The 576716-nt window shown below is 41.2% G+C and overlaps 7 protein-coding genes and 6 long non-coding RNA genes across 29 annotated transcripts in view; 9 read left to right on the top strand and 4 right to left on the bottom strand.

The window, feature by feature from the left end:
• Positions 1-76352, top strand: part of SYT1 (synaptotagmin 1) — a 335884-nt gene extending 259532 nt beyond the window's left edge. For all 4 annotated transcript variants that reach the window (XM_083463109.1, XM_083463106.1, XM_083463108.1 and 1 more), the window contains exons 7-10: positions 3204-3371; positions 23449-23566; positions 72175-72308; positions 73117-76352. In XM_083463109.1, coding sequence (XP_083319235.1) covers positions 3204-3371; positions 23449-23566; positions 72175-72308; positions 73117-73323 — 627 coding nt within the window. In that variant the 3' untranslated portion in view covers positions 73324-76352. The remainder of the gene's footprint in view (positions 1-3203; positions 3372-23448; positions 23567-72174; positions 72309-73116) is intronic.
• A 41632-nt stretch (positions 76353-117984) lies between these two features.
• Positions 117985-182306, bottom strand: PAWR (pro-apoptotic WT1 regulator; the record flags this gene model as incomplete). Its single annotated transcript, XM_083463112.1, has 6 exons — positions 117985-119383; positions 124677-124781; positions 125851-125998; positions 134592-134626; positions 139825-139953; positions 181788-182306. The coding sequence occupies 6 exons, from the start codon at positions 182304-182306 to the stop codon at positions 119297-119299; spliced, it is 1023 nt and encodes a 340-aa protein (XP_083319238.1). The 3' UTR covers positions 117985-119296.
• Positions 120636-166353, top strand: LOC310687700. The gene is made up of 5 exons (XR_014516546.1): positions 120636-124204; positions 136160-136244; positions 138341-138424; positions 155721-162965; positions 165622-166353. It is a non-coding gene; the product is annotated as an uncharacterized lncRNA (long non-coding RNA).
• On the top strand, positions 169410-180742 carry LOC310687698. Of its 6 annotated transcripts, XR_014516539.1 has the most exons (6): positions 169410-169547; positions 169640-170386; positions 171889-171960; positions 174128-174257; positions 177877-179319; positions 179997-180742. It is a non-coding gene; the product is annotated as an uncharacterized lncRNA (long non-coding RNA). The 6 variants fall into 6 exon arrangements; XR_014516540.1 differs by lacking the exon at positions 179997-180742 and having other exon boundaries at positions 169640-169715; positions 177877-179366; XR_014516541.1 differs by lacking the exon at positions 179997-180742 and having other exon boundaries at positions 169640-170226; positions 177877-179366.
• A 705-nt stretch (positions 182307-183011) lies between the features above and the next one.
• On the top strand, positions 183012-205357 carry LOC310687696. Of its 2 annotated transcripts, XR_014516537.1 has the most exons (3): positions 183012-183147; positions 202643-202914; positions 203006-203915. It is a non-coding gene; the product is annotated as an uncharacterized lncRNA (long non-coding RNA). The 2 variants fall into 2 exon arrangements; XR_014516536.1 differs by having other exon boundaries at positions 202643-205357.
• Positions 199140-289811, bottom strand: PPP1R12A (protein phosphatase 1 regulatory subunit 12A). 7 transcript variants are annotated; one of them, XM_083463084.1, is made up of 25 exons: positions 289251-289715; positions 261421-261551; positions 248621-248739; positions 239359-239518; positions 238661-238805; positions 235966-236040; positions 234346-234434; positions 233573-233730; positions 231028-231146; positions 225898-226110; positions 224802-225019; positions 223819-223986; positions 223239-223412; positions 218914-219004; positions 217938-218135; positions 217359-217509; positions 216181-216299; positions 214897-214962; positions 213515-213531; positions 212039-212165; positions 210947-211051; positions 208383-208430; positions 207146-207196; positions 205369-205499; positions 199140-201286 (listed from the first exon to the last, which is right to left on the bottom strand). In XM_083463084.1, exons 1-25 carry the CDS (start codon positions 289485-289487, stop codon positions 201271-201273), a joined length of 3126 nt encoding a protein of 1041 aa, XP_083319210.1. In that variant the 5' UTR covers positions 289488-289715; the 3' UTR covers positions 199140-201270. The 7 variants fall into 7 exon arrangements, with proteins under 7 accessions (XP_083319210.1, XP_083319212.1, XP_083319209.1 ...); XM_083463086.1 differs by lacking the exons at positions 205369-205499; positions 213515-213531 and adding an exon at positions 207860-207890 and having other exon boundaries at positions 212039-212191; positions 289251-289811; XM_083463083.1 differs by lacking the exon at positions 213515-213531 and having other exon boundaries at positions 212039-212191; positions 289251-289811.
• LOC310687702 lies at positions 282259-326949 on the top strand. The gene is made up of 5 exons (XR_014516548.1): positions 282259-285958; positions 286202-288382; positions 288519-288697; positions 325392-325566; positions 326873-326949. It is a non-coding gene; the product is annotated as an uncharacterized lncRNA (long non-coding RNA).
• Positions 305841-339672, bottom strand: LOC310687699. Its single transcript, XR_014516545.1, has 3 exons — positions 338762-339672; positions 335812-335879; positions 305841-306356 (listed from the first exon to the last, which is right to left on the bottom strand). It is a non-coding gene; the product is annotated as an uncharacterized lncRNA (long non-coding RNA).
• Positions 339673-339742: 70 nt separating this feature from the next.
• Positions 339743-343768, top strand: RPS16 (ribosomal protein S16). Its single transcript, XM_083463122.1, has 5 exons — positions 339743-339931; positions 341054-341155; positions 342823-342919; positions 343340-343387; positions 343571-343768. Exons 1-5 carry the CDS (start codon positions 339884-339886, stop codon positions 343714-343716), a joined length of 441 nt encoding a protein of 146 aa, XP_083319248.1. The 5' UTR covers positions 339743-339883; the 3' UTR covers positions 343717-343768.
• Positions 343769-348197: 4429 nt separating this feature from the next.
• OTOGL (otogelin like) lies at positions 348198-434061 on the top strand (the record flags this gene model as incomplete). The annotated part of the gene is made up of 57 exons (XM_083464307.1): positions 348198-348276; positions 349349-349388; positions 350505-350553; positions 353125-353191; positions 355615-355713; positions 359456-359610; positions 361373-361494; positions 362388-362593; positions 364055-364182; positions 364947-365053; positions 366334-366440; positions 367489-367614; positions 368721-368829; positions 369023-369069; positions 369313-369458; positions 370531-370657; positions 371745-371922; positions 372882-373006; positions 373411-373620; positions 375570-375735; positions 375957-376031; positions 377573-377625; positions 379016-379178; positions 381328-381435; positions 382076-382214; positions 394671-394805; positions 396050-396196; positions 398221-398340; positions 400143-400259; positions 402428-402584; positions 403452-403478; positions 403716-403883; positions 405057-405335; positions 407047-407164; positions 407629-407708; positions 409243-411809; positions 412069-412246; positions 412615-412757; positions 413073-413096; positions 413197-413289; positions 413943-414132; positions 414775-414989; positions 415538-415679; positions 415785-415970; positions 416699-416911; positions 418383-418487; positions 418696-418803; positions 419950-420051; positions 420235-420339; positions 420439-420479; positions 422066-422129; positions 422853-423031; positions 424655-424759; positions 426396-426515; positions 427311-427356; positions 431034-431113; positions 432642-434061. 57 exons carry the CDS (start codon positions 348198-348200, stop codon positions 432840-432842), a joined length of 9486 nt encoding a protein of 3161 aa, XP_083320433.1. The 3' UTR covers positions 432843-434061.
• A 3375-nt stretch (positions 434062-437436) lies between these two features.
• On the top strand, positions 437437-546633 carry PTPRQ (protein tyrosine phosphatase receptor type Q). 2 transcript variants are annotated; one of them, XM_083463066.1, is made up of 64 exons: positions 437437-437461; positions 438128-438228; positions 439108-439245; positions 440150-440285; positions 440595-440846; positions 441713-441930; positions 442768-442954; positions 443082-443366; positions 443947-444228; positions 444814-445083; positions 446223-446483; positions 448497-448627; positions 449250-449379; positions 450035-450185; positions 450271-450377; positions 452210-452307; positions 454689-454854; positions 456609-456869; positions 457835-457995; positions 458887-458998; positions 459631-459857; positions 464219-464288; positions 464825-465024; positions 467758-467992; positions 471313-471441; positions 472779-472925; positions 474560-474732; positions 476259-476469; positions 477604-477729; positions 477824-478003; positions 478823-478930; positions 479703-479984; positions 481228-481410; positions 481973-482074; positions 483772-483892; positions 485419-485579; positions 487249-487394; positions 488393-488561; positions 490153-490446; positions 491195-491470; positions 492676-492827; positions 493915-494056; positions 494614-494886; positions 497914-498240; positions 503841-503962; positions 507156-507342; positions 508086-508330; positions 508760-508826; positions 511132-511287; positions 512936-513158; positions 514082-514155; positions 514995-515094; positions 516053-516181; positions 518682-518726; positions 525553-525579; positions 526234-526315; positions 530470-530560; positions 534600-534676; positions 537243-537377; positions 537503-537628; positions 539618-539766; positions 540577-540712; positions 542309-542432; positions 543991-546633. In XM_083463066.1, exons 2-64 carry the CDS (start codon positions 438181-438183, stop codon positions 544026-544028), a joined length of 10161 nt encoding a protein of 3386 aa, XP_083319192.1. In that variant the 5' UTR covers positions 437437-437461; positions 438128-438180; the 3' UTR covers positions 544029-546633. The 2 variants fall into 2 exon arrangements, with proteins under 2 accessions (XP_083319192.1, XP_083319193.1); XM_083463067.1 differs by lacking the exon at positions 518682-518726.
• On the bottom strand, positions 450093-468057 carry LOC310687704. Its single transcript, XR_014516550.1, has 4 exons — positions 467920-468057; positions 457017-457129; positions 454216-454335; positions 450093-450149 (listed from the first exon to the last, which is right to left on the bottom strand). It is a non-coding gene; the product is annotated as an uncharacterized lncRNA (long non-coding RNA).
• A 16281-nt stretch (positions 546634-562914) lies between the features above and the next one.
• On the top strand, positions 562915-565754 carry MYF6 (myogenic factor 6). The gene is made up of 3 exons (XM_083462539.1): positions 562915-563615; positions 563823-563913; positions 565267-565754. Exons 1-3 carry the CDS (start codon positions 563019-563021, stop codon positions 565383-565385), a joined length of 807 nt encoding a protein of 268 aa, XP_083318665.1. The 5' UTR covers positions 562915-563018; the 3' UTR covers positions 565386-565754.
• Positions 565755-576716: the final 10962 nt, after the last annotated feature.

Here is a 576716-nt window from a genome sequence, read left to right as displayed (position 1 = left end):
AATAGGATTTCCTTTTTGCTCTTATCTCCTTAAAGGGTTTTTTAAAAATAATAATAAGTGATTCCTCAGCTTCTCAGATGATAGAACTGCTTTTAATTAATACATTTATGATCATACATATTGAAAGCTGAAGTACTAAGAGGAATTTCACCCCTGGGTTTATATCTTGACTTAAGAGTGCCAGGAGAATGTGATTCTTTTTGAACCATCAGCATCTGAAAAGTGAAGTGCAATTCAGAATAAAGTGTTCAGCCAGGAGGGAACCTTCAAACACTTCTGTGATGCCTCTGGAGGCTGAAGATTTCTATATCTGCAGCCTGTGTGATTTCTGGCCTGTTGTCATAGGTCATCAAAGTAAAAAATCTACCGCAAGAGTTCTCTGCCTATGTTAATCACATGCACTGTGTCAAACGCGCAGAAGGGCTTCATGAGCACCCACCTGAGTCCCTGGATAAAAAGGCAGGCGGCAGTACAGGTGAAACTCACCCACATCAATGCTGTAGTAATTATTATTATTATTATTATTATTATTTATACCCTGTCCATCTGGCTGGGTTTCCCCAGCCACTCTGGGCGGCTTCTAACAGAACACTCAAATACAATATTTTATGGCCATTGCAATAATATTGCAGGACTCCCATTTGGCCATATGGTTGATAATTAGATCAGCTTTACTGCGTAACCCTATACATGTCTACTAAGAAGTAAGTCCTACTGAGTTCTGAAGGGCTTATTTCCAGAATTGCAGCATAGGCTGTAATATTGTGAACAAATACAATATGGTGGCTGGCAGTGATAAAAGTAAAAATTATTTGTGTTAGCAGATCTGCAAAATTATTATCATGCAAGTGGGACCTGTAACAGACAGTTACAGTGCAGAGTGCTTCTGTTTAGGGTCCCAGCCACTGCATTCAGTCCCCACATCAAAAACTGTCAGTGTTCTGCACATGCTGAGCATGCTTAGTTCTCACAGGGCGGGTTTTTCTTGTAGGGGGTGTTTAGTTAAGTTTTTTCCTAATTATTTTGGCACTTCTGCATACCTTGAGGTTCTTCTGAGCATGTCTATACCTCACACTTGTGAGTGAATGGTGCCAGCTTGGCTACGGAAGTAGTGGCCCTTGCAGCCTGAACGTCTGAAATAAACAGACTAATGTACTGCCGGCTAGATCAGGCCAATGGCACATCTGGTCCAGCATCCGGTTCTCACAGTGGCCAACCAGGTGCCTGTGGAAAGCCTGCAAGCTGGACATGAGCACAGCATCATTCTGCCCACCTGTGATTCCCAGCAACTGGTATCCAGGTGCATAATACCTCTGATATTTGAGGCAGAATACTGCTTCCATGCCTAGTAGCCGTTGTCCTTCCTAATTTGTCCAGTCCTCTTTTAAAGCTATCCAAGTTGCTTTGTACCGCACCTCGGCACGTAAATCTATAAAAAGGTAAAAGTTTATACAGTACAAACAGTCTTCAGGGAGGCTGCTTTAATGTTCTGTTCAGATAGTCTTAAAAGAAAATGTAACAACAATGACCCCAAAAGTCACCAGTGAAGTGTGAAGCTTTTCCCACCTCTTTATAACCAAGCATATGGCTTAAAAATAGGGATAAATTAGGACGGCTGTGCATCCTACTTTAGAAGGAACACTTCTCTGTTCGAGGGCTCTTTGATCTAAGTCCAGTTTAAAGATAAAGAAGCATGAGAAGGGGAAACAAGCAGGGAGTACAGTTAGCACCGGGATAGGAGACTGAGCAGGCATGCAGATCATATAGTCTTCTCCACTATGTTGAGAAGTATTGCATTTCTATTTCATTTATAGTAATTATTTCTGAATGTGAATCTATACATATAAATTAGCATACACAAATTGTATGCAGATCTTTATCTTCTTTTGTCCTCTTTTTTGGGTGATGCATTAAATGACCCCTTCGGATCAGCATTATGCTACTGTCATCGTATAATGTCAGGATACATGTTAACGTGTGCTGTACTCCCCTGCCCTCTTTTGCCTTAACGGATGTGTCTTTTAACCTGAAGATTTCTTCACAACTTTTGAGGAACTAGCACGAAGAGAGAAGGGCCAGCAAAACACAGGTCCTTTTGAGAAGAAATGAAAGCTAGATGTTTGCAAAGGACCAAGGCAGATTTTAATGCTCAGCCATTTCACTTCACTTTAATTCCCCTCCCCTTTTAAGAAACTTGAGTAACAGTGAGAGAGAGATGTACAGGCACATATGGAAGCATTCGTATTTGGAAATATAAATGATAAGGGGTTTATTAAAAACGGTCAGGCCGGGGGGGGGGGTTGTGTTATATTGTAAATAAAATTCCAATTAAAAACAGTCAGGCCTCCACCCCAAATCCAACATTTTTTGCTCAGTTTTTCCAGCCAACTAAAGATACTTCAGCTGCATCACTTCCCATGAATATGAAAAAAAAAAAACATGAATAATGATCCTCTTCCTAACCTAAAGCATCTGTCCATAACACATCTGAACAGGTGGAAAATTAGCCAGAGCCTGGCCTTCTGCTGCCAACATTTATAGCAATGTATCATACTGTAGGATGAGCTTCAATATCCATTTGATGAAACACAGAATCCTGATATGAGGGGCTGTAAAAGAATAAAGCCACTTTCAGGTTGCATCCCTATGACCACTTACTTGGGATTAAGCCCTATTGAGCTCAGTGGGACTTACCTCTCAGTAGGCAAGGAGAGGATTGTGCTGGAAGAAAACTGCATAGTCTCTAATTTCTCTGTGTCAGACATTGAAAGCCAGTGCTTTTCCATCAGTCTGTAGGCTGCTGTTTTTTTAGAACGTGACAGCATGATTTATTGAGAGAAGCATTCTGCAGTATCGAAAACTCATGTATCTGTGGGGCAAATAATTGGTCTTTAGTTTCACGTTGGAGTCATAACTTTAAGAACTCAGGGCAAATGCTGCAGAGTGATGAGCGAGCTACCACATTGTTCTGTAGAATGCTCTAGTCTGCTATTACAAACCAGTGCATCAGATGACTCTCCCAGAAAATGTGTGTCATATTTTTCCCCTAGTTCAATATAAAGGGAATGACAGCTGATAAAACAAAGAAATGGATTTGCATTGCAGTGAAAGCATATTTACTGCATAGGCTACAGAACCTGGCATTTTCTCATTCTCTGATTTTATTTTTGTTTTATTTTTTGTAAAAAATAATAATAATACAGGTGCCGTATTCTGAACTGGGAGGAAAAACCTTAGTGATGGCAGTATATGACTTTGACCGCTTCTCCAAACATGATATCATTGGGGAGTACAAGGTGGCCATGAACACTGTGGATTTTGGTCATGTGACTGAGGAGTGGCGGGATTTGCAAAGTGCTGAAAAAGAAGAGGTAAGAAAAGCATATCTATTGTTGGCATTTGTTAAACCTCAAAAGAGTAGTGGGCAGAATCTGTTTTGACTCCTGTTAATCTGAGGGAACATAAGTAGCTCATAAACACTTAGAAAATATTCTGCTAGATTTAAACAACAACAATTTTGAGATCCGTTTGGTATCCTTGTTTTATTTATTATCTCATTGCATACTTCTTGCACCTTTGTAACACTAAAACCACACTGTCCTCCGCCCTCAGTAAACAAATAATACTGAGGGATATGGGTAGGTGAGAGAAGAAAGACAAAAGCTTTTTGCAGGATGTTTGGGTGAAGGAAAAGTTTACCGTAGGTCAGAGACCTATAGGTTTGGAGGAGGTTCTGCCATTTTGATTTTGGGAGGATGCTAATTATGAACACTGATTTGATGTGTCACTACTCACTTGTAGGCAGTATCACAAAACCTGAGGCTGGTGATGCAAAACTAGTACAAAACTATGCCATAATTTCTTGTAGGGGAGGAACCAGATTGAGGGGTTCATAGTTAATGGGGCTTTTGCCTCTCTGTCCAGCCCTCTAGCAACCACAAAAGGGCTTGTGCTTTCTCAGGTGGCTTCCAGATGACTGTTGAGTATTCATCCTCCTATGCTGACCTAAGGTTTGAAGGAAGGATAGACAAAAGTCAGCTATTTAATGAGCATTCTTTCTGATTCATTTGTGCGAAGCAAGTGTTAATCCATGTATTCCCATGCACTTTCCTGTTGTTGTTTTTTTTATTCTTGCAAAAGTCTGGGGTGGGGGAGAGAAACAGGTTTGTTGTGCAAGAGCACCAAAATTAACTTTAATTGCTCAACTTGAATTTGCGAGTATGTGATTCAATGCCACCTCAAAATTAGAGAAAGGCTGGAAGCTCCCTCGCATGGAGATTTGTTTAAATAAAAAGCAGGCCTTTCTCCTGCTGGTTCTTATCTCGTCCATACCTCCCTGCACATAGACGTAACCCTTTCTCTCTCCCAAGCCCTGCATGCTTGCCAGAGGACTTGGAAAAGAGGCAAAGTTTTGTCACTCCTGCAGCTGTTTGGAGAAGATTTTCTTAAAAGAAAGCAGCAGAGAGACTGCTGCTTTTTCTTATCTTCTCCATACCACAAGACAAACAAGAGAAACCCCTGTTCTCTTCTGAAAACCATCTGAACATGCTAGAAGGATGGGGGATGAAGATGGAACTGGGGGTAGAATTAGGCGCAAAGGTAGAGAGCGGCTGGGCTGCTAAAGAAAGCTAACATTTGTAGACACCCTGGCTGCAATACGTGGAGCCTATACAGCATGACCATTACCCAGAAGCAAGATTGCTGGGCACTAGATGATAATATACATACATACATACATACATACATACATACATACATATACTGTCAGAAGGGAGTGTGGTTGCTCACGAAGATAAGAGCCACGACTCCAGCCTGTCTTTTCAGGTTTTATTGAGTGCAAAACTTATGTACAGTGCAGAAGTTCCAAAACCATGTCTGTCTAAATCGCTAGCAGAATCTGGAAGTGCCTTCTTCCTATTTCCCCTCCAGCATAGAAAACTGGGGAAAAAAACCCTCTCCACCTTTTTTCCTTACGTGGAAAACTATGCAACGGAAGCTGCACATTCTCTGCCCTGGTAGCAATGTTTTGGCTCCCCTTTCTCTCGTCTTCCGTGTCTCCTGAAAACTCCCCCTTCCCAACTCTGACAAAGTGCAGCTGCTCAACAGAGGAGGGGGCTCTCTGTACGTTTCTGTGTCTCCCCCCTCCCCTGCAAGCAGACCCCTGATACATACATAATGTATGCCACTGTTCCACAGTTCAAACCGTGTTCAATGTGTCTTACAACATAACAAAAGTAGTCAAAACAAAACATTTAAAAATACACAACCAAACAAAACAATTTGCACGTAAATCACAACATATAATAAAGATACAGAAAGCCAACAGCAACAACCCATTACCTAACAACACCCCCAGACAAGACCCCAGCCCAGGAGTCTGTTCAGCAGTCTTAGCTTACAGGTTACAGGGATCCAGGCAGAGGGCCTTCTCAGTAGTGGCACCCACCCTGTGGAATGCCCTCCCACCAGATGTCAAAGAGAACAACAACTACCAGACTTTTAGAAGACATCTGAAAGCAGCCCTGTTTAGGGAAGCTTTTAATGTTTGATGGATTACTTTATTTTACTATTTTGTTGGAAGCCGCCCAGAGGAAAGTGCTGCAAGGCAGGGAGCAGGAGGTACACTGGGACACTTTCTCAGTCAATTCTGTTTCTTCTGAATTTCTCAAAACATGCACCAGGGAGATTTTTTACCATTCTAATAGAATATGGGATGTTCAATGGGATAGTCTCTAAAGGCAAACGTAACCAAGAGGCTCGTGACACCAGTTAAAGGCAAATGATTTGGGCCATGCACCTTAGTGTGTCACAGGAACATTGTACCATATAAAGATTGAGGGGATTCCTATGGCATGGAATAAGTCAAAGAAGAAATAACTCAGGGGTCCCCAAAGTGGTGCCCACAGGTACAGATGCAGATGAAAGAAGCCTTCCCTGATGCCCTCAAAATTAGGCTTCAAATAAGCATTATGTTGTATCCAATAGGATAGGTTGCGACCTATGCTTAGCTGTGCAGGGTGGGGTGATTCCCACAACAATCTCTCCAGTTTGCAAAGCTATGGGACCCCTGGGCTGCAGATTTTGAGCTTTCCCTTTGGAATGTGCCTTACAGCTTTGAAAGGTAGATCAGTATTATTATGCTTGTGCTGCAGTTGGGGTGAGGAGGCTGCGGCTTAGAGAGAGGGGCTCACTTAAGGACAGCCTGCAGCTTTACGGTAGAGGCCAGATTTGAACTGCCCCTTAGCTACTATGCTACACATGGAGCTTCAGCTGAAATCCTTTATGCAGTTACATGGGCTTAAGTTCCCTTTGAACTTAATGAGGTATGCTTCTGAGCAGACCTGTGTAGGATTGCACTGCCAGAAGGCTAATGCTGCAGTATACGTGGTTATTCCTCTTTGTCAAAACCTGTGTTCATTTGACATAATAAAAGCACAGGGCTCTTCATGGTTCCGATTGTTGTGCTGGTCCCGGTCGTGTTCTTTGGTATAGCATCTTGCCGTGCCAATGAACACCTGTGCATTAAAGTGTAAGTCACATACACTGTAGACTTATGAGTCATAGCTTCATTCCAGCAATGATAAGAACAGGGGAGGGTTTCCACTGCAAATAATAATAATAATAATCCTGACTGCAGTCAGTGCAGAAGTATAGCTCAGCATCCTCTATTATGTTTGGAAATCTTTCTTGTTTCAGAAAATGACGTGCCTGTTGGATGATTGTATTCATGCAATAAATGTTTTCCATGATAAATGAAGTAAGCCTTCAATGTTGTTGTTTTTTGTGTCTTAGCATCTTTCTGATTATGTGCTTGACGCACTCAAGTGAGCAACCGATAAATGTGGGGAATTGCCATTGTTTAGTGATTAACTGGAAAGTTAGATGAGGTTTATTTTTCTTTATGCCTGATAAATTATTTTCTTGAAAGCAAGCGTGCTATGTTAGAATAATTTAGCATTACTTTGAAAAGAAAACTTACTTTTAAAAGATGAGGTAAAGCTTCATAGTTTTGATTTCGTCTTGCAGTTTAGCACACTTCTTATCTTATGCAATATTTTGTGATCTTCAGGACTGATGTAAACCTTGACCTGTTGCTGCTGTTTTGAGATTATTTCAGTCTGCACACTTCACCTCCAATAATTCAGAGCCTACAGCAGACCCCATCTCATGCCGAATATGTTCTGCTGGGCCTTGGGGCTCCTTGTGCATCTTTCATAGAATTGCTGAGTTGGAAGGGACCCTAAGGGTCATCTAGTCCAAACCCGTGTGCAGCAGTCTCAACTAAAGCATCCATAACAGATGGCCATCCAATCTCCGCTTACAAACCTCCATGGAAGGAGAATCCATCACCTTCTAAGGGAGTCCATTCCACTGTCAAACAGCTCTTACCATCAGAAAGTTCTTCCTGATGTTTAGGTGGAATCTCCTTTCTTGTAATTTGAATCCATTGGTTGAAACAAGCTTGCTCCACATTCCATATGACAATTGAAGATGGCTTTCTTATCTCCTCTCAGCCTCCTCTTTACCAGGCTAAACATACCCAATTCATTCAACCATTCCTCATAAGGCTTGGTTTCAACTTGGTCGCCCTACTCTGCACATGTTCCAGCTTGTCAATATCTTTCTTAAACTGTGGTACCCAGAAATGGTCACAGTACTCCATTTGTGGTCTGGCCAAGGCAAAATAGAGCTATTACTTCCCTTGATCTGGACACCATTGTTCTGTTTATACAGCCTAGAACAGCATTAGCTCCCCCCCCTTTTCCTTTTTTGCTGTTACATCGTACTGTTGACACATGTTAAGCTTGCTGTCTACTAGATCCTTTTCACATGTAGTACTGGCAATCCAGGTGCCCCCTCCATCTTATATTTGTGCAGCTGGTTCTTTGTGCCTAAATGTAGAACCTTACATTTGTCCCTATTGAAATGCATTTTATTAGTTTTGGCCCAGTTCTCCAGTCTGTTAAGGCCATATTGAATCCTGTTTCTGTCTTCTGTGGCATTGGCTACCCATCCCAATTTGGTGTCATTTGCAGCCCATCAATACCTTCATCCAAGTCATTTATAAAGACGTTGAATGACAATGGGCCCAGAACCATTAGTGAGCACTCTTTGGGTTTGGTCAGTCAACTAGCTACAAATCCACCTAATAGTTACCTCATCCTGCCCATATTTTACCAGCTTTTCCTCAAGAATATCCTAGGGCACACTGCAACGTTATCAGTTAAACGGTCTAGACAAATATGTGCTGCTATGTAGAGAATTCTACTTTAGGGCAAGTTATTGTAATATAGATGTTTCTCCTATGAGTCTGCGGCTTAGAAATCTTATGTATTTCAGCTATGGAAGTTCTGCTGCGATTTTCCCAATCTGTGCTGAATTGTCTTTGGTTCATGGCTTGCGTAGGTAGATGGCAAGACTTTATTGTAACGCTTCAATATCCTAAAGATACCAAGTAAAACACAGCAAAAAAGGAAACTGTGTTTAATTAAGCCAGATGTGCATTGAGGGGCACGTGCTTGTCTTGTTAGTGCTCATGGTACCACGGCCTGCCCCACTAATTCCAGAAAAAAGCATGATTAAAATAGACTTAAAATCCTAAGCAACTGGATCCCATCCAAAATAGTACAACAAGTGTAATTATGTTTAATTACTGCTAAGACATTTTTTAAAAACAGACTTATCTTTATTTTAATTGCAGAATGTAACATTTGTCACAGAAAGCCAAATTTGCAGGCAGTCTGTTCAGTTATAATAATACAAATTGTTATGACAAGTTTTCACTTATTTCTTTATTTTTAAACTTTTTGCTGATAGAGAATCATAAGAAAGCTGGCAATTAATGATGGGGAAATTAATCCTTGAAATAGTTTGGTTGTGACCCCTGAGGGTGGAAGCATATTTTAGCTTCCATTAATGATGGTCATGACCACTTGCTTAATCACCTAAACTGACCTTAGTCCATCTTCTCTCTTAAGTCTTTATCTTAACTGCTCTTTACACAGAATTCTGTTGTTGTACATAATAACACAGAGTTTTAATGAGCGGCTGTGGAACAGGAAGACGCATCTGACAAGCTGTTGCCCTCTTCATTGCACTAACTAAAAATTCAGTCTGTTTCCCAGCCCTTTCTCCTTAAAAGGGTCAGGGATAAAATCAAAGGATGGGGTTTTAATGAGACATGAGAGGCTTCCTTCTGTATCTCGTGACCCAAGCAAATTTAAAAACCAGCTTCATGACTTCTCCCCATTTCCCTACAGAACAGCCGATTAATAAGTCAATGTTGGTGAAGCACTTTAAGAGATAAGAAGTGCTGTGTAAAGTATTTGTCAGGCTTTGCGAGAGCTTGAAAGAACATCTCCAGTCTGTAGGATGGCTGGTGAAAATTGTATAGGAGAGATCACATGAGCTACAAGTCAGGACAACATCTTTCTAACCTTCCTCCATTCAGCCTTGTTAATGTTATACATAATTGCTATGTGTGTTGCATAGCTTCAGGGAGAGTCAGACTCCCTGAAGCTAGGCACAGAATTGATGAAAATGGAACAGGAGAAAGACAGCAGTTCACTAGTGGATGGCAGATTAAGCAGCAGGCTGGAAGAAGCTTGAATGAGGGAGCTATGGGAAAGGGACCAAGAAAAAAACAAATTAGGAGAGAACAGTCTTGTTTAACTTTTATTTTTATTTTTTATGTATGGGCAGATGATAACCCACCCCAAGAACTTCAGGCGAGGTAATGAAATCCATTTGTTATGTAGGTAAAGCATCAAACCACAGGAAGGCTACCCCGCTTTTGAAACTAAAGCAATACTCTGCATTGTGGAACTTTGTGTTTGCCTTTTGCATTTCCTACATCAGCACTTGCTTTCACAGCAGGTGTGATAAACCTGTGGCTCTCCAGATGTTATTGAACTACAGCTCCCATCATCCTTGGCTATCAGTCATGCTTGTTGGGGCTCTTGGGGATTTTAGTTCAGCAACATCTGAAGAGCCACAGGTTCTTCATAGAATCATAGCATTGCAGAGATTGAAGGGACACCGAGGGCCTTCTAGTCCAACCCCCTACAATGCAAGAATATCAACTAAAGCATCCATGACAGATGGTTATCCAGCCTCTGCTTGAAAGCCTCCAAGTAGGAGGAGAGTCCACCATCTTCCAAAGAAGACCATTCCACTGTTGAACAGCTCTTGTCAACAGAAACCAAGCTTGTGTTTTAGCAAGTGAAGACTTAAATCCAACCTTGAACTATGTGATTACTGACTGGTACAGTGGTGCCCCGCAAGACGAATGCCTCGCAAGACGGAAAACCCGCTAGACGAAAGGGTTTTCTGCTTTTGAGCTGCTTCGCAAGACGAATTTCCCTATGGGTTTGCTTCGCAAGACGAAAACGTCTTGCGAGTGTTCCGATTTTTTTCTGCCCCCCCCTTTTCTAAGCCGCTAAGCCGCTAATAGCCTTTTAGCCGCTAATCCGCTAAGCCTTTAATCGCCGCTAAACCGCTAATAGCGCTAATCCGCTAAGCCGCTAATAGGGTTGCTTCGCAAGACGAAAAAACCGCTAGACGAAGAGACTCGCGGAATGGATTATTTTCATTTTGCGAGGCACCACTGTATGTTCTTGTGACACTCACACACCCCTTTGTATTCTCCACCATGACAAGGAAGAAACATTAGCAAAGTTCAAAGAACTCATTCTTGCCTATCAAAAACACTTGGACCAACAGAGGGTTGGGTCTTGGGGAAGAATTTCATGCGCCAGGTAGAGAGGCTGGGAAAGCTGCATTTCACTTTTACCACCACAGAGTTTCTCATTATTCTTTTTTATTATACTTAAGTGCTGTACAAAAATTAAACAATCACACAGGCCCTCGATTTCTTGCAAACTTTTTTATTGTGAAGTGAATGATCCAGCAGGAAGCTTATTCTTCTGGGCCTTATACAGGAGAATTTCTCCCTGGATGATGCCAAAAAGCAATGGAGGGGAAAATATGCATTTCTGAAAAGGTTATAGACAAAGAGTTGGGAGGAGCAGCCTGAGAAAAAAGAAAGCTTAGTCATTTTCTTTGCATTCCTCCTGCCAGTTTTTAAATGCCAATTTAGACCATGTCAGATTACCATAGTAACCACTTAGCCTCTTTTCAGATCTTGTTGTATTTTCACTTTAGTTTAACTACTTGCTGAACTGACATTTAAAGCACTTTGTATCGTAGCTATGATAGACAGAACGTATTTATTAAACAAAAAGAAACGAACGTCTTGCACAAAGCACAGTAATGAAAAGTGTAGCAATTGGATTCCCATTGTAAATTGCTTTAATAGCCTTAGACAGGCTGTATGGTGCTAAGGAAATACTTAATAGTGAATACCCGTCAGTGAATTGAGAATGTGCACTTTATAATGAGAAGACAATTTTTCAGTCATAATTTATCCAAGGTGGTTTAGTAATAAAAAAGACACATTACTTCATAAGAACGTAAGAAAGGCTTTGCCAGATCAAATCAAAGTATATCCAGGGTTCTGTTTCCAACATGGGTAGGCAGGTGGCTTTGGAAGCTCATAAGAAGAATCTGAAATCAATGGACTGTCCTAAGATTTTCTCATCTGATATATTCAGAGGTTTATATTTAGAAGTTTCTTATATAACCGTTATTAGGTACATCCACAATTAATTGGTCCACTATCTAAGCTAGTAGCTATTGCCACCCATTGAAGATGTGAGTTTCTCCTTCCAGTCAGCTTTATTTGGGTGATCCCAAGTTCCAATATTATGAGGAAGGTTAGAAAATATTTATGTACTTTCACCGCATTTTTACAATCTCTTTTCAAATTTCCTTAAGTTAAACCATTTTTTGGGTCAATGATGTCCAAATGTTTTAACCTCCAACTTGTAGACCACTTGAAACAATGTATGACTATCATAAGACTACATTTATTAAACTGGTAACGAGAAGAAAATATTTAGCAGCCCATTATGAAGATCCTGTGTGTATGTGTATATATGAGACAGAACACACATGTGTACATGCACACACATGCTTATATATACACATCTTTGGAGAGAGAGGGTACACATATCTGTATAAGTTCTGGGAAAAGAACGGATGTGTATGGGTGATGATTCAAGGGGAGAGAGACTGTATGGGTGAAGCTCATGGAAAAGAAAAGGTGTGTGTGTGTGTGTTTAGTAGCTAGTATGGAAATATGGAGGGCATGCATGTGTGTCTCTGGCTGATGATTTGAGGAAGAAAGGAGCTATGTGAGAGTTGGCTGTGTCACACTATGCCCCTTGGTGTGAAGAAAATTTAGTAAAACATGGTGGTATCTCAAGCAAAAGGCCACGGTTCAATAGCACGACAGGAAATGCAATATAAAAGGAATGTTAGAAACCAAGACAGAAGCGCCAGCATTATAACAGGAAAAATTAATGGAACAACTCCCACATCTGAATGCTCCCTTCCTATTGCAAACTGCTTTGGGTGTCTGGGGCTTTGCAAACCTCATTGGACAGCCGATCATAGCACTTGCAAAGCCCAATGCACAGGGCTTTATGCAGAATTCTGCAGGCACTACTGATCAGCTGGTGCACTTTGAAACCCCCTTTCAGCCCAGCCACACCTTCACCTACCTCTGCAGGTGGGTTTTGCTTGACGGAGTCTCTCAGGCCAAATGGGAAGGCTGGAGGTTCACCACCCCACCTTAAAAAAAAAAGAAGATTTGTGGTCTAGAAGTGCTTTCAAAGTGACTAATAGGTCAGATGGGAGAGATAAAAAGGTTGAGGAGGGTGCAGGAGGAGAAAGATCTGGACAAGGAGGAAATAGGAAAGAAGGAAAGTAGAGAGATGAGACCAGAGAGCAGGCATTCCAGTCTCCCAGCATCACTGCAGCTTATTATATTGCTGTGTCACTTCAGTGTATGTCTTGTATATGTAACATTATTATTCTAATTTCCTATTGTGCCAACTATTTCCTGAGTGGAGCTTTTCTTTTTGTCTCATCTGAAGATGTTACAGGATGTCACAACAGCTGGTTGTGCAAATGACTGGCAAATCTGCCTTCCTTTCTTCCACTCAAACGCCTTAAAGCATAATAATTTATGTGCCTCCTCTGAAGGCGTATGCGTTACCGCCACATGTAGGTGGGTACACCTCATGCATCTTCCCATGGTAGGAAGATAAGGAAGTCCTTGGGGTGTTGCGGTGACAGTGGGAGAAAAAATGATGGATGCCCATAGGACTGTTTCTGCTTCTGTTCCGAAGCTGTACAAGTTCTGATTACTAAATGAATTAGTTTCCCATCTGTGGTAGCTATTCCTGCAAACCATTTGGGGAAGGGTATATTATTAATCTATTTAAAATTATTTATATCCTCTTCCTCAAAAGGTATCAGAGCAGTGCAGAAGAACACTATGAAATATTAATGGAAGAAAGAAAACTGTAAAATTCTCAGCAGTCCAAATAGCTAGGAGGGCATAAAAAGCATGGTTACTCAGAAGTTTTAAATTGCCCTCCTAGGGAGAAGCAGCGAAGGAATTTATTTAGTTATTTATTTAGCAAGATTTATAGGCCACTTTTTAATATATATATAGGGGGGAAATCCTCTAAGCAGTTTAGAGAAAAACCTACAAAATATTCATTTTAAAATAGTTTTTAAAAATAAAAACAGATTTTAGAACAGTAGACAATATAAACAGTAGACAATACAGGCAAAATTGGCATTTTTGAAAACAAGTGTATAGAATGGAATTCCAGGTCTTGGTAGGATTGCCTAAACAAGAATTGTTTGAACAGGCATCAAAAACAGAGCAAGAGTCAGCATGGAAGCCCTTCTGCAGGAATAGGGAATCCATGACCCTTCAGATGCTGCTGGACTGCAGCTCCCATCATCCCTCACAATTGGCCTTGCCTGCTGGAGCTGATGGGGTTTGGAGTCCCAACCTATCCCTACCCTGCCGTATGTGTATCTTATATCCTACACCAGCCTTCCTCAACCTTGTGTCATCCAGCTGTTATTGGACAGCAGCCCCCATCATCCCCAGCCAATATGGCCAATGGTTAAGAATGATGCGGGTTGTAGTCACCAGGACAACAGCTGGAGGAGGTTGTTACACAGTGCTCTTCTTCAGTGATGCGTTATGTCAGGATGCTTAATTCCAACATTACTGAATTCTAGCAGCTTGCTGCTGTTTTTCAGTTCTTCTATATATATGCATTCCTCACTTTCCTATCAACACCGGAAACTGGACCATACTCATTCACGCATGTGTGTTTGAGCACCAACCAACCAGAAGTGTGTTTGTTGACAGCACACATATAAAGTTCCTCCTGTATCCTTACAGAGAATGTTAGCAATTAAATTAGTTCACGTAACATTCTCAGATTGTTTGCTATTCTCACAATGCAATAGACCAGGAGGGGATAGCTCAGGGCCACATTCCTTTGTAGGCAACATTTTTTTGGGTGGGGGGGGGGTTCATGCCAGTATAGGTGGAGCCATAGGCAAAAGTTGGGCAGAGCAATGGATGTGACACTTACCTTTGTACAGTAGGCTACATTCCAACCAGGCAAAAGCTCATGCAGGGAAGTAAGCAAATCACATTACCAAGGCACTTGAGAAGGGTATGTGGCAAGAACAGTGAAGACTGTAGCCTGGGGAGCGGAGAGCAGTGGCCCAGGGTGTGTTCTAAGGGTTGGACAGAAAGGCCTTGAGGGTTCTGCATTTGGCCTCCAGGCCTCAGGTACCCCATCTCTGCAACAGACCAACTCTGCCAGACCAAATCCTGCAGACAATCATCTACTATGTGAAAGAATGAATGTAATTTAGCCAAGGGGTTCAGAAGAAGGATCCCTTTTCTTACTTTTCTCTGTAACATGGCATTATATAGATTAGTAGCCATGTTGGAAGGAAACCTTTTACTCTACTGGTTAGCTACAAAAGATTTATTACCTTGCCCCTGTGATTTTAGCCTGTGCATTATCAGATCTGCAGTGTGTAGTTTTCAATCTGTGGCAACAATCACTTTTAGATTCCGAGACAATCTCTTGATAATGTGAAATGCATTAACTGAACTTTAAATGCGTACATGGCTCTACTATTGGAAGGTTTTTAAAGATCAAGCAAGGGCAAGCTATTATTGCTTGCCTTGGCCCGATACAATAGGATGAAGATTATCTTTAGACCAGCTACAATAGCTACATAATTGTGCCATAATTATGGGAAGGCTTTGGTGTTTGACTTTTTATAATGCCTAGTAATCCAAAAAGAACATCCTGTGAATGTATTACATTTGCTCTCTGTGTTGCACTTAAAAAACTGTTCTTGCAGAGAGAAGAGCCTTGCAACGTGTTATAGTTAATAAGTTTTCCCTGCTGTCAAAAGTAATAATATTAATGTGCCATTCTGAGTTAAATTAATTGTGCTTTGCACAGTGGCTTGCATAAACGTGAATGACATGTAGAAATGTGATCGGGCAGGGTCTTGGAAGAAGCCAAGTGGTGGAATGGAATAAGATGCAATCATTAAAGCATAGTGAATGACTGGATATAAAATTGCATCTATTTGGTAGAGGATGTGCGGGGGAGATTAAAAAATATATACCCTGTCATTCTTTTGCAGTGCGAGCTCAAGTTCCTTATTCGCTTATTTTTTTCACCTATTTAGAAATAAGTTTTCCGTTACTTAGGAGATAAATATATTTAGCTCCTCATTTAAGCCATAGGCAATCTAATTTCCAAATCTTGGCCTCCTGTTTGGACGTGAAAGTGCAGCTTCATTCACAAAAGGTACTTGAGATGGAAACTTAAGTACCTTTCACCTTAGTTTCTGCAAGAGGCAGCTGATTGTAATTACTTTGAAACTGTTGGCCTTGAAGTGGCATGTTCAGTCCATAATGATGGCATTTACGCCCCCATTAATCTTATTTTGTTTTTCTCTTTGACAGAAGCGCTTTCTAGAAATGGTTAAAATATCGTTATAAATACTAGAAGGACAAGGCTAGTAAACGATGACTCACACAGAGTATTATGGTCAGAATGATCAATCAGCTCTCTGTGGGAGGTTAATTGGCGCAATTCATGTGAATAAAGTCAGCTGCCACAGTTGCCTGGCCCCCTCACGGTCTGACTGATGTTTGAGCAACTTTGGATCCTCAGTAGTTGTCTTGATGACACTGACACAAATGTGATGAGGAATGACCAGTTTATCATGAAAAGGAATAGATATTTCCTTGAAAAAGTGATAGCCATGGTTATAAAATTGGTCATGATCCATTGACTGCATTCCTGTTAAGATTCAGTAGAATGACACTTGCATAAACGGTCACTGGATTATATAGTTATTTTTAAGATTCTCCCCCTCCTGCATATGTACAGAATGCATACATGATATGGTATTTTGATTTAGAAACATGAATAGTGATAATGATCTTGAATTAGCTACCCTACAGTTACTGGAGTAATCCACTAGTCTTTGTGCCAGGACCGTAATTAATGAGCCAAGTAGTCATAATTCCTTTACAGAGGCATTAATGGATCTTTATCATCATTATGCCCTTATGTTACATTCCAGAAGTAAATAAACTTCTTCAATCTGTCATAGAAAGAATAATTTTCTTGTCTTCTTTCTCTGAGTCCTACTAAATTTGTAACCATGGCATTTTAGAAATTTGCCAGCTATGTACTTCTCCATAATCTATGGATGGCACATTTAAAGGTTTAAATAGAGTCAGGATTCTATTTTGGTTTCCATAATTTAATTAGCAGCCATTTCCACATCTCTTTTTCTGACATAATCTCCCCCAATAACCAAGATGTATTACTGACGTGATCCGTAGGGAAAGGGTATCCTAAATTATCTTTGTTGGTTGTCTCCAGAACTTAGGCATTATCTTATCATCTCTCCATCAGTGCCTGAAACCTGCTCGTGACTACCCGCATTTCCAAAAATGATCAGATTTAATAGCAGGTCTTTATTGGACCAAAATTCCATCTGTTCATCTGTTTATAATTACTTTCTTTGAAGTTGGTAGAAATAGAATGTTCAGGTCCATTTTTGTAAAACGTTGGCAGTTGTTTTATGGTCTGTAACCATAGAAAGAAAAAGGTTCCATTCTCTAACAGAGTGCAACTCCAGAAAAACTAAGTTAAGATAAAACACTCAATTGTAGGTTATACAAACAATTTTTTTTAAAAAAAAATCCATACACACTATAAATATTAAGAATGCAACTCCTATTTCCTGCTTATGTTCCAAATTTCAGTTAAAAGTGAGTGTTCCTTAAGTGAATCAACCAGATATGTTTCAACATAAAGTCATTAGTGGCCAAACACTCTCTCTCTCTCTCTGTGTGTGTGTGTGTGTGTGTGTGTGTGTAAGAGAGCGAGAGAGATAGAGAGAGAGAGAGAGAGATCTTTTTTTAAAAAAATAATATTATAAACCTTGTCACTTTACCATTGGTTTCAGTATAAAAGCTTTGTAACTGGAGTAGGTATAAAACTTGTTCAAATGCAAGATATTTAATTCCTGCACACAGTGCTTTTTTTCTTTAAAAAATGTTTAAGGGTACTCTCACTTTGACTCAAGAAAATCACCATTTTATAGTTCAAATTGGGAAAAATAAATACAGTAAATGGACAAAAGTACAAAGATTCACAAAATGTTTAGGGGTATGTGTACGCCTGCGTGTCCCCCCTCCCCCGCAAAAATGCACTGCCTGCACAAGAAATGAAAAGACAAATCCTTGGAATTATAAAAATGTATACAAAGAGCAAAACAAATTATACAAAGTCAAACTTGTTCAATCTTACCCTCTTAGTTTCTATTTCCAGTACAGCTATCCAAGCAAGGATAATTATTTTCAAGAACCATTAAGAAGTAGCACAACTGCGTGTGCCTGTCTCCTATAGTCTGCCTACTATACAACAAACTTTAGCAGCAACCATAGCAGCTGCTTTATCCATTATTACCAATTAGTTCGATTTTCTGCTTGTTAGACCAGACAGATGCTGTGTATAATACAAACTATAACAACTCCTTTGGGTCGTTTTCAGACCTGTTAGTACAGTGGTGCCCCGCAAGACAAATGCCTCGCAAGACGGAAAACTCGCTAGACGAAAGAGTTTTCCGTTTTGGAGGTGCTTCGCAAAACGAATCTCCTATGGGCTTGCTTTGCAAGACGACAATGTCTTGCGAGTTCCTGCTGGGGTTTTTTTCCTCCCCCCCTTTTTCTAAGCCGCTAAGCCGCTTATCAGCTGATCTGATCAGCAGATAAGCCGCTAATAGCGCTAATCCGCTAATCCGTCAATGGTCTTGCTTCGCAAGACGAAAAAACCGCTAGACGAAGAGAATCACAGAACGGATTCTTTTCGTCTTGCGAGGCACCACTGTAGTATGAATCTACGTAAGGACAGTGCAATTCCATACATGCCTACTCAGAAGTAAGTGTCATTGTTTTCAGTGGCACTTACTCCCAAATAGAGATGCATGCACCTGTGAATCTCAGTCTCTTTATTTAACTTTGTTTTGCTCCTTTTCCACATCCATTTGCAATTATTATTACTTTCAAAATTCCGCATAGCCGTAACCATTTTCATGCATGTCTCCATTTTTTGCTGCAATTTTGCTTTATATACAATTTTGCAAGCAGTTGTACGTTATTTTCACATATACATGCATTTTGTGTTCAATTCTCTCTAATACGCACATTTTTGTGCATTTGCTTTGGCTAGAGAATTGCATAGAGGGGATTTTTAGTGTGAATTTCAAAAGAAAGCTGCATTTCAGTTTCTGTATTGGTTCGGACAATCCATATTAGGTGTTTTCACATCAAAATGTGGATTGAATGGCATTCATCCCACCTATCCTTAGGTAAGTATGCCAAAGTTTAATGCCCAGGGGAGGGCTTCTTCTAGACTCTTCAATAATAAATATAGTTTGTAAAACTATATAAGGAAACTTACTATTTGGGGACATGCTCGTCTCATTCACCCAAAACAGAGTTCGTTTTTTAACAATAACAGTATTTAACAGAGCAATCCAAAGTGTGTGGGTGAGGGACAATCGCCAGCATGGTGAAAGGTGTGCGTGTATGAATGGGTGTATCTCCATTTTTTTCTCTTTTTCCGGGGGGGAGGGTATTTCTGCTCTCCCCCCCCCCAGATACAGGGGCATGCCACAAAGGAAATGGGCAGGCCTTGGTTCTTTGGGATCCAAAACATTCCTCAGTCCATATGTTATGTACTGAGTTGAATAGGATCCAAACTGCAGCAGTCTGATTGGTCCTAGAACAATAGGATCCAAATTGCAGCAGTCTGATTGGTCCTAGAACAATAGAATCAGAATGCAGCAGTCTGATTGGTCCAAGAACAATGCAGCAGTATGATTGATTGGTTGGCAGGAACCACCCAATCATGCTCCAGATATAAGTGAATCCACAACCTGATTGGCTTACAGTAGAATTCCAGAATTAACCAATCATGTGCAGCCCATTGTGTAAATAATGTATATAAGCAGATACTTTGAGGGGACATTCATTCATTCCTCCTCACCACTATGAGCTGAATAAAGAGCATGAAATCACTTTGCGACTCGGAGTATATTTCACCATATTTTGTGCTTGCCTCTGTGGACAGAACTCGTCCACTTCCCATAGACCTCTCTTGCTCTCCACCAGTCAAGAGGGACACCCACAAAAAAAACTTATCCTCTCCCAGGGACCGAAGGATTACACTCTTCTTCATCATCATAGTCGCCTTTTGTTTTGTTTTGTTTAAGCATATAGAATATTCAAGTGTACATTTCCTAGAGATAGTGGAATACTGCAAGATATCAACCTCTTTTCATTAAGCTTTGCTCAATACATCACTAGGACGCACATCACTAGGAAGTGAGGGGGGTTTTGTTTTTTATTTCAAGTTAAGCCGCTTGGAGCCTTCCCCCCCCCCCTTTTTTTTGAGCAGGACAGTTTCTGGCTCAGTGATGCTTTAAATTATCCTTTATTGTAAAGCAGGAAGTGGTGCTTATGCTGCCGATTAAAGCTTTGAACTCATTTTGGTTCTGTTCAGTGCGGCAGCATTGTGTGTAAGGAAATTATCAAGCTGCTTGAGCAGAAGGAGCCTTCTGATTGGCAACTGAATGCTCAGAGAGAAGAGGTTAACCTCTACGAACCTCACAGTTGGACGGCTCTAACGCTAGCCGAAAGTTTCCATCCAATGATCAGAGCAATGGCTGAAATTAATTATTTATACATTAAAAAGTTGAAAGCTAAACCTAATGACAATAAAGCACCTCTGTGAGATAATCACCTCAGCAGAGGCACTTCACTGTACCTCTTAGCCTGGCAGGGATTTGCAATTATCTTACAAAACTACACCTCTAGCTAGGGTTTTCTTTTCTGTTCTTTTTAAGTACAGCATGTCACATGCTAGCACTCAAAATTGGAAGATATAAACGCATCCCAGAGGAACATCTTTGAAATTCTGGATGTATTTGTGGAAGACGTAGGACAGGTTTCTACTAATATCTGCTTATCTATCAATGGATGGATGGATGGATGGATCAATAGATGATAGATATTGTGTACTTCAGTGTGTGTGGGCTTTTCAAAGAGCATGGGAGCTTTGCCTTTGACTTGAAAAGGGTTGCAAGCTGTGGCCTGCAGATAGCTTACTGGTGCTTTGTAGTGTGAACTCAGACCTTCTTTGAAGCTAGCTGATAAAATACAGTAGAACTGAGTGAAACGTACATTGAGTGCTCCAGATACTGGGTTGGAATTGTGCCCTAAAGGACGCTGTATGCAAGACAGTAAAGTGGTTGCCCAGATGATGGATATTAGAATGCCATAACTAAGGAAAGCAGAGAGAATTACAGTAATATGGGAGTGTGGGGTGCCGGAGGTACACTAAAGGATATGCATTATCATTTTGACTGCCAAAAGATTGCTCATTTCAGCTGATAATCTTAACCTGGTTACTGTGAACCAAGATTGACTTAATAACCAAATCCTGCTTTATAGCAAAGTCTGGCTAGTACTATTAATTGTTATTAAGATTAAGATCGGTGTTGAAGTAAAACTTCTGGGAGTTCCCTCACTGTGAGAAGTGAAGCTACAGGGAACCAAGCAGAGGGCCTTCTCGGTAGTGGCACCCACCCTGTGAAACACCCTCCCATTAAATGTCAAGGAGATAAGCAATTCTATAACCTTCAGAAGACACATGAAGGCAGCCCTGTATCAGGAAAGTTTTGAAACTTGACATTTTATTATGTTTTTATATGTGTTGAAAGCTACCCAGAGTGGCTGGGGCAGCCCAGTCCGATGGTTGGGGTACAACTATTATTATTATTATTATTATTATTATTATTATTATTATTATTATTATGGTGTGTGGTGAAAATGGCATGGCAGAAGGAAGGTGCTATTTGAGGGTGCATATGTGGAACCAGCTTGTAAACCCTTAACTATGGTTAAGAAATTGGGGGTATTTATGTTTACACAGGCTCCTTGATGTTGATAGTCTTCCCGGCGAATGAAAGGCTTTCTTCAAAGTTTATTATCATATCCCTCAAAATAACTGTGGAATTAAACTGAACACCATAAGGAGAGCTGCCTGTCAAATAAGATCTGGGAAGCCTGAAATGCCTAATTAGAGTGTTTAGCGAAGCCTGATTCTCCAGTTAGCATTGTGCATAGATCTTAGAAGACAGCCAGCCTAATATTCTTAATGATCATTACTGAACAGCATGTGTTCCTCTGCTTACATTCTCCTTGTATCTTCAAGCTTGGCTATATTCATCTTTGCATTTAATACAAAGCTTCTGTAATTTGTAACTGCAGCTCAACCTTTCTATGTGCTACGGAGCTGCACTATTTTTAGGAAGGCCTTTACCAATACAGCACCACTGATTGTAGCTACAGGGTCTTCTGTGAAACGTTGTTGAGTTCTGAACAAAACTAAGCACTTCCAACCATTGATGACATCTTGTAGATACCATTGTGTCTCTTCCAGAAACACTTGTGCTGCCTGCTTAATATATGAAAGGCAAAATGCCTCTTGCAAATAGTCTTTTATCACAATGCATTATGAGAATGAGCACAGTCCGCTGTTTTTCTGACAGCAAAACTAATAGTGTTCAGATTGCTCTCACACCCCACAGCTAATCCAGTATCCGTCCTGAAGGGCTATCTAATAATTTTCAACAGCAAACTGTGAGCTAACGTTACAGGCACAATTTGGGAAAGTACAAATTTGAAATGCATCGTAACACCTCCTGCCATTTTGAAAGCTAACATCTGTCCTTTTCTGCAAGAAATTGCCATGGGATTTATATGTGTGCATGCTGTAATGTTGACCAGGTTGGTTGCCACCAAACCTTTGGCTCCTAGCTGCCTTCACCAGCTGAGGAGGTAACTTTCCATCTGCAGCAAAATCCAGTCTACAATTCAGCAATAGAAGCAACACCTGGCTTCAATGAGTGCTCCTAGAAAAGGAGAAAACTGCATTTGTGGACCAATCCCAAAGGGGAGACAACAAAAGAGATTGTCTTTTTGGGGTCAGTCCAAGAGTGAAGGAACCACCCTTATTTGTTATTGTATTCCCCTCCCCCCCCCCCGTGATGTCTGTTGGATTTTAATTTTTTTATGTTATTTATTAAATTTCTATACCACCTTTCATCAAGAGATCGCAGGGCAGTTCACATAATATAATACAAGATCAAACACAAGTAAATGATTAAACCGAAATATGCTGAGAAGTATGTTTCAGGACCACCCTGTTCCTGTGTCTGTAATGTGTTTAGCTGTTTCTAATGCTGAGTTTTAAATTGTAGTAACCTGGGATCTGCTGGTGAAGGGTAGGGAAGAATAAGACTGTTTGCAACTCTAAAGGAGCCTAACTGTTTAAAATGATTAAAAAGTGGGTGAAGAAAAACTAGTTAGGAATGTCAAACACTCATGTATGGCTTTAAAAAAAAATACACCATGATATTATTGAGCTACATGAAAAACTATGCAAATGGCCTGAACATTAGCAAGCCTGTGTGCCATCACAATTTATGGGATCCAGTCTTAGGTTAAAGAATTCAATCTCCTTGTTAATAGGACCGAGTGTCCTCAGTATTGTGTCCATTGAGTTAAAAGATACCTGTGAAAGGCCTGGTGTCAAACTGCGGCACAGAACTTTGTTACTGGAGCCAATTCATATGTTACATTCTAGGGGGTTGAGGTTGCTTGCATATGTGAGTCATTCCATATTTTTCATAAGCAGGCAAAAGGTAATGTATAAATTGGCTCCTTGCTATTTCTTAGCAAGTAAAATATTGGGCTCCTTTCTCTGGCTGTTAAATAGCTTGACAAGAAATAGTTGAAACTGAATATTAAAAGCTGTGGTTTAAAACAAAGTTCCTGGCGTAAACTTTTTAAAGGGGTATATAAATGACAGTTCTCCTTGCTCCTTCTTGCAGCAAGAGAAGCTAGGTGACATCTGCTTCTCTCTCCGCTATGTGCCTACTGCCGGCAAGCTGACTGTTGTCATCTTAGAAGCAAAGAATCTGAAGAAGATGGACGTGGGCGGCTTATCAGGTAAGCTGATGGCAGGAAGCATACCACAGCGGCTGTGCTAACATTGCTGTCCAGTAACAGTTTCTCACCATTAAAAAATGAAGATGGTTGCTCGTATGCAGGCATTACATTTACATTGAGATGGCTTCCAGATGACACGTTTGTTGAGCATTCATCCCGATTTGTTTGTGGGGAGGTCATATGATGCTGCATCAAGTCCAGGCTCCTCTGAAGCAGGTTTGTTGCACAACAGCATTGGATCCACTAAACTCGGCGACTTGATTTTCCAGTACGCGAATGAATCTTACCCACAACATGCTGACAGTCTGGAAGTTGCCTCATCAAAACCAGGAGCTGCATCCATGCCGTGGTTTTGAATATTGGTGGCTATGCAGGTCACTTGTGTGCCTTTATTACCTATTCCCTTACCTATCCCTATCACAACTTACTATTTATAATGACTTGTTGTCAGTAATTATAAATAATGCAAATAAATTCTTGAGAGTCGTTGCTGTGATGAACCCAGGGTTGTAGAAATGAAAAAAAGCACAGCTATCTCTGCTTTTGCTGAACGAGTACATAGCTTTTTTCAGACAACATAATATTCTCCAAGCAGAAGCTGAATCTCTGCAAGATCCAGAATCTAAAGTGAGAATCATTTCCCCATGTTTCAGACACTGTGTACTTAACAGGTACACTTGACATTTGCTTCATGTGCAGAAATATAACATGGGAAGCTTAACTCACATAGAATTAACATGGTAAGGGGTGATTTGCATATCTCATGCTTGGGTGGCAGAGATGTACAGTATATGCCCAGAAATCACTTGCACTTTCCATAGCTGGGCATATTATTCATCTATCTATCTCTTTTTATATATAGGGAGAGCTAGCATTGAATAGTGCTAGTGTATTTGAGACAATCGGTTTTTTAGTGGCTTGTTGTAGAGCTTCAGGTTCTCTTTGTACTAACGTGGGAGTATATATACATATGGAGAAAGCAATTTTTAGATGCATTTTTGGTGAGATTCTGGAAATGCGAGTAGCTCCCGGTCTATTGGACTCCTTTCCTGTGGTCTCCAATTAAACTGCCCTGTGTGCTACCAATTAAACCCTTCCTTGCCTCCTCCTTTAATCAAGTCCCCTGTTATCCCAAAGTGACCTAGCAGAAAGTGACCACGGTATAATTGGAAAGGAGGAAATTCCTTCCATTAGTTGCTGAAGCAGAAGCACTGGCCAAACATGAGTAATTCTCCAGGTAAGTGCCTAAAGATGCTTTCAGATGTGACACAGAATCGGGGGATAGTGGAAGCATGTGAGTTTGTCTCTCTTTTTCCTGCTTCACAAGTGGGAACTTGCACATCCTCTGTGCTTTTTAAAAGAAACATATGTCATTGTATGGCAGGTGCACAAGTTACCAGTTTGGATATTAGAACAAAAGGACTCACTTCATATCTACCGCCTTCCCTAGTTGTACCCCTGAGTTGCTTTTCAAAGCTATCCTTACCCCCAGCTGCACATCAGTATCTTTTCAGAGATCACAAACTTTGTCTGAAAAAGTCCAATTCGGAGGTCATCTGAGTAGATACACATGAGGCAACTGCAATCTCTGAAATATTCATGGATATTACTTGGTGGGTGGAAGTAAGAATGGCAGAATTTGTCATCAGCCCAATAATTCTTCTCCCACTGCTATTTTTTCCCCTTTCCCCTTGAAACCAAAATTGCTTTTCACTTTTCCAGCAGAAAACATTGTACATCAGTGTGGAGGTGGGGGATTCAGTTTCCCACACAATTGGCAACACTTACTGTCACCAGAGGAGCCCATTATTGAGTGGGGGGAATGCAAAGTGCTGTTTATGCATGTAGAGGAGGTGGAATGTTTGAAAAGTTCCTCATTAAAAGGTAAAACAATGGAAAAATATGAGACTGTGAAAGTATGGTTGGAAATGGAACTGCCTTATCAAATAACCATAATTCTCTTGAATATCTATGAACAGCTGTGGTGGATGACACTTGCTCTGAAAAGTGTGGTCAAAATTAAAGGGTTCAGGAACTCAGACTAGACCAACTTTCATAAAATAATACACAGACTTTACTAAAACAGAACTCTACAAGAGTGATAAACTCCAAATAATTACACAGATTAAAATAGCTCAGAAGGTAACAAAACAACAAACACTAACTTATTCAGCTAATGAATATAAATACACTTAAATCTCAGTAGGCTGAGCAACAGAACAAGATGCTGTCAAAAGCCCAAATAGACGCTAACTTCGGCTTGGCTAGCTGGCTGCCGAGAGCTCCCACCAATACAGGATTTATGGGAACTTAGACCATGAGCATTCACCTCTTCTACCCAATTACCTTGTGACACCAGCCTTGAAGCCTTAACACTATACAGCGGTATGCAAGCTCATTATTTCCGAGGTTTTAACCCATTCTCATAAACCAGTCTTAAAGGGGCGATATCACCACAACAGCCCATCCTGCCACCCCATCATTCCCCCAACTCATATCAAATTCATCAAGTAGAAATGTTCAACCAGAGGCGTAGGAAGGGGGTGCAGCCCACCCCGGGTGTCATGACTGAGGGGGGTGACAAAATGGCAGGTGAGTGGGAGGCACACCTCACGCCCGGCGGCGGCAGCTCTTCTGACCTGGTGGTAGAGAGCAGCACTCCTCAGCCATGGCGAGGCGCACTCGGCTGCAGCAGCTCCATTGTTGGGTCATTTCTGACCCGGCTGTGGTGAGCAGGAGAACAGTTTCAGGTTAAGAACAGACCTCCGGAATGAATTAAGTACTTAACCCGAGGTACCACTGTACTGGGTAGTGTCAGCACAGCAGATGAGTACACAATACCTAACCGTTCTGACTACATCTCCATAGAAAACACTTCCTGATTGCGAAGAGATATCTTTATTCATCGTTGCATCTTTATATGCTGAATGTAAAGTAGGGTTGGACCTGAAATACCCTCTGTTCTGAAAACAAAAGCAGATGTAATGAGCTTCACTTGAGCACATGCTGTAGCTAATCTCAAGTTTTCATTCCTTCTTAGAACAGAGTCTGATTAATATAATATTTTGAGTTGTTAACGTTTTAGCTGGAATTTCTTGGAAGATGTCAACGGGTCAGTATTGAGAGCCTGTCTTTCCCCATATTGCCCAAGGTATCCTATTCCTCCACAAAATTAGTGGAATCAGCATTTGTGAAATATTTAAAAACGGGCAATAAACAACTGACAACAACTGATTAAAAAAAATCTCTGGGTGAGAATCATATGATAGCAGTTTTTTATGCCACATATTTTGCAAATATGATTAGATTCATGACTTGTTTATTGTACAAAACCAAAGTTCATGGTAGGTTGGTTTACCACACAAACATCCTGTAGTTCACAAAAAATAGACAATATTGCTAGGAAATTTGAACAGCCTGTGCTTGCTGGGTTTGATGGAAGCTGCAGTTCCAAACATCTGGAGAGTGCCAGCTTGGGGAGCCAGCATTACAACACAGTCAGTCTACGCTGGATAGTCCTTGTTCATCTAAGTTGTTGCAACAACAACAAAGAAGCCACGGGGAATAATACCATCTCTGTATTTTTGATGACTTGGCCAAAAGGCCATTTAAAATACTACAAGCCCAGTTCTGCTGGACTTACTGATTTCTTCTTATTACTTGAAGGTTATGTTTTCTGTAAACTTCCAAGTCTAGATATTCTTGCAGTTTAGGTGTCATTGTTGGAAAAACTGCAGCTCAACTTGTTCTTTATTCTTAATAACTAACTAAACTCAAATTATAGGCATTTAATATTATGTACTACTCACCTGGTGTTGACAACAGACCAGTCATTATGTTCATTAGAGTCTTTGCAACAGGTCCAGATTGACCCATTTTAGCATGAAATGCTCAGATCTTACATCTTACGTTTAATTATTACATCAGGCAGAAACCCAAATAGACCTGTCTTGAAAGGAAAAACCAATCAACCTTAGCTTCTTGAATGATGAAAACAGCTATTTACTAGTGCCGGTGAAATTACCTCTACAAGCAAAAGTGTCCCTTTGGAAATAAATAATTTTAATTATTACCTGTTTAATCTTTAATTAACCTAAACATCTGGACCCAGTTAGCTAATGTAATCCAACAGTCAATGTGCATTATGTCTGATATGAAAGATGAAGTGAGTTTGCTAGAGCAGCCAGCTACAGAGAGAGTAGGACATAGCAAACATTTGTTCTAAATATTCATGTGTAACTAAATATGTGCTAAAATTCCATAGGAGCATAGGAATGTCAAAGGATCTCAAATCATGGCCTCTAGGAAACAGGCATCATTTATGTCCTCCATGTGCCACATGATGATAGCTGGTCCGAGATAGGAACAGCCATTTCTTCAACCCAGTTAAAAGATATATTGTGGAAATTGGAAACTTCATCCTCTTGTGGATCTTCTCAAATTACAACTTCATTATAGTCCAGATCTATCTGTCATCCTCCCTGATCCTTTGAGGACTTGCTCTGACTTTCCCAGAGACCTGCCCTACTCTTCCCATGTCTTGAAGAGTGACTATATAGATTGCCTGTCTAATCTTTAGACTACGTCCCAGATTCTGCCTTCTTGACTTTTCTGTGTGCTGCAGATCATTCAAGGCAAGAAAGTGAAGGACAGAACCAAAACAAATAGAGAAGTGGGGCCTCAAACAGATTCCAAGAGGACTTAGTCTTCCTATCATTTCTTCTATTTATTTTGTCAGGGAAAGGTGTTCAAATTTTTGTGCCCTTTCTTATCCGCACAGCAAAGAAGGCTCTCCTGAGTGATCAAATTTTGTTGCATTTGAAATGAAACTACAGTTTTCTGCAATTAGAAATCTATTTTAAACATGCTATTCACATTCAAAAAGGCTTACAGAAGAAGGCAAAAATTTGTTTATAGAGGCAGAACTTTTAAAGAGATGTGAATGCTCATGAATTATGCAAGACCTTCTATTTTAATAACTTCATTAAAACACAAAAAACCCTAAAAAGACAGCCATCATGAATTTAATATAATAAGAGAAATATACTGCAAGTGGTCTGACCTTGCCAACAACCTTGCTGGAAGAAAATCCCAATAAGCATTATGAGCAAAGCTTGAGTTTCATTACAGAATTATATGAGTAATAAGCAAACAGCATCACACTGGTGGTTACATATTCAACTGTACTAATTTAAAATGAAAATGCAGCACTAGCAGCTTTACCAAACAATTTCGAGTTGCTTTCCTGCAATGTATCCACAATCAGATGCACTGTACTAAGAGTGGTCCTATAGAGAAGGAAGCATCCATGCCCAATGATATACTTGTACACTACTCAAACAGATATGCTGCACACACTGTTCTCTACCATCAGCCAGGGGACCAAGGACCACTGGGAGGCTGCTCCTCCAGTTTCCAAGAGAGAAGAACATCATGGCAAGGGCAGTACCATGTGGTTGGGTAGAGCCTTTCTCCCATTGCTGGCATTACTGCCACTTACCTGGCCAGGGATAGGATGGGACAGTGATGAGGTTAGGGCACATAGACACACTGGCTGAATTGCTTCCAGAGGTGTGTTCATGCAGCCTCAAACTTCCAATGGTTCTGCCCAGCCAGGTAAGCTGCAGAAACTCACAGTGTCAGGAGAGCACGTGGGCTGCTACAGGACAAAGAGGGGACCAGAAGGGACAGCTAAAGGAAGCTTGCTTCATCCTCTGTGTTAAAAATAATATAAGATATTTGGAACTGAGAAACAGCACCTGAGTTTGTTTTCTTCCTCCTCCCAATCACTTTTCCTTTTGTGCCTCTTAGATTGTAAGGAGGACAAGAACTGTCCCATTAGTAATTGTTGTAAACCACTCTAGTGGTATTTTTATTTTTTTGACTGAAGAGCAGCATTGAAATACTTTAAATAAATACAATATACACAATCACCTTCCTCATCAAGTGGTGGGCCTATCTTGAAATTTCTTTACTACTAACTGTGTTAATGGGGTGCTGGATTCTATACATAACAACAGTAGTTGAGTTATTGCCCGAAGGGCAACAGTTCTCAGCCTATGAATATTTATGATTCTATCAACCAAAGGAGGATGAATATTTGCATTCCATTCCATAGTGTTCTGACCACTAGCTATCACCTGCTTCTGAAAAGTTCAGGACACTTGAAACATGCCACTTCAATTGCTCTCAAATCCCTACCTGTTTACATGAGTCCCACTTTGTTTTCCAAATGTGCACATAGGAATAAAGGCTTAGCCTTCAAATGAGTGATATTCCTTAGCATTTTTTCATGCTTACAGAGATGCAAGCAAAAATACACCTCTCACTTGGTTCACCAGCTGGTTCACCTTTGGACAGAGATGATTTGGCCACTGTAGTCTTGTGGCTGCCAGGCTGAAATGTAATGTACCATCAGGCTGCCCTTGAGGACTACTCTGATACCTCAAACTGGTCCAAGATTATTGGCTGGGCTTCCAATTAGAATTAGAATTCACATTGCCCCTGTTTTAAAACACCTGCATTGATTGCTTGTTCGTTTTCAGATCCAGTACAAGATGCTCACATTAATGTTTACAGCCCTAAACAACTTAGGCCCCAAATATTTGAAAGACCATCACCTTCCCTTCAGACACTTCTCAGGTGTTAAGATGGAGAGAGGTGACACTCTTGGTAGTTCTACTGCCCTCTAGGTTTGAGGGGTGGCAAGACTTCAAGAGGCCATTCTCTGGAGTAGCCCACAAGTTGCAGAATTCCCTCCCCAAAGGTGATGGTGGGGATCTGGCACCTTCATTATGTAGTTTTTGTTGTATGCCAAAGGATTTGTCCTGTTCGTAGAAAGCATGGCTCCAAGCGGTTTTCTAGGCATGGGTTCAAGAGACTTCCTGTTTACCCTACCATTTTCCCCAGGAAAACCCACTCTTTAGCGCTGAATTGGAGCAAATGCCCATCTGTGGAAAACCTGATTGGCATTTGTGTCAATTCAGCAGTAAAGATTGGGCGCTCATCCAGTTTCCCAGTGGAAAGCAGAAGGACAAACATATAGTCTGGATGAGCCTGAAGATGCACCTCTCTATCCTGGCCTTCGACACAGACACACCCATTTGGACACTCGCGTTGTAATTTGTCTGTTTAGAATTGTAGTAACCTACCCTAGGGCTCATGGAGAAGGGCCAGTATGCCCTGGTGCCTCTGTGGTGCAGAGTACAGTATAGGGCTGAGCTTTCGATCCTTCCCCTCTAGGTGCAATTCTGAAATCATAATGATGCACAGGAATATCTCTCGGCACTTGGTTCCTTGTATCTGTAAGATGCAAATAATAATTAGCTATTTTACAAGAATGAGGATATGGGTTATACTTTTCACTCTGGATGATAAATAATAATAATAAATTGCCATCACGACAGGAGCAGCAGTGAAACAAATTTCTAAATACTACAGGCTCCCAATTACGGCAGCCAGCGTTTGCTGCACTTGGGGCAATCTGTCAGAGTAGCACGTAGGCTCATCAGCAGGATTAATTTATTTTTAATAATACAGGAAGCTGCTGCACTTCAGATACCCATTGAAAAATGTGTTTATTTCTTGTTTTGGAAACATGATTCTGTGTGGGGGGAAATAACACATATAAACTGAAATACGGACGAGCACCACCAAAGACTGATAGAGCTGCTTTGAAAGTCTAGGTCTGGTCAAGGCTTAAGTTGTGGCTTAAACAGATAGATGTTTAAGACTTTCAAGGTGCATGCATTTTATTTTATTTTATTTTTACAGCATTGCAAGTGTTTTATAAACTCAGGTGTTCCTACAAACCTCTGGGAAAACCTGCATTACTTTTTTATGAAATTAATAAAAAGCACGGATAAGAAGCTCTGGTGTTCTAGTGCATTACTGTCATTTGAAAAACCTATTGGATCAAAGGAAGACTGTTTCATCTCTGTGGTGCTCCTTCCCTGCAATAAGGCATGGAAAACATTGTTTTTTTTTCTGGAAGGGAGAATAGGATGCAGCTGCCCCAGTCAAATGCAAATTTAGCCTCAGCCAGCCTTACCTTAAGAGCTGAGCAATCCTTCCTCACTAATTGTCCAGGCACTTCACAAAAACAACTGCACAAAAAATGTCATATTTTAATAGCAGGATGTGTTCCCACCCCCAGTAGGTGCTGAATGGAGAGAAAGCCTTGTCTTGATGCATTGCCTTTCTAATAATGTTGCCTTTTGAAGAGAAAGAAAGAGGTATTTCTCCTGCTTTGTGTTTATTATGATGTCTTTCTTCTAAGCTGTGATGAATATTCTGTTCAAGGTTCTCTGCAGGAATTCCTTTCATTCTGCAGAGCCACCCGGTGATTTACAAAGAGCTACATCTCCCACACTCCTCAAATCAAAATATTTATGGTCAAAACTTTCCGGTGATATCCAGCTATATTTAATATGATTTGCTAAAGCCATATTAGAAGGTTATATAACTTGTATCAGGCAAAGCTTGAAATCCAATGCAGTCTGCATGCAGCCTCTGCCTGGTGTGCTAGCAAGCAGGAACCTATCTCCTTTGTTGGACCCAAACAATCACAATTTTGCCTAACCCAGCTGCAGGATTCAGGCTAAGCAATTTTAGATTTTTGCTTCCATCCACTGCCAATAACAAAACTGACCTTGAGTCTCCTGGTTTGATAAAGTCAGGGTTATTATTATTGTTGTTATTGTTATTATTATTATTATTATTCTCACTAACTTTTATTTCATTTATTTATTAAATTTGTATACCACCCTTCATTCAAAAATGTCAGGGCAGTTCACATACGCCTGCCATACATCCAGGGAAACCCCCAGACGTGCCCTCTTTTGGGGACCAACATGCCTATCTGGGCGGATTTTTACGTTGTAAAGAAAATGTCCGGGTTTTTTGTGCTCAGGCTGCTCTGCACGCCATGGCTGCTGCCAGCCCGAGCTGGGGAAAGAGGTGCACGGGTGTGGCGGTGGGGTGGCAGCTCCATGCACCCCTCTTTCCCCAGCTCAGGCTGGCAGCAGCTCAGGTTGTCCTCTTTTTTCTCTTCAATATATGGCCACCCTAAGTTCACAGCATAAAAATACAAATACAAAGTACATAATAAAAACAAAACAAACCCATAACGCCCCCCCCCAAAAAAAAATCTTAACGAAACAATGCAAGCACCAATTCAAGCATATTGAATTTCACAAAAGTTTGAGCTGGTTCTTATTTTAAATGAATTGCTAAAGTCTAAGGTATTCATTGGCTTCATTGGGCTCAGTATGTCCTGCCCTCAACCACTTCCTAAACCAGTTTATATGGTTTGTTGTTGTTGTTGTTTAACTATTTCTGTTACCATCACTATTGTTAGTGGTATTTTGCCAGAAAAACAGGTGCCAGAGCGCATCATGAACTTCTGTCTTATTCTCTTAGGATGGACATGGTGCCCTCCTAAGAGGTGTTGTAGCTGAGCTCTGGTGAGCTCCAACTGAAAAAAAAGCCCTCTTGTCACCCTCAAAATTTTTCAAACCATTTCATTGTGCCCTTCCCAATCTATAAGCCAACTGCTAAAGCCTCAATACTGAGACACAATACGGAGACACAATAGATTTAGCTTGCAGAAATCTGAACCCAGGTCTCCAAAGTCCAACACTCTTGGCACTACACCAAACTGCTTTTCTTTTCTTTTTTTTCTTTTGCATTTATAGTTCAGAAATTGTCTTTCATCTCTCAGGTCGGGTATTTTTGTCATGGCAAATCCCTACTATAATTAATAATGATCTGCCCAGGCTTCACAGCAGCCTGATACAAAATTCGTTAAGAGACCTGAGGTTTAAAACACCTGAACTTGCTGTCAAACCTCTCTTCGTGGAATCTGCTGGATTAAGCAGAAGCACAGAACTGAATATAGAGTAATTACATTTTTAAGGATTTGCCATCTTTTCCTGGCATAAAAATTGCTAATCCTCCCGTTCTCCTCTCAAACGTTATCACTCCAGTCCCTTGCATGCCAACTCAGAAGGCCTACTGAGTTCAATGAGACTTGGTCTCATATATGTGTGTACAGTCATCCCTCAGGTTGCGAACGTGATCCGTGCGTGAGGCATGTTCGCAACCCGTAGCTCTGCGTTTGCACACGCGCATGATGCAATTCGGCGCTTCTGTGCATGCGCGTGACATCATTTTGCGCTTCTACACATGCGCAAGCACCGAAACCTGGAAGTAACCCATCCCAGTACTTCCAGGTTCGGCACGGTCCACAACCCAAAAACGTGCAGCCCACAGCATTCATAACCCAGGGTATCACTGTATATGTAAGTACTAGACAGGAAACATAACATAGTGCTATCCTATATTCAAAGGGTGAGGAAACTTAGGCCCCATCTCCAGTTGTGGCTCTCCAAGGATTTCTGTCTGGCCCTTGGGACTCTCCCGAGGTCAGGCCTCTTACTGGCTGTGCTTCACAGCTTCTTGAAGTATTTTTGCCTTGCTGGAACTTGTCCACGAACTCTAATAATGCATATTAAGGGACTTGTGTAGAAATGTGATCATCTGTGGGATCATCGCCGGTTGTCACCCCAATGTCAACAAGAAACAGAGCCTTCAGTGTCACCAGCCAAGTCCTGTGGAATGCTTTTCCAACAGAGATCTGTATTGACGTTTGCTGAAAATGTTTGTATGCTGCCAGGTTTATGCAGACAATTGAGAAAATAATTCTTTTTTTTAAATGCTTAGCTACTTATCTGGGTTTTTCATTTTGATGTAGTTATATATATAATCGTTTACACCACTTTTGATGTTTTTAAATGAAATTACAGTATACAAATATATTATTTATAGATTAAATAAAGCTGGCCTACTGTACTGCATCTACCATTGCTCTATCCACTTTTTCCCTCTGGCCCTGCCCACCACTCGAAGGTGATCCAGAAAAGGATGCATCCCTCAAACTGAAAAAGGTATATAGGATAGCAGCCTATGTTCCTTGTCTCCCAGTTGTCTAGCACTCACCTGGATTGAGAAGATCTAATGATGCATGCAGGTATTCATTCCTAACTAGCAATGCATGCTGTCATGACAAAAATGCAAAAGGGCTGATAGGGCAAGACATGGGAGAGCTGTCTGTTGGTCCTAATGAATCTGTGTTCCTTTCCCTGGTGATGTAAGCCATGAACAGATTTTATAAAACAGTGGTAGGTTGTGTTTTGCTTCAGACTAAAAGACACCTGTGCATTCCTGTCTTGTTTCTGTTTGCATAAGGATGTGCTTACAGAGAGGCAAACCAACCACAAACAGTGTTTGCACACATACACACACTTAGCTAATTTTTAGGGGGAGAAAGTCGGGCATTCTTTGAGGTAAATTTAAATCTGCTTTGGCATCTGTCCAGGCCTGCATAATATCAGGCAGGGGACATCCTGTCTGAGAGAACAGATTGTTAGTTCAATTATACTTCTGAAATTGAGTTAAATATCCATGAAATCTGCTTCTAAATGTGAAAAGCCCAAGGGAATTGTTTTGTTTTAAATTGCAGCAATCAGGCATTCCAAATAGGATGTCAGTGTGTGCATTGTACGCTTGTTGGAAGTTGTTTATTTCCAGGAGTACTATGCAACAAGGCAAAGGTGAGCCGATCTAAACTAGGAGAAGCCTGTGTGTACTGCTGCCATCTAAAGGCATTGTGTGGCTTTTGCATACATTGCCATTGAAACGAGAGAGTTTAGCATCTATCTAGTTTAGGGGTTGCTAATGTTTTTAGGCCCATGGGCATATTTTGTTTCTTGAGCAACTACTGTAGGCCCCATCTTCTCTGGCTGCTTCTCTCTTTCTCCCCTAAATCACTCACACACACACACACACACACAGAGAGAGAGAGAGAGAGAGAGAGAGAGAGAGAGAGAGACCATATGCACACTATTTGCTTTCCCAAGGGATATGTTTACATATCAGATCCAGCAGAATTAATTTGACCCTTGAGAAGCACATAGAGCTATAAAGGAAGATCTTGCTCCCTCAGCTATTTGTACCTTTCAAGGGAGACAAAGGGAATTGCTCTCACCACTTCATGACCAAAAAGGACTGTGGGTGGGGGCGTTCAGAGGCTTCATAGATGCTCACCCCAATTTTCCAAGTGAGGAGACATTCCAGGACACTTGCCCAGGTCTGGGTTCGTTGGGATAAGGCTGCTGGAGACTTCTCTTTAATGAAGATATCTTCTCAACAATACTATTGTTCCTAAAAGAGAAACCAGGCCTGAATTTCTGCCTCCAAGACCACCGTGTCATATTCAAGTCTTGAGTACTGTGGAATAGTGGAAAAGATGGATGAAGGACACAGCTCTGTTGGATTCACATGTCTTTATTACAGCAGTTAGAACTTCTCCTGGAATCAGACTGACGGCAGCCTAGCTGGCTGCTTTATATAATACTAAGTAACTTGAAACAGTAACAACTTACAACTAGCTAACCAATCAGGAGAGACAGTTTTCAATCCTTCATTTACATACTGGTGGCCCTGAGTGAGAACTGCAACTAATCTTAATACATAACAAGTAGTTGAGGGCAGAGGAACACAAAGCAGGCTTCCTGCACAGTAGAAGCTGGGCCATTAGGGCAAATGGAAAACTGCCCCACCAACCTCAGTCTGCCCTCAGCCAGCCTCCACCTTCCTGCCTTCTTCCTTGCAAACAATCAGGGAATAGCCCTGTTTGTCATTGCCTCTGGCTCCACTTGGTCTCCCTGCCTTCTGGCCTTCCAGTCACAAGGGGACCAGTCACCACTGTTCTGGCAACCAACAGAGAGTAGCTTAAGAAGGGTCCTTATGGATCAAGCTAAATGCCCATCTAGTACAGCATCCTGTTTTCACTGTGTGCAATGGCACTCTCCCAGTTGCTACTCCTTGCTCAGACTAGCCAGGCCACCACAGTCAGAATGAAAGTACCATTTGACTCAGTGTGGCTAAAGAGTCCTCATTGCTGGACTCCCTGCAGTTTCCTTTGGACCACAGCTGGATGGTGGTCCACAGGCTGACTCTTCACATGCCATGCCTCAGTTTAATGGTTCAAGACCCATTATGTCTTGACACCAAATGAAATTTATTCTTGCAGTTGCCTTTTCCTTTGTATAAAAGTCCTGAGCTGGGCAGATTATCAAAACAGTTGACAACATCATGAAATTATCCAGTGACCTTTGTATGTTGTATCTTCACTGATTTTACACATGTTCAGTATATGTTCATATATATATTATATTCAGTGTTACTGAAATTTTAAAATCATATTTCCTTTCCTTACCTGAAAATAATGCATGTCCCTTTGAGGTTACGAATTACACTTTTTAAAATAAGATATCTGCACCTTGATTTATGCAGCCTGCTGCGCAGGGTCCTCTTTTTTATCTTTAATCATCTTTGGGCTAGCTGATTTCCTATTACTTGAAGTGGCATGTCTTTTAATTGTAGTCATTATTGCAAACTAAGCGGATGGTTCTCAGCCAGATTGCATCACTAGGGAAAGTAAAATGCTAAGAACAAAAGTAATTTACAGTGGCCTCCTTCCACAGTAGGACCCTTTAGTGCTGCTGAAGCATTTCTTTTTGCAGTTAGCTGGAATTAAATGAGTGCTGCTATACTGCATTTAATATAAACACTATTTTGGCCTCCAGTTCCCATCAGCACGTACAAGATAATATTTACTAGGAAGTCCCATTCAACAAAAGATCCTCTGTAACTTTGAGGGAAAGTTTCCTTCTTGCAGCTGCTGCACATGGTTTGCTTCTTGTTTAGCATCTTCGGTGGATGAATCATAAATTGCCCTCTTTTTAACCTGTTCCCTGTCAATGTGGTCTTTAACTCTTGGTTCCTTACGTTATTTTTATTTTATGTTTTGCTTTACTTTTTTTACATAGAGAAGGACCCAGTCATTAAACCAGTAATTAAAGCCCACCTAAGGAAGAGAAATTAATTAAGGGGCAATTTATAATTTAGCCACAATGGATACCAGTTCTTATTTGAAAACAGCTGGCAGTAATGTTATATATGCTCTCAGTACTTTGTTCATTAAAAAAAAAAGTTATATCCCCAGGCAATGTGCAACATAAGATCAAATATACTGTATTAAAATAAAATAGGTATTAAGATGCACTTTGCTAGACCATAATTATCATATGATCACTATCACAACATACATTATTCTTATAATTAATGCAAGTGACATTTCAAATTATTTCTAGAGGACCTAAATATGTATCAACAACATAGTTACTGAAAGCAATGATGATGTGATCTAATCATACTTTCCAAAACTTGAAGTACTGTCTAGTCAAGCTTTCTTTCACTTTCCATAGCCTAGTGGCACTCTTAATGTTTCATTTCTTTTAAACCTAAGCTGCATCAGGATTATTTTAAAATATGTTTTCAGAATTTTTTTGCCAACATACCTGATGGTAGTACAGTGAGCATACAACTTACAGTGGTACCTCGGGTTAAGAACTTAATTCATTCTGGAGGTCGGTTCTTAACCTGAAACTGTTCTTAACCTGAGGTACCACTTTAGCTAATGGGGCCTCCCACTAACGCCGCACAATTTCTGTTCTCATTCTGAAGCAAAGTTCTTAACCCGAGGTACTATTTCTGGGTTAGCGGAGTCTGTAAGCTGAAGCGTCTGTAAGCTGAAGCATCTGTAACCCAAGGTACTACTGCACTTGCATTTAACTTGTGAGCATTCAGCTTTACGCAGTTGGCAAACCATTTTAAAAATAAAATAAAAAGAGGGTAGAAAAGGAGTGGGCATCTGGGGGGAAAGACTTCAGCAATCTCACCCGCCATTGTACCCAATGTATTTTGACTATATGTGATTTTGGCTTTAGGTATGATCCCCAGAATATAAGCCCCACATAAATCAAGGGTTTTCTGCAGCATGAAAATATCACAGGAGCTTTTCCATTGCAGCTTTGTGTAGGATTGGAGGAAAGTATTGTGTCTGGTATGTTAATGAAAAGACGTGTTTCTGTGTGATAGTGAATGTTGTAAAGCCTTGTTATGTAAACAAGGGAAAGGCCTATATCTGAACTTGTATGAGGTCTTTGTTTGCCTGATGAATTGTTTTAGTTTTTCCTTAGTTAGAAGGAAGGCAACAGTGTACTACTTTTTCTTCACTCTTGCTCACCAGATAATGACAACATGCCATTAATCTGAAAGGAAAGGAATTTTAAGCATGAAAAGGGAAGAGCAACTTATAATTAACCTTTCAAATACAGTGTCAAGGGCTAATCCATTAAATAATGTAACAGTCATTAGCATATGATGCCTCCAATTTTAAAACAACCCACATTACAATACTGCATGGGGCAAGATCAAACCCATATACGTTAAAAAAAAAAAAAAGCAGACAGCATTTTTAATACCATAAAGCTCTCACAATACTCTGGCAAGTGTCTCAACTGATCTACCTAAGTGTTTTAAGGATGTCTTGAACAATCTATATTCAATGAGCACACAGTGGGAGGTCGTTGAAGAGGGGATATTATCAGCTTGCTGCAGATCTGGAGAAGTTGAATAATAACTGGATTCAGTCCAGTTGTAACAAGGGCAAAATGATCTTTTCCATCCCACAACAGGAGAAATACCAAGGTCATTTAACATTACTTACATTGCTGCCAATTACAGAAATGAGTTCCCTAAGAATCGGGCACAGCACCTAGTGGTACAATCATAAGGATTAAAAAAACCAAAATTCTGTAGTCGTAGTCTTAGTTTCTCTGCTTCAGGGCATTAAATCTATTTCATAGCATAGCACTCTGAAATGCATTTTGCGCCTCTCCCTAAATGTGTACTCTGTCCTTCCCTGAAGCATTTGTCAAAGTTCATCACTGAAGGCGGAATAGTCCTCTTAAACAGTCTGCATGAATACATCCACCATGTACTGTCGAGTGGACACTTTCAATCATACCAGCTCCAGTGTTAGCCCACTGAAGTAAAAGGGAGTATTCTTTGAGTGATCAGTTTAAAAATGGTTTAAGAATGCTGAGATACAGGCATTCATTTGAGTTACCTGGGAAATGTGTTCATAAACTTTTTGGCACCTCTGTAGCTGAGACTGCTTCAGGTTGCTATTGAATTAGATGGTTCTTATCAGATAGTCCTCATGATGAGAGGATTGTGTCTGTCATTGTATGGAAGACTACACAAAAAATCCAGCCCCCTTCAAAAACAGCCTCATTGTCATGTGAGAAGCCTCTTTATAGTTCCTTGTATATCCAGGCACTGTGCAGTGTAAATTCATGAAGGATTTGAATAGGGAATTCTGATATAGTGATGTCTGCCCCAGATGAGACCTGAGATAATTGCTTGTTCCTGTAGGGTAAATGGTTTGGACGTACATGGACATGATGCATACACCTTTTTAATATCCTTGGCTGAAATATGTAGTCTGCAGTTCAAGGGTTAGGAAGGGTGGTTAAGCTTAAAATCACTTGGAAGCCACTGATTTTTAAGTTGCCATGGTAAAGGAGCCTCAGACAATGAGAAGCTTTTGCATTTATATCTTCGTAAGCCTTATGATGGAATTGGCTTGCTGAAAAGTGGTTTCTTCTTTGGCACTGGTGACATGAACACTGATAAAATCATCACCTAATTATAGTGTTTTATAATGATTTCTGAGCTTCCTCTCCAAGGGCTTAGTAATCAGTATCAATCTGTTATCAAGCTCTCCACCAATGGTTAGAAAAATGCACTTTATGGAAATCACAGCAGTGGTAGCCTATTAATCTGTTGATGAAAAGGAAAAGGCTTGAAAATATTTTCAGAAGTTATTTTTCTTTATTTTTATTCTCCACCCAATCCCAATTTTCCTCAGTAGATATAGCTGCTTATAATTTCTTTCAGTATGGATTCAATAAAAAAAGTATTGCTTTCTCCTAGCATATAGGAAGGTAATATAAGGATGAAGCCAAGTATGAATTTTGGATAATGTGCAGGAGATGCTTTGAAGATTTAGGAATATCGCAATATAAATACTAAGTGATGTTTGTTTGCTATTTTCATTGTTCCAAAATAAGAGGCCTGAACAGGCACCTACATTTTTATATTATTTTTAGCTTTCTGTGGTGCCTGCCAATATAATGCATTGAAGTAAAAACGAACGATCTCATTAAAAGGGAAGCAGTGAAGTTTAGTCACATAATGACTTATTTTGCTACTTCTGAGTTTTGAGGCCATTTCTAAAAGCAAGAATACAAGATGGTACATCAGCACAGAGCACGGCCAACAGGCAGTGCATGGTTGTGGGTTGAAATAAAATTCCTTGTGGACCATGTAGACTACGTGAACACTGTCAGAGGAGGATCTCACCACTCTCTGCCTAAAATATTTACATTCCCCCACGAGCCCCTACATGTCTACCAGTCCTTAACCTCAACCAGCCATTCTGCAATTTTGATAGCCTCTCTTCACTGTATGTGAAATAGATCTAGTTGGGAAGGTCCAGCTCCAAGCATGTAGGATAGCCTCTTACACACCCCACAAAAAGAGGAAACTCATCACCAAAAAGCAGAGGGCCAAAGAGAAGATACAGTTTGCATAAAAAATCACATGCTATTTTATCTGTATATATACAAATTTTAAAACGATGGCTCTAATTTAAATAGAAATGTAAAACTTCTCACCTTGGTCAGATAACGTCAAGGCTCTGTCAAGGCTTCGGGAAAGCCTTGCTTCTCCCCCAGTTGCAGCAAGAGCAAAGAAAACAAGGTAGAGTTCTTTTTAAATGAGTTTTATTTATTCAATCCTAATAGTGAGAGGCAAAAGAATGCAAACAAGCCTCAACAATGGCATTGCTCAAAACTGAACTGCTCCTCCCTCCTTCCTAACAACAGCATCTTCCCTTATGGTGGCCACTTGTGGTCAAATGTTTTTGAGTCCTTTGTTCCTGTACTCTTAATGAACGCCACGTTCTAGGAGAAGGGGGATCAGAAATACTTTCCAGTGACAATGTGTCATCTGGCTGCCCTGCCACAGTCCCCCCCCCCCCATTCTTCTAACACTTCCCAACTTTTCTGTTTGTCTCTCTCTGATCTGTGACTTTCCTCAAACCCCTCAAACCCCGGCTGTAAATCAAGGCTGTCTCCCTCCTCTCCTGCAGCGTCAGGAGAAGGGGGGAGTGTGATCTCCACCATTCCTCCTCCATCTCGCCCTCTAGAGTTCGATCCCTGACAGATAGATTGTTACCTAGTTGCCTGTGTGCTGCCTCCATCTGCTGTCCAGCTACTGACTGTTGATGGGCAATTTCAAAGTACATAGCTAAAGCAACTTGGGTTGAAATGTGCAAGAGAACATTCCATCAGCATCTTGATGGCCTGCAAGCTGCAGCTCTTTTTTAAATAACTGTGTTCACCCAGTGGGGGTTATTAATGATATTTTTGTGGGATATAAAGCTGTCAGTCAAGTCCAACATTCCAAGAGAGGACTAACTGCCTCTATGTGGCAGGCAGTTTTGTCAGTTGGTCGGATGCTGCAAGGTGTGTTAACTGGTAACTGCTCAGATGCAGTCTTCTCATGACTCACTACTATCTAGTAAGTACAGTGGTACCTCTGGATGCTAATGGGATCCGTTCCGGAGCTCCGTTCATATCCTGAAGTGAACGCAACCCGCGTCTGCGGGTGTGCGGGTCGTGATTTGCCGCTTCCGTCATGCGCGTGACGTCATTTTTGAGCGTCTGCGCATGAGTGAGCGGCAAAACCCAGAAGTAACGGGCTCCGTTACTTCCGGGTCGCCGTGGAGCGCAACCCGAAAATGCTTAACCTCAAGCTACTTCAACCCAAGGTATGATTGTATATAGGTTCTCTGTTATGTTCTCTGTTATGTAACCTGTGTTCTCTGTTATGTGTTCTCTCTAAGCATGCCTTCAGAAACAAATCTGTAAACCTGAATGAATCTGATAGTAAAGTAGTTTATCTTAATATGATTCAGATTCATGTGTGTTTTCTTTAAGAGGGACAGAAAGGGATTATCAACCAGGAAGGTATAATTATTGATAGGACTCAAACGAGTTAGCAACTGCATAAACTCAAACAGGGGACCGTTTAAACTCTGCTACATTAAATAAACGTTCCCACAATTTTATATGATACTGACCAGCTACCTCCATGTACTTCAGAAATATTTGGCTTCTGTGGGGCCATCTACTTGTTTTGCTGTGGTTTGCATCGTCGACTTAGGTTTTCATTAGTTAGGGTTGCCATATTTCAAAAAGTGAAAATCTGAACACAAAATTTGTTGCGCTTTTCTTGGCAAAGTTGTTCAGATTTTTTGACAAAATTGCAAAATATATATATATATAATATTAAGTTTTGCCAACAACATGGGTTGCCTTACCTCTGGATTTCCACAGACATTTTTAGCAATTTCTGCCTGGACACTGCTTCCGACTGCAGTATTCCAGCTATGTCCAGGACGTATGGCAACCCTACATTAGTGGAATTGTCAGATCAGCCTTACACATTAGCAAAAGAGTTTCTTACACGTTTATTAGTTTGTCAGAGCCACCTAGTTGAACTTGTTGTAACAAAGAATGTTGGTTTTAGCTCTGATGTTTGCATTGCAGCTCAGGCAACTTTTCCCATTCGATCCAAACGGTGGTTGCATCTCACAAGATAATGGGGTCTGACAGCACTTTCCAGACAATCTTAATTTAATGGTGTGCTTTAAGCTGTGTGAAGTGCCATGGAAATGTACAAATATGTTTAAAAATAAGTAGATTAATCAAATCAATCTCCAGCCCATATTCTTTCAAAGTGGTGTGTGGCCTTTCAGCTGCTTAGCTTTCATTAAAGTTAATGGCCAGTGTATAGAAGAAAAATAAACACTCTTCAGCTAGAAAAACCCCCAGGGCTGGCCCCAGTCTGGAAAGCTCCTTGGTAGGACAAATGCTACTCATTTTATTATCTATTCAGGCATTCAAAGCAGATAAAACTAACATCTTCTGTGAATTACAGTTTTAACTAGTTTTATAGAAATGCATACCCCTTTATTGGAAGAGGGGAGAAATTTTGCCCCAAAGTGTTTGGCATATATATGGCACTGCAGGGGGAAATCAGCAGAAAGAGCCAGAAAGGTGGGGAAAGTCCTCTAAGGAGGGCAAAGAAGTATCAACCTCTTCTTCATTGCTGGAATTGTTAAAAAGTTTCATTTCTAAAGAGCTGAAGAATTCAGATGATTGTTTCGTTGTTTCGTTGTTTAGTCGTGTCCGACTCTTCGTGTCCCCATGGACCAGAGCACGCCAGGCACTCCTGTCTTCCACTGCCTCCCGCAGTTTGGTCAAACTCATGCTGGGAGCTTCAAGAACATTGTCCAATCATCTCGTCCTCTGTTGTCCCCTTCTCCTTGTGCCCTCAATCTTTCCCAACATGGTCTTTTCTAGGGAGTCTTCTCTTCTCATGAGGTGGCCAAAGTATTGGAGCTTCAGGATTTGTCCTTCCAATGAGCACTCAGGGCTGATTTCCTTAAGAATGGATAGGTTTGATCTTCTTGCAGTCCACAGGACTCTCAAGAGTCTCCTCCAGCACCATAATTCAAAAGCATCAATTCTTTGGTGATCAGTCTTCTTTATGGTCCAGCTCTCACTTCCATACATCACTACTGGGAAAACCATCGCTTTGACTATACGGGCCTTTGTTGGCAAGGTGATGTCTCTGCTTTTTAAGATGCTCTCTAGGTTTGTCTTTGCTTTTTCCCCAAGAAGCAGGCGTCTTTTAATTTCGTGACTGCTATCACCATCTGCAGTGATCATGGAGCCCAAGAAAGTAAAATCTCTCACTGCGTCCATTTCTTCCCCTTCTGTTTGCCAGGAGGTGATGGGACAAGTGGCCATGATCATCTTTTTTTGATGTTGAGCTTCAAACCATATTTTGCACTCTCACACTCATTAAAAGGGTCTTTAATTCCTCCTCACTTTCTGCCATCAAGGTTGTGTCATCTGCATCTCTGAGGTTGTTGATATTTCTTCTGGCAATCTTAATTCTGGCTTGGGATTCATCCAGCCCAGCCTTTCACATGATGAATTCTGCATATAAGTTAAATAAGCAGAGAGACAATATACAGCCTTGTCGTACGCCTTTCCCAATTTTGAACCAATCAGTTGTTCCATATCCAGTTCTAACTGTAGCTTCTTGTCCCACATAGAGATTTCTCAGGAGACAGATGAGGTGATCAGGCACTCCCATTTCTTTAAGAACTTGCCATAGTTTGCTGTGGTCGACACAGTCAAAGCCTTTTGCATAGTCAATGAAGCAGAAGTAGATTAATGAAAACACTGAAAATAAAGGAGGGGTTGTAAGAAAAATGGGAAGAAATTGGAATACTTCTGTAAATCTGTATAATTTTTGGTGAACCCCCCCCCACTTCCCCCTCAGCCTTATCCCATTCAAGAAGATCTCCTGACCTCCAGGAGGAACTTTTGAGCGGGTTTGGTGCAAGGATGAGGGTGAGAATGCCACCTTTCTCCCATCCCTTTTTTTCATAACTTCTCTGGATCCAAGCCATTAGTTTTGAATGGCGTTCATCCAGATATTTATCTCCAAGAAGGGATTTTGAGCTCTTAGCAGAGAAGCTTAGGTCATGTACAATATATAACTGGTTTGTACCTTTCAGGTGCTGTGGGTTAAACCACAAAGCCTAGGACTTGCCAATCAGAAGGTTGGCGGTTCGAATCCCCATGACAGGGTGAGCTCCCATTGCTCAGTCTCTGCTCCTGCCAACCTAGCAGTTCGAATGCACGTCAAAGTGCAAGTAGATAAATAGGTAGGAAGGAAAACTGTGTTTCCATGCGCTGCTCTGGTTTGCCAGAAGTGGCTTAGTCATGCTGGCCACATGACCCGGAAACTGTACACTGGCTCCCTCGGCCAATAAAGCGAGATGAGCGCCGCAACCCCAGAGTCGGCCATGACTGGACCTAATGGTCAGGGGTCCCTTTACCTTTACCTTTCAGACTGAACAACTTCTTTAAATACAAATGGTTCATTGTTAAGATGGTACAGGTGGCATAACAGCTAGCTAAGGCTTCAGGAGAATTACAGTATTCTCTAAATGAGCAAAACCTTAATTTATTTGTTAAAATTATATTGATTCAATTTGTTTTCAAGCCAGGTTTGAACTATCCTCTGTCCAGCCTAAGGTTTGAAGTCACCAAATAAAAGAAAGAGGCGTTGAAAATCCTTGAAACGAAAACAAGCAGATGTTTGTTTTCTACATGAGGCTCATGTCAAGAAAGGAAATGGAAAGTATATTGAGCAATTAAATCTTGGGAGAGTTTTTGACTCAAATAACATATTCACTATGCTAGATAGTTACCGGAATTGTTGGAGCAGGAGGTGTTATGTAAATGCTACAGTTTGAAGACAAGCATAGACATTTATTGTCGTTTGTGCTCCACAAATCTGCATCTTGGAAGAACAACTTCCAACCTTGCAGACCTTTTTCTAGAGAGGGCAGGGCCCTGACTGACTCCAGCTACAAAAGCTGAAGCTGCTAAACAAACTCTGGGGCTGGGATCTTATTTAGCAGGGTTTTTTAGGGGGAGGGTTGTTGCTGTTAATCCTATTCATTTTTGTGTGTTTATTTTAGATCTTATGATATATGTAGAAATTGTTTGATTTGGATTATGGCTACGCTTGTTATGTTTGTAACTATGTCTTTTTCATGTTGTAAGCCGCCTTGATCATGATTCTCTATGGAAAGGCAGCATACAAATAAATTCATGGATGAATGGGTGTTATATAGAAAAGAGGGAATTATTTCTGATAGAGATTTCAACAGGATTTTAAAATTTGTCCTTGGTTACATCCAGAAGAATATTTGCCAACATATTTCCTAAGGGTTTTAGAGAAAAAAATCAGTTAATTGAGGTATGGAGATTCCTTTATCCTAAAGACAGAGCTTGTACATTATTCACAGTGTTCTAATATTGATCTTTTTTAAAGCATCACTTAATATCATATCAGAAGCTGTTAATATGCAAATCTATTCAAGGCTGATCATGTGACAATATCTCTTATCTGGTCTGTAGATTTTGAATATCCAGGGGAGGTGGGGATATAACCGTAATTCTAAATACTGTATAATAACAAACGTAATCATAGCATTTCATAATATGTATCAGTGAACTAGTTTATTCTCTGAATGCCATTGGTATTTATCTTTTAGTTCGCTACACTTTTATGTACATTCACTGCTTATTCTGTAATCCTCAAATTAGCACTTATCTGACTAACCAGTGGATAAAAATCCCTTGAAATATGAACTGAAACAATATTTCCAAGGAGAATCAACTTCAGTATACGTGCAGGGCATTCTGAACTTATCAAAATGCCATGAATGTTCTTACCATGTTGGATGAATTATATGTGAGTTGTTAAAGGGTTTCCAGATTGCTTAGTAATTTGGGACCCCATAATCCTTGTGGCTTGCCCCTTGGCACCTTTACAGCATTACTAAATGTAATTCTAAAATAGATAACTTCAGATCTGTGAGAAGCAAAAACCTCTTTTTTGTGGGGGAGGGGATTAAATGGCACAGAAAATACATCACTTATATACTAGAGATCAGAACGGATTATCATATTGATGCCTTCTCACCATGAAATCTGTCAAAAGAGTTTTAAGTGCAAATTCACTAGCATTTTTTCTGAGGGAAAACATTGTGGAAAGTAGCTGAATATATTCCAACCCTATTACTTTTGGAAACATTCTACATCATATATTTATTAGTTATTAAAGTAATGGAGAAGGCAAGTGGATAGCAAAATCTGAAAATGACACACAATTACTACGTGAGACGGTTGTAAGGATTCCATTTGATAGTCTCCGGAAAATAAATTCTTAGGAGGTGATAATAAAGCATGTTTTTTTAATACTGCCAGCATCTTTCACAGACATTATGCCAGCATCATTCACAGACATTATGCCAGCATCATTCACAAACACATTAACAAAAACATTTTAAATTGGAGTGTGTGATTGCTTGGAAACTTCACCTTTGCAACTCCCTATGTATGGAAACTCCCTACAAGAGAAAAGCATCGGATAGTGATTTATTTTTTATTTTATTTTTTGCTGATTTCAGCTTCCCCCTGTAGCTCCCAGCAGAATTTCCCATGCAGAAGTTCCCCATACCCTCTGGTACAGCTTTTCATAGGACACTTACTGCTGCAAGGCAAAGAAGTAATCAACGAAAGTTTCTTCCACCTCCCTCTGGCATGCGTGGTACTCCACTGGTGAGATGGATGAGTTTGGATGCATATCATGTGCTCATCACTCATCAGTGGACTTGTGGCCAATACATTCATGGACTGAAATGGTCACAGTCCTGACCATTTATTGTAGGGAAGGTAGAAATGATTCCCACGTACACAATGATTTCATAAGACCTGCTGAATTATTCGTGAATATCCTTTGAAAAATATTGTATTTTATACTGCTGTCTGGTAAAAATGAAAGCTCTGCCTGTGATGGCTCTTTTGCCCAGTCAGGCCATGCTGTCCATTGGAGGTATAGCTGTCGTTGACCTGTAAGTACCATGGAATTCAGTGGGGCTTAGTTCTGAGTAGACCTATTATGATTATGATTGTGCAATCTTGGTGATATCAGCACCATGTTCTAGCCAACTGCTTGGGATTGAATTTGGGACCTTATGCCTTTACCAATGAGCTGCAGTCCTTTCTTGAGTCAGGATTTTAAGGAATATTCCATAAATAATAGGGTTTTTATGCCATTTGTTGCTTCTTGCTATCCCTTTTTTGTTGTGATGGCTCTGTTGATGAAGTAGAGCACCTAACACCATAAAAAGGATTCACATTTATATTTATACACACACACACACACACACACACACACACACACACACACTGGAATTATATTTATTATTCTACAGAGACCAGACTAGGGCTGTCCCACAAGGAAGAAGATGACCCATACTCCCATTTCTTCCTTCTGTTCTATCACACATATTGGGAAAATGCAAAGTTATTAAATTAAAACACATGTTAGAACCATGAAAGGGCTGTCGTTTTTTCATCCCTCTGAAATGAATAGAACTACACAGTCTTCACAATATGTCAGTTTCAAAGTTTAATAAACTGTGCACAAAGTGAATGAAAGCTAGATGAAATGACATTTCTATTCTACTACATATCTAATTATTTTTAATAAGCTTTGCCAAGAAGAAATTTTCAGTGGCTTTTGCCCATAGACAGTGGTGGCACATTGGCCTGTGAAACATATACTTATATATATTCTTGTCAAAACAGAGTTTTCTTGCTGCTTTCATTAAGATGAATTTACAACTGTATAGTTCAACTTTACCTGCAAGAGAATTCATTTCACTATTCCTATTTCATATGTCATTACCTCATGGAGAGCATCATTGTTGCAGCAAGGTGATATGTGAAAAATAACATGAAAGTATCACCAGTATTCAGGTCATAGATGCACTCTTGCTATTAAGATACATATATTCAGAGCAGCTTTTTAAACAGTTTTCAGCAAAATCTATTCACAAGTAATAGAGCCCCTATTGCATCTAACTTCTCGCTGTCAGTCTCATTAATGGGAAGAGCACACATTGTTATTTTCAGTGAAGAATGATGCCAGAAAAACTGACAAGAATTTCTTGATGGAATGCTGGAGTTGTGTCAAGGGCACCTTTTTGTTAGGTGATAAGAAAAATTACTTCTGCGGTAGAATTATGTTGCAAAGAATACCCAGAGAACTCCTGCTGGTATTGCAAGGCATGTTTGAAGCTAATCAACTACTTTTATTGACATTAAGATATCCATAGAAATAGGTTGCAGCACCTTGCCAATTACATAGACCAACTCTTCCAGGGCCTGAAATCTTGTTTTGATCTATATCATCAAACCACCTGTGGCAGACTGCAAAGAGGTGTAGAATAGGTGTAGAATATTCTACACTGCTGAGGACAGCCCCCTATTTGAAGGGCTGTCCTCCCAACTGTTGTCCTTCCAAGATAAAGAGCCCTAAGCAGAAAGAACAGGCGTCTTGAGGTTGTCCATTAATAGCAGCAGAAGGCACAGACAAACAGGTTACCTTGTCACAGTCTTCCCCATGCTAGAAAGAGATATATAGAGATACCTCAGTTTACGAACTTAATCCATTCTGAAAGTCCATTGTGAAACCAAAACCATTCTTAAACAGAGGCACGCTTTCCCTAATGAGGCCTCCCGCCACTGGTGCCCTTCCACTGTTCGGTTTCCATTCTTAGACTGAGGTAAAGTTCCCAAATCAGGACACTAGTTCCAGTTTTGCGGAGTTCGTAAACCGAATCATTCGTAAACAGGACTGTTCTTAAACCAAGGTACCACTGTATTGCATTTCTATTTAAATTAAAGCAGTTGTTCCCCTCTCCCTCTCTCGGTCTCCCTCTTTGTCCCTCTCCATCTGTCTGTGTGTGGAAAGGGGCTATGGGGCCAAACCTTCAGCCCTTACCCATTTGTCTCTTGGCTCCTTCTAGCTCCCCACGTATTCATAACAAGCACCTGCCGTGGGGAGGCTGCTGTACTTGTGTAGGCTCCCCATGCAATCTGGAACAATCTAGAATCAAGTTTTTGTATTGGTGGGGCATAAACTGATGGCATGGCGGTTGTACATTCTAGTGTCACACATGCTTTCAGTGTGGTAAGATCACTATGATGGGCTTTAACCTGACATTTTTCTTTAGGAACATGAATGAATGAACTTCATGCATAAATTTTGTTTTTACTACATCCTGGAGATCAATAGAAAGCTAAAATAAAATATAATAAAATAAAATAAAGTAAAAATCTTCCAGGATTGTTGTAAGGCTGCCTTCAGCATAAATGTTCACCATCAATTTTGAAAAATAAATAAATCATATTTTGATAACTTTACGATGCCAAAAATGAATGTGAGTATCAGGGCCATAACAAAAACAAAGCAAGTTCAGTTTTTTTTAATTTAAAAAGTCATTAAAATATTTATGCATTTTACCTAATATATGCCTTTTGTTCATAATTTTGCATATATACATTTTTTGCATGCACTGTTTCATAATGTAATGCATTTTAACACATTATTCTCATCAATATAAGCCTTTGTGCATACTTTTCTCCAATATGTGCTTTTTGGTATTCATTCTTTTGTTGGAAAATGCATTGAAGAATTTGGAAGAGTCTTTATTCTGAAGGACAGCTATATTTTGAGAAGTGTGAATTATCTTGGTTTGCATTCACATGTGAGCTAAATGAATTTCTCCTCATGCCTATACGGTTTGAAAGTTTTCCCATGAGACCCAACAGACAAACATTCAGTCTCCTCCAAAGGCTCCTCCCAAGGCTTCCAATATGTCTTTCCACCCAGTCACCCGTTTGCAATTTATTTTTAGCTATGGTTAGATTAAGCAGGCCAGTTTCAAAACTCATGGTTAGAAACTCCCCATAGCTGATGATAATCCAATCCCCAGTTCAAGCCTGGCAGCAAGCCAAGATTCAGAGACACTGGAAGCAAACCTCACATTTGCTGCAGCTTCTTTAGCATGATGCCTAAATGCAGCCATTTTGACCAGGAGCAGGACAATACACTTTTTGGAAATATTTATAATGAATTACCAGGGCAGAGGGAATGGGACCACTGACTTTCTTCAATTTGAATTGTAGGTCAGGTTTCTATGGGATGCTTTCATTGTCAGCAGTTGTCATGGACTGGCTGGATACAGAGGAGTGGGGGGAGGACCAGCTGGAGGGAAGAAGGCTCAGAGCCAGGGGACTGGTGATGGGATAATGCGTGGTCAGAGGGGGAAGAGGGATTGGCCTGGGAGGAGGAGTTGTTGGAATCTGAAGAGGTACCATATATACTCGTGTATAGGCCGACATTTTCAGCATTTTGTATGCTGAAAAAGCCCCCCTCGGCTTATACTTGAATGAGGGTCCCACCCGAGCACATTTCCAGCAGCCCCTCGTCAGAGCAAGCTGTTTGCTGCCGCCGCTCGTGCCGCCGCCGCCCTGCCAAGCGCTGTTCCTGTGCCTGCCCTTGTGAGCGGCAGAGGCTGTTGTCGGCAGCGGAGGAGGAAGGAGCAGCCCAAAAGCAGCCCTTTTGGGCTGCTTGTTCTTCCTCCGATGCTGCCGCCACCAGCCTCTGCCTCTCGGCAGCACCCTAGGTAGGTAGGGGGACAGGAGGGGCTCGGGGGGAGAGAAGCCCCCTCTGCCGTGTGTGCATGCATGTGCGCACACACATGCACTCCGGCCCACCAGAATGTTTGTGGTGTGGTGAACCGGCTTATACTCGAGTCAATAAGTTTTCCCAGTTTTTTTGTGGTAAAATTAGGTGCCTCGGCTTATATTTGTGTCAGCTTATACTCGAGTGTATATGGTAATAGGGTTTAGTGAGCAGGAAGAGGCTATGGAAAAGAGCAGTCCAGAATCAGAAGCTGAAATGGAGGCTGGAGAGGAGGGTAGCCAAGAAGCAGAGATGAGTTAGGCTGGTGGAGAAGCCAGGCGGTCTCCCCCTGCTGCTGAAACCAGCTCTCCTCTCCTTGGTCTCCCAGGACCAGGAGAGATATGAAGAGGGCAGAGCAGAGAAAGATGTGTCAAGTTTCAGGTTGCTTGAGAAGTATTGGGGGTGGGGAGGAGGCTTAGGCAACTGTGGGAAGGAGGAGATCTTCAGTCCTCACAACTGCTTAATTGGGATAAGATCTACCATGGAGTGTTGCTCACTAGGCCAGGTCTCCTGAGCTGTTTGCTTCTTTGAATAAAAAGTTAATTTCACAGACACCATGTGAGTTATTACTGGCACCTGCCCCTGGCAGCAGTCCTAGCTAGTGCCAATGGAAGGAAACGAGGGGACTTTCCTGTCCCATGCTCCCAACCCCAGTCCATCTTCCACCAAAAGAGTGGCCCTCTACATGGAAGTGGATGCTGGAGGAAGGGAAATTAGTCCACCTATCAGTTTGAAAGCATGTCATAGTGCAATAAGATAAATAGATACTGCTCCGGCAGGAAGGTAAACAGTGTTTCCATGCTCTGCTCTGGTTCGCCAGAAGTGGCTTAGTCATGCTGGCCACATGACCCAGAAAAACTGTCTGCAGACAAACGTCGGCTCCGTCGACCAGTAAAGCGAGATGAGTGCCACAGCCCCAGAGTCGTTTGCAACTCGACTTAACTGTCAGGGGTCCTTTACCTTTACCTTTAATGTTTTTTAGGATGCTATTGTAGGATGCAACCTCCCAGTCTTCCAGTGAAGGAAACAGAAAACCCAAACCCATTATGATATCTGTGTAGGGGAAAGATGCACAACACCTTGATTTCAGCAAGGCATTTGACAAGGTGCCCCATGATATTCTTGTAAAGAAGCTGGTAAAATGCGGTCTTGACTATGCTACCACTTAGTGGATTTGTAACTGGCTGACTGACCGAACCCAAAGGGTGCTATCCTGGAGAAGGGTGACTAGTGGGGTGCCACAGGGTTCTGTCTTGGGCCCGGTCTTATTCAACATCTTTATCAACGACTTGGATGATGGACTCAAGGGCATCCTGATCAAATTTGCAGATGACACCAAATTGGGAGGGGTGGCTAACACCCCAGAGGACAGGATCACACTTCAAAACGACCTTGACAGATTAGAGAACAGAACTGGGCAAAAACAAACAAGATGATTTTTAACAGGGAGAAATGTAAAGTATTGCACTTGGGCAAAAAAAAATGAGAGGCACATATACAAGATGGGTGACACCTGGCTTGAGAGCAGTACATGTGAAAAGGATCTAGGAGTCTTGGTTGACCACAAACTTGACATGAGCCAACAGTGTGACGCGGCAGCTAAAAAAGCCAATGCAATTCTGGGCTGCATCAATAGGAGTATAGCATCTACATCAAGGGAAGTAATAGTGCCACTGTATTCTGCTCTGGTCAGACCTCACCTGGAGTACTGTGTCCAGTTCTGGGCACCACAGTTCAAGAAGGACACTGACAAACTGGAACGTGTCCAGAGGAGGGCAACCAAAATGGCCAAAGGCCTGGAAATGATGCCTTATGAGGAATGGCTAAGGGAGCTGGGCATGTTTAGCCTGGAGAAGAGGAGGTTAAGGGGTGATATGATAGCCATATTCAAATATATAAAAGGATGTCACATAGAGGAGGGAGAAAGGTTGTTTTCTGCTGCTCCAGAGAAGCGGACACGGAGCAATGGATCCAAACTACAAGAAAGAAGATTCCACCTAAACATTAGGAAGAACTTCCTGACAGTAAGAGCTGTTCGACAGTGGAATTTGCTGCCAAGGAGTGTGGTGGAGTCTCCTACTTTGGAGGTCTTTAAGCAGAGGCTTGACAACCATATGTCAGGAGTGCTCTGATGGTGTTTCCTGCTTGGCAGGGGGTTGGACTCGATGGCCCTTGTGGTCTCTTCCAACTCTATGATTCTATGATCATTGTCTGCCAAACCAGGAATCTGTTTCACCAGACAAAGAACTGGCCAGGGAGTTCTATAGCAATATCATATATTTCTACCCCCAAACTCTCAGACAATGCTGTTCATTGCAGACACCACTCCTCTTTAGAAGGCAGAGGTATTTCTGTTGCTTAGCAATATATCACTCCAGCTATTTTTCTTCTTCTGAATTATCCACCCTTATTATGGTTTCCTGACTGTGGAAAATAACAGCTGCCCAAACCTGTGTTCACGTAGATTTTGTAAAAAAATTCCTTCCAGTAGCACTGTAGATTTTGTAGTGCATGATACTAGGCTTATAACAGTGCTCCTGTTGCAAGAAATATGCTGATAGCACAGTCAGTATTCTATGTTTGAGGCCAGTAAGGTACGGCAGTCAGTTTTATCTGGCTTTAGACAAAAACATTTATTAGAAACCATCCACCAACATTTTTGAAAGCAAAGAGCCTCACTCACTCCAAATCCCTTAAGGCCAAATTGGTGATTTAGGAGCCACTGCAATTTAGCACCGCCCTGCATTGCTGAGATGATCTGAAGCACATGAAAAAGCTTGCTTGGTCTCTCATGGCATTATTGCCCCTGCCCAGCGTTGGTGATTGATGCCATGGGAAGGAACCACAGTACCATCTCCTCCCATGTGGCCACAGATCCTGGAGGCATAGGAAGGAGCTGTCCTGCAATTCCAGTGTAACAGAGTTGGGTAAATGGACCCAAATGCCTTTTATTTCCAATTCTGGCACTTCACTTCTGGCTATTAGCAACTAGAAGAGGTTTCTTCTCTCCTCCTTGTCTGCCAAATAAAAAACTGGGGGCAGCTCTGGCAGCCTGTAAATAGACCGTACAGTTGGTGGGAGTTGAGCACACCCTGTTGAGCAAGACTTTTGCAATCTACAGCAGTGTTTCCCAACCTTTTTTGGGCAAAGGCACACTTGTTTCATGAAAAAAATCTCGAGGCACACCACCATTACAGCCCTGTGACGTCAGCGCGCAGCGTCACGCCGGGAGGGACATGAATTGCTAGCAAATTACATAATCACCTCCTTGAGGGCTGGCTCATCTTCTCCGAAGGCAGAACCCCATTAATTAACAGCACAGACTCACACCATAGCCAAGACGAGGGGGGAAAACCTCAGTCATGCACAGTCATGCACATGTGGGGGCTAAATGAGGACGAAGACCGGGCAGAGAGCAGGGTTCAAATCACCCCACCTGGCCAGGACAATCCCTGGGTGCTCCCTTGGGCCACTCGCCTGACCCACCTCGCAGGGCTGTTGTTGCGAGGATAACACAGGGAGAACCACGCGCGCCCCTGGGAGCTCCTTGGAGGAGAAAGCGGGCGATGAATGCAATGCACGAAATATATGAGAGGCGACCAGGTTTTGCAGGTGAGGGGCCCCCGCCAGCCTCCGCTTCCAACACCCGGCGCAACGACGCCGAAGTTTCCCCCCGGGCTCGGCTCGGGGAGCAGCGCTGCTCCCCCCGGCTCCCCTTCACCCTCCCGGCTCTCTCTGCCGCCCACTGGGGACCCCCCTCACCTGCCAAGTCTGGAGCGCCGGTGGAAGTTGCATGCATGCATGCAGGGCGCCGCGTTGCCATTGCATTGCACTGCACTCCATGCAACACCTGCACGCATGCATTGCCTTGCACGCCCGCCAAGGGGTCTCCCCGCGGTCCGATGCGTCCCCTCCGGCGCGGATGCAGCATTGCAAAAATAAACCCCCCCCCCCGAGGCAGCCCTACCTGGGGGGCAGCCTCCGCCGTTCCGCCTCCGCGGGGATCCCCGGGCTCCATCCTGCCGCCCGATCTCCGCGGGGGCGCAGGCAGGCTGCGCGGGGTCTGCGCGGAAGAGCCCCTGCCCGCCCGGCCGCCGCCGCTGCGCTCATTCCATGGCCGGGAGAAGAGCGCTTCAAACAAAACGCCCGGCCCGCCAGGCCACACTGGGAAACGTAGTTCGCGCACCCCGCGCGGGCGCGGAGCCCAAGGGCGAGGGGACTACGGATCCCGGCAGCCCCCGCGCCGGGGACGGAGGGGGAGAGGCCGGGTGCAGGGATGGAGGGACGGGTGGGCGAGCGAGTGAGTGAGTGGCAGCTGCCAAGCCTTGGCCGAGAGCCAGGAAGGGCCTCCCCGGAGGAGGAGGAGGGAGGCGCAGAGCGGGAGGGAGGGAGGGAACCCCAGGGGTCATCTAGTGACGGCGCCCCAATCGAAAATTTGACTTAAAAAAAAAATCTTTCGAATTTTTTAATTTTTCCCGCGGCACACCAGGCAACATCTCGCGGCACACTAGTGTGCCGCGGAACAGTGGTTGGGAAACACTGATCTACAGAGCTGTTTGGCACCTTCACATTGGATGTCATGTTTGCAGATAGCCCTTTTTTGTGTAAAACCCAATATGCGTAGGGTAGCCATGTGATTATTAACAACCCCCTCTCCCAACCCTTTCAAACAAAAAAGCCCTGGGAAATAATCATGCATTTGGGGCGTTTGTAATAAATCAATAAACAAGTGAATACAGATATGCAAGTACATAGCTCCTTTAAAAAGGCAACAGAACCACTAAACCTGTACTAGATTCCAAGTAAACTATGGTTTCAGCCAGCTCCAAGGCTGCACCCTGTCCTAAGTCCAACTAAAACCCTCCACCTCCTACTTTCTAAATTCAAATTGCAAAGCTGGATCCAATTGTGTTTCTGCCCCACTTGCCTTTCCAAGGTGTTGCCTTTCCAAGGGTTTGTTGGTATTTTATTTCAGTTGATGGAAAGAGATGCCCAGCTGCCCAGGAACATTACATTTAAAGTCCCAGGCCAGTCATCAGTTGCCCATTCTCAGTAATCAAGGCAGCCCAAACTCATAAGACGACATTGGAGTCTATCCCTCTTCTTCACCAGTGTGCTCTGCTAGCCCAGTTCCCCTCTCAGTGGAATGGAATGTTAATGTCTACAATTTGAGCAAAAGATCTATACATTTTAATCATCCTCCCCTTTTCCTTCCTTCCACCCTTCCTTCCTTCTAGCAGTGACACAATGAGATAAATAGCTTGCAGCATCTCATTTATTGGAAATGCTGTGAAGTGCATCCACATTTATGTGCTGGTGTTCAATATTATCTGGTATAGCTCATATCCAAGGGCAAGTATCATTTCAAAATATGTAGCTTAAATTATATTTTTATGAAGTATAAGGCTGCTTTCTATGGAAAAAAAGTTACAGAGCTTAACAGTTCCGTCCCTAAAAAAAAAAAAAAATCTTTTTTTATTTCAAAGACAACATTGTTAAGTCTAGGAGCACTGCATACACCAGCTTATGTGGAATAACAGGGCAGTTCTTTGCATGCCTACTCAGGAGTAAAAGCGGAATCCTAACCATATGTACTCAGAAATAGGTCCTGTTGAATTCAGTGGGACTGGGTGTGTACAGACCAGTGCTATTATTCTAGAAAAAGAGGTGCCAGAACTCACCATGAGCACCTGTTCTCTTAGAATGGCAATGACTCCCACCTGAGAGGGGCTGGAACTGAGTTCCGGCAGGTTCTGGCTGAAAAAAAGCCCTGGTGCACACCATGTATTTAAAGCACATTTCTCCCTCCCCAAAAGAATGCTGGGAACTGTAGTTCACCCCTCAGAGAGTTACAATGCCCAGCACCCTTAACAATCTATGGTCCTCAGGATTTTTTGAGGAGCGGTGCTTTAAATGGGCTTTAATGTGTCACTTAGGGTGAAGGGTAAAGCCTCAACCCCATTAAGTTCTGTTGAATGTACTCCCCTGTCTGCGGTCTCATGCACACTTACCTTGGAGTAAGTCCCATGGAACTCAGTGGAACTTATTTCTGCATAGGCTTGTAAGTGTTGAAATTGATAACTTACATTGAAAAAGTGAAATACAAGATACAGGATTCATCTGAGTGACTGCAAAACCTGCAGACTTCTAACAGCACAAATCAGCTTCTTCAGTTACAAGATTAATAGTAGTTGTGGTGGTTGTAATTTCATTGAAAGGCTCACTTCAAAAATATGATTATTCATTCACAAGGCATACAACAACAACAAAAAGAGAGATTCTTTGTATTTAACGAAAGTCCAAGCGCAGCTAAATATCGAGGCCACAATCCATCATTGATCTAGGAATGATTAGAGTCATTGGTTCTTTTGTGGTTACTCTTTGCTGGATTGTGGCTCTAGTTTTAAGTGATTAAATTGAATTTGAAAATCTCGTGCTTCAAGATGGTTGTTGGACTTTTTTAAAACCACAGTTATTTGGTTCTCTCAGTAACTGTGTTATTTATTTGACTGGAAGGCGAGCACATTCCCACTTTATTATATCCACTCAGCTGTGGGCTTCTGATGTACATTTTCATTCCTAATATGGTAGCAGGAGAGGGTTTTGTCTGAGTTCCAGAGCACTGTTTCCAACTTATGGAATGCCATGAAAAAAGAAAAGAAAACAGTTCAGCAGTGACAAAGATGTGTACTTTTGCACTAATAAAGAGCTGGAAAAGGATAACATGAACTTAGAAGCTTCACCTTTGTTATTTTTACATTCGCCACTTCATCTTCAGCTTTCCATCAAGGCATGAAATGTTTCCAGTTGTGTTAAACAGACATCCTGGAACATTTCAAAGTTGATTTTCTCTAGAAATGTAAGTTTCTTTTTTTATTTTTGCCATGGCACAAAGGGAGAAATGCAAAATTAGAAACTTCACTCCCCCCTCCACCCCACCTTTGTCCACGATCCACTTTCTGTGCATCAATTATACTGTTGTTGTTTTGTCTTAGTGGAAATTCAAGAATGGATGGAAGAAAACTGAATTTTAACAAACTTCACCAGTCTTCTTCAGGGTCACTTTAGAGTAGTGTCGGTTGACTCAAAACAGAAACTCATTTGGTATAGCCAATCTAAGGAAGAGACTCCTGAGAAAGATGTAAAGATTCTCTGGATTGTGATGACTTTACAACACCCCAGGCAGAGTACTTGTTATTTGTTTTATTTATTTAATGATGGTAAGTCCATCATGACTCTAGGTATTGTCTCTTAAATATGAGCTATTAGGCTGGGTCCTCCAACAATAGGCAGAGACTTGGGCCTGCAGTGTAGCCTGAATAAACATCAAGGAGACTTCATCCCTCTGCAAAATTTGATGAAAATGAAACCCTTCTTTCTGGGCCAAATGCTCTCCTTTCAACAATAAGTCAGTTCCTTCTAAGAACTGACAGTCCCCAGAAGCTGTTGGACCATATCTGCCATATCAAGGCATACTATTGGTCCCTCTAGCTCAAAATCGTCAACACCAACTGACAAAGTCTAGAATCTCTTTCAGACCTACCTGGAGAGACTGGGAACTGAAAACCACTGCCCTCTCCTACTTATAACCAGCTCCACTGAACCACCCAAGCTGCTATGTATATGGTTAAAGAGGCCACAACTTATGTAGCGTTCTGGTTTCTAAAATGTATTATAAGAGTTACCAAACATTGTTTTCCTCTAACATAACACCCTAAATGTAGCAGTTGTCAAGCTACAAGAATGGGGATCCGAAGCTCATTGTGTACCTCACAATTAGAGGAATGCATGTTGCTGCTTTAAGGGGCAACCCTTATGTCCAGGGTCTCAAATGGCTCAGCTTCACCACCATTACATTACATTAAATTAAGTTGAGGGTAATTTTAAACAAAACCAGAGGATGATATTTCACTGTTTTGACTTAAGGGCTCCAAGTACTTCTGAGCACCATGGTTAAATTTCTTTCTTTCTTTCTTTCTTTCTTTCTTTCTTTCTTTCTTTCTTTCTTTCCTTCTTTCCTTCTTTCCTTCTTTCCTTCTTTCCTTCTTTCCTTCTTTCCTTCTTTCCTTCCTTTCTTTTTCACTGTAGCATGATAGAAAGAAATTTATAGAAGAGGTTTCTTAGTAGAGCAAATATTACTTTCACATATTAAAAGTATTTAACCAAAACACCCTTTTGTCTATGGTCAGCATGGGCTTTTTCTCTTTCGTTGTGTGTAAGTGTGACGTTTTGATTATCAGCAAAATGGGCTGAAAATTTTCCTTCCATTTCTACCCCTGACACACCCTATTATCAGTCAGAAAACAGGGGAAATTATTGCTGTCTATGGCTGCACAATCCTGCTACAAGACACTATACTTGCGCTCCTGAAATGAAAAAAAAAAATGAGGCACATTTTGCAGCTTGCCCAATAGCCTCTCTTGCTTGGGGATGGGCACTAGGTGAAGATTTGGGTGGGGGCATGAAATATTGTGAAGTATTGTGACATCATTTGCAATATCCCTCAAATACACCAAGTGACTTGGGTACAAAGCCCTATGCAAATATTGGTGCATCTTACAGAATTAGGATTGCCTTAAATGTGCTGAAATTCTCCCAGTCCTCCCTGTGTCAAACCGATGGCATTTCAAAGGTGGATGGGCTCCATGCATGCTTTATGAGCTGTTTGCTTTGTCGTATCAGATGGCTCCTAGATTAGACTATGTCAAGATCTTGTCTCAACTGAGCAGCAGACAGGAGTATGCTGAACTCTTCAAATTTAATCAAGGTAGTCAGTGAACCACGAGCTCTGCCTGCTCACCCACTTTTGCACCGAATTGGATATCTGCTGTTTAAATTGTAGCAGGTATCTGAGCTGAAAACTATCATGTACCTTCATGTTTCTGATGCCTTATGTCACGTTTCAACGCCTCCTCAGTGAAAGTGATGTACAGCAAGTAGCAAAACTGTTACGTGCCAATCCGGAATCCATTTGTGTCACTGAATGCCTGGAAGAATTTGAGACATCCTAAGATTCATGAAGGCATAATCTGCTGACCACATTATCACACACAATTTCTGCCTTTCCCCCCTTGCCATCCATATAATACAATGTAAGATTTGCAGTGCTATCCTGTATGTGTCTCCTCAAAAGGGAAGTCTCATTGTGTTCAATGGAGTTTACTTCCAGGTATGTTGGTATAGCAAGGGTGGGGAAACTGTGGCCTCACATCTCCCATTATTCCTGACCATTGCCCATACTTTCTGGGACTGGTGGGAATTGGTCCCCCAAACCAGAACTGGATTAAGAACTTTAGAGGCCCTAAGCACTTAAAAGATGTTGATGCCCCCAATATATATCTTAATTCAAAATGTAAACATGTGAGCCTTGGTGGACCGAGTGGCAGTTTACGTTACCAGATTCTAATTTTGTTGTATTCCCAAGATTAATGTATATCATTAATCTTGAATATTACTACGTTGTTGTTATTATTTTGCTATTATTGTGTATATATAGTATGCATTTTTTTCATTTATTGTGAGAGCCTTTTTTATCAGCTGCACCATATGGTCCATGGTAAATCTGGCAGTGGAAGATTTCTGTGGTGCCCCTCTTCCCTTGATGCCCTAAAGGTAAAGGTAAAGGGACCCCTGACCATTAGGTCCAGTCGTGACCGACTGTGGGGTTGTGGCGCTCATCTTGCTTTACTGGCTAAGGGAGCCGGTGTACAGCTTCCAGGTCATGTGGCCAGCATGACTAAGCCACTTCTGGCAAACCAGAGCATAGCATGGAAATGCTGTTTACCTTCCCGCCAGAGCGGTACCTATTTATCTACTTGCACTTTGACATGCTTTCAAACTGCTAGGTTGGCAGGAGCAGGGACCGAGCAACAGGAGCTCACCCTGTCGCGGGGATTCAAACCACCGACCTTCTGATCAGCAAGTCCTAGGCTCTGTGGTTTAACCCACAGTGCCACCCGCGTCCCTTTGATGCCCTAAGCATGTGCTTATTTTGCTTAATGGCTAATCATCTCTGCCCCAAACACCTGGAGGGCTACACTCTCTCCACCCTGTGGCATAGGATTGCAGCCTAAGCCACTGACTATGCAATCCTATGCATGTTCACCTGTCCATTCAATGGGGCTTATGCCCAGGCAGCACATTTACAAGTGCACTTTGTGCGCTTTCCTTTGATCTTGCCCTGAATAGATAGATAATCTATAGATAACCTATAGATAATCACTCTGCATCCATTCTGTGTAGGAGGCAGGAAACTTGTCTTGCACTTAACTGTGAATTACTAAGTGGACCCGAGTGCTGAGGCATAATGGATTTTCCATCTTCCTAGCAAATGTCAAGAGCTGTGTGTATCTTTTTGAGGTCATCAATAAGCCTGTCCTGTTCACAGAATTGCATAGCTTTTCACAGCCTCCTGCTTTCCAAACAGAACAATGAGTTGCTTCATATATAGATGCTGAGTTAGGAAGCTGTGAGGGCATTAGCAGTATGCCTGAGTAATTGAAGTTAGCTGTTTTGCACAACTGCATTGCCTTACTGGTTGGAACAGAGCTTTCCAAACTTTTCATGTTGGTGAAACACTTTTTCGACATGCATCGTTTCATGACACAGTAATTCAGTTTTACTAGAGGTTAAACTAACCCCTTTCCAGCCCTGGAAGGGATGCTGGGAGCATTCGTGCAACACACCTACACACTGCAGCCGACACACTAACATGTCACGACACATAGTTTGGAAAGCTCTGGGTTAGAAACTCATTTAATTGGCTTGGCAGGGGAGGGGGGAGAGAGAAGCACAACTTTAAGGAAAACAATAGCCCTGACCTCACTTCATGCAAATGTTGTGTATATGTCTGAGATTGAAAAGGAGATGCACATCTTTCTGAATAATCTGTTATACTGCTCCTAACCTAAAATGTGGCATTGCTTGCTGAGAAATTCATAACTGAGCTGGATGAAACTCTGAATTTCTTCAGTCACAGATGCTTCAGGAAGAAATGCTATGCCTGTATTTTATATTCTTTCTACAGAGAAGTGTCTTTTATTTGATACTTTTGACCACATTGTCAGACATCAAAGAGCTGCATGTTTACCGAAGCTTACAAACCTTGTCAATAAAACAGTAACCTTGTCAATACAAGAATGGCTATGGAAATTTGAACAATATTACAGATGGTTTGTCCTTTGTGGTTGGAATCTGTGTCATTTCAAAATTACATGCATGGAATGTTTAACTCCTTTTCTGCGTTTTGAATATTTATATCGTATATACCGTATTTTTCGCTCTATAACACGCACCTGACCATAACACGCACGTAGTTTTTAGAGGAGGAAAATCCGTAGGCATGCCACCTGTAGGCATTCCCTCCATAACACGCACAGACATTTCCCCTTACTTTTCAGGAGGAAAAAAGTGAGTGTTATGGTGCAAAAAATACGGTAATTCTCAAAGCCCACCAGTTCCTGCCTCAGCAGAGGACGGTTGGGTAAAAATATCACCTCTTATTGTTTGCAACAATTTCCAGCGGGGTACTTATGTTAGCCTATTGCGGAAAATAAAAGAAATATTTTCATGGCACCTTAAAGACTAACAAATGTATTATGTCTGAAGCTTTCATGGATGACATTTAAGCTATTACATAATGGTCACTGACAATATTTTTATTTTTATTTTTATTTTTATTTTTATTTACACTTCATTTCCTTCTGACTTCAGTGTTTACAGTTTGTTTCTCAGTGCCCATTTCTTTATGTGCATACACACCTGCATACCCACATACCCACGATCACGTGTAATACACATTTGTTAGTCTTTAAGGTGTTTAGGGAAGCTTTTAATGTTTGATGCATTACTGTATTTTAATATTTAGTTGGAAGCCACCCAGAGTGGCTGGGGAAGCCCAGCTAGATGGGCTGGGTATAAATAAAAATTATTATTATTATTATTATTATTATTATTATTATTATTATTATTATTATTATTATACTCTTTCTTATTTTTGTCTGGAGCAAGTCATAGGAATGCTTGCTTGTACTAAATGAATCATGTCCCTTACTCTTTAAGAATGACCTTTTTCCAGTCAGCCAGATATTCCACTGAGAGTGGCTAGAGCACCAGCATGTTCACAGGACCATTTTCTCACCAGAGATTCTGTGCTAGCAACCAAAACTAGGTTGCAGCTCTGAATTGTAAGCACTATATGAGCCTTGTTCAGGTGTTAGCACATATCCCTGGATGGGTACTCAGGCTATGTATCCATTGCATTTGAAATTCACTCATTCTCCTCTCCCATCTACCACTGGGCTCATTGCTAGCCATAGGCATCCTTGCACAGATTCAGCATGCTACCACCAATGCAAACGAGTGGGTGCATGGATGAGAGAGGGAAGAGCAAGTGCCCATATGGGAGTGCTTTCTTTATGCTCAAACAACATCTGAGTGCAAAGCCAGTGCGCTAAAAGATTGTGTCCCCACCATTTGGGTGTTATTCAGCTGCCGATGAAATGAGTGGTAAGTTGAAGATTGGGCCACTGGATAAACCTCCAGTCTTGTACTGACACTAATATTTATGTGGTGATTTCAATTACATATTTTCAAATTCGGTTTAAATTAAAATTCAGGCAGCGTTGAAACTTCAAGACACATGTGAACACTAGTATTAATATACTGGTGTATATATCATATATTAACATATTTATGTTCACTTTTACATTCCACTTCAACACTGCCTGAATTCTCATTTGAACTGAATTTGAAAATGCCAAGATTCCTTTAGCTTAAAATCTATCTTTCTATACAGTAGTATCTTGGGTCTTGAACATAATCCGTTCCGGAAGTCCTGTATATGTTTGTGTACTATATCCCACACCATTTACAAGTGTCACTAGGCCCTAGGAGAATATTTTGGGATGGGGGAACTGCAGGAGGATTGGCAAGTCGTGAAAGCTCTGTTCAATGAACATGATCTCTTCCATCCACAGAAGCAAAGTTAGGATCCAAGTCATTTATTTAGGACATAGATTATTTTGTATGGTTATTTGGAACATTATTAATCCACTGTATCTTCATTAGTATCCTGCATAAAAGTGCTTTTAAAAATCCACATTTAGTTTAATCTACACACCGGAGTTTGGAAAGTGAAATGTTTCTCACCCACTCCTGCCTTTTCTCCCTTCTGTCTACTTTCAAGGCATGACTGACAAGCAGCCATGTCAATTTTGAACACTGGGGCCTGTTTCCTGGTTGATGAGTGGAGACAGGTTTATTGCTTTACACTGCAGAATTTTATTATAACCACATTTTCATAGCAATTGGGCTGCTTTCCTTTTGTACTTGAAGTGTTGTCTCTGGATTAAAGCATGAAGGTTTCTCAATTGCTTATGGCTTTATTCCAATCTATTTCACTTAAAATTTATTTTGCTAAGTGTAGGTAGTTTATAGTGGGCTGGCAAGATTCTCAGGAGACCAATCTTTTATTTTTGTGATGCATTTGATGGAAAGGGGAGAAATAAGAGGAGATTGCCTGCTGCTTTCCTTTTAAACAGCTTCACCCTTTGCACTGCCATACTTGTAGTGTTCTGCTTGTGTAATGAAATATTATAAGTGGTGAAATCCTGTGGATAGAACTATTAGAATAAGCCTTAGGCCATTATGAACCATTCTGTTTTGACAGTCTGCGGTTAACAATCCCTGACTGAAATTCTCCAAAGGGAAGATCATTGACTCTTTGTCAATTTTATAACATTGTTTTTCCTGACACTGTTCCAGTTTCACAATCCAGGTGTGTTAGCTCTTCTAGATGGAATGTCGTGTGTGCAAAAGGATGCTGAGTGGGAGGCAGGGAAAGCCAGAGATGTGCCCTTGTATGTTAGGCAGACAAATTCTCCTCAGGTACAAAGTATATGGAGTTTTAAACAAATGCAGGGGCAGACCTTGGATGGATTACAATGCATTACAAGCCTTGGTGGACAGAAAGCATAAAAACCTGTACTTGTGCTTTCAATGTAACATCTGAAATGGTGTTGCTCCTCCACAGAGTTAGTGTAAATGTCTTATATCTGTGTATGGTAAGTTTATGCATCTCACCACAGAAGAAATGCGCTTGGTGTCTGCATCAGACATTATGCAGGAAGCACAAAGAAATATGCTTGGTCTTCTACTCCCCCAACTTTCCCAGTGAATTGCCTAATGTCATGCTTTCCCCTCACCCTCTTAATACATCCCATAATGTCTGAAGTGGCTCTCCAAATAGGAAATGAATCAGGAATCAGAGCTTTGCAGGCAGTTTAGTAGCCAGCCCACCTTGCTTATGGAAGGAAGAATATACCCCATTCCATAGTTTTGCTCCTTTATGTCATAGCTTTAGTCACCAAAATGCTGTGTGTGTGTGATTAGACTAATAAATATATTTCTAGATAGAATGTTAGTGTGTATTTACAGACCCTCCACGTGTCCCTATTTTCCAGGAATGTCCCTGATTTAGAGAAGGTTTTGTCCCAGGTTATGATTTGATCCTGGAATGTCCCTATTTAACATTGGAGAAATGTTGGAGGGTATGGAGTTATCCGACCCCTGAACCATCTGAAGGCAATCCTGTATAAGGAAGGGTTTTAAAAAAAATGTTTATTGTTTTATTATGTTTTTATATGTGTTGGAAGCTGCCCAGAGTGGTTGGGGCAACCCTGTAAGGTGTGTGGGGTATAAATAGTAAAATTACCATTATGAAATGGGACGTCCCTATTTTCACTGGATAAATTTTGGAGGGTATGTATTTATCCCTAAGACACCATCAGCCATTACAGGTGCAACACTTTGTCATCCGCATGTTCATTTTGTCACAGAAAGCAAAGCATACAATGCTGTGATTTAGTATAAGCAGACAATAACACTTATGCAATCTGGAAGCACTCTGGCTCCTGCACAGTTTCTGTGAAAAGTTGCCTTCCATTGCTGCTGTGCTTCCCCAGAGAGTTCAGTCCCCCTCTGCCCCCAGTTTTCCTTCCCATTCTGAGGGTTTCCTTGTGCAAACGAATATTGATTCAGACAACCCACGCATGTGATCGCTATAAACTCATTAGAGGTTATTTCCGAGGCCTTAATTATCCCTTCCCACACATGAAAACACACAGGAGGGAAAACGTTAAAGGCAAATTATCCATGGCTTGAAAGCCATGAACAGCACACTGAGTCATCCTCTCACAGGAGCGAGGTTTGCTAGCCCTGAAGTAAGTCTGTTTTGAAATCCATGGGAGAAAGAAATGAAGAAGGAAAACACACTCTCAGACAGATCTGAAAGCAAGTAAATATGAAAGAGATTCCTACAACATTTCGCCCTGTGGGGAGCCGTGATGCCAGCAATTCCACAACCACATCTCTGTCCAATGTCTGGCTTCCTGCAGAAAAGGAAAAGCATGACAGATGCTGTTGGTATCAAACAGTTAGTGGAAATGTCCTAACACAACACATAATGGCTTTGCTGTACAGTGGACACGATCATTTGCCAACTGTCTGTTACCTAGAAAGCCCTGGCTGGCTGTATAGTCCTTTGAGGAGCAATGGTAGACAACTCTGTGCCATTTTCCTCTACTGGCATGATTGAGGGAAAAGTCTGTTCACCTTTTATCTGGTGTATGGAGTTGCAGCCAGTCAGCCAAGCCTCAACAGTTTTCCGGCGTAGGGGGAGGTACACTGCTCCCCCCCCCCCACGTCACAGCCGCCCACATCATCTGTGCTGTGGACAGCCCCAGCTAATCTGTGGCTAGAGTGGGTGTGGCCGCAGGCCATTTAATTTTGGCGCAGCCGGTCAGCTGCCTCTTCCTTGCCTCTTGTTTTTCTCAAAATATATGCCCTTTGTTGTCTCACTATTGAAATTTGAGGCCCTCAGAATGGGAACCTGATTCCTGTCCCCATTATGTTTATCTATGAACTTAATGACCTTATCTATGTTTACCTGACCTAGAGAAGATTCTGGGAAGGAAGGGTTGTGTTTTCAGAATATAACTTTATGACCATTTCAGATTTGTATTATGAAATGGGATGCTTAAGAACTTTTGTGCCATCACTAATAAGTATGCCTAGGATTGTGCTGCAACTACTAATCAGGCATTAGAACAAAGCAGTGCTAAGAGGCAGTCCTGAGCTGCGTTGCCCAAAGCAAACAAGTTAACATTGATGTGGAAGGTTCATTAATAGGTGAAGACCAACCCACCCACTTCCAACTCACAAAATAATGATCTAGAGCTGTCTGTGGCCATGCCCAGGCAACCTCTTTAATGAGCATTTCTCCTGTTTTGTTGGTGTGGAGCAGGGGTCTGCAACCTGCGGCTCCGGAGCCGCATGTGGCTCTTTCACACCTTTGCCGCGGCTCCGGGGCGGATACTAGCGAGGGGAGGAGGCGCATTGTGTGCCCCGACACTCCCCACTGTGGCGGGCGCTGTACTGGCTGTGATGTCGCATGGGGGCGGTGCGTGCGTTAGTCACGCACCGTCCCGACATCACCTTCCTGCCCGCTGTCAGATCGCGGCTCCGGAGATATATTTGTTTTAAATGTCACAATGGTTTTGTGGCTCCCAGTTTTTTTTTCTTCGGAAACGGGTCCAAGTGGCTCTTTTTGTCTTAAAGGTTGCACACCCCTGGTGTGGAGATTAACAATGCTACATCAAGCATTATCCTACACTTACCAATGCATTTACCTATTGCTTTGCTTAGGGCAAAAAAAACCCCAAACCCCAATCTTTTGGGGAACTGCTGGACTAAGACTTCTCATTCAGCCATCAAGGGTGACCTTGGGCCAGTCACTGTCTCTTAGCCTAACCTACCTCACAGGGTTGTTGTGAGGATAAAGGATAAAGGAGGATAAAGGAGAACTATGTCTGCCACCTTGAGTTCACTGGAGGAAAGGTGGGATATAAATGAAATAAAATAATGATAATGTAATTCCAAATCATCTTTAATTTGAGCAGACTCAGTTTGCCAGGATGTAATTGAATTTCACCCCTAAATGTGACAGCCTGGAAGCGCTATATACCTTGACTATAGATACCTCAGTTCATGGGACTTGCAGGCATTTATTAAAAGCTGTTATCTTTATATTTGTGTTCAGGAAATATTCAGATGTAGTAATCTTGTCCCACCCTAGCCAACTTTTTCCATTCCGGGCATTCAATCCAAGTGAAAATTCATGAATTCTAAATTTTGCTATTTCTGCAAAGGCTTCATTAAGTACTGGTCACCTACAACTTAGGTTTCACTTTAAAAACCACTGTCAATCAGGGGCTCCATTGTTCCAGCTTTTGTTAAGGGAATATTTCATTTTCATTGTGCTGCACTCCACAGATTCTATCTTGTCCCTGTATATTTGATGCTGCTGATACAGGTGACTCATTTAACCATGGCGTATTGTCTCGGATAAACCTGGTTTGTCTCTTGAATGTCATATGTACAATTTTTTCTTTATTATCTACGAGATTAAATATTCCTTCTCAAGACTCTTGCTGTGGGTATTGGAGCTGTCTTTAGAAGACGTGCAACAGTGTTTCTAAGATCAAAATCACTGTATTTACTGGCAATTTGACATTACCTCAACTTTCATTTCATATGAGACTCAAATCTTTTGTTTGCCTCTAAATAATGGCTGATATCTTTGCCTCTAAACTTTGACAAAACAAAGCATGTCAGATCAAGTACCCTGCTGCTTTTAAAAGCTTCTTTATTAGCCTCCCTTGAGACATTCTTTTAAAATCAGTAATGCACAATATAAATTGTACATTTTCAGCTTTTGAATTTCCGTGCAGTGAATATTAATCAGGGAAACTGAAAAATCAACTTAGCCCTTTCCATAGAAGGACAGTGCCAACCCCCACCTCCACCCCACCCGCCTGACTACACACTGTCCTCTCAGCAGGGCTTTATTGCAGTTGCAGTCTTGCATCATCCTAAAGCAGTCTTCTTACATCCAAGAATCAGCATACAGAGGTGGGATTACATGCAGGGGAGAATCCAGTGTGGGGAAGTCAACCATACCTCTTTATACTAGTTGGCTATAGACCAATTCGCCAACAGTCCATGTCTCGTGATGCTGACTCATCGCATGATACTGAGTTAGCCTTTCCACTTAACACAGAGTGTTAACTGCTTGATACCCACAACACTCCAACAGTTGTTTCCTCCTCCTCCTCCAACTCTTCTCCACCTCCACCTCTTGAATGTCACGAGCTTTAATAAATTAAAACTAAAACTACTTGTGATGTACTGACAGTGGAGCTTTAGAGAAATGGAACAGTGTAGTTTTTTGTCTTCACAGGTTTAAGCTGAACACATTTAAACGTGTCGTACATTTTTAAACCAGTCATTCAAAGCTGTGGTGCTCAGGTCATAGTGTGGGTGGGGGAAACTATGTTGAGAAAAGGCCAAGCAAGGTTTTACATCTTCACAGTCTACCTTCTAATACTAGCCTGATTCATTTATTCTCGGGTATATAAGCAGCTGAGACTAGAAAGCATTTAGCTGACTTCTCTTCCCCTGTTTCCTTTCCCTTACAAAATTGTTCTGTTATGTAGTTGTAGCTAGCATCCGTCTGTCTCAGCAAAACAATGGAGTGTGCCTTTGGGGCTTGAGTCAAACTGTTGGAAGGTTCCAACGCCTGCCATGGCTGTAGAGTTCAATATGGGAGAGACGTCTTTTGTTGTGGCTGGGGCAGATGAAGGCATCTGGTTGTACGTCATTTCTTTTAAGGAAATGCAACACAAACCAAGAGTGCTGGGCAGCCATCAGGTCTATAGAGCAAAGTCCTGTGGATTGTGGCTTAATGCTCACCCTATGGCTTACTATTTCATGGTACATCTACACAATAACACACTCTTCCAGTTCAGAGCAAAACTGGATGTTCAGGAAGAAGCCACTGAAAATGATTGTATGATGGGGTAGGAGTCAACTGCACACTGACAGTGAACAGGTAGTGCCAGCCCACATTTGTTGGAGGAACAGTACACTGTAGACCCAGAGCCCTCCAAAGGGTATGAACCAGAGAAGGCCATGGACAGCTACATCGTTGCCCAGCAGCCTAGAGCCATAGAAGATTTTTGGCTTCAATAAGGCATAAAGGAGTGTTCAGAGGAATCCAGGGTCCATTTTAGAAGCTGAAGGGGCCAGGGGCATTGGAGAATCTGAGATGCCTCCTCTCTTCTTGCTGCACCTTGTGTCAATTTCATTTCCTCCCCAAACCAGTATTCAACTATTTCTTACTCAGAGTTGAACTATTAAGTTTTGTATTCAGTTATATACAAAAAAGTGCAGAATTAGCAGGGCTAGGCACAAACAGAAATCTCTCCAGGAAATGTAGCCAAATCTATTAATTTCAATAGGCCTAATGTACACTCATAGATCTCTACCATGTGGGGGGAGACTATGGTCCAATCAGGAAGCAGGGCTAGCCCATTCAGTGGTGCGCGCCCCACAAACATTATTTTAATGCATGAAAGGAGAGGCATCCAAACCCCTTTATAATCAGAATGTAGTAAAAGTGGAATTGGCTTGCTGAATCAGATGAAGGTGCCTTTAGTCCAACACTTTGTCTGTCCAACCACAGCTCAACATACGTAATTGTAAATGATGGGAGTTTGTCAGCCCATTGCAGCTTGCCTTGGGTAATGAGACTACCAACACCCAGGAGCATGGAAGTGTCATTTGTAGCCATTATAAGTATCATGGTTAATGTCTGTCCTCTTTTCCTTTTGGAAAGCCATTTAAGCCAGAAACCATCACCACCTCTTGCAGTGAATGATGCAATTCTATTTAACTACTTTGTTTTCCTGTGGTACAAGTGAATAAAGATTGGGGGGGCAATGTATTCATCTGAATGTGTTGTCTGGCTTTCGCAGTAGACTTCTTTGAGTCCATCTCTAATAGGAACAGGTGAGAGAAGAGTAACCCTCACTGCTTCTGAACTTAATCTTTTCTGGAGCCTTGCAAGTTTGTAGGGCAGCAGTCACTAATAGGGGAAGGTCAGTTATCCACATATCTAGGAAAGAAATTTTGCCCTTGTAGTGTTCCTGTCAAGCAGTGACACCTCAGCAGCCTACCTACAGGCAAATATTTCCATGCAGAGGCAAATTAACACAAGGAGCTTCTCTGACTGTTTGCACAATCCTGACTTTGCAGGATGCTCATCTTTTGACAAAGTTGCATTATTGGAACATTTACTTGACAATTTTGCCTGATTTTTTATCTTCTATAAATATGGATTTGCTTGAGAAACATTCTGTGAGTCTCCTGCCTCTTTTTCCCCTCCTTCCTCTTTTGACTCAAGGATTATCCTCATTAGAGGACACACTATATTAACCAGGGCACCATTTCCTAACCGCCTTGTTTTTCTTGTCATTGCTCAGATCCCTATGTGAAAATTCATCTGATGCAGAATGGAAAGAGGCTGAAGAAGAAGAAGACAACAATTAAAAAGAACACTCTGAATCCCTATTACAATGAGTCTTTCAGCTTTGAAGTACCATTTGAGCAAATCCAGGTAATGTCAGACATCAGTTTCTTCCTCGCCTTGAAACTCCATCCCTCAGCCCTCATACATATTTAACAGGAACCTTGCTAATTATCAAGTGTGCATGCCTTCATTAGCACCTAGGCATGAATCCTGCGCGGCATGAAATGAGTGTGACTGCTTCAAGAGGGGAATGATAAAATATACAGTACTTAGGAAGTGTCAATTCTTCAGCAAAAAAATAGGTAGCGGGCATTTTATAATATTCAGCAGCAGTGAATTCAGAACAGAATACATAGTGATGGGGAAACAGATTTGTTGACGCTTAGGAGTCTCTTGGAAGAGATGGATTCTACACAGGGAACCAAACACACTCATTTGTAGCACAGTCAGGGCCATGGGAAGTGCTGTCACTGGTAGACTTCATGAAAGTAAATTTGGCATAATGATTAAATTTGAAATATGAAGGCATAGAGCAGAACTTAGAATTGAGTTTACCCTTACCAAGTGACCAAAGTGACCAAACACTTGCAATCAAATCAGGATCTAGAGGGCAGGAAGTTCATCACAGCATTTTAAAACCTTAATGTGGTATTTAACAATAACAGTAACAATAGCAATAATTAATTGAAGCGCCCTATGAATAAAAGAGCAGTCACATCAATTGGCCCTAAGCTTTTAAAAAGTTTGGTTGTTAATGTAAATAAGGCACGTAACTCTCCATCTTCTGCCACCCACCTTTTCCATCAAGCTTTCTTGTGACAAGGTCTACCCATTTTTTTGGCAGTCCAGTTTGCCTTCCTCAATCCTGACCTTTCTCTTTCTCATCCTGTTTTAGAAAGTGCAAGTTGTTGTGACTGTTTTGGACTATGACAAGATTGGCAAGAACGATGCCATTGGCAAAGTCTTTGTGGGCTACAACAGCACCGGGGCGGAGCTGCGGCATTGGTCAGACATGTTGGCCAACCCGAGGCGACCCATTGCACAGTGGCACACCTTACAGCCGGAGGAGGAGGTAGACGCCATGCTTGCAGTCAAGAAGTAGGAAGACAAAAAGGAAACGAGAAAAGAAGCCTTTCTGCATTTGCCCATATAGTGCTCTTTAGCCAGTATCTGTAAATACCTCAGTAATATGGGTCCTTTTCTTTCCAGCCATGCATCCCTAACACAGATCAGTGGTACTTCAAATCTTGTTTTTAATTTGCACAACTTTAAATGTAGAAAGCCCTACACAGCCCTCCCATCTCACCACTGCCCTCCGATCGACTCTTCTTTTAAGCAATATGTGTAGATAGAGCATGACGGAAATTATTTATTGTATCACAGTTGTACATACCAGTATGCTAAAAAAAATAATAATAATTTATTTCTAGTCCGTTTATTTGTATGTTGTAAGCGTTTCCTAATCTGTGTATATCTAGATGTTTTTAATAAGATGTTCTATTTTAAATTATGTAAATTGACTGAGATATAGGAGAGCTGATAATATATTATAGGGTAACTAACTATTGTATCGTCTGCATTCCAGCAAAAATTCCAACTTGTTAAGGCACTAGTAGTGTTACACTGACATCTTAAAGGACAACTTAAATCTGAGCTTTCAACCGAATCGTTCAAATATCGACGTACGCTCACATGACACTCCTTGGAGGGGTTAATTCCCATTGGTGGTCTTCTCTCGTGGGCAACTTAGCATGATCTGAGCAGCTCCAAAGCTGACCTCAAGGAAGCGTAGCCAGAAGCTGATATATCATTTTTTCCTGTGTATATATATATAAAAACAAACTGAAATCATGGCTTTACACTTAGAAATTGAAGGGACAATTCCTTTGAGGGTGGGAGCATTAATTACAACATATAGGAACATATAAATTGGGGGGGGTAAATCACAGGGGGGAAGGATGCAATAGTGACAAACCCCTACAACTGACCATGGCAAAACACATACCTGAAACCCAATCGCTCTCCGTTTATCACCTTTATACAAAATTTGCATACTGTGAATCCCATTTGTGATCTCACATTCTCTAATCCTAATGAGTTTGCACATTAGACTTTGTAACAAAATATTTTATTATACTAAGCCAGATGAGAAGGAATGCAGAATATTTTTTAAGACAAAACAAAAAAAAATCACCACCGTGTGTGTTTATTATACAAAAGTAGTTTCATGGTGACGAGACAGTATTGTAAAATCCCATCAAAAGAGGACAAAAAAAAATTAGCCATATTTCTGAATGCACTTCAAAGCAAGCCAAAAGATTAACAGCTAGTGACCTTTTATATACTATTTATACTTAATAAGTTTTAATTTGTCCTTTAAAAAAAAGTGAAACAAAACAAAGAACAAGTTCTAGCAAACTGAAGCAACCTCTTATGTACACTAGTTGCTCGTTTCAGGAGGAGTTTTTAAATGTTTTCAATGTTACTATGTAGTAAATGGCACTATTATGAAGCTATTAGTCATTCCATTTAAGCGTCTTAAAAGACAGCTCTGTGTATCACTGTGACTGCCGTGTGTGCTTAGAAACTGTAGTTTTTCTCAGTGGATAGCAATCAATTTATTCCGTAGTGATATTGTAAAAATACTGCCATTCCCTTCTACTGCACTGCCGAAGGAGTGTATAGCACAAGCAGTTCTCCTACCTATGGACCAATCCAGAACTGAAGAGCTATGCATAGGACAAGGGCATCAAAATAGAGCAGATGGACCACACAGCATTTTGTCAACACTGTGCAATATTCCGCATCTCCCCCCTGTCCCCTCCGTTTGATGGTAAGACAGTTGTCCTACAGATAAAGACAGTTGTCATCTCAGATAATCCCATCTCATCATGTCGTGGGCATTACTATTTTTTTAGCTCAGGTCTCTTCAATAGAGACACCTTCCATTTAGTTACTTTTCTTACTTGCATACTTATTTAAGAGACTGTGAATATAACGTGTTGAAGTACTTGTTCTATTTTTAGTTACCACCCAGCACCAAAAACACAAGGAGGTAGCAAAAAAAAAAAAAGGAAAAAGGAAAAAAAATAGCACCCTTTTGTGGAATAAGTGGGATTTCCCTAGAAATAAGTGGATAATCCAGTTAAATAATAATAATATTTTTAAAAAGAAAAAAACAGCAACAGATTTTTGAATGACAACCCCTTTCTCAGAGCTGTGGGTCTACACCTCACCCAATAAGAAGTGGAGAGGTGTTTTTTTAACTCCCAAGCCACAAATTGAATTTGTGGCAATGTGTTCTGCTTTCTGCATAGCTTCCCAACAGATGAGAGTGGAAACATCTATCACTCTGGAGGTCTTTCTATTTTCTATAAGAAACGGAAAAAAAAGACATAGTTGAGTCAGATAAGCTAAGATGTATATATAGGGGAAAAATCTTACAGGAATACTTTTATAACCTAACATTTTTAAAAGGACCAAATCCCACCAAAGAGAAGAGCTCAACAGGCTTTGCAGCCTATGAGGAAAGAGTTTCAGCTCCACTGTAACTTCCTTTAGTTGTTCATTGTAGCAGGGACAAAAAAGAAGAAGCAAATAGCGCATCTTGAAATTTACAGGCTCAAGCTGCCAGAACTGATTCATTGTGTTAAGGTATTCTTAATGCATTTTCTTCCAGCACTGCCAGACTGAATGTCACCACAGAATTGGTTGCTAATGTACTATAGTTCTCTGCAGAGAGCAGACCTGCTATTTGACCAAGATGACATTTTCATCCTCAAAAGAAGCCACATGTACCTTTCTGACAAAGCTGTGTAAAAGTATTAGAATCTGATGCTGTAGAAAGATCCTAGTTGCCTTTGTGTATATTTACTGCCTGCTTGAGTGTTTCTATGTGTGGATTTTTCTCTGTATCTTGTAGAAGCGTTTGGGGTGTTCTATCCTGCCATATGGCTCGTAGCCTGCGAGCTGACAAGTTTAGCTGTATTTTACATTCAGTTTTGATGAGGTGGTTTATATTTTGTTTCACTTTTGTGTAGTGAATCCCACGGTAGAGTTTTTCCAGGTGTTGTTAAAATAAAACATACATACTACACAGATATTCAATAAAAATGTTTTATTTCCTGTTGATGCCTTGAGTGTCTTCGGTTTTCTTCCTCGGCTTAGTAACTAAACAGGCAGGAATCTGTCAACTCTGATTCATCCATTTCAGATGTCATCCCCTCAGGCCAGCAGCTCCACTGCATCCTTGAGGCCTGAGGTGTGCATACACACAGTTGCAATGCAGCTGCAAGTGGGTATCTAAATGTTGGAGAATATCCCATGTGTGCAATTGGAATACACATTTGCAAAACAGGTGCATACTAAGTGCATGGATGCAGATTTATGTACATGTATTCGAAGCTGGAGGAAAAACTGCATGTGCGAACTCAGGCAGGTCCAGTCTGGTCCATCACCTTGCATGCATTCACAAGTCCAGCTAGATACTTGGTGATATTGTTGATCTTCTGTTTTGAGAAGAATAAAGGTTATATTGCCAAGTATCTTACTGGGACTAAAGGCTCAAGCTGTTGATGCACGTGCAGTAGGACTTTGACCAGAGTATATTTTCCTGACATTCCACACACCATCTGTTTTCCTAATGGCTTTATATTACCATCCCTCCTAGCTCACAGAACCACGATTCCACTCTTTATTTCAGGGTCATTCTTCTTACTCTGCCCCACAATGATGTGTACCTCCATTATCAGTGTAGCATGTTGAATGACAAAAGCAGGGCAGGTCCTGGTAAATTGCGTGCAAGCATGACTCCCTTCCAAGCTGCTATCCCAACTGCATGACCGCATGGCCTAGATGGCTCCACATTTTCCTGGATGTGTTTAAAATAGTTGACCCTGCTATGGATGGTATCAGCAATAAGTGATGCAATGCAATCATCTTACATATCTCTCTCTTGATTTGGGGGATTAAGTTATCAAAGTGAAAAGGAACGAAAGTCGTCACCACTCCAGTCTTCAATCTCAGTCCTTAACAGCTCAGTCATTACTGCCCTTAGGAATTATGGTATATGGTAGGAAGTCCTAGTTAGGAGGTGGAAGAGAGGTGTATGAAAAATTGTAACAGATAAATAAATAAGCAGGGGTATAGTGCTCGATGTTATGCAAGTTAGGCAAACCATAGACTGGAGGAGAATGCAAAATAAAATGGGGGGGGGAGCTTTGAGGGGGAAATTATCCCAGGCCATTAATAATTCCCTGTCACAAAGTGGCTGAAATTGGGTCATTAGACAGTCATGTTAGCAGAGCGTATTCCCAGCAGTTTCAGCTCTCATCCTTTTGAAGGTAGTTATCTGATCATGAAAGCATTTCTATGCCACATTTCCTGGTTTTTAGGGATACACATTTAGTAGCACAAACAACAGAAGGCTTTGCTTTAACACAGAAGCAAAAAGAAGAGTATGTCTGCTATGAAAAAGTAAAAATGGTAACTTGCTTTAAAAAAAACCCAACTGTTGGCATATATATCAACATCCTAAATATTACATTTGTCTTCCTATTTATGGAACTAAACAAATTGCCATATTACATATCAAGGTCAATTCATTCATTCAGCTGCATACCAAAGGTCTGCAGACACAACAATTTGTTGATTTTAATGGTAGATTTGATTTCCCACATCTCCTATTTTACTTTTAAGTCCATTTTGCAAACAAAACCAGCCTAAGATATTGAGTTTAAATGCAATGATATTATGTTAAAATGTTTGGGAATAATGAAAAAGGGAACTAAGGGTTGTTTCCAACTTTAGTGCTACTCAGAGTCAATTCATTGAAATTAATGGACATTATTAACTTAACCCCATTAATTTCAGTGAGTTAGATTCTTAGCTACAATCCTTACATGCCAATTAAATCACTGCATACACACCATACATTTAAAGTACATGGTTTCCCCCAAATAATTATGGAAACCAGTAGCATGGCTGGAGTGGTACAAGCTATATCCCAACACCAGGCACACGATCTGGGGGGCAAGGCTTAAGGTTGGTGCCTACAGAGTGTAGATTGAAATGATTAATAATCACATGGATCTTACACATTCAAATATGATTTCCACATTTATTTAATTATCAAAAAATCAAAATTACCTCTAAACAGTCAATGTTTTTATTAAGCCCATATAGGTAATTTTGATTTTAAAAAAGAAAATAAATATGAAAATCATATTTAAATGTATGAAATTTGTTGCATTATCTTGGGTGGTATTCAATTAATAGTTTGCACTAGTACAAGGGTTAACACTAGAACAAGGGAATTTTCCATACTTCTCCCACATGCAACCTATTCCATCCCCAAATCTGCTCTGGAGGATTGGGGGAACCCCAGATCACATTTAAGGGGTACACAAGGGGGGAGAGAAAGGAATAACATTCTACTTTAGAACTATGTTGAATACAGCCCACTGATTTCAAGGTCATGTTTACTCTTGATTCATATAGTGCATTGATGTGTTTCGGGAAATTTAGGTGTTTATTTAAACCTCAATTGAATTAGACCATAAAACAATAGTCAGATATTGCAACCTGGGGAAGTTCTTCTGCTAGGGCTACTGGAGCACAACCTTCCCAATGAGAATATCAAGCATTTTTTCTAAATCAGCTCAGAGGAGGCATTTTTGGCAATCTTCTGCTCTCCGGGCAATCAGCTCTCCATGCCACTCATCTGATACTAATACAAAAGAATAGCAAAGTTTTCCCACCTACTGTCTCTGGGGAGAAAAACAACAACATGCGAGTGTCATTTGAATATTAGAATTATTGACTGTTAGACAGCTGGCTTTTCATCTCCTACTAGGAAGACTTCCACTCCTTCTGTTGTTATAAGGACTATCCAGCTATCACTATGTCAGATTACAGGTACCTGAAAGCCTTTAACTACAGCTCTGTATCATGAGCATGCTCAGAGCTGTTTCCTTGAAGGCCAGATCTCCTCAACCTTTAATGTGTTCTGGTAACACAGAGAAGCCACAAGTAGTGTTTTCTATTTGGGTCGGCTTTTTTGTTTTGTTTGGTATTAGGTTTATGTCCTTGCTGCAAAGAGACGAAGCAAGCAAAAAAACAATGGGTAATAGGTAGGCAGCGGGTAGAGCTGTAGGTTAAACCACTGAGCCTAGGGCTTGATGATCGGAAGGTCAGTGGTTCGAATCCCCGCAATGGGGTGAGCTCCCGTTGTTCGGTCTCAGCTACTGCCAACCTAGCAGTTCGAAAACACGCCAAAAAGTGCAAGTAGATAGATAGGTACTGCTCCGGCGGGAAGGTAAACGGTGTTTCCATGCGCTGCTCTGGTTTGCCAGAAGCGGCTTAGTCATGCTGGCCACATGACCCAGAAAAACTGTGAACAAACACCGATTCCCTCAGTCTATAGAGCGAGATGAGCGCCGCAACCCCAGAGTTATCCACGACTGGACCTTACGGTCAGGGGTACCTTTATCTTTACCTTTTACTAATGTGTAGGCACTGCCGCACAAAAAGATCAAGAGCTACTGTCAAGGAGGGGGTCGCTTTCCCGAGTCTTCACTCCAAGCTCCTAATCAATCACGCGCAGACCCCAAACGGGTTACCAGGCTTTATTGGCTTCTTCTCTGGCACCAGCTACAGGACATCAAACAGCAAGTATAAAACACAGCATGTTCTCTCCCTCCCCCAGCAGGTTAACTTAAAGATTTATAGGGGCTGGGGAATGCTGGCAACCAGCCAGCGCCATCACATGCTCCCACTTTGGGGACTAATTGTTACCAGCTACCTGAGGGGCCCCACCCAGTGATACTTGCTCACAGGATCACTACTTCATGACAGCTACAAGTTTGTTTGGGGTGTATTGTTACTATCATATATGCCAAAGATGGCCCTGGGACCAATGAAATAAATATATATATATTAACAGGAATTGATGGTTCCATAAATTTGACATTTGTAGCAGGCCAGGAAACTTGAAAATCAAACTCTAATGATGGTAGCAAAGGGATGAGAAATTAAAAATTAACAAACACCTGGGTCTCAGTGACATGCACCATAACCTGTACTAGATTTTTTAAGAATTGTGTTGTTTTGTAATACAATATGCAATTTGTCAACATAATCAGACTCTTTACCAGCAGGTTGGAAGGTAGCAAACATAACATCATTTGTAAAAGGATCCAGAGGGGAGCCAGGAAATTATAGATCCATTAGTATAACATCTGTCCAAGGTAATTGGGAAAAGGATTATTAAAGTTAGACTCATTAAACATATAGCAGAGCTGAGCAGGGATTAGCATTGCTTCTGTAAAAGGAAGTCCTGCTTCAACAACTTGCTGCAGTTATTTGAGAGCTGCAACAAGCATGTAGATCATTTCCCATTATATTCTTGGGCTTCCAAAAGGTATTGACAAATTCTCTCCACAAAAGCTCTTGAGCAAACTTCACAGCCATGGGATTAGAAGATAGATCCCCTTATGGTTAGTATTTGTATGGAGAACGGAAAGCACTATGGAAGAGTAAGCAGTCACATTTCACATTGGTTGAAGTAAGCAGATCCATGTTCTGCCTGGCCTGGTGTGATTTAATTTGTTCATAAATAAATAACCTGGAGTCAGGAGTGAGCAATGAGGCAGCCAAGTTTGTGGATGTCCCAGGAATCTTCAGGATGGTGAACAGCAAGTAAAAAGAAATTGATTCACAGCAATCACACAATAAACTTGTTTTCACATAAGAATGTATGAGGCTTTGTTCCTCCTCCAGTTCTTTTGCTCCTGCACTGCTATGAGCCAAACCATGCACATTGTCTCAACCCTGGTTTGTGATCTGCCTCCTCCAGACAAATCACAAGCTGTAAATCAAAGACAAACAAAGGCAGTCCTGTTGCCCAGTTCTGGCTAGAATCAACATCTGACTCAGAAGCGCGGCATTCCCCAATGGACTGGCAGCAGTGACAGAGTATGAGTCATCCTTTTTTATTGTGCAGATTTTATGATTTGTGCAGATGATGATATCGGGGCAGTTATACTTGATCTTCTTCCACTACTGTTTGCACCTGCAAAACGTTTGGGGTGGACGTATTGCTTCATTTTCAATCAGTGCAAGTCCCGTAGCTTCCTGCTGAAATCCTGTAACTTTTTATACCACAAATGTTCTGATTTATTTTATGTCTCACTTTTGTTGCAGTATAGCACAAGAGGGTCCCTCCAGGCAGCAAAAACATGATAACGTTTCGAAAGCATCACGGAACAGTCAATAAGTTGAAGTGATGTGTGGCAGGTCCAATATAAATCTAACACTAATGCACTATTATTGTGGCAATTGCATGTTGCAGAATACACTTGCAAAAAACCCAACAGCCTGATGGGGCCCTCGAGCTCTCCCTGGATGGTTGCAGAATCTATATTTTGAAAACTACTGCAAAGTGTGAATCTTTAAAATAATGGCCTGGTGATATTCGAAATAAGCTCCCTTGCTATGGATAATTATTTAGATTTTACAGCTGTCATAAGCAAAACATGCTTCAAATAACTGCTGTTACACTAAGCAGAGAAAGTAGTGAAAAATTACCCATTTCATTCAGCTCATTTAACCCCTCATCAAATAGCAAAGGGAACATTCCCCTCAAACTGATAACTTCAGTTAGCAAGCTAAAGTTACTGCGTGTCTCCGTTGCTTTTCACATCAAGATTGCTAATTGATTATAATGCATGCAAAATTGAAAAGGCATTGTATTTCCTGATACCTGCTGTTTTGCGTATCTATATTTGCATTAGCATTTTCATTTTCATTTTCGTCAGATCAGATTCCTAACTTTAAAAAAAAGAAACCTATAGAGTCATCTTATTATGGAGTGTTATTCGTAACATTCTGCTTGGGCATGGTAATGATAAAAAAGCAAGCTTGATGAAGCAAGTTTGTTCCTAGGTCTAAGACCCAGGTTCCATAAAACCCTGATGGGGTCCATAATGGAAGAAACATGAGATGTAAACAGTGGTGGCTGGTGTCCATTGGGATTGGTAGGGCAGAAAGCAGAGAGACCAGCAGTAGATGGAGCCAGGATGGGCCCAGTGACAGACAGAACCACCCACTGACTAGCAACTAAGATGGCAGACAAGAGGGGGCTGGAGGTTTGTGAGGAAGTGCCTCCACTAGATGTAAATGTTCTACTGTAGAAATAAATAACTCCATCCATCCCACATCTGTTCCGGGATAGTGTCAGAGATTCCCTTTTCTTGTGGACATAAGAGGAAAGGAGATGGATGCCAGCTCTGTGCTTTGCTGTCTGCATGGGTGGCCTCATGCAGGCCAGCCAATCAGAGGTAGGATAAGGCTGGATATTTAGGATTGGTAGGCCCACCATCCACAAAATGCACCCCACAAATGGAACTGCTGTGTGTCTTAATTAGGCCTTGCTTGTCCTTTAGCTGAACATCCACAGCATTGTGGGATGGGTGCTAGACAGTAAAGTTAACTAACACAGTGTAGTCTTTACAAATCATTGTAAAGTTTTGATATAATCATGACCTTAGCTTTCCAAATCAATCCGTGTCTTCCTTCAGAGAGTTCCAGGAAAGTGAGAAGTTGCACATCAGACCAACTATAAAGCCTATTTAAAAAACAGTGGTGGTTGATGTGTCTGTGTCTTCAGGCTACTAAAAGAACTATGCAGTTAGGTGCTTCTTGAAATATAGGCGAGCAATAAAAAAAGCAGCAGAACAAACTCTCAGAAAATGTTTAGAGTAGTTTGGATGAAAAAGAAGTATCAGGGTTTGTTGCAAAAACACCACCACCACAAACTGCTGTTCACTTTAGAGACAGACGATAGTCTATCTGATGAGCATCAGTTAATATTATAAATGAAAGAATATCTGTTAATAAACAAAATGAAAGAACCAAGAGGGGGAAAGAGATCAATTTCTTGAGAGACATTATTTGGACTTCTGTGGATTCAGCTTTTTGGCCTCAATTAAAAATGTGACTCATGAGTAAGGAGTTATATGAATTCTGCTGCTTACTCATGCTGACTGAAGATCTGAAATCTGATGTCTGTACCTAGCATGTCATAAAGCAGGACTGATGAAATGTTCCTCCTCTTTCAGCTGCATAAACAGAATCTTTGCCTTATTCAGGCTATATTGTCACATTAATCTTTTTTCTCACACAGACATCTTTGTCTGGAGCTCCTCTTAGTGGAAAGGAAGAGAATCCAATAAAGGTGTTCTTACCTGTAGACTCATTTACGGAATATCTGTGCATTGAAATTGTGACATAGGCATCACTTTCACAGGGTATGAAGGTGGATCTCAAAGTGCATATAAAACCACATTGATTTGATTTTTCAGCTCCTAGGAAACATAAAGAACTAAAAGTAGTATCTAAATTAATCCTGATATTTAACATGCCAGGTGGCACAGTTTGATGCAAGCAGTTTTGAGTTTATATCTCTTTCCCTTTAGTGAAGGCACCACTAAACTATTTTCTATCCTTATAAATAAGGAAAGATGCTGTCATAGAACCTGATAAAAGTGACAAATCACACTTGCCAAGACTAATGGGAAAACATTATCTTCTTCATAAACACCCTATCTGGGATTTACATAATAGGAACTAAATTTATTTTCCATTGTTGGCAACATTTTAACAGCTAAAGATGGATCTGGGAAAGTGGAAATGTAATTTTTACCAACTACAAAAGATATGCAGCAGACAAAATACCAGTATCATTAACAAGCGTCTCCTACGAAAGACAGATGCTTTTAATTGACCAATTTGCTTGAAAGCCCTTTTAAAACAAGAAAAGTGTGTGTTAGTTAACCAGTGCAGTTTCCATATGGGAGAGTTCTAGAGAGAACCCAATCACAGCTCTTTCATTGTAAGCTAGAAGCGGGATAGAAATTGACTTGCAACACTATTAGAGAATATCACACTTTTTGTGTGGGCACATCTCACTAACTTCAATCCATACCAACAGACTGGGCATGGCATAGCAGCTGTGAGCATGAAAGGTCCAAGTCACCTGACCAGCCTTTTGAAGCCCAGCACACATTCATTATACAGTAGTGCCCCGCAAGACGAATGCCTCGCAAGACAAAAAACTCGCTAGACGAAAGGTTTTTTCGTCCGCGATTTGCCTCGCAAGACGAATTCCCCTATGGGCTTGCTTCGCAAGACGAAAGCCCATAGGGAAATCTCCGGGGACCTCTTTTAAATGCTAGCGGTGGGGAGCAAAGCCTTTCCCCCCCCTCCGGCCTTCAGAAGAGGTCCAGGAAGGCTGGTGGGGGCCGAAAGGCTTTGCTCCCCAGCGCCAGCATTCTAAAAGCAGTCCGGGATAGCAGGGAAGCGCTTCCTGCTATCCCGGACGGCTTTTGAAGGCAGGAGAGATCCGCGAAGCCTGGGCGCGCTGCGCACAGGCTTCGGCATGCCGGCAAGTCTCCGCCAGCAGCGGCAGAGCTGCCGCTGCTGGCAGAGAGATCCGCGAAGCCTGGGCGCGCTGCGCGCAGGCTTCGGCATGCCGGCAACTCTCCGCCAGCAGCGGCAGAGCTGCCGCTGCTGGCAGAGAGATCCGCGAAGCCTGGGCGCGCTGCGCGCAGGCTTCGGCATGCCGGCAAGTCTCCGCCAGCAGCGGCAGAGCTGCCTCTGCTGGCAGAGAGATCCGCGAAGCCTGGGCGCGCTGCGCACAGGCTTCGGCATGCCGGCAAGTCTCCGCCAGCAGCGGCGGGATGCTTTTGAAGGCAGGCGGGGGGAGCAAAGACTTTCGCCCCCGCCAGCCTTCAGAAGAGGTCCAGGACCTGTTCCGAAGTGGGGAGGGGGGGGCGGGACACCTGGCCCCGCTGCCCCACTTCAGAAAGCTCTTCCGAAGTGGGGAGGGGGGGCGGGAACACCTGGCCCCGCCGCCCCACTTCGGAAAGCTGTTCCGAAGTGGGGCGGGGGGCGGGGACACCTGGCCCCGCCGCCCCACTTCGGAAAGCTGTTCCGAAGTGGGGCGGGGGGGGCGGTGACACCTTCTGAAGGCGGGCAGGGGGCGAAAGTCTTTGTCCCCCCTGCCTGCCTTCCCAGGGGCTTTTAAATCGCCCCGGACAGCGGAGAAGTCTTCCGCTGTCCGGAGCGATTTTAAAATGCCGCCCGCCAGCATTTTAAGATCGCCCCGCACAGCGGAGAAGTCCTCCGCTGTCCCAGGGTTTTTTAAAATGCTGGGGGTGGGAAGAAAAGCCCTTGCCCCCCCCCCCAGCCTTCAGAAGAGGTCCGGGGACAGACTGTCCCCGGACCTGGCCTGAAGGTGGTTTCCCTAGGAATGCATTAATTGATTTTCAATGCATTCCTATGGGAAACCGTGCATCGCAAGACGAAAAAACCGCAAGACGAAGAGAATTGCGGAACGAATTAATTTCGTCTTGCGAGGCACCACTGTAATTTTTGTTGTGGGCACCATTTTATTGCCTTATTTATCTACTTTTAATTTATCGGTTAATGGCATACAAAAAGTCATTGATAAATAAAATAGAGCTAAAATATTTTCCACCTCTATACGTCTAGTGTTATAGTGTTAACTCGCCATAATGCTATATAATGTTAATTTTAAACATAATGAGTAATAACAATAACTTTCTGTTTACTGTCACAAACTACGTTACTAAAATTAGTATAAGATCTATATCAATCTATGAATATTTGTTGTAAGATTAATATACCTTTTTTCTTTTTTATGTATACCTATGTTTGCTTGTTTTTTATGTATGCTGTTTTCTTTTTGCTAAAAAAAGATTTTTTTAAAAAAATACTCATTTCTTTTAAATTGCTTTTAAACAAAAAACAACAACAACCCTTCCTGCTGTGGTTATTGGTGATAACAAATCATTTTGTGTAAATTAACATTATAGCAATGTAACATTATAGTGTTACAGCACTATAACACCTTTCCACCGAAAACAAGTGATAGCTAGGAAAGCATTTTAACACTAATTAAAAGATTTTCTGAGGAAAGTGAATGGGGTGAAAAAATGTTGTCCACTGCAAAGATTATAGTGAATGTGTGCTGAGCTGTGATAAGTTCTCCCACCTGACATGTCACAGCCTAGGTCAAAACGCCACCTTTTTCAAAGACTGGAAGAGTGGTGCTAAATGCAGAAACAGCTGTGGAGATTATGCTAGTCTTCTGGGAAAAGTTGAACTTTCAGTGTTATGAGAAAAGACAGACGAATTACAAGGAAAATACGGGATAACAATGACTGGATGGCAGCACTGTGCAGATTCTGAAGCATGGCATTTTCACACTACTAAACACCTAGTGTAGAAGCACTGCAAACAATACAAGCCGTCCACTTTTGATTGCAAGTCAAAGCATAGCTACATAAGAAATCTCCGAAGAGCAGTGGCGTAGCGTGGGTTCTCAGCACCCGGGGCAAGGCAAGTAATTTGCGCCCCCTAACCCGTGGATTTTAGCACTCGAGTCTCTTCCGCGCGCCCCCCAGATGTTGCGCCAGACGCGGCAGGCCCCCCCCCACGCACCCCCCACGCTACGCCACTGCTCCCACCACAAGTCTTCAGGACAGCCATCCGAAGGCTGGCGCGGGGAGAAGGTCTCTCCGCCCCACCGCCAGCCTTCGGAGGAGGTCCGAGGACAGTGGGGTTTCTGCTTCCTCGAGGAGGGCCGGCCAAACGCGCCCCCCCAAATGTTGCGCCCGGTGGGGCCGGCACCCCTGGCACCCCCCACGCTACGCCACTGCCAAAGAGCCCTACTGATTCAGAGCCAAGACCAACCCAGTCTAGCGCTCTGTTCCTCACAGTGGTCAACCATATACATTGGAAAGCCAATAGAAAAAGACAGGAAGGCCCTCTTTTATGTTGGTCTCTCAACTCCTGGACACAGCATGTTATCATGATGACTAGTAACCCTTGATAGCCTTATGCTCCTTATCTACACATCCTCTACACAGCAGTACCAATGCAAGGGGCTGTTTGGTTCAGTATCTCTGAACAGTGCAAGATTCCAGGGTTTCCTGGTTCTTACACAGGGTTCGTGCTTCCTTCTGGGAATGAAGTACAGCAGAGATTTTGGTGTCTCTTTGGGATATATGGCTTATTTACAGACAGATACACAACCTGAGCCCATGATGGAGGGACTAACATCATGAACAGCTCAAAAGGGTCTTGTTCCTACCCTAGCCACAGCCTTGGATTCCTGCAGACCTCAAACATCACATTCTGCCTCTCTGGCTTTCCAGCTTGCTGCTTTATTTCTTGCTCACATAACAGCTCAACTCTCAACGTTAACCCTGTGACTTTATCTGTTGAGGGAGTTGTCATCTAGCACAAGCCCGTTTAATAGCCCATCACCCTGTTGGGATATTTCCATTCCACCTTAAAAAGGGAACAGGCTGTTGTGTGTCACATGCCTGTGTACTTCCTGCTCACTGGGAGTTTCCGTTTTGTATATAGCTTTTGTTCCGGCTGTTTTTCCTCGACATGGATGCAAGCAGTCATGTTTTTTCTTTGTTCTGACCAACGTTGAATAAAGCTGTAAATATGCTCTCCTGTGTGAATCTTCCATTGTTGAAACTCTGCGAAAAGGGTATGCATGAGTCTTGCAATGCGTCTGAGGCTCGTGTCGCTAATTGACTGATGCTGTTCCAACGGGAGACCGGAGATTGTCCGGAGACGACGTGGCCTGCCTGATGGCCTTTGTCTCCGTGGCAGTATCCCAACACACCCATCTGGCTTAATTAGCTTTAAACACTTGCTGGATCTAGGGATTAGCAGTGTCTGACACACATCTTAGTACCCCAAGCATTGATTAAATTCTAACACTTACTGGATTCAGAGATTAGAGAGGCCCAGTACCCACAAACTCATAATTTCCGCCCTCCCTTCCCCACAAGTGGGAGGGGTTTGCGGCACCGAGCAAAGGTTCACCTGGGTGGGTGCCTCCCACCTGCTTGGGCCTGATTTTGACCCACCCTCGGCCAGGAAGGACAATGGATGGCCAGCCGGGGGTGGGGCTAAGGGCAAAGAAAAGAGGCTGACCCCATTGTCCAAGCCTCTTTTGGTTTTCTTCCTTTCAGGAAACTCATAATGCACTCCTTATAACACACATTTTGACTACTTCCAGAAGCATGTAAATAGGCTGAGAAAAAAGACACAGTTGGAGCTATTCTCAATAAAGATCTCCATATATGTCCTCCCTCCATATGTGGGTGTGGACTTAAACGTATGGAACTACAACATGGGAGAACAGCTCTCAGTGATTTCATCTTCCATCGACTAGCCATACGGATGACAAAGACTGTGTTTCTTTGCATACTTACCTCAGAGTAAGCTCAACTGAGTATGGTGGGTAAGGTTTGTGCTGATGTTATGATTACAAATGTTCTCTTCACATTTCATTTGAATGAAAATTCAAGAGATAAGGGGGAGGGGGAGGGTGGTGAAAGAGAGAAACAAAGTTATGATGTAATGCAGCACTGGGGATGTCAACCTGGACGCTTAGACCTAAGCTCTCAAGCTTGCACTCTCTGGGGCAAAGGAAAGCTTTAGAGCAATGAAACGTGAAGTCCACAGTGATATTTACAATGCATTTGAGGATAGCACTGAAGCCCACTGGACTCAGCAGCAGCCCAAGGGGAAAGTGTAGGGGTGCTGGATGCCACAGTTTCATTCAGCTGAGGATAATCTTCTGAAAAGCATAATAATAAAGAACTGTTAATGAGCAGGAAGCTTCATAAACCAAAGATATGCTCAGGTGCTCACAATCTCAAAGGAGCAGCAGCAATCTTGAGACTCCAGGTGAAAGAAAGAGAGAAAATATGAGGTTTCTTCCTTTCTTTGGTCTGGTTGGGACCAAAGTGTCATTGGACTCCTTCACCAGAATCATTTAGCAACCAACAGCCTACCCTGCAGTTGACCCCTCATAAGGAGAAACTGGAACCCTTGCATAAAATGTCTTTTATAGAGTACCTCATAGGCAATTAGAGGAAATTTTACAACAATGCCAACAATTTGCATTCTGGAACATAATTTACATAAGTTTAAGATGACATAGTTTTAATCTTCGGCATAGACATAAAGGCCACATTCATACATCACACTAAACCATGGTTTTGTGTTATAGGGTCATGCAGGATTGAGCCACAGCCGGCTTTGGGCTTGGGTGCTTCTCTAATACACTTACTCTGCTCTTCCTGCACAGCTGGGAGATATACAGAAGACACTGTTTCTGCTTTTGGTTAAGCATCCAGGCTGACAAACTGTGGTTAGCATTACCTCTGGTTAACTTAAAACAAGTCAATTTCAAATCATGGTTTTGAAAGCTGGCTTGTTTAAATTAAATTAATCTGTATTTCTGGTCCAAATGACATGGCACATGGTGGTTAATCAAAAGCAAAGATTCTGAATTCTTCTGGTGTCTGAACATGCTTGTTATGCTAGCTGTATTATGAGTAAGGGGCCTTCAGATGTAATGGGAAAACATGGTATCTCCCCATGAGAACAAACTGAGGTTTAGACATCCAGACATTCTTTTAATTGCACATTATTGGTTATTGGTGCTCTTGGTGCTCTTGGGACAGTTACACACAATACTATTTCAATATTGTTTGTGCCTCCAAAGGTTTTGGGGCAGCCACACTGCTTTGCTTCCAATCAGCGCATAACTTCTTGCTGAAATCATTTTATACCATAGACAATCTGGTTTATTCTTGTCCTGCTTTTGATGTGCTACATCCCCTCCAGAAAGCAGAAATGTGGTAACACTGGGGAACAAATCCACAACTAATATAGAATGATTGTGTCACGAACATGCTGCAGATTACATTTTCGATCGAACATCAGTCTTAGGAGGGGATCTTAGTTCTTGGCTTTTCCAACTAACTGGAGTTTCCCTCACATGGTAAAATAGGGAGTGAACCACCTTTTCTGCTACATATAGAAAGGCGGCACAAACAACAGAGACCTTAATTTGATGGCACATGTTTCGCCTCCAGAAAAATGGGCTGTCTTTTCTGTGGATTAACAGGATAATGTCAACTCACCCTTTTCTACTTCATCGCTTTGCATGCCAAAAGGAATTAGAGGGTCAACTGACTGGGCAGCAAAAGTCACTCTCCTTGACTAAGCTTATTCTTCTCATTTGTTTATTCCATAATGTATAATCTAGTTGTCAGTTTTCATTTTCCTTTTAAAGCCTTTCCTTTGCCAATTTCCACCACTCCAATATTAACCAGTGGGTTTAAATGTTTATTTCTCAGTTTCTCCTAATTTCATCTCACCATTGACAACCAGGGCAAACTCTGGCTTTCCAGAACTTCACAACCTCTTAGCTCAAGTGGGCTCTGGAGGTGGAAAGTCTGACCCAAAAAAAAAAACCTTACTGTGTTGTACAGATCAGGCCATTGTGAGGGAAACAGAGGTTGTGGCTTGTGACAAACTCTAGTCAGTTTCACAACAAACCAACATCAGGTTGTACAGCTAGTTTGTTTAATTAGCCAGCCTTTGTGATAAATCACAATCCAGGTTCTCTTCTACAATGACAAGCCATGATCAGAGTGAAGGATGTAGCTTGGAGCTGTTGTGCCAATCCGTTCCGCACGGTCGTCAGGGAGCCCTAACTAGTTCTAACAAGCCCAGGTTTCAAATTCTTCCCAGGTGTCCACAGAAGCTCATTAATCCAGGTAGGGGAATTCCCCAGGACGGATCATTTAAGCCGAAACAAAATATCCCTCATTTTACAGTAGAGCATAACCGCAGGGCATCAGACCATGTAAACAGTATGAGTCTCTGAATGACTGGAATGCTGAGTGGAATGAAGACATGGAAAGAAAGAGCGCTTCATGCAAGCAAAACAGGGAGGGTCCTTCAAATTAAAAACATACCTTTCCACCCACGATGCATGGACCACTGCTTCAGGTTAAAGGAATGGAGGCGGCTCACTCACAAAAGCAGGTGCTGGGAGAGAGAAGGAGACTGTACTAAGCTTTACTTAAGGAAATGAACTTTATGAGATTCCAAAGCCTGTTTCATGGACAGCTTATCTGTCACCAGTAAGAGGCTGGGAGCTGCAAATAAGCTCCAGAGAGCTAATTTAAAAGCTATGCAGAACTGGACAGATTTAGCACATTTTTCTTCCCAACCTAATTTTTAAAAAAGAAAAAAGATTCCTCCTCCTCCCCCATCCAAGTTCTTTTAAAAGAAAAACTAACAGAAATCTCAGCACTTGCCTGAGAAAGTCCATTTCCTAACTGTTGCTACTGAGATCTATTTTTGGTTCTGGCTGTTGCAGTTCCTGAAATTATGTATTATGGCTATTGGGATGTTTAAACTGTTGCTGTTTCTTGGTTCTTATATTTTGGGAACTGCTTTGAGATTTACAAATGAAAAAAAATCAAAAATAAATAAGGAAACTTTCTCACATTTCTTGCATGTAGATTTGGTACCACCGGTACTGTATTATTATTATCATTTCATGAAAATGTCCTTTTTGCAAATGGGATGTTTCATAAACATTGGCTAACTTTTGCCCTAAAAAAAAAAAAGGTATTCCCAGTTTAGTGGTTTCCAAAAGCTACATAATTGTCTATAGCTGTACACAGTGGTTGCATTCTCAAACTACGGTATGTTGCTGACTCCTGAGGAAGAGAATGCAGCTCCTTTGCTCCTTCCAGGGCATTTTATATTAGTGTAGGATGGCAGCTTAGCAGAGGTTTGGCTTCGCATGTTGTTCAGACCCAGGTTCCTAGTTAAGGGCTCTCCTCCCTAACCCTGATCTGCAGACCCAAGGTTTGTCCTATGGTTAAAGAGCAGAAACCTCAACCACAATAGCAGGATAGGACAGCATGCTAAGCCAAACTTTGGCTCACGCACTGCACTGACCTCCTCTGGGGAGGAGCAAAGTGGGTGCATGTTTCTCTTCAAGATACTCCAGCTCAGCAGGAGGTGCAGACCAGATCAGTGTTGGTGTATGCAGTCTTTCAAGTGAATACACAGTACAGTGGTACCTCGGGTTAAGTACTTAATTCATCCCAGAGATCCGTACTTAACCTGAAACTGTTCTTAACCTGAAGCACCACTTTAGCTAATGGGGCCTCCTGCTGCTGCCGCACAATTTCTGTTCTCATGCTGAAGCAAAGTTCTTAACTGAAAGCACTATTTCTGGGTTAGCGGAGTCTGTAACCTGAAGCGTATGTAACCTGAAGCGTATGTAACCTGAAGCGTATGTAACCTGAGGTACCACTGTATTCTCAGACAGGCTGGCTATCAACATAAGCCACACCATTTGTTTGTTTGTTGTTTGTTCTTATTTATTATTACATCTATATCCAGTGCTTTTTCCCTAGAAAAATAGGTGCTGGTACTCACCATGAAGCTGTTAAGTAAGCGCCACACTTTATAACAACAACAAAAAAGAGGTGCCAGTACTGCATACCCTTAAGTGCCCCTGGGAGAAAGCACTGTCTATAGCTCACTTTCCTCTGAGAAGTTCAAGGTGATGGTCTTGAGAGGCAGGTTAAGCTGAGAAACAGCCTGCTGAACCAGAGCAAGAGCTGGTGTGGTGTAGTGGTTAAGAGTCTCAGACTAGGACCAGGGAGACCAGGGTTCAAATCCCCCACTCAGCCATAAAGCTTGCCAAGTCAATCACAGTCTCTCAGCGAGGATAAAATGGAGAGGGAAGAGAACCATTCACAGCACCTTGAAGGAAAGGTGGGATATAAATGTAATACAGTCATAATAAATATAAAATAACAATAAGTAAATAACAAAATACTGTATTTTTCGCTCTATAAGACACACTTTCCCCCTCCTAAAAAGTAAGGGGAAATGTGTGTGCGTCTTATGGAACGAATGCAGACGGGAGGCTCTGCTCAGCGCTCCCTTTAAAGAGCCAAGTGGAGCGTGTGTGCGGCTCCTGCTGGCCTTTCCCCAAGGAGGAAGAAGGGCAGCCCGTCAGTCCCTTCTCCCTCCTCGGGAAAAGCCCCCAAGAGCCGCATACACACTCCACGCACTCTTTAAAGGGAGTTCAGCTCTTGGGGGAACTTAGCCACATGCAGCCTCTCCCGGGCATGGGATGAAGGCTCCCCTTGCCCGGGAGAGGCTGCGCACAGCCAAGCAAGAAGCCAGGACAGCGAGCGGGATCCCGCTGGCTGTCCTGGCTTCTGGCTTAGCCACGCGAAGCCTCCGCAGGGCAGAAAAGCCCCCAAGAGCCACGTTCCCTTTAAAGAGTGCACGGCTCTTGCGGGAGGTGGGGGGAAAGCCAGTAGGCTTGCTTTCGCTGAAGCCAGGAGGACAAGAGGGATTGGTGCTGTCAAGGAACTGCCATCAGTGCTGGAGGGAGAGAGCAAAAGCCAGAGGGATTCCAGAGAGCGTCCAGGGATCGGGAGAAGCAGACCATCTTCTGGGGAAGAGAATCAGCGTAGCACAAGTGGAGAAGGGGGGCAGATGGGGGAAGCGGCAAGGCGGTCCCATGACTCCTTGCCTGGGACCAGCGGGGAGAGTAGAGGTCCTCCGTTGCCCACGCCCTCCTTGCGCAGAAGGCTTTCGCGCAGAGAGAGTAGGAGGAGACTAGGTGTCAAAGAGCTTCTTTGCTGGAAGAAGTTTAAGAAACGCCCACTGACGGATTCTGCCAGCGATTGAGTCAGCCACGGGTAAGTGGCTGTCCAGACAGAAAAGGTTCACTTAGGCAACCCAGCCAGGTGTTTGCACCCAGCTGGGGAGATAAGCACCGGCTTACGCATGAGCAACCCCTAGAACCATTACAGGTGCGCACCGATCCCACTTGCTCTCCTGGCTTCAGGGATAGCCCTGCAAAGCTTTGCGTTGCTTTCTTATTTCTTGTTTTCTTCCCCTAAAAACTAGTTGCATTTTTTGGTCCGGTGCTTCTAATACAGCGAAAAATACGGTAAGTGGATGCTGTGTGGTGGTGCCCTTGGTTCTGATTCTAATACCAAATAACATTAGTTTTCAGCCAACCCTCTACTGCTACTACTATTAATTATAATTATTATTAATTTATAATAAGTAAGGCCTGTTCCTTTGGTGAGGATACCCTCTGCATAGTATGACAATGCACAGAAGGAAGCCTCCCTTTGAGTTCAATGAGACAGATCCTTAGGGAAGTACATATACAATCGCTGCCTGAATATAATTTATCGGGCTGAATTTTTCATTGCAGTGGGACATATTTGTCACAAGATGGCAGAAAAAGACTATGAATATAACAGCTCTATTTTACACAAACTAAAAAGATACCGCAGCATACTCACAGGAGCATGCAAGATAACTGCACATTTTTCAGAGGTTATTTTTAAACTTGGTCAGACTTACGGGTCAGTACACTAAAAAGAGGAAAAAAGAAAAGAAAATTCAGAAGGGCAGGAATTCATGAAATGATTTTTTAAAATACTTGAAAGCGTTAAGAGCCAGATTATTTCTCAGGCTAGAAGGTTGTCCAAGTACAATGTTTTGGATATGTTTCAAGTTGCACTGCATTCATTGGACAAAACCCAGCATAGACAGCAGCATGAATAAGCTGATTGAAACCAATGGGCTTGGGCACATCTAATTCTGCAATGAATCCTGGCCGTCCTGGCAAGGCACTATCTCTCAGCCTCTAGTCCCTATGAAACAAACAAACAAAAGCAGCCTGACTTATAAGGTTCTGATAAGGTCAAATACAATGAAAACGATTGTTCTTGGCATATTAAAATCATAGCAAAGTGGGTTGTTTTGCTCATATTCTCACTCCAGTCCTATTTATCTTAATAGTTTATACTTCCAGGTAAGGATGCCTTTGTTCTTAAGCTTCATTGTGTGCAACACAAGCGATCCAGATCCTTGGCAGACAACATAACATTATTGAATATTCTACGCCCATGACGAAATCCGAAGAGCAGCACAGGTATTTTAATCTGTTTGGAACCACCTGCTTGCCAAGAGCATCTGCAAAAGAGCCCCCCCCCCCCGCTTTCATTTAAGCTCTTTGATACTAAAACAGGAGCCAAGTACAGAAAGAAATTGCTTGGGATGTAAGCACCTCATGGGTTTCCTTCACTCGCAGAAAGACTGAACTTCTCATGCTGGCCCTGTGATTAATTCAAGCAGCTCGAAGATCAGCAGAGGTCCAATATTCACCCAGCAGGGACCACAGAGTTCAGGTGTGCAGTGCATGCACATCTGACACCGCTCTCAGTTATGACCTCTATGCTCAAAATCATTTTTCTAGAACAATTTGCCATGAAAGATGAAATGCGCAAAAAACAATGGGCTTCAATATTCAATCCGTGCATTCCATTCCATTTGCAAACTGTCGTCCACAGACGACCAATGGTCCATAAGCTTCATCCGAATGGTCCACATCTTATCTGATAAAGTTAATCAGAGGCTAGAAGTAGCCAAGTTAATCTTGATAAAATTGCTATTAATGGTGGCAGTATGTTGAGACCAACATAGAACATATTCCCCCATCATTTCATGTTCTTTTCTTATGAAGTTAACTTTGGGAAGTTAGAAATGATTGCAATTAAGCAGTATCTAAATTTAACTGAATTTGCTGTTTCTTCAGAAAGACTTATTCTGCCTTCAAGTGAAAATTGTAATTTCTAGCAGCTATTTCTACTAGCAAGAGCTCTCTATTACACAAGAACCAGGGCTTTTAAAGTTGTTGTGTTTCTTTGTTTTCATAGGAAATTCCAAGCAATATTTATTTTTAGTGGCATTATAATGAAAGGTGCAGAAACTAGGAGCGCCCAGTCCCTGATAGCAGAGCTCATCATCTTGCCTATGCCAGGAAGGATGCCCTATGGGAACATGTTTCAGCACATTGCGGCAAATGCCAAGAAGCCCATTGTTACCACGCAAACACGATGGCTGAAGCAAGTTGGAAGTCAGAGCCCTTCTACGCCTGTGATTTGACAGTGAGACACAGAACGCAAGGCTGAAACTGGCAAAGGATGTTGTTGAGGGTCTCACAGGAATACAGAATGCTGGGACAAAACACTCACTTGAAGAGCCAAAGACTTTTCCCAGATTCCCAGAGAGAGAGAGAGAGAGAGAAACTTTGGCTGCCAAAATTTGGGAGGGGGACACAGAGAGAGAGACAAAAGAGAGCAGAGGGAAAGAAATGTGTTTGGGATTTTATAAATAAGGCCAGCTTCATAGAACCAAATACTAAGTTTTGCAACTCAGTGTAGAAATGAAAGAATGTTCAAAATGTTTAGCTTGTTGTGGACTTTTCAACATTCTTACCGAGCTGAATTGAGTAATCTTTACTATTCAGCCCCTACTGCCTCTAGGTTTCAACTCTACTTGGATAGTTCAGATTCTCTGGGGGAGTGGAAACGTTCTCAGGTCGAGTTCTGGTCATTTCTCATGGCTTTCAAATTCTCAGGCCACATTAATCTGTTCATTGCTTATCATCGTACACTCTGGCACTATTGTCTAAAGCCTCCCAGAAGCTGATTACCATTACACTAGGATTTCCCACCCCCTCCCTAGTTATTTTGTTTCACATCAACCCCAGCCAAATCAGGATTAACTAAACCCAATTTGATTCTAATCCAAACCACACACCCTATCCGTTCCCTGCCAAATCAGCTTTGAACTGCTGAGATCCATGAACAGCACCAATCTAGCGACCTGCATCTCTGGAATGTATAAACAGGGTTCATACAATAACACTGCAAGTCAGGGGAAATGTTGAAAGAAAAAGACAGTAAACAGATTTGCCCAAAGACACCATTCTATCCAAACTATTGCTTCATGTCTAATTTAAAAGGCTAAGAGTTTACACTCAGGAAAGCAGAGGCGGGGGGGGGCGACATTCACTGAGCAGCCTTTCTCCAGTGTGCAGCTGACATTTAAAATGGCACCATTTCAAACCTAGACTTTATTACAGTGTTGCAGAAAATTGGGATCTTCGACAACAAAAAGCTGGGCATGTGCCACATGCTTTGATCTGATTTTTGATAAGGTTCCTAAACTAGTCAGTAGGTCTAACCCACAATTAGTTCAGTTTAATAGACTCTTAATCTCAGTTTTATGTCCCAGTTTTCCTTAGGATGTCCCTATTTCCACTGGAGAAATGTTGGATTTATCCAACTCCCGAACTGTCTGAAGGTAATCCTGTATAGCAGGCGTGTCCACATGCCTAATCCGGTCCACAGGTCGGTTTCATCCAGCCCCAGTGGCAGTTTATTTCCTGGGGTAAAATCCTAAAAGAAGGTCAACAGCTTCAATCCTAAAAAAGGTCAACAACTTTTGGGGGAAATCTGGAAAAAGCTCAACAACTTCAATCCTAACAAAAGGTCAACAAGTTTGGTCAGCCCTCACGCATGTTCACTTGATCAAATCTGGCCCTCTTTGAAAAAGTTTGGACACCCCTGCTGTATAGGGAAGTGGTTTTTTAATGTTTAATGTTTTATTATGTTTATATATGTGATATAAGCTGCCTAGAATGGCTAGGGCAACCTAGTAAGATGTGTGGGGTATAAATAGTAAAATTATCATTAAGGAATGGGACGTCCCTATTTTCATCGGAGAATCGTTGAAGGGTATGAAGGAGTGAAGGAGTGAAGGAAGGCCCCCCTCCTGTAAGGGGAAAGAGCCAGAGGAAGTGTTGAAGGAAATTAGAAAACAATTAATAGTGAATCATCTTCATCCACTGGGAACAGATAGGAAGAAGAGAAGAAAGCTATTATCAGAGGAGGAAGTGAATATACAAAGGAGCTGAGAAGAAGGATGAAAGTACTGTAGCTTTGGAGGCATAAGATACATATGAAGTATGAAAGAAGAAGAAATGACAGGAGATAAGTAAAATACTTTGAGAAGTATATGGGGAGGGGAATATGAAATAAAAAGACTTATCCACTTAGGGCCTCTGGATCAGCAAATTCTGTCTAAAATGGAACATCTTAGTTACAATACCTCCATAGCCAATGATTATACTTAGCTTTAAGAAAGCTGAACTATGGACCTCTTTGCCACATGGAAAATAGCTGTGGCAAAGAATTCAGGAATTTCCAAAATGGGGTTAGAAGGCAATAGAAAATGCAGTCCTCAGTTACCAATTGATTTTGTCAATGTGATTATTCCAATGTGAAGAAGGCTGCTTCCAGACTGCTGTTATTTTGGGAGAGAAATTCAATCACATACAGGGAAATTTAGGTTTCACAATTTATTTTCATTGTTATTCTATGTATCAGATTTCTTCTCTACCTTCACCATAAGGTCCCAGGGCAGACTGTTGTTAAACGTAAGTGCTAAATTTACAGTAATTCAATAACATTTGATATTAAAACACATTTGTTGTAGTATTGTTTGTTAGGTTAAGTTATATTTTTATGCAAGTTGAATGCAGGTTTATTGCATGGTTAAAAGTACACTTTCAATTATCCCCCAACAGGGAAAATTCCTTTAAGAAACTACTTGAGCAGAGTTGCCTCTTTTGCTAAACATTGGGAAGTTTGTAGCATTTCATAAACTCAGTGATGAGTCACAATTAATTATGGTAAAACCTAAATAGGTTTTTCAAACTACACAGGTCTATTTTTAAATAGATTTTTAAATGTGAAAAGATCATAAATTCCTATTTGTTGATGCCATGTTATACCAGTGCCCTTTTAACTATACTTACACCTTCAAAGTGTGGATATTCACTGTAGTGTGGTAAATGGGCTGTACCCTTGAGATTTCAGACACAGGCTCTCGTCCTTCCCCACTCTGATCCCCAAGGCAATAAAAATACAATAGCAATTTATTAAATAACTAGCAACTTGCTTCCTTTTCACGGCACTCAAAGTTAGCTGCTTGAGACAGCCACCTCACTCTGACTAATGGTAGGGATGGAGCTGCAGGTTCGGAAGCATAATAAAGTATAACTACAAAGGGAGGAAGAGAAATAGGGAGGGTACCATTATTAACACTGCATTCAATGTACTGCAATTCATGAATGAAAGAGTAAAGGTAAGCCCATTCATCTCCCATTGATTTCAGTGTGGCTTCTTCCCAAGTAAGTGTACTTGGAATTGAGGCCACTATTAACTTATTGGTTCTTAACTATAACATACCCTCCAAGATTTCTCTGATGAAATTAAAGGCACCCCTGCCTGTACGGGCCAGTCTTGCCAGACTCTAGGGTTGTGCGCTCATCTCACTCTATAGGCCGGGAGCCAGCGCTGTCCGCAGACACTTCCGGGTCACGTGGCCAGCATGACAAGCTGCATCTGGTGAGCCAGCGCAGCACACGGAACGCCGTTTACCTTCCCGCTGGTAAGCGGTCCCTATTTATCTACTTGTACCCGGGGGTGCTTTCGAACTGCTAGGTTGGCAGGCGCTGGGACCGAACGACGGGAGCGCACGCCGCCGCGGGGATTCGAACCGCCGACCTTTCGATCGGCAAGTCCTAGGCGCTGAGGCTTTAACCCACAGCGCCACCCGCGTCCCTTCCTGATGAAATTACGGATGTCCTATTTCACAACAACAACAACTATTATTTTATTATTTATACCCTGCCCATCTGACTGGGTTTCCCCAACCACTCTGGGTGGCTTCCAACATATATAAAAACATTATAAAATATTAAACATTAAAAAAAACTTCCTTATACAGGGCTGCCTTCAGATGTATTCTAAAGGTTGCATAGTTACTTATCTCCTTGGCTCGGGGGTCGCATAACTTGATACCCTCCAACATTTCTCCAATAGGGATGTCCTAAAGAAAAGAGGGACATTCCAGGTTCAAATCAGAAACCAGGATAGCCTTGTAAATCTGGGACTGTGACTGGAAAATAGGGACACTTGGATGGTTGACTTTATATCAGTATGAAGGGGTAAGGGGACACTGTGGAAGGTAAACAAGATGTTACAATCAGATGGTAAAAACGGCACATTGTCACTTAGCTTCACAATCTAACGGAATCAAAGCAAATGGGAAAGTGTCGTGTAAAACGATATGCAGTGTTGTGCAAACTTCTGTCTCTGGACCACAGATGCATACAAGGCGGCCTTATGTGTTAGGTACTTTACCTGATAGCACACACACACAAAAATGCTCTTATTAAAATGAGCCAGCTAGAATGTCAGTTAAAAGGAAAAGCTCTCTCACTAGGTGCTGAATACAACAGGCAGCACAATATGTAATGGGCAACATTTTCTGTGGACTGCAGGTCACCAATACACAGCCTCTCATTGATGGGAATCTTGGCATATTTCCCATCTAAATACACCAATTGTCCGAAATTAGAGGGCGGTAAAAGTTTCCGCAAGGTACAGAATTTCAAATTGGCCAAATAAGATTCAAAAACACAGCTTGTTTTTATAACTCTATACTGTACTATGAAGAAAACTGCATATGATGCAAATAATCCATGCCGAGCTGTACATTAATCTCTTTAATCCTGTTTAAAAATTAAAAAAAAAATCTTATCTTTGCCAAATCTACAGCAGGGGCAGCTTTCAGTTCATCAGGATTAAAGGCATATTTTGACATAATCACATTTCGTTTCTTGGCCCAGCTGGTTTTAATACCTTTAGATATTTGGTCTAGGTAACATTTCTTTGGCAATCGTTTACTGCCTATTTTCTGCAATTTCAGCTAGTATGATACCAGAGCTCTCTGCAGTCAACTTTAACTGTGGTTCTGATCTCAGCTCTTAACAGTGCTGTCACAGCAGGAACTGGGTCTTGTAGGAGAGCTTTCTCTGACCCCAAACAGTCTCTATATTTCATCACTGGAGAACCATCTTCCCTTCCATCTACTTTTAAAGATCAGATACGTAAGGCTGCCTCTTTTGAACTAAGCAAAAGCTTTCATTCTTTTGCATTCTTAAAGCCCTGTTGTTCCCAAACGACCTGTCCAGGTACATTACTTATGAAATGCAAATACCTGGAATATTTGAAAATTTTACCCTGTTCAGCAGAAGTCTTATTAATCATCAACCAATGAACTCTGGGTCAGGGTAAACTGGGGGAGGTGGGGAAAGCAAGGGTGCAGCAAAGACAAATTATCTGTGGAGCAAGGAATTAATCCATGGATGCTGCAGAAGATCTTAATATACTGTGGCCAAAAACTGAATGGGTCCATACGGAGGGTGAATGGGGTTGTGGGTCAGATTTGAGGGAGCGCCTGCTATCCCTTGGTATCTCTAGGAATCATCAATGCTCTGGCCATCTGGCAGATACAATGGCCTTGGTTTTAGCATAGTTCAGAGACCAAGTGTTCCTTTTGATAGCTTGAGCAATGTTCATAGATATTCCTTTTGATAGCTTGAGCAATGTTCATAGATATTCTCTAACTATTTACCTGTTCTATGAATCTGAGGGGTAGGCTGCAAGGTTGTTGTTCTCAAACAATAGATTATTCTGCCAATGGGCGAGCGATATACCTGTGCAAGGTTAACAAAATAATTTGTACAATGCTAAAATGTTATGCAGACATTTGTTCATATAACACTGAATAGTTGTGAGGTTGTGAACTTCTGTAACTTTTTTTTAAAATAGAGGGATCCCTATGAATAGGTTTACACCAAATCTACAGCCAACTCTTAGGTTTTTTAATGTAAAACAAATATCCATTATGAATTATGATTATTTTATTTTCAGTCATCACTTTACACCATGAATCCCGAGGTGAATTACATCAATACAAAAACACCCCCCAAAAAACGTATAAAATACATATGATAAAATTCAAACCAACAAGAAGTAGCCTAAACCCCAGTTGAAATGGGTCCAGAAATTAGTCTTATCCATTAGCCTGGATTGGGTTGGTGGTCATCCACTCAAAGAACTTGCCCGGGAACATTTGCTACTGATCTAAAATTGTTGCTCTAACATCTCTGACTCTGGATGCCAGCACTGATATGAAGGTAAGGTGCAAAAGAAGAAAATTTCGTGCCCTTTTAATCAGTGTGTAGCAGAGGGGATTTCAGCAGGTATAGCTTACAAGATCTACTAAGTTTCCTCTTCTCTACTAGTTTTAATGGTTCAGAACTGTGTCTACATATGTTGAAAATCCCCTTCTATACCAAGAAAAGGTGCCTTAGCCCTGGGCACCCTACATGAGGAACACTGATCATAATGGACTGGCACTGGAACACTGATGCCCAGTCCTTTGAACTGATACATATGAGCAGACAATAATAATCTTCTAAAGAATGAATTTCTGAGTCCAGACTATAAGCCATATCATATTGCTATAACTTCTATTAAGCTCAGCTTTGAGTCTCTGTGGTCTGTGGGCAGACTTTGAAACTGGTTGTACCTCTCTTATCTGTTTTTCATTTCATCACTGAATCCTATACAGTGGGAGTGACTAATTAGTGGCTCTCAGAACGCTGCAGGTCTACAAGTCCCATCATCTCCGACAATCGACTTTCCTGGCTGGGGCTGATTGGAGTTGGAGTCGAACAACATCTGGAGAATCATGGGTCTCCATCCCTCAGCTAGGAAAAAAACAACCAAAAGAAGGGGGGCATGGAAACAGTCTCACTTGTGAAATTTAATAATTACAGTACCACTGAAGAGAGAAAAAGAAGTGTGAGATACCACTTAAAGTGGTTGCCAGTGTCTCTTCTCCTCCTAATCAAATCCAGCCCTTGAATGTTATTGTCTCAGCAAGTCAATAAACAGGGGGAACTTGCAGCTCTGTTTCTGTTTTATCTGAAAATGTCTGAAGCTAAAAAGAAATGTGCTGGAAGATTTGACGCAGCTCCTAACAAAGGCTATTTACACCTCAAGGTATGGTCACACAGAGCTGATTTTTCCATGTATGCTTTTTCTCACTTTCATCCACACACGAGTACTTCAAATTTAAACCTAAATTGATGTTTCCCACCCACACCTGAAGCCCCTTTTGGGCATGCACACAAGTATTTGTTTACCCATGTGCACACACCGTTTGGGGTTTTTTTAATGTTTTCATGGAATAGGACAATAACAAATTATCACCAAAGCCCAAGGTTTCAAGCATACTTTGCAGAGGAAAAAATGGCAATCGACCTTTTTTGAGCAAAAGAGCAGCTTTAAAAATAATTATATATCTGTGTGTCACTCTTGGCTCTGCTACATAAGCAGTCAACAGCCAAGGAGCACCTTGCCAGGGCAGGTAGAGGCATGGGGCACCTTTGACTTCCAGCACCCCTGCCCAACACAAAAAGCTGCTGTGTGACTCAGAGAAGAACATGAACAGCACGTGTCTATCTCACACAAGCACATACAGTAAAGATAGGTCTGGGATAGCAAATTAGGGGAGAGGAGTTTGGAAACAGCATTTTTCCTTTTCTTTCCCACCTCCTGTACCTGCTAAGGCCAATTTTATTTTTATTTCTAACAAAGCTGTTTTGTGCAGGAGAAGTTCTGAACAAAACAGCAGGTGTTGGGTTTTTTTTTAAGATTTGCTTTAAATGTTCTTTCAGCAGCAATTAGGGGAAGCAGGCATGCTGCATCCTTTCCTTTGGGCTGATGGGAACAAAATGGCTACATTATCCTCAAGAGAAGAACAAACAGAGGTAGAGGATGATAGATGGCACCCAGCAAAACTGTGTGTGTGTGTGTGTGTGTGTGTGTGTGTGTAATCTGCCCGCACAATGTGCTTCAGTGTATCCACGCACTAGCAACATACAGTTTTGTGTTGTATTTATCATTTACTGTATTATCCACAGCTTAGGAAAATCCAAAAATGTGGGTTGTGACTTGGATGAGAATGCTGGTCAGATCACAACATACTTTTTTTTGGAAATATTTTTTATTTGATTTTATAAATGTATAATTATAGCAAAACAACCATTCACATCCACATTTACAGATTCCTCCAAATCTCTGTACTTCCCACCTGCCGTCCACAGGCCCTATTATTAAACATTTTCTTCTGCATCTTTTCCAATAATCTATATTTTATATAACATCATTGTCTCCATAGTACCTGCTATATTACAAGTGTCATTGCACTCCTGCTAATGTTTCCAATTGTTTATAGTGCTCTCCAAGATAAATTATAATTTTTCCCATTCTTTATTAAAGTTTTGGTCTTCTTGGTTCCTGAGCTTTCTGGTCAGTTTTGCCATTTCGGCATAATCCAACCGCTTGATTTGCCATTCTTCTCTGGTAGGGACTTTATCTTCTTTCCAACTCTGGGCTAAGATCATAACAAACATTTAAAGCACATCCAACACACACTTAAAACACATGTCCCCCCCAAAAATAATCCTAGGAACTGTCGCTTTCCCCTCACAGAGCTACAATTCCCAGCACCCTTAACAAAGATTGGGGCAGGGGGAGTCATGTGCTTTAAATGTGTAGTGCGGATTGGCCCGATGTCATGTGGGCAAAGTGGAAAACATGCACCCCTGAGATGCATTAAAGTAGGGAGAAGTCAATTATTATATAGAGGATATGAGCATGTATAGAATAAGTAGACCATGTAGGTAAATGTAAAGGAAAAGAAGACATTGATCCAGGGGCGGAGGAAAGGGGGTGCGGTGGGTACGGTCCGCCCTGGGTGTCCTCACCGGGGGGGTGTGACAAAATGGTGGGCGGTACTCACTGCAGGGCCTGAGCCACGCGTCTCTCCTGGGAGAGACACGGTGGCTTGGGCACATGCAGGCTCCACACTGCCCAAACAGTCCACCTGCTGCTCCCCCCCCCCAGCTGTAGGGCGGCTGAGTGGGAGTAGGCAGGCAGACTCCGGAGGTCCCGCGGTGTGCCCTGTGGGAGGCTCGCCCCACCCCTATAGGCAGCCCGCCCCACCCCTGGACGCACCGCCCCAGGCGCCCAAGCAGCTTCCTCCGCCGCTGCGTTAATCTGTAAATTTTAAATTGCAATATTTTTTTTTTAAAAAAGATGCATTAACATACCCCAAATCTATGCAGATGACCTGTATTTCAGTGAAAAGCCAATTACTCTGTCATGCCACATTTGGTGCACCATTAAGGTTAGTATTAATTCCGACTGCCAGGGAAAGAAATTCCACGGCCAAAGACACACTGAAGCAGGAGCCATGCAAATGTTTCCTTTCCCCTGAAGGGTTTTCTTCTCCTGTCAGGACCTGAAAAACCCCAGGAAGGGAAATTGCTTTTGAAACTTGTACCTTTTTGCTTGCTGTGTTCTGTGAGTCAGAGGCCTCTGCCTGCCCCGGCACCACCCGCCTACCTTGCTATCTCTGGAGAGCTTCACAGTTCCCTGCTCAGCTGCACACCCATCGTCTCCCGCAGATGCAGTTCAAGCAAGGAATGGAAGGAATGCAAGCACAAAATCCCAACCTGGAGGAGGCACAGCACATGCAGCGTTCTGTTCCCAGCCCAGGAAGTGTTGGTGCGCTTGGGTTTTTACTTACATTTTCCTCCTGTGGAAATAAATGGTTCAGACTTCTTTGTATTTGCATCAATAGTATACACAGTTAGGCAATTTTGTCCGATACACACATTTTTTTGCAAATGAGTTTGCCTTACTGTAATGAGTTTTGTTGTTATTTTCAATCATACGTATTTGTATTTATTTGTTACCATATGCATTTTTATAAAGCACACTTTACCCGGGAATATATGCACTGCTTTATACATTACTTATCATGAGAACTGCATTGCAAGATTTGGCGATGTGCAGAGTTTGAAAGATGGCTGTGTTTTGGTTCCCATATTGTTTTGGATAGTGTGAATTTGATGAAGTTCACAGCTGAATTTCTTAAGTGTGTGTTTAAAAGCAAAGCGAACCGAATTCCTCCCCCGCCCTTAATTCCAACCCTGCCACAAGCTAAGAAGGGAACTACTGAATTTGCCAGTCCTCCTTATGACTTGCTTACACCTGAGGCTGCTTCCCCCAGGAAGGCTCTTCAAGGCTTCCTCTCCAGCCAGTACCTGCCACACCCAGACGAGGAGTCTAGCTCCCTTTCTGCTTCATCAGACAGGCACCACTTATCCCAAGATTAATCCTGCTTCTGGCCCATTCATTTGCCACCTTCACCCTCCTCCCTTTCGTACACCCTGCTCTCGATTAGAGTGTTCACTGCCTGCTATGGACACACCTTGGAATTCCCCCAAACAAAGAGGGACTGTCTGGATCAGAGCTGCAATAAACCATCTTAAAAAGCAATCACAGAAGGACTGCAAATGGGTGCCTGTAATCCACTAACCATTTTCCTTGACACCCTGACATTTAATTTGATTCCAAAGGCTCTTGCCAATTTGCAGCTTAACAGTTCTAAGCCTTATATACTTTCTATCTCTATTATTAAGGAAAACCTCACAAGGTTGTTTAATCTTCACACCTGTTTGTCACTCTCTGCTACCGGCAGTGCAAAGGAATTTGAGTACCAACAAATCACTTTCACAGAAGTTTTTTTATTTTTACAAATAACAAAGGCATATATTTGCTTAATCCATTGTGCATAACATTTCCAGGATAATAAAGTGGGAGCTAATAACCACAGCTGAGTCAATAATATTACTATATTGAAGACATCTGTATCCCACATTTCCACAATAGGTATAGCAAAAAGCAGCAACAACCAAGGAAACTTGATGACCAGTAGGTTCCATTAGCAGTGTTGAAGATCAATGATAACTGGGGTGTATTTGTGTGCGCACATGTGCGCCCACTTCCTGACTGTCATGCAAATTTTGTGCAATAACTACTATAATATTTGGTTATGTATATACCTTAGACAGGAACGAGCAGGCAACAGAGGGAGCATTTTGACAACACTTGTCAAATAATGTATTTTAAGTGTTCAACTCCACATGCTTGTTAAGTATTTTAGTTAAGTCTGAGAGGAGCAATTAGCATGGAGGTTTAGATATAGAATAAGACACAGAGGGAGAAAAAAAGGAAATGAGGCAAGTATAACTGAGATGTTTTTCACATATATTTTGAATTCCTAGTAAATCATCTGTCTCTTGTTACTCAGAAAGAAAAGTTCCATCAGAAAGAAAAGTTCCATCAATGTTTGTGTGTATGCAGAAAAGTAATATACAAGAAGCTTCCTTTTAAACTTGCTTCATAGTTTCAGAATATTTTGCATAGATTTGTCACAAAGCCCAACTAAAACTATTAAGCAGAAAAACAAATCTTTTGTCATAAATTTAAGAGACAAACCTTCATCCCAGGTTTTCTTGTCTTGTTTAATGCATTTTTTAGTTAATATAAAGTGTGCCTTCTTGAACTCTGTAAGATGTTTGCATTATTTTACTCAGTATTTACATTTTACTAAATAGTTGCTGAAATCTTGTAGAATAATATTAATATGAAAAGATGAGTTATAGTTACTATTATTTTATTAAATTCTTTCAAAAATAAAACATACAAATACATAATAAAATATAGTTACTATAGTTTTAAAGCCTGGTTAATTTGTTAAACAGCTTTTTGTCTAGTTCATTCCGACTTTGGGGCCAACTACCTTTTCTTAATTCAAGCATTTGCTATATGAGAGCATATGGAAGGCAGACACACACATGCAAGCCCTGTCTCCAACATTCCTGGGTGGACAAATTGGTTGAAAGTGCTTAGAAACCTCCCCATGATCAGGAACTTACAAAAGTCTGAAGAGTAGCCCACATTTCCTGGGATGTTAGAGGCTGGGCTTTCTTAGCAGACCTTGCACCTTGGGAGAATTAGATTGGAATAATCACTTACAGCTTCTGGAGTTCAAAAGCTTTTTTCATGCAGGTACTATTTACAGGATGAGTAGAGATGAGAGAGAGAGAAAATAACAGGCATTCCACCACGTTGGGAAAGAAAAGCAAACAAAATGGCTCAGCTTTTAGGGGTGGAGTTAACATAGGCAAAACAAATACTGTATCAAGCAAGTGCTGGTTAGATTGCTAGACAAACAATGCCCCCTGTAGGTTTTAAGCAACATTATCTTAAGCTTAAGAAGCTTAAGAGAAATAATTGTATTTGGGTACAATCCTCCAACAGGCTTATCAGTGTTTTAAGCCCTCATATGTTCAGGTGAATGTGTTTGATAATTAATTATTATCAAGAATGGAGCTTTGCTTATCTATATTTGCAGCTGCAACAGCTTTCTGTCTCTTGGAAGCTTAGACAATGACCTGATTCACACATAACACTAAGTCACTGTTTATTTAAAAAGCCATGGTTTATTTGATCACCTGAACCAGGTCCAGTGGTTTAATTGTGGTTTGTTAACCATAAATGAACCACACTCATGAAGCAGTTTGTTGTTGGTTTATACATTTTGGCTTAACTATGGCATGTGAGCCTAATAAATAGCTTTGATAAAGATAGAGTTCAGTGGAAGAAAGAGCTGGTTAGTTAGTAAAAATGTTTTCCATCTTTTTTATGATGTGAAATGATTGCGACTGAGTGGAAATATTTTTGGAGTTCTTAGAAATAATTAAGTATCCCCCCCCCAAAAAAACCCCTAGAAGTCAAAGGAAGAAAACTGAAAGAAACTAGTATATGACCTAAGTTCAACAGTCTTGTTTATGGAACGTTATTCTGGAAAATGCTGACCTGGAAATAAAATAAACATTATTTACATGTTATAAATTGAACTTTGCACTATTGTTAAGATCAGTGACCCTTTTAAGATTTGCAAGATCATGTGAAATACTGATATAAATATGGTGGACGGTGCTGCGAGATTTCAGGAAGCTACCAACTGCTCTTCTATCTTGACTTCTCCTTTGGTACAGCTAGAAAGATCATGAGGGTAAGAATTTTGATATAAAGTCATGTTCCTTCGGAATCCTTAGAACATTTTTGAAGTGTGTTTTTGCTTATCACCCCTAAACGTTTCATACTAGTATGCATCTGTGCTGTGCTCTCATATCATGTCTTATAACTAGTAAATATTCTGTTCGATTTTTTGAGAAGTAAATAAGTTTTTAAAAAACAAAACCTACTTCAGTTAGGCTTAATCTGAGCAGACATAGAGCTTGCATATTGAATAACAACTTGTGGTTTTTCTTTAGTCTAATGTGGTCAGCTTCCGATGTGCCTTACTATGGAAAACCTGTGGCCCTTAAGATGCTGTGGGACTCCAGCTCCCATCAGCCCCAGCCAGCATGGAAGTATGGGATAATAGGAGCTATAGTCCCACAACATCTGGAGAGTAACAGATTCCCTATTGCTGCCCTGTGTTATATGCCATATATCACAGCAAATGTATTGAAAGAGAAAGAGAGAGAGAGAACATTCATATAGTTATTGTTTCAGCACTGACATCTCAATCACGAGGAGCTTCAGGCTGCAATTCCAAACCTCCCTCCCTGGAAGTAAGCCCCATTGAACTCAACAAGTCTTACTTCTGAGGAGAAATACACAAAAGTCACGCTGTTAGATACTGAAGCATGGCTAAATATTCCGGAATGAAACAACTTTAACTTTTCTGTAAACAGCTCCAAACTAGGGCAGTTTATGAACTGATTTATTGTAAATATAAACTAGGGTTTTAAAATCAGTATTTTATTTCCCCTCAAGTTTAGAAGTATGTTTTGCTCTGGCCTCTGGAGAGCAGTGTATGGCTGTGAGCCATTTTGTGGAAAGGGGAGAAAGAAATATTTTTGGTGCCAATGTTTAGGAAAATGTAGCATGAGCCTCACAGAACACAGAAAAAAGGAACAGGACAAAGTATTTGCGGTTTTTTGGGAGGTGGGGAGTACTCCACAGTATCAAGATGTTATATTATCTGAAGGAAAGTAATTAAAAACAAAAACAACAGAGTTGGAGAAAGGAAGTGGCTGTTTGCCAATGTTTGGAGCATTTGCTTCAGTCTGTTTGGTTTCCTTTGACAGCCATGGGGTTCCTGCAGTGTGTTGGTTTAAAAGTCTGGTCACAGCCTTAAGGATAAGACAGCATAAGATATTCAAGAATGAAAATCTAAAAGACAACATTTGGCTTTTAGCTAGAATTATCTTCCTCCAACTTACGGTACATATCGTAATAATTTTCAACCAATAGCCAGATTAAGGTTTTTTGTTTTTGCTTTTTTAAAGCACTTCCATAAGGGCTCAAAATGATCCACATGCAGTTACCTTCGCTGCAATTCTATATGGTAGGCTTGGTTGGTATCTACAGCATAAAGAGCCAGCCTCACAGTGGTAATAGATACTGTCCATAGAAAACAAACCGTGGCACATAAAATGGAAATTCTGGCAGACAAAACAGATGTGATGTTAGAAGAAGCGTGATAAGATCGCCCTTCTTTCAAAAGTTGAAGAGCAACTGCATAGCACTGCACGGACCATGGGCAGAGTTATAATGGTGTAATTGCACTTGGGTCCATGATACATGCAAGAGGCTGCAGGCTCTGATCTTTCTTTCTTTCTTTCTTTCTTTCTTTCTTTCTTTCTTTCTTTCTTTCTTTCTTTCTTTCTTTCCTTTCAGCCTCTAGTCCTAACTAGAAGGAAAGTTATAAAGCAAAATGTGCAGGCACACTTCTAACAATTTTTGTGAAATAAGCCAGGCTGGCTGCTCCCACTTTTCAGTGTTTTTAGCCAATGAGTAAAGTCAGAATTGTGACTGATGTGTGAGTTGGTTAGGTTATAGGAATCCCCAGTTGCTGTTTTCTCCCTTCCTTTTAGGTGCACTTTTCTTCCCTGTTTTATTTTCCAGCCCTTGGAATCTTCATAGCTCTAAAGCCCTGCTAGATTCCCCTTCTTCCTAACAACCAAGATACAGCTTTCCTTTGTCTGAACTCCCAAGTGCAGCTAGGTGCTGACTTCAGACTCCATGAGATTGGCTGTTCTTCATGGAAAACCTCTTCAGCCAACCAATCCTCGAAGAGACTTGTAAAAACCACACAGGACTTTTGGCAACTGTCAGGTCTTCAAAGCACCCCATTACCAGACACCATTGTGATTTCAGGTAATGGGCAGATGGACAGCCCCACCTGTCTGTCAAATTTGGGATAGGGGAGATAAATACTGGGCCCACCAGCCAAATCAAATTCTTTCACCTCTGTTGTAGCTAATACTGAGCTGGACTAACAGTCTACCTCACTATAAAGCAGCTTCTTATAAATAGGTCTATCCAATATTAAGGGGAACCTTCCTCAATGTAATGGGACTCCCATTAGCCTCAGTTGGCATGATCAATGAGCAGGGATGAAAGGAGTTGTAGTCCACAACATCTGGAGGGCCCCAGCTACAGAAGGTGGAATAATGATAAACCTAGGAATTAGGTTTTCCTGGCTCCACTTAGAAATGCAACATTTCTTTCCCACTGATATGGGGCATGAAGACAACTGCTGCTCCTGACAGTCAAAGGAATGCACTCTGTCTGCAGTACAATCTGGCGAGGCGTGTAGGTTTTCAAGCTCATAATGTTACATTTCAAGCAAACAGAAATGGTTTTATTCTTCTAGAGTTTATTATTAAAAAATTCCTTCTGGAGATAGAAGCAACATGGTCGTTTCCTTAAGCTAACAAAAACAATAGAATTGACTTTGTTCTCATCCATTGTTTGACTTTGTTTTTGTCACACAGCCACATCATACACACGAAATGCTAACTGGGATAAGAAACTATGCTGGCCAGGCTGGTGTCGTGACCTAAACATCTCTACATTTGAGTCACTCTTCGAAATACTCATTTGCAGGGCAGTCCTGCCTGTCCTTCAGCTATTCTACTTGCTATTTTGTGGCATGAATCAGTTTGGTGGTGTTAGACTGTGTCTGCACTGCCTCTATTCTCTACCTTAATTAGTTTGTTTAGAATAAGAAACCTTTCTAGCTAAGTTATGTCCTTCCAATAATAAACAACTTGTTGTTTTCTTACTTCATAAGGGGGGGGGGGCAGATTTTGGTAACATGGCACCTGAGCCAGGACAAAATTTGGTGACCCCACTAAATATGTATTATTTTTACAATAATTCTTTATTTTATTTATTATTATTTTGCACCCCTTTGGCTCGGAGCCCTATGTTTGAAATGAATCTGTAGGATACTGCCTCTGCCCCATCTCAAAGCCGCTTGAATATGCCGAGTAGTAGACACTTAATTGGCAGCTGCAATTGAAAAGTGCATCATTGTTGCAAAGAGCCTTCAGGCAAAAGCAGAGATTAGCATTCTTCCTACAGAAAAAACATAGTCATTCAACAGACCTGGCCTGCAGAATCTGCCCAAATTAGAGATAATAATGGGCTGTGTCAAACAGCCAATAGTCAATGTCTTTTTCAAATGCAGTCTTGTGCAATAGATGGAAATTCCCTTAGTTCGGAACAAAAGGATTTTGTTTAGTATAGAAGGTCTTGGAATGTAAAGCAAGAAAAGAGTCAGTCAACATTGTCTTATTATGGCGTGGCTCAATGATAAACCCTTGGCACAGAGGTCTATCATGTGGCAAGTATGATCAAGAGCTGCTATATAAATTTTAGGGAGTTTGGAAACAGAAGCTGGTAATAAGCAGCACCCCCTACTACATCCATAGGGTATGAATTAAACACATTGTCATAGAAAGATTTTACATAGAACAAATGGAGCGCCTGGTGAGAGTTTATTTTCTTATAGATCTATCAAGCAGATTGGGTCATGTGTACAACAGCAACTAAATAACAGGATGATAGATTAATAATAATAATTTATTATTTATACCCCGCCCATCTGGCTAGGTTTCCCTAGCCACTCTGGGTGGCTTCCAACAGAATATTAAAATACAATAGTCTATTAAACATTAAAAGCTTCCCTAAACAGGGCTGCCTTCAGATGTCTTCTAAAAGTCTGGTAGTTGTTTTTGTCTTTGACATCTGGTGGGAGGGCGTTCCACAGAGCGGGTGCCACTACCGAGAAGGCCCTCTGCCTGGTTCCCTGTAACTTGGCTTCTCGCAGCGAGGGAACTGCCAGAAGGCCCTTGGTGCTGGACCGCAGAACGATGGGAGTTGAGATGCTCCTTCAGGTATACTGGACCGAGGCCATTGAAGGTTGTATGAAGGTTGTATTGGCACAATATTATACAGTGCATGTATTTGTATGAATTCAGAGATTGTTGGCCAAGTTACACTCTCCCAATGTCATTTATACAATCCCCAGGATTGCATCCAGAATGCCAGTGCTTTGGTTGGTCTGCAAGAGGAAATGCAACATTTTAGAAGGCACCATGATAGAATAAACCAGTTTACCAGTGTTTACACTGCCCAAAGTAGGAATTAAGATTGCATGCAGTTGCACAGTGGCCCAACCCCAATAAGTAAGGGGGTTGGAGGTCGTGGCACCTTCCTGTTTCATGAAACAGGATAGGCCTCTCCTGGGTGAATAATCTGTTCATTACCAATTGCAGATCTAAGAACACAGGCTGCCATTTTAGCACATATGTTCCTGGGAGTAAGTTCCATTAAATCCAATAAGGCTTATTTATGAATAGGAATGTATAGGGTTGCACTTACATCCCCTGCAGGATTGTGCTACATGTCTGTGGAAAACTAGGATGAGGGAGGTTGTACCTATAATAGAATACTTAGCACAAAAACTCCATTTTAACAAAAGCAAAACATTCTTATCGAGCCTTTGCATTTGACTGAACTGGCATTCACAATTTAACTCTGCCACAAGGAATTTAGGAGGAAACATTTGGACTAGCAAATTGTAGAATAATGACTTTTAGCTCTGTAAATATTTATGCCCTTAGAAACTAGCTACTCTGACAGTTTGTAATGGTTTACCATGGCAAAGTGGTTAGATATAAGCTACAAACCATTTATCTGGAAGAATCTTGTCATTTAAATAAGACTCGAGATTCTTTTCTAACACGCATGTTTTGTTGTTTAACGAACCTGGGCTGTCACTTCTGCCCATTAGTACAGCTTTCAGAGGCAGAAGACTACCACCTTTTATTAGGACAGACCAGACTTCAGTGTTTTCTATTCAGAGTCCAGATTGTTTCAAGGGGAAAAGGGAAGAAGCGCACTGGGAAAAGAATGGTTCTCTTCCGGAGGTGTAAGGGGGTGTCCTAGGCTAGGACAGGGCTGTGGCAACATTTGCTGTCCAGATGTTATTGGATGACCCATCAGCAACAGCCAGCATGGCCAATTGTCAGGAACGGCGGAAATCGGAAAGCCACAGGTTTCCTAATGGTGCCTTAACAAAACAGGGTATATGACTTTACCTTGGGATCTTTCTAGACTACAGCCAGGCTATAGCCTTCTATTTACAGCCCTTGGATCTAGGAGAATTATAATACCTGACAGTAGCAGCCTGTTCCTACCTCAGTGTGGCCCTATCTAAAATTCCCTTAGGCCCATCAACAGTAGAATAGGGAGAATGTTGATCTTCCTCTCCCCAGTTAAGAGGCATGTGTTGTTCACACAAGTTTTCCCTGATGAGGTGTGTTGTACAACCTACCTTTGCCCAGGAATCACTTGGTGTGTGAATTGTCCTGAGAGTTAAACGATGGAGTTCAGCAAGCAGCAGCAGAAATTGGTGAGGGTGGGGTGGAAGGAGAGGGGAGAGAACACAGAGCTAGAGCAAAATACGATAGACTAAAAAAGAGAGATCCTTTTGCCTCTAGTGTTTTTTTTTTATCAGGAGGAGGGATTCACAAATGTGGTGGGAGAACAGAGAAATAGGGAAGAAATTGCATGCTTTTTCATGGTTAAATATAGTAGTGCAGATCTGAGTTAATGAAAATGCAAAAGTGGTCCTTGGAATGTTTTGGGTTGTGCACTCAGGGGCCTCTAAAGTTAACTTGAAAAATTAAAAAGATATTCAATAGAATGGATTGCTGTCATGGGATTACATTTGCAATAATGGAAAACACACATCAGTTTCTCAATCTCACAATTATTATTTAGTCCTGGGTCTAACACTTTTTGTGAGGGGGGTTGCTGGCTGGCAGGGATAAAGAAAGCCCACCTTGACTTAATCATGGATACCTGGTTAAATGTAACTGGATCAAAAAATGAGGGACCCAACAGGATACTTTGATTCCTGCAAGACTGGCTCTCTTCAGTTAAAAAAACAACAATTCTGTTTCCAGATAAGCAAAAAAAGCATGCACACACCTTACTAAGTATTCAATAAATCTCTCAACACAAAACAATTATTAACTATACCTAAAAGAGAGTAAGTGTGCATATATATTCCTTTATTGCTAAGTGATGGTTCAGTGACTTTTTTTTAAAACCCTTAATAAATTTTATAACTCTGGGCTTCATCTAAAGATTATTTTTAGCAACAGCTATTGCAGAGTACTAGTAACAAACAACATCCAAAACTAGAACAGAATATAAGCAACAGACCAATTGACAACTGTTTCAATTGAAGTCAAGAAATCCTTGCATTGCTCTACATGCGCTGCTATGTGGTGTGGTGGTACATCAGCTGCACATTTAATTATGGTGAGCAATTACTGCAAACACAACTGGTTTGCATATGATATGTATACAACAATAAAGGTGGCTGGGATTAACAGATGTGGATATTTTTAAGAGAAGTTTGGTAGTCATTTGTGTAATTCGGCAATGTACTTATTCAGTTTCTCTTTGATTCTGCAAGCTTTACTATGCATAACATGCTTCTGCTGGTAAGTCCTACCCCTCTCACTATCACAGCCATGGAAACATTAGTAACATTTCAGGCACAAGGCCAACAGTTTTGACATTAGAAAAGGGTCCTGGAGGGAATTGAGAATGGGCACGTATTCCATTACTTCATCTCTTTGTGTGTTCTCTTTCACAAACATTGAATCCTGATCTCATTGAAGGGATTCTGGAAATCTTCAGCCTTGCAGCTAACAGGAAGTGGAATACTGTACTATACGGCTGGAGCCAACCTAGGTCATGCTAGATTGAGAAGTGCTGCTATCTGCTGGATGATAACACATCAGGTTTAGATGCCAAAAGTGAATGAACCTTACCCATCTCTGTCCCCTGATCAATCCCTCTGAAAGTTATAAAAATGAGAAGTTCTATAAGAATACAGAGAATCTGATACCACAGACTAAAATCCAACACTTTATAAAAAATGCACCCCATCTGCCTCCTTGGAAAAAAAAAGTTACATGATCATATAATTTCCCCCCGTTAACTGGAATGAGACCAGAGTTTCCCAAACTTGGGTCTCCTGCTGTTTGGGGACTACAATTCCCTTCATCCCTGACCATTGGTCCTGCTAGCTAGGGATGATGGGATTTGTAGTCCAAAAACAGCTTGAGACTCAAATTTGGGTCTATACTCTTTCCCTTATACTTACTGCAGCATGCTTTTGTCTCACTATATCAAGCATGCTAAAGTATCTTGAAGCAGTTACAAAAAAATCATCTGAGGCTTCATATATGGATGCTTATCTAATGAAACTGTCAATGAGTCACAGCACACCAGGTAGTCCAAAATTAAAGCAGATAAAACAACACTGCTCTTGCCTGCAATTCCTCTCCATCTTGCAACTCAAAACATTTAGAACTGCCAGCTATATAGTAGGTAATTAATGCATGTCATATTTTTTGGAGCAGAAGTAAAGGTGGAGAGGAGAGGAAGTCAGGTATATTGTTCTTTTTGCGAGCCAACAATCCGTTGGAGAAATTAACAATTTTGACCACCATGATTTTTGAAACAAAGGACGACCCCTTAAGGATATGGCTGGAAACCCTAGAAATCTTGAGGCTCCTTTCTATAGCATATGTGCACTCAAGGCTTGGTCCTCCAGTCCAGGTTGAAGAGTGAGAACGAATAAGCTGTTGAATAACACCACCCATTTATGCAGATCTACACAGGACATTTTCATGGCTTGTTTTAATGGTTTGTGCTTTGAGCAATGAGCAACATTGTGTTAACTGAAGTCAACATGACAACAATTGCTAAATTCACAGGGCAACCCTGCATATGCCTACTCAGAAGTGAGTGCAATGCGATTTACTCCCAGGTAAATGGGATTACAGTTGCAGCCTCAACAACCACCCCAGAGAACCAAATGAAACCCCATTCTTCCATGCAAATGTTATTTTACATTAAATATATGCATGTAATTTAAGTTTACATGCCTCATTTTCTAACAGTTTCCTCAAACTTTTGTAAGTGAGGCATAGGGCTTTTGTTTTGGATTAAAGTTCAAGGCATGGTTCACTCTTGCACTCACAAATGTGTATTTCATCACCTCTCAAATGGAAAGGCACTGTTAGGGCAGCCTAACAGAGATTGCCTCAAGAGTCATGCCCACTTTTTTGTTTGTTTACCCCATCCGTCATAGTTCAGGCATAGGACATTGTTTCTTGGTAACATGGTTTCTGAGACATTGCCCACACTGAGAAGCACAGTCTGAATCACAAAATCCTGATGCGTTCCTACTACCCCCAACTTGGGACAATGTTATTTCCCAAATACAGCCACAGGGGAGAATTACCTGCTATAAGGAGTGTAGAGTAGCGGTTAGAACAGTCAAAGCATCCAATATGTAGCTTAATATTTCAAGTTGCTCCCTTTGCCTCTCCCAATGGCACAACATTTGAGAACCACTGCACTACTAACATGCCATGAAAACTTATTCCCAAAGTCTTGTGGCGTATTATTGCAAACTGACATTATAGAGGCTGCAGCACCACAGGGACACCAGTTCCATCCGTAGCATACACTGCTAAGCAGTACTTGCAATGCCTTTCTTCATATAGGGCACAGAGCTCCACTTCACATCAGAAAAGGCTTTGGGTTTGGGAGGGGCTTTACTCTGGACTATTCTCAAGGCCAGATTGTTCTCAGGACTAACAGCATTTATATTTAAACCAAAAGGGAACGGTGCTCTCCCAAGATAAGATCTGGCACCAGTGGTTTATAAGTGATATTTCATTGTTCGTAACATAAAATATTGATGCAGACAACGGATGTTAGTGTGTAACAGAACATGCAACATACTTTATTTCAACAAATATTAGTGTTATTCCAGATGTTTTTCTATAATACTTTTAGAGGGCCCAAAAATCATGAACTTCCCTTTTGTACTATATTAACAAATTTTATCACAGCTTCAAAAACCATTATGAATCACAGATAATCCTGATAATCCATTTAATACCAATGCTCATAAAACTTACAAAATGATCCACTATCCTTTATTAAATTTTGCATGATAGAAATAATTGATGTAAACCATAGCATACCACTCTCATAGAGGTGAGATTCAGCCGTAACAGTTTCAATCCAATAAACCATGGCTTATTGGACTGAGAACAAACGTTGTCTTGCACTCTCCCACATTTCGTTCCCTCATGCACTGTGATGCAATGCTTGGGGGGGGGGAGGTGTCTTAAACCAGTTTCCCACTGAATCTCTGACTGCAAACCAAGATATGAAATGAAGACTCATTGTTCTCAGTTCAATACTATGGTTTAATGGACCATGATCATTGTATCTGAACCAGGCCATAGCGTTTGTTAACTGGAAAGAGTGGATTTCCCCTTGTATAAAAGAATAATTTTTCCTGTGGACACGCAAGCATTGTGATTAACCTATAATACACGACACAGACATTTTCCTAAAGATTACTAGTGTTGATAACGATTGGTGATTGATGATTTATAAAACATTTTTCTCTCTCACAAAGCAGCTATACAGGGGATAGGAGATACTATATACCATTGTCAGTATTTCAGATATAGTACAAAATAAAATCACAAAATACAGAATTCTTTGTAGAATAAGTAACACAGCTGTAAAATGTTTCACATCAGTACTGTAGTAAGGCACCCACACTTTACAAGTAGCAAAATATATATTTTGAATCTGTGTAAACAAAGTTTACTCCAATTACTTCCACTCATTTAGAGTGGAAAAGACAAAAAAGTGATGTTTGTATAGACCAAAATTCAATCTTGGCAATCAAATGCTCTTAAAAGCTGGATAATACACATTCAAAATAAAGACATACAGAACAATCAAGAACATGACATTTGAGATGTCTGTGTTTAGATTAATTAACTTGGGAAATGCAAGGGAGTGAGTGTAGATGTACTCACAAAATCTGAATCTATTTCATTGAAGGAAGAGTATTATGCAAAACATTCATTCTACTCCCCTCAATAATAATAAATAGAAAGACAGTTGTTCTGACACATTGCAGCAAAGATATATTGTAGCCTTGATCTTGAAACATTCAATCAGTAGTTTTCGTATTTCATTCCTTGTTGAGTCTTTCAACTTCTACCTTGTCAGCTGTCCAACAACTTTTAAGAGTGTCTTATTTTCCTGCTTTAATTGCTCGTTTTCATCTTCTATATCATCTAGGTCCTTTGAGAAGGAAACATAGCAAGGGGTACAGTTATTAATTCATCAAGTCATTTCCTTAATGGCCTGGATTATAGCACATTACTATATAAGAGCAAAATGGCAGACAACAAAAGCTGATTGCTAAACACAAACAAAGCAAGTTTAATATATATGGGCATTAACAGCTTTTAAATTTACATTGAGTAAAGTAAATATCCCATTACCACATAAATGGATTTTGCTATAAGCATGTACAATGTAATCTGAAAATGCGGAAGTAAATCAAAATTTGCAAGATTAGTAAAATGTTTTGTGTTATATACACTGGGAAAAATTGAGCTCTCTTAAGAGAGAATGCATAAATGGATGGCTGTGCTTGAAATGTGTGACCAATGTTACTTCCTGAACTACTCTTTTGTAATGGAAAAATCTTCACATATTAAAAATGGTTAGCGTACTGCTTCTGTTACTTTTATGCCTGAAACCACGACAAATTTCAAAGCCAAACCAGATGGGACCTCAGTCATGTGATGCCAATGTCTGTTCCAAATTGGGACTCCCGCTGCAGTCCGAATCAGGACCCCCATACCTGCTGTTCACCTTCAGACTACAACCTGATGCAGACACACCAAAGACCCAAACTGATGCAGGTTTCTAGTAGAGAAAGGGTCAACGCCCTCCTACATCTTGCCCTAGTTAACCCCCCATGTCTGCACAATTGCAAAGCGCCTATTTCCCTCCTCAAGATGTCCACTTATGCCCAGTATTTTTCTCATTAAAGACTGGGTTTATTACAGATCAAGTAATGTTTGATTAAGGAGTACTTTCTGTGACATGCAAAGTCCTAGATTCCCTGCACATGACCAAACACCATGGGTGAGATCCAATGTACTATGAGTTTGAGGCACAATTTGAATTTGGCTAAGAGCAAGATTCCTGCTAAGTGGAATGACACTCTTAATGGTTATCACACCATGGGTGAGAAACGACCACCAGATTACCACCAGCAGCACTGTGGAATGGTGCATACTCTCTCTTTGAGGTTTTTGTGTCTGGGGTAACTGGACACCAGCAGCAAATGGTTGTGCGTACAATGCTGTTGTGTTACTGAGTCCATACTTCTAGACATGGGAATTTTTTTTCTGTGCCAGAATAGTTATAACTATATTTTAACTACCGTACATTATTACCAGTAGTCCAAACATTATTTCCAAATTAGCTGCTGGGCCGGAGGATGGAAACTTAAAAATGCTTCGAGCATTTTGCCACGATGAGAAAGCAGATAAAGGGTAAAATTGAGAATTGTTGCGCAAGCCAGGAAGGGTGGGGGATCCTTAAGGCACTGGAGAAGAGATGAAATAAAAGCCTAGAAAACCTTGTGTTCTTTGCCAGCAATACAAAGGAGATTTCTGCATTAAGTGACATCTGCTCCAACTGTTACTTATACACTACTGTACCTAATTTTCCAGGAAACACCTTATTGTTTGAAACTTGCCCCAGGTAAATCCTTGCCCCTATGTTTGCATTTTAGGAATGGCCTGCTAAAATTGTGTTAATGGGAGTTGCTAGAATTGTCATTGTTCAGGGTTCTGCCCCCTGCCAAAGATGATCTTCTGCCATCTGGCAAAGACATATTTATTTATACAGGCCTTTAGGTTATACACTGACAAATAAATATGCTGTAATTGGTTTTAACTGGTTGTTTTTATTGATGTTTTTCCTACCTAAGTTTTACCCTGTATTTTATTGGTTTATTGTATCCTGGCAGCTTTGAATTTTATTTATTTTTAATGTTTTTAACTCTTGAATTGTTCTCGTTTCAATGTTTGTAGTGCTGGGCTTCTTTAAGAGGAAGGGCAGAAGAAAAATCTAATAAGTAATAAGAACAAATATGTAGAAACGTAATCTGAGTGGGTCTGGGGAGGTGGTCAAATCTTGCCTCTAATGCACATGCACATAACCACACATGAACATCAAGGTGTCATGGTGTATGAAGGCTATCATTCCACATGGTGGTGAAGCTTATTAGGCCACGAGTGTGGTACAAACAAGATTGTGCCACACTCATAGCCTAAATTGAAGTGTTCTTCTCGCCATGCAATTATCATGCCACATGGTGGCCCTGCCCATACTGTTGTATACCCTACCCACTCCCAAGCTGTGGGCATGTCTGCAGGGAAGAAGCCTGCCAAATGAACACTCGCTATACAATCTGGATTCCAGCTCAGAACAGGTGGTGCCCATTCAACAGGTTTCACCTTTGCAGACATGCCCCAAAATGTGGTGTTGAATTGGCAGGTGCTCCATAAGCAAGGACAGGAGACCTTGCCCCCCGGTGATGTTAATTGTGTGTGTGTGTGTATTACTTTTACCACACCCATCTGGCTGGGTTCTTTAAAGAACAAATTTTAAACAAGCACCTCAACAAGGCTGTTGAAGAGTGAATGGGCACATCAGATAAAATAGTGGGTTTGGTATGAGCGGGATGTGGGTGGCGCTGTGGGTTAAACCACTGTGACACTTGGGCTTGCCGATCGAAAGGTTGGCAGTTCGAATCCCCACAATGGGGTGAGCTCCTATTGTTCGGTCCCAGCTCCTGTCAACCTAGCAGTTTGGCACGCAGTGCAAGTAGATAAATAGGTATCACTCAGGAGGGAAGGTAAACGGCATTTCTGTGCGCTGCCCTGGTTTCGCCAGAAGCAGCTTAGTGGCCACATGACCCAGAAAAACTGTCTGCAGAAGCGGACAAACGCCAGCTCCCTCGGCCTGTAAAGTGAGATGAGCACCGCACCCCCAGAGTTGTTCACGACTGGACTTAATTGTCAGGGGTCCCGTTACCTTTACCTTGGTATGAGAATATGGTTGTTATAAGCATGTTCCTGTTTTCTCCTGTAAATTGTTGGAACATATGGAACTGGGCATTCAGCTGGAGAGTTCTTAGAAGTGTTCACATCATTTTTGTAAACTACTTTGAAGCTTCTTCTTTTTTACACTCAAGTGGTATATAAAATTTAATAAAATAAAATAAAATAAAATAAAATAACTCTACCCACCACAGCTGCATGCCCCATCAACTGTAGCAGTACCCTAAAAAAAACCAGCTGTGCACATTTCTACCTTCCATCCATACAATGGGCATCTGGATAACTTCCAGTATCTCAAGAGAGGAAAAGGTGGGGAGAAGTGAGATTTAAAGGTTAGTGGCCCATAAGAAATGAGCAAAAGCTAATTGAAAGCAAGTAAAGAATGACGTGAAATCAAATTTCAAAAACAAAGCAGTCATGTCAGGACAGCACTTTGAGGTCAGCAGCTAACTTCATCTGGGGTCGGGAACATGTGGCCTTCCAGATGTTGTTAGGCGCCAATTCCCATCAGCCCCAGCCAAAATACCCAGTGGTCAAGGATGAAGAGGGATGGCGTCCAACTACAATTGGAGGGCCACATGTTTCTCATTCCTGGGTTAAAGCATCCACTATGGGTTGTTTTTTTTTAAAAAAAAAAATACATTTCAGAAGTCATATGTATTAGGAAGAAAAGGAAAGCAACTAGCTTTTCATTACAATTGACTCAGGTTTGCTTTTGTCTTGGCTAAATTGTATCAAGAGAACTGGAGCAGGGCTTTTAAGCCATTTTGTCAAATCCTGATGCAGGAAATCCATAATCAAACACTTAATATCCAGACAGGTGGCACAGATACAGCGCACAAGAAGCTCATGTAAGGACATAATAGTGTGTGTGTATATATAAAATACTTTCTTTCTCACACACATACATACGCTTACTTTGTGGAATGTTTATGCAGCAGAAATAACATTCCAAAAATGACTTAAAGAATGAGCTACTTGGATATGGTCCAACCACAACAACTGTCTGCAACTTAAATACTCAAGGCAAGTCAAAAGGAAGGAGTCAGTCATATATTGGATTTATTTCCTATTTAATTAAGATTCCTTTTCAAAATTACATACCTAATTTAAGAATTAAATGTTTATTGTTCAAGGGAACAAGAGCACCATACACATTCCAGAGTCAAATGACAAAGTGTCCGTCAACTAGTGCTATGGTTCTCAACCAATTAGGATGGGGTAGCTTATCTTTTTGGCCCAAGGGCTACACTGAGGGTTGGTCACTCCTGCAAGGGCTGCCTGCCATTGTGCATGTGTACGTCTTGCATGTGAACACATACACTTGAAAATCCATGGAGTATATACACACACTTAGCAGGGAAGCAGGAACAGCCAGCACACACACACACACACACACAGAGAGAGAGAGAGAGAGAGAGAGAGAGAGAGAGAGAGAGCTGCCCCCCTACCATCTCTTTCTACCCCCAGAGCTGCCCTGGGGAATAGAAACATAGTGTTGCTCAGCTCAGTGCTGGCTTCCTTTGGCTCAAACTGGAGTTTGCACATACTGGTGCTTTTTTTGGAGAGGGGTGACTTTCTTGAGAAAAGGAACTTTGGTTTCTGTTGAGAATGTTCTTGACAGATTGCCTCTTTTTACAATATAGTAAGCCTGCAACTTACACACTTTTAAGTTGTGTGCATTAAGCTTTATGCACTTGGCTAAATAAATAAACAAGCAAAATTTAAAAAGGGATGGAAGAGGGGCAGGTGTCAGGAAGAAAGACTTTGGCGATGCCACCCACCACTGAACTCAATGTGTTTTGACACTGTGCAATTTTGCTTTAGGTGCAATCTGCAGAAAGTACCCCCTGGTAAATTGCAAGATTACTGTACATCAGCAAGAAGCCCTTCACCTGAAACCAGCAGGAAGGTCACCTGAATAGAGAAGTATAAACCATCAATAGGAACAAGCAGTTTGGGGATGAAAAGATGCCAGGTAACTCAAAGAGACTCACTGGGAACTGTCTGGTTGACAAAAATGAGAGCCACATAATGCGGGACACAAAATGCACCACCTGAGCTCAGGAGGAAGGACAAATAAAAATGTAAAAATAAACCAATAACCAGAAAGTGGTATTACTTACAGGAGTAAGTCCCAGACTGGAAGATGTGTGCACTGTCCCCAAAATTCTGGGGAATTTCTCATTCAGTGGTACCTTGGTTTCAGAACAGCTTAGTTTAGGAACAACTTGGATTAAGAACGCTGCAAACCCCGAAGTAGGTGTTTTGGTTTGTGAACTTTGCCTTGGAAGCAGAATATGTTCCGCTTCCTGTTGAGTGTGTTCCATTTGTAAATTGAGTCCCCTGCTGCTATGGGAAAGCACATCTTGGTTTAAGAATAGACTTCTGGAATGGATTAAGTTCGTAAACCAAGGTATGACTGTATTCCACAGCAAACAAGCACTTACCCTGTTTAATAAATCAATTTCCTCCTTCAGTTTCCCAATTAACTCCTCTTTGTCTTGTGTTATCCTCACAAGCCTGATGTTTTCTTGTCTCTCCTTTGCTAGCTCCTTCAAAAAATAAAATAGATAATATTTATTTTAAGAACAATGCAAAGAATAGACATACAAAGTAAATGTAATCAAGTTTAAGATTCAATGGAATTTAGGAGTTCAGCTCTAGACCCAAAATATGCTGCATGTAATAACACACCAATAGATACATATCACAGGCTTTACTTCTATTATCCAGAGTGGGCTGATTTAAATCAAGATGATGAAAACAATTAATTTCAATCAAGTTTCTAACTTTCCATTTCATTACTTCCTGCAAAAGCATGCAATTGGTTGCCATAAGCATTAATGCACAGCTGTTTGTAGCCTCATAAGGCCTTTATATTATATATGGAATATAATTAATAACCGCTGGTCACATCTTTTGCACTATGTAAATTACATTTGTTTACAGGAAAAATTGTGAATGCAATTTCATTGAGAGTCTATATAGTCATAATTTGCACAACAATAAATACATGTCTCATGACATATTTATGCCTCTTCTTAAAAAATAAATAATCCCCTCGATTCATTGTTTTACATAGAAAATTATGCAGTGTGTGCATTTGAGACAGAGGATCATAGTCAATATTCTGAAATTTTAAAAATCCAATTTCATTTTTTGGAAAAAGGGTCATTTGATTTTTATCCATTTTGTTTTCAAAAATACTTTATTGGGAAAGAATATACATGTTCTTTAAAATCTGAGACAAATAGACAGTTCACTAAGCTCAACAATACTGGTGTCAGATGCACTAAATATCACGTGAACTGGCCAGTTTTATTCATACATAATATATGCCTTTATAATAATCAGGTTTGATTCTTGCAATGTATGATACATAAAGGTCCCTGGAAAGACTGCTTAGAAAATTCAACTGGCCCAGATTCAAAGTGTTGATTTTGAAGGAAATTATCTGCTTCAATATGAACCTACACAATTGTTAAGATCTTAGTTGGACGTCAATATCTAGGTGTTTCTACTTTCTGAAGTAGCTTCTATTTGGTGACAAGGTCTTCGCAGTGTTGGTGACTTGCTTTACAGAACTCCCTGCCCACACCCACTGACTGATTACACATTTACCTTTTCGAGATCTTCAACCTTCTTTTCCAAAGAATTATTTGGTAAAAGGTTTCCAGAAGAATTTGCATCCCTGCTATATCTGTTATATCCTGTTCTGTCTGCTGCTCGTGAATATCTACTAGAAACATCATCTGGTGTGTTTGTTGTGCTGTGAAAAAAACAACAACTTGTAAACATATTTGGTCCATGACCACAATAATGGTCAGTAGTGTTTAATATCGACAACAAATTATAAAACATAAATTTTTATTTCTGTAGTGAGCTTGTTATTGCTGCGAAACACATATAAAACTGCACATGTATCAGAAATCATGTCTTACAGCTTTAATCCTATACGTGAACTACTCAGAAATACCACTGAATTTCATGGGGCTACTTCTCCGGTATGTGTGAACAAAACTGCAGTCTTGCTCTGCTTGTTTGTTAAGGCTATCCTTCTTTGCCAGTGAAGTAATTCACAGAAGCTATTGCAAGAGAAGTTCCTGGCAAAGCGCACACAATCTGATGAGGAAAGAAAAATGGTAATACTCTTTCTGAAACAGTTGCAAGTATAGATAATGAACAGTGGCGTAGCGTGGGTTGTCAGCACCGGGGGCAAGGCAAGTAATTTGCGCCCCCTAACCCTAACCCCCAGATGTTGCGCCCGGTGCGGCCGGCCCCCCCTGCACCCCCCACGCTATGCCACTGATAACGAAGAAATTCCAAATAAAAAAGCAGAAATGTAGAAGATGCCTTAGACCAAGTCAGACTGTTAGTCCATCAAGTTCAGAATTGTCTGCTCTGACTTTAAGCAACTTTCCAGGGTCTCAGGCAGAGGCTTTCTCACCCATTACCTGCTACTGGATCCTTTTTAACTAGACATATCAGAAATTGAACCTTCCACATGGAAAACATGTCCTATGATGCTGAACTTTGGTCCCTCTTATCAAGTTCTGAGGGTTCTCCTGGCCTTCCCAAACGGATGGGGGGGGGCATGTGGGGTGAATCCCATTGTGCTAGCAGGACTTGTTTTTAGCACAGTTTAGTTAAATACAGCCATAAAAATAAACCTTCTAAGATTATAATATTGTTTCACTCATTCTTTTGTCTAACATTTATCAATAAAATAGTCCTGTATAAAATAGAAGTGTATAATGGGAATCAACTTTCTCAGAGTTTACTCCTACTTACTCTTAGTTATGCCACTGTACCAAAATCCCGTAAACTCCACACAACTTAGGCTTCTCTTGCTCACTAAAATGATTAGAAATGTCCTTCTGTTTTTGCAGGCATTTTCTACCATACTCTGAAACTTGCCTACCTAAGATTCACCTCTCATGACATTCACCAGACACAGGCTACTTGCAAGTCTCTCCAAATGGCAGCTACACTGTATGGCAAGACCCTAATGTGCAACAGCCCACTGAGCAGATGCATGCTCATGACATGGTTCATAATCACTAATTGCATTTTAAATTGAACATAAGAGCAACAAATTGCAGAGCAATTTTTTTGGTACTACATGAGTGTACAATTTGTTCCTATCTCTTCCCTCTTTTACTGTTGCCAGGTCTTAGCTTATTAGCCAAAAATGGAAATGGGTGAAGCACAGAAAACTGTGTTTCTGCCAGTACCTATCATTCCACTGAGTTTGTGTAGACTGACACAAAGCACCTTTCAGACCAATGACCTAGCAGCTCTCATTAACGTCACTATGCAGAAGCTACTCTCTCTCTCTTTCATTCAAACTCACACGTGCGCAGACAAACTTAGGGGTTGGACAGAACAAATGTTTCTCTGCATTTAGCTATAAATACAAACATTTTACAAAGTATGGCTGACCTACAAAGGAGGACCCACCTTATTCCTGTGTTCCTTTGCTTTTAATTGATTTTAATCTCTGAACTTAAAATTGTTTTAACCATGCCCAGGACCTACTGGTGAAGGGCAGGTAATAAAAGAAAGAAAAAGAAGACAGATTTTTAAATATAAAAAGTAGGCCTATTTTATATTCTCAAATGGATCATTGGAAAAGGAAGAATCACATAAGTAATGCAATACTGTATTATTTAATCAATTGCTGCAAAACTGATTTGAGCAATGAGCTTATTGGATCAGTAATTTTGAAAGTTTTTTTTTGGGGGGGGGGGAGTATAAAAGCCATGAAATATATTTAATTTATGCCGCATTTGTAGTACACCTTGGTCTCTTAAAGCTCAAGGAGAAAATGTTGTTCTCTAAGATATGTTCTCCCCTATCTTGTTCAGCTATGACTTCTTTCATCCTTGGCCATTAACTAAACTGGCTACGGGTGATAGAAGCTGTAGTCGAATAACATCTGAGGACATATGCTTGAAGATTGCTGCCCTAAGATGATGTTTCCCTTACTCCTGATAGCTGGAGCGTATTATTTTTTCTGAAGCACTAGATCCATGATTTCAACTACAGCGGTACCTCAGGTTACATACGCTTCAGGTTACATACGCTTCAGGTTACAGACTCCGCTAACCCAGAAATAGTGCTTCAGGTTAAGAACTTTGCTTCAGGATGAGAACAGAAATTGTGCTCCGGCGGCGCGGCAGCAGCAGGAGGCCCCATTAGCTAAAGTGGTGCTTCAGGTTAAGAACAGTTTCAGGTTAAGTACGGCCCTCCGGAACAAATTAAGTACCTAACCCGAGGTACCACTGTATTTGACTGTTACTGAAATTGGATGGTCCATTTTTACTCAGACTTCTTAGAAAAAGTGTGTGTGTGTGTGTGTGTGTGTGTGACACCACATGCATGCATTATATGTTTCTATTGGGGGCAGGGGTAAAACATTAACTAGGAAAGAAGCAACCAGTTTATATTTCAATTAGGTGGGTTGTTAATAAAGCTTAGGGGGCATCTGTAAGTGAAGAAATGCTAACCATCACTGACCAGGATGAACAGTAGATCATTAGAGTGGCTTAACTGGGAGCTACAGACCAACATTGGTGTCTGCCATTTTCTCTCCTACAGTAGGAAATGCTTGCATTCCTCAAACTCAATAGAATCAGGGCTAGGCTACATAAGTTTCAGTATTCCCAATTTGTAGCCAGTGGAAATTAATCTGAACAAATATTCACTAAAGTTGTGCATGTCATGTTCCTCAGGTTCTAAAATTCAGATTTGTTGTTTCAGGAAGCACATTTCCACCAGCTATTTTGAAGGTGGATGTCCGCTGGGCTACAGATGACCATTTCTCCCTCCCTCTGCCCATCATCACTGGGTAGCAAACCACCAGGTAGTTGGTGCACCACTGAACAACATGTCCAGTTAAAAGATTAATGCTGGACTTCCCAGGACTTTTTAACAAGAACTGGTAGACTGCACAATTAATCAGAGTGGGGGAACCCAGTCAGATGGGCAGGGTATAAATAATAAAATTATTATTATTAATCAAACACACACCATGTGTTTTTTGCAGGTCGGGTGGGGAGTCTTACATGACCTTCAGGTATGTGAGTAGGGTGCTTGGTATTTTTTACCTGAAATCACATGTGTGTATTAAACAGAAAACTATTTTACACTGAAAGGAAATCTAGGGACAATTAGTTAACTTGGCACAATAAACTTGGTTCCATGGATGTAACAATCCAGGGAGTGCAGTATAAAAGATTCTTTCAAGCCATGATGACACAATTGTAAGGAATTTTGTAGTTTAATTCTATTACCATATTTGGCACTGCTTGATCTAGCATGACTTTTAAAAAAATCTATCTAAAAACAGGATGCGCATGTTGCAACACAAACATAATGTTTGTAATTTTAACCCCTAAAACTTGTGTCATTCATACTGTGGAAGAGAATCCAAGAACTGTTATACAGTGTGTACTTCACACAGCCGAAGTATTCAAACACACAGTGTATCTTGCTCTTTCTCCTTGTATACCCTCCAACATTCCTCAGAAAATTGGGACATTCTATTCACCATTAGTACATTGTAGAACGGGTGGTAAATAGATTAAAGTGAGAGGGGAAGAGTATTTTAAAAGGACCTTTCCATTTTTTATTGTTTAAGGAAAGAATCCTTGCCTGTGTGTACAATACACACACACAAACAGCAAATCACAAAGGTAAACTCTGGTTGACTCTCCCTATAACATTTCTTTGTTTGGTCAAGAAAAAGCAAACATGTTCAACTTTCACACACACAAAATGGACAAGGCAAAGCTCAAGAGGTCCTGACATTAGATAACAACCTGCCAGCATTTCAACAAGAAAGGAAAAAGTGCAACACTTTGTGCTTCAGCTAATTATTGAAAGGAACACTTCAGTTGTATGTACGCTACTGCTAGCCTAGTAGGAAAGTTAGGAGTATACAGACAAAATAAAGAGTAAATTCAATACGAACTTGCAAAGCTGAAAACTAGGACTGGTAACTTGATACTACTACGACTACGACTACTAATCAATATCTGTGAATTCTCAAGACACAGGCTAGATCTTCCCCAATAACTTGGGTAGGCTTGCTACCTGCATCAAGACCCAGGACCCTGCATTTATTAAGGGGTATGGGGCAACCAATGGCCACTGACATTCTTCCTGTTGCTAATAATAGAAAGACCACTTATGAGATATTATGGGATTTCTATTGCTTTCTATTGAAAGCAAGGACAAGACTGGATCTGCTGTTAGTGACTGATCTATGATTTGAAAGATAATGGTAAAAACCTTTATACAAAAGCTATGTAAAACTTCAAGAGTTGGACATGTAGGTAATATGTAGTCAACAGAACGATCCAGAGATCCCTTAAACCATTTAAGGAATTTTTAAAATGTATATTTCCAATTTCTGATTAGAACATAAACAAGGGTAATCCATTTATTAGCTATAAATTTACCAACTTATTAGCATCAGGCTGGGGTTCATCTGCACTAGTGGCCTGGTTAGATACCTGCATATAGATAAGCTTTTTGTAGGAGAATTCCATGAGTTGAGTTTCAGTCATGGGATCTCAGAATTCAAACCATCATGTCTATGAGAAAGGATTCACTAAAGGAAAAGCTAGCATGCTATGGCTGGCAGCTGGGAAGCAGGCTGCAGGTTCAATGTGATCAGCCAGGGCTTCTTGCAGGAGGTCTGTAGCAGTTTAATTTGTATTGAGAGACAAGCTGTTCAGACTGTGGCACCAGGCCAGAGTATAGGTCTGCATGGAATTTTATTGGCAGGTCAGATAACCTGATCCTACTGAGTAAAAGGCTGCAATAGAAGAAGAGGAAGAGTTTGGATTTGATATCCCGCCTTTCACTCCCTTTAAGGGGTCTCAAAGCGGCTAACATTCTCCTTTCCCTTCCTCCCCCACAACAAACACTCTGTGAGGTGAGTGGGGCTGAGAGACTTCAGAGAAGTGTGACTGGCCCAAGGTCACCCAGCAGCTGCATGTGGAGGAGCGGAGACGCAAACCCGGTTTCCCAGATTACGAGACTACCGCTCTTAACCACTACACCACACTGGCTCTCGATACACTCAGCAGGACATCAATGCAGGACAAGTGAAGTCAGCAGTTCTTTTTTACCTGCAATCTGTCCTAGACATACAGGAATGAAAGTGTATTGCAGACAAAATTCCAGTTTTAGTCACTGGGAGGCAGAAAGGACACTTATGGTTTTGGCTAACCATATTTAGCTAATATTTTAGTTTTTGAAAAACTGATTTAGTTTTACTGTCCACACACTTGTTTTGTGGACTCAAATAATGATTTTTCTGTTTGGATTTTTTCTGTTTGGAATTGGCATCATTAAAATTCAAGGCTATACAGTTATTTAAATAAGAATGAAATTATTACATTTATTCCTAGAAAAAAGTTAACAAGCAGAGGAAGAACATGCATACCAAGAAATTCTAATCTGATTTACTGTAAATTGAGCCAGCCAATCCTGTCTGATCCATGGTAAATCCTTCAGTTATTTTAAACCCTGATAGGTACCATACTTTCTCCTTTGGCCTTTCCCTATCAAGTTTCTCCTTTGGCCTTTCCTATGTACGTATGCTCAAATACCTCTATTTTTCACATACAGCCAAGATCTCAGGGATGAGATATAATGATGGTATACTTTATGCGGGGCATTCATTGCCTGCCATTTTGACTGTGGAAATTGGTCAGTTGCCTTGAGATCAAGGCATTCAAACTTATGTCCTCTACCACCTCTCAATTTACTGTAATTCTTGACCAAGAGGAATTCCAAGAACTGAAGGATACCTAGGAGTGGGCAATTACCAGCAACCATGGTGCAAGTTCAGACTGTTTTCCCCCACCCCCTCTTGATCTAAGTGTGTAGTATTAAACAGCAGCTTGGCACACAGGGGGAAAGTCTTTGGATTGTTCAAAGCTACACAGTCAAACCTCAGCATCCAAATTAAAAAGCTTTACTGAGACCTGGTATGGAGATATAAGGGATTGTGGGGAGGCAGATTGGTAGCATAAAGAAGCAGTTTGCTCTCTGTGTAAGCTAAGCTAAACAATATTAAAGCGGAGTCTCACAAGTGAGGAGTAAGAATCACCCCTCACATTCGGTAATTACAAATTTTCACAAGGATTTATTCCACTTCTTAAACCTAAACAGGGAGGCTAAGGGTGCTTATGTGGGAAGCAAAGCCTCCAATCAGGTCTGGACATATGGGTATCCGGCCAGAGTTTTGACACTCAAGACATGACTGTCCAACACATACATGCAGAGAAAAGGTTTGACTGGTACCTTACATTCAACCAGGAAGATGGAAGTGAAAGATGAGAACTGGGAGAGATTTCTAATCAGCTCCTGGGAGACAGAACCATCTAGGAGGAACCTATATACATGGAGGGTGCTTGGTGACAGGTAAACTGCTATGTGGTGGGGAAACTAGGCCATTGTGCACGTACTATGATTTTAAAAAATGTTATTAATAGTAGTAGTAATACAGGGTGATTCATAATGAAGTATAGAGTTTCCATTTACTATCACCCTGTATTATGAACATACTTTTAACAAACATGCTTTTTGTAAACCACTTTACCAATCAAATGGTGTATAAATTTTAAAAAATAAATAATAAAATAAAAAGAGAAACAAATGATCATTCTATTATACTGATGATATATGACCACTCCAAAAATTAATGCTAAAACCAAAGTACAATGAAGATGTACTTTAACTAGGGGGAAGCATTATATTATAAATACTATCTGCATTTATGTAAGGGTTAACCCCCAAAACAGACTGTGACACAGAAAATTTTCCTTTTTTTTCTTTTACAGACACAGCATTTTATTGAGTGCTTTTCTCTGCACTGGTTTTCACTTTTTAAAAAAGCACCAGCATGCGGAGAGGGGAGGGATACAGAGGTACTGGGAGTTGTGTTGAATCCCTTCTACCCTGGATCTGTTAACAAAACTAAATTTGCCACCTGAAGCTGCAAAGGAAATAAATGACAACTTTTCTGACATGGGGGAGGGATGTGAGGAAGACTTTAGACCAAGAACAGGGCTGATGGAGAAGTGAGTTAAAAATTATGCCCCCCCCCCCAGCACTTCAATATAATTCCCACATTCCCTGTGGCTGCTGTTAAGTGAAAACAACACCAGAAGAAGATGGAAGGGCCACACAATATGTAGTTTGGTCCTTAAGCTCTCTAGATGCTGAAAGAGAAAATGAAGTGTTACATAGCCACGACACCTGCAACTTTCTGTAACAAATGTAACTGACAAGATGTACGAAGATTCACGCTGCAGAAGTCTGCTGCTACGACAGATAAAACCAACTCCTCTGGCAACTGATGAAAAGCCTGCTATCTGTCAAGTCATTTAAAAATGCCGATCGCGAAACAACTGTAACAATAAATGCTGCCTGTTACATTCTTTTTTAAGCCTAGCTGACACCTCTAGCAGATTTCTTGAGGCACAATTTAGGCTTTGGGGGAGATAAGGTTCACAACATAGACCCATACACATTTTCATACTGTTCAACCATTCCAAATTGAGCAGGATATCCCCAAAATACACAAGCCACCCTGTCTTCTGACTGGATCTGGAATGTCCCATTTTTTGTTCTGGAGCTCTGCTGTGAGTCAGCTGCCTCGCGCCAGACCAAAATATGCTTGGTTTTTCGTTACATAGCTCCCAGAAGAGCTCAATGTTGATTAGCAGGATGTTGGAGGGTATGCATTTTCCCAAACCCATCTTTCAACTCTTAGCTAATTCCCTGGTTCTCCAGTAAGTTCAGAAGCAATAAGACCTCCATCAGCAGTTGATTTTCGTTTTGCTCTGTACTTAGGTATTTAAGTGTGGGCACTTTCTTTTGTAATACTGAATTTCTTCAATGTTTGTTAAATTGCATATTTTTTCTCCCTGTTTGGATTTATTTATATGTTTTGTAAGTAGACTTTTCTTCCCCACCCAAATGCTTTGTATTTTGGTAAGTGTGTGTTCAATGTAAGTTGTTTTGGGCACAGCTCACTGTGGTAAGGTGACACATACCGTATTTTTCGCTCCATTGGATGCAGTTTTTCCCCTCCAAAAATTGAGGGGAAATGTGTGTGCGTCCTATGGAGCGAATGCAGGCTTGTGCCATAGCCACGCGCAACCCCTCTGGCAGGGAGAGGCTGCACGGGGCTAAAGAGGAAGCCAAAGCAGCCAGCGGGATCCATTTTTTTTATTGATTTCCCCGTCTAAGAACTAGGTGCGCCCTATGGTGCGAAAAATACGGTAAATAAACACAATCAATCAATATTTGACTTTGAAATATACTGGTAAGTCCCTTACCTTTTGTATCTGTTTGAAATTGTCCTAGAGGTGTCCTATGAAAACAAAAACAAACCAATTAGAGTCAAATTTAATATACAAAATGGCTGATTTAAAGCATTACTTGTTCATAATAATGGGCAAATCAAATCAAAATACAGGACAGTCAAACCCAAAGTTATACAAGCATTTCTGGTGTGCTCAGAAATACCATTCGCTGATCAGTGAGTTTAGTAGGACTAGTAATTATGTATAAAAGCACTCATGCAAGGCAAGGACAGACTGCACACACAAGCACACAGTTCATGTATATTATGGCTTAACAAAACACACTTTATGGCTTAGCATTGCATGCAAATGTGGCCAGTGACAAATGATAAAGCACCATCACATTTAAATTCAAGATACAGCTATGCCTTCACCTTGAGCTTAGCTTTGGCTTTAACCAAATTGAAACTGTGTTTCAGAACAGAAGCTTCCAAGTGGTTCCTTAATGAGAAATGGCTTCTGGATTTTAAAAGCAAGCAGTGAGTTAAGTTGGTATATCTTTTATAATTTATATCCCACCTTTCTTTTGAACTGAAAAAAGGAAGGTTATGAACACTATAAATGTGCGGGGGTGAGAGTAAGAATAAATGCATAAAAGGTAAAACAACAAAATTATACTTAAAACACTAAAAAGCACTTTTAAAAGATCCGTAAGCAGCTTGTGGCAGTGGGGGAGGGGGAAGGATATTCTAGTAGCAACCTTCACAGGACTAGCATGTTCACCACCAGAGAAAAGGAGAGCACACAGAATTAGGGACTAGAAAAAAGACATTGTGGTGAAGGCTAGAATTAATGTATAATTCTCATTGTAATGGCAGAATGCATTTCAGCCAACTCAAACTTAAACAACAGGACCATGACTTTGGCCCTAAAAGAAAAATAGAAGTCTTAGGTCTGTTCTCATTTCACAAATTGCAAAACCATTTGGGGGGGGGGAGACATGTATTCAATAGCACAGACCACCATGCCCACCCAATTTAAGTCTCACTAATTCCACAGCACGAGATCATGCAGTGCACCCAATTGTTAACCACTATAGCTAAGATACAATGTAAGATTTCTGTTGGTTAATCACACACGCATTTCATGCTTGCAACATTCCCCCAAACATCCTTTACTCGTGGGGTCTTTTTGACTAGTTATAACAAAAAAAAAGCCTACACATAAAATCATGGAAAACTTCCCCCTCTTTTGTAATTTGCTGCAGCTATTTTGGAAGGAACTTTTGGCAATTAGCATGCCACTACAAAGCTCTAGGGAAACTAGTGTCAGGAAGGCTTTCAGCACTGTTTACAAACAGGAACTCATACTAATACATCAAACCTCTGTATTCCCACACAATTAAATAGTCACTAGAGGCTTAGAGATATGACATAGTTATACATATTGCCTTTCACATTGCTGGAATAAATAGTATTTCTCTTGAATGTTTTATTACTGGCAGCATACAGCAGCTCATTCTTTTGCTTGCTCACTCACTCACTTGGATTTTAAATGAAAATTTAGGATAAAATTTAATCTTTTTATTATTATTTCAACAGAATTCTGAAGGTGGAGCAATGGGACTAAACTGAAAGTTAAGTGGACAGGACAGATTGAATTTTGGAACATTTTCCTTTTGAGAAGGTCTGTTATTATTCTATAAATTTCTATCCCACACTTCCTCCCAAAGAAACCCAGGGTTGTAAACACCAAAATAGTAAAACAGTAAAAACAAAAGCAAAAATAGAAACAGATTTAAAACACTTATAAACAATTACAAGCCCCTGAAAGCATTTAGAAACAGTCAGAAATCATTCAAGTATGGCAGAAACATTGGGCAGGATTCACCTAATGAATCCCGTCAGTGCAAGCCCTATGTACTTGCTTTCACCCCCCTTTCCTTCCCCCACACCTGCAGGTGGAGAGAACCTACAGAACAGGACATGGGGGAGGAGAGGCAGGGTCATCCTATCTGTTAAACTGCAATGTGACACTGGATTCCAGTCAGTATCTTTCAGCCATCAAATGTATGAGTAAACAGGAACGTTTTCAAGCTTTTTGTCCTGAAAAGTTTGTGCTTAGGGAGACAGACACACCTCCCCAGGGAGGGCATTCCACAAACAGGGAACTACAACTGAGAATGCCCTATCAAGATTCACCCTGCACCATCAACAGGGCCTCCCCCACTTATCAGTCACTAGAGGAAATACTGAGCTAGAGGGACCATAATAAGAACACAAGAACAGAGGGAAAGTCCTGTTTCACAAGGCCAAAAGTCAATCTAGCCCAGGCATAGGCAAACTTGGCGCTCCAGGTGTTTTTGGACTACAACTCCCATGATCCATCGCTAACAGGACCAGCGGTCAGGGATGATGGGATTTGTAGTCCCAAAACATCTGGAGGGCTGAGTTTGCCTATGCCTGATCTAGCCCAATATCCTATTCACAGTGGCCAACCAGATGTCTAGGAGACACCAGCAAGCAGGACGTCTTCTTACTTGTGATTCCCAACAACTGTTACTCAGAGGCATTCTGCCTCTGACAGTGGAGCAAGAACACCTTTAAATTGCTCAAGAAGTCTTTCCTTGTAAGCTCAGTAAAGATTCTTGCAGCAGTCTTACCCAAACTTTAACAATTGTCTAAAAGGGACTAGTGCTGAAAAGATGAAGTCATTTTAATCTACAGGCAAAATGACAACTTTGAAATGAAAATTACTTATTTCTGGAAGCAAGACCAAAATTAGGCTGGTGACAATGGAGGTGCTCCAGGATCTGTTTGCCATCCTTTATCAAAAGATAAATACTAGTTTATTGTCTCAGCTGTTCAGGGGCAAGCCAGCTCCATTTTATATGTATAAAAAAATTAAATTTTTGGGAACATGACTTGATGTTTATTATTAATTATCTACCAGACACAGAAGGGCAGGGATGGAAAAAAGAAATATTTTAGTGCTGCTTTTAGGCTGTTTCATTTATTGTATAGTTGGTTAGCTCGGTTGGTTTTTTTCCTGTTTCATCACTGTAGGCCTGTTTGCTTGTTTTGCTTTACTTGTAAGTCACCCTGAGGGCTCTATGGAGCCATGTAGCAGAGCACAAATAGGAATAAATTAATTTAAAAACTAAAGACACTGCAAGGGCTGCCACCTCTTCAACCATTTGTCTACAGACCATTCTGAAATTGACAGCAGACTTCAAAGTGGTAGTTCTCTAACCTGCTTGCTGCTTTCCAGATCTTGAAGAAGACAGCATATAGAATCTTTTGCAAACTCCAAATACATAAAAGTACAACTGCAAATGCACAACTGCAAACACACAAACATCACTGCTGCCCCCCCTTCTGTGTTTCATTGTGGTGCTACAGGCTGGCAGAGCTACCACCCACAGGAAATGATTTAGGAATGCAGTTAGCACAACCATACGCCTGTTTTTAAAATGCCATTATGCTAATGTCAACAAGAGAGCCCCAAATGGAAAATGGCTATAGATGTATGACATCTAAAAGTCTAATCAATTCTTTTTTCAAAAAGCAGTAAAAACATTGAAAGAGTAGAACACAATGCAATTTCAAGTATCCAAATGAAAATGCTTTATGGTATGTATTTTGAAAGGCTGGGGCAAATTAACTATTTTAAAAATGCAGAACTATTCTGCATATCGTTTAATAAACTAAATCTACTTTTGTGCAGATAAATGAATGGAAAAATTGGATGGAAAATTTCCTGACTCTTCCTTTCCCTTGCAGTTATCTATAGCCACTGAAAAGCCTCTGGATAGTTGAAGGGCCCTCCTAAATGATATGTGACGTAGTGGAACTGACCAAAATCAGGTGAGCCTCCACCTAATTTAAGGCCATTCTCCCCAGCAGCCTATCCAACATTGTTCGTTGTGCAGCAGAGACGCACGTGGCTGCAGAGGACAGTACATTTTCTTTCCATAAATGTCACTGGAATCCTAGAATTGTAGAGTTGGAAGGGACCTCAAGGGTCATCTAGTCCAACCCCTTGCAATGACAGACCCTCATACCTACGGGGCTGCCTCTCCTGGTATGTCCCACAGAGAAACTTACGGTCTTCAAATAAAAACATCTTGAAGGTCCCAGGCCACAGAGAGGTTAGGCTGGCCTCAACCAGAGCCAGAGCTTTTTCGGCTGTGGCTCCGATCTGGTGGAACACTCTGTCACAAGAGACCAGGGCCCTGCGGGACTTGACATCTTTCCGCAGGGCCTGCAAGACAGAGCTGTTCCACCAGGCCTTTGGCCAGGGCACAACCTGACTCCCTCCTTCGGCAATCTTCGCGGAGCTCTGGCCCAATGGTTGCCAGTGGTTTAATTTGAATTAATTTTATAAGGAATGATTTTAGAGTTGTGTTGTGCTGTACTGTTGTATTGTTTTATTGTTGTTAGCCGCCCTGAGCCCGGCTTTGGCTGGGGAGGGCGGGATATAAATAAAATTTATTACTATTATTATTATTATTATCTCAACTAAAGTATCCATGACCAAGAAACAATTTGTTAACTGGGATGCTGAAAGAAGTGTGAGATCAATTCTGTTTTAAGGAAACATTTTCACCTTCCTTGTGTTGAAAGAAAGACCCCATCACTGCATATTACAGCAGACACCCTAGAGCCTCAAGAAACAAAACAACCACTTAACTTTCAGTCCCATCTTTTAAAATTTACCCTTGCCAGTTAGCATTAGGCCTGATGTATTGAATACTTGCCCTTGCCAATTAAAATTTCCAGTTGTAATAATACATACCCTTATTGGTCTGACAGTCAAACAATGTAATGATGACAATGCCTACCATATAGATGAGGGTTTTTTAACTTTTGGGGGCCTCTTGTGGGCACCACAAACCCACACTGAAACTAAGTACACACCACAGCCTATACTACTGGCTGTATTCAAGCCTAATTTTAGTGGGGGGTGGCAGAGCAGACCTTGTGGGTACCAGGGAAGGCCCCTGTGGGCAGATCTACATTGCTGACGCTTGGTATAGATGTTTAGTCAGAAGAACCAGTGTGTGTTCACAATAAGCATTAAACTGAACATTAAAATAAAGTTAGGTACTGGAAGTTACTTATTTCACAAAGTTGAGGTACCAAGCTTGGCAAACACATTTACCCAACTCCTACAGAGGCAGTAGTGGTGTGCTGAATCTCCTACAGAGGCAGTAGTGGTATGCTGAATCTTAAAGTTCAAAGAAAATAGTGTTGAAACTCCTCACCTGTAATATGTATGAGGCACTTGGGTCTGCACTGGCTGATTCATTCTGTGCTGTGTTCTGTTGTGTGATTGCATCTTCCCTTTTACGCTCCTTTTGTCCTGCTTCATCATCATCATATTCGTCCAAGCTCTACAAACAAAACACATTAGTGGTTATGGTTTGGTGGTTGTGATTGTTGTTGCTGCATAACCATTCGAAGTATTATATACAAGGCATGAATTTCTTGGTCAAGATCAAAGGCTACTAGCCTCAAAGCTTATGCTCTGCTTCCACAGCTGGAGGAAGTGATGTTTCTAAATACCAGTTGCTGGAAGCTACAGGAGGGTAGAGTGCTCTTGTGCTCAAATCCTGTTTATGGGTTCCCCACAGGTATCTGGCTGGCCACTGTGAGAACAGGATGCTGGACTAGATAGGCCATTGGCCAGCAGGCTCTTCTTATGTTCTTCTTCGTTAAGTTAAATCAGAGAGGAATAGGAAACCTTTGACCCTTTCCAGATGTTGTTGGATTCCAAGTCCCATTTCCTCCAGTCAACCATGGCTACTGGTCTGGGGTAATGTGAGCTGCAGCTTAACAACATATGGAAGACCACAAGGTACCCACTCCTGGGTTAAGTGCAAGATGCAGTGGGCTATATTACATCTGGCTAGACAGAATAATGATCGAGACTCTACATGAGGCAGCTTCATATGTTCTTCACAGGATACAAGTTAGAAAACAAAAAGAAATTGTTCAAGCGAGGAGGCCATAGAACTTTGCTATTAGAACTCTTGTATTTTTCATCAGCATTTCTTTTAAGTCTGCAAGTATAAAATGAAGCAAAACAGATGGAAAATAAAGAGGGACAGCTGAAAGCTCAGATAGATAATTTAGTCTTCATACTGAAATTTTGGCAGGGGTGTGAAGATTTGTGTAAAGAAACGATAGTGGCTTGTGGTCCAAATCTAGCCTTCAAATGGCCGGAGACTAAGCTTCCCTCTGGTAAACAAAACTTCTCATGATGTGCTTCAAGATGCAGAACACCACTAGTGCTACTTAAGATGAAAAAGTAATTTACAAAGAAAAGGCAAAGTAAATTATCATTGGGCAAATTCTATAATTGTCAGGCGGTTGGAGGAAAGAAACAGAAGAATCATTTGGTAAGGCAAGCGCCTTCTTCACTGTGAAAAGGTTATTGCCAGACACAACCAGACAACAGTATCCACATGTTTGAGTCACTTGCAGGACTGACTCATAATAGTACACTTTCGTAAGTAGAGATAAACAATAGGGTTATTTTAATGCTTATTATCTCTCTCACACACAGTGGGTTGTATCCATCAAAGTCATCCCATTAGGACAAGGACTTACACTTGCACAATGTGACTTCCTCTCCAACTCCTCTCACTGTGCCCCTCCCAAATCTATTTTGGGTTTCCCCCAACCTTCTGCAGAGTTGATGGGGTACGTGGGGAGAAGAGAGGTAGAGAAACTCCCTTTGCACACATGAAAAGTCTTTGGGCTAACAGAACAAGTTCATTGGATACAAAAGCATGTCTGCTTTCCCCAGCAGCTGTAGGAAAAGAGGTGAATGGGGAGGACAATCTCAACAGAGCTGTAGAAACCTCAACACAGGAGTGAGAAATAATTTCCCTGCTGATTGCCTCACAATCTGCCTGTAAACAACTTTTCCTCCCACAACATAAAGAATGAGGCACAACTGGAAGGAAGTGTGGGTTGGCAAAGGAGCAACTGTGTTCCCTCCCCCAGATAAATGGAGAGAAGAGAATGACTGGTAGGGAGCAGAAAGAGTGCAGGCACCAAGACATTTCTGAAGGAATGAAAAGCAAAACTGCAACATCCTTCTCCACTCTCGCTCACTTTTAACTGAAGCCTTGCACATTCACTCTACTTGCTCACAATCTAGCACAAGGGTCGGCAAGGTTTACCTTGCTTGGGCCGGTTGACTCCAGCGGAAATCCCTCCCTGGGCCGGATTGCATGCGCCCACTCACACACCCACCCACGATTTCCAGTGTCTGCGCAGACATGATTTCCGGTGTCTGTGCATGTGCAGACGCAATTTTTGGCGGCGTGGAAGCGAGTCCCTATGCCGTGCTGGTTTAGCGCAGCGGGCAGGGATTTGCTGAGTGGGTGGCTTAGTTCGGGGGTGGCTTGTGGGCCAGTTAAAAGACCCCCGTGGGCCGCTTATGGCCCATGAGCCTTAGGTTGCCTACCCCTGATCTAGCAAGTACCGTATTTTTCGCCCTATAGGGCGCACCGGCCCATAGGACGCACTTATTTTTTTGGAGGGGGGGAATAAAGAAAAAAAATTATTCCCCCCCGAGCTTGCCAGGCTGGGGGCGGGGGAAACCCGAGCTTCCCCCAACCCCAGAAGGGGTCCGGGAGCGACGGCGAGGTTGCATTCAACCTCACCATCGCTCCCGGAGCTTGCCGGGGTGGGGGAAGCTCGAGCTTCCCCAACCCCAGCCCCCAGAACATGTCTGGAGCGATGGCGAGGTTGAATTCAACCTCGCCATCGCTCCCGGAGCTTGCGGGGCTGAGAGCGGGGGAAGCCCAAGCTTCCCCCAACCCCAACCCCCAGAACAGGTCCAGGAGCGATGGCGAGGTTGCACTCAACCTCGCCATCGCTCCTGGAGCTTGCTGCTATCCAAAGCCCAGGGAGCGCAGCGTTGTAGCCCGCTGCACACCCCGGGCTTAGGGCAGCTATCCGCAAGCCTGTGGCGCCTGGCAGGAACTTCCACCGGGTGCCGCAAGCTTGCGGGTAGCTGCCCTAAGCCCGGGGTGCACAGTGCCGTGCTCCCCGGACTTCGGGCTGCAGGCAGCTATCCACAAGCATCGGAGCCCGTGGGAGTTCCCGCGGGCTCCGCAGGCTTGCAGATAGCTTCCTGAAGCCTGCATTCACCCCATAGGACGCAAACACATTTCCCCTTCATTTTTGGAGGGGGAAAAGTGTGTCCTATAGGGCGAAAAATACAGTAATTTCACTTGAAACCCTCCAAGCCAAAGCACTTATGCCCACAACTGCTGGGACTTAATTCACAACCTGTCATAGGTGCTACCCTTCCCTAACGTAACCTGGACTCAGGTCCTTCATACTATTTTCCAGTTTACTCATCTCATTTCTAGGAACATTCCTTCCTCCCATCCCATATGCCAAAGTGGTTTCCTTCATTCTAAGGAATTGGAATTGAATTGCTTCCATTCCCAGAGTACCAATGGCTTAGCATGCATAACAGGCTCTAGGCTCAGTTCCTAGCATCTTCTGGTAGCAGGGCTAGAAAACCCTGGGCCAGATGAGAAAATGGTCAGACTACACTTAAAATTCAGAAGTGCTTCAGGGCACATCTGAAGCCAAATGAAGCCATCACTAGTCCTGGCAGGTCATAGTTTTAAGGGAGATTTTTCACCCTGTGGCCATTTTTCTTCCCCAAATGTATTTTTCGGCAAACATATTAGGAAGTCAGAAAGCTTCTTAGCAAGGTCTGAGTCTTCACCCAGAGTAAGTGCCTCCTTCGACTATGGAAAGCTGGCTTTGATTATGAAAATGAATATACAGATCTTAAAATTGCAATAAAGTATGTTGATGGAGCAAGTGGTGACGGACATGGAAAATGAGAAGCAACTTTGTTTTTTGTCCCTTTATATTAGTCAGACAACTTTGTGTACAATCTGAAGATTTAGAAAGGGCGTCCCATTCAACATCAATTTACATTATATGAACTCAAGTGAGATGAAGAGATGTTTTTCTTTTTAAATAAGCATTTGGATTCTGTATATTTTATGGCTTTAAATAAAATGGGATGAGAGAAAAGAAAATCAACGGGTATGCTGCATAACCTTCTTTAAAACAAACAGTAGTTCATTTATTTATTAAAATATTTATATACCACCATATCATAAAATATGAGAGTCGTTTATGATGCTAAAACACAAAACACCATTATGTTGCAGGTGACTTATCTGCGATATTGCACTGCTGTCTGTAGAGCTCTGGTGTTGGTGCTAATCATACACAGTTGCAAAATTTCAGAGTAGTTTAAGAAAGTGAAAAGTATAATGTATGCATGTTTTCCAAATTTTCCAAAACTAGCTCAAGGTAACTTGAAAGAAAAACACATAACCCTCAGATTGCTGCAAACCTATTATTTTCATAGGTATTTTATTTTCTAGGTATTGTCTGGATTTCTGTGCTGTCATAGAAGCTTGATGAACAAAGAGACTTTCCAGAATTAGGAATGCAGTTCAAAATTTAGAAATAGTCTCCTGGTCTTTAAAAGCCAGATTTCTTCACAAGAACCACTAACCACACATTAGACTTCTTAAGCAAGCAAAGATTAATACAAGGAATGTATGTTAATGCACTGGGAAAATGAAAACATTGAGACTAGACCTCAAAACTGATTATTATTAACACAGCATTTTAAATAATCACAGAATAAAACCCCCGAAAAGCTTCACAGGCAAGAAGTGTTCAGATTGTGAAGCCATCTGAAGATAAAACTATGTTGGCAGAAAACAGAAGGCAAAAGTCTGAGAAATGCAAGAGGTCTATGATTTGGGGTCACACTGAACAAACTTGGCCTTCAGAGGAATCAAGGTGTTTTAAAAAATAAGCACACAGGTGTCAGGGGAAGAAGAAATATTGATAAAGGCAGAGCAGCAGCCATACCAAATTGTGTCAAACCGTAGAACACACCTTCTTTCGGCAAAGAAACTCACTTATATGTACTTGCTGGTTACCACTCACCTTATAACTCCCTGGGTGTGTCGGAGAATGTGAATGTAGGAAAATGAAGTTAGTTTTTAAAATAAGTTAATTTTCAAAAGACATCCCAAAAAATCTCACCAAGAGAGATCATCCATGGTAAACAGAAGCAGCTTGAGAAGACTATATAAGCAGACTACACCTTTGTGGCTGTTTCTGCCCCAACCCAAATGTTTCCAATGACCTTTGTCCACACATTTCTTTGTGACAGTGTTTTTAAATAACACACAAGCAGTCAGGTGCCTTCAATGAAGAGGAATGTTTGCTAAACCACATCTCATAGTTACAGAATGATTAACAAGCTGCCTGCACTGGTATGAGTTCTCATGTTCTAGCCTGTGATAACAAAGCTGTTCTAAGATCAAGGTCCATCCCCACAGATTCTACACGACAATTATTGTTCCTTGTACACCAACACCAAGGTCACAAAATGACACTTAAATCTGTTTCTGAGAACTGATGACATTCTGGTCACTGGTGACTTTAGCTATCATGCATCCCTGGAACCTAGAGACCTAAAAAGGATGGGTTGGTGGGAAACACCATGCCACACACATGTTGCTCCCCAAGGCTATAATCACTGAAGAGATGCATCATGGAGGCAGCATCCTAAAGTGGCTACTGGAAAACTAAGAAGCGCCATCCATGTCAGATCCTCTGAGCCACTTGCATATTGAGAAACCTCTAGGAGAGCTGTTCTGTTGCTTGGTGAGAGGCAGAAAACGAAGCAGTTGAGATAATTATGCTCAGTCAGCCCTATGCACATTCTAGCATAGATGCTTTGTTCAGGAGAGCTGTGGCCCATTACTATTAGCACCAGTAACCCATCTTACAAAACAGACCTCATGAAACCCCCTGCATTCCATATCAGAGGTTTTGAGTCACATGGGCACAATGCAGATGTAATGAGGAACCATGGTTTCCCCCCCGTTATGCCCCTGGTGCCAAGCTCTTTTTAATCAGGAGACGAGGTTGGAGATTTAGAGTGGGAGAGGGAATTGCCCTCAGTGCCAGCCCCAGAAGCACTTAACCAACTTCTTCCAGAAGAGCCCATGGTGCCAGTATGTATCCAGCATGACAATGTTGTGTGGCCCTCCTGTGATAACTCCAACTCAGAAGTTCTAGTACAACCACAGTCTCCTCTACTCTGTCACAGTCAATAACTGATACATCAAGCTGGGGTCCTTTAAATAAGAGGCTTCTCTCAGCAAACGTGCAGGTAGCTACTGAGTCATGTAAAGCTCATTTGGAGGATGACTGCTGCTGAAGCAATATATGAGTTTTGTTCTCATGAGCTCCTGAGCCCTCCATGGAGCTGTCCAGGGTAATCTTGGTTTGTCTCTGCTGAAGTCAGCACTCACTGCAGAACAGCTTCAAGCTTGTGAGCACCCCCTTTTCTCATGTCTGTGAGGAGCAGCTTTTGATTCTATACCAACCAGTTTCCCATGATTTCCTGAACTTTGGTAACTGTTTTGTTAAACTATGGTTGGAGACAATTCAGCAGTATTCAGCATAGCTTAAGCCAATGGTAATTAACACTGTGTTCTCCAGATGTTGTTGCACTCCAGCTCCCATCAGCCCCACCCAACACAGCCAATGCCCAGGGATGATAGAAGTTGTAGTTCAAGGAAATCTGGAGGGATGTTGATCTTCTGCGCTACATGAAATAAGAGGTAGAAGGGGGAAATGTGGAAGCACAAGGCTGGCCGCACCTTGTTCTCATACTGGACAACCATAGTTGGCTGAACTAATCCATGGAATTTCAGGGTTTTAACATCTTTAAATGTTTCAGAGTGTCCAAGATTTAAGGGGTAAATTACACTTAGAATTTTTTTCATTATTTTCTCAGCTTCTATACATTGCTTCTCTATCAGCAAGGTATGTTTGTGTGTGTTTATTATGTGTGTGTACATATATATTTATATATATACACACACAAGCATGCATGCGTGTGTGTGTGTGTGTGTGTGTGAGAGAGAGAGAGAGAGAGAGAGAGAGAGAGAGAGAGAGAGAGAGAGTATGTGTGCGTGTGCACACACACTGCTCGAATAATCTTCCTGTGATTTTTTATTTTTAAAAAGCTGCTGGATTCAATAGCCTATTAACAATTCCACATATGCTGACTCTGATACAACCATTTATTTAAAAGGATACTTACACAGTTACACATCTGAGCTTAATATAGAGAATTGATTAAATTCCTTAGCACTGAAATAAACACTTGAGATTACAGTAATTATACTTCCTTCTAAACCTCAAGTTGTGGAAACAAGAGCAGCAACAACAAAAAAAGCAGATGCCTAAATCAAGAATGATTAAAATACATGGCTCAAAGAACACAATTCTCAACCAGACTTTGAAACCATGTATTGCCAGTGCCATTCAAAACTGACTACACCTAACCCTTGGGATAAACTGAAGATAAAAATACAAGAGCAGAATGTCTTTTATTAATGAAAATATATTCCAATCTATTATACAACCCATTTTGAATTTCAGTATCTGCTCAGGGGCTAGAATGGTGCTTCTTTCAAAAAATCCACCCACCTCTATTAGCATTTGCAGTTTTTGAGCCTGATCCACCTGACCCTTAATACAGGGACCTGTTTGATTCTTTGCTTAACAAAACCCCTCTCTGATGAATTTTAGTCCTCTGAACTTCCTTTTGTAGACTTATTCAAGCCTGAGCAGTTTCATCAGTATAGTCTTTGAGGACCTTGCTATTCCATCTTATTAAATGCTTACAAGCTGAACAAGCTTATTAAACGAACAAGCTGAACAATGGCTATGCAAAGTGACTTGGGAGAGAAAGATGTTCAAAAACTTTGCAACCTTTCAAGGGATAATTAGCCACTTTCCCAATGCAAGCATTCCTCACATTACTTACATTCCTCCACAGCTGTTTTACTTCCGACATACCAACACAGCCTTGCAATAAATGGCTGGCTGCCCATTTGCTTACTTAGCTCTCCCCCTGTAACTTCCCCTTTTCACCACTTTTCCACTGCTCAGTCTCTCCCCCCCCCCACCCCCATTCCATCTTCACCTGAAAAGCCCACTCCCACCATCTGGAAGGAAATTAAGTAGTGAACTGCACTGCACTTTTTCCTGGTCGGAGAGAGCACCATGGTACTCACACAGGCTTCCCTATTAGCTTAAAAGGTCATCAATACAGAGGGACTTTCTGTCTAACACTTCAGAAAGTGGTAAGAATGGGAGAGGAGAATCTGCCATCACTCAAGGCAACCTCAACCCTGAGTTTCCATGCTGCCACCGAAAAACAAAAAGCATCAGAATTTGTAAAATTAGTTACTATGTTAGATATTTTTGGGAAATTTGACAACAACCTTTGACTCATGCTTCAAGTAGTACACAGAACACACATTTAAAATTGGGGGTGGGGAGATGTCTCATTTTAGTGGAGGAATAGGGAACATAACAGGCTAGAAAATTTTTGGCCTACAGGGAATCTTACATGATTAGATCAATATTTATTTCCTTCCTTCTTTCTTTCTAACCTTGTACAGACATGACACACATTTTTCATGAATAAGAATTTTATTGCATTTTTTTGTATTTGTGAGTACTGCTTGAAAATGGAACACTTAAGAAACTTTCACCTATTTGATTTTCTGGTGCAATGATGCAAGAACAATTATGTTTGATCTAAATCCAAAACAAAAGTGCTATTAGGAATGTTTGTAAAATAAGGAGTGGGAGAGCTGTGGTTTCTTTCCAAGAGCAGTTTAAAACATGTCATTTTACAGTTTGCAAGATGACATCTATTGTACCTTTAAACAACTAAGTAAAACCAACTCATTGGTCACATTCAAAAGTAATATCCTCCATCCAACAAACCATCATTGTCTGTTGTGGGAATTTCAAGGGGCTAACCTATTTCTAGACAAGGCAGGATGAATTCAACTGCCGAGTCTGATTTAACATGAAGACTATTTTGTTTTTAAAGCATTTGCAGCACCCACAATCTGCAAAAAAAAAAGTGTGGTTTATGCAAAAAGTTTTTAGAACCATCACAACAGCAGCACTGCAGTAACTAAATTCTACAGAGGTGGAAGTCAGATTCTACTGTTCACAGTATTAAAATGTGCAGTTAATTTTTCCAACTGCATGGTAAAGCCTGTAATAATGTCCCTTAGACAACAAACAGCTGAATGAGCATCTGAGGGTGAAAAGGAATGTTTTCATAGGCACAGTTAGTAAATACCAATGGTTGTAGCAGACATTCTTCCTTAAATGGAAGCTAACACTGATTTAGCTGAAGTGCTTTTTGCTGCAATAGATGTGACTGCCTAGCTATTAACCTTTGCAACACCTTCAGCTATAAGACACAAAAGCTGAACACTTCAGCACAAACAATTGCTTTTAAATTCATTTCTTACTATATACTTTAGATCTTTCAAAATCTCCTATGTCCAAATTCTACAGAAGGCAACTGAAAAGTAAGAACAATTTTAGATTTAAAAAATTCACCTCAAACTAGGCTCATACTTTTATCAGCTGAGATTAGGAGTGTTACAATATTTCTTAGGGAGGTGTGGATATTTAAATATGGTAAGCCCAGTATAAAGAGTTTTCTTATTCCTTATCTCCCTCTCCTCAAAGTCCAATTGTATTTTAAAATTAGACATAATTCTGGGATATTCATATTTCCAAACTAGTCTGTACAAATGTAGAAATAATAATTTAGAAACAGTTCTAAGTGGCATGTTGATATTAAACGATTTAGAAATTTTATAGATCTTTTAAATGCATTTTTATTTTGGAAAAAGCAGTAAATTAAAACAAACTTTTCTGATAGTCTGAGAAATGATCTTAAGATTCTCTTTTTTGATTGCAGCTTTCATAAATAGTAGACTGCAATTTCTGGGGACATTAAGTGAACGGCATTGGCATATGATAAACTTGCATGTTCTTGATTTAGGCTATGTTCTGATATAATGCTAAACATGGATTAGTACACGGGTAGTCAACATATCACCGTCTGGTTATTTCAGACTATAACACCCTTTATCTCTGACGGCCAGACATACTGGCTAGGGCTGGTGGGTGGTGCAGTCCAAAACACCTGGAAAGTACCATGTTGGCAACCTCTGCTTTAAAAGGTTGAGAGAGCAAGTCTAACACACACACAGGTTCATAGGCTCTTCCCCTCCCCTCCAGTGTGGCCATGAGGAGGACATCAGAAGCTTCTGCTTCCATTTTAAATTGAGCAGGATTTAGCTTGTCATCCAAACCCTAAACTGTGGAGAACCTTAATTACGGCTAGTTAAAAACAAGTCAGCTTCATAAGCTCTGGGCAGATCCATACCATATATTTAAAACACATCAAATGCACATTAAACACATGTAATTTGCCCCAAAGAATCCTGATAAGTGTGATTCCCCCCCACAGAACTACAATTCCCAGCACATTTAATAAACTACAGCTCCCAGGATTCTTTGGGGGAGGTTATGAGCTTTAAATGAGAACTGAATGTGTTTTAAATATGGTCTGAAGCTCAACATCAAAAAAATGAAGATCATGGCCACTGGTCCCATCACCTCCTGGCAAACAGAAGGGGAAGAAATGGAGGCAGTGAGAGATTTTACTTTCTTGGGCTCCATGATCACTGCAGATGGTGACAGCAGCCACAAAATTAAAAGACGCCTGCTTCTTGGGAGAAAAGCAATGACAAACCTAGACAGCGTCTTAAAAAGCAGAGACATCACCTTGCCAACAAAGGTCTGTATAGTTAAAGCTATGGTTTTCCCAGTAGTGATGTATGAAAGTGAGAGCTGGGCCATAAAGAAGGATGATCGCCAAAGAATTGATGCTTTTGAATTACTGTCCTGGAGGAGACTCTTGAGAGTCCCATGGACTGCAAGAAGATCAAACCTCTCCATTCTTAAGGAGATCAGCCCTGAGTGCTCACTGGAAGGACAGATTGTGAAGCTGAGAATCCAATACTTAGGCCACCTCATGAGAAGAGAAGACTCCCTGGAAAAGACCCTGATGTTGGGAAAGATGGAGGGCACAAGGAGAAGGGGATGACAGAGGACGAGATGGTTGGATAGTGTTCTCGAAGCTACCAGCATGAGTTTGACCAACTGCGGGAGGCAGTGGAAGACAGGAGTGCCTGGCGTGCTCTTGTCCATGGGGTCACGAAGAGTCGGACACGACTAAACAATAACAATGGATCTGCCCTATGATTTGAAGATGAACCACTATTTGGCAGTGTTTAGACATGAGGGAGAAGGATGGGGGTGGTGAGCCTGTAGACAGTTAACAACACCTGGCTTATTATTCCTTCGATGAATTTTTCCCAATAGTTTGATTCAACACTTTCTGGGCCTAGAATTACAGTACAGTGGTACCTCGCAAGACGAATGCCTCGCAAGACGAAAAACTCGCAAGACGAAAGAGTTTTCCGTTTTTTGTTTTTTGTTTTTTTTTATAAAATTTTTATTGGTTTTACAACATTTTTAAGAAAAACAAACAAACACTAAAAAAGACAAACATACACGTATAATTTCAAACATATTTTCATGAACCTCTTTTCTTGGACTTCCCCATACCCCCCCTCTCTGCATCCCAATGTCCATAATTCAACTAGCAACTCCCAATTGTTACTTTCCAATCTCTATCATCTTAGTCCTCTTTTATAGTCTAACCTTATATCCCTGTACCCTTTTGCTTCTGGAAACCACAACATTTTAGCATTCATTAAGTTTATAGTAATCCTTAAGGTAGCTTTTAAATTTTTTCCACTCCTCTTCCACCGTCTCTTTTCGTTGGTCACGGATTCTGCCTGTCATCTCGGCCAATGTCATATAGTCCATCACTTTCATCTGCCATTCTTCCACAGTGGGTAAATCTTGTGTCTTCCAATACTTTGCGATGAGTATTCTTGCTGCTGTTGTGGCATACATAAAAAAAGTTCTATCTTTCTTTGTCACCAATTGGCCGACAATGCCCAAGAGAAAGGCCTCTGGTTTTTTAGGAAAGGTACATTTAAGTACCTTTTTCATTTCATTGTAGATCATTTCCCAGAAGGCCTTAATCTTCAGGCATGTCCACCAAAGGTGATAAAAGGAACCTTCAGTCTCTTTACACTTCCAACATTTATTATCGGGCAAATGATAGATTTTTGCCAGCTTGACTGGGGTCATGTACCACCTGTATACCATTTTCATAATGTTTTCCTTTAGGGCATTACATGCCGTAAATTTAATACCGGTGTTCCATAACCATTCCCAGTCAGCTGACATAATGTTGTGTCCAACATCCTGAGCCCACTTAATCATAGCCGATTTAACTGTTTCATCCTGTGTGTTCCATTTCAACAGCAAGTTGTACATTCTAGATAAATTCTTAGTATTGGGTTCTAACAGTTCGGTTTCTAATTTTGATTTTTCCACCTGGAAACAGATTTTCCTGTCCTGTTTAAAAAATTCCATTATTTGACGATATTGGAACCAATTTTCTACTTTGTGTTTCAATTTCTCCTGACTTTGTAGTTTGAACTTATCTCCATCCTGTTCTAAAATTTCCCAATACTTCGGCCATCCGACCTCCATATTGAGTTTCTTCACTGCTTTAGCCTCCACTGGTGAGACCCATCTAGGGGTTTTGTTTTCCATTAGATCTTTATATCTTATCCAAACATTAAACAATGCTTTTCTAACAATGTGATTTTTAAAGGCACTGTTAACTTTATCATACCAAAGATATGCATGCCAACCAAAAGCATTATTAAAACCTTCCAGATCCAAGATGTCCGTGTTCTCGAGGAGCATCCATTCTTTCAACCAGCAAAAAGCTGCTGCCTCATAGTACAATTTTAGGTCCGGCAGGGCAAAACCCCCTCTTTCTTTAGCATCTGTCAATATCTTAAATTTAATTCGGGGCTTTTTGCCCTGCCAGACAAATTTCGAAATGTCTTTGTGCCACCTCTTAAAACATTCCATCTTGTCAAGAATCTGCAAGGTCTGAAACAAAAATAACATTCTAGGCAATACATTCATTTTGATTACTGCAATTCGGCCTAACATTGACAATTTCAAATTTGACCATATTTCTAGATCTTTTTTAATTTCTGACCAACATTTTTCATAGTTGTCCTTATACAAATTCACATTCTTAGATGTTAAATAAACCCCTAGGTATGAGTTTTCCGTTTTTTGAGTTGCTTCGCAAGACGAATTTCCCTATGGGCTTGCTTCGCAAGACGAAAACGTCTTGAAAGTTTGTTTCCTTTTTCTTAAAACCATTAATACCCAGGGTGCATTGCTTGAAGAGGTGCAGTTGCGACTCGACTTCAAGGAGCAACTCATAGCACGCGGTGTGGTAGCCTTTTTTGAGGTTTTTGAAGACTTTGGTGATTTTTGAAGCTTTTCCAAAACTTCTTTTGCAGCCATTTGGCAAGTTAAACCTTCAAAACTTTTTGGGGGGTTTTTGGATTTTGGGTTGGGGTGTTTGGAATTCAAGGACTTGGTTTTGGGGAGGGGTTTGCAAGAATCTGGAAGCTTGTGTGTTTTTTTCTGCATTTTTATGATTTTTTGTGACCATTGGGGCACTCTGCTGTTGTTAAAAAAAAGATTTCTGGGTTTGGATTTCTGTGTGTGGGTGGCTGGGTCGGTCAGGGAATTGTTGAGAAGGGGTTTGCAAGAATCTGGAAGCTTGTGTGTTTTTTTCTGCATTTTTATGATTTTTTGTGACCATTGGGGAACTCTGCTGTTGTTAAAAAAAAAAGATTTCTGGGTTTGGATTTCTGTGTGGTGGGTGGCTGGGGGGGTGTCAGGGAATTGTTGAGAAGGGGTTTGCAAGAATCTGGAAGCTTGTGTGTTTTCTGGGAGGTTTGGTGCTTTTGAATTTTTTGGATGTGAAGCACTGATTTTTTTGGGGGGGGGGATGTGAAGGTAGGAGCTGTGCTGCCATGGGGCCCAAGAAGACTGCTGCTGCAGAGGCCGACGAGAGGAAGAAGGAGAAGATTACGCTGGAAATGAAGAAGGAGATCATCCAGAAGCACGACAGTGGAATGCGTGTGACAAACCTCGCCAGGGAGTACGGGAGGAATCCATTGACCATCGGGACCATCCTGAAGATGAGGGAGAAGATCCTTGCGACTGATGTAGCCAAGGGAGTCACCAGGATCGTGAAGAACTGCCCAGCTGTTCTGGAGGAGGTGGAGAAGTTGCTGCTCATCTGGTTAGAAGAGAAGCAGCGTGCAGGGGACACAGTGACTGAGGCCGTCATTTGTGAGAAGGCCAAGGCCTTGCACGCAGACCTCATCCGGCAACAGCCAGGAACCTCAGGCGAGCCAGAAGTCTTCAAGGCAAGCAGAGGCTGGTTTGACCGGTTCAAGACGAGATCTGGAATCCACAGCGTGGTCAGGCATGGAGAGGCTGCCAGTTCTGATGTTTCTGCGGCTGAAGACTTTGCAGCGGAGTTCCTGGAGGTTGTGACGACGGAGGGCTACGTTTCACAGCAGGTCTTCAACTGCGACGAGACCAGGCTGTTTTGGAAGAGGATGCCCAAAAGGACTTTCATCACTCAGGAGGAGGCCATGTTGCCTGGCCACAAGCCCATGAAGGACCGTCTGACCCTGCTCTTCTGTGCCAACGCAAGCGGCGACCTGAAGATCAAGCCCCTGCTGGTGTACCACTCGGAGAACCCACGGGCCTTCAAGAAACACAAGGTCGACAAGGAGCAGCTGAGTGTAATGTGGCGATCCAACAGTAAGGCTTGGGTCACACGTGTGCTGTTTGTGGAATGGGTCAATCTTGCTTTTGGCCCTGCTGTCAAACAGTACCTGCTGGACAACGACCTGCCGCTGAAGGCTTTGCTTCTGATGGACAATGCTCCTGCTCATCCTAAAGGCCTTGAGGAGGACTTGTTGGAGGAGTTCAGCTTCATCAACATCATGTTCCTGCCGCCTAACACCACGCCACTGCTCCAGCCGATGGATCAGCAGGTCATCGCCAATTTCAAAAAACTCTACACCAAGGAGCTTTTCAGGTGATGCTTCGAGGTGACTGATTGCACCAACATCACCCTGCGGGAATTCTGGAAGGACCACTTCGACATCATCACCTGCTTGAAGATGATCACCACGGCCTGGGACAGGATCAGCCAGAGAAATTTGAATTGCGCTTGGCGCAGCCTGTGGCCGGACTGTGTGGCACCAAGTGACTCTGATGCACCAGAGTCAACAGTGGTGCAGGACATTGTTTCCTTGGGGATGACCATGGGCCTGGAGGTCACAGAGGAGGACGTCAGTGAGCTGGTGGAGGAGCACGACCACAAGCTGACCACCCAGGAGCTGGTCGAACTGCAGGCAAAGGCTGCGCAGGAGCAGGCCTCGCTGGAAGAGGAGGAAGCAACTGAGGAACGGCTGTCCTCCAAAGAACTGAGGTACATTTGCCAGAAGTGGAAAGATGTGCAGGCTTTTGCACAGCGGCACCACCCTGACAAGGACCTGACACGTGACCTTGCGAACACTTTTGATACGAGGGTCATGTCATCTTTCAGAGAGGTGCTGAAAAGGCGGATGAAGCAGCAGACCATGGACAGGTTCTTCAGCAAGAAGCAAAGAGTGGAAGAGGAACCTTCTTCGAGTTGTCCCCCAGAGTCTTAGAAAATGTATGTACAGTACACTTTGGTGATTTTTAAATGCTTTTCTGTCATGTTTAGAAACTTAAATTATTGTTCCTTCAATTTTTGAAATGCTATTTACAGTATGTGTGACTTTAAAGAGCACTTAATAAACTCTTTTTGTACCAAATTTGGCTTTGTTTGGACTTTTTTTGACCATAGGAACGCATTAATTGATTTTCAATGCATTCCTATGGGAAACCGTGCTTCGCAAGACGAAAAATTCGCAAGACGAAAAAACTCGTAGAACGAATTAATTTCATCTTGCGAGGCACCACTGTATAAGTAAAACTGATACCCTTTCAAGTCTGCACAACACCTTCTATTGTAAGGTTTTCATTTATTGAACTAATCTTGATATGGTGAACAAATCGTTGTGTGGACTAATTTAATGGTGGAAATAAACTATATCACTGCTATGTCGTCCTCCATTTTTTCAAAAACTGAAATTGCCATAATAATGTTTTCATTTTGAAGTTCCAAGAGAGGAAACATAACATTACCTGGCAGCTAACTACTAGACTGGATGAGCAGAGGTTCTGAAGGCAAGGCATCAATTTGCCAAAATCCAGGCATCAATACTATGTAAGGCATTTGGAACAAGTGAGTATTTATTCATTCTTCCCCTGCTGCCCCGCCTCCAACCTTTTCTTCCTGTAGTGAAGCAGTTGTTTACAAGGACAATGTTCTCCCAGCAAGAGTTAATGATTGGTACAATAAGAAAAGAAAAGCATGGCTTCATTCTCAACATTCCACTAAAGAAGCTTCTTCTAAAATTGGGAGGGAGGATAAAAATGCCCAATGACCCAGAAATCTAGTCATGCTACAAACCACTAACAAAAGGCTAAAAGAATAGAAAGGGTGGTAATAGATGTCGTGTCTTGCAACGTAGCCCCTGTCCCCTATTATACCCACAGTGCATTCAGTTTTGTTATCAATACGCTCACTGTTTGTGATCATTACCTTTATGATCGTTGCCTTTGCTGCCTGAAATCCTGAGTGTCTGAATACTTATTGACATATACGTTAAGGAATTCCTAACACTGCTTAAAAAACCACAGGTTTCTGAAGATTTAATTACCCTGAAGGAATAAAGAAGAATGGGTCAACTAAAGCTTATAAAAGTAAATATTAAGTGGAAAATAGTGTTGTTGTCGTTGTTTTAAATATCACTATAACGTCATCATGCAAGTATACAGTACTAGTTCTTTGCTAGTTTAATACAAATTTTTCATGATTCATTCATTTAATTTTCTACAATTAAGGTGTAAAAAGTTGTTAAATTATTTCTTGATTTCCAAAAGCTGGCTGAAATAATAAACAGAAGATGGCATCCAATGCACTTGTTCCATTAGTGCTAAATTATTGTGCTACTGATGCTACATTGGATTCAGTCCATATTAGTTTATGCAGGCAACAGACTTCCAGTTCTAGATACCACTGAATAGAATATACTTTCCAACCCAGGCTCAAACAGCACAACAGACTTCTCAATTATAATTTGCAGCTGCAACCTATACCTACTCACCTGGATGTAAATGTCATTGAATTCAATGAGTGATACTCAATGTTGTGTGGGCAGATGCAAGCTCAAACAATTAACCTTTCCCTCTCATGAAGACCTCAATTCCCTTTTTCCTCCCCATCTTTGGGTGCTTCTGGGACTTCAAGAGTGAGGAGGCAAGAGAAAGATTCCTTGTCTGAAAATCATCTTTCACTAACACAGTGCAGGATATCAGCCAGTGGGATTACTTCTGAGTAGAGATGTACAGGACTGCACTCTTACTGACTTTCAAAATATCTAATGTTATTTCTCTAGCATTCCACCACTATACGACAGCCATTAATTAAGTTCCAATGCTGTAAAAGTGGTTAATGTAATGGGTTATGTACAATTCAGTCAGCCTTCCTTCAAGTCCTGCATCCCCATTAAACATACCGTATTTACTTGAATCTAATGCTCACCTTTTTTGGCCAAATTATATTGTGAAAATTAAGGTGTGCATTAGATTCGAAGGTACATTTGCATTTGCCAGCAAATACTTCTTTTGGTTTACACAAAATTAATGATTTACATTACATACACTGGTGTTCAAAGTGAAAGAACAGCAAAATTCACAACCAATTAAAATAAAAACAGCAGCCTCCAAAATCTAAGACACTATAGCTAAAGAAGACCACTGAAATTGAGCAAGATTGAAGCCTCCGCTCACCAGCTGGTGCAGGGAGGAGGCAATCCTGCTGGCTGCAGTAAACTGTTTAACCAGCATGTTGTACACAGGGAACACACTGTGGAAGCAAGCCCCCAAAAGATTTTTTAAAAGTGTCCCAGGGCAGGAAGAGGACACCTAACCCAGGACCATCATTTCCTTCCCCCCTCACCCTCCCAATAATAGAGGTTTTCAAAAGCCATAATTAAACATTATCATTTGGGGCAAGATTCTGGTTGAGTCTTCCCCAAGTTGGGTTGGGGGAAGGCATGCATAGACCTATAAATTAACACATTACATTATCCATTTGTGAACCTCAGTTTTGGTTTCTTAGAATTCTCATGAGCAATATTGGGTAATTTCCACTAGTTTTGTGGGATGTAATCCATTGGAGCAGTCAAGTACAACATTCTTTGTTTGCCTAGAGAGGACATAGACAGGGGGATGTTGATCCAGCCAGTTGAACTTCCTGTTACACCTGGTCTGGAGATCCTCCCCCTGCAGGTGACCAGTAGGTGGGCATGACCCTTGCTGACCCCACAAAAGGTCCAGTCACGCAGCCATCTCTCTCTTTTGATGCCATTTCTTCTCTTGGACTGCACTGCTGGCTCCCAGCCAGCAGCACATGGGCCCATACTGATAAAGGATGTAAGCCACTCTATCTGTAACTACAAGCTAAAGCCTGCCTTCAGGGATCATACTGTGAACTGAATGCAAGTAAATTTTTCATTACTTTTAAGGAAGACTCTTGCGTCTTTATTCTTTCAGGAGGGAATGAAAGGGGTCTTACCAGGAATACACACCAATCTGGAGATGCCAGATTGGATTGCTTAACTAAAGTGATTCAAACGAATCTGCAACTAGCTTCTTGCTGTGTATAATGGGGAATGAACTCTGCTATATATATGTGTGTGAGAGACATTAGCATGAGTTAGAAAGGATAATAATTAATCAATATATCCTCTCCTACTATCCACAAAATTCCCAGAGTTTTCTTATATAAAGGGTACATAAAATTTCTGAAGCACCGTTGAATGGTTTTCTCAGTATCCAATTTCACCTGCGTACCTGGTTTTCCTCCTCCAGTTTGTTTCATGGTGGGACTTTCCTAACATACTATTTTCCCCATATCCTACACTGCAACTTCTTCCTCCTTCCTGTTCTTTACATTTTTGTTATAAACATGTAAAACAGCAGCAGCTTCTTTCCAGCTAACATAACCTTCCGTTTTACTTTTGGGTTGGTTTTCAGCATACAGAAGAGCAGTCAAAATTCACATGGTACACCAGCAATTCTAGGAATTTGAGAATATATTTTGGTGCTGAGGTGAGGCTTCTGAAGGAAATTTTCATTTAGCAAACTAAAGTTTAAAAATAAACTGGTATCTCATTTACCTCTGACAGCAGCTGGTGAACAGCTGTTGCCACAAAACAATTGGATCAAAAACACTATCCAAACTGGATGAAAACTCTGGAATCAGGAAACAGATTCTTTCTGCGCTCCAGTTGGACACCTAGCTATATTATGCAATACAAGTGAGTATATTGTTTATCTTTGCTTCCTAGAGAAGACTATCACGACTTTTCACTCCATTTAATCTTGCACAAGAGTCTACAAGATTCCCCTACAAAACAGAGATCAATTTAAAGTATAAATGTAGGGGAGGTGGACAATGGGCATTGGTTGTTGCTCCCCATATAATCTTTGCCACTTGCAAAGCAAAAAACACACACACAAAACCCCCCCCCCAAAAAAAACAACCCCTACAATTTGGGTGTTCTTGAAGGAGGGTTACACCTTAATATTCAGTTTCCGTTTTACAGAAATGGAGACAACAGACTTGGATACACTTGAGTTTATAGCTCCTGCACAGAAAATTGAAGTGTAGAATTATGCTGTACAAAAAAATGGGGGGGGGGGGGTTCTTCATTAGGCTTAGTTCATAAATTCCACTAGCGGAGAAAGCACACTTAGGCTACGTTCTGCAACATATTTACATTAAAGTAAGCTCCACTAAACAAAGTAGAATTTACTTCTGAGCAAGTACATATAGGATTGTGCTTCACAAGCAAGAATTTGGACAGTTTCAAAGATTCCCAGATTTCATGTACACTACAATAGCCTTAGTATTTAAATATCTGCACAGTAAATTAAATGCAGCAAGTGGGCCAAGAGCATCACCTGGTTAAGATGTTTCAGGTGTTGATCTGTTCAGTAAGCTGAACAGGAAATCCTTTGCGGCCTCATGTTAGAGCAGGGTATATCAAACGTATATTCCCAAAATAGAAATGCTTTCCACACCTACATTTCTTCCCAAAATTCTCTGGCAAACAAGCCTCTTGAAACAGATTAACCTTTAGCATGTGGTTAAATATTTAGTAGCATTCTTCCTTTGCTAAGTTATTTCCGCTTTTCTTACAGGGAATTTACTGGAAAGCCCCTTAGCACCTATGTGTCAGATTTGCTCAGAGGAGTTTCAGTTGATTCTGCCAGAGGATTCAGAAAAGTCACAGCATGGGTTGAGACTTAACTTGCACTCTAGACCTTTGCCCATCCTAGCTGGTGAAGGCTTGTTAATATAGTAATTATCACATTTTTCTCATAAGGGCAGATTCCAGCTATCTTGGAGCAGTTATCCCATTGAATTCCTTATGACTGAGTACTGTATTTAATGTTGCCCATGAAAGAACTGACAGAGGTCATATGGGGGCATGCTCTTGGATTCCCTGCTTGCAGCTGCAGCATGACTGTCTTATCAGTTTTGACTGATTCACTGGCAGCCCTGTTGCTGGGAGAGACCTTTCCAGTGTCATCCATGGTTTGGTGATCTCATATTTTCATACATGTTATCACCTGCCTTGGAACTTATTTGTTTCTTGACCGAGTTCAAAGTGCTTGTCCTTACCAGTAAACCACTATATAGTTTTGGTCCCAATTATCTCTGGTTAGCAGAAATCAGGGGGAGGGCCTTTTCTATGGTGGCACCCATCTTACAGAACCAACTCCTCTCTGAGTGCCAACACTGATTTTTTTCAGTGCTTACTAAAACTGTTTCTCATGTATACTTTACTATACTATACTATATGTTTCTCATGTGACAACTTTACTATTTTATTATTATTATTTAATGAATGCCTGTACACAATCAAGATTTTTTTGAACTAAAGGAATGGTGGTAGTGGGGGTGAAATTCCACTAAATGTGTTCCTTTCAAATAACAGCCATTTAAGAGCAGGCTTGCTCCTTTAAACTTGATTGAAGGTAACCTGTTAATAAGCTGTGACAAGGTTGGCACTTTAATTTACAGCCAGCAGCACTCGAGGATTCCTTATCCATGCCTAGTGCAACCTGCCATAACAACATTCAGGTTATCAATACAGACAATTGTAGCTCTCCTGCACACCAGCTGCCGAAAGCCTCATTCTCCTCACATTTTCAATGAATGGTTTGACATCACTGCCCTCATTAAATCTGCGGCTGCAAATTCCTGAGATTCATGTCTTCGTTATCTGCTTGTGTAACATGAAGAGGGCTAGCATTTGACCTTTTCCTCATCTGTACCTGGGATGGGTAGCGGTGCATGAAATGCTGGCAGTCAGAATATTAAACAATGGTATTCTTTCCAATTGTTTCCTGACAGAAAGCCTTACACTGTATACTAATAATGAACCCATTCTCTAAGTGCCAGTCCTTTTGTAGACAAAAAAGGCACTATCTACACACAAGACGGAGGTATCAGTAAGTTAAGTCTGGGGAGCTCAAGGTCTGCACAAATAAAATAAAAAAGACTAAAAGTGCCGCCCAATGAGAACTGAGCATGCTCAGTGACCATGGAATGTTTGCAAGGGGTGGAATGTGGAGTGGAAGCACATGGAAACTTGTTCATGAACTAAAAACTGAAGAGTTTTGTTACACCCCATTCAATGCATAAAATGAACTTAATAGTAAGACAGTCTTCTAAAAAGTTGCTGCATTTGAATGTACTAAAATGTAACTTAGCATAACATGAATCAGTGTTGGGGCTCATGTGCTGCCTGCTTCCTCTATTCTGGCATAGCTGTGAAGGAAACTAGAAGCTATAGTGGTGAATCTTGCCTATGGTTTATTGAAACAAGCTAGCTTCATAAAGCACTGATTGAAGTTGTTTCAGTAAACCAGTTAATACTACTCACAGGTCGCCTGGGTTTAGCTATATTGTACATGCTAAACTGTGGACAGTTAAAAACAGAAATGAAAGCTTCTGATTGCCTTCTCACAGCCATGACACAAGGTGAAAAGGAATGGGACAGCTGGTAAGCCTAATACTCGCCCACATAACACTAAAACATAATTTGGCATTACAGCCCAATGCAGCTGGTACTCAACATTAGAATGAGGCACCCTCAAGACATTGTTGGACTCCCATAAGCCTCAATCAGCAAAACCAATAGCGAGGGATGACAGGAGTTGTAGTCCAACAACATATTGGCTACCCCTGTTCTATTTTACAACACTGAATAAAAAAGTCTAACAATGGGGCTGTAAGATTTATATTTACAAGATCCACACTCGCAAGATTTATATTCCAATTTCAGATTATATTTCAGATTACCAGCAAATTTTGCAATGTTATTTAGGTTTGCATTAAAAAAAAACACCTGACAAATGTTAAAAGCTTCTAAACGTATCAACTGACTATTGCAATTTGTTCCAAATGTGAAAGACAAAAGGATTGCATAAGACATCTTCTTCAAATGAAGTCTAAATTAACAACAGAGAAAGTATGTGATATAACAAATAATTCTTGGTGAGTCTAAAACAACCCATTAACAATTTTAGGCTGCATCCACATATATTTTGTTCAACACATAAGGTTAGACGGATCAAGACTTAGGATAGATACAGTGAAATCAATCAAAGTCCCGTCAGTTTCAGCAACTACTCAGACTCCAAGCCTTAGTTCTAAATTCTAAGAATTAGAAATAATTCAATATCCAAAAAGATGTTATGTGTGCAAAACTGTGTTACAATGCACGTATATTGTTTTCTTGCTGGATGGCTCACCCTTTGTAATAAGATTTATTATACATTAAGTCTCTTGTATTTCAATAGGAGCTGAATATAATATGTCATTACCTTAAATGACCTAACTAGGATAATTTGGCCTTTTAGTCTTTCTTCATTATGTGCACAAAGGATTTGCCAGGATTGTGCACTGCCAGATTTTTGAACAAGAAGGGGAATGGCATTTGAAGAGACAAGGCATGCACACAAAAGGTTCAGTGGTCTCACAGGCTTTGTTCTCTGGCTAACTATAGTTCCTTTGTGATTTGTACTTGTAATTTTCCTCAATACAAGCAGGGTAAGACTAAACATGCAATTTTAAGAAATGGTTTTTAAGTACAGTCTGTAGCTAATGGAAATGTTTTATTTTGTCTAACATTTGTATAGCAGATCTCTGATCTTCTTAACTACAAAATCTTATTTAAAAAAAAAACAAAACAAAAAACACCACACTCCCCCTCCAACAGTTGTGAAATAATAATAATAATAATAATAATTTATTATTTATACCCCGCCCATCTGGCTGGGCCTCCCCAGCCACTCTGGGCGGCTTCCATAAAAACCAAAAATACAATAAAATATCACACGTTAAAAACTTCCCTGAACAGGGCTGCCTTAAGATGTCTCCTGAATGTCAGGTAGTTGTTTATCGCCTTGACATCTGCTGGAAGGGTGTTCCACAGGGCGGGCGCCACTACCGAGAAGGCCCTCTGCCTGGTTCCCTGTAGCTTTGCTTCTCACAATGAGGGAACCGCCAGAAGGCCCTCGGCGCTGGACCTCAGCGTCCGGGCAGAATGATGGGGGTGGAGACGCTCCTTCAGGTATACTGGACCGAGGCCGTTTAGGGCTTTAAAGGTCAGCACCAACACTTTGAATTGTGCTCGGAAACGTACTGGGAGCCAATGCAGGTCTTTCAAGACCGGTGTTATATGGTCTCGGCGGCCGCTCCCAGTCACCAGTCTAGCTGCCGCATTCTGGATTAGTTGTAGTTTCCGAGTCACCTTCAAAGGTAGCCCCACGTAGAGTGCATTGCAGTAGTCCAAGCGGGAGATAACCAGAGCATGTACCACTCTGGCGAGACAGTCCGCAGGCAGATAGGGTCTCAGCCTACGTACCAGATGGAGCTGGTAAACAGCTGCCCTGGACACAGATTTGACCTGTGCCTCCATGGACAGCTGTGAGTCCAAAATGACTCCCAGGCTGCACACCTGGTCCTTCAGGGGCACAGTTACCCCATTCAGGACCAGGGAATCCTCCACACCTGCCCGCCTTCTGTCCCCCAAGAACAGTACTTCTGTCTTGTCAGGATTCAACCTCAATCTGTTAGCCGCCATCCATCCTCCAACCGCCTCCAGACACTCACACAGGACCTTCACCGCCTTCACTGGTTCTGATTTAAAAGAGAGGTAGAGCTGGGTATCATCCGCATACTGATGAACACCCAGCCCAAACCTCCTGATGATCTCTCCCAGCGGCCGCATGTAGATGTTGAAAAGCATGGGGGAGAGGACAGAACCCTGAGGCACCCCACAAGTGAGAGCCCAGGGGTCTGAACACTCATCCCCCACCACCACTTTCTGAACACGGCCCAGGAGGAAGGAGAGGAACCACTGTATAACAGTGCCCCCAGCTCCCAACCCCTCAAGACGGTCCAGAAGGATGCTATGGTCGATGGTATCGAACGCCGCTGAGAGATCCAGCAGAACTAGGAAACAGCCGGAGATCATCAACCAGTGCGACCAAGGCAGTTTCAGTCCCATGATGAGGCCTGAATCCCGACTGGAAGGGATCCAAATGGTCCGCTTCTTCCAGGCGTGCCTGGAGTTGTTCGGCAACCGCTCGCTCAATCACCTTGCCCAGGGATGGAAGATTTGAGACTGGGCGATAGTTGGTCATCGTGGCCGCATCTAAAGATGGTTTTTTAAGAAGCGGTTTAATAACCGCCTCTTTCAGCGGGTCTGGGAAGGCTCCCTCACGGAGGGAAGCATTCACCACCCCACGAAGCCCATCGCCCAGCCCTTCCCGGCTTGCTTTTATTAGCCAGGATGGGCAAGGATCCAGGAGACAGGTGGTTGGTTTCACTCGTCCAAGCAGCCTGTCCACATCCTCGGAGGTAACAGATTGGAATTGATCCCACTCAACTTGACCAGACAGAACTCTTGCACTCTCCCGCCCCGGCCCTGCTCCCACGGTGGAGTCTACTTCTTCCCGAATCTGAGCGATTTTATCTGCAAAAAACTTTGCTAAATCATTGCAGGAGAACCTGTGGCCCGTACTGGGCCCCGATGTTGCAGGTGGTTCCGCTAAATTGTGAACCACCTGAAAAAGTCTCCTGCTGCTGTTTTCTGCAGATGCAATAGAGGCGGTGAAGAAATTCTTCTTCGCCGTCGCTATCGCCACTTGGTAGGCTCGACGTTGAGCTCTAACCTGTGTCCGGTCAGATTCGGAATGAGTTCTCCGCCACCGGCGCTCTAGCCGTCTCAACGATTGTTTCATTGCCCTCAGATCCGTGGAAAACCACGGGGCTGTCCGGGCTCCATGCAATCGGAGAGGGCGCTTCGGAGCCAAACAGTCAATAGCCCTGGTTAACTCCACATTCCAGCGGGCCACCAGGGAATCAGCTGAAAGGCCATCAACATGGGATAAAGCATCCCCTACCACTCTCTGGAAACCATTTGGATCCATTAAGTGGCGGGGGCGGACCATCCGAATTGGTCCCACCTCCCTGCAGAGGGGATGGGTCGCAGAGAAGTCCAGTTGCACCAGGAAGTGATCTGACCATGGCACTTCTTTCGTTTCGCTTTTACTTAGTGTCAGATCACCAACATCCATAGAGGTAAACACCAGGTCCAAGGCATGTCCACGGCTATGGGTTGGGCCAGACTTATTCAGGGACAGCCCCATGGAGGCCATGCTTTCCACAAAGTCGCGAGCGGCCCCTTGTAAGGTCGTGTCGGCATGGATGTTAAAATCCCCTAGGACGACCAAGCTAGGTGTCTCCAGGAGAACATCCGCCACGACCTGAAGCAGCTCGGGCAGGGAATCCTTGGCGCAGCGGGGAGGTCGGTACACCAAAAGGAATCCTGTACTGCCCCTATTGCCCAACTTCCAGAACATGCACTCAGAAAACTGGGCCACCTGATCATTTGCAGTTACTTTATTTCAACAATGATCAGATATTAGTTAACATATATCAGGCACAGGACAAATCCCAGTTGGGTTGACACGCAAAGTAGCTAGAGGTAATAAACATTTCTCCTTTGCAGGTTTGTTAATAATAAAAGTAAAAACAATCTTTTAAAAAACAACGACTAAAAAATCAAATCCTGGAAGTATGGATTTGGATAATCCAAACACAATTCCACTTATGAAATTCTATGAGAAAGCAAATGAACACAGGATAACAGTAAGTTACCAAGTTGAGGTTGCCCAGTTGAACTGTCATGGACATGCAGTTGGTTTAAAACTCGAAGCAAAAACTTCCAAGCTCCTCCACCTAGTTGTGAAAGAGGGGGAAGTATATGAGTGCTCCACTCAGGCAGGTTCATCCACACAGCAGGAATCCACTGCTTCCCATTACAGTCCTACCTTGGATCACAAACACCTTGGTACTCGGACATTTGGCTCCTGAACACTGCAAACCCAGAAGTGAGTGTTCTGGTTTGCGAACATTCTTTGGAACCTGAATGTCCGGCAGGGCTTCCACAGCTTCTTGCAGCCAATCAGAAGCCGTGCTTTGTAAGTCGAACGGACTTCCAGAACTGATTCTGTTCGACTTCCAAGGTACAAATGTACATCCAAACCTAGTCTAAGTTGCCAGGGGAGTGGAAAGATGAGCTATTTGGATCACAAAAAATAAAAAAAATACACTCTGGTCATTGGTAGCCTTCCCACCCACTTCTGATTTAAGGGTCTTTTTAAATACACCCACCCAGCCTTTTAAAAAGCTACATTTTCAAACCGTCAACTTCTCTGCAGATTCCAAGGCTTAAGGTAGCTCTGTATATGCCTGAGAGATACAGTCTTGGGGTTTCTCCTTGGTTGAAGGAATAAATAAATAAAGTCAGTGGAAGTAACCAAGTCCCCCTGTTTATCCAGGCAGTTTGTTTCGCTATAGAATACTTCAATATAAACATAAACCTGAGTATAAACATAGATTATAAATATTTGCCTGAACTTTGAGTCAACCAAGGATATGCCTCAACGATCGTGTTTTCAGTAAAACATAGGTCTGGAATATGGTCACAGTTAACACAAGAGTTTACAAGATACACCGTTTTACATCAACTACTGTGCACCCCTCACTTTTGTTTTGTCTCTTTTCTAGATCTTTATTACTGGTTTATTTCAGCATGACAGTTCACTGTTGCCTGCTTTGTTTCAAATGCATTCATTTGGGAAACCTTTTTAAGTAAAAGTGCAGATATAGCTGGATTTTTTAAAAAAAAACAACACACACAATTTCAGAGAATACAATGTCTCGCTGCATTATCTATTATTTTTAAAGCAGTTAAAGACCACTTCCCTGAATGTGTTAGGGTTGTAGATAGAGCCTGACAAAGAATGTGAAAGATCTGTAAAGTGTGTGTGTGTGTGTGTGTGTGTGTGTGTGTGTGTGTGAGAGAGAGAGAGAGAGAGAGAGAGAGAGAGAGAGAGAGAGAGAGAGACTTGCATGGCAAGGCCCCGAGCCCACCCCCATTTCTTGGATAATAAAACACACGGACACCAATATTTTGGTTTAATGGGATAATTAAGGCCACAGCTTTATTGGTTACAGATGTGAGGAGTATTGGATTAGGCACTGGAACTGAACCAACTATATCTGACTCCTGCCTGCCATGCAGGTAGTCTCATAAGGGTCAACCACCAGTAGGGAGAGCCCAGTTGATGTACATCAGCTTCCTCAACCTTGGCCCTCCAGATGTTTTGGCCTACAACTCCCATGATCCCTAGCTGGCAGGACCAGTGGTTAGGGATGATGGGAACTGTAGTCTCAAAACATCTGGAGGGCCGAGGTTGAGGAAGCCTGATGTACATCAACTGCGAGTTCCCCCAGGGTCCCCAATGGGTCATGGCACAGCCCTAGCCCACACCCAGGCTACGGACAGGATCTACACCCCTGGATCCTTTTAACGGAATACCCTTAAAGAGGAAGGGCAGGTGAAGGCCACAACCTCCCCTCCAATAACCAGGTTTTACCGCCAAATCTTACAAAGTTGTGACGATTGCTATGAGGCAGGTGAAAACCACATGGCTGGTGCCAATTTCCTAAGTGGAAAAATTCCTACCTGGCCCCCTTCTGACGAAGGAGGAGGTAAGGAGAAGGAGGCCCCCGGCTGCACGGAAGTTTAAAAAGGGTGAGCCACGCCCCCCAGTCGACCAGATTGGTTGGCCGGGGGGGGGGGCGTGATGCGGCCGGGACTCCCAGTGATGCGAGCGGCTTTCCCATCCCCCCCCCATGTTCACGGGGAGAGCACAAGGCCTGCCTGCAACCCCGCCCCCCTGGGAAGAGGAGCAGCCTAAGTAAAATTGCGTAGAAATACAAGTATCAACACCTTTGTGCTTTTTGTATTGGTTTGTCATTAATATTCAGATTCACTGGTGGCAATTGTTAAAACCCTAAACCACTTAAATCACCTATGCCATCTGCACTGGTGTGAAGACAGCATACAGCTAAAATTAAATTAAATTTATAAAATAAAATTTCATGTTGTAAAATAATCTGCATGGTGCTGGTTAAAGAGCTAACAGGATTTCTCACTTTGAAGAGACTTGCCTCTTCAGGCTCATTCATTTGCCCTTCCTCCATGTGACGGTGGTGAGGCTGCAGATGTTTTCTTGTGCCTAAGAATGCAGTTTTCCTGAAAAATGTGACAGTATGATTTGACAAGGAAAGCTAAATTTAAACAAAACTAAATTCCACATGCAGCTTAACTGAGCATTAAGTGTTTCTACAATTAACACAAGTCCTAGCTTGGGGTCAGTTTCTGTGACTGCTCATACTGTGGCCACTGAAGCTGGTACTACCATCTAGCCACTGGTGGGGTGCACAGAGGGGGCCATGTGCAGGCAGATAACACACAGTGTGAGTAGCAGATGCTGAGTTTCTGGCACACAAGAGGTTGGTCCTCAGCCTAGACATTTCAGCCTAGAAGCAGATAACTAAAGTTTAAAAAGAAGCACAGTGACAAAACTCAATCTGATTCCAATAAACTAAAAATATTCAAACAATTGCAACACAATTCCATGTAAAAAGGAACACTTGCCTGAGAACCATTTTGGTACGGCAGGTTATTTGAGCCAGAAGCTGAAACGAAAGCCAAATCTTTATCAGGTAAGAGAACCCTCTCTGCTCAAAACCTCTAGCCTACATTTGCATTAGTGTAATGCTACGTCTCAGACAATGTTGCAACCACAGTAAAACTGATGAGAGGAAACTGATGCTTTCCAAGTTGTTCTTTTTTTAAAAAAAGGTCAGTAAGCATTTTTCCACATCAACAGCCACAAAGAGGGGAGAAAGGGGCTGTTATCAGCAGCTTACAAGATTGTATGAATAATTTTAATGATTGAGGTAAACGTAAAGGGACCCCTGACTGTTAGGTCTAGTCGCGGATGACTCTGGGGTTGCGGCACTCATCTTGCTTTATTGGCCAAGGGAGCCGGCGTACAGCTTCTGGGTCATGTGGCCAGCATGACTAAGCCGCTTCTGGCTAACCAGAGCAGCACATGGAAACGCCGTTTACCTTCCCGCCGGAGCGGTACCTATTTATCTACTTGCACTTTGACGTGCTTTCAAACTGCTAGGTTGGCAGGAAATTTTAATGATTACTCTGTTATTTAACAATAACTTTTGTGTGATACCTACACAGCCTCTTTCTCCAGGATTCTTGGCAGGCAGATGGGGCTCCCTCGAGGAGGTGTAAGAAGCTAAGGGAGATTCAAGAAGTTCACAGTTATACTTCTGCCATTCCATTTTGATAAGGTGGAATGCCCATCATCACAATGAACTTGGATTCTATTTTATACTGGACATCAGCAGAACATCTCATAGGTATCTCAGAATGGCCTTTTCTTTTTTAAAAAGGGGTTTAAGTTGTTAACTTTAACCCCAATATGTTAACTTATTTCATTGTCCTAACCTAGATGTCAGTAACAGCCCATCCAGATTATAGAAACCCACCATGAGGAAAGAACAAAGAATGAATTACCCAAGAGGCCTGTAAGGAAAGGAAACGTTCTGGTAAGACCAGTCTGGTTGATGGCCCAATGCAAGAAGAAGAAGAAGAAAAAGAAGAAGAAAAAGAAGAAACAACAACAACAAACCAGAATCACTAGCCTGAAATGTGTTGTGCAAGTGTAAGTGTAAGAATTGTTGGGTAAAACACAAGTCACAGAGGTCAGTCATGTGTTACAAGATAGTTTCATGCATTTCAGCAGATTTACATTCTTCCCGTCAGGAACTACTGCATTCTATTGCACTCGGCATGCATGCACCCTACTTCTTGGTTTTAACAGATTATAATTGACCTTAAAACCCTGGTTTGGGAAATCCCTTACAGATGACCACAGTGCCTGGAGTCAGACAGGTTGTGTATCCACAGCAGTGGCCAGAGGAGGAATGGCCGCTGGGAGGAGAGCAGAGAGAAGAAACCCCATGCTGCATCTGCAGCAACACAACAGGACTTCTTCATCCTCCCACAGCTGCGCTAAAGCATGTCTCTCCCATATCGGTATCCTCAGCCACAGCTGGCGCTGTAACTTCAGCTGCTTGACTTCAACCCCAAAGGTGCACTCCTTGTCTCCCGAGACAGAGAGATGCCAACAACAACAAAAATAATCAGGGCACTGACTCCTGATCACTTCTTCCCTAGAATGAAAGCTTTAAAGACAGTATGCTAATGCTTCTCCTCCTGTCATATCAATGAACTTCTTTCAGTCCCCCAATGGGCAGAAAACTCCCATCTACATGTTCCCACATTAGTTTACTTCTTGCAGGGGGCCAAATGACAGACACACCCAAACCTTACAATATGTTCATCACCAGCAAAAATTGTCTTAAAACAAGATAGCCTCAGACTTCTAAGTATAATTTTTATCTGGTGCAGAACCAGCTTTAAAACTGAGATTTCTTGAAAGATTTTTCATATTGATGGAATAAAAATACATTTTGTAAGAAATGGAATTAATGGTAACATGCTAAGAAATAGTCACACCCTGAATGATTTAAGCCCAAATATGTAAAGGATCATCTCCTTCCCTACAGACCCTCTTGGGTGTTAGGATCAGCAGAGGGAACCCCCTTGGTAGTTCCACCACTCTCCCCTGGGGCTCCCCTGGGAGAGGGCATTCTATGCAGTAGCCCCAAAGAAGTGCTCTAGCACCTTCATTATGTAGCTTTTGACAGATGCTGAAGATGAACCTCTTTACCCTGGTCTTTGACATTTGAGATGAATCATCTTGAATGTAATCTTTTTCAAATTTTTGCAATGATGTCTTTTTAAACTGTTATAGCCCAACCTGGGACCTCATGGTGAAGGGTGGGTAAAAAATTAGATGCTGCTGCTGCTGCTATCATTCATGCAGTGCAATTCACTTAAATATTGTGGCCTGGGTCAGGGAGTGTGGCCTGGAACAGGTTCTGAGGGGCAAATAAAAAGACCCAGAGGGTCATATTTGGTTCTCTGTTCCCCTCCCTGCTTCGGTAGCTAGAAATCCCATATAGTGCATACTGTCCCCAGACTTGCCTCTTCCAACCTGAAATAAATGAAGCATATGATGCCTGCTCTACTTTTCACTTAAATATTTTCTGTTTAATACAATGCTGTTTGTTCAATTAAGTCTTCAATGCAGGAAAGAGGAGACAGTCCTCCACAAAGTTGAACATAAAGGCTCCAAAAATGTCATTACACTCCGCCTGTGTAAAAAGCCATCATACAAAGTAACTTGGCCTTAACATTCTTTACAAGTGACTGCAGGGAGAACATGCTTTTGTTTAAATAAACAGCCCCTACTGTAATAATAACTTCTAAGTACCCTTTAAAGCACTTTTTTTTTGTTTCATCCTTGAAAGAAAAACATATCTAAAGGGAAGTGCCACTTCACTGCTACACTCTGACTTTCAAGTTTAATTTAAAATGTAAGTTTTAGTACATTGCTATTTAAATAAGCAGCATTTAGATGAAAAGCAACAGTCAACTTTGGTGATAAGCTCTTTGGCTTGAGTAGAAATACTCAATTTCCCTTCCAACCCCTCTTATGTTTCCTTCTTTTCTCTTTTTAAGGCCTTTTGCTTTAGAAGGAACATCCATTGCTTCATTATGAGGAGCGGTAAAGGAGCCCATAACATTATTTTTATATCTTTTATTTATTTTGTGTTGTTTTATCTGAGATAGAAAGACAAGAACCAGAAGCTTGTAACCAAATAAAGCAAGGAGTAGACATCTCTGCAACACAAGGACAACAGGGTATTTTACAGTATGATCCTATGACGGAGCCAGAGTTATTGGTCAGCATGTTGGACTCGGAATGTTAGTCTTCTCAAAGACCAGAATTTCAATCCCTATTCTGCTATGAAGCACATTAGGTAATCTTGAACCAGAATGACTTTCAGCCTAATCTACCTTGCAGAGTTCTTGTAAGGATAATACAGGAAGTGGGAGAGCAATTTGTGTTAGAAACTGAGATATGAAAGCTAGGAGCTAAATAGCACCTTAAACCTAGGTTATGGATGCAACAGAATGTCTAGGCACACTTTTTAAATAACAAGAATACAGTGGAAACTCGGGTTGCGAAAGTGATCCGTGTGGGAGGCACATTCAAACCCGCAGCACTGCGTCTGCACACACGTGAGTCGCGATTCGGTGCTTCTGTGCAAAGTGATATTTAGTGTTTCTGTATATGTGTGAGCACTGAAACCCGGAAGTAACCCGTTCCAGTACTTCTGGGTACTTGCGCGGTGCGCAACCCGAAAACATGTAACCGGAAGTGTCTGTAACCCGAGGTACCACTGTACAAAGCTAAAAATGAATGAACTGCAGCTAAAGTCTTCTGTTCATTTTTAACGTGGTCTACTCCTTTCCCTATGTGACACGGGTGGCGCTGTGGTCTAAATCACAGAGCCTGGGCTTGCCAATCAGAAGGTCGGCGGTTCGAATCCCCGCAACGGGGTAAGCTCTCATTGTTCGGTCCCAGCACCTGCCCACCTAGCAGTTCGAAAGCTTGTCAAAGTGCAAGTAGATAAATAGGTACCACTCCAGTGGGAAGGTAAACGGAGTTTCCGTGTGTTGCTCTGGTTCGCCAGAAGCAGCTTAGTCACACTGGCCATATGACCTGGAAGCTGTCTGCGGACAAACACCAGCTCCCTCAGCCTACAGAGCGAGATGAACGCGCAACCCCAGAGTCGTCCACAACTGGACCTAACGGTCAGGGGTACCTTTCCCTACTCCTTTCCCTGCCCCTAATATTCTTAAGAGGGTCTCTTCTACAGTCTTCAGAGAGTAGCTGGAAGTGGGGAGGCAGAAAAAGGTCCTCCTTTTCTTCCACTCTGCAGTTTTAATCTGAAATTTTAGGCGCAGTTAAAAAATACCCCAGAGCTCAGAAACAGCTTGTGCTAATTAAATTCCCTGTTGCAAAATGTGCCTAGAACAATGGGAGTTTCAAACACTGAGAGCCATGTACATTACCTTGAACTTCTTGGAAGAAAGGTTGAAAATTACAGTAATAAATACATGTTTACTTAAAAACAAGTCCTGCCAATTCTAATGGGATTTATTCCTTAATAAGTGTACATAGTATTGCAAGATATAATCTATACTTGGTAGATGGAATTTCTCATGTGGTAATACTTTGCTGCAATTATTTTCACTTCACTGTTTCGCTACACCCAAGTAGATTCCAAAGTTGTTCTACTTTCCTATCAACTTTTAATAAATTGTGTTTTCACCCCACTTTCCCATCCATGTGGGCCTTAAAAGGTGCTGACAATAACTTGGTCATTAAAAGGTTGGTGCTACTTAAATTACAGGCAGATGATAACACAAAAAATAAAAGGCAGGTGTGTTCCCAATATCCATATTAGGTCAATAACTTTATTAGGATCACTAGAATATCACAGAGCAACACACAGAGCAACACACTCAAAAGATGAAGGAGGCCCTAGATTTAGAATTCAGAAGGAGGCATATCAGTCACAGCTAACCATGATTTTCTGGCATCTCAGTCCTACAAACACATTGAAAGGCCAAGTTTTAATAAAAATTATTTACAAAGCAAGTTGGCTTAGGACTAAGGACCATACCCAGGGTTATTTGCAATTAAACTGATTTCCATTTAGAAAGCTTAATAGGCTATTTGTGGCCAGATCCACCATTAATATGTTGCTGTAAAGATAGTGATCTGATTTGCAGCACAATTTCCAACATCAAACTAACCTAATAATAATAATGTTAAGCTAGTTATTTGTGCCAGGAGTAGTCTTTGTTATGCAAAGAACTCTCTATTATTTGTCTTCTCATCAAGATCTAGTAAATTAACGTTTCAGCTCAAGTGTCACTGGATTTTCAATATTCTTTAAGTATGGTCATCTCTGGATAAACGCTTAGCTCATTTTATTTACTTTTTTCTTACCCTGAGGCTGAGTCATAGAGAAAGGGGTGCCATGAATGCTAAATAGCTATTTGCACTTGCTACAGAAGCTGGACTGCATAGAAAACAGCTTTTGAATAGAGTTTGAATACTACCTAACTCCTCTTATAGTTACTTGGTAAGTAAAGAAGCACTTTTACTGATGCTTATCCATTTTTGTATCACCATCACTGCTTCTCAGTTGGCTTCCAGACCCAATTCAAAATAAAGACCAAAATGGTCTAGAGACAGAATATGTTAAGTACCACTTCTTCACACATGATCATATTCACTCAGCAGAGACCTTTGGATGACCTGCTCTGTAGTCTCTGACCAGTGGATCTACAGTGGATGCCTACAAGAAACTTTCAAGAGTATAAATTCTGTTTTAAGGTTATATTGTGGGGGTTTTTAAGCTTTCTTAGGCATGCTGACTAGTTTAATAGTTGGAGCTCTGCTCTCTATTCTGAGAATCATTCAGTATTCAGAGATAAAATCCTAGCAAAAGTTATTATTTCTTGTTTTCCTTATTGCAAAGCTGCATTTTGCAAAAGGCAAGATGGTGTGCTATAAAAAGTTCCACGGATTAGCCATTTTAATGCAATTTTAAGTATACGTGTTCATAGGGTTAAAGTGTAAAGTTCCAAGCCTTGGAGACCAACCATTGCTGCTTTACCAAAATAGTTGCCAGAAAAAAAGAAAAAAGGAAGGCTTTCACTTCAAGCAGTTCTATAATCTCTTTGAAAGAAACTAATAATTTAGGATTATTGTTGCAGTCACACCTGAGGGAGTGGTATAAGCAGCTCAAAAGCTAAATTGGCCTATTTGCAAGCAGCCATTAACCTAGTTACTTTAAAATGAGACAGTTTTGTAGTTCACCCAGTTTCAGAATAAGATCCCACAATCATGCAAAAGTATTAGGGGAATTCCTTCAGGAATTATTGCCACAAGTTTATAAGCTATACAAGAGTTACAGTACAATCCCTTATCCAGCTCCCTAAAATTAAGTGCCAATGAACACAATAAGGACTCACTTCTGAAAAAATATGCATGGGATTGCACTATTAGTCAAGCAACAGCACTAATGAAGAAGAAAGGAGGGTGGAATCCGAACAATGTAGAAAAAATAATAATGCACATAAGGGTGTCAAAATTGGGTGCAATATCAATAATGTTATATAACATATGAATAAACCAGCTTCCACTGTATAGAAATTTCATATCCCCTTAATATATAAAGTGGGTGGTAGTTTAGTGGTGATCCCCTTTTCTTCTCATTTTTTATTTCATGGGAGTTAAGACACCTAGGTATGGCTGAATTTATTTAGTTGTGCAGTTTGAAGTTGGTTTCTCAAGTTTAAATAGGTTTCTAATTAATAATTTGACTTGTATGTGAGTTTTTATAACATGTTAGGACCCATTCCTCTACTTGTTGAGTCATCATGTTGTCCCATGTCTAAAATTAGGATACACCACTTCCAAAATGCTGTAATCTGACTTACAATCTAATACAACGTCTATAACATTATGTGTTTAGAAATGGCATCCCAAAGGCAATTACAATTTCTAATCTTTTAATGGCAGATTAACAGATTAATCTGGGGTGGCAATACTATAAAATTTTACCTTGCAAAAAACTCAGCTGAACCATGTTTGACAGTGAAACATACTGCCTCACAAGAATGTAGGGCCTAATTTGTTAGAGGTTTTAAAGCAAAGGTGGCCTACCATCCTATTAGGGGTGATGTAGTATATTTCCCACATTGGCAGGTGGTTTGATGGTTCCCTTTCAGCTTTGAAGTTGCAGCCAACTACTCAGAGCAGAAACACTAAAAATTTAAGACTAGTGAGTTCAGTGGCTCTGCTCCAAGTATGACTTAAATAAGATACCTCTATCATACCACTTCTGATTAAACACTGAAATAAATCTGAATCTAAGAAAACAGGTATGGTATGGTATGGTAAGCCTAGGCTTTGATTTGATTTTTTGAAAAGCTGGACTGAACACTATTCATTGCGAGCTTAGTTCAGTTCTGCAGTTAATACAGGAAACTGTGAATTTATAAGAATACTTAATATTGCTCATGAAAATACGTATGGTCACGAACTAGTCCAGAATTCATTACCATGATAGATACAAGCAGGGAAATATTGTTGGGAAAGGGTTATATGGATTGGAGTTACAAACCTAATGTAGAATTATGAGCAACACAAGATGCATGTGCTTGTATACCCACAGACCTTAAAATCTACTACAAAGTATACTTGGTATCTGACACCAAATTTTGGATACAAGTTCCAACACGATCTACCAAGCCATACTTGTTCTAACTTTGTTGTGAATACTCAAGCAGTAATCTTATAATGTTTAATCGCAAGATTCATTTTCAAATAAACAGTAGCAAGCTTGGGAGGGTTGGACATGAATCCTTGCTCAGTTGTTAAATTCAATGGCGAACTAGCTTCAGGTTAAGTCACTAGCTACATTTGTAGATCATGCTAAACCATGGTTTAACATGATACACATAAACCACAATCCAAGGATTGGATAAAACAGCAAGCTGACTTGAAAAGGAACTGAAAGTAAATGCTTCCGAAATAAATTCAGGCTGAGACTTGCTCAGGCTAATTTCAATCCACGTTATGTCATGTGAAACCATACCACAGTTTGCCATGATGTAGCAACTGTCTTGCCATTTACCTTTATTACGGAGACCTGATCTCAGTTGCTGATCTCAGTTCTTTGGGAAAAGTGTGGAATACAATTCCAACTATGTAGATAGATCACTTGTGGGGAACCTTTGGCCCTCCAGATGATGCTGAATTACAACTCCCAGAAGCCCCAGTAAGCATGGCCAAAGGTTTGAGATGATGGCTGCTGTAGTTTAGAAGTATCTGGAGGGCCAGTTTCTGCATACCTGATGTATACAGATGAACTCAGTTGATACAGGTTTGTAATTTATACTAATTCCAAATTGAAACAGAGCGTGTATTGGGCCCTAATATGAAATATAGTATATTATATAGTATCTTAAGAGGATGGCATCAACAGACAAAATAACAACTTGCTACTGTTCTTTCATCTACACATGAAATAGTTCAGCCTGCTCATCAGCCCTTATCTATTAAGAACGTTGAGCCAACATCATTCACTTTGTCCATCATTCAGAGCACAAATCCTCAAATCCCTGCCTAGTCTTCTAACAAACTTCTACATCCATGACAAATTCCAGATCTTTAAGTTCAAGTATCTACTCAGTCTACCCACCCCAACATATTTTATGTAGAACTTTTTATTTTGACCTCATCATAGCCTGCTCTCTTTAAAGGTCTATTTCACACTTTTGCTCCCCAATGTGCAACTCCTGGAATAGCGACATGGTGCCACCTCTTTCCTCCCTCCTTTTAAAAACCTTCCTCCAAGTCTACCGTCTGTGTGAGAAACCCTTAACTGCCCTGGCCTTCATGGTCTCCATCGCCAAAGAAAAGTGTAATGGCTTTATTTCAGCCTCTTCATGTGCTACTCTTATTTCTCCCTGCTTATAATAATTCCTATTTATATACCAAATTCACCATAACAGCCCTAGGGCTGAATTTGGCCCTTCAGAGTCCAGACATCTCTATATGGCCCACAATACTTAAACTACAAAAGCTTCAGAGAAACTTTTAAAACTGCTAGGGGAAAAAAATCATTATTGAAGACAGAATTACATTAATGGTGAGATAGTGAACACAACTGATTTCTTCTTTACAAACAGCACTAAGATATGCTGAAAATGGAAGAACAGTTCTACTGAAAGCCTGGAAAAACCTGTTCAGTGAAGGTAAGACAAAGTTTTGCCAGTATCACTGAGTTCAACTGAATGATGTTTTGGAGGTAAGGAGTGGGGGACGGGGACGGACAGATACAGAACAGCTGTCTTCTAGTTGCTATGCTGGTGCCTTTGTAACAGAGGAAGCATAAATATAAAGCCCCAGCTGATGTTCCATAGAGTGCATATAAAAGAGAGAAAGACTGAGATCAGGGGAGCTTGTAAGTTACTCAGCATATTTTAAAGAGAAAGCACAAATAATTTTCCTCAGCCTCCCTGTGTCCTCTAAATGCCTAAAGATTCAAAGTGGAAACACAAAAATATCAGGCCTTAAAAAGTCAGAACATCTGAATATTCTGATTTTGAATCTCTGGGCTGCAGCAGATATCAGAAGAAATTATCCTGACCTAAAAATGACTACTGAAGATGCCAGATGGTAGTCCTTCATAGGGCAGGACACCTGCATCTAGGTGGCTGTTGCCTCTCACAGCTTCTGGATCCTAGTGGCGGATGCAAGAAGAAATGAGGCAATAAATGTGTTTGTGTTCCTCTGAGTCTTCAGATGTTCTGACTTTTAAAAGCCTAATATTTTTGTTCCAGTAGCATCTGAAGAGGTCCTTAGGAATGGGGCAGTAATGGACACAACTTTGCCCACCACCATACCCCAATAATGTTTTTCCATGTTGTTGTATTTTAAATGTCTTGCAAGCTGCCTTATACTGTAAGAAAAGCATCTTACACCAAATATATCAATATGTCAATTTTCACTTACAGAGGATTTATTTTCTTTTGCACTATGTTTTTATACTTCACTTAAAAGTGTTTGTAGAAGCACATTTCAAGAGAAGAAAAACTCTATTGAAACAGTGCATATTCACTGAGGGTTTACACAAGCATTGTTTGCACAGTTACTTTTAAGTAGCAAGTTTCTACACCTGCTGCCTTCCCAGCAAGCTAAGTTTGTTCCCATGAGTTTTTCCTTTCCCTTCAAGTGGCAAGCATACTACTGCATCAGGCAATTCAAATCTGTTACCTGTGGATTTAATCAAGATTACAGTTAACACATTGTGTGTTGATCAGTTTACGAATGCAGGATGTTTGTGTTAGCACCAATGGTACGTAATTAATAATCGCTACAGCTATTTTGCTTTCCAGTGGTCATCACTGTTTGTTCTTTTCCCCATTTCTTTTGCATAAAGTCCATGACTCACTCCAGTTTAAAGAATCAGGTCAGTTAATGTGGAGAAGTGTTGTCTGTCAGAGAAGACTATACCAGACTAGCAGCTTCTTGTGTTCCTCACTTGAGCAAGATCCTGACATTACAGCATGGTAGCTGCAAAATAATGATGAAGTAAAAGGAAGAAAAAAAGTGATTTCTGGTGATGAAAGGTGTGTCTGCAGTTTACAAACCCAAGAAAATAAAATGGTTAAGGTAGCTACATTTATTGTTTCCTTTGGGGATCTTGAGAAGAAACTTGTGAAGACATGTACTAGATTTTTCCCTAAAGATTCTTCCTCTTAGCTTGAAAACACTGAAGATATTATTATCATGCTTTTGCATTCCTTTAAGAGCATTTTTAAATTAATGCCAGATTTTTATACTAGTAGAAACCCACAGAAGACAGCTACATTGGCTAACGAAAATATATTTTTCTCCTTTCTTCAAACCACTGCATTTTTTCCAGTGAAAGAAATTGCTTTGGATTCAGAACTACATTATGTTTTCACCTGAACAGATACCTCAATTTCCTTTCTTTGCTGTTTTGGCTCTGATAAGACTTTTTAAAAAAATGTTATAGGAAGTGTCTCTAACACACAAGGGGGAACTGTAAAAGGGTGAAAAAATTCAGTGTGCATAAATCTTTATGTCCTGCTTTGAAAGTGTTGCTTGATGACTGTTTCAATATAAAAGGATTTTTGATATTAGCTTTCCAATGGCAAAATGTCTATGTTATCAACTCTTCTTTTGTGTGTGTTAATGTACTGTTACTGTTAATGTAACTATCACCATCTGTGCATTTCCTTTTCTTCTGACAGTATGTTTGCTATCTCTTTCCCCCCAAAAGAAAATGGGATTATATTCCTGCAATTCAGAAGCACTTCACGGACAGGGAGAAGTATATTCTGTAACGAGAGTGTTAGTCTTTAAGGTCCCACAAGAACCCTGCCTGTTTTTATTTGAGTGTAAATAAATTGTAGAGTTATACTATTTTCACCAATGCTCTCTTAGACCTCTCTTGTTGCAGGCAAACCATACAGAAAAAGGAAACCCATATGTGTTACAGACCACAATTACATTCATGCTTTGTAACTGTGAAGGAAAGGCCTGCAGCATCTGCTTTGCATACAGAAGGTCCCAGGTTCAATCCTCAGCACCTCTGGGTAGGTCTGGGAAAGATTCCCTGATGGAACCCCTGGCTACCTGTCAGTGTAGCTAAAACTGAACCAGGATGGACTGTTGTTCAGGCTTGGTACCAAGGCAGCTTCCTATGTTCCTAAGCTTACCCAAAGTAAGCCCTTCATTTCTCTGGAACTTACCCCTGCATGTCAGGATAGAAAAATCAGTTTCTGTCAGGAGCTACAGTCGCTTTACTTACCAATACCAAAATACGCAGCAGAGTGGGTACCACATCTTACTATTTAAAACCCTTATAAGCATATTATTCCAGTAGATTAGTGGTGGGGAACTTGTGGCTTTCAATATACTGTTAAGACTCCAGCTCCCATCAGCCCCAGTCAGCATGACCAATGATCTGAGGTTTAGTCCCACAGCATCTGAAGGGCGACAACCCCCAACCATATATACGTGTGTGTGTGTGTGTGTACGTATACACACACACACGTATATACAGTATGTATATCTGATTATCGTCATCCAAGGCAACTACTTTATTCCAAACTTAAAAATAGAAAGCGTAATGCTGGTCATCAACAAAAGAGGTTTAAAGACTGTCTCAAGGCAAATTTTTAAAAATGTAGTATAAACACCAACAATTGGGAAACACTTGCCTGTGAGTGTTCCAATTGGAGAACAGCCTTTACCAAAGGTGTTATGGGCTTTGAAGACACTCGAAGGACACAAGCGAGAAACGTGCTAAGAGGAAGGCACGCTTGGCAAATCCACACCGTGATCAACTCCTGCTCGGAAACCAATGCCCCCACTGTGGAAGGACGTGTGGATCCAGAATTGGCCTCCACAGTCACTTACGGACTGTTAAAACCATGTTTATGGAAGGCAATCTTACTTGGCTATGAGTGATCACCAAAAAAGAATATATGTATATACACAAACATATACATATGTATATTTTTTTACCCTTTTATATATAGACATACACACACAAATGTCTTAAGAATTCATCCGTGGTCATGACCTCCGTTCACATCAAAATGATGGTTTAGCCATTCTCTCTCTCTCTCTCTCAAGGGTAAAACCACACAGAAACCACCTGAAGGGCTGCTGCTGCTCCTACACATTTAAATTCACCCAGATCCAATTTGCATAGCTTAGGCTGCCATCTCTTGTCTGACTCTTCCGGAACAGGGCACTTTACGGGTTTTGCAACCTGAAGTAGTCCCATCCCCTCCCGGGAGCTGCAGCAGCAGCCTGTAGGTAAACAGCCTCCTCCCTTTTGACTTGTCGAACCAACCCTGGCGAGCTCCTCGGAGGGAGCGGGGAGGAGGAGCCACCGTCGCCCAGGAAGCCGCCCGGCTCTTCATCAGGTGCAGCAGCAGCAGCACCGGGAGCCGTTGGGCTGTCCGTTGGGCTGTGTTTCAAAAGAGCCAGTCACGCGCGCGGTCCCGTGTGTCCCCCCCCCCCGCCGCGCCCCGCAGTTCGGCGCGCGGCGCCCTCTCACCTCAGCGGTGGGGATGTTCACCACACCTGTCGAGCGCCTCTTCTCCCTCAGCTTCCTCTTCTCGATCTGCCCTTTCCCTTTCCGGGCGCTGGGGCCGGACGAGCCCTTGCCCTTGGCCGCCACTTTCTCCTCCTCAGGGGAGCCCGGCGCCACGACGCCTTTGGGCCCCGGCGGCGGCGGCGGCTCCGCCACTCCTGCTCGGGCTCCGGCCGCCGGGGTGCTCGGCGGGGGCTCCTTGGGCGCGCTCCTGCCCATAGGGACGCAGTTCGTGCCGGCGCCGCTGCCGTTGTTGTTGACTTCGGCGGTGGTGGCGGCGTTAGCAGCAGCAGTAGCAGTAGTAGTTGTAGTAGTAGTAGTGTTGGCGGCGGCGGCCCCGGGGGCTTTGCAGTCCCCTGAGGCCGCGGCCGTTGTTGTCGGCGCCTGCTTCGCCCGCATCTTCTCCCGCTTGGCTTTCCACTCCTCCAGGAAGTCTGTGGTGGTGGTGGTGACGCCGCTGGCCCGGTAGCCCCCGGTGGCCATATTCCCGGCGCGGGGTGGGGTGGGGGGGGTGAGAGAAAGTTGCGGGAAACTTCGCGCCCCCTTTAACTTCGCTCCCGGGCGCGGACAAGCTTCCAGAAGCCGGTGGGCTGGCGGCTGACGAGAGGAGGAGCCGGCGGGGGGTGAGCAGGACACACCGCGCGCGCCCAAACACACACACTCGCAGCCTGCGGGAGACAAAAGCGGGAGCGAGTGAGGCGGCATCCTCAGCTGCACTCTGTAGACCCCCCTCCTCTTTAACGAGTGCCCCTCCCGTCAAACACCCAGCCGCCGCCGCCACCCCGCCTGGAGTTTACTGTACTTTCTGCTATTCTCTCCCTCCCTCCGCCCCCCCCCCCCCGTTTATCCGCCACTTGGGAATCTTATCAGCTTCTAACGTTCCATCCAGCTTCCTGGACAGATGCATCCAGGGATTCCTATGGTTAACACACATACACACCCCCGCCTGCCCCGATATTTTCAGATATCACTCTCTCACTCACCCTCTGTTTACTGGGTGCAGAGTTGCCGGAGTTAGCAGATCTACTGCTTTCCCATCCTGATTGCAAAAGTACAAAAAAAAACCCCAGGCAAAATATATATCTAGTTTCCTTCCCCCACCTCCCCGGCGCGCGCAAGTCTCTTGCCTTTTAATGAGCAGCAAGTTCTCCTTATCTCTTTTCTCCCCCGACCCCACCGCTCAGTCTGCACGGCTCGTCCGCCTGCTTTGGCTTCAACTCCGAGCAGAGTTTCTATACTGACCCGCGAGGAGTTCAATCAGGTGGTTGATGCTTCTTTCCAGGAAGGAGCCGGCGGCGGAGCCGGAGATCGCCGCTTCTCCCAGGTGAGTGGTGCGCTTGGTGCACTGAACTCTCGAGCGAGTCCCGGAAGGCTCGGCGGCGGCGCTGCCGAAGCTCCCCGTCTTTCTCCCACAGGGCGGAGGGTGGCCGGCCGAAAGGAGCCGAAGCGCAAGCGGAAACTGCCGAGGTGGCCCTGACAATGGGTGAAGGGGCGTGGAGGATCCTCCCTCGCCCTTGGTGCCTGTGTGAAGGAGCTCATCCGAGTTCCCCGCTGTAACCTGATCGCGACTCCTGCTCCTGCTCGCCGCGCCGGCGTTGCCTCCCTCGCCCAGGTGACAGGAAGCTCGCCAATACCTGATTCCCTGTAGGAGAACCTACCGGTAATTCCTTTCTCCCGAAGTAAGCACAGACAAAAAGGCCATTCCAGTGGGAATATACATCAGGCTTGCAAAAACACGGCTCTCGCCAGCAGAGCGGTTGATGCACCACTGTGGCTGCCAGGTTGAAATAATAATATGTTATGCAGGTGCACTGTGTCTTCTAAGGAACTGGCAGGGTCTGCCTCATCCTACTGCTCCAATTCTAACTTGTATTAAGCTAATCTGCAGCAGTGTGGCAGATGACACACTCAAAAAGCCTGGCCTTTTAATACCTATGAAATAAATAATGCATTAAAATTGGCAGAAGTTTGCCGGGACTACAGCTGTATTAAACACACAAGTTAAATGCTACCTGACTTCCAATCAGTCACAGTTGGGATAGCTCAGTGGAGCATGAGCCTCTTAATCTCAGGGTCATGGGTTTGAGCCCCACATTGGGTAAATTATTACTGTATTTCAGGGATTTGGACTAGGTGACCCTCACGGTCCCTTCCAACTCTGTGGTACCTGACTCCCAATCAGTATTTGACACAAGTACTTATATTAGGGGTGGGATGTCAGAGTTTTGCATATCCTTTATGTGCACTAATAGCAATGATTTCACTGTGGCGCCTTATGTAGCCAAAATGCTGCCAGCCATGCACAAAAGGGAGGTAACAGCAGGCTTAGGAGAATTTCTGTACTTTTGCAGAAGCACAAAAAAGTTTCAGGAACGACGACTCTGGGTGTGGCATGGGGAAAGAACCCAGTGAATAATGAACGCTGGCTGACTTTTGGAAGGAAGGGAAGAAAACTGTATATCCTGGATGAGAGCATGACTTAACAGGCAGACTCGACACAGCATGCCCCACTTGTACATCTTAATTGATAATAGAGATAGGTTGAGTAGAGCCAGGTGGCAGAATTTTTTGGTGTGGCAATTACTGTTCTTGAACTAGGACTGGGAAATCCAGGTTTAAATCCTTACTCAGCCACAGAGCTTGTTGGGTGATTTGGGACCAGTTGCATCTCTCAGCCTAACCTACTGCACAGGGGTTGCGAGAATGAAAGGGCCAAGGAGAACCATGTGCCCCATCTTGAGCTCATTGGAGGAAAGATGGGATCATGGGTGTAACCAGGACTTGGGGGGGCAGAACCGAGGTGATTGGTCAGCTAGTTAAGTATTTCTATTGTTTTACTTGATCGGGGGGGGGGGGCAGGTGCCCCCCTTGGCTATGCCCATGGATGGGATATAAAAGTAATGGACTCTGCAGAATTGACTTCCTCAGCACTGAGAAGCAGCATCTGAATATCAGAAAGTAAAGCTGTAGTAGATTCATCAGTGAGCAAATATTATTTGGTTTGAGCTTGTAAATTACGAGCATACTTAGTGAACAGTAGCTTTTGCTGAAAAAGTTGTGTGCTCTCCTACACTTCCTACACTATTGCAAACATATGTTTATGTTAAGGAATTGTGTGGAAACTTGAAGAGATTAAAGCAGTTTGTTGGTTAATAGGCAGATGATTAATCAACAATACAATTGTTAATGTAAAATAAGCTGACAGAGCTAAGTGACAATTCTCATTTATGTGCAAGTAACATAATTAGCATGATGCATTCATTAAAAAATGTAGTCATTGATAGTGGCCTGTTCCAGGTGCAAGAGCTCCGATGCCACAGAGAGATTCAGGTTTCTTATACATTTCAGCTGAAGGAATTTACCTGTGTGCACATTCCTTTGCGTGTGTGCATCAGCGCTCCCTGTTGAAATTAATTCTAGATCAAACAGCTGCCTCATTGTGGCCCCTACATGAAGTAGCAATCCAGGTGATGAAGGAGCCTTGCGTCATTTTAATAGAAGGGACAAATGTACTGTAACATAACCATAGGGTATCATGTTAGGATAATCTAAAGTTATTAATGTGAAAATGTACCATCAGGCTAGCTGAAAAGAAAGAATGTGACTACCCCTCATGGGGTTTTCTCAGGCTCCCTAGAGCTTTTATTTACATAGGCCCCCTCCATTGGAAATATAAGTAACCATACACTAGTGTCATTATTCAACACAGATTCATGATTAGTGGGTTTTCCTGGCTGTAAAGGGAGCATTATTTTTCAGAAGGTTTCTTTTAGTGAGTTGTGTTTAAGATAGTAATAGTACTGGAACAATCATATGTGCTTTCAATGTGACCCTTTAATGTGGCACCACCTGTGCACTAGGACACCCTGCCTATTGACACTACACAGACCCACACTATACTTTTTAGAAGTTTGCTGAAAGTGTTTTGTTTCAACAAGCTTATCCAGACATTATGTTAGTTGTATCTGTTTTTAAAGTTTTGTTAATTTTATCTTTGGTTTTTTAATGATGGTTTTATGTATATTTGATTTGAAATGGTTGGTGGGTTTTAGTTATGCTTAATTTGTAATTTTATTTGTACACCACTTGAATAATTTTGTTGTGATCCAGTGGCTGATAAATTTTCTAAATAAATAAATAAATAAAATTATGGACTGGCTAGTTACTTAGTTCCACTGCTGAGATCAGGGTGGACTGATTTAAATTAGTAAGGGGGAAAATCTATTGTATAAATCTTACATTTCCTAAGCAAATCATGTATGCTAATTGGTTGCTGTAGCAGGTAATTTGCTTGCCACTGAATAGAGTTTTTATACAACCTAAGTATAATCCAAAAACTTTGGACATATAATCCACATACTTTTTACACTATAGAACTACATGCTTGGAAGCAAGACAAACAGACAATTGTGAAACAGGGCAATTTTTGTTTGGCTCTTTGTAATAACTAAATGTCCAGAACTTTCTAAAAATAGACACCAGGGCAAAAAATAGTTTGATAACAGGTTGAAATGTTAGGGCATAACCCAGTCAAAGTGAGTTTAGTAAGACTAAAAGATGTGCTCATATGACTAGACTGTTTGGCTGATTAGTAATAAATATTCAGAGTTTACTACAATATCACCTATGATATGTCAATGTGTAATTTTAAATGCTTTACCTCTGTCAATATTTTCTCATAGATAGAGCCATGCCAGCCTTTAATTCAAGCATTTGAAAGAGGTTCATTTATTCAGTTTTAAGATGGTTATGTATAAGTTTTTTAATGTAGGTCAGATTTCACTTTAACAGTACAATCCTATGCATGTCTACTCAGAAATAAGTCTCATTGCCTTCAGTGGAACTTACGCTGAGGTAAGTTGTTATAGGATTGCAGCCTAAAACATTTTTTAAGGCTGTGTAACTGATTTTTTATGACATTTTAAAAATCACATATCTTAATCTAAAATCTAGTGGTTCTTTCCTCTTTCTTGAACTAAAAGAAAGCAATAGTCACAGAAAAATATTTCAAAAAGTAAGATGTGTTTAAGAGGGCAATCCTGTGCACACTCACTTTCTTATCAGTAAACAGGAACAGTGATCTTCCACTGCTTTTGAACTAATAGCTCCATATGTTGTTGTTAGGGGACGCAGGTGGCACTGTGGGTAAAACCTCAGCGCTTAGGACTTGCCGATCGCATGGTCGGCAGTTCGAATCCCCGCGGCGGGGTGAGCTCCTGCCCACCTAGCAGTTCGAAAGCACCCTTAAGTGCAAGTAGATAAATAGGTACCGCTTTATAGCGGGAAGGTAAATGGTGTTTCCGTGTGCTGCTCTGGTGCTGGTTCACCATAGCAGCTTCGTCACACTGGCCACGTGACCCGGAAGTGTCTGCGGACAGCGCTGGCTCCCGGCCTCTAGAGTGAGATGAGTGCACAACCCTAGAGTCTGTCAAGACTGGCCCGTACGGGCAGTGGTACCTTTTATTTCCCAACCCTTGAAAAGTTATTTTTTAAATTCCAAAAATGCTCAGTGACCCCTATAGTCTGTTATTGATTAACTCAAGTTATGCTGTGGTGAGGTTGGTTTAAGTGCCCAGTGCAAAAATGCTGACATGAGATGTTTGCATCTTAATAGCGGTAGCACTTACTGAGAGCTTTCGGGGATAAAGTCCTAAATAAATGTAAGTATCATTTTGCATATTTTCTTCACCCACATCTTGGAACATAATAGCACTGGATTTTTTCCATCAGCCCTTCTTAGTTATTTTTCTCTCTAAACATTTAAGCAGAAGTAGGGGGTTTTTGGGTTTTGTTTTGTTTTAAAAAATGCTAGGAACACTTGTGTTGCCATTACTTATGGGCACTTCACAGATGACAGGTTAACTATAAAGAGGGATTCTTTGTGCAGGAAGAAGAAGAAAAACAATGTCTTAAATCTGCTTTCGTAGTCCTGAAGGCATATATTTGGAAGTAATGTTTCACAATATAGTTAGGGCATAATAAATTTATATCGAATATGGAGAGTGCCTCTTTCCAAGCTTGAAGGGTTGCTGCATCTAAGTTGAGATACACCAATTTATATTATTCAGTACATCAGACTGTAGGATTAGTGCAGGTGGCACTGTTCATACAGGGCACACTGCACAAACTCTGCAATGCTGTACCTCATTAGTTCAGATTCTGCTTCCCATATGTGTGGTTCAGTGCTGACCTAGCAGCATGGAAAGCCCCTAATTTATAACTCCTCTTGGGAAAGTGATTTGTCTTTCCACAGTTTAGAAAGAGACTGTGGCTGCAACTATTTGCATGCTTACCTGCAAGGAAGCCACACTGAACAAAGTGGACTTAATTCTAAATAAGCAATTGTGGGCAAATAGCTTGAAAGGGTCATGCAATCTTGCTGAAATATCACAAACATAGTGTAAGTGCCTGTAGCAGAATAGGATGTAGAGTGATCAGGATACTGCTATTCATAACACTATGTCCCTCCCCTTGCCTGCAGAAGCAAATTAAAGTATTCAAAGCAACTGTTGTTGTTGTATTTCTATTTCTTTATATCTCACCTTCTTCTTTGATAGGGACTTAAGACCGCTTACAGATAAAATGGGAACAATTAAAAACATGGGGGGTGGGGAACGACCCATAATCAAAAGCCAATTGAATGTAAGAGAATTAAAACAATGTTTCTCTCTCTGTGTATAAACATACAGATCATTACAATAAAAACATCACGACACCAGCCCTTTGCTTAGAAACAGACAGTTCCCAAAAACCTATTGGAACAGGAAAATCATCACCTGCTGGCAGAAGGACAGCAAAGTTTGCATTGTGCTGCTAAGATTACCATAATCTCAATATAGGCCACTTTTGGAAAAGGAAATATAGGATAACTTGCAATTTAGCATACAAAAACCATTACTTGTGAATTTTGCAATGCGGTTCTACAGCCAAATAATGTGTTCAAGAATGCATACCAGGGTAGTATGTGTAAATATATTGGTGAAAATAGCATACAAAATGCATTATGTTAGGGGGAAATGCTGTGCAAAAATACAAGGAGACATTTGCACTAAAATGCTGAAGATACTTCGTGAAGACATTTTTACATAAACTTACAAACTGATGTGCAAATGTGGAAAACTGAACTTAAGGGTGGGGAAAATGTCTAAACCAGAGAAACCGAAATTGACATATTCACACATCCCTAGGAGAAAGCAAGTGTGCTGATAAGCCCACTGTTTAAAATTGCTCTGTACTATTTAAGCAAGTAAAGATCTTGTTTTGAGACAGAGGTTTGTTGGGACTTGAGTATATACCCTGAGCAGTATGTCTCAACACCTTGCACATGTGCTGCATCAGGAAGATTGTGGGCAACATATGGCAGGCAGTCTCTCAAACAAAGATGTGCTCTCACAAGCCCACATTCCCAGCATGCTTGCATTCCTGTCTCAGTGACGTCTACGCTGGCTTGGTCATGTCCACAGAATGGAAGGTGGCAGGATCCTCAAGGAGGACATGCTCTGCTGGGAGCTGGTGTCAGGCACCAGGCCCATTGGCAGACCAACTCCGCATTACAAAGATGTCAGCAAACATGACATGAAGGCTGGCAACATCTCCCCACCATGTAGGGAATCCCTTGCAGACAACTGAAGTGCCCAGATACAATCATAAAGGCAAATCATGCAAAGGCAAAGACCCTCAAAGTGGAGAGCTGCTTATCAGGGTCTGGAAACATCATGGGGAGGTGCTCACCTGTGACCCTGGTCAGTGAGGTGGTGCCTTCCTTACAGGCCTTTGGGATGCTTCCAGAGCCCTCTTGTTTACTTCCTAGAGGCTGGTAAGGAAAGTGCCACCATGCTTTGGGAAGGTGGCACAAGGACTGTGAGGTGCTTCCAGAGCCCTTGCGTTACCTGTTCAATGCCTGGTAAACGAGGAAAAGCCATTGGGTGGGTTTCTTCCCGCTCTGCATTTAATTATTCATCCCACCCACCCATGTAAAGCTGAAACCATGTAAGTAAAAGCAGCCTAAGTTGTGGGTTTACTGTGTTTCCCTTTCTTTCCTATAGAGTTTATATCCACTGGTCCTCTCCATTCCACTAGATTTCTGTTACGGTCACTATATCAATTCTGTCCTCCAAGACAAAGCACTGCAGTTTCTCCCCCTTGGCTCGTAGACTTCTAACATTAGCATATAGACGTTTACGCACTGTGTCTCTCTTTGAGTGTCTTTAGCCAGCCATGCTTTGATCTCTCTGAGTTGCTATCCTGTGCCTGTGCACTCCCAATGCCTTATTTACCATTTAAAAAAAGAAGATGATTCTGGGGGGCTTTCAACATTCTATCTAGCAATCTACATTTTGCTTCCAGGACCTCTTGACTACATTTTTGCTTGTCATTGGTGCCAACGTTCAGTTCTGACCCCTCCCCAGCATTATCTACCAGACAATCTAGATCAGGGGTTGTCAACCTGGTTCCTACCGCCCACTAACGGGCGTTTCAGGATTCTAGGTGGGTGGTAGGGCATTCTTTGGCACAAGCTGAATCCTCCATCCATTGAGCACTGGTGGGCGGTAAGGAAAGATGCATTAGTGGGCGGTAGGTATAAAAAGGTTGACTACTCCTGATCTAGATGCGTGCACATACTTCTTTAGGGGGGGTTATCCTTGGAATGAGGGAATTGCCATAGGTCCCTTATATAAGGGATCATTTCTCTCTTCCTCAGAGATACATATCTCTAATCTGGTACAAATAATAATTTTGTTCTGAGTTATGGAAGACAAGCACTTTAATTTCCTTTTATCAGGTTGCTTGTCCGTATTGCTGAATGTCCAATTCTATTCCAACAATTCCATCGGAATTGAACAGCTGTATAATTTAATGTTCTTGTTAAGAGACAGTGCCTTGAAGAGGAATTCATTTTCATCTCTACCAGGCATGCGAGACATTATTTATCTGTGTTCTAACTTGTTTAATTGGCTCAATCTTAAACACAGCATTCCAGCTGTTGCCACCTTACAGCTTCAAAGGGGAACATACCCAAGATATTAATATCCAATCTAGCAGTTACTGTCTTATTGTCTGTTTCAATCTGAATCATGTTTTTACTAGTTACTAGAAACCCAGCCTTCCTTCTCTTCCCACCCCATCCCTCCCAATTAACCGCTCTGAATGTTTTCATACTTCACTGTTCTGTATTCATCTTGATCTTGGAAGAAGATTGCTGAGACCCTGTTTTGTATTATGCTCCTAACAGTTCATTTGATCTTGGCTATCAGTTAAAGCTTAATCAACTATCATTCAAACATTGCAATGCTCACTAGAATCCACCTAGCACCCCTAAGCAAGAACTGGCTAAAAAATGAAACCAGTTTTGGTTAAACTTCTAAAAACATAATTTTAGCAACTTGATGGACTGTGCAAAAAGCTTCAGAAATACCCTATTATATTCCATGCATCAGTCTCATAGAAAGATTCTCCAGGCTTGGAAGGTGATTACCGGTACTTGCTGCATAGTCTTTTCTTTTAGTTTTTTTATTTTTGAAAAGGCCCTCATAGCAATTCTAATCAGAGAGGGAACTAGGTTTTGTTGACTCTAGCCCACACAATGAACTAATCATTGGTAGCAAAGTGGGAAGTGCAATACTTGTGTAGCTGGAGCTTATAGATTAAAAATACTGCATGGGAAACGGTAAAGTGATTGCATGGCTGCAGTCCCACCTAGTACATCTCTACCTGTGTTTCCCCTCCTGAAAACTGTGCCTTGGTGTGGCCAGGTAATTCCATTACAGAAGCACGCTATACTGCAGAACACGCACACTTCTTTTAGCGCTGAATAGACACTCCAAAATTACAGTGCCATTCTTTAATACAGTCTTGGATTCTGCTTTATGACTTGGCTAGTTATTGCTTTGCCAAGGATTTTTTTCCAATTAAGTTTGGGAATGTTTCTTCAAAGGATGCGACTGACCTCTGCTTTGCATGCAAAAGTCCCAGGTTCAATTCCTGGCATCTTCAGGGTTGGGAAAGACCCATCTGAAGCCTTGGAGAGTCATTATTACTTGGTGTAAACAATACTGACCTTGATGGACCAACTTTGTAGGCAACTTCCTCTTTTCCCACTTTGGCAGAAGCATCTACATCTTTTAAGCAGTGGCAAAGTCATCTTTGCTCCTACAAATGCCTTTAGATGAAATCAATGCTTTTTTCTGGGGGGATGCAGGGGTACACATACCATTAAACATTTTGTGAATCTAAGTTTGGCCTCATTGAGGGGCAGTATTTCAATATGAGTAGGAAAATGAGAGTACCCCTAAACATACCTTTTTTAAGAAAAAAAGCACTGGATGAAATAAAACTAAAGACAGCCCCTTCATTTTTATATAGTTTGGAGCTTTTGAAATTAAAAGGACATTGGTTTTAGTAATGGAGAGTACAATGAAGTAGTGGCTCCATTAGGGAACTTGGAATGTGAGCAATGTTGTCAAAAGAAAGAAGGAAAGAGAAAAGATAGTAAGTGAAGATACTCAAAATAAAAAAATTCCTTCCAGTAGCACCTTAAAGACCAACTAAGTTAGTTCTTGGTATGAGCTTTCGTGTGCATGCACACTTCTTCAGATACACAGTGTGCATGCACACGAAAGCTCATACCAAGAACTAACTTAGTTGGTCTTTAAGGTGCTACTGGAAGGAATTTTTTTATTTTGACTATGGCAGACCAACACGGCTACCTATCTGTAACTGAAGATACTCAGTTACAGTGACTGGTGTACTACTTCTTCACATTAAAGCAATGGAAGGAACATGACCACCACTCTGATAGAAGGGAAGTATCCTGGCTACACCCAATGGCTGGCACAAGCACTCAAAATTCTTTCAATGACTCGGCATGGAAGTGAAACCACAACACTGCCACTGTAACCAGAACTGTTCCATTATAACCATATACTCTAGAAAGCTGGATCGTACTAGCTGCATTGCATAGGGGAAAGTAGGTGCATCTCTTTTCCTTCAGGGGCTCCTCTGAGGTGGCTAGCTTTATCAGATGGAGAAAACAACACAACACATGAACAGCTCAGCTAGCAGGCAACCTGTTTCAAACACCAGTAAAAAGCATAAAAATCAATATGCTGCACAACAACCTGACAACAATTTAGAGCTTGAGAAAAGTTTAATATGTAGGTCAGGTTACCCAAGGTAGACTGAACTGCTACAAAGCTTATTCTTTTTTTAACTATTTGCATTTATAGACTGCTTACTGTCCAAATATCTCAAGGCGCTACTATTTTTCTCCTACCTTTGTGCATCTGTCTCTGCTTGCTTTTCTCATCAGCTAGCCCAACCCATGGTCCATTATGGGAAATCTCAAAAGCAACATGGCACATTAATAAACAAAAAACAACCAGCTGTCTTTTTGGTAAAGGAACGTCTTGAGAGACCATTATTCTGATATTACAGGTCTCTGCAATGACAAAGAGAGTAACTGCTGCTAATGTATCTATCGTTTATGAAACAAGTCCATGTCTCTGTACTCCCTGTGTAGTGCAGTCTCCAAAACAGCTTAGTGTTGATGCAGGATTGTGCTGAAATAAACCGTGGTAGTTGAAATGGGGCTCAGAGATATGTGAACATAAGGATATGAAACAACAGTATTATTCTTTTAACAGCAAAAAATGTTATGACATTTCTAAGCCTGCTTCATCATATGTATGACAGCAGGCATATAAACTTAGGCTGAAATATTGCAGCATATATCAAATAACTTTCCAGTGAGATTTTATAAAAATATTTTCAGAAGAGGATCATCAAGGAGCGGGATAGTGGCACTATATTGATTCTGCATCTTATGTTTGCTAGAGGGTATATTACATTTCATTGCAACTACTTTGAAAGCTCAGTAACCTGTTAATGATCCATTAATTTCAATACATTCAACCTGGAGAGCTATATTAATTAAAAGCTGTTATTGAGATAAAGTATTTTGTTATTAGATATGCAAATACAGTGTAAGGTTTTGCTTAGAAAAGGCCCTTGCTGTGAAACTATGACTTGGAAAGGCTCATGGGTGCCACCTGCTGTCTGAATTTAAAATTACTTCCCAAATCTAATGCGTGTCCTAGCGAGAATGCCTTGCTGTAACATGACTATTTCAGCCCTGCTACAATTTGAAGCCAAATATGCACTTTCACTTAAGAACAAACAAACCAAACCCTACCAGCAGCAGTTAAGATTTCATCCACTGTTAAAAACAGGCAGGAGCAGGATGTATACCAGAAGACAAACATAATGTCAGGTTTCTCAGACTCCTTCACAGCATACATAACATATTAATCCAGAGAGATTTAATAGGAAACAGCTCGTTTTCAAAACCATACAACATTCCTGCAGTGACCACAGCAGTGCTGACTTAGAAAAGTGTGTTTGTTTGTTTTTTAATGTAACTAGCAAGCTGGAACAGAGAAGGTACTTCATACCATGTGACTAGGCAGGACCTCACATCTACAATGTATTTTAGAAAGCTGTGTGTTCTCTGTAGCTCAGTTGGTTAGAGCATAGTGCTGATAATGTCAAGGTTGCAAGTTTGATCCCCGTATGGGAAAGCTGCATATCCCTACATTGCAGGGGGTTGGATCATTTGGTCTACAATTCTATGAATGTTTATGTTGGGTATGCAAAACTACAAGCTCCTGCTCCAGTTTAAGCCTAAAACCAAGAATAATCCAAGAAAACATTAATCACATACTGGTCTTGCCCAACTAGGACCATTTATTAAAATTCAATTTCCGTGTAAGTTTCGCACCTTGTGGTAGAAGATGGAATTAAAATTCTATGCCATGTAGCTACTCAGTCCATAGTGGCTGCAGTCCAATAAAAAGACCATCATTTGTCATCACCATCAGACTATGACATAAGTGAGAAGTATTTCTTCACCACTCACTTCCCAGAGTGTCACTAGTTGTAGTGCCAGGGGGAGTTTAAATGGCCTCCTGATTAATGGTCTGGAGATTCCTTGTGCTCTTAACTGGTCGCTGTAGCAAGCTCTTCACTATTAATATACTGAGAGTAAAACTGAAGATTTAAAAGAAGTGGGACGGTTTGCTGCAGCATCTGGGTTACTAAATGCAACATATCTGATTTCAAGACACCACATTTGATTGGATATATACTATTTATATTAGATGGTCTTAACACCAAAATGGACTGCTGAATACCCTCCTGCTTATGGACCAGCATAGCTGCCTTTGAAAACCATAAAAAGCAACGGCACTGTGGATTAAAAATAAATAAATAATGCAATAAAATTTGTGTTCTGGTTTCAACGTATTTCCATGCATCACATTTTAAGTACAAATGAGCTTGTCCTCCCAAGGCCAAATGAACTTCACATTAGCCTTGTTGATGAGCATTTTATGCAGCAATATAATATACAATGGATAGTAGTTCTTAACTATTATAACCCCCAAGTCTTTTTGGGAGATGAGCACCAATTTACGAGGGCTGCAAAGCCAAATTGTTCTTTCAACCCATCCAACAGGTGACCATACAAAGGTAGTAAGAGTGATATACATTTTTTATATCTAATCAGCACTAGCTTAAAATGCAGGGATGTCATAATTGGGATCAGCTGGTTCAGTGATTTTAGCAGCAGCCCTCCCCCCTTCCATTCATTGACGAAACCTGGATTCCTTTAAAATTGTGTGCCTGACACTATACATTCATAAATGTTGCTTATGGTATTATCCTAATGCTCTATTTTCCCCTCAGCTTCTTAAGACTGATAACCTACACATATGCACCCCTCTTCACAGATAAGGTTAAAGGGGGGAAAGTCACAAAATGACTTTTGCTCACTACTGTACAATAAGCAATGCTTTTTAAGAGAACAGTTAGTTATTTAAAGACCAAGTTTTTCTTACAGTTAATAATTTTAAAAACAGCAAAATGTAGTTTCACTTAAGAGTGATAAGAAGAATGGTATTTCCTTCTTTCTGTAGCTCTAGTGTGGTGCTTTTAGAAGCACTTTTTGTTTATTTTATATCACTCAAGGGTTGCTAGACTGGTTTTAAATCACGGAACATTCATGCCTATTAACTGTTTTTCTCTACATAAGGCAAGAGCTTCCCTCCGCAGAAAAGATTATGACCTTATGTTCTGAGCATCTCATTTATCAGCAGGCATAATGCCCAGCATAACATTCCCACATCACACAGCAGTGTGTGAGAGACTTCTTGTCCACTTCCGCTCCACTGGAATACTGTAGTCCCTTTAGTTGGTATAATAATAACAACAACAATAATAATAAACCTAACAGCTCTTCCCTGTGTGGGGAATTATGGTTCAATTTGCTTAAGAAATGAGCAGTTACTCTGTTCTGGAATGCATTGCTGTGCATAATGCACAGGTGCAATCCAGCTGGTTTAATTTCTTTGGAAAATGCAGGTAAGATTCCCCACCATGAGATTTTCAGTCTTCTTAACGTACACAGTGAAACTAGATTATGTGCTCTGTTTTTTTTCCTGAAAATGTCAGTTTTTGCTCCATCACCCACATTCTGCAACTGGAATAAATTGTGGAAATTTGTGTGATTGGGTCCCTTCCAACTCTATAATTCTACAATTCTTTGAAGTGGGTGACACAAGGGTGAAGCAGCAGGAGAATATGGAAAATGGGACCTCAGACAAGAGCAAACTGAATGCAACTCACTCCAAAGTAAATCCGCATAGGAATTGGTTACTGGGCTGGTCACTTGTTATCTCCCATTCCCACAGATGCATATTCTACAAGAGGAATATCAAACACTTTTTCAGTCTAAGAGATTAGAATGTTACTTCCTTTTTAAATGTGAAAGAGCAAATAAACATTCAGATGTAGTTTAAAATATGCTCCAGGAGAGAGTAGACACTTTTATGCCCAAATTCCAAACCTAGAAGTCATCAAAACAGGAAAAGGGCACTTTATTCATTCTGATAAAATCCCTTCAGCACAACCAACACAAATCTCTAACTATAAGCCGTTCTGTGGCTATCAAGCTGAGTTCCCATATTTTGAAGAGCAAAAAAGAGGACACATTTGCAGACTTCTACTTTTAACTATGGATCACTATGATGACTCTAATTTTACATACCACATTTTTCGCTCTATAAGACGCACCAGACCACAAGACACACCTAGTTTTTGGAGGAGGAAAACAAGAAAAAAATATATTCTGAATCTCAGAAGCCAGAACAGCAAGAGGGAACGCTTCACAGTGAAAGCAGCAATCCCTCTTGCTGTTCTCGTTTCTGGGATAGCTGCGCAGCCTGCATTCGCTCCATAAGGCGCACACACATTTCCCCTTACTTTTTAGGAGGGAAAAAATGAGTCTTATAGAGCAAAAAATAGGGTATCTATAAAAAAGAGGATGTGTCCTGGAAAAAGAGAGGACATATGGCAACCCTAAAAAGGTATCATTCCCCCGCCCCAAAAAGTTTTCTTTGAGAATATCAGACACATATTACACATGGGAGCACACAGTACTTATGTAAGAAGCAGTTTACAACTCTTTACACTGCTTCCAGAGTTGGTGGTTGGGGTGTTGCATGTTAATGGTGGGTATAAGTATAAATAAAAGCATACTGGATTAAATAATCCAGAATCAAGACTGCGGTGTTTCAATATTCACCACAGGTGTGTCAGATTAGAACTCCCAATAGTGGGAAGTCTACTCAGAAGTAACCCCTGCTGCATTTGGTGTACACCAAGGGTTGTACCCTGCAAGGCCCACTTGAGAGGGCTGAAAACTACGGAGGCACAGCAGTCACAAAATGGTGGTGCAGGGGCAGAGCCAGTCGCAAACCAGCATCAGCTGCTTGATATTGCTTTCTACTGATAAATCAATTTTTTGAAATTGCTGACTTGTCATAGCCTTTTTCCTGCAGCAAGGAGTTCCACACCTCAACTTTCAAGTGAAGTACAGGCAGAATTTGCTTAAAGGGGTTTTCCATTCCAAACTCTAAATGCCTCTCAAAGTATTTTTACCCATCTCCTGACATTTCTTCCATTCTCCTTTCACATTCAACTTGTACTATACTTCTCCACTCTGATCCCCAGCAAAAAAAACCTTACTAGTTTTATGTATCTCTCCTTCCTGGTCCTTTAATATTCAGTTATTCCAATAACTGCTTTCCTCGCTTACCTTTCTTTTTTTCTCTGTTTATTGATAAAAACAAATAATATTAGTCTTTTATCTTATTTCTTTCAACTCCTCCGGGTCCTTTCCCCTCAGAGAAAGGAGACCTACCTATCTATCTTCTGTCCTCCTTGCTTTTCCATGTCCTTTGTGACTTGAGCACACGTTTGCGTGTACACACACACACACACACACACACACACAGCAGAAACCCACAAAGGGGGCTGTGAAGGGGGGCTTCTTTTCCCCAGGTTGTACAAGCAGGAAAAATAAAATATTCAGTTATTCTAAAATTATATAAGAAAATAGGAAAACTAACATTTAAAAGCCAAGAAAAATAAGGAGGAAACAAACAGGAAGAAAGGAATCTTATATGGTATTGAAGAGTGACGTTACCTCAGGAAATGTTGCAGGTGCATAAAACAAGGACGGGGCAACATTCCAGTTCTAGGTTTCCCATAGGTTAAGACAGATTATGAAACACCATTCTTCCTTCAACCCATTTTGCCTCAAGTCCTGTTTACATCTTGCCATTATTTTAATGTGCAGCCAAAACCATGGAGTTAACATCTCAGCTATGTTCATCACTGCTTGAACTCCAGAACAGTAAATGCACTCCATCATGGGATAAACTGACTGCATGTTCCGCAATCAGCGTCCTCAAACAAACAAGTGACATTTCTCTGAGGATTCAGCACTTCTTTCATAGTCCAGTATCCAAACACCACAAGCTTATTTCCAGCAGGGAACTAAATGAAAATCTGAACTTAACATTAAAACATGTGCTGGGATAGAGGAGCAGTTGCTAGTGTAGCTAAATGAATTTATATCAAGCCTCTGGTATGTTCAGCTACAAAATATTCTAGTGAGTTAAGCAACATTCTAAGATCATGCATTCTTACCATGGCACAACACATAAAAAAACTGGTTTCCATGTAGTTTCTCCATGCAGACAGGTTTATGTAAAATATATAAACATTTTTCAATTTTGTTACAGATTGCATAAATATGGCATTTTTACTGTTGCATTTACAGCTGTGCAAACACAATTTGATTACAATCTCTGAAAAGTACTTTGCATCCCAGTGAAGCAATAAAAAAATGCCCACAAAGAATTTAAATACCAAATTCACGTTTAAAATGTCTTCTCAGTAAAATCCACACATTTAAAATAGTTTTATTCATTTTATTTGTATATGTCAAAATACATTTTTTTTTGCAAAATAGTGGGTTTTGCAAGTAGTTTCATGCAGATGCAAGGTCTGCTCAATACTACCAATAAAATCAACGTAACACAGTAGCCATTCAGTTTTTAAAGAATAAATAACCTATATATAAAACACTAAAATATTAGATACACATTTAATCATTCACAGGCATCCAAAACTTGACCAAATATAATCCACAGTATGCCTAACAATTCAACAACACTATGCAGCGTGTTGCAGCCATTCAGATGGATATTTTCTCTCCTTGGTTTGTATTAGCTTAAGACCATGAAATATGTCCACCTTCAAACTTATGACTCATACAGACCTACTGTAACAAGATATCCCAGAACTATCCTTGTACCTTTAAAATCAAGAATCCTGAGCTTGGTAGTAAGAGCAAAACCTTACATCTTCAAAAAACCTCCCTCCCCCCCCTCCCCAAATCACCCAACCCTATGAAGAGGACTCACGTCCTCCTTGCCCCAAACAGTTGTTCTCTTTTGCCCACCCCAAAATGAAGTGAGTCCCATCCCCAAGAAGTAGGAAGTAGAACACAATGACCTTTTAAAATGAAGGGGTACAAATTCACATTTAATATAGTATACAATATAATCAATAATACAATAGCTACTACAAGCTTTACAATATACAATTTATTTTAATGGCTGAGCTGTTCAGTGGTTTTTAGGCAATAGTCTGTAGGCCAGAAGATGGTTATATTTAGTAGGTTTTAGTGAAAATATAAAAGCTGTTTGTTTTCTAACAAAAGCTATCTTCACTGGAGTACTTTTAAAAAGGCCACTGAAATGTATAAAATGGTCTGAACGTGGTGGTATCAACTTAGATGCCTCTTCACATGGCATTAGCAGTGCACGTAAATGAATAGGTTAGGGCTTTCAAATGACTTAAAGATTACTTTGGCTAGCACAACAGTTTCAGACAGCACTCAAACACAGATATGTGAAATGTAGTGAAGAAGTTATACTTAAGTTTTATTATGGGTGATCACTCAAATAAAAAATGGAAGGGGATAAAATATTGTTTTTAGTTTCAATTTTTTGTAAAGACTGACTCCATACAAAGTAGAATTTCTAAATTTAAACCAAATGGACCTTGTTAAACACTACTGTGGAGCAGCCTATTTTGTTTTAACACACAATTGCAATAGGGAAATATATTCAAGCATGTCAAGTGGTGGTCTGAAAACTCCAAACAATATACATTAATATATACAGCATCACTTAGTACCTGCTAAAATGAATGTGATGGTTACAGGATCTAACAACTTGCACTACAAACCTTTTTCTTTTCTTTTAAAAAGTGACCAATAAAGGCAGAAGACAGGAGTTTTAAAATAACCAATCTACTTGCAACTGACTTTTAAAGCATCTTTTATAGGAAATAATGCATATTGCACAACAGTGAAAGCAAAGGTTCCACAAAACCTCTCTGTTTTGGGGTGGCTGGCTGGACAATACAGGCTTAGTTAGCTACATGTTGCATTTTTAAAGGGGTGTGTAAATGTAAAGCTGTGAAAATACTGTACAACAAAAAAATCTGGTATATGAATAATTAGAAGGAAACACACACAAATCCAAACTTAAGATGTAAGAGAGAAAAACTGCAGGATAGAAGGAAAAAAAAACCAGGAACCGTGACACAACAAAATAAAAGTAACTGTCTGTGGTAGCAGAAAGCTTTTTTTGATGCATGTGTTTATGTACAACTAAGGCTTACTGGTTAAATATCTGAGGCTTATCTGGCCTTGAACACTTTCCTTATATGCAGTAGCTGTAAACAAGATTTCTCAGTCATTATGTCTTCTCAGCAGCTGCTTTAACACATGAAACAATGATCTTGGTTAAAAAAAACACACACCCAGGTAAGAGGGCATTTGGCAGAATATCTGAAAATGACAGTCTCCAAGAAATCTTCCCAGACTTCCAGTGACTTCCATGCTATGGTCCACTGGAGATACTAATTATGTGCAATCCCATGATTTGCAGCTGGAGTAAACAATTTTATTTGGAAAGCTTGCTGATAACTCTGATCAAGGCCCCATTTTCATCTTTTAGCCTCTGGTTATCGGCCTTCAGGTCTGGTAGCATCTGTCAGAGAAAAACAGAGAGTAAAGTGTGCAATGCTTGACAAATAACAATATATTAAATACAAAGTCTCTTCAAAGACAAATGGTCCTCCTTTCCTGCAAACGCCAAATGGTTTGTTTATTTAATACCATTTATAAACCAATTGATATTAAAATATTTCTAAGCAGGCTGGTGACTTGAATATGTGGCTAACTGTTTAGAACTCAAGGTCCATCCACAGCAGCAACTGAATATTTTATAATCATTGAGAAGTGAAATATAAAACAAACCAAACCATATTTAGTCAAGTCAAGCCCACACATAGTAAGCCACTCACATGGGCTAATGGAAGAAAAGGGTTTTTCATAGGTGCTCCTCTAGGTAAAATAAGCATGCATATATTTACTTAATTTGTAATTAGCTTTTTGTGGGGTACAGTTCACACAGCCCTGGGTGTGCATTAACTGAAGCAAGATTCACCAGACCTGGGCACTGGAACCCATTTTGGATGTCCTGCCTCAGGTTTCAGAGTTGTATCAAAGAAAAGTGATTCAGAGATTGTGTAGAGAGCATTCTTCACAACTACACCCTTGTCTCCAAACATCTGGGAGTAAGGGTGGGTGAGTGTCGACAGAAGTGACAGTTATACCACAGGACTTCATTTCCAGACAGGCTTGAGCTCTGAGCATATCTTAGAAACTGACATGTCCACTATTTCAAAATCCAGCATAGACACAAAATTGTGGGTTTTGTTTTTTAAAAGAAGATAAGGCAAGTAAGATAAGGCAAGTAAGTTATAAGATATGCCTATATGTGGCATTTGTGCGAACCTGGCAATGTTATTGAAATAAATAGGTATTAAATGCTCACTTAACTGACAATCTGCTGAGCCTCATCATGCCTTGTATTTCTATTCCCATTATATAGGCACTGCTTTGTTCCAAGTGGTATGATAATGCTCTTACCACACCTGCTATAAGTTTATGAAGTTTCAATATGCATCTAGTCAGCAGATAAATTATCATCCAAGTTTTTAAAAAGTCATCCTTACTGCCACTCCACTCGGGAGCTGAAAAACTTGTCTTTTAAATTTCCCCTTAGAAACCAGAAAAAATAGGCTCAACATCTTCCTGTGGAACCCACTATATTACTTTGAAAAATACTGATATGTTGGATTTAAAATGGGACAAGAGGCACTTGGTACTATTGCTGCTTTTACTAAACTCTTGAAGGTAAGGGAAAGCTTCAATATCAAGTCCAATTTCTAATGAGGTAGGTATAATTGTAAGAGTGAAGAACAAAGAGAGCCTGGGTTTTGAGTATGGAGAAAGAATACAAGAGCTTAAATACTATTTTCTTCTTTTTTTTGCACCATAGTTCCCCCAATATTTTTTACAGAACTAGAAAAGGCACAACGTGGGGAGCGGATGGATGAGAATGACTGGCACTGATGTGATGCCACAAGATTAACTGTTAAGTCCAGGGCACGAACAATCATCTGGCCAGAAAAGAACACACACCCAAAGATGGAAAATTGTCTTTGCTTAACCAAGCACTTTTGACAGGTGCCCTCAGAAATGGGAAGCCTGACAATCAGACCCACCATCTCGAACAAGAGAGATGTTGTTGAACTACAAAGACACTGTGTGGCTAATGGTCAGGGACGATGGGGGGCTGTAGCCCAACAACACCTGAGAAAAGTTGGCTTAGAGGCTTCTTCCTTTTGCCTATAACAGTTAGGAAGTAGAAGAGGATGAATGTAAACCCAGACAAGATGGAGGTACTATAGGCAGGCAATACTGGTACTCAGCTTCACCAGCAGCATTGTTTTCCTGAATAAATCAAACATGGTCCAAGACATTGATGCCAGTGGCTGCAATTCTAACCCTCACTTATCTGGGAGCAAATCCCACTGACTTAAATAGGACTTACATCCAGGTTGGTTTACTGTAATGTACTTTATGTGAGGCTACACTTAGAAACTTCAATTGGCTCAGGATGCTGAGGGCAGACATTTGTTTGGGCAGGACAGACCACATCAGGTCAGTTTTCTCAATGTCATTGGATTCCAGGCAAATTTGACAGTGATCACTGTGACATCTAAAACCTGAATAGCCAAGGCAGCTCAGGAATTGTCGCCTCACATGAATTCTGCACCCCCTTTCTGAGTCCTTATTGCATTTCTATTGGCAAATAAAAAAGGAAGGGGATGTTTTCAGCTGTGGTACCCTGACTATGGAACAATTTCCCAAAAAGACATTGAACTGGCTCCACCTTAACATGCTATTAAATGGGTTCTTGTTTACACTTAATACTTTTCAGTTTGGCTGTTGAATGATTTTCATGATGCTTTTTAAAGCCCATTGTTATTCTTAGGGTGGTTCTGGATTTTGTTGTGCTTCATTTCTTATTTGTAAATGCCATAAGTTTGAGATTTTTTGTATTGAAAGGAGGATATAAATGGCAAAATAAATAAACAAAGGAAAAAGAGTTCTTGCGAGTTGCTCAAATAAGCAAGGTTACACCATGCATAATATCAAAATACTTTGTATTAAAATGCTTTGTATTAATTTTTTTTTTTTGCAAAGCACCAAATGCCCAGAGTTAATAAACATATTCTTTGAAAAATCAAAACTGCATTTAAAATAAATTATTATACATGTGTGATCTGTTTGGATTGGGTTTTGATATGTATATGATCATATTCTAGAATGCATGAGGTATCTCTAATAAGGTACATTGACAACAGTCATTTTGACACCTGCTTAAAGTATTTTTCTTTAGGCAAGCCTATTCAGACATGTAGAAAATACATGTTTTATTTCTTTTTAGCTACTGTTAATTGCAAAGGTAAATTTTCAGTTTCACAGTAATGAGACAACTTTCAGCTATAAAAGCTCATGCCTCCTCTATGGCATTGGCATGGCACATGTTAATCAGGGGGAAATCTAGGCTCATATAAAAAATTAATTCTGCTGTATTTACGAGCTACCTCAAACAGTTAATGCAAAATTTTGCAACTGATCATTTCTTCTGTATTATTATTATTATTATTATTATTATTATTATTTCATCTGACACATTGCTTTGAAACCACTAACTAGAACTTGGTACTGATGGTTTTATTCAATTAAGTTTTACTCAGAGCAAACCCATTAAAATTAATGGAACTAAATTAGTCATGCTCATCAACTTCAATGAGTCTACTCTGATGGACCCCGAGTATATAACAATGTTAATATTTTTTTTAAAAAAAAGTTTAATATGACAATTTGGGAAAGATAACACAACCCTGTGACATTTTCCACTTTAAGTAGTATGCTGGTATCAGAGGTTTCCAATTAGCACAGATGAGTCTTATGTTTTTCAGTAAGTTTATATTCAGATGTAGTACTTAGCTTCCAGTGAAGTGTCAATTCAACTATTCAGATTAGGGTTTAGTTTTTCAGCTCCTCAATATTCTTATACATATCCAAGGAACGGAGCATCTCTGAACTGTGGTAGGTAGTAAGGCCCGCAGTATACATCAAAGTAATCTGCCAACACGGATGCATTCACCATATACATATGCCATGCTAAACCACAGCACAGCGTGATAAATGAATGTATCGCAATAAGCCTCACGCTCAAGCATTCCATCCCTATCCTCTCCTCCTCCCGTGTGACTGGGAGGAAGTGTTTGGAAGCTTTTTGCTTCACTACAGTTGGCCATGTCATATGCCCTGATAAACTGTGGTTAATAGCAACTACAGCTAGTTTCAAACAAGCCAGCTTCAAATCATAGTTTCTAAAGCTGGTTTATCTAACACTTGCCATAGTTAGGATTAATCAGTTCTTGGTCCAGACAACATGGAAAGCTGTGGCTATTCAAAAGAGGAAGTGAAAGTTTCTGAACTCCTTTGCAACTAAACAACAACATCAATATATCTGTTAGTAATAGGGTAAAATTGGAATACTGGAAACTGTGTATTTAAGCTGAACTTATAGTCAAGCAATAAGCCAGTCTTCAGACACACAAGCATTAATAGTGAGAGATGCAGGCCATAACACTCACTGAAAGTCAACACCTGCCCAGCTACAGAAAAAAGAAAAGGGGAAATTACAAGTCCACAGAATGCCGATGCCTGCAGGCACCTGACAGCTTGGTAACCACTCTGGTCAAGGCCCTATTCTCAGTCAGCAGTCGCTCATTTAAATGCCTCAAAGCCTGAACATGCTTTACTTGAAATGTATTCTGCAGGAATCAAAGAAACAGGAGCCAATGAGAGAAATGCAATTGTGGCATATTGAAAAGGTATCACAGGTGAAGACAACTAAAAGAAAAAAGAAAGAGATGTAAAGATAATCCTTTCTTTAGCAGCAGATTGTTCTGTGTGAAACTAAGAAACTTCTTAACTATATATAGGGAATCAGTGACTGTGCAAAGGCTGGTGCCAAATGTGTTGCTCTGCTTTCTTTTAGCCCACATTAGTGGGCTGAGAGTGGGGAGTTGTCGTCTGGGCAGCCCAGGACCTCCATACACACTGCCCAGGCTTGTGCCCTGGAGAAGTCACTTTGGTGCAGCAAAAACAACGCAGGAAGCGCTGTGATTTGACTTCACCCCTGGAGGTGCTGCTGGTAGCCTTTCAAGCATTAAACAATCTGGGCCCAAATCCCTGTGTCCCTATATGACTATAGTGGAACCTCTGTTTCGAGTGTCTCAAAAGCCAAACGTTTCGGTTTTCTAATGCCAAAACCCGGAAGTACTTGCTTCTGTTTTCAAATGTGCCCCGGAAGTCAAACGGCTTCTGCTGCATGTTTTCAAATTTTCTCAATGGATTTTGCCAACCACTCATTGCGCCTCAGTTTTCGAACATTTGGAAGTTGAACGGTCTTCCGGAATGGATTACATTCAAAAACTGAGGTTCCACTGTAGTAAGATCCTCAGACGACTGAGAATTTTTTTTAAAAAAGGCAGGAAACAAGAGGGAGCTCATAGAATCCTTTTTGAAATTATACCTGTATTGGTATCTGGACATCTATATGCTATAATTGCTGATGGGTGCCATTTCAAGGCTGCTGAAATGACGCAGAAACTAAGACAACTGTCTTCTCAGCCTGGTTCTTCCCTGTCCAGGAGTGGGGAGGTAAGGAGAGCCTATCTGCCTTGTTAAACTGAGGCTTCCTTTTTTATTAAGCCAATCAGCGTCTTTCCAATGGGGGGTAGAAAGAAAGTCATATTGTGCCTCAGGAATCAATCATGCCCATCTCTAATTTGCATGTACATATGTGGTGGGTGTGGGTGTGAGTGGGTGTGAGAGAGAGACAGACAGACAGACAGACAGCTTATTTCTTCATTAGGTCCCTGTGAATTAAAGGTTGGATAATAGAGAAAAGAATCAAGTGATAGGTTTAGAAATTTTTGTGACCTTAACTTCACTCTGACTGTAGCCTAAAGTAAATACTACCCTTGATGCGAAGACTGTCTGATAGCAGAGGAACCTGTATTTTCACAAATCACACACACACACACACACACACACACACACGGGAAAAGTATAGCCATATTCAACCAATATAGGCTTTTGTTTTTTAATAGAACCATATGTCTTAATAGTATCTGAACCAACTCAGACAATCTCAGGTAAAAGTCCTCTACTACTGTAAACAAAACTGTATGGCACAATATTCTATCCTTTACAAAAGCTGCATTCTATTAGACAGCTTTGGCATGAGCTGTGATTACATGGCTGACCATGTAGTAAAAAGCCATTGAAAATCAGAAGAATGTTATTCTGTAATTTGATGCACTCCTAATCAATACATAAAAATAAGAATGTGCACACTGTAGCCTATAAACAATGCTACTGCCCTAAATGAAAATAGTTGAAGCACGCTTACTTTGAGTTCCTCTTCCATTTCAGATATCCGCCTTTCTAGAGCTCTTCTTTCCTACAGAAAACCATTTGCATTAATAACACAATTTGGATATATATTTTAAGCATCATCTCTGTAGAGCAATCTCAGATTTTCAAGATTAAACAACCATAAGCACAGTGAGGACAAGAAACTTGCGAGGCCAGTGATGTGTAAAAAAATACTTCAAATTTAAAATCAAGACAACAGAACTAATTTCGGTCAAATTCTACCAGTTAAATACATTCTTTATATAAAATTGATCAGCCAATAGTTTTTGTAACATCCGTTGGGTATTACTCCTTTAACTGTATTTTGTGGTAGTTTAGCATACAAGAAATGCAGAAAAGAGACCAACTGCCTTAAGGAAAAGGAAGCACAAAGCATTACGTTCCACAGACAGGCAAATGTTAGTTTGCATTCTGTACTACACCCAAGTAATACTAATCGTGTGTGTGTGTCCTAGTGCATATTCTGTCATCATTCACTGGACAACAGGTCTTAAAGCTAAAGTATTGCTTTGTGTTAAGACAATGCGGTGAGTCTCATTAAAAAGCAGCTGCTGTATCCAGTATCTGACATTCAAACATTTTCAAAGTGTGAAAGACAAAAGCAAATTGCTACAAAGTATACATTCAACAGTGTTATGCAAAACAAGCAGCATCAGCTGAGGTGTGTAAAACTTTGGTTAGATCATACCGCTGCGAGGATACTGACTCTTGTCGGTCACCTTTCAGATACAAACCATTTGAATTTAGTTTAATCATAGTTAAGTGAGTTCCTAAACATATTTTACCCAGTTTTAGCAATTAATTTCAAGAGCTTAGTACAGTCATAATTCATTTTTGTCAGTCTGTCATTCATTTAACTCTCTGTGATAAGAACCAAGTTTCATTTAAAAAAAAAACTTGTTTACTTAGCAGTGCTCAGTTAAGTAACAGTGAGTTAACCGATTTAAGCCATTTCCACCAATCGTATGTTTTTTAAAAGTTGCCAGACCAAATCCAGCGCGGAATTTTAAATTTAACTATTTGATTATTATTGCTCTTATATCAATACATAAAGTGCATCCCTTGTGCACACACAGACTGTCCAGAAATCTAATTGCCTAACTAAATTGTTGCAGTTTGTTCTTTTTCGCATACTGCTTCCCAATTCAAATTATTATTTTATAAGAATATTATATAAACCTAGAGGACCAAAAGCCCAGGAAAAAACTTACCCTTTTTTCCATTTCTAGCAGAGACCTATCAGCAAATCTTTCCTGCCTCTGAAATAGATAAGTGATCACACGCAATGTCACTCACAAGAAAAATAAAGGAGATAAATGGACGTGGGGAAAATGCAATTTAGAAAAGCACTGTTGCATTACCAGTGGTGGGTAGAATCCAGACTAAATTAGACAGTGAAAACGATAGAACCAACTCATTTCTAAGGGAATTAATGTCCGCTGTGTCTGAATCCAACCCAATATTTATTCATTTTTTTCTGTAACGTGAACTTCAAAGAGTGTTTCCTGCTTGGCAGGGGGTTGGACTCGATGGGCCTTGTGGTCTATTCCAACTCTATGATTCTATGATTCTATGAGTGCCTGAAATTAATGGGCACTCTCAGATTCATAGGTTTGCTGAATATAATCTCAACAGGAAACCATAAATACTTTTTGGGGGGGAAATAGAAGATACAGAAAACTATGAGGTAGACGCCAGAAACATAGTTAATGGTATTCAACATCACAAGCCATCCTTTAATAAATGGCTACTGATGATCTATACACAAATTTAATATAGATTTCTTGCAATGGAGATCAATGAAGACAGATACAGGGCCAGAGTTACATTTACTAATAATTTCAAATAACACTATAACACAGAATATGGCCCATCTAGCTAATCAGATCAGGTCAGATCTCCAATGTCAGAGTGAACATGAACGAATACACTAAAGGGTCTTTATAAGGATATGTGCACATTCAAGCCTCTCTCTGCCTGTTTTAGTAGTCATTAATCAGGTGGCTGGAATAATCACTTAACATTTCCCATCCTGGTTCTAAACTTGTTCTCAGGAAGTTTCTGCCATCATTTATCAATTTCAGTTAATAGAAGTTGCTGCTCAAGGACAAACACACTGCTCCTTTTGAAGGTACAGTGGTGCCCCGCAAGACGAATGCCTCACAAGATGGAAAACCCGCTAGACGAAAGGGTTTTCCATTTCTGAGCTGCTTCACAAGACGAATTTCCCTATGGGCTTGCTTCGCAAGACGAAAACATCTTGCGAGTGTTCCGATTTTCCCCCGCTCCCCCCCTTTTTCTAAGCCGCTAAGCCGCTAATAGCCTTTTAGCCGCTAAGCCGCTAAGCCTTTAATAGCCGTTAATCTGCTAAACCACTAATAGCGCTAATCCGCTAAGCCGCTAATAGGGTTGCTTCGCAAGACGAAAAAACCGCTAGACGAAGAGACTCGCGGAACGGATTATTTAAAATCAGTCTCTATCAGCAGCAACTTCCTTACTCTCCATGAACTCACCACCTTACTTTTTATCCATATAAGTTAATGATTATTGTTCACTTCTATGCAGCAGTAATACTAGGGATAAAACTTGACACCTAACATTAGCTGTCCATTGAGAAGGGCCAGATGGTTTGCAGGGGGAAGACTTCCAACTCAACTCCACAACATCAAGGACACTGTCTTCCCACATAAATTTTGAAGTCGTTTATGCAGCAATTAAAGCAGAAATGTTCATGGGTTAAAGACTAGGCCTTGTTTGGACATAATGATTAACTATGGTATAGTGTTGAATGAGCCTGCTATGCCTCCACCTCCAGTTTTCACTTCCAGTTTTCACTAACCACAGTTTATCATCAATATCAAGGACACTGTCTTCCCATCATAATCACATAAATTTTGAAGTCATTTATGCAGCAATTAAAGCAGAAATGTTCAAGGGTTAAAGACTAGGCCGCTCACCTCCTCCTCCATCAATATAAAGTAACAATTTACAACTTAGCCCTATGCAAGTTGTGTATGAAATACCATTCTGGACACTTAAACCTTTAAAATGTATAAAAATTTTGCACTTCACATTTCATTTTTCTAGTTTGCCACCTCACTGCATGTTATTGCCTGAACTCCACCTAAGAGACTCAGATTCCATATACTTCCAAGAGCGCTGGTAAAGCCCAATAGAAACCTTCTAATATGAGAAACCTTCATTATTGATTTATATTTCTAATAGAACTTTTGTGCCAGGTTCATAACAAACAGAATTAAAGCATGACGTTTAAAAGGAACTATGAAAAAAGTGTGTTTCCATCTCTTTGGAAAATGCAAAGCTGATCCTTGGTGACACACATTTTACTGAACCTACCCATGCTTTTTCCGTGGTGGCGCCTCATTTATGGAACTCCCTCCCTAGACATTTGACTATTGGCCAGCCTTCAAAATTTCTTTAGAGACCCATCTGTTTTGTTTCACTTTTAACAATGATGATTTTATTAAGGAGGCTGCTAGATTTCAGAGTATAGAGTTAAGACTACTTGTTACTAGATTTCCTGATAAAATATTTTTTCAGGCCAGCAAAAATTTGAAGGGTTCTCTAATTTGAACTTACTGCTCTGCCTGTTATTTTGGCATTTTATTGTTTGTAATCTGTTTTAAACTGTATTAGAGAAATTTGTGATTTTATTTGGTATACGTTTGTAAGCTGCCTAGAGAGGATATCATATAAGGCAGCCTGAAGATCCTTTGAAGAAATAAAATTAAAATGAGAGTTTAGAAATACAAACCTGAGTTGCCTTTTCCAACTGTAGTTTGAGATCCGTCAGTTCCATGTTGGTATCATGCAATTGTGCTTTCAATTTTTCATTTTCAGCTACAATCTGTTCATAAAGCTAAGAAATATGCGATACTTTTATAAATCATGCACTCCTTCAAACTTCTATCATAACTGCATTTATAAATTGATAATTGTAGAGACATAAAATTTAACTCCTAGGATTAGAAGGGCAGTAGGCAAGGAGCAACTGTTTAGATTTCTGGGTTCTGTGTATGGCTGGGCAATATATGGTTTTCAACATTGTGATATATCACCAGCTAAACATTGAGATATTCCAATATATCACAATGTCTGAAATAAGGATTTAGCCTAACTTCTATCCTCTATGCTCTGGAAATCTCTAGGTTCGATTACTGCAATGTTTTATACGCAATGCTGCTTCTGAAGATAGTTCAAGAACTTCAGCAGCCAGGTTGCTCACCAGCGCAAGACAGCTTGAGTATATTACACTGATCCTGCACTGATTGCCAATTAGTTTTCAGAGCCAATTCAAAGTGCTGGTTTTGACTTATAAAGCCTTGAGTGGTTCAGGACCACAATATCTCAAAGACCACCTCTCCCCATTGGAAGCAAGCTGGACCTTGAAATGATCAACTTTCTCCATACACCACAGTCACCTCTCTCCATTCAGGCAAGCAAGAGACATTATACTGGTTCAAGTACACATTCCAGTTAGGCAAAAGCACTAGAGAAGGGTGAAGGGCTGGTGAGGGGAGCATCCTGGGAAAGGGGAGGGTCCAGTGGGTGACATAGGGTGGCCTTGTGGCTCACATTCAGCCCTGGGCCTGAGGTTCCCCATCCCTGTTCTAAATGAGAAAGGAGGTGGGGTAAAGTGGCCATGCTTTACAAATAGCACCTTAACAATGGCCTCAATCAAAATTTACCTCAAAACCAATACCATACAGCTTGAAATTGCATCTCATAGTCCCCAGAGTGTATGTATGCATATGATGTCAAACTGAATTAAGAGAACCATACAGAATGACTTCACAAACTTGTAATAAAGTCATCTTGTTAACACACAACTCATGGGGTCAGATACCTTTTTAAAATCTGTTGTATCTTCTTTTTCTAGCTTGCTGGAATATGATTTGCGATCTTCCAAGTAACTGTATCCAGTCCGTCCTAGTACTGAATCGTAACGATCTCCTGATGATCCTGTGTCATATCTTCCAAAATAGAATAGAAGTTCAGTCTCTCACAGCTCTATTCAGAATTACAACAAACTATGGTCTGAGCTATCTCTAATTTAGAAACTAGGTCACAGTGGCTTCATTTGCACATCAGAACTGTCTGCAGTTAATTGTTTAGCATGCTCACGCAGGTGGCTCCTCCCCTAGCGCGAGAGACAAATCACAATCCCTGGTGTACTGTAATGTCTGAGCTTGGGATTATGATTTGTTTCACTCCAAACAAATCAGAATGTGAAGCCAATATTTGTTCTTAGCTTACCAAGGTGGGGATTGGGGCAACGAAACAAGCCTGAACCCTCATTCAGATATAATGCTACATCAAAGATCATGGTTTGCTGTTCCTGCTGGCACTATGGAAGGAGCAAAGCCGCAGTGATTTCCATGTTCATGGGAAACTAATAATGATGGTTTACTGTGACATGCAAAACTGGGCCCTACATGCAAAACACAATTTATGCTATTTTTGCTTAGTTGTCTCCTCAAAGGGTTCCAAGATTCAATTTATAAACCACTTCACCTTGTTGTACCTCCAGCAACACAACCACAGATATGCGGCCTTGTTGCCATCAATCAGTAACACTAAAAAGGGCAGCACAACTGAGAACATTCTTCTTTTTATTGGCCTCAGAGGGTGGAATGCCAACTATGACTTGTCAATTGGGACATTTCATTAACCTCATGGTTTCAACATTCTCAAACCATGATTTGTCAAATTTAAACATTGTGACGAACAATAGTTAAGCTCTGAAAATGATGATTTGACATGACATCTGAATTAAGTCACTGACATATTAATATTATAACTCAACTAAAGATACAGTGTGAATTCAAATAATGTATATGCAATCTTCCACTTCTCTCCATTTTATACAAAAGCAAACGTGAACTAGGGTATGATATTATCAGGGAACATCCTCCACTTGGGGACTTCCCAAAAGCTGAATCTTTCGGATAAATGGTTAAAATCCCCTCGAATTAGGTGTGGCAAAGCATACAACCTTCATCATGTTTGTAACCAATGAATCATATTGCTTGACTCTACTGGAACATTTTATAATCCTCAAGATGTCATGGTGCTGCCATGCTGACGGTCAACATGCTAGCATAATAGCAACTCTGTGGACATGTTGAAACTGGATGTAATCTTCTACAGTTTTGGTATTTATGGAGAACTGAGCTGTGGGCAGCTTCTTGCATCGCATCATTTGCAAAGTGCCTTTTTCCATAAAAGCATGCTTAACCTCTCATTTCATTAGCAACCTTAAACAATTAAGAATGTTATACTTCACATCATAAGGAGAGCTAAACGTGAAGATTACACGTACCTTGAAATGCTTTCACCCTGAAGGAGGAAGAGGAAACAAATATTTTAAAAGACTGCACACCTATGTTTAACAAGCAAATTATTCACAGCTTACTAGACAATTAATGAGAATTTAAAGTAAGCTCAGCAATTAAAATAAAATGGACCATAAAATATACTGTATGGCAGAGGTGTGGAACCACCAGCCTTCAGGTCCATTCAGGTCAGCTAGGGGTTCTAATTCGCCCCGGGAGGCCATTTCCCCCAAACCACACTCACCTGCCCCATCCCTGATGTCATATGTGACATCAGGTATATGGCAGGTAAAGGCGTGTCTGCTGTTACTTTGAAGTCCATTTCCAAGCCGTGTGTATTGAAACTTATCTGCAAAACAGTCTTCAAAGGAAAGTTCTTTTCAAGTTGTCACTCAATGTCATAACAACATCAGGTGATGTAGTACCACCCATGTGTAAGAACTGACACTTGGGATTGAGGGGAAGGAAGGATCTGGCCCACTGGTGGTATGCAGTTATCTACCCCTGCTGCATGGAATCATAGGCTAGAATCCAAATAGCTAACTTAAATACACCAAGGGATTGGGCGTGCCCAAAGGCATTTTGGACTTCTTTCTTTGAATAACAGACCTTCCAAGCCGAAGAGCATTTCAAAGACTTCTATGATTTCAAAAGTAATTTGCAATGCAGCTTAGGGAACTGCTGTTTGAGTGATACAAGCCGACAGTCTCCATGGCCACATGAAAGTAACTGCATGTTTGGATCCTAGCAACAATTTGCAGAATCTTCACAAGAACACCAATATTAGAAATATAGACCCCATGTTATGACAAAGTTCTAAAGAGTTAATGATTCTGCCTTCCTGTTCTTTTAGTATTCTATGTATTCCAACTGCTCTCTCATTTTTCAGTGTGGACAGTCCACTATGTGATGATTTTAAATAAACTTTACACCATTCTTTTGTTTGAATGTATTTTGTAGGGTCCACTTAGAGCTTATTCAAGTGACACGTTCACATGAAACAGATAATGTTGGCATTATCACAGCAAAATGTATGCAATCTCAGTTAATGCACTATTACTGAATTTAAACAGGATGCAATACCTGTGGGAGTGCAGCTTTTGTAAAATATGGCACTCAAATGAGAATCAAAATGAAAGACAACAGGGGAAAAGATAGATGGAACAGCACTGCAATATGGAAACAACTTTGTGCGCTATGAAAGATAATCAACAGGTTACGCTTCTATGAAGGTCAAATAAAATTATCACATGATCTCTGAACTTAATGTTTTAACCCCAGAAGATACAATTTTCTTCACAGAACCTTGAATAAAATTGCAGCATAAGATTATGTCTTTTATGCAAGGAAAACAAAACAGAACAATTACCTGTGTTTCTTTTTTATTTGTTCCCTCTTCTGAATCAGATGGGTGTTCTTGTTCATTTTCATCACTCTGAGGGAGGAAACCCATTTAAAATTAGCATATATTTACATTCTGCCTCGGGACAGAACAACTTAGAAGGAGGGCTTCCTCCACTTTCAGCCTTCAAACTGCTTCAAACAAGCAGATATAGTTTGTCAGTAACAAAATTCTATCCTAGTTGCTCACCACCATTCACACATTTATACTGGAATATAATCTATGTTTGTACTCTTCTAAAACAAAATTTCAACTATTTTTGTCCAAGTCTTCAATTCTGGGACAACTTACTGAAATCAACTTAATTTTTTTAATAAAACAATAGACACTCTTTCCCTATAAATAGCAGATACACAGAATCTGTATTTTCAGATTTTATTGGGGCTATTGAGTTGCTGTTTTTATTTTTATTAGGTATTTTGTGGTTCTATATCTTGATTTTATTTTGTGAACTGCACTGAGACCACTGGGTATAGGCGGTATATAAATAACAACAACAACAACAATATACAAACAGCAATTTATGGGTGGCAAGTCCATATTAATGTTTAAGCAGCTAACTTACATACAAGAACTTTTACTTAACTACTTTACAGCATCTCATTGCAGCATCTCATTCATCTCACTGTTTCTGATTTAAAGTCACACACATAATCATCCAAGCCCTAATTAACATAAATTCCTGCTTATCCAATGTATTATGAATTATGTATGCGTTACAATTAATGTCACACATTTTCCATATTATAGTCAATGCTTGCATTGAGTAGACCCACTGAAATTTATAGCGATGACTACCTTGGGTTCATTACTTTCAATGTGTCTATCTTAAGTAGAACTTAGTTGGGTACTGATTTTACTTTAAGGTAATGACTAGTAACTGAATTCATTAATTGTCCAAAATAGCTGTGGTATCAGTGATGAAGAAGTCTGTTGTCTCACTAATAAAAAAAATAATGTATATATTGTGGATGGGTTGGTGATTCATGAAACAGTTTGAATGTCTAGATCTGACAACTGGGTATAACCACCACACTTCTAAAATGAGATTGATAGCTGTGTTAAGCGTCAGATCAATAGCTTTAAAATACATGAATCTCACCTATGTCTGAAACATAAATCTGCAATATGAAAACAAAAACCCAATTTCCACAGCTTGTTTTATCAACTGTGTTGCCTCAATTCATTGAATTCTCCCTGAACTGTTTCTAAATACAGATCCATATGCAATTTAAATGGGTTTTTACTTACATCCTGAGTCCAAAAAGAAACTCCTGTAGATCTTCGTTTTTCTCTTGGCCGTCGCCTTTCCCTTATTGATTTTGTCTGTGATTTATCTTCTTCTTTTTCTTCTTCTTTCTTCCCTGTTTCTATTTAAATAGCAATGCATTGAGATTTTAATGAAGTCCAGTAAATATACTAATTTGCAACACATTACATTTCTGTTGTCATTCCTGAAGCAAGACATTCAGGATTCAAGTTTATGAAAATCCTAAAATGCTTTTGAGAATATGGTAAATGTAGATCACTTTTAACATGCCATTATTCTCTTTATACATTGTTCCATCATTTCTAACTATAATATTTCATTGTAGTATTATATGGATTTAACCTTAAGAATCAAAGCCTAACACATATGCATACATTATGACATCTACAAACACATAATCATCAAAGCAACCAGAGCACACTTATTCAGGTAAGTATTTGTTTAGCCAGAAGCATCAAGAATTCAGCGTGCAACAGACTCTTTCAGAGAGATTTGTGTTCAAATTAGCTAGATTTGCTTTTCTTTGTATGGTAATGCATTTAATGAAATCCAGCAATTTTCAGACCATGGTAAGGTGCCACTTCTGTAAACTAAGATTTAAAGTAACATGTCAGAAAGATCAAAGTTTAACCTTTCAAACTGATTGTTCAGCTCCAAAATGCTTTTATTAACTTGTACAAGAATTATTAAGCAGGGCTGCACAAGCATATAACATTCCTTTGCTATCATGCACTTTATCCATGTGTTTACCCTTGAATTAACATAAGAAATCACAAACATCCAGGAACTTGTTAATTCACTGCTCCAGTCTTCAGGGCTGAAAAATGAATCTATATTAAGGCAACACAATACTCAGCCTCACTCTAAACTTTTTCTTTTTTTAAAAAAGTTATTCCTATAGCAATTCAAAATTAAAATTTAGAGCCCATGGAATTATGGGAACTGATGAGCAAGTTTAGATTTGATCTACAGAAAGCAATTTAAAAGTATAATTACTGAGGAATTGCTGAAATACTGATTTTAGGTGGCGATTCTGCAGGAGGATTCCCAACTGTTTTACCAATTACTTATCTAAGGTATACCAAACTTTCTTGAAGGGGGCAGTGGTTCATTTGATAACACCAACACAGAAAAAGAAAAAAAATAAGAGAAGCCTTACCTCTCTCATTTTCCTTTGCTCCACTTCTGGAGTAAGCAGAAGTTATACCTATAAGGCTGTTTGGTCTGTTTAGTTGGCTTGAAGAACTAGATGTGGCAACTGAAGAAGTTGATGAAGTAGTTGAAGGTGTAGTTCTATAGCGATGATATGGCTAGTCAACAGGGAGAAGTCCATATCAGTTTTGAAATATTAGGAAGCATAAAAATGCAGATTAAATCATTTTCATCAAGTAAGCTACCTCCTACAATTTCAGAATGGCCGCCTACCCTGCTCCGCATGAGTGGCAGTTGCAGCCCCTTGCAAGCTGCCCTTCATTCCCAGGGCAGTTAGGAGTCACATCCCCAACAGCCAGCCATTGTAATTTCCTCGACCAGCTGCATTGAAGCGTGTGGTAGCTCACCAAGACTAAAGTTTAAATTGCCCAATTATGGGCAGCCAATGGGGCAGAGCCTGGTCGGTGGACCTGAGTGCAGAAGTTCCCACTCTAATGCATTAACTGGGGATAAAATCCAACTGTGCCTAGCATTCGAAGCACAGTTGGCCGATTCATGCCTGTGCAATAAGAGAAACATGAAATACCTCCTCTATGGTCCGTGTGTATCTTTGTCTATAATCATCATCTTTAGATTCAGATTCTTTCTTTTCTTCCTGTTTTTCTTTGTCCTGTTTTTCTTTCTCCTCCTTTTCTTTTTCTTCATTTTCTTGCTCTCTGGTTCGTGTACCACGACTTCTGCCAATAGTTTTTTCGGCTTCTTGAAGATCAGTCAGCGTTACCCCCTTTAGAAGAATTGCACCCCAAAAAAGGATAACATGTCAAGTCTCCAGTATCTAATTTGACTTCTGCTGACATTCCAACAATAACATATTAAAGGTAAATGGTATTTTGTAAAAAAAAACAAAAAACAAAACAAAACTGAGGCTACACCCATTTCCTAATCTCATAGTTCATTCTTTCTTGTTTGTTTCATCCTCATTTTTCATAGCATCTAAAAGCTTTCCCCTTGTATTTTTAATGCTGTTTCAAAATAACTGGAAGGGATGGTATTTTATGTGATAAAAATAAATGGATGCTTTAAAAAAACTTTTCCCCTGATTGCATGCTTTGGGGAAAATATATTTTCCTAGCCCAGAATTAATTGTGTGCATGTGGATATGTAGATTAAAGTCAGAATGCAAATACTTAACTTGCTTTTCTGAAGAGGAGATGTATCTCTCTGTTGCACTAAAAAATAAATAAATGATAATACTTTCCTCTGGGAAAGTTGTGTGAGGGTCCTGGAACACGCCTAGAGCCCAGTAGGGCAGAGGGAAAGGCCTGTTCCAGAAGGGCATGCAGGGATGGGGAGTTCTGGGGGTTTCTGGCTTCACATGATTTTGGGTTTACACATGAAACCCTGGAGCCAAACCCTCGCATAAAGCTGCGAGTTGCCTGTATATTATTACATACTTCCATTTTCATATTTTCATTCTCTCTCTTCCTCTATGAACAGAAACCAATTCATAGGTATTGTACCGTCAGTGTATCCCCTAAATATAACATATATGATCACTGTACCTGAGTGGATCTTCTGGACTGCCTTGCTTGCCTTGATCTAGCTTTTCTTTGGGATTCAGATTCTTCATCCCGAACTGGAGTGAGGTATGACCTGGAGTTAAAAGATTTGCTAGCTAGTAATCAATGTATAAAGTAATTGCATTTTTTGAAAATAATTTGATAGAAAAAGGAGCAACCGAAGCCTCTTGGCTAAGTCACAACTAAATCAGGAAACTGAAGGTTTCAAACAATAACAAGGTTCTTTTGTGGCAACAAGATCACTGCTTGCGTTTTGGTGTAATTCTGCACTGAGCACATACAAGCTCTTCATATTCTGATAATACAATTACATTACAATATCATGTCAGCACTTTAACCTGAGGATCAGAAACAGAAATACCCAGGATCAAACTGAGCCTTCTGAGAGGTATTACCTGCCACTTTCTAATACAGATGCAACAGTGCTTTTAATGAGTTCATGGTAACTGGCTATGGGATGTAGGTGTGGGAGTCTTTATTATTCCCTCCAAATGGTACTCCAAGTGAACTAGTTGCTGATGAACTATACTGGCAAATGTTTTTATTTACAACCAACTTGAAGTGTTGCTGCTTTACAAAACTGGTTTTAAAAACATCATTTCATACTATTAGATCTCTCAACACTCAATCAAGCAAGGATTCTACAGCAATGGTCTAGTTTAGATGCAATGGGATATCATGATTCCCAATTACAAGAATGTGTTGCAACAAGCTTGCTCCTCATCTCTCCTTTAACTGTAAGAAACAACTGGATACTCCCTTCGGGTTTTTGAATAAACCATAGCTATGTTCAAACTCAGGAAACTGGTTCATTCTACATGTACTTACTTAACAAACCAGAACCCAATTGTGATTGTAGGTCAGGACTTGTTGAATCCAACCTGCTGGAACAGACTACCCTTTCCTGACTTTAAATTTAATGGGGGAAAGCCTGCCAGGGCACTAAGCTAAATAGTAAAAAGAGACCTCATTATTTATAAAGTAAACATTTCTCGAATTACCCCAAATACCACCTTCAAATTAATGTCTAACATAAGGAGAACACATCTTGATAGACATTAACAAAGTATTCAGCTCATCCAGAAAGCTTATGGTATGCACATTTCTGAACATTTTGCTGTGTCACTTCCTTTCATTTATTTTCTGCCCTGCTTTAGATGAGATATCTTAAAGATACCAGACACCCAAGTGTCATAAGTGTTAAGTATACTGCACTAACATACATACATAAATGCATTAAGCTTTACAGTTAGCTATTATGTTTATGCCTCATAACCTTTGCCTCAGCTATGATCATTTAAAGTATGACCATTTAAAGAAAGTGGGGAAATAGGAAGAGCAAACAAACACTCCTCAACATATTCTTAGCAGTAGGCAATTTTGTCATCCTAGGTTATTCTAAGCAGCCAACAAACTCACATAATCAAACACTGAACTCTGAATGAATAAATTGAACTACTTTGGGACCATGTAATAACTGCCACTATGTACAGTCATGGGAAAAAGAAAGTGCACCCTCCTTGAATTCTGTGGTTTTACATATCGGGACGTAATAGCAACCATTTGTTCTTTTCCAGGCCTTAAAATTAGGTAAATACAACCTCGTATGAACAATAATTCATGACCCATTACAACGTGTCATGATTTATTTAACAGAAATAAAGCCATGATGGAGGAATCATGTGTGGAAAAATGAAGTACACCCTTACTGCTGCCATAGCAATGAAGAGGCTAAGTAGCAGACAGGGGCTGCTAATCATATGCCCTTGCTTATTTGAACAGCAGCAAGTGTGCCCACCTCTATAAAAGCTGGGGTTTGGGCAGTCTGTTGGTCTGGAGCATTCAGGTGTATTTTAACACAGTGCCAAGGAGGAAATATGACACCATGCTCTTAGAGAAGCAAGTGCTGCTGCCCATGAAACTCTGAAGGGTTCCAAGGCCATCTCCAACCAATGTTAAGTCCCTCATTCTACAGTGAGAAAGATTTTCAAAAGTGGAAAACATTCAATACAGTTCCCAATCATTTCAGGAGTGGACGTCCCAGCAAATTCACCCAAAGGTCAGATAGCACAATGCTCAGAGAAATTGCAAAAACCCCAAGAGTTACATCTCAGGCTCTACAAGCCTCAGTTAGCATGTTAAAAGTTCGTGACAATTCAATTAGAAAAAGGCTGAACAAGCATGGTTTGTTTGGAAGGGTTTCCAGGAGAAAGCCTCGTCTCTCTAAAAAGAACATGGCAACATGGCTTTGGTTTGCAAAGTTGCACCTGAACAAACCACTAGACTTCTGGAACAATGTCTTTTGGACGGATGAGACCAAAGTGGAGATGTTTGGCCATAATGCACAGCGCCATGTTTAGCCATGTGTGGAAAACTACGTACACCTTACGATTCAATAGCTTGTAGAACCACCATGGTTAGTTTTTCCACACATGGCTTTCCCATTTTGGCTTTATTTCTGTTAAATAAATAATGACATGGCACAATATCACGTGTTGTTGTTCATTTGAGGTTGTATTTACCTTATCTCAAGACCTGCTAAGGAACAGATGATTGTTATTACATCTTCATATGTAAAACCACAGAATTCAAAGAGGAGGTAGGCACCTTCTGGACAACACATTTTAAAAATCAAGGTAATTTAGACCACCAACAGAAATCTAAATGTGTTATTTCATCCTGTGCAACACACATGCAAAACCTTGACACACTGGTGAGAGTGAAGAAAGAAACTGAATGCCTGAATTTTGAACTTCCTTGCTTTTTCAGCTCCTCTCAGGCTTTTTAACTATAGTATTTTTTAAAAAAAAAACCACACTTGTTGCAATAAAATTTAGTCATTACATACACCTTGCATTTAATCCTAGATATATTATGCAACTTTTAATGAATAAAGTTGCCTGGTTCGCCAACTTTATTCCTATTATTTCCAGACACGATCCTTCTTCAAAGCATACAATGTGCATTGTGGCAATACTTGATTTGTCTTCCACATTAAATTGATCTTTAAAAGGAACTAAGAATGCAGTCTCAGAGCATTCGTGTTTGTGTGCATTTATGCCAGAACAAACTAAGAACATTGCCACACCTTAAAAACATAATAGGTTAAAGGGCATGGGCTTTCAGAATAACAACCTACATCTTCAGATGAATGAAACAGGAAGATAAGCTGGTTTGTGTATATATACTTTGAAAAGGCCTAGGTTTATTTTAAATTCTGGTGTCTCTTCTTCTCCACACCAAAATATACATCCTCTTCTCTCCCTCCCTAGAATATTTTGTGAGGTCAGCGGACAGGCAGGTTTGTTTGTTTGGCAAGATCAAATGGTCCCTAATATGACACTTTGGGCTGCTTTGACCATTCTTCAAAATAGAATACTTGGCTCTCTATGTCGAAGGCCACTTCCTAAAGAGATATTGTGCGCCACTTTCTATATCTAGAGTACCTGATACATCTACTGACATGTATTTACAGGCATTACAGCAGCCTTTTTGCCTTCTTTATTTTTTAAAAAAGGCTTTTTCTTATTTCTGAGAGGGGAAATGCACAGCAAGTTCAAACCATAGCATTTTCCTTAACACACAAAGTCACTTGGGAAGAAAGATGACAAAAGGGATTTGGGGCCCAAACGACACATTTCCACAGGAAAAACCAGAAAACATAAAAACAGCAGTGTAGAAGAAAAGGTGCTCTCAGACACTGACATGGACAACTTGTTGCATTTACGTTTATCACGGTTTAAATACATATGGTGTTTCCATATTGACCAGAATCTTATATGTTTGGAAACAGTTCTTCCCATCTAAACAGCTGATAAATTCTTCTCACAATTCATGAAACTGAAAAACTTTTCTCAATTCTCTACAGATAAAGAACTGCTGTAAATGTGGAGACACTGAACATGCATACCACTCTCTACCTTAGTTTTTAAGTGGCATAGAACCATGGGAACTAGGTGAACAGGGAAGATGAAAAATGACTTCCCATTTTTAAAATTGTATTCCCTGTTTTATTGTATTTTTGATTTTTTGTTGGAAGCCACCCAGAGTAGCTGGGGAAACCCAGCCAGATGGGTGGGGTATAAATAATAAATTTTTGATGATGATGATGATGATGATGATGATGATGATGATGATGATGGAAGCTGAGGATTGTCTACATGTTTCCCATCACATATATTACATGTGGGCAAAATATCAACGTATCTACAATTGTATTAATGCATCTTTTGTGAGTAGGCATTTGTTCACCTCACACTAATGAATCACAGCACAAGTGAAGTATCATTCTCAGAACTTTTACACACCTGCGTCTCTCCCTGACCTCTGAAGCTGAGGACACAGTGCCAGAAGTAGTTGTAGTCAAGGCTGTGGTAGTCGCAGTATTTACAACTGATGGTGCAACAGGAACGGTCACTGCCGTAGGAACATTGTCTTTGTCTCTCTCAGTACTATCCTCAGCCCATAAACGATTTGAGGTACTATAGCATCATGGCAACAACACAAAAAGAGAAAAGGAAACAGCTAAACAATGAAAGCACTTTACTAAAACAGTGTGATACAAAGGGATGGATTTTTTCTTTTTTAAAATACAAATTTGAGGCTGGTTTTGCTACAGAAGTATCTACATAGCTCCTGGGGAGCTTTACTAAAAGTAAAGCTTCGACTGTATTTTCACCCCATTCCTATATATTATTTTTTACCTGTTTACAGACATGCATAGCTATTGCTTTATAATGCAAGCTTCATTTTGAGCCAGATTACATACTGACCACAGGTAACAGCAAAAATGAAAAAAATCCAGAGCCCAGTACCTTCTACACAAAAATGCATGCACATACATAAAGCACACAGTGGACATAACACAAACGACATTGATGGTCCCACCTGCTTTGTATGCCTGCTGTTGCTGAACCCGTTGTAATCTTTGTAGCAGTGCTTGTGCTGGAAAGCAGGCTTTTCTGAAGACCAGCGGGGGAGGTAACTGTTGATACTGACGTAATACTTGGAATACTAGAACTAATCAAGTCATCTTGTCTTCTACCAAAGGAACCACTGAAAAGTCATTTGAATTTACAAAAATAAGCACTGTGTATTTATTAAGTTATAAATCACCATCCATTCTTCTTTGATGGGCCCTCGATTTCCATCTACTGAATAGTTCCAGATATTTGTAAAAAAGTTAAGCATAATTACAAGAACTCTAATTTCCCTCATTTCCATAAAAAGACTACAAAGATTGTATACCCAATTTTAACATCATACCAATATATCTGCTTGCAGTCTTATGGCACACTTAATAGCACTGTGTTGTTGCTATTACAGCCCATCACTTACATACAGAAAATCTAATTGCTGATTAAAAGTATCATCAACTAAAATATATGAGCCAAACTGAGTCTTAGACATCACTTACTCACACCGAGCATGGCCATCACTGAAGGGCAAGGATGCTGCCACAGTTGCTTCATGAACAGTTTGGCATTAAGAGGCAACAAGGAAGCTGTTCTAAGAACTGAAAGTGCAGCTTTTCTGGAAGCAAATAACTGAGGAAGCTGTGACTAGCAGTCCTCATCCATTTGGGATTGGAAAGCACCAGAACCATATTTCCTCAAACACTGATTTCCTCTTTCAGCTGATGGCTTTGTAGTGTTTATCCAATTAAGGTATAATAATAAAACAGCTCCCGCCATTTTCAGGTAAATAGCTAATGTATAAAACCTTCTTTTAAGAACACAAATATTGCTGTCCTTCATATTACTATTTGAAAATGCAGACAGTACAAAATTCATTATGTACCACCATGTAGTTCTATAAAAATACCTGGAATTCTTTATACTTTTAACATCTACAAAACATACACTATTTACCTTCTTTGATAGGTTGTGTTTAGTGGTGAAGATCCTTCATTTGAGATATTTTTCTTTGCATCTTCTTCCCATTTTCTTCTTGTGTAAGAACCACTACCACGTATTAAACTGGCTGACGTATCCCTGTTTTCTTTCTCTTCAATGTCAGATGTACTGGCCAGCCGTCTTGGAATTGTAGGAGCAACATATGCAAGCCTAGTTCCTTTTGTATCTTTATCCTGCAAGAGAATTTTTTTTTACAAAGTTTACAAGTTTGACTTACGATTATGATTTTTGAAAGGTCAACTGCATGTGTAGCCAACATGACACCAATTTTAATTACACACACACACACTCCCATCAATTTATGGGCCATATAGCGAAAAAGTGTTAAAACAGGCACACTGTTTCTAGTTCATGCGTAAATATAAGCATCTAGCAATAAATCTTCTAAAGGGAGGCTGCCACTTACGCTTTACATATTTTACTGTAAACAATGTCAAATAGAAACTTTGGCATTTGAGAATACAAATAATTAGTTGTCAAACCTGAACTAAATTACACAGAGCCTAACACACATGACTGATAATTGTACAGAATTATGCTTCCTACACAAGTTGTCTGGAAAGTCTGGCCTTCCCATCACTGAATTACACTGAAAGTGATCTACTACAAAGAAAGAAAGAAAGTAGTTAAACCTTGTACAAAGAGTAACCACACATTAGGAAGCATTTCCTATTTGAAGGATGGAAAAAATGCCACACCATTCTTGAAAGCACATCCTTTCCCCCCGGAAACTTTGCCCAAGGAACTAGATGAAAAATGCAGAAAGACATACAAAGATCACTGAACCCCTGTCTTTGATGAACGGAAATCTTTCATGGTACACCACATACCAACTACTAGTGCCTCCTAAGACTTCACCAGGAACTAGGCACATAAGTTCATGATTTGTCTTCACAGCTTTTAGGAGTAGAAACTTTATTCCATGATATGTGGAAGTCAGAATTTGGTAAGGAATTCATCATCTTCAGACACTGGTCTTTCTTTTTAAAAAAATAAAAAACCATCACCATCCATAATTTAATTACGTCGTGTGTTCTGGAAAAAATGTTACCTTGTCTTTGTTGTCTAATGAAGAGGACAATCTAGGGCTTGAAGCTGATCGCATAACTCCTGTCGAATCCTTTTCTTTCTGAGTTTCTTTGCTAGCTGTAATCTCTGCCAGTGCCCCATAACTGCCAGTCTTTCGAAGACCTAGTCTCCATGAAGCAGGAGACTCATCTTTTCTCTCTTCTTCTTTGGGAGAAACCTTAGTTGAAGTTGGGAACTGTAAAACACAGGGTTGCTTTTCTGTAAGTCTTGTTCTTCCAAGTGTCCTCTGTGCAGTCAAACATTTGGAAGTGTACATACACAGGCCACAAAATGAGTAATTCCACAACTTTGACAGGAATGGAGTATGTCTGTGCCCTTCTCGCTGACATATTTGCCCTTGTGAGCATGAACCATGTATTTCTCCTCAGTTCACATGAGATCACCACTGGTAGCAAACCACAAATAATTTTTAAGACAAGTTGAGTTTCTATGCTAGAGAAGGAGGGTAGGATGTGCAACTGCACAGAGCACACTTGGAGAACAGGGATTACAGGCAAGCAACCCTGTTATCTCCTTTGTGATCTTTGTGAAGTCCCACATTTGACAAGCAAGTAAGCAACATTGTCTAGTACAGATTCATCCACCATGGACTCTACACTCAGGGAAAGCAGCAATGGGCCTTGGCATTGCTTACTCCCTTCTTATTGAATTCCAACACTGCCCCAGATGCAAAGTCACTTTTGGTGTGTTTAGGTATTGGGGAAGAATGCTAGCTATTCATCTGAACAGCTCTCTTTTTACTTAGCTTTGTACTCTAACACAATGGTTGTCCATTGTGAAACATGGTTTAGAGCAACATGAACTTTGATGTCGCACAGCTGCTACAGAAATCCACCCTGAACCCTGCTGCTTACCACTGTGTTCTGTTCAGCAGTCACTAATATTCCTTGCACAAATGTGCTCTGACCCAAAACCTAAGTTCCAGTAAGCCTCCTTCATGAATCCTTGATTAAATCTGCTAGTGCCCAGGTTGTGGCCTTCCTCAAAATAGAGGCAAGGGAAGGAATTATCTTTACTACAAGGTATACACTTCTTAAAACCTGCCCTATCACCAAAAGTCATTTAATTTAAACTGTTAAATAAGATAAGAAGGGAAAGGGGGGCACTGGGAGAAAGATAAACAGAACCTGCCATGTCATCCAAGGTAACACAATGCAAAGCTTGCTAGCTGCAATATGTTGTGGCAGTTAGACATTCACCCAACCTCAGATCATGTAGATGAGGGCAAACATGGCTGCCAAGGTAATAGGTACAAGCAAATGACTTCTGTCAAAGCCTAAGAATTTCTACATGGTGGCCTATGTTTGCTCACAGCAGAAAGTGGGACTATACAAAGGTCACAGAAGAAAGACACATTCTCAACCTCAGTATTTTTAATTCCAGAATTCCATGCTTCATGGTATATTTCAAAATGAAATTCCTTATAGATGTATATTGTATGTATGTGGAAAAGGAAGCAAGACCTCACACAATTTCCTGGGCAAGTTAATAAATTCCAAACACTTGGTAAATCAACTTTTCAAAGGTTAGCTTTGTAAACATTACACTATAAACTACAAATTAACAATGAGATGCAAAAGAGACACACTATTTAAAATCATGCAGCTACAGTGCCAATATTTGAATTAACACTTGTTATTTTGCAACCTGGAGGGGGAAACCACACACAGAGCCCTCACCAGAGACTTTTCACCTTTACTGGGAACAAGAATAATGCCAGTTTTACGTAAGCCCTGCCTCCATGATGCAGGATCTACAGAGTCCACCACAGGCATGATAGCAGGAAGAAAGTCATACTAAAGCCAATTGGACAAGACATATAAAAGAGATATAAAGATTGAACAAAAAAAATATGTTGGCCTTTAATTTAAAAGTCTACATGTTTTAATCCCTATTTACTTTTTACAGAACTGCAGTAAAAGCAGTCAGCTTTTTTCAGCACATATTCACAGAATTATAGCCATATATGAGCAGAGATGTGCAAAAGTCAGAGGAGGTCCTATCTTTGACCTTTGAACAGGGAAGCAGGAAATTCAAGAGGGATACAGCTCTAGCCCTTCGTATTTTTTCTCTTGTGAAAGAAAGCAGCATGGAGATTGGAAAGGAAGAGAGGGGTAAAGGCATATGCACTGGAATGGAGAAGCAGAAGGAAAATGAAGAAAGGAAACAGATTGAAAGATAGGCAGTATGTTTCTTTTGCACCCATACTTTAGGCACCAGAACTCTTATCTATGCTTGTAATTTAAAAAGCATGAAAATTAGTACTTGTGCTTAAACGGGCGGACACACCTCTGTTCCATGACTACTTTCCTTGTTATTCCTTTACATGATTACTTTAAGACAGGGTGAGAGCAGAATCAGCTGTGCAGTACATGAGTAACCTCACAACTGTTTATACATTTTCTTACAGGCTTTCTTTCTCAAAAATCTCAGCCAGACACAGATTAGGGTACCGAGGAAAAGGACTTTCCGGTGGCAGGCTAGATAAGTATTTGTGGTCATTTATGAGAATGTACACATGTACATTAGGTAGGTAGGTAGGTAGTAGATTAGATAAATATATATAACACCAATGGGCTATACTCAGTTTTTTATGAGTAGAAATCTGCTCTCACAGTGGGACTTTGCTACTCATGAAAAGCCTCTCCCGATGGTCACAGGATTTTCAGAAAGGGTCGTGGTGGAAAGTGGAAGCTGCCCAAAATCAGGTAGGGGCAGGTTGCCAAGTAGGAAGTTACTTGTATAAGCGACCTTCATCTGATTCTGGCCAAGTCCTCTTTCCTACTGCAGTCCTTCTCACCACAACCAAGGTGTTTTCCTGAGGGTCCCCCAAATAACTAGATTTTTGAGGGATTCCAGAAACTGTACGATGAGGAGACGGGTGAAAGACCCATTTTATAAGTGGACTTTTCCTCAGACAGGACTGACTACAATTCCATAGTTGAAATAAAAACATAATTTTTTCACATTTAAAATGAAAATACAGGAAAATCTATCAATTTAGGTCAATGAGCATCTTGGCTTCTGTAAGAATATTACTCATTATATTGAATTGTGCTAGCATTCCTCTAATCACATATATGGTGGTGATTCATTCTTCCCCACTTTCACCTTAGGAGAGTTGGTATTTCAGATCAACTTGTAACTGCCTGTTACAGCCGCACAACTCACTCATGCCATGCCTCCTCTTCCCTGCCAGCTCTACACTGCTGTCACTGTTTCAGAATTGGTATTTCACAACAATATTGTAAACAGTTGTTATAGCACCAACACTCATCCATATCACGACACCTCATCCCACCAGCTCCACGCTGCTGCCACCACCTTCTCACACAATCAATGTGGGATTCTCCTAGACATTTGCCCAATCAAGAAAAAACAGCAAGGAAAGAAACATACAGCCTCCTCTGTGTTAAAAAGGTGGCTGCATGTACAAAGCTGCAGTCTTTCTTTAATGAAAGCAACCGGTTGAGTACTAAATTACAAGGCTCTTTTGGAAGATATACCTTCAGGGCTTTTTGATATGTTTTGTTTTTTTATCATCTATGCACACCTTTCTGTAGAAAGATACTCTACAAGGTGTTCCATAAAAATATCTATTGTGTGAATTTGTTCCTTGAAAGACTCCCTTATTCCTTACATACCTGGCAGGTCACTGCAGGGAGAACTTCTCCTGCAAGACCCAAATATCTCAGAAACCCACTCAACAGTAACTCAGAGCAGGGTTTTAAGTGTGGCTGTCCTTGTTCTGTGGAACAGCTTCTTGTTGAGATACGACAGGCACTCACTATCTGTACTTCCTGGAAACAATCAGATGTTTTTGTTCCAACAAGCCTTCTCAGCTGGATGAACAGGTCTCTGCCACGGGTGTCTATTTGGTGTCCCCCCCCTTTTAATTCCTTTTTAATACTGTTTAAAATTGTTTTAGCTGCTTATATTGCATTCTCTACAGCACCTTGAGACATATATGGAAGGTGAATAATAAATTAATAAGAATGAATTTTTAAAATGATGTCTCAAATTCTTATTTGCAATTTACTGAAAATATTAATTTGAGGCTTGGGGGGCATTAACTTATATCTAGTACTTGACATGAAGGTGCATCTTAGGAGGAAAGCATTGCAGGTCTTAAAAAAGAGAGAGCTCAAAATCACAGGTGTGTAAAAAAAATACTCAGGCAACAAGTATTAAAACTAGATCTTTTTCTTGGGATAACACAACAAGCACAGGTATTTACTGACTGTTCCTCAAATGAAGCAAACTAAGAATTTTTGCAGAATTGACATCATCTCTATGTGTTCTAATACAGAAAGCTAACAAAGTAATTAAAAGTGAACAACTCTGTTTATTCTACATGAAGTTTGCCCTCTACATTTTAAACAACCTTCCTGACTAAGCCAAAAGGATGAAAACCACATTCGTTTGAACACACACACACCAACTTCATGAACGGCTATATGTAGACTACAGTAAACTAAGGTGGTAAGGCCCCAATCACAAGCAAAAAGAGGTGTACAAAAAAAGAGAGATGTTTTTATTAAGCCCAATGCATTTTTAAAAAACCCTCCTCTTCAGGGAACTCTTGAACATCAAATCTGAGCCTGGTATCTGAAGTTACAACTTGCTCCCATTTCAAATGAACATGCCATGGATTGTATCCAATAGGCCCCCTCTTTGATTGGAGGCTTTCACAAAAAGAGAATGAAGCAATTTTGCCAATTCCCGTCACCTTCTATGCTGTTCCCACCCAACTGTCTGAAGCCGATTTGGGGGAAAGATGGAGGGGGAATTGGAATTGGCAAAAATGACCTCCCCTCCCATCCGCTGGGGAAAGCTTCCGCTGGTCAAAATGCCTTCAGCAACACCACTGGATACAAGCCTATAATCTTATTTGGCATAATATCTGAAACCTTGAGAGCCAGCATCAGTCAGTGTAGGCAATACTGAGCTAGTTGGGTCAGTGATCTGACTCTATGTCAGGCAGCTTCCTATGCAACAGTTGATCAATCAAGGCATTTTAATAGTGAGAAGAGTTCATGATATAATGTGTACACTTTACTCTTAACTAGATAACCGAAACAAACTGTTTTACCTTCTTAATGGGGGATGTAGGTGTCACTTGACCAGTAGTAACTGATGGTGTTGTCACAGCTATAGGAGCAGCTTGCACATTGGTGGTATTTGAATTATTTGTTGTAGGTTTGTTCTTGTCTGTAAATAAATCATTTAGAGGATAAAGTAATTCAAAATCCATTTAAAGATAACTAATACTTTTTACATTACAGAGGCCCAGTCTGAACAATAAAGTTTACAGGCACGGGGGGCGGGGGGGGGGGGTAGACAGGTATGTTCACTTTCTTTCAGGTGTTCCCACTGGCCATTTTGCTGCTTGGTGAGTCTGAAAAACTGAGGGGAGCGTGCCTGCCTCTCATAATTCTTTGCTCCTGCCTTCAATCACGTGACGAGGAACAGCCCACACCACTGGCCCTGGTATCCCGCAAAGTAAATAAGGGGTTGGCTCCACTATGGAATAAGTGTCCCAGTACCATATTCCTGCTACATTATAGAAGAGTATGAATTGTTTTATTGTATTGTTTTTATTTACTGCCCAGAAGATACACCAAGTAACTTCAGGTTTTGTTCCAAACTATTTGAAAGTATACTTAAAGAGCACTAGTAGTTGGAGAAGATGATCAGGCTATGCATCTAACTACAGTGGTACCTCGGGTTAAGTATTTAATTTGTTCCGGAGGTCCGTTCTTAACCTGAAACTGTTCTTAACCTGAATCACCACTTTAGCTAATGGGGCCTCCCGCTGCTGCCACAACACGATTTCTGTTCTCATCCTGAAGCAAAGTTCTTAACCAGAGGTAATATTTCTGGGTTAGCAGAGTCTGTAACCTGAAGCGTATGTAACCAGGGGTACCACTGTACATTTGTTGTAGAACACTACCCGAAAATAAATAAATAAATCAGTGTTTTCCTGTTATGAGAACAGTAGCTCCATAGAAGAGCACTGAGAAGCATGGACTTGAAACAAAAAATTCCCCAGCTATTTTAGTTTTAAAAATGTTTCTAATCATTATGGCTATAGACAAAATTGTAAGGCTATGAGAATAAAAAAATCACATGAAATATACCAGAACTGAGACCCATGATTCCCCATCATCTCTGAACCTGGATACAATTTCATTAGCACCACTTAAGGCAGTACTAAATATATACCGCAATGGAAATAGTTTTATAAAATCATTTTAAAATACAGAAAATCTCCTGCAATAAAAATGCTTACAAATTATGGGGACAATACCGTCTGACACCTTGTGCACATCCTCACAAGCCTAACACTGCGTGCAGGAGAAGCAGGACTACCAGGGTTGGTGGGTGTTGACCATTTAGGAGCCTTCCTCCTTTAATAATTTTATTAAAAATATTTTCACCCCATCTTTCCATTAAAAAACAATTCACACTTGGCACATGGAAGGGAATGGATGTGGAGAGGGGCTGGAATTTCCCCAGTGTCTGTTTAAAAATACAGCACTGTGTTTAAATAACTGTACTTTAATAACAGTTTCCCGAGAAAATGCAGTGATGTGTTTGCTTTTTAGTATTTCTCCACTTGAACAAGGGAAATTTAAGCCCTTTTAACAGTCCAATGTTTATTTCTCAAATCACTCAAAGCTCCTTTCATTTAAATATTAAATTTAAATTCACACTACACAAAATATACACCAGAGCAGGCTCTACTCCACCTAGAATATTCCAGGTTCCAAAACATTTTATTGTGAATCCACCTTTAAATGAGTAAGAGGGAAAGGAGAAGGTACAAATTTGGAACACAGAGATTCAGCTCCAGGGAAAAGCCTAAGTTCTCTAGCATGCCAAATAAAGTATGATGAAAGCCTTGTTGATATTTAAAAACCTCTAAGTTTACATAAATTAATTCTTGTGTCACAGTCATATTTTCCTGGCACAAGACTGCATAGTAGCAACAAAGAAAACAGAGTAATGAGAGTCATATAACTCAAGAAATGCTGAAGTGATGAGTCTGAAACTTTTAAGCTGTTAGTGGAAGACATGCATATATATTAAATTGTGCTCCTCCAGCTTATAGCTGTTATTTAAGTGAAATAAATAGATCCCTTTTGATTCACTATTTTAAAATTAACCTTAAAATGTGTTTTAAAAAACCATGAGTATGAGGAAAAGGCAAGGAACAGGGGAGTTTCTAGACATCTGCATGGCTGAAATTGCATTGTCATAGTGCTAGTGAACTTTCTGATACAGAATCTAAGAGTTTTTCACAGCTAATTAGCACATTCTTGACATCTTCCAGATAAGATATAGATTTATTATATATGAATTCTAATAGATGTACTATGTGTGAGTTTGCTCTGTACAGTTTCTAGTTACTGTATTACCATGTTAAGGTTTCTGGACAATCAAGTGACATAAAGATAGTTAATTTTGTTTAAAATGACGTATCTCGTGGTTTGCACATTAATGAATTTTATACTTGTCCCTAAATGACCTCCAAACTTGAAGAAGCATGAAGTAATGAGGAAGTAATCCAATGGTGAATTAAACTAAACTGAATTTAAAAGCAATTGTAAAGCAAAATTGTTGTTCTATAATACCTGTTTCTGCTTCAGATTCGGAGTCTTCTTCCTCATCTTCTTCACTAGAGCAACTGGACTCATCTTTCTTTCCTTCTTCCTCTTCATCAGCTTTTTCTTGCTCTAGAGACTCAATGTTTGATGCATTCTTATCTTGCTCAATGATCAAAGTCTCTTTACTGGAACAAGATTGTTTTGAAGCATGAAATATTTATTGCATTATTGGCTTCAGAAAAAAGATACCAGGGTGGGCTGTGACAGGAGCACAGATATGGACTCAGTGTTATTATGACAACCCTACTCCTTCTATGTTTCTTCAGTACAGGTAACCTGCCTCTTACATGAGGGTTCAGTTCTGGGGCTCCATGTGTATATGCAAAAATGAATAAAGACAAGAATCCCCAGGACACACACCCTCACCGCAAGGTGGAGAGCTGTCTATCTGGCTTCGGGAAGGCGGTATGAGGGCTCTGCATCCTGCTGCCTTCTCAAAGCCCAGTAAGCACTTGTCCAGTTTTGGGAAGGAGGCGGGAGGGCTCTAGGACCCTGCTAGAGCCCTTGTACTGCCTTCCCAAAGCCAGGTAAGTCTGTGATCACAGTTTTGCACAGGTGTGGTGGGGGTTAAATAAATGGAGGGTGGGTTTCCTCTGCTCTATTTATTTCCCCGCCCACCCATGCAAAGCTGTGATCAGTAAAATAAGTGTAAGACCAGTTACCTATACCTTCTCCAAGTAAACATGTAACCGTCTTCAACATTCCCCCTACACAGAGTTTATTTTAACTAATCTACTTACTTTTTAAACGGTTTTTGAGATTGATTATTGTCCATGTTTGCTGTAGATTCAATAAGGGGTGATTTCTTCTCCTTTTTTTCACTATGAAGCTTTAAGAGATATGAAAAGATTCAGTTAGATTTCTACAAGTGCTGATGCAAACACTAAAACATTTCAAGTCACCTGAAGTAGTATAACATGAAAAAACGGATTTACAAGATTAAGATCTCAGGGCAAATGTTAAGTGACAAATATTAAATAGCTATGTAATAAACTCCTTTAACATTTCAACATTGCTAACACGTTTTCAAGACGATTAATAATAATAGCTGTATTTGCACATCACACTAAACTATAGCTGCAGTTAACCTTTGTCTCCCCCTCCACATTACACATGGCTGGGGAAGATGACTTTGGAAGCTGTTACTTTCAGTTTTCTTTCCTGGCCATTTGCCATGTTTCCCGCATTCTGTACAGAGATTAATTCTAATTATTGTTAGTTTAAACAAGCCAGGCTCAGAAATGAAAATGGCTTTCTTGAAAATGACTGAAGTAAATGTTAAAACACAATTTGCTACAATCCACAATTTGCTATGGGTGACATAATTCAAAAATGGATAATTAAAGCCCAAAGTAGAAGCTGCCTAAATTCTCCTCTCAGTAACTTGCAGGGGGGAGGGGGCAGAGAGAACTCTTTAAGCTATGGCTCATGTGATATACAAATGTGGCCAATGTGTTTCAATCTTTGAACATTTCTGAATTAAAGCATCAGAAATAAAATCCGCAGTATCAAAGTAACCACATCACTTGATACAGTGTAAGGCTAGGTATACTGCATAAGTTTCCTTTTCAGTAAGATTTCTCATTTACTGTGTTTTCTTCATAATAAAAATTAAATTAGCACAAGGACACAGAAATTGACTGTGTCCAGGTTTACAAAGGAACATCCTCAGTTCATTCACACGTCTGATAAAATATGGACTCAACCACTGAACATATGCCAACTATTTTAAAAAACGCCACCACCAGGACGTTCAGAACTACTCATCTGCACTTCCATGAATGGGAGCACTTGCGGGAGCAAAATTATGTCACAGTCACTGCTGCTTCCCATTCAAACTTTTAAGTCCCCGAGAGGGGAACAGTTATTGCTAGGCATGCAGAACCATCACTCAACCTTCGTATTTGGAGGGAATTTTATAGCTGCTCATTAACAGCTCCAGTAGTGCTTCCCTTCTGATGTAAAGTAATTGTAGAATTTTAGTATGAGAATCCTCACACTCAGAGTTCTGGGTACTACCTAACTCTTTGTATAGTGTGGGAGAGGGGTAATGGAAAAGAACATCAGTGCACTATTCATGTTTTAAAAAAATACCAAGCACCTATTCCATGAAGTGAAATACACATAAAATAAAGATTATGGCCTTTGGATAAAACAAGACACTTATGAACTGAACATAAAATAAAGAATAGGCTTAGTGGTAGAGCACAATGCTTTGCATGCAGATAATCCCAAATTCAATCTTGGTATCTTCCATTAAATATCCTCAGCTTAAGACTCTGGTAGTCAGAGTAGACAATACCAGGCTAGACAAACCAATGATCTGATTAGTTTGTTCTCACAGTACTGAAAGAGCTCACCATATTTTGTTTCTTTTGAAGTTCTTCTAAATATCCTAAAATGTCTTCATCTGCTACATCAAATGCTGTCTGACCCTGCAGGAGAAATAAGCAACAAAATTAAATTATGGTACCATTAACTTGTCATACAGGGAGAGAGTATGCCACCAAGCTAAGCCCAACAGAAAGAATGGGCATGAAGTGTGCGCTTTGGGGGCATGAAGAGAGTGGGGACTGTTTCAACCAAAGGGCCACAAATACAATCAGTTTCAAGGTGATCATTCTATTGGCATGTGTCAAAATTGTTCCTTCTGTGTTTGTCCTGAAAATGACTGTGAATTGGACAATAGTTTCCAAGTCACAGGAAGTAACAGCTCCACATTAGTCCAGTATAAAGTAGACTGTCACTCCTGGTGATTCGGAAAATTTAAATTCCTGTAGACATTCAGGAAGTTAAAGAAGGGGAAATGATTTACTTAAAACACTTTGTTCATGTCCAGACACTGAGTTATAAAGAATTCTCCAAATAAGTAAAGGAATAAGCCAAACATATTAAGAGTTTTCTTGGCTACTGCTTGTTTCTCTTATGTGCGAGAGCCTTAAAAGAAAAGGTTACAGTGAGAAACTTTGAATTTAGATATACCTTTAAGATAGAGATTTTAAATAGAAAGTCGTATGTTGGAAATAGTCCTCACTGAGTTAACTAGAGTGGAATACACTTTCTTTGCCTATCCCATATTTATTTAACCTTCTTGGGAAGAAAGTTATTCTTCTCATTTCTCCTTTATACATCACATTATACTCTAATACAGTACAACTTACTAGGAAGTCTTGCCAGGTTTGCACACAATTTTCTTATGCCACACCTCTAGCAATGTTCTGTTGTAGCTTGTCACTCATCTTTCAACTCAATGCCTTACTTCATACGTACTGCTAACGGTTGATTGGTTTTATTCAGTGGTGGCATTGCCTCTGCAGAAAGACTTCCACTCACACAAGGACAAGACAAACAATTTTTGCCAATTCCTCAGCTGATTCCCTCCAAAAAGCTGTTCTTGAAGATTTGCAACTATTTTATAATAGAAGGGACATGCCAAGCATTGCAATAGCAAGGGGAATTGGTAAAATCTTGGTGTCCCAAGGGGTGAGGGCAGTTTTATGATATAGCTCACAAATCATGAGTTCAAAGGAAAATAATTAGAGCTGCAACTCTTTAGCAAACCTTAGAAGCTTATTTGAGTCCCAGCCTTTAGAGATGTAAAACAGTTCCATTAACAAAATCTACTAGTTGAATAATGTCAAGACTGCTCATAGACAGATAAATCTCCTCAAAACTTAAATGCCACCCTCCCTCTCCCCTGAGTATGACAGCACTGTGATATGAGTGTCTAAGCTTATTGCAAACTTTGTAATCAAGTGTAATGCTTTTCAAAATAAATCTTCATAAAAAGTTTAAGATACAGCTCTTCTCTGTAAATTTGGCTGGAGTAGCAGTTCAGAAATACTTGTTTCCAAATAGGCCCATAGGGTGGGAAAACAAGATATGAGATTTGGCAAGGGGCTGGGGAAGCTTCAACAAAAGGGAGAAGAAACCAGATGGTGCTTATAAGAATGAAAACAAGACAAGACATGCCACCAGAATTCATTCAAAAATCTAGCTCCACTTGAAACCTTCAGCCAACAGATCTTTTACTTTAGCCATTCAGTCCTTATATTCTTCCCTGTGCAATCTCCTACATTTGTTTTAACACATTTTAACATAAAAATCATTGGGGAAAGATGTGTACTTTGTAATTTAAAATTAGAACTACTCAAGATACAAAAAGGACTTTCTGGAATTATGCAGTTGTTTCCTGAACAGTATGTTCCCCTTAGTGAAGTAAAAATGTGTGTGTTTAATAACTGTACTTAAATGAACTGATTTCTTGCAATTTATTAAGGATTAAAAATTGGTTGCATTCACCCAGGCCTGTCCTTCCAAGCGGAATATATCAGATCACCTGAAGAGGCAAGCTACTACTAAATTTGGAGACATGCTAGGATTTTTATTTATAAGCTAACTAAGATACGGAAAACATCTGGCCATGATAAAGAATGACGTCAGCCATACTGTATTCTCACACTGATACACAATACAGTCAGCAATTATGTAAGGACATTAAGAGCTGCATCACACAAAGCCCTATACATCTTGGGTCACAAGTGTGTCTCCCAATGTCTCCCATCCTCAGCTTTAAGATCTGTGGAGGGGTGATTGAGAACTGTTTTTGTACATTATGGCTTTAACAGTAAATGCAATGATTCTAATACCCAATAACTCAAATTGTGTACAAACTGCTTTATAATTATAGCTAAACCATGATTTAAACAAGTACTTCAAACAATAGCGAACTAATAAAGTGACTTTTTATTTCATTATTCTTTATAAAGTATTTTTAAATGATCTCACTGCAGCTCAGATGCACATCTGAACTGCCAATGGTCACATTAAGGTAACCCCTTGGTGAAATTCAAATATATTTTATATAACAACTAAAAATAGTTTAAATTTCAAACCAGCATTTTCTTTTCAGACAGCTAGGATCATTATAAATTAGTTTCACTTGTTTCTAAGATGTACAGCTAAGTAGCAATAGCAAATACAGAATTCATAACCTACTTTTAATCAATAGATCAATAACAACACATTTTGACAAAGATTATGCAAAAGTCCTACCACTTTGTTGACAGTCTCCATATCGCACAAGTTTTCCACTAATATTCGACATGCTTCTTCTTTACCCCAATGAGCAGCCGCATGAAGTGGTGTCCAGCCATCATAATCTTTAATATTTACATCATAGCCAGCCTGTATTAAAAGCCTGAATAAATTTGATAAATTAAATTAAAAACAGAAAAACAACTGAAATAAAGTGCTATAAACATTTTAAAAACTGAAGGATTTGCTGGCATTTTCAGAGCACTGAAACATGTGAAGGGTTTAATGAGCATAGAATTTGCATTACACTGGTACCTTGGTTCCCAAACAGCTTTGTTGTTGAACAAATCAGCTCTCGAACGCTGCAACCCCAGAGGTAAGTGTTCCGGTTTGCAAACATTTTTTGGAAGCCAAACGTCCAATGCGGCTTCTATGGCTTCTGCTTGAGTGCAAGAATCTCCTGCAGCCAATTGGACGACGTACCTTGGTTTTTGAACAGTTTTGAGAGTTGAACAAACTCCCAGAACGGATTAAGTTCGAGAACTAAGGTACCACTGTATTTTCTCACATGGACCACCATATTGATTAAAAAGGTTGTACACAGAAAGACTTTAAAAAGTCACAATTTTAACATGTAAACCAAGGATCTGCGGAATAGTCTAAGCTACAGAAATTTGTAACTACAAAGTGTGAATCTGTATTACAAATTAACTTACTTTAATACTTCTGTATACCCTTTAGCAGCAGCTACATGGAGTGCTGTGCCACCAGATTTTGCATGCCGAACATCATTTATATGACCACTGTTAAGCCACTGTCTTGCATCTCTAAGCATTATTCGTTCTTCTTCTTTGCGAGCTGCCTCTATATCAACCCCTGAATGGAAAGAAATATTTTCATTTCTAAATATGTACATAAATTCTCATTCAAATGACATAAACACCGACACAAGATATCACAGGAGCCTCGCCCAGCATTATGGAAGCTGACTGCAATAATCAGCCGCCTCTGCTCCACTTAGGAGGGAAAGAGAAATGAGGAAGGGCAATAGTACTCCTTCACCCACTGAACCATTTCAATACTGTATTACTTTTCATAAAACATAGAATAGATAATGCCTTGGCAGAGTCATGGGCTCAAAGTTCAGTGTGGAAACAGGACCAGTAGCCATGCATTTTAATATAGCAGAAAGCTAGCACGGGTCTACAACAGGTACTCAAGTTGAGCCACCCAATGATTTCACAGCATTCCTGGGATGTATGTGGTGTGGAAGAGAGGAAAGTAGGGGCAATGCCAGTCTGTGCCATACACTGCTGGAGGTGGCATTCCCCCAGAAGAGTCAGGGCATCTCATGAGAAAAAGAAGACATAGATTGGTTGGATAGTGTCCAGCAAACTGGTTGAGCCAAGACATCCAGCATAAAAGCAAAGCAAAACTGCAGGTCAGAGAGACAAAGGCCATAAAAGGTAGTCTAGATGAGTATGATATTGGCGGGAGAAACAGGTAAAAAAACTTGCGTGGATTTATACCCGGGAATTCCTTATTTCCATACTCTTCATTTCCAGAAGATACAGCTATCGTCTTCAGTGTTCTCTAGTTTCTATGGCTAGGCAGCAACTCTGAATGCACTGCCTGTGAAACTAAATCAGAAACTATAACAGTTCTGGTGGCCTACTTTAGGGGGTCTCCCCCACCCCTGGAATGGGAATTAGTTCCTTCACCTACAGGAAAACCTCCCGTGTCCAGCTCAGGTTAAGTGGAAGGACGAAATGTATTATAGATTCATTCATATTTAAAATTATCTAATGTTCAACCCTTCCATGTAGTGAAAAATGCATGGCCATGCCAGTTTAAACAGGCAAAAGACATAAGACACAAAGGAATACAAAGAAAAAGTGGGTAGAGAAAGGCAGCAAAGGCACACAATACCTCAAGGACTGTCTTTTCTCACATGAACTAAACTGGGGTTTGAATTTGACATCCAGGGCCTTTTTCCATTTGCCCCCTTTTCATTGGTGCCCCCCCCCCACGTTCTGCAGGGAGGCACACCTGGCAATATCATTATCTATTTTTAGGTGTCAGGAAAGAAACATTTATTTAAAACCAGGCTTTCAGTCCTTAATTTGGAAAGTATTGTGTGTATTTCTGGCCTCTTTATTATCTAGCTTTGTCATGTACGTTGGTTTTGGTTTTATACATAGTTTTAATGTTTATATTATTTTGTAAGTTGCTTCAGGTCACTTTTTATTTTAAAAAAGCAAATAATAAATGCAATACAATGATTATTGTTATTGTTACTACTATTTTCAAGCCACATCCCCCTATCAATTTATGCATGCAAATTGGCATATGTTAATAAGTAACTCCAAAAATTCATATATCCATTGTGCATTGAGAATCTCATATTTATTTATTTTAACATTTAGCATTGTTTAAGAATACATGTTTAAGGTACAAAGTACATTCTAAGAATGGTCCACAGATGGCAATATTGCATCTCTAGCTCAGTGTTCAGTTTATTCCTTAAAAAAATGTTATTTGCTCTCTCTCAGGTACACTACAAAATCATTTTACATAAAGGTTGGTTGGGGGGACGGACGACTAATTAGCTACCTTTACAAGTTAATCAGCTGAAACGATTTAGCTTAATTCTAAAATATATTGCTCAGCTTGCATTTTAAAACATTTCAAAATTCTAATTCTCAGCATTTGTTAGCCTGCCAACAAGTATTGCTGTGTCACAAGCTCTGGGCACTTACCAACCTAGCATAATCAATCTTTAATGCTTAAAGATGGAAAGAAGAAAGAGTCTAGATACTGACCAGTGGCAAGTGAGTAAGTCAGCTATGCAACGGTTGCCATTATTTCTAGAAGTAAAATTCAGGACACAGAAGTTGGTGAACTATTGGGGAGGAATTGTTGAGCTTTCTTTAGGCAGTCAACCGCAAAATCCTGGACATTTTGCCTATTTTCCTAAATTCCCCCCGGATGCTATTTTCAGCAGTTAAATCCCAGACATGTCCGGGAAATTCCAGACATATGGCAAACCTAAGCTATGCAGTCAGTCCTTTAAAAATCCTCTCCAGATCCAGAAGACTGTAATAACCCAGTCATATCACTTTGGGGGTCAAGATGCTCAAGCAAGTGGCGGTTGTCTAATGTTAATCTCCTTTGCTTGAAACATATTATCTAGATTCATTTCAATCCTGTTTCAGGTCTGGATTTGGCACTTAAATTTCCCTGGTGCATGACCTCTGTCAAGAGACACAAATGGGGCTTTGATCATTCTCTTCCATCATTTGGCAGCTTTTGATACCATCAACCAAGGAATCTTTCTGGATAGACTCTGTGACTAGGAGGCATTGCTTCTATTTGTAAAGTCAATTCCAGAAGGCAGCATTGTGGAATTTCTGCTCAACCTCATCATTGCTGCCACCACTCATCCTTTTAGACATCCATATAAAGTGGCCGGGTGACTTCATCCAAAGATTCCAACACACAGGTGAAATTCCAGTATGTTGCCATTAACATTCTGTCCCATATCAACACAACAGTCTGTATGCAAGCGCATATGCACACACACAAAATGATGCAGAGTTGCTGTACTCGCAACTGTTTTTGACAGACTCTTGTCACTCAGATAGCTTCATTACCAGTCAACTAGTAGTAACCACATCCAGTGCTTGGAATGAACTAGCTCAAAAATCTCTGAACTACACCTAAAAGTAATCGTTGGTTGAAGAAGGTTGGTGATTCGAATCCCCGCGACAGGGTGAGCTCCCGTTGTTCGGTCCCTGCTCCTGCCAACCTAGCAGTTCGAAAGCACGAAGTGCAAGTAGATAAATAGGTACCGCTCTAGTGGGAAGGTAAACGGTGTTTCCATGCGCTGCTCTGGTTCGCCAGAAGCGGCTTAGTCATGCTGGCCACATGACCTGGAAGCTGTACGCCGACTCCCTCAGCCAATAAAGCGAGATGAGCACCACAACCCCAGAGTCGTCCGCGACTGATCAGGGCTCCCTTTACCATATATATATATATGGAGGCAAGGCTCCAAGGCTTAGTAGGGCAGGTGCTGCTGTTGCCAATGGCAATTACTCAGTTAAATCACTGTTGCTAAGCAATCAGAAGAAAGGAATGTGAAGCATTTCCTGTATCTTTCCTACTGAAGAGATTTACTCTCTTCCAATGGGAGCAGCTTGCAGCAAGAAGCGCAGGTACAGAAGCAAAGCAAATGATGCCTTGTGCATGGCTGTGTTGCTGACACAAATGAAACAAGTTAAGCCTCTTCTACGACTGAAATACAATTACATGCAAAGCTGTACCTGTGGCTATTCCAGCACACATCCTATTACTTGTGCATGGCCCTTTTCTTTCTTTCTTTCTTTCTTTCTTTCTTTCTTTCTTTCTTTCTTTCTTTCTTACTTTAGGACCCTACACTCCAACACGGCTTCTATGTATATTGCCCAAAGAGGATTTTTAAAACTTGGTTTTCAGGCTATGTGCATATATACATATTGCCTTTTCATTCTGCTTCATGAATATAACCAAGATGGCTGTTGCCTACAAAAGTTCATTCCAATGAACTAACTCATGCTCAAGGTACCACAGCATTCTCGATCTTTTAACATGTTTTATGGGCAACCATAGCTACAGTAAAACCTTTCATCTGGCTATTTTGAGGTCCAAACAACACTAACACAATTCTGTCTCTAAAGACCCCATCGAGGTCCTGCAGTGCTTAGTATTAATAACCTTTGTAAGTTTAAATGCATCCCACAAGCCTACTAATTCTATTTTATATCTATGATCATATAAGTGCTGACATTTCCTTTAAAAGGTCCTCATCTTTGCATTTCAGAGATCTTATTTTTATTTGTTTATTTTATTATATGGTTATCTGCAGAAATGGCATAATAAGTGACCAACCTCCAAGAAGGGAGTGTGACCAATATCCAAGAAGGCATGTGTTACCATGCCTTGAGGTGACTATTCCTTGAGGTTGCTATTCACTGCGTAGACCACTGCATTCTATTCTACCAGGCCTCCCAGGGAATCAATATTACACACCCACACACAGTGGTGTATTGATACTTGTTTTAATTTTCTTTTTGCTTTAAACTTGCTTTTAACTTTTTATTATTTTATAGTTTGGCTGTACATTTCTGACACAGTGGTATACAAATATATTTAAATAAATAAAAATAAGTCCTTCTTTCTTTGGTGATCATTCGTAGCCGTGTAAGATCGTCCTCCATGAACACGGTCTTATCAGTGTGTCTGTAAGTGACTGTGGAGGCCAATTCTGGATCCACATGCCCTTGCACAGTGGGACCATAGGTTTTCGGGCAGGAGTTGATCATGGTGAGGAATTGCCAAATGTGTCTTCCTCTTAGCTCATTTCTCCCTTTCATCCAGAGTTTGTGCTTCTTCAAAGTCCATGGTAAAGGCTACTCTCCAATTGGAGTGCTCACAGTATAGTATAGACAGATATAGCTGCTCTGTCTGTCAAGGATCAGGACTACAGTGGTACCTCAGGTTAAGTACTTAATTCGTTCCGGAGATCCATACTTAACCTGAAACTGTTCTTAACCTGAAGCACCACTTTAGCTAATGGGGCCTCCTGCTGCGGCCACGCCGCCGGAGCACAATTTCTGTTCTCATCCTGAAGCAAAGTTCTTAACCCAAGGTACTATTTCTGGGTTAGCGGAGTCTGTAACCTGAAGCATATATAACCTGAAGCGTATGTAACCCAAGGTACCACTGTATTGCTATACTATTTATATTTAGATACATATTCAATGCTCTTATAGAAAAAGGGACCCACTAGGAACCCTTTTGTTTCTTTCTACTTTTACAATGATGCTTAATCTTAATGAACTTGATATTTGTAGATAGTCTGCAGAAAAACCCACCCACAGTGAATCAAAATGTTTCACTTAAAACAGATGCACGTATTAAGGCAGGTCACTTGGAGAAGGGATTTGGCAGTTATTTCCCCAAGAACAATCAGCAATTATTTATTGTGTAAGATGCTTTTAATAGCTTCAACAGTAAATGCTATATGTGCTATTGTTAATGCCACATGCATGTACAGAGGTACCTCGGTTTTTGAGCGCCTCGGAAGCCAAACATTTCAGAAGCTGAATACCGAAAACCTGGAAATAAATGCTTCCATTTTTGAACACGCCTCGGAAGTTGAACAGCTTCTGTTGCGTGTTTTTCAATTTTCTCCACTGAACTTGCAGCCAGCTCTTTGCACCTTGGTTTTCAAACGTTTCGGAAGTCAAATGGTCTTCCAGAACAGATTACCACTGTACTCTGTTACTTAAATTCCCTGGATTTAACAGTGCATATATTAAACATAGGGCATATTACATATTACAACCTGAAGCACAGTCTCAGCCCAGAACTCATAAACAAAAGTGCAGGGACATCCATTTATTAACTCTGATATCTCTGTTTAAGGACACTTGCTGACCAGCAGCGTTATAAAAGCAAAATGTGTACAAACACAAACATCTGAACCAACTTTAGAAATCTAAAGGTGTACCTCACTTCCCATCCCTGTCTTGATTACAGAAGACTTCATTTTGCCTCCCTTGGTGGACCAGCCATGAGAGAGCATGCATACAATTCTTAAACCTGTTCTTCTAGATCGGCACTAGAAGCTGTCTGCTCAATTATCTATGTGTCTTCTCAACACAGACCTGAATGATTTATCAAAACATGTCAAGTCAATTCTCCCACTTTCAAATCAGAAGGACATATTTCTACTCCTAATAATTATTCAGAAGCTACCAACAGCTGATCAGCAAAAAAGATTTGAGTAGTAATATTATCTTCAAGGAAGAAAAGATCAGAACTAAAGATTACCTAATACTTGATCACCTTATTCCACTGAAAAAATGATTAAATCATAGAATCATAGAGTTGGAAGAGACCACAAGGGCCATTGAGTCCAACCCCCTGCCAAGCAGGAAATATATAGGTTTGACTCCTAGGATAAGCTAAAACAATTAAGTTTATGCCAAGAAAGCTTACTGTCTCTTTACCTATGCAGCCAACTGCACCTCCCCACAAAAGCCTCTCCAGAGAGCAGAGGGGTGCTGAACTATTTGGGATAGGGTGGGAATTTTAATTCCATTAGCTTTGTTAAGTCAACTTATCTTATAATTCAAGTCACAAGATTCATTCTCACATTAAGGTTTTATACAACCATAGCCAAAATATTGTATATACAAGTGGCTGATAACATTATGATGCCTATTTTTTAAAAATGAACTATAATTAATTAATTCTGTTCTCTTTAAGATCTGAATTGTCTTCATCCTTAAAGCAATCACTAAGGCTACAAATTAGGTAAGGTAAAGGACTCATGGACGGTTAAGTCCAGTCACATTCGTCTATGGGGTGAGCCAGATCTCACGGAAACACCATTTACCTTCCCACAACAGCAGTACCTATTTACCTACTTGTGCTTGTATGCTTTTGAACTGCTAGGTTGTCAGGAGCTGGGACAAAGCAACAGGAGCTCACCCCGTCAAACTGCCAACCTTACGATCAGCAAGCTCAAGAAGTTCGGTGGTTTAGACCAGAGCGCCACCTTTACTAGACATTAGATAAGACATGGGACCTTACACAAGACATGCACCTTACATTACTATAGTTCTGTATCTAGCCTAGAATAAATGACTAAACAACAATAACAACAAAGCTAATATTTAATAAGTATGTTTGCTTCAGACATGAATCTCAGAAAGCTTGCAGAAAGCTTTAAACTTTAAAGCTTTAAACTAGTATTGGCACAAAACAAATATTTTCTTTTACTTTTATCAAACATGAAAGACAAAAGCCCTATGAATAGTCCTTTCATGATATATTTTACAAAACAAAGGATTCTGATTTAGAACAGCAGTAGGCAATTTGAAATACTACGCATGACTTCCCCCCCAATGCATTAACCACTGAAAAATATTGTCTGCATTTTCTTGCACTGGAGCCACACTTGCATGTTAAGAAGCAAATGTTTTGACTATTTTATCAGCCTAGTTGAAAATCTCCTTGCATTTCAGCATTACAGTACTCAAAGATGCCTTGCTAGAACCTGAAGATGTTCTTTCAATTATTGCTGATTACATACTAGCTAAATGTCAATCAGGTTTAGTAAGATGGGAAGGGTTGAGAAGTTCCAGTTCTTTCTGCAAGTCCACAGCTCTACAAAATATCCTACCCTGCTCCCACCCAGCCACCCATTCACTGAAGTCACTGCCTCAGTTGAAACAAGAGGCTGAGCTAAAATTGCCTTCCCAAAGGTGTCCAAACCCTAATTCTCCCCAAGTAAAACATTGCACCTAAGAAAAGTTATCTTATTAGTCTGACTCACACCTGACAGAAACTTACAGAAAATGTGCCATCTAGATACAAAGCACACTAGAACATATGACTTAAAATTTGACAAGAAATAGAAAGATGTCAATAATCAGATTTTTAAAAAACAAAACTTCGGCTGTAAAGTGAACTAAATGAAGTTGAATTTTAGGAAAATATTTGCAGGACTGTTCTATTAGAGTCCTATACAAAACCTTTCCTTTCTCACTTCTTAGATAAATGCCCCAACATCTTGGTTTCTCTACCAGCAAACCAAGTTTAGGCCTGAGCTATCTCTGACCTCTACCACTTTTACAGCCTTACCTGGAAAAGGCACAAATTGAATGTGGAACATTCTGCATTCAAAGCATGCTCTCCGCTACCTTGCTGGGTTCTCCTCTTTCAATTCCCCTTTCAGCTCATTAAAAAGCTGCATTTTTAATAATGCAGCAGAAATTTCATCAAATGAATTTTTTAGATTTCTTCATCAATCTTACTCAGTTATAACTTTGGACACATTAAGAAAGGCCCTAGGGTCACATATCCATTTAGCAGATCTTTAAGAACCTATGATCCTTCTTGCCTTCTCCATACAATTCCTTTAGGTAAAGGTACCCCTGCCCGTACGGGCCAGTCGTGACCGACTCTGGGGTTGCGCGCCCATCTCGCTTAAGAGGCCGGGAGCCAGCGCTGTCCGAAGACACTTCCGGGTCACGTGGCCAGCGTGATGAAGCTGCTCTGGCGAGCCTGCACCAGTACAGCACACGGAAACGCCATTTACCTTCCCGCTATAAAGCGGTACCTATTTATCTACTTGCACTTAAGGGTGCTTTCGAACTGCTAGGTGGGCAGGAGCTGGGACCAAACGATGGGAGCTCACCCCGCGGGATCCGAACCGCCGACCATACGATCGGCAAGTCCTAGGCGCTGAGGTTTTATCCACAGCGCCACCCGCGTCCCTAATTCCTAAAGTTAATTCCTTTAACCCCTTATAAATACATATACGCATGTGCACTTGCATGCACAGAGAGATTATTATACCTGATGAATTAATATCAAACAAATATGTAATTGTAATCACTTTAGGGGAGAAAAAACATAGCCGACAAGCATAGTGCCATATTTATAATCTTGGAAGAATGTGTATAAAAAGTGCTGCTCAGAGAAGAATTCAGCTCAGGAATCCCTTCAATGTCCATAATCTGGTCACTAAAACAACTGAAAGGCTCGTCATATGCAAAAGTCTTTTCAAAGACAATGGGTGTTTCTATCATGCTCATTTTGGTAAACACATTGTTATTAGATTCAGTTCTTTTTCAGATGTAAACTCAAACCTAATCAACACACTTAAATAAATGGCAAGCCCTATAAAAATACATTGTCAACACATATTTTATTGAAAGTTCCATTCAATTTTCCAGAGACATAATTCTTCCTATTTCTACAGCGTATTTTCTTACATAACCAGGGGCTCTTAAATTTGTATTCTGAATTAATTATAGTTATATGGCATTTTTTAATTGCATATGGTCAATCCGATGCAACATTTTGGTTTTAATACAGATTCTTTTTATGTTTTAATTTTTTTATGTAGTAAACCTTTAAAATTACCTTGCCGATTCACTTCATTTTGAAGCAACTCTTCCATTGCCTCTTCTTCAGCAATATCTAATGGAGTGTCCCCTTCACTATTTACAGCTCCTACATGTGCTCCTTGACTAATTAAATATCTGAAACAGAAGAAATAGCTTGTTGTTAATATGAAAGCACACCTTTTGATACAAGTACTAAATACATTTTAGTGAACAAGCTACGTAAATATAAACCAAAGCCTCACACACACTAAAGGGATGATCTCTGATAGCACCACCTTCCTTACATTTTTGAAAAATAATTTTCAAATTACTTTTCCTAACATGCTGTCAATCATACAAGTTATTAATATTTTCTTTAAAAAACAACAGCTCTCCAAGTGCTTAGTTTCTAACAATAAGCTCCACATCAATTTTTGAATTATTTCAGCTGGATACACTACAGTGGTACCTCGGTTTAAGAACAGTCTGGTTTAAGAACAATTTAGTTTACAAACTCTGCAAAACCAGAAGTAGTGACTTGGTTTGAGAACTTTACCTTGGTCTAAGAACAGAATGTGAACGGTGGAAGGGCCTCATTGGTAAAGTGTGCCTCAGTTTAAGAATGGTTTTGGTTTAAGAACAGACTTCCGGAATGGATTAAGTTTGTAAACCGAGGTACCACTGTACTTGAGTTGACCTACTTGGCATTTTCTGCTGCTGCCCCGTATTATGGAATGCCCTTCATTCTGCTATACATGAAGCAGCAACCACCAGTTGTTTCAGCTATCTTGTAAAGACTTATTTGTTTGGGCTTCCTCCAACCCAAAATAACCTGTTTTATGTATATGAATCTTCTTCCTATTTGTTTTTATATGCTTTTATGCTGCTGCTTTACTGGTTTTAAGATGCATTTTATATATTGAGAGAGTTTCATAAGATTAAGTGATTTACCTCTTGCTGCCAGAAGGCCTTTTATAATAGGACATGCCAGGAATGGAATCTGGTACCCTCTGCATGCAAATCAAGTGCTATATACCCTTCTCAACAATAAAAACTTAGACCAAGATCAAGAGCTGCGAACAGATATGGCATCACAGTGTAATGTAAAAATGTCTTCTTGGGCCAGATGGAAGAAAAGATATGTGATCATGTGATGGATAACAAACTAGACACTGAAGGGGGATGGGGTAAAGAGAGAAATAAAAAAGCTGTGTCAGCAGTAGAAAATTGCCTTCAAAGCAGAGACAACTAGTTTGGAACACACCTCTTCACAGCAAAAGCAGCTCTTTAGTAATTAGCCTGTAATTTGTTGAAGTTGTATGAAGTTTTGTTTGCTCAGTTTCATGGCATTAGAATTACTTACACTGCTAATGCCAACTTCAGAACTATAAGAGTAGAGAACAACCTACAATGAATTATTTCTGTGATGCTGTAAAACTGAGCAAACAGAACACATATATATATGTGTAAGCAGAATGAAGGTAAACGAGTGAGCAATGGCACTGTGCCAAAATTTTCAAATGGCAGCTATATCCTCCCTATCTAAATGAATCTAGAAGTGAATGATATTCTAATTTCTTTCTATACCTGCAGCCCGACTCACGTTAGAAACAAATATGCCATTACTGAGCCACATACAGGGGGCTGATATGACCCCCTCACATGTTGACAAATGTGTGATGTGGGATCAACACCTATTCACGCATCAATTTTATTTTCTTTAGGGTTTTTTCCAAGGAAATACAAATGCATACAGACAGACAAACATGCAAGTGTCTGGAGAAATAATAGTTCTTCACTTGAAAGATGGGGGTTGTGGTACAGTAAATAGTCAAACCATCTATTACAACACAAAAAAGAATGCAAAAGGTGCTGCATTGACCCCAATTCATCCAGAGAGTAAAATAAATGAATCTGTATCCTGTTTCAAGATCCTCTCTAAAGAGTAGTAAGAGGGATCTTTTATCTCTGATCTTAGCACTAAGCACCAAAGCACTGAGCTTGGAGATGAATCCCCCGTCCGCAATTTTATGAACATTGCCTTTTAAACTTTGAACAGATCCTTGAGTGTTAGAGTGGGAAGAACTTGAATGGTGATGGAGAGGGTGGAAGGGAGGGCTGTCTGACGGCATGTCTGGTTAGCAGACATTGTGTGTGCTAAATGTGTGTGTGGCAGGTACATATGTGATTATGTGCCACACCAATCAATCTTTACTGCAGTCAAAGATCAGACAGCAAATACTAGCCACACCCACCATGGGCATGTGGTCACCAGTCAGGTGGGAGACCATCACTGTGGCCCTGGGGGGAGGGATTAGTCAACCCTGCCTTAGATGCCTTTGCTTAAAGATCAGATAAGCATCATTTCAAGAAGTTAACCTTAAGGGATTATACATTTCAAGTAATCTTCCCTCTCCCGGAGCAAGACATACATGACATGGGGTTTCTCAAAGTTCCTTGAAAAATCAGCACATCACCTATGTCAGAAGTTAAACACAACAGATGTATGTAGACTAAAATAACTATTAGGCAAAACATTCCCCCTGTAATGTCATCTCAGGGCCTTTCTAACTATAAGATCTATGATTTTTATTTTTATTTTGCTGACTATACTAAATTAAACTTTGAATATATTAAAATAGTAAGTACTCAGTTTGGTATATTAAAATTAAATCTAATAATAAAAGATCTGCCCTAATATTGTTTTTGCCATTGGCATCCTTTCGTTGTTACTAATGAACTTAAGAAATTGAAAAAATTCCTTGGAGAACACAATTACTGGAAGGAATCAGCTTGATTCCCTGTCTATGTATATAAAAGAAAATAGCAACTTTTGTAAAATCTTCCTGGAGGTAATCCATAGTCACTGCAGACATCTAGGCTACTGTATTTTTCGCTCTATAAGACGCACCTAGTTCTAGAGGAGAACAAGGGAAAAAATGTTCTCTCCCTCTCTGCGCAGCACCCCTTCAGCGAAGCGTCAGGAGAAGCAGAGCCCCTTCCATTTCTCCTCCCGCTTTGCTGAAGGGGCGCTGCACAGAGAGGGAATGCTGCACAGCGGCTCTCCAGCGAAGCAAAGCCAGGAGAGCAAGAGGGGCCAGTGCACACCAATCCCTCTTGCTCTCCTGGCTTCAGCGAAAGCTGCGCAGCCTGCATTCGCTCCATAAGACGCACACACACTTCCCTTTACTTTTTAGGAGGGGGAAAGTGCGTCTTATAGAGCGAAAAATATGGTATTTAAAAGTCTGTCATTATAGGAACCTGTGGTGTATCCACATTTAGAATACTATTTAAAATTGAGGCTATTCTGTTTCCAGAATAGTATCAGAACTGGAAGTACTACAAAAATTATTTACTATCTTTAAACTGAGGCTTCGTCATCTACATAAAATAACCTAAGTGGATCAATTATAAACATAGTGGAGACTAAAGTCCTCATGACAATTTAAAAAAATTCGCTGTGATATGAATAAAAGGTTTCTGTTACGACTGATCCTAAAAGTCTTCACAGATTATCATAACTGATTTCATCTTGTTTCTCTCAGCATCTCTTGTGTCAGCTTCATGTTAAGATGGCAGGTCATGAAATACATCAAGAGTCTGAGACAGCATATAATAAGCTTAGACAAGGGGAAGCCTTCCAGATGCCTTGGACTGCAATTCCCATCACTCCCAGTCAGCACAGTCAATGCTAAGGGACATTGGGAATTTTAGTCCAAAACGTCTAGAAGACACTACATTGGCTCATCCTGGTTTAGACATATAAATGGAATATAAAGTCTATCAGAAGCTTGTTAATTTTAAGTAATATATAGAAAATTCATGGCCTGAGGCAATACCTATGAATTATAGACATTGGTGATAAAAACAAGCAGGGGGGAGTGGCTACTTCCATGAGGTATGGCTTTTGAGATAATAATGACAACAACGACAACGACAACGACAACAACAACAACAACAATTTTATTTATACCACACCCATCTGGCTGGGCTTTCTCAGCCACTCTGGGTGGTTCCCAGCAGAATAGTAAAAACACACACAAAAAAATTAAAAACTTCCCTAAACAGATGTCTTCAAAAGTCAGATAGTTGTTTATTTCCTTAACATCTGAAGGGAGGGCGCTACTACCAAGGAGGCCCTGTGCCTTCTAAATTCTCTGCAGAATATTCTCCACAAACTGTAAATTCTAATTTAAGAACCAGTTTTATAATCCACATTTAAAAAATCTAGTAAATAATAAGTCAATCTGTGATATTGCCAGTGTAAGTAATAAATAATGATTTTTTTGATCAAGTTACATTACTGGGCTTTGCATCATTCACCATTGGCACTTCTGAAATGTGAACTACAGAAAACATTTTTTGTTTTGTTTTAAAAATGCCATTCATTTAATCTGATGAACATTTGAATTCATATGTATTTCAACCATATGTAATAGCCTTTTTTTCTATTTTGGTGTGACCTTATTCCTAGCAATTCTATACCCTTGGCCATACAGAAAATAGCTATAATGCTTTATACACTTAAAGTACCTAGACCTATACAATTATGCGTAACGGCATGTGAGGTGACCTTGATTTAAACATTTCTATATTTTTATTTAATGCCAGTAACTGGTTTTTGCAGTGCCATTCAATGGTACAAGGTGCCATTTAGCAGAGATTGACATTCTGGAGACGAAGATGGTGACTTATCCTCTTAAGATGTTTGAGGAGTCAATATAAATTTATAATCATTTGAGACTTGTTACTTAAAGCCTAGGATGCAGGTGGCGCTGTGGTCTAAACCACAGAACCTAGGGCTTGCCGATCAGAAGGTCGGCAGTTCGAATACCTGCGACGGAGTGAGCGCCCGTTGCTCGGTCCCAGCTCCTGCCCAACTCACAGTTCGAAAGCACGTCAAAGTGCAATTAGATAAATAGGTACCGCTCCGGCGGGAAGGTAAACAGTGTTTCCGTGTGCTGCTCTGGTTCGCCAGAAGCGGCTTAGTCATGCAGGCCACATGACCCAGAAGCTGTACGCTGGTTCTCTCGGCCAGTAAAGCGAGATGAGCGCGGCAACCCCAGAGTCGTTTGCGACTGGACCTAACGGTCAAGGGTCCCTTTACCTTTAATTAAAGCCTATTCTTAAAATAAATTTATTTCTTGTGACAATTTATCAGTTATAATTTAAATATGTTGTGTGTTTTCTTACTTGTCTAAGCAGATAGTAATTTGCATTTCTGATGTTATGTAACTTGTCATTACTGATTATTTGTGTTTTATTTTCTGGAAAAAATAGCATTTATTTTAAACATATAAATTTTATTAGTGTTGCACTGAAAATACTGTACCATGTAGATATGCTTACTACAGAATGTACTCTTGTAGCAGACCTGAGTCTTTTTTGTATTCCTTTTACTTTAGAAGCTACATTTCATACATACACAACATAATTAGAATTCAAATTGATGGTAAATATATGGTTGGTGACAGGCTTAGTGATTAACGTGAGTCATTCACACTGAATTTTCAATTTCAAGTTTGGTGCAAAAAATCAAAGACTGGTATGAATTCACTGCATTGCCCCATTGAATTAAAGTATCTGTACAGTTTTTTGTTACTATCTGAACAGGTTTACCCATGAATAAACATGTATATTAACTAATTATATCATTTTCAATGCATTAAAATGAATATTCTCCTATTTTAAATGAAAATTCTCTAATATTCTTATTAATCGAGAATATTCTCAAGAATATTCTCCAAAAAAGTATTCTTAAGAATTTAACATCACTAGTCAGAAGTCCCATTTTGTTCAGTAGGTCTAATTTCCAATATGTATGCCTAAGATTGCTGGCTTCGTTACATGCACAGAGAGCCAAAATGCCTCACTTGTATGCTGATAAAGTTCAGCAGATAGTTCTCTTAAAAACAGTTTAAATCATTGTTACATTGGTGTGCACTAAGAAAATGCAAGTAGGAGCAGCAACAAATTGTTGCAGCAACTGTTAAACTTAACACAGGCTTTAAAATAAGAGAGAATAAAAATTGGAATAGGGAATGCTAGAAGTAGAAGTCATATCTTTATGTATTTAAATCCATTCTTTTCAAAGAAAAGCATACTGTACAAAGCTAAACTATCATCATCTATGGAGATCACTCGTAGCCGAGTAAGTTTGTCTTCCATGCACACAGTCTTAAGAACCACAGTGATTTCCTAATATTAAATGAGTAACAAGGTAAAAACAACAACCAGAAAATGCAATCTTATGAATACCTTGAGTTATCCAGTATTCTATAGTGTCATCCTAGTCAAAAAATATTCAGTGTGGGAGGCATCTCAAAGTATGTTCTTAGATGTTATGCTCATTTCAACCTATTTAACATCTGAGACACAAGCAAATTAATCCATTGATAGTGTCCATTTTTTTATTGACCTTAAGAAGCCACTGAATTAAAAAGCAAAGTACAGGAAAAGGAAGTGACTATTAAAACAATGAATGATGGTCAGACTGTCATCACCACTACCATAACAAACTATGGCTGCCAATCCCCTAGACTTTTGTTTCCCAGCCAATACTTAATCATGGAGTATCTATGATAGTCCACCCCATCAAGTCACTAGCATCAGCAGCACCAGAAACTGAGGCCCAGAATATCTGTTCAGCACATATCCAATACAAGCTGTTTTTCAACATTAGAAGAAGTATGGTTTCTCAATTCATATGTATGCAAAGCAAATACAGCACTAAATAACATCTGTTTCAGGAATGTCATACCTCCTTTCATGAGCTAAATACCAAATTGGAAATAGATCTATGAAGGAAAGCACAAACAGAATATGACACTAGGCTAGTTACTTTCTTAATTTTACCTACAAGAGAAAAAACATCCCATAAAAGACAGAACAAGACCAAAGTAAGTACTGTGGTACCTCTGGTTACAAACTTCATTTGTTCCGGAGGTCCGTTCTTAAGCTGAAACCATTCTTATCCTGAGGTGCGCTTTGCTAATGGGGCCTCCTGCTGTGCGCACACCTCTAGCACGTGATTTCCGTTCGCATCCTGGGGCAAAGTTCGCAACCAGGAGCAGCTACTTCTGGGTTAGTGGAGCTCGTAACCTGAAGCGTTCGTAACCAGAAGGGTTCATAACAAGAGGTACCACTGTAGTTATACTATACCAAAGCAAGGGGGAAACCTGTCTGAAGTTGAGGATTTCTGCTCCATTCCCCACTAAATAAACTACAAATCTAACTGGTTTGCACGTCATCTAAGCAGAACAGCAAACTGAGCTTTTCTCTATGAACTGTCTTCATTGAGTCAAACTGCTAGTCCAACAGTACGGACTAGCAGTCAGGGTAAGAAGCAGACACGCAGTAGTTAGTTTAAAACAAAAACAAAAATCCTCCTATAGGGGAAAAAAAACAGGCCTTTTCCTGCAATCTTTCTGTCAAGGGCTTCTAAAGCAACAGGCATAAAACAATACAAAAAGGAAACCTTAACATAATTTGAAAAGGTGAAAACAGGATGGTTCCAGTAGATGCAAAGATCACTAATTTCCTTCCATAGAGTGTCCCCAAATAATTACATCTTCCAGATAAGAATGAGGTTTCAAAGTCCACATTCCTCTCTACAACCTTTCAAAAACAAAACAGTCAGTTGCCTGCAGTGGGACTAGAGATTCCTAGAATTGCCCTTCTTAACTTAAGAACCCAGATGGTTATTCTCCGAGTTACCTCTAGAACAGCTCCAGAAGCAGCACAACCCCAGAATTTAAGGAAAATAAAGTATGCAGAACTGAACAAAATGCTCTCTTCCCATGGACTTACAAATAAAGTTTCTAACAGTCAACTGTGCCGTCTAGTCATACTAAATGTCAACATTATATACACCTTCAAAGCAGTTTCAATGTGAATGAAATTAAGTATTAGAACTTATGAAGGTCAATTAAAACATTAAATTGTTTATTTTAACTTTAACAGTGCAATGCTATGCATTTTTACTTATATGAGAAAGAGAACACATGGTCTGCATGGAGAGGATCCTACACAGAGAAGATCTGGCATCTCAGATTGAAAGAATCAGGTAACAGGTGATAGAATCTCTGCCTAAGAGTCAAAGTAGAGCTAGATGGATACATACAGTCTGATTTAGTTGTTTGCGACTGAACTTAATCATCAGAGGTCCTTTAACTTTACCTTTTTAGCCTCTTATACTTGACTTAGTAAGTGGGTTAAATAAATCTGTGGTTAAATAGCCTTTGATTGCTTTTTTTCCTTGCTAATTTTAACCACCACTACCCCACAAATGTATTTATTAAAAGCTGAAGTATTAAGTTGCTGTTGGCATCCATCTGTCTTGGGAGACAATGGAAGTGGGTACCATTGGGGTAAAGTCAAACCATTGGAGAGTTGCAGCACCAACTGTGTCTGTAGAGACCAATATGGGAGAGACATGTTTTATTGAAGCTGGGGCAGATGAAGGCATCCAGTTGTGCTGCTGCAGATTCATGACGTTTATTCTCTCTGCACTCCTCCCAGCAGTCATTCCTCCTCTGGTCACTGCTATGGATGCATGACCTGACTGCCTGTTTCCAGGCACTGTGGTCATCAGCAAGGAATTCCCACATGGCAGGGACGTGGGTGGCGCTGTGGGTTAAACCACAGAGCCTAGGACTTGCCAATCAGAAGGTCGGCAGTTCAAATCCCCGCGACGGGGTGAGCTCCTGTTGCTTGGTCCCCACCCCTGCCCACCTAGAAGTTCGAAAGCACGTCAAAGTGCAAGTAGATAAATAGGTACCGTTCCGGTGGGAAGGTAAACCGCGTTTCCGTGTGCTGCTCTGGTTCGCCAGAAGTGGCTTAGTCATGCTGGCCACATGACCCGGAAGCTATACGCCAGCTCTCTTGGCCAATAAAGCGAGATGAGAGCCGAAACCCCAGAGTCGGTCACGACTGGACCTAATGGTCAGGGGTCCCTTTACCTTTTATCTAAGGCTAATGTTCTCAGCCTTCATGTCATGTTTGCAGACATCTTTATAATGCAGAGTTGGTCTGTCAACAGACCTGGTGCCTAAAGGCAGCTCCTTGAAAGCATAATCAAAAATCAATTTCAGGTTTGTAGCTTGCAGGAGCCACAAAGCAACTCACTCCCTCAACCTGACACCATTATCCAAGCATATACTGATTCAAAACCAAGAAGCAAATATTGTTCTTCTGGCCACACAGCACAACTTCAGGTACTTTGTCCCCATGTAGCTTCACTCTCATCTTAAGCAAAAAAAGTAGCTTTACCTGGTGAAAGGCAGATCTATGCCCACATGATCCAAACAAAGCATTGAGAGCCGGAGTGACCATAGGAAGCAGGTGGAGACTGACCACACCTCTTCAAGGTAACAATAACTATTATCATTTTAATTACAAACCCAGCGGAAGGAGAAGATAGTCCTAAGCAGGTTTTGTCTCTCTGAGCCAAAGAAATAGTGTGACCAACTATTCAGTTTGGCAGAACTCAATAATGCAAAGGATATGAAACATCAGTTGTGATTGAAGTATCAATTAGAAGTTCTTGCCTTGAGTCTCACGTGTCTTACAAGTTGTCAACTTTTTACAAATAGTCAAGCCAAGTCCAGCAAGTCACAAAAATAATCATAATCAAATCAGCTGTTCACTTCTATCACAATGCAGATCAAACTTTCAGTATTAGGGTACCTAGGGAGCACTGTTCAAAATCCCCCAGGCACTAGGAACGTTTTGCGACTGATGCGAGTTAACTTGCAACCAAGGGAAGCTATCATGTCATCAGGTTTGGAGACTGACATCTCCACCATTTGGCTGGCATGCAGCAACTTTTTCTTCTGCTGTGCATGCCCCCACGTTCCCCAGTATCAAAAGATATTGTTGAGCACCAGCCAGCTTGTCAATTTGTAGTGATCTCTTGTCGCTATCTGGTTTGCTTTATTTGATGTTTTATTGTGTTATATACTGCTTTTTTTCTTTAAAATATAAAGCAGTACAGAAATGAAATTAATAATTACAGTAATAATGATGATGATATAAATTTCATATAAATGGCAACCCAGGTTTAAGGTGCCATTTGGTGACTAGCCTATGTATCTGAGTGAATCATAGGCATTTTATAGCACAGTGATATCTTAGCTATACCATGCTGTATACCAGATGGCAGTCCTGACTGTCCAATCTAGTCATGAGTGAAGCATATCTCTTACAACACCAAGGTCTTAAAACAGCTCCAGACTGCATAACCAACAGTCAGGGATGATGTGAGCAACATCTGGAGGGCCACATATTCTCCATCCCTGTCTTAAAAGAAAACTAACTAGCCTATTATGTTTAGAAACATGAAGAAAACAAAAATTATTAACTTCAACCAAGAATGAAGCTAGACCACACAGCATATATCAGATGGCCAGGTTCACAAAAACTTTTGTCAAGCATTGAGAAAATGTGGACACTCTAGCAATACATGATGTTTAACAGATCTGGGAATGCTGCAAGACAACCACGCAAGAGTCACCCTACCCCAAAAAGGTATGGATGAGTATGGACCCTATGTCTTAATCCTTAGCCAAGCCAGGAAAACTTCCTTCTTACAACTCCTAACATAGGCATTCAACCGTGAGTAAATTATTTGTTTTAGATCAGGACTGTAAGAAGGGACTCCAAGGGTCATCTTGTCCAGCCCCCTGCAATGCATCAAAATAAAGCCGCATGTAGACAGTGACCTAGTTTTAAGGCTACTAATGTCTGTATCACAGTGGCCAACCCAAGAATGGCCGCACTTGTCTGATCAGATAAAAGTTTATAGAAAGAGCTCCCAGCTGCAGAAACCACTTGGGCCCCAAGTGATGAAGATGGACTCAGGCGCATCTCCAGGCTGTGAACCTGTTCCATGAGAAAGAGCTCAACCTCTTCCAGAACAGACATTTTGCTACAGGATTCAAACTCATTATCCTGGTCTTCATCCAGCCCACTAACTGCAGCCAGGCCCTGGTCCAAGGCTTCTACAGCCTCACCCAATTTAGATGCAAAAGAAAGCAGGTTCAATTGTGATCAGCATACTGAAGGCATCCTGCTTCTAAACTCCTAATGCCTGCTTTTAATGGTTTCAGAGAGATCCCAAAAAGCTTTGGTATCATTTAGATCCCTAAAAACTTTAGGGATAAAATGTGCCCTTGCAGGACACCATAACAAAAACACCATGGGGCCAATGAGCTGTTTCTCAGTGTAACTCGCTGAACCTGGCACTGCAGAATCAGAACTATTGCAGTACAGTGCCTCCAATGCCTATTTCACAGAGTTGGTCCAGGAGGATACTATGGACAATGGCATCAAAAGCCACAGAGGAATAGGGGTGGGAGATAACACCTGCAGTCGCTGTGTTGTGCCCGCAACAAAGGATATCCATTAAGGCCACTAAGATTGATTCATTCCCATCACCAAGAAAGAACCCAGATCAAAAAAATGAGAAACCTCCAGGAATGTCTGCAGCTGCTGTGCCCCAACTTTCTTCAGCACACTCCCTAAAAAGTATTAACAACATTCTGAGCCTGCTCAGTCGCATCCTCTTTACCAGTTTTTGTTTGGCAAGCAATTACTTCTTTCATCTTCAACAAGACTGTTTAGGAGGGTGTGCTCTGGATGAAATGCCTATTACCTTCACACTTGAAAAGTAGAACATTTATGTACAACTGTTCTGCAAACATAAAAATGTATTTTTATGACACACACACAGAGAGACTCAAAAGTAGTAATATGTTTGTATTTCCTGATTATAATTCTTATTGATATATAGTAAGTTATTAATAGATTATATATGTACACATACAGACACGTATGTGTAATACATAAAGGAGTATGAATGTGTGTGTGTACTGATGTACAGCCTAAGTACTGCTTATTTAAAGGAATTACACACATTTATTCTACTATAACAGGCAAGGTGTCTTTAAATCTTAGCAACATCATGGGCAAATAACTATTGAAACTTCAATCCCACACATGAGAGGAAGAACAAATGAGATACGAAAACCATATACAATATACCTACTCATGTACCCCTTAAAAAGTAGTTTCAGCTGCCACATGAAAAAATTACTGAAATTTACAGCTGCTAAAATGCCATTCTAGTTTATATGTTAGCTCAAACAGAATTCTGACACATACTGCAGAGTCAGAAAGAATACAGCTAGTACTGCTTCCTTTTAAGGACAAACAGGATCCTACGTTACTATATGCAATGCAAGAGGTGTCAATGTATAGACTGGACAGGTTTAGGTTTCTGAAGCTCAGAGTTCTTCCTCATAAGGGCACTCAATACATCAAATTGAAAGGTTAAAGATTGTGGAGAGCTATCCTTAAAAGCTACAGCCACCCTATTTGTAAACTTCCCAGAAAATTCTATCAACATCCCAAGATAAGACAAAGACAAACTTTAGCTAAATGCAGCACTTGTTCTTTAACCCTAGATATAATTAAGTATCAACAAAAGGTCTGGTGCTCCAGTGTTGACTATTTCACAGGGAAACAAAAAACACAGGCTTCAAATCAAGTATCAAGCGCTCATTTCTAGAATATATGTTCAGATATATGGCTTTGTTACAAGATGATTAACAAATGTAGACTGCTGCAAATTTCAAATTCACCTTTCAACGTAATTTTATTATGAGTGAGGGAACTGCATTTTTCTTCTTGTCATAAAGAACCCAGTTCTCATCTCATAAAATATGGAATACATTGCTCAAAGTATCCTGTCGTTAAACAGCTTCTTAGCAACGGTTGCATCATAAGTCTACTAAACATCAAGGTAAGTTATGTTAAATATTGGGAAAAAATCCTTACTCTGCTATATCAAGATATCCACAGGAAGCAGCCGCATGTAGAGGTATCCAGCCTTCATTATCAGGTTGATTAATATTGGCTCCATTTTCCACCAGAAATTTCACCATATCTACATTATCATCTATGCAAGCCTATAAACAGAAGAAAAAAGTGTTAAGGTGGTTTTAACAATTGGCCAAAAGTCATTCTATGACAATAGATCTAACCGCAAACAGCCCATTCCACAACCAAACAGGCAGCAATAAGCCATTATCCCACATAAAGCACATGTTCACATGATTCGTGCTACACAAATTAGCCCATCGTTTTCTTTTATATATTCTGCATAAATATAAGAATCTCTATTGCCATTTCAAGTTCACTATAGCCACCTGCAACATGTTCCTTCCATTCATGACAAAATGTTCTTCTTATACGTGGTTGTTTGGTATATTTCTTCTCTGCCAGCTCACTGCCAGCCTTAGAAGGGTAGAAGAGAATGCAGAGAGCATGTCTCTACTTTGTGATATATACAGAACTGTGAGGTTGTATGTCTTATCTGCCATAAGCTAGCCTAATACTCTTCACTTTTTGACAGTGTGAGGAACAAAACAGACCCTGCAGAGTTTCTAAAACAAAGATGTAGAGGAGAAAACACACATCACAAGATATAGCAAACAGCAAATTATGTCAATTTCCTTAGGGTGCAATTCAGTTTTGAGCTTATACTGTAAAACCATGCATACTTGGGTACCTAGATACCTTGAAAAACTTCTAAGGGAATTAAGATTTCTATTATATGTATAACTAAAATACAGCTTTCAATTGCCTGAGTCACACATGTAAATCACAGTTTGTCTCAAATAACGGCTTAGTTGTGACTATGCCCCCCTGCCATCTAGGTCCCCACATGGGTTCCTCCTCAGCTCAGCACAGTACCCACACAGCTGTAGTATGGCTTTTTGTGCCATCCAAATCCCCCCCCCCCGGGGGGGGGTGTTCTCAGACAAACCACAAGCAATAAACCAGAAGTAAACCAAGAACAAACCTTGGCTTATTTATGGTTTACCACTCAGCCACAAACTGGATTCAGAAAACATGGGAAACCATACTATGGCATGTTTGAGCCATGTGGGTGCCATGTGCAAGGGGAAAAGCCACACAGGGACCTCCAACAGTAACACGGAGCTATACAACATTAAATGATCAAAATCCAATGCCTTCGCTCAAGGCACGTAATCCAAACACTACAATGCCACATGTTTTTGTCCTTTTGGGTCTGAAGGTTTGCTTTTGTAGAAAGCAAAAACTATGTCCAACAATTCTATGTCAGAACTGTTACTCTCTAATCCTAAACATCTTCAGGACTCCAATGAAACCCCTGAGCAAAAGGCCATGACACATCAGAACACAACCCACAGCCTGCAAATTACAGTGGTACCTCGGGTTAAGTACTTAATTCATTCCGGAGGTTCGTTCTTAACCTGAAACTGTTCTTAACCTGAAGCACCACTTTAGCTAATGGGGCCTCCTACTGCCGCCACGCCGCCAGAGCATGATTTCTGTTCTCATCCTGAAGCAAAGTTCTTAACCCGAGGTACTATTTCTGGGTTAGCGGAGTCTTTAACCTGAAGCATATGTAACCCAAGGTACCACTGTATTAAGGTTAACAGAAACAAGTGGCCAACATCACATGCCTTTTCTTTCTCCACTGGACTAGGTATTCATTTACAGCATGGCTCGCTCAGCGCAAGCATTTTAGACTGAGAACTATAAAACATATAGAAAGGTAAAGGTAATCTCATGGGCACCATCAACACATGTACACATGAAAACACTCAAAAAATCACTGTCTTAAAACACACTCAGTGTAACCCTACACATTTCTACCCAAAAGCAAGCCCTCAAGAATTTATGCAGCAACAGAGACCTGTACTGCTTGGTGTTTACGGTCATTTTTCATTCATGTGCACTTCACTGACAATTTCAACACGCTTCAAATTAGCCAGCCCAACATTACTGCAATTTTGCTCAAAGGCTCATAGAAACTGAAAACATGGGGCACTATTTCACAAAAAATGAGACTATAATCATTGTTCTTTATGAAGAGGTCATCATCTGCATCCATATAGAGCACTTGGGTGAAAACCATTACATTGTGACTACAGACTAAAACTGGACTGGTATATGCATGAGGTTCTGAAGGGAAAGAGAAATAATAACTACCAGCTACCACGAAAATCAGTTATGCTATGGGCATGGGTAAAAGTGTAACTAACCCATTAACCAGAGGCCTTGCAAAGTGCAACATGTGGTGATACAGGGTGAGATGGTCCTGACCTACCAACCAACCAACCAACCAACCAACCAGAGGCCTTGGAAAAAGTGAGATTATGGTGCAACCTCATGTTATGGACTTGACACTAGGGACAGGGGGCCTGCTATGGGTGGGTTGGTGATTTCTTGTGATATGGCAGGTTAATAACTGGATATAGAAAGCAAATCCATGGTTTCAAGAAATATATCAGTTAATGTCTGAATGTAAGATTATGAAGAGGAGTGTTGACCGGATAATCTCGTATATTAACAATAATGCACTATATAGCTGCTCCTGCTCCAATATTGTTACTCCTAAGTAAAAAAGTATGCATTGGGTTATCCCATTATATTTTCTCCTGCAGCCTCCTCTCAAGCTCCAAAAGTGAGCTGACAAGGCTAGAATTCCCAGTGTCTGGAATATAGGCCATTTTTTACAGAGATCATGGGAGGTAGTGATGAAACAGTGAGTTAGTGCTTATTGGGCATGATGGTGGCAGCTATCTTATTGTAAAAGAAGCTGATGCAAGTGTGACTTCCTGTGGAAACAAGGAAGAAACAGCAAGTTAAAGAAAAGAAGACGCTTCATTTCAGAAAAGACACAGAAGGATAGAACTGCTGTCTTAGTTACTAATGGGCAAGAGGTACCCTTGCTTGTGCATCCCTGGGCAGAGATAGTGAGGGTAAGGTAAAAGCAGCAGGAGGCAACTTTTTGTTACCAAAATAGTTTGCCTCCAAGTTTCTTGCCATTGGGAACAACTCACACAGCAAGCTCAGATGCCTTCTAGGAATTGTGGTAGTGTAGATGAATGACTGGTAGCAACAGAAAAGGTACTGTTCCAGTTATCAGGATGCAACTCTTCAGAAAATTGTGCCTCTATTGGTGAGACACTGGTGACTACAAAGTGAAGACAAAATAAGAGTGCAGAGAACAAAAATGATAGCTTTGTCTGCATTGTTTCTCAAATGATCCCACCAAGGAAGGCACAATCTACTGGACGTCATGATGTCATCACACTATGTAGTCTGATTTGGCTATTTGCTGGTATCATTAAAGGTAAATAAAAGTCAGGGTAATCCTACCTATACTAAACATATAGGTGTCACAATCACAAACTGCCAGCTATTATGAAGTCTGTATTTTGCAGTCCTTTTGCTACAATACAGCCAATTCTGATGATGTTTTGCACAAAACATTTTTTTCTAATCAGTCCTATTTAAGGTTCTTTGTTCATATTTTCCCTAAAACAATCAAGAAAATTATAAAAGAAAATTTAATCTTTCTTTCTCTCCCCCCCCTTTTTTTCTATGCTACCAACCACCACCAGACAATCTATGATGTGATTTAGAATTATGGGGTCCTGATGGTCATAAAACAATTGCAAGAAAAACACCCTCTTTCTCAGTTCAAATTCTGGAAAGTTGTTCCATACTTATTGAAACAAACTAATGCCCTGAAATTTCACTACTAATTCTATGATGATCCATATAATTCTGTATTTTTAACTTTTTCTCCCCTGAATCTCATAGTGAAACAAGCAAACAATGGCATGTGCCATTGGACATTGTCTTGTCCAAAATTGGTTTTGCCCATGAAATAGTCAACTCTGAGTAGTCAACACTAGACCAAGGTTTCCCAAATTTGGGTCTCCAGTTGTTTTTGGACTATAATTCCCATAATCCCTGACCACTGGTCCTGTTAGTTAGGGATGAGAGCTGTAGTCCAAAAATAGCTGGGGACTCAAGTTTGGGAAATTCTGCACTAAACTAAAGTGAGATGAACACACTCAACAATCACAGCCTAGGGTTCTCAGGGTATTCTAAGGTTCTCATAGCGGGATCACACTTTTTCTGAATCTGAACTGGAAACAAATTTCACTTCTATATCTTATAAGATTTAATTTTAAAGTGTGCAATAGTCAATAACTTTTCTGTCTCCAAAACAGTACATTCCCACCGTCCATGATTCAATATGACATACCTCTTTCAGGATATGTCATTCATCTACAAGAAACAGGACCATTCAATCACACCTCAAGTAAGAACATGGTCAATTACCAACCACAGCAAAGGCTGAATAGAAGCAAGCAAAGCTAAAGCAGAATCAAGCACGATCACTAGCAACTTATTTTGTGGATGGGTACTTCAGATTCACATAAAACATTTGACTAATGGGCTTATCAATCACCAATTTAGACTAGTAGTTGTGTGTCCCAGCACACAGCTGAAAATTACTGGCAAATGAACAAAGCTTCCATATCACTAGTACCTCCTTGGGGATGAGGATAGGCTGTTCTGAATGCAGGCAACTCCACTAAGAAATCAGAGGGCTTCCCTGCGTGGGTATGTTTCGTTACTTGTCATTAAATATCAACAACAACAAAAGGAAGGCTGCAGGAGGCAACCAAAGGTGAACCATCATCAAAAGCTCATCAAAGTCTCCAGGTTGACTCCTCGACACATTGCATAACACATATGTATCTGCACACCAAGTTGTAGGTTGTATTTTTATTCTGGTACTTTTAACACAAAGTGGGGACCTGAATCCTTTGCCCCTAAGAGGATTGTTCCTGTTCAAGGCTCCTGCTATCCTGAAAAAAGAGCCTTGCAATGCTATTCAGGGCCTACAGGGTGGGGAGGTTTCAAGACAGGGAAAAAGAAAAAAGACAACTTTTATGGAGGTCTTAGGTGGGAAAAAATAATCAATTTTCTCTTTCCATCTCTCCTAAAACCTTTCCCCAAGTGACTGGTTTAAAGAGCACTTTTTTCTATACAGCAGTTGAAGGAACAAATTTGTGCAGAATGAGAAACAAAAGTGAGGCACATCAGTTGCTCCCTCCTGAAACCTCCCCAATAGCTCAGAGAGGGTACTTAACCTTCTGGCATGTATTCCTTCTGACCTTTCCCCCACTCCCAAAACTGTAACCTGTTAGCAGCTCAAGCAAGCCAATTCCCTCTCTTCCCCCTTTTCTTTAACTGACACCCCCCTGGAGGCCACTGTGATGCTCCGTCTGTGTTGAGCTGTTTGATTTCAAAGAATCATAGAATTGTAGAGTTGGAAGGGACCACAAGGATCATCAAGTCCAACACCCTGCAATGCAGGAATCTTTTGCCCAATGTGGGGCTCAAAACCACAACCCTGAGATTGAGAGTCTCATGCTGTACTGTCTGCCTTTGATTTCTGTACGCCTAGAAAGTCTTCCAAGTATGCAAAAATCACTACCTGCTCTGTCAGTTGCCACTTCTTATGCAGACAGGCACAGAACCACCAAGATCAGTATTATAAATAGTTAGAAGTCCTCACACAAAGTGATGCTAGTTTTCAGGTCTCTACACTAAGCAGCTATAGACCTTGTTATGAACCTTTACTAAAGTAATATTTCTGCTCTCTGAATATATCCAGCTATCAAATACTACCAAAATTAATTTCCACTACCTTTGTAAAAGCCTACATTTAAATTGTTAGAGTGTTAGCTACTGTACTGTCGCAGGAGGCCAAGGAAAGGGTACTAGATAGTTAAAGACAATTGGAATTTTTTCCCTTTGGATGGGTGCCTTCAGTTCACTGCAGAACAAAGTTAGCTGACCATATAAGGCTTTGGGATTCCCATGCAAAAGGCTCAAATATATTAACTATATGTATGCTAAAATCAAACAAGCTTCTAAAATGAGCCTGAAGTGCCTATGTATTAGCAGATCAGGAATATGGCTCTTTCAAAGATAGTAACAGCAAATGTGTCCACTTTAAATAGTACTTGTGGTGGAAAATTTTAGAGTCTTCAGTTAGGGAACAGTAGATAACTTGTGTCCAAAACAACAGGAGAGGTCTGCTTCCAATGATAGCTGTAAAGCTCTATCATGTCTCCTACTTCACTTTTACTAGATACTCTAGTTTGATTAGATGAAAATCTCTCTCTCTCTCTCTCTCTCTCTCTCTCTCTGTGTGTGTGTGTGTGTGCGCGTGTGTTGACATCAGTGCAACAGCACTCTCCCACTTGTGCTCCCCAGCAAAGCTTAACACCTTCAGTACAGGAGCTTGTACACAGTCATGGTTAGTAGCCATTGAAAGCCTTAACCTCTATTATGTTGGTCTAACCCAGGAGCTGGCAACCTAAGGCCCATGGGCCACAAGCGGTCCACAGGGGTCATTTAACCGGTCCACAAGCTGCCTGCTTGGTGAGTCCCTGCATGCTACACTAAACCGGCGCAGCACAGCACGGGGACTCATTTCCGCGGCACCAGAAATCACGTCTGCGCAGACGCCGGAAATTGAGGGCGTGATCTGGCCCACGGAGGGATCTCCGCTGGAGTGAACCAGCCCGGGTGAAGTAAACCTTGCCAACCCCTGGTCTAACCCCCTTTTAAAGCTAACCAAATTGGTGACCATTTTGTGGGAGTGCATTCCATAATTTAACTATGTACTGTGGACTTCCTTTTATCTGTCTGGAATCATCCAAAAGACTGCTTCATTGGATAGTCTCCAGTTTTATGAGAATGAGAACCCAACTCCATCTCCACACCATGCATAATTTTATGCACCTACTATATACTTTACTTGTCTTTCCTCTACAAGTTCACAAATTGGCAAACTTTTCTCATAGGAGTGTTGTTCAAGCTCCATGAGCACTTGGGTTGCCTTTTTTCTGAACCTTTTTTGAGGTGTAATGACAGGAACTGTACACAGTATTCCATGTGTTGTCACACCACGTATTTGTGTATCATTATATTGATAGTTTTGCTTTCAACACCTTTCCTATTGACCCCTAGCAATAATTTGTCTTCATAAAAGCTGCTGCACACTGGGGCAAGATATCTTCATCAAACCATATACCAAGGATGGCCCTATCATGAGGCTGAGTGAGGCAGCTGCCTCAGGCAGCAAATCCTGAGGGGCAGAAAGGGGCTAGAAAGGCATGACTTGTGGTTTGCCCTGAAACCTTGAAGCTAGCTTGCTTCCCTATGAGGCTGCATGAGGCAACCTACCTCGGGGGGCATGCTTCACAGGGGGTGGGAGATCCAGACTGGGATTTGGGGGAGCCAGCGACACAGCTGAAAGCCAAAGATGGGGAGAGCAGCAACACCACCTTGCAGAATGCTGTCTTTTCACCAAGTCACTCAGTGAAAAGGGGATGGTCCCACAGAGTGGCTGCGCTGCCTCTCCCCCCACAGGGTGCAGGCCTAGATCAGGGGAAACATCTTGCCTCAGGCACCAAAGGGTGATGGGCCAGCCCTGCTATATACCATGAACCAAAATTCATTTTTCCAGACAACCACCGCTGGTTCAAACCATGCAAATACATACATGAAGCTATAATTTTTATCCCCAATATACATCATTTTTCTTTCTCCCTCTGAAGAAATACTTAACCGCAATACAAACACGTACTTCAAATTTCTTGAAACACAGTTTCACGCAGATGGATGGATATAGATTGATAAGATATGTACCACTGATCTGCTTATTGTATGATGATGCATTAAGCCATGGTAAACCCTAACTCATATTGGATAATAAGCCATATATCCTACAATCAATGTAATTCTGCTATATTACCAGAAACTTGTCTCCTCAATATCTTAAAGAAATTGTCACCTTAGCCATCTACAAACTCCTATATTTTATCCTTCCACTATTTGATTTTGGGTGTTAATGGTGAATTTCAGAATTTCACACATAGAATTCTAGCTACCACAAGCATGTAAAAGTTCATTATGTTATTGCCTAACCAATTGTTCCACATAATGCAATGGAAAGAATACTGGATGAAATTTGCAATACAATTTTTTAAAAATCACTGAATTCCATCTGCCATTGTGCTAGTATGGAGACATACTTCTGAAGCTCCTTACAATCCCTTCTTGTTTTATTATTATTAATTCAATTTCTTATTCACCCTTCACCACAATGCCCCAGGGTGGATTGCGGCAATTTAAAATGCATTATTAAAATCAGCAGCACATTTCTCCAATACACAGAACAGCTTTTGACTATAGAGCACACAGTGACACACAGTAGATGTAGATGTGTCCATTATACCATGAAATAGAAGTATTTCTGTTAAGTACAATGGGTTTGATCCTACATTGACACTTGGTTTACAGAAGGACCCTTTTATCAGCACAATTCTCCTTCCACAACAAAGCAATAATACTGGGCTCATCTCATTTTAAAGTGCCTATGTGAACAGATAGACTTTGGAATGGAACAACAATTTGCTATTCTCATTCCACACAGAAGTCATTAGCAAAATAGACAGACCCAAGGTAACTGTGCCTACCATCCCCACTAACAAGAAAACAAAAAAGTAAAGAAAATCTAGTTGTTGGGAATGGGCCAATTTAGCTGTGGACTAATAAAAAAAATATGGGGGTGTAATCTCTAAAATAAGTTTTGGGCTTCCACGGTGATATAGCAACACCTCCAAAAGACAGTCTTCTACAAAATGGCATTGTATATCATCAAGCGTTGTACCCCTATACCAATAGCCAACATATGTAGAAAGGAATAAGGAAATGGGATATGTGCACCTCAGATTAAGATTTGGGCAAATCATACACCCACACACCCATTTAGAACTTGGGGAGACACCACCCTTTTTCCGCTTCTGCTCCCAACAGATCCTCTTAGTTCTGGGGTCATCATGCATTATTACACAAATGACTAAGAATATCCAGTATAAATATTATCATGTTTTTTAGGTTCAACAACTTACAAGCTTTCTAAAGGAACTTAATTATATGGTAGGCAATAATCAGTAACGCCAAAACAGTGCATAAACATGTGGGGAATTAAGAGTCTCGAAAAGCAGGACATAACAACTGGTTCCAAAGATTTGTAGTACCCCTATCATAAGAGTTACTTCTGAGAACCAATGCTGCTGTGGTTAGAGCAATAATGAGGAAGCTAAGGCCCCCAAGCCTTTTATGCAATCCTCCAGGTGCAGCAGTCTCACTCTTGCTCTCTTAGCCATCCCTCTGGAAATTGATTCTTTTTGCACAAAGGGGGAGGTGTGGCTGTTAGGTAAGCCCAAGGCCAAAAAGAGCCTTGCAATGACCAACAGAGTAGGAGAAACTAGGAGAGAAAAGGAGAGTAGATGGAAATACAAAAGTAGAGTGTGCTGAAAAGGAGAAGCATTTGACAAATGATCATTTCCCATCTGCATTAATATAGAAGGGGGAATGGAGAAAGGCCTAAAACAAAGAGATGGAGATGGGGTAACAGAAAGATAAGATGACATGGAGGGGGGAGGGGGCACGGTGGAGTCCAGCAGAGAAAAAAAGAGAGAGAAAACTCATTCACCACCAGTTTGTGCCCTAGCCACTGCTAGCCTGGAACCCCCAAAAGATGCTCCTCAAGGGAATATAATCCTCAACTGGGAAAAGGCTCGCAAACCCCTAGGCTAAAGCATCTTTTGATCTAGAAACTTAGTTCAAATTCTCAGTCAGCATGAAGGTCCCCGTCACATACTACCAGCACTCAGAAAAACTCATCATTACACTAAAATGCCACTTAGAAGAAGACTGGAAGGAATACAAAAATATAATGAAGAAAATTATGTGCTCATAGTATCAAATCGAACACTTTTAGTTTCATCATGTGTCAAGTTTAGAATTGTTTCTACCTTTCAGACGCCTTTTTACTGTATGACCACCTGCTATTGAACATTCTCTGTCTGCAGCAATAACTTAAGAGCTCTTTTCTATTTCCATTATTAGTTTGTCAGAAACAGGAAACAATTTGAAACTACTCTTCATAATTATAAACAAGTACATAAAGCTGGGTAGTTTGGAAGCCCATCTATTTACAAGCTACGAGTTGCTGTTCTGGTTTAGCATAAAAAACAATGCTTATTTGCAACTTGGACTGAGTGTCAATGCTTATAAGCAATGAAATAGACTCCCACCCTACAATTCAATGAAGAATATGTTTACTACCAGTCTCCAAGGTTGCACTTGAAATTTATGATACAGGAGAGTGATGCCTTAGCATCCAAAGATATTTTGAAATGGGGGGAATGACAAGTGATGAATACACAATCTCTCAAGCAGAAACAGCCTATGTGGTTGATAGTATTGTAAGAAAACTGATTTACCCTAACCAAAACAAACATTTTTGGGTATTCAAGGGCAATGACACAGCTCTGAAATAAAACTTTACTGAGGCTCTCATATTAATTCCCATGACAGAATATACGACTTTAAATTTCCCTCAACTATACCACAGCCAAATTAGTCTTTAGGACCTTAAAATAGGCATACATTGTTTACGCTGCCATTTGTGCAGAGGCTCCTGAACTTTTAAAGAGATTATTAAAACAATATATTCAGGGGGAAAGTAGAGAATATCAATTCAGACAATTTAAGCTGTTTAGGTTCACAATTCTTATAGTCCAATATAGGGATTGTCAATCCAGTGTCCATTCATGCAATCCAGTGCCCATTTCTTTTAAATTGCCGGGGGCATTTTTTGTTTGTTTGGGAAATGGAAGGTGCTTCCTTCATCCATGTAGGGTCTTTTCTGAATGGGGGATTAGACAGCACAGGCATGAGAGAGACAGAGGGATACACTTGGGCAGAGAGAAGAGACATATGTGTGGCTGTATAGTGTGTGAGATACTTGTGTTTGTGGCCTGCATGCATGCTGCGAGTGGTGAATGCACATGCAAGAGGAAGTGTGGACACCTTGTACATTTTACATGGTACAGGAAATGCTCCCTGTTATAAGACAGCAAATGATACATTGTGGCACAAGGGAGGAGTCCAAAGTGCTCACTGAACCACTGTTATCCGAGGCACAAGTGTCTGCAGTGCCCAAAAGTCTTTTTCCAATTTCAGCTGGTGCACCAAATAAGAGCTATTAGACAGGGATGTCCAGGCCACAATTATCCATGTGCTGGCAACCTCAAAGCTGGACTACTGTCATGTGATCTATGTGGAACACACTATGTTAACGTACCTGCTGATAGAGTAGCACTAGGAATCAGTTTGTTGCTGGGTCAAGTTTAAAATTCTGTTGACGAATTAAAGCCATGAACAACATGCAGCCTAGTTACCCAAGGGAACACCTATGCCCATACAAACTAGCCCAGCTACTAAAATCTCAGGAGCGACCTTGTCAGATGTCCCACAACTAGAGCAGGCAGGGGGAGGGCATTTTCTGTGTTAGCACTCAGTTTATGGAACCATGTACACTTGGAAATAAGGCTGGAGCCTACGTTGTAGAGTATGGTGTCTCCTGAAGACGCATGCATTCATCTAGCCTTTAGGAGTTACTGAGGCTTTGAGAACTGTTCTACCTACTGAACGTATGGTTGCATTTTAATTTGCATTTACTGTAATGTGTATTTACTGGCTTTAAATTTTGTTTATTAGATTGCCTTTTAAGGTTGTAAACAGTCTTTATGGAAGGCAACCTACAGATGTTTTTAAAATGTCCAGTTCAATTAAATATCTCAACAAAAAATGGCAAGTTGCATTTAATATTCAAAATTAAGAGCATGCTACTTATCTAAGAACAATGGTTACTCTATAAAGACAGAAAGTCTTAATTTTGTGTTCAAAAATTAGAAAAATCACATGGCTAAAACATATCAAGATAGCAAGCCAATCATTAGCAACTACGTCATTTCTACTTCAGAAGATGGGAGAGTTCTCTCATTCAGAACTCATTATTGTTTTGCTTCCTTTTTAAGGAATGTCAAAAATGCTAACATGCTTTTTATTTGGATTTGCTTTTTATGGCCAAAATGAAGCCAAGTTAAAGGGATAAAGTTTGATCAGATCTGATTTTGAGTTAACAATCCCAAGCTTACTTATGGAAGATATTTGGAGTACTTATACATATGGTGGTATTCTTTTTAACAAGTTAAAAGAAACAACCTACAGTGCAAATGCTGTGTCATACTGCTTTCCAAATTCAAACACAAGTACATCCAGTCTTAAGCATTTAATATACAATAAATGGCAGGGATAACAAATAGATAACATTATTTGTTTCTGCTCTATGTGGTTGCACATGACATTATTAACCAACACTATTTCATAAATTCTAAACAAGGCTTCTGTAATTCTGGTCGTTAGTGACAGAAGAGGCAACTTAGTTCTGATCTATTTAGGGACATTCGTACACTTAAGAAAAAGGAGAACAGGAACAGAGGTTGATATCATACACCACAAAAATTAGGCAATTATTTCCGGTTACATTTTAACTGCTAACTGAATCACTGTACTGGTTAGTCAACTATCTGCAAAGAACAAAACAAAAACAAAAATGGAGCAACCTTTTTGGCTAGGCAGCACCAATAGTTCAAATGTTAAGGATTAGCATTTATAGATATACTAGATGCAGCTGAAAAGTAAACAGCCAAGCAGACAAAAGTCTAGTACATTAAGAAAATTATTTCTTAAAAATGCAAATACCCATTCCATTTCAAAATGTATCAAGACAATATTGCATTAAATCCTATTTTCCCTCAAACTTTAAATAGTCCAACTCCAAGCTTCTGGCTAGACAATCTAAATGGGGAACTACATACAAGTGTGCTGATGGAAGCGTCTTTTACTCAAGAAAATATAAACTCTTAACGTCTTACCATTTCACATGGTTTGAACTCAAGAGAGTTAATGGACCTCTTGAAGCAGTTAATAATGTAATCTTCATTCAAACATAGTTCAGAGTTTATGAAACGTAAGATAAAAGATATAAATGCAACACTTTTCAACCCTGATTTTAATCAAAGAGGAGTATGCACACTTCCGTAAAAAAATGACCAGAGCAATTCTGTGTGCATCAACTCAAATAAGCCTCATTGAATTTAGTGGAACTTATTCACAGGTTAAGTGTGTCTAAACTTGCAGCCTTAGTACTATCAGCTGGTCATGAAAAATACACAAGTAAATACTGGGAACAAAGAAGGAGAAAATTGGATTTCCATGATGGAGGCCAGTAGCCCCAACTGGTATTTTCAATTAAAGGGGGACAGTTAATGTGACCTAAATCTATATATATTATATTCAAAGGAGAGGTTATTTGTTGTAACTTGCATGCTAAGATCGCAGTGTTCTGTTGTAAAATGAAAGATTCTAAGAGTTTGACTCAACTGTTTGATTTATATTTTCAGATGAATTGGGCAGTCACAGAATTCTGAAAATATTAAACAATTATTTATTATCTAGTCTAAACAGCAATATGAACATGTGTGTTCACTATCAATTCCCACTGCAACACACCAGATGAATTTCCAGATAGGATGTACCTGTACTAGACACACCAATAATTGCCAAAAAAACCCCAAAAAAGGCACCAATTCCTTCGAGGAGTAATGTTATTTCAAAAAAAGTTGTAAGTTGATCAGGTGTGAAGAACCTTTAGCCCTCTACCTGTTTTCTCGACTCCAACTTGCATCAGTTCCAGCAAGCACGGCCAACGATTATGAGAGTTGTAGTTCAGCAACATCTAGCACCTAAAGTTCTCCACAGCTGGCATAAATCTACTGATAGCAGTGTTACAGCCAGCAGCAGTAGTCAAAACAGGGTGCTCAATGGGAGTTATGTGGGCAGCTTTCAATCCACTGGAATTAAGCCCCCTCATTACTCCAATATATCCATGAATCAGTCTCAAACCAGTTTGAAGCTGGGACATGTTTTCCCCTCCATTGACTAAAACCAATGGGTCAGTGGTTAGGGCATTTTTTTCAATCTTTAAATATAAAATTTATCCATTAAACAATCCCTATATTCACACTCCCATATTCACAGTCCCATACCTCTGGCATACCCAGAGTGGTGTAGCATTCAGCAAACATACAGAATACAAGATTTTGTTTCCTCCAGTTTGAGAGATCTGGGGTGCAGTTCCTGGAGAAACACTAATACCTTTTTTGAAAATCTCACCTCCGTGCCTAGACACTAAATCCTTCCACTCTCATAACAAAGTGCCATTCAATATATGTGTCATCTAGTCATCCTGAGACACTAACTCCCTGATCTGTTCCATTCCCCCAGCCCAAGAACAAAAACTCTTCAAAACCACTAATAAACAAAACATCAAGAACTCCTCCCTTCCACACCAGGAAAGGTCTCAGGTCAGGAAATCCATGCGAATGGACATAGGTACATTTGCTGTGGCAAACTGTAAAAGGCAGTAGTAATACCCCATTACTACTCCCCACACCCAGCAAGCAAAAAGGTTTGTTAACTGACTTTGTGACCCACTTATTTATGTTAAAGTATCTGTCTTATCTCTCTTAACTGAAAATAGCATAAAATCATTGTGCTAACTATTCTTTCTGAGCACCAGAATTTGTGTTCTCAGCATCTTGGTGTGGCCTCATAACTTCTTTTGCTATCCTTAGACTGAACTTTCCTGCACCTGACTTTGATCCTTGCATACTGGGTCTTTGAGGAAACACAACTTTTTAGCCTAGAAGTCTGAGTCAGCAATCTAGGTTCTCTTCATCCCCACTGTCATCTTCATCCACCCATCCAACCCACCTGGGTTTCAGATGAGCAACAGTACTTATTCTTCATTCACCCTCCTTGTGGGTCATTATGGTATATGGAGTGGGACGTTCTGGTATACAGAATGCTATCATAAATGATGAGCTTGAATGGATAATCTCATGATTCCTACCTTTCTGAGTTACTTTGCATACTATGTGAAGTGTCTTCATTGCTGAAGCATGTCACTGCTTGAATCATGGTACACATACACATACACACACACACACACACACACACACACACACACTCTGCCTGCAACTTTACATCATCTACTGTTCTCACCTTTTGAAGTATGTCTGCTTTGAGGAAGTAGCAAGCAAATTGAGCAATTACATTCCAAATCCTCTCCCTTGGCATCAGCTTCAGCTAGTCTTCTCTACGTCTTGGGTAGTTAAATTTAAGTTGGAGTTCAAAAAAGGTATGGCGTCTAGTCTGAATTTTCTAATGAATCTTGGACCGCATCATATGAATAGCTTGGCAGCAGCAATCTTCCAGCCAGAGTCAGAAGTTATATTGCAACTGCAAAAAGGGTCTTAATGGCCACCTTGTGTTTAGGCCCAGATTCATTGGCTGTGGTTGTAAATGTTAGCAAGCATACATTTCATCAAATGAGTCTGGGGGTTCTGTCAGGTCAAACTTACATTCCAGCAATCCTTCTCATTCAAACAATCCTGATTCTCCTCCCTTAGTCCTTCTTCTTCCCGGCAAACCTGCCATGGCGAGACGCCATTTTTTAACTGCGTCATAAAAATTTTCCTCTTTTCTCACCGTTCTCCAGTCTTCTTTCCTGTTATACTCCGTCCCACATAGTTCTTAAAATCCTGCCTGTGATTCATAGAAACGTGACAATCTTGTTTCTATCAGGGGTGAAGGGTTATTAATGTCACATCATGCAGAGAAAAAAAGAGTTTTTTCCTCCACACCCCCCCCCTTCGTTCCAAACATACAGTCTCCTTATGGTAATTCATCAGAAGATTTACTTATCCGTCTGTCACTCCTGGTCGCAGAGATCCATTAATCAGCAGTCTTATCAGTCGAGCTTTACTTGATGTATGTGCTTTCAGCTTCATTTCCAAACGTATGTTTCCAATTATAGTTCCAAGCTGCAGCAACCAGCACGTGCTGATTGGAATCGGCGTCAGGAAGATCTGACTTCACTGAGGGCCTGTGCCAAGTGTCCAGCACCCCCATCACTCGTTTCAGGGGGTGCATTATGAACACCGCTGGCAGGACAGTGTCCCCCCGCATCCTGGGGGGATTAGGAAGGCTGCATACTTCCCATAGCAGCCCCTTAGTACCTCGTATGGGTCAGAGAGATGTTATTGTCGGCCATCTTCCAACGCGCCACCTGGTGGCCCCCCCTACATTCCTGCTATTTGATATTTTGGGACTGTGGACCACCCCACAGCAGATTTTTGTAAAATTGGAAAAGGATCCTGGTCATTATTTCTAACTCTTCCTTAATGAGATCATGCTTTAGAACCCATTGTAGGCCTACTTTTTTCTGTCCAAGTCCTAGGCCCAGCATGCCATGTGGACTTTGAAACATATTTTCAAGTCTCTTTTTGTACTCTGGGATACCTGTACTCTGGGATACCTGCTATCTAGGCGCTCTTTTTTATAACAAGAATACAAAGCTGAAAATGAATGAACTGCAGTTAAAATATTATGTTGATTTTTCACATGGTCTATTCCTTTCCCTGCTTACCCCCCTAATATTCTTAAGTGGGTCTCTTCTCCAGTATTCATACAGTAGCTGCAAGTGGTAAGGCAGAAAAAAGTCTATCTTTCCTTCCACTCTGTAGTTTTAATCTGAAATCTTAGGCGCAGTGCTGCGCCCAGAGCTCAGAAACTGCTCATGCTAATGAACTTCTCTGTCGCAAAATGCGCCTAGAACAATAGGAGTTTCGAACACTGGTTTTAGGTTAGCTCAGTCTTGTCCAGATGATGTCACCAGCTCCTCAGGATGTATGGCTTACTCCACCTCAGACTGAAGGAGAGGGAGACACACACACACTAAACAAATTTAGGATTGTTCTGTTAGTATTTCAAATTGTTGTTACAGTAGCTAAGTCATTACAGCAACGGAATTAGTCACATGACATGTTATAATTTTTATGTAAGTAAATTGCAAACAGTGCACAGTACTAAGATATATAGACAGTAATAATTACAGAAAAGAAACCAGTGTTAGTGAACTTATACTGTATTGAAGGTTTTATAATGAAAAAGTATAAGCTGGCTCATGCCTTGCTACTGTTCTCTTTCATGTTCTTGTACAAGCTGATGTTGCAAGCTATTTGAATCCTACTATCTGCCATTTGTTTGGAACATACTAAAATGCCTTTTTCTACCATTCAAGATGTAGCAATCAGGTTTCCATTTAACAGTTACAGAACCTTTTGAAAACCCAATTCAAGTTTATTCTATTAAAATAAGTCTCACAGAAGTACAACACTACCAGCATTTTCACCAATGCATACCTAATCTATGCTGTGAATCTGGCAAATGACTTAACCAGAAGCAATATTATATGCCCTGGCCCCCAGGTGAGCAACTCTAACTGCAAGGGTGTAATTAGAATAACCTACAAGCATTAATACAGCCAACAACTGCTTGGGTAAGCATATACAGTACAGGAAAACAAAACCTTATCTTATTTTGCTCGCTACTCTTAAGTTTCTTTGTACTTATAAATGTATTTAGGTGCAATCCCACAATAATATTCTGGGAAACTATGTCCCATTGAACTTACTAGGGCTTACTTATGAGTAGACATGTATAAGACTGCACTGTCAGATCTCTGTATACTGGTGCTGCACTGCAAATGCTCACTCTGTGGGACAGAGTACTACATCATAGACTTAAACATCACACTAGTAGCAAAATAAACCAGCAGCAATGAATCTCTATCAATGCATTTTGTTCTACTGAAAAATTACAGCTTATCTAGTCTATGCCTTATCTTCCTTCTTTCATACAGGGTGACAATGAACTTTTTGGCATATACAATACTTCCTAGATGAATTCTCAGACTTTAAGAAACTATATTTGCTGGCAATGCTCAGAATAACTATATTTATATGATCAAGTTATTGTGAAATAAGCACATTCTTGATATTCATGGATAACATTTTGTTATAAATATGAACCAGTCATATTGCTTTATTGTTCTAACAATACACTAACAGACTATAAGAAGGTGACAGCTGAGGAAAGCCTCCATTCTATGCCACATTTTCCACTGACTGTCATTTCAGGAATGTATCCAGCAATACATGAGAATCTGGAATGTCTCCGCCCACCAGATAGCATCAGACCTTGCACTGCTTACTAGGAGCCCTACTGTTTTGCAGCTCTACTGGAGTTTGCCTTTTTATAGTTAAGAAAGATAAAAAAAACTCAGATAAACAGAGCTATGCTAATAAGGATTTCATGCATTTGCATGGAATGATGTGGCAGTTTATGTACACAATGCAAATGAAGTTGTGACCCTTTAAGTTAGTGCTATCTGCTTGTAACTCTGCATTTCCTAATATCCTTCCACAGTTTCGTATGTTGAACTATGTACTCAATAGATAAACGTACTCAAACAGGAAAACTAAATTGTCTCTAAACAGTAATAAAGCAGGAATGAATCCATAACACTTAACAGTCTACCTTCAATGAAAAATAGTCATTTTCATTCAAAAGATGCTCCTAACGTCTTGATTCTCTCTCTGGTGTACTTTTCTCTTATTACTATAGTGAGTTCTGAATAACAAATTTTCTATAGATTTAGTCTGCAATACTAAACAAAAGTGATGAAAACTTTGCCTATAAACTATCCCTAACCAAAGGACAGAGGTAAAGGGATTTATTGTATTGTTTTGTAAACCACATCTGAAACAATTTAGGGCTAGTTTACATACATGTAGAGAAAAATGTGTCCCTTATAACAATACAAGCTGTCTATTACAATGACAGACAAGCAGCAGATTATCTTGTGTATGTGCAAAAAGATACGTGCTTCACACTAGTATATACAGCTATACCGTTTTTCCTTATCAAGGGCGTAGGCCAAGTGCAGTGTTAGAAACAAATCGCCCAATAACACTTTAAACCTAGGTTGTGGATGCCACAACAGTATGCCTAAGCACCATTTCTTCCCCAATGGAATTTATTGTTCTTATGTCATTTCTATACCTCTTTATATTTTAAAGAAAAAATCTCAAAGTGGTTTACAACACATTAAACCATCAAATAAAATACAGAATAAAACAAATTTAAGCTTCAAGGAAAATATTTCAGATCCTTCTCTAAGTGACATTTTGCTTTCCCCATATTTACCTACTTTATTTAGATACATGTCCCATAGCAGAAGTACTCTAGGAAGCCAGTGTTGTGCAATGGTTAGAGCAGAGCCGTAGCTATTGGGGGGGGCAATCTCTGTGTGTAAGCAAATGTGCACAGGTGTGTGTGCCAAACCGGGTCTTTGACTAGTTTCAGCCCTGGGTTAGTGTGGCAGACTAGGACCTGGGAGATCAGAGTTCAAATACCCACTCAGTCATGAATCTCACTGGGTGACCTTGGGCCAGTCACAGTCTCTTAACCTACCTCACAGGGTCATTGTAGGGATTAACTGAGAAGGGAGGTGAGCCATGCACTCCTTAGACAAAAAGGTGGGATATAAATACAATAAACAGGGGTCAGCAAACTTTTTCAGCAGGGGGCTGGTCCACTGTCCCTCAGACCTTGTGAGGGCTGCACTATATTTTTTTTTGGGGGGGGGGAATGAAAGAATTCCTATGCCCCACAAATAAACACGCTGATTCCCGGACTGTCTGCGGGCTGGATTTAGAAGGCGATTGGGCCAGATCCTTAGTTTGTCTACCTGCTTAAGAAAGATCGAAGGGCCAGCCAGATGGAGATTTCAGTCACCAACCTGGCAGCCAGAGATCTCCACATGGTCACAACTGAACCTGCACCAGTTGCAAAACATGCCTGGCGTCTGGCTAATTTCTAACACTGGCCAGTTGAACCTTACTTCTGTTACCAAATCAACACATATCACCAGAATACAATTTACCACTCTAACGTATTGTCTTTCCTCTAGAAATGTCAATTTCAAAAGCACTAACAGTAAACAAGCAGCGAAATGCCGTGAAATATCTGTCAAAAACTTCAGCTATGAGAATATAAATGTAACTTTTTCTCCTGAACACATAAATCCATCCTCAGCATAAAGTAGTTTTGGAGATGTATACTACCCATTCTCATGTTAAGCTACGTTAAGGAATGTTGCAAGTTCCAGATTCCTACTTTAGGAAGATGTTCCCCTAGAGCATTTGCTACTCTACAAAGGAACTGAGATGCACTAAATCAGATATACATTTTGTGGCTCTCCCCACACAACCCTGCAACATGCATGCATCCATGAATGAACACACACACAATATGAAAAGTCAATAGCAAAAGAATGATACCAGCCACAAATACATATTAAACCAGGATTTTATTAAATCAGAATATGCATGCCTTCCCTTTTTTATTCCTTCACGCAAACCAGGAAGTTGCAATGAACCATAGATTTTCACTGCACACGAACCAGGAATTATGATTAAAATCTTCCAAATAAGGAAGCATCACAAGTTAAACTTAAAACATCTCACATTCTGACTTAAAAATTGTGTGAACACAGCCACTGCGTGTGACTTCACAAGAGGCTTGGAGAAAAACCTACGGTAGATTTCAACAAACATCCTGTAAGTTACCATTTATACCAAAGAGCCAGTCCCAGCAATGTGGTAATGAGGTTTAGGTTTCTCCAATGTGAAAACATCAAGCCAGAATTTTAAGTAGCCCTAAAATCAAATAGGTATAATTGACACAAATAATAGAGTACACCTGCAACTTATGCTCACTTTACAACGCAATCACACCTTGTGGGGGGAGGGTGCAGAAAGAAAGAAACAAACAAACCCGCCATTCCCCATTTATTTGTTTTTCCCCCACCCACGCACCCAGCAGGTTTTCCTTGCTTATCAGACTCCGGGTAGGCTGTGGGAGCGAGCTCCCAGGGCACTCCAGCAACCTCCCCAGATCCAGGTAAGCAGCGCTCAGCCTTGCGGGGAGAAGAAGTTCCAGGAGTTCCAGACTTTGTGCATTTCTGCCTTTGTGCATGGGATCCCAGGAACCAAGCCCTTGTGTAAGTGGTGAGCCAAACGTACTTTAAAAAGTACCTTTATATTCCTCTGATTCAAATGGGAGTGTTCTTGGATATCTTTCTTGAATCACTATCACTAGAAAGTGCTAAACATTTGGTTGGATTCTGCCCTTTTTTTAACCAAAGCACAAATAAATTGGAATGTAAGGTGTATTGCAATATAGAAACATAAATTTTACTTCTAAGTATTTTATATAAGTAAATACAAAATATCTGGGTTAAATTATTGAGTTTAAATATTAATTATGTTTAAAAACAATAAAAATAAATGCACATTCCCAAAGGTGGGCTATCTACGCTATGCCTCCATTCAATTTAGAATTACAGTTGAGCTTTAAGACTACACCGAACAGGAAAGCTCTATACTCACATGCAGTCAACCTCAACACACAAAACAGTAATTTCTTTTTTTTCTTCTTCTAAAGGAACCAAAATTCACATAAACCATTCAAACATTATAAAAATACACATTGGGGAAAGGGCTCTCTGCACAACTTGCATTTTTAAGACAATAGGGATAAGCAGAGAATAGACCATTTTTGGTTGGCCTTGCTGACCAAGTCAAAAATTTCAGTCACTCACCCAGCAAGGATTAGGAAGGCAGGGAGTTAACTTGGACACTGCTGCTTGAGGATACCTCAAGCACCCAAGGAAGACCCCTCCTACCAGCCTTTGTCACTCCTACAGTCAGCAAAGGGGGATACTGGCTTGGTCCAATCCCAAGTATGGGGGCGGAGGACAGGGATCCTCACCCACCACTGCAGTGTCAAAGTTCGAAGGCTGATTGGTAATCACTCTCACCAGAGGGCAACACCACACTCACCAGGAAAAAAATACTAAAACCTGAAGATAAACAACATTAAAAGAAGCCTCCAGTCCCTATAAATATTTTGGTGACTTAGATTAAACTTGCTTTAACTAAGGGATTTAGAACTTTTTCAAAGTTAATGCAGACTCTTTCTTCAATGGTTCATGCTGCGCTACCACTACAATGTTAAAAAATGGCAAACTGTACAGGTGTCAGAAGTTTAAGAGCAATGATTAAGGTTTCTAATTTGGCAACATCTATTCTTATATTGATAGATTCATGAATGTCAAAATCATAAAAACAGACAACATCTGCCACTAGCAGAAATGGCTATACAGTACACTGAGAGAACAGGCAGAACAAGGAATCTGGTCTTCACCAGTCACGAGATTATCTCCAAGCTGTCTTTTTACATGCATCTGGTCGCACAGCAGACTTACATGGTACCCAAGCTTATGATGAGAAACATATATATATACTGGTTGGTTACTCTAACTACCTTTCTGTGATACACTATTAATAATTTATTCCTAGCATCACAATTTCTGTATGTTTTACACCAAAGGTTCATTCTCTTGAACCAATACAGCAACAACTAACTAAAGCAACAGAACAAGAACTCAATGTTTGTACTGTTGGCATAAAATCTTGCAAACACACACTAGTATACTCTGTAGCTTATCTACACAACCTTAGCCAAGTTATGTGCCCTGTAGTTAAAAGCTTCTTAGACTTGATACTTAATAACATTTAGCATCAAGGGTTACTATCCCCAGTTGATTTACTTGTGCAACAAATAAAAGATCTGCTGAAACCCTAGCAAGAGAGCATACATATATAATTATGTCCATTGCTTCAAATTATACAACCCAAAAACAAAATCATTTAGCTTATTTGATAATGAACTCTGGTCAACTGAATTAGTGTCACTGCACTACGAAATAACTTCTTTCAAAGTCCTAAAGAAAAATGGTGGGGGGGATCAATATACAACTCTATCACTCAGTTTTAGTTATTGTATTGTTTTAATTTCTATACTAACTTCCTAACACTAGCTGCTCAAGTCAACTCACAATGAAACCAATTTAACTGATGACTGATAAACCACTGGTTTTTGAAAATACTGACAACTGAACTTTTTTAGAAAGGTAAAACTGACAAATGGAAAGAAGTGGGTTTAAGGCTCAGCCTACCACTGTTAACATAATGCCCCAAACAGAGCTCAATTCACTGGTTTTAGTGGAAGACATTTAAGTCAATGCTCACTTCTCCTATTGAAACCAATGGGATTTAAAGACATTTCGTTTCACTGGAACATACCCAAAGTTCCAGCCAAACACCTCAAGACACTTTTCCAAGTCCATCCTGAATCTGTTTCAGGTTCTATTGTCTTAGTGTCAAACTAAGCCTTGTAATTTGTCATCTTGCTAATTAAAACCCTCTACATTATTATTTTAAATTTACTTCTCAATTGTGAAGTACTAAACAGGAATTAGTGCAAATGGAACTGTTCATTATCCTGTCAATGAACACACTAGTCACATGATTTTTACAAAACACCTTTGTGTGTTGCTTGCAGCATGTGTGAAGAGGGTAGTTCAAAGAAGAAAATTATCCATTGGGATTCTCTCAAGCTGTGTTAGAACAAAGCTAGCATGCCTATTTTACCATGCTGATCCATGTTTTTGGAGCTTCTAACCTAGTCTAATGCAGTACACTTTAAATGGGGCTACCTCAAAGAAGACTTGGAAGCTTCATCTGATGCAAAAGTGGCTGCTTGCTTTCTAACAGGTGTTGCAAGGCACACCCACAAACAACTTGTGCTGTGCAAAAGCTGCCTTTGTGCTTCTGGTGCAATTCAAGGTGCTCATTTTAAGATTTAATGTCACACCATGGGACACACATAGCTAAGGGACCAGCCCTGCTCTGTATGCATTCTATGCCAAATAAATTTAGTGTTAGCAAGGGGAAGAGAGGGCCTTTTCTGCTGAAGCCCCATTGTTCTGGAATGCTTTGTCCATTCAGGGAAAGAAATGATCTTCTTCAGTGTTTGGTTGATTGTTTTTGGCATGTTCAGTGATTATTTTATTTGTTGTTCCAATTCACTGGCTAGAATTTCTAACTTAAATGTACTTTTATTTTTGTAACCTGCATTGAGCTATTTGGAAATGCAATGTTGTATCTAACTAAAGCAATGTGCACAAAGTCACAGCCAGAAGCACTAACCAACAACGCATTTTAGCATGCATCAAAACAGCTTTTAAATGGAAAATTAAGTTCATACGCCATAAATGCAGTTCATATGAATACAGAGGTCTGTTCTTAACCTGAAACTGTTCTTAACCTGAAGCACCACTTTAGCTAATGCGGCTTCCCGCTGCCGCCGCACCGCCGGAGCACGATTTCTGTTCTCATCCTGAAGCAAAGTTCTTAACCCAAGGTACTATTTCTGGGTTAGCAGAGTCTGTAACCTGAAGCATATGTAACCTGAAGCGTATCTAACCCGAGTTACCACTGTATATATTTTGAATCTATATGAAGATGAGCTTTAGAAGGCAACAGGTTTTAGAGGTCATTAATATTTATTTACCTACAAAAAGAGACAGTAAGTAAAATGTAACTTTCTTACACAGGAAGATACAAGTTTTGGAAAGAGATGAAGTTGTATTCTAGTTCATCTCAGAAAGAGTGCTACTGCTCTGTGCCAGTTATGTTTGATTTGACAAACCGTATTTTTTGCTCTATAAGACTCACTTTTTCCCTCCCAAAAAGTAAGGGGAAATGTGTGTGCGTCTTATGGAGCGAATGCAGGCTGCGCAGCTATCCCAGAAGCCAGAACAGCAAGAGGGGTCGCTGCTTTCGCTGCGCAGCGATCCCTCTTGCTCTTCTGGCTTCTGGGATTCAGAATTTTTTTTCTCTTATTTTCCTCCTCCAAAAACTAGGTGCGTCTCGTGGCCTGGTGCGTCTTATAGAGCGAAAAATACGGTATATGGAAAATGGCTTCTGCAGAAGAATTTCCTACCTAGGAAGTCACCAAAATTCAAAAATATTAGTAACTGCTATCAACTGACAACAATGTTGAACCATCTTTCACTCTCATTTTGCATCAGAGGAGAATAACACTGAACAGCTTCTTCTTTCTTTCTGCACAAATATACAAAACTTATTCATCTCTTTAAACCAAAATCATGTTACCACTACAGAAGACTAAAGAATAAACAAAGTAGTGATCCATAATAGGTAAGTCTTTCCACATTAAACCAGTGTGGCTGGCCCTTACTTAAAAACATAGCTGCACTTAAAATTGTTTTGAATGCTGACACAGAGAAGAAAAGTAAAATAGCTTTTATTGCAACTCTACAATTCTATGATTCTATGCACCATATCATGTTGTTGGGCATGTGCATTCCGAACTCAATCTTGACAAATGATGTGTATGCACCAACAGAAACTGATGCAACCACCATATATATTTTGCCCAGCAATGGCAGCAGCAAGTTTCAGTTTCCATTAACAGTACAGATGGTCCTAACAGCAGCTGAGTGACATTTCTTTAGTATGAATAAGTTTTAAGTTTAAGAGCATATTACAGGCTCTAGGTAGTCAATGAAATTCCAGATTTAAAAACCTATTTGGGGGATACAGTTTGACAGATGCAGTATATCTTGGAAAGTTAACAATATTTTCAGTCACATTAGATCATGCACAAAGTTACTGAACTCTGGTTTTCCGTGGCTTACATGTTGACTCAGAAGTACGTACCACTGTGTTTAATGGGGCTTGCAGCCAGATAAGCATGCTCAACGATTCCTGTGTGAGATTCTTATGGCCCACTACACCTAAAAAAAATACACCCAGTAGAGACAGTAGCAATTCCTTCCACACACCAAGTTCTTTATTCTTTGCCAGTCCCAATATGGAACTTCTTCAGAGATTCCCTCACCACATACATGAGCCTATGGCCAAAGTTTTATGCATACTTTGAAAATTCCGCTAGGATTTGCTCCCAAACATATGTAGTCAAGCACACCATTAAAGCATTGATTTTTCTTTTCAACTACCTACATGTTCACAAAGCCTCCAAGATGCCTACTGATATTACAGCCTAACCAATTTTATGATATTAAGCTAAATGACATTAGTCTAAGGGGACAGAAGAGGAACTTTAACATGGACAAAGAACACATTATTAAATTATGCTACCAAGAATGTGCAGTAATTGCTAGCCAATGAGGTACCGTTACCTATAATCTTGTGATGATCATTACTTCATTAGCACTGCGGTACCAACTTTTTAGTATTCTGACAAGTAGTTCTATGAAGTTTGGATTTTCTAGTACTTGTAAATAGATTAACATCTAACCCAATAAAATGCAGCCTCATCAATAAAGCCATTTCTTCAGGATGAAGAATCACAATGAAGTCAAGTCTTTAGAGTCTTGTCATTTTTCATCCTAACAGGTTTTAGTTATTCTTTGGTTTCTTCTCTCTGTAATTTATTCTGTAAATAGTACACATATGAATTATCTGAACCGATTGCAACCTGTCAACAGAAGAATGACAGGTTTTATTCAGGAGACACAACTGATTATACACCTTGCACAATAAAAAAGCAAGATATGCACAGCATGCAAGTCATCCTCAGCTCTCTTGAAGAAACACAACAGAGAAGCTTTCTTCATATTCATTTCATCATCATAAATTTTTAATACATACTAAACTGAAATCTGTATTTCAGAGATTAGTAAAAGACTCCACACACTTAACCAGCCAATATACTGCAAAGAGAATTTCTACCTGATTCAACAGGAGATACTAATTACCATATCTCTATGATGCTACCAAGCCAACTGGAGTTGAAAACCAAAATCAAACTGTCAAAGTGATTATACTTGCTTTTCTGATATTCACTGACCCTAACGTTGTTATTGCTTTTGGCCTGCTAATAGAACCTTAACGTATTCAAGCAAACCCACATTATCTCTGGATTGCCACAGTCTTTCCTTATTTGGCTAACATTATGAGATTCCAATCAGACTCCTATAAAACTTTAACATGCACAAAGCATCCATTTTGAGAAAACCTCACAAGTGGTATACCTTCCATTTTCACTAAAACGTTAAATTTCAAGGAGTTGGCCAAACAAAAACAAGGTAAAATCGCTATAACTATTTTACAACGAGGGGGGGGGCAAAAACGCGCATACCAAACACGAATTCGAGTTTGCGTTTCACACCGCAGAACAAGTACCGTTCAAGACCTCTAACACAAGTTTTGTTTTGTTTTTAGAGAGAGAGCATGCGAACTATTTAGGATTATTCGGGAGGAGAGCGAGCTTGAGCAGTGAGTCTAATATTTTGGAAGGGAGTCGACAGCGTTCACACCGGGGGCAGGAAACGGCAGCCGTTCAAACTGCGGGACAGGCAGCCACTTCCATCACTGCCAGAGGTTGCCCCCTTTTCTCGAAGGTAAGGAAGGGACCTTATTCTCTCAATTCCTGGCCATATACTGGGGACGAATGGGGGAGCCCTCGAGCCTCCCTCCCGGTAGTCGGCGTCCCCTTCCCCCCTCGGAGGAGTCTCCCCACCCCACGCCTCACCTCAAGCCCTGCCAAGTGCAAGAGAGGAAGGAAGAGGAGCCTCGCAATTGTCACTGCCTGCCGGGGGCGGGCGAGGGGAGGCAGGCAGGCAAAAAAGCAAGGCCCGGCTCCCCGGCCTAACCCGCCCAAGCAAGCAGGGAAGCACCCTCCTCCTCCTCAGCAAAACACAACATTCCTACGGCACAAACAAGGATGCGCGCAGCCGGCCTGGCTCCTCTCTAACGGCCGGGAGGCGGGAGAGAGAGGGGGGGTCCTTCCCGACGTCTTCCTCGTTGCGCTCTGAGGGAAGACGGATGTTTGTTGGCATTTCCCACCCCTCACACAAGCACCTCAGGCGGCTGCCTCCTCTACCCGACTCCCCGGGCAGCGGAGGGCTCCTTCCCAGCTAGGCCCCAGCAGCCCCCGGGGGCCAGAACACAGACCTGGTGCAGCGCGGTGAGCCCGTCCACATTGGCGTAGTTGATGTCGGCGCCTCGCTCCAGCAGCCGGAGCACCTCGTCGGTGTCTCCGCTCGAGCAGGCGGCCAGGAAGACGGCGCCGTCGTCGAACTTCACCTTGGTCTTCTTGCGCTTCACCACCGGCGGCTCCTGGTCGGTCTCGGAGCCGATCCAGCGCTTCAGCTGCTCGTTCCGCTTCTGCTTGGCGTCCGCCATCTTCATGCCCTGCTAGGCTCTGGTTCCCTTCTTCTCCCGCTCCCTATCGCCTAGCTAGCTATCACTCGCCCGCCCGCCCTGCCTTGCCTCGCCTGCCTCCCTCAGCGGCGGCGCTCCGCACCCAGGAGGAGGAGGAGGAGGAGGAGGAGGAGGGGGAGGCGGGGAAGCCCAAGCGCCGCCTGGTTCCCACACAGCACCGCGCGGCCGAACGCTCCCTCGCAAGCTTTGCGCGCGCGCGCTCCCTCGGCCCCGCCCACAAGCGCCCCAAAGCGCCGCCCGAGAGGATCCCCCGCGCGCCTGCTCTTGCCTTGCCTTGCCTGCCTAACTAGTTAAGCGCTGGGCGGGGCGGGGGCGGAAAGACAGGAGGAGAGGAGCGCCCGGCTTCTTCCGCGTAACATCTCGCGATAGCCCCCCACGAGAAGCGGGCGGCGAATGAAGTTGGCTCTTGAGGGAGCTCCGGGCGGTGATTGGAGGGAAGAGGCCGGCACTGATACGAGCGTGCCGCGGGAAGCGGGCGGAGGCGCTGCAGTAAGGGCAGCAGCTGCGGCGAGGCTGCGAGAGCAAGGCTTACTTGAGAGCAAGTCCACGTTGAAGTGGATGGGATTTAGTTGCTTCCCGAGCGAAGGCTGCATAGCGAGCCTGTGCAATTCCCTTGCGGGGAAGCGAGTTCCATTGACTTCAGCAGGGTTTTACCCCTGAAGGAAACGCGTGCGCTTTAAATTGCTGCAAAGTCCCCGGAGTGAGGCGTTGCAGAGGCAGGAAGTGCCGGCCCGTGGACGATGTTGGAAGCGGAGCCGCTACTACGAGCCTGCCTCTGCCGGGCTGTCTCGGCAAGCGCTGCTTTTGCATCCGTTCTTGTATTATACCTGCGCGACAAATTCCAGAGGAGCAGCAGCAGTCCTCAGCAAAGAAACAAAAACAAAAAAAGGGGTGGGGGGTAATAAATCTGTTAATTACACAGTATATCGGTCTTTAAGGTGCCCCCGAAATGGATGGGTTGGTTTTGTGTTTTTAATCGAGCTTTCGAACAGCGTACATGATGAACACAGTAGTCAACAATTCACAAAGAGGTTGCTTCCAGTTTTGAGACACACAAAAAATGTAAACAAGCCCTGTGTGCAGAAGGTTGGGCTGCAGTCTTCCCTGCAGTTAAACCTGGGCGTGCCCTGCCCTGACCACAACATACATAGTCATAGCTAAGATTAATGCTCTTGAGGTATGCAGACTGACACTGTGGATGTCATTCAGAAGTCTCACTGTGTTTAATGAAGCTTATTCCCTTGTAAATGAGGCTTACTCTGGTATCACTTCAACTTTAAAACATGAGATTATATATACCTTCTTTCGAAATGTACCAATGTTCAAAACTGCCTGCAGACAGCAGGAAAGGGGTGTTTATGCAGGGATCTCATAGTGCTGAATGGGGTTTTACCATAAGGCTACTACAGTCCTTTCAGAATTTGTGTGAGATTACAGCTTCAACTATTAACTATTCCATGGGATTAATTTAATACATTAATAACTTCTCGATAAAGATTCTCTTTATTTATTTGTAGTCGTTTTATGTTGTTGTCGTTTAGTCGTGTCCGACTCTTCGTTACCCCATGAACCAGAGCACGCCAGGCACTCCTGTCTTCCACTGCCTCCCGCAGTTTTATACCCCAAGCCAAAAAAAATACTACCAGGGCTGCTTACAGAGACTTGGTGAAAAGGCAGCCAATTTTGTTCTGCCTTTTGATTACTCTGATTAATTAGACAGATTTCCATTATGTTTAATTGTATGCAAACTTATACTGATTTAATCAACCAGCTGAAACTTACATGACTAAGCAACTAAGATATGATAACTGAGTGACACCTAAAACTCATTTGAATATCAAATTGTTGTTATTTTGTAAGAACGGGGTTGATCCTTAGCAGATGCCAGATTGGTGGTTTAGTGACAGAATGACTGTTTGCTACATCAGGGCCAGATGCAGTGCTTGGCCAATATAGAACATCCTGTTTATGAAAGCAGGTGTGCTGCAGTGGTTAAAGGCTGGGTTGTGGAAACACAGGTTTGAGCCCTGTTGGAAGTCTCGGCACAATTCAGCTTGCACTGTAGGCTTATGTACCTGCATGAGAAAGGATAGATAGGAGCTTCCAAGTATCCTAGCCTATACTTGTGCTCACCTATTGATCTTGCTTCAGGTTAGACTGATACTCTTCTGTTGCTGACCTGACCTCATCTTTGGAGGTCTTTAAGCAGAGGCTTGGCAACCATATGTCAGGAGTGCTCTGATGGTGTTTCCTGCTTGGCAGGGGGTTGGACTCGATGGCCCTTGTGGTCTCTTCCAACTCTATGTTTCTATGATTCTATGTTTCTATGATTCTATGATTTCCTCCTCCATGTCGTCCTTATGAAAGCAGGCATACTTGGAACACTTTCTGCTAAGATGAAAGAATAAGCATGGCTCTTCCCATCTCCACCTTAGAACTAGGGATCTTACATAACAAACATGTATTTCCTGTAAAAACCACCACCACCACCATAGCTTTCTTATTTTCCAAACCCAGAGTCTCAGTGTGATTATATCTAGGGTAAGGTGTCCAGCAGAGGTTTTGTATTAAAATTAATTTCTGCTGAATGTTTCAATTCCAAATGCCATCAAGCTCCTGCTCACTAATGAAGTTCAATTTGACCTTAAGCAAGGCATTATCTCTTAATCAAACCTCACAGAGTGGTTCTGCCCTTCTTGGATGGTCATATCCAGAAAGTGATGCTTGGACAGTTCTCTTTGGCCCCATGGAGACTTTATGGTGGAGTTCCTCAGGGTTTGATTTTATCACCCATGCTGTTTAGCATCTACATGAAAATGCCAAGTGGGGTCATCCAGGGCTTTGGAGTATGTTGTCAGCAATATGCTCATGGCACACACCTCTATTTCTCCTTTTCATCTGCAGTTGTGGCAGTGAATGTGCTGGACTTGCCTCAGCAATGGACTGGATGAGAACCAACAAACTGAAGCTCAGTTCAGATAAGACTGAGGCAATGTTAGTGGGTGGTTCCCTAGACCGGATGGATGGGAGGTTGCCTGCTCTTGATGGAGTTACACTCCATCTGAAGGAGCAGGTACATAGCTTATGAGTATTCCTGGATCCATTGCTGTTGCTTGAGTCTCAGTTAACCTTGGTGCCACAGAGTGCCTTCCATCCATCACCTTTGGCTGGTGGCCCAGCTGTGCCCCTATTTGGACAGGGGTAGCCTAACTTCTATCGTATAGTTTCTGGGTCCAATTCAAAGTGCTGATTTTGACCAATAAAGCCTTAAGTGGCTTAGGACCGTAATACCGTAAGGACCACCTCCCCCATATGAACTGAGCCAGGCCCTGCAATCATCATCTGAGGCCCTTTTTTGTGTGCCTCCACGGGAAGTCAGGAAGGTGGCAACAAGTGTTTTCTGCAGTGACTCCTCGTTTGTGGAATGCTGTCCCCAGGGAGGCTCACTTGGCACCTTTGTTACAGATCTTTAGGTGCCATGCAAAGCATTCCTCTTCTCCCAGACCTTTGGCTAATTAAACAATTCTTTTTAAACTGGAGGTTTTAAACAAACTTTTTTTGCTGTGCAGTTTTGTGTTTTTATGTTGTAAACTGTTGTGTAATCCTCAAATAAAAGGTAGTGTAGAAATTTAATAAACAAAAAGAAAAGAATAGCACAATATAAGGTAATAATATAATATTATTAATTATAAGGTACTGTAATAATCTTATGTAGCCATTCTGAGCACCTAATAAAAATAGAGATTGGATGATACCAATACAACATAACATAAACATATGTTGTGCACCTTGGTTTTGTCTAGCAAAATGCCAACGACACCAGCAGCTTTTCTCACTAATTATGGGATTACGTAACATTGTTCTGGATGTTCCTCTCATCCTCAGAATAAACTGAACCAGGCAAAAGTCAAGCCTTCACTTAGTCATTCCCTTTCCTCCTTGCCTATATCCAGCAAGCCTGCAGAGGTCAGATCAGTCGGATTGGAGAAAATGCTTGTTCAGTGGTCAAATCCCAATTATAAAACTCCCTCCCGAGGCAGCTCTGCCTGCTTTTAATGAATTGATCAATAAGTAAATCAATCATAAAAATTATTCACAGAATGGGGATTTGTGCAGGATTTGTTTTTTAAATGTGCAGGACCAGGTGTCTGTTTATTTGCGATAACAAATGAAAGCTAGAACTTGGACTCAGTAGATATTTTCTGAATAATTGACTTTGTTGAAGGCTTATTAACCCTGGGCTCCTTTACCACAGAAGTGCGCTGGTGAAGCTTGTGCAGTCATCCAAAATCATCGATCAGAAGGTCGGCAGTTCGAATCCCCACAACGGGGTGAGCTTCCATTGCTCAGTCCCTGCTCCTGCTAAGCTAGCAGTTCAAAAGCATGTCAAAGTGCAAGTAGATAAATAGGTACCACTCCGGCGGGAAGGTAAACGGCGTTTCCGTGTGCTGCTCTGGTTTGCCAGAAGCGGCTTAGTCATGCTTAGTCATGCTGGCCACATGACCCGGAAGCTGTACGCCGGCTCCATCAGCCAATAAAGCGAGATGAGCGCCGCAACCCCAGAGTCGGTCATGACTGGACCTAATGGTCATGGGTCCCTTTACCTTTACCTTACGTTACTTCTGGTAAATGAACTACCATAGTCTCTAGACTCTAGAGGTCCGTGAAAAATTGTGTCCCAGGCTTTTTAGACTTGTCTACCCATGTACTATCTGAAACCAAAGGGGCACATTGGTTGCCAGGTGTGATTTTTTTCTTCTTCAGCTCTCCTACCCCACTAGTTATTTAACCAAGATACAATGTGAAATGATTATGGAGGGGTTTTAAACTCAGCAACTCCAAAGTAGAAATAAAACACAACTATTGAGCAAGGGAAAGCATTTGTCCTTCAGAGCAGAGTAGCAAAGGGTATGGCCGATGCTCTTTCATCAGATTTGTTCCATTACAAATCCAGAAAACAAGGGAATTCCATTGGGCCACACTATGGAGCCACTGCTGCTCAGTGGTCGCCTTGATTTTGATGTTAAAATTATGCAGTTATGTATCTGAGAACTGTACATTAGACCTATTGATGGTTTTTATTTACTGTAACTTGAGGTGCTTGAGGTGGGAGTCACCTTCTAGATACTGCATAAAAATGAGTCATCAAAACTGTAACTCGTATCATAGCAACCGTTTCATAAATTATCTGGCTTTGAATCAGACTAGCAACAAGCTATAGTCAGATTTGCCAAACTACTTACTATTGAGAAGTCCTATTGCAGCAAGATCCACTGCTTTAAAGACTGTTACCATGATATTGTCACAAATGTCTTGCAAAACATTTCAATCTAATTATAATTTTGCCGCAAGTCTTAGTCAGAAGATGAGGTTTTGTTTTAGATATTACATAGGAGAAAGAAGATTTGACTGTATATTGACGGCAAATGGTGATGAGCATTGAAGTCCATGATGTTTAGATTCTAAAGATTTAATGCATTAATTTGTCATCAGAGCTAAGCTGTTGCAGAGGCAGTCCCACTGCTGTCTTATCATGAACACAAAGCTTATTCATTTTTCCTGATGACTTTGGGGTCACCACACTTGCCTGACTGCCTGGTCATTTGCAGCGTCATGTCTGTATGTCACTCTTCTGTAAATCTTGTTTTCTCCCATATACAGAGTGTCAATATCAACATACATAATTTTTCTAACTCAGTTTCAATATATGGGAAGAGGAGGGGGTTAGTGTGCTCCCACAGTGTCTTGCTCTTCAGTATTGCCCCAATCTGCAGATAAATTGACTTGGGAAAAACCAGAGGAGAACGTGGGTACATAGAGGCAAGCAAGCACCATAGGTAAAGCCAAACAGCCTTATTGTCTTCATGGTGGGCGCCTCGATTTACAAACTCTATACTTTTGGATGGATAGCTGAATTTAACGCTACCCTTGAATCAGAAAATTCATCTATTGCAGACAAGGGTTGAATTCAGATGCACAGAGGTTTCTGCCTGGATATTCTCCCCATGAATATTTTTTAAATTAAAAAACCCCATTCTTTATTATGTAATAAATGGGGACATAAGTTAGACTTTGCCATACACCTCTAAGGAAGGTCAGCTTTGCAGTTATGCATTAGTATGATTTGTTTTGAAACAAAATGGCACTTAAATATTTAAGTGTACCAGGTTCTATGTGTTTAATTTCATTGTTTAGCTGTTGCATAGTTTCCCAACTATGTAGCTGCTGGCAAAAAGCAGTGGGCTGCTCTTTATTTATGTGCTGCTGCTTTCGGGAGCTTTCATGACCGGCTGCAATTATAAGTTGTTGCTGTATGCTTTGGAATACGTGTGTCAAAATGCATAGGATACCAACAAGCCCTCCTTTTATGGTACAGAAGATGAAGAAGACAAAGAGGAAGCGTAATTTTAGACTGTTTGCCATAACTGGTTTTATAAGAATCCCAGCTCAGGATTTTGTTTTTTATCCTGGTGCACAGAGATTCAGACTTGTGCCTGTTCTTGCTAACAGCAATAGTTAAATGTGACCACGGTTTTCCAGCACCTTGCTAAAAATGTCCTCTGAGAACTTGGATGTCATGGCTCTCTGTTAGCAAGCAGAATGGAATTTGCAGTGCAACATGGACTATTGTGCCTTGTTGGTGTGCATGGCACTTTGCAGACCACAAAGGAAGAGGTCCCTGCCCCAGGGACCTTACAGTCTAAAGTTGGGCACAAGAAAGGAAGGGGAGGGGAATGGGAAATTGGTATGTGGTTATTTTATTCACAAATGCTCAGGCTTAGTCACACTAGGACATGGAGAATAAGAGGTTGTTGTGCCAAAGGCTATCGTCCTCTTTGCAGAAGAGCCATGCTTATTAATATGTACACACACACCCCTCAGTTCTCTGCTGACATGCCTTCTTTTCCCTAGAAAATTCTGGGGAAGAGAAAGCTTGTGAGCAACTGATTCTCACCCACTATTATGTTTCACTTCTATGTTGCTTTGGTGAAGTGGATATAAACAGACTATGGGAGAGTCCACTATAGCTTGGGCCAGTGGAATAGTGGCTAGAACACTGGGCCAAGGTTCAAATCCCTGTTCAGCCACAAAATTCCCTTTTCCTGTTGTGGCTGCAAAGTACAATGAAAGCGGGATGGCTTGATGTTTCCCCAGAAAGAATCCGCTCCACAGGCTTTTAGTTCATGAGATCCATAGATGGGATATAGCACAAAAGAGCAAGCTGTGTGACGTGCATATTTATTTATCTTTGCAGCGCTGAGGAACAGCCAAGAAAAGGGCTGCACTTTGGATGCCTGCTGGTCAGAAGGCAGGTACACATGACTCGGGCAGCCTTCTCTTGTTCATATAGAAAGGAGGAGGCTGCTTGTGCAATTCTGGAACTTGGCTTTAGAAATGAGAGAACGTTTGAAAACTATTCTATTAAAGGGTATGTTCAGAAAAGGGACGTAAATAGAGGCTGGAATGTCATCTCTGAGGTTCTCATGGCTTATGTCAGCAGCAGAGCCCCTACATGGAACTCTTGCCTTCTTATGTATAGTTCACATAAGGACAAACAGCCGTCTCCATTCCCCAGGGAAGCCCCGATTACCAGCCCAGTGCAGAGTTTCTAAAGCGTTCCATGCAAAACAAAAGGCAGAGCCTGGATTTGGGACGGAGCAGAGCCAAGACACAACGGCACATTTAGAAAAGTTACTTAGGTAGACGGCTGTAAAGTCCTACGGTGGGGATATTTTATAGCAGACTTTTGCCAATGTAGCTGAATGAGCTACATCATTTAAGGGCAGATACGTCCACTGATGGGTGTACTTAATTCAATCTGTGCAGCTGCTCTTCCAGATCCTTCAAGTGTCCCTATTATCCAGAGATGTCCCTGAGTCAGAGAAAACATCCCAGTTTCTGATTTGATCCTGGAATGCCCCACTTTTCCTTAGGACGTCCCTGTTTTCAGTGGAGAAATTATGGAGGGTATGGCAGGATGTTCCTATTTTCACTGGATACATATTGGAGGGTGTAGAGTTATCTGACCCCTGAGCCATCTGAAGGCAATCCTGGGAAAGTTTTTTTACATGTTTAATGCTTTATTATGTTTTTATATATGTTAGATGCTGCCCAGAGTGGCTGGGGCAACCCAGCCAGATGGGTGGGGTATAAAGAGTAAAATAATCATTATGGAATGGGATGTCCCTATTTTCATTGGAGAAGTGTTGGAGGGTATGCTCTCCTCCCTAACCCCCATCCCCCAGTAGAAAACGGGCATGTAGAAAACAGTCTCTGTGCTTCAGCTTCCAGCATGCACAAATCGCAGATGGGGGAACGTTACACAGCATGCTGAGGGAAAACTTCAGATTGTGTTTGAAGAAAGATGAGCTACACTAACATTTGGACATGCACACATTTGACTTAAATCAAGAAGCAATATCTATGCAGAGTGGAAAATAATCCCCAAAGCTGAACTCCTCATTGTGGTTGGGCTATATAGATTCATCTTAAAAACTTGGCTATATGTAACTACATCTCTATAATTTGTTTTTGTTTTTTATACTGAACATGCCCCTTTGAAGGTTCTGCTAATGTTTGTATGATTATGTGCTAGTTTGTAAATATGTTTATGATAAATCGATAAAAATATTAAAGAACTGAAGCATAAGAATCAGGAAACTGGTATGTTTTCATAGCTCTGCTTATGCCCACAAGGAAGGAATGCAGTGTGGCCATCAGACAGCCGTTGACCCCATTGGGATTTCAGGGCCTACTGATGACGTTTTTGTTCAGATAAGCCTTCCCAGAAGGGCGATCCCGGCCATGCCTAATGTCAGTTTTGCAAAACAGAACATTTTTTAAAAAAATGTGTTCTTAATGTTGTTGTCTATTCTGATTCCATAAAACTTTTTGTTGTGCACCGCTTTGAAATTCTTCAAAGATAATAATAATAATAATAATAATAATAATAATAATAATAATAATAATAATTCATTATTTATACCCCGCCCATCTGGCTGAGTTTCCCCAGCCACTCTGGGTGGCTTCCAATGTGTTAAAAACAATACAGCGTTAAATATTAAAAACTTCCCTAAACAGGGCTGCCTTCAGATGTCCTTTAAAGAGAAGATAGCTGCTTATTTCCTTCACATCTGAAGGGAGGGCGTTTCACAGGGCGGGTGCCACTACCGAGTACCGAGAAGGCCCTCTGTCTGGTTCCCTGTAACCTCACTTCTCGCAATGAGGGAACCGCCAGAAGGCCCTCGGTGCTGGATCTCAGTGTCCGGACCAAGGCCGTTTAGGGCTTTAAAGGTCAGCACTTTGAATTGTGCTCGGAAACGTACTGGGAGCCAATGCAGATCTCTCAGGACTGGTGTTATGTGGTCCCAGCAGCCACTCCCAGTCACCAGTCTAGCTGCCGCATTCTGGATTAATTGCAATTTTCGGGTCACCTTTAAAGGTAGCCCCAAGTAGAACACATTGCAGTAGTCCAAGCGGGAAATAACTAGAGCATGCACCACTCTGGCAAGACAGTCCGCAGGCAGGTAGGGTCTCAGCCTGCTTCCAGATGGAGCTGGTAGACAGCCTCCCTGGACACAGAATTAACCTGCACCTCCATGGACAGCTGTGAGTCCAAAATGACTCCCAGGCTGCGCACCTGGTCTTTCAGGGGCACAGTTACCCCATTCAGGACCAGGGAGTCCCCCACACCCACCCACCCCCTGTCCCCCCAAAACAGTACTCCTGTCTTGTCAGGATTCAACCTCAATCTGTTAGCCATCATCCATCCTGCAACCGCCTCCAGGCACTCACACAGGACCTTCACCGCCTTCACTGGTTCTGATTTAAAAGAGAGGTAGAGCTGGGTATCATTTGCATACTGATGAACACCCAGCCCAAACTCCCTGATGATCTCTCCCAGCTGCTTCATATAGATATTAAAAAGCATGGGGGAGAGGACGGAACCCTGAGGCACCCCACAAGTGAGGGCCCAGGGGTCTGAACACTCATCCCCCACCACCACTTTCTGAGCACGGCCCAGGAGGAAGGAGCGAAACCACTGTATAACAGTGCCCCCAGCTCCCAGCCCCTCTAGACGGTCCAGAAGGATGTTATGGTCGATGGTGTCAAAGACCGCTGAGAGATCCAGCAGAACTAGGAAACAGCTCTCACCTTTGTCCCTAGCCCGCCGGAGATCATCGACCAGGCAGTTTCAGTCCCATGGTGAGGCCTGAATCCCGATTGGAAGGGATCCAAATGGTCCGCATCCTCCAGGCGTGCTTGGAGTTGTTCAGCAACCACCTGCTCAATCACCTTGCCCAAGAATGGAAGATTTGAGACTGGGCGATAGTTGGCCATAATGGCTGGGTCTACAGATGTTTTTTTTTTAAGAAGAGGTTTAATGACCGCCTCTTTCAGCGGGTCTGGGAAAGCTCCTTCGCAGAGGGAAGCATTCACCACCCCACGGAGCGCATCGCTCAGCCCTTCCCAGCTTGCTTTTATCAGCCAGGATGGACTAGGATCAAGAAGACAGGTGGTTGTCTTCACTTGTCCAAGCAGCCTGTCCACATCCTCGGAGGTAACTGATGAAGCAATTAATGCATTTTTCAAACAAATAAATAAGAAGGCAAAGTTTCAATAAAGGGAGGAATTATATTGGAGTCATAGCACTCTAAGCACGGGCTTTGTTCGGCACCTAACACCATAGTTAGACATATATTATGTATGCAAGAGTTTACATCTGAAAATAGATCTGCCTTCTGCTTTTGTGGCATCAGGCTACAAAAAGGTGCTCATTTATATTCCGATTTCCAGTTATGCCAGAGGATCCAAAGGGAGATCATAAAAATACATATTGTGGTGTAGAAGGGAATTGGGAGAAATGGTATAAGGTTATCAAATCCTTTCTTTAACAAGTATGTGGTAAGTTTAAGAACACAGAAAGATCCCTCTTGGTTCAGGCTACAGTTCAGCCTTTTGTTCCCAAGGTGACGCAACCAGAAGGCCCCATGCAGGCTGTGCAGGCAGTAGCAAGATAACATCTAGTATAATGGCCAAGTCACTCTTCAGAGACAGCCCTCTTTAAAAGACAAGTTTTCAATAGACACCTAGATACAAAAATAAGAGACACTGGCCAAAGTCCACCCATTTTGGTGGTGGGCTTCACAGAGGAATAGCGTAGGTAGTGGTACATTGCCAAGCTTTCTGAAGGTGTCAGGATAAATGTGGTTGGGACTGCTGCAAAAAAACCAACAAGCTAACAATATCCCTACAGATGTCAAATGTGCAAGGTTGAAAATGTTTGTATGCTAGGTTGGTGATAATAAAAGCTTTATTAAGTTACGGGGATGGGTGGGAATCTAACAATTATAACCCCTCACCATTCCGTACAGGTTTCTCAGTTTAATGTCAATGTCTCACTTTTCCAGATGGCAATAAGCAAAAGAAACATATAAGAAAAACAACAAAACAGGCAGAGTAAGGGAAGCACTAGGACTCTGGTTTTGAAACATTTCCCCACCCATATGCACTGATGAACTAAACATATTTCACGCAAAAAAATATGTAGTCATAAGCAACTACAATCTTCTAGCCAAGTTGCCCTCGGAAACCTTGTTCTTATATATTAATAATAAAGATACCATATTGTTTTCTTTAATATTGGGTGCTCTGCTAGTGCTTTAAAATGACTGGAAACCAAATTAAAGTTAATACGTTGTCTAGCAACCCAGAGAAACAAACATTTAACTGTTTTCTTACAGTGCATGCCATTTACTTACTCCACTCAAATGAAACAAGCTCACTGCAAGGAGTACTGGTAAGTTAATTGTCCCTCTTGAGAACGTGCTGGAGGTTTAGACTCTGGATAAGAGATGTGTCACTCCTTGTGAAAGTTATCTGAGCCTCATTAATTCTTTCTAGTCAAATCAACCCCTTCATTTTTACTCCTCCTTATGGAGTCCAGACCATGCCACAAGGTTGGAAGCATGAAATAAAGTAGTTCAAGAATATGATGGCAGGGGGGGGGGGGAGAGGAGGAGGGAACAGGGAAAGGCCACATTTCCTACCATTTTTTTTAAAGTCTTTCCCTGTTGCACTATAGAATGGATTATAATGATTCAGTTATTAGACCCATTGCTCCAGAGCTCTAGTTGGGTAGAGGCCCTACTGCTGGCCCAGATTCTTAATTTTTAATGATGTTGGCGGTGGGTGTTAATGATGCTAGCCACCAACCTGAGTTTTGTAGTCTCATAGAATGGGGGTGACGGGCTGTGGGGAGTAGCAAAAGGAAAAGAAGAGTTGATGGGGGAATGCTCCATGAAACCAGATCTCTTATTTGTATTCCATTTTGGATGATACAAGAAGAGAAGCTACAATTCTGTGGTTCCGTTTTCCCGACTATATTTACATGGAAAATAGATGTATGAAAGTCAGAACTGCAGTTAGCACTGCAGTAAATCACATTGCCTCTGACTTAAATGGTTGTTCGCTGTCAGCAAAATGAAATGCTTAAAAAAAGGGATCCAGAGAGATTATTTTTTCCTAAACATCACCATCATTAAGGTTTTATATCCAGAGGCTGTTCCCCTTCCCCGGCTCCACCCCCGCTTCTGCTCAGTGTTACAGATTTATTTTTAAATATGATAGAGAGCCAATTACACGATGGGCATTTTTTTGTCTTTCTTTTTTCATTACATAATGGTAAATGGAGTATGGGAGTTAAACCTGGGAGATCTCAGTCAAGTACACAAACTGGGTGGCCTTGGGCAAATCACTAGTGCTGTCACTCCATGTGTAAAGAACAGGAACCTGCCTGAAGTGCCCTCATGAGGGTGAACATAAAGATGGCAAATCAATTTGCACAATAAACCCTTCTCTGGATAATTTAGATTTTCATCAAAATGTGTCACATGGCGGCTGAAATGAGCTGAATTAACTCTAGTGTACAGATAGACTTTCAGCATGGGACGTATTGCTTTTCAGACATCATCTGCCATTGTTTGGAAAAGATGGATGTTTCTGAAAGTGAAAAAAGACTTCATTCAAAAAACAGACTGGAAAATGAGCCTCAACAATAGATCTTTATTAGAAAGGGCACCGGACTGCTATGCATGTTCCACTTGTTCATAGTATTGTATCGTTCTGAGTCAGCTGGCTCAGGCAGGAATAACAATCAGAGTTCTGTACAGCAATAATTGCTTGCTGAGGCACTAATTGGAACAAATTGCCCCCCAGGGGTAAAACATTGCATGATCTTTGCACCATTGAATCTGTCCATTTCTCAAATACTGCAGTGAGAGTTGAATGCAATACAATTGTGATCATGGTATCATGGTACTCAAGCAGGAAAGAGGTAGGCAAGTGAGTAAGATCTGTATCATTTTCAAGATTTTCATCTCTGAAGGATTACTTGCTAATTAGTCATCTGATGTATGATGAGATAAAGCAAAGGACTGAGTGTAACAATTTACTTGACAAAAATAAAATGTGGTTTGCTTCCCAAGTATTTCACAGAGTACTTTCTCCTGTATGAACCTCCTCCACTCCCTCACAAGGCCTTAAGGTTGACTAGTATAGCCTACTCTGCTTTACTTCATTTGTATGGTTATTGTCTGCAAGAAGAAGGGACATTTTGTGGTGGCGCCAGAGTTGTGGATAACTCTTCCCAAGAAATGTGCACATCAGGGGTAGCCAATACAGTATGACTGTTGGCCATGCTGCCTAGAGCTGACAGAAGTTGCAATCCAACATCTGTAGTACACCAAACTGGCTTCTGCTTATGTCTGCTCCCTGGTCTCCTTTCAAAGACAGGTGAAAACACTTTTAATTCTGCCAGGCTTTTAGGGGTTAGTGGAGATTCTGTTTCTATGTAGTTGTAAATTTTGTTTTTTGCTTAGCTGTTTTTCTATTTTATTAAGATTTTCAATGTGTAGTTTTTGAGTGTTACAATTATTAGCGATACACACACACACACACACACACACACACACACTTGCAAAGGGGCTGTTTTGATGCTAAACTATTACTTCAAAGGACACACCCAGATCTTACAAGAACAAAAATCATCTTGCTAGATTTGACTACAGGTTCATCTAATCCAGGATGCTGTCTTCAACATTAGCTGGTTAGATGCTCCCAGGATGCTTACATGACGGGAGACAACCATTCCAGTTTCCCAGAAGTTAGCCCCATTGAACCAACAGGATTTACTTCCAAACACACACATAGGATTGCATTGTTAGTTTTTACAGAGCATTCATGGTTTCCAGTGTTTTTTCAGTCATGTTCTGTGATTATTTTTCTGGGTTGATGGAATATAAAATAAATTAATAAAACTACATACATACATACATACATACATACATACATACATTTGCAGCAGCAGCTTTTCCAGTGTGGTTAGACAAAGTACTATTAAGCCTTATTGGAGCTCCTTTGTGTTTAATAGGACATTTCCTAAGTACAGCTGCTGCCAGTTTTATGGTTTATTTATGAGTGTCAGGGAGGGAACTAATATTGAATGGCCTATTAATTGCCCTTGAATAACCCGCTTGATTGCCTAGTGTCAGTTTCTGTTCCTATGACAGAGAGAGGGAGTAGAAGGCTTTGATTCTGTTTGCTTGGTTTTCTTTCTTTCATTCATTATTTCCTCAATGTTTCATTCTCATTTTTATAATGATATGGTATAGTTGTCCAGTTCCGCCTTAGCTTGGACGTCACAGGGGAAACAGACACAGTGACCAGTCTATGCCAAGGTCAAGCTGAGAGCAGACCTTGGACAGCTCCAGCAGAGCCTTGTTCTCTGAAGCTGCAGGTGTTGCCTCTGCAAGGAGCTAGAGAATGGGTTGGCAAACTAAGGCCTGCGGGCCAGATCAGGCCCAGTTGCCTTCTAGACCTGGCCCACGGACAGTCCAGGAATCGCCGTGTGGATCGCCAGTGCGTGGGTCACCAGCGTGCACGTTCTTTTCCTCTCCCTCAAACGGCGGCACTTTTCTCCTCAGGGACGGAGCAATCTTATCCCACGCCAGGCGCTGTTGAAAGCAAGAGTTGGCTCTCCCGCCTGAAGGGGGCATGCGACACCAGCTGCTGCTGTTTTTTCCTCCTGCTCCCCCTTCCTCTCCTTCAGTCCGCCCTTCCTTCCTTCTCCACGCCCCTTTTCCGCACCGCTTCCTCGCTTGCTTTCTTCTTCGCCACCTCCCTCCCTCCTTCATTCCTCCCACGGCATTCTAGCGGGTTGTTGCGGTGGCCGTGGTTGTGGCCACTGCTTGCAGGTTGGCAGGCAGCTCTTCCTTCTCCGTGGTGCAGCAGCAGCAGCAGATGGTGAGTAAAAGCTCCGGCGATGCCCCGGTTCCCCTACCTCTGTCCGTGGCTCCTCCGTTGGGGCTGCTGCTTCTGTCTTCACCAGCCAACACAACCTCCCACCCTGCCACAGCGACTGGCTGGCTGGAGAAGCCCAACTGCGGCTATTGGGATGACAACTGGGACAGGTAAAGTGAAGCATCTTCAGGCCTCTTTGCAGACGAATGAAAATCATTATCCCCCCCAATATAGTCCGGCCTCCCACAGGGTCTGAGGGACAGTGGTCCGGTCCCCTCCTGAAAATGTTTGCTGACCCCTGAGCTAGAGTCAATGGAAGCCTTATGGAGGTTTGCCAGACCTAATGTATGGTAAGCTCTGCCTCCCTGGAGGAACCAGCTGGCTGGTTAAATGTCTCTCACCCTATTTTGCAGGGAGATAGATGGTGGGGCTGTGTCGTTTGATCAGGAAAGTCCCCAGTAAGGTACAGGAGGTAGCCTATAGGTCCTTCTCATAAGAGACCTCCACCATCCATTGCAAGATTCTTGGTTGTGAGTCATGACAATTATTCCACTACTAAAATTATAAGAAAAAAATTGAGAGAAAATCAGTAACTAAAGCCTCCTCTCCTCTGGTCAGCAGAAATAGAAACCGACCCTGCAAATTTTCAAGAGGAAATGGAGATACACTCTTTAACACTAATTTTCCACCAACTCTCATATGAAAACAATGACATGTAGGATACATTTAGCCAGTGTTTCTGAGACCCTTTGCTAAATAGGCTTATCTGTGAACAAACATTATAGGATGATATTGGCCATAAGGAAGGGCAATGGTCGATGATATAGTAGTACAATATATGCTTGTGTGGGAACTACATTTCAACTCTGTTTCACCTAAATTGTGGGAAAGTAATGCCTCAGCGGCAGACTAAAGGGCTGTAGAGTATTTTTTTAAAAAAAAAAATCTAGATAGGTTCAAACATATATTTTTGCTAGATCTGGAAAGCTCATTATAGCAAGGGTATCATTATAGCATAAGGAATTCATGTCTGTGTTCAAGAAACCTATGTGGAACCTATGCAACTCTGTTAGTACTAGTAGATCTTGTTGTGTTAGTGGCGAAATGAGTGGAGCCCATTGGAACTTCCCAGGATAGGATTGTTACCCTTAATCCTTCTCCTCCTCCCTTTTTTTAAACATAGGCTTCTTACAGCAAGAAGATGAAATATGATGATTTCCTTAGGATGCAATCCTGACCACGCATACCTGGAAGTAAGCCCCACTGAATTCAAACAGGCTATGAGTAGACATGGTTAGGATTGTGCTGCTAAATTTTATTTTATTTTTTCATTTTAAACAGAAAGTCTTCTTTTGAGACTAGTTCTTACCAGTACATTTCAGTATGGGCTGGAGCTTCTCAGTCATGCAGACCATAATTAATATCTTTTACATTAGAGCTGAACCACAAACCACAGCTTTAAAGTATAACTTTTTGAAATCTTGATCTGGCAGTGTTCACCAATGAGTACTTTCGTACCATGGAAGCTGAATGGCACTGCAAATAAAATTAAGCAGAAAACCAAAGCAAATAACTTGCAGTTTGGAAAGCAGAAGCTGGGCCTTGGGTAGAAAAAAAACTGCTCAGCTTTAACAAACTCTATTTAAAAAGTCAGGACTGCCCAACAAGTGGAAACTCTGTGTAATACTGTTTATTTGAAACCTAAAGTAGTTTAGCTTGTATCAATAAATTAACTCATTTAGATGTCATTTAAGCTGACCTAAATGAGAACTGAAGCAGTAACAACCCTGGTTTAAGTACATATTGGATCCTTAAACTCAGTCATAGCAAGCCTCATTCAACCAAGAAAACTAACAAAACCAACTGTTTGCATTCTCCATTTGTAACCAAGGAAAGTAAAGACACATATACTGGCATTGCTTTCACTCATTCTTGCTCCTAAATTGAGGGTTCACTGCACACTTAACATGTAATAAGTTTGCCATCAAACATACCGTAAGTTTGCAGCACAATCCTACACATTCCTACCTCAACCCATTAAGGCTTTTTAGACTCATCTACCCATGTACTATCTGAAACCAAAGGCGTCCATTGGTTGCCAGATGTGAAATATATTGGCATTATTTTCAGCTCTCTTACCCTGCTACTAGAGGCATGTAAGCAGAGACTATATGGCCATCTGTCAAAGATGCTGTTGTTGCTTCCCACATTGCAGATTCTGCATTCAGCAAGAGGTTGGAGTAGACAAGTGCCAAGATCCCTTCAAACTCAGATTCCTCAGATGTAAATCCCTTCCTCAAATTTCAATAGAATTAAAGATAATGTATTTTACTTAAAGTAGGGATTTTAAATGAGTGGCAGTTAGGAAAGTGTTGCATTTTATTTTTTGTTATCTGCAGTTTTATGTGCCTCTGCTCCCATTCCATAGTTCAGTGGAGATTTGAAGCCGAACTTCCAATTGTTTAAACCATGGGTCGGCAAACTACGGCCTGCGGACTGGATCAGGCCCAATTGTCCTCTGGATCCCACCTGCAGACGGTCCTGGAATCGCCGATGGATTGGCATGATTGTTCAGGCTGTGCCATTTTCTTTGCAATTTTTTTCAGGCGCCACCCCCCCCACACACCGTAGCAGTGCCCCCTCCCTCCTCCTGGCTTCTCCCTGCCCTGCGGAGGAAGGGAGCTGGGCTTTGATTGGTGCCATCCAATTTGAAGCCTCTCCGTGGCCCAGACTCGCCACCCGCCCGCCGGCCTCTCTGTACATGGCCGCGCTGTGGGCGCATCGTGGGGCTTCGACTGGAGATTGGTGCGCCTGCTGGCCCCCCGCCTGGTGCCCGGGAAAGCTGGCCCAGAAAGGAGAGGCACTGCCACCAGCTCCCAACTGCAGCCAAAGCAGTGGAGGAGGTAGGAAAGCGGGGGACGGGAGGGGCTGGGGGAGAGGGGGGAGACAGAGAAGCCCCCCCCACACACTGCGTGTGTGTGTGCACCACAAGGTCTGAGAGGCTGTGATCTGGCCCTCTCCTAAAAATGTTTGCTGACCCGATTTAAACTCAGCACTGTCTCCACAGTACTATACATCATACCTGTCAATGTTTCCCCTTTTAAAAGGGAAATTCCCTTATTCCGAATAGGATTCCTCACAAGAAAAGGGAAAAGTTGACAGCTATGCCATATATTTTGGAAGAAGTACAGCCACACATATATGCAGGGCTTTTTTTCAGCCTGACCTCAGTTCCAGCAACTCTCAGGTGGCCACCATTGCCATTCTAAGAGAATGAGGGATATGTTCATGGTGAATTCCGGTACCTCTTTTTCTGGAAAAATAGCACTGCATATATATGATCCTGATCTGAAATGCACATATTGAAGTGGCTGGTGAAATTTGGACTCTGTACACATGCAGGTCTGCTGCAGCATCCAAACCTGAATTAAGGGTAGAAATCTCAGAAGAGAATGTGCAGGTTTAGAACTGAACTATGGATATCACTGGAACTATGGTGTTCTCTAGGAGAAGGCACCCATAATACGTTGCAGTGTTGGCATTACCTAAAATAAAGATTGTTCATTTGAAATCGAGGACATCTGGTAACTCTGGACTCAGCTATACAGCTGAGCTATACAGCTGTATAGCTATACAGTTTTAAGTGTGTTTTAAGTCTAGTATACAGTGTGACACTAGATGGTGAGCCTTATAGAAAATTCAACGTATTTTTAAAGATGCATTTATTTAAAACGCATTTTCAGAACGTTTTTTTTATGTGTGCAGAGCTAGGAATCTGGAATTGTAGCTTGCATCTCTCTCTGGCTCTCTTGCAGAGCACAGATAACTATGGCAAAATGCAAGAGTTTCCTAGCTGACAGTTAGGAAGAATACCAGATGCATATTCACAGGGTAAACTTCTGTGGACAAACTCTACTCTCTGGCAAAGGAATAAATGTCAAGGTAGTTTGGCAAACTCCTTCAGTCTCATTCCAAAGATACTATCTCTACCTTCCTTTGTACTCAGTTAAGGGCCTAATGACCTTTATGGGGGAAATTGCATTAGATCCAAAATAGAGATAATCCCGACTTCTACTTACCTGGGAGTAAGCCCCATTGAATTCATTAGGAATTACAGCTAGCCATGTGTTACTGTAATTAATGAGAATTAAAGTCTTGCTGACCACCTTCAGCCCCCATCACTTTCAATTTGTGTACTCTAAATATGACCTATCCTAATATTTATATTCTACAGGTAAATACACTGCAGTAGAACTTCTACACAGAAAAGATCCTGGGGTGCTTCCAAACAGATGTTTATTTGGGGATTGGTGGTCCTCTTCATGCGTGCACGCTTTTTTGCAGTGTACATATGACATCATAGTTATCAAAATGCCACTCTGTTATTTTCCTCCCATTTAGAACTTGCACACGTAACCCCCTTAAAACACAACTAGGTTGTACTTTTTCTCAGTTCATATTGAAGCTGTTTTTTGGGGGGGGGGCAGGAAACACATCAAAATGCAATATTTCATAAGAAACTACAGGATATATAAGGCATAGATATGAACTGAGTCGAATGTCCTGCATTCACCATTTCCCAAACCAGCAGATGCAGAGGAACGAGTGGGGGTGTATACAGCCTTAATCTGGACTGACCGTTTCCAGAAGAACTCTAAAAGTTTTTTTAAAACTGTTGCCAATGACCTGATTGAGATATTGGTGGGCATATTTTGGGATATAAATATGAGCATTATTCTCTGCAAGCAGGTTGCCTGGAAAACAAAGTACCGTATATGAGATCATAGGCTGTTCCAGAATCATAGAGTTTCAAGGAATTTTAGGATTATCTAGCCTCTCCCAGCTTCTCCATCAACAAACGAGTAAAAATCACATGCTTGTGAACAGCCACAGCTTCATCTGCTTGTTTTAGATACTACAATTCTTCGCAACATGAAGGATTATAGTGAATAGTCCCATCTTAAAACCTCTCAACAACAAATCCTAAATTAGCAGTGGGAGACATTCCAAGGCTTTGCGTCAGAAGAGAATCACAGTATTCAGAACTTTATTGTTTTGGACATCTCTCAAGATCAGGCTGTGTGTGTGTGCGCGCGCATGAGAGAGAGGGAGTGTGTGTGTATTCATGTTTTGAAAGAGGCCAAAAATAATCTTTTTAATGGAATATTATTTATTTCACTGCCCTGCAGGCAAAATATATTGCCTGATATATTAGATACCAAAGCAGGTAGTATTGAATTCCAACTATTTAGATCAGGAATGTGCTAGCTTTCAAATTTGCATAACCACAGGGGTGTCTGCCAGATAAATATACGGTAATCTACACACATATATTGATAATTGTTTTTAGACATAGTACCAAAAGAACGTCTGCAATTACATTGTTGTGTTAATAAGGGTACACCATTAATGATTCAGACAGCATGATAAACATTGAATTAATAATTCCTTTGGAACATCCAGACCAGAAATGCTAGTAGTTATTCAATGCATTCTAGTGAGTAAGTGATACTTGGCAAACTCTGTGTTGAAGGCTTGATCTGAGTCAAGAAACTGCTTTCTGGAAACAAGCAAGGCCCCAGGATTCAAAGTCTTAACCAGGAGGAAGTAGATGTACTGTAAAGCTCCCAGTGAGTTTGGATGTTTGGTACAGTGACCTGTCATATTAGGAATATTCAGGCATTTCCTGAATGCTAACAGTTTAAGGAGATGGGTGGGGTGATCTAGGGAAGGAGTTCCAAAACACAGGTACCACCATTGCCTTTTGTGGAATCAGATACCTAGTGGCCACCAATACCTAGGGAGTGTAGGCACCTAAAGTTACATACTCAACTGGGTGCCAGATGCTGCAGTGCCTGCCTAAGGAACAAGGATGACTCTGGAATAAAGGGATACTCATAAGTAAGCTACTCCTCACTTGTAGACCCAAGCAACATGGATGGTCCACAGCTGTGTTGTCAGACTGTGATTCTGGCCCTGATCCACTCTTAGCTGCTCTGCCTGTGAGTCACCTGGCTGAAGATGTCAGCAAGGTGTTGGCTCTATGGTGATGTTGAATGGAATGTCCTTATTTTAATCTCAGGAATGTTGGAGCATATGGGTCATCAGAACTCTGATCTCATCTTCAGGTAAGTCCTATCCAAGCAAACACAGATGATGGATGGCTTAATCATTGAACTCTTGTTCTGGTACAAGGCCTATAGTAAGTTCATGGAAGGAACGTTTCACATCTCCTTCTCCTTCTCCCTGTGCCCCCTGAAAAGCATTGGGAGGGTTGTGGGCTGTGCTGGACCATGTGAGATGGGGAGTGATGGCTGGCTGGAAGAACTGCTGGATTCCTGGAGATCAAATGCAGCAGCAATCACATTAACTGCCTAAGCTCAGTTGCTTATTCCAGAGATAAGCCAAAGCTTTGACAGGATGGTGTTCTATGATCACCGAAATCTCATTGAGGGCATTCTAGAAACTAACAGGAATCTAATCCCAGCCAAATCAAAAGACAGAGACTGGACACCAGTGTCCCCTGGGTATCTCAGCACTTAACTATTCAGCACTGCAGCAACAGTGTTGAATATTTAGCCATCATGACTGATGTAAAATACTGATGTTTTTTTATTAAATTAATAAATATTCCTTAGATATCTTACAACAAAACAATATGAAAATAATTAAAATCAACAATGAAAGATAGCCAAAAATATGTCCTTACAGCAGAGATGGCAAAGAACAATTTACATAGTTTCAAAAAACACAGTTGAAAATCCAGGGAAGAGTACAAATGTCTTGGCCTGGTGACAATATATCCCTCTGGGGGCACTATTCCAAAGCCTGGGAGCCACTACTGAAAAGGCCCTTGGTAGACACTTACCTCGCTTCATTTGGCAGGGGCACCCAGAGCAGGGTCTTCAGAAAAAGATCTTAGGGCTTAGGTAGGTGTGTGGCTCTTTTGAAGCCATGCATTTGGCTCTTTTGAAGCCATGTGGAGTTACTTGTCCTTGGTTCTTGCCTTGCCTAAAGTGTTTCACACATGCATTGTTGATTGTCAGATGAGCAAGGAAGATGTGGCTATTCCAGGGCCATTGACAAGGATGGTGCTATATTTCAGTTATAAAACACTGCAATCCACATACGCACATATAAATCCAAAGTATATTGGCAAATACAAATATTTGGGTCATTATGTAATTTTAGTCAATTAGCTAAATTGACTAATTTGAATTGAAATTATCCCATTAGCAGAGGAGTCACCAATGTGGCACCTGTGACTCTCAAAATATTGAAAAAAAAGTGTGACTTACAACACAAGAAACAAAAGCTGTCATTGTTAGGAGGAATCACCTTACTTCATATTTTCTTTTTCATTGTTAGCATAATGCTCTAGAAACCGTGCTATTTTTCTAGGGGGGGAAAAGGTGCTAGAACTCACCACGAACACATCTTTTATTCTCTTATAATAGCAATGGCTACCACTAAGAGGTGCTTGAAATGAATTTCAGCGAGTTCCTGCTGGAAAAAAGCCCTGCCTAGAACCAAGCGTTCCAGAAAACAAAAAGTCTGTTCTCAGTAGTCAGCCGACTGATAAAAATACAATAATAAAATAATAATAATACAATAAAAAATGCTCAGCCCCACTGATAGTAGCTGTCAACAATAAAAATCTGCTACACACTACACAAATGAATCAACTTGAGCTTTAGATGTTTAGTCAAGTGCAAGGACAAAAGCTTGCAGCACTAAAAACACATATTCTGCATATCTCCCAGCAACCCACAGGGGGAAATTGAGGCAACTTCCCAATATGATCATGTGATTCCTGCTGCCTGCTTTGACTTCCCCCTGCCCACTTGTGACCAGAAGTTTTCAAGTGTCTCCCTTTGACTTTATAGGCTTCCTGGGGGCTTTTGCTACTGGTGTGTTTAGAGCTCACTCCATCATTTCCTTTCATGAGCTGCCGAAAATGGCACTTTGGAGGAAACAGATGGGCTGAGTGTGGCAGTTAGAAGGCTTATTATCACCCTGAAATGGTTTCTATAGCAACTAGAGAGATGCTGGCTCATTGGTCTACCCTCCTACAGGAGTAGGTGATGGCTCATCAGACTGGCAGGTATGTGGAAAAAGCTCTGGGCACATCCTTCCACTCCTCCCCAAAACCTATTTTTAGATGGCCACGGAAATAAAGTAAATGCACATTCATACATGGCCATGCCCAGGGGTGGGTTTTTTTGAGCAGGAACTCAGGGGAACGGAGTTCCCTTACCTTTTAAAAATTAAATAATAATTATTTTTGTCTGGGGGGACTGGAACAGTTATAAACCCAATAACTGAACCAAAAATTCACCTATATCTGTAATCGATAAAGTTGTGGCTATTTCTAATCCAGATCATTGTCTGCTTGAGTATATTAATCACATCTTACATTTAGCCTCTCTCTCTCTCTCTCTGTGTGTGTGTGTGTGTGTCTCACTGTGACTGGACCTGCAATAAACTAACCAACATGCATTCATTTAAGACACATTTAAAGCGCATGCCCCCATCCCAAGAATCTTGTGAACTATAGTTTGTTTAGGGTGCTGGGAATTGTAGCTGTGTGTTTAAACTTCAGTCTCCAGGATTCTTTGGCAGGGGGAGGAGCCATGTGCTTTAAATGCCCTTTACATGTATGGTGTGGATGTGACTTCAGACATCCTGGCAACCACAACTCGTGCCTCCAAAATGTGGAGGTGCCTTGATTCCAACTCATCCTGCTAAGCCAGTCTCACCAAGCCAGTCTGATGTGGTTGGGAAGGGAAATTTATTTGGAGCTCACTGTTGACTCTAATGGACATGTTTATACCTCTGCCATTTCAGGGAACTCAATGTGGTGTACATGGTTTACCCCTCCTCATTTAATCCCCACAACAACCTTGTGAGGTTAGGCTGCGAGGCAGTGAGTGGCCCAAGGTCACCCAGCAAGCTTCAAAGCCGAGTGAGGATTCAAACCTTAACCCAGCACTCTAACACTGGCTCTCAATGGAATTTGGAGTGCTATTTCTTTCCTGCCATGACACCACCTCCAGCCATTTTCCTTCCCATGCAAACACTGTGCTCCTAGCAATATCGGAGAACAGCCTTTACCAAAGGTGTCATGGACTTTGAAGACGCTCAAACTCAGGACAAAATGGAGAAACATGCTAAGAGGAAGGCACGCTTGGCAAACCCTCACCATGATCAACTCCCATCTGGAAACATATGTCTCCACTGTGGAAGGACATGTGGATCCAGAACTGGCCTCCACAGTCACTTATGGACTCACTGTTAAAACCGTGTTCATGGAAAACATTCTTACTCGGCTACAAGTGATCGCCAAAGAAGAAGACGTGGGCATAACTTGAAGGTGAGCTCTACATGACTTAACTTTTTTGTAAGTAATGCCCTTGCTCATCTTGTAGCAAGTCGTCTTGGTATTCTGTATCTTTCAAGTTTGACTGCGGTTATTTTTTTTACTTTGAGCAACTATGTAGCTCTCATCTTTCCTACTATATTCCTCTGCCCCTCCTGCTGTTCTGCTTGCCCCTTGCTCCAACATCACATCCTTTAATTTTGCTTCCTCTTAGGAAAAGGAAAAAAAAGCCCAGTTCTGTTACATTTAGTATGAATTTCTTTGCTCGCTCTGTACCCTAAAAAACAATGTTTGATTTTGTAAAAAGTTCCTGACTCCTTCAGGGTATAACACAAGAAAAACACATTCGTAAGCAAAGAAACAACAGCAGTGAACAACAGCGCCGTGTTGTAATGAACCATCGTTTATTTACTATAACATTTAATTGCTCAACTTTAATCATAAATGCAACATCATGTTATTCGTCAGGAAGACCTTTTGCCTGGTTAGCTGAGTCATATAACCAAGCCACATATTTATAAGTCTATGAAGAGGTGACCATCCAGTTGTCTACGGACAGTAGCTTGAGCTCCAGCAACAAGAGGGCAAAAACTTGTGTCTCACTTTCATGGGTGATGCTTAAACTGATTTTAAAGTACAGTAATCTAAATTTATGGGACGCGGGTGGTGCTGTGGGTAAAACCTCAGCGCCTAGGACTTGCCGATCGTATGGTCGGTGGTTCGAATCCCCGCGGCGGGGTGAGCTCCCGTCGTTCAGTCCCAGCTCCTGCCCACCTAGCAGTTCGAAAGCATTCCTAAGTGAAAGTAGATAAATAGGTACCGCTTTATAGCGGGAAGGTAAACGGCGTTTCCGTGTGCTGCGCTGGTGCAGGCTCGCCAGAGCACCTTCGTCACGCTGGCCACGTGACCCGGAAGTGTCTCCGGACAGCGCTGGCCCCCGGCCTCTTAAGCGAGATGGGTGCGCAACCCCAGAGTCGGTCACGACTGGCCCGTACGGGGAGGGGTACCTTTATCTTTACCTTTTAATCTAAATTTGCCTTCAGTGTGATTGCTCATCTGTATTGTCTCATAGGCATACACTGTTACAGTGCTTCAAATAACACCAGGGAGACTCCTGTGTGACGTTGCACAGTGAAAGAGCACTTGCGTTGCATGGAGGTTCCTGGTTCAGTCCCTAGCACTTCCTGGAAAGGCGGGGAAAGACCCAGACTGAAACCCTGAAGAACTGCTGCCAGTTACTGTTGACAATATTTGACTCATTCGACCAATGATCTGACTTAGAATTGAGAGCATTCCATTTAACATTTGTTAAAAAACCCGAGGCATTTTTGGTGGAGATTGCAGGGAAAGACCTGCCAAAAAAATTGAAAGACATTTTCATGTATGTGACAACGGCCGCGAGAGTTCTGGTAGCACAAGGATGGAAGACTGAAGAAACCCCAACTAAAGAATCATGGCAAGAAAAAATGATGGACTATGCAGAACTGGCAAAATTGACATATAAGCTATGGGACAAGGATAACTGTGACTTTAAGGATGAATGGGAACCTTTCACAAAGTATCTGAAGATGCAACAAAGTGAACTGGACTCCTTGGCAGGTTTTGAATAAATATTGACAGTTTTTTTACTGATAATAATCAGCTAAACAGTTTGAAGATCTATACAACTTTGTAACATGCAGAAAACAGCATTATTGGAGAAACCAAAGACTGGAACTGAGGGAAGTCGGGTTGGGTTCTGTGGGGGGGAGGAAAAATGGGAGGGGGGAAGGATATGTTTTTGGATAATATGTCTTGTTATAACTTTGAATAAAAATTAAAAAAAAATAGAATTGACAGCAAGATGTCTTATACCATCTTCATAGCTTTGCCCTTCCCCAGAGCACGATGGAAAGCACAGCCAATATCCTTCTAAATGTTTCCCTCATCCATGGAGAGAACGACATGAAGGGGAGCTGGGCATACACCTGGGCATTTGCAGTCATTGCATAGCCATTTCCATATGCATTCATTATATTTCTATGCTGCTTTTCATTCACACAAATCACAAAGCAGCTCACAAACAATAAGTAACAATAACATAGTAGAACATCACAATCACAACATAAATCATATAGAACAGTGTTTTCCAACCTTGACTCTCCAGCTGTTTTGGACTACAACTCCCATTCTCCCTAACTAGAAGGATCAGTGATCAGGGATGATGGGAATTGTAGTCCAAAAACAACTGGAGACCCAAGGTTGGGAAACTTGGATATAGAATAAATAACAAATAGCCAGTAGAACAATGGCAAAACTAACTGGCCGTAATGGTGATGAGAAAGGTATGTTATCGGTTGCTCCCAACACCTGTGTGACAGAAAACATTATCATTACATAATAATGTATAAAATTGTGAGCAAGCTCAGAGTGGATGGATGGATGGATGGACTGAGAGGGAGACAGGTGACCCACATTCATCCACTACTTCTCCCCTTAAAACTAAACCTCATTTCCCCTTTTTCCAAATGCACATCTTAGCACAGCCACCAGCTGGGCTAACCAAAGCTTTTAGCTCCCTTGTAAATAATAAACAGCTGATGGATGTATCATTTCCTCTTCCACTAAGGTTGCAAATCTTTTTCTGCAGGCTCTTAATGCCTACAAAATCCTCGCTGTTAAGAGGCTGCTCTGCCCACGCAGCTGTGTCTGTGTCAGAGGAATAACATGTTCCCTGCTGTATCGTGTATAGTTTTTCTTCTGTAGCAAGAGGCAAAATGAAAGCTACTCAAAAGCAACTTCTTGATCAGCTTGAGAAATATACATTATAGACAGCAGGGTGATCAAAGGGGTATGTGCTGATTCATTGGTTATATTCATCTATAAAGGTGTATGTGTCTCACGTGTACAATTCTGACAGCTTCTAGGGCTGTGAGCAATTATTAGAAAGCCTTAAAAGGGTTCTAGAATTGTTACATAGGCGGTGCACTGAAAAAATGAAAGATTTATTAAAGAACAAAATCATTACGGATGAAAAATCAGTAAGGATGATTTTTTTTCGACATTCAAGATGATGGGGAACAGGAAGTGTGGCTGACTTACACTTCCTGCTCTCTATGATTCTTTATCATATCTGAACTGCAGATTGTACAGCCAGCTTCCCTTGCACTAAGATGCATCAGTGATTCCTACATCAGAAGCATGCACACATATCTCACAGCTGAGGAGATGCATGTGCTTCATTTTGGACATTGTACAGAAGCAGAGAGAAGAGGAATAAGCGTTAATCACTTGTACTTTCTGCCCCTTCCCCAGATGTCAAAGGAAGGGTACCCTCAGAGAATAGTGGACAAACTGAGAGCTTAGAAGCCTGCAAGATAAATAACATTTCTTGAAAATGGTCTGTCTGGCCAGTCACCTTCCTTTTCTGCTGCAAAATTTGGAACTACATCCCAGATTATCAGTAGCAGGATCTCAGTCTTTTTATATGACGATTTCTCCATGTGCCATGTGGATGTAACCAAAACATATTTGGATTGAGAGGGAGTTGGGTGTTCAGATTTTTCAGAGGTTCTCAAACTGTATTCCTAAGAAGTTTATTGGGGTTCTTCAGTGATAACATTTAGGGTAGACAAATGTCTCTGAAAGGCAAGCACTGCTTCATTATGAAACATCTCCAGAGATGCTCAGGCCCAGGGGGAATGATAGGTTATAGGTTGACACACTCTTATTTTGCACAGAGGAAGGGCCTTGAGTGGCATTCGGTGTAAAAGAAGCCACAAATCTATTGGCACTTGAGGTGGTCTTGCAAACATGCGTAAAGTTTGGGAAGAGGTAATGAAGGTAATTTCTTACATAATGAGTGCAAAAGTAAAGGGACCCCTGACCGTTAGGTCCAGTTGTGACCGACTCTGGGGTTGCGCGCTCATCTCGCTCTATAGGCCGAGGGAGCCGGCGTTTGTCCGCAGGCAGCTTCCGGGTCATGTGGCCAGCATGACTAAGCTGCTTCTGGAGATCCAGAGCAGCGCACGGAAGTGTCGTTTAACTTCCCGCCGCAGCGGTACCTATTTACCTACTTGCACTGTTGTGCTTTCGAACTGCTAGGTGGGCAGGAGCTGGGACCGAGCAACGGGAGCTCACCCCGTCGCGTGGATTCGAACCGCCGACCTTCTGATCGGCAAGTCCTAGGCTCTGTGGTTTAACCCACAGCGCCACCCATGTCCCATAATGGGTGTACTGGTGCCTTTAAACCCCAAACTGTGACTTCTATCAATTACTGATGAGTCGAATAGATTTAATATGTAAACCACTTATAATTTTTCTATTAGTAGCTGCTTTTTTGACCATATCACAGGGCTGGAAGGAGTCTTGGGTTTTTCTTTAAATAATTGGTTCAGTGGTAAATTAGTAGTTATTCTCAGTTCTGTGAAACTGATTTATAAATTAAGGGAATCTTGGTGGGGGGCAGCTACATCTATGGATTTTGCCTCCATTTGATAGTGATTTATTGCTTATATGGTAAGGCCAATCACAGGGATATCAAGTCCTGATGAAATATGGCTTTATTTGGTATTCATAACATTTGTTTTGTATTCTTCCTATATCAGGTCGGTTTTTGTTGTAGCATCCAATTCATTGTGCAGTCCCTTGAGAATGTATTTTATGAGGTAATGGCTGTGAAGCTTGGGTTTGTTTTTATTTTTTAACTGTTTCCCTACCACTTCTTTTTTTTAAAATTTCATATTTCTTATCAGATTGTGATTTAAACTTTATAATACATTTTTTAAAAGAACTCCCAAACCCACCCTGGAATTATCATCTTTGCAATGTTGAAGTGACTCAGTAGGCAAACAGTGATTTTGTGATGGTTCCCAGAGGGCAGGAAGTTTGAGAAGAAAACCACTAGTTACAGGGAAGGAGGCAATGCTTTTAAGTTAAAAGGCAACAGCACACCCACTTCTCATCCTCTTTGCAAGAGTTCTACAGGATGGGAAGGAGATACCATTGAGGCATGAGAAGCAGAAGGGCTGTTAAAGCTATAGGGATGGTGGGGCTACCAGGTTTCAACGCACGTTTCTTCCATGACTCCTCCAATGGAGTCCAGTAACACTGTGACTATAAAAGGTAAAGTATGCTGGTAAGGAGTCCTGCAGTATTCCTGCAGCCTATCAGATTGTTTGAATAGGGTAGATAACCACTGGACTAAGCTGCTGTGCGTGCACATCCTGCTGCAGTAGTTAATTACCATGCCCTCACTTTGGCATGCAGATTGGGAACAACCCCTTTCTTAGACAAATAAATATATGTGAGTTGTAAAGATTAATAGGGGGAGAGGAACGGGCGGACAGGGAAAGAGATCTTGGTTATAATCAATACCAAGTAGCAAAGTAATGCCTTTTCCCAAATACCTTATACGGCTATAGCCAGCCTTAGTCACTTCTTGCCAATTTATGTTCCCTTTGTGTTGGTGCCATGGCAACTCCTCTCCGTTTATTGTTGGCATGCTTGACAGAGGAGTTCTCGGAGGATGAATTCCTTGACCTTCCCAGATGCTGCTTATTTGGAGTTCAGAAGATTGTTTCTTTTTATAGGCAGCAAGTTAAATTGGGATTTTCTTACATATGCAAATAAATCAGCTTGCCTCCGATCCACCAACCTGCTCCCCTAGTATCTGCCGCTGCTTTATCTAGGATTTTTGCCGTCGTCTGAAATGAATATATATTTTTTAAAGGAGTATGCCTAAAAGCAGAAGTAATGTTGGATTTATGGTTATGATCTGACTAACCAACATTGTATGCAAACCGCTCAGGTAATTAGGAGTCTGGATAAACAGGAGTGCTGTGCTATATAAGGAGGGACAGCTTGGGGGGGTGGAGTGCAAAGGCAATTGCAGGAATAATGAAGTATGGCTAGACAAGATATATATTAGATGCCTAAGTGCAGATTATTGCAAATATCTGGAACATGCAGGTGCAGAGGTAAATACTGGCATATTGCCAACAAGCTTTACCTGAAGGAATGCAGGCCCTGGCTTAAGAAGAGACTGTTTGGGATCATCAGAGTCCCAAGATCAGGAGCTAAGTTCTCATGCACGGTATCCTGGCTCCATCTGTATATATGATTTACTCCTTCTCAGTCAGTAACTTGATGCCCTGGACTCCTGGTTTCAGACACATAAGGTTCCAAGTCAGGAGGTGCAATCTCTTTCATGGAATTGGAAGGGACCATGAGAGTCATCTAGTTCAACTCCTCTTTTGCCCAGCGTGGGGCTCAAACCCACAACCCCAAGATTAAGAGTCTCATGCTCTATCGGAGTTACGCTAAGACCAGACCATGTCATTACAGAGGAGGCAGGCTTAGTCGTTGTCTGAGGACTATCCCTGCCTCCAGGTCTGGTCCTGACCGGAAGGATACTGGAATCAACAAGGGAAACCCACACGACCTGAAAGTGTTGCTGTGCAATGCCAGGTCAATGATGAATAAAACCACTGCCATCCACGACCTGATTGTGGATGGAGGCTTTGACCTGGCATGTGTGACAGAGACCTGGTTGGATGAAGCAGATGGGCCTGTCCTTGCCGCTGCATGTCCACCAGGTTTCTCTTACGCACAGCAACCCAGGCCTTGTGGGCGGGGAGGGGGGGTTGCAGTGATTTTTAGGAAGTCATTAGTTTGCACCAGGCATCCTATTGGAAAGACCCAGTTCTCTGAGTGCATGTTCTGGAAGTTGGGCAATAGGGGCAGTACAGGATTCCTATTGGTGTACCGACCTCCCCGCTGCACCAAGGATTCCCTGCCCGAGCTGCTTCAGGTCGTGGCGGATGTCCTCCTGGAGACACCTAGTTTGGTTGTCCTAGGGGATTTTAACATCCATGCCGACACGACCTTACAAGGGGCCGCTCAGGACTTCGTGGAAAGCATGGCCTCCATGGGGCTGTCCCTGAATAAGTCTGGCCCAACTCATAGCCACGGGCATGCCTTAGACCTAGTGTTCACCTCTATGGATGTTGGTGATCTGACATTAAGTAAAAGCGAAACCAAAGAAGTGCCATGGTCAGATCACTTCCTGGTGCAACTGGACTTCTCCGTGACCCTTCCCCTCTGCAGGGAGGCGGGACCGATTCAGATGGTCCGCCCCCGCCACTTAATGGATCCAAATGGTTTCCAGAGAGTGGTAGGGGATGTTTTATCCCATGTTGAGGCCTTTCAGCTGATTCCCTGGTGGCCTGCTGGAATGTGGAGTTAACCAGGGCTATTGACTGTTTGGCTCCAAAGCGCCCTCTCCGATTGCATGGAGCCCGGACAGCCCATGGTTTTCCATGGATCTGAGGGCAATGAAACAATCGTTGAGACGGCTAGAGCGCCAGTGGCGGATAACCCATTCTGAATCTGACCGGACACGGGTTAGAGCTCAATGTCGAGCCTACCAAGTGACGATAGCGACGGCGAAGAAGACTTTCTTCACCGCCTCTATTGCATCTGCGTAAAACAGCAGCAGGAGACTCTTTCAGGTGGTTCGCAATTTAGCGGAACCACCTGCTCCATCAGGGCCCAGTAGGGGCAACATGATCTTCTGCAATGACTTTGCAAAGTTTTTTTGCAGATAAAGTCGCTCAGATTCGAGAAGAGGTAGACTCCACCGTGGGAGCAGGGCCGGGGCGGGAGAGTGCTAGAGTCCTGTCTAGTCAAGTTGTGTGGGATCAATTCCAATCTGTTACCCCCGAGGATGTGGACAGGCTGCTTGGACGAGTGAAACCAACCACTTGTCTCCTTGATCCTTGCCCATCCCGGCTTATAAAAGCTAGCCGGGAAGGACTGGGCGATGGGCTTCGTGGGGTGGTGAATGCTTCCCTCCGTGAGGGAGCCTTCCCAGACTCGCTGAAAGAGGCGGTTATTAAACCGCTTCTTAAAAAACCATCTTTAGATGCGGCCACGATAGCCAACTATCGCCCAGTCTCAAATCTTCCATTCTTGGGCAAGGTGATTGAGCGAGTGGTTGCTGAACAACTCCAGGCACGCCCGGAAGAAGCGGACCATTTGGATCCCTTCCAGTCGGGATTCAGGCCTCATCATGGGACTGAAACTGCCTTGGTCACACTGGTTGATGATCTCCGGCGGGCTAGGGACAAAGGTGAGAGCTGTTTCCTAGTTCTGCTGGATCTCTCAGCGGCGTTTGATACCATCGACCATAACATCCTTCTGGACCGTCTTGAGGGGCTGGGAGTTGGGGGCACTGTTATACAGTGGTTCCGCTCCTTCCTCCTGGGCCATGTTCAGAAAGTGGTGGTGGGGGATGAGTGTTCAGACCCCTGGGCCCTCACTTGTGGGGTGCCTCAGGGTTCTGTCCTCTCCCCCATGCTTTTCAACATCTACATGAAGCCGCTGGGAGAGATCATCAGGGGATTTGGGCTGGGTGTTCATCAGTATGCGGATGATACCCAGCTCTACCTCTCTTTCAAATCAGAACCAGTGAAGGCAGTGAAGGTCCTGTGTGAGTGTCTGGAGGCGGTTGGAGGTTGGATGGCGGCTAACAGATTGAGGTTGAATCCTGACAAGACAGAAGTACTGTTTCTGGGGGACAGTAGGCGGGCAGGTGTGGAGGATTCCCTGGTCCTGAATGGGGTAACTGTGCCCCTGAAGGACCAGGTGCGCAGCCTGGGAGTCATTTTGGACTCACAGCTGTCCATGGAGGCACAGGTCAAATCTGTATCCAGGGCAGCTGTTTACCAGCTCCATCTGGTACGCAGGCTGAGACCCTATCTGCCTGCGGACTGCCTCGCCAGAGTGGTGCATGCTCTGGTTATCTCCCGCTTGGATTACTGCAATGCGCTCTACGTGGGGCTACCTTTGAAGGTGACCCGGAAACTACAACTAATCCAGAACGCGGCAGCTAGACTGGTGACTGGGAGCGGCTGCAGAGACCACATAACACCGGTCTTGAAAGACCTACATTGGCTCCCAGTACGTTTCCGAGCACAATTCAAAGTGTTGGTGCAGACCTTTAAAGCCCTAAACGGCCTCGGCCCAGTATATCTGAAGGAGCGGCTCCACCCCCATCGTTCTACCCGGACACTGAGATCCAGTGCTGAGGGCCTTCTGGCGGTTCCCTCACTGCGAGAAGCCAAGTTACAGGGAACCAGGCAGAGGGCCTTCTCGGTAGTGGCGCCCACCCTGTGGAACGCCCTCCCACCAGATGTCAAAGAGAACAACAACTACCAGGCTTTTAGAAGACATCTGAAGGCAGCCCTGTTTCGGGAAGCTTTTAATGTTTGATGTATTATAGTATTTTAATATTCTTTTGGAAGCCGCCCAGAGTGGCTGGGGAAGCCCAGCCAGATGGGCGGGGTATAAATAATAAATTATTATTATTATTATTATTATTATTATTATTATTATTATTAAGCTATCCCAGTTTTAGATTTTAAAAAAACTTAGTGTATGTATATACCATATGTATATACCATACAGTTAAAATATTTTTAAAGCAGCCCCACAAGGAATCCAGGGAACTGCCATTTGCTCCTCACAGAGATACCTTTGAACAAACCACGATTCCCAGGATTTGGGGTGGGGGTGGGGTGGAGAACCGGCTTTACAGGTGTGCGGTGTATGCACCTTGGGGACCACATTCTCACCTGGGCAGCCTTCTGGGGGCTGCACACCAGAGGTGAAACAGCGAGCAAAATCCATGAATGTAAATTTAAACTTTGTACAGTAGGCTAGTTTCTATACCTACTCACACCAACCAGACAACCAAGGGGCCAAGAACAGACTGCAGCCAAGAAAAAGCACTGATGAGAAGTATGAAGTAGGGTCAGTGAGGGGTTAGGCTGAGGACATGTGAGTCCCAAGGCTCGTACAGAGAGAGCTGGAGAGCTGCATTTGGTCCCCAGGCCTGCAGTTCCCAATCCCTAGTTTACATAATGTGGGAAAGCTGCCTTACATGAATCACAGTATTGCTCCATCTAGCTCAGCACTGGCTACACTGACCGGCAGCAGCTCTCTCATATTTCAGACGGAGGGGTGCATTCACAGCCCTACCTAGAGATGCTGGGGACTGAACCTAGGGCTCTCTGGAAGCAAAGGAGATGTTCTACCATTGGGCTACAGCCCTTTGGTTCTCCTACAGAACTACAGCTAGAAGGAAAAGCACTTTCTTTTTCCCAGGAACACGCTTAATTGCTACAGTTCTGGGGGAAACCCAGCAGGGCTTAGCAACTAAGCCAGTCATGAAAACCGTGAAAAGCATGGGAGTAAAAGAGGCAGGAATGGAGATCTGGACAATTTAGTTTTGACAGCACTAATTCTGGACTGGGCATTCTGTATCAAGGGAGTGGGAGTCAGACAATGCTTTGGGTAAACCCTGCAAGGCCTTGAGTCAGGGCAACGTGCTCATCTGGGGAGAAAGATGACCTGTCTGGCGTCTCTGGCAAAGCCTGGAGAACACTGGAGTTGACAAATATCTTCACGGCTTTCTTCAGATACCTTCGGCAAAATTCCAAGCACTGAACTGACCACTGGAAAACAGGAATCCCTGGTGGGAGACTGTTTACATTGAAGTGAAGTATTCTCCTTTCTATAAAATCACCCCATTGCTTTTAATCAGCTGTACCCACTTAACTTTATTACAAATATTGTCACTGAATCTTCAAACGCTACTTCAAAGGGCCACAAATAAAACAGAAGACATTTTCTAGTGGGTTAGTTTGCTTCTTTACTCAGCATTCAATGGCCCCCTGGTGCCAGCTCTGTGAATCACAGCTCAACAGCCGAATCGAGAGCTCAAAGACTGGAATAGACTTTTGGATCAAGCGGCAGGTATTTGTGAAAACAAACTACTCAAGGCTTATTGTTACAGTTACCTCACGGTCAAAGCTACAATTTCCGTGCTCAATCCATGACATCATAACCCAAACCAGTTTTTTACTTTGCTTTCTGGACCTTTTTCATTCATAATTGCCACATAAAGATTCTTCTCTGTTCAGTCCTATGCATGAGTAGAATGGGGCTTGCTCCCAAGAATGTGTGGTATTGCAGCATTAGTCTTAAATTGTTGTTTAAAGACAGAATACTCCTGTCCTGATTCACCCCCTTCCTTTCTGCCCAAAAGTATTTATTTAAGGTATTTATAGGCCACTCTTCATTTCATCAATTCCAGTGTGGTTTGCAAATAGTTAAAAAGACTGACTTCCCAGCTTCTTTTCCACACTCAGTATCCCCCTGCCTTGGATCTTGCACTTATCCTCTTGCTGAATCCTGTGTGATTTGACTCTGCACCACCTTCCTGCTCTCCACACCTTGCTTCTTCATTCCAAATCCCAGAAGTATGACATTCTTCAGTGGTTACAACTGCCTTCCTCCACCTCCTGCTCCAGTGAATGAGGTAATGTAGCACCCTGCTTGTGGTTAACGCTTAGCTGGAATGAAATATTCAACGCAGCAATAGAGAAATTAAAATAATAATTTATTTGTCAGACAAATAAATGAGAGGCACAGTGGCATATGGTTACCAAGCTCTGGCCTGCCTCCTGCCATTATGGCCAGCACTTATATTCCCTTAATCCAGCCCCCTTTGCTCCTCCTTTGGCTGCCTCTGTCCAATCAGCCTGGTTGAATTTCCTATTGGCTGATTGCTATAACCAATCCTAAAAGATACACCCATATCCTCCTGTCCTTATATGGAACACAAAGAGCTATATATTGTTACATCTATAAATGACAAATAAGTAGTAATATATCTTACATGTGTCTCAACAAGGAATCTTAATTACCAGCTCACCTCTTGCCCTCCTTGCCCTATTGCCTTCTAAAACAAATGGTTAATCTTAAATTTTTATCTTAAACATATGTCAAGGATCTTGAGTTCACATCAACATTGAAAGATCTCCTTCATTTGAAGGTTTCTAAACAAATGTCTGACAACTATATATCAGGACTGCTTGGATGGCGTCTCCTGTCTGGCAGGGGGGCTAGGCTGGTGGCTGACTTAATTTCAGGATAAATACAACTCTTACAACTATATGAAATAAGAATCTAGCATTTCTTAAATCCTTTGCATAATTACATTTAAGACAATATATTTAATACATAACATAGATAGCATTTTAAAAGGAAAAAGGCCTTTGTAAAGTAGAAAAAGGAACTCAGTAAAAAACCGCTTCAAAAGAAGCCTCTTCAGTTTACACCCCCCCTTCAGCCAGCTGCTTTTCCCATTAGCTCTTCCCAACATTTATTGCCCTCTAACTCTCTCAGTTTAAGAAAGAAACAGCTTTAAAAAAAGACTTCCCAAAAATGCTCTCTTTCTGCCAGCTAGATGCTTCTCCATTGCTCTTTAACCTTAGAAAGAAGATCTGGCTCATTTTACTGGGAGGCACATTGGTATTATTTTACTATTTACTCATTCCTAATTATGTTTATCTCTGCCTTTTTTATCTTCTGTAACATGTAGGGTCAGTGTCCTCGTTCTCAGCCTGTAATTTCCCCCTTTTACGACTTTGAGAATTGTTTTCTGCTATAAATCAAGGGGCCCCTTGTCTAGGAGGAAAACATTGCCAAGGTTCTCTAACCAGCTGGTCTTGTGCCTGGCATGAAACATTTGAAAATCTAAGCCCATTTAATTTAGGAACCTGATCAAGATATAAGCCAATATAAGCCTTGATTAAAAATGCAGTCTATATTCAGATGCCACAGTAAGGTGGGTCGGTGTAGCCCTTCTCAGCGGTGGGTCATCTGGGATAGTGATTCCCAACTCCCCCAAACCCATTTGAACTTTGCTGTATTGGAATGCTGTACTTCAAAAAAACCATGCCATCAGTATATTTGAAAGTAACCTTAAACCCACTGAGGCTTATTCCTCCTGCGCAAGATTGTAAGATTGGGAATTCTAAATGGAGGTATCCATGGTGACAATTGAAGCATGGTGCTCTTTTATTCTGAATTTCTTATTTCAGAACACTTTGTCTCTGGCAGGATCCAGTGGGGTGGGAGCACAGAATAGCTTCCCAGCAGGAGAGTCACTACTGCTTCCTAGGATGGGGAGAGGCGAGGTGGTGCTGTGGGCGCATCTGTGCTGTCTGTAAAGCCCTGACCTCACCGCCACTTCCCTCTCCCAGTAAGTAGCAGTGGCTCCCCTGGACAAGTCACTCCTGGTCTCTGCCTCTGCAGATCACTGCCTCTGTCTCCATCCACCTTTGGCCTGTACCCTGAACAGATGAGCCCTGAAAAAATTCAGCCCTTGACAGACAACACAGATGACCCTCCTGTTCTGGAAGATACACGTGCTGGAGTTTGGCTAGTGCTCTGGATGCTCTCTGCCTTCTGAAAGGTCAATAGAGATGACAACAGCTTCATTGCTGCCTTTTAATTTTCTGCTAATGTTTCTGCAAGAATTACTTAACCAAGACTGTGTACTTCGTTGAGATTCATGAGTAATGTGCATTAGCAAGCTGGAAATGGTTTATAAAGCATTTAATTGCATGTGATGCAGCCAAGTATTTTGTCCTTCTTTCAGGGTCCTTGCTGATGTGTTCCCAAGAGACCACAACTTCCCATCACCACTTTAGGAACAGCTCATCCTTTAATGGTTTCTTTTTCATGCTGACTAAAGATGGTGGCAGGAAGCCACTGTTGCTAAATATGTTTATCTCTCCATCTGACAGCCCTGACAGTGCAATGCTGTTTGCATGGCAAGGAGTTGTGGTAACTGCAAAAAAGGCCACTGTGTGCTAAATGGCATTCCCAGCCTTGAATTCGATACAGATTAAGGGGAAATTGTTTGAAAAGCTGTAATAAGCTAAAATGACAAATTAATATTAACCTTTAGAATATGAAAAGCCTCACTTTACTTTGAATAACAATGACATGTACATCATATACATCCATAGTTTGTCACAGTTTATTCTAAGTAGGGTTAAATGGAATACTTGAAAGGCAAACCATTTCATGGAAGGGGGGAATGCCCCAAGTTCCCTGAAGCTCCCTCTACCGTTTTGCATACGTGTACATATTTACATATCCTCTTGGTACTTCAGCACCACTTTTCTTCTTTCATATACCATCCTGATGCTAGCAATGCAACCCCAATTGGGAACCAAGTCTGCAAATGTAATGTGTGAACAGGAAAAAATTCTGTTGCAATTTTTGATTAAATATGCATGAAACTGGGCCATAAAGTTTTAAAATAAGTTTTGCAAATGATGGATTGTATGATTTTAAAGTTCAGAATATACAAGCACTGAATATATAGCACTGACCCTGTCTTCAATATTTCCCTAGTGTGCAGAGGAAGAGCAGAAGCATGTGGGTCCATGAGGCTTAACTTGTAAGCGAGCACAATATGCAAGACTTAATAGTGACTTTACTGCTTGCCTTCACGTAGGTTGAAAGTTAATGCAGAGGCCTTAAGTTAGTGCTTTTTGATGCACAAGTGATTGACAAGACTTAACTATTATCTTAAACTGAAGGTTTTTTTATCCTAGAACTCTGATTTATGTCTAGCATTCAGTTAATATAGACATTCTCAAAATAATAATCATAGTATCAACACCACCAATACAACACACACACAAATTGTTGCTGTTGCTGCCAGTTTCACAAATGGCTTGATTTAAAGGCAAAATAAAACAAAACCACCCAGGTTTCTACAGACATTTATTTCTGCATAATTCAAGTATGCCTCTCGCATGTACTGTTCTTGTAGCACCAAATGTAATGTTTATCTTGGCATTTTAATTGGTTTTTAATTAATGGGATTCATTATTAGACCAGTCTCTAGTACACTCTGCTTCACGTATGATATGGTGGCAATAAATCAGGGTTGTTCAGCCTATTAAGAATTTACAGCTGCTTTCCTTTGCAGAATAGGCTCTTTTTGGTGTGTACCTATCTCCCAAGCAACCAAGTAAGCTGTGCTGTTACAGTCCACGCGTAACAAGCAGTTCAATCTGATTAGAAACCAAATCCCTCTTCAATTGGATAGTCAAAAATAAGTAAATAAAGCAGCTTTGAATTTAAACACTTGCCTGGCAGCTAAAGGTGACCAGGACCTCAATGCAGGTGAGTGTGCCAGCTCTTAGGCTGGTGTGGTGAAGATGCCCAGAATGGTTCTGCTTGCCTCCAAGTGATGGCAGTAGAGGTAGCTCATGATATTATGGTTTTACACCTGCCTGTTTGGGCTTCTGCCTGCTGTTTGGGTAGATGCACCAGCAGAGCTTCCTGGCTAACAGCAGAGGCTGGCAAGGCAGGGGGACACCTCTGCTCCATCCAAACCCCCTGTAGCATGGTGGACTGGAGGGTTGGGTTGCTTTGTAAACACATAAATAAATCTTCAAGAAGAAAAGGAAATTTTCCTTCATAGATGAAATCTTCGCATAACCAACTTCCTTGCATTAACCCCACTTCATACATTCTCTTAATAGTAAGCTTGTTGCTGCTCCCAGGTGCCCTCATGCCAGTCAGATAATGTCTTAATGTAGGGTTGCCATATTTCAGAAAGTGAAAGTCTGAACACAAAAGTTGTTGAGCTGCTCCCCCCCCCAAGATCTCAAAGAAGATTTTTAAAGAAAATTTGCCAAAATCTACACTTACAACATGGGTTGCCATACGTCCGGATTTTCCTGAACATTTAAAGCAATTTTCTGTCCAGACACCGTTTCTGAGGCTGAATCCTGGCAATGTCTGGTAAATTCCAGACAAATGGCAACCCTACTTGATGTATCCTGTACAGATGAGCAGCAAATAACATCTAAACCTGAAAAGTCTTTTTTGCCCATCCTTCTTTCTTTGGGTACTCACTTTGTGTGTGCCTTGACTCTGCCTTGTTGTATCTGTAGAATACAGGCTTGTTTAATTATCTCCTACTTTTCAAAGGTAGTGGCAGCAGTAAAAACAGGATTCATGAATTTGAAAAATAAATGAATCACATTTCAAATGCTAGATAACAGCTCACAACTGTTGCTCTCTCATCATTAAAACAAACCCATGTCTTTTACATTGTGTGTGCAAGGCCTGTTTAAAGAACCTCATTAGATGTGAATTTTGCCTGCCAAAATAAAAGCATCTGGTCAAAACCATATGGTTTGTCTAAAAAAAATAAGTCTCTGGAGTGTTACTCACACAGGCCTATGTATCACCAATTCTTCACAGACCTTGTAGTTTTGTAGAAGCTTTCCCACAGCAATTTGGGCTTAATTGTTGGTCTGTTTCTAATCTTGTTTTTCTTTACAAGAGTGACATTTTAATATACTTCCTAATGTTCAGTGTTACCACAACTGCTTAGGGTGTTACTACTAGCTATATTTTGCTTCCTCTGTGTGCTGGGACAGTTGCAGGAAGAGAACATATTGGTATGTTAGATTTCTGAGTCATGAAAATAGTATGGTTCTTTGGGCATAAAGAATAGTCCATAAATACATTCACCCTATTTCAGTTGTATGGCTTGTTTATCAAGTTTTCTGCATTCTCAAAGTGTTCAATGCGCTCAAGTCTGACAAAACTCACAGAAAGCACCTGTATGTTTTTCTTATTTGTTTGTTTCATAAAAGTTATGCAGCACTTGATGGATGGGTGTGTGGGACCTCAAAGCAGCTTATAAAGAAAATAAAGCAAGAGAATTATTAATAAAACAACTATTTAAAAACATTTTTAAAAATCAATTATCAGTATCAATTGCAGTTGGTAAAAGTTACAGTTAGGTAGCTGTGTTGGTCTGCCGTAGTTGAAACAAAATTAAATAAAAAATAAAAAAAATCCTTCCAGCAGTACCTTAGAGACCAACTATGTTAGTTATTGGTATGAGCTTTCGTGTGCATGCACACTTGTTCAGATACACTGAAACAGAAGTCCCCAGACCCTTATATATAGTGAGAGGGTGGGGAGCGGTATTACTCAGAAGGGTGGTGGGAATGGTAAAAGGCACTTCTAGCCATTGAGGCTAGCTGAGCCTCCAGCGACATAACTGGGTCCAGAAGACCCTCAGACTGCAAGCCTGTTCCTTCAGCAACAGCACAACCCCCATCCAGAGAAGGAAGTTGACCAATTTCTCAGATACTGCTCACTCACAGTACCTCTAGGATTTAAGCTCAGCTTGTTTTTCCTCATCCATCTCACCACTGCATCCAAGCACTGGCCCAGGGACAACATGGCCTCTCTTGATTCAGATGTTATGAACAAATAGAGCTGTGTACCGATAATGCCTTGCCACCAAACTCCTAATGACCACTCCCAGTGGCTTCATATAGATATTACAGAATTATAGAATCACAGAGTTGGAAGGGACCATCTAGTCCAACTCCCTGTAACATAGGAATCTTAACTAAAATATCCATAACAGATGGCCACCCAACCTCTGCTTAAAAACTACCAATGAAGGAGAGTCCACAACCTCCCAAGGGAGTCTGTTTCACTGTCAAACAGCTCTTACTGTCAGAAAGTTCTTCAGTCTAGCACTGAAGACAAGAAAGTGCCCTGCAGCATCCCATAATGCCGCCACCAAAGGGCTGAGAAGCACTCTTATGGTGCTGCTCTCTGGATTTGGTCCCAAAGCTAGGATTGGAACCACTGTTAAACAGTGGTCCCGATTCCTATTCCCAATTCCTATTCCCGGTTCAGGATGATACCATGGTCAAAAGCTGATGAGAGATCGAGAAGCAGGAGCAAGTTTGCACTCCCCGTCCCACTCTCTGTAAAAGTAATCCATCAGGGCAACCGTGGCCAGGCCTGAACCCAGACTGGAATGGATCTACATAACCTGTCATCCAAGAATTTCTGGTTGTTAAAATTGCAGTGCATGTTTTTCTTATACATCTAGTATGCTGAATTATGGTTACAGTTTTCTTTATAACCCATTTTCTGCCATGCATGCAGTTACACAAACATTTCAAAGTATCTCAAGGTAATTTTTATAAAACGGTTTGCTCACTGTGTGTTGGTTCATGGCACATGATAAAGTTGCTTAACTAGGCACAGAGGCAACTAGCAGCTTTGAGCAACAAAGCTCTGATAAGTATGAGCAATAGGGAGAGAGGTGTGTTGTCAAACACACCCCATATCAAAAGGAGCAACTCATTTAGCCCTTTTCTTGTCATGGGTCACGGCAGCTGGAAATGAGCAGCATGTCAACAAAGAGGCATCTTGGCACTGCCGAACTGGTTTCTGAAAAAGCAGGCAAGAGGATGACACACCCAAAGATGGACTACTGTTGCCATGATCCATGCAAATCTTCTGAAAAACTAATTTGTGCTGGTATAACATCCCCATGTGAAAAAAGGTGTAACATCCTCATATGAATTTCTCATGTGATTTTCGGGCGTGGTTCCTACAGTATATTTATTTTAACACAAGGGTGGGGAATCATTATCAGTCTGAGGGCCGCATTTCCTCATAGGGAAAATTCCAGGGGCCAGTGGCCAGTGATGGGCAGGGCCAGAGGATGGAGGGATGGACTCATACGTTTGCACAATGGGCTACATTCTAGCCATGAAAAGGGCAGAGGTTTCCACACACACTTTTGCATATAAGTGTCTCTCCACCTTCCAATAAAACACTTACAGGAAGAGGCATTATTATAGGCCATTTCAGCCAGGCAAACACAAGGAGGGTGTAGTGCAGGATGGCCTAGGGAGAGACCCAAAAGCCTTAAAAAGAAGCTGAGGTCATACCTGGTTTTCCTCACCTGTCTTAATCATTAAAAAGAATCACTGATGCACCACACAAACCTCTGCTATACATTAATAAAGCTCCATTATATTTTGGGACCTAAGAATTCATCAAGTTATTCCAGTAGTCTTCTATTTTTTAAACTGGACATTTAAATATTGTATTGCTACCACAAGGGACGTGGGTGGCGTTGTGGTCAAACCCACTGAGCCTCTTGGGCTTGCCAATCAGAAGGTCGGTGGTTTGAATCCCTGTGACGGGGTGAGCTCCCGTTGCTCGGTCCCAGCTCCTGCCAACCTAGCAGTTTGAAAGCACGCCCAAAAAGTGCAATTAGATAAATAGGTACTGCTCCGGTGGGAAGGTAAACGGCATTTCCGTGCGTTGCTCTAGTTTCGGTGTTCCGTTGAGCCAGAAGCAGCTTAGTCATGCTGGCCACATGACCCGGAAAGCTGTCTGCAGACAAATGCCAGCTCCCTCGGCCTATAAAGCAAGATGAGCACCGCAACCCCAGAGTCGTCTGCAACTGGACTTAACTGTAAGGTGTTCTTTACCTTTATCTTTATTGCTACCACACTATTTTTTTACTGCCTCGCCAAAGCCTAGCATGATGATAAAAGGGCCAGTTCTGTATGAGCAGGCAAGGCTCTCTAATGCCAGATTTCTTAGCCAGAACATTATAGCTGTTCAGTGACATATATAAAGTCAAATCAAAGACCTTGGTAACTGGTCAATTAAAAAACTGAACAGATAATACAGTTTAGTCTCAAGCCTTTTTACACAAACCCAGTTCATTTCAATGACAGTTTGAACCTGTGCAATATTTTTGACAATAAGGCTGTGGAATATTTTTGACAATAAGGCTGCTATTAGCTGTTTCACATTCAAGCTCTCCTCTGAGAGCATTTAAATGTGTGAGAAAAGCATTTATCCTTTCCTAGGGTGATCAGATGCTTCCGTTTCTAAGGAAAACAACTGGGCCTCTTGGGCCTCTGCTTGATCTTCCCCTTCTGTCATATGCCATGTAATGAAAGGCAGAAAAAGTCAAAATTACAAGGAGAAAGATTTCAGCTAAAGGCTTATAGATGAGTGCTGCCGGACAGCTGGGTTTTGGACTGACAAGCTCCAATAAGAATTGGGGGCCCTCCAGACAACCTGTTTATGGTGTATTCATCCTGATATGCTTACCTAAAGCTTACATGGATATTAGATTGTATCCAGTCTTTATTGAACTTATGTTCTGATTGCTTTGTTGAGTGTTTGTACAATGAGTATTTGTTCTGCATTCATTCCGATTGGCTTGTGGGATGTTCATTCATCTTTCCCTTAGTCATTCGCTCATTCTGCACTTTTCAATGCATTTCCCTGTCACTTTCTAAACTGCAAAAAGTCAGGCCCTTTTCTAAAGTGGATTTTTGTGTGTACAGTTTAATCTATTTTAACTGCACAAACCTAAAATTGTGGCATGCGCTTGAATTCCTCCTGCAAAATAGTGAAAGTTTGGAGGTGCCCTCCAATCACTGTGGTGGTAATTATGGGAATGCTACATTTTTGGAACCTGCTTGCAGTGCTGGCCTTTCTATTCCCAATAGCAATGCAAAGTCTCCGTGTTAGTTAACAGGCAGGGAATGGCAAGACCTGAGTTGCCTCACTTGATGTTCTGCCAGATCCTTCCTGTGGCATCACTCCCCTTCCTGTATCAGGGGTTGGGTGGGGGGAGGTTTCTGACTGGTCTTTTGTCACAACTCTGCAAAAGAGCTGGTAGCTGCCTTGCAGGAAGAAAAGGGGCAAACTGGTCATTACAGCACTTAGTCCTGTCCTTTTCTGGAGGACCTGTTTTCTTTTGGGCTCTTGAGCCACCATGTAAGCCCAATCCTATGCATTTTCAAACCAATAGTAAAACTGGAGAAGGAAAATATCACACCAGACTTGCTGGAAATACTATACTATTAATTCTGGTAACCAATCTGTTCTAAAGCTTAAGTTACAGAGCCCAGTCCTATGTGTATCTAATCACAGTGCTGGTATAGTCCTGCTCAGCAGTGGCACGTGAGGGTGTGTGTAGAGTGGCAGTGGTGCCTTTATGGTGGTAATAAAGCAGTCGCCAGCATGAGGCAGGCTAGCAATGAGGCTGGGGGAGGCCCAGGTTGGGTATAGCAGCCCCTCAAATGAACATGTATCTATGGGACTGCTGCCACAAACCCAAATCTCTCTGAACCGTGCAACCACCTCACTTTGCCCCATCCAGCGAGTGACAGCAGTACCCCAATCAGAAAGGCCCTGCTGCTGCTCCACCCCACTCATGTCCTGCCGCTGGTCTCGCTGACGTGTGTTACCTCATGGAATGCCCAGCTGCCATCAGTCTTGTGTTCCTCACTGCATTCTACATCTATCACCCTTGTTCCTCCTATGCACAGTGTAGCACTGCTTCCATGTGCCATTCTTTCTATAAAAGCAGATAGGCGTACACCTCTGTGTGGTGTCCCCAACTTCAGTATCAAACCCGAACCTTACAAGAATAGAGGACTATGGCTGAAAATACAAGGGAAAGTGTGTCTGAACATAGTCTAAATTGTAAGTTAACATGTTGGGAGACTGTACAATGGGAGACTAATGGTTGGACCCAAAGCTGTGCTTCTGATTATGGGAGGAACCTTTCTTCGAATGTAAGAGACTTTGATCCAGCAGACCAACAAACAGAGGAGGTGTTTTGTTTTGTTTTGTTTCTCCTCCCCCTGAAGCCAAGGGTGTAGCCAGGATTTATTGGGGGGGGGGTTTATGGGGGGGGGGAGAACCAAGTTATCTGTGACACAATTGGTCAGTTAGTTAAGCATTTTTATTTCTTTACTTGATGGGGGGGCCAGCTGCTACCCTGCACCTTGCCTGCAGCCTCCCAATGCCACCTTGCCCACTGTTTTCTGTATTTAAAAGATTTGGAGTACTGCATTGTGAAGAAGGAATTCGTGAAAAATTGTCTCCTACCTCTGTTTGTGGGAGTCTCTGCTGGACAAAGGTTTTGGATCCAAGTCATGGTGCATAAGCTGAGGTAACTGCACAAAATCAAGGTAAAATAGTTTAAAAATTAAATAAAAATGTATTCAAAAATGAGAAAACAAAACCAAAGAGAACAAAATAATCAAGTCCGCAGTAACATTTCTGAAAAATCAACAACTAATATAATCTACACAATTCTGTTTTGTTTTTGTTTGAAGGATACAATACACTTATTTTCCTCTATGTAACAAGATGATATCAGTTTAGCACTGAAATTGAGAAAACAGAGCCAATTTTGTCTTGGAAGGGCTCATTAATTTCAAGTCATGACACTGAAGATGCATATCTCCAAATATGAGGCGCCTAATAATGCATTCATTGACTCAACATATACTGAGAAAGCCAAGCATACTCAAGTTATAATATCCATGTTGGCAAGAAAGAGTGAACTCACACTTTCCACAGCTCACTGAAATACCAAGTAGTTCATGAATGTCATTTATAAACTATGCAAGAAAGAACGAGATGCCGCATGTTCACAGCAATGGTTACAACGTTCATGCTGAACAAATTTAATATGGAAATTATGTATGCTGAATGCAGTTGAGAGAGAATGCCATCTGTGAGTTATGGATGTCATGACCAATGCAGTCCATTTGTCCAATGTAAATTTAATAACAAAACAAATGTGGAAGTACTCTACCTTCTAAGGAACATAAGCTTTGCTATAGTAGGTCTCCTGAAATCTCAGGCATTTGTTATTTATCCATCAATATCAAAGAAAATAAAAATGTGAAAGCAGGAATTAACTTCTACTTTCATTAGCCCCACAACAGAAACTTGAGGGCAAGATAAGCGTTTGAATGTTCAAATCTCCGTCTACTTCAAAGCTCGCTGGCAAATAAGGTACAGTCATAGTGGTATTATTCCTATCCTGTGTTATGCTTATCAGTGATAAGAAAATATTTAGAATAACCGCTAGGTGGCATACCAATTCTGGCCATTTGCAAAACCAATTAGTCAACATGGATCATATGGGAAGAAGGAAAATATAAAACAGGAGGCTTCCAGTTTTAATAAATAAAACTTCTAGTAACTTTTTATACTTCTATTCTTATCACTAGTGGAGCAACAACAGTAAGAGAGAAGGCAAACCTTGGACGAACTGAAAAATATTTCTTAATTTGAAGCAAGTCCCACAAAATTTGGACAAATACATGCCCTACCAAGAAACCATTACTTTCAAGCCAGCATTATCTGTTTTCTCTAATAACATTTGTATTTAACGGCTTTAATCCTCAGAGATGTCCATTGTGATGTATACCACAAAACTTTTTTATTTGAAAGTGAATTGGACTGGATATGGGAAGCAGGACTGACTACAACTGATAGATTCAGTTTGTGGCAAGGGCTATGCACCAGAAACAAAATACATATTGGACCCACTAGATTGGCCTGGAACCGCTTCCATTTTCCATATGATGGCACTGTGGGCAAATAGGAAGTTTTTATAGCTTCCAATTATGCCTGACTGCTTATAGTGAATTCAGCGCAATTCCCTCAATTGCATATATTGCAAAGAACAAAAAAAGGTGTTGCTGGACCACGGAACATGTAGAAAGCAATCTAACAGAATTCTTAAATAAAGCATGTATGAATAAGCTCTATGATTGGAGCTGGAAAATATTATCAATCAACACTAGTGGGCTTGTCCACACTGAACTTTTGCCCCACTTTTTCTAGGTACAGGTCCATGCTTTAAACCTCTGTGTTCCAGCATTCTTTTTTCAGATTTTCCATGAAAAAAAGTACAGATAGTGAAATTCTGTATGTATGGACTCAGAAGCAAATCTCATGGGGTTTAAATGGTATTTACTCTCAAGCAGATATAGGACTGCAAACTGAATCAGATTCCTACATCCATGCAACTGCAAAGCTGCAGTTATGTGGCATGACATTAATATGCAAGAACTAAACAGCATAGAACCAGCAGCTGCACTTTGGTCCAGTCAGTGGTAGCCGGGATAGGTGCAACTTGGTTCAGTTTCCTGTACAACTATAGGTTTAGTTCAACCCTTGCACCTTAAAGATATTCAGTGGCCCTTTTAAATTCACAGCACAATTTTTGCATGTCTACTCATAAGTAAATTTAATGGTGCTTGCTCCTAGAGTGTGTAGGATTGTAGCCCAAGTCATACTTATAGGGACTTTCCTTCCCTTGTCTAGTCATACCAACTTTGGAGAGGTGTTAGTGGGAAGAGCACGATACTAAAAGGTGACAGAATATTAGTTTATCCAGAGCTAAAGGGCATTATTTTGTGTGTGATCCTAAAAGTGTTATCCTTTGCTTATTCTATGTGCTTAACATTGCACTTCCTTAGGCTTGCCATATGTCAGGAAAATTCCTGACAAGAAGGATTTGCTGAACTAACAAACTAAATTGGAATACAAAAAAGGGAGGTGCGAGGAGGTACGGGAAACAAGCAAATGAAAGATAAGTAACGGAAAGATTGAATTGTTTTTAACTATTTTTATTTTGTATTTTTCTTTTTTCATTTTGTAATATTTTGAAAATCTCAATAAATATCTTTTTTTTTTAAAAAAAGGAAAATTCCTGACAAGTCCTGGTTTTTGGGAGGCGTCAGGGGATTTTTTTTGCCAAATCAGCAAAATGTCAGGGTACACCTGGATGTATGGCAACACGATAGAAAAAGCAGGGGAAACAGCTCCCAAAGCTTAAAATCATTATTTTGGGGGGAGGTTCCCCCCCAGAAAACCCTCAGCAATTGGGGCTTGTTCCCAAAAAGAACTCAACAACTTTGCAGGTGTACTTTTAAAATATGGCAGCCCTACACTTATTTATCTGAGTTTAAGCTCCAAAACTGTGGAACCTATTTCTAAGTAAACAGGAATAAGAATGGCTGATTTACAGTGGTACCTTGGGTTAAGTACTAAATTCGTTCCAGAGGTCCGTTCTTAATCTGAAACTGTTCTTAACCTGAAGCACCACTTTCGCTAATGGGGCCTCTTGCTGCTGCTGCGCCGCCGGAGCACGATTTCTGTGCTCATCCTGAAGCAAAGTTCTTAACCTGAGGCACTATTTGTGGGTTAGCAGAGTCTGTAACCTGAAGCGTATGTAACCTGAGGTACCACTGTACTTGGAAGTAGATCTCACTGCAATAAAGGGAATTCATTTTGAAATATAAGCAATGGTTATGGAATGGTTGGCATTATTCCCACACTATCTGGGTTGTGGAGGTAGGATATAGGGTAATCAGAAGATTTTTTAAAAATATGCTAATTTCTACCCTGCCATAAAACGCCTGGGCAAAGCATATACTGTAGTCAAGTCTTCCGAGTATCCACGACGACCGCTTTTCTAATACAGGATGACGGGGTTGAGTAAGTCTGTACACACCCTTATAATGCATATCTGAAGCCTTCCCTCAAATAATTATGGGAACTGTACTCTTCATAAGAGTTCCAGTGCCCACCAACCTTTAACAAAGTCTTTGGAAGTAGGAGGCCGGGAAGGGGGGGGCGGACGAATGCGCTTTAAAGCGTTGGTGCTTTCGCAGCCTCAGCAGCGCGAGCATCAACATCAGGTGGGGGTAAATGTGCCTATTAAACGTTATGCAGCATGAACGCGCCTGACTGCCTCCGCCCACCCCACCTTCTCTCTCTCTCTCTCTCTCTCTCTCTCCCCACACAAAGGATGACCCTCGCGGAGGAACCCCTGCGAACAAGAGAGCCATGAGCACCGCCATTTCCCTCAGGCAACTTGCGGAAACAGCGACGGGAGGCCAAAGCGGAAGCTTTGCCGGGCAGCGCTGCGGCGTCGCCGGAAACGACGTCACGCTCCGCGCGACCGAGCCTGCCCCTGCGAGATAGGCCTGGGAAGCCCCGTGCGCCTCCTTTTCTCTTCCGCTCTCGCTGACTGCAAGGTGGGTGATCCGTGGGGCTCCGGCCTTTTTCCCGGTCGCGGCACATAACGCGGGTCTCGCGAGCTGATCTCTCACTCGCCCGTTTCTTTGTGCTTTTGTCCCCTCCCTCAGGCGCCATGCCGGCTAAGGGACCCCTCCAGAGCGTGCAGGTCTTCGGCAGGAAGGTGAGGCTGGCGGGGCCGAGGGGGGTGGGGGTGGTTGGGCCTGGCTCCTTCCCTTGGCGACTCTTGGACTGTACAGAGGGGAAGGGAGGGAGCGGGTACCGGGTACCGGACCTCGGTTCATTCTGCCCCGTGAGTCTCGGCTGCTGCGGTGAAGGCGCCGCGTGTCTCCTTTTCCTAGCGCGCCTCGGCTCCCTCGCATAATTCATTGCCCCTTTTTCTCCCGCCGCCCCAAAATAAAGTAACTGCAGCTGCTTGAGTAGAGGGCGAATTGGGTTCAGCGCCCCCTGCTCCTCCCAACGAGTTGTCTTGTTTTCTCATAACTTGGCGGGGTGAGGGGAGGCCCTTCTCCACGTGGCTTTTGTAAGCCTCCCCCCTTTTTTTACAAACACATTTCCCTCCCTTTGCCTTCTGAAAAGCTTACAGTGTAATTTTTTAAAAATCAAATCGAGATTTGTTTTATTGTGTATTTGAATGGGCTGTTTCTGCTTTGGTTTGCTTCAGTTTTCCGTATTAGTTTGCATTATTCTTAATGTTATGTCAACAGTATTCGTTTCCCCTTTCTATATTGTTAACTGCCCTACCCCAGCCTTGGTATATATTAAGGTCACATGCGACATGGAGTACATCCTCGCTTTCTTATAATGGGTCTTTGCCACTCCACTGCTCCACCAGTGCTGAAGTCTGGAGTTGTCCATAAGAACATAAAAAAAGAGTATTGAATTGGGATGAGGGCCCATCTAGTCCCAACATCCTGTTCCTGAAATAGCTTGTGCAAATGTCTATTGGAAGCAGGGCATGAATGCAACAGTGCACTCTCACCAGTTGTGGTTCCCAGCAATTTTGTGGTGTTGATCTCCGCAGCGTTTTTTCTTTTAAAAGGATTTACATTGCATAATAAGAAATGAGGATAGGATTTTATAGATATATGTGAATAGCAGAAGCTACACTGACATGTGAGCCAGATCTAACAGCTACTGAAATAGCTACTGGTTTTAGCAGTAGTGATCTGTATATAGGGGTTGTTTCATAATTATATTCTAGAATGGGAAAGATACAGTTAATGCTGCTCAACTATATACTGTATGTTAGAATTGTTCTTGTTTTTTCCCTACCTTATTTTAGAAAACTGCTACTGCAGTTGCTCACTGCAAAAGAGGAAATGGCCTCATTAAGGTGAATGGAAGGCCTCTGGAAATGATAGAGCCCAGAACTCTGCAGTACAAAGTAAGTTGCTACTTTCATTTTAGCATCATGAAATGATTGTTGTGTAAAGGTAAAGGTACCCCTGCCCGTACGGGCCAGTCTTGACAGACTCTAGGGTTGTGCGCTCATCTCACTCTAGAGGCCGGGAGCCAGCGCTGTCCGCAGACACTTCTGGGTCACGTGGCCAGCGTAATGAAGCTACTCTGGCAAGCCAGACACACACACAGAAACACCGTTTACCTTCCCGCTAGTAAGCGGTCCCTATTTATCTACTTGCACCCGGGGGTGCTTTCGAACTGCTAAGTTGGCAGGCGCTGGGACTGAGCAGCAGGAGCGCCCCCCGCTGCGGGGATTGAAACCGCCGACCATGCGATCGGCAAGTCCTAGGTGGTAGAGGTACCACCTAGCATACTAGTACTAACTGAACCCCCCCCCCCCCAGTAAATAAAAGTCATGCTATGCAAATACCTATTGTGAGGGTAGACTGCGTGTATAAGGCACCTACCACTGCTTCCTAACAAGTCATTGCAGTGTGACTGCCCCTTTAATATTTGGGGTAGTGTTATACTTTGGAAATCACTATGGTAAGGCGGTGTCAAGAATCTGAAGGCAAATAGGGCAGTCTTGCGTGTTTCTGTGCCCTTGAATACTACTTAGGTATACCTATTAAAAAGACAAGCCTCTCTTCTTTTTTAAGCTGAGATGGGGGGAGTATGAGGCTTTCTAGTTGTTGTTGGACTTCAACTCGCATCTTCCCCAGCCATCATGGCCAGTGGTTGGGGATTATGGGAACAGTAGCCTCACAGCATCTGGATGGCCACATGTTGGCCGCACTGGTTTAGACCACCAGTACTGTATTTCTGCAGTGCAGTGGAGAAGTAGAACTGAAGTGGGTATCTGGGTAAATAATCAAATCTGGTCAGAGTGGCTGGGGCAACCCAATCAGATGGACAGGGTACAAGTATTTATACATACATTTTATACCACTAAATCAAGATAAAAAATGGTCTCACAACAGTGGACATAACAGTGAAAATATAAATAGGCAAATATGAAAGCAACATAACTGGGTCACATGGTAGGGTAAGCTGGTGTAAATAAAAATGTTTTAAGCTGATGTCTAAAACTAAACACAGGGAACACTTGTCACATATACAGATACTACAGTATAGGTGCTAAATACCTCATCTCTTGTGGCCTCCAGACATGTCATAAAGGGACAGTTAGCTATTTTTCTCCAGCAGATTTCACAGAATGACTAGGAATGTATGGAGAGAAGTGGTACTTCAGGTAGATTGAACAGGAAAAAATAATTTGCATTCTATGTGGTGATGCAGTCATACACTGAAGTAATTAAAAGCACAATCATTCTTACTGTATCCCTGGGATGCAACCCTGTGCATATTTACCTGGAAGTAAGACACCAAGAACAGTGGGACTTTTGAGTTGACATGCATAGGATTGTGCTGTTAGTGATCTACTCTCCTTTCCTACATACAGTAGGTTCAGCCTGATAAACATGTATTGGATGGACATAGAGCAGGCTTACTAATTTTTTTGTAAATGCTACATTAAAGAATCAGAACTTGTAGTTGCAATGCTAATTAAAGTGTGCTGAGATCATGAGTGCTTAAATGTTCTTTTTATAACTTTTTATAAATTTTATAACTTAAATGTTCTTTCTCCAGCTGCTTGAACCAGTTCTCCTTTTGGGCAAGGAGCGCTTTGCAGGAGTCGACATCAGAGTCCGTGTGAAGGGTGGAGGTCACGTAGCACAAATATATGGTATGACTTATAAGCAATATTTGTTCGTTTGGGCTGAAAAAGAACAGACATTTGTTTACATATATTAGCTGCTTCCTAAAATGCACATAAGTATTTCTAATCCACCTTCGTACAATTATAGATGTTATAAGAATATTGATAGGTCTAGAGTCCCATCTATTAAATTTTCCAGCTAGTTCTTGTACCAGGTTTTTTCCCCCCTCTCAATTTTTTGCATGAGATCCCAGATCAAAAGAGCAGGAGTGTGCAGAATAGTATTGCTGTAGATGTGTCCAAGTATATGCAATATGTGTGCATAGTCATATTAGCTCAGAGGTACTACCTAAATATCCCCAGTCACCCCATAGTTATGTGATCTGATCTGCATTTCACTTTGCTAACCAGATTGTATCTAGTGCTAATTGTTGCTTTCTTCTACAGCAATTCGGCAGTCTATTTCCAAAGCTCTGGTGGCTTATTACCAGAAATGTAAGTTTCTCCATTTAACTTTTTTTCTTGTCTCTTACAAATGCATAACTTCAGACCAGCTGTGAAGGGCTACAGTTTGTAGAGTATTATTGGTACTTAATCGTACTGTTCTGAGCCAGATCCAGCATTGCATATAAGTTAATGTTTTGAAGACTAATGCAAGTATTATTTTGTTTTCCCAAGATGTCGATGAAGCTTCCAAGAAGGAGATAAAGGATATCCTTATCCAGTATGATAGGACCCTTTTGGTTGCTGATCCTCGTCGTTGTGAATCCAAGAAGTTTGGTGGACCTGGTGCTCGTGCACGTTACCAGAAGTCTTACCGTTAAAAGAAAACTATGCATTTGTTCAGTCTTTTAAATAAAGATGGAGAAAACTGAATTCTTGTGTTTGTCTGAAAACTTTACACAATTCTCTGCATATTTGGGTGTTCAAGAAGAAAATTTATCAGTTGGTTAAAGTTACAGGATATAATTCCAATGTGTAGAACACATTTTTAAGTTGCATAGTCCTTCCTGTTGTGAGATCAGGGAATCTTAATGTGTCAAGGGACTTAAAGGGATCACAAAAGAAGCAGTGGGTGTGATTGCTTCTGGCTGTCTCCTCTTTCCTGGCACTTGTTCATTATTTGGTAAGGAGTCTAAGTAGCAAAGTAGAGCATTTTAGAAGCACCAAAAAGGTAAATGCAGAAGTTACTATCATCACTGTTGCTGCTACTAGTTGTCTTGAGGTGCAATTGTATGGATGAAAGTCAATAAATTAAGAGATTTCCTCTCAGGAAAGTGCGTATAAGACTGCTGTTGTCGAATTAATTCCACCATGTGATTATACAGGGTGAGTCCTTTAAAATAGGTCCCGTGGATACAGAGTTCACACGTTCCACTGGGCTTCTTTTAAATGACTCGCCTTCTATATAGGTAACTGATGCAGCACAGTTATTGGGAACTAGCCTCTACAAATTGTGTTTGACTAGTAGAAGTCCCAGAGTTCTGATTACAGATGGCTGCTGTTGCCCCACATGATAAGCCTGCACACTTGCTTTTCCCCATGCTGTTGTGCACCAATAGTTTTTGTGGGAGCACTAGCGTATATATCACAATGGACATCTCTGAGGAATAACACAGTTACTTAAAAATGTTATTGGAGTAAACAATGCTGGGTTGTGCTTGGCAATAAAGTAGTGATAATTTTCTAAACGTTATCCCAACAGCTCATGTACACTGCATCAAATAGAAATGTCTAGTGCAGATTTTTTAAACACGCATCATTACCATTTTGACCAAGGCCAGATAAACATGCTAGTAAGACACTATAGCCTATTATTTTCATAATGTGACTACTAAATTTATCTTAGAAATCCATCAGGGTCCTTCTCAGTGTGGCATAGGCCTGTGAGTTTCATAAGGTGCTGGTTTTGATAATACCAGTGCTGAAAAAGATTCTTAATCCGTGCCCTGAGACTTCCATAAATTTAAGTGGTAGAGAACTGGCCTAGCGGCTTCAAATATTCCCCGTTTTGTTTGGAGGGCACCACATTGACTTCCTTTGCTCCAATTTCCTTCCATGCACACTAGGTAAATTAGGTCCAGTCATGGCTGACTGGGGTTGCGGCGCTCATCTCATTTTATTGGCCAAGGAAGCCAGCGTACAGTGGCCAGCATGACTAAGCTGCTTCTGGTGAACCAGAGCAGTGCACGGAAACGCCATTTACCTTCCTACTGGAGTGGTACCTATTTATCTACTTGCACTTTGAGGTGCTTTCGAACTGCTAGGTTGGCAGAAGCTGGGACCGAGCAATGGGAGCTCACCCCGTCGTGGGGATTCGAACCGCTGACCTTCTGATCAGCAAGTCCTAGGCTCTCTGGTTTAACCCACAGCGCCACCCGTGTCCCCTTCCATGCACACTACCATTCTGTTAATAGGTTCTCACAAGAGCCAACTGCATCAGGCCAAAGGCACATCTAGTCCAACACTCAGTGGCCAACCAGATGCCCATGGGAAGCCTGAAAGCAGGACCTGAGTGCAACACTACTTTCTGTACTTGTGATTCCCAACAACAGATTTCGAGCACGCTACTTGGAGACAAAAAATGAAATTCAAATCTCTCATTCCTCTCTCTTGTAGAGAATGTTCTGTTTGTCAATATCTAACACAGAGCTGTGCTGCTTTCCATTAATAGAATATTTTAGAAAGTTACAGGACTTGCAAGTTACTGGGAGCTGTTCATTATTGACAACCAGATTTTGTTCTCTTATAGGTAACCTTTTTTTTTTAATTAAGGTTTGTATTGATCGTAATATAAATAAATCTGAGATGGCGCACCCTCCCAGTATTGGTGGTGATGGCCGAAACAATAAATCAGTATGCTACTAGAACAAGCAGTAACAAGTGAGAGATGGAAGGAGAAAATGTTTTTCAATTGCTCAAAATGACTAGTAAATCCAGCTTATATGTTGCAGGCATATATTCATTCCTGGCTGTCACTGATAACCTTGTTTCCTCAGTTCTGAAAAGGAAACCGTGCAATCTTGTGCATCTAATTAGAAGCAAATCCTATTGAGTTGATGGGGCTTTCTCTTGGGTGAATGAACATAGGACTGCAGCATCCCCTCCGTTCTGTTGCCTTGTTACTAAGCTCATATGGTATCTAGTAGGTACCCCTTATTTGGATTGGGACCCATTTCAAGCAGGATTGCTGTGGCCGCAGCCTGACTTGCGCTGTGAAGTGTGGGCCTTGCAGGCAGCAAGTGGGGTAGTGGTGGGGAGAGATGATGTGGGTGAAACTTCTTGCATCAGTCTCATTCTTCCTCGTAACCTGATTGCTCCCCTGCTTTTGACAAGTCCAGATCACTCAGAGTGGACTTGCACCAGTCTGAAAGAATCCCAGTTGAATCCAATTCATTTCAGGATTTGTCCCGATGGGTGTCACAGCCCTGGTAACTAGGACTGTGAACACAATTAATTCCTTGTTCTCTGTGAGCATTAATGTTGATGAACACATAGGGGAGAAGCATGAAGCAGAAGATGTGGTGGTTATACTCTGCATCTTGGTATTTGCACTGGGCTTTCTTGTCTGCAAAAGCACTACATAGCAGTATCTCAACTGAACACTTACTTGCTACGCAAAATGTGGAGGGCTACAATGGCTTTGTGTAAATCCACAGTAACAATAAGCTTATAAACTTTTAAATAATATTAGCGTCAACAGGTTACATTTAGCTCCCCTCTAATGACTGAGCATACTTTTTGACCGTGTGGAAGGATTTGCATGATGCAATCAAGAAGAGCCGGAGGGGGACTACAGCTGGAAATACTAAACGTTATTGAGGCTGTGGTTGCTGTTTTCACATCCCTTCAGGTAAAGAACTTGCCCATGTTCTCTTCTGAAATAGTTGCTAAATACAGGAAGTCTGGTGATATAACCTTGTCCTTGTCAGATCATTTTGCTTGTTTATTTATACTTGCAAAGCTTGCGTTTTACCAAAATGGCCCCCGGTTGTGTTACAAAAAATATCGCAACGAAAACAAGTACAGTGTGTATTAAAATAAATAAAACCACGACACCAATCCTTATTAGAATAAAAGCACAGCAGTGAGGAGGGAAGAGAAAACTCCATCAAAGGCTTGGGCAAAGAAATGTGTCTTGATCAGTTGTCAAAAAGCATACTGTGATGGTGCAAGTTGTACAACCTGGGGTCTGACACGTCAGCTTGGAGGGGCCAATGCACTTTTGTATCTCACAATGTTTTTTGGGAGGGGGCCGGACCCCCTCAATGTTCAGGGGGCATTCAGCTCTGCCCCCTGGCTCCTCGCAACATCACACACGTGATGTCAGGACAGCATCTCAGGCCCTCTCAATCATCTTGAGAAGATGGCGCCTCTGCCTGGGGTCCACCACAGGCAAGGTCCTTTTATGTTTTCATTGAACCAGGAAGGGTGGCAGCCCTACCAGCAGGGCCTCCCTTAGCTTAACATCCAAACATGTTGATGTGGGGGGGATATGCTCCTGTTGCATGACATTCTGACAAGATTCCAACACCAGGGACTAGTGTTCCCCTAGCCCCATCACTTGAATGGAACACATTCCTTTGCATCTCTTATGAGATTTGTTGAACTATTCTGATCGAGAGACGGTTGTTCTGTCACTTGATATGGTTCCATATCTGACGTCTTTGAGAGCCCTACACACATCAGAATGGCGTTGCTTATTTGTGTAGAATATGCACGATATAAGAGAGAGGATTACGGTCACGTTTCATAAATTCAGGTGAAACCCGTTACAAATGGATGCTTGCTTGATGCAAATTGACATCATTGCTATTGAAACAAATGTGCTTCAAAGACGAACGCTTCTGAATGTTTGAACTCTTCAAGTTGTGGTTGTAAGATGGGAGAGGGGGAGGAACTCTTGGTCAGTGCGGGCTTCAAAGCAGACAGATGCAAAATGATCTCTCAAAGTAATGTGGCACAGAAAGATTTCTTTCTGTGTCCCTGTCCCCAAGCGTTATAAAGGGTTGATTCAGTCCAAAAGAGGAGTAGGAGCGTCAGGTCCCGTGTAACTAATACTGACTCAGGTAAGGAGCTACCATGCATTACTAATGAGAGAGACCCAGCCAAAGCGCATGCTGCGTTTCCAAAGCTCTAAAAAAGTGAATGTGGCAAGAAAACTCCGTTTTGCTTCCCCCTCCCCCCCTTTTTATTTCAGTTTACCAAATTTATAAAAGATCTGCGAAGGACGTTAACTTTTAAGATGCCATCATAGTTAAGGGCACCAGTCTGGACACTTTCCATCTTAAGAAGTTACCTTGAAATGAACATTGTGAGAAAAGTCAATTTCATGATACCGTGGGACATATTTTGGGTTCATTTTCTGCTGTTTTCCTTGGAAGGTAAGTTTTGTTCGTTTGCTTGGTGTGTTTTTTTTACTACAAATAATTGATAAAAGCTCTAAGAAATAAAATAGAGTTGGTTGCTTCCCCCCCTTTCTTGCAAAAGAATAAAAACCTATTTCTGTTACTGAATAAGGTGTATTCTTTATCTCAGGTATATGGAAAACGAAAGCAACTTTGATGCGGTTAAAAAAGCTGTGGTCTAAATTGAGGAATTTTGGTTTAAAACAGCTAACAATGCAATTCTGTGCATGTTAACTTGGAAGCCAATCCAACTGTATTCAGCGGGGTTTGTTTCCAATAAAGTGTGCATAGAATTGGATGACAAATTTATTTTCCTTCCAAGTAACTTACAGTTTTCTTCTGGAGTTCTGCTGTTCCTTCAGAGTGCTGAAATGGTAAAAAAATATATTAACTGATGAAGTATTTCTTAGCTGGCTTTTTATCTCACATGCTAATAACAGAAGTTCTGGAGAGTCTGGGGAATTGTTTTAGACATTATGGCTTTATGGCAAAACTTAAAATGCATAAATAACAGTTTATCATGCAATAGATACGGATTGAAACAGATGGCTCTGTGTGTTATCTAAAAAGGCTGCTAAAGAGTCCATTTTACCAAGTCAGGACTCTCATATTTAATGACAGTGAACCTGATCCTGGAAGGATTGCATAGGAATCACTGCAGGACTTCCACTTAAGCCTTATATTTCATATGCCTGTCATCCAAAGCATACCTACTTGTATGTAATTCACGCTGTAACTTATCTCTCAGTAAACACAGTTTAGATTGTGCTGTGCATGCAGTTTTCTTCATGTGTTCGAAAGCAGCAAGTTCTGAGTTCTCAAACGCTTCAGTGTTTTCAAATAACAGGCTTCTGCCACTCATAAGAAGTCTATATTCTACCTTTGTCTGGATGCATCTTAACGGAAAATCCTGTTAATCATTTCTGAAAGAGTACAACTCATCCTTGTTTTTAAAACTGAACTCAGATTCATCGTAATTTTCTGAGCTCAGTCTAGAGCAGATACAAGGGGGAAGAGTGAGAGTCTTTCTGCCTTTTTTATCTAACAGGACCCCTCTGTGAATTGTCTCTTCTGAAAAGAGCTCCAAGGTGAGTCTGCATTCATCATTTGCAGGATATAATAGTCCATTCAGTCAGAGTGTATAGCATGACTCTGATGCATCGAAAGTGTATGAAATAAAAAGTATAATTAAGCAAGTATGTATTAAACTCCCCCCCCCCATGGTGACATTACTGATTTTCAGAGCATTAGCAGGCAAAACGTCACCCAAAGGCATTTTGTTGGTAATGAAATATGCCTGTTTTGTAACTGCAGTAATTGAATGTAAGGCAAGCGTGGGAAAAAAGTGCTTTTGATTGTGTTATATGGTGCTTGGAATTGAATTCAGTTGCAAGTCAGGGAAGATCAACAAGTGAGGTGTAATTATAATGCACTATTCAAAATGAAGGTGGGGGAAAAGAAAAAAAATTAATCTGACCTTGAAAAGCACTTGTGTGTGTCACCATTTGCTCCCCTACAATATTCCGTAAAACAGACTGAGATCTTGGTATCACATCATTTCAATTACCAGTTTCATAAAAAAGCAAAGTGGGGAGGAACACCCCTTGCTCAAGGCAGAGCACCCTCAAGAGATACCTGAATCAATTACCTGGCTGACTAGATGGGTACCCTACCTTACTGCAACCTCAAGCAGAGGCTAGATAACCATTTGCAGAAGCATTAGCGTTGCTGAAGTCTTCCTGCATGAAGCAAGAGTTTGGACTGGAAGGCCTATGGAGCGCCCTTCAACTCTCACTGACTTATTCAATTGGCAGCATATTTCTTTGTTAAATACTGCCTGTAGGACCACTGACCTAAATCTGTGCATACTCAGCAGTTTGGATTGCGGAATTTAATGCAGCTCTTGTTTTACAAACTAAAGTAGATCCAGTTCTGAGTTATTTCTCTTACTAACTGTTCACTTCGAAAGGCAAATGAAAAAAGGGGGGTTTCTTCTTGTATTTTGTCAACCAAGAGAAGAAAAAGAGGGGACGAATGTTGAACATGAACTTTAAAAAGGGGGAAATAAAAGAAGAATTAACTCAAGAAAGGTGTCTTTGATAAAATGAGAGAAATCAAAGAGAAACACCTCTCTCCTGGGAGCCTGCCGATTCAGGTTGCTTCGAGACCTTTGATTATACAAGATTCTTTTTGTTTTCTTCCAGGAATGAATTTAATGCAATTCGTCAGAAAAGAGATCTCTTAGCAGCTGAGGTAGGTTATACCTCAAAGGGAGAAAAGAAAAACCCACACACTCTCACCCATCAGCCTACAAGGGGAGCTTGCTATCCCTACAATGAAGCCTTTGTGCAGCAGAATGGAAATGGTAATAGCAAGGCAGGGACGAGGAGGAGTTGCTTTTCCATACCTGTTTTCCTGCAATTCTCAAAATGCAAACCCTACATTCAGCCATTCATTCATTCTTTGCAAATCGCTTCTTGAATTCACCACCCCAACAAACCAAGTGACGCACATCAAGCGGGGTAGGGGGTGTATTTCACTGTTATCTCTTTTGTGAGAGCAAACAAAGAGACTGGGAATTTTGTTAGTGCTTGGCAAAAGGCAAGATCATGAAACAGTAGATGAGCTGTTTTTCAGACGGTGCTGTTATTGTGACAGCTTCTGCTCCGCTCTACAATAGGTTCCCAGGACAGAGTTGCTTACTTGTGAAAAGTGCTCTCCCTGCTTCAGTGCCTCACTACATTGGAGATCTCTGCAGACTAGTTTTCTAATATAACAGTTTCAATGTCGGTTTTAATGTACAGCAGGGTTGGGGAGCCTCTGGCCTGGGACCAAATCAGCCCTCCAGGTTTCGGTACTCTTCCCAGGCCACACCTCTTATTGCCCCTGCATTGGACCCCAAATTGTTTTGTCCAGCTACTCTGGATGGAGGATAGAGAGGTGTGTCTGTGTGTGTTGAAACCAGCCTACTGCACTAAGATAAAATTTATATTAATTGCTGTACCCACTTTTGCCTCTAACCCTGTCCACCAGTGCAATGTGGCCGTGGGAAGGTTGCCCAGAAGGGAAAATGTTCCTCTGGCAGAAAATATTCCTCATCCCTAATGCACAGTTCTTTTAGATGAGAGTGGAGTAGAGAACTGGGCTTTTGGGTCAACTCTGAACCTATACCTGTTGAACAAGGAGAGCTTTCGGGTCCCAGCACTGAGAGCACAGACCCTACACTTAGAAGACATTCATGCCGGTTCTGAGATCCTCCTTCACACTTGCCTCAAGATACTCATTAAGCTGCTTTGTTGTCTTAATTTTCTGCTGGGTTCGCTGCTCCATTTTCATTTCAACCAAATGTCTTTGCTGTTCCGAGGCCTCTGTCCTTGTTCCAAGTTGCTCTTTTGACTATTGGGATGCCTTCATTTGCTGTTTCGATACATACCACTGAGCCTCTTGGGCTTGCCAATCAGAAGGTTGGTGCTTTGGATCCCCACAACGGGGTGAGCTCCCTTTGCTCTGTCCCAGCTGCTTCCGATGTAGCAGTTCGAAAGCATGCCAGTCCAAGTAGATGAATAGGTACTGCTGCGGTGGGAAGGTAAATGGCACTTCCATGTGCTCTGGTTTCCATCACACTGTTCGGTTGCGCCAGAAGCAGTTTAGTGATGCTGGCCACATGACCTGGAAAGCTGTCTGTGGACGAATGCCGCCTCCCTCGGCCTCAAAGCAAGATGAGCGCGGTAACCCCATAGTCCCTTTTGACTGGGTGTAACCATCCAGGGGTCATTTACCATTATTATTATTATTAGAGTTAAGAAAGTTTCTGCAGCTTCCTCTGTTTTAGTTCAGTCACATCAAGTTACTTTCTCTCAAATAAAAGGTCATCTCACCGCTAATGCCATTGTTATGTGCTTCCATTTTCCTGAGCAGTGGGATGTCCAAGGACCAGTGCTACTAACCTAAATTTGCCGAAAGAGCCTCTCCCATTCAAAAGACTCTAAAGAAACATCTATACAGTGGTACCTCGGGTTACATACGCTTCAGGTTACAGACTCCACTAATCCAGAAATAGTGCTTCAGGTTAAGAACTTTGCTTCGGGATGAGAACAGAAATTGTGCTCCGGCGGCGCAGCAGCAGCAGGAGGCCCCATTAGCTAAAGTGGTGCTTCAGGTTAAGAACAGTTTCAGGTTAAGAACAGGCCTCCGGAACGAATTAAGTACTTAACCCGAGGTACCACTGTAGTTTTAACATTAACTCCCAGTGAGGAAACACCTACAACTATTAATAAACAAATTCTCTCAGAAAGGAAGGTTGTCCCATCATGGTATCAGCTTTATGTGTGAAGGACTAACCCATATGATCAAAAAAGTAAGGGAAGGATTGCACATTGTCCATAATCTATTTGTGCCTATCACCTGCTTTACATGTGTAGCCTCAAAGGTATGTGTATTGGTGTATACCTCCTGCTTCGCTAGAAATACAACTTTCCCACCTTGGGTGAATGTGTGAACTGGAGTCTGGTGGCTTTTAAGAAACATCAGTGGTGGAAACAAATCACACAAAATGGCAGTTCATTTAACCTGTACATTTCAGATATGGAATACAGTTAAAATTGTAATGTATCACTTATATGAATTTTAAGTTGTGCCCACGTCTGTTAGCTTGCTGTTTGTGCAACATATCTAGTGTTTGAATTATCAAGGCTTTTTGGCTCGAGTGCAAATTCAGGATAATTTAGTTTAATTATAATAATTTTCTTTTGCACCATTATCAGAAACATTGGTTTTGTACTTCCAATTGCATGATTTGCTTTTGTCTTTGTCTTTCTCTCTTAGACTGCTGCAGTTTCTTCTGGGGCTCACATACATGAGGCCTTTTCTCAGGCTCAGAATTCATCAGGAGGTCAGTACCATATCATTACTATGATGCCTCTTTGAAAAGACATTTGTGAAATGTTCCATAAAATAATCATTGCCAGTAATTCTAATCAGGAATGCTGACATACAATTTGATTTTCTAGAGTTTATTACATTATTACATAGAGGATTGAAAGTGCTCCTGTGAAACCACTGGCCAAAATCATGGATCCAGTAAACATAGCAACAATTCTATACATTACCGTATTTTTCGCCCCATAAGACGCACTTTTCCCCCTCCAAAAATGAAGGGGAACTCGGGGTGCGTCTTATGGGGCGAATGCCTGCAAGCCTCGCGCACCCGGCAGGAGGTCCCACCGGGTGCGCGAGGCTTGGGGTGGCAGCCTGTCGCCCGAAGCACGGGGAGCCCTCCGGAGGGCTCCCCCTGCTTCGGGCGAGTGTCTGCAAGCCTCACGCACCCGGCAGGAGGTCCCACCGGGTGCGCGAGGCTTGGGGCGGCAGCCTGTCGCCCGAAGCACGGGGAGCCCTCAGGAGGGCTTCCCCTGCTTCGGGCGAGTGTCTGCAAGCCTCGCGCACCTGGCAGGAGGTCCCACCGGGTGCGCGAGGCTTGGGGCGGCAGCCTGTCGCTCGAAGCACGGGGAGCCCTCCGGAGGGCTTCCCCTGCTTCGGGCGAGTGTCAGCAAGCCTCGCGCACCCGGCAGGAGGTCCCACCGGGTGCGCGAGGCTTGGGGCGGCAGCCTGTGCTTCTAGGTGCGCGCAAGCAGTCGGCTAGCCTTGGGAGAGCCGCGCGGCTCTCCCAGGGCTAGCGGACTGCTTGCGCGCACGCAGAAGTTTGGGGCGCGCTGAGCTCGGCACGCCCCAAGCTTCTGGTGTAGCGCAGGGGTCCGCTAGCCCTGGGAGAGCCCCGCGGCTCTCCCAAGGCTAGCCGACTGCTTGCGCGCACCCAGAAGCTTGGGGCGCGCTGAGCTTGGCACGCCCCAAGCTTCGGGATTAGCGCAGCCTGTGCTTCTAGGCGCCCGGCTCTCCCAGGGCTAGTGGACTGCTTGCCGGCACGCAGAAGCTTGGGGCGCGCTGAGCTCCGCACGCCCCAAGCTCCTGGTGTAGCGCAGCGCACCTGGGGGGGGGGAATAATTTTTTTCCCCTTTATTTCCCCCCCAAAAAACTAGGTGCGTCTTATGGGCCTGTGTGTCTTATGGGGCGAAAAATACGGTAGTTGCTGCAACCTCGCACTGAAAAAGACTTTTCATTGTTTAAGTATTTACTGTGTTTCTCCTGCTCCCTGACCAAGCCAATATTTCAGGGGTGGAGGGCATCAACAGTTGGTAACCTACTATGGTTCCATATTGAATTTGAAATTGTTTTGACATATGATTTTCTTTTATAAAAACTGTTGTTATACATAGAATTCTAAAATTGTTTTTGATTACTGATGTTTTTACTGTATGATTGCTTCAAGATATTTTTATGGGAAGTAGTTCATAAATGGAATCAAATGGCTAAATGCACTCCTAAATTCCTTATTTAATATGTAACAACCTGAGATTTTATAGTGTATTTCAAGTGTCCAGTATCTCACTATCATCACCAAAAACTTTTATTGCACCAGCCAAAAGGCCATGGCATCATCCAAAAACATCAACAGTCACTAGCATCCCAGTGATGATTACAACTGCCCTGTAATCTATGCTAGTACTATTCCCACCATTATGATGGGGGTTTTGGAGACTGGCACTGAAGCTGAGAGAAAAGTGGAATGCTTTAAGGCCACCATGTGAATCCCTGCTTGAGAAAGTTTTGAACAAAGGTTTTCCCATTTCACACTCATACACTGCAATTCTGCATGCGCTTACTCAAAAGTGCATCCTATTGGCTTCAGTGGTGCTTATTCCCAAGTTGTAGTTTAGCAATGTCTGTAAGAAATTCTCACACCTGGGCTGCATTGTACCATCCAGGTTTTCCCTGACATTTTGTCAATTCGGCCACATTTCCCCCCAAGGCTATTTTTACATCCAAAAATCAGGACATGTCAGGAATTTTCCTGATGTATGACAAGCCTATATTGGATGATCCTTTTAACTTATTATGTACTTTTAATAGAGTTCAGTTCTGGGAGAACTCTTCCAGTTATGAAAAGAAGGAACTGAATATATGCTTGGTGAGGAATTATATATGGTAGCTTTTTGCAGCAGTAAAGGTAATGGTGATTTCTGGTCTGCATGTGGCAACACAACCTTTCAATAAGTGGAAGGAAGCACTATTTTTTGTTGTTGCTGCTATTAGCATATAAAGTGACAAATAATATACCAAAGAAAAAATAATTTGGGCTTTATGTCTTATATAAGAAAGCTAGTGCAGTTTTCTTTAATATGGGTAGACTTTTATCCAAACTATGCAGGATGTTCATGTAGTTTGTGCGCTTGCTGACATCTGTCTGTTTCTGCTGTCCAGGTTCTTGCCCTCAAGAATGCCTTAATGGAGCAGTTTGCACAGAGGCAGGAATATGTGACTGTGAGACTTTCCAGGCACAGGGTGAACGGTGCCAAATTGGTAAGTTCCAGGAAGATGTTAAGAAGCTGAATTTCATATTAAGGTGAGATGTTACAACCTTGTTTGTTAAAACAGTAATGCATACAATGCTTTTGTAATTTGCTTCCAACAGTTTGTGGAAGCGAATTGTAAAAGTGTCATGCATATCACCATTTTAACATTATTATTTTTTTTGGATTGCACATTTTTATTCTTTGTAAGCTCCTTTGAGACCTAGATGAGGTGAAAAGCAGGGTATACATTTTTTAGAAAAATAATAAATAAACCTAATCAAATGCTAGATCCCAGTTTAATTGCATGGAACTTTCACTAAAAGACCAATTTACATTGGGTTACATTCAGCCACTTGGAGTTTCTGTACAGAGTCAGTGAAGAATGGATACAGGAACTGATCCTGTACCATCACAAACAGCCTGTGCTGAAGATGGCTGAATCTGCATGGTGAGCCACTACATTTGAGTAAATTGCTGCATGAGCCAGCCTCCACATGACTGCATGGAAAGTAGCTGTCTACCCGCATGAGTCTGCCAGGAATCTCAGTGAAATTAATAGTACTTTTAAACTACTGAACAAGAATAATGGGGTTTCAAGGCAAGCACTTCCAATTTTATCCCCTCTCTTTAAGAGCTCTGAAGCTGAGCAACATTCAGCCTGTGTGCTATTTTCCTTCTCTTCCACACTGCAATGAGAGATGTTACATCTGTGATATTCTTCTCTGTTTTATTTTTTATTTTTTGCTCCATCTTGAGTTCATGTTCTCTGGTTGCAAACCAAATTTGAATGCAAGTGAAGGAGCCACAGATTATTAAAGGGGAAAAATTCAGAGGATACTCAAGCTGTTTATGTGATGCCAGCATGAATGTGAATTGATTTTTTTGATTGTGATCCAAATAATCTGGCCTATATCTGACAGGAATCTCTTAGATCACCCCCTTTATAATCTGAATTTTTAGTGTGTGTGTGTGTGTGTGTGTATATATATATATATGCAGGTTTTGGTGTCTTCGGGTGTCTTCCCGTGTAAGAGTTGGGGTGTCTAGGCGACGTTTCGACGAGGTCTCACTCGTCATCTTCAGGCTGGTGCTTTCGGCTTCTTGTTACTGGAACAGAGCAGGATCTCAGTGTTTGAGTTCCTATAAATACTGTGGAGGGGGTGTGGTGTATAGCCTCCAATGTTCTGGGCAGAGAGGAAGTTCCCAGGTTAGTGTGCCTTTTCTTCTTTTGTTCCTTAATTACTTGAGGGATATCTTGAGTGATTTCTTGAGTGATATTCTGAGTACCACTTAGGTGGGTCATTAAGTGTGGATTAGTTGCTAAAGCTTTCGTGTCTTGACCTCTTGAGCTTGTGAAGAGTTTTTCTGAGAAGATGGCTGTACTGCACTTAGTTGTGCTCTGGCTTGGCTTCGTGTATAGGGGCGAGCTGTGGTTTTGTGCCCTGTGCCAGCCAGATCTGTGTAGGGATTGCAGGGGGGTGCAGCATCCGGAGGTGCCACTATGGTTTGGCTACTGGATGGTGTCTGTAATTTATCTGTGGAGAGGGTCTGGGTTTGGGTCTGGTGTGGTTGATTGGTGATGGCGTTCTGTGTGCCTCTGGTTCTGGTGTCGGTTTTTGTGGGGAGGGCTAATTTCCAGATGTCTGGCAGGCGGGACGTGTCGTCACGCTTGTTCATGTTGTGAGGGTGTTTCTCTATCTCGATGGCTTCCATGATTATTCTCTTGTGGTGATGTTCCATGTTAAAGAGCAATTTGGAATCTGCAAAATTAATTTCGTGTCCTGTTTCTTTCATGTGTTGGAAAAGAGAGGAAGTTTTTTCTTCTTTTTTGACGGCATTCTTGTGTTCTGCGATACGTGCATTTATTCGTCTGTTTGTTTGTCCAATGTACGTGGCTGGGCAGACTTTGCAGGGTATTTCATAGACCCCTTGGTTTTCCAACTGGATTTTATCTTTGGGGTTTCTGAGGATATTGGCTATTTTTTGGTTGGTGCAAAAGGCTGTTTTGATATTGTGTTTATGGAGGATTTTGCTAATTTTATCTGTAGTGCCCTTGATATAAGGAAGGAGGGCCATGCCATTGTTTTCTTCTGTGTCTTGGTTTTTGGGGGGTGTTTCTTTTTGGATTAGCTTCGTAACCCTGTTTTGCTGGTATCCATTGGCGATTAACACATTTGAGAGATTCTGTAACTCAGTTGTCAAGTGGTCTTTGTCAGCCAGGCGTTTGGTTCTGGAGATGAGAGTCTTGGCTACGGAGTTTATTTGTGCAGGGTGGTGGTGTGATTGTGCATGTAAGTAGCGGTTGGTGTGTGTTTTTTTCCGGTAGATAGTGTGTCCTAGGGAGCCATCAGGTTTTTTGTAGATTAGGACGTCAAGGAAGGGAAGTTGGCTGACAAAGACCACTTGACAACTGAGTTACAGAATCTCTCAAATGTGTTAATCGCCAATGGATACCAGCAAAACAGGGTTACGAAGCTAATCCAAAAAGAAACACCCCCCAAAAACCAAGACACAGAAGAAAACAATGGCATGGCCCTCCTTCCTTATATCAAGGGCACTACAGATAAAATTAGCAAAATCCTCCATAAACACAATATCAAAACAGCCTTTTGCACCAACCAAAAAATAGCCAATATCCTCAGAAACCCCAAAGATAAAATCCAGTTGGAAAACCAAGGGGTCTATGAAATACCCTGCAAAGTCTGCCCAGCCACGTACATTGGACAAACAAACAGACGAATAAATGCACGTATCGCAGAACACAAGAATGCCGTCAAAAAAGAAGAAAAAACTTCCTCTCTTTTCCAACACATGAAAGAAACAGGACACGAAATTAATTTTGCAGATTCCAAATTGCTCTTTAACATGGAACATCACCACAAGAGAATAATCATGGAAGCCATCGAGATAGAGAAACACCCTCACAACATGAACAAGCGTGACGACACGTCCCGCCTGCCAGACATCTGGAAATTAGCCCTCCCCACAAAAACCGACACCAGAACCAGAGGCACACAGAACGCCATCACCAATCAAACACACCAGACCCAAACCCAGACCCTCTCCACAGATAAATTACAGACACCATCCAGTAGCCAAACCATAGTGGCACCTCCGGATGCTGCACCCCCCTGCAATCCCTACACAGATCTGGCTGGCACAGGGCACAAAACCACAGCTCGCCCCTATACACGAAGCCAAGCCAGAGCACAACTAAGTGCAGTACAGCCATCTTCTCAGAAAAACTCTTCACAAGCTCAAGAGGTCAAGACACGAAAGCTTTAGCAACTAATCCACACTTAATGACCCACCTAAGTGGTACTCAGAATATCACTCAAGAAATCACTCAAGATATCCCTCAAGTAATTAAGGAACAAAAGAAGAAAAGGCACACTAACCTGGGAACTTCCTCTCTGCCCAGAACATTGGAGGCTATACACCACACCCCCTCCACAGTATTTATAGGAACTCAAACACTGAGATCCTGCTCTGTTCCAGTAACAAGAAGCCGAAAGCACCAGCCTGAAGATGACGAGTGAGACCTCATCGAAACGTCGCCTAGACACCCCAACTCTTACACGGGAAGACACCCGAAGACACCAAAACCTGCATTCCTGTACCCGTGAAAATCTACGAAAGCATATATATATATATATATATATATATATATTGATATGATGAATATATTTGAAATGGGTGACATGGGCTTCTTTTGCTGCACCTGCAAAGCAACACTTTGCTCTTTCTAGTTCCAAACGCTGGCAAAGACAGAGATGGAATTTGCAAATCGTGGGGTCAGCATCACTTTGAAACATTTGACGGCATCTATTATTACTTCCCGGGAAATTGTTCATACATTTTTGTGAAGGATTGCAGTGATCCAGAGCCTCAATACACTGTGTGGGTAAGATTGGGAATTTGGCTTGAGAAGGAAGTAAAAACAGAATAAAAAATTAGTACAACATTTCTTCCCACTTTCTTTAACTCCTTTGTAGTTGCTCTGCACAGATTGTAATGTTTTTTTATTGAAATATGTGTATCTGCTTTTCAAGACAACTCATACATGCATAGCTGGTTTTGATGCCCAGGTTTAAGAGAGAAACATGTATGCTTCTGTGTCTGATCTCCTGTGCGTGGTATTTGTGCTTGTGAGTTCTGACTAGGGAGGCGGGGAAAATTTGATTTGATTACCAAAGCTACCTAATTTACGCTTTCCAAAGCAACACATGAAGCAAAAACCAACCATCCTTAAAAGTTTGCAGTGTGCTGAATTGTGCAATGCAGTTCCCCAGCTGAGTCCTGGGTATAAAAATGCTTATACAAGAGTAAAGCATGCATTGAAATGAATATATTAGTGAAAACAACATGAAAATGTGTTACATTACAGGAAATAGTTATGCAAACGTGTGTATATTAGGCAAAATTGCATATAGGCATGTGTATATTAGAGGAGGATGAGGGTGGCGCTGTGGTCTAAATGACTGAGCCTCTTGGGCTTGCCAATCAGGTCAGCGGTTTGAAGCCCTTGACGGGGTGAGCTCCCGTTGCTTTGTCCCTGCTTCTGTCAACCTACCAGTTTGAAAGCATACCAGTGCAAGTAGATAAATAGGTACCGCTGCAGCGGGGAGGCCCTTTCCACCTGGCCTAGGAGGCAGGGCCCACACCCACCAGCCCCACAAAAGAGGCTCCTCATGAGGCCAGAGGAACATCGCCCGGCTATTGTTTTATTGATTTAGTATGCTGTAAACCGCTTTGAGATTTTTATTAAAAATATAAAGCAAGAAAGAAAATTTAAAAATATAATATAATAAAATAGGGTAAATGGCATTTCTGCGTGATCTGGCTTCAGTCGGGTGTTCCATTGCACCAGAAGCAAATTAGTCATGCTGGCCACATGACCCAGAAAGCTGTCTGTGGACAAACGCCAGCTCCCTCAGCCTGAGCTGAGATGAGTGCCACACCTCACAGTCGCCTTTGATGGGACTTAACCGTCCCTGGGCTCCTTTACCTTTTTACCCTATATTAGAGGAAATATGCAGTCATGAATTTTCACGAAGACTTGAAAAAAGGCAAACTGATGTGGAAATAATGGGGAACTGAATTTAAGATTGGAAAATGAGAGAAACCAAAACTGATAGATTCACCCATCGTTAGTTCTGACACATATGTTTATGGTACCTGTGTTTAGACATGAGACCCAGAAGGATTCCTCACAATTAAGGGAAAGAGGCAGAAGACAGATCACATGCTTGTGACCTGAGTTTTCCTCTAAAGTCCATAGAAGGAGGGGTACGATTCTTCAGCTGCATCGTGATGCAGCTGAAATGATGCATTTGTATTTTGTACTTGGATATTTGTACAAAAAAATGGGGTAAAAAGCTGCCCAAAGTATTATTTGGGGTAAAGTTTATTATTCTTATTTCATTTTATAATGTATATAAAGCAGAGAGAACAATCATAACAACAGACAAATATTAAAAGATGAAAAACCAAACTATGAAATAGGCACGTAGAACGAGTAGTTAGATGCACATGAGTTAAAATTGTCCAAAGTATTATTGGTCCCAGTTCTTGGTCTCTTTTGGAAAACAAGGTGAGCTGCTTGTAAATACCGGGCAAAATAATGTTATTTGTTACTCACGTAAATCTATTTCTCTCCCTTTAAGATTAACAACAGCCCACGTTGTGTTGGTTCAGTGTATTCTTGTTTGCGGTCAGTCAGCTTGTTCTTTGCAAATCAGGAGGAAATAATCATATTGCGGCACGAAGTAAGAAAGGGCAGGATCAGGTAAACAGTCCAGAGGTTTTTATCTAAAGATGTTTTAAAATCAGAGATAAAGTATTGCGATAATGCTTAGGGAAATAATGTACTCTAATACAGCTCTATTACAGGTCCAGGGTGAAAAAACTTTGAAGTAGGAAATAAAGATTGATTTGGAGTATAAAAGCTTTGGCTTCCCCCCTGCCCCACTGTAATGTCATTAAATGAATATGGGGAATAATATGAGCTCACATTAATTTATCTAAAGTGACAATTTATGTTTGAATGATGGAAAAAGGAAAAAGTATAATTAAAATCAAGAATTTCAACTGTACATTTTGATTGTACAGTGGCCCAGTTTGTGAACTACAGAAAGCTAGGGTTAATGGTTTACTGTGAATGCACCAGTCTCATTCCCTTTGCTCCTCTTCAGTCGCATGCAGGAGAAAAAAAGCCATGATTCCTGCCTTAATATTAGGTCTGAACTGAAAATTGTGCTTTGTTTTACTCAAACTACAATCAGTAAGCCAAGAACAAATCTTGGCTTTAAATCATGCTTTGTTGGGAGTGAAATCACTGGTTTGGATGTAACACTAAGCCAAGGACCATAGTTTGTTACTCCTATGTGAGAGTGAGAATGTGGATGAGTAAAGTGGTTGAGATCAGCACATTTATTGTAAACTAGGGTTTACTGTGCTGTGAGCAAGGCCTCACAGCACAGTAAACCAAGGTCTGTTGAAAACCTTCAGTGCTGCCAGGTATATGTTGACAATTAAGGAAATATCCTATAATAGTGGATTTCTGATTTTAATTTTTATATAGTTTTTATTGTATGGCTTTATGTATCAAATGAGTAAAAAGACAACATGAAATGCACTTGACTTGCACTTTTTGAAGTGAAACTTCTTCTGCTTCCCCAGATTGAGATTGCCCCAAACAATTGGAAATGTTTTCATTGAAAGATTAGCAGATTATATTCTGGTGAAAACAACCTTTGGCTTTTCCCTAGCTTGGGATGGAAGCTCCGGGATTTACATCAAACTGACTGAAGAACACCAGGGGAAAACATGTGGCTTGTGTGGAAACTATAACAGCAACTCATCGGACGATCTTGTAATACAAAATAGTAAGCAGATAGCCGAGTCAGATAATTTGTGAATGCAACCCTCATGGATCCTAGCCTCTTACAAGTGTAAGGGAACACTGCAAGGATATTGTACCGTGGTACCTCTACTTACGTTCACCTCCGGTTACGGATCCTTTGGGATAGGTGCATGGCAAACCCAGAAATATTTTTCTGGGTTTCGCCACGTGTGCTCATGCACAGAAGCACTCTATGCACTGTGTGCATGCACAGAAGCAGCACCTCCAGATATGAACACATCGGGATCCGACCGGAGCTCCGGAATGGATCCCGTGCGCAACCGGAGGTACCACTGTATTGTGAACTGTAGTTATCTTTTTTTTCCAAGTTTTGTTTGGGGCAAAATGTCAGTAGATTTATATAATGCTTATGGTATGCATGTTCAAAGTACACAATATCATTCTTTCTTGCTGCAATCCTTACAATAACCTTGGAAGGAAGGTCAGTGGTGTTAGCCTTGTATTACGACATAGGGGGCCGAAGTTGAGAGACTGACTTGCATAAGGTCATCTGGTAAATTTATTGCAGACATGAGATTCATACTGGTTGGAGCTATTGATGTTTTGCCGAGTGATAATAAGATGCTTTCATATCAGCTCTATGGTGTACCCATAATTCAGAGCAAAGTAGATATGATGACAGAAGCTAACTGAGTTATACTCCGAGTAGTGGAGGCAGTGATGATTGCCAACTTGGATGACTTTTAAAGAGAATTAGACAAATTCCTGAAGGATAAGGCTACCTATGGCTACTGGCCATATTGGCTATGTTCTGCCTCCACAGTTGGGGGCAGTGAATGCTTCTGATCCCAGTTACTGTTAACCATGGTCTTGTGCCTGGAACTTGCTTGCAGGTTTCCTACACGCATCTGGTTGGCCACTATCAGAACAGGATACTAAGCGAGAGGAACCATTTGCCAGATCCAGTAGGCTCTTCTTATGAGTAGACTAAGTGAAAATAATGGACCTAAGTTATTCATCTCCAATCATTTCAATGAGTCTACTCTGTGGATACAACCTCATGTGGTTAATTTTTTTTTATCATGGCCACCAGTATGCCGTAAATGCCTTGTTGTGTGAGATATGTTACAAAGGTTTAAAGTTTAATGGGCTCAGGTCAAGGGTGCTTCCAGACAAGCACATGGTGTCTGGAAATTGCAATCATTTCCATGACCGATAAATGTAGGAAATAATTATATGCATAAATGGACTACTATTTTAATACTATCTACAGCAGGCTTCCTCAAACTCAGCCTTCCAGATGTTTTTGGCCTACAACTCCCATGATCCCTAGCAAGCAGGACAAGTGGTCAGGGATGATGGGAATTATAGTCTCAAAACATCTGGAGGGCCGAGTTTGAGGAAGCCTGATCTATAGTATATGCATTCACACGATGCTAGCCATATGTCATTTACTCTTGTGGGAAATTGTGTTGTTTAATAGGTGACTATAAGGAGGATATTGCTAAATTTGCTAACAGTTGGTCTGTGCAAACTCCAGATGATGCAGCTTGTGTAGCTATTGCCTCTGATTTTCCTAGTCCATGTTACATTGACACAGAATCTTATGAGGTAAGCTGACTAGATTGCTGTTTTTATAGAGTGGCCTCTAGGATATTTGTTTTTCTGGCCTTTGGCCAGTGAGAGCACTGAATAGCAGAAATCTCATAGAAGAGAAATTTGCCGTTCTCTGATGCTCCTGCAGCCTCTTGAAAGCTTCTCAGGGGGTTAGGAGACAGTGTGAGTGGGATGTGGAGGCTAGCAGCATGTACCTTCATGTATACTTAGGGGTAGGGGAAACTCCAATACTGATTTGTGGAGGGGGTCACAAGAGAGAAATCCAGTTGCGTAGTGGAAGTCCTTATGCTAGTGGGATGAGATCACTGGATACAGCCCATGGACACTGGTAAATAGGTTGGGTCAAGAAGTTTAATCTGATTATCAGCAGTTCAGTGTGGGACAATCCTGAATTCTTTTTTGATTTAAAAAAAAATGTGAGGAAGTTAGAAGAGCTGTACTTTCGGCATGCTCTCCTGCATAGACTAGAGTTCATTTTATTGCCAAATTAAACGATGATTTAATTTTCATTGTTACTTAAAAAATAAAGAGTTCCTCAGGGGAATGTTCTCTCTTTCTTTATCACTGAACCTGGGAGATATTTTGCCAATTCAACACAGCTGGGAAGGGAGAAGCATTAGAAACAACAGAGGGGTTATAGCAGAAATTGTACGGGTCTCAGGGAGAGTTAAAAAGTGACCTTCGGATGGGGGGTAGTTCATGCTTATTTTATGAAACATACATGAATTAATAATCAGCTATATTCTTTTTTTGCACAGAACATATACTTCAAGTGCCAAATACTCTTGCAGTTCCCTTTTCTCAGCTGCCACCAAAGCATAGATCCTTACCCCTATATTTCCAGCTGTATGAATGACCTTTGTAGGTAAGCAGAGTAAAAGCTCCCCCCCCCACCATTTCTTTTTTGTATTGTCCCCAATTGGGTGGTGTGTTGCGTTTTCACCATTATTGTTTCTTTGCCTTGTAAGTGATTTTCTCTATTCTTAAGAACCTGGAAGAGTTCAAAATGTCAAAGTCAGCTACAATAGAGGTAGGCAAACTTCCTGCCCCATTATCTCCCATTAGTTTAGCCAGGAAATAAGCCGACTTACTTACCTAGAAACTGTCTGTAGCTCCATTGGAAGCCAAGCCAGATACACGTAATTTTCACAGGGACAGTTCTTCACAGTAGCCTCTTGCAGTGCTGCAGAGAAACATCTCTGTTGATTTGCTAGGGGACTGCAGAAACTGTAAAAACAACAACTCCATAAACAGCTCCATAAACACAAAACAATGCAGTGTTTAAGTGGTGCCCCATTTTCCCAGCTTGACAAAGGACTTTAGCTTGGGCACTTCTAATGCTCAACTCTTGTTTGAGACGAACACTATCTAGCCCATAAAGCTTGTTTCTATGCCCAGGCCCAGCAAACCTTTTTGACATCTCTTCACCGGTATCATTACTTATTTTTCCTAACGAACATTTGTGAAAACTAAGGATGGTACAAGTACAGAAAACTTTCAGATTATTTTTGCAGGTGTGTGTGTGTGTGTTGGGGGGGGGGTTTCATTAACCAGGCTTGGGCTATTTGTGAAAGTGAATTCTTGCTCTGTGGCGGACTGCAGGGAGCAGCTTGTAGAATGACAGTTTATCTATGCCAAGGCATGTAGTTGGTGAGATTCATTTAATTGGATTATCTGTGGTAAGGTGAGGAGAGTGAGGGTAAGGAAACAGCATAATGGAGTTTGACATGGTGACTTTATAATAAGGGATTTCAAACCACCAGCACGCATACCATGTGATAGATCATTATATTAAACATAAAACTACTAGAAGCTGGAACATCTGCTGAAAGGTAGATTTCATTTTCATTTCAGTGTCTTTGGCACGGATTCCAACTTCTGTTTTCTGTTTTGTGAACATAATGGACCTGTGTTCACAGAGCAGGGCTTTGCTACCTATGCGCCCCCGTGTGTCCTGAAAATGTACTCCTGAGGATTGAGGGACACCCCTCTCCTTTGTGGTAAAAGGGGGCTGTAGCAGGAAAGGGGTTATTGCTGAATCCTAGCTTGTATTATATCAATTTTCTTATGAAGTTACAATAATCTTACACATATAGTTTAAAGATTACAGATTTAATCAGTAAGGGTTCGTTTTTGTCTTTTCAGAGAGGACGATGATGAAACTTACTGCCGAGCAGTGACAGAGTATGCTCGGTCATGTTCACACGCAGGCTACCCAGTGCGAGACTGGAGGGATGATTTCCCAGCATGTAGTAAGTCTGGTGGGTCTAAACTACAGAGCCTAGGGCTTGCTGATCAGGTCGGCAGTTCGAATCCCCGCAACAGGGTGAGCTCCCGTTGCTCGGTCCCTGCTCCTGCCAACCTAGTAGTTCGAAAGCACAAAGTGCAAGTAGATAAATAGGTACCGCTCTGGCGGGAAGGTTTCCCTGCACTGCTCTGGTTTCACCAGAAGTGCCTTAGTCATGCTGGCCACATGACCTGGAAGCTGTCTACAGACAAACGCCGGCTCCCTCGGCCAGTAAAGCGAGATGAGCGCCGCAACCCCTGAGTCGTCCATGACTGGACTTAACGGTCAGCGGTCCCTTTACATTTATCTTTAATATTAGGTCAGCCAAACAATAGCTTCAGTGTATCAATCAGTGTTAAAGGTGTTTGTTGGACCAACCTAATACCACTGAGAAATTTCCACTGCAGCAACCCAATGGTATAGTTGGCACATTGCAGCCATTCAGAGTAGAAACAAGAACAATTCTAAGTAATTGCTTTCAAATTTTAGGATTTTGACTACTTGGCCAGGGTAATAGAGATGTTTCAATATCCTGTCAAAGCAGATGTGTATTCTACATTACATTCATATAAATATTTATGTAAAATATTTATGTACCACCATTTTTCATACTAGATTTCAGGATTATTTACCTTCTCTCTCTCTCTCTCTCTCTCTCTCTCTCTCACACACACACACACACACACACACACACTCCTGGTTCCTATAAATGTACATGTCTACACTCCAGATTCCTCTTACTATGAATGTGCCTATGAAGGTCCTACCTGAAGATGTTTGGACGTGAAACATATGCTAAATTTAGGATACTAGTTACAGTACTATTAATACACTGTAGAGTGTAGAACAATACTTTGTGGGTGGTATTCAATGCTAGTCTCAAGGTAGACCCATTGAAGTTGATGAACACAACTAACTTAGGGCCATTAATTTATTGGGTTTGCGCAATATGTCTCCTTATCTAAATGCAATGTCCAGGATCATAGTAATGTTTTGAACTTCTTGCATTTTAGATGATAAGTGTGAAGATAGTTTTATCCATCGGGATTGTATTAGCTGTTGTCCCCCAACCTGCACTTTTGAGAAAGATTGTCTTGGCAGTAATCTTCATTGCTTAGATGGATGCTACTGTCCCGATGGTAAGTAAGCTGCTTTTTCAATTACCTTATCTGAATGTTAGAACCACTCTGCTCACAACAGAAGTGTGTTTTAATGGGGACACTCCTTTTGACCTGCATCTTCTGAAGTTCCTGTTGATTTCTAGGTTGTATGTACAGAAGAACCTGTAGATTCTGTGTAAAGATAGTCAGAACCTCAGGAAAGCGTATGTGTGTTTCTATTTGATTTTTATACATCTTTTTTTCTTCCCAACTCTTGCTATATACTGTTTTGTGTATTGCTTTAAAAAGGTACTGAATTCTTTACAACTCTGGGTCAGTATGAAAGCTCACCAAACATGTGAATGGCAGATATAGATGTACAGTACAAGTAAATAATGCTATTTGAGAGTTGTCAGTACTGGTCACAGCAGTATTTGTTGTCTCTTAATAGGATGGTTTTGTTGTCTGTACAGAATTTCCCAATTTTAGACCATAGGCTAGTCTAGACATGTACATACACGCTGTGAATTGGTGCAGATGTATCATGGCAGTCTCTTAATCCTGGTTAATTGATAGGGAATAAACTGACAGGTTGTGGACTTCTTTCTCTATTTACTACCATTGCTACTTATCATCACCATCATCATTTCATTTGTATGCCGCCTTTCCGTAGTTACATAATCACAAGCATAACCAAAGTAGTCATAAACAATAAAACCAAAAAGCATATAACCAAACTGAACTATTTCCACATAAATCATAAAATCTAAAAATAGGGATACAAAAAATTAATATCAACAACAGCAACAAAATCCCCTAAACCATACTCGGAGTATTCATGCTGTCATCAGCCTCAACAGTGGTTAGGGATTAAATGGCAGTGCTGATATAATCCTTAACCACAGTTGGGTATTAATGCTTCATTTAGTATCAAACTCTCTTGCATCCTAACCATGGTTGAGAAAACATGGTTTTAAACCGTCAAGTCCAGAGAAGGCCTTATCAACATCCCTCCCTAAACTTCACCTGATGAACATCTTTGCTACATAATGAATGACAGGATATATATATGTGTGTGTGTGTGTGTGTGTGTGTGTGTGTGTGTTTATTGTGCTAACATAAATGGTATTTTTTTATAACCTTAGGTCTCATAATGGACAATGGAACTTGTATTTCCCTCTCTGATTGCCCATGTGCTTATCATGGGACAGCATTTCCCGTTGGCTCAAAAATAGAGCAAGAATGTAGTGACTGGTATGTAGACATTACTTCTATTATCTCTGTCTTGTGTCTGAATACCTTTAATTACCTTACTTTAAAGCATTTGCCTTGTTGTGCTATTATTGTGGGAGTTTTAATAGTTGCATTTATATAGTAAATATCAAAAGGGTTACGATGTTTTCTCCCAGCATTCTATTCTGTTAACACATTGTCTACTTTGTTTTAGTATTTGTATTGGTGGAATTTGGAACTGCACTGAACATGATTGCCCAGGTAATTTATTTTTTCTCTGTTTTTGTAAGATAATTTTTTGTTTACTTTGTATTAATATATTTAAAAGTTGGTACGTTAATAAGTAAAAATACTAAAAGTGACACATCAGTTGAAATCTAATACAAAAGATATTGTAAACCTCTGAACCACTAGCAGTGAAATCTTATACATCTACTCAGAACTCAATTCCATTGAATTCAGTGGGCAATATCCAACTAAATATTTAACTGTTCTTGCCTTAAGCTGAATGTTCAATCGTTGGTGATTCCCATTTCACAACTTTTGATGGTCGCCATTATACCTTCCTTGGGATCTGTCAGTACATTCTGGTGAAGGGCACCGGGAAAGACAAATTCACAATTACTGTACAGAAAACTCCATGCGGTCAGGTAAGGTCATGCTTAAAATAAAATTCTATGCTGATATATAAATACCTACACCATTGGAGCCAATTAATTAATTAAGAGGATTAGCAACAATAAATCATTCTTTTTTTCTTAATATTGAGTGTCTACCTGATCATAACCTGGATTCCATTTCAGTCGTAAGTATTGCCTTTTTGTAAAGCCAATTGCGCCTTTTACTGAGATTAAGTCTACAGAGCTTTTCATTCACGCATGATTACACAAGCATCTACATATTTGGTTACAGTCTGAGCAGGTGTCTTAGGCAGATAAATGCTCTTGGTGACAGGGCTGAACAGGTTTGATATACTGCCAGCCAGATAAGAGGCATTTTGAAACTGACTGAGATATTTATTTGATATTTTATAAGCTCTCTCGTTTTTGTTTTTTTTTTGGGGGGGGAAACAATAAATCTGAGAGCTCACAGAATATTAAAATATTAACGATAGGGCATTTCAACTGCTGGCTAGTTAAATCCAGAATGCTGCAGCATCAATCTCTTCCTCTTATGTATGAAACCATTCTTTGAGTTTAATATGTGTAGCTCAAGGTTAGCCAACATGACATCGTCCAGATGTTGCAGGCTAATAACTCCCATCAGCCCCAGCTAGTATGGCCAATGGTCATTGATGGAAGTTGTAGTACAACGAAACTCTAGAGGGTGCTGCTGCATTCCATGAGTATAATTAATTCATTTATTATCTCTAAAGTTATTTTTTAATGGTATATTGCAGCTCTTTCCTCTAGGCCTGGTGTAGTGGATAGAATGCTAGATTGGGGAGACCAGGGTTCAAATTTCCACTCAGCCATGTAGCTCACTAGGTGACCTTGGGTCGGTCACTACCTCTCAGTTTAAGTTACTTTCAGGGTTGTTGGGAGGATTAAATGGGCAGGGGTAGGAAAAAGAACATTGCCCTCTTCCTTGGAGGACGGCCTAATAAAAATGGAATGTTGCTCAAAATGGAATGGAATGAATGGAATGCAGTTTAGGAAATACTTGTCTATATTTTTCCTTTCCTTGTGTTCCCCGTTGCCCTGCCTTCCTGGGCCCATTCAGAATCTTGATCATGTCTGCATTCAGTCTATAACACTAGTTCTTGAAGATGACTTGAACAAGCAAGTGACTTTGAACCGAGGTGGTGAAGTTCAGTATAGCTCTTCCAGTCAGGGTTTGAACCTAAATGGTAAGACATTTATTACAATACCCTTCTATTAAGGTTCTTATTGTTCCTTTTCTAGCCAGTCTGTTTCAATGAAAATATACAATTTTTTACATTAATGTGTCTCTGTGTGTGTTTTCTCATGCCTGGCACAGAAGATGAGTTAAATAATTGTGCGGCTTTTTTTAAAAAATGAACTGTTATCAGATGATATGAATCAAGGTTTCCAACTCCAGAAAACTCTTTTTCAGTTTGGGAACTGAGGAATTGTCCAAATTAAATAACCGAAGGCATTGATAGATTAGTATACAGAACTTCATTCATCATGTGACTTGCATTAGCTAGTTGGCCCACATCTCTGGAATTCTATATGTGAAAGCAGAAACGCATGAAACGAAGCAAGTTTTATAGCCCTGAGCCTGATCTTGTTACAGTTAATTGATATATTATGCTTTTGGCCTTGAATGATTAGCATACACATTTCACTCATCATGTGAACCGAATTAGGTAGTTGGCCCACATCCCTCAGGTTCTGTATGTGAAACAGAATACATACGAAACGAAGCACGTTTTATAGGCTTCTCTTGTCACGGTTAATTGATATCTCATGCTTTGGGCACCTTGTCAGGAGGCTCCTCTCTGGAAGTATTTTAAACTTCTTTCACTCTTGTATATGGTATATACAAAATAGCTGCAAGGGACTATTCTATCTGAAGTGTCTGTCACTTGAGGCTGAATAAACCACAAAGCCCTCCTGGATAACTTGTCACCCAATCCCTCTCAATTTCCCACCTTGAGAAGGCTCCAAAGGGGTTTGGAGAAGGTCGTCATCTTTTCAGGTTTTTTTTTTGCTTGTTTGCTTTTAGTTAAACGGAATAATAGTGGCAGAGTTCTCTATATTAAAAAATGCTCTTTTTTTTAAAAAAAAAATCATTTTTTAAAGAGTTGACATTATGAAGATGGAATTACAGTTTCTTCCATATAGGTTAAAAATAACATCTCTCTGTTTTGATACTATGTTAGCTTGTGTTAACAAAAGAATGCAGTCTCGTACCTCTGGACAATTATTTAACGTTGTTTGGGGAATTACCCCACCTTCTGTTACGTGTAGGGTATGCTGAAGTACGGAATCTGTCTTCATTGTTTGTGCAGCTGAAAACTAAATTTGGTTTAAGAATTCAGTTTGCTAAAGATGGCGAGAGAGTGTATATTCAACTCAGTGCTGCTTGGAAAAGGAGAACTTTGGGTCTATGTGGAACATATAATGGAAACTTGAGAGATGATTTTCTGTAAGTTTGATTTCTACTGTTACTTCATTATTCATTTAGCTAGCTCATAAGCAAAACTCAACCCATATGTAAAACCTGAGTAATGATGTGTATTAAATCCAGATATACAAAATATTAACCAACATATAGAATATGTAGCACTACACTTTATTAGATAAAGTGATCAGTCACTAGAGCTTTTCTGGATATTGTTTATGCTTGGCTAATCTACTGAATTATGTAACTGTATAAAAGCAACCCAACATGATTCTGTATACCCTTGTTGTAAGTTCTTGCCACGTGGTGACCAGCAAGCATCAAGGAAATGCTCTCAGGTGATCCTGAAAGTACAGCAGAGCAAAAGGCAAGATGTATAAGCCTATTTAAGTAGCTCTCAAATACAGTGGTACCTCGGGTTACATACACTTCAGGTTACATATGCTTCAGGTTACAGATTCCGCTAACCCAGAAATAGTACCTCGGGTTAAGAACTTTGCTTCAGGATGAGAACAGAAATCACGCGGCGGCGGTGCAGCGGCAGCGGGAGGCCCCATTGGCTGAAGTGGTGCTTCAGGTTAAGAACAGTTTCAGGTTAAGAATGGACCCCCGGAACGAATTAAGTACGTAACCAGAGGTACCACTGTAGTTTAAAAGGCAAACCTAGCAGCTCGAACTGTTCTCAGAAGACTGCAGGTAGCCAATGGTCAAATGTTACTTTAGTGAGGAAAAAAGAGCCCCAAATTAAGTTTTCAGACATGTGAGCATCTTCTATGCTCACAGTCTTCCACTTGTGCATGCCTCCCATCATTCCTGCCCTGCAGACATGCTGGCTAGAGCTGATGGGAATTGGAGTTCCACATCTGGAGAGAGTCCATTTGCCTACCCTAGGTGATGTCAGGGCAAATAGTTTATTTCCAGTGACAGGCATTTTCTCTTGTCCTGTCTGGTTCTTGTTTAATCACTCTCATTTTCCTCCTCAGATCTCCAGCAGGAATGATTGAAGGCACCCCGCAGCTCCATGCCAACGCATGGAAGGTTTCATCAGCGTGCCATGTGCCCGTCAACATCCCCGTGGTTGATCCTTGTAACATTAACCAACAAAATGGTGCACTTTTACTTGGGGGTTTTGATGTAGATTTATCATAATAGCGTTCTTAGATCCCAGTTCTTTTCCTGTGTCTGAACTTTATTGTCTCCTACAGATGATTTTGGGCTGTTTCTTTAATCTGCCATTTAGATTCAGAGCAATCTTTCTGGTAAAGGCAAATCTCTCTCCTGTTTGTTTAAACCCCATTGATTTCAATGGCTAGCATATACACCTAGCTTCCTGGGATGGTGCTCATTAAGGTCAGTAGGATGAGGACTGTGCATGTATATTTGCATGCATTATGTTTTGGCTAGCCTGTAGTTTTGGTGTAGTGTTATCAGTCTTGGCTACTTACCGTACTTTTCACCGAGTGCTTTAAATAGTATGAGTACTGCTATAAGCCAAATGTTGCTTTCCCTTAGTTGGGTATGCATCCCAGTGTGATCTCCTCAATCAAGAACTCTTTGCTCCATGTCATGTCTACATCAGCCCAGGATTATACTACCAGCGGTGCCGCTTTGATGCTTGCAAATGTGGGAGCAGCTGTTTGTGCAGTGCTCTTGCACACTATACTTACCTATGCAGCAAGCATGGAGTTACTGTTGACTTCAGATCTCATGTCTCATACTGTGGTGAGTCACTGAACTGTGAATTATTATTATTTTTAAAATTGAAGCATTACTAGGATACTTACAGTCTTCAAAAAAACAAAAACAAAAAAACAGCAACCCCCAAACCCTCAGACTGCTTGTTTCCAAATCTACCTGGATTAGTAACCCCATACTGAACATTAAGCAGATCTGGCCTGTTCTTTAATGTCTGAATTCCTCTGCTCCTTGATTAAGCTGGTAAAATGGAACAGGTACTAGCCTGGTCCTGGGGGGGGGGGGTCATTGAGGATTTACCAGCCTTTCTCGGTTTGCTAAGAAGCAAGTGATTTAACGCATCACAAAACTAGCCAGATGCATCTATATGCTTAGAAGGGGGAAAAAAGCTACATGCAAGTTTGAAATGCTCTTCTACAATCTTCACCTGAAATTTAGAATCTTACTATTGGGCAATTAACCCTGACCATAATATATAGCTGGAATTGGCAGCATTGGCAACAGATGACAACTGCAGTGTTTGGGCCAGTTAAGGTAGGGGGGTAGGGGGAGGTAGTCACTGATGCATTAGGGTCCTGAGCCACATAAGGCTTTATATGTCAAACCCAGCACTTTGACATATTGAGGCCAGAAACTAATTGGTAGACAGGGCTGTCAGGCAAGGGTTGGTGTTGTGTGCTCAGACCATCTTGTCCTGGTGAGCAACCTGGTTGCTAAATTCTGCACTAAAATTGTTTGTCGCTCTGAGCCCGGCTTCAGTTGGGGAAGGCGGGATATATTATTATTATTATTATTATTATTATTATTATTATTATTATTATTATTATTATTATTATTGCATAGACAATAGATGTAAGGCTACTCCTGTCCAGATAGAGGTGTAGCCACCAGATGAAGGCAGTCTACACCACTGAGGCCTCCTGAGGCTCAAATGACAGTGATGGGCCCGGAAGTACTCCAAGCTATGTACCTGCTCCTTCAGAGGGAATGTGACCTCATCCAGAACAGGCCACATCCCATCCATCCAGTCTAGAGAACAACCCACTAATTGCACCTCTTGTCTGAATTAAGATTCAGGTTATTGGCTCTCATCCAGTGCAGTACTAAGACAATACATCAATCTAGCATCAGTCCACTGCCACACCTGCAGGTTTAAAGGAGTATTGGAGCAGTATGTCACCAGCACATTGCTGACAAACATACTCCAAAATTCTGGATAAGCACATTCAGTAGTTTCATGTAGATCAGGCATAGGCAAACTTGGCCCTCCAGATGTTTTGGGACCACAACTCCCATAATCTCTAGCTAACAGGACCAGTGGTCAGGGATGATGGGAGTTGTAGTTCCAAAACATCTGGAGGGCTGAGTTTGCCTATGCCTTGTGTAGATGCAGTGGCGTAGCGTGGGTTGTCAGCACCCGGGGCAAGGCAAGTAATTTGCGCCCCCTAACCCGTGGATTTGCGCCCCCTAACCCTAACCCCCAGATGTTGCGCCCGGTGCGGCCGGCCCCCCTGCACCCCCCACGCTACGCCACTGTGTAGATGTTAAACAATATGAGGAATAAAATCAAACCTTGCAGAACCCCCAACTGAAGGTTCCACTCGCCAGGCACCACCTTCTGAATACAAGCATCCAAGTAGGACTGGAACCACGACAGAGCAGTGCCAACTGAGACAGCCACTCCATATTAATGTTTAGAGGAATTAAAAAACAGTCCTGTTCACCTAGGCATTTGAGAACAGAAATACAGTACATTATCAGCAGCTTTGACATTATTAGTTTTGTGGATATTCATTTGGTGTTTGTGTGTTTAAGGTTTAAATTTTATTGCTTTTATTGTTTCGTTTCTGTTTTTTGGAAGGAAAGGTCTAATAAATAATGCTAAAGAGAAAGTGGGTTTTGTTAAAGTGTAGCAGTGCATCTTGATGTCTGGGCCTGACATTCTGACATTTGAACAATACATTGTTTATCTGCAGCATTAATGTGCAGAAGTGGTATGCTGTACCACCAGTGCTCCTCTTTCTGTGAGCATTCCTGTTCCTCCCTCTCATTTTTGGATGCCTGCAATCATGATTGTGCTGAAGGATGTAATTGCCCTGATGGAAAATACTTTGAAGAATCTATCAACTTTTGTGTGCCAATGTAAGCCATTTTAAATTTATTTAATTGTATTGTTTAAAAAAGCAAACACATCCTAGTTCTAGCTTTCAGAATATTTTTCCTCATTATTGTGCAAATTGTAGACTTGAAATGGACGGACTTCCTCATCTTCTTATTGTAACAATTAGGATATGATGTATGAATTATATATCACCTTTTGTTCTGTAATACTATAACTGAATTCATACGCTTTCTTCTATTAGGATTAGTTGCCGATGCCACTATAAAGGCAGAAATTTTCAGCCTGGGGAAATTCTACCCACACCATCAGGTTCATGGTAAGAACCAACTCTAAGAGGTTTTTATTTTTTATTAAAAAAAATCATTCAAATTTACAGAGGGGCTAGATTTGCAAGCTGACACTTGTACATATTGTTTTGGATGTGCAGTTCTCAGTGCATGACCAGTTGTTTCTGGAGCTGCTTTACTTATATTTAAATTTTAATAGCCTTTTCCCAAATTAGTCTTGCATGCTCCTCGCCGAGTTTTCATAACTTTCCGTGTAGTAAACCTGTGATATATTAAGGAACAATACATACTATTCTATAAACTCTGAACTGCTTTACTTGTTTGATGCATTGAGGACCAATTCACATTACCTCTTTTATGTATGATGGCTGTCACTATATGGAGGTGATTGTATGAAGTGCAGAAGTAGGTATTTAGCTTATGTTTCTTGTGGAAGTGTAGACTTCACGCCCTACCCAGTTTGTGTACATGCCAATTTGGCCTTGTGAGACTGCAGTATGAACACAATTAATAGTGGGGTTTTGGAGAAATTCTCCCAGATCTTGGAGATCATTGTCTTAAGGGAGAGGATAGGCTGATCAGACTTAGGCTGCATTCACATTGAAGTTTATTCCATTTTTCAACTATAATGGAATACAGTGCAGGTTTAGCACTCATTTTTTAATACTTTGCAAATGGATTTTTCTGGATGCAAATAACATGGAAAAGAGCACTCAGTTTGCAGTATTGTTGTTGTTGCTATTGCTGTTGTAACATAATAAAAAAAATCCTTCCAGTAGCACCTTAGATACCAACTAAGCTTGTTATTGGTATGAGCTTTTGTGTGCATGCACACTTCTTCAGACTCTTCATGACCCCATGGACCAGAGCACACCAGGCACTCCTGTCTTCCACTGCCTCCTGCAGTTTGGTCAAACTCATGTTAGTAGCTTCGAGAACACAGTCCAACCATCTTGTCCTCTGTCGCCCCCTTCTCCTTGTGCCCTCCATCTTTCCCAACATCAGGGTATTTTCCAGGGAGTCTTCTCTTCTCATGAGGTGGCCAAAGTATTAGAGCCTCAGCTTCAGGATCTGTCCTTTCAGTGAGCACTCAGGGCTGATTTCCTTAAGAATGGATAGGTTTGATCTTCTTGCAGTCCATGGGACTCTCAAGAGTCTCCTCCAGCACCATAATTCAAAAGCATCAATTCTTCGATGATCAGCCTTCTTTATGGTCCAGCTCTTATTCCACTATAATTCCAGAAGCAGCTTTTATGTCATGTGAAAGCTCAACTATAATGCAGAACTTAACAGTTAGGGGGGAAAGTCATGAAAATGATATAAACTGCTGTGTGAATGCAGCCTTGCATGCTTAGTATAAGAAGCAATAAGTATAGGTTGATCGTCCATCTAACCCATCTATGTTATCCTCAGCTGTCAGACATTTTTGATGTTTAGAATGTCATGCTTATTGCATCTGTAAGTTATACTGCATTTAGTTGCATTATATGACTAACAATGTTATTCTGCTATATAAAACTGTATTTTTGTATTAAATTATTATGATGTGTTTTTTATGTGCACTGACTAGCCAGTGTCTAAATGGAACAATGAGATGCACAGAAGCTGCTGAAGTTCCTGCAGGTAATTCCCTTAGTTTCTTGAGCAGAAGAGTTCTCAAATGCTTTTTGGTCACTTTTCCTGCTGTAGATGCATGGACTGCATGTTCTAAGGAAGGGAGTTTAATCTGAGTCTGGTTTGAATCCCTGCTCACCTGAAAGTGTTCTGCATAGCCATTCTTTTTCATCCCCATTTTGTCCTAGATCAGGCTTCCTCAACCTCAGCCCTCCAGATGTTTTGAGACTACAATTCCCAGCATCCCTGACCACTGGTCCTGCTAGCTAGGGATCATGGGAGTTGTAGGCCAAAAACATCTGGAGGGCTGAGGTTGAGGAAGCCTGTCCTATATCAAAGAACATCAATAAAATTCAGAGTTTTGGACCAGGAAAAAGGGGGCCGGAATCAACTAACCTGGTGTGCTAGAGGAAGCCAACACAAAGACTTGCTTCCCCCATTTTCTCCCCACATGCATTCCCTGAAGCTCCCCCAAATCTACTCTGGAGGGTTGGGGGAACCCCCAGCATGGGGTGTGGAGGAGAAGAGGGAAGATTGTTCCATCTGGCAAGAGGAAATGCTTGCACTGACAGAACAATCACATTAACATGTTGTTGAATTCTACCCTGTGTTTTCAAAGGAGCAAGTTGTTGGATATCTGAATAGAATCACTTGAAATATTAGCTTTTGACCAGCACTTTTGAAGTTTTGGCCAATTGGGTTTTGCTGCAAAGTTAAGCTTAATCCAGTGAGGGTAGATTTGCACAGTTATGTTCAGTGAGAACAAGTACAGCATATGTTAATTACTTTGGTACTCTCTGTATGGATGTAACATTTCTGAAAACTCTTAACACTTGTAAGAATTAATTGCAAGTGGTTGTCAAGGAAATATAAAAAACATTTTACTAACTTCATCAAATAAAAAGCAAAGTATAATTCATATTACTCCAACGTTTAAACCTACTATAACAATATTGTATGGTTTCACATAACCCAACTTGGCTGAGAGAGATCCATCAACAATTTAACATGTTTTTAAGAAACTGATACTGCAACATTCACATGAAAAACATAGTTTGACACATAAGAGAGTTTTTGATCAGCACTTGAAATGAGCGCTGCTTTAAAGCTTAAGATATCAAGTGTCTGTATTCATGACTGATTTGCAAAATTCTGGCAATCCCGAATGCTTTCAAATTGTATCCATTCAGAAAATGTGTGCCAAAACGACCAAAGAATTTTAACCACTTGAAGGGTAAAGAAAGTGTTACATTGGTGGTTAGCAGAATATGCTGTTGATGAATTGTGTTGAAAGATTAGGGCACGAACCAGCAAAAATTAAGTACTTTAAAGTGTATTTGATTTCAAGGGAGAGTTAACCATATGCTGATCTCATGTAGTTTGCATTTTCAATTTGAAGCTCCCATGTGCCCTGAAGAAAAGATCTACTATGACTGCCGGTCTCATGTGCCTGGCTTGCCATCTGCTGGAGTAAACTGTGAGCTTTCCTGTGCAAACCTTGCCATGAACTTCACCTGTGCACCATCTCCACCATGTGTGAGTGGTTGCATTTGTCCCCCTGGGTAAGTGCTTCTGAGATCCAGACTACTGGAGAAGGAAATTGTACCTATGGATTTGATTTTTCCTTCTTTGGCTAATACTGTTGCACGTTTCTTAACTTCTCAAATGGTAAGAAGTTTCAAGGACTAGAGCATATAGGTTTTTGTTTCCTTTAGATCAAAGAGTACTGGAACTTTATTTATTTATTTACACACTACCCAATTAACAATGTCTTCTGGGTAGTTAAAAACCATATAAAAGACAATCAAGGAGTGACAGATCAAAACCAACCATACAGTACAAATCATAGTGCCACTGCCAAAAATGCCCCTTCTCTGCTTAGCAGTCTGCATCTGAGGATCTTTGGGTCCAAGTAGGTAATTGTTGGAGAAGGTCGTAACCTGGCCTGAAGCCACCCAGTGCATTAATGATAAAAGCAAGCACTTTGTATCGGACCTAGTAAATACTGGTAAAATATTGATCTGATCTGGTCAGAATGAGCAGCCCCATCTTGCTTTAGTTTGGAACAGCTGAAGTTTCCAGGCAATTCTCAAAAGCATTCCCACATATAGCACATTACAGTAATCCAAGCAGGTGATAACAAAAGCATGGCTAATGGCAGCAACGCTATCTCTGTCCAGATCAGGGCACAGTTGGTATATCAGCTTACGCTGATAAAAGGCACTCTGCACTATTGAGGCCGCTTGTGCCTCCAGCGACAATGACGAATCTAGGGCATCCCAAACTGAAAGACTGCTCCGTTATGGTGAGTGTAAGTAGAAAACCACTCAACTGGGCAGACGAAGCACCTACTAACAGCTCTTCCATCTATCTGGATTGCATTTCAGTGTATTGGCCCTCATCCAGTTCATTACTGCACTTAGGCACTGATTCAGAACATCTGCTGCCTTCCCAGGAGCAGGTGAAAAGGAGACACACATCTGGGCATTTACATAACGTTGACACCTCGGGCCCATTTTCCAGTGCTGTTGTGCTCCTGTTTGAGAGAGAGCGCTTTGCCACTGGGAAACATTTTTTTCCTCTTTAGCTGCAGAAAGAATTCACTCCCATCAGTATTTTGAAATACAGTGGTACCTCGGGTTACATACACTTCAGGTTACAGACTCCGCTAACCCAGAAATAGTACCTCAGGTTAAGAACTTTGCTTCAGGATGAGAACAGAAATTGTGCTCCGGCGGTGCGATGGCAATGGGAGGCCCCATTAGCTAAAGTGGTGCTTCAGGTTAAGAACAGTTTCAGGTTAAGAACAGACCTCCAGAACGAATTAAGTACTTAACCTGAGGTACCACTGTACAGCTTTCCTTCCAACTTCCAAGCTTTTAGTGATAGAATTAAATGCTGTGTGGTATGTGATTGTGCAAGGATAAAGGGTGCTTATTGGGTAATGATAATAATAACCAGCGGTGATGATTGATACAAATGAATTATTTCTTGATTGGTTAAATTTATATAACACCCTTTACCTGAAGATCACAGGTTGATTTACAGCATAAAGAGGAATTTAAAAAGATGAGAGACCCAGTTACATTTTTTCTGGTGTCTCATTTAGTTTGACCCTCATCTGTATCTATGTCAATAAGGTGGGTGTTGAGCATATACACACTTAGGAGCATTAGAGAATGCTTCTGTCTTTTGTAATAATGCAGTAGACATAAATTAGATTATTTGGGAAATGGAATGACTCCCATCTCTAACACCAGCACAGCCCTCATACTCCCAGAAAAAGTGGACAGTGAAGAAAACAGCATGCAGGTACAAACTCTCAGCTGCCAGCAGCAGTATGAATCTGTAGTTATTATAATATGTGTGAAAACTGTGATGGAAGTGAGCTGAAATATATATGGCAGCACAATGCCCTGTGCATGTTTGCTGAGAAGGAAGCCCCATTTAAGTAAGTGTGCAAAATTCATGAATGTCCATGTAGTCTTGCTTGGTAAATTGTATAGACCAGTTATTAAATATCACACCTGGTAAATTATTGCAAATGCTGAAATGACTGGCAGACAAAGTTTACCATACTATTGAATGGCATGCCATTCAAACAACCACTATCTGGTATGGAACTGACCTCTTCTGACTCATGCGAAAGCATCATTGTGACTGCATATAGGTAGATTTCTCTTTTGAATTCGTGGTTTTGTTTCTTTGAAGGATGGCAGAGCATAAAGGAAAATGCTACGTGCCTGACAGTTGCCCGTGTACCTGGAAAGACTGGGAATATTTGTCAGGTGAAGTGATAGCTACCCCTTGTTACAGATGGTAAGCAGTTTTTATTTCACTGCGGTTTTTAATGTTATAATTATTTTTAGTTTACAGATAAGATTATCTGACCATAGATATGCTCCCTAATTCATGTATGTTTAAAAAGAACTTTTAATTTTTTTAAAAAAGAAATGCAGTTGAAAGATCATATAGTATTTCAATAAATAGATTATTTATTTAATGGCATTTATATACTACCCAACTATAAGTAAATATAAGATATACATTAAAATTGTCAAATGCTTCTAAATTCCTCCATGTGATCATGCTAGAGGAGATGGGGAGTGCTTGTTCTCTTCATACTATAATATAGCAAACACAGCAACTGCATATTCTACAGTGCCATTAAGGGCACACATTTCCATTTATGCTCCTGACACAGACTTGTTACTGAGCTATGAAAATGTGCCATGTTTTCATGTGGTGATTTGCAGAAGAAGCCTGCAGAACAAATTTCATTTTCTTTGGAGCAGAAACTTGTCCTTTTGTGGCCCCATGTAAATGATACAAGAAGCTATACATTCTCTGCTATAAATTCTCTCTAATGTTTTTTGTTTCATGACAAGAGTGCCACACTTTCATCTTCCACTCGTAAAAGCTCTCCAATCAGAACGTCTTCATTTTTCCTCCTCCACAGTATTTGTCGACGTGGGATATTTAATTGCACATATTATCCTTGTCCTGCTGTTTGCACAGTCTATGGGGACCGGCATTATTACACCTTTGATGGACTAGAGTATGATTATGTCAGTGACTGCCAAGCTTATTTGGTAAAGGTAAGGAGGCATTTGGTAAATGCTGAAGATACACCCCTTTGCCCTGGCTTTTAACATCTGAGATGTACGGTATATTTCGAAGACCCACCTTATTTCTGTGATAGTAAGTTGTTTTTAACATTGTGTTTTAATTGTTGTAACCCACCCTGGGACCTTAGGCTGAATGATAAGTAATTAATAATCATAATAGTAGTAGTAATAGAATACACGGTCTGTTCAATTACAAAAGTTAGAGATATTGTATGTGCAGCAATATATTTATATAGCCTAGAAATATCTTATGCCTTCGGCTAAGCCTATACATCAATTATAAACTAGTTTAGAATTGGTTTGTTAGCACTTCTGGGAATTCCAGCTCCAGATTACTACATTAGAATTCTCTAGCAGAGATCCTTAACACCCTCACACACTCATAATTCCTAAAGATCCATGGCTAGATGCCCTAGCAATTTAGCAGACACAGATTTGTAGAGACATGACCCTTATGTGTGTCTCTTTTTCTGAGATGTCAACATGAATGCTGAGAAAACATTTTTTAAAATGTTTTTCCATCCTTTACTAGGCATATGGGTTCACTGAATTTTGGCAATTCCCTTGTCCTGTGCCACAAGTGTTTCATATTAAGCCACTTATTCTACCTGGGACATTAGGAGTTCTAAAGTTCAGGAGAGAAGTTGGCATTCACAAAAACAAGATTCGTGGCACATTGCCTGCAGCCTTTTCATCCAACAAGCAAGATGACACGGGTGATGAAAACGCTGCCTGTGTAGATTCATGATATTAGAAGTAGCCTTGTTATTTTTTAGACAGGTGCAATGCTAGCCCTACCTAGACTCCTTTTCAGACTTTGGCTTTTTTCAAAAAAAAGGACGATCTGCTGTTTCATAATAGCTAATTTGTTCTTAGGATTTGGACTGCATGAGACTGTTGAAAGATTTCTCTGGCCTTACTGGAAGTTTGCTAACTGTAGTCTAGACTAGGTATTCTCAGACTATGTTGTAAGGGACCTTTCTAGTTGATCTAAGAGTTCCTTGATGATATGGGGAGGCAAATTCTCCGCACAAATGGAGGTGGCAGGACCATGTATCATATACCCATCATATAAGGCCAGAAATTAAGCAAAACTCCTACATAAACTAGTGATTATTCCATTGGCCTACTACATGATTAGTCAAGGAGAGCCAGTGTGGAAGACCAGATAGATAGTCAACCTTCAACAAACATGCTCACCACAGTGAGTGTGACACTGCCTTCTGGAGAGCAAGATCAATAGCTAGTCTTCCTCCTAACTTTGAATCTGGAAAGTGGGCACAGTGGTCCTAGCAGTTGCATGATGATCTCAAGCATCTCACCAATTCTATATCTGGGTTTGAGGCTTCAGAGTATCTATGTGGCAAGAGCCTCAGCCACACAGGGGCTACCCTATCCACTTGCTGGTCTTCCCTGCTTAGATCAGGAAAGTTAAGTGGAGAAAAGCATTGGATACTGTTACCTGAATGTCCCCCAATAGCACAAACTCCGTCATTCTGTTCTCCTTTGGGAAGCAGTGCCCAGTGGAATATTGGATGCTGCTTAACAAAGGTGTGCCGTTCCTCAGGAAAAGCAGCAGGAACTTGACAGTTTTTTGCATTGCCAATGAGACCTGCCAGAAATTGTAGGCTCCAGTGGATGGTGTCTCGGACCAAGAAGACCTGGACTGAAATCTCTATTGAGCCATGAGACTTTTTGGGTGAACCTGAGGCACTCACCATATCTAAGTGTTCTTCTTCTTCTTCTTTGGCAATCACTCATAGCTGAGTTAAGATTGTCTTCCATAAACACAGTTTTAACAGTGGGTCCATAAGTGACTGTGGAGGCCAGTTCTGGATCCACATGTCCTTCCACAGTGGGGACATAAGTTTCTGGGTGGGAGTTGATCATGGTGAGGGTTTGCCGAGTGTGCCTTCCTCTTAGCACATTTCTCCCTTGTGTTCTGAGTTTGAATGTCTTCAAAGCCCATAACACCTTTGGTAAAGGCTGTTCTCTAATTGGAGCACTTGCAGGCCAGTGTTTCCCAGTTGTCGGTGTTTATACTACATTTTAAAATATTTGCCTTGAGAAAGTCTTTAAACCTCGTTTGTTGACCACCAGCATTACGCTTTCCATTTTTAAGTTTGGAATAGAGTACAGTGGTACCTCAGGTTACAGATGCTTTAGGTTATGCATTTTCGGGTTGCACACCGCGCCGAACCCGGAAGTACCAGAACTGGTTACTTCTGGGATTTGGCGCTCATGCCTGCGCAGAAGTGCTAAATTGTGTTTTGTGCATGTGAAGAAGCACCGAATCATGACCCACGTGTTCGCAGATGCGGTGCTGTGGGTTGCGGATGTGCCTCCCTCACGGATCACGTTCGCAACACAAGGTTCCATGTAGTTGCTTTGGAAGATGATAATCAGGCATCTACACAACATGACCAGTCCAACAAAGTTGATGTTGAAGAATCGTTGCTTCAAGACTGGTGATCTTTGCTTCTTCCAGTACACTGGCATTAGTTCGCCTGTCTTTCCAAGTGATGTGTACAATTTTTCGGAGACAGCCTTCTTCAGACTTTCTGTCAACACTGCAAATATGAAGCAGCATGGCTTCCAAGGAATTGCAGCTTCCACATTTCTACTGCTTAAGGAATACTAAAAATTCCCTAATGAAGGTACTTTGCCCACTGATTCCTAGAGATCCCTGGGTAGATTCCCATCAATTTTATCTGATTATGATTTGTCATGTAGATAAACCTAAGTGAAAGAGTTGCTGTGAGGACAGATTTGGGGTTCTGTATGCAAAACTAGGGAAATGGGTAAAATAAAGTGTAACAATTAATCAACAGTAGATGAAGACTATACAGCCTTGTGGGGCACTGATTGCAAGAGAATAAAGATTTACACTTCAGGTGGAAATTGCAAGGGCCTGCTTGTTCTTGAGAATGCAGGCATTGTTTTAGTTGCAGTACTTTCTCCCCTGCCAAACTGTTTCTGCTGTGGGAACAAATAACTTAGGTTTCTGGTATGAACTGGAGAGGGTTTAAGTATCAAAATGCAATATTTGAGACTTTCCACTGAGTATTATTGCTTCACTCACTGCTTAACAGTAGAAGGATGATTTCCTTAATGGCAATTTGGACCTGCATTTCTGTCTTCATTTCTCCTCTTTGTAGCTGGGGCCAGTCCATTTACCTGGCAGTTGTAGCTTGACTTGGCCACGAGCCTTTTGGTATCTGATGCACTTGCTTTAATCTGTTCCCTTTTTATGGACCAGGACATCCAGCTGTACAAAAGAGGCTTTGCATTTGTATTAAAGTTCAATAAGTCCCACCAGTGTGCATTAAGAAGATTGGGAGGTTGACAGCAAAGTGAATGTGTGTTTGCACATTCTGCAAACTGTGAAAACTGTCATGCCCCCTCCAACTTATTCTGTCAGTCAGTATCTGGCTCTGGGTCAGGGCTGGGCATGGCAGAAGTTAGGTTTGAGATCTGCAACATAAATTAGCATACAGGGTTAGATGGTGTCTCTGACAAGCTCTGTATAGTTTCCCGTCGTCAAAGACCTTATGGCTTCTATCATTATTACTTCAGAGTAAAGGTTATTGTGACAAAAGATTCTGAAACACATATTGGTTCCACCTCTATCTCTCTTTATCCGGCTATTTTAAAATTTTGCCTTTATTAAGTAATCTTTTCAGAGAAGAAAGACTGTTTTCACAGGATATTTGCTTTTTCAGTACAATTGTCCCTTTGGCAGATCTTCAGATTGATGTGCCTTCATGCCAACCAACTTTTTGTAGCCAAATAAGAGAATTTAAGTTCCTCTCATGCTGTGCATTTCCTTTGCACCAAATGCTCTGTAGGCACAGGAAAAATAGCCCAATAAGTGAACACTACACACATACACACACATATACATACATACATATGTGTGTGTGTGTGTGTGTGCTGGTCTCTTATCACACTGTGATGACAGCCTGAGCTGCCAGGAGGGCAAATGAGGCACGTAGACTGAGCTGATGCTTGGAAGTTGGCCCTTGCAGATATCTACCTCAGAGCCTGCATGAGCCTCCTCGAAAAAGAGCACAACAGGAATGTGAGGTGCTGCCACGACCTGCCTGATGGTGGAGGACTCTCCTCCCTTCTCCCTCTCTTTCTCCCTGGGTCCAGAAACATATTGGTAGCTGGTGCAGCTCCTTAAAGGCAGGCGGCCACAGTGTCCTGGATTGCTAGCTCTGTTTCAGCGCTAAGGGCTTACCTCTAATTGGGACATAGATCAATTTCTGGCTAGTTTAGTGTGGTATATAGAAGGAGTGAAGAGAACACTGGAAGCTGGTGACAAAGGAAGACTTGCCAGTTGAAGATAGCAAGCACCTGATGATGTGTCCATGAAAGCTAAGGTCATAAGGTCCTTAAAGTAGAAAAGACTTGTTTTTGTTGCAACAGACTAACACAGCTATCCTCAAAATATATAAGAACTTGTAACAAATACATATTTTGCATGCAGTCCTCCTAAAATGGCTGGGTTGACTTGACGGTCCATTCATTTGGTGATTTCATTTATCATAGGTGTACTTTCTTCTTCCCATTGGTCTGCTCTTTCCAGTTTTTCCACTTCTTCAACTTTTCTTCAGTAGGCAGAAGATCCAGTTACAATTGGCACTGAATTTACGTTCTTCTGACTGAATCTACTCCAGATAAGCAATTTCAGCTTCATTTACCTTTTATATACCTGGCTCCTTCAGACCAGTAAATGCTCTCAAGTTTTGTTCTTCAGTGCTTCTTTTAAATTGTGCAGATTAGCAGGAAGAGCTATCCTCAGAAATGGCAGGAGAAGAAGGGAGATCTATGATGATGCAATACAATCATTGTAGCTTCTTTTGAAAGGGGTCCAGTCATTCAGCAGGGACAACAGAGCCTGGAGAAAGAAGCTTGTTTGTAACAGACTCCTTCACTAAGGAGGAGAGCTGAGTAATGTGACCAATTTTCTGGGTGTTTAAAAGTTTCAGCTCTTCCTTTTAACAACACTAGAGAGGTCTGTGTTAACTGTTTGTGGTATCGTTTCTTTATTATACAGTAACCAGGTGTTATATTTGTCTGAAGGATGCCCTATGTCCACTTATTCCCCTACAAAGAGGCACTTCTGGAACAAATCTAGACTTTTTTAATTACACTCCTTGAGAGTTTTTAAGCTTTATGATTACTCAGGCAAACACACTTTACAGAGAACCTAAAAACCTTATTCAATACAGTAGTAAAGGTAAAGGGACCCCTGACCATTAGGTCCAGTCGTGACCGACTCTGGGGTTGCGGCGCTCATCTCGCTTTATTGGCCAAGGGAGCCAGCGTACAGCTTCTGGGTCATGTGGCTAGCATGACTAAGCCACTTCTGGCGAACCAGAGCAGCGCACGGAAACGCCATTTATCTTCCCGCTGGAGTGGTACCTATTTATCTACTTGCACTTTGGCATGCTTTTGAACTGCTAGGTTGGCGGGAGCAGGGACTGAGCAACGGGAGCTCACCCCGTCGCGGGGATTCAAACTGCCAACCTTCTGATCGGCAAGTCCTAGGCTCTGTGGTTTAACCCACAGCGCCACCCACGTCCCTATTCAATACAGTAGTCTTATTTAAACCTAGCCTCAGTATATACTATTTCACCCTAGAATGTCTTTTAGTAGTACTACAACAGCAACAATCTCCCAGTCCCTTCTCGGATTTTTACTTTCGCTTCAGGAAATCAAATCAGGTTGCTCTACCTAACTAACCCATAAACTCTTTCAGAGCAGGCCCCTTTCTCACCAGGCCCCGAACTAAGTAAAATGGATTTTTTGTTACATCAGTCACTCTTGTCTCAGGATAGACTATTTCTACCCAGGGATGCTTTGTAGGGACCTGGAAGATGGCTTTCTTGGTGGCTGCTCCCAGACTCTGGAACTCCCTCCCTAGAGAAGCTGGACTGGCTTCTGCCCAAGCTTTTTGACACTTTTATTATGAATAGATATTGAGAAATAATTCCTAATCATCTACTAAACTTCACCAGTTGGTTAGCTGGTCAATAGTGCATGTATAGCCACTCTGTTCCACCCCTTATCATAATCAGTATCCACTCTTCTGATTGTTGCAAAGTTTTGCAGTGGAGCCTAGGAAGCATCTTGCACGGGAACTATGCTACAAGTAACAGTGTTTTGCTGCTGCAACAACCTTAATGTGTAATCATATACAGTCGTACCTTGGAAGCCAAATGCCTTGGCACTTGAACGTTTTGGCTCCTGAATGCCACAAACCCAGAAGTGAGTGTTCTGGTTTGAGAACGTTCTTTTGGAACCTGAACATCCGCTGCAGCTTCCACGGCTTCCGATTGGCTGCAGCAGCTTCCTGCAGTCAATCAGAAGCTGCACCTTGGTTTCTGAACATTTTGGAAGTCAAATTGATTTCTGAAACGGATTCCGTTTGGCTTCCAAGGTAAAACTGTACATGTTTTGCTTTGCACTACGGGTCATCCAATTGTCCAGTAAATTGCTATATTCTTTTATGGAAGGACGAGAAACATCTGTGATACTTTACTGCTTGGATGTTTAGCTATGGTTATACTCTGTGCATCTCGCACCCAGTGTATCTCTGTGTTAATGTTCAATGAGTATTTCACTTGGAGCTTCTTGGCATTTTAAGCTTTCGCCACATTTAATTTGGCTTTGGTTTCTCTTCTGCAGCAGCTTAAACCCTGTCCAATTTATGAAGACTTTGACCTTGCCCTATTCGCAGCACATAGTTATAATTAAAGGAATTCTGTTTTGTCTTCAGCTTGAGAAAAATGTAATACAAGAAAAGCATGTGCTGGTGTTGCCTGTTCTGCTAGTCAGATGCGGAAGAAGAGATATTTTCAGAGCAGTAAAAATGAATCCAGAGCATGCAGCCCAAATGGGGATGTATACCTACATATGGGGCTTTCTTTTGTCATATTCACTGTGGCTTTTAAGTTCCACATTTGAGTCTTGGATTTAATTGTCTGTTAGCTAACTCAGGAATCCACACGGATTTCAGTGGAACTTTTCCCCAAGCAAATGCATTTAGATTGATAGGCTCTTGTCTGACTTTACGAGAATGGAACTTGTTTGTACAGAGATAAAAAGAAATAGATCTGTACCATCCTAATTAAAAAAAGTATATAACAGATTTCAGGTCATTTGCAAGTACAGTAATAATTCCTCTTTTCTTTTCCCTGCTCCATTTCTTTTCCTCATTCCATTCTACATGAGACCAAAAGGAAAAAAAAATCATGAAAACAGAAAAAAGCAACGCTTCATGAATGTGTGTATAGACATGAAACAGAAATAGAGCACAGGGTATGCTTCTTAATGTAAGATGATCTCATATAGGTGACTTTGCAAAGGCATGAAAAATGCCAAGATCTTCACCTGTTGCGCTACATGGATACCAACAGTAGGACATTGCTAGGGATTATATCACTTGGTAATGGATACTCGAGCCTTCTCAAACCTTAATCTTGGGACTATCATGTTTTTAATTAGGAAAGGATTGCTGCAATGTAACCCAATAAAATGCCAAATCTGATACTCAGTGGCGCAAAACCGAATAAATGATACAAAAGAGAACTGTTCATAGCAGTAGTTGTATTCTTCAAAAACTACATTAATTGACTTTCCACATTACATCATTAGTAAGAGTTTTTATTGAAATCAAAGAGCAGCTTTAGGTCTCTTATTAGTTGTCTCATTCAACACACACATCCTTTTTAAAAACACTTTTATAGGAGTCATTGAATGTCCATTTTATCCTATTTATTGAATGAGAATGCTGCAGAAATCTTTTGTAGAGAAGAAGAAAGACAAAACAGCTTGAATACACTGCTAAGAACTCTGCTCATACCATGGTTGTTTATAGAAAGTCCTCTTTGTATACCATAATTGTTTTAGGAGCTCTTTGCACAGCTTGTCATCTGCAATGGCAAGGAAAATAACTAAATAATTATGGGTTGTTTTTTTACTTGCCTTTCTTTCATTTTGAGGAAAGTGGCCAAATAAACAACCACATAGTCAAAATCTTGTTATTTGCTGTAATCATACCCAGCAGGTGACAAGTAATAAATTGATAAATTGCAGCAGACTTTAAAATAATAATTAAAAACATCACAATAAAATGTGTGAAATTGCAACAGAAGCATAGTACAACACAGCTATGAGCTGTTTCTCTGGACAGTATCCAGAGACCCTTCTGAGTCTCTTCATCAAGGGAACCAATAAGTTTATTATGAAGCAGGTGGCAAAATACCTGAATTTTATCATAGACCTGAAGTGTGCAAATAAGATTTTTGGTGTGCAGCTTGTCATTTTTTTATGCATTGCCTTTTCTCATATTGGTTGGTTAACCAGTAACCTTTGTGGCATGCAATTGTCTCCAGTAAATATCTTTCTGTGAACTATATTTCTGTAAGATACATGTGTAAGCAGATCTGGTAACTTATTTAATATCTCTTTGCCTTATCTGGCACCACAGTATCTTCCGCTGCCCTAAATTGTATCAGTAGCGGCACCACAGTGATATTGGCACAGTACTCTCTTCCCCAACATCCTTCCAGCTCCCAGGTCACATAATTATTTTATATGAAGTACTTCATCCTGCATACCCTCTGCAACTGTCCCAGAAAAACTGAGACATCTCATTTTTTTCTCGTGAGAGGGCAGTGGCCATTTGAGGAGCCATGAACTTGCATGATTTTGCACCACAATTTCCACCCAAAAAAATGTTTTGGAGGGGCACAATCTTGTGTGGCGCCCCAAACCACACACTTAGGGGCACTGTGCCCCACAAAAGCACTTTTTCAGGGTGAAATCATGGCATGGAAACACACAAGATCACAGTGCCCAAAATGGCTGATGTCCTCTTGTGAGAAAAAACAGAAAGATAGCATCCTAGTTTTTGCCTTCAATGTGTTGGAGAGTAGGTGTCTGTTCTGACTCTACTGCCAGACATTCCAAAGGGTTCAGTATGATGAAAGAGATGGGGGTGGATGGAATTTCTTTCTCTCTACGCTCTCTTCCATCATTCAAGAGACAAAAGGGGACATAGTGCTTAGTCAGAATTAGTATGCACGAAATGAAAATAATTCATTTTTGGTTGTAGAAGAAATGAGATATTGAATGGATCCCTTTTGTACTATTGGTAGTTTTTTCCTCAGTTTTTTTCAATGGCTGCAATTGCAGGTCTAGCTTACCACTGTTTGTTTCATATTCTAATTCTGAATGTTATAGCCATATAGCTTGGGTGTTGGGGTATGTGTGATATATATATATATATATAGAGAGAGAGAGAGAGAGAGAGAGAGAGAGATTATGATTAAAATATGACTCATTAGATTGTGAAAGCCCTTGGGTGATTTCCAGCGTTAGTCATATTCAAAGTAGCCCCATTGATTTCAGTGGGTCTACTCTGAGCATGCCTTAGTTGGATATCACTCATTATTAAGCTAAGATTTGGGGTATACTTGTAATAGTTTATTGGCTGATGTGACAGAAAACACATTTTAGTTTACCTTCAAATTCAAAATAGTGACACTTAGTTCTTCTGACAGTCTACTTTTTTTCCATCCGCAGGCTATAAAGTTCATTATTTAGTCAACGTATGATATACTGTTTTCTGCAAATGCAGGCCCTTTGCTGAGATTTTGGTTGCTTGCCCAGATTTCTGTCCTTGTTTCTCCATTGCTTAGCAACACCCCACTATCCCAAAGAAGTTGATACCAAGTAAGAACAGGCTTGTTTTGGTAATTTAATGGGAAGACAGAAGCAAGGCTTAGGGGGGTGGGGTGGGGGAGCATTTTGTTTTTGTTTTCTATCAGTGTAAGTTGACTTCACATGGCAGACCAATGTACTTCCCGTCTTTGTGTATTACCTTAAAAGGTAAATGTAGCTCTGCTCCTGAAAGTGGTTATGGAAAGATGGGTTTTTAAAATTGAATTTCATTTACTTAAAGCATTTTTACTGTGCTGTTCAGCCAAACACACACACACACACACACACACACAGAGAGAGAGAGAGAGAGAGAGAGAGAGAGAGAGAGAGAGAGAGAGAGGCAGGCTCTGCCTATTGGCTTTCAGTCTAAAGGATAGGATAAAAAGTAAAAAGGGATGGGGAGGGAGAAGGAACAAAGTAAACTCAGCCACCAGTTCTGAAAATTACACTTCTTATAGTAAATAGCCAGGATGGAAATGGGATGATGGAATAACCAATGCTAGATGACAGAAGGAAAAGAGATAAAGGCAGCTCTCTCCAAAGAGCTGATGGAATAGCTCTGATTTCCCTCTTCTGCAGCCTGATGGGAATATGCTTATTCCTCTCTATGTAGCGGGACGCGGGTGGCGCTGTGGGTTAAACCACAGAGCCTAGGACTTGCCAATCAGAAGGTCGGCGGTTCGAATCCCTGCGATGGGGTGAGCTCCCGTTGCTCGGTCCCTGCTCCTGCCAACCTAGCAGTTCGAAAGCACTTCAAAGTACAAGTAGATAACTAGGTACCGCTCCGGCGGGAAGTTAAACGACGTTTCTGTGAGCTGCTCTGGTTCACCAGAAGTGGCTTAGTCATGCTGGCCACATGACCCAGAAACTGTACACCGGCTCCCTCGGCCAATAAAGCGAGATGAGCACCGCAGCCTCAGAGTCGGCCACGACTGGACCTAATGGTCAGGGATCCCTTTACCTTTACCTCTATGTAGCACTGTATGCAGTGAGGCTGGGGCCAGATGTAATTACCCATTATAGTAATGTGCCTTTTCACTCTTTGCCATAGCATCATTGAGCCAGCATACAAAAAGGTGGAGAGGCACATGCTTTGCACACAGAAAGGCCCGCCTTCTCTCTCCAACAACTCAAGTGTCTCAAGTAGCAGGGCCAGGAAAGGCCACTGCTTGTGAATTTGGAAAGCTGGTGCCAGCTGGGATAGACAGAAATTAAGCTAGATGGAGCAAATGGCAGCATAAGGCAATTTGTCTACTCATATGATTGACAAGAGTTATATTTTGGTTGATCTGTCATCTCGGCATACATGTTGGGATTAAATACTGACATTCTTATGTAATTGTATTTCCCATTTTCTATGTTGCAGATTGCCTAGAGGCTTCAGCATAGGCAACACACACATTTAATTAATTAGTAATAAAATTACTTAATTAAATTAGTAATAAAATTAGTTAATTAGTAATTAAAATTATGTGGTCAGTGTCATCACCTGTAGTCATTCAAGCATGCCACAGGTAAAAAGTTGTGTGTGTGCCACTTCAGACCTGCTGTTTTACACCTCCGCAACTTTTCTTATTTTTTACACAACTTAGTTTTACAATTGACTGGTGAAATACTTGACAGTAAGGTTGTCTCCTTCCCTTCTCCCTCCTGCCCACACCCCAGTCTGCTTCTGGGGTACTGTCATATAATGAAATGCAGTACAATGGCACCTCTGTTTAAGAACAGCCCTGTTTAAGAACTATTTGGTTTACGAACTCCACAAAACTGGAAGTAGTGTCCCGGATTGGGAACTTTACCTCAGTCTAAGAACGGAAACTGAACGGTGGAAGGGCACCAGCGCGCGGAGGCCTCATTAGGGCAAGCGCGCATCAGATTAAGAACGGTTTCGGTTTAAGAACGGACTTCTGGAACAGATTAAGTTCATAAACCGAGGTACCACTGTATTTTATAATTGAAGGCCTATTGAAACAAGCTAATTCGAGCTTTTACTAGGCTATGCTATTTCAGGTTGCAGGCAGGAATGTGTCAACATTCTGCAACTACAGATTAAGTGATACAATTCCACAAGTGTACTTCTGCTGGTTTTATACATTCAATATTTCTAAGGTAGTTTTGATTTGTAGAAACAAGGGTTTCCCACCTTAGGAAGTGCCTTGGAATGAGTTGTTAACCCTCAGTTTTAAATGGGGATGATGGAGGTTGAGAAGAAGCTATTTGGTTAGGATCGAATAGGTTATACAAGTAAGCTGAAAGGAGGAACCACATTCCTTTTCAATCTGTGGATGAGTTTGCAAGTCTTCTTCTGGGAAGATTCCATAGACATAGAGTGTTGGCTGACAAATTCAGTCTTCAAGATGGGAATGGTGTTTTCAGTCATCCCAAGTCACTTCATTCCAGCCAACTCGAGTTGTACTGTGACATGGACCACTTATACATTATGCAGCCGAATGGGTAACATCTGTTCCTTGGGCTGCATTCTGGTTTATCTCAGTTTATATCTAGGTCGACCTGACATAACTTGATTTAAAACAGTGTTAACTCAGGCTGAACCAGAAACAGCCCAAGGCAGCTGGAGTCCAGTTAAGGGAATCACATGCAGTATCTGACACATAGCCTGTAGTTTTGTCATGCGCCTGCTGCAGTGATGTATAACCGTGTTTGTTCACAATAATCCTTTCTCTTTTACAGGGTGTAGATAGTTCAAACTTATCTATAATCATTCAGAACAAAAAGTGCTTTGATAACCACATTGTGTGTTCAAAAAGTGTCTTTATCTCTGTTGGAGACGCTGAGATTTTTTTCAACGACCCCCTAGCCATACAGGTAAGTTCTGTTTTCCCTTTTCTGACACGCCCTTTACTCACTGAAGCACAGTACAACTTGCTAACTAAAATGCAACTTGTCTAAACAAATAATAATGTAAGGGAAAAAAGCCCAACCCACATAACAGCAACTAAAACGTCATTTTCCTTGTTCCCCCCACCCCCACATGGACCTCTGTTCAATTAGCATCCTGCTGGACATCACTGAACTTTTTTGAAACCATGGTATTGTTCAGCTTTTTAGTTCCCATCCCATGGGGTTTCTGAGGGAAGACCTCCATCATACAACGCAATATAAGTTTCAATTGAAAGAAGAAAGCTTAAAAATAAAACCACACTGGTCATAAGCCTAGGAGAAATGTCAATGTAGTCATGCCCAAAGAGATGTCAACAGATGACCAAAGGAATATATCTGTGGTAGGAAAATGTCTAGCAAATGTGGCTTCTCCTTCTCCAGGGATATGAGAGAGCCAAACCTACTATAATTATTCTTGAAAAGCCTCTGTTTAAAGCAACCTATTTAGGCTAAAAAAACTGACAGTCTAATGACCCAGTTTTCACATCAACTTTTCATATGGCAAAGTAATTTACTCATCACCTCCATGTGCTAAACATTGTGCCCCTATGCACTGGAACTTCATTCGTTCACCACATCTAGCACAACTTTAGTTTACAGTGGATCTCCGTTATGTTGGCCACAATCCGGATGGCTGTTTCAGGTAGAGCCAAAGGCTTGTGCACATATCCTGAATTTAAGAGGATACCTGTGTGCGGTATCATAGAAAGCTTTTGAAACTTTTTAGTTCCTTGTTGTGTAATAGAGAACTGGAATGTGGCAATTGCTTTTAAAGCAACACAAGACCAAAGCCCTCCAGGGAAGCGAAACTGATCAACTTGTTATCTAGATCATGGTTGTGGTTAGTACAAATTTTTATTATGTTAGGCTGCATTGAAAGTAACCATGCACCTCATGAAAATTATATGGTAAAGTACCTTTGCAAGGGTTTGGCCTAATGAAGAATCAAAGATATTTCTGGAAATAGTTTGGAGATTTCTGTTTGGAGATAGAAGCTATCAAAACTATTTCCAGAAAATATGCCTCAATTTGGCTTCAAGGAACAATGTCTCCTGGGTTCTGAATAATGATATTCAGACATTTTAATGAATTCATTTTAGTACTCTGGCTTGGATATCTGTGGAAAGCTGATCTTATTGGCCTTTTTACAAATATAATATTTTTCACAGAGGATGCGGAGGAGACATGAAGTCACAACCAAGTATCAGCTTTGGAAGGCTGGATATTATACAGCAGTGCACTTTCCAGACCAGGAGATCACAATACTATGGGATAGGAAGACAACAATGCACATCAAAGTGGGGGTTCGATGGAAGGTGAATGGATATGAGATTGGGTGGCTTATATTTTGCAGCATCAGAGTTTTTATAGGAAACAATTTGTTAATTCAACAAATAGATTCTTGATTGATATAAATTGCACAGTAAGTCAGAGATAGAGCATCCTTTTCAGACCACGGGTGTATTCCCACTGGGGCAAACCTTTCAGGTACCACATGCCAATAGGGAGCAGAGCAGCAAGTATAACATTTATCTTTGCACAACAGGCTAGCACACTTACAGACCCCTCTCTGCCCCCTCACCAGGCAAACAAGAGGCACTGTCTGAGTTCAGGGACACATTCCATCCAGACAAAAGTGGGGTGAAGCAGGACTGGTGAGGGGTGTGGTCTGGGGAGAGGGAGGTGGCTAATGTGAGGGTGTGGCCTGTGGAGAATCTCATGGGTCACATAGAGCAGTGTTTCCCAACCGGTGTTCCGCGGCACACTAGTGTGCCGCGAGACGTTGCCTGGTGTGCCGTGGGAGGGAGGCGGGCGAGTCGGGCGGCGAGAGGCGGGGCGGCGGCGGCGAGGAGAGGCCGCCCAGCGCGGGGCTCTCACCGTCTGCCTGCCTGGCTGCCTGCGTGGCGCTGACGTCACGGGGCTGTAACGTGCCCCACATAGGCACACGCGGGGCGGCGAGCGAGCGAGCTCCCACATCCCATCGCCGCTCGCTTCGGCCGGCCTACTGGGCTGTCGCAGGTGGAAGGCCTGCGCATGCGCGAGGTTTTCGCGCCTTCGGGATTCCCTTCACGCCTTCCTCCTCCCGGGTCCTTGAGAGCGCGGGAAGCGGCAGCGTGAGACCGGCGTTGAGCCTGGTAGGTATTGCGCTTGCCAAGGCAGTCATTTGGGAAATGAAAACTTGCAAAGCAAGCAACCAGTTCAATCTGAAGTACGTGTATGCTTAATATCCTGTATCTGAAACCTGTTCTGCCCCCTCCCCCACACTTGGTGCCATTTTCATCTACACATGCAGCAGAGTAAGCTGACCCAGAATAGTACCAATTCAGATGGCAGATGGGAAAATGACAGTGCTGAATGCTTTCCCATGTAGAACAGTCCCTGCAAATAAAAACCTAGCATATTTGGAAGAGGGATGCTAGCCTAACCATTACCTTCTATGCTGTTACTATTTTTTTATTTTTTTTTACATAAGTAAAAAGTGACCTTTCCCCATCTGGCCTGGTGGTGTGCCTCGAGATTTTTTTCATGAAACAAGTGTGCCTTTGCCCAAAAAAGGTTGGGAAACACTGACATAGAGAGGTTGGAGGGACTTGTTTGGCCACAAAGCCTGAGATTCCCTGCCCTGTGGTAGGTCTATTTCAAGTTGCCAGCTATATTTCCTCACAATATAGTGATTGCTACTGACTTTTGTCAACATTTTCAGAGTGTTCTACATTAACAAGGGTTCCATAAGAAGGGGATGCTCTAGAGGTCCAGTGCTCTGGTTTCTGTAGACTCAAATGTGGTTCTATTTGTCAGAAAAGGTTGTGGAAGGATATGGGCTATGCTGTCTCATTGCAAATTGGGGAAAAGGACAGCTCCAGGTGTGTGTGTGTGTGTGTGTGTGTGAGAGAGAGAGAGAGAGAGAGAGAGAAAGAGAAAGAGAGAGAGAGAGAAAAAGAGAGAGAGAACTAAAGCGTCTCCTCCATTCTGACTGGGGCTGCTCAAAATCTCCCCCCATCCACTGCCAAAGATGAGCATACCATCCTGCTGTGAGGTGAAAAGCTGGGTCAGTAACTGGATGGAAGCTTGTCTTATTTACCGGTACCTCAGCAAAAGCAACTTCAAATATTTTCTACCGAGCATAGCATTTTTATTGAAGTGTGTTTCTATAATCAGTGCATAGAAGTCTTTAAAATGAAGACATATATTATGTCCTGAGATGGTGTTCAGTCAGGCTGTATGGAGAAACACAAATGTGTGTGTGTGTGTGTGTATTCATCTTGATACTGTATTTTGATTGATTTGACTATTTTGATTGAAAATAATCAATAAATATATCATCCTGTTTTAATTCTAGGGTAAACTGGCTGGTTTATGTGGCAATTTTGATAAATTCACTTCAAATGACCTGACTACATCCAGCAACATGGAAGTAAGAAATGCTCAAGTCTTTGGAGAGAGCTGGGAAATAGGACAGGTAAGCATGATATATCCATTCATTTTGAAAATAAACAGGCAACTGATGGTGAGGGTGTAAGAAATGTAGGAGCAGCATTACCATTAAACCAGCAACTAGTAGGCCATCAATTTGACAGGTTCTGGGTGTGGTAGCTCCCTGTCCTGTCGCCAACCATTTCTCATACTTCTGCACATTCACCTTATTTCCACTGTTCCACATGGTTGCCAATACGAAAGGAGATGCAATGCATCTTGGCCCCATGGAAGCTGATGGGACTGCAGCTTCCATTGAGGAAGGAATTTGTATATTCCAGCCACATCAGGAGGGCCCCAGGCTAACCACCCCTACTCTAGTACCTAGAAAGGCTTTTGTTTCATCGGCACAAGACAAAGAGGATGACAAGAGCATCACAGTGAAACCCGTTAAGAGTTTCTGTTTGTGTATATGGTACACAAAAGTGCTTACATTTACTGTGCTATAGGCCAAATAGCTTGTATGACAATGTTTAAAATTTATTTCCTGCTTTGTTCCCCCCCCCCCCCAGACTGTAGTCACGTAGCTCAATGTAACATCTCCTATTTTGCTGAAGCACAGCTGCTTGAGAGCATGCAGGCATTTCTTCCCCATGACTTCCCGCCTTTGCTGTTGCAATTCAAAAGTGCAATGACCTTGGCCCCCCCCTGCTCCTGTGCTGCCACATCAGATTACAAATGCTCTGACTAATTTTCCATCCTCTGCTTTTTCTCACCATCTTTACTGCTCCATCTGAGGGCTGCTTCATATAAGATTATTCCCTACATGAATGCCACTAATAGATTAAAAAAAAAAACACCCTGTGTATAATGCATGTACTTCGGCAACATCTGACAAATATGCACACGTCTGTTTTAATACATGACTAGAAGCAGCAATCTCCAGGGAAGGAGTTGCCTTCTGTATACCCAGGGAAATAAAACATAGACATCTGCAATACATCATGGTGTTTATATGGTATATACATAATAGGTGGTATTTTTACTCAGATTAGACCCATTGAAATTGATCAACATGTCTAAAGTAGTTCTGTTAATTTCAGTGGGTCTACTCTGAGTGAATGGCACCCAATATTTGTGTACAAAATTGTTTTGCGTGTGGCTCTTTGTATATGTTACCGATAACATCTCTCCCACTCTGCTCCCCGCCTTTCCTTAAAAAGCTTAGGAGAGTTGTTGTTTTCCACTAATGTTGATGGTTTTTGTGGTTTGTGTCCCTCTACTATCCCTGAATTAATTTATTTCTACTGTTGCTTCTTCATATAAACTTTTAAAATTAATTACAGTTGTTGTTAAAACCATCCATATTAACCCAAAAAAATCATATTCCAAAATGTTAAGCTGGCAGTTGCAATTAAATCCTTTTGTCACCTGCAGAATTCAAACTTATTCATTTAAAGTTATGGACTCTTTGTCCTTATTGCCAGAGCACTAAAGTTTAAACTAAATGGTACATTGGATAAACAATGCTCTGTTTATGATTTACAGATGGCTGCTGTGGAAACAGTGATGATGTGTGATAAAGAAAACATGTTGTTTGCCAAAAAGGATGGGGGGGGGGACATGAGGTTTTTTTAAAAAAACAAACAATAAAGAAGGATCCATTCTAGCTTAATATTTTCAGCTGTAAGGAAAGTGTGAGGTTTAGGAGAAAAGAGAACAAAAACATGGAATGCCAGGGTCTTATTTCAGAGACTGGGGGCAGATTGGTGGGCGTTTCTAAAGGGGTTTGCAGTGCAACAAATGTGTAATGTACCCAAAGTTATTAACAAGTGCTTGTGATTTCAGTGTGCTAGCCCAAATGAGACCATAAAACCATGTGAAGTACATCAGAGCAAGTTCCCTTATGCCAAAAAGGAATGTTCAGTTTTGTACAGTGATATTTTTGCCCCCTGTCGCAATGTGGTAAGTATATATTTCCTAAGCTATCTAGAAAGCACATCTTTGCTCTGGATCTCTGCTTGCCAAATGTAAGAGTTGCTGTGGCACTAACACCTGGCTCATAACAGGCTTAGTTATCCCTGCTGTTAGGCACCTGCTTCAGGCACCAGATGGCGAGGTGCGGAGGGTGATGATCAGTGTCAAGCAATCGTGCTACAGAGCTGTGTGTACCATGCATCCTGCAGTTGCTGCCCTCAGGTTAAGCAGAAGACACTGCCAGAGGTTGAAGTAAGATTCTGCTTCCAATCTGATTTGCTTCTGTATGGGGAGACTGTCTCAGGCAGCAAAGTTTGTTGGCTCAGTCCTGGTCCACAAGATGAGCAGCTGCTCATTTGAAGGGCAAGGGAGCCACCACACCACATAATGTCCCCGGGCTCTGTTCTAGGAATCTACTTAGCAGATGCTACAGGGGAACAAGCCATATCCTTCCAGTTTGGGCTTAGTAGTCCCCACCTGAAGTCTTTGAAACTTGTGGCCTTCTCCTTTCAAGAGCAGCATATCAAAAGCAGGGTAGCTCCAAAACATTTTATTGAAAAGATGTACAGTTCCAAGATATTTGTTGTTTGGGTTTGAAATGTTCCTGTCCTTTTCCTTTCTGGCCAGCAAGCTGCCATCTCACACTCCTTGTCTTATCACTACTGAATTGTACATACAATGTATTATTAGCAGGCTGCTATTGGCTCTTGTAATCTGTTGGTAGGTTCTGGTTTCTGTGTCTAGGATTGAATGAAGAAACTGACACAGGGAGATACCAAACTGCACCATGGAACATGGAACAAGGAGGCCTGTATTATCCAGGAAGCATACCTGGGGAAGTTACCAGAAGCCCATCACTAACCATCAGTTCCATTTTCCCACTGTTTACTTCCCAAGTTCACATCACGATTACCATTATGTTTCTGGAGCATTATTGTAGGCTGCCTTTAAAGGAGGGGGGATATACAAATGTACAAAATGAATAGTGTTCTGGCCTAACTGAAAAGATGACCCAGGAAATTGGGAAAGCACAACTCAAAGGTGATGGTGATATCATGCTAAGATGACAATAAGCAGATGGGATGAGCTGCTGGCTGGATTTGACAGGCATGTTAGTTTCAGCTGCATAGCCAATCAATACAGTAGATGGCAGCATTTGCTTTATAACTGAAGAGCATGGTCATTCTTTGCTTGGTAATAACATTTCTCTTTACAGACAGTCTAGCCCCCAAAAGTTACTTTAATTCAGTATGAGTTTATGCCATTATTATTGCTGTTCTTAATTGCACTGCTGCTACAACAGTGTTTGAACCACTTTTGGTAGTCAGATTTATTTTATCCACTTCTGGTTTCCATTTAATCTCAAAGCAAATGTCAAACTTCCACATGCATGCTTTGTTTCTCAAAAGTGCATCGTCAGCTAAGCTAGTTTTCTCATAGTTTTTCAGACTTCTAAATTTCATGTTTTCTACCCATTTTTGAGGACAAATGTTAGGTTGACAGGTCTATAATTTCCCAGGTCCTTAAAACAAAAACAAAAACTGGAGTTAGGTTTCCTGACTACCCATCTTCTAGTAAGGACGCCAATTTTAATAATAATGTGCACGTTTTCATTAAACAAGCAGGAATTTTGTATTTGAGTTTTTAAAAGAACTCCTGCTTTCCAACCCTGGATAAATGATTATTCTGAATTTGTCAGTTTAAAGCTGTACTCTTTGTCGCTTCTTTGTGAGACAGATCTCCTCCTTGAAAATAATAGTTCACCTGTGACTATTTGTTTAACATATTGTGCTGCGAAGGCTGAAGCAAAGGGTCAATCAGTTTTCTTGTTCTCATCGAGGAGTCCTTTGCATCTTTGTCATCTAACATCTTACTCTCTCTGGCTGGTTTTGTGCTCCTGGTGTCCTTAAATCAATGTTTGCTGCTTGTTTCTACACTTTCATCAATATGCCCATTAAATGGCTTCTTTACTTGTTTTATCCTTAGGTTTGTGAAAGTTGACTCCATTTAGAATGACCACCACTCTGTGGTGTACAATTTACCTGGGCCTCTTTCCATAATTGTTTTCAGTAACCTCTCACAACAATTTCATTTCAGCAGATCCCCTCATTTCCCTCCTCTGCTACTCTGAATCTGACTTTCTCCGTATTTTTCAGATTGATGTGACATCATTCGTCAAAAACTGCCATACAGATACTTGCAATTGTAATCTTGGCGGAGACTGTGAATGTCTGTGCACAAGTATTGCAGCTTATGCTCACAAATGCTGCCAGCAGGGTGCAGTAATTCACTGGCGATCTCCATCTCTCTGTCGTACGTATGTTTTGCTATTCATTATGCCATCAAGCATAATCTCTGGAAAGCAGATTATTCCATACTTTCTTTAACTGATTTCTAGTACAGCAATGTTTCCTGTGCAAATGCTGGTAACTAGTGGGTTGATACCAGATATGGTTGCACAGAAGTAATTCAAGGGTAAACAATAGCTATGCTCCCCTGTGCTGTTCTACACCAAACAAGCTTAAGGTCCATTAGTAGGAGAATGTAGAGTAGTTAAGCTTCCAAGACTCCAAGCACGTCCAAGTAAGATCCACCATGTGGCAGTTTGCCATTCTTAAAAAGAAGTAGTAATTCTGGTCTGAATTTTTACAGATGGACCTTATGTTAAAAGTTGTACCTTTTTACAACTATAAGCAATATTCAGTGTTGGGCATACTTGGAGTAGACCATTGATTTCAATTATAATACCAGATGAAATCCTACCTGAGTAACTATTTGTATATATTATCTGCCTGTGTATACATTATGTTACTTTTGTATTCTACTCTTCTTAAGCTAGCAATTTATTAGTTGACTGCTGCTGCAAAAAAACCAATAATCAGTGAATGTACAAACACATTTTTAAGGTTTTTTGTTGTTGTTCTGCAGTGCAGAAAAAACATATCTCAGAAACTGCAGTTAAGGTTAGGTCTTCAAAAGAGTGACACTAATTTCTTTACTAATAATAAAATCAAAGGAAAATGCAGGTTATAAGTAAAAGAACAGAAGACTGAGTTTTGTGAATCAGAATTTAGTGCTTGGCTATGTGACCTTGTCTTGTTGTTACTGGCAATCACAAATTCTCTAATTCTCTGAGTTGTTATGCATGTCATTAAATGGTATGCCTGTTCCTTCTTTCAGCTTATGACTGTGATTATTACAACCAAGGTACGTAGCATTTCTGTGAGCTTTAAAAATAAATAATAGTAATATATTGGATATATAGATTCTCCCAAAACACTGCTGTAGTAGTGATGGTAGTTCCAAGTATTTATAGACTAGTTTTCACCATACATGGTCACAAGAAGGTTTACACAACCATCAATAAAAAGAAACATCAGTGTTTTGAGTTGCTTGTTTCTCTTGCTATCATTTAACATCTGACTGTCATTTTTCTTCCTCCAGGACTTGGGGAAGGACCATTTATTTTAGCCAGCTATGGTCAGAATGACACTGTTATAGGAGTCAATGTCACCAGCAAAAATATCTTTCCTTTGCCAAGAAGCAGTGTCAGTGGGAATGTGTATTTTAATTTTATGCTAACTCCAGGACTTTTCAAAGATAAAATACTATGTGAGTCCTATCTTCAGTATTTCATGTAATTAAATCTCAAGTTTTCAGAGTTGAAAAAATGTTAATCTTTATGTATCAGAGAATACTTTTTCATTATCTTTTACAAAATCTATTTGTGATAGACATGAAGACAAGAGTTGTAAGAGAAACAAAGGCTTTAGTATTTTTAATCATTAATATTTTTGTTTTATTTATTTTTACTTTATCAGTGTACAAGTCCTTTCTCCCTTGATTTAGGAGAAATGCTTGATAGCATCTTAAAGTTAACCGGAAACATCTCAGCTTAGTTCTTTTTTTAAAAAAAGTAGTCTAAAATAGTAATGGTAAAGAGACCCCTGACCATTAGATCTAGTCGTGACCGACTCTGGGGTTGCGGCGCTCATCTCGCTTTATTGGCTGAGGGAGCCGGCGTACAGCTTCTGGGTCATGTGCCCAGCATGACTAAGCTGCTTCTGGCAAACCAGAGTAGCGCACGGAAACGCTGTTTACCTTCCCACTGGAGCGGTACCTATTTATCTACTTGCACTTTGACGTGCTTTCAAACTGCTAGGTTGGCAGGAGTAGGGACCGAGCAATGGGAGCTCACCCCGTTGCAGGGATTCGAACCGCCAACCTTCTGATCGGCAAGTCCTAAGCTCTGTAGTTTAACCCAGAGCGCCACCCGCGTCTAAAATAAATGCCTACAATTATCATTTTACTTTCATCCTTGAATTTCTAGACTGAGTTGCCCTGAAACATTCAGATGCAGCCATACATTTCAGAAAATATTACTTCTTATAGGTTCCTTGCTGTAGTTCTGTAGGATAAACACCCAGAGTTATTAATGGACTCTTATTTTATATTAATCAGATTCAAAGTATCAGGCTACAAACCTATGCGCATTTTCCTGGGAATAGGCACCAGTGAATACCATGGAGTTCAATAAGCCTATCTTTTAAGTAGACATGTATAAGATTTCACTTGATGTTCAGCCATAGTTAATGTAGGCCAAGAACAGGAATAATCACTATGAAAAGAAGCCATTTTAAAATACCGTTAGCAGAATTTTAATGTAACCTTGCCAGGACTAGTTTGCCACTGAACAGATTTTTAACGGAAGTATCACCATATGAACCATTTGATTTTGGTGGTGAAATCTTATTAATATATTGCTGTGGATTTAATTTGTGGCAGCTCCATCTCTGGTTTCTCTTGAGTCTGCTGAAAGGCCAAACTACTTTCTATATGTCCATGATGATGAAAGCATATCCTTAGAACAGTGGGAGGCAAGTTCCTTGTTTCGTAGAAGAGCAACTTTTTTCCATCATCAAGGCCTTTGGATCCCAGGCTACAGTGCATTCGAACTACATAGCAAGAAAGGTTTCTTTATCATACTCAGAGCATCTTCTGTGAAAGTATCAAAGTTTGATGATTCTGAAGAATTCAAACGTTCAAGCAGTTTCAACATAGAGGGTGAGTGGTACATGTTCCTGGGAGCAATGTGTGTGTGTCAGGCGTCAGGGAATCCGATCCCCCCCATGGTAGGCTGCCAGGAATAGATAGACAAGGAAGGCTCTTACCAATGTATTTTATTGAATATCCACAGAGAGAGGCTTAGGAATGCTGCCTTTTGGAGTAATGATGTTGCTCTGAGTAATCTCCACCTCTCTTCTCTCCTCAATCGTCAACAGCACCACCCTCCTTATGGTGGCTGCTTAGGGTCATTTGTCTCTGAGCCCTTTGCTCTCCTACTTTCAATGCTTGCCGGGTTCTGGGAGAATGGGGATCTGGAATGCTTTCTAGTGATAACGTGTCAGCCAGCTGCTCAGGCTCTGCCTCCCCCTCCTCTTCTCCCATTATTTCCCAACTTTGCCCCTCATCTACCTCTGAGCTGTGACCTCATCAAACTACTGTTGTAAATCTATACTGTCTTCCTCTTCTCTGGAAAGTTCAGACTGGGGAGGCAGTCTCCACCATTCCTCCTCTGTCCAGTCCCTGACAGTGTGGAATGCTGCAGATATATCATTTTCAAGATTTATAATAGCAGCAGTTACATTGTAACTTCAGAATGGACAAATCAGTCAATCTGCAGCCAGCCTCAGTTTTTATGTGTTCATTTGCAAACCCATTCCATTGTGCTTCCATATGTGTGATTTTAACTTGTTAAGAAAGCACGACAACCACTTTATTTTTTAAACACCTTTTGGTAGATTTTGCTTAGCTGAGAATTGTATTGAGCTGAGAATTGCAATTGTATTGCAAAATTCAGACGTGTGTGAAAACTGAACCATAACTCTACACAGGGGTCCACGAATCAGGTCACCCTGAAAGAAACCCTAAAGTATCCTCATTTTGCTGTTACCAGCTTAAGAATTAGGATGAACTTCTTCCATGCAAAGAGATCTCCAGACAGCCTTCATTTATACACAACTGGTGTCAAGATTTCAGATTTTCCCCCAGGCATTTGCTGGTCTTTGTGTCTGCATTGATTTTATGCTGCCTCTTTTGTGCTACGACCTCTGCTTTCGTGCTGTTGTTTTATGTTCTACTTTTAATTAGTGTTGTCATGATTTTCACATATATTATCTTAAGGGTTATTAAGCTGGAAAGACAATTTATAGATTAGATAGATATTCTACTGCACCTATTGTATGGAAATACTCAGCAGTGATCCTAATTTTTCCTCTTATTTGTATCCCACCTTTCAAGTCACAAATCCTTCCAAGGTGACTTACAAGTAACAAAAATACATAACTAGCATCACTGTATTAAAAATTTAACAATTCATTGGGATCCGTCTCACAGGGCAATTTGTTGTTGAATGCCCAGCCTTTGCCTCCCTTCCTCTGTCTTACTCCCTTGACCCAACTTTCCTGTCACACATGTTTCTTCAGTGTTCAAATGGTGAAGGAGAAGAAAAGACTGTCTCAAATGATATGCAATAGAAACAGGCAGATATTAATAATATAACAGTTATCTGTTTCTGTTGTATCACTCAGTGTAGGCACAATCTGTCTCCAGAAGAAGAAGAAAACCAACACGTACAAAGAGGGTGGCGGCACTGGGAATATGTACTCCATTGTCCTCCATAGAGTGGACTCCACCTTCAGTTTCCTTGTGGGTGTTCAGATATAGTTAATGTTTACACCCATGTGCCCAATCTGATGCGTTTGTTGTTTCTCAGAACTCCATACAGCAGTACCTTATAGGAGGATGTGTGAATGGAGATATGAACCTTGTACAAGTCCTTGTGTTAAAACATGCAGTGACCCTGAAGGAGTAGCATGTAAATTTCTTCCACCGTGAGTATAATTAATATTTCATGTAATAATTAACATACTAATCTTGGGATATTATTTTCTACCATGTTGCCACATTTGCCTGTTTGACCAATTACGGCTCATTAAGTTCCGTATTCAGAAAAATATATCTTTCTGAGTAGCATCCTTGGGAATTAAGTAACATTTGAAGAGGACTTGAGTTCTGCTTACATTAGAAACTTGCTTATGTTTTCCACCAGTGTGTTTTTTGAAGTTCCTAGAAATTGTCAGACAATATCTTCCATTGTCATCAGCAAAGGATGCCTTGTTCAGAGCTGAAGTATAGAATTCAAGTATTGAAACAGAGACTAGTTTTCAACCATTTTCATTTTGAGTCATGCATTTTGTATTATATGGAGCACCCGTGCAAACTTTAAGCTTCTTACCTTTTTGAAATGACTACAAAAGAATTATTGTGTTGTTGTTGTTTTCCTTGAACCTTTTAGGGTTGAAGGATGCTTACCATACTGTCCCAAAGATATGATTCTTGATGAAGTCACACTTAAATGTGTTTATCCAGAAGACTGTAAGTGTCTCCTATATCTTTTGAGTAGATTGTTAGAATACTGTAGTATGTAATGTTTATCACCAATATAATCCAACATACAAGCTATTTTGATATAAAGTTAGTCTTTGCATCAATAACTTTAAAGGTGTTATATTATACTACAGTAAATTTAAAGGTATAAGTCACTTAGTGCAGCCTATGAAAAATACATTTTTACTGATATATATCTGAAAGTTTAAAATAAGCAAATATACCAATAGCAAACTCAGTTTTCTGAGTGTTGCTTCTCATGTAGCCAAAATGGCTTGTCCATGAACAGGAGGGAGGGTTCAGTCCACTAGGGGAAACTAGGGAAAATTTTGCATAAGCCCCACGAACATCTTTGTGGTGATGGGGGAACCCTATGGAGGCAAAAATCCTCAAACAGCTCAATGCAGACTAAGTGTGCTGAGTAGACATGGACTGCTGACTGTCTTTTGGAAGGTGGGGGATGGAATAGGCATGGATGTTTGGCTGGAATAATGAACATGAGCACGGCACCATCCTGGTTACATTTTATTGCAGGCCCCACTTGTTTTTATTAATATATTTCTGGAGAAGCAATCCTATGCAGCGTTGCCTCAGGAGCAGGACCCACTAAACTGACTGGGATTTCTTGGCAAACATATAAGATTGGACTATTAATTGTAGAAGTGAAAGATCACCTCTTATATGTGAATAAGTAACAGTAAAGCTGATTGTGTATGTGTGTGTATTGGCTGCATATTTTTAAAAAAATGTTTATGAAATGCTTTGTTCTCGAACGAAACTGTGGGATGCAACTCTTTAAATAGACCTCATTGTTTCTTGTACAATAATTTTTTTAAGCAAAGCAGCAAAATCTACTACAGTGGTGCCTCGCAAGACGAAATTAATCCGTTCCGCGAGTCTCTTCGTCTTGCGGTTTTTTCGTCTTGCGAAGCACGGCTATTAGCGGCTTAGCAGCTTAGCGGCTATTAACGGCTTAGCGGCTTAGCGGCTATTAATGGCTTAGCGGCTTAGCGGCTTTAAGAAAAAGGAAACAAACTCGCAAGAACTCGCAAGACGTTTCGTCTTGCGAAGCAAGCCCATAGAGAAATTAGTCTTGCGGAACGACTCAAAAAATGGAAAACTCCTTCGTCTAGCGAGTTTTTCGTCTTGCGAGGCATTCGTCTTGCGGGGCACCACTGTATTGTGGCGTAGTGGTTAAGAGCGGTAGATTCGTAATCTAGGGAACTGGGTTCGCGTCCCCGCTCCTCCACATGCAGCTGCTGGGTGACCTTGGGCCAGTCACACTTCTCTGAAGTCTCTCAGCCCCACTCACCTCACAGAGTCTTTGTTGTGGGGGAGGAAGGGAAAGGAGAATGTTAGCTGCTTTGAGACTCCTTTGGGAAGTGATAAAGCGGGATATCAAATCCAAACTCTTCTTCTTCTACTTCTACTTGTTCAAGCTGGAGAGCCTGAATCTAGATTGCTTCCTGCTTCCCTTCCTTTCATTACTATGGAATAATACTGAAGCATGCTCTTTTTACAGGCATACCTGTGAAAGCCACAGAAGCGTCAACGACAGCAACGCCACTGAGAACAAGGCCCACCGTATTAAGCCCCCATACAGTGGACACGGCACAAACATTTCCTCATATGCTTCCTGTGCTTGTCACTGAAGTGGTTGAGACAACATATATTAATCTAACTACCCAAATGGCAACTGAGAGAGTGGGGACATTTGGAGGACAAACTACAGAGAAAATAGTTACGGATCTTCATTCTGCAACACTGTTATCAGTTCCAGAGCACTCTTCTGAAGGTAGTTACATCACTACAACACCCTCTGTGCTACTTGCACCTATATCCCCAACAGCTCTCCCAACCACTAAAGAAGCCACAGCAGTTACAGCAAAGGTGACACCCTACACCACAAATCCTATATCTTTTATATCATTGCTCACTGCAACAACAGCTGAACCATCACTGTCTGCCTTTCCTTTAATATCCACATCACCTATACCATTGAAATCTGCTGCATCAGCTGCTGGACAAGAATTTGCCTCTGCTAAAACACCTACAAGCATCTTAATGAGTGGAGGTCCTTCCACAATCAAGTCTGAGGTTTTCGTAGCAGGAACACCACAGCCATCTTTATCAACTGAAAGAACATCTCGTTCAAGTCTGTTTTCAGGTTCACCATTAACAGAAATGCTTACTGTGACTTCAAGAACCAGGTCTACTATGTCCGAGCCAACTATTCGTTTGACTCATTTGCCTGTGCTTACAACAACTCAAATTCCCTTATCGGCATCTAGATTAACTGCCTTTTCTTCAAGTCCTCCTTATAGCATACCAGTTTCAGGCTCAATGACAACTCGACCTGACTCAGAAGTGCTGCTGCCTACATCTCCATCATCACCAGAAGCACTTATAACACCTTCTGAACACACTGTTCCCTTAACCACAAAGCATTTTTCTACTACAACACCATCCTCAGCTGCTTCACCAAGCCCTACAACCATGCGGTCTTCATTGAGTCCCCAAGTGACATCTACACTGATGTCTCCTCCAGTTACGTCTCAAATGTCCAAAGCAACTGGGGAAGTTACAATTATCTCAAAGAGCTTTCATATAGGACATTCCACTGCTTCGCTTCCAGACGTTCCTCAGACCTCCCAGTCCCTTGAAACAAAAACAGTTTCAACAGAAAGCAAGCATGCATTGCACATTGGTTCATCTCCAGTGCCAACTGATTCTGTAAGTTCATTAGAGTTTGCTGGCACCAGAGCTTTACCAAGTAGAACCCCTTTGTTACCTACGAGTATTTTATATGATACAACACAAATGACTCCGAAAACAAGTGTGCATTCAGTTGGACCACACACAGGATTAAAAACTGATTCTACTCTTAGAAGTGTGAGTAGTTTCACCACTTCTGCAGTGCTTCCAGGACATCTATCTGCTTTCACAAGTTCATCCACATTACTTACAGTGTTACAAAAAACTTCTTCTGTCTCAGCCTCTTATTCTGAAAGCTCATCAGTGATTCCCACAACTGGCATAACTTCTGCTGTGATGCCAGCTCGCACTCTCATACAAATGCCAGTTGGTGAACATCCTACCTCAACAAGCCCGGGTTCTTACCCTGCAGCTTCTCCTTCAGCTTTGTCAACTTTAAGTCCAACTATTTCCACAATAAATGCTTCATCTTTGCCTCCTCTGGAGGCCTCTGATATGCCCATGCTATTTTTAGGAACAAGGAGTTCCTCTTCAGTGGATGGTAGAACGTTATCTTCATTACCCAGTGCAATCAGTACTCAGTCTTCAGAGCCAGCATTTACCATGGGTGCTCTTGGGAATATGACATCAACCCCAACAAATGTCACTGAAAAGTATACCCTTAGCCCACCAGTAAGTTTACTACCTTCCTCTACAGGCACGATAGTTCCTAGCAAAACTGCTCTAGTCACTGAACTCTATCCTATTGGTTTTGAACACCACACTGCTACTACGTCATTCCCAATTCCTACTACCTCCCAAACACTTACACATACTCCAAACTTTACTTTGTTTACACCCAAACCTTCCACAGAAGCCTTCAGAACTATACCCATTAAAATGGATGAAGGGACTACCTCAGGTTGGATAGAGCTGGGAGCGACACATGCTACAGAACTTCGAAATGTGACCGCTTATGCCTCAGAAAGTAACCAGACCTCAGAAATACAAGAAAAAGTCACTAAGTACACAAGCACTGAGGAATCTTCGCTGCTTCCCACTCAGATGACTCTGGCTATCAGTGAAAGCAGAAGGGCTTCGGTGAAACCAGTCTCTCTCTCAGACGATCTGATAGATGTAACATTATCTGAGTGGTCTAGAGCTCCACCACCAAAATCAATTAGGCCTTACTATAGTGTGGCTGAACCCGAGGAAATGAGAACAACCAGCTTGCAGAATGTCACAATAGCAGATTCAACTCACTTAACTGCAGAGCAATTAGGGGCCCACACTTCAAAGGCTGAAATGGAGATGGTGACTACAGATGGTGCAGAATATGCTTCCTTTGGCACAATGATACATACATTAATATCTGCGACATCCGCAGAATGCACGGTGAGGACATTTTTACCTACTTATTTAATTTACTTAACATTCTAAAATTTTATTAGACCATTTATTATTTTGATTTGTACATTATTTCTTTTTGTTCTTCAAAGCTGCTTCAGAGACAATATCTTTATCGTCATAATATGCAGACATACTCTCTAGAGTTTATCTTTCCTTTTTTGTATGGTGAAGGGGCATCTTGGTTCATGGAATAAAATCAAGACTGGTGCTAATGTCTCCCAATTCTCCCCCCATTATAAAACAGCCAAGGTATCTTGATCCAGTAGACAGATGTAGTCAGTACGTGTGCATTAATATGGGATGGATGCTGTACAACCTCTCAAAGAACTGCCATAAGACTGTGGAGAAGCCTGACTGTGGTTTTCGTGGGATGCCAGTCCAAGTAAACAGTGACAGCTGCTGTCCAGAATGGGAATGTCCTTGTAAGTTCTAAATCCCTGACATACAGTGAAGAAAAAGTAACATGCTTCTTAGTATATACTCTACTGCTGCATAGGAATGTGCCTATTGACTTAATAATATATGAAGCAGTCCTAGGAAATGATGTAAGGATGTCAGGAAATCCTATGCAAGCTTCCTTGAATGTAACCATCACAGTTTAACTTCAGAGTAATAAGGATTGTACTGCTGAACAGTTGTCATTTTTTTAATAGTATTTTTCTATTCAGTGAACTTTCTGTGCATTTCAGTATGTGAAGTAACCTAGCAAAATAATTCCTTTGTCATTATTATTATTATTATTATTATTAATCTCTGAATTGCTGGTTATTAGATGTCACTTTTTTCCTAGGTCAATGTTCTGTCCTGTCTGAACTGAGCATTATTACATTTGATGGAAATAACGTGGCATTGTATAAAGTAGCGTCCTATATTTTAGTCAAGCTACCCACAGAAATTATTGTTGCTCATATTGAAAGGTGCCCTACAAATCAGGTAGGAACCTTGTGTACTACTATGCAATATTAAAAGGGTTACTCCCCCTCCACCACCAACAAAAAATTGTTTATAGTGCTTTTAAAAGGAAATTTGCAAATCAATATTATCTCTAGTAAGAAATAAATGAGATCATTCTTTCTATTATGTATTATGATCTGATAATGTGCAATCCTTGTGTGAGGGATTCTGGATGGATTATTCATTGACCAATTAGCAGAACTGTAGTATTAGAAATATGGATCTTACGTAATGCTGTAATTGTACTGCTTTATGTAACTGTGATTCTAACCCATGTTTATACCTATTTTTCAGAGTGCCAATTCAATAAGAAGACTAGTGAGTATTTTTCTAAATATGATTTTAATATATCTGTAAGCGAACACTACAATTAGTGCTGATGGTGCCATATCGTTCTCTGTGTTTGTTTTCTTTCAAGGTTCCACCTGGAAGTGCTTCGGGTCTTTGTTTTAAGAAACTTAACGTAACAACACCTTCACATATTGTACTTATCAATCGTTTAGAAAGAAAGGTGAGTTAAGAGGAATAGTCAGTGAAGACTAATACTATTAGAAATCTATTGTGGATAAGTAAAAGAAATAGGAAAACCCAAGTGAGGATTCCTAGGTAAGATCCTCCCTCTATTGTGTGGGCAGGTAATCCCTCCCCTACCTGGCCTGGTCTCCTTGGCAACGCTTCCCCCAGGTGGGATTGGACAACTGACTGAGGTAGGTGGAGACCTCCAGGTATCCCACCTGCGGGAAGGCAAAGCCAAGCCTGTGCTGTTGGAGCCGCTCCAGATCTAGGGGCTGCACGCGTCCACGCAAAGGGCGCCCCCCGTTTTAAGTGGGGAGCGGTCATTCCAGATTTGCAAACATGCATTTAGATATTTGGGATTATGACAAGCAAGTCATATCTCCTAAGGCTGCCCCATTGGTTGGCCTTCAGAGGGTCAAATTAGATATCATGTGGGAGATTTGAGACCAGATCTCCTTGACAAATAATTTATTTTCCTAGCCCGGCCTCAAGGGGGCAAACTAAATGGTAGAAAGCAAGTGATTAAAAATGTGCTTTGATTGGCCATGTCTATTTATTTACAAAGAAGAAGAAATGAGGCTGAGGCAGATGGAGGTGTTTCACCTAGATACAGTTATCCTGCAATTTTTTCAATTTCTTTATTTTTAGGTGGTCGTGAATTCTATGATTCAGCCTTTGCCTTTCTCAAAACATGGTTTATGTATTCAAGATACTGGTGCTATGTATGTAGTCAACACGCCAGCTGGCATAAACATTAAGTGGGCTCATGTCACAGGCATTATAGATATCCAGTATGGCTTTCATTCTAATACATCTACCAAGACTGAAGGCCTTTGTGGTGAGAACATGGTTTCTAATCAATATCTTCATTTTGATCCACAGCTGTTTTATTTCTTTAAAAAAATTAACTGAGTATGCTTGCTATCCAGTGTCCTGCCAACCAAAACCAAAAGTCTTATCCATGATCTGATGCCTGCCTCTCTGTCTCTCTCACTCACCCCACCACCCCAGATACTGGTATTCCTGGTAAAGCTTGTGTCTTGTTCAGCAGCAACTTCCAATGATTGTGTTAACATAGAAGAAGAGTACAGGTGGCGACCATTTTAGGCAGGTCCAAATGATGCACAATCGCCAACATATGGCTCCTTTTGGACCCGGAAGAGGGAAGAACGGGGGTGGTATGAGGGTGGAGCGGGGCCCATTGGGGTTGGGAACAGAACCCCTGCACAACATAGTCGTTGCCTGTAGTTAGTAAAGGACTTATTTGTATCTCTCTACCGGAAGATGACTGGATCATAACAGGGCCTATTTACATTAATGGTGAAGGAAATTTATACTAGATTGTATCATTCCACACATCGAGATTAGCTTTTCTGCCTGCTCTGAGCTCTTTCACTATTGCTCTTTCCCTATTGCAGAATAAATCAAACCTTTTAATTTACTGTCTAACATATTAAATGTTCTATGCTCATTTGTTAAGGTGTCTGCAATGGCGATCCAGGGGATGACCTGAAAATGCAAAATAGAACCATAATTACAAATGTGGATGAAATTGAGGCTTTTATTAAGAGTTGGGAAATTGAGAAATCCGTTGATCTAACAACAAGGAGACCTGTAAGAAACTGTACAGAAGATAACTGTACATACTGCATGGAACTCTTACATAGATGGGCTTTTGCCCCATGCCACAAAAAAGTAAGTATATACAAAGGAGCGAGCACTGTCTCTAGACGATCATATCTAGCAATTCAGGGCACGCTAATATAAAGCATGTAAATTAAATTTGAATACCTATGAAATGGTTTTAATGGTTTCATCACCTGAGGGCACTGTTCTAGAAATTGTGAGGGGAGGAAGAGGATTAACTTTCTTTGTAAGATAATTGCTTACCAGTGCTTACTAAGAGAAGTGCTCATCTAATGTATTGTGAGTGGACAGTTCCAAGATGGAGATTGCAGGCTGAATAAGTGTCTCACAGTTGCTGCAGGTATCAGGTTGAACATCTAGGAATCTGAGAACTCAAATAATTGCCACACATCTCTGATATTCTGGTGCATCTCCATGAAAGTATTGAACAACTGTGAATTTGAGAGTTCTTTTTTTGTCTTTACTATTTAAAATGACATTATTCTCTCTCTCTCCCTCTCTCTCTTGTTTTTTGTTCCTATTGAAGATAAAAGAAATTTACTCATCAATTAATGAGTGTTAATTGATCAGTCACTATATAATGTATTTTAATGTAGGTTTCACCCCAAGACTTTTGCGAAAAAATGTGGATCAACAATACATATTTTTGGAATTATGAATGTGATGCTCTTTCTGCATATGTAGCACTGTGCAACAAACATAATATCTGCATTAAGTGGAGAACACCAGATTACTGTTGTAAGTATAGTACTTCTGCTTCTCTCTCCCTGCTACCTCAGCTGCTTCAATTAGGAGAAGAAAATGTCAGCAGTGTTGATTTCCCTCTGTGTGTCTGACATGTAGCTCTCCGTTGTCCTGATGGGAAAGAATACCAGCCTTGTGTGCAACCGTGTGCTGCTAAAACATGCCTAAATAAATGGTTCTATGAAGAATCACCCTGTTCCTACTTAAGAGAAGACTGTGTTTGTAAAAATGGAACCATTCTTCACAGAACAGACTCTGATCTCTGCATTCCAGAAGAAAAATGTGGTGAGTAAACCTATAGCTATGTAAGCACATTTACCCACACTAGGGCCAAGCGTGCTTGGTTTCTGGTGGGGCAGAGACATGGTTTTTATCTTTGTCGTTTATTTATTCAAAGAGCTTGAAATTAATAGACAGCCCAGAATACCTCCAGCTTTTTCTATTCCCAAATGAGTGCAGCTTGAAAAACTGTGCTCCATCTACAGGCTGCAAAATCACTGCCACTGTTTATCCTATGCATGTTGATTCAGAAGTGAATTTCTGAGTAACAGTCCATAGGATTGCAGTCTGTGTTTGTTTTAAAATTTTCATGGCCTGTTTTGTAAGCTTGAAGAGTCATTTAGCTGTCAGCTGCTGGAAATAGTATGGTGGGTTAGATGGAACTCAAATTGACCCAGTAAGGCAAGTCTTCATTTTCACAATGGTTCATAAAATCACATCAGCTCCTTTAACTGGACCATGGTGAAGTAAATGGGTAATTTGTGCAGAGCCATGAACTCTGATGTGCATAAGTTGCTAGTCAGGAAAGCAGATAATTCTATTTTGGTCATAGATATTGAGTAACTAAAAACTCTTTTAAGTTGCATAGTTTTTCAAATGATAGTCTACAAATATGTTCCAGGAAGAAATGTAAGCCCCTTAATTAGAAGTTTTATTTGTACTAATTTCCTGATTTCTAATGGTTCATATTTTCTGTCTTTCTGAAGGATGTTATGCTCTCTTTTCATTTATAGCATGTACTGACAATGCAGGGCATCCCCGTTCAGCTGGAGAGGTTTGGAATGGCTCCAAGAAAGGGTGCTGCATGTATATGTGTGTGGAGAATGGGAGCATTATTGCTGTAGAGCCTGAATGCAATAAAGAGGCGCCTCCGATATGCCGGCGAGAGGGTGAAGTGATTATTAATGTGATCGAGGAAGGGGCTTGCTGTCCAAAGAAAGTCTGTGGTAGGTAATGTTTATGAGGTGCTGCATTATTATTTTGAAAGGCATTGTTCTGCGTGCTAATAAAATTTGTCAAATTGCTTACAGTTAGAGAAAATTAATAATTCCTCATAGATAAAGCCAGTGCTGAAGTTCTGGAGAGAAAAACAAACGAACATATATCTATCATGGTTCTGATCCCTGCTATAAGCTATAAAAAGGCTCCCCTCTGAGTTGTGATGGAAATGTCCCATCACCATTCAGTTGAGGAACTGGTGGTGGTGGGTCTCTAGAATCAAACACCTATCTGGTTACACATCATCATAGGAATGTGGGAGATGGGACTGTGGTTTACATGCTTCTCCACAATTAAGGAGCATAATTAGGCCATCTAAAAGGCTTGCTCGGATGTGTACAGAAGTGCAAAAAAATTATAGCACTCTTCTTAGCATCTTCGTGATTCTCCACTTCAAACTCTGACTTCTCTGTTTCCATTTCATTATGAATGATCATATAGCTGCACTATCATGGCTGCATGCAGAGGGGTGGGTGGGTGGCACTAACTGAGGAACCCCCAGGGGAAGAGGGCTCAGAGCCAGAGGACTGGTGACAGGACAACGATGAGCAGTTAGAGGGAGAAGACTGGGAGGGGGAGGTGTTGGAAGCTGAAGAGGCAACAGGGTTTAGTGAGCAGGGAGAGGCTGGGGCAGAGAGCAGTGCAGAATCCGATGCTGAAGTGGAGGCTGGAAAAAATGGTAGGCAAGAGGTAGAGGTGAGATAGTCTGCTGAAGAATCCAGGGGGTCTCCTCCTCCTGCTGTGACCAGCTCCCCTTCTTCCTGGTCTCCCAGAACACACAGAGAAATGAAAAGAGCAGAGCAGAGATTGGTTGTGTGCAGACACAGTCTGCGACAGCTTAGGAAACACACTGGAGAGGAGGAGTCTTGGAGAACAGTGGAACCTTCAGTCCTTGCAGCTGCCTCTTCAGGGCAAGACCTACTGGGATCACTAGGCCTGCCCTGTTTTAGCTTCTTTGAAGAAAGAGTTAACTTCACTAACACCGTGTTTTTTAATTGCTGACCTACACTCATCTCTGGCTGCTGACACTTAAGTCTTCCTCAACAAATGAAGAAAAACAGATTTGGACATTGACATACTTTGTTCACCTTTGATTTTGTGCAAATAAGACATTATTATTTTTTTCTATCCTGCCTTTGAGAAAAAACTCTTCTGTATTTAAAACAATTGACCCATATCCTAGTAAATAATAAGCCAAGGTATTATAATATTAAGCATGACTAATTGTAGGATCATTTTTTTAATTTGGAACATACTTCCTTGTAGGAAGTGAAAAGCTGCTTCAGTATTTGCATCTTCTGGTAAATAGTAGATTTAATAAATAGCCTTGAAGTTATGAATAGATGTCATCTTCATGAGACATGTTAACGTTTGATAGCACTATACTGAATGGGCCAGTCTTTTTATTTTTATATTCAGAATGCAACATGACTCTATGTGATCCTCTTAATCCAACTTGCAGAAGTGTTGAGAAATTGGTAGTGGTATACGATCCTTTGTCATGCTGTCCTCAGTACCGATGTGGTAAGTGATAATTAATGTTCATTTTTTTTAATTGTATGTATATCCTGCTTTTCTTTCATCTTGGAACACAAGTTGGCATACATGTGGTCAGACTGAAAAATTATGTCAAAAGATTGGTCATCTACAGTATGTATGTGTAGCTCTTCTGAGGATTTTAAAATAACAAGTTTTTACTAGAGAAACTGTTTTGTGTTGTTTTTTAATTCAGAATGTGATCCATCAGCATGCCCCAATGCTTCCCGTCCAGAATGTAGAGAAGACCAATTTCTTGTTGAGGCAAAACAGGAGGATCCTTGCTGTTTTTCTTATTTGTGTGGTAAGGAAGCTTTCCCATGCTGGTAAATCCATGAGTAAGCAGGGGATTCCAGAATATCCTACAACTGAAAACGTAAGAGCCCTGCTAGATCAGGTTAATGGCTTATCTAATGATTAGAATTATTCTAATCCAGCATTGTCTTCCCCCCATTTTGTGTCATCAGAAGATTCAGGATATTATGAGACAGGGAGGAAGATGTCACCCTATCAACTTTTCCACAGTGTTACAATGCAGAATTTGTGTGTCTGTATCATGTCTTCCCTTATTCGCCTTTTTCTTAAGCTGAAGATCCCCAAACACAGCAACTGTTACTTACTTAAATGGTTTTGGCAGCTCCTTTATTATTTTAGGTGTTCTTTCCTGCAAATATACAGTTTGGTTTTTCAATTTAGTTATATAAGTTGCCTGTTTTTAAAAGTAAGATGTAAGTGCAGTCAATTTTAATGGATGGTTTTCTCCTCAAGGTACAAAAATTGCATTATTAGAGAGTGATTGGATCGTAAGTTTAATTTAGGGAAGCCTATTTAAATGTGCATGCACCATTCACAGTACTATTGTTCCCCAATTTTTAAAAAGCATAGTATGAATTAGCTCTAAAAAGAAGCTAATCTGGAGCAACTTTGTACAACTGCATAACTGCACAGAATTATTTGGACTTGATTCTCAGAGTAATTTTATTTATATATGGAATAATTGAATTTGCTTTATTATAGCACTTCAGATAGCAGGAGATGAGAACTTAGCTGAAGGCACCTAGGTTTCAACTGAGACTTTTCAAGGCTATGCCATTTTTGAGATAGCTATGTATTCCAAAGTGTTTCAGCCGAAAAAGAAACTTCAGGAAAAAGAGGAACACAAATCTAAATTAAATTTTTTTTTATAAAAGTTGTTTTATACATTTGTATGTCAGTGTAGATTTGAGGTACCTGCAAAATTCATCTGACTTCTCTCAGCTGTACTTTGACGGCATCTAGGAATTAAGTATAGATTTGGTGAAATCTAACAAAATGAAGAGTGACCCAATGCTATGGTTCGCCTCAGTATCAAGTTAACATTAGATCTCTACAATACCACAGCTGTATAAGTTTTAACCTATATATATATATATAGGTTTTAACTGGATGTTTGATTTATTTTCTCCTGCAGTTTGTGAATCCTGCATTGAACCTATTCCGTTATGCAATGAAGGGGAAATTCTCACTGTAGATCTTAGCTCCAGACATTATTGTTGCCCTCGTTATCACTGTGGTAAGGTCTGCTTTGTTAATATATCTTGGGTTAATATGACTGCTTCTATTACCATTCAATTACTACTGCAGTTACCAGGCAGTGGTATCAGTGTGGGACCTGGCAACTCTTTATTTGTTGATGTTTTACTAATGCTAATCTTTTTTCTTTTTCTTTTTAATTACGTCACTTCTCTTCCTGCAGTCTGTGATGAGAATCACTGTCACTTACCTCTTCTGAACTGTTCTGCTGAAATGAAGCTGGTGAAGAAGAGAATAACTGGACAGTGCTGTCCAGACTGGAATTGTGGTATCTGCGTTTTATTTTTATCAATAATTATTTGAATAAGCAACGTAGGGCCACTTTTCCCACTGACTGATCCTTCTCTCTCTGTCCTTCTCTCCTCAGAATGTGACTGTGAAAGTGCTACTATCCCATCTTGTAAAGTGGTAAGACATGTTTGTCTTGGAGGCAGTTTAGTAACATATATAACGTTTCAGCTTTTTAGTGGAGAACAGCAATATCTCAAGGATGATATCAACTCTTTAGCTTCCTCCATAAAGCTAAACATGGTCACACTTATTTCAAGCACTGCTATTTCTCATTAATCTGACTAATATTTTTTTAAAAAACAATAACAACACTTAAGCCATGAAGTGCTAATTATTTGTTCCGAGTCACTGCCTTTATAAATAAGCAAAGGGTGATGGATATTAATGTATTATTATGAATGCATAGTTGGTATTTGGGGAAGGGGTATGTTTGTTTTGCTGTTCTTATTCTGGTTTGTTAGCCACCTTGAGTCTCTTTGGAGAAATAGATGGGATGGGAAAAATTAAATAAATAAAATTAAAAATTTGAAGATTCTTACTTTGAGGCATTTTTTTAGTCTGTTCTACTATCATATTCTGTTCTAACACATGTTCTATATCTGTTCTGCCATCATCAGTCATAGGTATGCAGAAACTATATAAGATATGTGAAGGATAAGATTGTGCCTAAGTCTGTGTATGACTTAGTTGGATATGATTTTATGATTTTAAATATTATCCTGTTTCAGTTTGCCAACACACACTGAAATGTACGAGCTTCTTTATTATCTGCAAGAATGTAGACTTGTTCTGAAACGTATATACACTTTAAATTATGTCGACTTTTGTAATATGTGAGCTTTCAAACAAACTGCTTTCCTTCCATTTTTCTAGCTTTGCTTAAACAAATATTTCCCGTGACCTGGAAAATGTCTAATTGAAAATCCCTATCTATCACAGTGTGATAAAACGTTGATTTGTCTGTTATACCCTTCCTAAATAATATAAAGAGTGTGGTGCATAGTTCAATGTGGTAGATGCTTTATTGTGCCTAATATTGCCATTAATTCTAAAACCATGATGGCATGAGGAAAGCAAAGAAGTGACCTGATTAAAAATATAGAGTGGTACCTCAGGTTACCAGCTTTATTCCTTCTGGAAGTCCATTCTTAACCCGAAACGTTCGTAACCTGAGGTGCACATTCCCTACATAGGACTTCTGCAGCCTCGGAAGCAGATTGTGTTCATATCCAGGGGCCAAGTTCACAACCCGGAACACCTACTTCCAGGTTTGTGGAGTTCGTAACCTGAAGTGTTCGTAAGCAGGACAGTTCGTAACCTGAGGTACCACTGTATAGTCTGTAGTGTTTTTTAAAAAGGGTCTATGGGGCTGTGATGAGGGAGCAGGGAGGGCATTGCTGAGCATTTGCCAAGGCCTGCTCCATCTCAGGGAAACCTGCAACATTCTAAAAAAGTCACTTTTCACCTGCCTTCTCTGAGTATATAAGCAGTGAGAGGAAAGAGCAGCAGCCTGCAAGTACTTTGCCCTCTTCTGCTTGGTTTTTTTCCTGAGGAATAAAGAAATCCTCTTGCTTTTGTTAACTTGCGCATGTAACTGTGCAAGTTTGTTTATCAGAAGCTAGTTTTCTCAGTCTCATAGATGAAAATGCATGTGCATATATTTGGACACACATGACACAGCAACATCATTTTTCATATCACAGGGAGAAGTTCAGAGAATAGATGGCAACGTTTCTAGCACGTGTGGCTGCTCGCAGTACACCTGTGGTATGTTGTGTGTGTGTGTGTATAAACAATATTATCAAGATCTGTCTATATATCCAATATTGTCAATATCTGTTTTTAATAGATACGTACATATGTTTGGCAGCAAACCCCATAAATCTTCTGCTCTTAAAATTCTCACTGAATTCTTGGCATGCAATTAAAGAATTGCATTCAAATGCAGTTAAATCGAGAAAGGGGCTACCTGATGGAATAGAAATATTTCATACTCTCTAGCTTTATATCAGCCATGTTTCTCAAGGCTATTACATCATACATTGTTGATATGGCAAGATAAATCCTGTTCTTTTTATATCTGACTTTGAACCAAAAAATAAAATATAAATTTAATTAATTGATATAAACTTAATTAAAATTAGATACAAAGCTACTTCTGTATAGTGTGAAAAGCATAATTGGATAATCATTGAAGGCCTATCTTTTACTGAAAGCAGTGACATTCTGAATTTTTAAGTAAAATCGTGATCTGAATTTATTTCCCTCATAGCTACAAACATTCCAGGGGATTTAGCAATGATAGACTTGATAGAATACCAGGATTATGTGGGGATTTTTTTGTTGTGTGTGCACATATAGAAATACATAAATTTTCTGTGTCAGATAGAGGCTCCAATGCTTCTTAAAGGTAGAATATTTCTACAGGCTTATCACTTCTTGTACATACATTCAACATTTTTAACACAACTATTTCATTTTTTATATTAGAAAAGGATAATGTCTGTGTATTCCAAGAAGTCACCATATTGAGCCCTGGTCAGTCCATGATTCAATATTTGGATGAAGATCATTGTTACATAGCAAGATGTTCACAGGAAAAAGACCCTAGCACAGGATTTCATGCCATGGATCTGTTCGTAGTTAACTGTTCCCAAAAATGTGAAGCTGTAAGTATTGCTAAAATGTAAGGGTGAAGTCATTTGTGAATATAATCTATAAGGATGTAGATGTTCTTTAAATTTACTCCAAAAAATTGTAGTCAGAGTCATGTACAGATGTTCTAAGTTTTGCTTCAACAATATATTCGTTATTGCTTGAAAAACTTTGAACTAATGCAGGCTTCCTCAAACTCGGCCCTCCAGATGTTTTTGGCCTACAACTCCCATGATCGCTAACTAGCAGGACCAGTGGTCAGGGATGATGGGAATTGTAGTCTCAAAACATCTGGAGGACCGAGTTTGAGGAAGCCTAAAGTAATGAGTTGGATTCAATGCTTCCATTCCTCTGATGGAAACTCCTTCACTTAGTGAAATGAAATATTTGGGTCCAGTACAGTGACTGGGAAAGACTTGTCTGAAGAGAGCCACTGCTAGATGGACCAATGCTCTGACTGCATTCAGCACAGCTTCCTTTGTTCCTTTGGTGAGATATTGCCAGGGGCGTAGTTAGCTGCTCTGGCACCCAGAGCAGCGGGAGTGGGGCAATCTTCCCACAGGGTACCGCGATGATCTGTGCATGGGGGCGCTGCGGCAATCCTCCCAGGGGGGGCAGCACAGCAAGGCAAGCTGCCCATGGAGTCCACCTGGTGGATGCAAGACCCACGGTGTTGTTTCGGGCAGCAAGGGGCTCCAAGCCACCGCATCACTCCCAGGAGACACGCATGGCTTGGGTGCACTGCAGGCCAGGCCCCGCAGTAAGTGCTGACCCCCATGGTGTGCCATTTTGTCATCCCCCCCAAGGATGACACTTGGGGTGGACCACACCCCCTGTACCCCTCTTCCTATGTCCCTGGATATTGCACGGGTCAACTTTGCCTTTTTGTCAGGTGCTGTAGTCTAAACCACTGAGCCTCTTGGGCTTGCTGATCAGAAGGTTGGCTGTTTGAATCCTCATAATGGTGTGAGCTCCCGTTGCTCTCTCCCAGCTCCTGCCAATCTAGCAGTTTGAAAGCACATCAGTGCAAGTTGTGGTGGGAAGGTAAACAGCATTTCTGTGCGCTCTGATTTCCGCCATGGTGTTCTGTTGTGCCAGAAGCGGTTTAGTCATGCTGGCCACATGACCTGGAAAGCTGTCTGTGGACAAATGCCTGCTCTCTCAGCCTGAAAGCAAGATGAGTGCTACACCCCATAGTTGCCCTTGACTGGACTTAACCACCCAGGGGTCCTTTTTCACTTGCCATTGAGCAGGATAGTTTTCGGCCTGCATGATGAAACCACTGGAAGAAATCCTTTTTCTTGGAACAGTGGCATCCTTTCTGCACCTCTCTCCTTATTTACTTATCTTAGGCAGAGGCCTCCTGGACTGTGGGTAGGAAAGCAAAATCAGATTTAGTGTGTAAATTGCATGAGAAAGCTTTTCCTCTCATTTGGTCTAAGGGCTGGTGGCAGTAGTTACAAGGTGGCAACCTGTTCACAGCAATGACATGGGAACAAAGAAACACACAGAAAACCATAATATCAATATTTTGCTATCATAACACATTAAATCCATGAAATGTTTGTAGTTATTGGTATGTATTTGAAAATAATGCTTTTAATATTATCCTTTTTAAATATATATCTTTTTAACAGCACCAAGTATATGTCCCATCTCCTAGTCAACACACTTGTTGTGGTTCCTGCATAAATGTGTCCTGTATTTTCTATTCTGGCAACGGAACCTCAGTCATTTATGAAGTAAGTCCTCTGGAAAAGCTGAAAAAAATTAGACTATATTATCAGAATTCAGACTATGTTGTCTTTAATTTATAAAAAATATTAAATTCTATAGAAGTTGTTCCACATATTCCTACTCTCGATTCAAACTTTCTTTGGTTGGAAGCCACCTTGAATATTTGGTGCATTGTGTCCATGTGGGCATCATCACAAGCCAGAAAATAGTTAGGGCTGCCACTTGCACAAACTCTTGAGTAAGTCAGGTGATGTCTAGGCACATTTGATCCAAAACACTATACTGTAAATAATTGAAAATCTAATGTGTAGGACCTGAACACAACAATTCAACAGCAGCAGCTCTTTCAGACCTCTTGGTACCAAATTGTTGTTCTAAAATTATGGTCCAGATCTTTATGGGGTTTTTCATCCAACAACACCGCCTCCCTTCTTACTTCACATGAGGTAAAAAACAGCATAAACCCTGGATGCTTTCAGGCAACCTGTATTTTCAACAAAAAATGGACTTTTAACTTACTGCATTTGCCTTGGTTGTTTGTGTGAGTTACATTGTAATGGCCATAGCTACAAACAATTAAAACATTGACCAAAAAACCCAAACAAACCTGTAAGAGGCCAGAAAGAAGCTATCTCCTCTCAGTTGCACATTCTGCTTTGTAAGTCAGTTTAAACCTGAGTTTCCCCATTTAGATGTCACAGGAAATTAACATGCCATGTATACAAACAGAGGGGCAGGGCAAGGAGGGAGTGGATCAACCCTGCTACATCTTAACTGAGCCAACAATTAAAAATATTGGACGCAAACCACAGCATGATGTCTTAGTTTGAAGTGGATGTGCAAACTATGTTGCATCTTAACTGTGAATGAGTACGGTCATACCTTGGATCTCAAATGCCTTAGCTCCCAAACAAATCAACTCCAGAACGATCTAAACCCAGAAGTGAGTGTTCCTGTTTTCGAATGATTTTTGGAAGCCGAAAATCCGGCACAGCTTCTGCAGCTTCCAATTGGCTGCAGGACGCTCTTGCAGCCAATCGGAAGCTGTGCCTTGGTTTTCGAATAGTTCCGGGAGTCGAATGGACTCCCAGAACACATTCTGTTTGAGAACCAAGGTACCACTGTATTGCACTGGAACTGAGCAAATCACGGTTAAAGCAGCCTCTATGCCTGCCTCATAGCAAGGTAAGAAGCAAGAGTTCTGGTAAGTTGTTATATATGCACTCTCAAGGCAGGGCTTTATAAGCTTAGTTATGGCTCTATTCCAGGCATAGGCAAACTCTGGCTACACTGTTTGAGACTACAGTTCCCATCATCCCTAGCTAATAGGACCAGTGGTTAGGGATGATGAGAATTGTAGTCCCAAACATCTGGAGGGCCAGGGTTTGCCTATGCCTGCTCTATTCTGTGCCTGGGAATCCCCAAGTGGTGTGAAGGCAACAAACAATGGTGAGTGCTAACAGGAGCTACCCCTCTTGGAAACTGTGGCCTTCGAGAAACAGGAAAGTGTTGTTATTGCAGTGAAGATGGTTAATATGGTTTTTCTCAGAAAACATTGATTGTGGTCAGTTCCGTAGCCATTAAACCCTAATGTCAAGTTCTTTTCTCCAGAAGAATAACCTTTGATCTCTTACTTTATAGGAAGGAAGCACATGGGACTCAAACTGCACTAAATATGAATGCACAAAGACTGCTGGTGGTGCAATAGTGCTTGGCTCCAGTGTGGTTTGCCCACCCTTTAATGAGACTGAGTGCACAAAGGTTTGTAATCCTATACATATTGTATACAAATGAGGAAATATATGAAATAACATTTTTCTCGAGCATGCAATCCACTTGTAATTGTTTAATATAGAGAAAATGTCTACATTTCAGTGTTTTCATTAATCTTTTTTTTCTGAATCATGCCAGACGGCAAATAATATCTTACTTACATAAAGTCTTATTTACATAAATGAAAATGTCGTCATCTGGAGTCCATGAACTTTCTGGTGCAAATGTGGGCGGTTCTGCGTGAATGCTTGTGGATCTGCTTCTTTCATTGAAATGAATACATCAGAACTGATTCTAATCAGTGGATTAGAATAAACGTGGCTAATGCAAAGGCTCACGGTCTTCAGATTTTGTGACTTGCACTGTGTCTGCTCAGAAGAAAACCCAATTGCGTTAATTGGGACTTACTCCAAGATGAATGTGATAAGGATTGCATGTTAAGGATTCTTAACATGAAAGTTATACTGGAGTGCCAAAGGTAGAGCTGCCATACTTCCAGAATTTCCCAGACATAGCTGGGATTTGCCCGCCAAAAACTGCGTCCAGGCGGAATTTCCAAAAATTGGAAAAAATGCCCGGGGAAACCCAGCTGTATGGCAACCCATGTCGGAAGTATAGATTTTGTGGCAAATTTCATATTAAAAAAAATAGCTCAAAAACTTTTTGAAATATGACAACCCTATCAAAGATTAGTTATCCCTGGTTTACAAGAGTCATTCAGACTTATCAAGATGTTCCTTTGGGCACAGTCTGTTTTGAAATATTCTTTTTTTATTTTCCCAGAATGGAGGCACTATAGAGACATATAATGATGGCTGCTGCAGGACGTGTAAGTGGAACAAAAGCTGCATTCAGTGCTAGTTGTATGCTAGTTTGGCTTCGGTTTTGGATAGCTGTGTGTGTTTTTCACTCCTTTTAAGTGGGACATGTGGAAATAAAAAAGCATGCCATCCCAAATCATGTAATGTATGTGTAGTCTTAACAAATGTCATTGACAAGCCTTGCTTTATATGGCTGCTCACATGGTGATTTTGGTTGTGTTTTTTTTTGTTAAACTTTTTTTCTTCTGGAGTATAACCAAATCTCACCAAATATAGCAATGGGTGAAACTAAAAGCTACTTTATATTTTTAATAAATGAGGTTATATATACATAGATAGATAGATAGATAGATAGATAGATAGATAGATATAGATATTTGCCTAGATTGTTCCAGAACAATTCATGCACACATGTTTGAAATAAAAGTTTTTAAAAAATAGAGAATTGATTTATAACTTAGCGTGATGGTGGTTTTAGGTTCTCCTGTTATGTGTTCTATAGGAATAAATGTTTTTCGTCTTCAGTCCAAGTCCATATATAACAAGATATTTAAGTGAGCAAAATTATGCATAAAGACTTTTTAAAAAGAGGCAATTTCCCTTGTAAAAAGTTATGTATCAAATTGTAATGTGCAAATGCACATTTGCACAAAATATTGTATGGCATATTCCAATTTCAGGATCAAAAAGGACATGAATTAGCACATCCGGATAGTGAAGGACATTGTACAAGTGGGTTCTCTTTTGACAGTTCCCCCTAGGCTTATTTTGCAGTGACCTAAACATTTCAAAACTTTGATAGCCAATGGGAACTTAGCAGTGCAATATGACTTTTCACAGGCCTCATTCACATACCACATTAAACCATAGTTCAAAAGCAAACAATGTTTAATGCGAATATGGAGAATATGAACTGTACCAATATGAGGAATTGTAGACGTTTTAACTGAGAAGGAAGAACAAACTTTCAACACCTGCATGGGCTCTAGTAAGAACAGAATTGGGGGGATCACAAACAACTCTAAGCGAAGCACTAAAGAAATACAAAGCAAGCTACACAGATTGGTGGTTCCTAACATCTTTACAAAGGGAAAGATGTTTGTTCTTTATATTCCTTGGGAAATCTTTCATGCTGCAGTTCACTAAAGCAGACTGAAATGTAGTCAGACCAACAGGAGATGCATTTGATGATCTCCTAGAAAACCAGCCTCTAACAATTTGCCAAATGTCTTGGGAACTTCTGTTCCATGCAGCTGCCTTTCGGTTTCTTTAGGATGTGGAAAGCACTTCTTGCTTGTGCCTGGAGCCCCCCCCCCCCCAAAAAAATCCTTTGCATATAGGCCACACTCACACCTCTTTTTATTTGAAAACATAATAGTGCCTGAAGGCATGTATCTGCATACACGTGTTCAGGGCATCTGGTATGGGCCCTGCATATATAATGACTAAAGCCCTAGATATGGCTTTGGCTAAAGAGATCACTGTTTTGAGTGAGAGACACGAACAGTCTGCACCTGGCCACGCCCTTAAATAAGCTAGGCATGGACTGATCGCAGCCCCTATGATTGGCTAAGTGGGCATTGCCCACCTCTACCTAGGAGCCCGACATGGTTGGAGGTGGGCAGTGCCAGGTGACCATCACCTCCCCTAGCCGTGTCGGAAGATAGTGGCTTCCTCAGTCGCACCATGTGGCAGTGGCCGCCCACCTGGAGTTCCAGGTGAGCGAATATTTTGAGTGACAGACATTAGGAAAAATATTAAGGAGAATTATTCTGCTATGTAGATAACCAACGCTGATTAAGCTCTTGATGAAGCCACATCTTTCTCCTTCTCCATTCACTATATGAAGCAGACGAGTTCAGTGTACATGGCTCAATGTATCTTCAGGGTATTATGAAAACTCCGTAGCTTTTGCAGAATTCCATAGTCTTAGGAAAGGCATTGTTATACTTCAGAACCATTGGCTGAAATGGCTTCTAAGAACAAAAAAATGCAACAAAATTAAATGCTATTTTACATGCTAATAGAGAATGTTTATATATATTAAAAAACTAAAAGCATGTGCTTTCTTTGGTAAAGCAGTTTAAAAGTCAGCTCCAAGTATAGCTTGCGGCTCCTTGGGTTTTAACGGGAACCAATAATCTTCATTTTAACAGGAGAATGATTAAATGCATGCTAAGTGAGTTCATATATTTAATTCTTACCTTGCCAGAGTCATAAGATGCCCCCTAGAATAATTATTTTTAAATCTCTTGTGTGAACATTGTAGTTTTGTTACCCAGGCAAGCCTTAAAGCACAGGTTGTCAATAATTGAGAAAAATAGGAAGACTTTTTTCCTATTTTTCAAAAAGAAAAAAAAAGAGAAATTACAGTTGGCAGTGTAAGAATTAATACAATGTTATTCTTGTAAAAATATGTTTTTATATTACAAAAAAACTTATGTTCCCAATAATTCTGCCAGGTTCTGGACGGGGTGTATTACCCTTTGCCATTAGCCCCGTAGTCTCTACTGATAGTATTAATTGTGAACCAGGTATTACTATTTTTAATAATGTATTTTCTTTCCTTTAAAAATTGTTAAAATGTTAATATTCTTTATAGAGATGTTGTTGATATGCTTCTGTGACTCAGTGTTTCCAGTATTTATTAGATGACATTACACACCTTACTTAGTTCATTGCTTATCACTTTGCAGAATCAGAATATTTGGGCCATTATTTTTTTTAAAGAGAAAATTGCTGAGGCTTTTTCTTTCCTAACTAAAGAGAAACCTTGCAGTGATGGCTGTCACAGTGCTGTGCTAGGAAGCAATTAAGTGGTGACTGAGGGAAAGATGTTGCTCTTATTTGTATTGTGAGTTTGTGTTGTGAGGTGGTGGATGCAGGAGCAATTGTGATATAGACACATGCATCTATTGGCCTAGCTGTGTTCACAAAAGGAGGAATATCATAGAACTGTCTTTTAACATTGAAATAATGCTTCAATTCCCATGGCTGAAGGAAGCTCCATGATTGTATTGGCACTCCTGTGTAGATTTAGCTGAGAAGATTTCTGTGAACCAGACCTTCAGTAAGTTAGATTTACTGCATCTGGTGCAGCCTGGCTTTCCTTCTTGATTTTTGTAATGCGCATTCAATTTTCAATTTTCATTAGCTTGAGCATCAAATACTAAATGACAGCCGCATTTTTATCCTTGAATCCTCTCAACAGATGCAGTGAACATGGGGGTGTTAACAACGGATTCAAAACCTATTTGGAACAATTTGTGACATATATCATGCTTCATCTCTTCCACACAAAACGGATTCTATCAGGAATGTTCCTGCATCACAAACTAATACTGAAGAACTTACTCTTAAGTTAACCCTTAACAAATGCTCATTAAAAGGCCATTGTCCATAGAACCATGAGATAGATTTTAGAAATGCAATATGGCTCCTCAGTTCTCACTTTTGAAACCAGTCCTAGAATCACCTAATGAGAGGCTCCCAGAACTTCTGGACTGATATCTAAGCCTAAGGATGGCAGGTTGGTGGGAAGGATGAACTGCTCTGGAGCATGTTCAAAAGCACCAAACCTAAAGGGCTCTTTGAATCATGGCCTAATGAACGTTATTTTGAAAATTATATTCCTGGTTTAGCAAGTATATATGAGTAAATGGCAGGTTATTTTATTTCCCATTAGGCAAACGAGATGAAAGGATTTGCCAAAAAGTGACCGTCAGAACAACTATAAGGAAACATGACTGCATAAGTAGGAGCCCTGTAAGTACATGTGCCTTAAAGGGGGTATTGGGTTGTTGTTTTAATTTTGAATATGTATTTTGTGGTTTTATATTTTGATTTTATTCTGTGGAACTGCCCTGAGACCTCCAGGTATAGGGTGGTATAATAATAATAATAATAATAATAATAATAATAATAATAATAATAATAATAATAATATAAAATAAAGGGTACTTCCTTCCAGTCAGTGTGGGTAATAAAACAAGCCAACCATTAAAACACTCAAGGGTAGTGTGCAAAATAAAGACACACCCACACCTACAGACCTAAATAGGACCCACAACTGCCCTAACATCTGGGAAATATCTCACCCTGGCAATGTCCTCCTACTCATACATGTATTTACAGTTTAATTGCCTCTTCCCAGAGAGAAATGCTGAGCTCTTCTGTTCAGATAAACTGTACACAACGTAACTGCTGACACCAGGCAAAAGCACTGACGTCTATCATTAAATGTCCTCCTACTCTAAACGAAGTGTGCCAATATATAACAGATGCACATAATGTGGTTTAAAAACAAACACCCCCCTTTGTCTTCTCACAACGTGTATGCCTTTGATGTCATACAGAATAAAATCTCTTTAAGAGATCAAGATATAATACCTCTGTTTTGTGAGCTACCAGATAAAAGATAATATATTTCCATGTAAGTATATACAATAAATCATTTACTATAATGTCTCACAAAACAGAGGTATTACATCTTCCCACCCTTAAGGGGGGGGGGATTTCATTTCTATATGTATATATTAATTACAATGTTTTTGAAGTATAGTTGATATACCGAGGTTATAGAGGTACATTTGCAGTTGCAGCTTAACCAATACAAAGGTTAGGGTTGGGCTGAATTCGTTTTTCAAGTTACACGAGTTAATTTGTACAGATAAATGAAACTATCGGAGCAGGGTGCATGTTTATATGGCAAATTTGGCATGTGAGGCGAGTTCTTTAAGCTCTTCTTTCTTCCGCATCTCCTGGGAATGGATGCATCTCCATGTTTGGCTTGAACAAATGCTTTAGATAAATGTTCTGGGAGGTGAATGAAGACAATACCCTGTCAGGTTGCTGAGCAGAGACCTGCTGGGCATAAATCACCTTCTCTTTCTCTCTCATTTGTGTTTACCTTAGATTGGAGGCACAACAGATGTTTGCTTGAGGGCACATGTGTACTTGTAAGGAGTTGGACTCTGAGCCTCTTACGCTTTAGTTGAGGGAGCTATTCCAACTCTACAATTCTGTGATTCTATCTTTCCTGTGAAGTGAGAAGTGGGGAGTGTAACTTCCCCATTCAGCTCTGAAAACAGCCTGTAGCAACCAGGGCTAACTAGTTACCTACAGATAATGTTCTCTTTTTGGGAAGCAGCCCTGTGAAGTCATTAGATGAGGTGTGCACAAAGTGGACATTCACAAAAAATAAAATAAAATAAAAATAAATTGCTTCCTTCCTCCTCACCCCAAAGCATCAAGTAACGGATGATTTCTTGCTTCTTTCTGTCTCTCTTAACAGATTAATGTAGCTTCTTGTGAAGGAAAATGTCCGTCTGCCACAATTTTTAATATCAACATTAATAGCCATTTAAGATTCTGTAAATGCTGTCGTGAAAACGGAGTGCAGAATCTCACCGTGCCACTCTACTGCTCAGGAAATGGCACTGAAATCTTGTATGTCATCCAGGAGCCCACAGACTGTTCATGCCAGTGGAATTAAGATTGTCTGGAATCTTACGGAAGACCATAACCAAACAGGCTATTGTATGTTTATTATTGTATTCAGATTTAATAAATATCTTATTAATATATATACATATTTTCCATGTTTCATAAATATTTTAAAATTGATAGTATTCAGTGTTTTAATGCTACAGCAAAATTGCACATGTTAACATATATGAAAGAATTAGTTCATTTTAGTCATCGACTTAACTTCATTTAGATGTGTGAATTAATCAGTTCATGATAAACAATGTTAATCAAATACACGTCCCTAATGATAACTGGTAACATTTTGTAGCTTATTAGCATGTCTATTGGTATCACTCATTTATACTTACAATTATTGTAAACGTTACACTGCAGTAAAATGTTTGCAATAAATTACTGGCAAACTGGTATTCCTTGTTTCAGTTGTGTCTTTCTGTTTGTTTTCTATCTTCTAGCACACTTTACATTTTTTGTGTTCCTTTTGAACATCCCCAGAAGCTTGTGGCTACTGTTAAAGTGTATCTGAAAACTACTAACTGCTGACATGATTTGATATTTATGGGGTTTAAAAAAGAGCTACAGGTGTTTGTAATATGTCCCTTGGATTAAAAGGTGATACAAAATATATGTATACTTCTGTTAAAGAAGAAAATGCACCTTTACTTTGGGAGGACTGCTATTATTATTTAAACAATTTAAAGATATTATATTACTATTTTGATGAAAATATTTGATAACTTTTTGTTAAAAATATATGTGATTGTTCTGCAATAAAGACTACAGCTTTGGAATAACCTGTATAGTGCCTGATACTTTGACAAATAGTATCAGGAGAATTTAGAAATGTGCATTATAATGAAAGTCAAAGAGCATAGTTACTTCTGGAGTTAGTGTCTTATGTAGAATCTGAAAGCTCCTCACTCTGTATTAAAACCAATCTGAGAATTTCAAACAAGCACCTCATCATATTAAATCATAGTGTAGTCATGAGAAAGAGGTGTTGCACGTCCAATGATGCATATTAGATTTGGGTTAGAGCAAATTGAGATAAACATATGTGAAACTCTGGACTGTGCAAAACTATTTACAGATACAAATCTGCTGATCTAAGCACATCTTGAGAACCATGGGGCATTATTGAATTGTTAACCTACCTGCAACATCTGAATACCGTGCTTTTGTTACATATCCTATTAAGTAAATAAATATATTTTAAAAGACACTTACATTACTATGAATCATTCCACTGTGTTTGTGTGTATGAGAGAGAGAGAGAGAGAGAGAGAGAGAGACTGAGAGACTGAGAGACAGAGCTAGAGAGGGAAGAAGGAGGTGCTTTGCAGTCCTGCAGTATGCAAACTTTGACTTCTGGCTCTGGCTCTGCTCAAAGCTTCAAACAAAAAAAATGTTCCCCATTCCTGGTGTAACCTGTAGCTTGCCCCCTGGTTTTACTTTGTAATTAACTCACAATGTTCACTAGAAGCAGTGGAAAACAAAAATATTTTTATTTAAGGAGTATCTGCTTAATTAAGATAAAAAAAATGCACCACCCAAGCATAAATAAGTTGCTTTGTTTTTAAAGGAGTATTTATGCTGATTGTTGAAGACTGGCCCTCACTTAAAGTTGACGCTTGGCAAATGTTATACTGTAATGTATCTGTTTCACGCTCTAGATGATCAGTGAACGTGACTCCCATTATATGGAGGAAAAGTACTGTTGCACAAGAAAGCCGTATCTATGCTTATCTTCCTTTAAAAACTTATTTCTACGCTGTGTCATCAGTGTTATACCAATCATCTAATACAGCCGTGGCCCCAATGCAGGAAATCCTACAAATATGCGCAGATACAATATTTCTTCCTGCAACATAAACACAGTTTTGGATATATCTGAATTGTATGCAACAAATTGAGACCAAATGTTAAATAATTGCACTGAAATGTATTCAAACAGCAACATACAGTAGTTTTTTGTTTCTACAGTAAAGCAGAGTTTGTTTCAGCTGCAGGGAGCTGTTTGATATTAAGACATTGTATCACAGTTACTTTGTCATTGTTCTTAAAACTTAGGAACATAAGAAGATCCCAGCCAGATAACACCGGAAGCCCATTTAGTTCAACTCTAGATGAATTATGAACAAGTTAAAAGGGACAGGGACTCCACTTTCTACATCTCCATTCAGAGACCTTTCAATTCATTCCTGTCTGCTTCCTGTTCCTTAACCAGTTACTGACCTGCCTCTTATGCTAAGCTTTAGGAGTCTTTGCTGAGACTTTATCAGAAGTTTTTTTAAAAGCCCAAGAGCACCATGCCAACTGGAAAATCTCTTTCTATGCTTCTTGTCACATTCAAAGAAATCTGAAAGTTTAGCGAGAGGCCTTAACTGCAGAAATTATGCTAGTTCTGCTTCAGCAAGTCTTACATGATTTCCGCCAGTTTTCCAGGGACAAACTGACTTGTTATTTCATGGATCCCCACTAGCTCTCTCTTTAGAAAATTGTGTTAAATGTGGCAACTGATCTTAAGGCCGAGTTGCATATTTTTGTCATAAGACCGGCAATTTCACATCTGAGTTATTTAAGAACTCTCAGGTGGATGCTCTATCCAGACCTGTAGTTAATTTGTCAACTGGGTCTAAAATTTCAACTCTCATCATTATGATTTGCGTTATCTCCATATTTTAAAACAGAAGTTATCAGATTTTGGAATGATCTATACAAGTAATTTCAAAACATTGCAGGAGGCTATAAAGAGGTTTATAAATGTAGTTTTTAATGTGTAAATATCCCCCCTTAAAGTTTGTTGTTGCTGTTTAGTTGTTTAGTCGTGTCAGACTCTTCGTGACCCCATGGACCAGAGCACGCCAGGCACTCCTGTCTTCCACTGCCTCCCACAGTTCGGTCAGACTCATGTTTGTAGCTTCGAGAACACTGTCCAACCATCTCATCCTCTGTTGTCCCCTTCTCCTTGTGCCCTCAGTCTTTCCAAACACCAGGGTCTTTTCCAGGGAGTCTTCTCTTCTCATGAGGTGGCCAAAGTATTGGAGTCTCAGCTTCAGGATCTGTCCTTCCAGTGAGCACTCAGGGCTGATTTCCTTCAGAATGGATAGGTTTGATCTTCTTGCAGTCCATGGGACTCTCAAGAGTCTCCTCCAGCACCATAATTCAAAAGCATCAATTCTTCGGTGATCAGCCTTCTTTATGGTCCAGCTCTCACTTCCATACATCACTACTGGGAAAACCATAGCTTTAACTATACGGACCTTTGTTGGCAAGGTTTCCCCCTTTCCTTTGGGATGTTCAGCTTAGACTAGATTTGGAAACCTAACAAAAACCCTGCCAGATCAGGTCAAAGGCCTATCTAGCCCAACACTCTATTCTCATAGAGATCAACTAGATCCCTATGGGGAGTCCACAAGCAGCACGAGTGAAACAGCACTGCAATTCCCAGTAACTGCTAGTTCAAAGCACATGACAGAGGTGGCAGAACACATCCATCTGGGTATGAAGGGCAGTATAGAAATGTAATAAATAATAAAATATCTCGGTCTGTAGAGCATGTGACCCTTAATCTCAGGGTCATAGGTTTGACCTCCATTTACAGCAAAAAATAAATAAAAAATAAATCCTGCACTGCAGTGAGTTGGACTAGAATGAACCTTGTGGTCCCTCCCAAGTCTACAATTCTATTTTTCTAATACCCCACCTTTCCCCCAAAAGGACTTTTGGCTAGTTCAGATGCTCTAGGGTTGGGCTTTTCATGGAGATTGGATAAACCTTTGGTCAACTCAGTTTGAATCCTTGAGTGATGATAGCATGCCATTTTCACTGTCCTTTTCAGTGTGAGGCCATAATGTCCATGAACACCTGTCCACAAAAATGGAAAAAATTTTCTTATGGGGTGATCTGGAGCTTTAGGCATCTGGTGAATGAAACTCTATAATTGGTCAGTTTGATTAAATTGGGGGGGGGGTGTTATTTTGTTTTTTTACAGAAGTCATGCAAATCCAACCCTCCTCTCCCTGCCCTTCAGGTATTCCTCCTCTGAAGAGAAATGGATTTCAGGCTTCCATTTCGTTTTCTCCGTGACCCTCGAGCCATTGTGCGCCTTGTGGGTCCTCCAGTCTTAAGGCTTTGCTGGCTCGTCTGCATTGTTATTAATGCAAATCTCCTGAATTTTTTAAAAAACCCACAACCGAATCCTAACCCCCCCCATCTCCTCCAAACAGAATTCCCCCCCTTCTTTAAAAATAAGCTGAGCGTTTATAGCTATCCAGGTCTGTCTATTTCCAAATGCAGTTTGGAGCTCAGGATTCAAATTGGATTCTTAAGGCAAAGTTTTTTAAAGGGGGGGGATGAGAGCGCACGTTCCCTATGCACCTGAGAACGAGGGTGTCAAAGCCCCTGCTGCTGCCTCGCCTTCCTTTCCTCCCCTCCTCAAGTTTCCATGGAGACCTCCCCTCCCACGCAGCCCCCGCAGCAGCCTAAAGAAGGGGAAAAGGCGAGAGTCGCCAGAAGTAATTGGACAAGGGGACCTGAAAGCGCGCGCGCCAAGGAAGAGCTGGCCGCGCAGGAGAAGAAGGCGGCTGCTCGCCGAAGGCGGCCTTCCCTTCCCTTTGCCAGCAGGTGGGTTCTGCGCAGCTGGGGAGAGGGAGCGCGAAGATTTGAAAAGGGCGTCGGGGAGGAAAGGGAGGGAGGTTTCTTTCGCACGTGCGTTTGGGGGGCTTCCTTCCCCACTTCCCTCTTAGTGCGTAAAAGCGCATGTGAGAACTAAATGGACTGGACAACAAACTATTATAAACACACACACATCCCACTTCTCGCGGTAAGGCGGAAAGATTGCTTCTTTTTGCTGGCAAGTGTGTATAACTGAAAGCTTAGCATCATGGGCCAGTGGCGTAGCGTGGGGGGTGCAGGGGGGGCCGGCCGCACCGGGCGCAACATCTGGGGGTTAGGGTTAGGGGGCGCAAATCCACGGGTTAGGGGGTGCAAATCCACGGGTTAGGGGGCGCAAATTACTTGCCTTGCCCCGGTGCTGACAACCCACGCTACGCCACTGTCATGGGCTTAGTCAAGGGGCGGGCGGGGAGGCAACTTCCCCTCAAAATCAGTACAAATCTGAGGTTCTGCCTCTCCTAACAGAAGCCTTCCCCTCAAATCCTGGCTACGCCTATGCTTAGCTAATAACAATGCAGTAGATGAAAAAAAAAAGCAATGCAACAGAAATGAAAGCAAGTGGGTGCTGCTATATTAATTATCTTATTTTTCTACGTTTATGCAACCATAATTTAGCTATTGGGATTCTGACCCAAACCAAAATCTGAGAGCCAAAGCAATCCCGCTCTATGGACAAAGCGGTTTGGTTACTGATTGTTATACAGTGCGCATTTCAGGTAAGACATCGTGAGCTCTGTTTTATCTAGCAATATTTGTCATGTTTGCATAAAGTGAGCTATTCTTTGATGTTTCTATTACAATAACAAATTCGTGAATTACAACAAACTATGGTTTGATTTGTTAAACTGCACACATAAAGGGAAAGCTAAGGAGAATTTAAAGATTTTCTGAATGCAGACATTGTCTGCATTATCCCCGTCTAAGCTTCACAGCAAACCATTTGGCAAACCTAGCAGTTTGAAAGCACGTCAAAGTGCAAGTAGATAAATAGGTACCGCTCCGGCGGGAAGGTAAACGGCGTTTCCGTGCACTGCTCTGGTTCGCCAGAAGCGGCTTAGTCATACTGGCCACATGACCCAGAAGCTGTACGCCGGCTCCCTTGGCCAATAAAGCGAGATGAGCGCCGTAACCCCAGAGTTGGTCACGACTGGACCTAATGGTCAGGGGTCCCTTTACCTTTACCTTTATCCTTTTAAAGCAACTCAAAAAGGTCATCAAGTGCCCTCACGTAAGATCTCCTTGCTTTTGGGATGATGTCATGAGCATGCAGATCTAAGTCCTGCAATGTGCCATTTTCAGGGTGTCCAGTGTCTATACTAAATACTCATGAATGCTCGAAGGTTGTGTATCCCCAAAGATCCTTGCAGATTTGCACATGCCCAGAAATTTAGTTTACTTTCCTAGTCGAAGAAGAACCTCTTGGTAAGATGGCGGTTTAAAGCAGCTGAGCATTGCACTCTAGATAATTTCATAATATGAAGTTAGGTAAATATGAGCTTTGATGACTGCTAAGTGATATGTAACAACAATATATTGTTTCCCCCCAAATATGCAGTTGATTATCGTTTGACATATACTGCATCTTTGCATTGCAGATATCTGGTTGCCTGAAGTGTGGTCAAGTAAAGAAGCCATCTAGAGCTGTTTTCTTGGAGTGGTCAGAGTTTCCTAAAGGGAGGAATCCAGATTTTTATGTTGTAACCTATCACCTGACTGATGACTTGGCTCAAAAAGTAGGTCGTAATCACATACTTTCAGCAGTTACACTAATTTGATTTGATCTCAGGATTTGGTTGAACATGTTTGCTTAAAACATAATGTTGGCATTAGTTTAAGAGAAAATGGTTAACCTTTGAAAATAAAATTTATGTAATCCTATGGGTTGGATAAAAGGAAGTCTAAAAAGGGAAGATGTTATAAGGACCCTTCCAATCCACATGGTATTAGGCAGTCTGACCTTTATTTCTCCTGAATGTAATAGTAAATGAGTCTGTTGCTGCACTTGCTGGACTCTCTATAGCTCTTTTAGTTATAGACCATTCCAATAGAAATGCCATTTGAATGATTATAACCTGGGTGCTTGTGATAAGCAACAAAACCATAAAAGAAATTGAAACTACAATAAAAACAAAAACCAGTCAGCAAAACAGAAATCCTGTACAGTGATACCTCAGGTTACAGATACTTCAGGTTACAGACGCTTCAGGTTACAGACTCCGCTAACCCAGAAATAGTACCTCAGGTTAAGAACTTTACCTCAGGATGAGAACAGAAATCGCATGCTGGCCGTGGAAGGTCCCATTAGCTAAAGTGGTACCTCGGGTTGAGAATAGTTTCAGGTTAAGAATGGACCTCCAGAATGAATTAAGTTCTTAACCCGAGGTACCACTGTAATAATACAGGCAAGAGGGAGGAAACATTGTTGCAGAAAGATTCCAGGGTGGGAGGCATATATGCATGGAAAGGTATGCCAGAATTTGAGAGCTGCAATAGAAAACGACCTTTTTCTCATGGAAGATGGAACTTGAGGGAGGGGAGGATGATATGCTCTTTAATTAATACTGTATTTAGAACTACTGCCTCAGATACAGTGCAATATTAATTCTTAAAATAAAATAGCACTCTTTTAAATTGCAGAATGTGAAAAGTGTTTCCACAACTCAACTAAAAGCACAAAATGTTACAATTCTGCTTGAAGAAGGGAAGAAATATGATGTGATGGTGCAGTCACTGAAGAATGGGAAAATTCTACATGCAAAATCATTCAAGACACGTAAGTACAGGCAGCCCCCCGTTTGTGCAGGGGTTACATTCTGAGACACCACACACTTTGGTGAAATCGCATATAATTGAAACTCGGAGGGGGCCTGTACAACACTGTAGGACTTACTTTTAACATCATCACAGACTAAGATGGAAAAGGTTTATGATTACATTTAATATTTTATAATAGCCAAGTTGATATTGAACAGAAACAGTCTCTCATACACCGCAGTCTATTACTTTTGAAATTATATATTTTTTAATTGTGTGAATATTTCCCCCCTATTAATCTGATGAAATTTTCTAATTTGGTTTGCAGGTGGAATTTCAGACATTGTCAAAACACACGTGACAAGTACTAGTGCATTGTTTAGCTGGAATATTCTAGCTAACGATTTTTCTGTTGAAATTTCATGTAATAACATTTCTCGGATGTTTAAGCATAATGAGGTCTTCTATGAATGGACAGATCTGAGACCTGCAACTTTGTACACTTTTAGTTTTAAATTTAAACAGCTTCACTTGGATTTTGTTAATGTGTCTCAGATGCTGGATGTTCACATTGAAACAGGTGTGTACTTCAGATTTTGTATTTTGCTATTCCTGGTCTAAAAGCATCTAATATACTGAATTTAGAAAGGACCAATGCCTGGATGGGAGAGTGTCTGGTAGCTCCATGTAGGTCATTTGTAATTTCTACAAAGGAGTAGAATACAGGTATAACCAGGCCTTTTTTCCAGCCGGAACTTGCCGGAACTCAGTTCTGGCACCTTTCAGGTGGGTGCCATTGTCATTCTAAGGGAATAAGGGTGGTGTTCATTGTGAGTTCTGGCACCTCTTTTTATAGAAAAATATCACTGGATCTAACCAATTAAAGTATGAGTGAAACCAGGTTGATGTCACTGCATGTTTATGAACCCATGAGTCACTGGAGTTAGAAGATGGAAGTGTCCCATAGGTTCATCTAGTGACAATCCACACTTCCATCACCTGGTTCTGGTCCTTGACATCTTCCCCACCCTCCCACCACAGCCTATCCCACGTTGCTCCAGAGAGGCCTTAGTTGGCTGAAAGTGGAAGGAGGTAATGGGAAACTCCCCCCCCCCGAACTTCCTTAAGTTAACCTAATGCTTTACTAATACAATACAGTATAAATATGCCCATTGACAGACATGGTGCTATTCATGGTGTCAGTCTACAAACTGTGATGTGAATATAGGCATTGTTATTCCACTACAGCTCAAGTAGACTTTTAAGAGCATCCTTTATGAGACTTGTATAAAACTATGATGATTTAATTTGTTTTAGAAAAAATAGTGGGTGTGGTAGGTATGCTTAATTTAACCGTCATCATATAGGAAAATAGATTTATTTAGTCATGTGTGCATGTGTGTTGAGAAATGATTTTGGAATACTGGAATTATATGTCCATTTTAGGTTTGTGTTCAGATGGTTGGACAGCTTTCAAGCATGGCTGCTATAAAGTAAGTAAAGAAAGCAAGCCTTGGAGTGTGGCACAACAGAGCTGTGAATTATTTTCAAGTGGGGCACGTCTTGTTGATATAAAGAATAAAGAAGAACATGCATTTCTTGCTTCTTATCTGCGGTCATTCAGTCACGTAATCATGCTATGGACAGGTCTCAATGACATTAAGGTCAGTATGCTATATTTGAGGTTAGTATGTTAGATTCAGCCCTGCTCAGTCATTTGTACTTTTTACATGCATTCCTAATTGGAGCCCTTGCAGTTGGTAGAACATAAATAGGTAAAGGGACCCCTGACCATGAAGTCAAGTCGCTGACGACTCTGGGGTTGCGGCGCCCATCTCATTTTACTGGCCGAGGGAGCTGGTGTTTGTCCACAGACAGCTTCCAGGTCATGTGGCCAGCATGACTAAATCACTTCTGGCGAACCAGAGCAGCACACGGAAATGCTGTTTACCTTCCCGCCTATCTATCTACTTGCACTTTGAAGTGCTTTCGAACTGCTAGGTTGGAAACAATGGGAGCTCACCCCGTCGCGGGGATTCAAACCGCCGACCTTCTTATCGGCAAGCCCAAGAGGCTCAGTGGTTTAGACCACAGCGCCGCCTTGACTCAAATTGCCCTGACATAGCAAGGAAAGTATCTGTGGTTTTTGAGGGGAGAATTATACAATCAAGCACTGCTTCCAAGGATGGAATGGCAGCTTTATTTTAATTAAGTTACAATGCACTATTAATTCACTTGAATCTCTCAAGTGGAGGACAAGAATAAAAAATAGCATGAATTCAACAACTGATCTCATATAGTAGGAGGAAAAAACCCAACAGTTCCCAGTATACTAGAAGGTCAAATGCTTGCCTAAAAAGAAACATGTTTTGACAGCCTGCCTAATGAACTTGCTCAAAAGGAACAAGGCATGACATCTGTTTGAAGTATATCAGGTGTATTGTGGAATGCAGTTATCTAAAACAAGAAGGAATTTATTACAGTAATTTTGATTCTTGCAGGAAGAAGGACATCTCTCATGGACAGATGACTCCCCATATTTTGGACAATCTGAGTTCTCTTCTCTGCCAATGATCCCAGAAAATGAAACTGATTGTTATGCATTTCAGCAAAATTCTAGTGGTCCAAATTACTTTTTCATGCCTTTCTTCTGCTATATCCCATTGCCATATATTTGCAAATATGAATGTAATTATTTTATTACTGTTACCAATTTAAAACATTTTATTAAAAGTTACTTTTAATGAAGAATAGTTTAAACTTTATGTTCAGAATTGACATTTGGATTTAAAGTTTTTAAAATTGTTCTTTTCAGTGTCCTCTGTTCCTGAAAACTTCACATTTAAGGTGCAGGATGTTGGCACAGATGAAGCAGCACTTTTTTGGAGCAGTTTGATTGGCTGGTTTCCTTCAGACTTTCATCTCAGTATTAAATACTACTTTGAACTTTCAGAACAACATTCTGAAACTTTTACTCTAAATTCAACACAAACAAAAATTTTGCAGTTGTGCCCTGGTCATTTGTATAATTTTTTATTATCAGCGAGAAGCCCTGAAGGGGCACATATTAGCTTATACCCAGTGAGGATGCTAGAGACAAGTAAGTTGCATTACAATAAAATATGATATTAATGTAGCACATTTTTAATATATGTCATCCATGGAAAAATAATATATTGTGTTTTATCATGATCTTTAAATCTCTACATAAAATAATCAGAATCAAATGTTGGTTGGAACAAACCCACTTAAATCAATGGGTCATAAGAGTTAGCTATGAGTAGGGATGCAAAGACCTGACAGAATTTTTGTGTGACTTCCCCTCCAAACCCCCAATTTTTCTATTCAGCTTTAACAAATGTACACATTTTTGCAAGCAATTTCTCCTATTCACAGAGAAGGAAATGTATGTGATTTCCTCCAACACTGTGCACCACTAAACTGATGAAAACTGGGCCAAAAATGTATGTGTGAGAAAATATCATAAGTTAAACAATAATATAGGGAGAGAGATTTGAAGACTTTAAATCTAAAAAATATTTAATAAACAACAACGATGACGTAGTTGAGTCCAGCCCATAGACTGTAAATATTTTATTTATTGCACCTTTGTCTAAAAGTATTTGTACCGATAGCTACTTTTATATCAGAATTCTGTTTTCCCATCTTTTGATCACTAGGGCCATTACATTTACTCAATGTAAAGGCAACACGGGTGACATCATCAGAAATAGTTTTGCAATGGGATTCTCCAATGAGCCCATGTAATGCATCCTTTCATCAATACCTAATTAGCATCTTAGAGAGTGAAACAACAAAGTGGGAAGCCATCGCATTTGGAAAAAGTAACACTTCTGCTGTAATTGGAAATCTCAAGCCATACCGTCAGTATCAGCTACAGATTCAAAGTGTAGCTGAAAAGGGAACTCTAAGCTGCTACGATCCTATGTTAATAGTAACAGGTACATAATTTCTGTTTTATAAACAATGTACATAATTACTTTTAACTGATAGTAATTTAGGATATATGTCCTAGGACTCCTAAACAAAAGGAAGACATATGGAAGATGATAGCACCTACAGATAAGTTCAGCATGCAGTTAATTATTTATTTCACAAAATTTATACACCACTTGATTGTAAGAAAAACAACAACCTCAAATCCTGATTCTTAAGCAATCTTATTTTTATTCAGTCCCCCCTCTCCCTGCAGTCCCTTATGGTGCCAGATGTTTGCTCCTGGGTTGTGAAGGAGATGGAACTGTAGGGGAAATTAGTAATTAGTAAGAACGTCTCCTCCTTTTCTGCTAAAATTTAAAATGTTTATCCAAGTTGTTACAATTTATGCAATTCTCCCATTTTAGTAACCATCAAGGAATGTCAATATTATAAAATAATTATTTTTTGGGAAGCTATGACTGAAACAATGAAACAGTGACTGCATGCATCCTTCTCAACTGAGAACCGAGTTTTAAAAGGAGAGCTAATCAACTAGGAATAATTTTGTCAATCTGATATGCACTGTAGATATCATTTACTTTGTTTAGGTGTCAGCCCACCTACGAATGTATTCATCCATCCAGAAGATATAGGAGAGGATCATGTAATTATCTACTGGAAACTGCCACAAGAGGGCCAGGAATCCTATATCCAAGCAAGACCATCTGCAGCTGAGGATAAAAACTTGGTGTTCTTAGTAAACAATACAGAGAGTTTTAAAATTGAACTCCTAATACCTGGAATGACTTATGAAATAGGAGTGGCTACAGTAACAAATGGAAACAAGAGTGATCTAATTACCATTCAATGCACTCTTAGTAAGATGTTTTAAGACTTTTTTGGGGGGGAGGGGAAGAAACATTGTTATTAGGACGGACACACACACACACACCTACACCTTAAATGCTTCTTTATCAGTTGTGCCATTGCAGACACATGTCAACTCAAAAGTAAGTCCTGTTGCGTTAAATGGGGCTCATTCATAGTGGGTATAGGAATGCAGCCTAAAAGAAGTATACTTATTAGTAGTAGTTGCTGTAATCCAATTTGGAAGTTTATCAGTTGGATCAGGATTAAAGCCTGTGAAGGAAAGTCTTATGGAGAGAGCTAACATTATGCTAACAGGACTTCTCCTTCCTTCCTTCGCCCTGCAGTCCCAGCACCACAACCTTCCAAAGCAGATAGATTATGGGAGTGGAAGAGAGGAAGGGAAAGTCTTATTTGTGTGAATTGAAATCGATTGCGCAAGTAGGTTGCTATAATATGAAGTAGATGATAGAAGCAGAATTTATTTCAAAGCATGCTAACACAATATTTTGGAATTGTTGCCTTGTGGAAATGAGAAATTACTTTCATTGCCAACCACCAACTGGCTTGATTGTGAATGAGAGCACAGTGGTTCCCACCCCCTCAAAATAATGACACGTGGCCTGAGAGCAAGAGAATGTGTATGGTAATGTTTTTCAAAAGTCATTTTAGAATGAATACCTATAATTCACTTCAAATACGTATAAGGTTGTGCAGAAAAGATAGTATTCTAAAACAGTAGGCAACACACAAAACATGAACTCTACTTAGTTTGTCAAAGTGGCATGACCATTTCCATTGTTCCATAAATTTTGATACCCATATTTTGATGAGATGGCGTAGATGTGAGAAAGTTCAGCTGGAACATTAAATCAGGCCTTAGGCCAGTCAATCAGGAGTTGATTACTCATCTGAACAGCTTGGATTTTCAAAGCATTAAACCCTCTTGATGCTTAACATTGAAATGAATTGTATTTGTGTTGACCACCTAGCAGACTATAAAATCCATTGTTTGCCAACAATATTGTATCTGACAATCCTTACTTTATATCCCCCTGCATTAAAAACATGTGGTCTACATTTACTGTTCTAATTTACAGCTGTTTATAAAACATGTTTGATCTGATCCCTCCTTCTGTTGTCACTCTAGAACCCAAACCAGTACAGATTGTCATCCCCTATGAAGTTCAAAGTAATTCTGTGGTTTTATTTGTTCAAATGCCTGCTGCTGGAGTCTTTGATGGCTTACGCGTCATGAGTAAAAGAGGCCCTAATGCAACTACAACTTTGTCAACTGATGGGAAAGTAACTATAGAGAATTTAATCCCGGGCACGGAATATGATTTTTTTGTTTCCACTACAAGTGGATCTATGCTAAGTTCTGTATACCACATGCCAGCTATAAGAACATGTAAGTTATTTAAGGTTATGTGATTACATCCTCTTCCTTCAATATGAAATCTTGCTGTAATTTGTCTAGTCCATATATTGTTTTCATAACTATATGTGGAAGTATTTGTCAGGGCCGTGTCGTTTCTGATTAATTTATGTTGATAGTTGTGGACTCATTTAGCATTGCTGATTTATTAGCATCTAAAGTTTTTATTGATGACATAATATATTGTCTATAAAATTATAGGTTGTATCCAACACTGCAGTTCTGTTCATGCAGCAGACATCATGGTGCACAATGGAATTTCCCTTACTTCTCTGCCCTACAGACCTGTATCTCAAAAGCATCTATTGGGTTTACACCAGGAGAGAAAAGGAATGGGGAGTCCCATTGCATGCATGGAAATCTACTTGACTTACTATATTATATAATAATTTTTTAACTTCTCTGTAACTTAGTAGTTCAAAATATTCAGCCTAAGGCTGTGCATGTTTTCTTGGATGTAAATTGCAGTGGAATTCACTCCCTGCATAGGATTGCAGTCTTGGTTGATATAAACAGTGTCAGCATTTGTGATGGTGTGCAGCATTTGAGACCACAGATTCTAATGTACATTAGCATTTCTCTGTGTACAGTAATATTGAGGGCTCAGATGGTTCTACCAATAACTGCAATCAATGTTTATAGGGGAATGGTTAGATGCTGAGTCAAAGTATATGAACCTTAATATTTTTTTTGTATGTTCATGTAGTCCTGCTACAATACAGGGAATAGGGGGAAAGAGTAACCTGCCGATTTCATGGCTGTTCATCAGTCTCCTTTTTAGTTGCATATTTGCCCACCTCCTTGTATGCATATTTTTGGCACTGAAATAAATGGAAGTGGGTTGCACTTTAAGCAAATAGTAAAAGTGTAGCCGGAAACATGACATTTTAAATACAGTATCTTTCTGGTATTTAGATGTGCAATATTACAATCTATTACTGCATTTTCTAACAAGAAGGGAAAACCTCTTCGAGGAAATGGAGAGGTTTATCACCATCTGATTCTATGTTTTGGCATTTGCTATGCCTTCACTGCATCTCATCTTTTCCTAAAATAGTAGGAGTTTGGAGCTGCAGTAGGACTTTGTGTAACAAGAATTAACTTTTCAAAGAGAATGGGAAGAACGCAGATTCAGAAAGAATGGGTTATAGAGGTAGGGAAATGTAGACGAGAGTCTTCAGGATTTGTTATATGGAATTCCACAAATTATTGAGGACTGAATTATCCAGTGGGGGGAAAAAACCCCAAGATGAGAATGGATGGAAATATAGTATTTCACCTGAGCAAATAGGCTAGGGCCTACAGAACAACACAGATAGGAAAGCAAATAGGGTTGGTATCCAGTGGAGTCATCCTATTAGTGTAAGGACTTCTGTCTGCAAAATGTTTCTCTTCCTTCTCTCCCTGTGTGCCCCTTCCAATTCTGCTCCAGAAAAGATTGGGGGCGAGCATTGGTGTGCACAGGGCGAGAAGAAGTCCCATTGCACAAACTGCTGACTAATTATAGGATACAATCCATAGTCTCTAAAGCAGGAATGGCTACCTGTGTGTTTACCTCTAAAGCTCTAGAAGGTCCTTCATGTCTCTACCCAAATTTACTGACACTGCGGTAAAAATTGAGTTGTTCTTGGCCCTAAACAAGTATTTGGGACAACAGAATTTGGCCATACGTACCTGTTCTAGTGTATAAAGATAATGTGTGTGTGTGTGTGTGTGTCTGTGTGTGTGTGTGTGTGTGTGTGTGTGTCTTTCTGACATTCAAAGCATTTATAAGCTTCTTTATTGCAGAACTACTTTTGAAAATAAAAGATAACTCATAAGCTGAAGTAAATTGAGTGCTGGGGTAGAACATAGTTGATGAAAGGTCTCTGCTGGTACATTTGGATATGGCAGAAATCCAAAAGGCTCAGACATTCATCCACGCTGGCTCTTTATTATGACATGAGAAATGAAATGTATGATGTACCTGTTTCACATATTTTGCAGGCCTTGCAGTTCCACTAAATGTACGTGAAGGCAGAGTTACAGATATTTCAATACAGATTATTTGGGATAGAGCAGATGGAAACTTTCAGCAGTATGAAGTCACATGCATAAACTATGCAGGTATTTTCATGGTATGTTTTTTAAAAAAACCATCTGTTTTATATCACCAATGAAATCACGGCTGTCAAGTAAATTATAGTCATTTTAAAAAGGGATGAACCCACACAGACATTTTACTATTGTATTGCTGTTTTGAATGCATTTTCCCAGCTGATATTATGTATGTGCCTAGGTTCTCAAACCCTTGGCACTTGTGTGCTTGCAAAGCCAGAAGTCCACAGGGAAAGACGAAAGAAAAAGAACTCCTACTTTGTAGTCTCCAGTCCCTGCCATTCCGCTTGCACAGGTCCTGCAGTGTGAATAGGGGCAGTGATTAATAGGTGCAGGATGAGGTCACAGCACATGTTGATTGCAAGAATTACATGTGCATTGAATGTGCTGATACCAGTGGCATAGCGTGGGGGATGCAGGGGGGGCCGGCCGCACCGGGCGCAACATCTGGGGGTTAGGGTTAGGGGGCGCAAATCCACGGGTTAGGGGGCGCAAATCCACGGGTTAGGCGGCACAAATTACTTGCCTTGCGCCGGGTGCTGACAACCCACGCTACGCCACTGGCTGATACACACCCACCCACCCACCCACCCACCCACCTTCAAAGCTGCAAAGAAGACGCTACCTCTGTTTGATCTGTAGGTCCAAAAAGTCACAAAAGAATTGGCAGAATTTTCCAGTCTGTTCCCTGGCTCACTATATAACTTCACAGTTAAAACAGAAAAAGAAGGATATAAAGACAGCCTTCCTGTGAGCATACAAATAGAGACAGGTAAGAACGACAAAATTCTGCATGTAAAATATACCGCTGCTGCAAACATCACTTTTGTTATCCTGATACACTAAAGGGCTAATCCATAAAAAAAGAAGATTTCTGTGTAATGGGTAAATTGAAAATGATAAATGCTTTCTCGTTTATATATTTTTAACAGGGCTTACTGGGATATGTGTATATAAATATAGCGGTGAAGCCGTCTCTGTTTGTACCTTGTATAAAAGTCTTAAGATATACAAATATACAAAATTACAAGAATATACATATACAAAATTACAAGAACATGTATAATTATTAGAGATGGAAAAAGTTAATTCTTTATTTCTGCCTTTTGTACAACTGTAAAAAAGTGGTAACCTCTTGCAGAAACATCAAGACTGATATTGTTTCCTACATTTGATGTACCTTATCTGTTCTCAGAAGGCGGAGAACCAAATCCTATTATTTTATGTAAGGAGTTATTTATGGAAAATTAGACTTGGCCATCTGTTCCAACTTCCGGCTTCCAGACACAAAATCCTATCCATTAAGCATTGTTAATAATTTTGTATTTACTTCCTCTTAAGAACCTCCATGGATGAGGATAATAATTGTTGGCTTACCAATATATGCTTGAATTGCTAATTTTCAACATAATAACCTTTGTTGATAGTGCCAAGCTCAGTTACGTATATGAATTTCAGTAAAGACTCTGAGTCAATAACTCTTACCTGGCCACCAGCACTGGGTATATTTGATGGATACATCATTACATTGGCTTGCAAAAACTACAGCAAAGAAGAAAAGCTTTCTTCAGATATAAGGTATTGTATAAAGATAACACATTACTTTCTAGCTACAGTATGATTAGACAATGTTTTTCTTAATTATATTTTCTTAATTATGCAGGAAGTACAAATTTGATGGCCTTTCCTCAGGCACTGACTACTTTATTAAAATAGTTACTAAGAACAGATTAAAGAGAAGCTTCCCCACCACTTTAAAAATCAGCACTTGTAAGTTTATTTTATGCTTTGTATTCTGGATTTTCAAACTCTGTTCATGCAATCATTTGTAATTTAAGAGCATAAAATTGAGGGCATTTCACTACAGATGCAGCATCTACATGTGAGGGATGTATCTAATTGTTTGCAGTTTTTGATACATGATGCAAAGCTATCCCGCAAAATGGTGATTAAATGATTAATTGAATGGTGGCATTAAAATCCCTTAGTAAATAAATAAAGCACCAAGGAATCGAGACAGCCCTGTTTTCTCCCCCTCCTAATCTGCACATACGCAGGCAGCACAATAGACTAATAATAATAATAATAATAATAATAATAATAATAATAATATGCTACCCATCTCTCTGGATTATCCCAGCCACTCTGGGCGGCTTCCAACAAAGTATTGAAAGACAAAAAACCTCAAACATTAAAAACTTCCCTGTACAGGGCTGCCCTCACGTGTCTTCTAAAAGTCAGATAGTAGGGAGGGCGTTCCACAGTCCAAGCACTACTGCCAAAAAGGCCTTCTTCCTAATTCCATGTAACCTCATTTCTCTCAATGAGGGAACCACCCTCAGAGCTGGATCTCAATGTCTGGGCTGAATGCTGTGGGTGGAGACACAATGGGTTGAGTGGGAGATTCATATCCCCATCGAGTCTCAATGTAAGTTAGCCATTCTCCAGAGAATGAGCATTAAGTGAAAGGGGAGGCCTAGCTAGAGATCCATGCAGATCTTGTTAGCATTTCACTCCTCCGTTGCTGGATGTGTGATTGTTACATCCATGTCAGTGTTCACTTTCTAGGCTTGGAAAGTGTGAGAACGGAAGTCAGTCTTATCTCTCCTCTGCTGTACTGTACTTTTGTACTTTTCTTTCTCTCTGTCTCTTGGAGAAGACGTGAGAGGACACCATGATTGCTTTGTCCTGTATATATGGCATGATCGTTTCTGCTATACTCTGCTGATAGAGCGTGCACATGTCTTTTGATATGTGTCACTGGTGCGCACTGGAACTGATTTGCGAATGTCCCGGGCTGTGCTTCATCAGGAAGACGCCCGGAGAGGTCTATCTCATTCCGGGGGCTGTGTGTGCCCCCCAGGCGTGTTCCGACAGATCTCCCATTCACCTTGACAATTATTCGCACTGCCTGTGTGTACAGGTGTGTCACAGAGCTCACTCTTGTGTAGCTGTTTATTTGCTCCTGCCATGGCCCTAATTAAAACCAGCCCCAACTTTGTGCCTGCTATTTACAGTGGGAGGAAAGAGTAGAATGCACTCAGTTAACCTACAGGGGTTCTCCATGTGCAGGTTCTTCACCAGCAGTAGACTGGGATCACACCTTGAATCCCAAGGATAAGCTAGCTAAAACAGAGGTAAGGATCCTTTGACCCTCCAAGGATTACTCAGCTCCAGCTCCCATCATTCCTGACCATTGACCGCACTTGGCAGGGGCTGATGGGATTTGCAGTCCGGCAACATCTAGAGGGCAACTCTCCGCTTGCCTGAGTTACAGAGAGGCATGCACCTCATAATTCTTATCCAAGATCTGAGAACAGATAATCCGGCTGTACTCTCTAAAGACCGTGAGAGAGGAACCCAGGAAAGTTAAAAAAAAAAAAAAAATCCATGAAAGATTGAATTGACCTCTTGGCCCTCAGAACCATAAATCAACACATCTTTATATTCTGGCACAGCCATGATTCATACCAAAACTGAATTGGAGAAGAGGTCACATTCCCTAGCAACTGTCCTTACTTCCTTGCACGTTCCTGCAAATTTAAAGGAGACTATTATAATTTCTTTAATTTTATCTCTTTCATGTTATCTCTTTAATCCAGCTCCCGATCCACCCTTAGATTTACAGGCATTTGGAATAGAAGAGAACACAGTTTATTTGTCATGGGAATTGCCCAACGGAAGCTTTGATCATTTTGAGGTAAGAAAAATAGTGTGCAATTATTATTTTTATTGACTTTCTCTCTCTCTCCCCCCCCCCCCCGCATTCACATAGGTTGACAGTCACAGAGCTGGTTCTGCCTGTGTGCAGAAAACAAAGCAAAATACATAGGCAACACACACAAAACAAAATACACGTACTTGCCCTAATCCATGTATTCTTCCCCAGCATGGAAAAAGGCATCTTGAGGTGATGATATATATAGGGGGGGAAATGTCCCAAGAGAAAGAGATAAGTAGTTTATTTTCCCCTACTCTTACCATCCACTGTAGCCTCAGTGGCCGTATTGTATAAAACAAACACAAATATCTCCTTATGCCTCCTTTGACATGGCAAAGCAAGAAAAAAACACCAACCACAATTCTATTTTGTTATTCATCCTAGAATATTTTATGAATTTTAATGTGTGTGTTTTTTTAATATGTACATGTGTGGAAATTACAAACTCCAGATTGTTTGTGCTTTTGTATAGATGTTCTTGTGGAAAGAAAATGTCATTTAATATGGATCATAATGACATCACATTATTGTCTGACATACCACAGAGCAACCAGCCATGTTAGAGCAGTCCTTCTGAATAAATGAGATTAAGTGTGAAATATTAATACGGGAGGCTTTGGAAGAGTGTTGCCTAGCAAAGTGCCCAGCACAAATGGGATCATTTTACTAGTCATTTAAAATTAATCAGCCCAGCTCATCCAATTTTCATTACACACTTAGGAATTAATGACATGAAAACAATACAAAAAAAAGCAGCTTTAGTCATTTGTTTCCTTTTATATCCCTATTTTTAGTTCATTACTTTGCATTACTTTTGTATTCAGTTATAATTTGCAAGCGTACTTGCCTGGCTTTAAGTTTGAACCCTCATTCTGGGTGCACACGTATCTATTTGGGGCAGATCCTCCTTCTGCCCAGAAATCCTTTATCTCTATTACTGTGATTTTTGTTTCTTACTCACTTTCTTGACTGACCTGAAGCAGTCGGCCTGGGCATTTCACAGCCCTGTGACTGATGAGCAGGGCAATCCTGCACACTAGATCCTGGCACAGAGGTGCAAATGAGACTGGTGTAAAACTATGTCAGATCCTGAGTCAGTTCAGAAGCCAGGGGGAGGGGGGGGGATGCCTGCTGTGCTGTCCCAAGACCAGCAGAGTAGGAATTAAGCACACAATAACCCAAAATGCAGAGAGTCAACCCCTAATTGGGTGTATGCGCACTGTAAGGCTTTGGGAAAACACCAGCACAGGAATGGAAACACATGGGGGGTGCACCCCAGCTACATCCACCCCAGTCAAACAGCCACATGCAACAACAGTGTGTCACAAGTAAACAAATGCACACAAAGATCATAAGAATTGCAATCACATATACAGGCTGTTGCAACCCCCCCCCCCCCGCTCCCTAAGAACACACAGCACACCTAGGGAGATGAGAGAAGATGACTTATTGAGAGCATGTTGCACAATGGTGAAAGCCACAGTGCAAAGCAAGAATGGGCTGGGCACAGTGGCGGAAGAAGGGGGTGCGGTAGAGGTGGTCCACCCTGGGTGTCATCCCTGTGTGTGGGGGTGATATTCGGTGCACCACCCGCCTCCCAAGCCTGCTGCCTACTCCGAGCTGTCGGGGGTAGGGGGGAGCTGTGTTGCTTTGCCGGTGGCCTTCCCCCTTTGTTTTGACAGCTCGGGACTCCACTGCCTCCCCCCGAGCTGTAGGGTGGCTGAGTGGGAGGAGGCAGGCAGACTCCGTGGGCCCCGTGGGCAGCTGGCCCCGCCCCCGTGAGCGGTTGGTCCCGCCCCTGGGCGCAGGGCACATGTGCCGCCCCAGGTGCCTGATCGGCTTGCACTGTCACTGGCTGGGCATACACAAACGCCCTGATCAGCTCACCTGAGAAAAACTCATCAGCAGTAGAAGCAGTCCTAGAGACAGGCCACAGGCATTCATCTCTCCTTTTCTCTTAGGCCTGGAGTGTTGTTCAAATATTGCCATAATGGGACTCCATCACTTCTGTCAACAAGAAAAGTGGAACTGAATGTCCTTTCCTTGGCAAGAAAACTGCTATAGTATATTGTTTTTAGAGCATTGCGTGAACAATTCTGGTTTTCCACATATGCAGACTCAGATAATGCAGGGATTCATCATCACTATTTTAAAAAAACAAATGCGGATAGTTTACTAAATTACCACAATGTTACTAAATTACTAAAATGTTACTTAATGACTAGCACAATGGCAGGAATGTGTGCATCTTTCACTGTGTTTTAAATACTATTGGTGGGTGCTGATGCTGCCTTGACTGACTCCGTAAATTATATTAAATTACTTGGGATATAATCTCTACATGTGCTTTTCTTCTCTAGCTTTCCTATGGTTTTGCAACAAGCGTTGGTTTTCTTCATACGACTGCAGTTGCTGTTGGCAGGGCTGTAGTGGAAAATCTGATGCCTGGCGTGGAATACGTTTTTCAAGTAAAGACCATTAAAGGAAAAGACTTTAGTGTGGCTGTGGAGAGAAAAGTCACTACAAGTAATTTCCTGAGAAATAATTTATATTCTCCCCTCCCCAAATACAGTGTAAATATATTTGAACAGCAGTACAGAGAATATTGAAATATGATGTGAGACACTGGGCTGGTTCAGATGCCATGGCTTAGCACTCAGCAAACCCAGACAAAGCATTGGGGTCATGTGCTTCCTGCTCCTCACCTCTTCCTGCAAAGCCCAGGAGTGGACTTCTACTACTTCCGGTTTCAGTTAATTTCAACTTAGCTGTATGTAAGAACCAGGAAGCCTGGTTTAAAACAAATAGTCATTAAACAAAACAGTGTGACAACTGCTGGTATAATTTCAGTATTCTCTATTAACCACCTCTAAGGGTACAAATGCCATTTGTTTATAATTCTGCCCTGTGTGAAATGGACAAAAAGCCAGTTGTGTGCTTCAGTTTTCATGATAAACTTCCAGTAGTTTAGCCATTTTGTATTCAATTCATTTATTGCAGGCCACAACCCTGAAGCAAATTTGTTGCAAATAACCCTACAGCCATTACTGAGCAAGACCTACCACCATATACATGAGCAAAATTGGCTGGTAGTATTAGCTTGTGTGTTCATTGTGGTAAATTGAATTATGTCCACCAATGTTTCATTAAGTTTCATTGGTTATGGTTATTTCCCCATTATACATTGGAATATTGTGTATGTTTTCCTGATTATAAAGCTAGTGCTTCTGGCCCAATTTTCTAATGTTCCTTTCACACTGTGATACTTGTTGTGTTATGAAACTATGGCTTTTTGACAGATATGCTAACCAGATAACCACCAGATGGTTGATAAGTATCATTGAAGGATAGCAACTTACCCAAGGTCACACCATGACAATGCTCAGATGTAATAGCAAACCATGGTTTGGTGCTATGCTTTGATTCTGCCTTTACTTACTCCCCTCTGTTGCATGTGGCAGTTTCATGATACGACCCTAGTTTGCTTCAGTAGCTGCTCACACTACAAATTGTGGAATCTTGCAGCTCCAGACAAGGAAACTAATTTGCCTCAAACTAGGAGGGGATATAAGGGACATGGGTGGTATAAGGGTGGTATAAACCACAGAGCCTTGGGCTTTCCAATCAGAAGGTCGGCCGTTCGAATCCCCACGACGGGGTGAGCTCCCGTTTCTCAGTCCCAGCTCCTGCCAACCTAGGAGTTCGAAAGCATGCTAAAGTGCAAGTAGATAAATAGGTACCGCTCCGGCGGGAAAGTAAACGGCGTTTCCGTGCGCTGCTCTGGTTCACCAGAAGCGGCTTGGTCATGCTGGCCACATGACCCGGAAGCTGTATGCCATCTCCCTCAGCCAATAAAGAGAGATGAGTGCCGCAACCCCAGAGTTGGCCACAACTGGACCTAATGGTCAGGGGTCCCCTTACCTTTACCTTTTAGGAGGGTATTCTCATGTCAAGGGGGAGCTGGGAGAAGCTGGAGGAGAAGGGAAGCTGGTGCACATTAGGCCATTGGCATCACAACTGAATATAGCCAATGTATATCTGATTTAGGAAGTGAACTTGGTTTCATTAGGTACAAGTTTTAAAATATTGTTCGGTTGACTGATAAACTAAATAGGTGTCTATCAAACTTAACTGGTCATCAGCTGCCAGCCTGTGTCACTTAAAAGGGATTTCTTAATAGCACCAACTTCAAAGGTGTTGAGTGCTTTTGTCAAGTGAAATGTGCTTATTTAATCTTTTTTGCCTTATACGTATAATCTATTTTCTTTCTTTTTAATCAGAACCAATGAAGATATGTGGCCTAGCCTTAACACTGGTAAATACTTCGTCTGCTACATTAACATGGAATCCCAAGAAGACCAACTTTACCCATTATAAAGCGTCTGTATCAAACAGTACATTCACAAAGGAATATACTATTTTAGGAACTCGGAAACATTACACCATTACAGATCTGACTCCTGGTGGGATTTATAATTTCACACTGCAAAGAGTAAAAGGGAGTGTTGAAAGTTCAGTTGCCTTTACTGAAATCACTGCAGGTTTGTAGTTTTTTCTGCTGCTATTTATTTATTAAGGGTCCAATAAATATTTACGCACACTGCCACCCATTTTAAAGGTTTTAACCCTCTATGGCTTTGTGAAAACATGGGCTGCTTCACTTTTTAAAGCTGCAATCATACACTTACCTGGGAATAAGTCCCACTGAACTGTGTAGACGTGTGAGATTACTGAATTTGGGCATTTACTCATATCAGAAAATGTTGCACATGCAGAGTGAGATGGTGCTGCAAAAATATCCCTGATGTAAGATGGAAAAAAAGATGGAATTTGTTAAAGAGCGTAGGAACTCAGCAGCACATATAAAACTGGCCTACTCTCAGGACTGACCCATTGATTTCAGTTGCAAAAATGATCTGTGCATTTGAGTCTATGTGAACTCAGGGTAGGAAAAGTCTTCAGAATTTTTACACAGCCTGAAGTTGAATACTTTTTAAGGTTCAGATCATAAGTGCTTTCTTTGTAGCTGTAATCCAGGCAGAGTATTTTAGAAGAGAAACTCCAGTTCAAGCCCATACCTGATTTGTTTTCCACTGGTCAAGTTTCACACCTGATTTAAGTATGAGTGCTGTAAACGCCTTCTGCAGTACCTGCTATTTTTATGCTCAAATGAAAAAATGACAGTAATCATTTCCTTTGTTTTATTCAGTTTAAGAAGGAAAGTAAGGCATCACAGGTATTTGTGTTTAGTAATAATATAATAATCATTTGTTTTCTACATATAGCACATTTGTTCAGTTTGTGAACAAATTATGGGGGATTTTGAGATTTGCAAATTTCCAGATTTTGCTCCTCTGTTCACCACACAAAGACAGGTGACTTGTGAATAACTGGGGCTGTGGTGTCTGCTTAAGGGTTGCTTTTGTGTGTGTGTGTGTGTGTGTGTGTGTACATAATACATACGTTTCAATGGAAAATAATAATGAATAAATGAATTTTCTTCAAGAGCCGGAAAAACCACAGAAACTAACAGTCTTCAACGTGTCGGCACATTCCTTTTCTCTACATTGGAGGCTGCCGCATGGATATGTGGAAAGGTTTCATGTGGTTCTCACACCTCCTCATGGCTTTGTTTCTATCCGAGATGTGGGAGGTGGGGAGTATCAGGTATGTGGGGGCTTTTGTTTTGTAGTGCTTGGATAGTCAGCAATTGTTCATATGCTCTGCTGATAGGAAAAATTGGCCAAGCATGACGTTCTCTCTATTTAAGCTTTTAAACCTTAGATGAGAATTCAAAAGTACACATGCCAAATTTGTGAGAGCAAATTTCAACATCTATGGTTTGTTGCCTTAACAACAGTTATAATACTTTTACGAAGTCCGCCACAGACATCCAGCCAGTCATTTAAGGGTTCATGAATAGTTTAACAAAGGCAGGGCAGAGCTATTGAGTAATACAGGCTCATTAATTGTGTACTTGCCAGGAAGATCTAGACTTAAATCATTAATGCCAGGCAACATTTCCCTCTTAAGCTATCACAAAGTTATAGGAGCATTGTTTGATTCCTGTATTTGAAATATATATATATCATTACCATGGTTTTTCATGTTATTTTGCTTCTGTTTTTTATTGGAGCTTCAAAGGCACAGGTACTTCATAAGAATGCTAACTAATGGTTTTGGTGGGTTATGTTTTAAACTGACAGCTCAACAAGTTTTTTTCCCTAGGATGCCTCAGCTAAGATGAACAGAATATTCTAGTGTCTTTAGCTGCAAGAGACTAACCTGGGAATTTTGCAGAATCCTAGAATGTAGTAAACAGAGCCTCTGCGATGAGTTGTTCTTTGGCAGAAGAATCTTGTGCTCTTTGAGTGTTACCTTTTCACATCTTTTAATAGGCAACTTTCATATTGCAAGAATGTGAAAAGTATATTTAAAGAAAAGTATTTAAATATGATGTGTGTTGTGAATCTTTGTAATATGAATGCCGCTTATTTCATGTTTGCTTTTGTTTAAATTGTAAGCTGTAGTTCTAACTGGGTTAATTTATTATTTTAGGCTGATATTTCTAGCACTACTCCTGGAACATTGTACAATGTGACTGTTTCTTCAGTTACCTCTTCGGTGTACAGCTCACCTGTCAGCAAAACAGTGACAACTAATGTAACTAGTGAGTTTATTGTCATATATTGCGCGTGACTATTTCCTTTAAAGGTCTCATTTACCTTTTAAAATATATATAACATGCTATTTTGAAGATTACAGTACATTCTTTCAATTAGTGTCTGTTCATTTCTGTGTTAAATTGTTTGAGAAAGATACCGTTTCTTAAGCAAATGGTTCATGTGTTTGAAAGAGATGCATGTCTGAAAAATCAATAGTAATTTGGCATTATTTGTAACAGAGTTGCCAAAATACAAGTACTCCTGGATCAGATAAGCAGCTTCCTTTCGTATGATTTCTTGGGGAAATCCACTTCCAAAAAATCTGTAGTGTTTAAAGTGCAGAAGCCTGGTGCTAAGGAAGCTTTAATAATGTGTGCGAAAAACTAAACTGGCATCAAGATCTATTTTGTCTATGACGATTGCAGCATTCCATTTTTTGAATTCTTATGGAAAGAATGTACTTGGTGTTCCAAAAGGCATTTTATCATCTTTCATAATACTTCTAAAGAAAGCCAACTTCATACTATCTGCACTTTAAGAACTCAAAGACATCTTTGCTGGCGAATTCTTTCGTTATTATGCACTAGCAGCAGAGGTATACACGCACAACTTAATTAAAAGCCTGTCCTTCATACAGATCCAGGACCTCCTGTTTTCCTTGCGGGGGAAAGAGTTGGATCTGCAGGAATTCTTCTCTCTTGGAACACACCACCACATCCAAATGGGAGGATTATATCCTACATTGTTAAGTATAAGGAGGTCTGTCCTTGGATTCAAAATACTTATACTCAGGTTACAACAAAGCCAGACAGTTTGGAAGTCCTTCTCACCAATCTTAACCCTGGAACAACTTATGAGATTCAGGTACGTGTTTGGTTGTTTTCTGCCTGCTTGCTTGTTACTTGCAAAGTGTAAATTAAAATATAGTTTTTATTGCGTGTAACAGTAGGATAAAAAAGATACCCTATTAATTCACTGTTTTACCTTCTCATTGCACACCTGATATGCACAAAGGAAAGCATGACTGTTGCATTTTGCCTTCTCGTTGCTTCATCTCTGTTCATTCATTATTCATGGCCAATTAATTGATAGATATGAAGTTCTTTACTTCAAAATACAAAGCCTAGTTCTATTATATACATAGCACATGATCATTGCAACATTAATGAAAATCAGGTTACAGGGGGTTTAATCTTAAGACAATGGAAGCAATTTACTATTTTGCAATTCCTTTTTAGTTCATGTTATACCACAGTGGTTAATTCATTTTGTTCAGAGGCTTTTGTTTTTTTAAAAAAGATCCAAAATATTTTATGACTTAAAAAACAGATGGCTTATTATTAACATTTTATGATTAAAAAGCCTAGTTAACTTGAACTACTGCAAACCAGAGATTGCTTTAAAACAATCACTTTCAATTTTAAGGGGTTTGGGGAAAAATATTTATGTCAATTATTGAATGGTAGTTCTTTGAATTGTACATTGATAAAAAACAACAACATAGCATATACAGGTTTGAATCCAAAGATATGCACTCATCTTCCTCATTGCCACCCCTTGCAACCCACCAAAAGCCAAGCAATTAATAATAATAATAATAATAAGAAGAAGAAGAAGAAGAAGAATAAGAAGAAGAAGAAGAAGTAATATATTATTTATACCCCATCCATCTGGCTGGGTTTCCCCAGCCACTCTGGGTGGCTTCAAGCAAAATATTAAAATACAATAATTCATCAAATATTAAAAGCTTCCCTAAACATTCTGTAGAACGCTTTGGGAGGTGGAAATTGGCAGAAAAAATGACACCCCACCCCTGCTTGAGCAGAACTCTCTTCTTTCACGAGGTTTGTGTCTGAGCCATAGGGGAGATTAGTGAATACTTTTGCTTTTTAAACAGAATGATATCATTTATGTTTTAACAAACCAAATGCTATATCCTTCCTTCCTTCCTTCCTTCCTTCCTTCCTTCCTTCCTTCCTTCCTTCCTTCCTTCCTTCTTCTCCCTTATCAATTTTATTCCAACTGGATTTTGACAACAGATTTAACTTTTTAGTGTTGGTTAATGTATTTGTTGTAGCCGACAAAATCCTTGCACTGTTTCCATTCATGGATCCCACCCCACGTGATCACATCTCCTGTTGTGATCTAACAATCAGCATCCTATAACAATATTTCACACTTTATGAATAGGGCAAACGAAATTTCCTTCCTCTGAAGAGTCTTAAATTGTACCATTAACCATTCTCCTTGCAAAACGCGAATATGGCTATAATATAGGCACTGTAAAGATCAGAGGTTAAGCCCATTTCCTTTTATCGCTCAGCTGAGAGCTTTTGCTGTCTCTCTTCTTTAAAGTAAATCTCTTATTCCATGAAAAATAAGTCTCCTAGTACCCATCATTTCAGCGCACATTGCTGAATTTATTCTTTCATTATTTCAGGGTGTTGGTGCTATGAAAGCTCGGGTTCATCACAACTGCACTTGGATTTCTCCATTCTGTTCTATGGCAGCTCTCATTTATATTTTTTTGTGTTTGAGTCTAGGAAATTCATGTGTCTATGGAGCTGGAGCTGGCCTGTTGAGCCTGGCTTGGCTCAAGGGGTCAGAGACACTTGTACCACTGAAACTGTGTTTGCAGAGGCTGCAATTACAGATGAGGTTTTTGGAAGGCCAAGACTGATGTTTAATCATGCCATACTCGTGACCCACTCCCAATGCCCAGTCAGGCTCTTAAGATATACCATAACTCTAACAATGCACCTAAGAATTGGTTAATATGAGTTTCCACATGTATGTTTAGGCTTTGAGTAGATTCAGATGACACAGAGCCACTTTGAGTTCATTTCCACATAGTGAACCAGTTATCTGTAGCTCTACTGCAGTCCTGTAATTGCACAGAAATATGGACTTGGCAGTGGTGTAGAAATGAGAGCTTGGATGGTCACCTCAAACATCTGGCTTTGAACATGGATGTGTTTGCACAGCCTATGTGATGCACCATTGGCCATCACATAGAACTATATATTGGATTAAGGCATCTTTGGTCTCTTTCTGTATATGTTCTATTTTTATTATGTCGCTTTGAGGATGCAAACAGAAATTTGCCCTTCTTTCCCACCCAATTTTATGTCATTTTGCGTCTTAACCAGTCCCAATTTCTGTTGTCTGTTCATATGGAAGCCTGTTCTGCCTCTGATCTTTGTCTTGTTGCTTTTGGATATTTTCTGTCTCTGCTGTTCACTTTTTGAGATGAGGTGGCCCAAACTGAAAACCAATGCCAGTTCAAGGTTGGTGCATAGCATTGTTTTTTTTGTTTTGTTTCTTAAATTATGGCAGTTTATAAAATTATGCATGGCATGGAGCAATTCCCTAACACTAGAACTCGTGGATATTCAATGAAGCTGAATGTTGGAAAATTCAGGAGAGATAAAAGAGAGTTCTTCTTCATGAAGCATGTGGTTAAACGATGGATCTCACTCCCACAGGACGCAGTGATGGCCACTAACTTAGATGGCTTTAAAAGAGGATCAGAGAAATTCAGGGAGAAGAGGCAGGTACAGATGCTAGCTATCAACTAGCCATGATAGCTATGCCAGCGTTGGAAGTAATGCTTCTGAATACCAGATGCTGGAAACCACAGGAGAGGATAGTGTTCTTGTTATGTACTAAGCTTGGATCCTAGAACAATAGGCAAGTAGGATACTAGAATGCAACAACTGATTGGGTCGCAGGAGAAGACCAATCAGGCTCCAGGACAGGATAGGCCACTGGTCTAATCCAGCGGACTCCCCTCATGTTCATATGTCTATGTCTCTATGGAATTGACATTGTGAGTGATTGGGGTTTGCATTTGCTCCCACTCTGTGCTAATTTACCAGGCATTACTCTATTCTTTAATGGGATGTGGGTGGCGCCGCGGTGTAAACCACTGAGCCTTGGGCTTGCCGATCAGAAGGTCGGCGGTTCAAATCCCCATGGCGGGGTGAGCTCCCGTTGCTCGGTCCCTGCTCCTGCCAACCTAGCAGTTCGAAAGCACCTCAAGGTGCAAGTAGATAAATAGGTACCACTGCGGCGGAAGGTAAACGGTGTTTCCGTGTGCTGCTCTGGTTCGCCAGAAGCGGCTTAGTCATGCTGGCCACATGACCTGGAAGCTGTATGCCGGCTTCCTCGGCCAATAAAGCGAGATGAGCGCCGCAACCCCAGAGTCGGCCATGACTAGACCTAATGGTCAGGGGTCTTTTTACCTTTACCTTTACTCTATTCTTCATACAGTTTGTTACTGTGAATTGGCAGTAAATGTTGGAATATTTAGTTTGAACTGGATTTTGATGAGCCTCATTCCATGCCAATAAGCATAAGACATCTTTGCCCGGTGACACTGGGGCCCATAGATTGCAGCAAAATACTGGGCAAGGTCTTGCCCGTTATCTTGTCTGTGCGATGTGCTCATGGGAAAAAAGTTGTCCAATGAGCCATTTCAAGGGGGAGGTGAAGCCTATATAAGGCTGCTTCCTCTGGAGCTCAGAGCCATTTCGCCTTGAGAGCTTCCTGCTCAGACACCCTCATGTTTGAGTTTTCACTGAACATTTTTCGGTCGCTCATTGACAGGGCCAGATAGATTTTTTTCTCTCTCAACCTGATTTGCACCTGGTTGGAGTTTTCTCTACCTCTCCTTCAGTGAAATTATGGTCTTCCTTTGTTAAGTGGAAGAGTGTTGTTTGAATGATGCTGGAAATAGCATTGGGCAGGACCAACATAGTATAGGAGGCCCCCATAAGGGCCTAAGGGGAAGATGGACTATGGCACCTCCAAGCTCAGGTTGGGGTATCTGCCTGGTTGGAATCTGTACCCTGGTCACCCAGTGAGACATTATTTGCTTTGCAGACAGCTTATTTGCTGCTCTCCTGGGTCACATAATGTGCCTGCCTGGTCAATCAGGATTAAGCTGTTGACAGTGAAATTTTAAAACATACAGTCGCCATCCACATCTCCATTGAAATAAATAGGAGCTATGTAGCATCCTTCACCTGCTCTTACACAGCTCTTTCTTATTTCAAAGATGCTTGTGCAGGTGAACTTCCCATTTTTATGATATGTTTTTAGCTTACGGGAATGTATGCTGTCTTTCAATTTATTATCATAATAAACGTATAATTTATTATTAATACTGTTATTTCTTGCTTTAAAATAATTATCCTAACGGGACTAATTTGGGTTTATTGCAGGTTGCTGCTGAAAACAGTGCTGGCATTGGAGTATTTAGTGACCCATTTCTCTTTCAAACTGCAGAAAGTGGTAACTTGATTTATGTTGTGATTTTTATCTAGCTTATTAGCTTATTATGTCACTGTGTTGAGCTTCAGGCCCTGTAAGTGCAGATGAGTAGGTGAAAGTTGGGAGAAAATTTGGGATGCTGACAAGTTAGTCCTGCTTCTCCTGTTACTGATTTTGCAGTTTACCAAAAATATTGCCCTTATGCAGCTGAAAAATCTGGATATTTTTACTAGGCTACTAGCATAAGTAAGCAAGAGGATTTTGGGGGCATTTTTGTGCATGTGGGTGGGTGGATTGTTCTGTGAGTGAGAAAGTGAGGGTTTGAGAGCGATTGCAGCTGTGCATCAGCGAACTGCTTAGAAATACATTGATGAGTCAATCTCTGGATCAAATTAGGTTTGGGCACTATAATGAGCTATTTCATCCGCCAAGTATAGGCTATCTGGCTAGAATACTCATGTATTAAAATTTGACTCTCACCAAGCTAAAAATGATAATTAAATGATAATTAAATGTTTTAGTTCTGAAGTTTGTTTAATGTTACATTATTTTTAAAGCTCCAGGTAAAGTGGTGAATCTCACAGTTGAGGCTTTCAACTATTCTGCTGTAAACCTGATTTGGTTTCTACCTCGGCAGCCAAATGGAAAAATAACCAGTTTCAAAATTAGCGTAAAGCATGCAAGAAGTGGGATAGTTGTGAAAGATGTCTCTGTTAAAGTAGAGGACCTTCTGTCTGGAAGGCTACCAGAATGCAATGTAAGTAATGTAAAATGTTTTGGTTATGGGTAGACAAGAATTTGATCTATCTGCATTTTTATTTAGAAAGATGTATTTCATGTAAAAAAAATAATCCAAAGGTCTTTGCTCATTCAGAAGTTTATACAGTGCTATCGTTTGCAGCTTGATTTGTGTGTGTGGAGTGCCTCAGGGTGCGATTCTCTCCCCGATGCTTTTTAACATCTTTATGCGCCCCCTCGCCCAGCTTGTCCGGAGTTTTGGGCTGGGCTGCCATCAGTATGCTGATGACACCCAACTCTATCTGTTGATGGATGGCCATCCTGACTCGGCCCCAGACACACTGATCAGATGCTTGGAAGCTGTGGCTGGATGGTTACGTGGGAGCCGGTTGAAGTTAAATCCTTCGAAGACAGAGGTCCTCTGGCTGGGACGGGACGATATGGGATTGAGGGGGCAACTCCCATCTCTTGCGGGGGTGCAATTAGTGCCAGCACCGTCCGTTAAGAGTTTGGGTGTAATCTTCGATACCTCCCTCTCCATGGAGGCGCAGATTGCAGCTATAACAAAGGCGGCATTTTTTCATCTCCGCCAAGCTAAGCAGTTGGCTCCTTACCTCTCTCGCCCTGACCTAGCCACTGTGATCCACGCGACGGTCACCTCCAGACTGGATTATTGTAACTCGCTCTACGTGGGGCTGCCCTTGAGACTGACCCAGAAACTCCAGCGGGTGCAGAATGCCGCAGCGAGACTCCTTACGGGGTCTTCGCTGCGGGATCACATTCATCCGGTGCTATACCAGCTGCACTGGCTCCCGGTGGAGTACAGGATCAGGTTTAAGGTGCTGGTTTTAACCTTCAAAGCCCTACACGGCCTAGGACCCTCGTATCTACGGGACCGCCTCTCCTGGTATGCCCCACAGAGGAACTTACGGTCCTCAAATAAAAACATCTTGAAGGTCCCAGGCCACAGAGAGGTTAGGCTGGCCTCAACTAGAGCCAGGGCTTTTTCGGCTGCGGCTCCAACCTGGTGGAACGCTCTGTCACAAGAGACAAGGGCCCTGCAGGACTTGACATCTTTCCGCAGGGCCTGCAAGACAGAGCTGTTCCACCAGGCCTTTGGTTAGGGCACAGCCTGACTCCCTCCTTTGGCAATCTTTACAATACTTTAGTTTATGGTTGCCATCAATTTTGATTTTAATTAATTCTTATGATGTTTTATAATGTTGCACTATTTTAGTGTTGTTAGCCGCCCTGAGCCCGGCTTCGGCTGGGGAGGGCGGGATATAAATAAAATTTATTATTATTATTATTATTATTATTGATTTGTATTAATCTCTTGGAAACAAGGATGTCCCCTCCCCCCAGACTGAGTGAATGCTGCAGATTGTGATCGAAAGCATGTGGACCATCTATGCAGGTTCCACCTCAAAAATTCAATTTAGCAGCTGCCCTCACAGTATCCCCAAGCTGCTGCTTAAACTGTCCCAAGTTTATAACAGAATTTGGAGATTAAGGCTAAATAGGTTTACATAGATATAACCACCATTGCACTTTATGGCAGTTACTTCTGAGTAAACATACGTGGGATTGTGCTGCAATCATTTATCTACTTACTTGGAAATAAACCCATTGGGTTCAATGAAGAAACATGTATAGGATTGTGTTGCTAGCATGAGAACCATTTAAAAGGAAATTGCTACCTGGGGCAATTACATTATGTTTCTCTTTATGTCTCACACCATCCTTGACCTGCTTTTGAATTTTGTATCAATTCAGGTCACATAACCCAACTCATTGCTCAATCATGGTTGAAAGTTAAAGTCTGTAGTAGCAAGAATCAGACATCTATATGCCTGACTTTTCATAACTAGAGCCCCAGTTACATTAATCAACATGACAAGATTACTTCTAGCTAATTAAAAGGTAGAATCCTACTCTTGTAAAATATATAACGTTAACGGCTCCAGCAGGTTAAGACCTTGGGTTTACATTTCATTCAAGCAAATGGATTTGCGGCAACAGAGTTTCCAAACTTCATGACAAATAAGTTCTACATCAAGAGTGCTGTTTATTCAATCGGTAACGTTGCCCCAGCTATGTTACATATTGTTGTGCAGTTGCAGGCCACATAGATCAACAACATTTATCAGTGTGCAACCTAGTTTAATATTTTTTATAACCGAGATGGAGAGTGCTAGAAATATAATTTGGAAATGCTTCACTAGAAATAGAAGTTTGGTTCTCTCAGGTGTAAAGGTAAAAAAGGTGAACGGTTACATCCAGTCAAAGGCAACTATGGGGTTGCGGTGCTCATCTCGCTTTCAGGCCAAGGGAGCCGGCGTTTGTCCACAGACAGCTTTCTGGGTCATGTGGCCAGCATGACTAAACCACTTCTGGTGCAACAGAACACCGGGACGGAAACCAGAGGTGTATGCAGGTCCATTAATAGTAAATTGCAAGTGTTGATGCAGAACTCAGTAATTTGAGCTGCATCATTTTGTACTTGCCTAGGAAATAGCCTGTATTGGAGTTGGCAAAAAAATAAATGGAAATTACACCAAAAAATGGCAATATGCAGCTAAGGTTTTTATTCTTTTCCCTTATTTATAGTGCTGCCTAGAGAGTTCTTAAGAAAAGTTTTTGTTATATTCTTCTTTTGGATGCATAATTAACATTCCTATTGACTCTGTATTTATCATGTTGAAGGTAGCATGAAGCTAATTGTTATTCTTAAGTTATTTTTTCTTTACAGGATAACAGTGAATCGTTTTTGTGGAGCACTACGACTCCCTCAACTACTTCTAGTAAAACTACTATGTTGACACCAAGTACAGTTGCTCCCAGCAAAATGATCTCTGTCTGGAATGAACCTATCAGTTTTGTTGTGACTAATCTCAGGCCATACACAACTTACCTTTTTGAAGTTTCTGCAGTTACCACCGAAGCAGGTTATATTGACAGTGCAATTGTCAGGACACCAGAATCAGGTATGTATTTTTTAGGAGGGAGATGTCAACTATACTGCAGGCAGTCTTCCTGGCTTCACATGCTTACACAAAAGCCCAACTTGAGAGTGTCTTGGGATTCTCAGGAAGTGTGGGTTCCTGGGAAGGCTGCAGAATGCAGACCACGGGAGAGAGAATTTCTAGAACTAAAAAAAACAACAACACTCATGAAACCCCTCTAAAGTTAGGGAGGGATAAAAAAACAACAACAACCCTCCACTCCATCCATAAGAATTCCACAAAAAACGTCTTCGTTTCAGAATTCTTAAGAGAACATGTATGAATTAGGAAATAAGAGCCTGATGAATCAGAGCAGTGGCCCACCTGCCTGTGGAAAGCCTGCCGTTTCCTATAAAGAAATATAAAAGGGTTAATTTCTGCAGGCACAACAAACATGGCAATAAAGAACCCACAATGGGGTCCATTTAACAGTCAAAGTAGATAAGAAGCGGGAGATCTGTAATTCTTTTAATGCTTCTGAAAAGCGGCCTTTGTACTAGGAGTGGGTTTAACGCTTTCACCCAGTGTTATTTTTTTGAACTTCCACCCCTCGGCTGCTATTTGCCTTCTTAGGGGTAGCATATGGGTACTACTTCTACTTTTCTGCGCTACAAATATCTTCATGTTTTGGTGGCACAGCATGTTAACTCCTTAGAATGCAGTGAGTTACTATGCATAAAGGAGGATGAGAAATTATTAACCACGATATAAACCCTGAAACTGAGTAAGACATGTCTCCCAACTAGAACTATAGTCCTGCTTAACCAACTTCAAGATTAACATTTTAGAATAATCCATTAATTGTGGGGAATGCCCTTACAGTTGGCATCAGGATGGCATCATCTTCAATAAGCACCTAAAAATCCTTTGAATTGATGAGAGATTTATTTCCTTTCATTAGCAGCTGTTCTCATTTTGACAGCGAGTGTAATATAAAATATTTGTCCTTTTTTCATGTCCAGCAGTGCCTTTGAATAATGTCGTGTTTGACCTAATCGTTGTCACACCTCAAGCAGCTGAAACATTTTGTCAGCTGTGCAGAAATAGCAATATGTCAGGGATATCACTAACAAAGTGTTCAAGCGAATATTTGAGACAGTTTGAATTCATTCCCAAGATTATTTTTAGCAAATGGTCTGCAACGTTTTTTGGCTTTCAACTTTTTTTTTGAGGCCTCTAACAAAATCTCTTAGCATATCTCTCTTGCTTTTCTACAAATACATATATATATTAATTAGTCTTATGTGCCTGAATGCCTAGATTTTTTGAACCCAAGGGCTACATGCTATGGGCAACCTTCCAGAGGGCACATAGCAGTGGTGAGTGGGGTGAGAGGCCAAAAGTGGGCAGAGCAACAGGTGTGTGACTTTTACCTTTGTGCAGGAAGCTGCATTCCAAGTGTGCAGAAGTCAAAGGTTTCTAAATACACACACACTCCATTGCCAAATCTCTTCACTGTCACAGTTCAAGGACACATTCCAGCCAAACAAAAGCACTCAAGGAAGATGCAGAGCAGAACCAGTGAAGTGGGTGGCCTGGAAAAATCTTGAGAGAACCCGAGAGGGCTGTGTTCAACCCTTGAGCATGAGGTTCCCCACTCCTAGTCTAAAATATGCCAACTGCCACACTCCAGAAATAGTGTATTCTTAGTAATATACCACCTGAACTGTACACAAATAGCCTCTTGAAATTTCCCCCAATATTTGTGGGCAGAGAAATTGTTGGTGTTGTTGTTATACCAACCTTTCCCCCTAGCTGCAGTAACTGAGATGTCACCACACACTCCAGTGTCTTGCCCAAAAATGGGATATCAGAGACTGGCTGATAATTATCCAATATGGTGATATTCAGGAAGGACCGAATTGGCAGCGCGGGGCACAGGGCACAGTAGACCATTTCACCAAAATCCTTCAGGAATTTCTCAGGAGCAGAGCTCACCATCAGCCATGGCAGTAGCACAATGACCATCTCTTTCTTATTGCTTGGTGGTTGTTGTTTGTTGCCTCCGCAAGTGACAGCAACTGCAATTGTGTTTGCAGTCTGGTCTCCCATTTGCAACCTCCATTTTGTTCTGGAGCAAGCAATGTTCTAGCAGGCAGCATGGGAAATGGTGAAATTTGGAGGACATTATGCAAAGTGACCTTTTTCTAGGGGGTGAAGAAAAAATGCCATTTTCTTTGAAAAAAGTCTCTTTGATCAACTGTGATCAGTGGTGGCTCGTGGGGGAGGGCAGAGGTGGTGATGCCTTCCTGGTGAGGGAACTGTACACCCTTGTGCAAATTAATTGAAACAAACAATGAATTTAGTCGTTTATTGTACAAAACTCACATATACATGTACAAAATTCACATATACGTACATTAGTAACAAATACGACCTCTGCTATTTTTAAGCAGCATTTGAACATGGCATGGAGTCTACTAGTTTTGAACAGTCACTGTTGATTTTCGGATCCCTGTGCCACACTTGAATCAGTGCCTGAATGAGCTTCTCCATAGTCTACAGCACAGAGGCTACTTTTGCATATAGCCCACAAATTCTCAGTGGGATTTACGTCCGGGGAATTCCCTGGCCAATAAAGTACCTTTTTTTGCTGCTCTGTCATGAATTTCTTCACCACTTTCAGTGTGTGACAGGTGGCTAGGTCCTGCTGGAATATCCCAGTACTGTCAGGATACCTCTTTTCCAGCTCTGGAATAACTCTTTCGTGGAACCTCAGTATATTGTGGCGAGCGCATCATTCCTTCTATTGGCTGCAGGCTTCCAGCACCATAATGGTCAACTGACTTTTCATGTTTGTTTTGAGTACAGGATTGCAAGATAGAAAACATGCCTTGGTTCAATTAATTTGCAGAAGAGTGTACTTGTAGGGATGGGTGGGGAGTGGAGGTGAGCTTGGGGGAACTCTGGAGCAGTGGCAGATGTATACTTGCAAGTCTGCTGCTACCAGACCTCACAGCCTTGCCCTGCACCATCCCTGCCCAAGGAGTGAATCACTGCCACCACTGGGAGAGTGCCACTAGCCGTCACCGGCTACTCATGTATAGGGTTGCCATATGTCCTCTTTTCCCCAGACACATTCTCTTTTTCAGAATTAAAATTTCTGTCCGGATGGATTTTTATGGTGTGCACAGAACAATTTATTAAACTGTTTAACATGTACATATGGACTCCCCTTAAGGGCAGGAGGATGCTAATTCTTGCCCTCCCAGACTCCTTCTCCAATATCTTGTAGCTGAGCCAGCATCCTTTTAGTTCAGCCACAAGAGAAGGGATTTATACACCTTTTCTTTTCATTTAAGTTCCAGAAGATCCACCTCAAAACTTTGTTAAAGTCAACATTACAGGAAAGTCTTTTTCAGTTTCTTGGGAGCCACCAACCATTGTTACTGGAAAGTTTAGCTACAGAGTTGAATTATATGGACCACTGGGTAAGTTTGCATGAAATGTAATTTTGTTTGTCTTTCATGCTTTCTTTTGAAAGTTCTGAAAACAAAACAAACAGAAATTATGGCTATAATAATAATGCTTAATTAAATTTTGATTGGAAATATGATTTTTTCCATTTCCAAGGTCTGTTGGTGAAAACATTTATTTAATGTCCTCGCTTAGGTCCTTTCTCCCCTCCCCACTCCCTGGAACAGTGGATTGTGTGATAATATTGAAATAAAAAGCAGTGTGTCCTTTGTCTCTGAAAATATGTGTGGACCTGCTTCCCTGAACTTTTGCATAGTGTACCTTTCTTCAAATCCCTACCTGACTAATAAAATCAAAGATATGTCTCAATATCTTTGTGATTTTCCATTGTTCCATTGTAAGGCTTACGGTTGCATTACTACAAGCATGGGTTAATTGATCTATCTTTCAAAAAAGAAATTTGAATTTATGCAAAACTACCTTTTATTTGATTTTGATTTTAAGTTTTTGCTAAGTCTTTTTGAAGGACTAAAATACTTTTATTTTTAAAAATTGAACTGCACTGAGTATTGTGCCAATTTAATATCCGTCCACACTGAAGACAGATGCAGGTATGGTTTTGTTATGATAATCTAGTCTGTGCGGTCCAATGATATTTATATTTAGTGTTGCCCTCTTTTCATGAGTAAGCACCTGTGTGTCTAGGATACAAAAAATAACATGACGATTTCCCCTAATAATGGAGAAAGCAATGTGAAAATATTGCTGTTTGATTTCTGCCTGTTGCAGTGTAAAAGCCCAGGTCTTCTGCCCATAAAAGTAACCCTATGCCTGCTTAAAAAGAAATTCCATGCTACGCCATCAGCTAAGTCCTATGAGACAAAAACACAAATGGGTCAGCAAACATGCCTTAAGGTAGGGGTAGACAACATGGCCCTCCAGATATTGGACTACAGCTCCCATCATCCCTGACCATTGACAAAATAGGCAGAAGTTGATGGAAGTTGTATTATAACATCTGGTGGACACCAAATTATCTACTCCAATCCCAACAAGTCAATGAAAAATAGTGACTAGAAAATTTGCTGCAGGAAATAGTGAGCAGAAAGCAGCTTTTTTATTTTGGCTTAATGAACAGGGTTTATTTGCACTGCAGTTAGCTTTCAACCCAATCTCACCAGAGCTTATTAAAACAGTGCTCATTAAAACTCAGCCCATATTTGACATAAACTAGCTACTAAACATTAATTGCCTGTTGCAGTTGTTATTCAATGTAACAACAGTGACCAGGTCAGTTGAAAACGTCAGTTCTTTTATCTTTATTTGTTTTAAACTTGCTTCTTCATTTCAGGCCATATTTTGGATAATAGTACAAAAGACCTCAAGTTTACTTTTACTAATCTAATACCATTCACAACCTATGATGCTTTTGTCGCTGCTGAGACAAGTGCCGGGGTGGGGCCAAAGTCAAACCTAACTGTTTTCACTCCTGCAGGAGGTAAGTTGTATGCTTGATAAAAAACTACATCATATTATCAATATATTTTATTTTGTCTCATTCTTTGGAAAAGCCAGTGTTTTTAAATGTGGTCTGTGAAAAACATGTATAAAATGTTTACTAGTGTCTCAGTAACTGTTACATACTTTCTACAATATTTTAGCATAAATAAGTATGGCTACCACAATATTTTCTGGCAGGGTTCGAGTCTCTTTAGCAGCTTCATGACTGGCAGAAACTCTGCCTTTCCCTCTATGGGGAGAGAAGGAGGAAAGATACCGGCTGCATTTCTGCCTCTCATGCAGCTGTTAAAGGAATAAACACCCATCTCCCCCACACTCCAACAAGTAGGATAAAAGAGGGACCCATCACACATATGCGCAGAGTAGCTCTGCTGAAATACAAGAGGCTGATCAGTATTGGCATTCTGCCGGATCTTGAAAACACACCGATTTAAACAAGCATTTCCCTGATCTCCTGACCCAAACCTCATTTTTTAATTCTTTTAATTGCCATTTTGAATGTTGGTCAATATGTACTGACTCTTTGGTACACGTTGTTATACTTGAAGCAGCTACATGTGTTTGTTCTACTAGGAATCTTGAAAAATACAAAACATAAAGCAGTTTGAGGATTATGTACAGGAGTAAATTAAATGGAAACTGACACCAGTACATAAATGGTATATTCTCTGCCTTCCCACCAATCCTTCAACAGCAACACCCCTGCTCTTTCACTTAATTACTGCTTTTGAAGTCAGGCTAGACTTTAAAAATTGCTGCCCGAAACTCCCCCACCTGTATTATCCCTTGTAGGCACCCATGTTTACATCTTACGAATGAAAATCGTCTTTCATTCATAGCAGCTGTTTGACCATTAGATGGCAGTAAGTGGTTACAGTAAATAGTAAATTGGAGTTTCATAGTTTTGCACAGTGAAGAGACCGGCTTTACTTCTACAGCTTATTTAAGGTAGCATCATTTTATACAACATTTACAATCAAGCTCTACTTTCATAGGCATAATTTTCATTAGGTCTGTTAGCGGTCCCTGAAGCTCCTTGTGGGACAGTTTCAATTGTTGCAGCCGGGGATGTGGACAGAACACTTGTGGCAGTGGCAATGAAGCCACTGTTGACTGGAGGCTCCAAACCAAATATTTGGTAGCCAGTTCTTAGACGGTAGTGCACTTATCTCAGTTCAGCAGGGTGTTATGCCCTTGCCTTGAAAGAAGCAGTGATGTTGCCCCTCTTGAAGAGGTACTTCATGGATCCAGAAGTTTTAGGAAATTACTGACCAGACTCTAATATAACTAATATGCACCATATCTCAGTGCACTCTAGGTAAGTTGCAGGGTACTTGTGTAACTGTAGCTTTTGTCTACACAACTCTGTGCACCATTGCAGGCACACACATTCAGGGTGCCATGGTCCAGATTTAAACTCTGAAAATATTATTAGGCAGAGTTCCTATTTTATTAGTCACACAATGCATTACATTTTAATATTAGGCTCCAAATCCTTGCACAAATGATATTTTATGATACTTAAAAGTTTATCTGATATAACCAATTAATGATTTGATACAAACAGAATAATTAAAGTGTTTCATTTTCATTATACTCCTTATTTTCCAGTTCCAGGACCTGTATTTGATTTGCATATGGCAGAGGTATCTGCAACCTTTGTTCGAATTGGTTGGAAGAAACCACAGCAACCAAATGGAATCATCACTCAGTACAGAGTAAAAGTTTCACTTGAGGACACAGGGGAAACTCTTGAAGACACAATTCTAACAGAAAAAATTAAGGTGCTTACTGATTTGCTACTTACTGATTTTCTGTGCATTCACTTTATTATGTATAATTATTCCCAATTCTTATGTAAGACTTGAAAATTAGAGTTTTAGCCAGAAACAATCACTTGTCCTGGGCTCATAAGGCACACTGCATAGCGGTGGAGATTGCCAGTGATAAATAAGACACAGGATGGGATAAATCAGGCCACAACTTTATTGATTACAGATGTAAAATGGTTTGGCAAAGGCACTGAGTAAGTCTTCGTCCTCAACCAGCTTGCCTGCTGGTTGAACCTGGGATGGGTTGGCCCCTTGACATGGTTCAAGCGTGACATTCCTGCCAGTGCCGCCTCTCAAAAGGGGTGCTATGGCCCGTCGGCTTCTGTGAGGGATCCCATTCAGCAATATCCCTTCCAGGACCCTTTTAATAGGGTACCCTGATGTTAAAAGATACCACCCAGTGCCTTATCCGCCAAAGTTGTGATGTTTGCTATGAGGCAGGCAAAAACCTACAGACAAGCCAATTAGTCTTCAGGAAAAAAATTCCTCACACTGGCCCCAAATACAGCTACTGGGTATTCTATAGCAATGTCTTAATCTGTCCAGTCCTCTCACCTTTAGTTTGAACCACACACATGCAAAATGAAGAAGGCGCAACAGTGGGCGATTCAGTGGTGATCGGCTCCACGTGGGCAAGAGGCTGGGCACCAGCCGCTGCACCCTTTCAACGGGGGAAGGTGATCCCAGCTACCACCAAGCTTCCACCTGCCCCCCTGGCGTTCACCTGATTGGCTGGAAGAGGAGGTCTCATGCCCCTCTCCAGCTGTGCGGGATGCCTCTCTCTGTCCCCATACTTCTAGCTTGCCTGGGCAGCAAGTCCACTCACCCCTCTTGGTGTGGCGGCATTGCGGAATGGCAGAGGCTTCACTGGGGCCCTGACATGGGAACTGGAACTGCCCTTCCTGGCAGAAGCCCCCACTGCCTATCAGGAACCAGATTCTAGCCTGCATCTTGTTTTGGCAAATGGGGATGTGGGCTGTGCCAGGGGGCGAAGCTGACAGAGTGGGTAGCTTCCCTCAGATCCCCCCCTTGTCCATTTAAGCAGCCCGCACCTGGGGCACTACCTGTTTGTTCCCTCACTGGATGTATTCTCCGCTTCCCCTTCCAAACGCTGGGGTATCCTGTTAAATGGATGTGGGGGGAGTGGCCATTTCTGTGTGCCCAGGCGGGGCCAGGCCCGAAGGCACTCCCCCAGATGGTGATCTCTGTGGGGGTCACCTTATTTGATGTAAGTCTTAGGAACTCCCGCCTGGATTGACCACACGTCACTTCCAGCTGGCGGACTAGAAGTATTTAGATTGCCCAAGCCAAACCTCTTTCATCTGTATTCAATAAAGTTGTGGCCTGTTTTGACCCCAAACCAGTCTTGTTGGTCTCTTATTTATATGGGTTGGGGTATGGGGAGCCCAACGCCTGGTCCCGCAAATGGTGGTGCAGTGAGCTGCTATTTTTCTAACTTCCTTGTTTTTCATTTTTAGGATTTTATTGAAGCTTTGGATCCGGACATTTTAAATGAGAACACAGCACCATCTTTCACGTGGAGTGAAGTGGAAACAGTCACTGGTTCATATGAAGGGTCAGCTGAGATGTTTCCAACAGTGCACAACTTTTCTCCAGTAATATTTACGAGCATGTCTGAGGATAATTTGCCTATTTTGAATAGAGCTGCAGAACTACATCCAGATTCTGGTAAGTTTCTAAGCCCCTCTCCCCCCCCCCCCATATACCTCCCTCATTGTTCAAAAGGCTGCTGTCACATATATGATCCTTAGCACAGAGACCAACCAAATTATTAATGGGTCATTTACTGAAGTCAAATTCCAGCCCCCTCCTGGAGCAAATGCAGAATGCCACACAAGCAGAGAGTACTAGCATCTTGTCACCCAGTTGACCTTCCACTGAGAGAAAGAAGATGCCAGAGTCGTCGAACAAGCTGCATAGACAATCAGTTATTTCAGTTGCCAAGGCAGGTGTGATTGGAGGAGATTAACATATCTCCATGTCCCATGTGGACGTTAATTTTTCCAGGAGCTTTTGACTGATAGGTTTTCAAATGCCACTGAGGGTAAATAGGTCAAAAAGTTACAACTCGGCTACATGGGAGCAGCAAACAGGTGGAGATGACCCTGTGACACAGTGGTGTCATTAGCACACTCTCTTGCACAGCATTATCAATGGGGTATTTTTCTTGACTAAGTATGGATATTTATGACCCATTTAACAAGGGCTGGCTGGCGGATACAGGCTTAAAATACCTCTCTGAATTTTTCAAGTGAAGGCATTCAACAAGACAGAAGGCCGCATTCTGATTTTCTTTACATCCCTTTGAAAGTAAAGTGTGAATGAAGCTGGGGCTGGAAAGTTCATTTTTAGAAACAGTCATTCAGTCTTTATATTATCATTACTGATTTGCACTGTTCAAAAATACACTTTCCATTTTCATTATACAATAATAGGAATAACTAACTCTCTCCGTTTTTTAACCAATGGGTATACTACAAGAATGGAGACATTCCAAGGCCACAATCCTATACATATTTACCTGGGAGTAAATCTCCTCGACTTCAGTAAGACTTACTTCAGAGTAAATATACATAGCATTGTGCTATGTGACTCCCATTTTTCAGTCTAGTTCAATTCAGGATTAATTTCTAACCTCTGTCTATGACTCTCTATTCCAACATTGGTTTTTGCTTAATGGGGTAAATTTACTTAATTTGTGTTGGTGTTTAAGATTTAATACAATGGTAACAATAGTTTTCTTTTCCTTTATGTATATATAAAATGCATTGAAAACATTTCCTGATACCATCAACCTTTCAGCCGAGCAGCTGTCCTATCTTGTAAATGGACTCCAGCCTTTCACTAAATATGCAATTGAGGTGTCTGCTTTTACCATTATTGGAGAAGGACCACCAGCCCTTCTCATTGCTAGGACAAGTGAACAAGGTAAAAATTTACTGCTAACATAATTTCATGCTGGCAGTACTTAATTTTCTCCACACTTCTAACTCATACTAAATGGATTGTTTTTGTTCTGCAGTTCCAAGCTCAGTCGAAAATATCAATTATAAAAATATTAGTTCGTCCTCAGTTTTGCTTTATTGGGATATACCAATGAACCCCAATGGAAAGATCACACATTACACAGTCTATGCAATGGAGCTGGATACACACAGAGCTTTTCACATGACTACGTCAAATAACAGCATCTTGATTACAGGTAAGAGTAGCTTTTAAATAATTGCTGTAGTAGCTATCAAAGCTATGTTGGAATAGAATATAGATTTAATTTTTCTATACAGTGGTACCTCGGGTTACATACGCTTCAGGTTACATGCGCTTCAGGTTACAGACTCCGCTAACCCAGAAATAGTACCTCGGGTTAATAACTTTGCTTCAGGATGAGAACTAAAATTGTGCGGTGGTGGCGCGGCAGCAGCAGGAGGCTCCACTGGCTAAAGTGGTGCTTCAGGTTAAGAACAGTTTCAGGTTAAGAACGGACCTCCGCAACGAATTAAGTACGTAACCAGAGGTACCACTGTATTTCTGCATCTCTACGTATATTCAACAGGCTTTAATGAACCAAAATACTTTTAAAGAACTGACAATATTTGCAGGTACTGCTTTGCACATCTTCACCTTGAAGGAATGCTGAATAAAGGATACTTTAATCTAACTTTAGATTCTTCTACTTTTGTGGTATTTAGTAATACAAATGGTCTTAGATTGTATTTTCATTCTAGTGGTTCCCTCCTTCCCTCTCTCCCTCTCCCTCCCTCTCTCTCTCTCTCTCTCTCTCTCTCTCTCTCTCTCTCTCACACACACACACACACACACACACACACAATATTATCAACAACTAGTGGAAAACAGAATTTAGAAAAATAAAATCATAAAGATAATGTGGCAGAATCCAATGCCAGGTCCCCACCCCGTTCTATAATGAATCAGAACTGTATGAATTGGTTAATTTCAATAGTGCACACCCAATACACCAGTGTCTTGTGCTTGCAATGTTTTTTCTTCTTATTCCTTCTAGGTTTGAGAAAGTATACAAATTATAAAATGAGAGTAGCGGCTTCCACAACTATAGGGGAAAGTGCTCTGTCTGAAGACAATGATATTTTTGTGAGAACACCTGAGGATGGTAAGCATATTGGTGATGCTGATTTTATAATTTTTTATGTTGTTGCTGATTAATCCATCTTGTGCTGTCTACCTAGTGGAATAAATCTGTGTTTCTGAGGATCCCCCTGGACTTCCTTGTGTCCTTCGCTAAATTCGGTTTTTTTCCTAACTAAAACAGGACAGCAGTATTTCCTGCTTTGGTTTTACATGATAGAAATCTGCTTCTAAATTAGAGAAGTACCAGCTGACTAGGTTTTGTATGGAAATGTGAAGGCTCCCCCCCAAAAAAAAACCTAGGAAAATTGAGGAGAGGGAAACCACCACTTCATTTTTCTGTCCCCCCCCCTCCGACCTTCACATCTCTAGTTCTATATTTCAGTGCCAATATGCCCAAACAGTTACATATTTAAAACAAATATAGTGTTTTTATTTTGCATTAAAATTAACTGTTAATGTTGGCAGAAATTGCATAGTTCTTTGGATATTCAAAACCTGGAAATGAGTCATTCTTTGAAAAGATTACCCTTCACAATACCTTTAAGTTACATTTTGACTCATAATTCCATGATTGATGAGAAGGTGCCTAGCTATCTTACCTATAATTGATGTTACAGTGACAGCATAACTATGGGCGAAGAAAAATGTTGCATCGATCAGTTCCTGGTCTTACTGTAGCTTCTAGTTGTTCTTAAAGATACTGAATTGATGTAGACAGATGTTTAATATGTGTGTGTGGGGGGGGGGGGGACGACGACTCCAAGTGACTTTCTTTTATGTTTTCTAAACTAAAGAACCAGATTCACCACCACAAGATGTCGAGATATTAGAAGTGACCGCCACAGAAATAAGTTTAAGATGGTCACCACCTGAGAAGCCTAATGGGGTTATAACTCATTATGAAGTCATGTATGATGATGCTAGTGCTTTAATTCTGAGAAACACAACAGCAACAAATCTTCTTTTAAATGGCTTGAAACCATATACTCTGTACAATATTTCTGTAAGGGCATTCACCCGCCTTGGGCATGGGAATCTGTCATCTCCCCTGTTGTCTGTAAGAACGGCTGATACCGGTAAGTGCAGGATTTTGGAATACTTTTTTTTATCTCTGTGGCTTCCATTTTAAGCATCATTAAACTCCAGTGGATTTTCTTGCAGATAAGCATCTTAGGGATTTGGGCATGAACCTGATATATCATGGTAGCACATGTATTCGGTTTCGCATCTGGTATATTCTAATGTAGGGGATCATACTGCTATCCGTGTGCTAAGTATCAGATGGGACAGGGGACAGGAAGAAAATATGCTTTTCTCCATCCCACCAGCCCAGAGTAACAAGCCAGATAGATGAGCGGAAGTCATAGGAAATGACAATTCCTTGAATCTTGACTGGAATTACGTTGCTAAGCATGTTAAAGGGTATTGATAACAGTTAAGGAGATACCAGCAATTCATCTTCTGCCTGCAGCCAGCAAGTCTTCCCTGAAAGTTAGCCCAGGAAGAGAGGAGTGTCAGTCAAAACTGGGGGCAAACTCCTTTGCTTTTATGCAGTGGGGTTTTCTAGCACCCTGCCCTCACTACATACCCTAGTTGTCTCCCAATAGGCTTTTTTGAGAGTTGGGATACTCAAGAAAAGCTTGGGATATACCAAGCTGGACTGCCATAGTACAAGGGAAGTGGAGAAAATCAGTTGGAGACAGCTTCTGCCCAGTTGAAAAGAACTAAGCAGATACATTTATTACAAGGCAAATTAGACTAACAAGCAGTGGCATAGCGTGGGGTTGCAGGGGGGACCGGGCGCACCGGGCGCAACATCTGGGGGTTAGTGTTAGGGGGTGCAAATCCATGGCTTAGGGGGCGCAAATTACTTGCCTTGCCCCAGGTGCTGACAACCCACACTACGCCACTGCTAGCAAGTGCTGATTATTAATAAAGACCTTCACACTCCTATGTGGTATAATTTGGTTTGAAATAATATACTCTGTCTGAAAAAAATCATTTCCCTACTAGTGAACTAGGAATCTAACTAGATGATAAGAGGCCCCATTGCGGTGTTTTTATACTAGATTTGAAGTTGCTAAGTCTCCTTTGTAAAATTCTCCTTGCTTTTGTTTTGTTTTGTTTAAAAACTAAACTAAACTAAATCTGTACTGATAGGTCTGCAAGGATTACCAATTGGTTGGATAAAAGAGTGATGGTGGTACTTGATGACTGGGATCGTTCATGCTTGAGTTTCAGTTGTTACTTCCTCAGTCATTATACACTTAATGATTATCTGAAATTTTAATAACTTTTCTCTGAATTCTTCCTTTTCAGTTCCCGAATTCCCACCACAAAACGTAACTTATAAGAATATCTCTTCTTCAGAGATAGAGCTATCATTTCTTCCACCATCTTTCCCGAATGGGATTATAGAGACGTATACCGTATATCTCAGAGAGACTGATGGAACTGATGAAAGAACCATCAACACCACACATCTATCACTAACTATTTCAGGTGACTGTAATATAGCAGCTTGTGACTTTAAAATGATAGTGTCTTCGCTGGTTTATTTTGCTTAGTTCATACTGTATAGTATATATTTAATAATATTGCTTTAGAATTAGATTAACAATAAAAATGATAGATGGGGGGGATATTGTGTTGGAATAAATTTATCTGTGTTTACTATTTATTTTGTTTTGCCCTAATATTGGGGTGGGATAGAATCACATAAATATAAATTTTAAATACAACAATAAAATTTGAACAGGCAAAGGCAAGTTAATTAGTAGCCTGTAAAAGGCTTGTCAAAAAACAATTCAGTACTGTTTGTGTGCCACTGCAAAACGTTCTTTGAATTTTGTGACTTTTATTTGTTGTAAAATAACAAAATAGAAATGGTTAAACCTTTATTTATTTAAGTTTTTTTCTGATTGCAAACTGAACTTTGAGGGACTTCTCTAAAATATGTGAAAGTAACAGAAAAAGCTACATATAACACACAAATATATATGTATAAATGTGTATCTAAAATTTCAAACATATACCTATTATTAACAATTTATTATTTATTTAGGCTTAAAAATATATACAAGATATATTGTTGAGGTCTCTTCAAGCACTGTAAAGGGTGAAGGTCCTCGCAGTGCTCCTTTGCACATGTTGACTGATGAAGATGGTAAGCTTTCTGTCATTGTCTAATTACAGTGTTTTATGCAGTTGACATCTTTAACATCAATTGGCTAAGCAGGACTGAAGGCACAGAATGTTGTATAAAAAAATCCAATTGCTGGGGGCGGGGGGGACTGTCAGAATGTTTGTAGACAAACTTCTGTATGGTATGGAAAAACAGGCAGTTTTATGTTGGCATTTGCTAATTTCAAAAAAATCTCATATAGCCAAAATTCAGTTACATAGTAAAGAAAACAGTACTGTACTATGACAAACAAACAAAAAATCTTTAGGGCGTTCTTTCTTGCAAGTACAGACTGTTCTGAACATCAGATCACATGCACCACATATTTCTCATAGTTGTGATCATGTTTCCAATTTGCATGCATGATTACACTATGACCTGAAATTTTGGTACACTATGCTGTTTTGTGTGAGTTAAAACAAACACAATTAAATGTTAATATTTCTGTTTCTGATGAAGTGTTCCATCATCTGTTGTTGTTGTTGCTGTTGCTGTTTCTTAACACGTACTAAAACTTAAGATAGAATAGTTAAAGACCACTGGATGAGTTGAAATAGTTCAAATCAGATCAACCTTAGTTGTTGTTACTTTATACTGAATCAGACCAATGGGTCATGAACTGACTAGGTGTTGGTCTTCTAAATCTGAGATAGAGATCTTTTCCAGTTCTACAAAACTCCTCTTTTTACAAAAAGTTTTGTTTGTAAGTTAAACACAAATAGGGCACTCATTTGCTGGAATAGGAACAGGATCACCCTTCTGTTATCTGGGCTAACCCTGCCTGTCCTCTCAAACATCTACATGTTGAATTTGGCTATCTCTAAAGCAGGCATGGCCAAATTTGGCCCTCCAGCTGTTTTGGGACTACAATTCTTATCATCCCTGACCACTGGTCCTGTTAGCTAGAGTTCCTGCTCTAAAGGAACTCTTAGGCAGATGTTGGAGCGATGCTAATGTGATGTTGAGACTGGAACCAGCAACATGTCCCCATCCATGCATAACACATGAATAGGGCTTACAAGACCAGGACTAAATGTGTGTGTGTGTGTGTGTGTGTGTGTGTGTGTGTGTGTGTGTGTGACATGCTCTGCCACTGAGCTACACCTTCCCCCCCCCCCATTGTTATATCGTCTTACTGTATAGTTTTACCACTGTCTTGATCAGGCTGAGTTTTAATTATCTTGAGTCTACATAAGATATAAACCTTTGACTCTTTTGAAATTTATTGGGGTTAATAAATAAACATGCTTCGTGCTGTTAACCATCCATCAGTAAAATGCTCAGCAATTTCCTCACCCTTTGGAGATAATATAATTATTTCTAGTTCAAAGGAACTATTTTACTGTAGTTTACATGCGTTCACAGCTATAAAGTTAATATTTCTATTACAATGAAATAATTGCAACAATGCACTTGGAACATAGGTGAATCACAGTGACACACCCATTGCTCTGTTTTCTCATGAAATACTGTTTTCTATTGAATTGCAGAAACAGATGTCTTAACAGCACCATGCAAAATTGTCCCTTATTATCTCACTGCAAAACAAAGACAAAACACCTCAAACCAAATACCCTCCTTTAAACGCTAATTTATATGGATAAAATGCCATTTTAAGATTTTTTTATTTATTTATCGCTGAAATTGTATTTAACATGATATTGTGTCCTCTCTTTAAGCTCCTAGCTCTCCTCCGCGATTGCTCACAGTAAAACAGTTGTCTGGTGTCATTGTGAAGTTGTCATGGCAACCACCACTGGAGCCAAATGGAATTATCCTCTATTACACAGTTTATGTCTGGTAAGATTTTTCTAGAGATAAATAAGAATCTGTCACCTACCAGAAATTTTAAGCTGTTTTTTAAAACTCTTTACACTTGTTGATTATTATACATTTGTTATGCATGAGTTCTGGCTCATCACTTTAAACAACTAGACCTTTATGAATTAAAGCTGAGGTTTCTGCAGCTTTTTACACATTTTGCAGGCCAGTCCTCGCTAGATTCTTGAAGTAATTTTGGATGCCAGTTTTCAAAAACAAGACGTTTTTGCCATCCAAGCTGCTATACTCTGTGCAACAATAGTGCAAGTGATGGTCATACGTTGACATCAAAAGCAGCGTTACACTGAGTCAGACCAATAGTCCATATAGCCTAATAACATCTGCGTTGATTGGCAATGATGGGGGGAAAGGGTGTGTGTGTTGGAGAAACAAATATCTATATGCATTGCCATATAATCTCATAAATAGATGGCCCTTGTTTATTTGAATGTATTCCAGATTGGGACCATGGCATAGGGCAGACTTCCTCAACCTCGGCCCTCCAGATGTTTTGAGACTACAGTTCCCATCATCCCTGACCATTGGTCCTGCTAGCTAGGGATCATGGGAGTTGTAGGCCAAAAACATCTGGAGGGCCAAGGTTGAGGAAGCCTGGCATAGGGAGATTAAACCATTTCCCCTCACAGTGGTCACAATTCCGACCCTTCTCTGTCCCCGTGCAACACACATTTGCTAGCTGCCCTAAAAGGAGAATTGCCAGTGTCAAATAGCAGCCACAAAAGAAGGATGATCCACACCATATGTGTGATCAGCAGTGGCCAGAGGGATGAGGCAGGCACCCTGCTGACCCTGCTGCTTCTGTTGTTTATCTGGATAATGATAATAATAATTTTATTATTTATACCCTGCCCATCTGGCTGGGTTGCCCCAGCCACTATGTGTGGCCTCTAACACATATCAAAACTTAATAAAACATCAAATATTAAAACCTCCCTATGAGGTATGTATAGTTATTTATCTCCTTGACATCTTATGGGAGGGCATTCCACAAGGAGCACACAACTGCCGAGAAGGCCCTTTGCCTGGTTCCCTGTAACTTCTCTTCTTTCAGTGAGGGAACCGCCAGAAGGCCCTCGACGCTGGACCTCAGTGTCCGGGCTGAACGATGGGGTTCAGCTCCTTCAGGTGTTTGGGGTGACGGCAAGGTTGGGGATCAATGGATATTGTTGCAGGAGTTCTGGATTGGCTCCACTGCAGAGCATTCGACACAATCCTGACTTCAACCTTGACCTTCCTCAGCCTTGTCCAGGAAAGCTGCAGCAATGGCACTTTTAGGGTGGTCGCTCAGCCCTACAACAGCTATTGACTGGTGGGGGCAAAAGGTTAAATTCCCTCTCCCTTCATGACAACGGTTCCAGTCTGGATCATCACCTGCCCTCTATCTACCAGACAAAAATCAAATAGTGAACATCACTTCCTGTTCAAACTTCAGATGTGTTTGTGGACAACATCAGTGATTTATACATTTCATTTAATGCATTTAGGAATATAATTTCAAGAAGAAGCATTAATGTAACAGAAACCTCATTAGACATCACGGATCTTGAAAATAAGATGGAATATAGTGTTTATGTAACAGCAAGTACCAGATTTGGAGACGGAAATATAAAGAGTGACATGATCAGCTTCATTACCTCTGAAGGAGGTAAGAGTATGTTGTTGCCATAACTTAATTTTGTAATCTGGTTGTTGCTGCTTTTCCTTTGACTTTTCTTGTTGATTGTTCTTAATGACTTTTTAAGCTTTTATTATTGATCACCGGGAAGACATCATTCATTGTTCAGTATACAGACAATAATGTTAAAAAATAAACATTATTGTAAGTAAACAATAAAAGGAAGTATTTGATTAACTACTGAGAATGATCCCACCAGTATGCAGTAAATAAAATCTTATGCATCCAAATCACCTATGACAAGTAAAATAACTTGGTAATAGATGCTGCATATAAATAAGTACCTTCTAAAAAGAACATGATTCTTTCCACTCATTCATAGCATTTCAGTTCTGTTCAAGTCATGTGCATTCAGAAACTTAATTTTTATTCCAATCAAATAAAGGGACATTTTCATCATATTTGTCAGAGCTGCTTCCAGATCCTAGCTCACAGAGGATCACGCTAGCCAGCGGTCACTTGTAAAAGTCTTTTATTGAGTTACAGTTTCCATTCTCAAGCTGCTGCGCGCAGCTCTACGTCTTAAGGGTTAGACCGGCGAAGCTCCGTCTGAGTCTCCGCCCCCTGTGCACCAGCTTACTAACCTAGCCTTACTCCACCTTTTCCGCCTGACCGTTCTTCTCTGGGTCCCTCTGCCCCCCGGGGTCTCTTCCTTCCGGGATTCTTCTGACGCTGACCCCCCGGACCCTCCTGTCTCCTTGCGTCGGGCTTTAGGACCTGGCTCCCTTTCTGGGCTGCTTACTGCGCCACCTTCCTGTGCATTTGAACTTGGCGTGCGCGCCCAACCTTCCACTTTCCGCCTGACCGTTTCTTCGCTCTCCGATGGAGGTGTGGCCACTCCTGACTCGTGCCCTCCCTCCTGTTGTGAGCTGCCAGCGCTTGATACCTGGCGCCCTTCCTCTCCCCTGCTCTCTGTGGGTGACGCTGGTCCCGATTTCCAACTGCTCCCCTCTGAGCCCCCTCTGGACCCTTCTTCCTGGGGTGTCCCCCTAGGCTCCCCCCTTGCCCTGGCCACTGGTGCTCCTTTCTGTGAATCTTCTGATTCACTGGAAAGACTCGGAGATCTCGGGTCGTCGTCATCACTCATCTTTTCTTCTGCCTCCTCCCCCTCGCTCTCTGTTTCTTCCCTTGCCCTTGCCTCTGCTCCTGAACCCCTGACAATATTGTTTCTCTTCACTCGGGGGGTGATCAGTCTTTCCTCCTCTGAGTTTGCTTTCCCTTCATAAAATGAAACGGGGGTGGGGGGTAGGAAATACATGTTGACTAAAATGATGTGGCTAGGAAACTACAATTCATATTTTTTTCAACAATGTTTAAAAATACTTTTTCTGATGTGTTCTATTTGAACCTAAGCCTTTAATATGAACCCAATTTTTACCAAATATCTGTCGGTCTTTCAGATGTGTTTCCAGATAGCATGTGTCCTGTTGGTTCTTGTCTACCACCGTTTGCCCACATTATATGTCTTATCTGGAGGATGAGACTGAATTTAAAAATTATGAATAAATTTTGCATAGTGTGAAATCTCCCCAATTTTGCAGGGCCGGAAAATCAACTGTGTTGTATTATTGATTCTTTTGTGTAGCAGTTACATGCCAAAATGGCTCGTACAAAAGGTAAACGTAAACATGTTTTTCAGCTCCAAGTGACCCTCCTAAAAATGTGTGGTATAAAAACCTTACCTCTTCATCAGTACGAATCTTCTGGGATCCTCCTCAAAAGCCCAATGGAGTTATACAGTTTTATTCGATTTACTACAAAAATGATTCAGACACTTACATGCAGGTAAATTTCAGGGTTTTTTTTTTCTTTTCATTGAATTTCCATGGTAAAGATTGAATTAATTGTTTTGTAAATTTGTTCGTGATCACCATATGCATGAGGAGTAGCTTCATATTAATTTTAAACAGCCCTCAGAATGAGCCCATATCACAGTATGAAACATAAACAGGCTTATGAATACACACATCATTACACATCTACCTACCCACAGTTTCACTGAAAACTGCTGAAGTTTGACTCCTTGTTTCCATGCCATTACAACACTCGTTAAACTATGGAATTTAAGGTTCACTTTCACTGTTTTATTATAAGCAAAGCCCCCTCTGGTGGCTGTATGAAGAACATAGCCAAAACCTAACCTTTTGTGTGCTTAGAAATAGAAATTATATCCTTAAAAGCTTTAGTGTCATTACTGCTGTAGTGCTTGATATAGTTTCATTTGCTCAATAAATATAGCCACTGGATGCATTTTGTTATCTAAAGGTTTACAAATATAGGTAATTTTACATAGTTTTAAATATCTTAGTTTCTTGCTTAGCTAAGACAGTAGTTTCTTGTTTAATATCAAATAAATTTAAAATTTAAAAAATCCTTATCTTGGCCCTGTTTGCAACTAAAACTAAACCAATACACACTAAAACTAAACCAATGCACACAATACACCAATACACATCATGGCTGCTATGCTGCTCCTCACATCATCCTGCTATCGTGGTACCTGAAGCTAAATTGTGGTTTTGCTTAGCATTATATCAGAACTGAGGCTTGTAGTTTGTCTTATTCCAGGCAAACCAGGCAGTAATTTGCTCCAAGTAGTATTGCAGGAGGACCAGGGGAAAAGCAAAACTATCGTGATTTTTACAGTGAGTTGGCACATTTACACTTAACCATGATTTCACTTAGGGTTACATGGCAACTGGGTCACCGTTTACAGAGATGGTTACTAGTTTGGTTTTAATTGTGCTTTTTTGTGCAAATATTTCCCCCCTACCTCTGCTCAGAATTTTACCAGTTACGCTATTGACAGTGGTGTCGACAATGCAACTTTGTCTACGGTATTAAGCAACTTGGCGAAATGGAGCCACTACACACTTTGGTTAAGTGCTAGCACGGCCTTTGGAAATGGAAACCAAACTAGTGAAATCATACATTTGTACACAGATCAAGACGGTATGCATTTTTTAAAAAAATTATCAAAATATATTGTAAAAAAATTATTCTGCTAAGGAAGGATTTGGCAGGATTGCAATATGGTAGTGATGGTACCACATTATGTGCCCCTTTTAAAGGCATCTATGGTACTCATACAGTGGTACCTCGGGATACAAATGCATCAGGTTACAGACTCCGCTAAGCCAGAAATAGTACCTTGGGTTAAGAATTTTGCTTCAGGATGAGAACAGAAATTGCGCGGCGGCAGTGCAGCAGCAGCGGGAGGCCCCATTAGCTAAAGTGGTACCTCAGGTTAAGAACAGTTTCAGGTTAAGAACAAACCTCTAGAGCGAATTAAGTCAAACCTCTAGAGCGAATTAAGTTCTTAACCCGAGGTACCACAGTATAGTTATTTCTCTGTCCCAGAATTTATGACATTCCTCCCACCAGAGATTCAACTAGATGTACTATAATCAGATTTAAGGTGTATCTCAATTCACTATTTTTAACAGACCACCTTGTTATCAGAGTCTCTTTGATTTGGACCTAACCACTGTATTCTACAGTGCACCTGTTTTAGCTAATACTAGTCTCTACCCATCTGCTCTGCAGATTTTTCACAATTATATTTGTTTCTTCCTTGTCCTCCTCAGACATACAGTCTCTATGGCTCTGTTTAGACTTAAGGGGTTGCAAAGATTTCTCATACACTCCTAGGAGTGTAGCTTCCATTTTCAGTTTCTAATAAAGCAGGTGTAGGCAGATTGCTTTTATTTATTCATAATCCCATATACAGGCTTTTAACCTTTGGGATTTATCCCTGAAATTCTATTTGACATTCTAATAATTATAATTATTAGTGGAATGCTAGAATTCAGTTTTCAGTATAAGGTGTGATCTCTATCCTGGAAGCAAGTCTTACTGAAATCAGTGGACTTACTTCCATCTAAAAACGCATAAGAATCAGAGGATACAATGGCACATGCCTCACCCAGTGGCGTAGCGTGAGTTGTCAGCACCCGGGGCAAGGCAAGTAATTTGCGCCCCCTCTGCCCTAGGGGCAGAGAGCTGCGAGTGCGAGCGCCCCCCCCCAGATGTTGCGCCCGGTGCGGCCGGCCCCCCCTGCACCCCCCACGCTACGCCACTGGCCTCACCAACCATGGTTTTGCATTTTAATTGCAATTGTGTGTGAAGGACGAAATGGTCCCTCATATACAAAGCTTCCTGACTGCTGGAAAGAGAGAAGACTAAACAAGAAACTTACTCCCAGGCATGCTGGTTTCTGTGCAAGGGGTTTTGTTTTGTTTTGAATACGAGGCAGCTTTGAATAATGTTTTCCTCTGCCTTTATCATGCTTTGGCTAAGGAACTCATCCACATACACTGAATATATAGCATGTGCTTACTTTTAAAACAGAAGACTAGAGTTTTTTATGTTTATACAAGCAATTGTCTTTTCAAAAAATGAGTTAAATATCATTAATCCGGAACATTTCAGGTTGAAACCAATGTGAATTACTTCCATCCTTAGTGCTTATGTATAGCCACATGTAAGTATAAGAGAACAGAGTGCATACAGACCCTTTAACTTTTGCTTATTTGTGCTATAGTTCCAGATGGACCTGTGGAACAGCTGGCCTATCAAAACATTTCTTCCACTGCTGTAAATATAAGCTGGATGCCCCCAGCCCAACCTAATGGAATGGTCTTCTACAAGGTTTCACTGACAATGCAGGATGCTCAAACGGACCATGAGATTCTGTCACTCATTTTGAATGATACAAATGTGGTTCTTCGTAAACTGGAAAAATATACCAGTTATCTTCTAAAAATCACTCCAGCAACAGAAAACGGAGTATCTGAAATGCACACTGCTAGTCTGCACATCCGAACTGAAGAAGATGGTATGTTCCATACTTTGTTTTGTTCTTGTTCCTTAAATATTGGGTTTGTCCAGGCATGGGCAATGTGTGACTTGGAGTACTTTTGTGAGGACTATGGCCTTTCTGTACAACACAATGTAAAGAAGCTTAAAATGTGATGGAAAACAATTTCTGCAGAATCAAAACCAAGGAAAGAGGTAAAAAGATAAGCCAACTTCAAAGCTGTTGTGATGTTAAAGTCTCATAACCAGGATTTTTCAAGGCATGGGTACAATTTTGCATGTCTAAAATATCCATTCAGTGTAAGGTTATAGGAAAAACAAAGCACTGCACACCTAATTTTTGTAAAAGTGTGTAAATTAAGCTTGGATTTCTGTGTGGAAGTAAGTGGCATGGGCTTACTTCAGAACAGATTGGTCTGCAAGTTAGCTTATGGTGCTGTATCCTGTAATGTTGCCCTGTGGTGTTTGCCAAGATGTCCAGCCTCTGTTTAGCAAAATCTTAGTTTTTTTTAAAAAAATCACTGTAATATTGTCTCATGAAATTATTTTAATCACTTTAAACTGAATTAATTATAGGTGGTTAAGAAAAGAATGGGCTTGTCATTACCGTCATCTAATGTGTGCTGCAATTCTGCATTTAGATAATGAAAGAAAAAGTGTGTGTGTGTGTGTGTGTGTGTGTGTGTGTGTGTAGATGCTTATTAGAGATTTCACAATAAAGTTTTTTCAGCAGTTTAATATTTCCCCCCCTTTATCTATTGATGCAGTTCCAGAATCTGCACCAATTATGACATCTTATAAAAACCTTTCGTCTACCTCAGTGATGTTATCCTGGGATCCTCCAGCCCGGGCAAATGGCATCATAATAAGCTATGTCTTAAAGCTGCATGGACTAGATCGAAATGATTCTTTCACTACTTCCAATAACTCAGTTGTCTTAGAAGATCTTTCACCATTTGTACTCTATAGTTTTTATGTATCTGCAAGAACTGGAAAAGGGCTCGGCCCATCCACTGTTTTGATGTTCTTCACAGATGAGTCTGGTGAGTAATAAGTTTAGGTGCCAGAAAGATCATTAGATACAAACTGAGTTGAATGTTAATATTTTTTGTTATCTTAATATTTGTTGTCCATGCAGTGTAGAACACTTAATGAAGTAGGATCTTCTTCTGAACATGCAGTGAGGGGAGAAAGTATTTGATCCCCTGTTAAATTTGCCCGTTTGCCCTCTGACGAAGAAATGACCAGTCCATAATTTTAATGGTAGGTTTATTGTAGCTGTGAGAGACAGAATAACAACAGGAAAACCCCCAGCTTAAAACTCTTGAGGCTTTCAATCCATGGAATCTCCAAGTAGGGACACCAGTCTGAAACCCCAGAGATCTGCTGCCAACCTGTGTGAATAATATTGAGCTAATACTTGTGCTAATACTTTGTATGAGGGGCAGCATTCTATGTTCTTATTTTTCTGTGATGGGAAATATACCTGTTAGCTGAAATATCAAATTAGGTGATGTGATAGCAAGGAAATGAGGATTACACTGCCTCTTGAACCATTCTCTGGTGGTTTCTAAATTGACTGTTAACATTGTTTTAATCATTGTGACCTGCACCTATCAAGATTATGCTTTACTGAAAAAGAAGGTAAAATATTCTACATGTTACACAGATTGAGAATATAGGGAGATCTATTTTAATATAGGGAGATCTTTTAGTCCTTCCTCTAGATGAAAGTCAAGTACTGCAAAATCACTCAATGTAACTTTTCTTTTAGACTCTTGAGCGGTTTTTGTTTTTAGCAAGGTGAAGCCTCTCCAATGATATATTTGTGCTATGATGTGTGAGGTACCAACATAGTTGGTATTCCCCAAGCAAATCACTTGCAAGGTGGCATGGCAAGTCTTAGGAACAAGACTAGAAGTTTATTTTAATTGATTTGACTTAGCGGTTCAGCTGACTAATTTTCTCTTTGCCTGAAATTTGATTGTTATTATTTGTTTAGCAGTGAAAATAAATAGATCTTCCAGTTTCTTACAATTACTCTTTACAGAAACATACATCTCTGAAAAACATATCAAACAGATTGAAAGAACAATTATCCTAATAGAACTAATAGCATTGCTATATTGGTCTGAAAGATGTTAAATGAATGCATGTCAAATCTCTAAGAGTGAATTGCTTTTACAAAATATCTGTATGTACAAGTAGGATATACAGTGTTGCAGTTAAATGATGTTTCTTTTCATAGTTCCACTGGCTCCTCCTGAGAACCTGACAATTGCCAATTACACATCTAATTCCGTATGGCTGAAATGGAATCCAAGCCCTCAACCAAATGGTGTTATTCAAAGATATGTTTTTAACATTTTGGATAACTGCAGTCAAACTACATTTTATCAGGTTTGTAACTTTAATGCTATATTCATACATATAATTAATATTATTAATTAAGATACATATATTGCAGTTCAGGACTGAATTGTTACTAGGAAATAAGACCTCAAAACTATTCTGAACTATGCCCACTATAAAAAGGAGCTTTTAGATTTCATACAAGAAATTTTTGAAAGGAAAGTGCTCCCAATTTCTTGGATTTGCTTTAAATCGTTCACATGCCCTTAGTGAATTTAAGGCAGTTGTACAAAGTAAATCAAAGAAGGCTATTTTTTAACCTGGACACTTCTCATTTCCATAATTCGTGCCTTTACAGACTTGCCTATATATGTATGACCAGTGGTGAATTGGGTTAGTTTATATTTTACAATAACATTTCATCCAGCTTATTGGACAGGAGTCACACCTTAAGAATTGGGGGGGGGGGGTAGACTAAATAAACAAGCAGTGGGGAAGCTTTGGCCCATGGGACTGATTACACCCACCTGACCTGTGAATACAGTCCACAAGGCCCTGTCCATCCCCTTGATGTGAATGAACTTAGCATAATTAGGATGATGCCACTTATTGCTGTTGTGAATGGTCCTTAAATTGAATTGTCATGGGTTATACTTATGGCATTTAATTGTGATTTGACCCCATTGTTTCCATTCCCCCCTCTACAATTCCATATATACCCAGCCAACTGAGCCTAACGTGTCATTTATCTAACAAAATGGACTCTAATTCATGAAAGCTAATGCCATACAGTGGTACCTCAGGTTACATACGCTTCAGGTTACATACGCTTCAGGTTACAGACTCCGCTAACCCAGAAATAGTGCTTCAGGTTAAGAACTTTGCTTCAGGATGAGAACAGAAATTGGGCTCCGGCGGTGCAGCAGCAGCAGGAGGCCCCATTAGCTAAAGTGGTGCTTCAGGTTAAGAACAGTTTCAGGTTAAGTACGGACCTCCAGAACGAATTAAGTACTTAACCTGAGGTACCACTGTATTTAATTTGTTAGTCTTTAAGGTGCAACAAGTCTCTGTTTTCAATTCTGTGGAAAATCTTGCAAAAATAGCAATTTTATAGTAATTGCTTTCTTCATCTAAGAACATTTCAGGTTCACACAATGAAGCTAATATTCTTGGACTAGAACCGTTCAACACTTACTTCATCAGTGTTTCTGCATTCACAAAAGTTGGAAACGGCAATCAATTCAGCAATCTTGTTCAGCTGACCACAATGGAATCAGGTTAGCTTGCTTGAAATGTAATACTATTTGGGGTTTTCCCCCCTGCACACTTAAGAAACCTTAAGTTATGGGGCAATCCAGGGCAAGTTCGCTTTCAGAAGTTGGTTTAGGACTTTTACCTCTCCTACTAGGCAGGTTGTCTGTTATAGGAGCATACTGTCTCTCAGTTTGTCAACCTTGGCTTCCTTCAGTTTCCTACATCAGATGGACTGGGAGGACTCCTCTGTAAGCAGAAAGGCTATCATCTTAGTTGAGGTCCTTGTCTCTTGTGCAACAAAATTCATGAAAGCTGTCATTAACCCAGCTGTTGCTTGTTGAAACCCATTTGTGTAAGTCTATTGTCCCTCTTTCTCTTTGCATTGCGGCACAGTGCTAAACCAAGGCCTTCCCTCGATAGCTCTCTCCTCAAGAGCTCTAGTTATGCTGTCATCTCAAATAGCTGGAATGCTTGCCCCTTGCTTGTAACATTACCATGCTCGTACTGAAGTATACTCTAATGCAACTGCCCTTTCAGTTTTGTAGGAATGTTAACCTATGGTGCATGTTTCTCTTTGAAGCTCCAGATATTGTCCAGAATATCCAATGTACTGCAACCAGTTGGCAGTCAGTCCTAGTCCACTGGGACCCTCCTTTGAAGACAAATGGGATTATTACCCATTACATCATAACATTTGGAAAGAATTCAACAATCTTGTCTTCTGATAATGAAACAGTGCATACTTTCAGAGACTTGTTATCAAATACCTCTTACCAGTTTAAAATACAGGCTGTGACAGCTGCCGGGGGTGGAAAGGAGCAGCTATGCAATGCCAGCACATTTCCAGAAACAGGTAACAATTCTTGTGGTTAAAATTGCACTTGATGTAAATAATATTTTCTCTACTCACATTTACTAGGCTATCCCAATCCATGAATTTGTTTCTCATATCTCAAGAGGATATTCTTATGAATTCATGGACTAAGAACTAGGATATTGTTAGAAGTGTGGTAAAAGGAGCAAAGCCACATTATGAAAATAATTTAGATTTTTCATGTGTTAGTTATGATTTTCTATTTTAACGAATTTACTGGAAAGTCAGTATTTTATTGAAAGCAGTGGCACTTATTTTCAAATAAGCATATTCTGGCCTAAATGCCAGGAGTAACAACAAGAAGAAAATGGTCATTATTAGGTCAACATATTCTTAAATATATGTTCACATGAATTGTTTTCCGTTGAGTTGCTACCACTTGAAACTGGAGACTTGTGATTAGGAATGGAAACAGTTTTATAGTTGTTCTCAGCTTCTTATTTATGGTGGTCTATGTTAGTCACAGACACACAGCCAACACTGAGTCACTGCCAAAGCATTTATTTTTGACACCAAGTGAAATCAAATTAGGTTCACTGCCTCATTGGAAAATCTCTGAACAACAGCTCTGGAAGTACTGTTTGATTGTTTTAAGCAATGGGCAGAGCCCAACTGATCTCTATACTGGCATCCCTCAGTATAGCCCCTGGGTGTTGCAGTGCATGAGTATTTCTCATGAACGGTGGAGAGTTCAACTCTCATTGGAGTGAAATGCTTATGAGGTCAGGTGCTGAAGGCCTGGTCACAGGGGTTCAGGTGGAGTTCACAGTTTGAGACCCCATATAGCCCTTACACATGTTGATCACATGTCAGTAATGGCATGTAGTGAGATTTAGGTGCTAGGTAAACCTCTTTTGTATTAGCCTTTAATGATTTCAGTACTCGCATACATACTCTCTCCAAAGTTTGTGAGGGAAGCTCTCTGGAAAAGTGTGGGAAATGGTGCAAGGGACTGCAGAGCAGTTGGGGAATTTGTGGAAATTGCTTCAACCCTTCCATGAACAGAAAGGCACCATTGGATCCATTGGATGCCTTACTGCTTTAATGGCAGCCTTTGTCTGCTGGGTATGTTGGTTGCATTTGCAACATTGCTGTTGTTTTCTTGCTGCATCCATTGCATTTTATTTTTTTACACCAATTTGAAAAGGTTATATTTAAAAACATGGTCTGAATGCAGCCAACATACCCATGCCCTTTCCATTCCTTCCAGATTCCCAAGTCATGGCCTGATAAACTGTGCACTTCCATTGAAGGTTGCAGTTCTATTCAGTTCTAAATAATAAAAACATTTTTGCATATAGTCTTTGTACACTCCCTTTCAATAAAAGGAAGCAAACGGCCCTCAAATTCATGCTTTGGTAAAGTACATATTGCAGTTAATCTAGATACTGCACCCAAATATCCTAATAAATCATTTTCTCCACAATCCATCATAAACTGAATTAAGTTGTGATAAACTTAACATTCATAATATGTATAAAAACAGCAAACAGGCAATCATATTAAGGCAATTGAGCAAAGAAGGATTTAAGACAAATCTTCCAATTATACAAAGTTTTCTTTCTGCTTTGAGGAGAGGCATCGTTTGAATATTATATTTAAGGAAGACTTTGGTAGGAAAAAGGAGTATTTCGCAAACTTATTTTTTCCCTGGCTATCTTTTAACTGGGGTTCTTTTGTGACTCCTTTAAACTACCATATTGATAATACAGTCTTTAAAAATGTATCTAGTCCTCCTGAGGTCTGGTTCACTATGTAAGAAATATATACAACCCAGTCTATTTCCCCCCTTTCATTCCAGGGAAGGAAGTACATTTGTTCACATATTCCTCTGTGAATGTTGATCTGCCCTCATGTGCTAAAAGTCTTTGTGTACATCTGTACTTACATACTGTTTTATGAATTCCCTAGATGTTTGCTATTAGGGCTTTTACAGAATAAGTGCCATTGTATTCAGTGGGTCTTATTTCCTAGCAACAGTTCAGTTCTGAACTGCAATATATGTTGCTGCTGTGGGGTTCAATTTGATGGTTCCCTGGACATCTGACTCTGTAATTATGGAGGCTCTTGTTGTAGATGCCCAAAGTGTGGCAAAGTTCCTGCTATGGCTGGCCATTTGTGTTCTTTGAAGTCCACAGAGGTTCTTGGACTTAAATTAACTTGCATGTGAATTGTATTCCAAAATTAGCTTTTCTCTATATAAATAGCACATACAGTTTATACAAAATGTGTCTGTAACTACTTGAGATAGATGCACCAGACAACTGAAATGGCCTAATACTGACCTTCAGTGATGTAACATCTTTGATAAAGTGTTATATGCAACAGATTAGACAACTTCAAAACAATTATGCTCCAAGGTTACAGATACGAACAGGATTGAAATATCTTTTGTTCAAGGAAGCAGATACTTGTTCTTCCACACTTATCAACCCCAACCCAAAGAAGCAACTTTTTTAAAATGTACAGATGTTCCTAGTTTGAATGCTTCCCAGTGTAATCCTGCAGCTTACTCAAAATTTATAAACATGACTCAGCCATTGTGATTTGGTGATGACCGCTTTACTAAATATTCTTATGCCAGCAAAGTTCACATTCATGAATCATCTGGTATGGACAAACATTTTTCATCAGTCCACCTAAAGGTCCCAACATCTATTCATCAAGTATTCTTTTGTAACACAAATGTAACTAAGACCATAAATCTCCAATGACCTCTAGAAATGTCAAGGACCCTTTAAAGAATGGAAAAAACAACAACTTAGCTCTAGTTTGTCTTAACGGTATTGAATGTTTTCAGAAAGATTTTAAGGTGAAATATCCCTTATGTGTGCCAATGTATATCATTCTCAAAACACACAAATCATTACCAATTTATAGGGAGAAACAATTAAATCATCTTTAACTGCAGTTGTGTTTAGCATAACCCTGTATTCAACAATAAGCACAGGCTATTGATTGCTTACTGTAACGTGTGGTACATAACATTTCAAAAATTATTTTTAGCTCCCAGCGCTCCCAGAGATATTTCGTTTTCAAGCATACAATCAACAAGTGTGACCTTGAGATGGAGAATGCCAGTTACTATCTTTGGCTACTTTCAAAACTACAAGATTACTGCGCAGTTACGATCTATCCATTGCAACAACTGGGAAGCTGCTGAATGTATTGAATATGAGCAGGAGCAATATTCATATACTGTTGGCACTTTGTCAGAGGAAACAGTCTATGACCTGAAAAAATTTAGATGGTATAGATTTAGAGTTTCTGCTAGTACGAATGCTGGTTTTGGCACCTCTTCACCATGGATTTCTACACAAACTCTTCCTGGCTGTAAGTAAGAATGACTATCATACCTCTTAGTTTTACATGGACATCAAATCTATAAAGGTCTGGAATAATTCAAACCATGCACAGTTGATGATACAGCTACCTTGAATTTATCAATGGTACCCCGATGTCTCTCTCTGGATATTCAAATGTAAAATGCAATCAAGTATATAAGCATTGTTAAAAATCCATTGCCTGTAAGAACTTGTATTATTCAATTATATCCAGTTACATCCTCAGGAATTCATAAGTGCTGCATATGTCAGGAATTAAGCATACAGTATACTGTATACAATAGTCATGAAAGAGGAAGAGGGTCTGACAGCAATCATATTGCATTGAAGTTACCAATTTTTTCTGTTTTCCATGACTACTTCATTTTCCACCTAAAAACATGAGCAAAATCATGGAGTCCATAGTCAAAGCATAAACATATTGTACAGTTGATATTAGTGAACATTTATTACATACAAGCTTGGTGTAATGGGAAGATTTAATTTTTTTAATTAACCTTACCATTCCCAATTCTCTGAAGAAATATATAGGAGAATGTATTCGTAGTCAGCAATTCTGAGAAAAAAGTCTCACTTGTAGATCTTAACAGCTGCTTGTTGTGGTCATTATCCAAAGCAGCTGCTGAATCTAGATATTTCCAGACTGTATAAATTGTTTAAAATAAGAGAGAAAACATATTTCACATTCCCCCCCCCCCCCATAGGAAATGGCAAGGTGTTTTTTGTGTGTTTGTGCTCAGCAATCCTCTCTTAGGAGTTTTTCAAGGAAATGTTAGCTAGAAAAATCCAAAACAATCAAGTCACTATTTGCTCCAATAATCTACTATTTTAGCACTTGTTTAATTTGGGGGTTTTGTACACTAAGCTTTAAAATTTCACAAGCACTAACAGTATCTCCCTTTTAAAAGCTCATACCAAACGTTGAAATTGCTTTTTGGATAGAGTGAATTTTAAAAGGCTTTTGGGTGGTTCTATCATTCAATAGGCTAAATCAGTTGGATATTCAGGATTATGGCCATGGTGCAATTACAAAGTAGAAAGTGCAGGGTTCAGCTCATGCATGCTATGTCTGTGACAATTGCATGGTAAAGTTAAAATTGATTTTCTTACATTTTAAAAACATTAGCAATTTTGGAAAGATTCAATACATGTTTACACAGAGGTAAGGATAATGATACTCCCTATTAAATAGTCACCAATGCTAGTTTTGCTCCCATAGTTAGATAGAGTACTCAGCCTTCTGTTTTATAGATTGTCCTCTTAGGAACTGTCTTTCTGTCTCATAAAATAGTTTGATGGCAGTGTTATTGCATTGCTGATAAATTATACAAGTCCACTTTGCAATGGGATCTGTTTTCTAAAGAATCAAACTTTGCCGTTACCATGATATTAAACCATAACTTTGGTTCAGAAAAGGAGAATTTTTGACAGCTGCAGCTTGTCGTAGACTTGTGAGAAAACCTGACCATACTGAAATTCCCTCTTTTTAATAGCTATTAAAGATTGTAGCTCTGTCCTCTTTAGGCACTGGTTGCTTTGAAGTCGGTTTATGTATAGCAAAGCTTTCTCTGTTACCTAGTCAGTGAGCTTTGCCTGCTTTTCACATAATGCTAAGGGCACATGAACTCTACCGCCATTCCAAGTTAGTAACCCTAGGAACAGTGGCTGTGTCTTGCTTTGATTCTTAAAATAACATTCAACCCAGCTTGAACCTAAATCTGCTTATATAGTTTCTTCCAATACATTGAGAGAACCATTGGTCCAGTGCAGATGACAATGTAAACAGAATGAACATAGGATGAGAGTCTCAGGATTGCTCCAGCTGGTTTTGCCCATGATCTCCATATGTCCAGCTAGCTCTGCACAGTGCTTGAGCTATACATAAATTCATAGCTTTAAACTCTTGAGGCTTTCTGCATGGGACAGATTATAGACTGGGTAGATAAAGGCTTTGTAGCTACAGTTTATACATATGTGGATGCTGTTCAGAAAGTGGGATGTAGAGGTTTGGGTAGGGTGCAATCATTACTCCCTTCCATACACTCATTCTGCCTTCATCATCCCTGTACAAAGGTTATTGTTTCTCCATCTTTAAAGTTTCATTTGAGCAATTCAGGATGCCGTTGCCCTGTTTCTAGATACACATTGTTGAGCTTACTGATAAGCAAATTTAAAGATTGCAGTCAATTGAGTCTGTTCATCATTCTTTCCTTATTCTTCCTGAGGATGCAAAGGCTAACAAGAATAATTGTAGATAGGATGCAAAAATAAAACAAACCAGGACTACAGCAGAGGTGCATAAGCCAGACCTCCTCAGCTGCAGTCATATGTTTGGTCACTTTCTTCTACCTATATTGCCCCTAGGATGCTTTGCAAGGTCTAGGAGTTCGTATAACAACTTTGCTCATCAAAATTGCCCAGAACAAGGACATTGGTATGACCAATAAATTTCCACTGAAGTTATATTATGAGAAATTGCTTTCCTCCACTTTCACTGCCTTTAGTAAAGGTAAAGGACCCCTGACCATTAGGTCCAGTCGTGGCTGACTCTGGGGTTGCGGCGCTCATCTCGCTTTATTGGCCGAGGGAGCCAGTGTACAGCTTCCGGGTCATGTGGCCAGCGTGACTAAGCCGCTTCTGGCGAACCAGAGCAGTGCACGGAAATGGCGTTTACCTTCCTGCTGGAGCGGTACCTATTTATCTACTTGCACTTTGACGTGCTTTCAAACTGCTAGGTTGGCAGGAGCAGGGACCGAGCAACGGGAGCTCACCCTGCTGCCGGGATTCGAACTGCCAACCTTCTGATTGGCAAGTCCTAGGCTCTGTGATTTAACCCACAGTGCCACCCGCATCCCTCACTGCCTTTACATGCCTTATTAAAATCACCAGATAAATGCTGAATTGAAGGGCATAGGGAATAATCCTGAATTGTCTCTAATTCATCACAGATCTTGTAATAATAGAATAGAAGATACCTTTCCATTTCAACATTTTGCCTTTGAAAAATACTACAATCTAATCTAATATTTATTTTAAAATATTTGTTCAAATAATCTTATTTTATGTAAAATGTTAGTGTTGTAAAAATTCAGGCATATATTTACGTTTAAAGGCACATGATAACTCATAGCCTTGGTTTCTTTTTTAAAAAGATCCTGTGCCAACATAAGCCCTACTAAAGTGCTGGAGTCAGAGGATGCATTTGAGCATCAGAGGATCAGTTTTGCTTTTTGATGAGTGGCTCTGTAAAATGATAAGCTATCCAGACGTACCTTCCAGCTAACAAACTTAACTTCTGCCTCACCATCAGGACACAGATGGATGGGAAAAAATGACCCTGACCTCCATAAGACCCACATTCCTGTGCAAGCATAGAAGCATGATAATCAGGAAATGATGGTTATTAGTTACAGAAAATGCATTATTGTGAAAACCAGGAGAAAAGTGCTCATGAGAGGAAGTGATTGGATTATAGGGGAACGAGTGAATAAGACTAGGTCATTCCTACTGAGTAAATTGCTGTGATTTATAAGAGAAAGGGTATGGTGATATCTTGCCCCATTACCGACTAGACTCATTTCACAAACAATCTTAAATCAGTATGTGACAGCTACCATTGGCACAAAAATTGTTTGTATAATGTGTTTGTTGTAAGGCTGCTAGACTGAAGCTAACAGATTTCCAATTTCTAGTCATGTTTTAGTTATATATATTTATATATATATATCTATATATATAGATATCAGAAATTTAGTGTATTTGAACATTCTTCAGCTATGATGAAAGTCAGTGAAGGGATGTCTTGGCACTTTAGATGAAGAGTTTTAAATCCGTTCACATCCTGATCCTAAATGCATTTATATGGAAGTGTCTAGATGTGCATCCTTTTGAGTCTGTGGCAGCTGTGGTTTTCACTTAGCCTGTGTTGATTTCCAGATATGCTGCCACAGTCAGAGCTGGCCATATACACACTGACTGCCACAAGCTTACTGCCACTGGACAAACTCCACTCCAGTCAGCTTTTATTCTTAACTACAATTCACCAAAAGCTACAGTTGCAATCAGGTTCCCCGAAACTGGTTCAGGTTGAGCTTAGAGCATGGCCAGTCTGCTTACACAAAGCCAGCTCGGCCAGTAAGATTGCATGGGCTGGCCCAAAAGGTCCCATGAACAACCCCTAATCTCATTAATATCAATGGAACTTCAAAGGCATGGACAGTATCGAGACTATCCTAACAGACATTAGTAGAGGCCATTAGGAGAGGCTATGGACATGCAATATTGTATTTCAGATTTCTGTTGTTCTGTGCAAAGAAATAAGATAAGGAAAGAAATATCAACGGAGCTTGCTTCTAACAAAGCCTATGCTGCTTACAGAAAGGAATTAATTTTTAAAAGTCTAAAATATAGCATTTTTCCGCCATGATAACATAGGAATAAGTATCTTTAAATGAACATTTTTACACATTACACTACTTTATAAAGTGGTCAAGTCATTTGTTGCCATCATTCTATCTTAAAGAATTAATTGATTTTTAGTAGCTAACTCTTAAAGAAACAAACTTTTTCTACGTTATTCTTCACCTTCCCAATTAATGTTGTAAATAGGCTGACTGATCATTGTTCTACTCTCAATAATATGAAGCACTGATCACTAGGAGAGAAATAATGGAACTTTTGCTACCTGTGGAGAATGATGTAAATTTGGTTGACCTACCAAGGACAACAATATACTATTGCCCCACAAGTTACCTACCAGATGCTATTACACCACTTGTTTTACCATCCTTATCACCATTTATGTTAAACTTGCCTCATGGTGTGGATTTTTTACAGAGAGGCAGTCAATACTACTATGTAAATATCCCTGCATTTTCAATAAAGGAAGCATTGCTGTATTGGCAGGAAATTCATTTTTTCATCAGAGGAAATTCATCAGAGGTGGCCAACATGGTGACCTTCAGATGTTGTAGACTTCAACTCCCACCATCCTTGACCATTAACCAGTCTGGCTGGGGTTGAGGAGGATTGTAGTTCCCAACATCTGGAGGGTACTAAGTTGGCTATTCCTAAATTAAAGCAGTTTATTATTTTAAATATGAATGTCCATATTTATATACGGCATGTGTTCCCTTTACACGTGATAGCGAATGTTAATTACACTCAGAGTAGACTCATTGAAATCAACAGCCACCCCCATTGTTTCCAGTGGGACTACTGTGAGTATGACTTAGTTGGATACCACACAAGTAATGTGACTGCCATAAAACATAATGTATTTTATAATATTTTGTTAAAATGTTGATTAGAGCCCAATTTTACTGGGCCTTTGTTGACTGCCGCAAAACTATATTGCTAGATTTTGGGTGATACAGTTATCACACGTACAGTTCCTAGATTTCTAATTTGGCTGCAATTAAAATCAATATATGCAACACTGGAGACTTCTTCTATGACAGGGGCATAATGCTGTGACAGGGCCAAAAAAAAAGTGTGAATGCCATTTATTGTTCTTACTAAAATTGTACCGAATGAAATATTTTTGAGAGCTAACTGTATTTCCTGATATGTTTTCTACTTTTTCTCCAGTTCCAGATGCTCCTCCTGAAAATGTAACTGTGGTAGTTACATCTCCTTACAGTATTAATATTAGCTGGAGTGAGCCTGTCATCATTACGGGACCAACATTTTACCTCATCGACATTACCTCAGTAAGCCACTGCTTTTTCTCTCTATTAATGGTACAACCTGATACCTTACATAAATTTAGTGCTTATTTTCTAAAGAAAGATCCTGAAGCAGAGGGCTTATCTAGAAACAACAATTCTTATCTTGAAAGCTCTTCTCCTGAATGCTGAGGGAAACATTATGAGGTAAACTTGTGGTGAGGGAAACTTTACAAGGTGGTACAGTTAGACAGAAGTCCCAGCAATCTAAGCTAGTGATCATCTATGACAGGAGAAGATGTGAAGTCACAGATAGGACAATGCAGAAAAAGCAAGTCATATACACCAGTACAGTGGTACCTTGATACTCGAATGGCTTGGCTCCCAAACAAATTGGCTCTTGAACGCCACAAACCCGGAAGTGAGTGTTCCAGTTTGCAAACATTTTTCTGAAGCTGAATATCTGATGCGACTTCCACAGCTTCTTATTGAGTGCAGGAAGCTGCTGCAGCCAATTGGAAGCCACGCCTTGGTTTTTTAATGGTTTTCGGGAGTCGAACGGACTCGTGGAATGAATTAAGTTTGAGAACCAAGGTACCATTGTGGAGGGATATATGGGGTGCTAGAAAAAAAGTGCCGGTATTCACCATGAAGTTGTTAACGGTAAGTGCCACACTTTTAACCAGTGCTTTTCTTCTAGCAAAAAAGGTGCCGGTACTGCGTACCCTTGAGAAAACCTCAGGAAAAAAAGCACTGAGTATATAGCTTTATTTTTAAAGAATGGTTTCTTGTTAAGCACTGTCTTCTATGTGATCAGTAGCTACAGGTGTGAAGTCTATATAGACAGGTCCACCGCTGCTTCAATAAAATTATCCATCTGTCTGTAGTGAAAATCCTGGAATAAAATTTTGTTACTCTTTAGGGAAACAGAGTTACTGCTTCAGGGTCCAAAAACAAGCTGTATTTAGCAAAATTCCTATGTTAACATTTTAGTTAGTTAGTGAGACTTTCATTGTAGATGTAAAAACGTTAAGACTGTTTTTAAAACAAAAGCCAAATCTTCCCTATTCTGTATATTTTAAAATAATTTTTACTATGTTGATATACGGAAGTTACAGTTGTTTTAGCCTTTTTTTGAGCTTGCAAGTAAATTATTCCTAAATAACCTGATCCAGCCAATTTTATCTGCATTGTGCAGAACCTTATTTAGTTCTGGTGAACAGAAAGCAATGCCTTATTATTATTATTATTATTATTATTATTATTATTTATCATTCTTTTGGAATTTATCAACTCTCTGTTCCCTACACTGCCCCCCTCCCCCAGCAATATTTTCTTAACCTGAATGTACTTGTTCAAATCAGTATTTATTTCTCCAGTGGAAGGGATGGATGAAAATGCAACAGCCTTAATCTGCTCCAGGGGAAATGAGCTACCAGTTTACAGCCGTTGCTTGTTGTGTACACTCAATTCTTTTCTACTACTCCTGCTGCCAATGCAGCACTGTGAATGAAACAGGAATCCGATTTTTTTGTGTTGTGCAAGCCCGGGCTCCATGTTTTTTCTTCTGGAAAAAAACAAACCACAAGTCTGGGTTTGGATGATCCAAGCTAGACTTTGGCTTGTTTCATTCACAGTGCAGCAAGGAAGGAATGGCACCGGAAAGCTTGAGCCAGCAGAGAAATATTTCTTGCTAGCTGCCGGGGTGGGAGCACTGCCAGAACGACCCCCATCCACTTGAGCAAAGTGGGGCTGCCCTGTGCTGCCTGCCCAGCCATGGAATGGTGAGCCTGGCTGTTTGAAGGCCACATTCACGGTGTCCTGTGGGACCAGCGGCACTTTGTGAGACTTGTAAGTGGTGCAGGGCTGGCAGGGAACATGCCTGTTGCGTCCTTCTCACCCTCCCTGCAGCTGGAGGGTGGCATGAGATGTACGCAACAGCTCATGACATCCTGACAGGGTGCGTCTCCGAAAAAAATTGTGCCCAGGGTGATGCCTCCCCGCCCCCAGTCCTGCCCATGCTACAACTCTGGCTTGAGCAGCCTGCACCATGAGCATACTGCTCATTCTCACTGAGCCAATAAACTATGGTTTTTAACCAGGCCATTGCGAATAAAAGCGCCACTTGGGAGGGGTCAAAAGAGTTCAGTACTGTTTCTTGATGGTCATCCCAGGAAATGAGTGTCTGTTTAGTAGATCAGAATCTTTAGTTAAGGTTAACTCTCAGTGGGGATACTAAGGCACATCTGTCAAAGAAAATATATGTTTGACCTACCTTAATGTGTTGGCAGCTGCATCTACTGCACACTTGACCCACTGGGGACTGCAAGTGTAGAGATTCATACGTTTTATTTTCTGTTGCATCACAGATAAACAAAATTGGTGCATGAGGAAGGATAGTCAGAAAGAAAGGATTTTATATCAGATTATATTTACTCATTTGTTGGCTGAGCTATTTTCTACTGCTGCTTAGTTCTTGGGATTTGCTTGTGTCTTCTGGTGCTGTTGTTTTGACACCAGAAGCACAAGGTAGGGTCACATGGTGGTTTATCCTATGCAGTTCAGGAACAATCAGTGACAACAACAGCTTTCTGAATTTTCTGCATACAATCTAGTTTTCCTCTTTCAACAACACCTGCAGTTACTGGTGGCACTCTATGAATCTTGGTAGAGTTCCTTTTCATACACCCCACGTCAAAGGGCAGCATGAGGGTGTTCTTACAGATTACCGAGTAAGGAAAAGCAAGACTCTCCAGTTCAGAACACCACAAATGCAGGCTAGCTATATATTCATTGCAGTTTTAAGTGAGAAACAGCTGGTAGATGGTAACCCGGCTTTCCATTTCATGATATATTGCCCATACCGATATATTGCTATGTATTGCTATACAGTTCTTGTTATGTACTGAGTTGAATAGGACCCAAAAGGCAGCAGTCTGATTGGTCCTAGAACAATAGGATTCAGAATGCAGCAGTCTGATTGGTCCACAGGAGCCACCCAATCCAGCTCCAGGTGGAAGTGAATCCGCAACCTGATTGGCCTACAGGTGAATCCGGGATTAGCCAATCACGTGGGGGGCATTGTGTAAATAATGTATATAAAGCAGACATTCTGGGGGAACTTCCATTCCTCACCACTATGAGCTGAATAAAGAGCATGAAATCCACTCTCGACTCCGAGTATATTTCAGTTCTGTTAAAAATTGCCCTAATTTTGGTTTGTTTTTGCTTTGTATAGGTAGATACTGATGACTATAAAGCTTCATTCGTCAAAACAAATGATGAGGACAAAAACCTTGATGTTTCAGGTTTAAGGGCATTTACAAGGTATTCTGTAGTGGTCACTGCTTTTACTGGAGATATCCATGCTGCACATATTGAAGGCAAATCTAGCCCTGCAGTCATTGTTTCCACTTTTGAAGCAGGTGAGCTGTTTCCGCTTTGTTGTTGCTTTTAGTATCTCTTTGGAAAAAGAAAATGTGAAGCAATTAATTTTTCTATGTTGTAAATGAAGTTTATGATATCAGGAAATACCACCATTCCTTTCGGCCATCGTAACTCTAGAACAGCCATCACTACTATGAAACAGCTTCACTTCTTAATTTCTTCCTGTTGTGCCCTTGCTAAAGGCATATAGCCACTGCTCATAAAAGTGACAGCCATAAGCAGTGGTAAGCGAGGCACTTGGGATGCAATTTCAGGGGAAAGGAATGATGAGTTGGGTTTCTGCACATAGTCTTTAATGGGCACTGAAGTTGAAAAGGATGCTTGAAGTTCTTTACTGGTCTCAGATTTGTGAATGCCACTCTGCCGTAAAAAAACCAAAGGTATACAAGGAACATTTGAAATCAGGGCAGAAGCTGCCATTATAATCAGTAAAACTAATGCAATAAACCCCACATCTGAATGCAGCTTAAATCTTTTCCTCTGCAATGTTTTAGAAGCTGGATGCATACTAATATTTGCATTTTTTGCAAAGACTCCTGAGGCTTGTGGTTTGTTTTTAACTGAAATCTAAAAAGAGCAATTGCAAGACCAAAGTGTCCAAAATCAAATGTGAGTTTAGATGTACAGGTAAACTGAGATCCAAACATGGCTGAAATCTAAGTATAGCAAATAAATAAATATAATTGTAATTTAAAAAATAAATCGTTCAACATTCTTTCAGTGCCCAGAGACCCACTAAACAACATAACTTTTCAGAAGATACCTGATGAAGTAACAAAATTTCAAGTGACGTTTATATCACCATCTGAACACAGTGGAAATATTCAAGTATACCAGGCAATGGTATACAAAGAAGATGACCCAACTGTCTTCCAGATCTATAATTTAAGTGTTATTGACAGGACAAACAAGTCAGTCACTGCTTTGATAGAGGGACTAAAAGGGGGACATACATATAATATCAGTGTAAGTTGAACTTTGTGTCTCTTTCTTTAACACAATCAGTAATAAAGCTAAGCCAGAGCACTTTACTGTGGAGTGGTTTAAAAGCTATCAATTAATGTATGACTTGATTTCCAATTATTATGTTTATTATGTATGTGTGTGTGTGTGTGTGTGTGTGTATCTATCTATCACACTACATGCAATTAATGCATAGTAGTCAGCAAAATAATATAGGGCCAATCTTGACTTGTACCCATAGAAGTAAGCCCCACTGATTTCAGTGAAGTGTCAAAGTCTTACTTTACTCAAGTAGAATTTAAATACTTCTCCACACCCCACCCCGTGTGTGTACATGCATGAAATAAGTCCAAGTTAATGTAGGTCTATTATGATTAAGGTAAACAGACTGAGATATAGGGAAATATATATAATTTAAACATTTATATTTAGGTTTATGCAATCAATGGTGCTGGTGCAGGGCCAAAGATCCAACTTAAAATCACAACAGACATTAAAGGTAGGTTCATGTAATGATTTCATAGTTTTAAAATAAAGATAATTCAAAAGAAATGTGAAGTCAGCTTGTTTTTTTAAAAACAAAACCATTCTCTTGTGCACATCCTAGGTCAGTGGTTCCCAACCTTTTTTTCTTTTTTGCCATGCCCCACCTAAGTATCTCTAAAATCCTGATGCCTTCCCCCTGTAGCATATAATTCTTATTCAAAAAGTTAACTCCTATTCCCATGGAGGAAGCCTAAAAGGCCATTAACTGTTAATAACTCATTCTCAAATTGCCCCCCTTAAAAATCAAATTGCCCCCTTGTGGGGCATGTTGGGAGCCACAGTACTAGGTGGTGTTATCAACTGTTTCCTATTCCCATCCTCATGCTAACTTGAGTTATATTAATTATTTGCACTAATTTTGAGCAGTACCTGTGATGTAGCCAAGGTACATTAATATTAGGTTCTGGAAAAGAAGCAATGGTGCTAAATCAACATTGTGATGGGATGATGAGCTGCTTGTGCGTAAAATCCAAATCCCTCAGAGTTTGGTTAAGTCCGCAAACCTCTGTCTGTAACGGAGCCCCTTAAGCATGGCTCCGTCAGTCGCTGGCAGATTCCGACAGTGGTTGCTTACGGAATCTCTTCCAACATAAAAGCTCCTTAACGGAAACGCGTCTTCTGGACTCTCGGCGTGACAGTTTCCGGCGAGGAGTGGGTGTCCCTACAGGAGGTCCTGAAACCTCCCCACTGTTTTCGCTGGAAGTGTCTCTGAGCCATCCCTCCTGCTCACTTTCCCTCAGAGACCCTCCTCTCCCCCTGCTGGTTCCCTCTTCAGCTGCTGAGTCTCTCCCAACCTCTGTGAGTCCTTCCACCTCCTGTCCTTCTGATGGCAGTTCCCTGACAAACATATTTATCATTTACATTAAGACTGCAATCATAAGCAGCTTTACTAAGAATTATGTCCCATTGAAACCAGCAAGATGCATGTCCAAGTAATTATAATGGTATAGGAATGTACATTATTTTAATCTTTTCTAGCTATAACATTGTGCTGTGAGTTTTCTGGGAAATTTTGATTTCGAATGGGGCAATTTGCAATTTGCAATTTGGTTTTTTCAGTTTGCTCTAGGAGGATTTAATATGTTTATTTGTATTTAAGTACCAAAGCTAAAAAAAAGTACCACATTTTTTGTCCAAATAAACCATAAGTATTTGACCTGAAATATTTGAGGTAAGCAGCAGTACTGCTTTCAGAAGACAGGAGAGCCCCACATGTTCAGCCCCACCGGTCACTACTGCAGCCCCATATGCGCTCTCTCTCTCTCACTCTCTCTCTCTCTCTCTCTCTCTCTCTCTCTCTCTCTCTCTCACGCGCTCTCTCTCATATCAATACTCCACACTATTATGTATTCTGTGGTCTGATTTTGCCTGAGCTTAAGTCTAGACTAAGGATTCTGAGCCCCTGTGTTCTGATTCGATACACGATATCCAATCACAGAACATTTCAGGATTTGGGCCTCTGCCATTGGCTCTTAAACTCAGTGTCATGATTCGCAGCTTGGAAGTTTAGGCAGCCAATCATGTTGGGAGTGGGAGTGGCCCAGGCCTTCAGAAATGTATATAAGACACACCAATTTTTTTTATCTCTTGAGATTCCATAGAGTGTGGGATATCTCTGGCCATGCTTAATACCACCTCCCCAGCCTACACCAAGCTGCCCTGTGGCCCCCAAGAGATTGTCTTCAACTGATGTGGCCATTAATGGGGGGGGGGAAATTGTCCACCTCTGATTTTATAGCATAATCATCCTATAGCTCCAACCGCTTTTTGAATCCTGCAAGGGGCAATTGCCCTTACCTTGCCATCCTAAAAAAATGGAATGAAAGGAGTGAACCATTTGAATAGCAATTCTGGTGGCTGCTGTGGTGAAGTGCTGAATGGTCTCCTGCCATGGTTCATGGGTTTATATAACTGCACTATTCAAACAATATTGGGTGTTTGTAATGGGATCAGTACTCCTCATGCATGAGTTTTTTGCATGGTTCACACAATGTTATTAGTATTAAAATGCCAGCATGTGTCATCGTCCCCCATTTAATCCAGATTTACCCATTCTGGAGGAAACCCAGTAAGTTAAAAATAAATGTTGCTAACAACCTGTTTGCAATATCTTAATGACTTCTTTGCAATATTCAGCTCCCATCTGGAAGCCCTCATCAGGGGGATTTTAATTAAGTAGAAAACTACTTGACTCAGTAGTAGATATAAAAAGACTGTTGAACAGAACAGCATCACAACATATATTTGTCTCAAAACAGAACCACCAAGGCCTAGTAAGAAGCCAGTGCCTGTTTATGATACCAGTGGAATGCTTGTCACTGCTACAACAATTACTATTCGTATGCCGGTTTGCTATTATAATGATGACCATGGGCCCATCAAGAAAATACAAATTCTTGTTGCAGAAGCTGGAGGTATAGAAATATTTTCCCCTTATATGTAAAGATAGGGATGTTCATTTTTTTCTACTTGGTTATGTCCTTTTGCTTTATTTGAATGTGCAGGTTTAGGGCTCATCCAGATTTGGATTTATCCCACCTCTGTCTCCCAGTGAAACCTGATCTTTACTGCTTAATCAGAGCAACCATCAATTGGTTTTTCTCCAAATTAACATTTGCTCTGATTTAGTGCATTCTGGGGGAAAGCAGCGGGACAAGGAAAGAAAAACCACTCCGACCTGTGCTTTCTGGGCACTGGACAAACGTTAATCTATGTTAATCTATGTTTTATGGACTATTTATGTGCCAAAATCTGGAAAGTGTGTGTGTGTGTGTGTGTGTGTGTGTGTGTGTGTGTGTGTGTACACACACACACACACACAAAATTACAAGATTTCTAGCCCACTATATAGAACTGAGGGCCACATTTGCCTCTGGGCAGTCAACCAGAAGCTACATGCCTGAGAGCAGGATAGAAGTCAGCAAAGCAGTGAATGTTAACTTTGTGCATCTCTCTCTATCCTCCATCTAGGCAAGCAAGAGGCAATATCACAGTTCAAGGACACATGCCAGCCAGGCAAAAGCACTCAAGCTGTTAATGATGCACAGCCAGTGAAGGGTGCATGCACACTAGGTGTATCTGAAGAAGTGTGCATGCACACAAAAGCTCATACCAAGAACTAACTTAGTTGGTCTTTAAGGTGCTACTGGAAGGAATTTTTTTATTTTAACAAATTAAAACAGTTTATAGCCCAGCGTAAAACAATCAAACAATTTTAAACTAATGGACTGAAACCCCTATTCTAAAACAGCAGGCACCTTAAAATCATCCTAACTAAAAGCCAACTGGGAAAAATTGGCCTTCTGGGGCTTTTTTTGAAGGCTGGTGCTTATGAGGCCAATTATGCATCCCTAGAGAGGGAGCTTCGTAGGCTGGAGGACACTGCTGATGAGGCCCTTTCAATGTAAAGGAAAGAAAGATGCCTCAAGTCAGCAGATCATGGTGCCATCTGATTTCCTATGTGATTACTTGCTCCTTATATCTCCCCTTCCTATTCTTTAAGCAGGAGCTCTGAATACAGGAATGAGAGGAGGGAGCCAGGGCCCAGGGACAGGGAGTGCCAGGAGAAAGAGCAATCTTCCTAGTCTTCATGGGTTCTGGGCCTCTCCATTGCTGCCCAGGATAGAACTTGATAGAATTCTGTCAGTTTCTTTACATTGTTGAAGCCATGTTTCAACATTACTTTGTACTTTACATTTTAAAATGAATTGTATTCATTCACCCTATCCTACAGATTTTATAGACAGAAGTTGTACTTTCTACCATAGGAAGATAAGTGCAGTTACACAGTTCTGTATCTTTTTCTATTCCATAGAATACGTTCGCAGAATTATTTGACTATCTAATTTTATTATAGTTACAGGTAGGTAGCCGTGTTGGTCTTCTGTAGTCAAAACAAAATTAAAAAAATCCTTCCAGTAGCACCTTAGAGACCAACTAAGTTTGTTATTGGAATGAGCTTTTGTGTGCATGCACACTTCTTCAGATACTACTTCTTCAGATACCAATTTTATTTTGTGATGTATTCAGAATATAAAATATCATTATTTTTTCTGACTTTAGCTCAGCATGATGGCAATGTAACCAAGTGGTATGATGCCTACTTCAGAAAACCAAGACCGTATTTTGTAAATGAGGGCTTTCCAAACCCACCATGTGCAGAAGGAAATGAAGGGCTGAGCAGCAAAGATGATGTATATGTAATTGGGGCTGATAGTACATGTATGATACCAGGCAGTGAAGAAAAAATCTGTAATGGCCCACTGAAGCCCAGGAGACAGTACTTGTAAGTATATTACTCAATTTTTCTATCTGCAAATAATAAGCAAATAATAGTTTATAAGCAAATGGCAGAATATTAGGACAAAGACATGGGCCATTCTTTTAAGGCCCATTTAAAAAGTGGCAATATTAGCTGCAACAAAATTAGCTGCAACAAATATTAGCTGCAACAAAATTAGAAAGTTATCTGTTTTTGAAACCTGCCATCCCTTTTCTGTGAACTATGAAAATGTCTAGAGCATGGGGGGCTTGCAGTGCTTTTTATTTGTTTACCACTACATGGGATGGGCAGGTAGCAATCTAGTAGGTTTGCCTAGGTTCGGATGAAACTCTAAGCAAAACAAACTATTGGTTAACTATCATTTGACTTAGCGTTATGTGTAAAATGTACCTCAAGCATCCAAACATGGAACACTTTCTGTAAGTTATTGGAGACATTTTTGTGCTGAAACAGAGACAGGCAGACAGCAGAGATCTTATCTCAGAGCAAAATTTCTCCTAATCCAAGTATTAACTGACCTCCTCCTTTAAGAAGATAACACAAATGGATCTTAGACCCCACTCTTGCAAGTATGTGTGACCTGCATTCCATATCTTTTTAGACGGGTATGATTGAGACCTACATAACAAATCAGCTATTATGGGGAATGGGAGCCCTATGTATGCCCCTCTGCTGGCTTCCTCCATTCAGTCAAGAAACACATAATATTAAGGATATTAATTGCAGACCAGTTTGGGAAAAGCAGCATACACCTATAAATAAATATCCCCAAACCTGCAACTTGTAAGTCGTAAATGACTTTGATTCATTTTGCCTTGGAATTTGTTCTGGGTGCTTCTAGATACAGTATAAATTTTGTGTGAGATGAATCACTGGTTTGGCCATGGTAGTTCCTGTTCTCTAACTTATTTATATTTCTCTTGCAGATTTAAGTTCAGAGCTACAAATATAAAAGGACAATTTACAGATTCAGACTACTCTGATCCCATCAAAACTTTAGGTAAAGGGAAGTCACTATACTTTCTTACTGTAACATCACCAAGTTTTCTGTACAACTTGTGCAAAAACAACAGCCATGCTAAACCTGTGGCCATGTCCCAGTTGCTATGGGAATGTCATTTGCATGCACACTACAGAAAAATCAAGGTGCAGGATTGTATTGATTTTCACAGCTTCTTCAGATGTTGCAAGGGGTGCTTGACAGCTGAACATGCAAGGTCCCACCCAGGGTCACTTGCAGGTAATGCCGCCGTTTTGTTATGTTCAGAACTGCTCAAACAGCCCCTAGGGTGTCTCAGAATGGTCTTTGCCCATCTGTCTGCCACCAGAGCTGTAGAAACCTTTTGTAGGATGAAACTATGGCTCATAACAGCAAAGGCAAAAAGTCCTTGTGCATCTGCGGCAGCACCACTAACTGCTGTCTTGCTTAGACTGGGACTATGCAACCTCCCCAGTTATACGGTCATACTAGTGCCCTGTCTCAGCTTCCTATGAGGAGCTACGAGCATGCAGCAACTCATGATATTAATTTGAAAGGTATGAATACGTGGGCATTTGGGCGTTTCCATTTTTTGTTTAAGCTACCCTGAGACTTCTGCACAGCACAAGCCTACTGAGATCATTATAACTGCATTAGGAAAACTGTGGTGATCACATTGACAGTAGACCATCCTTAAAATAAAAACATTTTGGACTCTGCTAAAATCTGTGATGGTGTGCGCTTAGGCAAATTTAGCAGAAGCACTTTGCATAAAACATCTTTACAAAACTAAACCATGTATTGTCATCATAGTCTGTCTTTAATGTTTCAATTCCCACTGGGCTTCCTTTATGTTACAGGTGATGGGCTTTCCGAAAGAGCTGTCGAAATAATACTTGCAGTTACATTGTGCATACTATCCGTAATTCTCCTTGTGGCTGCAATTTATGCTTTTGCAAGGTATGTGCATCTTCATTTGTTTCTACTGAATTATCCTTGAATTTAAATTGCTCATTCATTGAAATTAATTAATTCTGCCCCCCCACTGGGTCCCATGTTGGAAAGCAGGCGTAAGACACATCAGAGAAGTATAGCAATGTATTGCTGTGTCTTTGGAGATGGATTTACTCAAGTATTATTCTTTTCATTTGTTTGTTTGTTTGTTTATAAACAAACAGGTTTGATCCCCATATGGATCAGTTGCATATTCCTCCATTGCAGGAAATCGGACCAGATGATCCTCAGGGTCCCTTCTAACACTACAGTTCTATGATTCTATGAAGTGTAGAAATTGTGTTAGGAACTGGAAAAATAAAGGGTCCTTCCTCATTATTTACTGAATTCAATCTGTACAAATCAGCTTGAACAGAATTGTGGTCACTGCTGTTGACCTCTACTCAATTCTGGTCTGTGACACAGGAGAGTCAATATTAGAAGAAATCAATAGAACTGTTACAAGCAAGGAAGCTGATTGTGTAGCAGCAGCAACCAAGAATTATAAGATGGGTGTTTTTTATAATTATATAATATCTTATATAAGATATGTGTTTTTAATTTTTGTAAAGTAATGTTTTGGGGTGTGTGGGTAATATATTTAATTTGTCATCATGCTGCTAAATTTGATTAAAAGTCCAATTTCCTGTGTTACACAGAAAAATAGAAATCTCAGTTTTTCTATTTTAATTTGATATGCAAAAATGCTAGGAAATATGCTGTAATAAATCACAACAGCAATGCTAAGAAATAGATAACAATTACTGGCATTTGCAGATTGTGACTTTTTAACTTTCTTCTCGTCTTCATACTACTAGCACTTTGAAAGCACTGAATACATACTTTATTAAAGGTCCAGTGAATTGGGAATACCGGTAATACTGAATGTTCTTTCTCATTCATTCTCCTATGGTTTTTGTCTTAGAATTCGACAAAAGCAAAAAGAAGGAGGCACATACTCTCCACGGGATGCAGAAATTATTGACACCAAATTCAAACTAGATCAGTTCATCACAGTGGCAGACCTGGAAATGAAGGATGAGAGATTTACACGGTAGGCGTACCTCCGTAGGCAAAACAGTAGTTCTGGGGGTCTGCAGTCATGACCCCATTGTGACCTTTTACTTGTTTGGAAGTGTTTTGTGGTGTTCTTATTTACACAGGTCACAAAGATCCTTTTTCAAAGGGTGACCTCCAGACACTTCTCTCAGGAATTCAGAAAATCACTTTTTCTTCCCCACTTTGGAACAAGACCAAAATGCAAACCGTTATATAATTCTGCCAAGAACATTTGCTCCTTGTTTGTTTATTTTTATCATTACAAATGTAATCTCTCTGAGTAGTTTTGACATTAAGTGTTTTATTGAAGACTTAATATTCAGTCACTCTTAATAGGGTGGGAGCATATTGCTGATTGTTCACTTTGACTCAGAGTCATTTGATAACATGTCACCCTACGCTACGTGACCAGCTTTCAAAAATCTGTCAGCACTAAAGCCAGTTTGTTGTGCTGGACTGATCATTCAATCCTGGGTTAAAATCCCTGCTCAGCTACAAAGTTCACTGAATGACTTTGGGCCAGTCTACTATACCTCACAGGATTGTTTTAGAATAAAATAGGGAAGGTGAAAATGTATAGCCCTCTGAGCTCCCTGGAAGAAGAGCAGACTGCAGTTCAAAGATACAACACACAACATAAACATTGTTCATATTAAGGTATTACATCCCAGTCTACAGCTCACAGCCATTATAGATGCCATATCCAAAAGGCTTCTTCTTTTTTCTTTTTACATTTGCTTGTGCATGGTCCTTGATACAATGCAAGGAAATGTGTATTGGAAAACATGAGTGTGGGTTCTTAAGGTAACACATCAAAATGTGCCACCTAAAGAGGAATCTTTGCCTGAGAATCTGAATGTATGCTGAATTAGTTCCACTGGGTTTAGTGACACTAAACAAGTTAAATAGAAATGCTTCAGCATGAATTGGTTTTGGGTCAAATTGCAAAATACTTTTGGGCCAAATTACACGTGATCGTATGTGGGTACTTTTGCACTTCTTTGCAGGGATTTCCCCCAACAAATGGCCAGCGTTGGATTTCTAATCTGCACTGGAATCGTAGCATGAGAGGTGCAGCGGAGGGGGTGTTTTAACGATTTGCCCACTCTTGATTTGGATCTGAGAGCTCATTCCAACAATTTGCATTGCAAAAAAAAGTCCCTCTGATTTCAATCAGACGTTTTTTGCAATGCAAATTGCAGGAGAGAAAGGGGACTATCCAGGTTGGACCTCAGCCGGGATGGCAAGTAAAGCTCCTCTACCCCCATTCTAAGGTCCCAGTTCTGATCTCTCACACACTGGCAGTTTTTGAGTTTGGAGGTAGAAGGTGACCTGCACTCAAGGCCAGAACAGCACAGTTAACTTCCCATATAGTTCAGCCCTTATTGTCCTGTCTTCAGGAGAGACTATCCCAGAGTCTTTGTGAGCCAAACTCGCATGAATGGTAGCACAGTGTGCTGGACCCTCCACCTATTTTGACTTGTGCAAGTTTACGGATAGAACAGTGAATGAAATGTACTTCAACTCACACTTGTAAAAAGGCCCTAGTGTCCCAAGTTCCGGAGCTCACCTAACTTGGCAAAGTATTTGCTCACGTTGGTGGCAGCAATCATGTCTACAGGATACAAGGAATTCTACCCTGTCCTCAACTCCTGTGCATTCACCTTATGCTGTGAACTAGTCTTCTGTGTGATCATTGCACATAATTTGGCTGATTTTTACAGCTAGTACTAGTGGTGTGCAATATTTCATCCTTGTTGCCTCAAACCCTATTTGTGCTTTCTGAGTATCCCCTTTCAATGCTCCACCCCCAAACCTGAAGTGGTTTTCCAAGTTGTTGTTTTTTTAAAAAACACAGAAACCACAAATATTGTTTGTGTGGTCCAGTTTGCCATCAAAGCCCCTGTATTTTAATTTGTGTACAGAGCCTAGTTATTTTAGGTTTTGAAAAAACATAAATATTATATTATAGGAAATGAGTTCTAATTTAATGACTGATGAATTCTGTCAAGAATTACTATGTCCTATTAAAGTCACAGAAAACTAAACGAAAGATGTCACCTTAAAAACCTGTAGCCTCCCAAATGATGGTCCATAGAAAGGCTGGAATTACATATTATGAAGCCAAGTTGTACTTTCATCCATGTTTCTGATGCAAATTCAACTGCCTGGGTTAGCAGACACCTAATGTAACATATGATGTAGCTTGAAGATGGGTGGCTTACATTACTTTGCTCAAAAATTTCACTGCCGCAAACTGAACGTGGCTGGCAGAGTTACAGCTGTTGACTTATACTGTCTGCTTCTGGGCATGTTTTTTTCCTGTGTTTAGTAGTTTACTTCAGGAGAAAAGCATGAACGTTTCATAGGTTTTGTATTTAAAGCTCTGCACTTTTCTCAAAGTCTACACATCAATTAATATATGCAACCTTTTACCTAAATAAGAACTCTTGTCCCTGTTTGAAAACTTAATTCTGAATGGGTTTTGCTTCCAGATATTCCTCCTTTTTCTTTAGACGCAAGGAGATATTTGTCATCCAGTAAGTTACTGCATGGCTGAAGAGCCCCTGTGTGGTTTCTAGTGTGCTGTGCTCACTTGTGTGTTACTATGCTTTATTGGATTTCATCTGGTAAAACTGCTCTCTCTCTCAGTGCCTTAGGCACATTTTGAAACTTCTAGTACTGTAAAATTATCCTCAATAGGCAATGCAGGGTCTTCCCAGATGGCCAAAAAATTGAGATGTTCTCAGTAGTGCTATATACTAGTACTGCTCCATATCAATGTAATATTCTATTCCCTTACAGGGATGAGCAAGAGATAGCCCTGCTGTGGTTAGAAACCTATTTGCTGCCTTAAAACACAAATCAAAGAAGTAAAGTGGTGTACACAGGACTCAAAAAGATAATTTTTTGAAAGACGAAGGTTTGCACAGTGGTGGGACATTGATGGGAGAAAAGGAAGTATTGTTGGCATTGCAACTTCTCTATTTTAAATGGCTGCAATAAAAATCATTCCTTGTACAGACGTGTAGATCCCAAGTAAAAATAATACATGTTTACAGTGTGAAAAGGTCATCTGCATAACCCCTCAGAGTGGATCCAAACTGAAATTACAGAAGTTCATTTTGAAAACATCCATTTAAAGCTGGGCATACTTTATTTTTGAGGTTTGCCAAACCTGTGCTGATCTGCATTATCAAACAATATGTAATCTTGTTTGATAATAACTCATTTCATGTGAGGCAGCTGTAGAAAGCCACCTTCAGGTAGATAAAAAGAGAATGATTATTGCTGGTACTAATGAAAACAAAAGTACTCCCCCCCCCCCCGATGAAATTAGACATTCTGACTTTTGTATCTCAAGAATAGTATTTGTTTGGATAGGCAGAACTTCAAACTGAAGTTCTCTTGGACAACAATTGGTGATTGACTATTATCAATTTGTTTATTTTCCCCCACTCATAACCCACCTTTTGCTCCAAGGAATTCAAGGTGCTGTAGATGGTCCTCCCCTCATTTAATCTCCACAACAACCCTGTGAGGTAGTGACTAGTCTAAGGTCACCAGTGGAGATACTAACCCCACTTTCCAGGTGCTAGTCCAACATGCTAAGCACTACAACACAACTGACTTTCCTATAAAGCATCCAGTTAATTTAGAATAAATTCATAAAAAGTAGAGAACTACGCGATATGATAAAACAAGGCTGCCACTCACAACGACAGCTCTATTCCTAGCTTCCCTCCTCCATAACTTGTGGCAAAACTTACTCATGTCATGACAGCATCGTGCTGCTTCCCTATCTGGTCCACATCATTGGCTGCTGGTGATGTGAGGTGTTGTTTCTTTGACCAGAGTTGTCTAGACTGGATCAGTACCAGTAGCCAAGATAGCAACTGCGTATTTAATGCATGAAAAACGTTTTCTACAAATTCCCGATAACAGTGCCTTCTCTCATCAGCACTGAAGACTAAAAGTCATATGCCCTGGATCACGTCAAAATCTCAGTGCTGTCTTAATAACAGCATTTGACATTATTGCCAGTTGCTGCTGTGTCCCCCCCTTTTTAAACCACTCCTCTGAATGTGGGAAAGATGAAGCTCAGAAATTGCCAAGAGGGCTGCCAGCTCAAAATGTGCTAACTGTCTTTGTGTATGAATGTCTTAGACTGTTATGAAGGTAGTCTTAGGCCCTGATATTGAGCTCCACTACATTGGTTGGGTGGGGGACTATTTTAAGGGCCTCTCATAAGGAATTATTGATCTGTACTGTCCCTGAAGGGTTAGACCTATGAAAATCTCATTTAACTCATTGAAAATTACTTCCTTGGTTATTCCTAGCAAGTGCTTGTGGTGCTTATGAGTTAAGCCTTTAGACTGCTCATTCATTTCTGTGGTTTTCTATTGAACAAGCTGTAATTCCCCATAGATTTTCAACAGATTGACCCAGAGAGTAAGCTGATGCTGTATGACAACATGAACTCCAGTCACCATTGCCAACATAAATAAATGGCTTCTTATAAAATTTAGACCAAAAAAAAGCTTGAGTGAGGGGGAAGGGGAGAATGTCATGCTGGAATGGAACTTCAACTAGGCTCAAAGGCTGCACCTATCACTCAAATACGTCTCACAAAGCGGTAGCCAATTAGCTATGTTATTCTGCTGCACCAAATACAACATATTCTCGTGGCATCTTAAAGACCAACACAATTATTTTGCCATTTATATATTTTGAATTGCTGCATAATAAAGTACTGAGGCATGGATCTCTTGCATAGGTTTCTTGTACACGGGTATATTGCATTATTAGTGGTCTGTAACTTGAAGAAAACTTATGCAATGGCATAATAACCTTCCTGTCTCTTGAAAGGTCCCTATTCCTGTGTATTTGACAAGTTTACATTCCTTGTGCAGAGTATGCTTGGATTTTTCTTTTGTATTAGGAATTATATAATGCACTTAACTCTTGGCCCTAATTCACCTGCATATATCCTATGGTGCTGTGTACAGTAAGCTTCCCATCCCAGAGGAGGCCAGTGCTGAGAGCAGAAGGAAGAGCCTAGGATCAGACAGGGCAGACAGGCTCCTAGTCAGAGTGGAGAGGTTAGATTTCTCTACAGTCAACCTGGGCCTGGGCCCAGGGGTGGAGGAAGGGAGGTGCGGTGGGTGCGGTCCACCCCGGGTGTCACCACAGAGGGGGGTGACAAAATGCCAGGCAGCACTCACCACAGGGCCTGCAGTGTGCCCAAGCCATGAGTCTGTCCTGGAAGAGACGCAGTGGCTTGGGTGCGCGCAAGCTCCGTGCTGCCCAAATGGTCCACCCACTGCCTCCCCCCAGCTGTAGGGTGGTTGTGTGGGAGGAGGCAGGCAGACTCCGGAGGCCCCGCAGTGTGCCCACCCCTATGGGTGGCTTGCCCCGCCCTTGCCCCTCCCCTGGGCGTGCCACCCCAGGTGCCCGAGCGGCTTCCTCTGCCGCTGCCTGGGCCCTTGGCAGGGACCAACCTAGCCAATCACTAGGTATACCCCTGCTACCGATTCAGCAAAGGATTCTCCACATGTAGCCTCTCGAACTATGGTGCATTGATATTACCCACATGCGATCTGATCCAGATGTATGAAGAATCCCATTCCCACATGCAGTGTCAGTGGCAGACATATAATGTGGTCTTCTGGTGGGCATATGGTCAGCCACTGTGAGAACAGGATGCTGGACTGGATGCAACAATGGCCTGATCCAGCAAGCTCATATTATGTTCTTATGCATATTATGCAGGGTATGTAGAACACAAAAGCCCAAAGCTTCCAGGGGCCCACCAAATGCATAGATATGTTTAAATTATCATAAATTATAATTTAGTCATATGCTGTGTTTATACAATAATTTGGGTTTGTTTTCATTTCTCTCTCTAATAATAACTTTGCCATGTTGATTACTATTAGGCATAAAATGCATCTATTCTTCCTATAGATTCTGAAGTTGTGTTCTTCATATTTAATTACATTTCTTCCTCTCATAATAATGTTTTATCTCCAACCAGAAGGTATGTAATTAGACACTGGTGTATAGCCCCCTAAAATGGAGAGGGGGCTCCAAAATATATTTCACACAAGGTCCAACAGCAAGTATGGCAACCCCCGCAAACTGTCCTTGGCAGAGGAGGCTGCCTTAACACAGATTTTATTATTTGATATTTAATTATGGCATTGTAGGCTGCAATCCTACACTACCTTTCATGGGATTAAACCCTACTTAACCCAGCGGCATGTATTTCCAAACATCCACAGGATCAGACTGTCAAGTAAAGCTGGGTGTTATATGAATAAAGCCAAACTGCTAACAGAGCAATGTCTGATTTATTTCAAAAAGCTTATTCTAAGAACCTTAAAGCAATTCAGACTGAAATCCTGTGCACACCTATCTGGGAATATGCCTATGCAGTGGAACTTAGACCCAAGTAAACATTCATAGGCAAGTCTCATTGCAATATTGGATTTTCCAGTGGGAAATAAAATGGTGTCCCTGAATTACTACAAAACTGCAAAGATAGTTGCCTGAATAGAGAACTAACAGCGCAAGCCTGTACATGTCAACTGAGAAGGAAGCCCCATTGAGTTCAAAGTGACTAAATGAGCAGAAAGGGCATTTTGGTGTCCACTCTTTCTGAAACACTAAACTCCTCAAAACCAAGTTTTGTACGGTAGACATCTAAACATGGCATATATCAAACGTGATCCCTAATTCAATTAAGCTGCAATTGTATCTAGTTCTATTGACGACACCTGGTTTGCCCTTTTAACTGAAAGTTTAAAAATAAATCACCAAGAAAGCACAAATATCTCCACTGAGAAATGCTTTATTAAAAAATCTTCAGCTTTTTCAGTGGGAACCTTATGTTTTTTAGCAGAACAATCCTGGTTTTGGTTTACCAACTTACCGATTTAGATAAGTTTATGAATACCTGTTGTCTAGCACATGATTTCATTTTTTTGTCCATGTAAAACATATTTTTTAAAATAGGATCTATCTACATAGTTGGGCGAGTTTATTACAGCAAGTTGCCCCTGAGCTAGTGAATTTCTACATTGGCATTGTAATAATTTGGCCCTCTTTCCTCGCCTTTATAGAAGCACCTCAGGACTTCTATTCAGCAATGGCTTCCCTGAGAGTATCACTTCCTTTCCCATGCAATGTTCTCCTTTTACATGTTAGGTTAATTTTAATGAGACTTTCTTGTATTTTTTGTGTGTGAAGTATCCTATGCACAAGCCACATCCATCATCAATCTGTTCTGCAGAACCAGAACTTCAGCAACAGAATTCCAAAATTGATTTTAATAAATGAATTTCCTAAAATCTTCCATTGGAAGCAAGAGATGGAAGCTGGGAAATTCTCCAGCCATTTTTATACTGAACCCTACTACACATAGTTTTTTAACAAAATGCTAAAAAGCAGATAGAAAAAAGTTGGTCATTGGAGTTCAGGTTCTTCATTGATATACCAGGGTAAAACAATTTGAGAAGTATGCTGCTATTTAGAAACGTTTATAGGAACAAGGTCATTATATAGAATGCTTCTCTGTTCCTCACATCCTTCTCTAAATTTCATAACTTAGGAAGCCAGTTTCTGAATCTGCCCCCCACCCCATAAATGAATACAATTTATATTACATTTTTATTCTTATTAAATGTTTTATTTAGGCGCACTTACAAACAAACAAAACAATAAGATACACACACTTAACCACAAAATAAACTGAAAAAGTAAGAAGAAAAAGTAAGGACAAAAGGAACATAAAATACCACACCCATGTGACTTCCCTCCACCAGCTCTCGTCATCTTTAAATCATTTAAATTCTTATTTACATTGCATATCATTTATCACTGTAATTACTTCTTTTATGGTACTATTATAATATAACATCAGGTCATCCTTACAACCTTAGTCTAAACATATCAGCATGTTATCTTTAGAGCAGTGTTTGCTCATGTAATGTTCGAACCATAACCATTCTGCCCTTAATTTCTGGTGTGTTTGGTATTTTATTACCCCAGTTAATTTTGCCAATTCTATAAACTCTGTTAATTTAATTAACCAATCCTCTTTCGTAGGTATGTAATTTCCTTTCCAGTTCTTCACAAGGCGTATTCTTGCTTCTGCGATTGCATATAGGAATAATTTTCTCCTATCTTGTGGTACCTCCTTTCCATTCTCGTTTTACAGGATAGATTTTATTCCTCAGACTTTAGGCTGCTTCTTACCTTGTATTTGCCACTCCCATTTGGAGGGCCTGGGTACCATCAACAGACAGACTCCCTCAGAAGGCGGTGGAGGTTTCTAAGCAGAGGTTGGGTGGTCATCTGCCAGGGACACTTTAGTTGTGATTTAGTTGCGATTCCTGCGTTGCAAGGGGTTGGACTAGATGACCCTTGGCCTCCCTCCCAACTCTGCAATTCTGTGATTCTATGAAACGATATCCAGTTAGCCATACTCAGAGCAGACCCACTGAAATCAATGGACATCAATCCATGAGTATGACTTCTTTTGATATCACCCTGTGTCAAATGCAGTACAGGAGAATATTATGTGCCACTTTCGACACAGCACCCTCCTTTCAGGAAATGAGAGGTCATCCTGGAGGCATCCCCGAATTTAGCAGCACCTGTCAACTCCTTGATCCTTCTTGAAACCATGCGTCCTTTGCCAAACATCTACAACTAGGAGGAGTCAGGCTGCAGCCCACTGACCAACCCTCAGCCAAGCTCAAGATATTAGCCATTGCTGACTATAGGTGTTGAGCGATTTAGAAAAGTTTACATTGCATGCATACATGAAGCAGATTGCTATTAAATGTGTGACTAGTTCTTCTGAGCTCAGTGTGTGCTTTTAAAAGCTTTCTATGGGAGACAGACAGCAACACTAAGGTGTATAATGTCATAACAGGATGTGCTTTGAAACATTGGGTTTTTCTACTGCTTTTGAGAAGAAAGGAGTTTGAAGAAAGATATGAAGAGAGAAGCAGTGTGAACTTTTCTCTAAACAGAAATATTTTCCAAATAAGACTTTTAATCCACCAAAAGCCTTGTGCTTAATTATCTTTGCACTATACAAATCAAGTTAGATATTCCATAGCACCAAGATCTCATTTCCATGCTAGTAAAAAAATTAAGAGTGTTTTAGAATTGGTGCAACTGCTTTGGTATCCCATAACAAGGAGCACAAATAAGTTTTAAAATTGATTCATTTGGAATATTTAATTATTTCTTTACTTCTTAGTTTTGACCTCTCTGTTGTGTCCACAACGTAACCAGAATGCAAAGTGTTCTTTGACTCGCAACTTACATCATTTAACATAATCTCTATTACAGGTTACTTAGTTATAGAAAATCCATCAAGTAAGTTGACTGCTAATTTTTACATTGTGGCTATAGATTTGCTAGCTTGGTGAATCACAATGTGTGGTTTCTTTTTGTATATTTATTAGAAAAAGCTCCAAACTGTGTATAAATCATAAAAGCATGACTAATTGCATGGAAACTGGAGAACTGCTTTCTCTCTCTCTGGGGTGAAGCCTGCATGTCTGTGTTTTAGCTTGGCAAGTAATATAGGGATATTTAACTCCTTGGGGTTTAAAAACCATGTAATTATGGGAATGAAGTCACTGCTATATTTTATATATCTAAAGCCCTGCATTGTATAGAATGGTTTCTGTGTGACAAAAGAAGCATTATGTGCTTGAATAGAACTGAGAGGTGACTTTGCAGACACACATAAATATCCAACAACTGAACTTTGGAGCAATCACATTTGTAACACACAGTTTGTAGATAACAGTTGTGTTATATCAACTAAATCAGGGGAGGTTTGAAGTGGCAAGAAGCTATTATTTCAAAACAATTCCTAACGTAAAGCCAATTATTCCCTTTTGTAAAATATTCATATTACTATGTTTTTTCTTAATCTTTGTTATACATCTGGATAACAATATATTTCAATTCAGATTATTATATCCTAGGCAACCACTAACTCTCTCTAAAAATGTTTTCTAGGCCCATAGGCAAGAAATGTTTTCTACAGCACGTTGAAGAGCTTTGTACAAACAACAACCTAAAGTTTCAGGAAGAATTTTTGGTATGTTACCAGCAGTTGTCACAACATTGCAAGACCTACACTTGTTTCATGTGTCACATTTCATGTCCATTTTAAGCAAGCAAGGCCATGAATGACTCTTGCCTTGATCATCAGTACCCAATTACCAGTTTATCCATTTAGGTACTACAGTCTCCTTGTTGCAGTGCGATCAGAATTATCCACACCGTGATCTTCCTTCTGCCTCCTGTCCAATGGCACCAAGTATTCATTATCCCTTTGACTCTAATCTTAGAGAAACCCATATATTTTTAAAATGGCAGTTTCAGCAATATAACTGTGCAGTGGTACCTCGGTTTAAGAACAGTCCTGTTTACAAACGATTCAGTTTACGAACTCCGCAAAACCGGAAGTAGTGTCCCTGTTTGAGAACCTTACCCTGGTCTACGAATGAAAGCCAAATGGTGGAAGGGCACAGGCGGTGGGAGGCCTCATTAGGGAAATTGCACCTTGGTTTAAGAACGGTTTCAGTTTAAGAATGGACTTCTGGAACGGATTAGGTTCGTAAACCGAGGTACCACTGTAATTTAAAAGAAGTTTTAAACGAGTCATTCTCAAACTGGGACAGGGTCCCCAGCACGAGACAGGAAGTATCTGTAAAATGGGCACAAAGTTTCAGAATGGTATAGAATCTTGAAGCAGGTGAAATTTCCTCCTCCCAGCAGCCCAAACATGGCTGGGTTGAATGCCCTCTAGGAAAGAATAATAATTCACATTGGAGTCCTATCTCAGACCTGGGAACACAGAGATCAATGGGAGCTGCATTATACCATCAGAACACTGTTCCATCAAACTCAGTATTGTCCACACTGGCTGGAAGCAGCTCTGTATGGTTTTAGGCAGGAGTCTCTCTCAGAGAGTCTCTCTCAGGAATTGAACCTGGATGCAAAGTAGGTGCTCCACCACTGACCTATAGCCTTTCACCAACCTTCCAGACACTTTTCTTTTATAAATCCCTACGAGATAAATGAGAGTTACTCTTGTTTAGCACCCGCTCATCTCTGTAAGGTGTCATAGGAGCAGTCTGCAATGGATTACGCTACGTATGATCACAACCAGCAATGTCTCATCTTGTAGCATCGAAAGCCTTTGTTCCTGTTGAAAACAGATAGGTCTTCCAAAGAGTGTGTGAAATTTATATAATAGCTATGTCATGCCAAAACTATGCTTAAGTCTTGGACTTTTCCTTGTTTTTGTAAGTAACTTATTTTCTATGGCTATCGTGTGTTTTTTTTAAATTCAGAAATAGATCATTTTTGTTATCTCAGTAGCATTGTGTTCATCATTACCAGCACATGGAGTCATTTACTATCCTAAAAATCATTTGTCATTCTCCAGTGACTCTATTATTTTGGATTTATAGATTTGCCATGAAGTGTTCATTGTCTGGATCTGTGAATAATGAAGAAGAAAAAATCGATTGACAGTTATACTATTGGATTATAATGTTTCACTCACTTAGGAAATAATAACAAAAGAGTGATAAGATGAATAGTATTTCCTACAGATTCTTGGTCATGGTTCTTAAGCAGTCTTGGTCTGCATGTAATAACGAACTCGCCATAAGATACTTCAGAACAGTGCACAGAGAGCTCTTTTTCCTAACAAGAGCAGAAATTCCATCTTACTAGGACAGGGAAACTGAGAGTTGCATTTGTAGCACACTACTCTGTTATTGGGACGCGGGTGGCGCTGTGGGTTAAACCACAGAGCCTAGGGCTTGCCGATCAGAAGGTCGGCGGTTCGAATCCCTGCGATGGGGTGAGCTCCCATTGCTCGGTCCCTGTTCCTGCCAACCTAGCAGTTTGAAAGCACGTCAAAGTGCAAGTAGATAAATAGATACCGCTCCGGCGGGAAGGTCAACGGTGTTTCCGTGCGCTGCTCTGGTTCACCAGAAGCGGCTTAGTCATGCTGGCCACATAACCCAGAAGCTGTACGCCGGCTCCCTCGGCCAATAAAGCGAGATGAGCGCCGCAACCCCAGAGTCAGTCACGACTGGACCTAATGGTCAGGGGTCCCTTTACCTTTACCTTACTCTGTTAAAATAGTAGTAAACTAGCACTAATAATAAAACATAAAAACAAGTGGTAAGGCAGGGAAGGGAAACCTGTAGGCCACCAGATGTTGTCGGACTTGAACTCCCATTGGTCTGTATGGCCAATGATCAGGGATGATATGAGCTGTAGTCCAACAGCTTCTAGAAGGCCAGAGTTTAGCCATCCCTGAAAGTACTGTCAGGTCATTCAAGAATAGCCTACTCCCATATGAATCTATATGTGTATGGAGCTTTTTCTTACATGAAGCCTTTTTGTAATGTCCAGCATTTGCTCTAGGGGATGGAGTTTTATGCCCTTTGGAAGCCCAAGGCACTTTGAGGGCAAAGTTGCTTGCCTTTGTAGCGATCTTGATGCCACATCCACACCTGTTGCAATCTGCAGTGAAGTTTCCAGTGCAGATGAAACATTATCTCAGCCCATTTCAATTTGGGTTCAGGCCTGGCTATGGGAACTGAATCAACTTTGGTCACCCTATTGGATGACCTTTACTGGGAGTGTGACTGTTATTCTTCCTTGAGCTCTCCATAGCTTTTCATATTATTGACCTTAGTATCCATTTGAGCCAACTTAGTGGGATGGGTATCGGAAGCACTGTTTTATAGTGGTTCCAATCCTGTCTCCAGGGTCCATTTCAGAGAATAACATTGGATGATTGTCTTTCATTCTCCTTGGCAGTTATGCTATGGAGTGCTTCAGGGTAGCATCTTATTTGTAGTGCTTTTTAATATCTATACAAAGCCTTTAGGAGTATACCATGCTACCTTCCATGTGCATGTGCATTTAAAATGGTAAAATCAAAAGGGGCATCTCTGTATCATAGACTTTACATTAGCTGGTAGGAGGAAATAATTATCCATGGTATCGTTTTGCTTTGCAAAGTTTTGAACTTTCCCCATAACTTCAGTCCATGTTCAATTGGTGCTAGATGAGCATTGAGTTGGTTATGGAAATATGTTTGAATGTGAGTATTTTACCTCAAGAAAACAAATGACAGTGTCGGCAGCAAGTTAAAATAAATGAAAATCGCTGAGGATAGGTGGGTGATGAAAGCAACAAATCTTCATAACAATTTGCTTTTATTTGCTTTTTAAATAAGTTTTAAAAGGTAGTCATTGAGGTACCCTCCTTTTTATGTGACCTGGCCATGCCACTTCTATTCCCTTGCATTGTAGATTGCATTTAATACTTTGAACTGGGCTGTGATTCATTCATGTATTTCCTTATCCCTATTCGTTATGCCCAATATACATCTTCCTGTCCTTCCTGAACTGAGGCAGAGGTCAGTGAGGAATAACAAATTGCCAATCACCCATGTTTGATTAAATACTTTCTTGTTCTCATACTGTAGCAAAGCACTAGGCCAATCATAACTACAAGGGAAGCAACTCAGGAAAAGGCTTTCTCCTTATTTAGTTCCCTCCATTAAAAGCCACACAAAAAACACAGAAAGTGGCACTCCGACTTCATCTTGACTTCCAAGGTGAAAGTTCATATAAGCTTAGATTATATGAACTGACAGTCTGTTCTGTAGTTTAGCATCTGAAACTGCTGTTGTAACAAGGGTTGACAGTGAGGTGAAAGGCTTCTGTAATGTTACCAGCTGTCCTTAGAAATTCAGTATACCTCAACCCCTCCAAATCTTTCCTCATACTGGAATGGTTCACCTGAATTCTATTTTGGTATCATTGCCACATTTATTTTATATATACAAATGCTAAAATGCATCAAAATATTTTAATTTTTTTTTTAAAAAAAGTCAATTTTCACTTTGGATGACATAACTTTAATAAGTTCAATTTTTCTATCTGAGACTTTCTAATAAATAAATAAATAAAGGATCTATTTTCTCCCTTTTGTACCTTGCAAAAACAAAAACATTTCTTCGGGTATATTAACTTATTTTGGTGGGCAAAGACAAATAGACTTGTTAGAGTTTAGGAACTTCATTTTAAGATTGTATTATGCATCTATAAACATAATCTTGTATATGCCACTCAGTGAACAAATTTCATATTATATTTGCATTGCTGATCTGCAAAGCAACCCCAAAGACATTCTAACATATATGTTGCTTTATAGGAACTTCCCAAGTTTCTTCCAGATCTTGCCTCAGCTGATGCTGATCTTCCTTGGAACAGGTCTAAAAACCGTTTTCCCAACATCAAGCCATGTATGTTGTGTTTTACAAATCATTCTTTCTCTCCACTAGCTAAAATGCATCTTAAACTTTTATTATTATTATTATTATTATTATTATTATTATTATTATTATTATTATTATTATTATTATTTTTCACTGTGATGTTTGGGAAGAAGTGTGTTTACCACATGATAATTTCTTATTACAGACTTGAGAGTTTTGTGGGGTTTTTCTAAAGTAAAGATTATTTATAATTAAGTTTTTGCTTTCACTCACAGCCATTAAACTGGAGGTGCTGGTATTTTTATAGTCTCAAATAGTTTCTTAGCTTTGTACCATAATCAAAGTGGTATCAACATCTTTATTTTATGCTTAGTGAAAAATATTTTTTTTTGTAAATAAAAAGGTAAAATCCACCTGTTGGCAGTTTCCCTTTAAATATGGTGATGCTTTCTTAAGATACTTGTAAATGTGCTGTGTAAGAGTTTTCCGAAAGATCAGAGTGAATATATGGTAACTTATAAGTTGAGGATAGATTTTTATCATAGGAGACAGGGGTCTGTCTCTCTGTAGTCAACACTGCTTCATTTTTCAGTTAATAAGACAGAAATGCCACTATTATTTTAAGCATTAGCTGTGATGTGAGACGGGGGCAAGGCATTCCTCTGTTAATGTAACCACATTCTGTGCTATTAACTTTTTAGAACAGCTGTTCCTGTTATCTGTTTGAGAAGTTTTATTTTTTTACCTTATTTTAATTATTTTATTAAAATCATTTTAAATCCACTTTTCATTTAGAGAATACTAAAGTGGTTCATAGAAATAAAATCCGCAGTCAAAATGGTTTAGGGCTGGGCACGTACAAACATCCCTCAGTCCATTCCAATGTTCATTTTCACATGTGTGTGTGTTTATATCATTGTCCAGCAAGGCAAATATATGCATATTTTTAACGTGCATCTCAGCCATCAACAGATGTTTACAAGATATCTACATCCCCTGCATGTTTCCTTTCAAAGTTAATGAATTTCCAGAAGGGTAGCAGTATTAGTCTTTTATGCAGCAAAAACAACAAAGAGCCTTGTGACAGCTTAAAGACAAAAAAATTAATGAACTGATTAATTACCCATCACAAAGGCATCCATGGCTGCAAACCTAACCATGTCTACTCCAAAGTAAATCCTACTGAATTTAGTGGGGCTTACTCTCAAGTAAATGGGGTTAGGATTGTAGCCACTTTCACCACCTTGATTTCACAGTTCAGTATAAACTAGTCATCCTATCTCGTTTCAGGCATCAGGGAGGGACAGTTTTGCTATAAATCAAGGAAACCTCCAGGGGGGAGGCAGTAGGAAAGGAGTTTTAAATTTACTTTTACTTTTGAAATAAAGATTTTGGGTGGTAAGAAATGGGCAGTCATTTCCCCCCATTTTGACAAAGCCATTTGCACATAACAAATTATTTACATCATGGGAGCCTACACAACAGAAAACACTGTTGCTGTATGTAGGGTTTTTTTATTCGTTTTTATCTTATATTTTGGAAATGTACATCCAGTTTTTTTCCTTTATTTTTTTGGGGGTCCCCAAAAGCTATAGCTTGCTTAGCTTATACTTAAATCCGGCACTGGGTTAGCATTTCAGCCTTAAACTGTTTCCTATTCTGAATTTTAAAAGCAATAGAACACATCCTTCATTATTGTTCATCTTACACAGAAATAAGTGAATTCCTCTGTTACCTGTGGATTTTATCTGTGCTTCTTTGGCTAGCCTCTTTAGATACCTATTAGGTCCATAAATTACCATATAGCATGTATTCAACACAAAAAACAGCAACAATTTGTTGTTGACAAAGGACAGCTGGACATATAAAGGGCCCCATTACCTTCAGCAGCTTAGGGCAGTGTTTCCCAACCACTGTTCCGCGGCACACTAGTGTGCCGCGAGATGTTGCCTGGTGTGCCGCGGGGAAAATTAAAAAATTCGAAAGATTTTTTTTTAAAGTCAAATTTTCGATTGGGGCGCCGTCACTAGATGACCCCTGGGGTTCCCTCCCTCCCTCCCGCTCTGCGCCTCCCTCCTCCTCCTCCTCCGGGGAGGCCCTTCCTGGCTCTCGGCCAAGGCTTGGCGGCTGCCACTCACTCACTCGCTCGCCCACCCGTCCCTCCATCCCTGCACCCGGCCTCTCCCCCTCCGTCCCCGGCGCGGGGGCTGCCGGGATCCGTAGTCCCCTCGCCCTTGGGCTCCGCGCCCGCACGGGGTGCGCGAACTACGTTTCCCAGCATGGCCTGGCGGGCCGGGCATTTTGTTTGAAGCGCTCTTCTCCCGGCCATGGAATGAGCGCAGCGGCGGCGGCCGGGCGGGCAGGGGCTCTTCCGCGCAGACCCCGCGCAGCCTGCCTGCGCCCCCGTGGAGATCGGGCGGCAGGATGGAGCCCGGGGATCCCCGCGGAGGCGGAGCGGCGGAGGCGGAGGCTGCCCCCCAGGTAGGGCTGCGTCGGGGGGGGTTTTAGTTTTGCAATGCTGCATCCGCGCCGGAGGGGACGCATCGGGCCACGGGGAGACCCCTTGGCGGGCGTGCAAGGCAATGCATGCGTGCAGGCGTTGCATGGAGTGCAGTGCAATGCAATGGCAACGCGGCGCCCTGCATGCATGCATGCAACTTCCACCGGCGCTCCGGACTTGGCAGGTGAGGGGGGTCCCCAGTGGGCGGCAGAGAGAGCCGGGAGGGCGAAGGGGAGCCGGGGGGGGAGCAGTGCTGCTCCCCGAGCCGAGCCCGGGGGGAAACTTTGGCGTCGTTGCGCCGGGTGTTGGAAGCGGAGGCTGGCGGGGGCCCCTCACCTGCAAAACCTGGTCGCCTCTCATATATTTCGTGCATTGCATTCATCGCCCGCTTTCTCCTCCAAGGAGCTCCCGGGGGCGCGCGTGGTTCTCCCCGTGTTATCCTCGCAACAACAGCCCTGCGAGGTGGGTCAGGCGAGTGGCCCAAGGGAGCACCCAGGGATTGTCCTGGCCAGGTGGGGTGATTTGAACCCTGCTCTCTGCCCGGTCTTCGTCCTCATTTAGCCCCCACATGTGCATGACTGAGGTTTTCGTCTTGGCTATGGTGTGAGTCTGTGCTGTTAATTAATGGGGTTCTGCCTTCGGAGAAGATGAGCCAGCCCTCAAGGAGGTGATTATGTAATTTGCTAGCAATTCATGTCCCTCCCGGTATGACGCTGCACGCTGACGTCACGGGGCTGTAATGGTGGTGTGCCTCGAGATTTTTTTCATGAAACAAGTGTGCCTTTGCCCAAAAAAGGTTGGGAAACACTGGCTTAGGGGTTCATCAGACCCAAATCCGGCCCTGTGCTAACCACACTTACCTTAGAGCAAGCACCACTGAATTCAGTTGGATTTACTTCTGTTTGCCCCACTGCTTTCCCTGGGGAAACCTGCGCTTTAGTGCTGAATCAGATGTCAGTTCACAGAATGTCAGTCTGCAGAAAACCCGGTGGACATTTGCTCCGATTCAGTGGTAAAGATGGGGTAAAGCGACCAGACAAGCAGAAGTCAGAGTGAACCCTAAGTTTTGAAATATATTCTAGCATACTTTTATTTGTACTACATAAGACTAGAAATGGGCATTATGTTTACACATTCAGGAGTGAGGAAGAACCATATTTGGAGTTCTTATGACATCATGGCTATGCAGAAATGACAAATACTGTAAAGAACTGCTCAAAACTTTAATTCCTCCCCCCCCCCTTACTACATTTTCACAGAGGCAGAAGATACGGTAAGTGAATATAGGCATCCTGCTAACAGTATTATCTGTCAATAGGTACGTAAACTCCAAGAACTTTCTGGACACAAAGGCGGCAATTATAACAAAGAAGTGCAGAATTATTTTACTCCAGGTTTATACTCTTTTTAGTGTCATATTAGGACCCTTACGGTATTTCTGTACCCCTTTAAAAATCAACACTATAACATATGTAAATACGAGTATAGACATATAGGTCAAGTGGTTTGAAACAAATAGAAGAAACAAGCATATTTCGTTTCATTGACTTTATTTTTGTTGTACAGATAACAACAACAGAGTGAAGCTGATGCCTGATGCTAGCATACCTGGATCAGATTACATCAATGCTAGTTATGTGTCTGTAAGTTTGGGATCATTTGTAATTGTTATCACATTCTTCCTATTTTTAGTGTGTGTGTGTGTGTGGTTTGAAACAAATATATTTTATGCAGAAAATGATTAGTTCTTTATGGAATTATGCTCAGAAGTCAAATAAAAATCTAAATACAGGTCAAATAATTCACAGCTGTTTATTAGTCACCTGATACATTATACACAGAACAGGTGGCAAGGAAAAGCTATGTTAATCCTCTCTCCTGCAAGAATGAGGTGAGATTCTGTAACTTAGGGGTGCAAAATGTTACGTTTGTTATGTGCTCTCTCAACTGGTAAAGCTGCTGCTGGAAGCAGGCTCTGGGCTAAATGAACCCTCAGCCAGATCCAAGAGGGCCGATTTCTTACAGTTTTACAGAAAAGCAGCAGCAAAACTAAGGCATTAGCAAAACAGTACCAGCCTCCATTTGTAATGCAGTATATACCAAATGTATCTCTGATTATATATCAAATCTGTTAAGTCGTGGGTTGACATAGCAGCCGGCACAGCGATTTCTTCAAGTAGCTCTTTATTATGGTAAGCTGGAATAGAACTGACGCGAACAGCTCAGCCGGCCTGTATTTATAGGCAGCCGGCTGTCAACATTGTAACCACAACAGCCCAGAGTTCCCGCCTAAAATAACTGGCGCGGACCTGAGTGAAAACTATCTACAGACCTGAGTGAAAACTATATACAGTATCCCCCTGTTGGCCCAGGGTGAAACTACACTACATAACAAAATCCATGAGGAAGATCGATATAAAGATTTCTGCAGAGTGAGGACTTTCTCTACCACTCTGTCATCCCTCTCTGTGTGTGTATGTTTCTGCACATGAGAGCGCTGATGCCATCCAGTGCTATTGCTTCATATGAATCAGGAGGGGCTGCACATGTACTGTGACCAGTGTCTGAAAGCAATGATGGGATGCAGGAAGGCTAATAAACTGATACTTAATAATAATAATAATAATAATAATAATAATAATAATAATAATAATATTTATACCCTGCTCATCTGGCTGGGTTTCCCCAGCCACTCTGGGCAGCTCCCAACTGAATGTTAAAAACACAATACAGCATTAAACATGAAAAACTTCCCTAAACAGGGCTGCCTTCAGATGTCTTTTAAAAGTCAGATAGTTGCTTATTTCCTTGACATCTGCTGGGAGGGTGTTCCACAGGGTGGGCTCCACTACCGAGAAGACCCTCTGCCTGGTTCCCTGCAACCTCACTTTTCGCAGTGAGGGAACCGCCAGAAGGCCCTCGGTGCTGGACCCCAGTGTCCGGGCAGAACGCTGGGGGTGGAGACGCTCCTTCAGGTATACAGGGCCGAGGCCATTTAGGGCCTTAAAGGTCAGCACCAATACTTTGAATTAATGGGAATTGAATCCCATTAATGTTGAGATGCTATTCGTAGGTGGTTCCCATTAGGGAGACAGCCTGTGGACTCCCTCTACAGCAAAAGGTCTCTAGCTTGGGTATACTCCTCAGTCTCATCCTGTCTCAGGAGGCCTAGATTTCCTCAGTAGTGAGGAAAGCCTGTCCCCAGTGCTGAGTCATTGGCCAACTGTTGCTGGACTGGAATAGATTGGCTTCTGGAAACCATGCCCTAGTAACCTGACAATTGGACTATTACAATGCGCTCTATGTTGGGCAAGTGCATAATGCAGCTGCCTGGCTGTTAAGCAGGGTAGCAAAATGGAATAATATATCACCAATTCTCACAGCTTTTCTACTGGCTCCCAGTGCATCAAGCCCTGAATACCTTGGGGCCCAAGTACTTAAAGGAGGATCTCTGCAGTGATAAAGATGCAAAATTCCTAAGTCCCTGGCATCTCTAGGTAGAACTGGGCAAGAACCCTGGCTGAAAGACTGGTGAGCTGCAGCCAGTCAGTGACTGAGCTGGATGGACCAATCATCTGACTCGATATAAGGCAGCATCCTATGTTCCAATACCTGCCAGCTTGATGTGACAGGGAGGCTTTGCTTGTGGCCTCAAAGGTGTGTGTCATCTGTTGGGTGGTGATGCAAGACAAGGCCTAGCTCCCCAATTGTGGAATTCTCTCTCACGGAACTATGAGTGTCCTTGCTGCTAACATTTTGGTGTCAACAAAAGACAATTTGTTCATTCAGGCCTTTGGAGGATGGTGCCTCGGATGGTGCCATCTGTTTTGTGATGTGGGATTTTTTTGATACTCTGTTTTAAATATTTTAATTATTGTAGTTCAGTTGACCATGATGTAAACTGTGCTGGGCTCTTTTGAGAGGATGAGATGTTTAGAATTGTAATAAATAAATACCCCGACATACAATGTTTTTAAGAGTTCATAGGCTCAGTAAAAGATTCCTACATCTTTCTCTCTAGTTCCAAAATGTAGAGGCTGGTTCCTTCTGAACACCCATGGGAATGCACTGAGTTGCTGAAGGACCTCCTGCCATAATATGTGCATTTCTCTTAATATAGTCATAGGCTGCAAATGAGATGGCTTGCTGAATGCACCTTTTTTGCTCTTTTTCTTTATAAGCATTTGCTATGGTTCATCTTTTCTTTAGGGCTATTTATGTCCAAATGAATTCATTGCTACTCAAGGACCATTACCAGGCACAGTGGGGGATTTCTGGAGAATGGTATGGGAAACAAGAGCAAAAACCCTTGTTATGCTTACTCAGTGTTTTGAAAAAGGACGGGTAAGTTACCAATATATGAACTTAAGAAATACATTTGGTAACTGCCAGTTACCCTTTCAAAAAGCCTTCATGTTGTTATTTTCCCCCTCCCCAAAATAAGCCACTTTATTCCATACTGATTGCAGATAAGATGTCATCAATACTGGCCTGAAGACAACATACCAGTGACTGTGTTTGGAGATATAGTGATTACCAAATTAGTAGAAGACGTTCAAATAGACTGGACCATCAGGGATTTAAAGATTGAAAGGGTAAGGTCTGGTGATTTTTTTAAAAAGTTGTTACCGTTTCTGTGAAAACCATGCTGCTTACACTTCTGATTTTAATTCAAAACATATCAAGCTATCCATAATATTTATTATTCCATTATGAATACACTATATTGAATGTTATGCTTCCAAATACAGTGGTACCTCGTGTTAAGTACTTAATTCGTTCCGGAGGTCCGTTCTTAACCTGAAACTGTTCTTAACCTGAAGCACCACTTTAGCTAATGGGGCCTCTTGCTGTTATCGCGCCGCCAGAGCACGATTTCTGTTCTTAACCTGAAGCACTATTTCTGGGTTAACGGAGTCTGTAACCTGAAGCGTATGTAACCTGAAGCGTATGTAACCCGAGGTACCACTGTACAGTGGTACCTTGGTACTCGAACAGCTTGGCTCCGATGGGAAGGTAAACAGCATTTCCGTGCGCTGCTCTGGTTCGCCAGAAGCGGCTTAGTCCTGCTGGCCACATGACCCGGAAGCTTGGCCAGTAAAGCAAGATGAGCATCGCAACCCCAGAGTCGTCCATGACTGGACCTAATAGTCAGGGGTCCCTTTACTTTTACCTTCTGTCAGAGGCAGAACAAACACCTACAATGTTGGTCTTCCAACCGAGTCTATTACTTTTTAGGATGGTTGATTTTTGTTCTTTGCATTATCAATGCTTAATTGTGTTTGTCAGATAAGATAATCCAGTCAAGATCAGGGTTCGTAGGCGGGAGGGCTTAGTTAGTAGGGTCTCATAAACAAAATCTTACTTGAATTTAGCCCAGTTATGTGTGGCCTCTCAACAGTGGCGTAGCGTCGGGGGTGCCAGGGGTGCCGGCCGCACCGGGCGCAACATTTTGGGGGGCGCGTTTGGCCGGCCCCCCTCGAGGAAGCGGGAACCTCTCCAAGGCGCAGCGCGCCATCGGTGGAGGAAAAGAGCCGCGCAGCAGCAGCAGCAGCAGCAGCAGCAGCAGCAAAGCCGGGAGGAGGAGGAGGTGGAGCGAGCCTGCTAATTGCTTGCTGCGAATTACCGTAATTTTCGCTCCAAAACACACACTTTTTTGCTCCTAGAAAGGAAGGAAAAATGCCTGTGCGTGTTACAGAGCGAATGCACTCATGCTTGCTTTACAGCCAGGAGGAGGGGGTGGAGCTGAGGAGGAGGGAGGGAAGGAGAGCCATGCCAGCAAAGCGGGCAGCAGCCGCTTACACGCGAGGAGGGACAGACGGGAGCCATAGCGAGCCGGAAAAAGCGCTGCGTAGCCAGCAACAGCTGCTGCAGCCTCAGCTAGCAAAGGTCCGTGCGCTCTCTAAACGGCGCAATGAGGCTGCAGAGGGACGGCAGGGCACAGGAGGGCTCTGAGCCACGAGCGCAGTGAAAACCAGTAAAAAGGTTTTTTAAAAGGCTGCTGGGGACAGGAGGGCACGGGATGAGGGAAAGGGGGAAATTACAATTCTCCCAGCGTCTCAGCTGATCCGCTGAGCAGGACTTGGGTTGCAGGGGATTCACCATTAGCTGTGTAAAGCAGCAAAGAGGGAGAGAAGGAGCAAAGCGGGAGTGGAAAGGAGCTGCTTACACTGCTGTAAGTGGCTGCTGTCCGGTTGGCTCCTTTAAAGCAACAGTGCTCTTTTCCTCCCCCCTCCCCGCTCAGCTCTCCAAAAAGCTCCTTCTCCACCCACCCCATGCGAGCTCCTTTTCCCCTTAGACCCCCCTCCTGCATTATTAGCCACATCCTTCTCCACCCACCCCACGCGTGTTCCTTGTCCCCTTAGCAGTGGCGTAGCGTGGGGGGTGCAGGGGGGGCGGCTGTACTGGGCGCAACATCTGGGGGTTAGGGTTAGGGGGCGCAAATCCACGGGTTAGGGGGCGCAAATTACTTGCCTTGCCCCGGGTGCTGACAACCCACGCTACGCCACTGCCTCTCAAGCTGCAGTTGAAAGTGTTTGCCATTCTGAAATAAAACCTTGCTTCTTTCTGTTTGTATCTGGAAGCATGGGGATTGTATGATGGTACGTCAGTGTAACTTCACAGCCTGGCCTGAACATGGAGTACCTGAAACGACTGCATCATTAGTCCATTTTGTAAAGCTGATCCGTGCTAGCCGAGCACATGATAGCACACCCATAGTTGTTCACTGCAGGTAATAAATTATTTTCCTTTGTAAAAAATGTAAGGGATTTTATATATTTTTCATCTAATTCCTCCTAACCCCAACCCCCACATAATATAGCATACATGTGTACAGTAACAAATAGCATTCTTAAGGGCATATACATAAAAATAAGCAGGAAACAAAATATTCAGTACATAAAATGAAAACCTGTGTCATGCCTGTAAACAAAGCAAGTGATAAGTCAATAATAAAAAAGTTGCGGCCTAGTGAACACTTTTGATAGTTAGACTATGAAGCTAAGTTAGGGGCATTGCATATTCTTTCTAGATATGGCAGACACTAGGCATGTTGCTTTTACGGCTATAACGGGAGGGTGGGGGAGAGAAAAGAAAAACATGCAACATGCAATCCATATCTCAACACCAATGAAGTGTCTGGAGGAACCTACTTCATGTAGCACAGCAGATATCTATGAATGAGAGCCATCAGTTGGAGAACAGCATGGAGCTAGGAATGACTGTGAGACCAATGACAATTGCAGTAAAAAGCCTTCGGCACTTACCCTCTTACCCCTATTAGGAGTGAATCCAGGCCAGCAACTTCCTTCTGTTTTGATTGGATACCATAGTACCAATCTGGGAATGCAATAATGCTTAGTCAATAAAAGATTCCGGGGCACCTTGTTTGGTTTCACCGACATAAGTACACCTAAAAATAAAGAATCATTGTCTATATTTAGTCAAAACTGTAATCTACTTTTTATTGCAACTGTGATTTTCCATTAGAGATTTTAGACATTCATGTGAAAATACTTCAGTCTTGACTTGTTCCTTATAGTGCTGGAGTTGGAAGAACGGGAGTTTATATCGCCCTGGACCATTTAACACAGCATATAAATGACCATGATTTTGTGGATATCTATGGTCTTGTAGCTGAGCTGAGAAGTGAAAGGATGTGTATGGTACAAAATCTGGTAAGATGCTCAGAATCTATGCTATGGCCTACTTGTCACAAATAGCAGCTGAGATCGCAAGCCTGCTCCCTTGGACTGGAGCTCTTTAGACTGCAGATGATGGCTCAAATGATAAATTGCTGCTGCGTGAAAAAAATAAAAACTCCAACACATAGAAAGCAGCATTCTGGGGAAAAGGCTTTATTGGGGTGGTTGGGTTTAGAGTCTGCAGTATCATGCACAGTTCTGTTGATGCACATAGCAAGAAACAGATGCAATCCTCCTTTGTGCTTCTTCTCATATCCGTTCCTAAAAGTCTGATGCAGTACAGAAAAGGGTGAGTGTGCAGTTTCCAAAATATTAATGGTAATAACCAGTGCTTTTGTTCTAAAAAAATGTTTGGGGTACTCTCATTTTCCTACTCATATTGAAATACTGCCCCTCAATGAGGCCAAACTTAGATTCACAAAATGTTTAGGGGTATGAGCACCCCTGCATCCCCCCAGAAAAAGCACCAATAATAACAATAACAACAACAATAATTATAATAATTTAAAATCAGCATTGCTTTCCTTCTCATCCTGTAAATGGCTTCTAAGTGAATCTTTGGATACTTATAAACTGTTAAGCTGGTAGAATGATGCTTTGAGTGTGTGTGTGTGTGTGTGAGAGAGAGAGAGAGAGAGAGAGAGAGAGAGAGAGAGAGAGAGAATGAGACAGAGACAGAGAAACATTTTGTCACCCACCAAGAGAAATGTAAAAAAGGGCAAGCTAAAATATACTGTATAGTGATGAGTTGGATTTCATCTACAATGTTGCAACAGAGAGCCAGCTGGAACTTAGCTGAGTACATGCACCAGGAATGGAGAGCCCTTGAGTCCAACAGATGTTGTTGGACTCTGGCCCACATCATCTCCAACCACCATAAAAAAATAAATAAATAAACAAACCTTTATTGTCACTATACCACCTGCATGCAGTGAAATCAAACGAGCCCCCCCCCCATACACTCAGTTGTGTTTGCACTCTGTGTGCTTGTCAGAAGTCAATTGCCCAATGGTCAGGGATGATGGGAGCTGTAGTCCAACAACATCTTGATGGCTACAGGTTCTGCATCCCTGGCATATACAATGATGCATCAAAATATGTGTCAATTCTCCCTGGGCTCCCAAAGAGCATTTTAATAGCCTGTGGAATATCATCTTCTCCTTAGGTCAGGAGTCAGGGCCAAGCTCCTTGCAGCATCTCCTGCAAGCAAAGGATGTCCCCAAACCGATTCTACCTGGTGGCAGCAAAGCAGGTCTTACCTTGACCTTTTTCTTGGGATTATAATTTTGAGATGTTTTCTTCCACAGTTGTAACTTTTGGGAGGACAACCCTACAAATGATGCTTACCTATAAATTTCCTGATTTTCCTGGAAGCCCACTTTCCCAAATATTATTCAGATAACCTCTTGGAGTCTGGGAAAACATGAATTCACTGTAACAATGTTCTTTGTTCTAGAAGTGCTCTTTGTATAAATTCCAAAATAACTTCAAAACATTTTCCCATTAGAAGCAAGTTCTTCATGCATAAATAAGCTAAACTGAGAAACCTTTAATTTTCAAACCTTGCAGGCACAGTACATATTTTTGCACCAGTGCGTTTTGGATTTATTGACAATCAAGAGGAGCAGTCAGCCTGTGTGTTTTGTTAATTACTCAGTACTGCAAAAGATGGACTCTTTTGATGCCATGGAAGGTAAACAAATATACACTGTACCAAAAGAGGGGGCTATTTTAGGTTGCCATGTGCAAGTGTTTGGCCATATTGAAGTAGCATGCATGGAGAAACATTATTTGATTTCAGGGATTTATTTGTTTTTATGGTTTTCTGCCCTTTTGGGGGGGGGGAACCCAATTAGTTTTCTCTGTCTACAAGCTGTCACTGGATGAACTCATTAAATCCCGTGGATTTCATTATGATCAGTATGCCAGTGACATCCAGCTCTGTCTCTTTACTGCAGAACTTCCACCCTCCACACAATTCTGCATTTCCATTTGTCTGTCTGGTGTTTCCACTTGGATGTTTGTCATCTCAAAAAAATGAAAACAAAAGACTGCACTTCTCATCTTTCCTACTAAGCCCTCCTCTTCTCACATACCTTCCACACCCATCAACAATGTCACTGTCTACCTTAATGAATATGCATGAAATCTTTGCTTTACCTTTGACTTCTCTTTGCTCTTCATATTCAGTACAGTCATACCTTGGGATACAGATGCTTCAGGTTGCCTTTTTTTGGGTTACGGACTGCCGAAACCCAGAAGTTCCGGAATGGGTTACTTCCGGGTATTGGCAGTCGTGCATGCACAGAAGTGCTAAATCACACTTTGCGCATGCACAGAAGCACTGAATCGCAACCCACGCATGCGCAGACGTTCGCAACCTGAGCATCCACTGTACCGTGCCAAGTATTGACCTACGCCTCCATGGACAGCTGTGAGCCCAAAATGACTCCCAGGCTGCACACCTGGTCCTTCAGGGGCAGTGTTATCCCATTCAGGACCAGAGGTCCCCCACACCTGCCCACCCTGTCTGTCTTGTCATGATTCAACCTCAATCCGTTAGCCGCCATCCATCCTCCAACCGCCTCCAGACACTCACACAGTACATTGCCTTCACTAGTTCTGATTTAAAAGAGAGGTAGAGCTGGGTATCATCTGCATACTGATGAACACCCAGCCCTCTTCTTTTCCCCCCATACTGGCTTCAGCAGAAACTCCTCATCTATGCCTTCAAAGTGCTCCATGGCTTTGCCCCTCCTGATCACTCTGCTCTTCCAGCTCTATCATCCTCAGCTTTTCAGTGGTTGGGGGATGCAGAGACACTGCCTCTTAAGCCCCTTCATTTCCCTGACATGGGGCACACCCCAGGAATGGACTACATCTGCCCTAGGCCTGCAGTCAGCGAGAGGGTAAAATAAAAAGCTCACCACCACTTACACCATCTTGCCTGCATAGGATTTGATGTTTGCTACACCAGTGGATCTTCCCCAGCTCCCATCACTGTAAAGCAGGATGGCTCTGTGACACAAACGGAAAGTAGCAATAAGCAAGTTGTGCTTCACTATGGTGATTGCAGAACAGAAAATTGCAGAACAGAAAATTTCCATTACCTTCCCTTTGCTTGTGGCACCAGGAGCAGTCGAAGCTACATATTTTTATAATTTAATTCTTAATTTGTTCTAAACCATTTTGTGTGACCGGTTGAGATTAATTTCAAAAACTTTCAACTATTGTGTCTGTTTCTTTTCTAGGTGATGTGGAATTAGAGTGGGAAGAAACCACCATGTAAAAAAACAGATAAAAACCTTACGTTTTGAGAAACAACTGTGTTGGGTTTTGAAAAAAATTAAAAATCAATAATTCAGGGGCCAAAACAAACCCCCCTCTTACAGTGAACTAACAGCAAATATTAATTTTTGTAAGAATAATAATGTTATAGTTTATACTCTATTTATGTGCCTTCATAAATACTCTAAATTATTAAATGATACTTTTGTACAGAGTTTAGTCCTGTTGTTATAGCAAAATTGTTATATGTATTGGGTGCAATCCAGCAATGGCTAATCACAAATAAGTCCCATTGATAGCATTTAACTGTATGCTGTGATCCGTATCCAGCTAAATCATGATGCTTGCAGAAGCCAGCACATAGCTTCCCATCAACACAATGGAAGCCCCCGTTCCCATGTGTGCCCAATGGCATCCCCAAATCTGTTCTGGAGGGTTGGGGGAAGTCCCAGAATAGATTTAGGGGGCACACGGTGGAAGAAGAAAGGGGGAGAAGAAGGTTATGTCGCACAAGAAAAATCCTTCTGCTTACAGAACCCTAGCCTTAGTGTTACATTGAATACAACCCTTTCTCTCACTAATTTCCTTGTGATTTAGGGACTAACTAGGCATTACAAGAGACATTTGAGTGGCTGCTGCTTCATGTCCCTTTCTCTCCTCTTCTCAGTAACATCTAGAATAATATAACTCATAATATAACATCATCACTGCTGTACATTTCCATGCTTCCAACACTCAGTTATGTGGGTGAAGATATACACAGTGCAGTGATAATGCATTGTAACCTGGGGGACATCCAGTGAATGTGACTGGCAGGAGATGCAGAATAGATTAAAATAAGCACTTCTTCACACAGATCATAGTTAAACTGATTTTTGCTGCCACAAAATGTGGCAGTGGCTACTAGCTCAGATGGCTTTAAAAGGAGGATAGACAAATTCTTAGGTGATAACTCTACCAGTGGGTAGAAATTAGGGTGAGTATATGCCATCTGTACTTGCTAGTGAGCAACAGCAAGCAAAGGCCTTGTGCTCTTCGTGTGGGATTCTCAGGGGAATCTGGTTGAAACAATATGGTAGCTAAGACAGGCCTTCCACCTTTCCTGATCACCTTGCATTGCTGCTTTTATGTGTTATACAACAGCACAACCGGACACCTTCCTCTGCCCCAGCTGCAACAAAACATTTCTCTCCCATATTAGTCTCAGCAGCCACAACATTATATTTGAGCTTTCACCCAGTGTAAAAGCCACTTCTTGAACTGTAGTGGGATATAGTGCATTTCCAAGTTATTTGCTTCTGGGGGGAGGGGAATCCATTTGCAAATAATATGGAAAAGAATGCTAAAGTTGCACTATATTGCCATTAGAAGTGTACAGATAAAATATTTTACCATGCTCACCTTAAAAAACATAATGACCACAATCCTGCAATACGGATACTTGTGGGTTTATGCCCATTAATTTCAGCTGGCTTTAATGTGCATCACTCTGCCCACTTTTGGGCACAGTTCTGAAGCATCTACACCAGTGATGGCCAAACTTGGCCCTCCAGCTGTTTTGGGACTACAACACCCATCATCCCTAGCTAACAGGACCAGTAGTCAGGGATGATGGGAATTGTAGTCCCAAAACAGCTGGAGGGTCAAGTTTGGCCATCACTGATCTACACCATATACCTACATACAGTCCCATGAGTGTACACATGAGCAGATTATTTCAGAATTGAAGCCAGGAGTCCAAATCCAAAAATGGCAACCTATCCACCAAAGCAGGCTTCCACATATGTAGCAGGATCCTTGCATGCAAATGGGGCATGAATCCAATCTATGCCTTTCATTGGTAGGCTTACTTTCGTCCCGATGTGGATTAACATACATCCAAATGATACACTATTGAAAGCAACAGACAACTTATTTTGAAAGTGTGTCTAATATTTCTTTGCTCTCTTGTTAACTGGTAAGTTTAAAGAAACCTGCTTTTGTGCATGGATCACATCTTTGGATCAGGGCCTATAACCTTCCTTTGAGGAAATGCTCTGGACACATTCCGCATACCTCTAAATTACTATAGGATAATACATGTCTAAATGAGCCAAATGTGATGCAGAGCATTCGTATGCCTCAGGTGTATATAATTCAGTGTGCAGATCTGCTCTCCTATTTGTGGTTGATTGTGAGGGAAAGCTACCATCCCATAAACTCAGTTGACTTAAGAGGATGGGGTTGATTGAAGTAAGATGACTTCCAGGATTATCATAACATTTCCCTAAATGTATGCTCTTCTGTTTTGACTCTTTGTTTTATGGGAGTTGAAATATTATCTTATGATCCTGAACAGCTGAAAACTCACCCCTCTGACACTGTGGAGATTTTTCAGCTTTTATTCGGCACACAGTAGCTTTTCAGGGACACTCGGGGCTATTTAACCCATCGTGGAATGACGACCAGAGATTATTGGTTTTCTTGTTCTGTTTTGCAATGAATTTGGTAATTGTACATGCTTGGCGATTAAAAAAACAAACACTGTCTCACATTCCTAATACTTTTCTAATGCTGTAAAATAAATAAATAAAGTTTTACATTTTATTATACAATATAATTCTCAATACCGTGTTGTCTCCTATATACAATTCTTTCAGTTACGTTTGAAAAGTCTGCATGGAGTCAAATTCTTTCCCACCCTGCTCCTTTCCAGATGATTTGGACTGCAAATTCCATTACCTCCAACCAGCATAGTCAATGGTCAGCGATGATGCTGTAGTCTGACACACCTGGAAGGTACCAGCTTAAGGGAGTTTTGCCTGAAGTTGAGATCAAACAACTAGGCAGTTCAGAGCTTATTTTGGGAGAGGAAGGGTACAAGGTCCAATTCATGCAACATTGCTTGGGTTCTTTTTTAACCCCCCCCCCCCAGATTGTATGGATTGTATGGAATAGTTGTTTATTCCTCTACCGGTCTGAATCCAATTGCAAGTTAAACACACTTCTGCATAAAGTCTTACAGGACTTTCTTAGGAATATTTTAACAAATTGCCAATATTTTAACAAATGAGAATTTGGAATTGTGCTTTTTGAAGCTTGATGTTCCTTTGTTATGTTTATTGCTGTTCTTATTTTTTGTTCTTACCTACTGTTCATAAACAGTTTTGCATTTCATGTGACTAGAAAGAAATACAATCAATCTAATCAATGTTCCATGGAAAAACACCTTTGAAGCTGTAAGGACCCTGAAAAGCAGTTTGTGGTAGGGCATACAGATCTTTGATCTGATGAAAGTGGCAGTTTTGAAATCCCACTAAGTACATATGCCCAATTTAAAATGCTTCAGAAATAAAAACCAAAATCAGAGTCTCGGTATAGGAAAGGGTTTAACAGGACGATGCACCAGGCAAGGAGGATGTGCTGAGAACATTTCTTTTTGCGAGAACAAACTCTGTAGTAAATTCACCTGCCAGGCTAAAGAAATAACAGCGCTTTTTAATGCAGAAGAAAAGGAAGAGGTGATACTCACAGCTGTTCATATTCTTGGCAAGCCATTTTTGTGCAGCTCCCGTTTCATTTGACTCATTCAAAACACGTGTTCTCCATTTATTATAAATCTACTTTCACATATTTGACAAATTGCTTAGGGAGGGCTCTGCACATGTGGAGCATGGTTTTATTTGCGCTTGGTAGCCATATGCACAGCTTTCCTGATCAGGGATCATTAGTTTCATACTCTCAAGTTCTTGAATATGAGTATCTGTCTTATTCTTAGAGGAACTGCCAAGCCACGCCAATTTGTTTAAAAATGTTTGAAACATATTAACTTAGGCAACTTCAAAATCTATTTAATATAAAGCAGGTTGTGCTTATCCTAGGGTTCTTCCAGTGTTGTTAGACTACAGCTTCCATCATCCATAGTCATTGGGCTGATGAGAGCTGAAGTCCAAAAACCTCTGGAGGGCTACAGGTAAGCCCTCCCCCTTTGATTATAAATATTATTTCATCTTTCCCTCAAGCTTTTGGGTAAGAGTAATTTTGTCTCCTTTGAGTGAAACACTTTCTTCTGTCAACTTATTTAGGGGTACCTCATCTTCTATATGTTAAGGGATTACATCACTCTCAGTTACTTAGGGGGCTATTTATAGCAGGCTGCCTTCCATGCGTTGGGGAGTGGGGCAAGGTTTTTATTCTTAGTGCTGCTACTAAATTAATCTATTCTGCCCCTCTCCTCTCCCTGATAGATGCTGGACGTTCCAGAAAGGCTTATTTATATTATTGGGACCTGGAAATGGCACAAATGGCTTGCATAGCTCACATGTCACTACACAGCCTGTCCTGATTAGCACCCCACTCCTGCAGTCTTTAATAAGTATAAATATGCCCCATATTTATGCTGAAATAGGGCTTCCATACATCCGGACTTTTCCAGCCATTACTGGGATCTCAAAGGCTGAATTGACACCCAGGAGGAATTTCTGAAAGGTGGCGCTTTGTTTTGGATCTTAGGCAAGTCAATAGAAAAATCAACAACATTGGGGTTTGTCTCAAAAAAACACCTCAACAACTCTATAAATGTCATGCAACAATCCTTATCTCCTCTATTGCTTTGCTTTTGGTCTTTTCCTGTTAAAACAAGACAGCATCTCTACCCTTCTTCCACTCCATCTGTTGTAACACTGTGGCTATAGAACCATCTACATTACAGTCTGAAGACTTGGAGGAAGGAATCCTGTTTGAGCACATGTTCATCACTTGAAATCTGAAAGTTGGCCCCTTCAAAATTTGTTTGAAATCTGCTCAGTTCTGCCTGGAAACTGTGAATTTCCCCCAGAGAGAACCTTAATTAGGACCCGAACAGTTTACCTATTGGGATGCTGTGTTTTCCATACAGCTCTTACCAATCTGTACGGAAAAGTTTTTACTGCCATTTTGTGGGCCACTGCTGGGTAACCTCACTAAGTTACTGGAAAGGGTGCAGCAATGAGGGAAGTGGCTGTGGTGGTCCACTGATTGATTGGCAGCTAATTGTAAGGTAAGAGTTGATGGAAGGCATTCTGCGCCTCCAGGGCTACCTATGTCTTGAGTGACAGCAATGGATCCAACAGAACCTCTGGTGAGCATTCTTGGGTGCCCCCATCTTCTTTCATTATTTCCACCCCACCCCTTTTGAAAAGATGTTTGGAATAGGGTGAATATCAGGGAGAAGGAGCAACATGCCCCCATTGTTTTGGTAACTGTCTCAATCTTCCCTCTCACAATCCAATCATTGGGTGGGATTCAACCAAGGAGTCCCATCAGCAGAAGCCCTGTGCAAGAGGTTCTGCTGGTGCAGCAGGGCTTTCCCATTTCTGCTGCTCTGCGCCCCCTTAAATTGGCTTGGGGCAGGGGGTGGTGGTCAGGAGAACCCCGGGAAAAGTGCCACTAGTCTGGGGTGTATTAACAGCCCAGTTGTTGCTGTTGCTTTCTTGTCTCCTTATACCTAACTAAACAAGCCCAGTGTCCTTTTGCAATGCAATTCCATCCCATTTTGGTGCTGAAAATCCCCCAGAATGTTTGTGCCCTGGGAGGGTCAGCTGGGGCGTTATCAAACCTGTTAACACAATGCGTTGGATGCTTCATCATGAAATTTAATTTTTAGGATCTATGCCAGTGAAGGTCAACTTGCTGAAAGGTAATCTACTGCCCCATGCCAGAAATGTCACCACTCAGTAGTGATGAAAATATAAACCTGTCTAATAGCCCTCCTCAGATTACTTCTGATCAGAGAACAACCTTATATATGGGGGGGGGGGTTCTTTTCAAAATACCACCTCAAAATGGAGCTCATTGGAACACGCGCGTGCGTGCACACACACACACACATATATACTCTGTGTGTGTGTGTGTGTGCACGTGTGTGCGCATGTATATCCCTTAAAAATGATAAAGCAGTATGAACGGCTGATTGGCTCCTTCTTGAGTCACATGACTTCTAACCCTCTGGCTGGAAGTCTGGCATAGTTACCTCTGCCCCCTGGTGAGAAATTGACATATATCAATTACAGAAGAAGACCCTTGTTGGGTCAGGCCAAAGGTCTCTCTAGTCTAGCATCCTGTTCCCTCAGTGGCCAACTCAGTACAGATGAAAGCCTGTGAACAGGGTATAAATGGAGCAGCACTCTCCCACTTCTGCTACCCAGAGGCAGTAGAAGATGGCAGGGTGAGCCAAGGGCACTTTCCTGACCTTGTGGCAGCAGAGTTGCCAATTTTGGATGGCTATGTTTCAGTTCACATATTTTTTCAGAAAGTAAGAGTTAGGCAGGGCCGGATTTAGATGAAGAGAGGCCCTAGGCTACTCCATTTGTGAGGTCCCTCCCCACCCCCCACCCTCAAAACTAGAAGAAGGGCAGGCCGGGTCGTCCTCTTATATACCTGCTGGGATTGACAAGGCATCTGACCCTCACCTGAATCTCATAGCTCTCCTGTAGCTGCCTCTGGATAGTTATCATTTAACTCTTGGGGGAAATAATTAGCTGAAGTTGCCGAACCAATTAACCAACTAGAAGCACCAGTTTTCCTATAACTTGATATTGCTGTATAGTTTTGATGAACTGCAAAAGCATTTTTAGTTTGCTTTCTGTTGCCACCCTGGAACTTTTCTTTATTAGTGCCACTTTGTTTTGTACGATTCCTTGCAAATGAAAGAAAACAACTTTTCTGCTGAGAATATATTTTTTGTTACTGAGGACAAAAAAGATTGTACAAAAACAAGAATGGGTGCAGGGCTGGCCAGGACATAGGCAACCTGACTGTGACAAAGATGACATGTGTGCTTGCTTGCTTGCTTAACAGCTGTTGGGAACTTCAAGATCCCTGCTCTCCCTTCTTATGGTCTTTGTACTGGACCTGGAGACTCCAATAGAGAGCATTCCATGTCAAGAAGGAGGTCAAAACGACCTTGACAGATTAGAGAACTGGGCCAAAACAAACAAGATGAACTTTAACAGGGAGAAATGTAAAGTATTGCACTTGGGCAAAAAAAATGAGAGGCACAAATACAAGATGGGGGACACCTGGCTTGAGAGCAGTACATGTGAAAAGGATCTAGGAGTCTTGGTTGACCACAAACTTGACATGAGCCAACAGTGTGATGCAGCAGCTAAAAAAGCCAATGCAATTTTGGGCTGCATCAATAGGAGTATAGCATCTAGATCAAGGGAAGTAATAGTGCCACTGTATTCTGCTCTGGTCAGACCTCACCTGGATTACTGTGTCCAGTTCTGGGCACCACAGTTCAAGAAGGACACTGACAAACTGGAACGTGTCCAGAGGAGGGCAACCAAAATGGTCAAAGGCCTGGAAACGATGCCTTATGAGGAACGGCTAAGGGAGCTGGGCATGTTTAGCCTGGAGAAGAGGAGGTTAAGGGGTGATATGATAGCCATGTTCAAATATATAAAAGGATGTCATATAGAGGAGGGAGAAAGGTTGTTTTCTGCTGCTCCAAAGAAGCGGACACGGAGCAATGGATCCAAACTACAAGAAAGAAGATTCCACCTAAACATCCAGAAGAACTTCCTGACAGTAAGAGCTGTTCGACAGTGGAATTTGCTGCCAAGGAGTGTGGTGGAGTCTCCTTCTTTGGAGGTCTTTAAGCAGAGGCTTGACAACCATATGTCAGGAGTTCTCTGATGGTGTTTCCTGCTTGGCAGGGGGTTGGACTCGATGGCCCTTGTGGTCTATTCCAACTCTATGATTCTATGATTCTAAGTGGGAACTCTATCAAATGACAGGGCAGGAGTTACATGGAGCAGGGCCTTTTCATTGGTGGTGGTGCCCATTGTATGCCTCACTCTTCCCAGACCTAATCTCTTTTGGCCTGTATTTTGGAGCTTTATAATTTAATTCCAATAAATTGGAAGAACTCATTGACAAGTCTTATCAGTTGCTGACATATGAGCGGATTTTTTTTGCTGCTGTTCTGGGCTTCTGGTGCACCAGGGTTTACCCCAGCGTAATAGAGTTAGCCAGAATGCCAAAAGAGATACAATTTACAAGCTTTCTCCATTATCTGCACAGCAAGGGATGTTCAGTCAACAGTGCAAAGGCTGAGCTGAAGTATTCCCTGCTGGTTACCTGCTTTCAGCAATAGGGGTCACTGTTTGGTAGTACCCAATTGGTTAGCTGTCAGATTCTAGAGCTCCCTATTGGTGGCTCTTAGGTAATTCACAAAGTACAGCAGTAACATAAATCTCCATTGCTACATATTGGGTTTATACTTCAGCGGTTGAACGTACAAGTTTATGGCCATGCTGTAGTGTAGTGCTTATGCGACTGTGAATAAAAGGTGGCTGGGCTCATTGTCTTGGGGTTTTGGGGGTGAAGAGGTGACAAAACTGATTTCCAATAAGTGCATCCCCTTATTTCCATAACAAGTCCTTGAGTCTGTACTCTGAATGGTGACACCATGGACCTAGAAGGCACAGGGCTTGTCAGTCCAACTCCTGCACAGTCTCATCAGGGCTGACCATAAGGCAATTTGGGCAATTGGGCCAAATTGGGCCCCACGGGCTGCTCCTAAGGGGGCCCCTGCACCAGGGCAATCTAGATGGATTTTATTTATATCTATAAGATTTTGCAGGCTTTGGCTGTGAACTGGGGCCCTGCAAGAAAAAAAAAGTCAAGTTGCGCCCCACTGCTTCAAATTGGGCCCCACTGGCTAGCCCTGAGTCTCATAGTTGCTGGGCCTGAGTTGCCCTGCCCTTGCATGAAGTCTTGGGTTTGCAGTTTTGGGAGAGGGGAGACTGCAGCACTGGGGAATGGGAGGGCTGGCGAGGCCCCCTAGATTTAGAGGCCCTAGGCTTCAGCCTACTTAGCCTATACATAAATCTGTCACTGGAGTTAGGTAGGTTCACCTGTAAATGTGAACTGAATGGAATTTCTCCCCTGCCCCTCATTTTACACTCCCCTGGAAGAACCTGAAAATTTGGAGATTTGGGGCTTGTAGTGGAGTGGCAATTGGAAAAGGCAATTGAACCACTTGTTTAATGTCTCGCTGAGCTCTCATAGGTGGGGTGGAAGTAAGTAAGGGGGATGACACCATCTTGCACTTCTCTGTTCTTTTCCAGGTTTTTGGTTTGCTCCTCCCATTGAGAACAATGGAAGACAAATTTACTATGCCAGTTCCAGCAGCAGTTTAGGGAAATGCTTCAGCTCTGTGGCAGAGCTTCTTGTCTGCAGAAAATTCTGGTTTCTCCAAGGACTGTGAATGTCTCATGCCTGAAATCTTGCCATGGACAGTCTGTGTAGACAAGACTGAGCTAGACGGACCCAATGATCAGACTTGGTATAAGGCAGCTTCCTATGTTCCTAGTTTCCCCCGTTTTGGGGTGCCTTCCCCTGGTCTGCCCCAGCTGCAACAAAACATCTCTCTCCAATATTGGTCTCTACAGCTACAGCAGGTGCTGTAATCTTCCAACAGTTTGACTTTACCCTGAAGGCACAATTCTCCATTGTCTCCCAAGAAAGACAGATGCCAACCAACCAACCTGCTCTCAGTATTAGCAGAGCAAGGACAACTGATGTTTATGTCACAAGAGGAAGGAAATATTCAACACTGGATCTCTCTTTCTGATGGTTGGTGTTCCTGTTTTTAGAGACAAACATTTGATGCTTCCTATCGCCCATACAACACCCTCCCAGGGACTGTAGGACTGCAAAGACCATGAATCCATCAATAATTTTTAGTCTTCTGAACTCTATTTGCCAGTTAACATAGGCAGCTATGTTATCAATATCCTCAGCAAATAGCTACTTAGCAAAATAGATGATAGATAGATGATAGATAGATAGATAGATAGATAGATAGATAGATAGATAGATAGATATAGGCAGAAATTTGAACGTACAGAAGGTGGGTAGGATGTAGTAACGTGAAATTCTAATCACCTAAAATACTAAACTAAAACTGTTAGCATCTACTCTGTTCACTACAATTGCCTTGTTCAGCCTGGTGGTATATTCTTTTCCAGAAAGAAGGAGGGAAATACTTATTTTTACAAGAGGAACTTCGAATTGACAGGGGCATGTAACAATGATTAAGAATCTGTTGCTCTTATTTTAGACCTTTATTGCTTCAACTACATGAGCAGCTGTTGGTTCTTTTTTTAATTCAGCAACCCAGAAGGGCTGTTGGCCTACTACACTATACAGAAAGTTTGATAAGAAATTCTAGCTAGTCATGGGGGTGCCTATTTGAGTGCCACGTGTGGTATCCCAAAATGCTAATTCTGGGTCTTGTCTGGTGATTTGGGAGGCCGTAGCTCAGTGCTTTGCATGCAGAAGATGCCGGGTTCAATTCCCAGGCAGGGCTGGAAATGCACATAGAGTCTGGAACCCTGGAAAGCTGCTGCCAGAACGTATAGAAAATACTGAGTAAAATGGACCTATGGTCTGATTTAATACATGGCTGCTTCCTGTGTTCCTTCATTCCATTTGTAAAACCTTTAGATTTCCAGAGTGCTCCTCTGCCTAGGCTGGTGCCTAGGCTGGTGTGCCTCTTCTCCATCCATCCATCCATCCATCCATCCATCCATCCATCCTTTTCTACTACTTTCCTGTGTAGCAGTTGTTTGACATGTTCTCCTCTTTCTGTTCCAATAAGAAGGAAGGAGTGGCATTGCAATCCCTTGCTATTTCCCCCAATGACTGTGGGAGCTGTGCCAACCCTTCTAGGAATGTGCTTTTCCTGGATGATCACCATAGCTGGTAAGAAGAACCCTGGAACACTGAAGCCTTTGCATCTTCAACAGCCAACCAGGCAACCCCTGTGGCTTTGGGAATCATTTACAGCTAATGTTGCTCTTGCCTTTAACTTCAGGCATATGTGGCCATGACCGGCAGATCTCTAGACACATTGCATAGGCCTTCCAGCAAATGAAAGACAGTTCCTTTGCATTTTGCAAAGCATGGGAAATACAATCAAAGCTTCATCTATTTGCTTGGATAATAGTTGCTCTCTTTATCTCTCTCTATAAATGAGATAACATGTAGCTACTAACTTCACTGTTTGATATCAAATCATACAATGTACGCGAATAAAAATTATGTGCCTGCCTTTTCACTGTCAACAATCTCTATGCCATCACCTCATTGTCTCCAATGATGTTTGTGCTCACAGTTGTTCTAAGTGTTATTGAGGAAGAAGCAGCCATAGAATGTTGGCAGTCATAGCTACAATATCACCCCTGAAAAGTGGCCCCATTCCCCACCCATGAAATGTTTGCTAATGATGGGGTGAAGACCTGGACCTTTCGGTGCTGAACTTAAAGACAGGGCAGGTTCAGAGGGGTGAAGGCAGTCCTTAAAATATGCTGTAGCGTGGAGACTAGCTGCAACCATTTTGAAGCTAGGTAAGATGAGAAGGCATCAGAAGCAAGATTTGTGACCTAGAATGTTTCAGGGTGACCAAGAAGTCCAAACGTTACTGCAAAGGCCTTGTGTGCAGCCGAAAGGGAGACCCCGTGCTGTGAGAGGCCATAGCATTTCTTAGAATGATTTGACTCTAGCTTGTATCCATAGTTACAGAGAGTACAGTTGGGAGTACAGTATTATGGATACTCTGCCAGCTTTGCAGCTGTGCAAGGAGTTCTGACACTATGTGTGATAATAGAGGTCACACCCAAGGTTGTCTCTGCTTCTCCATAAAGAACCAATTTCCCCTCAGAAGCCATTTGTAGAAAGCTTTCCTATGTCTTTCTGTGCTAACAACAGGCTTGAAAGGAGTCTTCTGCAAAGTATGAGGTGTGAAAACCAATTTAAGTAGAGAAGATTAGGAAGGTGCACTTACTTTCTGTTCCATTCTTGGTAGGGGCTCAAAGCAGAATCTGTTTATAGTCATGTGAGACTTGCATAGATCCAAGGATCTCAAATCTGTGCCATTATCTCAAGATGAGGATTTTTACAACTTTTACATGTATACCCAAACATATTGGACTGGACTGAGGATCATGTGGTAAAATCCTTTAAAAATATTTGCAAATGTGAACAGTCCAAGCCAAACCAAACCCCAACCTTGGGACCTATTTATTATGTTGACCTTTATACACTCTTTCACTGTACTGCTCCTTTCTCTCTTTCTAGATGGAGAAGATCCATAGAAGGGGTCCACATGGCTCAGGGCAGTGGACATATCTGGTACATTGAGAAAGTACCGTGGGCACCAGCCACAAAATGGCTGCTGTGGGCATGTGGTATAATTTCTTTGCAGGAGAAGCCGAGCTAATGCAAATAGGAAGTGAGCTGGAAGACCAAACAGTCCCTTGTGTCTTTTGGATTTTTGAAGGGATATTTACCAAGGTCTTTTGTGCAAAACAGGAGGAAGTCCTGGCTGTTGTGATCATGCCTGCAAGTCCATGAAAACCTAAACATAGGAATAATCATATTAGAGCCTTCAGCCTACTTGCCTATAAGCTACTTATTCTTCATCCCTCTCACACAACACAGAATGCTGTAATGCTCTAGGTAACGTCATATGATCGTAACTACTAATATTCATTCTGAACAGAAATACAGCCTAAGTTGTAGGTGACAAGGGTCACAAAGTACTGAGGCATGGCAATATTGCAAATTTCCAATGGGTTCCTTTTTTATAAAGGCCAGAGATGAGTGGCCAAAATGGGGCGCTTTGTTAGTTATCAAAAGCAGATGGCCCAATGCCCCTAGTTCAGATCCAACTGTTTGAGCCACAATAAATGGCCTCTGGTGCCCATTCCAAATGGAATGGGTGCCAGGAAATGACAGGAACAGGTTGAACAAGAAACCTCCTTGCTCAGTATCTCTATGGTGCCTTCTATACTACAGAAAGTTCCTTGTATGAATACCATTCACTGTTGTATGCTGCAACTGTTCTCCAAAATTTCCTCTTAAGGTGGAATAACTAAGTCTTAACCCATTTTAACTGGCATATTATAGTCACAATCAGGGTGATTTAAATCTTGTTTTCACTATCTGTCTGAGAAGGTGATCAAGAGGGTTGTTAGGCACTTTCCAAACCACAAATACACGGAGAAAATGTGCAATGACAAGATCTATTGGTTTTAAAATTTGATTGCATTGATTATCCCAATTATAGGCTAAGTGCTACATTTTTTCATGAAAATGTAGTGAGTGCTGCATGTAATTTCAGAAATAAAAGCATGTCTCTGTTATCACAACATTTCAAATAAATTGACCTTTAATAATTGTGCAAGTTGGCTCTTGAACAGCGCTCAGTGACCATCCTTGGACTGTGAAATCCCTGCTGCCACCATTACAAATGGGGATATCTTGCTATAGAATAAATGTGTTTATGCAGTGGTGGTGATTTGTCACTGCAGACCATGACACAGGCATGAAGGCATCTGCCACTTAGAACTATGCATCATAACCACCCAATGTGAGAATGGTAATAAAACACTGCCTTCCTATTTTAAAGTAGAAGCGTCTGTTTAGTTAGCAAGGTTGCACCTCGAGACGACGAGAAGGACTTGTAACTGATCTGAACACAAAAGTCCATTTCTGTTCAAAGGGCAACAATAATAATTAGTAACACTTGCCCAGCCAAGATCTCAGCAAAGTAAGACGCCTCTACCAAGAACAGAAACAAAAAGATCAAACAGAAAATCGGCCATCCAAATAGATTTTCTGATTGAGTCTCACCTTTATTCATATATGTCCACAAACATTTTATTATTCTAGAGCTATGCGATATTAGCAAGTATTAATTGGAAAAAATAATTGCCTACATTTCAAAGATATGTGTACAAGAGCTAACGTTTAACATATAGTATGTTTCAATGGGATTGTGTGTGCTTAAATTATTAAAACATAACTAGGTACGTGCTTATTCTTTCAGTTGCTTTGAAATATGAATTTCTCCACATGCTTAGAAATTGCAGTTCATTCAAAATACAGCTGCAAGATTACAAACCAGGATTAGATATGATCGTATTACACTGTACTTTACAGTGGAATGGGTCCAAATTAAAGTGCTGATTTTGACCTTTAAAAACCTTCATGGCTTGGGATCACAGCATCTGAAGCCTGTCTCAACCTTTGCTTATTCCTATCCTCTCCCCATCTAGTGTGTGTCAGGTAAGAGGGAGAGGGTCTTGTCCGTAACATCACACCGGTTGTGGAATGCCCTCCCCAAGGATGCTTGCCTGACATCTACACTGATGCCACCTTTTAGCGGTGCCTCTGCCCCCACTCTGCTAACCTTTGCACAAAAACTGTTTTGTCACTGTGAAGTTCTTACATGGTCGTGTTTAGATTTCAGATCCTGCCACTTTTCATCCATTGCGCCTTGGTGCTTTTAAATGCATTTGAGTGTATTTTTTATTATTTACATTATAAACTACCCTAACGGTCTATCAGGAGCATGGGATGTGAATTCCGACGATAAACACACATCAAACAAATATTTGCCCTTTGACTTCAATACAGGTCAAATATTGATGGTGGGGTATGAGTAAATAATTTTATTTTCATACATAAATGGTGTGAAAGATGGATGGTGATGTTATTAATAATCACAGAATCATAGAGTTGGAAGGGACCCTGAGAATCATCTAGTCCAGGGGTCTGCAACCCGCGGCTCCGGAGCCGCATGTGGCTCTTTTACATCTTTGCTGCGGCTCCGGGGTGGATACTAGCGAGGGGAGGAGGCGCATTGTGCGCCCTGACACTCCTCACTGTGGCGGGCGCTGTACTGGCTGTGACGTCGCATGGGGGCGGTGCGTGCATTAGTCACGCACCATCCCGACATCACCTTCCCGCCCGCTGTCAGATCGTGGCTCTGGAGATATATTTGTTTTAAATGTCGCAATGGTTTTGCGGCTCCCAGTTGTTGTTTTTTCTTCAGAAACGGGTCCAAGTGGCTCTTTTTGTCTTAAAGGTTGCAGACCCCTGATCTAGTCCAAGCCCCTGAAATGCAGGAATAAGTAGCTGTCCCAAATGGGCATTGAAACTGTAACCTTGGTGCTATCAGCACCATGCACTGAGCTATCCCGAAGTTAAGTACTGCTTTATTGTAGCAAGTGTGTTTAAAAAGCCTCAGGAGGCAAACTCTGCACACCAAACACTAACTACTTAGCCCTCTTGCTGCTGTCTCTGAACTAGCTTGTAACAAGCAGGAGAGCATATGCAGAAATCCCTGCCCATTGCCACCTTGCAGCTGCAGGCTCAAGTCGGGCTGCGGCCTAAGGAGGGAAAATTTGTCCTCCTAACTGCTTCCTCCAATGGCTTGAATGACGAGGCTTCCAACCAGCACCTAATAATAATGATTGTGCCAGTCAAGGAAGGCAATTCTACATGATTCGTCTTCAACTAGATCCCACAAATTCATAGTCAGAGGTGCCCTAGATCCAAACATATCTTATCCAGAGTTATTTCACTTGATAAATGTGACATTTTGTCATTTATATATGCTGATAAGTGCCATATATAAATAACTGCACCATCAAATAGCACACTGAATGTGTGAAATAGCAGATCAAATGTTACACACGCATCCTTTCCCCTCAAACAGAAGATCGGAGATGTATATGACTGTCTCCCGTATACATCTTCATTAAATGTGCAGTGTGAGTCATGTGCATTCCCACAACACTTTAAATACCGTACAGTCTACTTACATACTCATCTGCAAGTGTTGAAGTCCGAAGTAATGACATTTTAAAAGATCGAGCAATGCACAATATATGCATGTGTGAACTGGCTTCACATTTAAGGAATTACGGTATTTGTTTCAGAATGAAGAAATTTCAAAATGAGAGCAAGCACTCTTATTGAAGATCTACAGCTCTTTCCTATGGTCCACAATGGCTGGGGAGTTAGTGATGCAGTCTAGGGTCTTAAGGACTGAACATTAGGGTCCCAGCATCAGCACAGCAGGAAGTCAGCTTATATCCTCAATCCATCACTTGGAGCTGGACATACTCCCAGCACCTGGACAGCAGCAGTCCTCAATCCCTTCAAAGGGGTTGGTGAAGGGTTATGAAGTGGGGAGGGCGCAGAAAGTGAGGTTATTATCAATACCAGAGATTCACAGACTTATCTCATTTGTCTTGTATAAATTGCCACAATCGGGTTTTTTTGGTACAAACCATTGTCTGTGCATCTGTATCTATCAGTATCTTTTGCATTTTGGATCCCAGCTAAAGGTGGAGTTCTTTGCCCGTAATTTCATCATAAAATTGTACTCCGTGCAGCACATTCTTTGCATTATAACAAGAATTTGGAATATCGGTCCCAAGGCCAATTAACAAGTTTATTTCTGAAGTGTGAAGTTCTCCCAATAGCTTCATTTTCATGTGGGAATCCATATGCGTGAAACAGCCCCATGGGAAAAACTGAAAAGTGGTCATGTACAGAAAATCGTAATTTTCACGCATTTTCCCTGATGTGGTCACATTTTGTGTTGCCCCACCCACTTCTCCAAGTAGAAGCTGTTTTGCACAAGTAGGAAATCAGCTATCACAGAAAAAGTTTGTCACTTAATGAGATAAATGTGTGGCTTCATATTGAAAAATCATGACTCAGTGCGATTTTTTCATAATTAGGGATTTTACAAAAAAAATGAAATATTGACCACACTATTATGCTTTTTTCAGCTGCAAAGCAGCTTTCTGAAAAGGACAGATTAGAACTTTTTTCATGTCTGAAATATGAAATTTGCACCACTTCTGGTCAAGTTTCTGATTTTTGACTATAAAATAATAAAAAAGATAATTAAAACAGTAAAAATCTTACAGAAGCGTGGAAAAGGGTGAGGTAATGGCATATTAGTCATTGCAAATGGACAAGGACATTTGCAGGGTAACTATGGTGCTCCTAGAAGAAAAAGGAAAAGGAAAAGTGGACATATTAAGTTTAACCCTTCCTTCCCCTCCTTTTCATTATGGATGAGCCAATCTCAAGTCAGAGTTAGAGAGGTCTGGTGTCTAATCCCCCAGTATCTACTCATTAAAAACTAAAGCCCGCTGGTTCTGATATCAGTGGAAAAATCAAAATAGTTTAATTGGTATCAGATTTTTACAAAAACAAAAAAGGCCCAGAAATAAATTGCAACACAGGAATGGGAGAACTGGCAGAAAAACAGGCCTGCCTCTTAAACTCAGCTGTGCTGTGTTCCTAGTCACATATAGTGAGGGTGGCTAACCTGTGTCTTTCCTCATGTTGCTGACCTAACCATTGGTCATGCAGGCTAGGGCTGGAGGGTCACAGATTGAAAGACATCTTCTTGGCATTCATAAAAATGTATCTTTCTCCGCAATTTAATCCCTAAACTAACTGAAAGACCCTACGGCCATAGATACAAGCAGAGCATCTATCCAGATTGTATATCCAGAGAAGTGGTGACATAATAAAAATTGTCTTGCCAAGTAAGTTTGACCTAGCTATCCAATTGTCTCACCACAGATTACCGTAGTTGTTTTTTCATGCATACCCAGAGGAATGGCTGGCTCACCTCCATTCATCACTTTGTATCTGCAGCATCACAGTGGTTCAGTCTGTGCATAACACTAAATTGTGGCTAAGCATAAATGTGCAAGGATGCTAGAAACTGGGGCCACTACGCTACACCCCTGGTTCTGCTGCCACTGCACTACCCAAGGCCAAGCCGTGGTTTGGCTTAGTGTTACATCTGAACCAAAGCTCATGGTCTGTTCCAAAACAAACTACAAGTTTCCACCATGGCTTGTTCTGGGCTTACCATTAACATCTGTAAGACTTTCGTTTTGAATATTGGCTGAATTGCAAGCTGAACAATTTGAGGTGGGCTGGACATGGCACAGGCCCACTCAGTGCACAGCGGCAAGAACTAGCCTGGTTTTGTGATTGGCTAAATTATTTCTATCTTGCCCTTAATCCAGCAATTTAACTTGAAGTCTCATTAGACAGAACGTGGTTTGGGAGATTCCAGGGACAGAGCCCAGAGACACTCCACCATCACCACCAGTAGCATTAGATTCCTGGCAGCATCCCCTTGGAGCAGGGATTGGGAACTTGTGTCACCCTCCTGGCATTGTCAGGCTCCAACCTCCATCAGTCCCAGACAGTGTGGTCAATGGTGACAAGAGTTGTCCTACAACACTTGGAGGATGCTAGAAGTTTCCCAATTCCTCTTCAAGAAGCCCAAGCACTACCAGTAGCAAGTCCCAGGCTACTTTCACTTTATCATAGGGATTGAAAACTTGTGGACTCCAACTTCCACTAGCCCCTGCTGCTAGCACAACCAGCTGTCAAGGTTGATGGGAGATGTGCTCCAGCAACATACAGAGGACCACAAGATCCCCATCCTTGCTTTGTGACCTTGAGCTGGTCCTAAGGCATTTAGGCCTTAGGAGCGACATGTTGTTGCCCAGATGGGCGGGGTAGAAATTAATTAATTAATTAATTATTCTATTGTTGTTGTTGTTGTTGTTTTTAAAGCACAACCCCACAAAGTTATTACCTGGCCTATTTGCAAGTATAATCATTAGAGCCTAGCCAGAGTTCTATACTTAGACCAAGGCTGGGAAGGGAGAGGGGATTTTCGTTTGAAGCCCTTTGGCCTGAAACCAACCTGCCGCATTTCACTCACGCCCATGCCAGCAAGCGATTCCCATGTGTCCAACTTTGTCACTCTGGCTATGCTGGACGGGTCTCGGGTTCAGAAAGCTGGGAGCGGGCTTTGGGGAGAAGAGGATCTCTCCCCAAGGCCTCTTCTTCCTCTGCTAGGCTAGGATGGTCTCTGGCTGTCGCTCTGTCCGGCCAGCAGCAGCAGCACCCAGAAGAAGCGTCGTGTTGGCCGGGCTCGCCGAGGGTGATGCGCCGCGACAGCTAAACCGGGGATAGGGTTTCAGCGGCGACTCTATATATAAAGCAGCCGGGGGCCCTGATGTCAGCGCGCTAATTAAATTCCGCCGGGCCGGGCGGCTTCTCTGCGGGGGCTTCTCGGTCGGGAGCCCCTCCGAGAGAGGCGCGCAGAGGCGGCGGGAGAGCCATGATGATGGACCTTTTCGAGCCCGGCTCCTATTTCTTCTACTTGGACGCCGGCGACCATGGAGGCCTGCAGGCCCTGGACATGGCCGACGAGGGGTCGCCGCTGTACCCGGGCAGCGAGGGCCCCTTGTCGCCCAGCTCGTGCCCCGATCAGCTGGCCCCGGAGGCCGGAGGGGGCGGCGGGGGCGACAGCAGCAGCGGCAGCAGCAGCATCGGGGCTGACGAGGAGCAGCACGTGCTGGCGCCGCCGGGCCTGCAGGCGCCCCACTGCCCGGGCCAGTGCCTCATGTGGGCTTGCAAGACGTGCAAGCGGAAATCGGCGCCCACCGACCGGCGCAAGGCGGCCACGCTGCGCGAGAGGAGGCGCCTGAAGAAGATCAACGAGGCCTTCGAGGCGCTCAAGAGGCGCACGGTGGCCAACCCCAACCAGCGCCTGCCCAAGGTGGAGATCCTGCGCAGCGCCATCAGCTACATCGAGAGGCTCCAGGATCTCCTGCACCGCCTCGACCAGCAGGACAAGAGCCACCAGCAGCTCCTGCTGCCCGCCAACGGGGGCGCCGTCGGAGATGCCTTCGCCGGCAGCGCCAAGCAGGGCCATGTAAGCGCCACTGCCGCGCGCAAAAGGCGCGGTCGCCTCCCTTAGCCCCGCTCCGAGTTGGCGAGGGGGGCGCAGCCGGGCCAGCGGTGGATCTGCTGCTGCTGTTGCTGCCGCCGATCGGCACTCCCCTTTCGTGCCAGCCCCCTCCCTCTCCCCCTGCCCCACCCCCCCAACTCTCTCTCTTTCTCTCCTTCCTTCCTTCCTCAGGTGCCCCCGCCCGACTTCTTGAGCCCCTGCAGCGCCGACTGGCCCAGCGGCTCGGAGCATTCCAGGGCGCTGCCCATCGGTGCCAAGGAAGGTAAAGCTCCACACTGACAAGGAGACTGGGGTGTGGGGTGGGGTGTTTCATCTGGCTGGGAGACTCGGGATTGTTGTGCCCCCTACTACGCCCTCTCTTCCCCCACGCGCAGCCCAAATGCTTTCACTTCGCAGGATTCGCCTGGTTCGCCTACTTACATTTGCGCGCGCGCACACACGCGAAGTCCCACATTTCTGGCGCCGAGGGGTCCCCTGGAGCAGCCCTGCTTCCCAAGGGACTCTTTCCCCGAGAGATGGCGGCTGGTTTGGAAGGGGAGGGGAGGGGGCGGCTCACAGACGCCTTTGAAAGTTTCTGCCCTAATAAATCAGGCGCAGCGCGATCCTAAGCACTGAGCTAAGCAGCACCTCCTCTCTACAGCGCGGGTACTTAAGTTTGCAAGCGCGGTCTCTGTCCTAAGGAGAAGCGCACAGAAGGAATCCCGACGTTTCCTTTCAACACCAGCTGCGAGTTGCACCTGTTCAGCTCCTTTATCAGGCCAAACCTGGGTAATCTTCCCAATGCGTTTGCTTTCTGGAGAGCTCCCGTTGGATGGCTCAGGAGGGTGAATTGCCTCGAGAGTTGCCTGCAGGATCGCACTACACTGCACCCCCATTCCGTCCTGAGCTCACTGACTTGGAAGCGGACCCGATTCTTTCAGCGGCGATTTCGCAATAGGGTCCTCCTCAGCCTGTGATCCTAAAAACACGTCCTCTGAGAGGCACAAATCCCCCCACAACTAGAAAATTGTGCTAGTTTACTTTGGATGTTTTGGGCTTGTGAGTAAAATTCTCGCTGGAAATGAATGGGATTCACGTTTCTAAATAACTCCCAGTGGGGGGGGGGGCTAACAATGTCAGTCTGTTGCATCTGTCTAAGTGGCGTGTGTCCCAGAAAGGTGATAACACACGGAGGGGTCCCCTGGGTGATCGATCTCTTCGTCATTTGGAATAGATCTGCAAGGGATTCCGGCTGCCAATTCTTTTAACGATGAGACCCCAACTCCTTGAATTCGGCGGAGGAAACGAATATATATAGGTGGTAACCAGAAGTGTCAGCCCCGTGCTGACAATAAATGGCCGGATTCAGAATCTCCACCACCACGATTTTATTCTAAACTGCCTGCCTTTTGCACCTGACTTTGGGTTGGTAGATCTTGGGATTCCACCTTTTTTGCAACAAAACAGATCTGACGCGCCTGTCCGCCCCTTCCATGATCAGTGTGCGGGTCTTTCAGGGGCTCCTGCCGTGGTATTCTGTGGGTGCTTTTCGGTTCAGAAACACAAGTGGCTCGTGAGGAGGATGGGGCCCCGATCCCGCGTGCGCTAAACTGCCTTTCCCCCCTTCCAAACCCAGGGAATCCCCTTGGCGACTCGTCCGCGTCGAGCAGCCTCCGTTGCCTCTCCTCTATCGTGGATAGCATCTCGTCGGAAGACCGCAAAGTACCCAGCGGGGAGGAAGTCGTGGAGAAGTAGCCGGCCTGGTAGTATTTTTGGAAACATGCAGCAGCCCCGCAAGGGACGGTCTCTCTCTCTCCCTCCCTCCCTCTCCGCCCCTCCCCCTCCACTTCGCCCTTTGGACTAAATCACAATTAATTTAATCTTCTGGAAATCCTAGATGGGGTAGAGGGCGGCGTTGTGGAAAAGAACACACAGCTGAACAAATAATAAACGCATCTTCTTAAAAGGAAGTTTTGCCCTCCGACAAAAGTGCGCCCCCCCTCCCCGCAAAACCAATTTTCAGAGGTATTTTTATTTTACCGAACGTTGCCTCGACCACCCCAACCCTCTCCTTTTATAATTAATATATTGCCTTGTGGTTTACTGAGGGTCTTTTCTTTGGGTAACACAGTTCATTCCTGTTTGAAGGAAGTTCCTGGTTGCCTTGTATTCTCTTCTCTCTCTTTTTTTTAAAGTTCCTGAGATTTAGGGTTTGTGTTTGCGTGGGTTTTGTTTTTGTATATAATGTTAGTACTTTTCTTTATCTCTTATTCCCTTTTTTAACAAAGACAAAAAAATGATTATCTATTTAAAATGTGGAAAGTGATCTTGTATATAAGAAAAGCTAGATAATGTTTCCAAGGTTGTAAAATAAATCTCTTTGTGTAAAAAAGAAGAAGCTGTGCTTGAATATTTTTAGCCTTTTGGCGTTTGTGTGATTCAACTGAAGACTCTAAGCTGGCGGGGGGAGAGATAAATGATATGGGTTCTTCTCTTTCTCTAACCCCGACCCCCAAAAAGGAACTATCGGAACCGCTTTTTCAGAAACGTACTAGCGGTTATTGAAACGGATGGCATTTCCTCGTGCGTGGGATTATTTTAAGATGAGCTCTGGCCATTTGTTCTACTGAAATAGTACGAGTGCCTCCTGTGAAGTCATAAAATGAATGGGACAACAGCAGAGTAAATGGCTTAGGGACAGAAAGAGCGAGAGAGAGCACTTTCATTATTTGTGGCTTGCCTTCTTCGCTTGTCGCTTTTACCCAACAATCTCCCGTTCTGTATTCTCAAGTCGCTAGGCCTCATGCATTCAAAGAGCATCTACTGCCGCGAATCCACGCTTTTCTTGTTCTTTTGCCGGCTTTCCAGAGATCACTCCTCCGGGTGTCCCTTTTGCATCCGATCTCCGCATATTGCCAGGATCTATTCCCCCTCCCCTCCCCCCATTGGCGGGTTGTGCGCTTGGGTTGCACTCCAGCCTTGTTTAAAGCAGAATGGATGGGCGTGAGATCCAGAGGCTCCGACAGGAGGCTGTCCAGTCCCTTGAGATGTGGAGAAGGGGCGTCTCACGTGATGAAGGGGTTAAGTGGCTGAGAGGAAGGGGCCAAGCGCGCACCTCTGGAGGAAAACAATCCGCTTCTGAGGCTGGCAAGGCGAGCCTCTTCCTCCCAGGGAGAACAGCCCTTAGTTGTAACCAGAGTTGTTTATCATCCCAAGAAGGGACGACCACCAAGAATCCACAACCCTCCCCCCACGTCTCTCTTCCCTGCCCTCCTCCTGCGTCCCCGCCAGCCTCACCATGCAGAGCGAGAGGAAACATGTCCAGTTCTCTGCAAGGCGCTTTACGGGTTTGTCCCGGTTCTGCGTATTTTGTGGTTTGGTGCTGCTACTTTAATTATGTTCTGAGACTCTCATGATATTTATGATTGCAACTTGTTTAAATTGTTTTTAATATTGTGGTGTAATGCTGCAAGTCGCCCTGGGACCTTAAGGTAAAGGGCGGGTAATTATTATTATTGTTGTTAATAATAATAATAATAATAATAATAATAATAATAATAATAATAATAATAATAATAATAATCTCGAGGGTGGCAGATCTCTCAGCCTCTCATTCAGAGACTGCTGATCTGGAGATTTTCCCTTGCCTTCCTATCTTAACGGGCTGTGGCTGTCCGAACATCATTCTTTGCATCTTCCTAAAGTCTCGATCCTGCGTTCACTTACTTGGGAGTAAGGCACATGGAAATCCGTGCGACTTCCTTCTGAGTAAAAACATGGACTCTGTGTGCGTGTGTGATTCACAGGCAAAATTGCGCCTGCCCGATTATTATTTTTTTATCACGCTCCATCCTCAACAGAGAATAGCTCAGTCCTGAGCTGTTAGAATAAACATGATTTTTAAGTTACAGATAGGTAGCCGTGTTGGTCTGCCATAGTCAAAATAAAAAAATTCCTTCCAGTAGCACCTTAAAGACCAACTAAGTTAGTTCTTGGTATGAGCTTTCGTGTGCATGCACACTTCTTCAGTTACCATGATTTTTAAAGCAATCTTGCATCGTGTCGCCTTCTAGAAGGGCAGTATCTGGGCCCGCTTACGCGGAAGTAAGGCCCTAGGACTTACTTCCGAGTAAAGAGGGATAGATTCACGGTGTCGATTCAGTTCCACGTGTTATATAATTTCGCCTGACCTCAACATTTTGTCCTATTCTTTTCAGTAGGATTTATTCCCGAGTAAGTGCGCAGAGGACTCCAATCTGGCCTCTTAGTTACAAGAGGAGAATTTTACTCCGATATTTTGAAGGTCGCCTACCATTCCAAACTCTGGAAGACGATTGTGTTCAGAGAATAGTCCTTTTTACACACTCAGCCACTCCAAACCTGTAATGTTATCTGCACGATTTCATATATATTGCGACTGTCATCAATGCAGGCTCACGTCACAGTCTTCTTAGCGACTTTACATCAAAGTCCCACTGAGTCCAAAAGCGTTCTACTACATTATATAGAGAAAACCCTGGTTTATTATCCTTAGAGCAATTGGATTTAGCAAATCTGTGTGTATGAAGAGCAGCCCTTCGCGAACCTAGATGCTGACGGACGCTTCTCTTTTATTACCAGCAGAGTCTTTGTGTCTTAAGGCCTAGGAACTTAAAAGCTGTCCGTGCTTTTAAGTTGAAAGGGTCTGCAGGGAAGAGTCCCTCTGCCTTGAGAGACCAAACTGTCCCTGGCGCGACTCTGTCGATCTCGAAAGCGGGAAAGTTTTTAGGAGCCCCAAACCATCCGAAGGAAACAGCAGCCAGGAACGAAAACTATCCCCCCCCCCTCCCGCGCCAATGTCTGTGCGTCCCCGCCTAGTCCCAGCTCTTCCGTGTGATATTTTAGCCTTACCAAACGGCGTTGGGTTCCCCTTCCGTCCTTGTCTTCTCCCTGCAAAGCGCAGTAACGTGAGAAATTGTTTGGAGTAAACGGGACTTCCAAGAAGGTTTCTCATTAAAGAAAGAAAATAGTCTCTCTCCCCGGACCTGCCCCCCCCCCAGCCCAACGCGACCTCGGTGGCTGCAGCCAAAGAAACCCCGGGTGTGTTTGCAATTACACTGTTTGGATTTGATATTAAGAATGATAATCTTTACCTAACTCTAAAGCCAAAGCAAACGCGGCCGTTGGAAGCACAACTCTGGAGAAAGATAAGCAGGTTTTGTGTCTGGATCTAGTGAGAGGTCTCTCCACCCACCCCCTTTATTTGCTCCCCCAAGCCCACCCACCAGGGAGAAGGGGGTCTGCAAAAGGAGCAGCTGGAGAACGAAGGAAAGAGATTTATTCGTCTTGGGGCTGATTGAAACAAGGTCAACTTTACCTGCAGGTTGGACTTCCTACATCCTTGATTCATCTGATGGACCTCAGAGAATAGGAGACCATCCCGCTGCTGCCCCTAGCCTCACATCCGCACCAGACAGTTAAAGCGCCCGGTTTTCTCAAAAAAATCTTGGGGACAATACTTTAACCCACATGGAACCACAATTCCCAGCACGCTTAACAAACTAAGGGGGAGGACTGTGCTGGGCAGATCTTTGCAGGGAGAAGACAATGGGGTGGTCGCAGAGGCAATGTGTCTGTTGCTGCAGAGCGTCTATAGGCAACAAGCCAATACAGTGGTACCTCAGGTTAAGTACTTAATTCGTTCCGGAGGTCTATTCTTAACCTGAAACTGTTCTTAACCTGAAGCACCACTTTAGCTAATGGGACCTCCCACTGCCGCCGGAGCACGATTTCGGCTCTCATCCTGAAGCAAAGTTCTTAACCTGAAGCACTATTTCTGGGTTAGCGGAGTGTGTAACCTGAAGCGTATGTAACCTGAAGCATATGTAACCCGAGGTACCACTGTAATATATTGCTTTGTCGTGTTGTTGTTGTTGTTGTTGTTGTTGTTGTTGTTGTATATTTCCTGCCATTTCTCCCAACATGGTTCTCAGTCTCCCATTCAGGCACTGTCCAGTCCCAGACTTGCAGAGTTTCAGCAAGCAGATGGCCTCATGCACTCTCTCTCACCATACCATAACCCAGGCTTCCTCAACCTCGGCCCTCCAGATGTTTTTGGCCTACAACTCCCATGATCCCTAGCTGACAGGACCAGTGGTCAGGGATGATGGGAATTATAGTCTCAAAACAAATGGAGGGTCGAGGTTGAGGAAGCCTGCCGTAACCAATATGGAGCTTCTGAGAGCTCAAAGCGCTTCACGGTAGTCTTCAGGACAACCCTGTAAGGTAGGGCACATTGTTTACCCTGCTGGATTCTGATGGTTTTGATCCACTAGAATTTTGAGAGCTTTCAGATGGGCGTTAATGTTGGGGTTGGAATAAATATACAGTGGTACCTCGGGTTACATACGCTTCAGGTTACAGACTCTGTTAACCCAGAAATATTACCTTGGGTTAAGAACTTTGCTTCAGGATGAGAACAGAAATCGTGCAGCAGCAGGAGGCCCCATTAGCTAAAGTGGTGCTTCAGGTTAAGAACAGTTTCAGGTTAAGAACAGACCTCCAGAACGAATTAAGTTCTTAACCCAACCCGAGGTACCACTCTCTCTCTCTCTCTCTCTCTCTCTCTCTCTCTCTGTGTGTGTGTGTATTCTTTAATTAAAGATAAAAAAACTACAAGTGCACAGAGTAAGATAAGATGGGGAAAAGAAAGGGGGGAGGGAGAGAAATAGAACCCATGTAGAAAACAAAACAGAACGGGGAGGGGGAGAAAAATTGTATACATTAAAAAATGGTTATTGTTGTTAACTAGACCTTAACCTAGTACGGTATTTATAAAAATGAAAATTGGAGTTCCACATGCATACTAGTTTGCTTGTTTTCAGTGTCCATGTGATGCCGTTGTCATCAAAATGCGGGGTCAGCCCCCCCCCATGAGGCCAGGTGTGGCGGGGGGGGGGCACATGAGGTGCCAAAATATATTTACCTGGCCCTGTCAAATTGCCAGTCCATACTGCACCCAATAATGATAATAATAATAATAATCCAATTTACCCTCTGTAGGTGATATCTGATACATTTTTTTTTAAAGTTGTCATTGACCCCTTTTCAATATATCAATGACCTGTTTGGAGTATTCCACGCACACACCCGCCCCAAAGCACCCTTTGTCATGTCAACAAGATGGTTCATGGCCCTTTGCTGAAAAAATAAATCCACTTCATCTGTTTGCTGAACACTTGTGGTTCTAGTAACAGAATCCTGAGCATGGAGCCAATCCGATGCTTTTTTTCACCGTGCATAGACTCATACAAAATAACTAGAATGCATCGTGAATTTGAACAGCGTTCCATCTCCTCCACCCTCAACTGCACGCAGTTTCGGGGGAACACTAGTGGCTTGAAACCCAGCAATGTATCATCTGAACCCGGATCCCACTTGGTCATTCATCCTTCCAGTGAGAACCAACCAGCTTCCCCACCTCACTCCGCCGCCCGACCCTCAACTAGGACCCACGCTCGAATTGCTTGCTTTAATGAGCATCTGTTGAATCATTTCTAGCTGTTGAAACTGCTGCCTTGTTTAGATGGGGCTGGCTGGCTGGCTGGTGGTGGTGGAAGGAGCTGAAGTCACCAGATTGTTTCAGAATGCCGTGTTGTGAACCGCCCTGAAATCTACGGGTGAACTGCGGTATACAAATTTAATACATACGTACATAGTCATCAGTTTGCCAACCTGAGAATCAGCTGTCTGGAGAGAAACGCAGCCAGCGCCTCTGGAACAGGGAACACGGGACAGCGCACCCGAGGGCCCAAAGGAGTCCCTGGCCTCTTGCCCCTGGCCTGATGCTCCCGTTGCCTCCCGCAGGTCGCTTTTGATCTCGGCCAGGCCAGGCCAATGGCTTCTGCAGCTGGGCCGGAGCCTTCCCGCGGCTGGGGCAGGTACGGCTGTGTTGACATAGGTGCGCTCTCGGGCTCAGACGGGCCCCGCAGCCCAGCAGAGGATGCCAAAGAAAAACTGAGCTTTCTAAGGAGGAAATCATTTCCTTGAAGACCAGCGTCCGGAGCTCGAGGTTTTTCCTTGTCCCGTGTTGCCAACTCAGCCATCTCCATCTGAGCGGGTCTTTGTATAAAATCTCTCTTTCTTTTACCTGAATGTTGCCCCGTGGTCCCCCCCCCCCCCAAGTCTTCTCTTCCAAATCAATCGCGGCTGTCACGCCGTCATAAGAAGTTTCTCTGTCCCCAGAACACTTTTGGCTGAAGGCGCATGGCTACAGAGCCACCGGCATTCCTGACAAAGGAGGAAGCGACGGCAACATTTGCTACCCGCCTTTCACCATGAGATCCTAGGGCGAGTTACAACAATGTGAATTCCCCGCCCCCCGTATTAAACTCAGTTAAAACGGTTGCCATGTTATCAATCTTAAGACCGCCTATCTTTCTTCTGTTACTTATTTACATCGTGCGAAACTTTGCTATATACATCAAACAACATTGCGTTTGATAAATGCAAAGATTTGCAGACTCCTCCCCCACACTGTAGCAAAAAGTAAGTACAGTGGTACCTCGGGTTAAGTACTTAATTCGTTCCGGAGGTCCGTTCTTAACCTGAAACTGTTCTTAACCTGAAGCACCACTTTAGCTAATGGGGCCTCCTGCTGCCGCTGCGCCGCTGCTGCACGATTTCTGTTCTCATCCTGAAGCAAAGTTCTTAACCCGAGGTACTATTTCTGGGTTAGCGGAGTCTGTAACCTGAAGCGTATGTAACCTGAAGCGTATGTAACCCGAGGTACCACTGTATTCTGGATTGGAATCTCCATGGGATGGGGAATAGATCCTGTGTAGCAGAAACATACGCAAAAGTATGGGAGCAGGCCAGACTCCTTGTCCTTCGGTAGTTTTGGCAACTTATTCTGGCAATGAGAGTTTAGTTCTCCCTTGACTTCCCATTGACTCGAATCCTGGCTGGACCTGGAATTGAAAGCAGGTTCAATCTCTAGCCAGCCTCTCGTAAGCCCTGCGTAAAAATCTTCACAGCTCTGTAGAGGCCTCTGAAAATGTCGGAGAGGGAACGGGTCAACTTCTTGCCGGCTCTCTCCGCTCCACGTGCAGCCTCTCACTCACTCAGTCGGTGCCCGGTTCCCACAAGTGCCTCCTCCGGGGGTGGGGGCTCCTTTGCTCCCCCACTCCCTGCTTCTCTGGTTCCTCTCTCCGGCTGGACGTTTGCAAATTTGTTTTGAGATCGGCTTACAAAAAGGGAGCCGGCTCCTCGGAGAGATACCAAATGCACTTTTTCTGGAGTGACGACACACACAGACCAGCGCTCCTTTTAGCAGGAGAAAGCAGCCGAGGACTTTCCCAAAAGCTCTGGACAAAGGAGACGAGAGCTGACGTGCTGTAAGCGCAAATATCCCTTCAATAATCATCACAACGAAGGCTGGAGGGATCGCTTCTTACTCAAGAGAAAGAAAGAAGGACTGGGCTGCGTACACACCATAAATTTAAAGCACATAGCTTCCAGGAAAGAATCATGGGAAACTGTAGTTTGTTAAGTGTGTTGTTAAGCTCTGTGAGGGGTAAACTACAGTTTCCATGGTTTTGGGGGGCGGTGTGCTTCAAACGTGCTCATCAAAAATTGATAGTATTGTTGATTCAATGGCTCATTTTTTGTTTCTCTGTGAGGGTGCATCTAAACTCCAAATAAACTACGAAAAAGACTCAATCTCTCTCCTTCTCCGGGGGAAAAAAACCGAGTTCTCCTTCCAAAATCTGAAGAAATCTTTTATTCCCATGTATTTTGACAGCATTCCTGCAAAGGCACTTTCCCCTCTGTACTTTCAGACGTTCAGAAACTCCCTGATAGAAGCATGATTAGCTGTCAAGTAATGATTGGAGCTTCGAGGCTGTTGACTTGAAAATGTGCACATTCGCCATAAGCGAGCTTTTTAAACAGCACATTGGCGGGGAATATGCAAAAGCTACTAAGTGCTTTCTGAGCAACGCCTGGCGAATGTGCACAATAACTGGCGTCTCTGCACATTCTCCTTTCAGCCGACAAGAATCAGCTCTCTATGAGCTAGTGGTGTACCCTTCATCCAGGCTGGTTCTCGCCTTCTTAACGATTTCTTTTCGACTGCACCAGCCATGCTTCCCATCCCTTTGCGCATCTGCTCGAGTATTTGATGCCCCCTGAGGTCACGAAGCAACAAGGCGAGCGACGCGCAGCGCTTCTGGTCCTCCTGATAGGAATCAAACTGTATTATTAGCCCCGCTGCGAGGCCCTCTCAGCCACCGAGCTGATTTGCAGAGAAAGCGCCCTGGAAAAGGCGGCTGGCGCTTGCCAAAGATCAAGTTTATTTGTGTTCTTCGGAGGATAAATCGGTAAACGGGTTAATTTTCGCCCCTGGGGAATCCGCGAGCTCAAAACCTCCATCGGAGCCAGTCCTCGAGTTACAGCTCACCAGATACCTCTTTCTTTGCTTGGTGGGCGATTCCTCCCCGAAACCAGAGGAACGGTTCCGTCGGTTGTCCAGAAGTTTATTTTCTACCAGCGTCTCTCCCTTTGCAAACTGCTTTAGAGCAGCGTTCGCCAACCTGGTGCTCGCGACAACCCCCATCAGCCCTAGCCAACGCTATGGTGGCTGGGAAGTTATTAGGGGAGAGAGATGACTCCATTTACCTGTATCAAGTGGGGAATATATTCAAAGCGTGTGTGAGAGACAGACACGCCTGTGCTTTATAATAGGCAGAAATCGCCTTCGCTAAAATGAAAGCTTTATATTATGTATTAACTTATTAAAAATTATATATATATATATATATTAAGGAAATGTGAATACTATATATTCACCTTTCCTTAAAATATTAATTGAAGGTACCTCTGTTACCTTTCGCTTTTAGTTATTGTAAAGTAGTCCATCATCAATTATTATTGATGATCGATCCACCCCAGTGAAGATGGACGTGATCGCCAATTCTCAGTAAAATTTCCAGGTTTCTTTTTTTTTGGGGGGGGGGGGTAAGTGTAGACATAGCCCTAATCACGGCTCTCCTTTGAGCAGCGAAGAAGGGACTCAGCAATTCATCTGTTAATTGTTCATAAAAGACATTTACTTTGGGTCTGTATTTGTGTACGCCCCTTCGAATACCTTTTGACTTACTTATTACTACTTCTCTTTCGATGCGTTTCAACGCTGAAAATAAAGTGGTTTTTTTATTTTAAAAAAGTAACAAATAAGTTACAAAATGAACCCAAGACCCGCACAAAATCAGTATTAGTCCACTGAAGCCAATGGTTTAACTTCCTTTTCGGATTCGTTCGCCTACACTACATCATAGATAGGAAACCTTTTTCAAGAGGTGGAGGGCCGCATTCCTTTCTAGACAATGTTCCGGGGGCCACATTCCAGTGGCGGGCGGGTCCAGAAGCAAATGTGGGCGGAGCAACGAAATTTGCCTTCCTAGACGAACTTCTTCCACCCAGCTTTCTCGCATCCAGGCCAGCAAGAAGCCTTGCCAGAAGGCAAGAGCTTTCTCTGCATTTGGACTCAGGAACACGGATCGAAACTGCCCTCTCCCTTCCTATGCGCACGTTTAATACCGACCTCTTTCCATAGGAAAAGTAGCGCTTAAAAAGTGCAGGTTGCGAACTGGGGGAAGCATGCTGGGGCCTTGGCGAAGGCCTTTTCCTAGCCCACCTTGAGGCTCCCCTCCCTCCGCCTGCCCTGCTGCACTTCTTAATTGCTGGGACCTCGGGGAGGCTGTTCCCACCGCCTCGCGTCAAGCTACTCAGGATCTGTGAGACTCGAAACTTTACCATGAGAGGAGGGGCGGGGCGGGCGGTGGCAGCTGGAACGCATCTGTAACGGTGCAGAGACAGGATTGGAGCCGCCTCCCGCCGGCGCAGCCTCTGTCAAAATGAAACCGCAGCAAGGGGGAAAATAAGAGAGCGAGGAGAAAAGGCGGCAGGGCAAGAGTTGCTTGGGCTAAAGCAGCCTGTCTTTGGGCTGGGAAATCAGAAAGAGCAGTGGCTTCCGGTGACTCTGCAGAAGCAGGGGCTGGGGGGGGGGGACCAAATCAAGATTTTAACACCCCATGCGCCCCACTCCACAAATCCTTATCTCTCCCTGCTGTAGTCGTCGTCGTCGTAATAATAATAATAATAATAATAATAATAATAATAATAATAATTATTATTATTATTATTATTATTATTATTATTATTATTATTATTATTTTATACCCTGCCCGTCTGGGCGGCTCCCAATAGAATATTAAAAACACGATAAAAGATCAAACATTAAAAACTTCCCTAAACAGGGCTGCTTCAGATGTCTTCTAAAAGTCAGATAGTTGTTTGTTTCCTTAACATCTGATGCGAGGGCGTTCCACAGGTCTAACAGTCAATCGGGCTTTAAATGTTCGCTCTTTGCTTGCCCAATGATCTTAACCATTCGGTTTAAGAAAGTGTCAGCCTTTGAGAGGGTGGGGTGGAAGGAGAATTATGTGAAACCTTTCCTCCTCCTGCCCATCAGAAAATTCCCAATTTCTGGTAGAACATTGGGTAGCATTCTCCAAACCCGCCGCACTGGGAAGCCAGGAGTTCTGAAAACTTTGATCAGTCATTAGAAAGGAGCGTGTGTGTGTTCTGGTATTATTACTATTACAATGCAGTGGTACCCCAGGTTAAGAATTTAATTCGTTCCGGAGGTCTGTTCTTAACCTGAAACTGTTCTTAACCTGAAGCACCACTTTAGCCAATGGGGCCTCCTGCTGCTGCCTCGCCGCCAGATTTCTGTTTTCACCCTGAAGCAAAGTTCTTAACCTGAGGTACTATTTCTGGGTTAGTGGAGTCTGTAACCTGAAGCTTATGTAACCCGAGGTACCACTGTACTGTCCATAGGTAGCTCAAGAGACTCTTAATCTCAGGGTTGTGGGTTCGAGCACCACGTAGGGTGAAAGATTGCATTTCAGGGGGTTGGACTAGATGACCCTAGGGTCTCTTCCAACTCTGCAATTCGATGATTCTAGGATAGAGACTCTAGGGCTGCGATCGTCCCTCTGAAACCGGGGTGGGGGGAGCGGACGGACACACATAGTAATTTTAACT

Source organism: Podarcis liolepis (genome assembly GCF_965112155.1).
Source record: "Podarcis liolepis genome assembly, chromosome: 10".
In the NCBI taxonomy this organism is placed as follows: Eukaryota; Metazoa; Chordata; class Lepidosauria; order Squamata; family Lacertidae; genus Podarcis; species Podarcis liolepis.
Note: the sequence above shows the minus strand (reverse complement) of the source record. Positions and strands in the feature narration are given on the sequence as shown.

Excerpts from the sequence above, each read along its gene's own strand:
- PPP1R12A (XM_083463083.1), bottom strand. The coding sequence starts at position 289,487 with ATGAAGATGGCGGACGCCAAGCAGAAGCGGAACGAGCAGCTGAAGCGC. Across the intron at positions 217,510-217,937 it reads ACACACGGACCATAGAGGAG|CCATATCATCGCTATAGAAC; the intron begins GTATTTCATGTT and ends CCTGTTGACTAG. Across the intron at positions 205,500-207,145 it reads AAATGGAAGAGGAACTCAAA|AATACATTTCAAGTAAAGCA; the intron begins GTAAGCGTGCTT and ends TGATTCCTGCAG.
- RPS16 (XM_083463122.1), top strand. The coding sequence starts at position 339,884 with ATGCCGGCTAAGGGACCCCTCCAGAGCGTGCAGGTCTTCGGCAGGAAG. Across the intron at positions 339,932-341,053 it reads TGCAGGTCTTCGGCAGGAAG|AAAACTGCTACTGCAGTTGC; the intron begins GTGAGGCTGGCG and ends ACCTTATTTTAG. Across the intron at positions 343,388-343,570 it reads GGTGGCTTATTACCAGAAAT|ATGTCGATGAAGCTTCCAAG; the intron begins GTAAGTTTCTCC and ends TGTTTTCCCAAG.
- PTPRQ (XM_083463066.1), top strand. The coding sequence starts at position 438,181 with ATGGACAAAGCGGTTTGGTTACTGATTGTTATACAGTGCGCATTTCAG. Across the intron at positions 446,484-448,496 it reads CATGCCAGCTATAAGAACAT|GCCTTGCAGTTCCACTAAAT; the intron begins GTAAGTTATTTA and ends CATATTTTGCAG. Across the intron at positions 472,926-474,559 it reads TGTTTTCACTCCTGCAGGAG|TTCCAGGACCTGTATTTGAT; the intron begins GTAAGTTGTATG and ends CTTATTTTCCAG.
- MYF6 (XM_083462539.1), top strand. The coding sequence starts at position 563,019 with ATGATGATGGACCTTTTCGAGCCCGGCTCCTATTTCTTCTACTTGGAC. Across the intron at positions 563,616-563,822 it reads GCAGCGCCAAGCAGGGCCAT|GTGCCCCCGCCCGACTTCTT; the intron begins GTAAGCGCCACT and ends TTCCTTCCTCAG. Across the intron at positions 563,914-565,266 it reads GCCCATCGGTGCCAAGGAAG|GGAATCCCCTTGGCGACTCG; the intron begins GTAAAGCTCCAC and ends TTCCAAACCCAG.